At 55.4% G+C, this 449,348-nt stretch overlaps 1 protein-coding gene and 1 long non-coding RNA gene across 12 annotated transcripts; one reads left to right on the top strand and one right to left on the bottom strand.

Moving 5' to 3' along the window:
* Window positions 1-46,676: 46,676 nt before the first annotated feature.
* LOC123378304 lies at window positions 46,677-102,799 on the top strand. The gene is made up of 3 exons (XR_006582556.1): window positions 46,677-47,061; window positions 100,574-100,705; window positions 102,567-102,799. It is a non-coding gene; the product is annotated as an uncharacterized LOC123378304 (long non-coding RNA).
* Window positions 102,800-169,320: 66,521 nt separating this feature from the next.
* Window positions 169,321-436,749, bottom strand: TNS1 (tensin 1). 11 transcript variants are annotated; one of them, XM_045031936.1, is made up of 33 exons: window positions 436,548-436,749; window positions 424,504-424,618; window positions 411,076-411,113; window positions 324,757-324,795; window positions 308,068-308,109; window positions 300,583-300,632; window positions 298,669-298,840; window positions 295,072-295,122; window positions 292,838-292,960; window positions 290,738-290,802; window positions 288,805-288,888; window positions 284,656-284,768; window positions 283,361-283,421; window positions 279,566-279,641; window positions 278,890-279,019; window positions 275,441-275,506; window positions 270,902-271,063; window positions 235,383-237,164; window positions 227,542-227,628; window positions 215,279-215,475; window positions 214,843-214,981; window positions 209,546-209,638; window positions 198,433-198,616; window positions 194,219-194,940; window positions 192,186-192,272; window positions 186,940-187,071; window positions 185,976-186,068; window positions 183,839-183,916; window positions 183,003-183,074; window positions 181,470-181,638; window positions 180,155-180,223; window positions 178,960-178,992; window positions 169,321-176,072 (listed from the first exon to the last, which is right to left on the bottom strand). In XM_045031936.1, exons 1-33 carry the CDS (start codon window positions 436,626-436,628, stop codon window positions 175,928-175,930), a joined length of 5,550 nt encoding a protein of 1,849 aa, XP_044887871.1. In that variant the 5' UTR covers window positions 436,629-436,749; the 3' UTR covers window positions 169,321-175,927. The 11 variants fall into 11 exon arrangements, with proteins under 11 accessions (XP_044887871.1, XP_044887872.1, XP_044887873.1 ...); XM_045031937.1 differs by having other exon boundaries at window positions 214,906-214,981; XM_045031938.1 differs by lacking the exon at window positions 227,542-227,628 and having other exon boundaries at window positions 436,548-436,748.
* Between the last annotated feature and the right edge of the window lie 12,599 nt (window positions 436,750-449,348).

Genomic DNA, 449,348 nt, shown 5'->3' with positions numbered 1-449,348 from the left:
TAATTACAGCAGATGGTTTATGTTTTCCTAAGCTGGCATTCCTAATAAACAGCTGTGTTAATACAACGCTTTAGCAGACACATGGACAGGACATACGTCCTCCGAATGACATCATATCAGCCTTCCGAGCTCACTGTCAGTCCATGGGCTAAAAGAGTTGACCATATTTCATTGCCCCCACCCCCCGGTTCATAAATAACGTGTAATGCGTTTCACAGAACAGGCCTCTCTTTTTTAGAGTAATGTTAATCTTAGGGGCAGGAGGAGGGAGGGATCTGGCATTTCAAGGCTCATGTTCCTCTTCCATCTAATCTCTTTAACAAACCCCTTTAACAAATGAAAGCTCTGACAGGAGGCAGAGTCATTAAAATGAATTAAAATGCATCCAGGATAGCTTAGTAATGAAGCCACTCGCCAGACAATGCCCCTTTTCTTCCACGCGTCAGCCACTAGAAAATATCCCAGCTCAGATTAGAGAACAACAAAAAAAGGCTTACAATCCTGAACGCTGGCTCATAAAAGATGTACCATGTCCTGTTCTCCCCTGCCTGATCCCTGGCCACACACACACAAATATCAGCCAGAGTTTTCATCTCTTCTGGGCTTTTTAATGTATTTGCAGGTGTGTGACTTTGGAGCTGGGGGGAAGTGTTGGATTGGCAGCAGAAGTCCTTCTCGTGGGTCCAGGACAGACAGACAGCAATGGCCACGCTGCAGCCCATGTGCCTGGAAGCACCATGGGAAAGGGTCAGAGGAGCACATGGTGGGATCCATGGACTAAGGATGGCCAGGAGGTGCCCTGACCAGGGTGGTCAGTTTTACAACACAGAGACCTGCCCTCTGTGAGCGGAGCGGAGCCACTGACATTTCCACCCTAAGCCTGAAGAGTGAGTGGCCCTGGCTGGCTTTCCAGTCCAGTTCGGAATGATGCTTGAAAGGCCAAGCCCTCTAACAGAACAACACTAAAAAGCCATCGATACGGACTGTCATGGGAGCATCCCGTCAGGCATGGCACTCGCCTCTGGGCAGTGTAGATCGTGGAGCCTGGGGTATAGATTTTGATGCAATACTCGCAAGGGCCAGCTTTGGAAAGTGCTACCTTAACTATCACTGGCATTGGGGTACTGCCTAGGAACGCTAGTCACGGGCCAAGACCCCATGGTGCTAGGCACTGGACAAACACAGAACAAAACGGTGGTCCCTGCCCGAAAGAGCTGACAGCCCGAGTCTGAGACAAGACAACGGGTGGGGAACTGGTGGAGGAAACTCTCGCTTTTAAGTTCTTTCCATGCTTTTCCTGTTGGATTTTTTTTAAGCATTCCACCTCTTTACCCACACTTTCTCTCTTCCCAGGCAGACTGTGAAGAGCTACAAAAGGATCTCTCAAAACTGAGTGACTGGGCAACAAAATGGCAGATGAAATTTAATGCTGATAAATGCAAAGTAATTCACATTGGAAAACATTACCCCAACTATACATATAAAATGATGGGGTCTAAATTAGCTGTTACCACCCAAGAAAGAGATCTTGGAGTCATTGTGAATAGTTCTCTGAAAACATCCGCTCAATGTGCAGTGGCAGTCAAAAAAGTGAACAGAACGCTGGGAATAATTAAGAAAGGGATAGATAATAGGACAGAAAATATCATGTTGCCTGTATAGAAATCCATGGTGTGCCCACATCTTGAATACCGAGTGCAGATGTGGTCGCCTCATCTCAAAAAAGATATATTGGAATTGGAAAAAGTTCAGAAAAGGGCAACAAAAATGATTAGGGGTAGGGAACAGATTCCGTATGAGGAGAGATTAATAAGACTGGGACTTTTCAGCTTGGAAAAGAAATGGCTAAGAGGAGATATGATTGACTTCTATAAAATGACTGGTGTAGAGAAAGTAGATAAGGTAGTGTTGTTTACTACTTCTCATAACACATTTGGGGTCGCCAAATGAAATTAATAGGCAGCAGTTTTAAAACAAATAAAAGGAAGTATTTCTTCACCCAATGCACAGTCAACCTGTGGAACTCCTTGCCAAGAGGATGTTGTGAAGGCCAAGATCATAACAGGGTTCAAAAAAGAACTAGATAGATTCATGGAGGACAGGTCCATCAATGGCTATTAGCCAGGATGGGCAGGGATGGTGTCCCTAGCCTCTGTTTGTCAGAAGCTAGGAATGGGCAACGGGATGGATCACTTGATGATTCCCTGGTCTGTTCATTCCCTCTGGGGCACCTGGCACTGGCCACTGTGGGAAGACAGGATACTGGGCTAGATGGACCCCTTTGACCCCTCGTTACAGTGGAAACAAAATGGGAGGAACCCCAAAACCAAAATGCAACCCTCCCCCCAATTTTCAGTCTCCGGAAACCACAGCAAAATGACATATTAAGGCAAAACAAAAATGTTCATTTAATTCTGAAACATTTCGAAAGAAAACAAACACACCAAGTGCCATTTTGTTTCCAATCGGCACATTTCACGGGAGACGTTCTGGTTTCCCCACCAGCTGGCATCTTCAAGTGGCGAGTCCCTGTGTTTTAATGGCAGCTGCCATATTCCAGTCCAACGTACCCATTCCACAGGCCTAGTGTCTGAGTCACAGATTGAGGTGTCACTAGAAGAGGTTTTGGAATTAATTGATAAACTTAACATTAACAAGTCACCAGGACCAGATGGCATTCACCCAAGAGTTCTGAAAGAACTCAAATGTGAAGTTGCAGAACTACTAACTATGGTTTGTAACCTGTCCTTTAAGGCTTCTGTACCCAATGACTGGAAGATAGCTAATGCAACGCCAATATTTAAAAAGGGCTCTAGAGGCGTCCCGGCAATTACAGACCGGTAAGTCTAAAGTCAGTACTGGGCAAATTAGTCGAAACAATTGTAAAGAATAAAATTTTCAGACAGATAGAAGAACATAAATTGTTGGGCAAAGTCAACATGGTTTCTGTAAAGGGAAATCGTGTCTTACTAATCTATTATTGTTCTTTGAAGAGGTCAACAGACATGTGGACAAGGGCGATCCAGTGGACATAGTGTCCTTGGATTTCCAGAAAGCCTTTGACAAGGTCCCTCACCAAAGGCTCTTACGTAAATTAAGTGGTAATGGGATAAGAGGGAAGGTCCTTTCATGGATTGAGAACTGGTTAAAAGACAGGGAACAAAGGGTAGGAATAAATGGTAAATGTTCAGAATGGAGAGGGGTAACTAGTGGTGTTCCCCAAGGGTCAGTCCTAGGACCAATCCTATTCAACTTATTCATAAATGATCTGGAGAAAGGGGTAAAAATTGATGTGGCAAAGTTTGCAGATGATACTAAATTGTTCGAGATAGTTAAGACCAAAACAGACTGTGAAGAACTTCAAAAAGACATCCATGCAGTGTGCAGTGGCAGTCAAAAAAGCAAACAGGATGTTAGGAATCATTCAAAAGGGGATAGAGAATAAGACAGAAAATATCTTATTGTCCTTATATAAATCCATAGTACGCCCACATCTTGAATACTGCATACAGATGTGGTCTCCTCATCTCAAAAAAGATATACTGGCACTAGAAAAGGTTCAGAGAAGGGCAACTCAAATGATTAGGGGTTTGGAAGGGGTCCCATATGAGGAGAGATTAAAGAGTTTTCAGCTTGGAAAAGAGGAGACTAAGGGGGGATATGATAGAGGTATATAAAATCATGAGTGATGTGAAGAAAGTGAATAAGGAAAAGTTATTTACTTGTTCCCATAATATAAGAAGTAGGGGCCACCAAATGAAATTAATGGGCAGCAGGTTTAAAACAAATAAAAGGAAGTTCTTCTTCACACAGCGCACAGTCAACTTGTGGAACTCCTTGCCTGAGGAGGTTGTGAAGGCTAGGACTATAACAGGGTTTAAAAGAGAACTGGATAAATTCATGGTGGTTAAGTCCATTAATGGCTATTACCCAGGATGGGTAAGGAATGGTGTCCCTAGCCTCTGTTTGTCTGAGGGTGGTGATGGACGGCAGGAGAGAGATCACTTGATCATTACCTGTTAGGTTCATTCCCTCTGGGGGACCTGGCATTGGCCACTGTCAGTAGACAGGATACTGGGCTGGATGGACCTTTGGTCTGACCCAGTACGGTCCTTCTTATGTTCTTATGTTCTACTCAATACAGCCTGATTTGATCGTCTGAATGGTTCTCTCGGCCATTCCATTCGATGGTGGGAATCCAGGACTGAGTAAGTGCAAGATCTTGTGAAGTTACCCATTTCTCTCCTTGCAAACGGAACTTACTAACTTTTTAGGGATGTCATGTCTTGCAAATACAGCTCAGTTTAGCAATAAAAGAATGTGCTGATGTGTCTGGCAGATGAAGAACTTCTGGAAATTTGGAAAAGTAGTCCACTAGGAGTAGATACGAGTGCCTGCCAAAGTCACGAATGTCTGCAGCTATCTTGTGCCTGGTAGATAAGGAATTTCATGAGACCATCATCATTCTTTTTGACTGGTTGGCCTATGTTCCTGACACAGTCTGCATGCTTCTATCCATTGATCTATGTGTTGGGTCATACCTGGCCAGTACATTAATTACCTAGGTCTTGCTTTTGTTCTCTGTTCTCTTTGGCGTGATTCTCCCAAGCAGCTAAGCCTTTCCTGCTTTGTATTGTTAGGAATAATTATCTAGTCACCTGCTACTAACAACCCTTGTCGTAATGAAATACGGTCTTGCCCTGCCCAGTATGGTTCCAAGAGGTTTGGAAAATATCACCTCCAGTAGTTTATGATCAGACCATATCTCAACCTATACACCATACATGTACCGATGGCATTTCTTTGTGGCAAATGCAATAGCCAGTTGTTCCTTCTCAGTTTGGGCATAATTTTGTTCTGCCTGTCAGAGCTTGTGATGCATATGAAATAGGACCTCTCTTTTGCAGTAGACAAGCTCCTAAACCATCTTTGGACGCATCTGCTTAAATGGTGACCGGTTTCTTGGATCATAAAATCAAAGTACTGGTGTGTTACGGAGCGCTAGCTTCAGTTATTGAAATGCCATGTCATGATCCCATGACCATTGCCAAAGTTATGTTCTTACGGACCATTGGCTCAGTGGAGCAGTCAAAGATGTTTCACCCGGGATGTCCTGTGCGAGGAATCTAACCATCCCCGGATCCTCTGTAATGCCTTCTTGTCCTATGAAGGTTTCATGTTAGCTGTGGCTTCAACCTTACTGTCATCTGGCTTATTTCCTTGTGATGACAAAATGTGTCCCATGTATTTGACTTCTTTTACCATGAGCTGGATTTTCTTTGGGTTGAACCTGATAGTCTCTGCTCATGCCCTTGTCATCACTTGCTTCCGTCTCTTATCACGTTCTGCCTGAGTTGATGCGGCTATTATCAAGTTGACCGCTACTATACAGATGCCTGCAAATATCGCCAGGGAGGTTCATGCTACTTTTGTCGAAATGCGTCACTGGCAGACTTTATTCTGAAAGGTGGACGGAGAAATGTTTATGTGCCCCAGGGCGTGTTGAAAGTATAGACGACTCCGTATCTAAGGTGACTTGCCTATAGGCATCTTTCTCATCTAGAACAGGACCTTTGGTGTGGGGATGGAGTCAAGCTGTCTCGGTGTAGCCTTATTAAGTTCTCTGGGATCCAAACAAATCCTAATCTGGCCACTTTTCCTCTCAGTTCCGATCACGCTGTTACCCCTTTCCGTGTCTAACTGCCTGAGTGCATCTCTGAGACGGCCTGTCACTGCAAAGGGGATATTTCTGCAACGGTGTGTGACAGGATCACTGATGGGCCTGCATTTATGTGATTGCTTCCCACAGAACACTCCTAGTCCTCTGGCTATTGTGCAGTCAGTTCTTCTTCAGTGCTGGATGCCTTGGTGTGCGGCGTACCTGTTCTGCGCAGGAGGTGTAGCTGTGTGCAAGCTTCTCTTAGTGACGAAGAACTGAAGACTGACTGTAGTGTTGGCCATTACTGCTTTTAGGGTGACCGCTCCTTTAGAGTCTGTTCTGGAGCTGCCGCCATAGGCTACAAGCGTAACATCAGACTGCTTTATCTGGGTGTGACCTGGCATCTTTTTCAAAAGATTAATTGGTAAAACATTAGCTTCAGCCCCAATATCAAGTCACAGAGTCCGTGACCTCTGCAGTTGGTGTGACTGGCCCAGGCGCCACCTGAGCAGCTCGGGCAGCCCCCAGGCCAAGTGCACCAGTTGCTACTGGGGCAATCTCGGTCTCCCCGCCCCCCAGCAGCAGGAGTTTGGGTGTGGGGAGCCTCAGGGATGGGGGTTGGGGTGCGGGGTGGTGCTTACCTGGGGGAGGGGCTCCCTGGAAGCTCCTAGCTCCATGTGTTGCCTCCACCCGCAGGCACCACCCCCGCAGCTCCCATTGGCCCCGGTTCCCAGCCAGTGGGAGCTGAAAAACCAGGGCTGGGGCGGAGCAGAAGCAATATGTGGAGCTAGGAGCTGGGGTCACCGCTTCCCAGGAGCTGGGTAGGGAGCCTGTCCCAGCACCACCAACGCCCCTCCCCCAGCACCTGCGGTGCCCCCCAGGCTGCGACTCCCCCTCCAGATCCCACGGTGTCCCCCCGATCTGTGCCTCCTCCCAGCACCCGCCGCGCTCCCAGGGCCACCCTCCCAAGCCCCTTCTTCTCCCCTCCCCCCCCCCCCCAGGTTTTAGTCAGTGGTACATAGGAAGAGTCATGGACAGGTCACGGGCCGTGAATTTTTGTTTACTGCCCATGACCTGTCCATGACTTTTACTAAAAATACCCGTGACTAAAACGTAGCCTTACTTATACATACCATGTAGGTAGAATACCAAGGATCTGCCAGGTGCGCTGGACAATTTCTATTGCCCTGTGATACGGTACGTACCAGAGATTGCTCACGTTCTCTTTCAGTCAGAGAGCCGCGGCTTTGTCTTGTGGGTGGATCCATTGCTGTGCACACAGAAGAGCAGGGATTTAATCATCCACGTCTGTGACGTGTGACACCCAAAGCTGGGCGGCTGCAGCATGTGCCCCGTCTCTTCGTGTGAGCTGGTGGCGTGTTTGCATTGATCTGACGCTCAGGCGGCTGGGCCCTGCCCATGCTGCTCCGATGCCTCTTTTGGCAAGAGCCTACTGAACTCATCAGGATGTGACCCAGACAGGATCTCTATTTGTGTCTTTATTGCTGGAGAGGCTCTGCAAAGGCCCATTGCTTTTCACAAGCCCAAATCAGGCTCCCCAACACCTGTTCCTTTAGTCCTTTATCGGTGACACTGAACACGGTTTGTCTCGGAGCATGTCAGTTCCAATATGAGCACTCACAATATCCTGCTTTTTCCTCCACGCTGTGACGTGCTTGTCTGTCTGTTCTTTCCCTCGGTGTGGAAGAGACTAGAACTGGTATTATTCAAAACCAACATTTTCCTTAGGGTTACTATAGTTCAATAGCAGTGGTAAGACCTTATCCAAAGCAGTAGCATTTTCAGCTGACTTCTGCACAAATGTGTTAAAATCTTGCATATCCTCCTTTTCCACTATGTGCAATCAAATGACTATTTATAGGTCCTCTTCTTTTTTTATCTGCTTCAGAGGCTTTCACATAGCTGGGGCAGTTTTGTTCCCCGCGTCACACTGTCTGGAGGGGCTCATGACTGTGAATGCCGATCTCAGGGCAGACCATCAAAAACAGGGCAGACACCCCAAACTGGTGGTATGTTCTGTGATTAGATTTCCCCAAGCCAGTAACAAATGTGAATGCCCGGATCACTATAACAGACTTACCATGAAGTCCTCTTAGACTCTTCACTTTATCTTGCCATCAAGACAAGTTGGACTTACTGATAAATGGTCACTTACATCAAAAATCACAAAATGTTCATGTTGTATCCAGTCTCAAGAGATCAGTCACTTACCCCAGATCAATTGGTGCCTTAGATCTCACACCAAAGACAAAACCTGCAGCCAATCCTGTAATAAACTATCTAGAGGTTTAATAACTAGGAAAAAGGAATTAGAGTTACTTAGAGGTGAAAGCAAGCAAACAGACACACAAGTGAGCTACCATCTAAATCCCCAAAGTGACAGAGTTCTAATGGTCTGTCAATTCAAAGTGTCTTTCGGGGCAGATCCAGGAGTAACTCCTGGGGATCTCTGGCTTCAGCTTAGTGTCTCTGGCCCTGTGGAAGTTCAAACAGCAAAGAGATGACAAATATTCCTGTGTCTTTGTTTTATTTCCTTCACTGAGCCTCCAAGTCCACTGGAGGAGCTTCCTTGCACCTAGCATTTCCAAGGTGTGATAGGGCCATTCACCAATCCTTGGTATTGCGATGTTCTTTGATGGCCCAGCTGATTTTGAGAGATCTTCTTGATGGGCAGGACAAAGCACTCTTCCCATCTCAGCTCACAAGTTTAGAGCAAACATTTTCAAAGTTATAAAACAAAACTTACATGTTTCCTTATAGCCTGGAATTGCAGACATTACAAAGAAAACGAAAGCATGCAGCAGCTTCCAAGCGTTTCATAGAGTCTACACAGTAAATACATTCTTAAAAGACTAGTATCAGAGGGGTAGCCATGGTAGTGTGGATCTGTAAAAAGCGACAAAAAGACACCTTATAGTCCTCTGGCACCAATACGTCTGTTAGTCTATAAGGTGCCACAGGACTCTTTGTCGCTTCTTAAAAGACTAATACCTATTTTGAACAGAACTAACATATAGGTGAGCTGGTTTGGTTCCCAGCTATGGGTTTGTCAGTTCTTAGCCAACACCTACAGCCTTGGCCAGAGCTGGTATTTGGTTTACCATCATTACACCCAACTCCTCCAACTCTCAGCAGAATTACCAAGGAAAGATGAACATAAGAACGGCCACACAAGGTCAGACCAAAGGTCCATCTAGCCTAGTCTCCTGTCTTCCGACAGTGGCCAATGCCAGGTGCCCCAGAGAGAATGAACAGAACAGGCAATCACCAAGTGATCCATCCCGTCGCCCACTCCCAGTTTCTGGTAAACAGAGGCTAGGGACACACAGTGCATAGTGTTCCATCCCTACCCATCCTGACTAATAGCCACCGATGGACCTATCCTCCATGACCTTATCTAGTTTGGGGGGATTTTTGCGGGGGGGGGTGGCTTGTAACCACCATGTTTAGGGGTAATTTCTTGTCTGTGTGTAGTAGTTTGCACTATTTACTGATTCACAGTGTTTGGAACCAAAACAGGCACTTCTTGCTTATGATTACTGCCAATACCATGTTGCGCTCGCTAGCACAGTCAGGCAGCCGAGACTGTGTCCATTGTGGGTGTGCCGCAGGCTCTGTACTTCAGGCATTCCAATGAGGCAAGGGACATAAAGCTGAGAACACAACTCTCTTTATGAAGTACATAACAGGATGGATCCTAGACCCCAAACATGCAGACCCTGAGCAAGCCTGCACCATGTGAGAGACCCCTTAGGTGGAAAAGGTCCTTGGTGGTTACATGTGCCAGATTTTAAAGAATTGTAGCCACGTTGGTCCTAGGATATGAGAAAGACAAGGTAGGTGAGGTCATATCTTTTACTGAACCAACTTCTGTGCATGAAAGAGGCAAGCTTTCGAGACTCTACCACAATAGACTATCGTTGGGAGTGAGCCTTTTAAATACATAGATGGACATTTTCAAAAGCACCTATGTTCTCATGCGTAATATGCCATGTTCCGCACTGGTGGGGAAAGAAGCCCTCGTATGAGACCGCCAGGGATGAAATATGTGTTACAGATGTTAAAGCAAGAAAGGGGATAGCAACAAGTTAGCTGGTCCAAAAAAGCAATGTTCTCAACCTGTTTGTCTTTGACATTTTGGTCAGTTGCTCCACAGATCTTCAGGGGAAATAGTTTTCCTTAATTTAGTTTTTTGGACTAATCTTAACTTGCTTTTATCTTTAATTATTTGTTCTTTACTTTCACATCTGCACGTCTTTTGGAAGCAACCTCAAGAGCTTTGTTCTGTCTTTGCTTGGTGAAATGTAACTTTAAATAGATTGGCCAGCTGTTTGCTGCAGTGAAGGGAGAGAAAGCATTGTGTTTTTCTACACCATATGTATATTTGTAATGAAATGAGTTTTGTTAAAAGAGGCACGTGCTTCGCTGCTGAAAGCTTCAACTCTGCAAGTACAAGTATAACCAATACAGGTCAAGACTCATTAACCAATCAAATCCTTCCTTTGATAATGCTCATTTTTGCAACAACAACAAAAAAGGATCCATAGTCCAATAAGAACATAAGAACGGCCATAGTGCGTCAGACCAAAGGTCCATCTACCCGGTATCCTGTCTTCTGACAGTGGCCAATGCCAAGTGCTTAAGAGGGAATGAACAGAACAAGTAATCATCAAGTGATCATGAAGTCAGTAGGAGTCTTTCCATTGAATAAAAGGACTGTGGATCAGGGTCATTGAGACTCACTCTTTATATGGTGAAACATAGGATTTGCCCTGGCACACAAGCACAATAATTCCTCCTCCTGTATCTTAAGGAATCCTCTGTTAGTTGGTTTTCCTGTGATGCCGTAATTCTGCCCCCCATGGCGTGAAAGTTGCCTGTGTTTTGCACATTCGTTGACCTGGGTTGCACCACTTTACCTCTTATACCCATTTTCTGGCCAGTTTACATATGACGCGTAACTTACTCCACTGTTTACATTCTCGAGTGAATTTGGCCAGATTCTAATCTTAGTTGCACCTTGCAAAACCCAACTATGGGCTCGATCGTGGAATGGGACTAATTCCATGATTAAAACATTTCAGGATTGGACCATAGTTGGGTTACTCCGGGCATACTATGGTGAAATTGACATCAGAATCTGGTCCATGTGTTTCAATAGGTAGAAACAAATCAAATATTGCTACTATTTTAGTTTCGTATATTTTATTTCTTTTGCTAACTCGGTGTCGCAACAAATTCTTGATGTAACTGATCCTTTTCTAAATAAAGGACATGAAAATTGGTTGCACACAATCTTCTGAATCTTCCTGTTAAAATATCAGCTCTATGCACTGAAAGAGACAAGAACTTATGGCCTTAACACTATAGTATTCGGGGCTGGGGCATCTAGGTCAGTGTCAGTGCTCCGGACAGGTAGCTGGGAAACTGACATTTATTTTGGCATTGCAAAGGTGACTTTGTTGTCGAGTGCAATTGTTGGCCAGCTCACCAGGGTGTGAGACTACATCCAGGCCTAGGGAATAAGCCCTGTTTCGAAACAAGCCAAAAAGCAAGACAAAAAGACCACACACAGCTTGAAGTCAGTGCCTGGATTTTGCAGGAGAGTGGTGGTTTGGGTTTTTTTAATACTTAAAGACTTGGGAAAAGATTTGAGTCATTACAAAAATGTAATTCTATATCATGATACAGCTGTGCTGGGCTACGGCAGCTGGGGCTGGGGGAATCGGTAGATCGAGCTCTCAGATTAGGATTCAGGGAGCCCTTTGGTCAAATGTAATAAACACAGACTTGTTCTATCTGGAAGGCATTTATTTGAGAACATGTAGCCTCCTTAATAAAGTTTTATATCTGCTTGTCAGGCAACAGCATGTTTCCCATGTGAGAATTGCAATTTCGACAGAGGATTCAGAGGTGTGTTCTTTGCTTTCATTGGGGCGATTCATAGATTTTAAGATGACCAGGGGCCATTGTGTTTGTCTCATCTGACAACTTCTATCATGCAGGCCAGAGAATTTCACCCAGTGACAAAGAGGGAACTTAGCTAAGATTTAAATGATGTGGGTTACATGTATTTAGCTCTCTCCTTCCCAAGACACACAGAAAAAAATCCTTTTATTTATCTGGCCTACCTAACATTTCTTTAAAAAAAAAAAACCCTGTGTATTTACCGGTTAGATTTTGAAAGTCTCCTTCTCCCAACAGTCATAGCACTGCCACTGATTTAATAGACATTAATGAAATTGTGCAAAATCAGTCTGATCCAAAGCCGCTTGAAAGCGACGGGAGTCTTTCCATTGGCTTCGGATCATGCCCCACCAGTGATGGGTAGGAACCAAATGGCAGTGCCATTGTAGTGAGATAAAAGGAGGTGTGGAGGATGTGGGTCAAACATAAGCTACTGCTGATGCTAAGAAAAGAAAAAGCCAACAAGGAACTAGAGATGCAACTGACTGATAGCACTGACACCATTAGAAGCATATGCCGGGTGGAAGGAGTGAGAGAACTGTCCCCATGAGTTGAAGATAAACCCTCCAGGCGAGGTCAGGATAGCGCAAGGGAACGAGAGAAGGTAAGGAAACAAAATGATGATGTAAAAGGAGATATTAGCCTGGATGGAGGCTAACAGGCAAACAGTGGCAAATAGAGGATTAATAGGAAGGCACAAGAAACAATTAACTTGCTGAGAAGAAGCACGTTCCTGAAGCTTTCAAATTACACTGCCCTGCAGGGTGAAGTCCATTGAATAAGACTGAGCTCCTGTCAAAATGTGGGATTTTGACGTTCAGGGACTGTACTGCTTGCCTAAGGTCCGTGCTAGGACTGAGGGTGAATCTCTGCCCCTTGCTTTAACCACTCAACCTCCTCCCACCCATCCCTGTTGACTTGAAGCCATGTTCTGATCTGAGTTACAACAGAGGAAATGCAGAATATCTTTTCAGAAATGCCACAAAACCTTCCTGTTTGATAAAGCTTTTCCGCCATAACCAGAATTATACTCCCAGCCTCACCTGCTGCCTTCTTCCTTCCTCCTGCAAAACCAAATCTAAATGAAACAAAGAAACAAACAGGTCATACCCCAAACAGGGCTTTCTGCACCTTGAAAATGGAGAAGGCCTAGAGTTGCCACCTGACCAGGTTTTCCCAGGATTGTCCTCTTTTTGAGGTAACTGTCCTTGGAAATCTTTAATTGTGCTCACTCACATGGCCAGCTGCCCAGTTTTATGGACCCAGGATCATCCTGGATATCCCAATTTGTTGTACCTCAGAGTTGGCAACCCTAAAAATGGCTCCAGATTCCATAGAGCCTGCTAGCTACTTCTCTATTGCCAATGAATTTGATATGGAACTGTGGAAGGCACTCAGACACTCCGGTAATGAGGAGCGGTATGAAATACAAGTAGACAGTGGATGTTAGATTTACAGCATACAGACAGAGAAATTAGATAAAAGCATCCATACTGTTGCTGGAAGGTTGCAGCATCACCCTACTTTGTTTCTTAGAAATCAGACCATGACACACATGAAGCCAAAGAGAGAGAAAAAACAGGCTGCACCCTAAGGCAGCAAGGCACAGGTCACCCCACTTTGCTCTAAATTGGCTCTTTCCAGAATGATTCTGATCACACACTTTGCTACAGAGCCCTCTACCTGCAAGGAGGACCAGGGACACCACTACGCACATTCTCTAAGTGATAGCTTGCAATTCCAACATAGTACTCAATACACCACAGTAAATACATGGAGCAACTCTTCAATTCTTCTCCACCTGGTCCTGTCTTTTGGAGATGTACTACATTCAGTAACAGAAGCATCCAAATGGGAAAGCGTTTGCCGAGAAGTAACAGCCTAGATTATAAATTGGGATCTATCTGTGGTGTCCTTCAGGTTTCAATGCTCAAGACCTTTCCCCGCCTTTCCCTTTTATAGATTTACTTACCTACTGAGTTGTTTGTACTATATGTAGCCAGAGTAAGATGTTGAAATCTATCTATCTATCTATCTATTTCCATACACCCCCTCTATCTATCTAGCCCTCTATCCATCCATCAATCCCTATACACCCCATCGATCGATCTATCCATCCCCATATACCCCATCTATCTATCTATCTGTCTATCTATCTATCTATCCCAATGAACATGGACAGAAAGGTTATTTATAAAGCTGAATGTATAGGTTTCTATGTCCAAATGTTCCTTATATTTAGATGTACTGCCTGGTTTTGGTTAATTCTCACTCTAGTTTCATTTTCCATAACACACCTAAAGGAGTTTGGCCATAGGAGCTTATATAAATTTCAAATCTGTTATGATGTGTCTGGTGGATACTACAGTGTGTACAGAGAGGAAGCAATGGATTGAACTCGGTACTGGGAGCCAGGAACTTCAGAATGTGGATTGAAAGCTGATCTGGAATCCCAAGGAACTGAGCATTTCCATCTTATGTTGCAAGGTGAACATCACAGTTTTGATCCAGAACACCTACTAGCTTAATCCTGGCTGAAATGAATTCTCTCATATATATGTATAGTTTGAGCCAGGTAATTCAAAGCATTGTAGAGTTGCAAAGCTGTTCTTTGGGTTTAATAAAATAGAACTGGATAGACCATTCCTGTGGATTCATTTTAGAACCTCTGTACCTAAAACTTAGGAAATGAAGAGTTACATAGGAAATCCATGCACAGACATTCCCAGGCAAAGAGTAGTGCACATGTGAAATATATTACTAAGAAAGGCAATTTCATGAAGAAAAATCAGTGATTAAAGACAGAGGCAACTCGCTTCCAACATAAAAAATAGATTAAAGGAGAAAACGCGCTGAGGTTCAGAATGTGAAACACACCAAGGTGGGGTGGTCTTATTGAACCATTAGCTTTTTCTTGAGATGACTTATACATCTATTGCCAACTATTATATCCCTCTAGAAATGAAGCAGATCATCGTTGTGTGGCTGTGATTCCTTCTCCTCATGTGCACAGACGCACGTTTAGACGGCTGTGTGATCTAGCGTTACGAGCGGGGATAAAGTTTGGAACCAGGACGTGAGTTCTAATCCCTGATGTGTGAGTGACTCAGTGTGTGATCTTGTGTAAGTCCTTGGCTGACTGGGAAATGTATGATCTCTTTGGAAACCAGATTCTGTCTCCAAACTGAGGCCTCCATCAGCCACAGGGAGGCCACGCCCTTTGCTAATAATAATAATGACCAATAAAAGATAATGGCCAATGGCTCTGCAATCACATCAATTCCCTCGGCTGCATTAGATCCGGCCCCATGGACTTGTGCATGTCCAGCTTTTCTGAACAGTCCTTAACCTGTTCTTTCACTACTGAGGGCTGCTCACCTCCTCCCCATACTGTGCTGCCCAGTGCGGCAGTCTCAGAGCTGACCTTGTCTACGAAGACCGAGGCAAAAGAAGCATTGAGTACTTCAGCTTTTTCCACATCATCTGTCACTAGGTTGCCTCCCCCATTCAGTAAGGGTCTCACACTTTCCCTGATCTTCTTCTTGTTGCTAACATACCTGTAGAAACCCTTCTTGTTACTCTTAACATCCCTTGCTAGCTGCAACTCCAGTTGTGCTTTGGCCTTCCTGATTACACCCCTGCATGCTCAAGCAATATTTTTATACTCCTCCCTAGTCATCTGTCCAAGTTTCCACTTCTTGTAAGCTTCCTTTTTGTTTTTAAGCTCACTGAGGCTTTCTCTGTTAAGCCATGCTGCTTGCCTGCCACATTTGCTATTATTTCTACACATCGGGGTGGTTTGTTCCTGCACCCTCGATAAGGCTTCTTTAAAATACAGCCAGCTCTCCTGGACTCCTTTTCCTCTTATATTAGCCTCCCAGGGGATCCTGCCCATCAGTTCACTGTGGGAGTCAAAGTTTGCTTTTCTGAAGTCCAGGATGCATATTTTGCAATTCTCTTTTCTTCCTTTTGTCAGGATTCTAAACTCAACCATCTCATGCTCACTGCTGCCCAGGTTGCCACCCACTTCTACTTCCCCTACCAGTTCTTCCCGGTTTGTGAGCAGCAGATCAAGAGAAGGCAGGGCCACCCAGAGGATTCAGGGGGCCTGGGGTCTTTGGCGGCGGGTCCCGTAGCGGAAGGACCCCCGCCGCCGAATTGCCGCCGAAGACCCGGCACTTCATCAGCAGGTCCCAGGGTGGAAGGACCCCCCGCCACGGGTCTTTGGGGCACTTCGGCGGCGGGTCCCAGAGTGAAAGGACCCCCAGCCACTGAATTGCCGCTGAAGACCCGGAGCGAAAGAAGCTCCGGGAGCCCGTGCCCCACGAGAGTTTTCCAGGACCCCTGGAGCGAGTGAAGGACCCTGCTCCAGGGGCCCCGAAAAACTCTCATGAGGGCCCCTGCGGGGTCCGGGGCCTGGGGCAAATTGCCCCACTTGCCCCCCCCCCGGTGGCCCTGAGAGAAGGCCCCTGGTTGGTTGTTCTCCAGCACTTGCACCAGGAAGTTGTCCCCAACACTCTCCAAAACTTTCCTGGATTGTCTGTGCAGATGTCAGGGTGATTGGAGTCCCCCATGAGAACCAGGGCCTGTGATCTGGAAACTTCTGTTAGTTGTCCAAGGAAAGCCTCATCTCCCTCATCCTGGTCTGGTGGTTTATAGCAGACACCCACCATAACATCACCCTTTTTGCTCTCACCTTTAAATGTAACCCAAAGACGCTCAACAGGCTTTTCTCCAGTTTCATGCCGGAGCTCTGAGCACTCATACTGCTCTCTTACATACAGTGCAACTCCTCCAGCTTTCCTCCCCTGCCTGTCCTTCCTGAACAGTTTATACCCATCCATGACAGTGCTCCAGTCATGTGAGCTACCCCACCACCTCTCTGTTATTCCAATCACATCATAGCTCCTTGGCTGTGCCAGGACTTCCAGTTCTTCCTGCTTGTTTCCCAGGCTTCTTGTGTTCATGTACAGGCACCTAAGATAACTAGCCGATTGCCCTGCTTTCTCAGTATGAATCAGGAGGCCTCCCCTGCTGCACCCTCCTCCTTGTGTTCCCTCCCGTTATCCCACTTCCCCACTTACCTCAGGGCTTAGGTCACCATCTCCCATCGAACCTAGTTTAAAGCCCTCCTCACTAGATTAGCAAGCCTGCCTGCGAAGATGCTCCTCCCTCTCTTTGTTAGGTGGATCCCATCTCTTCCTAGCAATCCTTCTTCCTGGAACAACATCCCATGGTCAAAGAATCCAAAGCCCTCTCTCCAACACCACCTGTACATCCACGCATTTACCTCCACAATTCAATGGTCCCTACCTGGGCCTGTTCCTTCGACAGGGAGGATGGACAAGAACATGACTTGCTCCTCAAACTCCTTTATCCTTCTTCTCAGAACCACATAGTCTGCAGTGACCCGCTCAAGGTCATTCTTGGCAGTATCATTGGTGCTCACATGGAGAAGTAGGAAGGGGTAGTGGTATGAGGGCTTAATCAGTCTCGGCAGACACTCCGTCACATCCTGAATTATAGCTCCAGGCAAGCAGCACTCTTCTTGAGTTTCCCCATCTGAGCGGCAGATGGATGACCCCATCCCCCTTAGGAGGGAGTCCCTGACCACCACCATCCATCTCCTCCTCCTGAGTGTGGTGGTCATGGAATCCCCCATCCCTAGGACAATGCATCCCATGTCTTCCAGTCAATGGGGTCTCCTGATCCCTTCCCTCAGATAACCCTTCGAAGGCACTCTCAGCAGTAGTACCTGTGCAGAGAGCCTGAAATCGGTTTCTTACCTCTGTAACAGCTCCATGCTCTTCTTACAGGTACAGTCTCTGCACCATTCAGTTGTGTCCATGACCATTGTTTGGGGAGGAGCCATTGAATGAAGGTCTTTTCCCAGCATGCACAGAGGTCTTCCACATTGTATAGTCACCTCCTCTTTCCCCATCCCCTGGGAAAGGAACCTCAAGATGGTCCATTTATTGTAAACTTTATTGCCTTCCTACAGTCTAGACTCCAATAGTCAGGCTTGCTGCCGGAAGTGGATACCAGAGATACATTCTGCTCTGAGTTACATCAGTGTAGAACTAGAACAACTCAGTTGAATCCAACGGCAAAGCCTATTTAGCCGCTCTGGATGTGTCATGGGATCTAATGGGGGAACCAAAAGACTTCCAGGATTATGATTTAACAATAGGAAGGGAGACGCCCTGGATAAAGAAGGGTATTCTCTAGGAGGCAAGTGCTCTCAAGTGCATCCCTCTTCCTGAGCTGTGGAGGTGGTTATTAGAATGGATCCTCCATGTGCACATCACAGACAGAATTTAGTTCATAGTTCTGCCTCTTTTTAATCTGACAACTGCACAGCCATGCTCACGCTCCTGCACTATCCCCCATCAACCTCCTGCCATCTTCTCCTGATCTATGAGCACTCCCACCTTTGTAATTCATGCCACTGTAGAAGCCAAAGAGGAAGAAGAACCAATGAGGCTTCCTCGTGCTAAAACAGGATTGGTCGCTATTTTATATACTTTCTTCAGTGTTTTGTCCAAGCTACTTTTAAAAGACTTGTGCAACGGAGTATCATCATTTCCTGTGGGAGACTATGTCGCAGACTAATAGACCTGATTGTAAGGGCTAAATTTTCCATTGCTTAGTTTATTCCCATTATTCCGAGTTCCACCCTATATCAGCCCTCTCCTATCTTAACATTTATGCTTTTCAAGCACATGTAGGCAGTTGTCAAGAGCTGTCCCCCATGGTAGGCCATAGATATGTTATGCTTGGTGGAAACAAAGCAGTGCTAGGCTCACATCTTCTCCGGAAAGGTCAGTCATTCCTCACGGCATCTCTTTCCATCACGCAAAATTAAATTTCTTCAAAATCTCCAGCCATGGAAGGAGGAAGGTTTCCCAAATGAAAACACAAAAACTTTCCGTGAAATGCCAGATTGTGCGATATGAACCATTGATGGCCCGCCGGCCACAGCTGCTTCCGTTTAGTCATAGTGTGTGAGTGAGTGAAGAGACACTTGAATAACACATTTTCACTGGAACATCCCTTCCAATAAGTTGTGTTAGTGCAGCTGGAGTCACATCAAAACCCAATGCACCGTGTGGAAAGCAATTACCCACTGGAAAAGGGAGGAATGAAAAGAACTCTTAGCTATCCTCTTTCCTAATGGAGCCGACCCAGATTCAACAAGTCTACAAAATACTTGAGCCACTTTTTTTTCCCCCTTCTTCAAGCTGTATCTAAATGATACAATAGTGGAGACCGGTGACATCCAGCTGAGACTAACATTAGCAAGTTCCTACTGGCGCATCCTGGCTCCTGGCGGCTCTGATGAGATCTGTTCTGCTCCTTACAGACCATGAGGGTCCTGATTAGAGTTGGGGCTACATTAATGTGGTGGATATAGGCACACACCAGCAGCCCAGCCATGTGATATGGGGAGAATTCCGCTAAGCTGATGGCATTCACTTTGGTCTGTCTGGTGGCTAGACATAACCCAGCTGCATATTTTTGAAGTTCCTGAGGTTGCTGTGGGATTGGACCGGAATAGTTCATGAAGTGTAACCTATTGAAAAGATGAAGGAGTTAAACGTTAGAGGCTACATTTTGCAAACGAGGTGTGTACATTGCACCAGCAAACGATATGAAAAAGAAACCAAGCACCTGTGTGGTCAAAATACATATTCATGTTGCAGAACAGGAATCCACCCATATGCTTCCCTGTTTGTAAATGCCCCAGTAGCCCAGCAAATTCTAGTGAAACCAGAGGAGCTACATTTCCTGCCGGAGGAACAAGGCCATTCTAGGCATGAAATGCCTGCCAAATTGAATTTCTTTCAGATTTGCTGGCTGTCTTGATGGAAACTTTTCAACGTCAGTCATTTAAAACCTTTTTCTTTTTAGTGAGTCCCGGTACTAAGTTACTGGCTGGTCACCATATATTCAGGATGGACCATCAGTAAGTTAATCTCCATTGGCCAGTCTGGTGCCCTATTAGCCTCTCTGACAGCCCACAATATTTTTATTATTATTATTTATTATTAATATTATGGGACCTAGGAGCCCTAGTCATGGACCGGGACCCCACAGTGCTAGGTGCTGTACATACACAGAACAATAAGACAGTCCCTGCCTCAAACAGCTGAGACTCTAAGCATAAGGCAAGAGACAGACAGACGGGGGACTACAAGGAAATAATATGCTTAGATTATAAATCAAAGGGCCAGAAAAGACCCCCTGGAGTCTCCCAGTTTTCTCCCCTCCCTTGTATTTTGCAAGACTCCACCCTGTTGTACTACTTCACTCCTACCAGTATTATTTTTTTAATGGCCTTCTGTGTGTTTGGCACAGAGGGAAAGGTGCTCCCTGGCCCCGTGGTGTTTGTGCCCAGCCACGTAGAGGACAACCGATTCCACCTCGACACATGTGGGTGTATGAGGCTGTGGCTGGTGGAGGGTGGAAAAACGCTCCCACCTAGAGGAGAGCGGGCGGGGGGGAGGCACAGCAGTGTCTGGTGAAGAGGTGGGCACCTTGTGGGAGGTGCTGATGACCGTCACACCCCCCCTGAAATGAGGGAGGGTGGAGATCCATTCCTCACCTCCCGGGAAAAACTCAGCAGCTGACAAGATCCAGGGCCGGATTCGTCTTTTGTGGGCCCTGGCACCTGGACTGTGGCCCTGCCACCTGCTCCGCCTGTGCTCCGCCTCGAGACCCCGCCCACGGCTTGCATAGAGGGGAGGGAACAGAGAGGAGCAAGCAGCGGGTGGGGCCTCGGGGGGGGGGGAAGACGCCGAGCAGGGGTGGGGGCTTAGGGAGGAGCACAGGTAGAGCGGGCAGCAGGGCCACGTCCGGGGTAAGGTTGCCAGACATTAAAAGCCCAGTTAGCGGAGGTAACCGACCTCCACCACCCAAGCGCTGGCAGAGCAGCAGCTGCTGGAGGAGCCTGGAGGAGCACTCAGGAGCAGCATGGGCGGAGAGCGGTACGGACGGCTCCGCTGTCCTGCCCCGAGCGTGGCGCTCTCTTCCCCACCTTGCCCCAGTGACTCACCCCCGGAGCCCAGCTCTCTCTCCGATGTCCTGCCCCAGTCACCCCTCCACCGCTACAGCTCTGCTCAGCGGGCAGGGGGAGGGGGGTGGAGAGAGCAGCAACGGTGGGGGAGGGGAAAAGAGGAGCAGCGGCGTGGCCTCGAGGGGAAGAGGTGGAGCAGGGGGTGTGGCTTAGGGGAAAGAGGTGGAGCAAGGGGTGGGACCTCATGGAAGAGGTGGAGCAGGGGGTGTGGCCTCAGGAGAAAGAGGTGGAGCAGGGGGTGTGGCCTCAGGGGAAGAGGTGGAGCAGGGGTGTGGCTTAGGGGAAAGAGGTGGAACAAGGGGTGGGACCTCGTGGAAGAGGTGGAACAGGGGGTGTGGCCTCAGGAGAAAGAGGTGGAGCAAGGGGTGGGACCTCATGGAAGAGGTGGAACAGGGGGTGTGGCTTAGGGGAAAGAGGTGGAGCAAGGGGTGGGACCTCATGGAAGAGGTGGAACAGGGGGTGTGGCTTAGGGGAAAGAGGTGGAGCAAGGGGTGGGACCTTGTGGAAGAGGTGGAACAGGGGGTGTGGCCTCAGGAGGAAGAGGTGCAACAAGGGGTGGGACCTCGTGGAAGAGGTGGAACAGGGGGCCGGGGAGGTTAAGGTGCTCAGTGTCTGGTTTTCACAAAGACGAAAGTTGCCCCCCTAGGTCAGGGCACTGGCGCCTCTTCTGAGTGTGGGCACGGCGCCATTGGTGCCATTGTCAACCCGATACTGACAGGATCAGAACCCAGGACAAAGAGCGGGAAGTTAGTGACTCCAAAGCCTGCAGCAGCCGTGCTTGCACAGCGCTGTTATAATGGACATAAGGAGGGGTGGGGGGATAAAATGTGAGTGCTCAGGAAAAGCACAAGGCGCCTCCAAGAGAATCAAGGAACAAGTGCGTTAATTAAGAGAGCAGCAAGGAAACTGAAACGCAATGTTACCGAGGGGAAGCCAGAGGGGCCCTGTCAGCCGCCTGCTTGGCAGGACACAAAGTATTTCAGCAGCGGAGTCTCACAGCTGTACGGAGCAGGTGCAGGGCAGACAAGCCCTGGTTCTGGGGCTGGAGCGAAAGGGAAGGCAGGAAGGAAGCTGGATTTTCCCAAGTTCCAAACAACAGCACGCACGAGAGAGAGAGAGAGAGAGAGGAGAGAGCAGCCCTGGGGGTGTATCGGGGCAGAGGTGTCACTCTCCACTCCGAGAGCTTGATGGGCGGACGAAAGATGAATGGCCTTCACCCGCGCCTGGTCCGCTGCTTCTGTGCCATGGGACTGATCAGCTGTCAGGCCGGAGAGGAATAAGCTAAACAAAAAGCTTTCACAGGCCTCGTTCCCAGAGCCACGCATCACCGTGTGCCAGGAAAAATGAGTCTTTGCCTCCTTTTGTGTGTGTGCGCACTACGGCTAATGCTTTCGCCTTTCTCTCCCTGGACAGCTGGAGGGGAGCCAGGCTGCTGCTGTTCTTGTGGCTACAGCCTGACCGCGGGGCGGGGGGAAGAGTTTCCTTGTGGTTGAATAGGATAGTGGTGCAGCAGGAGGAATGAAGGCAGTGCAGGTATTTAAAGGAAACCCTAAATGTCCCTGTTTCCAATTCCCTTCTGTTGGTCACCTTAGCTCTCTCTATCCCTCCCCTCATAGGTGCTGACTCTGTGCATGCTCCAGGGCTGGAGCACCCACGGAAAAAATTTAGCGGGTGCTTAGCACCCACCAGAAGCCAAGTTCTCTTTCCTTCCCCCCCACTCCCGCCCTCCTGCCCATCAACTCCTCCCCCTCCCTCCCAGCGCCTCCTGCACGCCGCAGAACAGCTGTTCCGTGGTGTGCAGGAGGCGCTGGAAGGGAGGGGGAGGAGCGGGGAGGGGGCACGCTCGGGGGAGGGGTAGAATGGGGGTGGGAAGAGGCGGAGTAAGGTCAGGGCCTCTGGGGGAGGAGGCAGGGTGAGGGCGGGGCCTCGGGGGAAGGGCTGAAGTGGGGGCGGGGCCTGGGGGCAGAGCGGGGGTGGGGCACCCACCGGAACAAATAAAAGTCAGCGCCTGTGAGCTAGATCCTCCGCTCGCACAAATTGTTGTAGCTCACTTGAAGCCAGTGGAGCACTGACAGTTTACTCCAGCTCAGGATCCGGCCTCCATTATCCTGGCTCCAACAGTGGCCGGCACTGGCTGCTTCATGGGAAGGTGCATTTAGAAACCCTGCAGCAGACAAGTCTCCTCCTGATCAGCAGTTTCCTCCTGATCCCCATTAGACAGAAACTCTTTTATGGCCTGAACCAGGAGGGCTTACAGCCTTTCCACGCTATTGTGACTCTGCATGCTCTTGTCCCGTTTGAACCCTGCTAAACTCTTGGCCTCCGTGCCAGGGCGATATCAACTGGGACAATAGAGAGATTCTGCAAAGCTCTCAGGAGTATTGCATCCCGACTGGAATCAGCCTCACCGCTTTGCATACCCTGTCCTATAACCTCAGTGTAATATGCCCTGTGTTGTCTGGCATTTCCAGGTGCACCATGCTCATCCGATGGGTATCCATCAGGATCTCAGAGGCCGGGGTGGATCTCAAAGCATAAACCTCTCTACGGCTGGAGCTGTCCAGATCCTCCAAAAGATTTAGGCACCTGGGAGTTAGGTGCCTAAGTACTTTGGAAGATGTGGGCTTAGGTCCCTTGCTTTGAAGGGAGCAGCAGACTCATGCATGGTCCAGCCACTGGTCAGCCACGGTTACACACATTCTGTGGGCTCATTGTAGAACGAGTCTCTTGTCAATAGCTAATCTATCACTTGGACTGCGATGCCATTTCCCCAGGCACCGGAAAGAGACAGTATCAACTGTCCAGCTACCCACTTGGTCCTGGCCTATCTTTTATCTTCCTTTGAGAACTGCTCCTTCCCCTTTCAACCATCTCACCTTGGGCTGTGGCGGTATTACATCTCTCCCGCTCTGCAGGGTTGGGCTGGGGCAGATGGCACCAGCGAGTCGAAACTGAGCCAGTCCCCCAGCCTGATGCTTGGGACACTGCACTGCAAGGTGGGGTGTGCGTGACCAAACAGGGGGAGCTCTTCCCTCTGACTCTGAGCTGACTCCAATGCCCCAGAGAGGTGCTAGGGGACTCCATGCTGCAGGGAGTGATTCCCTCTGAGTCGGGACTGATGACAATGCTCTAGCACGAGGCTAGCGGAGCTGTGCTGCCAAAGGCGCTGTCTGTTTGGAGGGGATACAAAACCCGAAAGCCTGACCACTTGTAGTAATTTAAACTCCTGTGGCACTTTTCATATTTGCCTACCTACGTTTCCCCTGTGCTTTCATTTGGCTACAGTAGTCATTAGAATACGGCATCCTGGCCTGAATTGTTTTGTTTCCGTAACCTCGTCAAACAGCTGCTATGTTCCGCTCCAGAGGTGGCTGCATTCCAGTGGCGGGTCACAAGATTCCTTACATACGTGAAATTTGGGAAACCCTTTGGGAGCCAGAGGTGACGTGTCAATGGTTAGATTGTTATCACTGCTGTTAGTATCTCAGCAAGACAGGAGAGAGCACCTGTGTTTTATTATTTTCACATGCTCGCCTTGGCCTCCCATAACTCTTGGCATTCCACCCCACCCGTCTCCGCTTCGCTCCTTCCAAATGTTTCAGCCTTAGCGAACTTTCCCCCAAATCGTACACTGGAATCTGCTCTCAAGCTGCTGATTGCCACAGCACCAGGTATGGAGCTGCCGAACACGACCCTGGGATGGGGCAGCCAAGCAGCTGGGCCGCATCACTTCACTCAGGCTGCGTTAGGGAGCGTCACGCTGCATTTGCCACGCTGGGTTGGGTCCCCGTTTGCAAAATACTTTCTGGGCTTCTCAAAAATCTCCCCTTGGCTCCGATGATGATCACTGGCAGGGGAGAGCTTGTTCCAACTTCCTCGCTCCTGGCCCTTCTCTGTCCATCTCAGCTGGCATGGCTTTCCTCCACAGAGAGGACTGGAGAGACATCTGAGCCTGTACATGGCTTTTGCTCACATTCAGCTTGTGGCAAACTCCTCTGTGTAATAACAATCTTCTGCACTCCCCTAGAGAGAATCACCCTTGAATCTCAAAGTGCCCTGGATGCATTCACTCCCTTGGGGCCTGTCCATAGGTGCTGGAACTAGAGGTGCAGGGGGACTGTCAAACCCTCTGGCTTGAAGTGGTTTCCATCATATTCAGGGTTGACAGTTTGATTCAATGGCTGTCAGCACCTCCACTATACAAATTGTTCCAGCGCCCCTGGTTGTGTCTACACTTGAAAGTTAATTCAGATTGAGGTAGGTCTCTGAATTCAAAGCGCAATGGCTATCCCGTAATATCTCCAAGTGTGGACAAGTCCTGGGCTTCACAACCATCCTCTGTCCAGGACGGACACTGAGACACAGAAAGATTATTGGACTTGCCCCAAAATTCACAGCAAGCTGATGGCACCGCTGGTGGAATTCAGTCTCAGGGCCTGCTGGCGCTCCGTTCTATGTTCAGTCCAGACGGCCATGTGGCCTCTCACAAGATACAGAATATTTCACCCAAATCAGCAGGAAACAGGGCCCACTTTCTGAGCTTAGATAGCCAAGGACTGGTCTGGCACCAGCCTCCCCTTGGCTAATTATTGCATTGCTGCGTCAAGCTTTCCTAGGATAAGAGACGCTTTATGAATCCATCATCATCACCACCATCCAGATAAGGAGGCTGACACCTGCGGTGGCCAAAAACGTCCACCTTTGTTGCCTAAAAATATGCCTCTCTGTAAGCAGCCACAATGTCAGAGGTGCCTGTGTGCCGGCAGCACCCACTGACTGCCGTTTGCCCACGTGGGGCTCGACCGTGGTCTCGCTAAGGTCTCCCGTCACCCTGGTGCCTGAGCACGCCGGACGAGGTTAACACTGAGCAAAGCCCTCAGGACCTGGCCCACAGAGGATGGTTTTATGTATTTTATTGCTAAGCAAATGTGCTGAAGAAACAAGTAAAGAGCTGGAATGCTCCCTCCCTGCCTGGTTACATGGCCCCTTCCAGTCGTTCGTCCAGTCCTTTGGGGTTCTGGTGAGGGGGAAGGTGATAACCTTCTAGTACCTAGAAATCCCCCTCTCCCGTGATTAACACCAGAGTCCAAAGTAAAGTCCTAGACAACACAAATGGTCCCTTCACCCGCACCAGGCTCCTTTACTCTCAGGGCGGGACTCCCCCACGGATCGGCGTGTTCCCCACCCTGCTCAACCCACAGAGGATGGGAGTGGTCCGGCTCTCGGCACCGGAGCCCGGCTTTGTAGCTCAGCCTGTGAAGGCTCACGCTGTTAGCGCGGACGGTCCCGGGTGTGCCGGTTAAAATGGCAGCCATTACACGGGGATTGCGTTTCTTCCTTTCCAGTCACTGCCTCCCCAGCACGGGTTTAGGGGAGTCCACTCCCTCCCTCCACCCTGCATTCTGGGCCCTGTACAGAGGAGCAGCCGTCCACTCCAGCTTCAATATGCTGCACCAGGAGCTACCTCTTACCATGCCGGTCGCTGGCCAGGCTCCTTCCCTACCCCCTCAGCCAGGGCACTACCTCTGGCTTCACTCTGGCTCCCCTGAAGCCTCGAAGCCCAGCTGCTACTCCAGATGGCTCTCCCTAGCCCAATGCAAAGAGATTCTGCTGCAGCTCCTCCACCCGTTGCCTGAGCCACGGGGAGCCTTATCGCCTACGTTCCCAGCAGTCGCTCGCCTGCCCCCACCCACAACGTTCCTCTGGCAAATCCAATCACACCAAATTCCTGGCCTGACGGGGGCCAAAGTCCCAATAACCGGGGGGGGGGGGGAGGGGGTTGGCCATGGCTGCCATGAAGGGGCCAGCACCTTTTGAGAGTGCATTTTTTTACCATGCAAAAAAAAAAAAAAAAAACAGGCAATCCTGGTGCATTGCACCAGGGCTATGAAGAGCTTACATGTGTGAGCATCATCCACACAACCTGAAGGTCCTAAGCTCCAGCCAGCATTCTCGGGGGTCAGTCAGCTACGCCATGGCACATCCCGTGCCTGCGGAGGGGAGACCGTATACGTGCAGCTCGGGAGATGTCGGAAGGTCTGGCGCGTATGATGATCAGTAGAATTGGAGTCAGAGGGGCCATTACCGGTGGGACACCCACCAGTGGGCCAGTCATGGCAGGGCATTAGACAGTGCAGTGCAGCAACATGGACAGAGCAGGGTTTAATAAAGTTCAGCTTGCTCAACGTAGCCTGAATTCAGCTTCGCTCTTGGCTAATGAAACATCATGAGCTGCTTCATCCGCACTGCTGTGAAGCCTATCAATCTAATGCTCCTCCTGCTAGGCTTAGCTCTCCACCCCCATACTGACAGCTTAATTGCTCCAGAGAGGACATTGTGTTCTCAATGCTTCTCTTTTGTTCCTTAGCGGGTCTGGGGGGACCTGCTGTGCGTGCTGGGGGCTGTAAAACAATGGGGCCATTATTGTTATTGTGAGGGGAAAGAAATTCAGATCAAATTTAAATGGAAAGATGGCTGGAGCTGTTCTCAGAGGCAGAGGTCAGGTTCTCAGCAAGCCACGAGGACATCCGAGGGCTAGGCCGAGATGTAAACACGCCGCCTTTGAGGAACAGGGAGGAGGGCATAATCGTGCAGGCTGAGCAATCTGGGAGCGCAGAGTGGGGGGCTCTGCAGGGGCTAGCACAGCGGTTGTCAGGAGCCCCAGAACCACGGCAGCAACCAGCCAACCAAAGAAACATGAAATGTTGCGACCATGTCTAGCAAGAACTATTTCCGGGGCGGATGCTTTTGGCTGATGAACGAGCTCCTCTATTTAATAAATTGTGAAATTCCATCTTGTCTCAATGTCACCCCCCCTCCCCCCAGCGGTATCCCCAGAGGGCCCACTGCCAAATCTTCACACTCTAGCAAAGACAACACCTGGACAAACTCATACCATTAGAAGCAGCTACATTTCAACAGGAAATATTTCTGCCTAGGTCCTTATGACCATCTCTCACAATTGGTTAATGGATTTAGCCTCACAACCCCCCTCCTCCCGCACACACACACACACATACACACACACGTGGGAGGAACAAAGCGTGTAGGGCTGAAATCCTCAGAGGCACCTAGATACCTTTTGAAGCCAAAGTGACTTGCCCAAGCTGGCCCTGGATGTTCATGGCTGATCTGGGAATTGAATGCCTGTCTGTCAAGTCGCTGGATAGGGGCCTAACCTCTGGAGCATTGGTAGACTATTACCCCTGTCGAATGCTGTTGGAGGCCCACGTGAGATGAGCTGGTTGTCTCACTACCCCTTCCCTGATGGAGTCTCCCAGAAGTCCTCCTCAGAGACATTGAACCTCGCACATGAGGTACGTAGCCTGAGGAGAAACACGCCGGGGAACGAACTCATGATCAGTGCGAATGCGGAAGGAAATGAGATCAAAATGGATCAGAAACAATTGGAAGTTCTGTAAGGATGAAAGGCTGGGGGATTTGACATGTTTGGAGAGATTAAAAGAATTTAAACACATATAGCTTGGCTAAGAGACGGGGTGGGGAAACTTGATAACATTTTACAAGTAGCAGGCGTAAGGGGATTATTATTGAAAGTGCAATTTGGGCTGAATATCAGGGAAAACTTCCCGACGGTGCAATCTATCAGAACAGCGTATTCCCTAGAGGGCACTGATGGAAGCCCAACTCCTTGAGTCATTTAAAACTTGACTGGACACAGCACTGCCGAATATACTATCAGGAAACTGCACTCCCTTGCCGGTGGGAGTGGGAAAGATGATGTCATGGTGCTCTCTTTCATCTCACCCTTGCGGTGGAATTAGGCCAAGTTACACCAGCAGAGGCGCTGACCCTGAGCATGAATGGATAACAGGGAGGTGCTTCTCCAAAGCACGAAGAGGAGGAGATGCTGAGATGGGGAACTTTATGGGAATGTCTGCACTGCAGCTGGGAGCATGCCTCGTCCGGTAACTCTGCATGAGTCAGAAATGGGAATGTGGCCATTGCAGAATGGGCTTGCCACCGGAGCTCGGACGCAAGGGGATAGGGCGGGCTGGGACTCGGGAGGCTAGCCCATGCCACAATGTTCACACTGCTATTTTGAGCACGCTAGCATGCGTCTGCCTACCCTATATGGCAAAATGAAGCACAACATCATTCTCTTCCTTAAATAAGGTCAAATGGAGGAGAAATATGGATACTCTTCAAAAGAAATCAATCCTCAGTCTGGATTACGGTTTCCTTGAGCCTAATGGATAGATCATGACTTCTGACATTCAAGCCTACCTCAGCACCAGAAGACACCTGCCATCTTTAGCCCTGGTTTTTGCCGTGTGGTTTTTGACTGAAACGTGATCTTGTCCAGAACTTTGTAACCCCTCATGAAACCAATTTTTGATGCTGTTTCTATAGACCTATTTTCGAATATGTTCGTTATTTCACAGATCCACTGATTTTGTGTATTATGTTGCTCTGTGCTAACCTGATTAGCACAAACCCGAGAATTTCCTAATTTTTTTAAATTAAAAGTACTTATGGATTTAGAGAGGAATTTTCCAACAGCGCCTAGACTTAGGGTGGGATTTGCAATTTCATCTAAGTGACTTAACAACACATGTCCCATTGAAAGTCAGTGCAGCTTGTGCTCCTAAACCTGCTAGGTGCTTTTAAAATCCCACCCTAAAGAGGGCAAGCCATGCAGATCACTTGTGCTGTATCCTTTCCGCTTGGAAAAATACTCAATGTGTTGATTGCATGTGTGCAGTCAAACAAGGTTCCCCCTCTCTTTGGTCAGGATGCACTCCATGGAAATTCAAAGGGGAGGGTGGGAAGTCGGTTTCTGTTGTGCTGATGTTTTTCATATTATGTACAGCACAGCACGACCTTTGCCATCTCAAAGCCAGGTCGTGCTGATTAATGGGCTGTCGTCCCAGCTAAATGAGGTTCAGAGGGGTGTGGGGTTGCTGGGAGGGGTTTCTCCTAACTGCTTCTCCAGGAGAATAACTTCAGGTCGCTCTGCACCATTAAATGCAGAACCCGGGGCTCTTAATTTATCAGGTGGGAACTGAGGATAATTACTTTTCAGGCCGTTGCTACACCCCAATCGCGCTCACAGCGGAAACGAAGGGAAATTTGGGGGGCTCGGATTGTGTTTACATTCCGGTGAAACTGGAGCTTGGAACTGCGTGGAGCTAGAAAGGGAGTGCGGGGCTGGGGTGGAGAGAAGGACTGGCTGTTACAGAGTGACTGACATATTCATCGAGCAGTCTGGACTCTCATGCGCCACAGGTGGTCAGCCCAGCTGTCAGGCAGGCCAAGTTTGCAGAAAGTAAATTCAAAAGCTGCTAGTCTGTTGCATGTGTCTGTAATGAACAATCTTGCTAGGAGCAGTGTCGGATGGATGATGGGATACAGGACCTCTTGCAAGGACCACAAGAGTCAAGTGATGCTAATTTTAAGATTATTTTTAAGGCAGATTTCTCTCCTTTCCTCTCTATCTCTGGTTTCCATGTTGTGATTATCATCAAGGTATTTAAGCATTGCACCAAATTAAAGATTGCCAGAAGAAACTGTCATTTCCTCTGCTCTGTTCTTCCCAGACAGAAGAGTGTGATTAATGCGGCAGGGTTTTTTTTTAGTTATTATTTGTTCATTTTTAAGTGCACTGACCTTGAAGGAGAGTTTTTTTCTAAAAGGGATGTATTACACCATAACCTGCCGGCTGGGCTCATCCCGAGCTCTCCTGGCACGGCGTTCCACAACCAGGAGCAAGAATGCATAAACGCTGCCCTGTAGGTGCTCCAGGTTGAATGCTCTGTCTATCCCCGGGGCCTGATGGTTGGAAGCTGGGTCTATCCAGCTGAATCATTCCTGTGGAGTGCAGTGGTATTGTCTGATCACCCCCAGGGCCCAGAGAAAGCCAGCACCTGTGCATCACGGGCAATTTTTCAACCAGGATTGGATTTTGTTTTCTATGTAACCCACACACCTCCTGGGTGTGGTGTTCTGTCCCATCTAGTGGCACCCAGACCACTAGAGAGAGAGAGAGGTTAACGAGTCTGCTCTACAGCCTGCGCTAGCAGCCAGGTGGCTTTTAGCTCATGCTGTAGAGGCTCATGCACTATGCTCCAAAGGTCCCCGGTTTGATCCCGCCCACCGACAACCGGGGTCTGGCGCCGTTACATCTAAAAGGTCTGCTCTAGGAATGACCTAGGGGCAGGTCTCTGATCTGTGCTATGCAGGGGGGTCAGACTCGATGATCACAGTGGTTCCTGCTGGCCTTGGAATCTATGAATCTAAAAGAAAAGGGACTGAAACCCAGTGGCCACTGGGAGCGCTTTGATGAGCCGGCCCACGGGCTATTTGTCTCTCTTCCTCCCAGCCTCTGCAGCCAGAAAGCTGGGACTGGGAAAGACGAGCCGGTCCGGTGCTGCTCCTCAATCAGCCACTGGGGACATCACTGAGCAAACCCCATGACCCACAAACCCTCTCCCCTCTGCAGCACTTCCAGCCCCCTGTGGCCCCAAAGGCGCAATCTGAATGTCATCCCTTTTACGGGCTTTTCAGGGAAATCCACTTGTAAAAGATCTCTTAAAAATCTCTAACAGATGTACGCACGTCCCCTGGGGTCAATAAACACACCCTGGACTCTTCTCCTCTCAGTCATAAAAACAATAAGTGAAAAGAACCCCAGATGCTGACAATTGCCCTGTGAGATGAAGTGGGGCTCCGCTCACCCAGACTTGGAGAGATTAGAGGGTAACGTAACTATCTATCAGTTGCTAAAAGGCGTCAGCATTGAGTGCCAGCTGTGCCAGCCATGAAGACATTCACAAGGGCCACCAATCCTCATGCTTCAGGATATAAACTGATCGCCAGCTGGGGACAGGCAGGAATTTCTCTCCTGGCTGTGTATAGTATTGCACCAGGGCAAAAGCGAATTATGGTGTTGAGCAGTGAAGGGGGTGGGGCAAAGTGTCCAGCTGTGGCCGCTTTCAGATACAGGAAAGCAGACCTCATGGAGCATCGATCTGATCCAGTGTGACAGTTCCAATTGAACTGGGGGTCCTGGTATGAAACTGCTGAAAGGGGTGGCATAAATTCTATCTGAAGTGCTCATCTGGTCCCCATAATCACAGCTTCTGAGCCCCTCCCAATCTTTAATGTGTTTACCCTCCAAACCCTGTGTGGTAGGGAAGTGCAATGACCCCATTTTGCAGATGTGGAATTGAGGCACAGAGAAATTAATGGCCAAATTTTTTAAAGGTGTTTTGGCACCTCAATACCTTTAAGAATCTGGCCCTAAGTGACTTGCCCAAGGTCACTGAGGAAGTCGGTGGCAGAGTAGAAGGCTGGATGCTGGTTTCCCATGTGCTAGACCACTACCCTAACCATTGGGCCATCCTTGCTCCTTTTCTAGAATGGCTCTATGCAGTGCCAATGCCACTGAAATCGATGGGACGTCACCCAATATTGTGTGTTTTTCACGACACTCCTAACAATCTCCTGTCAGCCCCGAGGGATGCTCTGTTGCCGAGGACCTTCATTGCTGAGGCTGGGTAAAGCACTCAGCAAACCCCAAGAGCTGGCCACTGTACTTATTGTGAATTATTTTAGGTCAGTGCTGGCTAGAGGCCCCAGCGGAGATCAGGGCCCTGCCGTGCTCGGTGCTGCCCGAACACACAGCAAGCGCCGGCTGGTCCCTGCACCATCTGTTACAATAGACAAAGGGGTAGCGGGGAAACAGAGGCAGAGAGAGGAAGTGACTTTAGCACTCGCTTCCTATGGGACATCAGGTGATCCAGAAACAGAGGTTAGATTTTCTCAATCTATTGGGCCTTGCTGGTGAGCCACACTGACTCCTCCAAAGGAAGTAGGCGTTGGGGGACTAAATAGGTCTTTTCCATCTCTGATAGCTGCAATTCCATGCTAGTACTGGGGAGGGGGGGGGGAGACTGAATTCTAAGATCACTGGGGTAAGCTCAGGCTCCAGTCACAAAGTTTGGCAAATGTGCCCTGAACCCAGGCTGCACCAAGAAATGTCACCTTGTTGCCAGTCAAAGCACGTAACATCACAGCATCAGCTCAGAACAGCCCATGCTCCCATAGTTCAGAGCATGGGGCCGGACTGGATACGAGGGAGGATAGCTGTACTGTTTATTTAAAACTGCGGCAGAGGACATTAGGCAGAATATCTCCAGTGAAGAAGAGAGAGCAAAACACTTTAAGAATAATACGGTTTCCCTTGTTCTAACAGAGTCCCTTGTTCAGTGTTAGAAGAAAGTGACTCTCTGTTATTTTTTACCATTATCACATGGCACTGAAGGTTTCCTCCTTTACTTTCAAGCCAGGGCTCCTTGTCCTACCATCAGCTTAAATCACAAACAATTCCTCTTTCCTTTATTTATCTGTGAGAATTTAGACTGTGATCATTCAGACCAATGAGCTGTCTCTCTACTAAGATCCATAAACCAAATTCACTCCTGGCGCACCTCCGCTGGCTTCGGTCAGGTCCCTCGATCTCTCTTATAAATTCTACTTCAGGCTGTAGATCCTTGGGGAAAGACCTGACTTTATTCAGTGTTTGTACAGAGGGGTCATGTAATCGTGTGTGACCGGGGCTCGACCCTCTCCGAGGGGCGGAGGGGAGCCACACCGACTCACTACACGCCGTCAGGTCCCCGGTGTTCCTGGGCGACAAACACAAAATCCCCAGGCGCGGGCCCTCTGGCTCGGAGCTGCGCAACAATGCAGAGTCAATGGGGCTCAGGCCCTCTGCTTCAGGGCTGAGCAACAATACAGAGTCACCGGGCTCAGACCCCTTTTGGCTCAGGGCTGAGCAAAGAATCAATCCTGTACCTAAGCTCGGGCTCTTACGCCTGAGCGTGGGGTGAGGGGGAGTCTGCCACCCGCGTGTGGCAGGGCAGGGGGGACGCAGGCCCACCCACGCCACGGCGTCCCAGCCCGGGGCCCTAGCAGCGGCTATCACCGCTGACGGTCAGTGGGGCTCCTGACCGCAACACACTGACATCGGTTCGGGTGTGTCTGCAGCCTGACTGGGGCCGGCTGCCCCCGGGCTACTTCCGGTCTCCCCCTCAGGGCCTACCTGGTCCGTGGCATCGGTCCCCAGCCAGTCCACCAGCACGGGCTCCTCGCGGCCAGGGCTTGGTGGCAGGTCCGGCAGTTCCTCGGGGAAGTCCGGCCAGGCGTGCTCCAGGGGCTCCTCCGGGTAGCAGCAGGGACGAGGAGGCTCCGGGGGCTCCTCCGGGTAGCGGGCGCGGGGAAGCTCCGGGGGCTCCTCCGGGTAGCGGGCGCGGGGAAGCTCCGGGGGCTCCTCCGGGTAGCGGGCGCGGGGAAGCTCTGGGAGCTCCTCCAGGTAACGGGCACGGGGAAGCTCCGGCCAGTCTGGGCAGCTGCCCTGGGTCCCTGAGGTTTCCCAGTCTCAAGCTCCCTGCGGCACGTCTGCTCCCTACGGCGGCTGGCCCCTGACTGAGCTCTGGCTGCCAGCTTTTATCCTTCCGGGTCGCCACCTGACCCTTGAAGGGGCGGGCTCAACGCTCCTTAGCCCCACCCCCTCAGGCTTCTGGCTAGGTGCTCCCTCTGCTGGGCAGGAGGGGAGCCACAACGACTCACTACAGGTCACAATGGGGTCTTGGTTCATGACTGGAGCTCCTCGGTACTACCACAATACGAATAGTTAATAATAGCAATACAAGGCAGAGCCTCTGATCTCTGCCTCATTTCTGCTGCCCTTATATGTATTATTTATTGTGTTTCTATATCGTCACCAAGCTTCGGAGGACTCAGCGGCCCAGCTGGTTCCTAACGGCTAGAGAACCATTTCAGCTCAGGTTCCCTGGTTCAAATGAAGCTAGACTGGTGCTCAGAAATCCCTGTGATGAGAGAGGCAGACTAGTCAAACAAAAGTCAGGATCAGTGATCCGTCTAGACCAAAATCCCGACCAATCATCGTCCCAAAATTTAAGGGTTAGATCAATTGACATCGCTCCATGGACAGCAATGGGCTTGCATTGATTTGCTCCATCAGAGGATTTGGCCTGAAAATCAGATCCCAGCTTTCTAATTTATGCCCATCTTTGTCATGGCCATCTGATCATAATTCAGTGGATTATGTGTCAAGATTGGGGGGGGGGGGTCTCAGTACATTGCCAGTTGCATAGATGCCCAAATCACACAACCCTCTCCCCCTGCCCATTGCCTAATGGGCAGCAACTTCAACAGAGAGGTGATTACCGTATCTGACGTAGCCACAGTGGAGCAGTAAAAACTGTTTTACTTCTGACACCATGTTAACAGCTGCCAGAGATGCCATCCACAATGTACTGGAACAGCAGTATATTGTACTGGTCCTACAAAACCCCGGGACTGTGTTGCATATTCATGAGCCCCACCTACGGGCATCTTGTCTATGAATTAACAGGACATCTCATTTAAAGAGCCTTCATGTAGCACCCTTAGCTAAACCTCTTGTGCCTCTAAAGCAAACAGAGCAGCTAGCAGGCGAAAAACAGCAGAGAAAGGGGCGGCAGGGTTGGGTCAGATTCCATTCTACTCCCCACGGAGAAAGGGTGGGTGAAAGCTAACTCCTTCCTGAAGTGATGTCACCAGCTATCGGTGCCCAGAGCACCAGAAAACAGCAAACATATATATATATAAAAATACATATTTTTAAAATACACCCATATTACAAATAAAAACAGTCTTGCATAAAGAGGGAGACTGACTGAAATATGTTCCAACTTAGCTAGCGGTTCAAGGAATTCAAAAGTACGCCCATAATAACATCAGTCGGGACTGCTCCAGCGCCAGACCTTCCGCGCGGCTTGATTCCATATTGCCAGCGAAAAATCTGTTCTTCATAAATAGTTTAATCCTAAAGGAAGCCCATTACATTTTTTATGCAATTGAAGCAAATCGCCTGCTGCCAATATCATGATTTAATACCCCTTTTTATTTGCAATAATTGCAGTCAGATTCTTGGGGCAATATATCAACGATTTCAAGGCCAAAAGGGACCACTGTGATCATCTAGTCTGGCCCTGGAGTAACACAGCCCAGAGAACTGCCCCAAAATAATTCCTAGAGCAGATACTTTAGAAAAACTTGATTTAAAAATTGTCAGTGACAGAGAATCCATCCCAAGCCGTGGTTCATTTTTCCAGTGGTCTATTAATCTCAATATGCTTTATTTCCAGTCTGAATTTGTCTGGCTTCAACTTCCAGCTATTGGATCATGTTAGACCTTCCTCTGCTAGATTGAAGAGCCCATTATTAAATATTTGTTCCCCATGAGGGTACTGATAGGTTTTTAAGGCCCGGCTTGACAAAGCCCTGGCTGGGATGATTTAGTTGGGATTGGTCCTGCTTTGAGCAGGGGGTTGGACTAGATACCTCCTGAGGTCCTTTTCAGCCCTGATATTCTATGGTTCTATGATAGACTATGATCAAGTCACCCCTTAACCTTCTCTTTGATAAACTAAATAGATTGAGCTCCTCAAGTCTGTCACTGTAAGCTTCTTTTCTAATCCTTTCATCATTCTCATGGCTCTCTCCTGACCCCTCTTCAATTTATCAACCTCCTTCTTGAATTGTGGGCATCAGAACTGGACACAGGACTCCAGCAGATGCTGCATCAGTGCCAAATACAGAGGTAAAATAACCTCTCTGCCCCTACTCGAGATTCCCCTGTTTGTGCATTGCAGGATCACATTAGCTCTTTTGGCCACTGGGAGCTCATCGTTAGCTGATTATCCACCACAACCCCCAAATCTTTTCCATAGTCACTGCTTCCCAAGATAGAGTCTCCCAGCCTGTGAGTGTGGCCTGCACTCTTTTTGCCTAGATGTATACATTTGCATTTAGCCATATTAAAACACATATTGTTTGCTTGTGCCCAGATTATCATGTGATCCACATCACTCTGTATCAGTGACCAGTCCTCTTCCATATATACCACCCACCCAATTTTGGTGTCACCTGCAAACTTTATCAGATTATTTTGTTTTCTTCCAAGTCGTTGATAAAAATGTTAAATAGGGTAGGGCCAAGATCCAATCCCCACAGACCTCACTAGAAACATACCCATTCAATGATGATTCTCCGTTTACAGTTACATTTTGAGATCTATCAGTTAGCCAGCTTTTAATCCAATTAATGTGTGTCATGTTAATTTTACATCTTTCTAATTTTTAATCAAAATGTCACATGGTACCAAGTTAAATACCTTACAGAAATATAAGTATATTATACCAACATTATGGCCTTCATCAACTAAACTTGTAATCTCAACACAATAGATATTGAGTTAGTTCGACAGGCTCTATTTTCTATAAACCCACATGGACTAGCATTGATTACATTACCTTCCTTTAATTCTTTATTAATCAAATCCCCTGTATCAGCCACTCCATTATCTTGCTTAGGACTGTATTAAGAGGAGGCCTGGGATATAAACCCTGGTATCAGAGGCCCGGTATGAGGCCTAAGGCCTGAACTAAAGTAATGGTCAAGACTTTGCTAACATAAAGCAAAGTGAAGCTGTGAGCCAGAGGCAGGCCCTGCTCACAGAAGCTGACAAGGAAAGGGCTGATGCTGCAAAGAGAGACATACCTAAAAGGTGCTGGACACCAGATATCAGAACATTCGCATACTCGTACACTCCACACAGATAACAAGGAACAGGCTGACCCATCCCAATGACAGGGCCAAAAGGGTAATATGATGGATAGAGTTGTTTTGTTCGAACCAACATGTACAAGGTGAGAGGCGGCACCTTACTATGTAGAGGGGTTGTACCTTGCTATGTAGAGGGGTTGTACCTTGCTGCGTAGAGGGGTTGCACCTCAATACATCAGGAGTGATGTGTAACTTGTTTGTACCTGTGTATAAAAATGCATCCCTGGGGCGGTGTCTTTGTCCAGCCTAGGGGGCAGTGGAAAGTCCCACCACTGACTGAGTTGAGTCCATTGCCAGGGAGCACGTATGTACTAGCTAGCAGCACCTTAGCAGCACCTTGGACTTCGTTTGCCCGGGAGCTGGAGACTGTGTTTCTCTTTGACAATAAACCTGGCCAACGTGCCTTTGTACCTTACTAGAGTCTGTGGTCATTGGGGGTTCTCTCGGGATCTGCCGTGTCAGCTATCTGCGCAGAGCTGGGGCAGCACACAGAGGGAACACACGCACGCAGCCGAGTGATATCAACATTGAACAGAGCAGAGCACCACACCGGTAGCATCTGATGACAAGGACCAATGTCAGACTGCCAGGCCTATAATTACCTGGGTCATTCTGTTTACCCTTTTTAAATATTGACTTATCATCAGATTTCTTCCAACCTTCTAGAACTTCCCCAGAACTTTATGAATGATTGAAAATCAACATTAATGATCCTGTGATCCCCTCACCCAGCTCTTTTAAAATTATTGGAAGGAAATTATCTGAACCTGCTGATTTTAAAATGTCTGACTTTAGTAGCTGCTGTTTAACATCCTCCTGAAATAATAGTGGAATTATAAAGAGTTTATCATATCATATGACTACATCATCTGTTTTCCCAAGTACAGAACAGAAATATGTATTGAACACTTCAGCCTTTTTCTGCATTATTATTGATAATTCTACCCTTTCCATCTAGTAATGGACCAATACTATTGTTAGCATTATTTTTGTTCCTAATATACTTTAAAAACTCCTTCTTATTGTCCTTAACTCTGCTGCCCATAAATTTCTCGTGTCCCTTTGCTTCCCATATCAATTTTCTTCAGTTCCTAGCTTCTGATTTATATTCATTACTATCCACTCCCCCTTTCTTCCATTTGTTTTATTTCTTTGTTCCATTTGTTCCACTTGCTGCCTTGTGCTTCCCTGCTAAATCAGTTTGTTTGTTTTTAACCAATATCGGCTTCTTGCTCGATTGTGGGATGTTGGACTTTGGGACATCTAATAACGTATTTATAAAGAATTCCCAACTATCAGTCACATTTTTCTGATTAAATTTTTCCTCCCAGCTGATCTGGCTCATAATTCTTTTCAGCTTTGTGAAATTGGCCCTTTGAAAGCACCAAGTATTTATGCCACCGATCGGGGCTTTATTCTGCCTGCACCCTATAAATGTGATCAAGTCCTGATCTCCTCAAGTCTATCACATATTTTCTAATCCTTTAATCATTCTCACTGATACATGGCCAGACCGTAGACTCTTTGGGGCAGGGAGCTGTCTCTTACAATCATAGAACCATAGGACTGGAAGGGACCTTGAGAGGTCACCTAGTCCAGTCTCCTGCTGTTACCAGATTTGCCTGTTACTCTCCTTTAGTAGGGTTACTCTTCGGGGGGGGGGGTCTGTAATTCTAGCAATGTACTACCTGTGTCACTTGAGTTCTCATACGAAGCTCTACTTCTCCTTTCTGCAAGTTGCTAATGGCGATGCCTCCCTGTCCCATCTCCAATGCAAATGAGGCTAGGGGAGTTTCCTTAATCCTGTCACCCTTGTGCAGAGGGGTTTAGGTGTGTCTTCCATGGCCTTTTCATTGATTTTTGTAAGTCTTCTTATCGGTTTTGGGTCAAGCAGAGGCTGGGGCCAGGGGTCTTTTGTGAGTCAGACAGGCTGGATACTGCACCCTGGTTCCCCAAGAACACAGAGCTGACAGGTAACATTGCACTCATGGCAGGACTAAGTATTATCTAGACCATCCCTGACAGGCGTTTGTCCAACCTGCTCTTAAAAATCCCCAATGATGCAGATTCTACAACCTTCATAGGCAATTTATTCCAATGCTTAACCACCCTGACAGGTCGTTTTTCCTAATGTCCAACCTAAACCGCCCTTGCTGCAATTTAAACCCATTGCGTCTTGTCCTGTCCTCAGAGATTAACAGGAACAATTTTTCTCCCTCCTCCTTCTAACAACCTTTTATGTACTTGAAAACTGTTATGTCCCCTCTCAGTTTTCTCTTCTCCAGACTAAACAAACCCAATTTTTTTCAATTTTCCTTCATAGGTCATGTTTTCTAGACCGTCAATCATTTTTGTTGCTCTTCTCTGGACTTTCACCAATTTGTCCACATCTTTCCTGAAATGCGGTGCCGGACACAATACTCCAGCTGAGGCCGTATCAGCGCGGAGTAGAGCGGAAGAATTAATTCTCGTGTCTTGCTTATAACACTCCTGATAATACATCCTGGAGTGATGTTCTCTTTTTTTTCCAACTGTTACAATGTTGACTCATATTTAGGTTGTGGTCCACTATGACCCCCAGATCCCTTTCTCCAGAACTCCTTCCTAGGCAGTCAATGTGTATATACAGAGTGCCTAGCAAAATGGAGCCTTGGTTAGATTCGAGGCCTCTAGGTGCTAGTGTACAATGTAGCACATGATGTTAGGAACATTCGATTTTCAGAGAAGAAAGGTGATCTTGAGGCTAAGGCACTGGACTGGGATCCAGGAGATCTAAATTCAATTCCTCAATCTGCCACAGATTCCTGGGCAAATCATTTCCTCCTTCCTTTCACCAGCCCTTTGTCTGTTTAGACTGTAAGCTCTTGGGGCAGGGACTGTCTCGTCCCGTGTGTTTGTACTGCACCTAGCACAGTGAGGGCCGTTTCTCCTTTGGGGTCTCTCTATCTGCTATCCAAGTAATAATAATGGACCTGTCAATCACGTTATGTCGGCCACCCATCAGTTTTTAATCCAGCTCCTTATGAAACTGTATCTTTGCAGTAAGTGGCCCCTATATAGGGCCAGATCCAACATCACAGGAAGCTTGTGTGTGGATTTCCGTGTGGATTTGATCAGACACACAGGGTACCACTCCCAAGGGATCTCAGTACAGGACCCACACAGACAACAACAAGCGAGCTGCAAAATGCACTAATCTTCTTCAGCCAAGGCTCCTATGTGCTACAGTTTGTTTCAGCAATGCTAATTGTAGCGACATGGCGGGGACTGACTGCAGATAAGAGTGCTAGTAATGCAGCAGGGTGGCGAACATCATACTCAGTAGAGACCGAAGCTGACGAGAGAAGTGTACAACAGAGAGAGGAAACTGGGGAATACGGCAGGAAAATAAATTGAGGGGCCAATCCTGTAAGGAACTTTGTACCCTCAACTTCCACTGACTTCCTCAGGAGTTGAGGGCACACAGTGCCATGCAGGACCTGAAACCTGCAATATGACAATGTTGCAAAGAAATCAACCACTGCCATCCTCCTATCTGTGCAAGGTCTAATCCTGCCCTGCTGCCATCAGTGGGAGTTTTGCCATTGACATGAATAGGGCTACAGGATAGAGAATTTAGAGAACTTCTTTCCTCCTTAGATTCTGAAACTGCACCCACCCCCCTCCTATCTGAATGTTCTTGTCCATAGCAAAAGAAGCACACAAAGCAATGCCATTTTATTGTGTCCTGGTAACTTAGACTGCCGGTCCCTGGAAAAAATCATGGAGCAGGTCCTCAAGGAATCCATTTTGAAGCACTTAGAGGAGAGGAAGGTGATCAGGAACAGTCAACATGGATTCACCAAGGGCAAGTCATGCCTGACCAACATGACTGCCTTCCATGATGAGATAACTGGCTCTGTGGATATGGGGAAAGCAGCGGATGTGATATATCTTGACTTTAGCAAAGCTTTTGATACGATCTCCCACAGTATTCTTGCCAGCAAGTTAAAACAATATGGATTGGATGAATGGACTATAAGGTGGATAGAAAGCTGGCTAGATTGTCGGGATCTACATGTAGTGATCAATGGCTCCATGTCTAGTTGGCAGCTGGTATCAAGCAGAGTGCCCCAGGGGTTGGTCCTGGGGCCGGTTTTGTTCAACATCTTCATGAATGATCTGGATGATGGATGGATTGCACCCTCAGCAAGTTCGCAGATGACACTAAGCTGGGGGGAGAGGGAGACACGCTGGAAGGTAGGGGTAGGGTCCAGAGTGACCTAGACAAATTGGAGGATTGGGCCAAAAGAAATCTGATGGGGTTCAATGAGGACAAGTGCAGAGTCCTGCACTCAGGACGGAAGAATCCCATGCACTGCCACAGGCTGGGGACCGACTGGCTAAGTGACAGTTGTGCAGAAAAGGCCCTGGGGATTACAGTGGATGAGAAGCTGGATATGAGTCAACAGTGTGCCCTTGTTGTCAAGAAGGCTAACGGCATATTGGGCTGCATTAGTAGGAGCATTGCCAGCAGATATGGGGAAGTGATTATTCTCCTCTATTCGGCACTGTTGAGGCCACATCTGAAGTATTGTGTCCAGTTATGGGCCCTCCACTACAGAAAGGATGTGGACAAATTGGAGAGAGTCCAGCAGAGGGCAACAAAAATGATTAGGGGGCTGGGGCACATGGCTTATAAGGAGAGGTTGAGGGAACTGGGCTTATTTAGTCTGCAGAAGAGAAGAGTGAGGGGGGATTTGATAGCAGCCTTCAACTACCTGAAGGGGGTTCCAAAGAGGATGGAGCTCAGCTGTTCTCAGTGGTGGCAGATGACAGAACAAGGAGTAATGGTTTTAAGTTGCAGCGGAGGAGGTTTAGGTTGGATATTAGGAAAAACTATTTCACTAGGAGGGTGGTGAAGCACTGGAATGGGTTACCTAGGGAGGTGGTGGAATCTCTTCCTTAGAGGTTTTTAAGGCCCAGCTGGACAAAGCCCTGGCTGGGATGATTTAGTTGGGAATTGGTCCTGCTTTGAGCAGGGGGTTGGAGTAGATGACCTCCTGAGGTCTCTTCCAACCCTAATTTTCTATGATTCTATGATTTCAGCCTGCAATGTAGGAGAGCTGGATCAGGAAGCAAAATGCTCTAGGGAAAGGAACTGGTGATAATGGTGCTGAATATGTATAGCCTGGAAAAGATGGAGAAGTGATGTAAAGGAAATGAGTCATGATAAAACCATATCAATGTCCATTAACACCTAGGAGGAAAGGTGGAGGGCTGAATTCTGCAAATAGGCTGCGGGGGATGAGGAGCAAAGAGAAATGGTCTAAAGATCAATGCGGAAAACTCCAGGTCATTATTGTTATTTACTATGTGTATGGTGGTGGTTAGACATAGGGGAAAAAACACTTTGTAATGGGCTGCTGGAGTGATGGCATTGGGATGACCTGCGCCAATGGGAGAGTGGGCTCACCAGCAGCAGAGGAATTTGATCAGATAAGAAACAAAGCCAATAAAATAGATTTGACAAGAGAGAGACCCTGGGATGGGATGGTTTGCCCAGAAGTTGCTCTCAGACCGATGCACCTGTGTTTTAAATGTATGGCTGATTTTAAAATGAAGAAATTTGGGAGGTTAATCATTCACTTTGGATCCTTTCATCGCTAAGTCACTGGCCTGAATTTAGATGAGATTGGTAGTCACCAACTGATTACCAATGCGTCAAATGAATTGTGAGGGATGGTTCTCAGTTCAAATCATAGGTGTCCCCATCACACAAAATCACACATGGGTGTCCCCATCACACCATCAAAGAAACTGAGGCACATGACCTACCCTCTTGTACCTAGAGGCTGTCCCGCCACATCAGGGAAGAGGTTTGTTCTTCGTGGCTCTTCTTGACTGGTCTGCAAATAAATATTTTCATCTCCAGGGATATCCTTCTGACATCTCATCAGACATCTTCCAGCAGCAGCAAAACACATAGGCCACTGACTAGATGGACCATTGGTCTGATCTGGGATGGGAATTTCTGACTCTGACTATAGACAGCATCAGGAGCTTCTGAGGAATCATAGAATCATAGAGTTAGAAAGGACCACAAGAGTAATCTAGTCTAACCCCCTGTGACGGGTTCGATCACAGAAACCCCCTTGGGAACTGCCAACTGATGTGATGAGACTACCTCTGAGCCTGTTTTCCCCGGCAGCTTGGGACTTCAGTGCCCTGCCCCGGTTTGAGCTGGACATGCTAGCCTGCTGCAAACCCAGACCCAGGCCTGAACCACGTCCTCCGCAAACTGCAGGCTTAACTGAAAACAGCTCCCAATGGGGTCCAAACCCCAAATAAATCTGTTTTACCCTGTATAACGCTTATACGGGGTAAACTCATAAACTGTTTGCCTTCTATAACACTGACAGAGAGGTATGCACAGCTGTTAATACCTGGGGTGGGGGCAAATACATACTCTGGGTTCATTAATAAATAAAAAGGGATTTTATTAAATACAAGAAGTAGGATTTAAGTGGTTTCAAGTAATGACAGACAGAACAAAGTAAATTACTAAACAAAATAAAATAAAACATGCAAGTCTATGCCCAATACAGTAAGAAAGTGATTACAGCTGAAATCTCACCCTCAGAGGTGCTCTAATAAGCTTCTTTTACAGACTAGCCTCCTTCTAGTCTGGGTCCAGCAATCATTGCCACCCCTGTGGTTACTGTCCTTTGTTCCAGTCTCTTTCAGGTATCCTTTGGGGGTGGAGAGGCTAGCTCTTGAGCCAGCTGAAGACAAAATGGAGGGGTCTCCCAGGGACTTAAATAGTCTCTCTCTTGTGGGTGGAGACCTCTCCTTTCCCCTGTGCAGAATCTAGCTCCAAGATGGAGTTTTGGAGTCACATGGGCAAGTCACGTGTCCATACATGACTCAGTCCTTACAAGCCAGACCACATTCCCAGGAAAGTTCAGATGTGGATTGGCATTTTAAAGTTCATTGTTAGCTTAAGTGTTTCTTGATTGGGCACTTAACTTTCAAATTCCTTTCTCAAGAAGCTGCCCAAATGCCTTACTAAGGCTCCTTAAAATCAAACAAGTACATAGACAATATTCATAACTTCAAATACAAAAATGTTACATGCATACGAATAGGATGAATATATTCAGTAGATCATAACCTTTACAAAGCTATGTTACATGGCATATGTAGCATAAAACATATTCCAGTTATGTCATATACATTCATAAGCATATTTCCATAAAGCATTATGAGGTGTAACATCACGCCCCCTTAAAGTGTATGACTCTTGAAAGTTCAAAGAAGAAACCCCTACAGTTGGTAGTCTAGAGGCTAGAGTGTTCCTTCCAAACATCCATTGCTTAAAGGTTGGCTGATGACCTCAAACATGAAGCTTTGACCTCTTGATTTTTTTTATTCCTTTGTATTATAGCTCTGGATATTCTTGTTATCCATACAAATGCCCAATCCAATGTTGTTGTTGTTTTTCCAAATGAAGAAACTTACAATAAAATAAGAGAGAGGATCAGTTTTGCCCAAAGTCATCCATCTGGAAACACCCCTGAAGGCTCTAGAAACAGTGTATTCTTTAAGTGGCATTGATGCACGGTATACTAGAATGACACGCCAAGTGAAAATGCAAGAAACTGCTGTGCTAGGCACAGTGTCTGCAGCCTAGGAAAGGGATCTTCTTTGAGAAGAGAAAGTCAAAGAGAATGGAAAGATGCAGATTTTGTTTTCTATAGATTACAGACTACAAACTCAAGCTAGAAGTCTTGATGTGACATGTATAGTTTCTGCTTTTGCTTCTGTTTCATTGAATGAAAATGAATAAACCCCCTGAATTCCACAGCAGCAAGTCAGGACAAGGAAGAGATTGACACCCTGTCTGTAAGAGAAGGGATTACGAGGCCTGAACTCCAACGGTGCAAGACAGCAATGAAGAAAGGAAACAAAACTGTTGTGAGCGGTAGCTTGAAGGGACGGGAATCCACAGGCTGAAAAAAAAGTCTTGCTATGGAGTAAGTAAATGGGAGAAGACGACATCTAGGAAAACAGAGGAGAATTCCACACACACTCTGAAACTGCATCACTGAGCTTATGTAGCATGGAAGTCAGCTTGGAATTTGACCCCAAGGTTTTGCTATAGAAGATCAGATGGTGCATGTTTAGCATCAGAAACGTGACCAACGTCCAGTACTTTAAAGATAGGTATGTGGGGGGGAAATATCCCGGAGAAGAGAGCAAGAGGAAAAATTTGGTTCTGGTAAGACACCATTGTACAGTCCCAGTTCTGGTGGAGCAACACCACCCTGGGGTAATTCTGATGAGGTCAGTGGAGTTACACCAGGGGTGCACTTGGCCCATCTACTTCTAGAGGAATCCAGGGGAAGCAGACGTATCCAGCTCCAGCTCCCCCCTCCCCTTTCCAAAGGGCAACCGAACCCGAGCACAACCCAACCCAATCACCTGGGTAGTACCTGGGCCACTAGCCTGGGCCGCCACTCGTACTCCCCAGGCTGCACTGCTGTTCTCAGAGCTAGCGTCTGTCTACCCACAGTGGGACACATGCTCCCAGCTGCAGTGTAGACGTGCTCTTCGAACGACGTTCCGCCGGGATTTAAAGACTCAAAGTGATGCAGAATCCACCGCGCATGTTCCAATGGCTAATTACTTTCTCTGCTAAAAATTTGCATCTCATTTCCTGATTGGATTTGGCTGTCTACCACCGCTTCTAGCCATTTGATCTTGACCATCATAATGCCCCCTTCTCGCCTTGAAATGGGTAACTCTGGAATAATGGCAACCAAGCCAGCTAGCCACAAAGGTTCCTATAACATATGCATCACTGGAGTGCCTTGTAAATTGACTTAGTATTGCTATTATATATTATTGTAGCACCCAGAGGCCCCAGTCAAGATCAGGTCTCCAGTGTGCTAGGGGCTGCACAAACACAGGCGAAAGATAGAAGGTCGACATTTCAAAAGAACCTAAGTCCTATTTTTCAGACATGCATTGTCCACCCGGGTGCTCAAGTTTCATTAGAAATCAATAGTGCTTTGACTCCTAAAGGCTGGCTCCTGCCGGGGACGCAGAGAGGAGCGCTGCTATATGGATAAGATCTGCAACAGCCCTGAACAATACATAGTAAGACCACGGTTGCCAAGTCCTAGCTGTGCCTGGCCCAGACACACACACACACACACACACACACACACACACACACACACACACACACACACACACACACACACACACGGCACTGCGGCTGGTATGAGATAACAAGCTAGGCTGTCTCTGAGAGTGGCTGGCTGGCGGCCGGAAGAGGATATTTACTGCCCTCTGTCTTTGGAACAGCTTCACACTTCTTGTGCTTCCAGCGTTGACCTCCCCACTGATAGCGTCTCCGCTTGTTCCTGAGCCTGGCTTGTTTTCCCATGCATTGCAACAGCCTGAAACAGCCAGGGCAGGACCATTATCTCCTATCCGCTCCCAGAGCACTCTGTATGCCCACAGCATCAGCTACAGAACAATAACTAAGAATCCGAAGGGAATTTTCCGTTGATGTACATTCCACCCACTCACTGTTTGGCAAGTGATCAGATGCTGTTCCTGAAGAATGCAATGCTGAGTGGTCAGCAGTGTCCTGCACTAGCCCCAGCCACGTGTCTGCAGCGCAGGTTATAAGGTAAGCTAGCACATGAACAAGGAAAAGACTTTGGCAGGAGATCTCTGAGTGCCAGGGTGTGTTGTTCGTGATTCACTAGGAGGCACTCTAACAATGCCCCAGAGATGTTATAAGAGGAACTTCAGAGGAGATGCAAAATGGAGGTTTTGATCGCTCATGGTTGTTAAAGAGACCCCAGAGCTTTTCAAACGAGTGTAGGCGTTAGCCCTGGGGCCCCATTCAATTTCCAACCCGGGTAACGGCCTTCTGCTGCTCCCAATTCCTCCTGCAGTTTGAAGCGGAAAAGGTACTCCGCACTTCCTGTCCCAATCTCTCGTGTAGGGTTGGTGAGCTCTTACATAGCTGCTGTGCCGCACCCCAGAGATGGCTGCATTTCAGTGGTGAGTCAGAAGGTTCCTCTAAACAGCGATTCATTTGTGAAAGTGGTGTGGGATCCTTCTGCAAAGCGGCTGCTGTGCGTACGTGCAAGTCATCCTCGTCTTTAAAAGGAGAGAGGAAAAGCAGACGAACAGGTATAACATCTCACACCCAACCTGCTGCTTTCAGGGTGGCCTAGCTGCCAGACACCAGCAATCTCTCTGCTCCATACCTGGCATCTGTGCTGTGGGATCCTGGAATGAGCAGCCCCAGAAGACGGCAGCCATTGTAACCGATCCTGAAATGATCTCCCTCATGAACACCCACCTGCTCCAGACTGGTCCAGCTCTGTGTCTGAGGATGAAAAAACAGACACACAGAGAGAAGAATTTGTTGAGGGGCAGCTGAGCTGAAGAACTGAATTTTACATTCATTTTTCTCATCCCCCTCCTCCTAAGAGCCCATGAACCATGAGTCTGCCTCATCCCACTAGCAGACTGAGCCAGATCCACCATAGCAGAGCAGCCATCTCCACCTTGCTCCGGCCCGTACGTGCCCAGGTAGCCTTGCCCTCAGGCTTCGGTGGCAGACAATCTGCAGGAGCTGGGGCTTTTATGAAACCCAACATATGCCCCTTTGTGGTGCAGCTGTAGCCCACTAAACGGATGTTAGAGCCACTAAGAAAAGGACGTGCCATTCCTTCCCACGCATGAGTCACGTGGAACCATCTCTCTGCTTGGAAGGGGAATAGTCGTTTTCGGTTTATCTTCTGCTGCTATCAGCCCCCAAGCATGCAACTCAAACACACAGTCACACTGCCAGCAGAGCTTACTATGGCCAACAGCGAGAAGCGTGTAGGAATCGGAGAGGTGTGTGTGTATTCTGCAGTAAAAGCCGAAGCCAGCTTCCTGTCAGCCTTGATTACTGAGGGGCAGGCTTTTTAGTAGAGAGCGAACGTGTGTGATCGCCTGCAATCACTGCACAAGCGAGAGGCCAAGGCTGGCTTGATGGCTGGTGGCAGCCCATGAGGGATGCAAGGGAAGGATTCAGAACATGAAAGGCAAGAGGGGACGGAGCTTAGCCCGCAAGAAGGCTTGGGCCCAGGGGGCAAACTAGGGGCACGTCTACACCGCAAAACAATAACCCCATGGCAGCAAGTCTCAGATCCCGGCTGAACTGACTCGGGATCAGGGAGGTTCGTGCTGCTTGGCTAAAATAGCAATATAGACGTTCCAGCTCAGACTGAAACCCCTCCCCAGGTTTCAGAGTTCAGGTTCCAGCCCAAGCCGGAACATCTACACTGCTATTTATCCCCGCAGTAGAAACCCTGCAAACCCGAGTCAGTTGACCCAGACTCGAAGACTCACTATGTGAACATACCCAAGAAGAACAGGTTGGTCAGTGTGACGGGCCAGTGGTCTTACGCCTTCTCTGCCATTCTTTTGCTTTCATCTCTTTCTCCTCCTTTTCCACCGCTCCCCCGCTTTGCTGTTTTTAGTGGCAGGATGGGAACAGTAGGTCACAGAACTGAGCTGCAGATACAGGGCCTGGTCCAACGCTCCTCAGAAATCCGCAGGAAGGGACTTGATTCCCTCAGTGACTCTAGCCCTCGGCTTACAGGCTTGCTAGAGCTGGCAGAAAAACAGGACCTGTTCTTTGTGAACGTTTTAACATTCCTTTTCATCTGTTTTTAAAAAAACTGAAATGTCGATGAAAAATGTATTGAAATTTCAAAATTGTGTCGCCAGCTTCACTTTTTGCCCCTGCCCTAGCAGTTCAAAAGCCACTACCCTACCTCTCCTTCTAATCCCTCCTCAGCATCCATAGGTCCTTCCGGCTCCTTCTTTCCCTGCTGACCCCTCGGGTCTGCCTCCATGTGCCCTGACCTCTTTCCAGGGCCCTCCACGGAGATTACCTCCACCCCTGTGGCCTATGGAGAATCGTCATCTGACAAGGACTCGGTAGCGTCCCATTGGGGATGGCCAATACCCATTTGAATAAAACCAGAAACCGCTTGTTAGACTCGGATCTGTCCAGCTGCTTACACAGCTAGATCATGTAACTTCAAGGGCTCTGTGATGGGGTGTCTACCCCACAGAGGGGAACCAAGGTTCAGCAGGAATCTGGGCCCAGTTAGCCCACCTTGCTGCATGGGGTGGGTGTGTCAGGCTTGCTTTGTTCTTAGACCAAGCTGGGGAAGAGTTGCAGGATCAGGTCTCCAAACAAGACAAACAAAATCATTCCAAATGGCTGAGAATATCAGCAATCCTTAAAAACACGACAATTATGTGTAGTACACTGCACAGGGAGTCCCAAGCCAAGGTCAGTGCCCCATTGCACCAGGAGCCATAAAACCACACTGTGAAAGTCCGTCCCTGCCCTGATGAGGGGACAAGATAAATGGTAGAGATTAAATGACTAGGTCATACAGGAGGATAATGGGAAAACTAGGGTTAGAATCAGGATCTCCTGACTGGCAGACCAATGCCGTATCTGCTAGACCACATTGCCTCTGATGTTACCTTAAAAAATTTCATAGATCCATAGAGTGGAACCCTGGCCCCTTTAATGTCAATTGAAGTTTTGTCATTGGCCTCCATGGAGCCAGGATTCCACCCATGGAGTTTACGGCCAGAAGAGACCATTATAATCATCTAGTCCACCCTCCTGCAGAACCTAGCCAACAGAATTTCTGCTTCAAGCCCACATCTTGTGATTGTATAAGCTCATATTGCATGAGCCCAAAGAGGAAGCACATAAGCTGCCTGATGAGTAATTCAGATGAAGGAAGACAAGGTCAAAAATCATAATCTGTTCACTGAATAACCTGGAGTAAATCATGTCAGATGAATGATTTTGCCAGCTTGGAAAAGGCTTTAAACAGGAGCAGGTAGACTCGCAGAGGTCTCAAATATTCCAGAGCACCTGGGCTGCATTTCAGCTAAGTTTCATGACATCTTCTTCCTTCCTTGCCCAACAAGCTCCATGCCCCCACCAGATCGACTGATCTAACATAATATTAACAAGAAACCTTAAAATACACGGTGTGGTTTTTATCTTGACAGCTTTTCCTTCAAGTGTTGAATTCTGTGCTGCCCTCAAGATTTAATTTTTCATTTGAGCTTCTAAAATTCTGGGGTTTTTGCTTTCCAATTGACAATAAAACAGAATAGATTCAATCCTGTGTTCGTGCTACAGTGCAAGGAGAGGAGTAATAATAACACCTAACTCTTACATAGCGTTTTTCATCAGTAGATCTCAAAAACGAGTTTTAAAAGGAGAGGAATATCATTATCCTCCAATGATACACTGTGGTTGAGTTGTTGGCCTATGCTATGAATTAAGGATCTGAATCTATTGTCACGTACAAGTCCAGAGCGGTCACATTGGTGTAAATGTGAGTCAGAACCTGGCATTTGAAATCCAGAATTCACTTGAAATCATTGTTCCAATATGTGATATCAAACTTTTCTCTGTTCTGCTTTTTTGTCTGTCTCTTGTCTACCTGATTGTCTTGTCTGATGCAACACCAATGCTGTGGAGAAAGTAAATAAGGAAGTGTTATTTACTCCTTCTCATAACACACGAACTAGGGGTCACCCAAAGAAATTAATAGGCAACAGGTTTAAAACAAACAAAAGGAAGTATTTTTTCACACCACACACAGTCAACCTGTGGAACTCCTCGCCAGAGGATGTTGTGAAGGCCAAGACTATAACAGGATTCAAAAAAGAACTAGATAAGTTCATGGAGGACAGGTCCATCAATGGCTATTAGCCAGGATGGGCAGGGATGGTGTCCCTAGCCTCTGTTTGCCAGGGAATGAGCAACAGGGGATGGATCACTTGATTCCCTGTTCTGTTCATTCCCTCTGGGTCATCTGGCATTGGTCGCTGTCAGAAGATGGGATACTGGGCTAGATGGACCTTTGGTCTGACCCGGTATGGCTGTTCTATCAAAACTATTCAAACCTCCTCTATGGAGTTTCCTTGATGTCCATAGTTCCTAGTAATGGGGTGGCCCAGGTTGTGATCAGAGTCCCACTATGCCGGTTGCTGCACAGATACATAGTGAGCAATGGGCCCTGTTGTGAAAACCCTTAAGACAAAGGGGGAATCATTACACTCCCTGGTAGTATGGGGAACTGGGGCACTGAGCGACAAAGGGAATTACCCTAGATCACACAGGGAGTCAGTGGCAGCACCATGAATTTGGACGTAGCTTCTCCTGGGTTCTAGTCCAGCACCTGATCCACAAGACCGTCTTTCCTCTTATTTGCTTGATTTTGCTGTTTTTGAAGAGGATCAGATAATTTCACAGTTCAAAATCTTGCTTAGAGCGTGCACAGTGGGAAATCCATTTCTGTGCAGAGGGCCAGCATCTGGTTGTGTGCCACTAAGGCTCCCATAGGTCTTTTGCTGGCCCTCTGTACAGGGGCAAATTTCACCCTAAAGATCTGAAATCTCTATGGGCTTCCATTAAGGTTTACACAGCATCCTTGCTCGGTCTGACTCTTGTTTACCCAAAATCTGCTCGGGAAAGCATTGTTTCTTCATTAGCTCTTTGAAAGGCTGACCTTGAGAGGGGAAAGAGCACACTCCTATGAATAGTAAGCAAGCAACATTTGGTCCTATCTGTGGTAATGTGGAGTTTCTGAAACCATCCTAACCTGCTTGTGAAAGAACACACTGACCCTGAACTTGCTTATTTCAAGCTAATTTGCAGAGCGATGCTAGCCCCTTGGCCCTGCTCCTTCCTTCTTGTTCAAGAAGTTGGCTGAAATCTGTTCCTGAGATTTATCTATCCCCTCCCCGCACTATGAAATGGGAGATAAGGATATTTGGTTTACAGGGCTATTATGAAGAGGCTTGATTCACTGGTGTTTGTAAAGCACTGGGAGATAATGGGCCGGATCCTCAGCTGGTATACATCGGCTTAGATTCACGGAAGTGAAGGGAATGACAGAAGTTTACACCAGCTGAGGAGCTACGGAGAGCAATGCTAAGCTCTGACCATTCAAAGCCAGTTCTCCCCTCCCTACGTTTTAGTCAGCAGAGCTGGCCGGGAAAGGATGAAGAGAGCCGCAAGTGACTTGCCCCAGGTCATGCAATAACTCAGCCCCGGATTTGAACCCGGGATGCTCCTTAGTCTCTTAGCCCTTTGTGTTAATCACCCTGGACCACACACTCTTCTCCAGTGGCTGAAAGAGCCTTAGAAGCAGAATTCCAGTTTATTTTTAGAGACTTTTACGACTGTATTTATCATCCTTAGACAAGTTAATCTCGGGTATCATCAAGTTTACTCGCTTTGATCTGACAAATCCAGCCTTTTTTCGCTATCTCTGTGGTTAATATTTTCCCCGCTGCAACGCTGTTACGCTGCAAGGCGATGGAACTCGGGGGCAGGTCAAAGAACCCAGCTGAGGGCTCTGCAAATACCATGCAACTGTGGGCCAGATCTCTCCTCATCACATGAGCTAACCAAGAGTTGGGCCAGAGTAATACTTGGACAAGACACCTCCAGACAGAAGCCCAGGTGGCTATAGGAAACAGGGGCAGGGGACTGGTTTGTGACTCATTTTCCAGCACCGAACCCCAGCATGGAGCAGTGCTGTTTGAGGCACCCTTCCTTAGTCCCTAATCACTTGTGATCGGTAAGAGAAGGCGTACAAGATTCTTGGTCCAATTCCATTTGAAGTCATGTGGACTCATGTGCCCCAATGAAAATGATTAGGGGGCTGGGGCACTTGATATATGAGGAGAGGCTGAGGGAACTGGGCATATTTAGTCTACAGAAGAGACGAGTGAGGGGGAATTTCATAGCTGCTTTCAACTATCTGCAAGGGAGTTCCAAAGAGGATGGATCTTGACTGTTCTCAGTGGTGGCAGATGACAGAACAAGAAGCAATGGTCTCAAGCTGCAACGGGGGAGATCTCGGTTGGTGTAGCGATGTGACAACTCACCGGCGCGGCGCCTCCTGCTGGTCATCCTGGGAATTAGCTCTCCAGCTCAGGAGCGCCCTCTGCTGGCTGATGTCCCACTTCACTCAGGCCCCCGCGTCCCTCCCAGACCCCGGTGCCCCTTCCCTCGGGGTTCTGTCCTCTGCAATACCCCCGCAGTCTCTGGATCTCCCCTCCCTGGGGAACCCCCAACGCTCTATCCCACCTTGCCTCAGTGGCTAGTGCCAGTCACCATCTAGCCCCCGCTCCCTGGGGCGGACTGCAGTCTGTGAGCCACTCATCATCGGCAACAGGGTTAGGACCTGCTGCCTTTGCCTACCCTGGGCTGCACCTCTGCAACCCCAGTACCCTTCCCGGCCTTTACCAAGGCCTGCAGCCTGAGGGGTTTTCAGGCTGGAGCTCCCCCGCTCCTCTGGCCTTCCCCCAGCCCTGCTCGACCTCAGGCACCCGGCTCAGCTCCTAGGCAGCCAAGTCCTTCTCTCTCCACAGCTACAGAGAGAGACTGCCTGAGCCCCTGCCTCACAGCCTTTTTATAGGGCCAGCTGTGGCTGGAATGGGTTATCTAGGGAGGTGGTGGAATCTCCTTCCTTAGAGGTTTTTAAGGTCAGGCTTGACAAAGCCCTGTCTGGGATGATTTAGTTGGGGTTGGCCCTGCTTTAAGCAGGGGGTTGGACTAGATACCTCCTGAGGTCCCTTCCAACCCCAATCTTCTATGATTCTAAGTAACTGCCAAACCATCTTCCCTTGCATCCGAAGAAGTGGGTATTCACCCACGAAAGCTCATGCTGCAAAACGTCTGTTAGTCTATAAGGTGCCACAGGATTCTTTGCTGCATCTTCCCTCGTACACTCCAATTCAGTAATGCCCTTGAGCATGTGCGTAAGTCCCACTGACTTCTGTGGAATTTCTCACATGTTTTAAGTTGAACATGTAATTAAATTCATCCTCCAGCTTCATTTCATTGCCTTCTTAAACTGCTGCATAATGTTGCTGTAAGCTGTTAAGCAGCAGCTGCATTCCACCCAAGTGGTGGCTGCATCGCACTGGCAGGTCAAATGATTTTCTGTGTCCAAATAACTTACAGTCATTGAGGTCCTTTCGCAAGCAGGGTGATTAACGTTAAGGTAACATTATTATTATTATTGCACTCAGGGATCTAAATGAGAGATTCTGAACCCCAAGGCTGTGGCATGCGGATCGCTCAGGTCTCCCATTGGCATAGTTAATCCACCTCCCCAAGAGGCGGTAGCTATGTCAGCAGGTGATGCTCTTGTGTCAGCATAGCACTGTCTACAAGGGAGGTTAGGTCAGTATAACGACACCTGGTCTGGATTTTTCACACTCCTGAGTGACGTAGTTATATCACTATAGGTCTGTAGCATAGACCTGGCCTCAGTTGCCCTGCTCTGAATGAATGAAATTTATCGCTCTACGATATGCTAATGCTCCATTTTAGCAGCTTAGACGACCATTTCCTGTTGAAAATTCAATTGCATAGATCACTTAAGCTTAATTCAGTGCTGTAATAAGGTTCCATCCCCATGGTCATAGTCTTACCTCAATAGATCAGGAACACCTTTGGACCTGGACCTAGTCAACTGGATACTTAGTTCTTCTATGATGACTCTTTTCTGTTTGATTGGGGGCGGGGCCCGTAGAAGGAGACTGAGTTCTTCTGAAAGTCAGACAGTCGCGCTCTTTGAGTGGTTCTCTTTCATTGGTCCTCCCGTCACACCCAGTTCTCACCTGTGGCTCAAAGAAGTTGCTCGTATGTGGCAGTGGCAGCACCCTCGAATGGTGGGCTAAACCCACTGGAGGGTAGCCATGAGGGGAAATGTCTGCTCTGGCAGATGGGCAGAAAAGACCTCTCCTAATGACGGCTTCTTGGAGCAGCTAGCCCACTGCAGCAATGTGTGAGGGGTGACGTGACGGGTGGAGATGAACACTAGAAGGCGAAGTCACCAAAATGCTGACGTGGGACTCTGGTTGTTCAGTCTTGAATCCTGGGCAGCCAGGCTGTTCAGCAACACCCAGATGACTGAGCAGCCTTTTTCAGGGCAGCACAGTTCATGCTAGTAAGGGAAGGTGCCCTCAGCACTGCCAGGCCCTCTTTAATCTGGCCAGTTCAGCGTGACTAGGGGATCAGCCGCTCAGCAGGCATTCTGTAAGAAATATAAGCGCTCTCACTGGGGTGACATGGAGCATACAGACGCTAATGGACAGGGACAACACAGCAGCAGCTGGAAGACGGACAACGTTATTTGCAAGGGAATTTCCTAGATCCAGCACTGCCACAGCTGCCCTTAGCAAAACCAGCCTTGCAGACAAAGACTCCATGAAGGAACTAGGCGGTGACTGCACATTCTCTTGGAAAGGGAGACCAATAGGGAAAGACAGAATGTGTGGCACTGGTTATGCCATTAAAAACAGCCCCAATTCACTCTATGACTTCCAATTAGCAATTCACGCTTTGCCAAACTTAACAGTGCCTATGAGCCAAGCATGAACCGTACCGAAGAAATAGCAGAGCAGGTCTACTCTGATTTGGGTGACATGATGTAATGGAATTAGATCTGCACCCAGGGAAGAGAAACTGGGAGGCTTTAATGCCATGGCTGGAAAAGACAGTCTGGCTTGGAGTGGAGTAATGAAGAACAATGGAGACATAAAAATGAACAGCAGTGGTCTCCTCCTACTCAGCAAGTGTGCTGAGTATGAGCTCATTATTACCGACACAATTGTCAGGCAAGCCAACCAGTATAACACTTTATGGATGCATCCGAGATCAAAGCAGCGGCACCGGCTTGACTATGTCGTTACACAGCAAAGAGACACCAGGGACATCAAAATCACCAGCAAAATTCCAGGAGAAAACTGTTGGATTGACAACAGGCCAGTCTGAACCATTCTGAATTTTCGCAATGCGGCTTCTCAGTGAAACAATGCTGAGCAGATTAACCTGAGATCGGACATTGCTAAATGGAGACATCCACTCCATCCAGAAAAATAAGGGGAAACTTACAGGAACAAATTGATAGCGTCCCATAATCACCCCATGACACATTCAAAATGTGGAATCTATTCAAATAGGCCATCCTTCAAGCCTCAGAAGAAACTCTAGGGAAAAACTAAAGACAACACAACACTGGCTTGGTGAAAATGATGATGAAATCAAAAAGATCCTCAAGGAAAAGTATAATGTCTTTATATCTTGGCAAAATGACAAAGAATCAACATCAAAGACAAACAAATTCAAGTACCTGCAAGCCAAAGCTCAAAGACATCTGCTTGTTCTACAGGATAACTAGGAGGGAAAGAAAGCATAAGCAATACAGCATTGCACTGCTACTAACAACACAAAGTTGTGTTATGACTCCCTAAAAACTATTTGTGACCCATCAAAATTGGGACCAGCTCCCCTAAAAAGTTAAGATGGATCTACATTAATCAAGCACAAGAGGCATCTCCGAAAGATGGGTGCAGCACTTTACTGAGCTACTCCACCATCCTTCTACTGCCAACCCACCTGACTCAGATGAGGTAATCCAGCACCCCAGACATGAAGAAATTGCGCAGCCACCTATCCAACAAATGAAGTCAGGCAAGGCAAGGCAAGTTTATTTATAGCGATGTAGCCACAGGCCCATATGCCATCAGGTAAATCACCAAGCAAAGACAGCTGAAATCTTTAAACTTGCAGCCCAAAAACTGTCAGCTATCTAGATGACATTATTAAGGCTACCTGGGAACCAGAGAACATTCACAGATGCAATCGTAGTTATGCTATACACAAATAAAGACAACAAATCTCCGTGTAGCAACTAAAAGGGCTCTCCCTGATTTCTGTCAGTGGTACAATCCTCACTTGTATTTTGCTCACTCAGCTTGTCAGAACAGTATCCAATGTAGACTCAGATTGGGTGGGAGCACCACAGACATAACTTTCATTGTGAGACAGTGTGACGTTCGTGCCTCGGGGGAACACCCTGCACCCCCATGTTCATCCTTATAAAATGATTGTGTGGTATCCAATGCAAAGTTCGTGATGTTGGGTGTCTTCAGAAAGCTCATGATGCACTGGGCATTGTTGTTATGTTAATGTTATAGGTAATAATTTCAAGTATATAGTTATGAGTCTGAAAATGTGTCCTCATGGCTTAAAACTAGCCCAGGCAAACTCTCCAAGAGCAGAGAGGCAGTTCACACCTCATCAGGCCATGTATGAGACAAACCCAGCCCAGCCTCACAGGAACAAAGGACACTGGCCTAGGCAGCAACAAAGGATCTGCTGGACTCTGCTGCCCATTCATTTCATCTGGTGGCCCCTAGTTCTTATATTATGGGAACAAGTAAATAACTTTTCCTTATTCACTTTCTCCACACCACTCATGATTTTATATCCCTCTATCAGATCCCCCCTTAGTCTCCTCTTTTCCAAGCTGAAAAGTCCTAGCTTCTTTAATCTCTCCTCATATGGGACCCGTTCCAAACCCCTAATCATTTGAGTTGCCCTTCTCTGAACCTTTTCTAATGTCAGTATATCTTTTTTGAGATGAGGAGACCACATCTGTACACAGTATTCGAGATGTGGACGTACCATGGATTTATATAAGGGCAATAAGATATTCTCCGTCTTATTCTTGTCAGAGAAAAACTCAGTTCTCGCTTTTTCTTTGGGTGCAGCAAAATCAAATACTTTATTATTTCTCCAGTAATTACAATAGAGGGCAGGAGTGCCCTAGGACACAGGGTCGCCCCAGTCCCGGACAGGTCTCTCAACAGGTAAACAATTACAGCAAGCCTTTATACCTTTGTTACAGACAATAACAAGCAATAATACAGACAATAATGAGCAACTACTGCATTTTGTTTATACATAAGCCATCCTGCTATCTTATTTTTCTCACTTCTAGGAAACGCCAGTCTACATATTTGGCTATCAGTTGCAAGGTCGTAATAACTTCTTACACAGTTCTTTCCCTCTCGCCTCACACCATCCTCGCTTCTACAAGTCTCACGTCATTAGGGTTACAGCTGGCCTAACTCTTGCTAACTGACTGACATGCATTAAGATCCCCTTCAAATCCTTGTTAATTCTTTCCCTACTTCCACACTCTCTATCCCTTTTTTAATGATTCCTAACATCCTGTTGGCTTTTTTGACCGCCGCTGCACACTGCGTAATTGTCTTCAGAGAACTGTCCACGATGACTCCAAGGTCTCTTTTCGGATTAGTTGTAGCTAAATTAGCCCCCGTCATATTGTATGTATAGTTGGGGTTATTTTTTCCAAAGTGCATTATTTTATAATGAGCTTCCAGGGGATTCCCCTGCCGCCGCCTGGGGAGCTGCTGGGGATTACCCCGCAGCTCCCGGCCACCACAGGATGCGGGGCTACCCTGTAGCTCCCAGCGGCTGCAGGCTGAAGTCACAGAGATCTGTGGACGTCACAGATTCCATGACTTCCACGACCTCCATGACCAAATCGTAGCCTTAACCATCACTTTAAAATGCTGCTGTCCAGGGCAAAAGCAGGGAGTTAATGATTTTAAGGGGGCTCTCTTTGGTGGCCTCCATCCCATGTTCTCACAGGTGAATTTCAAATTACTGCACATTTGTTGCTTTTGGAAGCTGAGTATCCTGTCGATGAACTGATAAGTTCACTATTTGGAATTATTTGTGAATTTCTTTCGCAAATAATTCTTGTTCTGAAAATTATGAATATTGCAAACTGTAGATTTTATAACTGAGCATAGAAGAAGAGGAAATCAGAGAACGTTTTTGACTAGTTGGCCACTGAGAACCCAAAGACAATACGTTTCAAAAAGCATACAGCTTATAGAACAATACAAAAAGAAAAACAGGATGGAATTTCCTTAATCACTCAAAATTGGCCTAACTCTGTTCCCATTGTAATTAATCGGAGTTTTACCATTCAGCTCAACAAACATTAAATTAAGCCAACACTGAACGCATTTGAAAATCCAGTCCAAAAAGGAATAGCAGACAGAACAGGTCCATAGTAAGACAATTGGCGATGCTTTTTCTGGGAATGTCTTTTTAATGAGTTGGTCAGAAATTTTCTGTGAATGTTTTTTGGGAAATTTTCAATCTTGTCTGAATGTTTCAATTTTCCATTGGGAAAATCTGAATGAAACATTTCATTTCAGGTCAAGTTGTCCTGACTCAAAACATTTTAGGTTTGTCAAATATTTCGCATCAGTTCGACCTTAGTCTGTGTCAGCCAAAGCTGCCTGAAGTGCTGCTGGCAGTTGCAGTTTGGGGGACTCAGGCATTTTCTTCTATGGGCTGAGCTCCCTGGCTGGACAAAAATCTTCCCTGATGCATTGCGGCAGCTCAGGCAGATGCAGTTCAAAGTTGAACCAAAGCGAACCGCAAAATTTCGACATTTCCAATTTTCACTCGATCTTCTTTTCTGTGAAAAATGGTGCTATTTCCACTTTTCATCCCAATTTCCCATGGGATGGACAGTCTGATTTTTGAGCAGCTGTAATAAATATAAATAAGAATCAGTGATCTCCTGGCGTGCACGTGTAACAGCTTCCATGGAAACAAACGGAACAGCAGCTGGTGTTTCTTCACTCTACTCTCTGAATGTGGAAAGCTCCCCCATCGGTTTGATGCATTCTCCTGTTCATCCCCCCTGAAGCACCTGGCATTGGCCACTGTTGGAAGACAGGATACTGGGCTAGATGGACCTTTGGCCGTTCTTATGTTATTTCTGATCTTACACTTAGAGGGCCAGGAACCAATTCTGCATTTGCACATCATTTAACGCAACAGGGTCCTGGTCCAAGACTGAGGCTCCTGGACTCTACTGCAATACAAATAGTAAGTGGTAATAATCAAAGATGCTGTGAGCTTCCAGATGCAGTGATATTAACATGGTCCTTGTATTTACAACTACTTACACCATCAGGGGGAGCTGTTACTCAAACGGATTTGAATATCTCCATGCGAGTTCCTCAGCTGGTGAAAACCATGGAAGTCGATTGGCCTGCGTTGATATACACCAGCCAAGGATCTGGCCCTCGGAGTGTCGGAGGAGCAGTCCTGTCCTCTAGATGTTGAGTGCGTTGCATTTCGAGTTGAACGTGCTTCATGTAGGGAATGCTCAAACTACACACACTGAAGTCAATGGGACTCCACTGAGAACTGGATCAGAAAGTTACAGAGCTATGGGTGGCTGTTAAACAGGGAGTGTGACGAAGTTGGCTCCGCAAGGGTTGCACTAGTGGTTTGAGGGAGTTGAAGTATTTCAGGCCTGAGGCTCATAAAACTCAGCGTTAAGTTGAGATCTATGGGTGTAAAGTCCTAAGTCTCGTTAATTCTTCTGCAGCCGGTGAACTGAGCTCTGCGTTACTGGATTAGGGAGTCTATTGAATAAACCGAGGTCCTGGGAGGATTTAAAAGACCCTCCGGCTCTTTTCACAACAACAGGCATTTGCCCCACTTTTACCCCTTCCTCCATTTGAGCACCATTTAGTTCTCTACCTAAAGAACATAGTTATAGGACTGGAAGGGACTTTGAGAGGTCTCTAGTCCCATCCCCTGCACTCCTGGCAGGACTAAGTATTATCTAGACCGTCCCTGAGAGGCGTTGGTCTAACCTGCTCTTAACAATCTCCAGTGATGGAGATTCCACAGCCTCCCTAGGCAGCTTATTCCAGGGCTTAACCACCCTGACAGTTAGGAAGTTTTTCCTAGGGTGACCAGACACCCCATTTTTAAAGGGACAGGCCCATATTGAAGCCCTCCTGCAGGTGTCCCAACTTTTTCTTTAAAACAGGCAAATTGTCCCGTAGTTTCTGGCTTCCCCTCCCCCCCATCAGTACTGGCAAGTCCTGCTGCTGGTTGGATTTCTGCTCGTCAGCCGCCCGCCCCCAGCCACCGGGGGGCGGGGGGGGGATCCAGTGGCCAGCGATGCGGATGGGTGTGCAAGGCTGGTGGCAGAGCGAAGATGCAGCGTGTGGTGCCCACCACTCCCCCTGCTGGTCCATCAGCGCAGTCGCCGCCGTGTGCCGGCTCTCAGCTAGCAGGACCCTGCTCCCCGGCACTGGCTGCGGTGGCTGGTGTGTGCGGGCAGGCGCCAGCCAATGATGTGTCGCCTCTGCTGCCCACCCAGCATCAGTTGACATGCTCCCCCTCTCGCTGTCCTCTCCCTGTGTTGCCCCTTCTCCCCCTCCCCCAGCCCCGCTGCACCTCCATACCCCCCGGTGGGGCACGTCCTGCCCCCAGCTCTGTGCGGAGAACCAGCCCCTGGTCAGAGCGCTCCGCTCCCCAACAGCCTGACAGGCTCCTTCCTTCCCCCCTGCCTCTGGCTGGGCCGGCGCCCTGGCAAAGCCCAAGACCCTCCGGCCTGGGGCGCTGGCCAGGAGGAGCCAGTCCCTGCATGCACCAAAGCCCCGCACAGCGCTGGCACGGGGAAGCCTCTGCCCCTCAGCTAAGTTCTGGAGTGGGAGGGGGGAAGCGATTTCCAGCCTGTTTGTGCCCCCACCCTGCAGGCTCCCCGGCAGCTCCCCGGGCAGGAGCTTAGCACCCTCTTTCTGCCCCCCCACCCCCACCCCGGGTCCTGCCCCCAGGGAGCGTGGGGCGGCTCTGTCCTCTAGGCACCCTCCCCTCCGGAGCCACCTCTCTGGCCTGGTTCGCTGAAGCCCCTGCAGTCAGGGTCCCTGGTGCACAATGCAGCCTTACGGCTTAACCCCTTTGTACCCGCACTGTAGCCAGGGGACAGGAGGTCTCTGGGTTATGGCAGTGGCCAGCAGCAGCCTGGAGGGGTTAGCTGCCTTTCGACGCTGCGCAGGCAGGAAGGGACAAGCTGCTTCCAGCCACAGAGGAGCGGGGTGGGGAGAAAGGTGAGCTTTGCAAAGACACAGGCCCGGTCATCCCTCCCCACCGCCTCCTCCTCTGCAGCGGGCCACATTCTGGTGTGAACCCTGGCAGAAATCTGGGAAGTGGGGGGGAGCCTGTGACCCTGCGTGCCCCTCCCCCCCACACGTGTTGCCTCCGGAAGATGCGATGCCAAGTACCAGAAGAGGCGAGTCCATCCCGAGGGCCCAGCCAGGCACGGAGGGCAGAGAGCGCCAGGCCAGGAGGGTCGGGTCAGCCCCCTGTGTGAGAGAGGTGTATGGGAGTGTGTGTGTGTCACCGCTCCCCATGCAAACCTTAAAGATAAGAAGGTAAATAAAAAGACTCCATCTGCGCAGGATTTCTTGTTAACAGGGGCTCAGCCGACTTGATGTTTATTTGAATGTTTGTACTGCATCGTTCTGATCGATTGCCGCTGAACTCGCTTGAATATGAATAATTTTACCAGGTCTCCCGTATTCAGCATAGGGAAATAGAGTCACCCTACTAATGTCCAACCTAAACTGCCCTTGCTGCAATTTAAGCCCATTGCTTCTTGTCCTGTCCTCAGAGGTTAAGAACCATTTACCTCCCTTCTCCTTGTTACAACCTTTTATGTAATTGAAAACTGTTATCATGTCCCCTCCCGGTCTTCTCTTCTCCAGACTAAATAAACCCCATTTTCTCTGGACTTTCTCCAATTTGTCCACATCTTTCCTGAAATGTGGTGCCCAGAACTGGACACAATACTCCAGTTGAAGCCTAATCAGCGTGGAGTAGAGCAGAAGAATTACGTCTCGTGTCCTGCTTACAACACTCCTGCTAATACAGCCCAGAAGGATGTTTGCTTTTTCTGCAACGGTGTTACACTGTTGACTCATATTTAGCTTGTGATCCACTTTAACCCCCACAGGATGCATTCTGCGAAGTGAAAGGGAGAACCAGGCATCAAACGGTTAAATGAAATTCAGTGCTGCATCCCATAATGCAAAATATTGCTACATATATTGCTCTGCCTGTTGCTCGAAGTCAAGAGGAGAGTATAAAAGAACAGGAATGGCAGACTAACGATCTATCAAGTCAGGATCTCTCTCTGCTGTTACAGAACAAGGTGTAATGCCCCCAGCATGTACTTAAGATACTATGATCCTGCTAGATCTTGGAAGCGAGAAGAGCACTGGGATGAATTATTACTCAGTCTAAGGTGTTCTTTCCTGTGGTTCAGTTCTGAACCACTCCTGCAGCACAGTGCTAGGGGGCTCTGTGTGGCTCCAAGTATCATAGAATATCAGGGTTGGAAGGGACCTCAGGAGGTATCTAGTCCAACCCCCTGCTCAAAGCAGGACCAATCCCCAACTAAATCATCCCAGCCAGGGCTTTGTCAAGCCTGACCTTAAAAACCTCTAAGGAAGGAGATTCCACCACCTCCCTAGGGAACCCATTCCAGTGCTTCACCACCCTCCTAGGGAAATAGTGTTTCCTAATATCCAACCTAGACCTCCCCCACTGCAACTTGAGACCATTGCTCCTTGTTCTGTCATCTTCTACCTCTGAGAACAGCCGAGCTCCATCCTCTTTGGAACCCCCCTTTCAGGTAGTTGAAAGCAGCTATCAAATCCCCCCTCATTCTTCTCTTCTGCAGACTAAACAATCCCAGTTCCCTCAGCCTTGCCTCATACGTCATGTGCTCCAGCCCCCTAATCATTTTTGTTGCCCCCTGTTGGACTCTTTCCAATTTTTCCACATCCTTCTTGTAGTGTGGGGCCCAAAACTGGACACAGTACTCCAGATGAGGCCTCACCAATGTCGAATAGAGGGGAATGATCACGTCCCTCAATCTGCTGGCAATGCCCCTACTTATACAGCCCAAAATGCCATTAGCCTTCTTGGCAACAAGGGCACACTGTTGACTCATATCCAGCTTCTCGTCCATTGTAACCCCTAGGTCCTTTTCTGCTTCCTAGCCATTCAGTCCCTCGTCTATAGCAGTGGATGGGATTCTTCCATCCTAAGTGCAGGATTCTGCACTTGTCCTTGTTGAACCTCATCAGGTTTCTTTTGGCTCAGTCCTCGAATTTGTCTAGGTCCCTCTGTATCCTATCCCTACCCTCCAGTGTATCTACCACTCCTCCCAGTTTAGTGTCATCTGCAAACTTGCTGAGAGTGCAGTCCACGCCATCAGGATGGGTGGTCCTGCTGATTTATGGCCATTCCTAATCCTTTCCACCAAGGCAGGGTTGTTATCTTCAGTCTTCCTGGACGAAACATACCTCCAGTGGTTCGGTTCTGTCTCCCTGCATTCTCACTGCTGATGGTGCTCTTTCTAGCCCCTTGAGCTTAACTGGGCTGGCATTGGAAGACAGCGATGGGTACTTTCACCTTGCAGGATTCCTCTTTATTTCAATCCCAAACAGGGAGAAGTGGGGGCATGGATAACCCGCAAGGCCTCATCTCAGTCCATCCTTGCTCCAAAACTGTTGTGAAGTGGTGCCAAGCCCATCCCGAGGAATGCCGGGAATCCACAACTGCTGTGTTTCTCCCAAGAGGTAGCTGCCGTACAGTGGTGGATGAAGTGAACCCTACTGTGTGTAATATCCTTATGTGGCTTAATTAGCTGGTGTTTGTAAATCACCGTACAACCTTCTGATCAAAATCATGTAGGGGGTGAAAAGTATGATGCCGATGCTGAACTCATTGATCATTGTTATTGTGCCTTCCCATACAATTGAGTGGGAAAGCCTCTTCAGCCCCAGCCACCAACCAGCATAAGCCCTGAAAAATGAGCTGTGATGGCACGTTTGTCCCCATTATTGCAACTGCAACTTCAATTCCTATAGGTGTAACATTTCCTGTGTGAATTTCACCAAGATATTTGCTTTCCTAATATCCTGCACCAGGGAGTTACACAGGTTAATAATAGTATTGTATATAAACTATTTCTTTCCATCCCTTTTTTTAAACATATTGTCTTTTAATTTCACTGAATTTTCTCTGGTGCTTGTAACGTAGATAGTGTTAGAGAGGGAACATCAGAAAGTGCTGCAGGGCTCTATTGCTATGCATGCAAGTTTACATGTAATATTTTGAGTTTTATAGCTTCTCAGGCCAGAAGGAACCACTGTTCTCATCTAGTCTGACCGCCTGTGTAACACAGGCCAGAAAACTTCCCTGAATTAATTCCTATTTGAACTAGAGAGCTTTAAGAAAAGCATCCAAACTTGATTTTAAAATTCCCAGTGGTGGAGAACCGCCACCACCTTTGATAACTTGTTCCCTCCCTGTTAAAAATGGACACCTCTTTGCTATGGCATGTCCTCTCAGAGGATCTCCAAGCGATTTAATGAGCATGAATCCCTGAGAGGTAGATAATATTATGGTCTCTGCTGTACCAACGAGGGAACTGTGGCACAGAACTGTCATGCCCACACTCACAACAAGACTCTGAAGCAGAACTAGGAATAGAAACCACATTCTGCATTGCTCCGTGCCTGCATTCAGCACAGGAACAGATTGGGGGAGCCGGGGCAAAGGTCGCTTTAAACCGCCTTCGCTCTCTCCAGATTGTCCAAGCAGCTAGGCCATGCCTGTTCCACTGGCCCAAGACAGAGCAGCCTCAAGGCTGCTGTGACTTACATTCTGGCTGAACTGCCCCATGGGCCATCTGCCCAGAATAGCCAGAGCGCAGCACACTCAGGCAAGCCACACCTCCTCTCCACCCAAACATTCCCTATGTGCTGGTCTGCGATGGGGGGCAGGCAACATGGAGCTAATGCTGCAGCTTTGCTGTGCTTGGGGGGCCCCTTCCGTAAGGCCTGCTCCCCGGGGCACTGGATTGGCAGAAAGATGTCAAGGGCCTATGACAAATCAACCTCCTCCCCAGGTTTCTGGACGTTAGCCACACGACCATCTCTGCTCCGCGTGGATCGGCCCCCTGCCCGGAGACACAGCAGATGTGCAGCGACTGTCTCCCTTTTAGCTGTTGCCGACCACAGTTTTGCAGATAATAATAATTACAATAATCAGCCTCCTTACCACCCCCACCCCCTGCCCCCCCGAGAGATTCTGGGCAGAGCTCTGGGGAAACACCAGCCGGCGCAGCTCAGTCGTAAATCCAAACCCACTCCAGCACGGCGTGGGGGTGTCTCCCAAAGTCTCTTTCCCGTTTATGTCTCAGTTCCAACCCCAAGTTCACATAGAAACAGAGTCACTTGTTTGCTTTTATTTAAAGCTGGCTTGGGGGGAAGGTTACAGGGAAGAGATGAGACAGCAGATATTCAAACCCTTTTATTTTCAGGCAGAGCAACAGTGCCCCCCACTGTTTATTCCTCAAAGTGCAGCTAGGGAGAATGGGAAAGGAATGGGGGGGATTCTATTTGCCACCTCTTTTGTGTTGATTCTCAGGGCTGCAGCCACCTGCTGTGAAGAGAACAGGAAAGAAGAGGGGATCCTGTAGGTACCTGACTGTTTAGATGACCAGGAAGGAAAGTTCTTCCTGACTTCTCCCCAATCAGGCCTCCCCTCCTACCGGAGACGCATTATGCCACTGGGTATTACACGAGACTACTTCAGAGCTGGTCTCAAGCTGTGACGTTAAGAGCCAGATCTGGGTTTTCAGCATGTCCAAAGCTGGCAGATGTTTGGATCTAGAGGTTTTAGTTTGGTCTTATTGTGGTGATAGAGGCGGCTGCAAAATTCCGGGCTGAAAAGGGGCTTGGATTCTGAACACGCAACCCAGGGAATGTCAGACCAAAGTTTTGGACCTGGGGTTTTGGTTTGGATCCCCATCTAAAGTGGCATTGCCAAACCCAAGTGTTCGCAAGTCATGAGTCAACCGCTTCCAGGGTTTTTTTTGTTTGTTGGGGGGTTTTTTTTGTTTTTTGTTAAAAACATACACCTGAGTTTCTGTTTGCCTTATGGTGCATTTAGGTTGCATTCAGCTCATGTTTTCAAACTTTTCTCTGTAGCCACAAGGATTGGAAATGTATTTCGTGTTTTAAAAACGAAAGCTGAGATTCTCGTGAATTCACGTGACTCCAGGAGCTGGAGCTTTGTGAAAACAGCCAGATACTGCTCATTAACTCTCGAGAGCTGGTGACCCTGTTATAAAGGAGGGGGTGTTCATTTACAAAGCCCCTTTCCTGTCCACATTTAAGACCCTCCTTTAAGGTCTTCTGTGTGCTGCTTACATTGAATCAAGCTGATTTTATAAATGAATCAACTGCCCTTCTCCTAATCTCTGTGACTTTGTCTGATTGTCCTTAGATTGCAAGCAAGGATCACCCCCTCTAGCTCATTTTGAGTGCTCCCATCAAATAATAAATAATACTGTGTAGCTCACATCCCATATGAGGCTGGCCTTTTAAAATATGTAATGCTCCGAGGTACGTCAAACAGTAGAAACCATGGAGGGAGGGAAGGGTAACAGCTCACAGATGTCTATGGTTTAAGCATTTCAGATCAGCCACAGTTGCAGAGTGGCTGGGTTACATCAGTTTAGTGAGGGACAATAATGAAAAATCTCCACTCACTATCGCGGAATATTCACCCGTAGCCAATGAAAAGGGTTACGTTGGTTGGTGCTCTAACTTGTGGATTTCCATAACATGTTTTGAGTTCTTTTAATTTTAACCTTAACTCTGAAATTCCTGGTTTTCTTCTGTTTGTTTCATGGATGACTCATCTGGGATGGTACATTTCTTGATGCTTGTTTGTAGGATGAGGGCAATGTTTCTGTGTCGTTTTTTACCCTTAAATTACTGATTCAGGCTCTCAACCTTAACAGAGCCTGGAAAGAGCTAATCCCCAGAGCCACCAGCAGGAGGCACCCTAGTGGTGAGTGGACGCCGTGACAGCGCCACACAAACGTTCCATTTTCTTTCAACTCAGCGTGACACCATAAATGCTCCCCTCTGGCCGTCTCACTGCAGATCATTTCCAGCCTATTTCTCTAGCAGTTTGCTATGAGAGGGTCACGTTCCTTTTATTGCTGGCTTAAGCAAAGTTCACTCCATTATCCTTGTGCCGGACGAGGGCAGTACCTTGCTGTAGAGTTACACATCATAAAACAGACACCTCATTGTTAGTCTTCACGGGGATACAACACACAGAGCAAATGCACATCACCTGTGCCCTCTTGGGGATCAAACATCGGTGGGCTTGCTGCTATCCAGCCAGCGGAGCTGGGACAGAACCGTCCGTCAGACACAGGTATGCAACTTCCATAGAAGTCAATGGGCTGCTTCTTCCTAAATTCTGCATCTAATTCACACTTCATTACTAGTGACGCACAGTTAAATACAATGAAAGCCTTCAAATCCATCCTCTGGCTTGCAGAGCCAGGCTTGATCTAATTCTGCTCTGAGGACTGCAACTGCATAGACAGCGTTCCGCTGATGTTTCCAGACCTTTCTTAAGCTGGATTTTGGGCATCTGACCCCATTTGGTACCTCTGAAAATCACAGCTATATGTATGAACTAGGCATGACCCAGACCCCTAATCCCACATCCCCAAACTCCCAAATGCTGGAGCCAAAGCTGAATTTTATGCTTGGCCCTATGTCTACAATGGGACAGTCCAGACCCTCAGATCTGTACACACACACCAACCTTTGGTGTAGTTTGGCTCCAAACTTGGCATCCTGTCTGAAAGGTGATTTCATTTTGCATATCAGCAAACCCAAGCTGCTGCTGTGAGACCTGCACCATGACTCACCTGCTGAGATCCACAGCTTCTGTGCAGGGCCATGAGATCCATTTTCCACCTATCTTTCAGATGTACTCTTGAGCACTGGTTACAGAGTGTGCAACGCTCGGCTGCCTATATCATGACCACAGCAAGGAAGAGACAAAATCTGACAGAGGCTTGGTTCAGATGCGCACCCAAAAATGTGTCTGGTTCTCCAAATTCACTGACCCTCTTGAGTTTGCAAAATAGGCCCGGAAGTCTCACAAGTGCAGCCTCATACATGCGGTTTGTCTGCACCCTTGCTTCCACGCAAAACACAGGGATGCGGAACACAGCCGTGATCATGATTAGAAAAAATGAGGGACTCTGGGTCCAGCTTTTTGGAGGGACTTGGGACCAGATGTTCAAGTAATCAGCGCCCACAATCAGGGCCAAATTTTCAAAAGTGCTCCGCCACCAAGCAGCTCCCCTTGTGACACTGATTGCCAGAGCTCAGCACGCAATGTGCTAAGCCCTACGGAAAATCTGACCCTCTCCTTTTGGTGCTCAAATGGGAGCTGAGTATTTTTGGAAAATCTGCCTAACGTTTCACTGAATATTTCAAAACGCCAAGATTTGGAGTTAGCTCTCCCAGGAGTAGAACCCAGATCCATAGGTACCAGGTGGCTCCCGCAGCCCTGCCCGTCCCATCATCAATTTCCTATGCAACTTTGCTCTTTTGTTAACAGCAGTATAAAGATTTTGTAAGGGGGGACCTTTCACCCAAGAGGAACCATGACAACACAGGAAAAGTAATGCAGAGCATTTATTTTCCCTTCTGAAACACACTATGTGGGGGTTGCTTTCTGATGTCCCCAGGCTAGGACATCCTGTGGTCTCATTATCTGGTTGCATTAGTCATGTTGCATTACATTCTACATTATGCAGCAGGAGTGACCTGACCACGTGACACAGCCGCCCAGATAATCTGAGCAGAGAACAGAGCCCCTGGGAACCACAGAGATCTTGTATGCAATGTGTGTGTGTATATATACAGAGAGAGAGAGGGGGGCTGATGTGTTTTGCATTTCAGAAACTTCCTGCCATCCACAAGTTCAAGGGCAAAGTCCCTCTTCTTGCACGTATTTAGCTGGTGAAATGGCTTGAAAATTCAGGCACAGCCACGCTCTCTTTGGAGATAGGGTCGGTATAAGGTATTCCAGACCCAGCTCTTCTCAGCATCAAGCTCACCGCGGGAGCCTCCCGGACAACTTGCCACCAACACGCTTCTTCAGCCCTCTTGCTGGGCTGTACATTGCACGCGTGGGCTGTGGCAAGATATCTGGTGGAAGGACATATCGCCCCCTAGTGTTATATAGGAGGGTTTGCCTATAACAGGGACCCAGAAGTCTTACAGGTCCCATTCCAACGCTGTTCAACATAAACGAGCTATCGTGAATCCTCATCCCGTGAAATCATAGAATCATAGAAGATTAGGGCTGGGAGAGATCTCAGGAGGTCAGCTAGTCCAATCCCCTGCTCAAAGCAGGACCAGTCCCCAACTAAATCAGCCCAGCCAGGGCTTTGTCAAGCTGGGCCTTAAAAACCTCTAAGGAAGGAGATTCCACCACCACCCTAGGGAACCCATTCCAGTGCTTCACCACCCTCCTAGTGAAATAGTGTTTCCTAATATCCAACCTAGACCTCCCCCACTGTAACTTGAGACCATCGCTTCTTGTTCTGTCAAATGGAGACAAGACCATTGAGCAGCCCCCTGTACAGTCCTTTGTGACATCATAACCACGTCTGCCACAACCATGCGTGGAGTCATCGGTGGAGGATTATCACTTGAAACATGATCCAAGCCTCATGAGTGAGCTAAGTGTGGGGTGTGACATCATAAGCAGCTGCAGCTGAGGACTTGTGTTTCGCAGCCATGCTTCTGGTCTCTGTTTTCACACGATTTGAATAAAGGCACATACAACAAATCAGATCAAAGAAATCCCATCCTAGCAGAAAATACAGGCTACCTCAGCATATCTACGTCTCATTTTAGGCATCTAATATCATGTACAACTGAACATTTCACCTGCTTGTGCAGCTCCCACAAACGCATTTGTAAATTCACAAATGATCCATAAAGCCACTCGTCCGCGACCTTCCCTGTTTTACAGGATGACAACTGTGGGGACCTTAGTCGAGCAATTACACACACATTGTGTATGCGCAATTGCACACCAGTAATGTCTGATAATCTGGTGCCCAGTGACTGTCAGTAAAACTGACTCCTCATTGTTTGAGTGGGATGTGACATTTGCTGTGTGCTAATAATATGTCTCACTTGTACATGGACAGTTTTATTTAAGTGCACCCATGAGTTTGTTCATGCTTATTACATCTACCCTAAAATGTAGTTTGCACTCTGACGGGCTCCCAGCATAGACTCGCCACAGGCTTCAACCAGGGAGGAACCAGCTGACATGGTAAAGCACGTGGCATGTGTCAGAGCTGCTCCCTGGTTTCATGAATTAACTGGTTTCTGCCTGGCAAGGCTCTAGCTAGGTTAAGGACAGTGTGGTCAGGGCCACATGTTCAGAGCTTCACATCTTATTTTGCATGTACAAATAAAACAACCCTTTGTACGTGCAAAACCTCCACCGCTTTGCATGCCAGTCAAGTAGTTACTTGTATGCAGTGTTGTAGCTGTGTCAGTCCCTGGATATTAGAGGGACAAGATGGGTGAGGTCATATCTTTTATCGGACCGGCTTCTGTTGGTGGGAAAGAGACAAGTTTTTGAGCTCGACAGACAGGGACTCAGACCTTGTCTACACTGCAGGATAACTTCAGTATAACTGATGTCGCTCCAGGATGTGAATAATCCACACCCCATAGCGAGGTAAATTATACCAGCCTAAGCACTGGTGTAGACAGTGCTCTGCTGGCAGGAGAACGTCTCCCACCGACATGACTACCCCCTCTTGTGGAGGAAGGAGTTGACAGCAAATGTAAAAAACCGGGACTGGGGTGGGGGATAATAGGAGGCTATAGAATAAAAAGACCCCAAAATCGGGACTGTCCCTATAACATCGGGACATCTGGTCACCGTACCCGGGGCGCAGCTGCACTGCGGTGAGTGCTGTAGGGTAGTTCACGTGTAGCCTCAGTCTCACAGCTAAACACAAAGGGAAACAGATTGTTTAGCAGAAGTAGGTAACACATATTGCAGATGAAGTGGCCTGTAAAACACCTCTGCAGTCATGGGGGGGGGAGGAAAAAAATAAAAGGCTGGGGGGGGAGGTTAAGTGGGTTACAAATTGTTGTAATAAATCAGAAATCCAGTGTAATGGCTTCTTACAACAACCTGTAACCCACTTCGCCCCCTCCCCCCCGACTGGGGAGGTGTTAACAGGCCACTTCACGGGGACTGGCCCCTGAAATATGTGTTAACTCCTTATGCTAGACAATCTGTTCCGCTGTGTGTTTAGCGGGAGGCTCTGAGACCCTTTCCCAGCCCCGGAGAAGAGCTCTGTGCAGCTTGAAAGCTTGTCTCTCTCACCAACTGATTCCCTCACCCTGTTGTCTGCCTGGCTAAAGCACTGGAGGTACCAGCACTTGATGTGTTCGATGCACCAGCAGCAGCAGAGGTGCTGATTCCGTGGGTGCCCCGGGACTCAAGCACCCACAGAAAAAAAAATAGAGGGTGCTCAGCCTCCTCCCCCCCCCAGCCCTAGCTTTTTCAGCGGGGCCCCGGGGCTGGCCACTGATCAGAGAGCTGGTGGGAGGTGCTCGGGAGAAACAAGGAGGCAGAGAGGAGAAAGCAACTGGCAGGTGGGCGGGGGGAAGGATCTCAGGGGAGGGGGGAAGAGGTGGAGCAAGGGTGGAGCCTCGGAGGCGAGCAAGGGTGGAGCACCTGCCAGGAAAAGCAAAAGCCAGCGCCTGTGAGCAGCAGTGCAGTGTGTGCGTGCGAAGGAGCACGCGTCCACCTCTCTAGGGTGACCAGCGCAGGGCCGCCCGGGGGGGGCAAAGGGGGCAATTTGCCCCGGGCTCCGCAGGGGCCCCCAAGAGAAGAGCGGAGGCTCCCGCCTCCGCCCCTCTCCTGGAGCCTCAGCGCATCAAGCGCCGAGTCTCCGGCCGAGCCCCTGAGCCCCGCCCCGATCCACGTGGTGAGGGGGCGGGGCTGGGAGCTCCGACAGGGCCTGAGCCCCGCCCCGCTCAGAGCGGTGTGGGGAGGGGGCGGGGCAGCTGCCTCCGCTCGGCGTGGAGCTCCCAGCCCTGCCCCCTCACCACGCGGCTCTGAGCGGGACGGAGCTCAGGCCCCGCCGGAGACGCGCTCGGGTAAGAGGCTGAGGCTGAGGCTGGGGCCGGGGCCGGGGGGGGGGAAGCGGGACCCGCCGCCGCCGCCGCCGAAGCGCAGCCCGGTCTTCGGCGGCGGGGGGCCCCTTCTGTTCCGGGACCCGCCGCCGAAGTGCCCCGAAGGCCCGCGGCGGGGACCCCCCCCGCCACCGAATTACCGCCGAAGACCAGGCTGCGCTTCGGCGGCGGGTCCCACTTCGGCGGTAATTCGGCGGCGGGGGGTTCCGGCGGCGGGTCCCGGAACGGAAGGGCCCCCCGCCGCCGAAGACCCCGGGCCCCCGGAATCCTCTGGGCGGCCCTGGACCAGCGAGCAAGTGTGAAAAATCAGGACACTTTTTTTTTTCAGGGGAAGCCAGGATAGTTGCCTATACAAGCTAAAGCCCCTAATATTGGGACCCCTCCAACACAATGGCTGACATCCTGGTCCCTTTGAAGTCAATGGGAGTTTTGCCATTGATTTCAGGAGGGGCAGGATTTCACTCAGTATTGTCAGAGTCTCCCCCGTCCCTCCCCTCTCCCCCCCCCCACACCTCACATGTTTCACTGGTGCATGTGCTTGGCCACTCATTGAGGAGGCAGCAGCAGCAGGTCACACGACACGCGCAATTAACGCACCAAATGGTCCAGCCCACCTGCTCTCCTTTCACATTTGATTTGATCTCAGGAGACCAGTCATGGTCCATTCTGGGTGATCAACCCTCGCGCAAAGGAACTGCACTGTCCCCAGCTCAGCGGGGATGGTGGCTGCAAGGAATTTAAAAAACACCGACTTCGGCGTACGCTGCTTTTCCGTGAAACGATAGACACGTTCGCCTTTTCCCGCCCCTGTTCCGGAACTCGTCGTTCAAATTAAAATCTCCAAGAGCCGGGGAGCTGATGCAGTCCAATGGAGGGTGGGAGGAAGCCCTCTCTAAGTCCTCCCCAGTCCAGGAGCAAACTTCACCGGGTTGTCACCTACTGGCAGAGCTGGTGAAAGCCACGTTTTCCTTCCGGGTTTTAAAGTTTTCAGCCTGATCTGCACTGTTAAGGCCTTTGCCCATTGCATTTTCTTGGCTTCCCATCCAGGTACTACTTAGATATCTTGGCCTTTCTGCCCAGGCGGCAAGAAAAGGGGCCATTCCATTGTATTCAGACTCACAGATTAAGAACAGACTAGCTGTCATCTAACAGGATGGCAGGGCTCTTTTCCTGACCAAGTGTTCAAAGCCTGTCAGGAGAGAATGACTTATTCCTGCTGACTCATGGAGGCAGGTCTGGCTTGTTAATGCCAGGCTACATATGAGGGAAGTGAGTATGATCCTCCCTAACCACAGCTGTTCCTCCACTGGAGACACCAGTGCAAGGAGAGGAGGTAGCACTGGGAATTGAACCCCCATCCTGGAAGTGCATAGGCAGGATGCTAACCACTAGACTACCCTCAGAGGCTGTTAGACCTGCCCCCTAGCTAATATCTAAGGGAAACCCTGCAATGCTGAAGGCACCTAGACACCAATAAGAGAGAATGGGTGTTTGGTGACATAAGTAGGCAGCCTTAGTCCACATAACAAAAACCACCATCGCAATTGCCACAGTGACATCTTTGTCCCTTTCGCTGACGTGGCCAGCCAGCGTCTGATCCTGTCCTCGCTTGAGTTTGGTTAAGTCACCTACTTCCGGCGCCTCTAAGGTAGGCACCCAACCCCCATTGAATTCAGCTGGTATCACTCTCTGGGTAAAGTTTTCAAATGCACCCAAATCCCATTTTCAAAAGTAACTCAGGCACTTAGGAGCCAAAATCCCTGTGACTCTTTGGCTCCCGAGTGCCTCGGTCTCTTTTGAAAATGGGACTTGGGCACCTCAGCCACAAACATTTTTGCAAACGTGACCTTCTGAGCCTCAGTCTCCCTGCCTGTAGACTGGGAATAATAGCACTGCCCTGCCCCACAGGGGTGCTGAGAGGTTGAATATGTTAAAGAGGGTGAGGAGCTTAGCTGCTGTGGTGATGGGGGGCAGATAAGCACTTAGATAATGCAGAGTAGACTGTTGGCTGGATTTCTGTTGGTCTTCTAGATGCAAAAGTTTCAAATCCCATCTGTAGTTCCCAGTTCCCTGTCTATTGGGGCCCTGAGACTGGGGAAATCTTCTAACTGAATGCTGACCTAGGGTCTGTGCATGCCAAAGACAGGCCATTCAGACTCATGAATTAAGAATTGACTAGCTGTCATCTAACAGGACGGCAGGGCTCTTCTCCTGACCAGGTGTTCAGAGCCTGTCAGGAGATAATGCCTTATTCCTGCTGACTCAGGGAGGCAGGTGTGGCTTGTTAATGCCACCCTACATATAAGGGAAGTGAGCGTGCTCCTTTGAGCAGAGGGAATTGGTGTTTAAGACAGGTTGTCCCTGTGGAGCGACACCAGGAACAGCTGGGGTTAGGGAGGAAACTTAGGGCGAGCTTTATGTTTTGGTTCTTGTTAAGGGAGTTACAAATAAAGGAAGACCCCAGGGAGCGGGTAGCTTTGGAGGCAGTACAGTGTGTGTGTGTGTGTGCAGAGCCAGGCCGGAGCTCTGTCTACTTCAAGGTTGCAGTTTCCATCCAAGATTGGATAATTTGCAGGAATGGGGGTTCCTGAAATCAAATGGAGAAAGTCAGGGGGGCTTGCAGGTTACTCGGTTCATCCAAACTCTGCTGCTGTAGGCCAGGATTTTAAAGAGCCCTAAAAGGGAAATTCAGCATCTCCGTGCTTGCCTCACATCTCTGTGACTGCAGCCAAAGCCAACCCCTGGATGTGCTAGACTCCTTCCTAGCTGGGTCCTGCTACCCACCTACCCCTTAGCTAGGGGGATTTTCTGTCTAATGCCTCTGCCTTGTTCAGGTGCCCGAAAGCTTTGCGAAACCATTATCCTGCTACATGAGGGAACCTCCCTCCCCAGAGAGTGGCTCTAGATTGTATCTGCTGGGGGTCTTTTGGCTTGTCACTTGATCTAAAGGAATAGTTGATGATTGCAGTTGATGATGCATGTCTGAGCCCTGTTGTACAGTCTTGGACACGTACGTAGCCTCTGCCTCTCCCTTTGCGATAATGGCAGCTTGGGGCAATAGCGCATCTGGTTCCCACAGAACAAGCCCCCTGAGACATGTTCTCTTATGGGCAGTGTCTGATCTGCAAACTTACAGCAGGGTGAGGAGCGAGGAACCCGTGTAGGGGGGAAATAATCAGCCTGAAATTCTTCCGGATGATAAACTGTGCTTCAGATCAATGAAAACGCTGCACAAAGGGCTAATTCTTCATTTATGAGGGACTATGTAAAAGGGGTGGGATAGCTCAGTGGTTTGAGCATCGGCCTGCTAAACCCAGGGTTGTGAGTTCAATCCTTGAGGGGGCCATTTTAGGGTCTGGGGCAAAAATCTGTCTGGGGATTGGTCCTGCTTCAGGGGGTTGGACCAGATGACTGCCTGAGGTCCCTTCTAACTCTGATACTCTATTATGAGGACATAACAGTGCATTTTAGTTACATTGGCTATTAGTGCCCTATGGGTCATGCTTTAAATTAAAAATAGCGGGGTGAGAGAGCCTCTGCTGTGAGTATGTTATCTGAAGACTTGTTTTCGGTAGCACCATTGGCCTTGCTAGTTCTAGTCCCAAAGGAATCAAATGGCACTTCAACATGTTGGGGCCAAATCAAATAGGCAGTGCCTAGTTACACCACTGGGGAGCTGGCCCATGTTTGAAATTTGTTCCTCTGTATTTTGTCAGCACCATCTGGTTGCATGTCACTCCCTCCCCCACAATTTTGTGGACAGAAGAGAGGTGGGTTGGAATTGTGAATTCAGCCAGAGATTGGGCTGGGGAATGAGATGTCCTCCTGGGACCAAACATCCTAGGATAGACCGTCTCCTGGTGAGACTGTGACGTGACAAGACCAGCAGTGAAAGGCAGGCCACAAGATGCGGTGGACCCACTTGATTCCTTGTGAACAAGGACATGCATCCAGGCCAAGAACTGGTTGTGCCTTCTTATTTTATTTAGTAAATTTCATGCTATTGGAAGGTGACAGACGTATAGCACTGGAGATCACAAGATGTTCTATTGATCTACTCAACGGGTGCAGAATGGGCAAAAGCAGCAAATGTTTTCTCCCCGTTATCTTGACCACAGGCCTCCACCTTGCGCATAGACTTTAAGGCCTCTGGGGGAAAGCTACCCAGAACTGAAACCGTGGTTAATTTCTGGTGACTTCGGCCTCCAAGGCCCATGATTTGAGCTTGGTCAAGAAAACCAACATGAGTATATCAAGAAAGGGATAGAGAAGGAATATGGAGAGCACCGGATCGTGCCAGGCTTCCCATTAACGTTCACCCTCTCTGGGAACACTATCCTCAGTCCTGCTGCCCCCATCTCAACAGGGAGAATACGGAGCAGCTCAGCACTTCCACCTCATCACCCATACAGACAGGCAGCCCATGAAGAATACAGATCTCCAGCATGTCATCTTGATCCATCCATGCTGACTGCGTAGTGCTTTGCACGCTGGATCAGTCATGTGGTCCGACCACACTGAAGCTGCGGGAAGCGATGGGCTGCATTGCAGAACTCGATGGGCTGCATTTGGCCACTCTCGAAGTAGCAAACGGCGCTAGCCATTTCACAGCTGTTCTCCTTTGGCAGTGGAATGCAGCCGCCTATTGATACTTCGTTGATTTAGCGTAACAGCCAAAACTGGCGGCCCTGGAAGTGCATGTAGTTCTGTCCCATAGGCTCAGTTCTCAAGCAGTTAAATGCTTGGCTGTCCTTTTGCCTAGACACAGCAAAACGCAAACGCCTGCCTTGAAAAGCCTGTCGCCGGCAGGTATATTTCATGTCTCTTTAAGTCTCTCTGAAAAGTACTGACAAGGCAGATTTTTGCCTGCCTGCCTAATTACAGTAAGACAGGGGGAAAAAAAAGGGCCATGGAATCCCCTTTCATTACGTTTTCCATGAGAGGGAACAAAACAAGATCACGCTCAGCAGAGCATTATTTTTAATCAAGCTTATTATGCACAGCTTTTACGCCCCCCTAGGCTGGGCTTCCTCACCAGCCCATTTGCAAAACCTCAGTCACTGACCTCACATTTTAGAAGGGACGGTGGATTTTATACACAGACCTTAATTTTGCCCTAACCTCAGTTGGGATCCTTATAAATGCACACGTCATATAGGGCAATTTGGGGCCCACCATTTACTGTATATGTTAGAAAAGAGGTTGAGCTAAACTTCCAACCCAGGAGGTCACTTATTCCCACCTCTGTGGTTTAGAAATGGGACTGAACGTTCTCTTCATTGCACCAGCACTCCTGGGTTCTATTACCCACCTAGCAATTGACAGGTCTGTCAATCAATCGTTCCTATAAAAACCATCTCCAAAGCATCAGGTAAATCAGGGCTATATAGCAAGCTTCCTCATGGAGGTCACTGTTTGAGTCTTCTCTCTTCCCCAGTCAGAGAAAGCTCTGCTCCTGCTGTCTTTGTCATCATTCAGGTGATGGTGAGGAAGGTTTATCAAAGGGAAGGACTTCCCGGTGTACCCTAGGGTTAGTCATACCCTGGATTCATCTAATTTTCTGTGCCACTGCCAGGTCCCCCCTTTAACCAGCTTGACTTTCTGTGGCCTTGGACAAGTCACTTAGCCGCTCTGTGCCTCGGTTTCCCCAGGTGTGGAATGGGGTTGGTGATACTTCCCTTGCTGGGCCTCACAGAAGGTTACTGGTCAAGTGCTTTGAGCTCCTGAGATGAAAAAGACCTCCAGGTGATGCACAGGTTCGGGATGTTCCTTCTAGCCTGTTTTATCCACAGTGGGGCAAACCCTCTACCCAGCAACCCGCTGCCCAGGCCAGGCGTTGGGGGTGTGCGTTCAGGACTGGGGAAGGAATCCCCTCCCAGCAGGCCAGTAGCTCACCACCTGCATGGGAGATGGAGGAATCCCTGGAGAAGTAGTTCTCGCCCCACACACACTCACGTCCTGCACAGGTAGTTTGCACAGAGCAAGGCAACACCCTCCCCGAAACCATGACTCTTGTGTTAGAACTGGCGGGACCGAGGTGCACCGGTGCTCAAAGTCCCCGCAGTGGACATACTGGAGCAAATCCAGCCCTTTCCCACGACTGCCAAGGGGCCTTGTGCCGCAGATCCAGTGTGGTTTTGACAAATGAGACCCGTTCCATACCCCTAATCATTTTAGTTGCCCTTCTCTGAACCTTTTCTAAGGCCAGTATATCTTTTTTGAGATGAGACCACCACATCTGTATGCAGTATTCAAGATGTGGGCGTACCATCGATTTATATAAGGGCAATAATATATTCTCCACCTTATTCTCTATCCCCTTTTTATTGATTCCTAACATCCTGTTTGCTTTTTTGACCGCCTCTGCACACTGCGTGGACGTCTTCAGAGAACTATCCACGATGACTCCAAGATCTTTTTCCTGGTTTGTTGTAGCTAAATTAGCCCCCATCATATTGTATGTATAGTTGGGGTTATTTTTTCCAATGTGCGTTACTTTACATTTATCCACATTAAATTTCATTTGCCATTTTGTTGCCCAATCACTTAGTTTTGTGAGATCTTTTTGAAGTTCTTCACACTCGGCTTTGGTCTTAACTATCTTGAGCAGTTTAGTATCATCTGCAAACTTTGCCACCTCACCTTTTTACCCCTTTCTCCAGATCATTTATGAATAAGTTGAATAGGATTGGTCCTAGGTCTGACCCTTGTGGAACACCACTAGTTACCCCTCTCCATTCTGAACATTTACCATTTATTCCTACCCTATGTTCCCTGTCTTTTAACCAGTTCTGAATCCATGAAAGGACCTTCCCTTTTATCCCATGACAACTTAATTTACATAAGAGCCTTTGGTGAGGGACCTTGTCAAAGGCTTTCTGGAAATCTAAGTATACTATGTCCACCGGATCCCCCTTGTCCACATGTTTGTTGACCCCTTCAAAGAACTCTAATAGATTAGTAAGATATGATTTCCCCTTTACAGAAACCATGTTGACTTTTGCCCAACAATTTATGTTCTTCTATGTGTCTGACAATTTTATTCTTTATTATTGTTTCAGCTAATTTGCCTGGTACTGACGTTAGACTTACTGGTCTGTAATTGCTGGGATCACCTCTAGAGCCCTTTTTAAATATTGGCATAACATTAGCTATCTTCCAGTCATTGGGTACAGAAGCCGATTTAAAGGACAAGTTACAAACCATAGTTAATAGTTCCGCAATTTCACATTTGAGTTCTTTCAGAACTCTTGAGTGAATGCCATCTGGTCCCGGTGACTTGTTAATGTTTATCAAATTAAATTGTTAAAGTTTATCAATTAATTAAAAAACCTCCTCTAGTGACACTTCAATCTGTGACAGTCTCTCAGATTTGTCACCTACAAAAGCTGGCTCAGGTTTGAAATTAAATGCCACAGTGTTGGGCTGTTGAGATGTTCTTCCCACCACAGGGATGTTATCATATTATGGTCACTATTTCCAAGCTGTCCTGTTATAGTTACCTCTTGGACCAGCTCCTGCGCTCCACTCAGGACTAAATCGAGAGTTGCCTCTCCTCTTGTGAGTTCCTGTACCAGCTACTCCAAGAAGCAGTCATTTAAAGTATCGAGAAATTTTGTCTCTGCATTTCGTCCTGAGGTGACATGTTCTCAGTCAATATGGGGATAATTGAAATCCCCCACTATTATTGAGTTCTGTGGTTTGATATCCTCTCTAATTTCCCTTAGCATTTCATCATCACTATCACTGTCCTGGTCAGGTGGTCGATAATAGATCCCTAATGTTATATTCTCATTAGAGCATGAAATTACTATCCATAGAGATTCTATGGAACATCTGGATTCACTTAAGATTTTTACTTCATTTGATTCTACATTTTCTTTCACATATAGTGCCACTCCCCCATCCGCCCCATGCAAGACCTGTTCTGTCCTTCCGATATATTTTGTATCCCGGAATGATTGTGTCCCATTGATTGTCCTCAGTCCACCAGGTTTGTGTGATGCCTACTATATCAATATCCTCCTTTATCACAAGACACTCTAGTTCACCCATCTTATTATTTAGACTTCTAGCATTTGTGTACAAGCACTTTAAAAACTTGTCACTGTTTATTTGTCTGCCCTTTTCTGATGTGTCCGATTCTTTATGTGAATGTTTCTCATCTGATCTGGCCCTTATATTATCCTCTTCCATCCTCTGCCCCTGACTATAACCTAGAGAATCTCTATCAATAGACTCTCCTCTAAGAGAAATCTCTGTCCGATCCACGTGCTCCTCTGCAGCAGTCGGCTTTTCCCCATCTCCTAGTTTAAAAACTGCTCTGCAATCTTTTTAATGTTAAGTGCCAGCAGTCTGGTTCCACTTTGGTTTAGGTGGAGCCCATCTCTCCTGGATAGGCTTCCCCCATCCCAAAAGTTTCCCCAGTTCCTAATGAATGTAAACCCCTCTTCTCTACATCATCGTCTCACACACGCATTGAAACTCCGAAACTCTGCCTGTCTACCTGGCCCTGCGTGTGGAACTGGGAGCATTTCTGAGAATGCCACCATAGAGGTCCTGGATTTCAGTCTCTTCCCTAGCAGCCTAAATTTGGCCTCCAGAATGTCTCTCCTACCCTTCCCTATGTCATTGGTACCTACATGTACCATGACCACCGGCTCCTCCCCAGCACTATGCATAAGTCTATCCAGATGCCTTGAGAGATCCGCAACCTTCGCACCAGGCAGGCAAGTCACCATACGGTTCTCCCAGTCATCACAAACCCAACTATCTATCAAATCTCCCATTACTAACACCTGCCTTTTCCTAGTGACTGGAGTTCCCTCCCCCGGAGAGGTAACCTCAGTGCGAGAGGCAACCCCAGCACCATCTGGAAGGAGGGTCCCAACTATGGGAAGGTTTCCCTCTGCTCCCATTGACTGCTCTGCTTCCCTGGGCCTTTCTTCCTCCTCAACAGCACAGGAGCTGTCTGAGCGGAGGTGGGACAATTCCACAGTGTCCCGGAAAGCCTCATCAACATACCTCTCTGCCTCCCTTAGCTCCTCCAGTTCCGCCACCCTGGCCTCCAAAGTCCGTACATGGTCTCTGAGGGCCAGGAGCTCCTTGCACTGACTGCACACATACGCCACCCGCCCACAGGGCAGGTAATCAGACATGCTGCACTCAGCGCAATAAACTGGATAGCCCCCACTGTGCTGCTGGGCTTCTGCCTGCATTGTCTCCTGCAGCTACCTAGTTAATGGAAAGGTTTTGTTTAAATCAAGACGTTTCGAATGTAGTTTAGTTTACCGGTTTTAAAGAACAGCAAGTGAACCTTGCCCCCTTCCCACTCCCCTTCCGAACTCCCTTGCAAACCTCCCTGTTAGCAGCCCTGGTCGCAAAGCTCCCTGGTCACTTGTGCACTGCTTTATAAAGCCCTGGCCTTCTTGATAGCCCTGCCCACTGACTAAGACTCAGTCAATTAACAGAGGCTTCTAGCTTTCAAACCTTACTTTGAAGCTCACAGCTGTGTCCCGTCAAATCGAGATTATCATGGGGATCACCTCTTGAGGAAGGCAGGCCCTGGACAGGCAGGGGATTTAAGCAATTGATGACCTTGGCTAGCTCAGAGCATAAATCACAAGGGATCCAGAATATTTTTTCCGAGAAATACTAAAGCGAAACCAATGATAGATGGTAGGCAGATGGCCCTGGAAGGGAGACAATTTCTGCCATTTGTTCAGGGAGCTTTCTGCAAAGATTTTATTTTTGTGTGTGTGTCGCCACGGTATTTGCTGGGTTTGCAGCCCCTGCTGTTTGCGCATCGTCGTTCCTGCATCTGGGATGCATTCGAAGAACTGGTTTGGTTGTAAACAGGAGTGGATTTTCAGGCCTAGCCCAGGCCTGGCTCTTACAATGTGCTTAGGCCCAAATCCTCAGCCCGTGTAAACCAGCTGAGCTCCGTTAACTGTCGCATGTTGACTTCAGTGGCGCTAGACAGATTTATGCAGGCTGAAGATCTGACCTTCCGTGTTAAAAGCCATGTGGAACCATTGCCAAGAAACTGTTTGCACCCACCGATGGTCTGGTCATCAAGCACATCTGAGTGATGAGAACTAGAGGTCCCTGCCAGGATTAGGATCTCATTGTTCTGGGTTCTGTACAAACATACAGGAAAAGGTAGTCCCTGCACCCCAAAGGGTTTAGGATCTAAAGTAACTGAATGTGAAGGCCAAGACTATAACAGGGTTCAATAAAGAACTAGATAAGTTCATGGAGGATAGGTCCATCAGTGGCTATTAGCCAGGAGGGGCAGGGATGGTGTCCCTAGCGTCTGTTTGCCAGAAGCTGGGAATGGGCGACTGGGGATGGATCACTTGAGGATTCCCTGTTCTGTTCATTCCCTCTAGGGCACCTGGCATTGGCCACTGTCGGAAGACAGGATACTGGGCTGGATGTACCTTTGGTCTGACCCAGTACGGCCGTTCTGATGCTCTAATGAGAAGACAAGGGCAAGAAACATAGGAGGATAAGTGGTATATTTTCTTAGATACATTACTGCTGGGACTCTTTGTGAGGAGGGTGTTGATAGAACCAAGAGGTGCTAAGGTATCACTAACAGTGCCCCATGCCAAGCTATAGCTGTTACCCAGTTTACCATGGGGCTCACGGTAGCGCTGGCTGTTCAGAAAGGCTTGAAAATTAAAGGGGAGGGGCTGGGACAATACCACTGGGACATTCCTTGCATAAGGGGCAGCAAAAACCAGTGCGAGAAGACAGCAAAGTGAAAGGAGCAGCTCACAACCCCCATGCTTTCTTCTGTGTCCTTTCTACACAGTTCCATAGACAAGCTAGTCAATAGGAAGGTCTTGGGTGTGATTTAAGCTAACCTGAGGCAGCGTTACCCATTGGCTGGAGCCCAGGAGCAGGGCTCGAGGTTCTATTCCTGGCTCAGCACTGACCTGCCATGTGACCCCAGTTCACCTCTATTTCCCCTCCCAATCTTTCTTTGTCTCATCTAGGGTGACCAGATGTCCCGATTTTATAGGGACAGTCCCAATATTTGAGGCTTTTTCTTATATAGAAGCTTATTACCCCTCCCCCGTCACTATCCCAATTTTTTCACACTTGCTGTCCGGTCACCCTAGTCTCATCCATTCAGCCTGTCAACCCTTTGGGACAGAAACTGTCTCTTTCTATGTGTACGTAAGTGCCTTGCATGATAGGGCCCTGATCTTGGTGAAGGTTTTTACGTGTCAGACCAATAATAATAATTTTCACAAGTGCTGAGTGCCTACACCTCCGGCGGGTGTCACCTGCTTAGCACCTTTAAAAATGAATTCAGTGGCGCTACAGCAACCCAGAAATCAGGCTAAGGGTGCCTGAAGTTGGGCCCTGCATGCGTGAAGCACTGAAAATCGGTGAGCACTTCTGAAAAGTTTGGCCATACAGCGTGCACTGGGGTTGGGGTTTTTTTGTTATGATTATTGATAGATTCATTGTACGTTCCCTTCAGTCTTTCAATGCCCCTGTTTTGTACACTCCCCTCCAGCTCAAACGTTATTCTGGTGTGGAGCCAATCCAGAGTCTAGACCAATAATGATAGCCCACAACTCAGTGGAGCGTTTTCTTAATTGCCCGCGATGCTTGTGGTGTAATGTCAACATTCCGACAAATGGAGAAATTAGTAGCGGGCCATTTGGTGCTCCAGCCTGTCCGCCTGCCAGTGCAGAGAGCTCCTGCTTGTAGATTTCCTCGAGTTCCATTCCCCCCAGTGTTAAAACAATCCCAGCCCTGAAGCTTCCACCGCTTCCAGTGCCCAGCATAACTGAACGAGCGGGTAGGGAGCTGTGCTGAGACTCGGCAGCCGCTGCTCCGCTGGGTGACCTGAGCGTGTTGCTTCATCTTTTTTCCATCCATTTCCCCTCCCTGCCCTTGTCCACTTTGACCGTCACCCTTTGTCCACACAGCAGCTGGGGGGGGGGGCGCTTCCCAGCATGAGTAGACAGATACACGCTAGCTCTGCTCATGCTAGTGAGCTAAAAATAGCCGTGTGGCCACGGTCGGCGGCTTTGGCTAGCCACCGGCGTACAAACTTGCGTGGGTCTGTCGATCGGTGCTGGGAAGAGCCCTCTCAGCTGCTGTGTTGACATTCCCTTATGGGTGGACATTGTGTGTGTACAGTGCCTAGTGCAATGCGGCCATGATCAGGCACTGCCATGATATATAAATAACAATCCCAATCAGATAGTTGCTGGTAACAGGAAGAAGTTTGGTACTCCGCCTAAATATTCCTTTCTCAGTTTAATCTCATTACTCTGTGTTACGAAAGCCCTCCAGCCAACCCTAATTCTCCTCCTTCCTTTGTTTGCACCGTTCTGTCAGCATCTCTCGCTAACCATCTCTTACCCAAGCTGCTGCGTACATATTGGGTCTTTTCACCTTTCCTCCTAAGCCCCTCCAGCCCCATTGCATTGGTCTGCTCTGAAAACTTTCCAGTTTGTCAGTATCCTTCCGGTAATACAAGACTCGGAGCTGAGCTTAGTATTCCAGGTGCGGCTGCATCTGAGCGACGTAGAAAGGGGCTTTTACCTCCCTGCTCCTTGTCTGCCTCCAGATCCCTCCTTAAACGAGTGCAGCAAAAAACGCAGTTAAGGGCTTCTCTTATTATTATATTTTTGTGGTAGCGCCTAGGACCCCAGTCCTGGCCCAGGACCCCACTGTACAAAGGTGGAACAAAAAGATGGTGCATGCCCCAGAGGGTTGACCATCTAAATACAAGACAAGAGAAAACAGCTGGAGACAGACAAACAGATGGGAGAGAACCAGGAGACAATCAGACGATATTGGTCAGCAAGGACTTGATTAGGTGAGATATGTCCAGGTGCCCAGGTGCACTGTGGGAGGACTGTTTGCATCAGTGGTGCTATCGCACCAGTCCTCTCTATCCGCCCTGGCGCCCCAGTGGTGGAGCCCGTCGTGGCAGTAATCCCAACAGCGGTTGCAACAGCTGTGCACTGTTGGGAGTGTGTGTATGTGTGGGCGTACGCGCCAGGAGCGCCACAGGGGCATGCGAGACAGACCCTGCAGTGCTAACAGGGACGAAAGGACCAGGCTGATTCAACCTGCTCGCTGCCTTTTGACCAAGGGACAGGGCCCAAAGGGTTATGCTGAGTGCGTGTTGGATCAAGCATGCCCTGGGATGGCACAGCATGGCGGGAGGGGGAAAGAGGATGGAGGCAGAATGACAGCTGTTCTTGGAGCAAGAGAGACCCCATACCTACGGGGTCCAGACAGACTAGTTTCCCAAGAGACAATTAAACTACCACCTGTCTCTCTGGTTCGTGCTACCCCTTCTAGCCACAGCTTCAAGCTGGGAGCTCAGGTGCCGCTGGTCGCCCACCATAACCCTTTCGCTGAGTCGCTGGTTTGCAGGATACAGTCTTCCACCCTGTCAGTCCGGCTTACCTTCGTCCTTCGGTCTGACCTTGCGCGTGGCTGCGTCGAGACCCGCTTCCAGGGGCAAGCAGCCACCGCTGCTCTGGCGCTTGCTAGCGGCCTCGACTGTGCAAAATGGACATTTCATTGCATGTGTGTGACAATCGCGGCATGTACAGGGCCCCACAAATGTTAGTAAGTCTAGGGTGTGGCATCTGCAGTGCCTCATCGTGGCCTGCAGGCTCAGGTCTCCCATTCTGGGAGCCTATGCCCTGGGGCCTATAGCAAAGGGTTCTATAGAAACACAGTAGACCCAGGGCTAGCTACACAACGAGGCAATAAAAACAGCTGAGAAATGCCTTACTTTAAGCCAGTGACTCTCAACCTTTCCAGATGACTGTACCTCTTTCAGGAGGCTGATTTGTCTTGCATACCCCCAACTTACACCGCACTTAAAAACTACTCGATTACAAAATCAGACACTAAAAAGACAAGCGGGTCACAGCCCCACTGTTACTGACAAATTGCTGACTTGCTCATTTTTACCATATAATTATACAATAAATCAATTGGTATATAAACATTGTTCTTACGTTTCAGTGTATGGTATACAGAGCAGTATAAACAAGTCATTGTCTGTATGAAGTTTTAGTCTGTACTGATTTCACTAGTGTTTTTTATGCAGCCTGTTGTAAAACTAGTCAAATATCTAGATGAGTTGATGTACCTCCTGGAAGACCTCTGTGTACCCCCAGAGGTACATGTACCCCTAGTTGAGAACCACTGCTTTAAACAATCTAAACAGGGAGAGTTTTCTTGCCGGCAAGTTAAAGAAGTATGGGCTGGATGAATGGACTATAAGGTGAATAGAAAGCTGGCTAGATTGTCAGGCTCAACGGGTAGTGATCAATGGCTCCATGTCTAGCTGGCAGCCGGTTTCAAGCGGAGTGCCCCAAGGGTCGGTCCTGGGGCTGGTTTTGTTCAATATCTTCATTAATGATCTGGAGGATGGCGTGGACTGCACTCTCAGCAAGTTTGCAGATGACACTAAACTGGGAGGAGTGGTAGATACGCTGGAGGGTAGGGATAGGATACAGAGGGACCTAGACAAATTCGAGGACTGGGCCAAAAGAAACCTGATGAGGTTCAATAAGATCAAGTGCAGAGTCCTGCACTTAGGACGGAAGAATCCCATGCACTGTTACAGACTAGGGACCGAATGGCTAGGAAGCAATTCTGCAGAAAAGGACCTAGGGGTTACAGCGGATGAGAAGCTGGATATGAGTCAACAGTGTGCCCTTGTTGCCAAGAAGGCTAATGGCATTTTAGACTGTATAAGTAGGGGCATTGCCAGCAGATCAAGGGACGTGATCATTCCCCTCTATTCGACATTGGTGAGGCCTCATCTGGAGTACTGTGTCCAGTTTTGGGCCCCACACTAAAAGAAGGATGTGGAAAAATTGGAAAGAGTCCAGCGGAGGGCAACAAAAATGATTAGGGGGCTGGAGCACATGACGTACGAGGAGAGGCTGAGGGAACTGAGATTGTTTAGTCTGCAGAAGAGAAGAGTGAGGGGGGATTTGATAGCTGCTTTCAACTACCTGAAAGGGGGTTCCAAAGCAGATGGATCTAGACGGTTCTCAGTGGTGGCAGATGACAGAACAAGGAGTAATGGTCTCAAGTAGCAGTGGGGGAGGTCTAGGCTGGATATTAGGAAAAACTGTTTCACTAGGAGGGTGGTGAAGCACTGGAATGGGTTCCCTAGGGAGGTGGTGGAATCTCCTTCCTTAGAGGTTTTTAAGGTCAGGCTTGACAAAGCCCTGGCTGGGATGATTTAGTTGGGGATTGGTCCTGCTTTGAGCAGGGGGTTGGACTAGATACCTCCTGAGGTCCCTTCCAACCCTGAGATTCTATGATTCTAAGATAAAGGTTTTCACGGCCTGGTAAAGATTGTCTCCTGGGCACTTGCCCTCTCTCTTGAGTTGTATTAAGGAGACAAATGAAAGAGCTGCCCAGCTCCATAAAGCCTTCCCATTTATAAGGGCACAAGGAAGGTAACACGTTAACCAGACAGTGAACTTGTCCAGGCTTTGATTCCACGAAAAGTTCTCATGTTTGGAGCACAGAATCAATTTAGCCAGCTGATCACTTGAGTTCCCGGATTCCATGGGGAAAGAGTCTCTTGTCTCTCTCCACCCCTCTTGGGCTGTTGCCTGGGCGGGCGCCAAAACTGTTGTCATTCCACGGGGATTGAAAAGAAAACCAGAGCAAGGACGCGGATGGCTGCGTTTTCATCCCCATCGATGGATGTGGCTATAAATCTGTGGTGCTGAATAGGGATGCGTACCGTTGCCCTCTCATTTCACAGCCGTACGTTGAGGGAGCAAGAAGAAAAACTCTCCACGTCACACATTATTGTCAGCCAGCTGGTGGCCAGACTGACCTGATTAGCAGAACCCCTTGCTGTGTGAATGCCTCCTGCATGTTACCCCTGCTTACTCTCCAGCCAGAACCTGGATGGTCCTGGACTGAGACTCCGGAGAAAGCCGGCTTCTATTCCAAGCTGTGCCATAGAGTGCATGTGTGATCTTGGGCAAATCGCTTCAGTTCCCACCTGTACAATGGAGCTGAGAATATGTCCCTTTTCCTCACTCCGAGTTTGTTTTATTTGTCTAGGTTTTAATCTCTTTAACACTCAGACTTTTTGTTACTATGTGAATGTACAGCATCGAGCACAAACAACATCTGATTTCAGCTGAGCACCACTGTAGGACAAAGGAACTTCTCCCAGTAGGACCAAACAACAGGGGGAGCAGAATACATTAAAGGAGAACCATTAAAGTTTCCATTTGGTCTTGGGCTTGGCCATTATTTCGGGGCGGGGGGACTAAAAACAGAGGTGATGTCAATGTGCAGTAGAGGAGCCGTCTTCTTTTGATGCCTTATCAACCCTGTGATGGGGCACTCAGCTCCTGAGAGCCTCCTAGCAGCTGGGTGTGGTACTGCAGGCCTTTCCTGCCCCTGGCGCCCCCTGTAGGTGTCAATCTTGCTTGGTAGGTCTTCAGTGGCTCAGCCTTCCAACCAAGTCACACAGTCAAAAAATAATCCCCCTTCTTAGGGTTTGGGCCATTTTCCCAGTGGCCAGGAGGGGAACCTGCACCTGCCCATTACTCTGGGTCCCATGTACTGCTGCCTCGAGTTTGCTGCTGCTCTCTCCTGGGCCTTTTCCCGAGTAGCCCCTTTCTCCTCACCCTGGCCTCAGGGATGAAGGTCTCGGATCCTCTTCCTCCTTGCTGAATGCCAACACCACCTCCTCTGGCCCCAGCTGGGAACTGTCCTGCTCAGGCCCTGCAGCTCCTTTTATCTGAGCCTGCTGGGCTCTGATTGGCTGCTTCTATGCAGCCTCTCTAGGCAGGCCTGGAGGGCCCACCTTTGCTGCTCCTCCATGGGGCCTCCAGCAAGGGGCCTCAAAGGGCCAGGTATACCCCATCACAGACCCCTATGAAATAAAAAATGAGGATGGGGAGAAGAGATGTAGACATTGGTCAGAAGACATCAAGTGCTGACCTCCCAAGGTTGGGCCATGAGGATCTATACTGAAATATGGTAACAAAAAAGTTTCTTCCAGTGTGAGAAAGTCTTGACCCCTCTCTCAGGGCTAGGGTAACAAGCCCAGGTTGCTTTTTCTAGGCTGTGTCCACACTCGTCTTACAGCAGTGCATCTCCATCAAAGGCAGCAAAGATGGAGGCTGCAGCGTATTTAGGGTTTGATCAGGGTTAGGTCACAGAATGGCCAAAACATCCATCACTACTGCCATTTGGTGGAGCTACAACAGTGGTGGCTTCTTCAAGTCTAGAGAAAGCCCAATAGAGGATATTTGTTCTATGAGGGTAGATGCTAAATCCAATTTCCACTCTGAGGTTGCATGTGGGTCTTTTAAATGTCTCTGTAAGAGTCTTGTGTATAATTAGAGCTGGCGGGACATGTGTTTTTAGGTAGGAGTCATCCTCCCCCTAAGACAAGGAGGCAAAGTTTAAAAGAAGGGGTAAATTATAGTCTACATTTAGGAATTGAAGAATCAAAAATTTCCTCTTCAGCTGAGCCACAATGAAGTAAATTTAACACTTAGTGATTACAATGGTGGAAGCAGCAAAGAGTCCTGTGGCACCTTATAGACTAACAGACATTTTGGAGCATGAGCTTTCGTGGGTGAGTACCCACTTCGTCGGATGCATGCTCCAAAACGTCTGTTAGTCTATAAGGTGCCACAAGACTCTTTGCTGCTTTTACAGATCCAAACTAACACGGCTACCCCTCTGATACTTGATACAATGGTGGAGAAACACCATCGACAGAGGCATAACAAAGGGATCCCAAGACTTAACAGTGGGAAACTGATGTCAACCAAGTTCAAAATGGATGTAAGATGCACATTTTAACAGCGAGGGTAAGTAACCACTGAACTACCTTCCCGAGGGCTGTGGTGGATTCTCCTCCACTTGGAGCTTTCAAATCCAGGTAGTCTGCTTTTCTTAAAGATATGCTCTGATTTCACCACAAGCTTCTGGTCTCCATGTGGGAATCACTGGGTGAAACTCTATGGCCTGTGGGTTTCAGGAGGTCATCACAGACCCTTCTGGCCTGAATATCCAGGAATCAGCACACAATGGGGCAACAGGGCAAGCTGAGGAATGCCGGGAAGATTTTAAACTTGAAAAGCGATCATGAGATAGAGCTTTTTTGTGCCCTTGTCTCAGTTTCTACTTTGCTGTTGGTTGAATTAAGAGACCATCGCTTAGTTGAAGGAATGGTCAGCTCAACCAAATCACCTTCCCCTCCTCTCCTATCATCTACATTAAGAAGCTGTCGCCTGTACCTTCCTCACCCCACCCCCCACCCCAAAAACCAGGCCCTACAAGAGGGGTAGTGAACTATTTTTTGTCAAGGTCCAAATTTCTTGGTCAAGGTATAGTCAAGGTCCAGACTCCAGAGAGAATAATAAAAAAAAATTAACAACAATAAAAAGTCAATAAAAAGGTGTTGGGTTCATTCAAAAGCATCTGGAAGTGCAGATTTGGCCCATGGTCCGCCTACCCGTGCCCTAAAGTCTCCTGTGAGCTGGGGTGCCCACTCATGGCATGGCTGCTTTCGCCATGGTCTCTCTCCAAGGGGGAGTCAGACACGGTTGTCTGGCAGGCCCACTCCCACACATCATTCCTGTATGGAGTCGGGAGCAAGAGGCCTACTTCACACAGCCAGTAGAGGCCCTGGAGCCAGGGTTGCCAATTTTGGTTGGACGGTTCCCTGGAGGTTTCATCACATGACATAATCTTTAATTAAAGTTTAATCTTTAATTCCTGAAGACTCCAGGGCAATTCTGGAGGGCTGGCAACCCTAAATGGAGCCCGGAAGGGTAAGAGAGCTGCTGTGGGCACTGAGCGGTCGCCATGGCACCGCTGGGCTGCTGAGTCCATCCCCGAAACACATGCCATTGTTCCCTGGCTGGAAGGGGTTAAGCGGGGCTGAGCATGTCTTGTAAACAGACTGGATGTGTAATCTCTGCTTCTAAACCATGTGTTTGACTCCAGAACACGCCTTTAATCCCGTAATTACATTCAGAGCTTGCTGCTTGCAGTTAAGGAAATATGAGCTGCCTTCCAAATGGCACCGCCGCTGACCCGAAATGATACCTTTGCTTGCCGAAATGGACTCTACCGCGGAGCCCTCCGACTTCCAGAATCCACTCCCAGGGCCTCGGGGCGAGTGCACATTAGGTTGTGTCACTGGTGGTTTTGCTGAAATGAGAGAGCAGGGGTAGCGCCTGCAGCCAGCGTGTCCCACCGAGTGATTTACGGCCGTTCTGTTGACTCTTCGGTCTGCGCTTGCCAAGACCGAGGGGGAATTCAGATCCCGAGAGGATGGTGAATTGGGCCAGCTTGGAAACGTGCATGGCCCCAAACTCCAACCCCAGTTTTCCCCATCAGAAACTCAGACCCACTAAGGGGAGAGACCTTTTGATCTGAGAGCTGGTCAAACATTGGATCCTGTTTGACCCAGCAAAACTCTCCCTGGAGTTTGGAAGCCTTTACAATTCTTTCCCCCTCGGTGCTCTTCTGCTCTGGTGGGAAGGAGCAGATCATCCCCAGGATCCTTGGCTAACAGGAGGGAGGAATGGCTAGCGGTTAGAACAGGGGACCAGAAATCTGGACTGTAGGTTTACATTCCCAGCACTGCTGCTGATTCAGCCTGTAACCCTGGGCAAGCAGTTTATCATCTCTGCTTCTCGGGGTCTCGTGGATGCCAGGAGGCCCAATTAATGTCTATAAAGTGCCCAGGGATGCTTGGGTGAAAGGACTGAGTTTAGACCTTCAATTCTAGCTCAGCACGGCTGAACCTGGGCATCAGCAATGACAGGCCCCCACCTGCATCCCAACTGGCGAGATCAGAAACACATGCAAGAACTTGTCCCAAGTCCTTATGCTTAGCAACCTGCTCCACCTTGTGTCCGGCTGTGATGCTCGGAGGCCCTTTCCCAGCCCCGCAGAAGCGCTCTGCATGGCTCAATTGCTCATCTCTCTCACCAACAGACGTTGGTCCAATCAAAGATACGACCTCCCTCGCCTTGTCTCTCTAATATCCTGGGACCGACAAGGCTCCAAGAACACTGCAGATATCTACGGTAGCTATGCAGCTCCCATCACTGTACTAGGTGAGCACGGTGCGGTAGGAAGTACTATTATCTTCACGTCTCAGGTGGGGAACGGAGGCAAAAAGAAACTAGCCCCAGAGCGCACATGGAGTCTGTGGCAGAGCAGGGCATTGAACCTGGGTCTTCCATGAGCCAGGCTAGCGCACTAACCATTGGAGGATCCTTCCTCTCCTAGTCGAGGGGTTAGACACGCAGCCCAGGGCACTGATGTCTCACCAATATCCTGGGACAGCGTCTTCTCCACCAGGCAGCGTCTTACAAATGAGCGACTGATCCTCCCCATTCATTCTTGGTGTAACTCGGTTGTCTTCCTTTGATTTACACCAGGATGAATTTGACCCCTCCCAATGGTTATTTGACTCCTTTCCAAACCATTCTTCCCTGGAAACGGCGTAAAAGCAGTTTCTCGCACTGGATCAGCAGCGCTTCTCAGTTTCAGTCGGAAGCAACCCAAGACCAAGCCTTCTCGGGCAATTTCAGAGCTTCTGAAGATGGAGCTGAGCGAAATCAGGAAGTGCAAGGGAGCATGAAAAATCAAAACCCTGGAGAATAAAATGATCCAACATTTGTCAGAATTTCAGTGAGGATTTGAGTGTCTAATGAGAATTGAGAGAAGTTTTTTCCCCTCTCCAAACCACTTTTCCCTTCTGGATATGACAGGAGAATGTACCAGGAGACGTGGCTGAAAGTTTCTGCCACACTCCGTGCACAGCGTACGTAGGCGAGCCTTCTTAGAAGGAGAAAGGCTAGCAGGGTCCTTGAACAAGCCGGGGGGCGATGGGCACTCCAGGCATTTTGGGGTGCTTTCTAAGTAATAGAGTTATTCTATCACAATGGATTCACAAGCTCTCCCAGGATCCATCTGCTTGTTCCCTTCATGGCTGTGATCCAGGAGGACGGGATGTCATTAGCAATGGCTAAAATGACTATGTAACGGCAGGGTTCATCATGCATTTCGGTGAGCTCAGTTCTATTGTCATCAGTGCACAAATACTTGTTGGCTAAACTCACTGCTGAATGCTGCTGGCCTGACTGAATCCCCGCTCAGGGAAAACTCCCATTCCATTGATTTCGTCTTCGCCAGGTGCGTCAACGTAGCACTGCCAAGAGCCGCGTACATACAATGAGACCTGGGACGCCATGTCAGAGACAAAAACCAAAAAGACTTGAATCAGCGACACTTTGCAAATGTTTATTTCTCGTTTCCCCCGTAAACAGAGACAGTTGTGTATCATTCAAGCTGTTCTATAGAACTTAGTCATCCCCAAAGATATGTCCAAGTATGCAGATATCCACTCCCCCTTCCCAAACACCAACCAGCTGTCTTTGGAGCCGGCTTTCCCAGAAATCTCTTTCTCAGCCTCACTTCCACTGTAGCATTTTCAGACCTAAATCAAGGAAGGAATCGGTATCTCCTCTAGTGCCAGGCGGCTTTTGGAGAGTTTTCAGCTTATCATTCACACGCGCTGGGATCCAGCAATGATCTGCCTGTTCGCTGAGCTGTGAAATCCAGGTCCTAACTGTTCGGTCATTAAACATGCCACCGTATTTTTCTCAAGTCCCAAAGGTGTTAACTTTGGCTTCCCGGCCAAGGGCCAGTCTGGATCATTCCAATCTGACCACTTTCAGCTGGGCAAGGGTGAAGACATGCTCTCTCCCTGCCCAGTGGCTGGGTCTTGCTGTGTGTTGTCAGCACTTGCTTCCTCGTGCCTTGGGATTTATCTTCACCACATCTATCGTAGATACATACTGCAGTATTGGAGCACCTCACGGTCTCTAATGTACGTCCTCACAACACCCTGGGGAGGTAAGGTGAGGCTATTATCCCCTCTTTACAAATAGCCTTTCTGTGCCTCAGTTTCCCTAAGGGACAGGTTTTATTTAGGTGCCTAACAATGCAAGTAGCCACCGAGTGGGATTTCCAAAGGCGGCTTGGCAGGTTAGGCACCCAGCTCCTGTTGAAATCAATGGGAGTTAGGTAGAGCAGGCAAGAGCCTGAACACCTGGGTCTTCCTTCCACCCATCCCCTCCACCCCAGTTCTGTAATCAGTGTGGAAAGCTGGTGAAATGTTTCATAGCTCCTAAGGCCAGAAGGGACCATTGTGATCATCTACTCTGGCCTCCTGCGTAACCCAGGGACTTAGAACCCTGGTGCAAAAGGGGCATTAAAAATAAACGCCAGTTACAGTGATATAGAGAGGCATTTCCTGACGGGTAGGGGAGCTCTCTTGGAGTGAGGAAATGACAGACTCCCCTCTCAATTGTTCTCTTCACAGTAAAAAAAAAATCATCTCTAGCTGGTTTGCAAAGGTTGCAAAGAAAACCTTGAAAAATGTGACCCGAATGTAGCTGATGCATGTGACGCCTGAGTTTGCAGAGAGCTTGGATCAAGAGCTCTGAGGTGTGAACTGCCTTGTCCATTTCAACAGCTGCCCACTCAGCTGCCAGGGACAATACGTTAAATGTCAGCATTTTAAACTATTTCATTGCTCATCAACGCATGGAAGACGGGAGAGGAAAGATCGTATAATGCAGGTCTTCAGGCCTCATCCAAAGCCCATTGAAGACAAAGGAAAAGACTCCCTCAGATCAGGCCCTTGGGTTTTACTTTAGACAACCTTGCAATAGAGAGAGTTTGCCGCAACTTCACCCCACAGGACGCTTTCCAGCTCCTGTTCATCAACAACCAAGCATGTCTCGGGACACTACACTCAACACTTTTGACAATCTGCAGCTTGTCTGAACTTCTGGGCCATGCAAAAAGCTAATTTTCAATGCCCCTCTTACCCTATTTCTGAGCTGCTCAGACACTAAGTGAAGAGGCCCTTATAGGAACCAAGATAGAGGAGCTAATAGATCCCCCTTTCCATCTATGGTTCCGACTCCTGAGCAACAAAAAGGGCCTAATGTCAAGTCAATTCCCATAGTGAGGTCACAGCAGTGCAGGATGTTTCAGCAGGCTGGTTAAAGACTAGACCATTCCATGGCATTTTCCCATGAGATGTTAGCTGCTCCGCAACTCTGGTTTACGAGGACGGAAGGTGAACAAGCAAGAAGTACCCCTGGCAAATCCAACGCACCGACTGTGGGGAAGAGAACAAGGAACAAACCAGTCTTTGTTGTGAAGTCTCCTTCCATTGCTCACATGCAAGAGCTGAGAGGGAATAATTCACCACCAGTACTTTATAAATTAAGTTAGGGCTTGATTCAAAGCCCGGTACATTCAGTTGACTTTGACGTCCAAAGGGCTTTGGATCAGGACTTTAACCTCTTTTCTATGCTCCCTGAATCCCTACACTGGCAAAGTGCGCATCTCATCCCTGAGGATAATAGACTACTACTGCTGTCAGCTAATGGAATTTGTCCTTCAGCTCAGAAGGAAGTAGGGTGACCAGATAGCAAGTGTAAAAAATCAGGACAAGGGGTGGGGGGTAATAGGTGCCTATAAAAGAAAAAGTCCCCAAAATCAGGATTGTGCCTCTAAAATTGGGACATCTGGTCACTCTAGAAGGAAGAGGTCTATGCAGAAGGTCCTGGGTTCAAAGCTTGTGGATGACTCATGCCTGAGTTGGTTGTGTACTCGTCCAAAGGACAGTAGGAACAACATGGTGTGATTTTTTCAAGACTATTTAACACTCTTTTCTGCACATATTTTGTCCCAATGCTTTGATCCAGAGGAGTTTGTTGTGAGTATTTTATGTTTACCATTGGGCTGGTTGGCGCTGTGTTGCTCAGATAAATCACATGGTTTGTTTCAGACTCCTGATTGGCTGAGAGAGCAGCAGCCCTTTTGGTGAAGGACTAGCATGTGCAAACCTAAATTTCCACGGTCTGTCGCGTGAGTGGCATTGCAATTCACTTTCACCCAACATTCATGCCAGAGAAAATCAATCAAGGCAAACTCCTGTCTGCCGAGAGCAAAGTCAGAGACAGAAAAAAGTCTGTGCAAGTATTAGCAGGCTTTTTCATTGCAGAATTCAACTTTCTCTAGCTTCACCGCGTCCATAATGAATAGCCAACTCTACTTCCATCTAAAATCAGTGAGATCTAGAGGCATACAGGAGAAAAGTCAGAGACTCAGAACTGGTAGAGCAATTGGGCTGAAACGACTCAGCAGGTCTCAGAAAGCACAGTGCTATTAAAGATACCTTCAAGGAAAGGGAGTCGCGACCTTCTCCAAGTCTGCTGGGAGATAGCAGAGATCACGCTGTGGCTGAAAGAAAGAGGAACAACAAGGACATCACGTTCTGGGGGTTTTGCAGCACATTTCGGGGAGTTCCACGGAAAGGGGTCAACTCGACCTCCATGCACAAACTCACAGAAGCGAGCGGAAAGTTGGCCGCAGAGCAAGAAACATAGGATAATTCTAAACGGGATCCTTTTTAAGCTGGAAGGAAGTTGCTTGTGGAGTACCACAAGGCTTAGTGTTGGGTCTGCACAGCTTTTAATTATTTATATTGTATAAATCAGAGGTTGGAAAAATCTCCTTAGCAAGCCAACACCCCGCCCCTCCGCCCCCACCCCTCTCTCTCCATTATGCTTACTGTCTCCTTCGCTCCTTTTTGTGCTCTGCCTTCTCTTCCCTTCCTCCCATCTCTCTCTGCTTTGTTCTCTTTTGGTTTAATATACGAAATGTTACGAGTCTGGCATTTAAAGACCAAGCTGATTATTAAAGGTGGAACTGGTAGTTTGATTTTGCAGCCATAAGGTTCTTTTCATGTAGGCTTTGTTGGGTTTTTGTTGCTAATTATTATTTATGTGGAAGAAGCAGCTAGAGATCCAGGGCCCCATTATGCCAGGCATTGCTTATACATGTAGTGAGAGACAGTCCCTGGCCCAGAGAGCTGACAATCTAAATAGACGTCCACCTAGGTGAGGTACATGTCTAGCCCCTGTTATCACAGGAGCCGAACGTGTCACAATTTGTAATGTGTTTATCCTGTGAGGTCAGTAAGCGCTTGCAGTTGGGGAACTGAGGCACAAAGAGACTAAGTGACTTTCCCATGGTCACCAAGGGAGTTAGTGGCAGAGTCAGGAATTGAACTTGATGCCCTGATCAGTGGACCATCCTTGCTCTCTGCGCTGTGACTTGTTCACTAGGAACCGGACCGTGGCCTCCATAACTCACTTCGCAGACCGTATTGGAGCTACCATCTGGGAAATGCTTTAGGTGCTACTGATCTGTGCTGGATTCTGACCAGCGAAGAGGATGGGTGGTTTCATAGAGTTCACAGAAGACTGTGTATGGGATGATCACCATATCTCACACATAATTAATGGTAACAATTCGGCAAGGGATATAAATCCTTATGCTTCAGGGCTCAAGTCAGTCCCTAGCTATCAGAGATCAGGATGAGCCTCAAAGTGGGGTCACATACGCTACCGGGGAGTTCTTAGACCTTCCCCTGAAATATCTGGTGCCAGCCGCTGTCTGAGACAGATAACTGAGCTAGACGGGCTTTGAGCCTGATCAGTGAGGCGATTCCCATATTCCTGTGCTAGTGATGGGCAAGCTTCTGGGCTCTGCAGTTTGTGCTGGATCTCACAAAAGGGCAGGGTCTATTCTGAAAGAACCCACGTTTTCCTGCTTTCATCTGTTTCAGAAACACCACAAGGAAAGTTCTTGTTACAGCGTTTCCAGGGCTAGGACCAACCCCGAGCCCCATTGACTCCATCGGGGCCAGGATATGGGCTGTGCTTTCTGACAAAACCAAGAAGTGCGCAGATATGCCAGGAAAGGTTTGGGTTTTGTTGGAGTACAAAGGCTTGGACGAGGTCTGGGCTTGGTTGAAACCATCCATCCATCCATCCTGTCCAACCATCTCTAGCACCGAGTCATTTTGAATCTGCCATGTACAGACATTCAGATAATACCGGACTTCAGAGATTCAAGCGGCAATGAAAGATTGGCGTCAGCTTCTCCGGCTTGTCCTCAGATCAGGATCTGAGGTGCTCTGAAGAGACACTTGTTTCTAGTTTCTAAACATTCTGAATGATGATTATCCAATCAGCAAATTTACTTTACATTTTCAAGCCTGCAACAAAAGTGAATTGAGTTGGAAAAAATTAGCCCAAAAATGAGTAGATTTGAAGGCCAGAAGAGATCATTTATGATCTAGTCTGACCTACCTAACACAGGCTGCAGAGTTTCACCCCGTAAGTCCTGCAACAAGCCTGATAACTTGTGGCTTTAGGAAAGAGACATCCAGTTTGGTTTAGAATGCATGTAAACGGTCTCATTTACACAATAATGAACTTAGCTGGCCAAATCCACGTCTGGTGTAACTCCAGCGACTTCTGCAGAATTTGATCCAGTGAAATCGAGGGGACTATCAAAAGGCAAGAAAGGGTAAACAGCAGGGGAAACTGAGAACAGCCAAATGGAAAAGCCAACTAGCTAAGGCCATAAGAATGGCCATATTGGTTCAGACCAATGGTCCATCTAGCCCAGTATCCTGTCTTCTGACAGTGGCCAGTGCCAGATGCTTCAGAAGGAATGAACAGAACAGGCAATTATCAAATGATCCATCCCCTGTCGCCCATTCCCAGCTTCTGGCACTCGGAAGCTAAGGACACCCATAGCATCGGTGACCATCTTGGCTAATAGCCATTGATGGACCTATCCGCCAGGAACTTATCTCATTTTTTATGAACCCAGTTATGCTTTTGGCCTTCACAACATCCCCTGGCAACGAGTTCCACAGGTGCATTGTGTGAAGTACTTCCTTCCGTTTGTTTTAAATTTGCTGCCTATTAATCTCATTGAGTGGCCCCTGGTTCTTGTGTTATGTGAAGGAGCAAATAACACGTCCTTATTCCCTTTCTCCACACCAGTCATGATTTTACAGTCCTCTATCATATCCCCACTTAGTCATCGCTTTTTTCCAAGCCGAAAAGTCCCAGTCTGGAAGTTGTTCCACACCCTTAATCATTTTTGTTGCCCTTCTCTGCCCCTTTTCCAATTGTAATGTATCTTTTTTGAGATGGGGTGACCAGAACTGCACGCAGCGCACAGATGTTTTTCTTATGCCCTGAACTTTTTATGTTCTTAACTGAAACCCAGAAAAATGACCTGGGAATATAAACACAGACATTCTTTGTTACAACAGAGGCATCTCAAACCATCAGGATCTGTGTCGTTTTAGCGTAATCTTTCATATACAGATCCCGCTGGGAGGCAGAAGCAGTGCCAACTTGTGGTTCAGGAGAACAGGACTCGGAAGAAGGCAAATCTGGGTATTTGTGTTCACTCATCCTGCCGTGTGCCTTAAGACCAGTCTTAAGTCGACAAGCCAGGTAAAAGCAAGGGCTAAAAACACAGGTGCTTCCGTTAAACTGACCTTTCCTCAGTACAGTTCATGTTTAATGAAATGTTGGAGTCTTTAGCATATGGACTGTGAGATGTTCCATATCAGATCAGTCCATATCAGATCAAGCCCGATACCTTCCAGATATTGGGGCCCAATATCGAATGCCTCAGAGGACGTCAATAAACCTCTGTAATGCACCTGGCCAACTCTGAATTGCTGAAAGGAGTAGGGGAGAAAACTAATTACTTCCTGGCTCCTGTGGTGATTTTACTCCCTAAAGCCAGAGAACAGGTTACTTCTCTCTTTGGCTGATGTTGCGACAAATGTCAGCAGGCACTGGTCCAGCCACGATATTTAACTTGCCCTCCCAAAGCAGTGAGTTCAACTATGCAAATTGTCATTTTCTTTCATTTGTTCTAAATAGGGCCAGATTCTGACCTCAGCTGCCAGGGCCAGCTCTGGCTTTTTTGCCGCCCCAAGCAAAGAAAAAACAAAAAAAACCCAACCAGGCGAACCAAAAAAAAAAAAACGGGTGCAAACTTTCAGTGCCGCTTCCTTGGCGGCTCGCAGCTGTGCTGGCGAGCCTCTGGGCGGGCGGCGGCTACACTCTGGCTAGCGGGACTCCCTGCGCTGCAGACATGCCCCGGGCAGCGGAGTGCGCACCCCGGCTACCGGAGGGGAGAGAGCGGGGGGGAGAAAGAGAAGGGGGGTGGCCAGGGCTTCCTTCAGCTGGGGCACTCTCCACTTGGCCCCTCCCACCGCGCCGCCTGCCGGGAAGGATCCGCGCCGCTCCTGCCTGCAGGTGAGTTGAAAATCGTCGGGAAGGACGCGGGCTGCCGGGCTTGCTGCAGATCTGGCACCGGCTGGGGCAGGCGGAGCGCGCAGCCAGCTCCCAGCAGGGCGCTCCCCTCCTCCGCGCCACCGCCCCCTACAGCGGCACACTGAAAGTCATCGGCGAAACAAAAGAAAAACAAACATACAAAAACACCAGGGCGCAGGGCGGCCGGAGCAGCAAACCAAAAAAAAAAAGGCGGCCGTGCCATCCTAGGATTGGAGGGAACACCGCCCCTTAGAATCTGCTGCCCCAAGCACGAGCTTGCTCGGCTGGTGCCTGGAGCTGGCCCTGTCAGCTGCACCAGTATGGCTCCAGAGTCATTTCTGTGGAGTGACTCCAGAGTTACGCCAGTGTATGCCAAATCAGAATTAGGTCCAGTCTCTCCAGGGAATCTACAGGGACTCCACTGAGTTGAGCTACTAAAGTTAGCAGTTCCTTAAGCAGCACGTCACAAGTCTCCATGTTTACGTAGGGCCTAATTCTGTAGTCCCTTCCTCGCATGTGTAGTCCCACTGAAGTCAAAGCAAGTAAGTGTTCTCAGGATCAGGCCTCTATGTAGCATGAAAGCATATCAGCTGGAGAAAGAGCTGGGCTGTGTTACCAATGGTCTATAAGTATTTTCTCAACAGCTGTCGGCAGTATTCTGGAAGATGCTTGAAACTTTACTATCAAGTATCAGAGGGGTAGCCGTGTTAGTCTGGATCTGTAAAAGCAACAAAGAATCCTGTGGCACCTTATAGACTAACAGACGTTTTGCAGCATGAGCTTTCGTGGGTGAATACCCACTTCTTCAGATGCAACTTTACTAGGTTACCTGTGATTCCAAGTACCCACACTATAACCATCTAACTTGGGTACTTATGTGGCTTTCGTCACTGTAGAGTCTGATCACCTCAGTGTAATGTATGTTTCATCTCAGCACCCCAGGCAAATGGGGAAACTGAGGCACCGACCTTTTTAAAAAAAAATTGTTTGTTTGTTTCTTTTAAATTATTTGTCTCCGATGACACAGAGCACCTGGAATGCAACCCAGCGATCCTCAGTAATCCCGGGCCAGTTTCGTAACCAACAGACCTTGCTTCTTCCTGTTTACACAAGTGTTGTACAAAAACCGGCCCAAGAACCTGCCAGCGCTGTCAGTACAAACTGTAACCATCTCTAAGCATTAACTACGTGCGGCTTGAAGTTTGTGAGCACGCTCTGCCCTAGCTGTTCCATAGTGCGAGCTTTCGTAAAGCAATTGTAACAGGCCAGCTTCAGGGAGAGGTTCTAAGCAAAAATGTGCTGAGTAAGTCTGTTCAGTAACTGCGCCCGGAATCCTCACGTTGGTTACATACAGAACATGTGTATACCCAGGCTGCAGATTTTTCCTAATTCTTTTCTTCCCTTCTGTTAAGTGCCATGCACAGCGATAGCAAATTATAATTATATCCTCAAGGGATTGACCCTTGTGATTACAAACTCTTGGAATACAATCCCAGTTAGAATCATAGACTATCAGGTTTGGCAGAGACCTCAGGAGGTATCTAGTCCAACCCGCTGCTCAAAGCAGGACCAACACCAACTAACTGACCCTGACTTCCTTCCTTCCCGGCCTTGGGAAGGTCACAGGTTTCCAACTTGGGTACCTGTATTTCAGCACCTAAACACGTGCTCTGATTTTCTGCGGTGACCAGGTACTATGGGGATAGGGAGCTTTGTTGTGGCAGGTGATGCAATTACACATGATTTTCCGAGTTCTTTTCCGTAGGATGCGAGCGAGTGTTGACTCGTGAGAAGACATACCGGCTGTTGCTGTTAGTTTGGGGTTTTGTGTAGCGGCAGCTGTGCAAACACCAGAAGTGTGCTGCCTGCTTTGGGCTCCGATTCTGAGCAGAACTGAGCGGTGACGCCGGGCTGAGATTCCTGGGTTAAGGGATCGCACCGGAGGCTGTTTGTCCATCTCGTTCTCGGCCTGGTGTACGTGTGGAAATAAAGCGAGTGACACATAGTACATACCCAGGTTCCCAGTTGCTGATTTCGCCTCCTGTGAGAAGCTGACCTGCAAGGCCCCAGACATCGAGGAGCACTCTGCAGAGGGCTGCCGTCAGGGTCAGAATGGGATGCTAACGTCAGAAGAAGGAGCAACACCTGCAACTCCAACCAAAGGCAATGGGAGCTGCAGCTGCTTAGAAAACCCACAGAGCGCTGGCCTGAAGCTCTCTAGCTGAGTTTCTGCATTTGCGCTAAGTAGCAGCATCGCCATGAGTCCAGGAGACGTCTCCATGGTTCCTTTTACAATGAAATGTCAAGGCAGCTGCGAGTAACATAACGGAGGCAGAATTATCCCCAGACACAAATGCAGGTCTGGGGTCTAGTGCTAACGTCAAATCTGTCACGAACCGGGATGTGGGTGGCCAAGCCCAGTGGTCGGAGCAGGAGTCAGGAGTCAGAGCCAGGAAACCAGTAACCAGAGTCAAAGAGTCACAGCTGGAGTCAGGAACTGAAGTGTGGGGTGACAACTGGAATCAGGAAGCCGGCAGGAAGCAAGGCTGGAGCAGGAGCAGACTGCAGCTCCGGGCGTGTGTACCAAGCAGGCAGAGATCAGTTGCTGCTGTTGGGTTTAAGAGCAGGCTGGCTGACTCCCTTGGCTACCCAGGCGGAGTGGTCCATCAGGCGGCCCGGCTGTGGCTCAGCAGTGCTCAGGGGCTGCGCAGAGACTGGATATGAGTCAGCAGTGTGCCCTTGTTGCCAAGAAGGCCAATGGCATATGGGCTGCATTAGTAGGAGCGCTACCAGCAGGTCGAGGGAAGTGATTATTCCCCTTTGTTCAGCACTGGTGAGGCCACATCTGGAGTACTGCGTCCAGTTTTGGGTCCCTCACTACAGAAGGGGTGTGAACAAATTGGACAGAGTCCAGCAGAGGGCAATGAAAATGATTAGGGGGCTGGAGCACATGACTTATGAGGAGAGGCTGAGGGAACTGGGATTCTTTAGTCTGCAGAAGAGAAGAGTGAGGGGGGATTTGATAGCTGCTTTCAACTACCTGAAGGGGGGTTCCAAAGAGGATGGAGCTCGGCTGTTCTCAGTGGTGGCAGATGACAGAACAAGAAGTAATGGTCTCAAGTTGCAGAGGGGGAGGTCTAGGTTGGATATTAGGAAACACTATTTCCCTAGGAGGGTGGTGAAGCACTGGAATGGGTTACCTAGGGAGGTGGTGGAATCTCCATCCTGAGAGGTTTTTAAGGCCCGGCTTGACAAAGCCCTGGCTGGGATGATTTAGTTGGGTTTGGTCCTGCTTTGAGCAGGGGGTTGGACTAGATACCTCCTGAGGTCCCTTCCAACCCTGATATTCTAGGATTCTATGATTGAGCAGGTGCAGCAGTAAGTCTCATTCCTGATGCTATTTGGGCAGGGACAAAACCTTAGTACAGAGACTGTTCCCGGGGGGGTTCTATGGGGCTCACACATCCACCCCCAGCAATATCACAGTGTGATGCTAAGACCCCAAGGCATAAATATACAGAGAGATACGACCTTACTCAAATAAGCGTCCCACCTGCTCCCGGCCCCGGGCTCTCCTCCTGCCCCTTGCGGTGGTTCCTGGGGGCATGGGCACAGTGTAAACTCATCCTTGCAGTTTCCAGTCCCTGCCACATGGCCTGATTCATTCCCCATGGTCACCGCGCTGGTCGGGGCTCCGGTACTGGGTCTGGGCTGCTCTTCCAGCCTGGCTGCAGATGTGCCTGCTTCCTCCAGCGGCAGCAGCAACTGGTGTTCTGGCCTCCACCCTGTGGCGCCTCTCTCAGCCCCACCCCTGTGCCAGCCACCTGACCCACAGCCAACCTGGTGGCCTGAAACCCAACCCCTGTCCCTACTTGGGCCAGGCTGAGCTCCTGTTCTGTAGTGGCGTTCCTCTCCTCCAATGAGGAAGCCGTGTGGATGCCAAGCGTCAGCCAGGGGTGGGATATAGGGTTGACCTTGACTAGCTATATCGAGCTAACTGTTCCAATTTTAAGAAGCGTCTGCTGTTGCAGTGACAACACAGCCTGATCCAAAGCCCATCAAAGTCTCTAAATAGATCGAACAGAAGGTGAGAGGGAGAGGAAAGTTCTCTCCATTTTACTGGTGGCAACTGAAGCACTGAGGGATGAAATGACTTGCTCAAGGTCATACAGAAAAGTCGGTAGCAGAGCAAGGAAATGAACCCCAATGTCCTATGTCCCAAGCCAGTGCCTGAGTCACAGACTTGTCCTTCCAGCCTAAATGTCTCTTCTCTTAGTTCATCTCATTACTCCTAATTCTGTGCACCCTTTGTCCCGCACAAGAGAGCTCTCTTTGCCAGTACTGGGCCCAGTCTATAAGACTAACATTCCCCAGCCATGGCTGCAGGTAGAGATGTGCAAATACCCTTTTGCGGGGGGAGGGGGGGGGGTCGGCAGCTGAACCAAAAAAAAATGTTTTTATTTGTTTGGGGTCAACCCCAAATGAACAATTTTTTGGCAAACTGAAAAAAATCAAACAAATTTCATTTTGGAATGAACCAGTTTAATTTCCAAGGGTTTTTGTTGTTGTTTTGTTTTGTCTTTTTAAAATTTTATAACAAAACCAAATACAAAATACAAAGTCACACAGAAAACTCCAAATGTTTCATTTTTGAAAATGGTGAAACAACATTTAGACTTTTTTGGATTTTTTTTTTTAGTTTGTTTTTCAACTGGAACAATTTAGCAAATTCAGCGCAAATTTGAAAAAGCTTTTCAGTTGCCCCAAATGTATACATTTTGGCCCCAAAAAAAGAGTTTCATTTGAAAACTGTTGCCCTGCTTTAGTTGTAACAAAGTTTTAAATTGCTGGGGATGGGACCATTGCCAGATAATACTGTCTTTTTGTTTATAAGCAAGAGGTCCATTAAGGGGTAGAAAAAAATCTTTGGACAGGCAGAGAAGGCCCCCAGGCCTTCAGAAAAATTCCTCAAAAAGCAACACAATTCTTCACATGATGGAGTTGAACCTGTCCCCAGCTTTGTGGCATTCAGTCCAAGCGATGAGTGAGATAGAGGGGCAGATTTGGAATAGGCTTTCCGGACGAGTCAAAATACACTGCAATAGGCTAGGGTTGCAAAACATCTTTCAGCTGGAAGCTAATTGCTCTCATGAAACAATCCCGCTGCTGGATGCAAGGGGGAGAATCTTTTCCAATGAAACAATAACAGAAAGAGAACGTTTTTGCTATCTCGATATCAGTTGCTGGTCAAAAGGGGCTGTGGTTCCTTTGTTTGCTCAGAGCTTTGTTTTGCAATTTTGAAACTGAACCATACAGAATTTGGAAGGTCGCTGTTGCTGCCTGAAAGCCTCATCCTCCCAGCCCTGCCCGCTCTCCCGGGCCACTCGGTTTATGACAGGCATGCTTTTTCTTGTCCTCGTCAATCCCTCACTCATGCGCTGTCTTTAACAGCTGTTGGAGCAGCTGGCAATATTAAACCTCTGAAAGATGGCGCAACAAAGGTAAACTGAGTCGTGGCAGACTGCTGGCATGGAGAGCGGGGCTTCTGAGCCCTGTTATTACAAAGCCAGGATATGGAGCAGCTCCAGAATTTAAAGGAGGGTTACTCAGATACTACAGTAGTGGAAACCACCTAAGTAAGTAGATAGGTAGGTGCAGACACCAATTCTCATCATTGGTATTATGGCAGAACCAAGAGATCCCCGCGCAGGATCACAGCCCAGGTTCTGTAAAGACATCGTGATTTTACAGTCACAGGAGACATGCCACGTATTAGACAACTCTGTGGTGCCCTAATGCTCCATGGCAGCCTGCTGGCTGAGCCCCAGAGACAACCCAGGTGTCTTGAGCCTTAATCACTGAACCAAACTGCTTCTCCAATCCAGCCCGCATAGCACCATCCCAAAGTGACCCAGCCACCTCTCACACCCCTGTTCAGGATCACTCCAGGAGCAGGTGCTCCAAGGCTGTGGCAGTGGGTCAAAGCCCTAGCCAGCAGGGGGGCCAGGTCATGGGGAGGGAATCTCCGGTGCTGGTTGGTATCCCAAGCTTTTGCCTTTTCACCAGCCAACTCACTCGTGCTCTAGTTTCTACTTTATGCCCCGGTTCCTTCTATTTCCCAGCTGCGCTGAAGCTGCTGCGTCCACTCTCGGGCCATGGAGTTCACCACAAATTACTGACTTCATGTGTGCAGGAAACATGCACCACAACTAGCAGGGGGCGAGTGTGAGAGCTGTGCCAAACACACACACACACACACACACACAAGCAGCTCCCTCTCTCTACCAGTGTTCTCGCTGCAGTGTTTGTGTGTCTCTGAGGAAGGATTTGCTAGATACCCACAGAATAGTGATCAGTTTAGACCAGTTCAGCCTGGCTCCACCTCACGGGACAGTCCCGGGTCCAGTCATGGCTGCCGTGTGTGCAGAACACACACACACACACACACACACACACACACACACCAGTGAGATCAGACCCACTCAGCAGAAACAGGGAGTCTGCTAGTTGACCAAGTTCACGTCAATGACTGTGGGCACACGCAGGCCGGAAGACGTGGGAGTTTCTGCACCAGAAAAGAGGGCCTCGTGTATTTACCAGCCGTTCTGTAGCAGCGAGCGAGCCTTCTCCCTTCCCCGCATTGCAATGACAAACCCATTTCTCTGCAATCGGCTGCACAGAACAGTGGCACTGGCTGGCATTTGGCACCTGTCGCCACGTCGTAGCGCAACATGATTCACGAGTTAACATACGTCCGCGTTTGCTGACTCCGGTATCAGCTGTCTTTCCTCACCATCTCAGCTGCACAGCTTTCCCTTTCTTTTATTCCATCCTCACACTCCCTTCTCCCCTCCTGTTAAAGTTCTTCCCCCAACCGATGGCTCACCAGCCATTTCCTTTGACCACAGAGACATCTGCTGGGCTGCGGAGGACAGGCCAGCGCTTGTTGATCTAAGGGCTGGGGATTGTTCTCCTGGAACGGATGTCTTTGGAGTTTGTCAGGACAGTCAGGCGGCTGGCCATGGCTTTCGCAGAAAGGTAGCAACATTGAGCAGACTGCAGCGGCTGCTTTCATTAGGCGCCTATAGACCTGCCTTAGGGTGACCCGGAGAGACCCTGGCTTTTGGACTGGCTGGACACTTCGGACTCACGAATATCTCAAATGAGTCATCAGGTTGTGGGATGACTCATCCGACTCGGGGCACTCACCCTGGAGTTGAGGCTGGGTGGTTTTACACTCAGCACTAGTGTGAAGAGCACTGGCCTTGATTTGGACCGGGGGGAGCCAAACCCATGACCCACCAGAGAAATACTCAGGTCTGGTCATCTAAGGCTGTGATGGCTATTAAAAAAAGATTCATGGCTCTTGTGTTGCTTAAATGATGGGAAAAGGAATATAATGGCACCTCCAGTAACCCTAGCTAGGATCCATGCTCCAGGGCATACCCTGATCCCAGCCCGAGGAGTCAGGAAGAAATATCTCACCCAGCGACAGAGCATTGCCCAATGAGTGGATATGCAGGAACGTCACCGTGCTTTGAAGCATCCGGCATTAACGTTTTATGAGTGGATTTATGATGCAACCTCAGGTGTGGTGACCACATGACCACACGTCTGGCATAAATGGAGGCCATAGGTGTGCATGGCACCTTATGGACATGAAAACAGCGAGGTCCCTGCCTCAGAGAGTTACAATCTAGACTAGACACCAATTACATTAGAGAGACAAGGTGGGGGAGGTGATATCTTCTATTGGGCCAATGTCTGTTGGTGAGAGAGACAAGCGTCTGCACTTACACAGAGCTCTTCTTCAGGTCTGGGAAACTACCCGGCTCCGTGTGGAGCTCGAAAGCTTGTCTCTCTCACCAACAGAAGTTGGTCCAATAAAAGACATCACCTCCCCCACCTGGTCTCTCTAATGTCCTGGGACCGAGATGGCTACACGAACACTGCAAACACCAATTACATTGCCAGCCAAGCACAGGGCCTCAGAGGCTAGTGCCTGGCGTCCCAGAAGGAATTAGACCTCTCAAAGGTATTTATATGGCTCCTTTTACTCCAGCGTCGGAGCATCTCGCCATCTCTTACACCCTCCCAACACCCCTGTGGGATACAGAATTATCCCCCTTTCAGCCATGAGGTGAAATGATTTCTCCAAGCTCACACAGAAACGCCGGCAAAGCAGGGAACTGAACCTAGGCTTCCCAAAATTGCAGGGCAGCCCCCAGTCCCTGGGCCATCCTTCCTCTCAGAGGGAGGCTTAGAGGAAAGCGTCACGCATTGCTGGGAGCTTAAAGGCCCAGGGATGCCGAGAATGTCGCGTTGCAGAACCGGGCTGGTCAGCAATCCTCAGCGGCGGCATGAGCAACCCTTAGCGACCCTACCACAGGATCAGGTGACAGGAAGGGAGGCCGCCCCCCAGCACCATCGGCGGTCCTGCACATGGGTGCCAAGGTGTCCCGGTCCAGAGTTTGGGCTTGGCCTCTTACCAGGCTGCAGCTCCGCCTCACTGCAGTGTCCCTGGCCACAGAGAAACGGCAGTGCCCCGGGAAGCAGACCCCTGGCCACGCAGACAGCAGCACTCCCCAGCGCACTGACTGGGGACCATCCCTTGGTCTGCAGAGGGTCACTACCCAGATTCTGCTGAACTCCTGGCCTGGACCAATCACTCATGGAATGGGGTGAGGACTACACCAGCCACCCATACGTCCGCACCCCATAGGTGCCACTTCCCACCCTCTGGCCAGCAACTGCCATGTGCCCTGGAAACTTTGCCACACAAAACAGGTGGCAGCAGAAGGCCCAGACATATGGAGAAGTGGCTGGCCAGGGAGAGCTCCATGCTCTGAAAGGACAAGAGGCAGAGGAAGGAGCTAACAGGCCTGGAGAATTCTCTGGGGAACTCATCCCTGGGGCCTGGGGTTGGTGTTTCCCCACACAGTTGACATGGGGCTCCTACAACAGAACCCTATTCTATAACTATTGATGCTCCCTGCTCGCGACCTTCTTACCCTACCCGTTCGGCTTGTACAGCCAGCACCCGGCGCAGCTGCCTCTGCAGCGCCTGCTTCTTTCCAGGGAAGGTGGCCGGGTGGTTCAAACCCTGCACTGGCTTCCAGCAGATCCAGTTCAGTTCCCAGCTCTTCTGCGGACTCTCTAGGTGACCTCGAGCAAGTCACTTAGGGTATTTAGTGGCTGCACTGTGAAGCCAGGTCTGTAGGATCTGGGTTTGTGGACTTGCTGTTTCCAGTGCTGCGCTTGCGCGTCCACACTGCACTGTAAACCTGGGTTGCTGGGCCCGGGGCTCACAGCCGAGCTAATGCATCCGCACTGCGCTGGGCGGCCCTTCTGACTCAGGTCTGGGGCTTGAGCTGCATCCACGCTGCCAAACGGCAAGGCTTGGACCCCAGTCACAGCAGGAATCGGGCTCCAACCCACCCCCACAACAGGGTCCCAGGACCTGGTTCCCATGTGCTGGCTGATCCAGATCAGATTGATTGGTGTGTGGACAGATGTGGGTCTTGAGCACAAACCGCAGGGGAAGGGGGGGTTTCCCCTCCGTAAAATGGAGCGGATACCCCTTCCTTTCTCCCACCCTTTGTCTATTTAGACTGTGTCTTGCTGTGTGTCTATACAGACCTAGCACAGTGGGCTCTTACTGCTACCGTAACACAAATAAATAATAACTGCTAAGGAAACCAGGCTGTTGCTGGTGGAATGGAAACTTTGCTGGAGCGTCGTGGTTCTGCCCAGAGCCCTGTGATATTTCGGATACAGGAAAGCCGGATAAATCTCCCAAACCCCAGTGTCATTCATAAGCTCTCTGTCCATGCATCTTCCCAGCCCAGTGACAAATGGAAAGTATTTTCACTCGCAGCTGTTAGAAAGTGAATGGGTAAAAAAAAAAAAGCTGATGACATTTAACCACCGCAGTCATGTCCTTTGTATAACATTCTCCAAAGTGCATCTGAAAATCTGGGATGAGAATCAAGACCAGATCTCGTCTGTAATTTACCAGAAACTCTGGCAGCTGAGGGAAAGGAAAAAAGCCTGCAGTGTACAGTAGGTGAAAGGCAGAGATCCGTCATTTAAACGTCTGCTGGAGTTTCAGAAATACTGTATGGCGTGAATTTAGCAAGGGTACTCAACAGATACTGTCAAGGGAGTTTCCATCATTCTCCCCTTCCCCCCGCCATTCCCTGTTCTTCAAAATATTCATCCATTGGAGCCAGGCTCCAGTTGGAAGCTGTGTCCTAGCTGCGACTTATTTTCCTCTGTTACATCTGGGTGCATCGGCTTGTTATTGTAGGGTTGCTCATGTGACTAGTAGATCTAGCATCCAGCTGTGCCACACGGCTGGCCATGACCTGCGTCTGGGTCGTTAACGGAAACACTTGGCTAGCTGCAGCGGGTGCTGACGTTTGATCGAAGGGCTGGTCTTGCGGGAAGCTTTAGGTCCTAGCAGGAGGGTGCTGAGGCAGGTGTTAAAATAGGTGGGTGCTAGACCCATCTCAGCCTTGGACCTGCTGTTTGACCTTGGCTAAGTTGCTTTCTCTCCCTTCCTTTGTGCGTAGACTGTGAGCTTTCTGTGGGTGTCTGTAGCATGCCTAGTACGATGGTGCTCAGATCTCAGTCGAACCCTCTGGGAGTATTTCTACACTGCAAAGAAAAAAACCCAAGGCATCAAGCCCTGGTTAATTCACTCAGGCTCAAGGGCTAAAAATATCAGCACCTCGCCAGGTTTCAGAGCCCGAGTGGGAATGTGTGCACTCCTGGTTTTACCCCATTGACCCGGGCTCTGAGACGGGGCTTTGCCGGTTTTTCTTTGCAGTGTAGACATGCTCTTTGTGTCAGAAGAAGCAGAAGCTGCGAAGAAATGCATTGCACGTCTCGCATGCAGCACCATTGAGGAGACCTGCAGGCTGAGACACCCAGCTTGGTAGCTCTGGTGCTGCTTTTAATCTCTGTGTGCTCAAGAGACAGCAGAGTCCAGTTGGGAGGACAATGGACAGAGAGGCAGGAGGCCTGAGTTCTGGTCTCACCACCGTCACTGACCTTTGATAGTCCCTGCCCTGATTTGTGCCTCAGTTTTCCCAGCAGAGAAATGGGGATAATAGACTGAGTTAGGCTCTATGGATGCAAAGTGCTAGGTAATTATATAACAATCCCCTTGAGAGGATCATCAATGAGGTGCTTCTGATTGATAAACAGGGTCCCAAATATCCAATCCCAAAAGGGTTGTGGATCAAGGAAAATGGACATGCGCCCACATTCTTTCTCATACGTGGCTGAAATTCTCAATGTCGCCAAGGGGAATTAGATGCACAATTCCTATTGACATGGATGGGGGAGGAGAGAAAATAAAGTTGTGTCTATTCAGGGTGGCAGTGCCCCTTTAACAACATATCTGCATCATTGAGCTTTTCATTTTACAATGCAAGACAGTCTGCAGGGAAGGCCTAGGGGTGCTGTGATGGCAGCGCACTGACTTCCTGGGTGTGCGTATCAGAGAGAGAGGTTTAAAAACCAAATAATAATAATAATAATAACAAAGTACTTCTCATACAATGCACCGTCAGCCTGTGGAACTCATTGCCAGGGGATGCTGTGAAGGCCAAACTACAGTGGGGTTCAAAAAAGAATGAGATAAGTTCATGGAGGACAGGTCCATCAATGGCTATTAGTTAAGATGGTCAGGGATGCAGCCCCCTACTCTGGGTGTCCCTAGCTGCTATTTGTCAGAAGTTGGGAGTGGACAACAGGGGATGGATCACTGATGATTCCCTGTTCTGTTCATTCCCTCTGGGGCACCTGGCACTGGCCACTGTTGGAAGACAGGACACTGGGCTAGATGGATCATTGGCCTGACCCAGAAATGGCCATTCTTGTGTTCGTAAAGCACCTTCTACCTGATGGAAGAATGCATCTCTTTAGCTTTTGCCTGAATGGATGTGCTCAGGGGATAGCTGAATCCAGCCCTTCTCCTCTGAAGGGAAACGTCCCTTTGACACAGCTCCCTTGAGGTCTGAGGTGAGTGGAGCTGGTGGGGAAGAACTAAGCAGCAGAGAAAATGTAAAGTGGTCTCGGAAAATCTAATGCCCTCACACAGACTGAAATCTGCACAGCGAGGGGGAAGCAAAGCCCAGTATCCTACCATTTCAAAACTGCAGCAGTGATCAAAACCTGCTGTAGCGTAAGCTTGCACGGGCATCTCATTAAAAAACTATTACTTAAAAAACACAGCTTACATCGGAATGTTGTTAAGGCAATTTAAAATAAAACTCCCCATCTGTTCCCCATTAGGCAATTGTCTGTAACTGCTGCGTTATTATAAAATCCTTTGTGTGTTCCACATGTGCTTATCTTCAGGCATGACCCAAAAGGGGCTGACCCCTGCTGGGAGTTAGAAAGTAGATGGGCTTGTCTTTTCCACTGGCTTTGTCTATGGGGTGTGACAAAACTGAGGAAACATCTATTCCGCTCTGCTGAGCTCTCTGTTACTTACAAGATCACTTTCACCTGAGACATCTAGATATGGCCATACATACCCATCTGTCTGCCCACTCATATAGTTAGGTTTGGTATAACAATTTTAACAAAAATCTAATATCCCACAGGTTGAAAATGTTTTACATTTTTTTATTTAAAAAATAGTTTTATTAGTGTTGGGTGCAAAAAAAACCCCAACCCCTCTCTTCCGCCCCTCCCACACACACACACACATATCCTCCCCCCCAGAGCTGCAGAAGTTCGGATCCAGATTTGAGTTTTGCAACTCATCGGTTTTGGAAAGCCAAACTCAAAGGGAATGAACTAGTCCATGGTGAGCGAAATTGACCAGTCATGCTCAGAAATACTTAGGTCTTTTCATCTTAAAACACATTGCAAAGGACAATAGATATCAGCGGTAGCTCCAGGACTAAAAGCTAGCACTCCTGTTCTCTAGGCAGCTGCCTACCCACCAGACCACACTATCCCCCAAAACCAAGCAGCCTCAGCGGGGAGCAGTAGATGAGTATTTTTAAAAATCCACTCTATTTTACTCATGTAAGTTAGCGTTGTCAAACAACACAGGGAAGGAACATAAAAAAACCCAACAAGACCTATTCATCTGACCCAGTCTGGCCATTCTTATGTTTCTCTCCTGAAAAAGACCCCTACATTCTGGCGAATCAAAGAGAGGGGCCTGTGAGTTAGTGGACATTATGTGTATGCAGATTCCTGTCACATACCCAGGAGAAATCCATTCCCAGCCACGGTACCTCATCTGAAACCCTACCTGGGCACTGAAGTTCATATCTGTGCACACCTGAATCATGATGTCTCTTTGAAGATTCCAGTGTAAATGGGCTTCGGCACTGAATTAGATTCAAGTTGAAGCGATCTGAAACTTACTATATTTAACCCAAAGGCAGCTAATTAACTCCACAGCATGAATGTCCCCGGTGCATTGCAGCTGCATCTAGCATCAGTGGAGAGAGAAGGTGCACTGCCTTCCAAACCTCCTTAGTTTTTTGCAAGGGAAATATCAAATGGGATGTGACCAGGTCTCCAATTCAACCAGTTCGCAGTGATACAGCAGATCAGCCTCTCCGTCAAGCTGCTGTCTTGATGTCCAGAGTCTCAGCATTCATTCTGAGTGTGACAAGACCCTCAGACATGTGATCAGTGTGGAGATGTGTGTGGAAGGACACCTTGGAGAGGTGTGAACATTCATCTCCGGGAGGGGTTCACTCAGGGAGGGCAGTTTAAAGGGTGGTCGTTAACGATTTCATCCCTCGTGTGAGAAAAGAATGAGGGAGAGACAGATTTGCCCATTGGCTCATTTTGGTGCCACGAATGGGTGGCCCTTGGAAGATGCCCCCTCTTAACTTTTTTCCCCGGGCCAAGAAAGAGCTGAGCCAAAGAAGCCCGGCCGAGCCCATGGGCATCTTCCAGCCCCACCAAAGGAACCCTAGAGAGCACAATCTACCATGAACTGGCCATGTGCATGGGCGGGGCTTATTTTGTGGGTGGAGCTTGGGGAAAGACCGCCTCCTTGTCAGGTGCTCCAGTTAGAAGGCAGGGTGTAAGGTGATTCCATTCCAACCCCCTAACGATGCTGGGTTATCTTCTTTGGTAGGTGAGCCAAACCCATGTGCACTTCCGCTCCTCCCGCACAGAGCGCTGGGATGGTCTGGGCTGGGTCCCCCAGAGCAGGAGGTCATGGAGCTAACACCCCTTGGAGATGCACGGCGCGATCTCTTCCCCCAGCATAGCTTTTATTCAGGCTCTTTGCACACTCAGGCAGACGTTGCTGCATTGATTACCCTTGGTGCACATGCTCAAGTTGTCTTCGTCACTACGTGGGCTGGAAATGTCCTTTTTGATGTTAATGGCAGCTGAGAGTCTGAGGTCATCCCATGACTTCTGCAGCTGGAGGCAGAGGCACCAGCTTTTAGGAACTTTGCCTGGATCCGACCCTGCCTGTGAACAAATACAGGACGGCTAGGAAGTCTGGGCCAAACTCACCCCTACAATAATGGAACTGGCTCAAGTGGCTTTGCCCCTGCTTAAAAAGGGCTAAACTTGCGCCCCTTGGATAAACGTTAAGTGTCGGAGGGCAGATTGCTCGTTGCATGCGACCAGGCTCTTCCGGCAGGAGCTGAACAATGGAACGGTTTTATGGACTCACCCAGCACGTGTCCTCTTGCATTTGCAGCACAGAGGTTGCCACACCCGGCGGGAGAATGATTTTCCCAACTGGGTGTTCAAAAAATGCCCCACGTGTCAGTTGTCCACACAGCACCACCAGGATTGTACCTACAGCTGCGGTAACTGTGTGCAGAGATGACCCCCTTGGCCATCTCATTTGCACAGCCCCAGCGTCACTCGTGAGAGACAGACCTTCAGTGAAACACCAGGCCCAGCAGCCATGCTCCACGTACAATATGAAATAGTGGTTTGGGGGAAAAAAAATCAACACCTTCCGCAATGCTCTGTTCAGTTCAGTTTTGTGGGATCTGGAGCTGTGCAGAAGGCTTCACTCGTGTTTTCCTCTCCCCCCTCCCCCGGGGAATAAGCAGTGATTTGTAGCTAGCTCTGAGTTTATAACCTGACGTAAGTGCCCTGTGCTTATTACAAAGGCCTCCTGCCTGTGGGTGCTTGAGAACAGGATCATTTTCCAGTTTAGGAGACTTGCAAATGGTAGTGGGAGGTTGTTTGTTTGTTTATTTGTCTTTTGGGGGTGGAGGGGGTGTCTTTTTTTCATAATATTTCCTTCCCTACGTCACTCATGGAGGAAAGAATCCTCAGAGTGTGCTTGGACCGGGACCCGATGTGGCTTGAAACGAATGTGATCTATAGCCAAAGAAAGAAAAGGTGACTAAAAAAGAAGCAATGCCAGCGAGGCCAGGGGTTTGGCTTTGATATTTTATGACAAAGTTAGGAAGGGACAACAGCAGCCCACGGATTCCCCTCTGGTGTATCTGCCCCAGGGTTTTTATATGACAAGGGCCTGATCCAACTCCTGTTCAAGTCGATGGAAAGGTTCCCATCTTAGATGGAGCAAAAATGGAGTCAAATTCCCTACAGTTTGGGCAGAGGTGGAGAGGGTTGTACTGAGCTGGAGAGATGGGATCAGCACAGGGGGAAGTGTTAGGGTGTTGCAGAAAGGCACCTATGTGATGTTGCGGTTCTCAGGACACATTTTTTGGTGGCCTCAGAGTACGGCCACCAACTCTTGCTGGTGGCCGCTTTCACACTTTTTCCTTGAATATTTGATTAGCTTTAGGAAAAACAAATAAATATGCACGGGTACGCGTCCAAATCACTGTCATTTCTTTATTGCCGGCTAGTAAAGAGAGCTCCGTGGATCAGCTGCCCAGTCTAGGAGGAGATCTGCTCCGGTGCTCTTAAGAAGTTGTGAAAAGTGATATTAACAAACATACAAGTATCACTTTTCACAGCAAACTTACTCAGTCCTGGCAAGCCTGGGAACAAATTAAGCCCTGGATGGCAGGGAGGTCAGGGGCGATGGGGTGGGGTGGGGCAGTGGACGGGAAGGCAGCAGGGGGCTGGAGCCTGAAGCCCCATGGACAGGGGACGGGGCCTGGGGATGGAGCCCAAAGCCATGAGGCTGGAGCCTGGGGCTTTCTGCCCCGCCTCCCCAGGGCTGGAGCCCAAAGCCTGAGCCCCACCACGCCTGGGAAAGTGGGGAACTCACGGACTGCCTGCTCCTCCAGCATTGTGCCCCACGTGTCTCCGGGGGGGGGGGGGGCAGGGTCCAACCCCTGCTGGCAGCCACAGCTAGGGTGACCAGATGTCCCGATTTTATAGGGACAGTCCCGATTTTTGGGTCTTTTTCTTATATAGCCTCCTATTACCCCCCACCCCTATCCCGATTGTTCACATTTGCTGTCTGGTCACCGTAGCCGCAGCAACCAACACCAAAGTGGGGCATCCCAGAGCAACAGGGAGGGACCACTACTTTGCCACTCCCCTCCCCCCCAAGCACAGCCCAGGAGGCTGTGGCCACAAGAAAATCCCATGGTGGCCGTATGCCGCCACAGTGGCCGCATTTGAGAAACGCTGAATTGTAGACACTGTTGGTTGGAATAATGCCATGCTTCCTAAGCTGTTCGGATTCACTGTAGTAAGCACCTACCAACCCTACCCAACTCCTCTGCCTTCTCATCAGTATTTCTGGGACTCCCCACCACCCTCAAGATGTCCACTGCCCTCTAGAAAGTGTCCGGTGGGGAAAACAGAAGACAACTCCGTGGATCAGCTGCCCAATCTAGGAGGAGACCTGCTCTGGTGCTCTTATGAAGTTGTCACAAAGGCAGAGGTGCTGAGCAGCTCACAGATTCCTCACAAGGTAGAGATGACAGGCAGCAGACAGCTGAGTTGTCTAATCACTGGGTTTGAAATAGCTGGGCACCTGGGAGGAATGGCTGACTCGGCCTTTCATCATCCCCGAGCGGATCAAGACAGCGCTGCTGCGTTTACTATGAGGAAATCTTTTGAATGAGACCTGACACACCCATATCTTCCAATCCCCTCTAGGCGGGTCTTGTCTGAGGCACGTGAAAAAAGATGTGGCTAGACAGACTAATGATCCCATGGCTTTTCCTCGGGGTCAGGGTTTGAATGAAGGCCAGATCTTGGCGAGATTGTGACATCTTGTGCAGCGTCAAGCCCCTTTTTGCTCAGGATTTGGTACTGACAGGCCATATGGAATACCTCTCGCCCCTCCACAGCTGCCTGTAAGAGGGCCTGAGTTTCTGTCCCACATCTCAATACAGGTAGTGCATAGATTTGATAGATCCTGAACTTTATGCAGACTTTTTTGTGTCCATAAGCAAGATGGGGGCTTCAGGCAGGAGGGGGCGAGACCTATTAGTCAGAGGACGTCTGCTTTGCTGCCACCTTTGAACCCTGCTTGCTGCCTAGGTAGATTAACTCATTAACACTCTCCCCAGTCCTCCACCCCCACCTGCACCAGGGGTTCTGGTGGTCCAGCTCTGAGGTTCTGAACCTTGGTCTTCTGCCACGAGTTGTTCCGTCCCAGAGTGGGGGGCAGCATCTTGGAGAGCAGGGTTGAAATTCCCTGACTTCTCCACAAGCCAGGCAGAGTTGGTGGCGTAGCCACGGTCAGTGACCTCTTCTTGACCAACCTTGACTCTGACACATGCAGTGGCGAGGTCTAACGGTCAGTTGCTAGCTCAGCAGAATAATGCCGAGGCGAGAATGCATCCAATCTCACGGAGATCTGGCCGTCCTTCAGTCGCTCATTATATCCCAACCCAGCATGGCGTGCTCTTCAACCACGTGGCCAGGAAGGACAAAAACACCCCAGAACTCTATGCACTCAAACTCTCTATTGGCGCACGAAGGGAAGGCGTGCGGGCCCTGACTCTATCTGGCTCCGCTGGCAGGGCCGCTCCCACTGATCGGATTAAGCCAGATATGGAAACTTCATTCCGCCACTCCTGGTGCAACGCCGTGGTCACTCTGACTGGCTCAACAGACTATGCATGTTTGATGATGATGAGCATTAGAACAGGTCCGTTTCCCTTTCCCCCACTGCCATGCAGCATGGCTGTCTACAGTGGTGCTGTATACACACAGCGGATGGCGGGTAGCAATTGATTGCTCGGGGATCGATATATCGCGTCTCATCTAGACGCGATATATCGATCCCCGAACGCGCTCCTGTCGACTCCGTAACTCCACCAACCCGAACGGCGGTAGTGGAGTCGACATGGAGAGCCGCGGACATCGATCCCGCGCCGTGAGGACGGTAGGTAATTCGATATAAGATACTTCGACTTCAGCTACGTTATTCACGTAGCTGAAGTTGCGTATCTTATATCGATTTTCCCCCGTAGTGTAGACCTGCCCAAAAAGTGCTGCAAAAATGTACCAAGATTACCCAGAGGATGTGAAACGAGGGACTTTTAAGGTCATGGGAAGGTAGAGCTCATGCTTGGAAAGAGGCGGAGGAAAAAATCCATATGATTCCCAAACCCCAAAAGCATGATGCCGATTTGGGCACATTGGTCTCATTTTTGAGTTTTGTATTTTGTTTGCTTTTCATCCCACAAACTGCAATGTAAAGGAATCCGTTTGCTTAGCAAAACATGTACTTATACATGCAGGGCAATTTCCCTTGGAACCAAAAACAGTGATTAAAAAAGAAATCTAAACAATGTCAAAAATGGATCTCCAAACGCAGGCGGCCGGCGGCGTTAACGATGGCGAGCTGTGTCCTCGGGGCGAACAGACAAGCTCACGCAGAGGATTATTGGGCGAAGACACGGATACCTTGCTTTCCGGTTGGGCCAAACCAAGACACGGAGCGAAGTAGCTCGACAAACCAGTGGGAGAACTGGGGCATTTGGGATTTCCTGGATCCCAGGGCTGGGCTCAGGCCACTAGATTCCTTTTCCTCTAAGCAGTCCCAGGAAATGTGGAGATGAAATGAACGGGGACAAAGGAGGACTTTGACCCCATATTCAAGACCAGTGAGGGTGTAACATTCTGATGGCTCATGGTTCCTAAAATGAAAACGCCTTGGGTCAGACACAGTTTTGTTACTATGCTGTTTGTGCGTCATTCAGCACAATGGGGGATCCTGATTGGGGTTCTTCTGGCTACTACCCCAATAAAATAATATCGTAATAATGATTAACAACCCAGAAGAAGACCCAGAGAGGCTGCTCCATTCCACCTCCCAGTATCTGGCAGGCATCTTTGGGGCTTTTAGAAAGCTCTGAGCTAATCCGTGGGATTAGAGCAGGACTGTTAACGTCCTAAGGGCCTAACGTCTGGTCAAAGTAGTCTTACTGTAATTGTCTATACGGCATCCAGATTAAAGAATCTGCCTCAACACTGTACAGAAAACCCCTGCAATCTAACACCTGCTGAGGGGAAACCAGCCTGAGAACTCATCAGTATTACCAGGCTGGATCAAACCAGTGGTCCATTTAGCCCCAGCATCCTGCCTCCAGCTATGGTGAGTACCAGCTGCAACGGAAGAATGGCCTTTGAGTTGTTCATGTATCTAGCTTGGTTAGGGACATGTGTTTCCTGCCTGGCGTTGCGGTTACCAGCTGGAATTTTATAGGGGGAATCCTGGCAGTGCAGCGGCTGGCAAGTGGAGGAATAAGTGGTGTGTGTTTGTGTGTGCGTGTGTAATGAAATCCTCTGCAATAGCTCATCCCTTTCACAGCCCACTGCCTCTATTGTCGCTTCTTGAATGCTCCTCATTCAGCCTCCAAATTCCTTGGCACTCTCCTGGCTTTGGTCCCTTTCCTGTCTCTCCCTTTCTGCACAGAGGTTTTGTGTGTGTGTGTGTGTGTGTGTGTCCCTGCACCAAAATAAGCAGAGTATCTTTGTCAGCCAGGCAGGTGGGGATAGCAGGGGAAAGCTCTGCTTATCCCTGTGCTGAATGAAAGCAATCAGCCGAACAAGGGCTAGATGGAACTTTTCCTAACAGGTGGCGATGGCCAAAGAGCCATATTTATTTCATGCTTTCTAAAGGGAGAAGGATAATCTAAAGGGACCACAGCTGATCCTCTGGCCAACCCCCAGGGCTCCCCCTTGCTGGATCACAGAAGCGGCTGAGCCTCTGGCTATGAATTAAATTAGATAATTTATTACTAAGGACCTGCAGTAGGTGCTGGGCTCAGAAGACAAGGTTCACAGAAAAACAGTACAGACTCAATGGGCCATAGTCATCCCCAGTGTATCTCAACTGAGATCAAGGGAGTTACTCCAGAGGTGAGATTGGCCCCATCTGCCCTGAGAACATAAGAATGGCCAGACGGGGTCAGACCAAAGGTCCATCTAGCCCAGTGTCCTGTCTTCCGACAGCGGCCAATGCCAGGTGCCCCAGAGGGAGTGAACAGAACAGGGAATCATCAAGTGATCCATTCCCTGTCGCCCATTCCCAGCTTCTGACAAACAGAGGCTGGGGACACCATCCCTGCCCATCCTGGCTAATAGCCATTGATGGACCTGTCCTCCAGGAACTTAACTAGTTATTTTTTGAACCCTGTTATAATCTTGGCCTTCACAACATCCTCTGGCAAAGAGTTCCACAGGTTGATATTGTGGTAAGAAATACTTCCTTATGTTTGTTTTAAACCTGGTGCCTGTTCATTTCATTTGGTGACCCCTAGTTCTTGTATTAGGAGAATTCCTTATTCACGTTCTCCACACCAATCATGATTTTACAGACCTCTATCGGATCCCCCCTTAGTCGTCTCTTTCCCAGTCTGAAAAGTCCCAGTCTTATTAATCTCCCCTCATACGGAAGCTGTTCCATACCCCTAATCATTTGTGTTGCCCTTTTCTGTAACTTTTCCAATTCCAATATATCTTTTTTGAGTTGGGGCGACCACATCTGCACACAGGATTCAAGATGTGGGTGTACCATGGATTTATATAGAGGCAATATGATGCTTTCTGTCTTATTATCTATCCCTTTCCTAATGACTTTTTTGACTGCTGCTGCACATTGAATGCATTTGGCAGAGAACTATCCACAATGACTCCAAGATCTCTTTCTTGAGTGGTAACAGCTAATTTAGACCCCTTCATTGTATGAGTATTGTTGTGATTGTGTTTTCCAACTTGCATTACTTTGCATTTATCCACACTGAATTTCATCTGCTGTTTTATTGCCCAATCACCCAGTTTTATGAGATCTCTTTGTAACTCTTTGCAGTCTGCTTTGGACTTCACTATCTTGAGTAGCTTTGTATTATCTGCAAATTTTGCAGGTTGGTCATTGTTTGCATTGTGATATTTTTTCCTAAATAGGGACAGAACAGTCACTCTGAGTTAGCAGGAGGAGGCTTAGTGGGAAAAGATGGTCTTGAATAAACAGGGGGTGGATGGCTGCCGAAGACATGAGGGGTGACAAGGAAGCCATCAAGAAGAAGACAAGAGTGTGAGAAAAGGATGGAGAAGTGGGAGGGTTGAGACTCTGGACAGCAAATGAAGGGGGAAATGGGGCAAGGTGTGATCTATTAGCTGGACTGGAAAAGCAATGTAATGGACACGCCTTTTTTCAGGGCAGTTGGATTGTAGACCAGCAAGCCAAGCATTGTGGGCTTTTCCTCGTTGACCTAAAAGGCCTTGCAGTTGATTTTTCCACACCCTGGGGACTGTGCCTGACAAACCCACAGGCTATCCTGATACAGATGCTTCATGGTGTGTATGTCGGAGTAGGTAGCAAAGGACAATGGACCCTTTTTAAAAAAAAAGAATATGTTTCTTTTCCATATGTTTCATTCCAGGGACGGGTGAAGGCTCCAGAATGGCTGGTTGGGAAGCTGCCACCCAAACTTGGGAGGTGACATGACAGAGGAGAATTTGGGTGGATCTTGGGTCCAATCCGTTTATCTCGAGGATGCAGCAGTTACTGTGTTTGGTTACTGGAGGGAGTTGTGGGGGCTGGGGTGGGTATACCACGCTCTCAAGGGTGGCAGAAAGGGTATACCACCCTTTCTGCCAGGTTGAGTGGTCTCTGGTAGAGTCAAAGATATTTCAGACAGCTTTTACTGGGCTGTTTGGGCATGCTGGAGGCAAGATGGACAATGCTCCTTTGTCCTAGCATGGGTCTGCAGCCTATCCTCAGCCAAGCTCAGAGGCAGCAGCCTACTCAGCCTCTCCTAATGGCACACTTACTCCTAGATGTGCCTGTGATTTCTCGGGGACATGGGACGTCCTCTCCACAACAATAAAAGATGCTGATACTATAGACAGCACCTGACGCCCCCATGCATGCTGGAGCAAGACTTTGGGGTGGGGGTTAGGGGGTCACCCAGTCCCCTGTGAATGGCTGTGCAGAAATGATCAGTAAAGCTCATGCTGTCGTTTAGGTACTTTTACAAATCGAGACACTAGAGCTTGAGAACAAAGTCCCATTGTCTTCTCAGCCCATTGTCTCCAATGACCTCTGCTTCCCGGAACATGGAAATAACACCAGAGACACTCCTGCCACTGAATTTCTTACCTAACTGGGAGCAGGATGTACCTCTCATCTGTGCAGGAAAGCTTGTCCTGGGACTGGCAGGGACTTCCTGGGTCCCTGAGTCCCCTGCCCTGCAGTTCTGATTAGATGCGCATGCGAATCTAGCAGATTTTTTAGGTTAGGCTGAAGTAGGCTCTTGAGCGGGTGCAGCAGAGCCTTCCGACGTCCATCCCGTCCCTAGCTAGGACTGAAGTTAGGAACATTCTCTTCTGGGCCATGCTCAGGCGTGACCGGGCTGATTCCCAAATGGCAGATTCCAGAGATCAAAGCGCTAAAACGGTGTTAATGACTTTATCATGTGCTAACATGGGACACTACAGGAAGAGAGTCCTGGTAGCATTTGGCAGCGAATGCCTGAGGAGGCGCCAAAACCTTGGTGCCAAACAAAACTCTCTGGGCTTTTTATTCTGGCCTCTTCTCATTCAAAGGCCGTTCCTCTGCAAACTGGCTCGGAGGTGCTGAAGGAGGGCTCTGCTTCCCCCATTCTGCCGCCGATGCTGGTGCAAAAGGAGACACGCTAACGTTAGCTTAATTTTGCAGATGACTTGAGCAACCTAACTTCCCTGTCCCACCCGCTGCTGCTTATCCCAGCCCCGTGTGTTAACCTCTGGAAGCCTGCCCCTGTCCCTTTAACCCTGGCTTCTTTTCTCAGCTGGGTCAATTCTGGAAAACCTTTTCCTTGCTAGAGATCATTCCAGGCCTTGGTACAATTATGCCGAGGATTTTTGGTTTTGGGGTTATTGGGTTTGTTTTGTTTTTGCATTGGTTAAAGGCTTCCGTGGTTAAAGAAATCACAGATCTCCATCAATTTGTGCTGCCCTCAGTAAAGTGTGACGTGATCATGGTGATGCTACCGACCAGCTAGCACGTGTGCACCACTTATGATATTTATTACCCACCCTCCTAACCCAACCCAGCCCACTTTTTGTCCAGTCCACCAGCCACGGCATTGTTATTTAGATAATAAAATCCTTAACTCAGAGACTATCATTTATTATACTGTCATTGGGAACACCTAGTGGACAGAACATTGGCCTGGGGCTCAGAGAAACCTGGGATCTCTTCCCAGTTTTGGATGACCGTGAGTCACGTCAGCCTCATTCCATGCCTCAGTTTCCCAAGCTGTAAAATGGAGGTAATGCTACTGACCTCCTTTGCAAAGTGCTTTGAGATCTATCAATGAAAAGTGCTACATAAGAACTAGAGATTATGATTATATGTTGGTACATCTAGCATGAGGTACAACCTTGCAATGACCTCTAGGACGCTACCACAAAATAAATGTACGTTTATAATTCATAATAATAATTTACTATTTTTTTCATCCAGTAAGACTGCCAAACTTGGCCCAAAAATACTATTATAGAAAATTTAAGTCCAGTGAAAATGTTTTCATTGCCTTTTTTTTAAAGTCCAATGAAAACAGTTTTGGAAAAGACCAAACAAATACTCCCCTGCATTGTTTGCAACAAAAAACACGCGGCTGCTCCAGAGGTGCTCAAAGGTGCATTTCAGGGACGTCTCTTGGCCTGAGTTCTGCAGAAGGTCAGGCTAGATGATCACAATGGTCCCCTTCTGGCCAGGGAGCCTATGAATGTATGAAAATGCTAAGGTAGTGGGAGCCACATAGACGGCACTGCCAACTTTAATGTGAGTCTTTTTCTTACAGCCTCAGCGTCTGGAGCCAAGTGACTGGGCTGAGAATTCAATTTTCAGCCACAGCGAATAAGTTTCTTGCCCTCAACATTGCAGAGAAAAACCTGGAAACAGGAGCCAAGTGCAACCTCAAAAAAAAATAACCAGAAAGCAAGAGAAAACCTGAAATGTTTATTATTGTTGAAAATCTCATGCTATTTAAGGCAATTTCATGATTTTGGAGGGCCTGACTCATGATTTTTGAATGCTTGCAGTTGGCAATGTTGTGTGTATTGCGTGCCTGCCTAGATAGATTGACAGAATCATTGCACGTCTGGCTAAAACATACGCTCTAGTATGACCACAGGTTGCTAAACTAGATGCAGGAATCACTGAAATTCTCTGGCCCTGTGGTCTACATAAGATCACATTATCTGATCATCCTAGGAGGACTCCCCAATATGCCAACCCCTTCATGGGCCAGCTTGAAGAAGAATTTCTAGACAAACGCAGCACAAAACCACTGATCTATGTGAGATACATCAATATTTGCGCCCTCTGATTTCCACCACATAGATTTCCACCACAACTTCAACAACCACCTCTCCATTAAACTCTCTCTGGAGCACTCCCACACCAGCATCTGCTTCCCGGGCTCCACAATCAGCTTCAACAATGGAACCCTACAGACAACCATACTCAAGGAACCCCTGGGCCTCCACTCTTACCTACACAGATCCAGTAACCATCCCAAACACACCAAGAAATCTGGAATCTACAGCCAGACACTCAGATATCACAGCATATGCTCTGAGGAGAAAGTCTGAGATATACACCTTAACACACTTTAAATTGCCTTCACCAAACAAGGACACTCCAGAAAAATAGATCGCATCATGGAAGAGGCCACCCAAATACCCCAAGAAAATCTACCACAGTACAGAAATAAGCCCCCTCTGACCACACACCCCTAGTTGTCATCTACCACCCCACACTGGGTGTCATCAAACAACTACAAGCTGCACTCCATGGGGACCCCATCCTGAAAGAAATCTTTCCTCAACCCGCACTTCTGGCCTTCAAACAATCCCCCAGCCTCTCTAACTAATCATCAGAAGCAAGCTTCCCACAGACTAAGACATATCAACTCAAAGCGGCACCAGACCCTTCCAGAACAACAAATACAAAACCATCAGGCATATCTCCAGCGCTACAATGATCAACAAACCTTTCAAGATCCATGGGTCCTACACATGCCTATCACAACATATGGTGTACCCTATCCAGTGCACTAAATACTCCAATAACAACAATGGGGGTGAAACCAGACAATCACCGCGCTCTCGAATGAACTCACACAGGAAAATGATAAAAGACCAACACACCCTAGCACCTGCTGGTGAACACTTTTCACAAAGCGATCGCTCTAGATCTGACTTCTCAGTCCTCATCCTCAAAGGAAGCCAGTACAACACTTTTAAAAGACAAGCCTGGGAGCGTAAATTCATTAATTTTGTTAGACACGTAAAATCGTGGTCTGAACAGAGACACTGGATTTATGGCTCATTACAACAATCTGTTACCCACATGTGAAAGAATCCCCGGGGTACAACCTGGAACTGGGGTCCTGCTGTGCCCACTTACCTCTCCAGCCTGGGTTGTCTCTCACAGTGCTTTGCTAGTGACAAGCAGAAAACCCCTCCAGGTGCTGTGATCACTCAGCACAACGGTACACCCAGCTAGAATCCATGAATGCTCCAAGAGTCACTCGCAAATCACCCAGCCAATTCCCTCTAGCTCCCCAGCCTTGCATTCCAGAGCTGTATTTTCTAGCCCTAAAGCCCATCTGCCCCTCCCTCAATGTGGAGAAGACAATACACCAGTCTTTGTAAACTGAGCTGAGATTTCCCAAACACACTGTTTTAGGTAAAATATAAAACAGATGTATTAACTACAGAAAGATAAACGTTAAGTGATTATAAGTGGCAGGCATAAAAGGTCAGAGATAGTCCCCAAAGAAAATAAAAGATAAGCGCACAATCTAAATCTTAAACCTTATTACACTAGGCAGTATTTAGATCAAGCAATTTTCTCACCCCACTGGATAGTACAGTTCTTAATAAACAGGCTTCTCTGTCAAGCCTGGGACCAGTCTCCTCAGTTGAAGTCATCTTCATCTTCTCAGGCTATGGCTACACTTGCACTTCAAAGCGCTGCCGCGGCAGCGCTGCTGCAGCAGCTCTTTGAAGCGCTAAGTGTAGTCAAAGCGCCAGCGCTGGGAGAGAGCTCTCCCAGCGCTGTCCGTACTCCACCTCCCTGTGGGGAATAACGTACAGTGCTGGGAGCCGCGCTTCCAGCGCTGGGGCTTTGACCACACTGGCGCTTTGCAGCGCTGCAATTTGCAGCGCTGGAGAGGGTGTGTTTTCACACTCTGCTGCAGCACTGCAAATTTGCAAGTGTAGCCATGGCCTCAGTGTTCTTGTTGCTTCCCGTGCAAGTTGGGGAGGAGAAGGCCAGGCATGATGCCACTGTCCCTTATTTTATACCCTCAGTCCAGATGCCTGGAAGACACTAGCCCAGGCATACCTGGTGGGCTCTGCTGAGTCACAGAGTTGAGCAATCCCCCTGGTGTGGTCTTGTGCAACTGAGTTATAGAGCTGAGCACTCCCCTTTGTGTTCATGAATGGTCGTTTAACACCCTCCTGGGAGTGATTTCATCACCTAGCAGTAGAGACTCTCAAACTTATTACATACAGCAAAATCCCATAACTTCATACACACTAATGATATACATATTTGGACAGAACAATGGGTTTCAGCAGATCCTCACCTTTCATATGATATCTTACATGGCATGCTTTGCATGAAATATATCCGAATCATATGACCAGGGTGGATACTGGGGATTCCAGGGTGCTGCTTTGAGGTACAGAGTGCCACACAACTAACACTCTCCTCCCTATTTTTGTCCTATGACTGCAGAGGTGTTAACAGGCCACTCCATCCTGATTAGTCCTTTATGTGCTAACTCCTTGTGCTAAACCATCTGTTCCACCTTGCATTTCGCTGTGACACTGGGTGTACCTTTCCCAGACTAAATAAGAGCACTATGTGACTGGAACGCTGGTCTCTCTCACCAACAGAAGTTGGTCCAATAAAATATATCACTTCATCCACCTCATCTCTCTAATATCTGGGGACCAACAAGGCTACAACAACACCACATACATATTTAGGATTGGCAGATTTTTTGTATTTGTATTGATAACGCCAATGGATAATATTGATTTTTATTTTTAAGCATTTTTACAACTTGGACCAATTTAAATTTTCAGTTGCATGAAATTACGGCGTGTAGGCATTTTTTCCCAATTTTTATCTATTTAAATGTTCATCGTTGCAGGAAATTTGGCTTGGTTCCCACCAGTATGTGACCTGAATCAGCCCGTTTTCACTGTTGCTAATCAGTCTCCTCCTTAGAATTCAATGGTAAACCGCCTGAGCATGGTGTATTTTCTAGGCATATTTGCAGATGCTCTGCTCTGACACTAGACACTCTTTGCTCACATTCCAAGCATCTCAAGTTCTAGACCCAGACCTGGGTGCAACGCTGTTCTAGGACTGCTTAGGTCTGGAACTCATAGACTTTAAGGTCATTATGATCATCTAGTCTGACCTCCTGCACAATGCAGGCCACAGAATCTCACCCACCCACTCCTGTAACAAACCCCTAACCTGTGTCTGAGCTACTGAAGTCCTCAAATTGTGGTTTAAAGACCTCAAGCTGCAGAGAATCCTTCAGCAAGTGACCCGTGCCCCATGCTGCAGAGGAAGGTGAAAAACCTCAAGGGCCTCTGCCAATCTGCCCTGGAGGAAAATTCCTTCTCTTTCTCTACTTGTATAGGTTCTTATACCATGCCCCTCACCGTAGCATCTGACCTGGACTCTGGTACTGTGGGTTTGGCAGTCACACCCTGGTTGAAGTTTACATTTTCAAAACAGTTGTATTTCTGTGTCTTCCAATTTTTTGGGGTGGAACTCAGAGCTTGAGGAGAATAAGAAAAGACTCTGAGAGCTGTATCAGCCTATATCTGTTTTAGAAAGCCACTTCAGGGTGCATCCTTCTACTGCCACAACATAACACAGCAAAAACACCCAGGAGTCTTTTCCATGAAGGAAATTCCTGGAGCCACCTAATAAGAGACAAGTCCAACCTCTTACTAGAGAGAGCTATAAAAGTGACATAGCTGTATACATTGTTCCTCCTTTGGCATGAGTCGTTCAACAAAATGCAGGGCCTTGCAGGTCTGCTTCTGTTAGGAGGAGAAACTGATCATACGAGACAGGTGTATTCTTTGGTGCAATCGTGTTCACTAACGAAAAAATAAAAGTCCACAAAGTCCTGTTTCCTTAAACGCAATAGAAATACATAGCAGCAGGCAGTTCCCTTGCTCAGAAATCCCCCCGTCTGCCACTCAAGGGGGCTCTGTGCCCAAGAAGGTCTATCTCCTTCCCCTCAGGATCAGGCTCACAACTCCTTCTCCTGTTTTTTTGCTTCCAATGCACACAGTATGCGCCTGATATCCTAGCCCTGTGTTTGCAGCCAGGGAAACCCCCACCTAGGTTAGTTCTGGCCTGGCCACATGGCCTAATGCCTTGGGCAGTAGCCCCCATTGTCCACGGCATTTTTTACCACATAAAGAGGCTCAATTGCTCTTTCAGTTGAGCCTGCAGGATGGTGCTTGGCACCTTTTGGCTTTAATGAGGGCTGAGATTGTTTAAGTGTCCTAGACTCACCTGATGGCAGCCATGAGCCCCTTCCAGCATAACTATGAAGATACTTAATATAAAGAGCACCATCTGCTGGCACAAAAGATTATGCAACATTGCTCGTCAGTCTGTACCCCTGAGAAAGTTGCTATTGCTCTGCACTTCCAGTGGCCTCTGGATTACACAGCTCTTAAAACCAGCCACTACACTTGCAGGTGGCAACACCTCAGCCTCACAGAAGAAGCTAAAAGTATCCGTCTTCTCAGCTTCTTGGAATGGGATGGCCAATCTCTCTGCCAGCGAGGACCCCTCATGGACAACTGGCTATGAGTCTCTGGGCTGCCGCTGACATGCTTATAAATGCACTGTATCCCCCGTGTTAATAATCCTTAACCTTTTCAAGGGCTTGGCTCCACGGGAAGGTTAGTTCGAGGGATAACGTGAGCGTTGCCTGTAACCCAGCTCCTGTCCACACACAAAAATCCCTAGCACAAGTTAAGGGGTGCTTCACACTTCATCTAACTGGCCCATCAGCACAGGGGTGGTTCTGCACAGAGGCTGCGGCTACGGGCAACATCTCAAATTAGCGGAACTCACCAGCTGCTAATGCAGTCACTCGGCGCTGCTAACGCGCTCTGGGGGCATGTCCCCGCTACAAAATGAAGTCGGCCTATCTTACCTCGGCACACAGCCACCACAGTAATTTCATTGCTCGCGCGTGTCCACACTTTGCTCCTTGTGTCGGCGGTGCGCGTCCTCACCAGGTGCACTTGTATCGATTGTCCTGTTGGCGTGGGGCATTGTGGGACAGCTCCCGAAAGCCAGTAACGCTCGATTTAAGCAACTTGGCGTCTGCCCTGACACTGCGTTGACCCAGCTACATCAACCTTGACTCTATGCCTCTCATGGAAGTGGAGTTATTAAGTCGGCGTAGCGGGGCAGTTACGTCGGCGGGAGCGAAATTTGAGAGTAGACACGTCCATAGTTAGGTTGACGTAAGCTGCCTTGCAGTGACCTAACTCTGTCATGTAGACAGGCCTGTGTAGCTAGGGTGTTGCTTCACAGGCCTGGGCTACACACAAAAATTAGCGCAACCCAACTACACCGCTCAGGGATGTGAAAAATCCACAGCCCTGAGGGGCACAGTTAAACCAACCTAATCCCTGGTGTAGACAGCGCTAGGTTCATGGAAGAATTCTTCCGTCCACCTACCTACCACCTCTTGGGGCGGTGAATTACCTGTGCCGATGGGAGAACCCCTCCTGTTGGCAGGAGTAGTATCTACTCTGCCTCTGTAGAGTTTCAAGTGTAGACAAGGCCGCGGCGTGGCCACCCGCACTGGAGCAAGACTAGCTGAAGTGGAGTAACTCGAGCTACGGCTGCAGTGAAAGCAAAGTGCTCTGTGTCTTCAAAGCCCTTTATAGACAGGAACAAATTCATCCGCACCACAGTGAGTCAATATTCCAGGGTAGGAATAAATGGTCACTTTCACAGTGGAGACATAGTGGGGTTCCCCCAGGGAACTATACTGGGACCAGTACTGTTCAATATAGTCGTAAATGATCTGGAAAAAGGAGTAAGCAGAGAGGTGGCAAAGTTTGCAGACGTTACAAAATTACTCAAGATAGTTAAGTCCAAAGTTGTCTGCGATGAGTTACAAAGGGATCTCACAAACCTGGGTGACTGGGGAACAAAACGGCAGATGAAATTCAATGTTGATAAATACAAAGTAATGCACATTGGAAAACATAATCCCAGCTATACATACAAAATGATGGGGTCTAAATTAGCTGCTATCGCTCAAGAAAGAGATTTTGGAGTCATTGTGGAGAGTTCTCTGAAAACATCCACTCCGTGTGCAGCAGCAGTCAAAAAAGCGAACAGAATGTTAGGAACCATTAGGAGTAGGATAGATAAGAAGACAGAAGATATCATAATGCTGCTATATACATCATGGTACGCCCACATCGTGAATACTGTGTGCAGTGCTGGGCACCCCATCTCCGAAAAGAGAGCTGAGAATTGGGAAAGGTGCAGAGAAGGCACACAAAAAATGATTAGGGGGGTGGAACAGCTTCAATCTGAGAAGGGAGTAAAAAGACTGGGACTGTTCAGCTTGGAAAAGAGACGACTAAGGGGGGATATGATTCAGGTCTATAAAATCATGACTGTTGTGGAGAAAGTGAATAAGGACGTGTTACTTACCCTCAGGGGTGGCTCCAGGCCCCAGCACGCTAAGCGCGTGCTTGGGGCGGCATGCAGCGGGGGGCACTCTGCCGGTCGCCGGGAGGGCGGCAGGCAGCTCCAGTGGACCTCCCGCAGGCGTGCCTGCAGAGGGTCCGCTGGTCCCGCGGCTCCGGTGGAAAGAATGCAGACCCACCAAAGCCGCGGGACCAGCGGACCCTCCGCAGGCACGCCTGCGGGAGGTCCATCGGAGCCGCCTGCCACCCTCCCGGCGACCGGCAGAGCGCCCCCCACGGCATGCCGCCGCCCTTGGGGCGGCGAAATGTCTAGAGCCTGCTTACCCTTTCACATAACACAAGAGTCAGGAGTCCCCTGATCCAAACTAACAGCAGGTTTAAAACAAACAAAGGGAAATATTTCTCCACCCAACGCACAGTCACCCTGTGGAACTCATTGCCAGGGGATGTTGTGAAGGCCAACAGTATAACTGGGTTCAGAAAAGAATGAGCTAAGTTCCTGGAGGACAGGTCCCTCAATGGCTATTAGGCAAGATGATCAGGGATGCAACTCTATGCTGTGGGTGTCCCTTAGCCTCTGACTGCCAGAAGCCGGGACTGGACAACAGGGGATGGATCACTCGATAGGTGCCCCGTTCTGTTTGTTCCCCCTGAAGCACCTGGCATTGGCCACTGTCAGCAGACAGGACACTGGGCTAGATGGACCATTGGTCTGACCCAGTCTGGCCGCTCTTATGTTCTTATCTCCACCCAGGCATAGAGCCTGAGTTCCCCAGGTCACACAATGAGTCAGTGCAGAGCTGGCACGGGAATTCAGCCGCCCCTGCTGCTGCCCACTGCTGTTCTTTATGCAACAGGCCAAACCCCCCTGTCTCAAATGAAATACGTGCAAACAGCCCTGCTCCTGGCTGGGATTTGTCTCTCCTTGGAAAGGCGTTGCTAGATCAGCACTAGATGAACTGTGGAACTGACCCAGCAGAGGGTAGCTACAGGAGGGGGTTGCAGGCCATGTTTTAAGGAATGGTTTCCTCTCCTGCACGTGGCCCCGGTCTGGCACGGCAGCGTTTGAAGCTTCACACAAGGCGACAGTCCCGTTCTGGAAGATGGACCTTCTAATTCATAGAATCATAGAATATCAGGGTTGGAAGGGACCTCAGGAGGTATCTAGTCCAACCCCCTGCTCAAAGCAGGGCCAATTCCCAACTAAATCATCCCAGCCAGGGCTTTGTCAAGCCTGACCTTAAAAACCTCTAAGGAAGGAGATTCCACCACCTCCCTAGTTAACCCATTCCAGTGCTTCACCACCCTCCTGGTGAAATAGTGTTTTCTAATGTCCAACCTAGACCTCCCCCACTGCAACTTGAGACCATTACTCCTTGTTCTGTCATCTGGTACGACTGAGAACAGCCAAGCTCCATCCTCTTTGGAAACCCCTTTCAGGTAGTTGAAAGCAGCTATCAAATCCCCCCTCACTCTTCTCTTCTGCAGACTAAACAATCCCAGGTCTCTCAGCCTCTCCTCATAAGTCATGTGCTCCAGCCCCCTAATCATTTTTGTTGCCCTCTGCTGGACTCTTTCCAATTTTTCCACCTCCTTCTTGTAGTGTGGAGCCCAAAACTGGACACAGTATTCCAGATGAGGCCTCACCAGTGCCGAATAGAGGGGAATGATCACGTCCCTCGATCTGCTGGCAATGCCCCTACTTATACAGCCCACAATGCCGTTAGCCTTCTTGGCAACAAGGGCACACTGTTGTCTCATACCCAGCTTCTCGTCCACTGTAACCCCCAGGTCCTTTTCAGCAGAACTGCTGCCTGGCCACTCGGTCCCTAGCCTGTAGCAATTCCTTATCCCCACACCCCTTCCCCCGAAGGCTGCTCCTGGTGGCCACAATGAGAGCTTAGCTGACCTCGTTCAATTAGTGGAGAACCACACGGTGGGACTCCAGGGGCCTCCATACGTTCTGCAGGAGCTGGAACCGCACTTTCCTTGACGCAGCTTCTCAGTCTGGCGCAAGGCCACCGCGCCACAGCCCGCCAGTCCGTGACACACAGGCAGCTGCAAACGCAATGAAACCGTAAATAAAAAAAGCCGTGGCATGGCCTCTCTCCCCTGCGTCGGCTGCCCCATCAATTTTAAAGGCACCTGCTGCTGTAACGTACATTCTCTGCCGAGGCATCTCTGCCTTCTCGTTCCTTTCTTTGGCCAGCAGCTCCTCAAGTCCCCGTTGTCTGCAGCAGGGACAGAAACGCCCCTTGGCCCATTTCTCTCTGGCGCATCCATGGGGGCGAGGGCTCCCAGGTAAAACACCTGAGAGCAGAACCTTCCGAGGCGTGGTTCGTGGACAGTGAGCTTTCCATTGCTCGCTCTCTTGTTGTCTTCTTCACGCCCGGGGATTCTGGGTGTCAGTCTGGGAATTCCCAGGCTCTGGAGATAAGGGTTCCTCAGGGTTTGGCTACAGTCTTTTCCTCTTGACACTACATATTGGCCGGACAGTAACTCACCGAAGATCAGGTTTGGTTCAGCAGCCTAGCGGGTGGCTGGTACGACCCACTTGTCCATGTCTACTTCTCGTGAGCCCGGGGTCAAGGCCTTTCGGTGCTGCTTTGAGGTAGTAGCTTATTTCAGCCTGCTTCATTTCTGCTCCTACCTCTCGCTCATCACTGGGGTATCTGAGCACCCAACCCCAGTTACCAGTGGGCAGCATCCCATTTTCTAACCCAGGCCGTATCCCTCCACATTGCTGAGCCTCGGGGTAAAGTGCAAACACGCTATCCTGCTTTGCTTCCACGTTCGTTGCTGCACCATGCAAATGAACCCTTATGTGCCGCTGGCTGGAGCTGGTCTGGGCAGAGCCCTCCCAATGGTCCGTCTTACCCCTGGAATGTGCTGGGGGTGCGGACACAACGTGTCTCGTGTGTGCACTAGGGGCCCTCGGGATGCTTCCGAGCATCCTCGTGCCCAGTGGCTTTGCTGGGAGTCGAGGGGCCACAGCGTCAGGCAGGAGCTGCTCACAAGCCCAAGACAGTTTTTTTCAGGGCGGCTCCTGGATGCAGAAGATCTGCCTTAAGGAGGCGAGTGAGGCTGCGAGTCCAGAAGGGGCTTGGGAAGACCTTCCAACCCCATCCGACAACCATGGCGTGACCCAATTCCGCCCTGGGGAATTCCGACCCCTGCTGGCTCCAGCAGGACTTGCACTGGCGGAGGCCAGGGAGGACTGTGCTCAGCAAGCCAGGGGAGCGCCAGACCTTTGACAATTCTCAGGGCAGAGCCACCAGCAGGGGGAGACCCCCCGTTTGTTAGCAATGCAGCGCGGGCAAGGGGCAGGGACCGCGGGCGGGATCACGTCTCAGCCTGGAATGGCCCTGAGCCCTGGTGCGCAAGCAGTAGCAGAGCCTATGCAAAGGGGGCAGGGGAGTCTTGGGGCAGGAGAAGAGGACAGGAGGGGAGTTAAGTGAAATCCTAGCCCCACTGAACTCAGTGGCAAAATTCCCACTGATTCCACCAGGCCGGGATTTTAGTGAGTGGGTGACGTCAGAGAGCTTCGCTCCGGTGCAGTGCGGATCTGAGTCCAAATCAGGCTGCGGAGTTGGGTCAGCTTTTATTTTCTTCCTCCTACGGTGCCCTGTGGTTTAAACTTTCCATCAGCCTGAACGGAGACCCCCAGAGCCGAGCTCTCCCCTTCTCCTCCCCCCCCCCCCCACAATTCGGGGGTGGCGTGGTGTGCTTGAAATCGGCCTCCAAGTTTTGCAAATAGCCCCAGAGTGACTGGGAATCCCCTAGCCGAGCCCTCCCCCGAGCCAGATGTTTGCAATCCAGCAGTGGGGCTGAAGGCTGCAGCTTGCACTCCTCTCTTGTTCGGAGGCACAGAAACATCTGCACAGACAGCGAGACAGATGGCACGGGGGGAAGAGCCTGGGGGGCAGGGGTGAGACCCATCTGAACGTTCGCAGGCAAAACCAGGCGACCGCGGGCATCGGTTGAGACCGAGTAGCCCCCGCGCCCCACCTGCAGCCTGGGGATGGAAAGCGATGGCTACCGTGGGCTAATTTAGCATTTAATGCCGTGATGGCTGGGCGTGGGAACGGCCTGTAATCCATCCTGCTCCCAGCATTCCTCCTGTGGAATCTGAGGGCTAATTGGATAAAGCCCTGGCTTTCCCCCCAGCCCCAGCCGCCCGGGTTTTGTTTCCATTTGGGCCGTCGGCCAAAGACCCCAAATTTATGACTGTGGGGGGCACGTTAGCACTTCTCTCTCCCTGGGCTGGCGTGACAGGCAACAGCTCACGGGTGGAGAGGGTCTGCTTAGGCCAGCTCCCAACCCCCAATCAACCGGCGCTGTGTCTCCGTGAGACGTGCTGTGCGGGCTCCCTGGGAGAGCGATCGGCACGTTCTGTTCACCCGGGCACCCTCCCACCCCGTGATTATCCCTCCAGTTCCTGCAGCGAGGCCGAGGGCGCTCACAAGCACGTGCCACCTTGTTGTGATGCGTGGCCATGCTGGGGAGGGTTTGAAAGCCACGGGTGCAGCCAGGAAAATGAGTCCTTTCCTCTCCCTGCTCTCTCCCCCCCTTTTCCTCCTCGCACCGGTCTCTTATTCAGAGAGGGAGAACGCCGGAGGGGCCGGGGCATGGGGGGGCTGAGGGGACTTGGATTCTCTGCCCAGCTCGGCAACAGAGCCGGTGCAAGTCCTGTCCCCCACATGCCTCAGTTTCCCCATCTATAAACTGGCACCGGCTGTCCAGGGGAGCCATGAGGCTTAACCGACTGCTCTTTTCAAATGCCATCAGCTCCTCAGCCAAAAGCGCCACGTCGGTGTGAAATAATGGCCCCCGCTTTTGCCCACCTCCTTGGCACTCGCTAGGTTAATAGCCAGTGTTCGGATTCCCCGTCCCCGGGTCGGGTGCCGTGTGGCCGGTATCAGGGCTAGCTCGCCGTGCACAGCTCCTCCTCGGCCCCAGCTCCAGCGACTCCTCCTCTCCCGCTAGGGACCCAGGCCTGGCGCAAGAGGGGAGTGTGGTGCTCGTGTCGTCCCTGCCAACAGAACAGATCCTCCTGCTTCTGGCTCCCCAGGCTGGTGTTCCCAACGAGCTGTTTTTTCCGAAGCGCCTGCCAGCCGAAAGAAGAATCGCAGTCAAGTGCCGAGGTCTGATCTCTCTTGTACGCCCCAGCTAGTGCGTCCCCACCCCCCGACAGCTGCCCCCACCCTGCCCAGCCCCCAACTCTGCCGCCACTTTGACCCGTGCCAAGCTGGAGCGACTGCCGCAGAGGCTGGTGATGGGAACAAAGCTGAACTCGCGCCCAGTGTGACTGTTCCCCGCGTTGGCCACCCCCACGGCCAGGGGGTGTGAACGCGCAAATGAAGCCAAGCGTGCAAATGACTCAGCCGCAAAGAACCACTTACACCTGTTCCCTGTCCCGTTTGCACCAGAGGTTGTTACTCATGGCGCCATGTGTTCCGAGAGCGCTTTCAGGGGCCGGGCCTGCAACAGAGACACCCAGTGAGCAGGGCCGGCTCCAGGCCCCAGCACGCCAAGCGCGTGCTTGGGGCGGCATGCCGCGGGGGGCGCTCTGCCGGTCACCGGGAGGGCGGCAGGCGGCTCCGGTGGACCTCCCGCAGGCGTGCCTGCGGATGCTCCACCGGAGCCGCGGGACCAGCGGACCTTCCGCAGGCACGTCTGCAGGAGGTCCCCCGGAGCCGCGGGACCGGCGACCGCCAGAGCGCCCCCCACGGCGTGCCGCCCTGCTTGGGGCGGCGAAATCGCTAGAGCCGCCCCTGCCAGTGAGAGTCAGTCCCTGCCCACGAGCTCCCCGTGTAAATACACAACAAAGGATTATTAACCACTTACCACGGGGGTCAGCACCTGGCCCAAGGTAGCAGAGCAGGGATCGGACCATGCGGCTCCCAGACCAGCCTTCCTCTCGGCCATGTAACGACCAGCACCGTGGGGGGCCCCTGCTGAATTTGACCCTGTATATTTTGCCCTCCAAGCAGGCCTCATTCTCTCGCCGCTGCTCCTCAGTGCTCTGATTGTGCTGGTCCCTGACTGCATGTGCATGGTAGATGGGGGGGGCGGGGGAATTACCAGACCCCGCTGGCATGGGGAGAAGGGTGGCAAACAACTGGGCTTGGCTCCTGACGGCGCTAGGGCCCTGCCTATGGTCTGTGTTGCCTTCTCTGCCAGCCCTGGGGCAGAAACAAGACCCTGGGCTGGTGCTGGGACAAAATCCGAGCCCGTCGCTTTATCTGTCGTGCTCCTCAGCGGCCCCTGCTGCTCCGGGGACCAGGTAGGGAAGCCGTTGCTCCTCATGCAGGCCCGCGTCGGAGTGGGGCGTACGTGCCACCGCGCATCGCGCCCGGCTCGCGTACCGGGGGGTGGGCGAGCGCCGAGCCAGCCCCCGCCTCCGGAGAGCTCACCCTCCTCCCACCAACCCATTCAGTAACCAGACACCCCAACGATCTCGTCTCGGGCAACGGGACGGCGGCCAGAGCTCATTCCTGGCATAGCAGCCGACGGAAAGAACGCGGTGATGAAAGTTCTGCAAAACCGCATCAGCTGGGCTGCAGCCTGCAGGAGCCGAGCGCCGGAAGGGACACGGCTGCTGGGCCTGCAATTCCAACCCCCAGGTTTGGTTTGGTTTGCAGGCGCAGGTATATGTAGGCTACGCCCTCCCACCCTTCAGCGCCAGCTTGTCTGCCGGTGCATTGTGCCTTGGCCAAGCAGCCGAAGGAGCCAGTCCGCCGACTCATTGAGCTCCCTCCAGGGCCATCAGAAAGGAGCCGTCAGAAAACCTCGGGGCTTTTTTCAAGGTTTCAACATTAGTTTTAGGTCTTGTCTACACAGGGACACTCAGAAAAATGAATCCGAATTAACTAAAGATGTGAATTTAAAGGGGATTAGTGAAACTGCATTAAACCTCTGGGTGCGGGCTCTTTTTCAGAGTTAAAGTGGCCTTAATTCGGTTTAGTTTAACTCACTTTGGAAGTGGATTTGGCGTATTCCAGAGCAGGGCTATAGATCCCCTCGTTCAAGCTCCCCGATGAAAATGTTGTCAAAACTGATACGTCTCCGGGACACGTTTCAGCTTCAGGGAACAGCATTTTTCTAAGCATGTTCATTTCATTGAAAATGTTCCAAGCAGCTGGAGGCAGAGCCGAGCATGTGCAGTGCGGTCTCAGCAGTGGTGCAATCCAGTACCAAGGAGCCTAATTCCTCGGTGAAAACCTCTCCCCCAAATGCTCGTTGTGGTGCTAATTAGCGATGGGCTCAAGAGGTACGTCGTGATCCAGCTTTTGGACCCTCCGACGTTCAGGCGGGCTTGGGTCCAGGGCTGAGGGGCAATTTGCAGGCTCCAGGTTTGGATCTGAAACAGCTACAAAGTCCAGCGTGGTTCTGCTTTGGGCTTTTCAGTTAGGGTCTGTCCCTTCTGTGCACACCTGGCTTTATTGGCTGGGAAATGCAGCCACAACACGAATATCAGATGAGCCTGCAAAGGAGAGCGCAGCCTTGCTGAGATGAGACTTTTCTCTTTCGCTGGGAACTTTTTCCCGTAGCTCTAGGCTGGCTCTTTGCAGATGTGGGAGAATCACTTCCTTTTATTTGTATAGCACATTTCACCCACATTTCATTAATGAATTAAGCCTCACAGTGCCCCAGGAGGTAAATGAGTGCTATGACCCCCCCCCTCCCTTTTACAATGGGGAAACTGAGGCATTAAGCAGTTAAATGGCTTAAGGTGATCTGAGGGACCCAAAATTAGAAGACACATCTGAAAATTGGGACCCGAGGGTCACACCCTGGCAAGAAAATTCCCCAAGAGTCCTCTGACCACTAGACCACACTGCTTCTCAGCTTCAGTGCGTCACATATCTCTTTAAGATAAATGGGAGTTCCTTAAGGAGAATCAATACTGAATGCAATTTACTGGCCCGTTGCCTGGGCTCAAGACGCACTTGTATGGGGTTTCCCTGTGCCCATATGATGGTACTTCTCATAGGCATTAGTTCAGTGGGTATTTTTCCCCTCGTCGGCACTAGGAGTTGTTCGCAGTGGGTGACAGGACACGGCCTGGAGGGTTACTCAGAGCCCGAGGTGTACGCCCACAAGCTTTGCAAAGCAGAACTGGCATCGGAGAAGGAAATCAAAGATTTCAAGCGCACGCCAAGATGAGTGAAGTCAAAACAGCCGCTGAAATGGGCCGTGTCCCCGGGCCCCTCCAAGCCCCTGCCATTCGCTTTGCTGCACCACTGCAAATTTGACTAGAGGATAACATGCTGATAAGCCGGTCAGCTTTGCTATGCCGGTGTTATCACTGGGCCCAGCTGTGCACCAGCTGTTGGGACACAGAGCTGTCCATCTACTCCCAGCGGATCATAGAATCATAGAACATCAGGGTTGGAAGGACCCTCAGGAGGTCAGCTAGTCAATCTGGCTGGTCTGAAGTTATTCTGCTGACAGTGCCGATGCTCCGATCTCAAATCAGGACTTTACAGGCTTCTGCTGAAGGGTAAGCGATGTGCTAACTGCACTGGGCACCAATCCCCATCTGTAAAGAAGACATCCAGGTTAAATGCCAAGGAAAACATTGTAACTACAAGGCCAGTTAGACAATGGAGCGATCGTTCCCCTCTGTCATCTTCTGGAGGCCTCATCTCCAGCTCAGAGCAGCCAAAAAAGGAGGCCAACCCGAGAGATTGGATTTCCAACTCAGTAAAGTACGTGTCAGAAGAGGACTTGGGGAGCTTAGTTATGTGGTGGCTCATGCAGTGCCGACATGCTCAATGAAGCTCCGAGTTCAGTGCCTGGATCTAACATTTTCCTATGCCCTTGGTCACGTCCCTGAAACGCCTGACCCAGGCAAATCGCGGGCATAGGCATGAGTCCTGCTGCATTGCAAGGGACAGAGCAGATATTCCATTTAGGGAAGTGGGATTGTCGGGGCTAATCTCAGTTTTCTTTCTTTGAAGCAAACTTCGGGTCCTTTTCCAGTCACCTCACCGACCCTCCGCCCAAGCCCTCCGGCCAGCCCTGTGCATCTCGCTGTGATCACAGCGGGCAGGACTCGGTTACACTGGCAGGAGGAGGGGTGGGGGCTGAGGAATGCTCATTTTGCCAGTTGTCAGGCAGCAATCAGAGCCCTGATAGATGAGGGAATAAGCTGAGCGCTCCCGCACGCTCACGCTGCCAGCCAACTTCCACTGGCACCTCGACAGCCCCGGCTTGCATCACACATCACAGCATCTGCTGGTGTCCATAGGGGCTCTAGCCCGCCATCACGCTGAGGGTTATTTTTACAGCTGGGGTGGGAGGCGGTGAGCTAAGGGAGAAGGCTTGAGGGCTTTCCAAGAAAACTCATGAAAGCTCCGAAACTGGAGCTGGGGTCCGGGCTGCCAAGACTCCAGGATCAGCATCTTCAAAATGTGTCTTTGGCATCGAATCGAGTGTGTTTGCACAAGCGGGCCAGACAGTCAGTATCAGGAAAGTTCTTCCTGGGGTGCAGGCTCTCTCCAAGTCCCCAGGCTCCCCGGCCGTCTCTCTGAATGGGGCAGAATCCTGAAGAGAACATGCAAGACCCATGCACCGAGGTACAGGACACATCTCTGACATGCTGGCAGGCGGAGCTGCAGAAAACCCGAAAAGCAAGACTCTGCATGGAGGGGAGACAAGCAAGAGACAAAGCATGCCTTGCAGCACGGACACACATGACCTGTTGAGCATCAGACACCAACAGCCCAATCCTCAGCTGGCATTAAGTGAAGACTTAGGGTGGTGAAGCACTGGAATGGGCTCCCTAGGGAGGTGGTGGAATCTCCTTCCTTAGAGGTTTTTAAGGCCTGGCTTGACAAAGCCCTGGCTGGGATGATTTAGTTGGGTTTGATCCTGCTTTGAGCAGGGGGTTGGACTAGATACCTCCTGAGGTCCCTTCCAACCCTGAGATTCTATGATTCTAAGACGGCAGCACTTTGCTGCTAGAAAGCCACTGAGGATCTGTCCCCGAGTGAGGCACCAGGGTTGGGAATCAAACCCAGCTTGAGTGCACAGAGCTTCTCCACCAGTGCTGGCCAGGTTCTGTGATGCAGGGACACATGCTGAGAACAGTTGACAACACATGCTATAGGAGGGTTTAATGCAAGTGAAGCAGCTCCACTCACGCCTTGGACAGGAATTGTGCCGGTGGATGGGCAGAGGTTCAGGAACCAAATTGGCCTGATCATTGTCACTGGCAGAGCTGGTGGAAAAAGGCCAATTTTTTGCCTTCCAAATTTCCTGCAACATTGGTTTGATTCTTGAAGGAGCCCTCCCCCAAAGCACGGCTTTTCAACACAACAAAACACACCGGTTTGGTAAAAAACAAAGCCATTTTTTGTCTATAAACATATTTCGGTTTCAAATACCGAAAACTGGAATTTTTCTTACTGCGTGTTTCCCTAAACCCAAACAAATGCTGGTTTCCCGCCACCCTTTTCTTTGATGGCAAACCAGAACTTTTGGACTAAACTGCAAACGTTTGTTGCGTTTGCAAAGCCACGTGCCACCCGCTAAAATCTTTTGTCCGACACATTTTGACCAGCTCTCGTTCACATGAGGCCTTGGGCCAGGCTCCCTAACTGGTCAGCGTCAGAGGAAGGCAGGGTGTTAAAATCTCTCGCGTCCGATCTTTGGTGAGTTATCATCGTCTTGGGCAGAGGAGCATAACTACAAAACACGTCCATGATTCTGCACATCCGGCACTAGACCCAGGATTCTGTAAACTAACCCATCAGTGCTGCGTTAGAGGGAGGAGCCGCTGCAAATGTTTGTATTTATTTATTTTGACTGGGTTGCAAATGTTGCCAATATCGTTTTCCAAAAACCCTCTGACTTACTGCCCAGAAACCCAATGCTGCGGGCCTCCTCCCAAACTCTATTTACAAAATTATAAGCTTTCCTTAGCCCTGCCATTCTCCCGTTACAATAATATTCTTCATCTTCGATCTAACTTTTTTTTTTCGGTGCATGGAAAATATGATTTCACTGCAAAAGGATTTCTTATGAATCAATATAGCTAAGGAGCCCGTGCAAGAGAACATCGGGACATTTGCAGTAAATCACCCTTGAAGCAAAGACATCCAGAAAATGAGTTACAAGAACAAGCAGATAATCCCAAGTCATTTCCAGATGGAAAGAGGATATATTTTCCATACACTGGATCTGGTTTATGTGTCACAAAACGCACCAGTATTTATTTAAAGCCATTTTCCCCCTTGTACCATAGGATTGTGATTACATGAACCGAGTTTCAAATACTGCAAAAACTGGCTTGGCTTTAGGTAACAAATGGAAGATTTCAGATTCGGACCCTGGGCTCCTACCAGCTACCCCTGAGCTGAGTTGAAATAAAGGTGAGCGCAGCATTAGCAGCCAGCTTTCCAACACTGGCTCCATAGCCCTGAACCACCGAGGTGTAGTTCATGGCTCTGATTCTGCAGTGCCCTGCACCCAGTTCAGTGCGGTTGTAAAACACGCCCAGTTCAGAAGGGCGTAGCCTCTTTGCCCAATCAACGCAGCGCAAAGTGCTGACGACGGAAAGGAAGGCCCCAGCGGCTTGGTTTTCTGCACTGGTCAAATGCAGCCAATAATGGGAATCAGGGTGGCGTCATGGCCAAAGCACTGAAACCTGGGCTCTGGTGGGTGGGCTTGGGTAAGTTGCTTGCTGACTCTCTGCCTCAGTTTCCCCATCTGTGAAAATTCTCTTTCTCTCCTTTGTAAAGCACTTTAAGAGCTATGGGTGAGAAGTGCTGTATGAGAACTAGGTGTTAGTATTGGTCATGCCCCCGGTGTCTGCCTCGCAGAGCGCTGGAAGGGGCCGGGGCCGATTGTTTTCAGTGGGAGCTGCAGTGTGATCTGGTCACTTGATTTAGGTGGCTAGACGGGAGGTGCCTGAAATGACCTGGAAAAAGAGGTCGCTGACGGAGCATCATCAGACAGCTTGGAGGGTTACCACACTGGCGAGGAAGCGACGCTCTCACCGATATCTGTTCTGTCTCGGCTGCTGGACCATCACCAAGTGAGCAAGATGGGGGACCCAGAAGAAACCCTCAGGCCACCCGAGCTAGCGAGACCCCGGGATGGGCTGCCCAGAGAGGTAGGTCAAGAGGCAACCACTGGATGAGCTGCCCCGGAAGGTACAAATGTAACCGGCTCGCTAGCGATGAGGAGGCGCGCCTGATCTGTTGCACAAGGGAAGCTGGCAGGTGGGGGTTCACTAGCCCCTGTTCCCCATCATTCACCCTACCAGGTAACAGGATGTTCTCCCCAACAACGGCCACCTGTAGCGGAGGGAGCCAGCTGCGTGATGCCGGCCACTCCAACCACTGAATGCAATCTTCTTGCAAACCCCATCTCTCGCTGACTCTAATGCCCTCTCCGGGACACACCGAAGCCACCCCATAATGCATTTGACCAAGGGGACATGCATAAGCTCTTCAGGACGGGCACGATCTGCACCCTGAATGCAGTTGGGGCCTCTCAGGTTATGTTTACACTGCAAAGTAAGTCCATGCTTGAGTCCAGGATCAAGCCTAACCCCCTTGTGTCTACACTGCAATTGCACCCAAGGTCCCAGGACCCTGCAGGGATGGAGGGTCTGAGCTCGAGTTAAGCCAGGACCCAGGGTCTGAGCCCTGTTGCTTTGCAGTGCAGATGCAGCCCCGGGAGTCAGCCGAAGGTATCCCACAATTCCATGGGAGAACTTCCTTAGTCCTCTCCATCCCAGCAATCTGCAGTCCACGCTATTGAAAACAGAAGCCACCTCCCGCCCGCCCTGCTTTGGGAGCGGCAGCAGCTCGGGTCAGCGTTAACCTGTTGTCTTCTGATCCCTGATCTGCCAGCGCATTGCCAGCGCGCTCCTGGATTTGCAACGGAGAGCGAACCCATCAAGCCTTTTGCAAAGTGAGCTGCTTCCGGGTCACGTGCAGAGACAGCAGCAAAGTTTTCCCACAGTGCACCACGGTCCTAGGGCTACGGCGGGCACGTTTCGGGGGTGGGGGCAGGGCGCTAGGGACTCGGGGCTATGGTGACTTTGACTCAGTCTGCACACTGCAGCGTGGACGCCAGGGCCCTAGGTTCTAGCACGGGTTAGAAGAGCCCTAACATGGGGTTAGAATACAATGTAGACGCTCAAGCCCAGAGTTCCGTAACACGCGTCAGCTGATTTGAGTCCCACTAGCCCTGGGCTCACGCTGCAGGGTGGACATGCCCTGGGTCAAACAAGTCGTGCTAATGGTGAGCGTGAGTGGTTACAACATGTCCCACCGGCTGGTGCTCCTCTGAACCGGGAGCGCTGGGGCAGCGAGCTCTCCTGGCAACGCTTTAACCTTACAGCGTCCGAGCTGCTGCGAGACGGAGGATTTCAACCTTCCTTGCTTCCATCTAAGCTTGATCATCCGGGTCTCCACCTGCTCTGCTGGGGCCGGGCCAGACGTCCCGGCAGACAAGCCATCACCAGGGAACGGGATCGTTCAGCCGGTGCTGAGAGCTGTCTCTGGGGCCGCTGGCCGTGCTCTCCCGCTCGCCCCATGGGGCTGCCCCCGATCAGCTGTGCGGCACGGGGCCCAGAAAGGAGCGCTCGCCCTGCGTCGGTGGCCACCGCCCGTTTTCTTCCCGGAGAAGCTGGCGCGCCGGCTATTTCAGTCCTCTCCTGCCCTTCCAAGCCCCGACATTCTTCTGCCATGTCAGGCAGGCTGATCTATAACGGGGAACAGCACCCGGGCTGCAAAGCTGGCCTGGGGCCTGTGGAAATGGCAATCCGAGAGGAAGTATCTCTCGCGCACACACGGGTCCCTTGGCCAAGCTATTTGCAGGCAGGCCTGGCCCCGGGTGCCCTTCCCTCCTTGCGAGGGCCGGTCTGTAGGGAGCGACTGACCCCTAGTGGCTAAACACCACAACCACCCAAGTTCTGCCTGGGCTGCCAGGCCTGATGAGCTCCGTGGGGTGTCTACACTGCGTGCCAGCTGCCTTGGGCTAAGGGGCTGTTTAACTGGAGTGGAGACATTTGGGCTCGGCTGGTGCCCGGGCTCCAGGACCCTGCGAGGTGGGAGGGTCCCCGAACTCAGGCTGACGCAAGCATGGGCCAGCTGTAGGTGTCTAATTGCAGAGCAGACATACCCGGGGATACTCCAGAGAACCCAGGACAAGCAGCATCCCCCAGAGCAGGGAGGGGACCCTTTGCCGAGACCACAGTCGGCACACTGCCGCCCCTGCCAGGCACGCCAGTACCCGAGAGACGGCAGTGAAGTGGAGAGAGGGGGCAGGAGAGATGCAGAAATGATGGAGGGTCTGGGTGGAGGACATCGGCAGGACAGGTAAGAGAGGCAGTGCGGGCTAGTGCCCAGGGCAGTGGACCGAGAGACAGCTGGGTGCTTTCCCCAGCTTTGCCACTGAGCTGCTGCGTGACCTCGGGGCAGTTTCGGCCACACTCTGTGCCTCGGTTTCCCCTCGCTGCCTTTGTCTTGTCTGTTTAGAGTGGAAGGTCTTTGGGGCAGGGACTGTCCCATGGACAGCAGCTAACACAATGGGGCTCGGAGCTCGGCTCTGGCCACACGCCACTGCTGTAACACTTCCGCTGGACAGTCTGGTGGTGAAATTAAAAGAACTTGTGCTGTTGGCTAAGAGGGATCTATAACCCCTGACCAGCATTTGAAGAAGGGAGGGAAGGAAGGAGATTCGTCCCAGGGGCTTACCTAAGGGGATGGGAGGGAACTGGGGAAAGGAGGCTATTGTACCAGTAGCCTTCAGCATCTTCACACTGAGTTAGTGACGGTTGTGGACTGAAGCCAGGTTGGGAGAGAGGCCAGGAGCTGGACTGCAAAGGGCGGAGAGAGGAAACCGCTTGGAGTGTGACCTTGGGCATGTCACTTTCAGCTGCCTTGGGCCTCAATTTCCCATTTGTAAGAGGGAGGGGGAGGTTCTGGCCCTGCCTCCCAAGGAGGGTTGCGTGGATAAAGTCCAGGAACCAGGGTGAGGTGCTCAGATACCTCAGTGATGAGGGCTCGCTAGCGTCTTCCTCCAGGCAGAGGCTGAGATGCTAGGAGCAGGATTTTGTAATTGTACTATGAGAATTAACGTATGATTTGATTTCATCCTGCCAGCCACCCTTTTTAAATAGCAGAAAGGAATGACCCTCTGGGACTCTGGGATTCTGTTTCCCGTATGCATAACAAATTGGGGCCTTTTGGTTCTTTGGTTTAAGGTTTAGTTAGTAAGAGACAGGATCCTGTATTGTGTCTATGTTAAGTAGATTAGAGTCACGTTGAAGGCCTGGGCCTCAGTGTGAATTGTTTTGGTTATAAGACTTCGCAAGGTTTAATTTACAATGTCTTTTTGCTCGATATAAAATCCTGCTGTTTGTTTTCTCAAAGGTCTCTGCAAAAGCCTGTTTGTGTGAATGAGGAATGTGTGCGTCAGGCAAAGATAAGGTGTGAAGGCCATTGCTAACCACATGGTCAAGAAAGGAGGAGCAAAGACACTTACCAAGACTTATTGACTTATCAACACGCATCCATGATTGAGGAAGGGCAGATTGACGACCCTGAGGTGGAGGCTGGCAGCCCTAAAGACAATGGATTAAATCAAATCCGGGACAGGATGGCCCTCTGGGAGGTGTTTTGGAATGTTTACCTCAAAAGATAACACCAATTAAGGAGTAACCGGTCATAAAGACACAGCAAAATCCATAGACTTCAAGAGGGAAAAAAGACTATACGAACAGGGTGCTTGGCCATGGGACTTTGGGTTCGTCTTGCCACTACTCCAGGAGCATTGGCTCATGCCCGACAGAGACCGGCTCCCCTCTGCAACCAATCTGGCTGGCCACTAGATTGAGCCAGACTCTGGACTGGTATCTATAAACATCGACTGGCGGGACTGTGTGCATGTTGCGCATGTGTGACTAAAAAGCACATGCTAACTGCTGTATTCTCAATAAATGCGGCGTGTTGCCTTCTCACCTGTAAAAGATCTCATGTGCTTTGTTTAAGCATAACAAGATCGGGTGGCAACATCTCTTCCTCCATCACTCTTGCTGGTGGAGATCAGGCCGAAGCGATGGGTCACTGGGGCCAGGGGGGGCCGGTGTTTGCTTCCAGTGCTTGCGTCTCAGCTAACCAAGAGGCAGAGAGAGCCCGCGGCTGCCCTGAGACAGACTGGCGTTTCTGCCAAATGGCGGATAGGCGAAAATGCGTTATAGAGCTGTGTGCGATCCAGTCCCCGGCGTGTCCCCAGTGCTGCCCATGGCAAAGGGTTAGAATGGGCTCCTTGCAAGGAGAACCCCAGCAGATGGCCTTGTTTTCCCTGAAGGTGCAGGAAGTGGCACCAGTCCAACGTGTCGGCCTTGGCTACTGTGCCTGCCACTGGCTCGGAGACGCAGACCTTTCTGGGCTTTCCTCAGCCTCCCCAAAGAGTCTTTCCCGTGGCTCTCTATGCACAGGCCTTGAGGTTCCCCGACCGGTGGCGCCTTCTTCCCAGAAGGGCCTTGCCACTCAATGCGGCATCTGAAATGAGCCAGCAGCCGGTGCTGACGAGCAGCATGCAGGACTCTAAGACAGTGGCCTGAGGACCGCGCGAGGCCAACGCTGGGACTGGTACAGAAAGCCACCCCAGGCCCTGGGGACAGGGTGCCAGGCTTTGCTAGCCACATCCCTCCCCCCCAACACACACACACTCAAGGTTATTCTACGAAGTGCAGCTGTAATCCTCTCCGCAGAGCACCCCGGGGTCACAGGAACTAGAGAGCGCCGAGGATTTAATGCCTGGTCTGTTTCCCCGACGCGCGGCCGTTCCAGCTGGATGCCTCAGAGATGAGCCGTCTGGACCAGTTTTATTTCATGTCTTAAACCTGAGCCTCCTTCCTTCCTCTCCACCAACCTGAGCAGCCCTGTTATTTTTAGCCTCCCCTAGCGGAGTTCACAGAAGCCGGCTCACTTGTTCTGTTCCCCGGCTAGTGCGTGTTCCCGGTTGGTTGGCTCCTGGTTAAGCGCCAGTGACGTGCCTGGATGTGTGTGAGACACAGAGACTGGGAGCCCCGGCTCAGGGCAAAGACAGACGCTGAGATGGGAAACTCAAACCCTGCTGGGGTTCCATGACCATCCCCCTCAGCTACCCCCAGAAACACGTAGGAGAAGGTGGGCGGTTATATATAGATATGAAACCAGCCCCACCCAGAAAATGTCAGCCAGTTTCATGCCCCCGTGTCATGGATCCCCCGGCCCGATGCTCTGGAACAGTCCCTAGGAGAACCCCTCCAACGTGCCAGACCCGCCCGTTAGGGTCTCACTCTTTCACTAGGATAAGCCACTCAGCTTCACCCCTCCTTAGACCGAACACCACTTCACGCGTGAGCTCCCCTCAGCGAGTCCAGCTGTGGACACCTCAGAGAGACCTGTACCCCCAAAGGGAGCAATGCACCCCACCTTTAGCACCTGCGGGGACTCTCAGCCAGTGGTGTGAAAGCAGGAGGGTTTATTGGGTGTCTTTTTGGTCATTGTTGGCATCCTTTCGTCTGCGAGAGATGGTGGGAATTGCAGCCTATGATGTAGATGGTTTGCAATGTCTCATGTGACCGAATGGTCCAATCCGAGATGTGCATGATCTTTGGCAGTTATTGCAAATATCTGTGTCTTGGTTGGGAGCTGCTGGCTTCCTACGGGCTCTTGTCTCGTCATGCTGTAGGAGCCAGTTCCTATCACGGACTTTGATACCGATGGAGTCAATGGCACCACTTGTTATGATCATTTGCTAAGATTTCCCATCGGTCAGGCTCAATTCCAAATTCCTTCATCTCTCGCTTGCATGTTCTTTATAGCGAAGCTTGGGACATCCTGTTGTTCTTGTTCCCTCTGATAGCTCCCCGTATAGCATGTCCTTGGGTATGCATCGTCTTCCAGCCCAGCCAGCGCAGTCATCTTTGCTTGAGCAGGGCTGTCACACTTGGTAAATCTGCCCTTTGAAGAACCTCTGGGTTGGTGACTTTATCATAGAATCATAGAAGAACAGGGTTGGAAGAGACCTCAGGAGGTATCTAGTCCAACCCCCTGCTCCAGGCAGGACCAACCCCAACTAAATCATCCCAGCCAGGGCTTTGTCTTGCCATTTGGTGTTGAGTATTCGGCATAAACAACGTAGGTGGAAACTCTTCAGCCTTTTCTCCTGATGAGCAGAAGTTGTCCAGGTTTCCTCACCATATATGGGAGTGCTGAGGACACAGGCTTGGTACACTAGCACTTTGGTCTTGAGGCTCAGCTCTGAGTTGTTCCAGGCTCATTTAGTTAGTCTGCTAAAGGTGGTGGCAGCCTTTCCAATGCAAACATTTAGTTCTTCAGCCAGTGAGAGGTTGGTGGCCACTAGAACCTAAACAACTGAACTTTTGGACAACTTCTAGCTGGTTTGCGTTTAAGGTGATTGAAGGATCTTGTGGAACCCCCTGTCCTAATACAACCATTTTCTTGATGCTGATGATGAGAGGAAATTCCTCATAAGCCCTTGACAGGTGGTCCGTGAGTTCTTGTACCATGTCTGGAACCCAGCACAGCAGGTCCTTGGCTAGCACAGAGAATGGAAACTTACAACCTGGTCCATCTTGGTCAGCCCAGAGTCCTCTGACACCTTTTTGTCTCCAGTTCAGGAGAGACTCAAGCTTTCAGCAGCCCCCACTTAGCAATCCCCACCTGGCCCATCCTCAGGCCTTTGCTCTTGTTCCCAGGCAAACCAGGCTGGCTTCCTGCAGGGAGGTGGGCCATCCATGGTCATTCGTTGCTAGGTACCAAATGTCCAGGCAATTGGAGTGGCCATTGTCTGCTCGGACTCTACATGGACATGGGGTCCAGACCCCAGACAGCTAGGCCAGTCACATCTGTATCGCTGGGTCTCTGCAAAGAGTCAACAAGCTTTTCCCCACCACCTAGTTAATGCAGCATACAGGGGAAACTGAGGCACGCCCACTCTTCATACACTATCTGACAGCAAATTCCCACTCCATCACCTCCTGTGCCTGTGACAAGTGCTGTGGTATCTTCCAGTGGCCATCAGTTGGTGACGACCTTGGTTTCACATCTCGCCCATAGCGAGAATGTAGAGGGCACCCCGCACGGTGCTGGGGCAGTCATTCAGTGCTAGCTCGGAGGGGAGAACACCACTGGGTCTCCTTTTCTCACGGAAACCCGGGTTCTCCTTGGAGCTCACCCGACCAAACTGGCCTGTCCCAGCTCTGCTTGGGAAACAGGGAAAGGCTCTTGCTCATCCCCACGGCTGAGGCTAATTGGAGCACAAAGGATCCTCCCCACCCCCCACGGTTTCCCAGCAGAAAGTGGGGGGGGGCAGGTGGAGGGGAATCACCAGTACTTGCTACTGGTGAGATTCACCCAGAAACCCTTCAGTCTATGTGCCGTGGAAATGCTAGGACAGAAGGATACAGGTGGAGAAGGGCATAATCCACTGACTTTATGAGAGTCTCAGCATAGAGTTCACCCTTGTAGCTGCACAGTCTATGGGTCTGCACATCCAAACTGGGCAGTGAATTCCCAAGGTTTGCTGCACTAGTTCAAAGCACCGAAGAAATCGGTGCTGGACTCATTGCAGGTATTAAAATGAAATCTCTTCCCAGGTGTTTTCATTACAGCACCCGGCTGCGGCACTGCCACGAGAGAGGGGTTTGGCTTGTGGGTTTTAATCCCGCTGTTAGGGACTAAAACAAGGAATCGTGCAAAGCTTTGTTTCGATTACAAAAATAAAAAGCAGATAAGGCTGGAATGTGGGAGCAATGGGGGAGGGAAAATGGGATCAGTGGGTCTTTTATATACTATAGGCTAGTTTGCATGTGGGTGTGTTTGTGGGTGTGACCGCTGCCCTCTAGAGGATGGACTCAGAACTTCTCAACTGTGTGTCATAGGCCTTATACTGCTAGCAGGTAATGGCAGTCCCCCATGGCTAAGGTGGCTGAGGCCTGTTCTTTTGGAGCAGGAGGTGTGAGTTGTATCCCCATTGTCAATGGCAAGCGCCATCTGCTTGTAATGTGCACGGACAAGCATGAAGCCAGTGTGGCTTTGTCACTATGTTTCTTCTCCCGCTCTCTCTCTGTCTCTCTCTCTCTCTTTCTCTTTCCACCGCCCTGGTGCAAACTGAAAGTGCCACGGATGCCCCATGGAGAGCAGGGTCAGCTCTGCCTGGAGGTTCTGTGTTAGCTGCATTGCTCCTTCTTCCTTTAGTGCCCAGGATAGTTGCAGAGAAAAAAAAAGATTTTCTTTTTGCTTTGCCGCTAGACAGTCTGACTCCTCCATCCGGGGCTGGAAACCGCCCACGTGTCTCCGTTCCCTTGTGGGCGCTGAGCCCTCCTGGTTAGGTCTAAAGAATTTCATAATGGATTTCAGCCTGCACTGTGCACAGTCCGGAGTGTTTGCAGGGGTGACCCTGGGGGATTAAAAACCAACCCTCTTGTTTGGGAAGGAGTCTTAGCCCATCACTTGCTGAAGTCGGACGGAAGGGCCAGGCTGCCATCTAGGGGACAGCTTGCAGTGTTCCCGCAGCTGTGCTGGTCCCTACGATGCTAGCGAGCGGCAAGGAGGGTGAGGTATATCTTGTAGTGGTCCTCCTAGTGCATAGAACCAAGGCACATTGCAACATTGATCGTCGTGGAACAGATACAGATCACACTTTACCACCATGCACTGGGTCTGCCATGCTGTGGCCCAGCCAGGATCATAGATTGGACGGAGCCTGAATTTAAAGAGGAGCTGATGGATGCACTGTGATCATCTGAGACCATCCAGGGCAGTCTCTTTAAACCAGGATCAATTGGCTCCACTGATAATTGCCTGTTCTGTTCATTCCCTCTGAGGCACCTGGCATTGGCCACTGTCTGACCCAGTGTGGCCGTTCTTATGTTCTTATGCTACCTAACTTTTGTTGGAGTCGGTAGGAATCAGCCCAGCACCCAGTCTCTGGTTGTTTCCTGGCTTGTCTGAGATACATGTGCTCACACACACAGCCACATAATGTCATGGCACAGCCACGGGGGTCAGTTTCACAAGGCCTGGTTCTCCCTTTGCGTTCCACGTGTGAGCATCACCATCGGCTCGCGGAAAAGTGGATCAGCTGTAACCACAGATTTGTCCCCTGTGCCTTGCATCATGTGGAGTGCAAGGGGGGGTGGGGGATGTCGATTAGCTCCCCTGACCTTGGTTGGGCCTGCCAGGTGCTACCATAATACAGATAATAATGAGACCCTGAATCCCAGCGTCTCCAGGGTCTGCGCATTCCTGGGGCTGTTGGAGGGGCTGGCGATTTGGGGAAATCTGTCTATGTGCAACTTGCGAATGCTGGTGGAGATTGCTGTATTGCGGCCTGCCTCCGTGCACAGCGACTAGAGCAGGGACGCTGGTCAGCCAGTCAACTGTAATGATGGCCCAGGCAGGTGGAAAAACCTAGGGGCAGTGGGTTGTCTGAAGCTAGCAGACTTAGTCGGAGGCTGGTTTAGTGGCAAAGGCGTTAATTAGCCTAAGATGCACGAGACAGAGGTTCAACTCCCTGGTCTGCTACAGACTTAGCCAAGTCACTAAGAGTGTGTCTGTACCGCCACCACAAAAACCCCCATGTTAGCAAGCCTTAGCTCCTGGGTCGAGATGCTAAAAGTAAATGTAGCTGCTTAGACGCTGAAGCCTGGCGAGGGGAGTGGGCTTCAAAGCTCCGGCCTGAGTGTCTACATGGCTCTGAGTTTGTAGACCCAGGTTCTGAGACCTGCTGCTGCTGTGTGTGTTTGTTTGCAGTGTAGACATGGCCTCGGCCTTTCTGTGTTTTACTTCCCCGTCTGTGAAGGACGGGTAACAGCAGCGCCCCACCTCCCAGGGCACGGTGAGGCTAAACACGTTAACGATTGTGCAGCGCTTTGGGATCTGCTAAGCAAAGAGCTGGGCTTTATTATTATTAATTCCTCCAGCTTCTCAGCAAGGGGCTGGGGTCAGCACAGCAAAGAAACCCAGGGGCCGATGCTCAGTTACAAGCCCTGAGGTTGCGTGGGTCAGGGACACACACGCAGGAATTCGGGGCAGGAGCGAAGACGACACGGGCAGCTTGCGTAGCACAGTGGCCTGTCAGGTTGCCACTCGTCCAGGTTTTCCCAGACGCATCCCTTTGTTGAGACAACTGTCCCGCGAGATCTGGAAGGGTGCTCGGTACCAGCTGCCCAGTTCTATGGGCTCAGGATCGTCCCGGGGGTCCTGGCGTTTTGTACCTCAGATGCGGCAACTCTAGGGGCTGGGTAGAACGGTGGGACCAGCCAAAGTTGAAGGAAGCGATCTGACTTGGGAAGAGAGAGAGCGAATGATTTGGAAGAGAAGCCAGGTGCAGGAGGGGGCATTCTGGGGACCCTGGAGGGCTCTGCCAGAGCAGTGAGGAAACCGAGGCAGAGGACTGCATCCTAGAGGGGTTGTTATTTTGTCTGGATCTGTGCCTCTCTTGTGCTAACTTGAGTAAACAATCTGTGGTTTTAGAACCCTGTGCCAAGTCTGTGCGTCCGTCTGCTTTCACTATCGCCCGCCCCCAAGCGTTCGCCCGTAAACCCAGCGCACCCACACGGCTGCCGCTCTGGGAAAGCGTGTGCTTACGCTGCGGTGTTTCGGGCTGTACCGTTAAGGGCTGAGCTTCCCGGTCAGGTGAAAGCAGAGCTCTTGTAAGCACCTGAGTGATCCTGAACCCCCACAAAGCTACTGGGGGTCAGCACTGGTCCCCCTTATGTGAAGGGGTATGAGACTGATAGCTTGTGCCCAGGCAATGAGCCTACTCAGATCCAAGGCAGCTTAAAGCGCGCGGGTCCAGTGGATTGGGACCCAAACCCAGCAGCCTGGGAAGCGTCCAGCGTCTCCCTGCCTGGGCTGATGCTTTGTGTTTAGCTGGGCTCAGCTGTATTTGTTCTTCAAGGGCCGGTGAAAAGAACCAGGCCAATCACTCCAGCGCCTGAGGCCCGGCGCAAGGAGAAGCCAAGCACATGCAAGACCCTCCCCCGGACATCAGTGGATCTGGAGGGGCCCCTACCAAGACAAACAGGCCAGCTAGGCTATACAAACCGATAGCCATGGCCAGATGGCCAGAGGACACGTCAGGCTCCAAGGCCCATTCATTCCTTGCGGCTAGTGGCAGGAACTAATAACAACAGGCTTTACTTTAATACCCTGTAATGGCCGATCACCAGACACACATACCCCAGGGGAGTAATTTTTCTCTAGGGGCCTGGGCCAAGCTTCATTATTTAATGAAGGTCACCCAAGAGCCCAGAGCTTGTTGGGCCTTTCTGTCACTACCAACCTGCCCTGCCACCCTGGAGAGGACAAGATCTGTACCCTGGCCCCTCCCCGCAAGTCCACAGTCACGCGCCCGGGTGAGGGCTGCAGTTTCCAGCCGCAGGGACCCAGTTGGTTTTAGGGAGCCGGGCTCATCGGAGAAGTCCTTGGTGCACGGCATGGGCTGGTGCCCCTCGAACGTGTAAAACACACTGCCGGAGGCTAGGCAGCTGCATGGCTCTGTCCCAGGCAACCCTGGCCCCTCTCTTGACACTCAAGCGGGATTGAGTTCAGTGCAGTTATCCTCCAGGGGCATCTAAACGCTGAGGCTCACTGGGAATCTGTGAGCAGTACAGCAAGGCAGCGCGGAGGCTGGGATGGAAACGGAGAGCAGGTTATCGCAGAGCACACACGGGGGTGCTGCAGTGTCACTAAAGCCAGCGCTTGGCTACGGGCAGCCTGTGGGATCTGTCCATTTCCTGCACGGCTCCCCGGCCCTGTAGGTATTTAAAGGCCGTGAGCCCTTTGGCAGGTTTCTGCCTTGGCTGCGTTTTGATCTCGTGCTGTTTCTCTGTCGCTTTCTTTCTCTCATCCGGCAGCTCCTCTTCTGCCGCAAGCTGGAGACTCTGTGTGGCTGTGTGTGAGCAAAGTCCTGGCTGGCTCACACCCCTCATTTCAGCGAGAGCAGGGGTACCGGTCTCAAAAGCCCCTAGGTCACATAAGCGCAAGTCACTTTTGAATGTGGGATTTAGGAACCTAAAACTCACTGACTTGAATCCAAGCCGCAGCAGGACGTAGACTCTGACCAACTCCTCCCTTAGCAGAATCCTAGCCCTGAGGCCTGACTGACCCAGGTCAGACTGATTTGTGTGTGGACAGTTCAACCCCGCGTCAGAGCCGAAGCTCCATGTGTGGTGTAGATATAGAATCACAGAATATCAGGTTGGAAGGGACCTCAGGAGGTATCTAGTCCAACCCCCTGCTCAAAGCAGGACCAATCCCCAAACAGATTTTTTACCCCAGTTCTCTAAATGGCCCCCTCAAGGACTGAAGCTATTGTTGGTATATCGGTAACCCACACACCTCCTGGGTGAGACCCTGCTTACATATCAATTAGCAGGAATAACGCAGAGACAGCAGGGGGCCCGTTTCCTTTGTCTTTGTGGCAGGAAATTTCTCAGGGCATCTTTAAAGTTAAGAGTTTTAACACTTTCTTCCATTCAGTCCATTTTCTGAGCTACCCCTTTAGGTCCATCAGGGGTTAATAGGAGCTGAAATTCTGTTTCATGTGACTCTGAGCCCTGTTATTTCCTATATAAAGGGCTTTCAGGTCTCAAAATAGGTTTTACACTTAAATGATTCTTCAAGAAAGTCTCTAAATCTACACGATCATTAAAGGATCCCGGGGGGGGGTGGCGGTTAGGGGCGGGAGGTCCCAGTTAGAGGACAAGGAGGGGGGGGGTTGGATGGGTCGGGGGCTCTGAGGGGGGCAGTCAGGGGACAGGAAGTGGGAGGGGGTCGATGAGGGCGGGGACCAGGCTGTTTGGGAGGCACATCCTTCCCTACCCGGCCCTCCATACCATTTCGCAACTCCGATGTGGCCCTCGGGCCAGAACGTTTGCCCACCCCTGGGCTACCCCCACAAAGGGACTTAGGTGTTTCACTGCCACCCTGTAGGCACCTAAATTCCCGAGGCCCTCGCAGTCCTAAGCCCCAGCCTATCTTGCCTGTGGGGCCCAGGTGTAGGCAATTTCAGAGGCTGACTCCTGGATCCGGCCTCACAGGGTGTTTCTACACTGCACACTAAGTCTGGGCTCCGGTCTGAGCCAGGGCCCCATTCCGTCCACACACAAATCAGTCTGACTCGGGTCAGCAAGCACTGAGGACCTGGGGCCTATGACCCTGCTAGGGGGGTGGTTCTGAGCCCAAATCCCACTGTGACTCGGGGTGAAGCCCTGTCATTTTGCAGTGTGGCCGCAGCTCAAGCCGCAGACGGTCGGCAGAGCGCAACACGGACGCGTTAGCCCAGTTATGAGACCCGGGTGCAGCGATTGTAAACCTGGGTCTGCAATGCAGTGTGGACGCTCCAGCACAGGCTGGGGTGCGCCGAGTCCACAAGCCCGGATCCCACAGAGCCAGGCTTAGCGTGACGTATGTACAGACCCATCCATAACGGCAGCAGAGGAGGAGGTGTGGGGCCCACCTTTACCCAGCTGGTTAGAGCACTCACCCAGGACATGGGACGCCCAGTTCAACTCACCCCGTTTCCTCATCAGGCTTCGATTGGGCACTGCCTCCCTCTGAGGGGCAGGGCCTGGGCCACACCCCTCTGCTTGGCACGTCCCAGTGGAGCGCTAAGGCCGATGTAGGTGCCTAACTCTCCCCTGCATTGTCTAGAGAGCTTGGACACATAACTCGGGGTTGTGAATGCCACTAGGAGGCAGGGCACGTATCCGTTAAGCACGGCATCGCTGAGTGGCTGTCCCCTCGGAGGAGCTAAGCCTAGACCCTCCCAGTATTCAGGCCTTTGAAATGGAAGGTTGGCGCCTAAATACTTCTGAGGATGTGGGCCCTCATTTTTAGGTTACCGCTTAAGGAAGAGAACGTTAAGGGGTGATTTGATCACCGTCTATAACGAGCTACATGGGGAGCAAACATTTAATAACGGGCTCTTTGCTCTAGCAGAGAAATGTCAAATACGATCCAATGGCTGGAAGTTGACACTACGCAAATCCAGGCTGGAAAAAAGGTGTATTTTTTTTAAGTGAGAGTAATTAACCGTTGGTGCAATTTCCCCAGGGTCGTGGTGGATTCTCTGTCCCTGACCATCCTGAAATCAAGACTGGCTGTTTTCCAAACAGCTCTGCTGTAGGGGCAGTTCCCCGGCCTGCCTTGTGCAGGAGGTCGAATGAGAGGATCACCGTGATTCCTTCTGGCCAATTCTGAAAATTTCCACTACTTGCAACCGAAGAAGTGGGTATTCACCCACGAAAGCTCATGCTGCAAAACGTCTGTTAGTCTATAAGGTGCCACAGGATTCTTTGCTGCTTTTACAGAACCAGACTAACACGGCTACCCCTCTGATACTTCTGGCCTTGGAATCTATGAAAGCTCTGGTGGCTCTCTGCATCATTCTCTTTAAGTCAGGCCTCTGTCCATGACAGAGGGTTTTGGGGTAGCGCTGACCTACCCAACTGTGTCTTGGAAAAATAAGGAGCTGTCCCGGAGACTGGTAAGAATCTTGTGGTTGTTTGTAAATGTAGGACCCAGTTGATCAAAAAGCCAATCTGCCACTGATAGCCTGTACAACCTGCAATTAGAGCCTCCGAGCCACCATTCTGTACAAGGGCAGAATCACAATCACTGGCCCTGAAGAAAAGAAAACAGTGTCGAACGTTAAACAGAAGTTACAAAGCTGCATTTCAGAGTCTGCATAAAGGCGCCCAGAGTGTCAGTGGAAAGGAATTACCCCATTACATTGACAGAAAACAGGGATCTGCTAGGAATGTCCTTCGTTCGCTTGACGGTTCCTATAATTAAATAAGCGGCTAATATAATAAGCATTTGAGCTGCCCCAGTCTTCAGTCAGCACGTGTCTGAAAATAATTGTAAGTATGTCGTAGCCATTCGGTAAAGGCGGAGGGATGTTTGTAATAACCTACCATAAGACTAAACGATAATGATGCTAGTGCAGGTTTTTGCCTTGATAGTGCGGTTTACCCCCTATGTCCCAAAAGAGGCAGCAGCCTGGCCTCTAGACGAGCGAGGAGAGCCAGGCAAGCCCAGGGCGTTCAAAGAGAGAACAAGAAAAGCCCAGTGCACGGAGAGCGAGGGACTGATAAGGGACGTGTTGAGGAAAAACATGAACCAGAAGCTCCCGGGGAATCTTGGAAAGGAAATGGGGAATTAGCTGCTGAAAAAAATGCAGCGGTTTATGGCGTAAGACAAATGGGTTTCTGCCTCCCTTTGCAATCCGCTCCCTCTCCGAGGTGAGACATAACGATGTCATTCGAGAACAGCTGGAGTGCAGCCTGCTCTGCTTCCCAGGCAGTGGGAGAGGCCTGGGAAAGGTCAGCCACAGGGTAGGCGGGTGGGTGGTTTGGGACAGTGGCGGGATTACTGCAGGGCTCCCCGGTGAGCGGGAAGGAATTTCAGGAAAAGCTCGGAAATCTCACCCTCCATTTGGACACCTGAGCCAGGAAGAGGGGGGCCATTTGTCTTCTTCTCGCTGCCGTTCTCCTCTCACATATGATTCTGGAGGGGGGTGTTGTGTGTGAAAGAAAAGAACCGTTCAGCCAGACGCTGGCTGGTATGGTTCCTCCTGGCAGAGAAAAGCCAGAACCCAGCAGTAATGAATATAAATGGGGGTTCGTTATCAAGCCAGACCCTGTCCTTTTCTGTTTCACTAGCTCGCCAGCCTGTTGCACCTTTTGTCACCATCATGGAAGGGCCTGCTAGCTACCTAGCACAATAACAAGACCAAAGTCCCTATGGGAGAGTACAGCGTGTGCATCTCCCTCCGGAACAAGATGGTCGCCGTCGCCGCAGGCAGGGAATGGGCTTAGACGTTTACAGGAGTGGCTGGGTGGTGCAGATGATGAGCAGTCACTAATGATCGGGGAGTTTGGCTCCGGTACTATCAAGTGCTAGGGGGGCGCTGTGCTGCTGGAGGGGCCGTTTTAAGGGTGAGATGTAAAACTTAGGCCTTGACATCAGTGTAAGAGTGGAGCGTTAGCCCAGGTTCCCTGCCGCATTTCAGCTCATTTGGTTAAATTCTGCCTACCAATTTCTCCTTTGGCTACGGGATTCCTCCTCATTTCGTGTCCGAAGCTCTGGGAGGGTGGTGCCGGGCCCTGTTGAGCAGCTGCAGTGTTCCACACCAGAGCCGGTGCACTCTATGGGCCGTTGAAGGGGTAGCTGACTAAGGGAAAACATGACTACCACAAATTCTCTGCAGTGTCAGGGGCGGAGAAAGCATCTTCTCTCCTCTTGTGGGTGGGATTAGCAATGGCATGGAACCATGAACGTGGCTTTAGAATTTAAGGATTTATGGAAAAATCCTAACCTCCTTGTAGCCGGGTGGTCACCCGCTCTGGCCCTGAAGAGGTTAAAATGGCCCTGGGAAATGAGCGGGGGGAACAGGGCCGGCGCTTCCATTTAGGCGACTGCCTAGGGCGCCAGGATTTGGGAGGGCGGCAATTCGGCGGCGGGGGGTCCTTCCGCCTCCGGGTCTTCGGCGGCAATTCTGCGGCGGGTCCTTCACTCGCTCCGGGACCTGCCGCCGAAGTGCCTCGAAGACCGGGAGCGTGGAAGGACCCCCCCCCCGCCGCAGAACTGCCGCCAACGACCGGGAGCGCGGACGGACCCCCCCCCCCGCCGCAGAACTGCCGCCACTGCCCGGGCGCGCGGAAGGACCCCCGCCGCAGAACTGCTGCCAACGACCGGGAGCGCGGAAGGACCCCCCCCCGCCGCAGAACTGCTGCCAACGACCGGGAGCGCGGAAGGACCCCCGCCGCAGAACTGCCGCCAACGACCGGGAGCGCGGAAGGACCCCCGCCGCAGAACTGCCGCCAATGACCGGGAGCGCGGAAGGACCCCCGCCGCAGAACTGCCGCCAACGACCGGGAGTGCGGAAGGACCCCCGCCTAGGGCGCCAAAAACCCTGGCGCCGCTCCTGGGGGGGGAGAAGCAGCCACGCCCCAATCAGGCCATAGCTGACCATATAAAAGGCTGTGGGCCAGGAGCTCAGGCAGTCTCTCTAGCTGTGGAGAGAGACGGGCCTGGCTGTCTGAGAGCTGAGCCGGGTACCTAGAGTGGAGCAGGGCTGGGGGAAGGCCAGAGGAGCTGGGGAGCTCCAGGCTGGAAAACCCCCAGGCTGCAGGTCTTGGTAAAGGCCGGAAAAGGTACTGGGGTTGCAGAGGTGCAGCCCAGGGTAGGCAGAGGCAGCAGGTCCAACCCCCGCATTGTCAGTGATGAGTGGCTCACAGACTGCAGTCCGCCCCAGGGAGTGGGGGCTGGAGGATGATTAGAGGGTTGGGAGTTCCCCTGGGAGGGGAGACCCAGATTGTGGGTTACTGCGGGGGTATTGCAGAGGACAGAACCCTGACGAAAGGGGCACCGGGATCCGGGAGGGACGCGGGGGCCTAAGGCAGGCAGGACATCAGCCAACAGAGGGCGCTCTGGAGCTGGAGAGCTAATTCCCGAGACAACCAGCAGGTGGCGCCATGCCAGTGAGCCGCCGCCTCGCTACACCCCTGCAGCCCCCGCCTAGCTACACGGGGGCTAGGCCCTTCCCCCCTCATGTGCTAAGGGGGCACTGCCCCCCGTGGCTCTGCATGCCACACCCTGTCCGAGGGCAGAGTACACCCCCGAGAAGGACGTTAGCAGCGTTTCAGACCAGTTTGCCAGCAACGTAAATTACTGCGTGTCCCTATGGAGCATACCACCGAGAGTGGCACCTCCTGAGCTCCGCCCCTTCTGCCTGGCCACTCCCACCCAAAAATGGAACTTTTTTTGTTTTAAATAAGCCTGGCAACATTTGCAAACAAAATCCAGTCGATTCTGTGACAAGTGCATTACTTGTATCTGTTGCTGGCTGGGTTGGCAGGTGTCTGGTTTTCGACCGGAACACCTGGGCCAAAAGGGACCCTGGCGGCTCCAGGCAGCACCACCAACCGGGCTGTTAAAAGTCCGCTCAGCCGTGCTGAGGGGCTAAAGCAGGGTAGGCCCTACCTGTCCTGGCACCGCGCTGTGCCCTGGAAGCAGCCAGCAGATCCAGCTACTAAGTAGGGGGGCCATGGGGCTCCACACCCCAAGCACTGGCTCCGCACTCCCATTGGCCTGGAACCATGGCCAATGGAAGCTGTGGGGGTGGCGCCTGCAGGCGAGAGTAGTGCGTGAAGCCTCCTCCCGGCCCATCCCTCCCAGGAGCCGGACCTGCTGGCCGCTTCCAGGGGGTAGTGCAGAGCCTGCCTCTGCCCTGCTGACCGGGAGCTGCCCGAGGTAAGCCTGCACCCCCCAACCCCGAGCCCCAACCTCCTGCCCCAGCCCTGAGCCCTCCCAAACTCAGAGCCCCCTCCTGCACCCCAAACCCTTCATGCCTGGCCCCAGCCCAGAGCCTGCACCCTCTCCCACACCCCAACTCCCTGCCCCAGCCCAGAGTCCCCTCCTGCACACTGAACCCCTCATTTCTGGCCCCACCCTGGAGATCGCACCCCCAGTTAGAACCCTCACCCCCTTCACACCCCTGCCCCAGCCCAGTGAAAGTGAGTGAGGGCGGAGGCGAGCGAGCCACCGAGGGAGGAGGACTGTAGTGAGCAGGAGGCAGGGCCTTGAGGAAGGGGCAGGGAAGGAGGGTTCGGGGAAGGGGCGGGGGCTAGGGTGTTCGGTTTTGTGCAATTAGAAAGTTGGCAATCCTAGCTGCTGAGCATGGCACAGGATTGCCCAGAGATGCTTGAGAGCTCCATCTGAACAGCGGTGCCATAGAGGAGAGGGCCCTCTGCTGCCATCTGGTGATGGGCATGGGGAATTGGCTGAATGGGGCAGGCCTCATTTGCATTTCAGTTGTGTGTTAGTTTGGGGGTGTTTTAGTTAAAATACAGATAAGTGTTGAGCTTGGAGGCAAGCAAATGCTATTATCCCTGTTTAGAAATGAAAGGGCAAGAGAGCTGCACCAACTCCACCTGGGGTGAGATGTCACCCTGACCATGATATGGTAGGGTTGGGCATGAGTGCCTGGAGAAAACAGCTATTCCCAGAGAAGAAAAAAGGAATCTTGTTTTCTCTGTGTTTTGTGATAAGAAGCTGATTAAAGGTCTTAGGTATCACTGATTTGTCTCTCAAAATTTAGCGGAGAGGTGATCTCAAGAAGGTGGGTGGCTTTGGGGCAGCGGGATGGGGTGAGGTAGTGGAGAGAGATAGATTAAGGTGGCTTGAGCTACAGGAGCAGAACAACTGAAAGTCTCTGATATGTCCCTTCTGGCCCAGCAATCCAAGGTGAAGTCACTTCAGGTGGTAGAGCCCAGGTAGCAATGAGATGGACATGGCAGAATACTTGAATTTGGCTAGCCCTGGACATGAGCGGGGAGTTGGGAGGGAGGGCAGCGACTGGAACGCATTAGTCACTCACAGCTGAGGTGGGGGACTATGGCGAAGATACTGGCAGGGCAGGGTTGAGAGTCTTACCTCACAGAGATCGTGTCGGCTCCACAGGATGGGGGAAGCCCCCGTGCCCGACCCCGCTCTCCGGCAGACGTGCCAGGCAGGAGGAGTGGGAGAAGCCCCAGGGGAGGGGCCCTGGGAAGGGGCGGGGCCACAGGCATAAGGGTTGGGAAAAGGTCACCCACTTGCTCTGGCCCAATGAGGTTTATGTTGGGGGGAGAGGGGAGAGATCTCACACACACACACACACACACACCCCGAGGTGGCCTCCAGCCCCTCCCATGTGCCTCAGTTGCCCCCACATGTATTTATACCCCTGCACCCTCTAATGCGCCTCTGACCCCTCGCTTTCCACAGCTGCAACCCCCACAAGTGTCTGTCTCCCCACCCCAGTGCCCTGCCCCAAAACCCTAATGTGTGTCTGCCCCATCCCATTCCCACCCCCCACCCCAGGCTCTGGCTCCCCTCTCTGCTCTCAGAGGCTGATCCTGAGGGCCTGGTCTCCCCTCCAGTCTATGGGGGAGCACTGACTCCCCCACAAGCACAACAAGTGAGAGAGACCGAACCCTGCTCCCACCCCGCACTCTGCCGGCTCCCGCTCAGCCTGGGTGGCTCCTCCCCCTGGGCGGGGCTTGCGTACCCATGGGATGTGGAAACGCCCTCTTGTGGCCACGGTGTGTGGTGCAGTGTCATGAGGCGTCTAGTGGGCCGGTCCTCAAGGCGGCTGGTTTATCAAGCTTTGCCTTGTTTCCACGCTCTGTTCTTGGGGGCTCGCCTGGAGCTGCTCCTCGTTTCTCACCTCTTTCGTTTGGCCCCCACAGGGCTCAGTCCGCTCTGAACCCCCCACCCCCCTCCAAGTGAAGGCTCCTTCAGTGCCACGTGGAGGGGGTTAAATCTTGGTTTGCATGAGCGGGTGATGGTCTACGCTGAGATTAGAAACCTGCGGCAGGCCGGCGCCAGCTGCTTCAGGCCCACGGGGCTCCGGCTAAGGGGCTGTTGAAGTGCGGTGCAGATCTCAAGGACCCTTGCAAGGTCCAGAGCCTGGGCTGCAGCCCGAGCCCAACGTCGACATTGCAATTAAACAGCCCGTCACCCAAGTAAGCTGGTGCGGGCCAGCCCGGGGGTTTTAGTGGCCATGTAGCCACGTGCAAAGGCGTCCGAGCCACCAGCAGCAACAGCCTTTCAGAGACAGGCTGGACTCCCAAAGGCCACACCAAGACACAGCTGCGTAGCCAAGGCTGGGTAAGGCCTCACCTCTGGACAATGGGGCTCCCACCCCTTCCCTCAGGAGACTGCCGTGCCCTGGCAGGCCCTGGATGAGAACAAAGAACTCAGCTGCCCAGCTGGATGGTTCCTGTTTGCTCCTCAATCTACCTGAGTCATTGGGATCCCTCCTTCTGTGTTTCCAGCCCTTCCGCTATTTCTGGGGTGCTGGGGGTCCCCAAAAGCACCGTGCACTTAACCTCTGTTGTTCCCCGGCCCTGCGTCACGCAGCCTTCCTGCCAGCAGTGCAGGAGTCCCTGGCGCCACGCCAGCTTCTTGTAGGGTTAGCATGGCGTGGCCCCCCCCAGGGCCAACCAGCCCTGCCCCAGCCTCTCGGCTTGCAGTCACTAGGGAACGGCGTGTATTGACCAATAAACAGCCCCCTAAATACACTGTTTACGCCGAAGAGAGTTTAGAGGGAGGCGAGGTATTTTTAGCGCGCCTGGGGGACGCTAAGTGCCTCGGCGCAGCAGGGCTGACGCCAGGGAAGCAGCCGGCGCTTTGGCTGACATTTATCTTATAATTAACCGTAATCCATTCTGGGAGCCCAGTTCTTGCCCATTGCTCTCAGGCATGCAGCCTGCCGGAGGAAGCAGGACCAGCCAGCCAGGGGAGGCAGCTAGGAAGTCTGCCCGTTACGGCAGCTCTGACTCGGTTGGTAATGGAGCTAGGGTGACCAGACAGCACATGTGAAAAAATCGGGACGGGAGTGGGGGTGAGGGTAATAGGAGCCTATATAAGAAAAAGACCCCAAAATCGGGACTGTCCCTATAAAATCGGGACATCTGGTCACCCTAAATGGAGCAGCGGCCACTTGCAGAGCAGCGCATAGTGGCATTCACCAAGCAGGGAAGGGACCTGGTCAGGCAGGCACTAGACGTGGCTAACGAATAGGCCGGCTGTGCTTTCCCCAGCATCGCGGTCAGCAAATCGGCTGGGAGAGCCACTCGCCCAGCGGGCCCGTGCTGGCCAGTGGCCTGTGAATAACACCATAACTAGGGGGGCTGTGCAGAGACGGGACACGCCGCTTCAGGGAGGCTGGTGCGATTTCACAATTTGTTTTCATTCCCTTTAGGAACAAAACCTGAGCATTTTGAAACGATCCACAAAAGCAAATTCCAGAAAAAAAAATTGTTTTGGGGGAGGGAGGAACTGGATCAACCTGGTTGGTTTCAGTGTTGACTGTTTCTTTTATAACTGATACAATTTAAAAAAAAATCAAAGTGAAATGTTGTTTTGCAAGGGTACCATTGAATGGTGGTGTTCTGAAACTGTCACTCTGGGCCTTTGCAGTGGCAGGGTAGCTTTTCTCCTTTTGCGTCTTCGAAACAAAATTGTGGCAAAATCGACACGATTTCCCAGAGCGTTTCGATGTTGACGGCACCGCCTTCTCCCATAGAACGCTGACGTTTTTCTGACCAGCGCCAATCGTTAGGGTTAAAGAGACGGCGGTTGCAGATGACGGCCCTTGGAAACTCCTCTCCGTGTTCGCAACCAGAACTTTGGAGCAACCACAATAGACTCTCCCGCCTCCTATCAGACACTCAGCCACACCCGCTGCCCCCATCCCCTGAAGCATACATTATCCCCAACCGCAGAGGAGATGGAGCGGAAGAGGCCTCCAGTTGAATGATTAGCAGCATGCAGCATGGGTGGGACTGTATAGTGGGAGGGTAGCTGACCCCTCACTGTCCTTTCTCCGGTGCCATCCACCAACCTCTTCCACCAGAGCAGGCTCCTCCTCCCAGGAACGGGATGGCGCATGTGCACTGCTGGTGGGAATCGGTGATAGAACCTGTGACCTTGCACGGCTCGGTCCCAGGTTCAACTGAGGTCCACGCTGCCCTTAGTGACGGTTTGGTGGCCTCTTGTGTAACGTGAGCAGGACACTGGGAATGAGCTGAGAAACACCAGCTCAGCTCTTACGTTTAGCACTCAGGGGTGCAGGCTGGTCGGAGAACGCCAGAGGGGAACGGACACCGGGGGGTGAGGGGAGCCTAAGGAAAGGTGCGAGGGCTTTTCCAGGGGGTGGCGAGAGGCCCTGCCTGCTGCTGCTGCTGGTCGCCTGCAGAGAAGCAGGAGACGCTGCTCTCCCAGGCTGGCGACCCAGTTTCTCCCCCCAGCACTGAAGCCACTTCACGTAAAGGCAGGTGTGATGCATCTGCACGTGCCAGCAGAGGGAGCCTAGGAGGTGCGATTTGAAATCCACCGGCAGAACACCACGCAGGCCGGCGTGCAGACAGGTGGTAGGTCGGCTGCCCTTCGGCCAGGGGTGGCAAGTGAAGGGGTTCTTTTGTGTATCAGTACCAACGGCAGCTCCCTTGCCTGTGTGCCATGATCCTACCCGAGCGCCGAGGCTGCTGGGGGGTGGGGGAGACTAACAGGAAATGAATCAATGGCACAGATACGGCATCCGCAGAGTCCTGGAGGATGCAGCAGGGAAACTAGTAAATGGGGGAGTACCCCTGGCTGGGCTCTGGCTAGCCTGCTGAGGTGTATTTTCCCCAGGCCAAAGCCTAGCAGGAAAGAGTGCACCAAATTGCTAACATGCCAGCCTAGGCTGACGGGCACAGAGAGAGACAGATGCTGCAGCAGGGACGTCCGCTGCCCCCAGCCCAGCGATGGAGGTGAGGGGAGCTCTCAAAAACGTGCAAGGAAAGACCCCATGTGTACAGGCCCTTTGCTCTGCACGCTGTGTGCCTCTGTGAGTCACTGCAATCAGCCGCTGGCTAAGGCTCCCGGAGGAGAAGGCTCCCAGGTACCAGACCCAGCTGGGCCTATAGGGAAACAGGGCTGGAGGGGGAGGTGCGAGAGCCATTTCAGAAGTCATAGGACCTCACCGTGGGTGGGGGGCAGGAGGCCAGGCCTGGCACCTCAGGAGTGCACTTGAGAGGGGCTGAAAGGGGCATGTCTGGTAACTATGACCCCAGGTTATTACTCTGCCAATCTCAGGCATACACCCTGCCCCATAGCACCCATGGCGCTCGCGAGGGCAGAGCCCAAGCTCCTCAGAGGCATTTAGGCGTCTAACTCCCATGGATTTTGGTGAAGCGCTGGAATGGGTGACCTAGGGAGGTGGTGGAATCTCCATCCTTTGAGGTTTTTAAGGGTCAGGCTTGACAAAGCCCTGGCTGGGATGATTTAGTTGGGGTTGGTCCTGCTTGGTTGGACTAGATGACCTCCGGAGGTCCCTTCCAACCCTGATATTCTATGGTTCTATGATTTCAATGGAAGTTAGAAGCCTGAATCCCTTTGAGGATCTGGGCCTTAATGGCCGCAGGGCCCAGCAGGGAACCTTCACGGCAGGTACAGAGCCTGGGCAGCTCCATCCAGTTCTCCTCCACCTTTTCCTTCTGGTTGGCCCTGGCTGTGGAGCGGGGAAATGAGGGAACATCCAGCAGGGGCAGTGGGTCAGGAAGGGAGAAAGCGGAGTGGGAGGGTGTAGCTAGCAGGGGCATGGGGAAAGGGAAGGTAGAGAGGGTGGCCACGCTGCCTTGTGGGGAGAAGGACGGCTGCTATTAAAGGTAGGAGGCACGGTTATGTGGAAACTTCAGGGGAGTGTAGGCGAAGTGTGTGTTTGGGGGTGGGGGGCAGGAGCCATGGGAGCCACTTTGAGGGCCCGGTCAAACATCATGGCATTACGTTTACTCGCAGTATGTTATTTAGCCACCAGATGCCACTGAGAGCTGAAGCATTCCAGGCAGGGTGATGTCCCTGGTAAACACAGTGAGACCATGCTGGAAGTCAAGCCGCACAAGCGACTGTTTGTTTCTGTCTGTAGTTGTAGCCGTTTTCTTTACAAGACGTCGGGACTATGGATCACGAATCATTACATCCCCATGCACCCGCCCTCAGTCATCAAGCCCATGGCACCACGTTTCCACCTAGGAAGGGGAGAAGCAACTGAGGCAGGAGCAAACACAGTCACCATATAGATTTCCCTGTGCAAAAAGAACAGAGCATTTATTCCTGCACTCCCTTAAATTCTGAGATACAATTCCAGCGATCCAGACCCCGAGCTGGCATTCCAAGCAACAGTATATTATATATAATTGATTCTTTTATCACTTATAAAGCCATACAATGAACTGCCAAGAATCAGCCCTCTGTACAAAGGAGAGGAAAAACGGCTAGGGGAGGGGTGTAGTGCACATTCACACATGGACAATGAGTAACACAGGTCGCCTTTATACAAGTGACAAAGTTATGGGCACAAAGATGAAAAATATAAAGTATATTTCCATCGCTATAAATACACCGAAATGGGAAATTCGCTTTTTCCTCTTTTGTGTTTCATACATTTAAAAAAAAAAACCTGACATGATGCAAATTGAAGGCAAGTTATTTTAAACTGGTCGTTAACACTGATTAGCAAATACATTTGTAACATTCCCAAATCGACAATGGTAACAACACAACAGCAAATGAAATATTGAAAAAAAAGAGTGATTTTTAAAAAAACAAACAAAAAAAACAACCGAGTTAGCAAAACAAAAAATACCAGCCCACTTTGCTGCACGATTTTCCTGTCAGTTTGATTAGCAGGTTTTTACCAGCTGGATTATTTATGAGGCTGAGGGTTTGTTTAAATAATACTTTGCACCCCTGCAGTGCCTTTTAAAGGAGGCACCCCGTGTGCTTTCCAAACATTCACCTCAAGGATTGAGGATCTGCACCAGTAGAGCCAATGGGAGTTTTGCCCTTGATTTCAGTGAGCGCAAGATCAGCCCCAAATCCCAGAATGGGGGAAGGTGTTGGGTGTTGTGTCCATATTGTAGATGCAGATTCAGGTGACTCAGGATCCAAATTGACTGCTCTGCCCTCTAGTTTGGGGCAGCTCATTGTATGGGGGGGGAGGGGAGGAGTCAGTGCCAATTGTGGCCCCATTATGTTGATGAATGGGGGGAGGGCGTGAGGCTTGTGTTATGTTGACTTCTCTGGTAATGCAAACAGGAACTACACACATACAACAAGAGTTGGGGGCGGGGAAGGAACAGAGTGAAAAGACACCAACCAGTGCAGGGCAAATCTCTAAACTCGTTTGGTTCCGATAAGCTCCCAACAGTTCAATTCCTTCGCCCAAGTCTCGTTAAGCCGAGAAACTGGACATGGGAACCTCACAAGAATGTGCTGGGTTCTGCAGGGAGAAGAGCTCCAATCCCAGCCCCAGCCAGGAACGGGAGAAGAGGGCATGGATGCAGTGGGGAAGGTTCTGCGTTTACTGAAACTCAGAAACAGTTCAGTTCCAGGAACGGACGCTGTCTTAAACTGATTCTGTTTTTATACCAACCTTCACCAGAGCTCCAGGAGAGATCCCAAAGCCTCGCTCAAGTGTTTTGATTCTGGGTTATTCACTGATCAATGCCATGATGGCCAATGACGCGCCCTGGATGTAGTGCCAAAGTTGTCTGAAATTTGGGGTGGTGGTGGTTAGCCAGGTGGTAAATAGGGAGCTAGGCACAATTTGGATCCAATCCCATGAAAGGACGTTTGGAGTGAGGGATGACAATGCACTTAGTGGATGTTTGTATATTTAAGATTCTGAGTCTTAGGGTACGTCCAGAATACCCACCGTATCAGCGGGTAGCGAACGATTTATTGGGGATCGATATATCGCGTCTCATCTAGACGCAATATATCGATCCCCGAACGCGCTCCCTGTCGACTCCGGAACCCCACCGGAGCAAGCGGCGGTAGCGGAGTCGACGGGGGAGCCGCGGCTGTCGATCCTGCTCCCGCGTCGACGGGAGGTAAGTCGAAATAAGATACGTCGACTTCAGCTATGGGTATTCCCGCAGCTGAAGCTGCGTATCTTACATCGACCCCCCTCCCAGTGTAGACCAGGCCAAAGCTCATAAATCAATGGTAAACCCGTTGACTTTAACAGCTTTTCGATCAGAAGCCCAAAGACATTCCAATTTCCCTTTCTGGGAGAGGTGGGGAGGGAGTTCCTTGAGCAGTAAGATATGGAGGAGACATATATAGCAGTTTGCTTGAAATGCCACCAGACACAAGCAACTACAGCATGTTGCTTGGTCTCCGGGGTTCTTTAATGAAGAAGGGGTTTGAGAAGGGAAGGCCAGGAGAGGGGTGACGAGAATTGACTGACCTGCTGCTGTCATCACTCAGTCTGCGGCTAAAGAAATCAGAATATCTTGTGTCAACTATTTTAAGAATCTCCGACTCTACTGGAATACAGAGTTACATAAAATTAACATCAGCTGGGCGCTCCGGGAATCAGAGCTTACTAATGCACACAACAAAATCGCCAGCAAAGGGGTTCTTGGTGCGGCGGGGAAAAGAGCACATACAATCAATTTACAAAACAAAACAAAACCGGCTGGGAAAAGTGCATTTTAAAGGATATCTTTGGCAAGAATATATGCAGTTCCTTGTGCATGGAGTAGGTGTGAGTGTCTGCGTGTGTGTGAGAGATACAACATCCGCTGCTGGAAAAAACGGCAGTGTGATTATTAGGATACATCCGCTGGGATAAATTGCATCAGCATCAATCTCAAATACTGTGACTGCATTTTTAAAACACAAAGAATCTTCTCGGACCCTTTAGGAAAGAAAACTATAAACCTTGGCCAGTGAAGCCAGGTTTTTGCCTGGCTTAGTAGCTTCACAGAGATCAGTGGAACTACTCCGATTTACACAAGCTGATGGTCTGGCTTGGGAAATCAGGGATGACAGAAAGAAGTTACCCATAAAATGCAACTGTTGTTTTTTTTAAAGTCTTAAATGGAAGCTGGAAAACGGCTGCTTATGTCATTTGCAAGATGATTAGCTTTGTGTTAAAAATATAATCAATAGTGATTGTAGCATTAGAGATTTTGACAGTCTAAACCTTCTGTCTTCAGCTGGTGAGTTAGCAACGAGCCGTTGCCAGCCACAGCTGGAAGCAAGTGTTCTGTCATTATCGAGTATCTGCTGTGATCGTTCTATAGACGAGATTGCTCGATGCCTTAATATGGGTTCATTTTATGGGGAAAAATATGCATTTAATGCTCAAGCCCCAATTTCCGGGGCAGGACAGCAGATTAAAACAAAAATAATAAAATTAGCTTTAGCTGTGAGAAAAATGAAGTCTGAAAAATAGAGACTTTCAAAAAATATACCTTTATATATTTAAATATCTATAAACACAGTGTTTGTCTAATCGGTTAATGGCAGGGTGAGAAGGTTACAAGTGAGGGGTTCCTCTTGCTTGAATTTTGCAGAAGGAGGGCATTTCTTTTTAACAACTTAAAATAAAAATATCTCAACGTCCTATACAGCGGGGTGGGCTGGAACACAGGGCCCTGCCGGACGTCATAAAGTGACCACTCCCACCCCATCCCAGTACCAGTCGCCCAACACCTCCCTGACGCAAATCTAACCCTCATCCGGTCTCCAGAAACGAAAGAGCCCTCCGCACGCTCACGCAGCTGTGGCCCTCACACACACACACGCTCACACACATCCGCGCACGCCGCCAACCCTCATGTCACTTGGCAACGGTTTCAAACTCACACGCCTCACATGCTAATTTGCTCCAGGTGCTAGCAAATTTCCATGTTCAACAGGGAAAAGGGGTGGGGGCTAGAGGTGGGGGACCAATCATACGCGTTGCTCCTTGGGGGGGCGGGGTCTAAAGGGGCACTGCGCTCTCTTGCCCATGTCACTGGTATAACCGAAATAAACCACGTTCGCCTGTTACACTCTACGGTGAGTTATACGTACAGGAGTCTATATGTGGACAGGGTGGGGGGCCATATATAATGGAGGAGATAAGATACACATAAAGCAATATGGCAAAAAATAAATATTTTTGTGTAAATTTAACCCTTTTTAAAAATTTGATTAGCTTACAGTATTTTTCAGTATATTTCATATATATATTATATATATCAGGACACTGCCTCTGTATGAGAGAGCAGAATGCTCTGGGGGAATCCAGGTGGCTGCAATATTTTAGCTGGTTTATAGATCTTGGGTGGTTTTTGGTTTTATGAACAGCCTGTATCACATAACCTTGCACTGAAATGTGGCACCAACAAGGAAAGGCCTCTCTCTCCTGCTTCCCCCATCCCCTAACACCTCTGACCATATCTGAGCAATTCAAGCTGGTTACTGCATTTCCCAAAAGCTCCAGAAAGATGCTTGGGAGATTGGTTGTCAATGCAAATTTTTAGGGTTCCCCAGAGCTGGGTGCAAGCTGTAGATCCATGGAGATCTGGGTTTGGAATGCCCCCAGAACTGGGGAGTGTTTGGGCTTGGGGGCAGGGGGGGGGCTGTTCATAGCTTGGGTCTCAGCTCTAGCTTGAACTAAGCATTAAAAAAAGAAAAATACACCCCTGAGATTTACCACACGGGAAGAACGCGTTGGCCCATCCAATCTGCCATCCTGCCTCCCGGGATTGGCCAATACCAGCTCTGTCAGAGGAAGGTGTAAAACTAGGGTGACCAGATGTCCCGATTTTATAGGGCCAGTCCCGATTTTGGGGTCTTTTTCTTATATAGGCTCCTATTACCGCCGACCCCCTGTCCTGATTTTTCACATTTGCTGTCTGGTCACCCTGTGTAAAACCTGCATAATTTTACCTGGCCAACTACACAACCACTCCCCAGGGAGACGGAAAACCATCTGTTAACTGCCTGGACTGTCCTCTGGGGGCTCCTATCTCACCCGAGCTACACGGAGCCAGATGTTAACGCCAGCTCGCCCCATGGGGCCCCGTGTGGAGTCAGGGAGACGACCAGAGCCCGGTATCTGTGGGTAATGCATCCATCCCCATTTGCAAGGCTAGTCGCTCTCTCTTGTGAGTCAGCATTTCAGTGCAAGGTCTAGGGCCTCTGGCCTCCTGCAGCCAAGGCAAAGCTTACACCTCCTGGGTCGTTACTAAATTACCATACGTTCAGAGCTCCAAGCCGCCGCAGGGCAGAGCATCTGAGGCCCAAATCCGGCCATGAGATCTCTTGGCTTTTGGATCAGCGGAGAGAATCCGGCAGAGCCAAAGCCGCCCACAGACTGCAGGGTCTTTTCTTTTAGTGGCCTCCAAAAATGCATGAGTTTTCTTTATACTTATTTGCCTTTCGCGCAACCAAATGTCCATGCAATGAACAAATCGCTTGTACGTCTACAGAAGGAGAAGAGACCAGGCTCGACCAGACCTGCGTCCGCTTCCGGTATGTTCGTCTTTAAGAGAACACGTGACAGTCTGCAGGCGAAAATACAGGGTAAAGGACAGGTACTGCAGGCCCCATTGTATATAGGCCAGAAGATCTTTCTGGTGAAGATGATCTTTGGAAAGCATGCTCCCGAATGCAGTTAGTGAAGGGCAAACTGCTATGCAACTCCGTGCGTGTATAAGAACTGCCTAGTGTGTATGCGTCACCACTGCCCTGTACTGGATGGAATCAGAACTGCGCACCTATGTGTCATAGATCCCGTACCGCTAACCAACGCGTCCCCTTTCGCTCAAGTGGCCTAGTCCTGTGCTTTTTGGAGCAGGAGGATCTGAATTCTCTCCCTTCTGCTGCCAGGCAATCCTGACGGGCTGTGGCGTGCAGCACAGAGAGCAAAGGGAGTTGCTAGGGGGCTACAGGCTTTATATAAACCCCGCTGCTGGGAATGTACATGTATGACACATCCCCACACACACTTCATATACACAGGAGTTGCAGACCTCAGAGAAGGGAAGGTTAAAAGGGATATTGACCATCCTTTTTCTCCTGCCTGATCACTTGAGCACAGTGGTTTTCAACCTGTTTTCATTTGTGGACCCCTAAAAAATTTCAAATGGGGGTGCGGACCCCTTTGGAAAACTTAGACATAGTCTGCAGGCCCCCACCCACCCCCCGGGGTCTGCGAGCACTGGTAGAAAACCACTGCTCTAGCACATAGGTCATAAGGCCAGAATGGACCACTGAGATCCAGTCTGACCTCCTGTGTAACACAGGGCAGAGATCTGCCCAGAATTCATTCTTGTTTGAACCAGAGCAGATCTCTTAGCAAAACATCTCATCTTGATTTAAAAATGGCCAGTGATGGAGAAAGCCCACCACTGCCCTTGGTAAGCTGTTCCAATGGGTATGGCCCCAGGGAGGGGAGGCGGAGGGGGGTCCTGCAGACCTGCCTTTTGTTCGATCGGTTAGCCACGGTTATTTAAAACAAACGACTGACATTTGCAAACAGAGTTGCTGGTTTTCAAATGGCAGGGCCGCGAACGTTCCCACTATGACCCGGGATGAATTCGCCACTTGAAACCCCCCGCGGGGATCCTGATCCAAAAGCCAACCCGGTTCCACTCCTCCGACTCCTGGCCGTTGCGCTGGTCACATTCCCTGCGATGGGAAATGCGCTGACATCGCTTCCTTTAGTTTTGTTTTGTTACGATTGGGTGAGGGTTTTTTTTCTTCCACAATTCAGACCGTTTCCCCCCGATTCACTTCCCTCTCCCACAATGCACTTCCTCGCGCTCCTTCTCGGATCAACTCCAAGTCCTTCTCCAAAATTCAAGGGCAAGAACTACCCGTGTCCAGCGGCTCATCTCTTCTGGCCGGAGCCAAGCATGACCCTTGACACGAAATTGACGATGGCGGCGGCCGGCTGGTCAGGATCCTGCTCGGCGAAGAGGTGACAAATGTTGTCCGTTGTGCTTCCCTGCTTCCTGGCCACAAAGCCAAAGAGCCTGTTGGGTCAGAAAGAGAGAATGCGCATGAGAGAGCTGCCAGGAAGCAGAGATTGTGAGACAACGGCATAGCCGGCAACGGGATCTGGCTCACGGGGGCAAGAGAGGGGACGGGGCGGCCCACATCAGAACATCTGGCCCATCTGGATGACAAGCCACTAAACCACACCCCAGCGTCGCCGCCTACACGTGGTCACCCGCTGGAGAGACCTGATGGCCGCTGCTCAGGATACGCGGTGCATGCTTTGCAGGGCAGTGGGGAACGCACCCTAGCTGGCTCGGCACATGCATCCTCAGGGCCCATTCTGCTTCCACTGGCGCTGATGGAGCTTTTCCTGCTGACTCACGGAGATCGGGCCTCAGCGGGAACATTTCCTTCCCTTCAGGCTGAGATGTTCAAAGCCATCTGAAGGCCTGGGCGCACTACTCCCATTGGAATGAATGGGGAAGGGGGGTCTGCATCGCAGCCCATGTGTCTGTCAATTCTTATGCAGGGCAGCAGGAGTCAGGAGTAATCGGTGTGCGGAAGGTCAGCGACACCGCTGGCACAATTCAAATCCAATTCGGGGACATCGTCTGGGAAGCGGCTATTGGGAAGGGGTAACAGCCCTGTGCTGAACTAGGCCGCAGAGCAACCTGCAGGTCCCCGCACCAATAGCTTCTGAAGCCGCATGCTCCTGGGACACCGCGAAAGTGGGTCTGGGGTTGTGTGGCCCAGCCTGGCCCCAGAGCTGAACTTCCCCCAAGCCCTGGGTCTGGGGTTTTGCTTCGTGCACTTCAGCTGTCCCCAAAGGGACCAGAGTGGCCACCAGCCTGCCAGTGCAACCGTGTGGATCACTGACCATGGCTTCTCCTTTCCTTCTCCGTCCTCCAGCTTTGCCGTCTCCACACCGCACCCCTCAGCGCTGCTCACGCTCCTCTTCCCCTCCACCAGCCACTCTCTGCCGGGGCCTTGTGAGCAGAGGACAAAGCCCCAAAGCCCCAAGGGGAGCTGCAGCTGGCTCCTTCCCTCTGAGGACACCATTCCTAGGCGTCGGCGCCCACTGGGCCCATCGGCCCTTTCCTGCCTGGGCGCAGCCTGTGCCAACCCCCTGTCTGAGGGAGGCTGCGTTTAAAGGGGAAAAGGCGGGTGGCACGCCCCGATCCTAGCAGCTAGGCGGTGATGGGCAGGCTCTGCTTGGCGAGACCCTTGGGCTTTTTTAAACGTGACTATTCCCTGAAGCAGCCTGCAAAATAATCACGTCCAGATGCTTCAAAGGACAAGAATATTTATTCCCCAGGGGACGGCTTGTTCCCCTGCGGCCACGCCAGACAAGCATGGCCCTGGGTGCACGCTGCACATTCAGAACCCCTCCTGGGGGCCGGCCGGCCGGGCGTTTCTACGTGGCAATTCATCTCCCCAGACACGGAAGGGGAACGGCAGGTTTATTGGTCTCGGAGGAGACAAGGGGCGGAAGGAGCCGGGGGATTGTCCGGCTCCGTTAAAATCTCCCTCCCCCTGTGCAAACAAAATATCCTTTTTAATTCGAACGTTAAAAACCAGGTTATAAATACAGGATTGGAGGGGAACAGAATGTTAGCCAGCTCCCTGCCAGGTCATTTCTAATTAGAGAGCGAAAAATCCCGACAGCTGGGGATACTAATTAAAAGCCCTTGGCTAACACAATCACTAAAATTAGTGGGGCCTGGGCTCACTCGAATGGGGTTCAGCTGGGAGCTCCGTCCCCCCGTGGGCGACGTAGGGCAAAGGGGCCGCACGGCTGCCCCTTCCCACTGCCCCTGTTCGCTTGGGGACCTGTGGCGCTGGCCAGGCCTGGAGGAGGAGAGGAGTCTACGTACTCCTGACCTCGGGGCTACCTCAGACCTGCCATTAACACTGATGGGAGCGGTCAGGGACCGCACTGTCTAGCCGGGGGGGGGGGACACACGCCAAGAGGACCCCACACCTCGGGGCGTGTCCCGCTGGCCCCGACACAGGGAAATGGTCTCTCCCTGCAGCCTTTGTTCTTGTTGTGGGTTATTACAGTGTCAGGCAGCAGCGGGAAACGTTTCCCAGCCGCGACGGGCAGCATCCGGCTCTCACAGCAGAACATGCAAACGCTGTAAGAACCAGATATGGGCGCACCTGCCCGCTGGGGGACGATGACACTGCCTGCAGTCCCGACCCGCTCCAGAGGGGGGCACTGACGAGCACCATAGAGAACAAATTGAGCATGGGAGTCAAAAACGTCCGGTCATCATAGGCGCCAACTTTCTCTATGGTGCTCGCACCCCCCACCCCGCCCCTGGCCCCGCCCCCAACTCCACTCATTCCCTGCTCCTGGCCCCGCCCCCATTCCAACCCCTTCCCCAAATCCCAGCCCCGCCTCTTCCCACAGCTGTTTCGCGGGGCAAGTGCTGGGAGGGAGGGGGGAGAAGCAGGACGCAGCGGCGCGCTCGCAGCGGAGGCGAGCTGGAGCAGGGGGGCGGGGCAGGGCCACGGGGAGCTGCCAGTGGGTGCTCAGCACCCACTCATTTTTCTCCATGGGTGCTCCAGCCCCGGAGCACCCACGGAGTCGGCGCCTATGTCTGTCACGCCTTCCGGCAGCTGCTTCTGCCCTGCTCACCCAGGCCAGAGACAGGAGCCGCTAGCATGCACCGGTCATGTGACCTGAAGGACAGAGCAAACGGTGATGTGTGCCCATTGACACACCCCGTCGGGACGGCTGGGTTTTTTTGACGGAAGAGGCTTGGAGAAGCATCTACGCTTGGCAGGGGTTGATCTGGTCCGGTTTGCCTGTCTGGAGCAGTCACTCAGCGGGTGGCTCGCAGGGCCAGCTCAAAACACGAACACAAGCCAACGGTCAGAATGGGAACGGCAGCAAAGAATTCGGTAAGTGGCACTTACTTTGCGGGACCTCCGCCGTCTGATTTAGTCCATCTGCCGGGAGAAAAACAACCCCAGGGAATTACTGCTCTTCTCACCAAGCACAATGGTACCAAACTCATCTGCTAGCATCACCGTTTCAGGCCAAGCACTAGCTGGAAAGCCGCTGCCCGGGCCTGACTTTCAGGAGCTCTGAATGAGGCCATGGGGGATTGGGGAAACCTCTGAAAATAAGGCAGTACGGCCCAGATCCTCTGAGGTATTTAGGCACCTAATTCCCCTGAACATAAAGTCCTCTAGTCCATTGACGTCTTGGAACTAGATACGAGCCTGTTTCTAAGATCTCTTCTATGGACCGAACCGCCTACAAGCGCCCCCACGCCCACGGGCAAACGCCCGCACCCAAACGATCTCCTTTGCAGCATTGTTTTGATCAGAACCTGACCCTTTTAAGCAGAGACACCAAGCAGGCTCCACCTGACTCCCCAGTTCCCCACTGAGAATGGATCCCTTGCCCAGGAGTGAAGACCAGCTGCTACAAAGATCATGCTCTGCAGATTGTGCTGCCTGAGTTAGGCGCATCGTGCCTGGCTGCAGTATCTGGCCGTGACCATATCCTGCAGGGCCCCCAAGAGCATCCTAGGGTGGAAACGGGCTTGGATACTTAACTCTAGCGTTTCCCGCTCGCGAGCACCAATTGACGGTTGGGAAGGAATGTTCATAGCTTTTAAAGCCGGAAGGGCCCATTACTTTCATCTGGCCTGGCTTCCGGCATAGCAAGGCCAGAAAACCTCCCTCAAGGATCCTGCATCCAGCCCAGAACTGGGCGAGAGCAAGAGAGACACCCAGTCTTGACTTAAAAACTCCAAGTGGTGGAGAATCCACCGCGTCGCTAGGGATTTCCCCGCAGGAGATCTCGCCAGAGACCCGAGAGTAGGGGGATGTCGCCTTTCTTGGCAGCACGGAGCAGGAACGACCCATTACAGCCAGCTGGCGTAGACGGATTGCCCAGCCGCTGCTCATTCTCCCAGGGGTTGGTGGCCCCTCCCTTGCAGGCTGCCGGCTGCCTTTGGATTTCAAAGGATCAAGCCTTTTTCCTCCTCAAAAGCAAGCTGGGTGTGGTTAGCGAAGGCGTTGACCCGCACACAGACCCTAGGGAGAGGGATTCTTTCTCTAACCCCATTCCCACGCAGGGACCTCCGGCGACGGCACTTACTTTCGTTCCTGGGGGTCCAGGTCGCAGTAGGTGACGGTGCTGAGGGGATAATGGCGTCTGAAGAACAATCTGAAACACAAGCAGAGGCCACGGTGAGCGCGTAAGATCAGCCCCTAGGCTCTGCATCCCGCATGGAGCCCCGCCCCGACGGCTCTTCTCCTGCCCCGACGGCTCTTCTCCTTGTGGCGTTAACAAGAGGTTGCATCCTCACACGGCCAGGCAATCCCAGCCGGTGCGGAGGCAGCGGCGCCGGGTGAACGCGTGACGCGGTGACTTTGCCTTGCCGTACCTGAAATAGGGATGGGGGCAAGGAGCCTTTCGTTGTCCTGGTAGCTGACAGCAAGAGGTGGGTCAGACCTGAGCAAACTGGGCCCGTCCTGGGAGCATCCAGGTACGTGATGATCCTTCCAAGAGCCTGTTCCCCAGGCAGCATTCTCTGCATGCCAAGCACTCGCTTCCCCGGTGCATGCACCCTTCCCAGCAGCATGGCTGAGAGCAGCCAGGACTGGGAATCAAATCCTCCATTTCCCACGGCAATGCCCCACCTGCCACCGTGACAGGGCCAGTACAGCCCGGGCCTTTTTAAAAGACGAATCGCTCCAAACGCTCCCTTCAATAGACCATCCAAAAAGAGACAGCTGGACCCAAAGCAAAGCCCAGCGACTCTCCTGGGGTGGGCACTGAAATCAAGTCTGGATCGGACCCCGTTTCTCATGTAAATGAGACTCCAGTCAGCTCTGTCTCTGTCTGTTCAGACACAGAAACCCCGTTTGCCTCAAAAATGCTCCTGAGAGTTGTGGTTAAATGGCCACAGACACTGTATCCCAACCGCAGTCCAGCTGACCCCCTCACTGCAGGAATCTATGGTACTTCCTTGACCCCCTGCTACCAGGGTATCTGAATGTCTCATGAGTTCCAGTGCATTTATCCACCTACACCCGTGGGAGGTGGGACAGCGCACCCACCCCCATTGTATCCAGCGGGAGCTGAGACGCCGAGAGGAGCTGACTTGCCCCAGGTCACATACAGAGCCGGGAATTGAACCTGGGTTTCCCAACTCCCTGACTCGCACACTAACCATTGGGCAATGCTCCCCCCCCCCAGGCCTCAGCTCCTTCCAAGATCCTGGCTATTCTTCACAGGCCTCCGGTCCGGCCCTCTCCTGACAGCCAGTTCTGGGGGTGGCCAGCCGCCGCCCTACCTGTTCACCCAGCCCCACCGCAGCTCGTTCCGCGGTGACCTGTCTGTGCTCGGCGCCTGGGCGTCCCGGCGCGACATGGCCCCTGCGGGAGCCGGGCCCAGGCGGGGCTCTTACTTTCTCTGGTTGTCCGTCAAGGTGATTCCCTGCACGGAGACTTTGAAGTGCACGATGGTGGCGGAGGGCGTGGGCGCCAGGGCCAGCGTCTCGCTGATGGCTTTGGCGATGGCCTGCGGGCCCGTCAGCGACTCCATCTCCACCGAGTTGATGAAGAGCACGTTACAGGCTGGAAGGGAAACACAGTGGGCATGAGGGGACGGGGTGCAAATGGCACTGGGTTACCTGCCCCGCTGGGCCGCCAGGCCCCACACGGGGGCCAGCTCACGCTTGGCTCTTGTCCTCCACCTCGGGAGGTGAGCTCCGGTGGGGGGCAGAGTGTCGGCTCTCTTGTCTCAAGACCCCCACCCGCTTCCAGTCCCCAGCTCAGATCATGAGGGAATGGGAGGTTTGTGGCTTGGTGCCTGGTTGAGCATGTCCCAAACCCTAAAACACTGGCTCTCAGCAGCGCCCCGGGCTGGACGAGAAAGTGGGGGGGCTGGGGGTCAAGACGGAGGGGCCCGGCAGAGCTCTCTGCGTGAGGAATCTGCGGCTAAGGTGGCAGCAGGCAGTGGGTCAAAGCGAGGGGCACGGCCGAGCTGGGGGTGGCAGCTCAGGATGGCTGAGGGTCAGGACGGAGGCAGAGCTATGGGGGCGGGACCCAGGCCGGGGCATCAGCAGAGTCCTGTCTCGGGGGAACCCAGGACCGGAACAGCAGGGAGGGCTACGAGCTGGGATCAAGAGCCGAGTGTGTGTCCGCGGGGAGCCCGGAACAGGCTCTGGATCCCTGTGGCGGGGCCTGGGCCCATCTCTAATGATGAGGAGCAGCTTTTTGGAACCGCTCCTCACAGTCATTCCTGGAGCCTCACCGCCCCACCTGGAAGGGAAACAGCCTCATCCCCCAGACGCTGAGGCACAGAGAGGGGAAGCTACATGGCCAGGCTGCGGCACCACTGGGAGCAGAACCCAAGAGTCCTGGCTCCCCGTGCCCTGCTTTAACTATTAGATCACGTTCCTTCACCGAGCCAGGAGGAGAACCCAGGAGCCCTGGCTCCCCGTGCCCTGCTTTAACTATTAGATCACGTTCCTTCACCAAGCCAGGAAAAGAACCCAGGAGTCCTAGCTCCCAGACCACCCTCCCACCCAGTATATCTGAACATCGCCTACGTTCAGCGTAACGTTGAGGAAGCCAAACCCCGGCTATGCAATTCCAGCATGGCGCCTGCTGCCCTTCCAATGGCTCCCTATTTCTGAATCTTTCTTAACCTAAACTAACGCCTGTGAGCTGCCTCATCGGTGCAGGCGCAGGGGCCAGCATGGCCTGGGGGCTGTCCGGTTGGAATCCAGGGCTCCCCCGGGGGCTCTAAGCGCCCCCGCTCTGCTTCTGAAGCCTACATCTCCGAGAGCGAGCCAAGTGCGCCGGGGTCACACAGCGGGTAAAATGAAGGAGGCAGCAGAGGCGGACGCCTGCCGAAAGGTGTCCTGATGCAGGCGGAGCTCCCTCCCGCATGCACGCCCACCTGCAACCTTCCCCGTCACGTCGCAGCCACTCACCAGCTCCCTGCTTCAGCAGGTCTGTCGCCGAGTTGGCGGCTGAGGCCGCCTCTTTCGTTTTGTCCGTGGGATCTAAAAAAAAAGGGAAACGGAAGGACGGTGACTCCTCCCCGAGTGGCGATCTGGGAATAGGCGCAGCAGGGGACCGGCTGGGGCTCCAGCGACTCACTCCTGCGGTGGGGATCTGCAGAGGCGACGGTGTGACGGAGGAACAATGCCACCGAGGAGCCGTACGCACTGGGCGTGTCTCCATGGGAATCTGAATCGGATGCCCTCTCAGTCTAAGTCATTCCATCGTGTTCAGAGCTTTCCCAGGGGCTGGGGGAGTTTGGACCCGGGGGCTGAGGGACCTGATCCCAAAGCGGGGTTGTAAGCGCTTTCTGTTCTGGGTTTGTACAGAGCCAAGAACAATGGGGTCCTGGTCACAGACTCACAGAGCCAGAGACCCATAGGGTTGGGGGGGCCTAACCCCCTGCCAAGATGCAGGATTTGTTCTGTCTTAACCATCCATCCATTACCCTAGGAGCTGCAGTCCTGCTCCAGGACTCCTCCTAGGCCCCATGGTAACACGGATAATACTAATGAGATGGACGGGTCCTGAACATATTACTTGACACACCTGGCTTCTGCCAGGGGACTGCTGAGCTTGGGTCCTGGCAGAGAAGTAAAGAAGGAACCGAATCCGGAACATCTCCGGGGCAAGACACAGTGGGATCTTGTGGGGACACAAGGTGGGATCTTATAAAGCTTTCCAGTCCCGCCCTTCGGTGCTGAGCAGGGTCAAAAATCCAGCCAGCCCCAGCCCCGGCGCATCCCCCATGCCCCGTGCCTCCTACCTCGGTCGGGAATGACCAGCTGGCAGGGCAAGGCCAGCGGGATGATGGAGTGCTGGTACACCAGAGCCGACAGGCATCCTGGGGAGAGAGCCCCACAGGAACACGGTCAGTGCATTAGAGTGGGGGCGTTCCTTCCCCATCAGCTAACGAGCCATCCACTAGCTTCTCCACCTGCTCACTTTGGCCCAGGATCCCCTTAGGCCTGCGTAGCCCCGGTGACTTCACTGGCGCTGCTTGAGTAAGGGGGATGCTCAGGGAACCAGACCGGCTCTGTGTTTTCCAGTGTCTCCCACCTCCCCATGGCCTGGAGTTCACTGTTGTTCCTTGTTCTCCTGCCTTTCGGTAGGAGCCCCGCCCAGGGCGAGGCCGGGGGAGGGTAAATCCAGCCCCGTCTCAGCCTCGTCTCCTCAAACCCAGCTGTGACATTTCCATGGGCGGATGAGGGTCACCGGCTTTCTGGGTTAGGGTCATTGGACCCTGAATGTCACCCCTCTCGGCGCTAGTTTACAGGGGGATCAGTCTCTCTCCAGCCCTGTCCTGAGTCCAAGCAGCAGCTGGAGCCTATCAGTGACTGTGGCTCTCCTCGGGTCCGGAGAAGGGTCATACAAACATCCTGCACTGGCAGCGCACAGCAATCCCATCTCCAGAGCCCAGGGAGCCAGCACCTTTCCCTACCCGTCAGCAAACTCTCCTCTCTCCTGTGCAAAGGGGACAAGGGAAACCCGCTAGCAAGACCAATACACAGGCCTTGTAAACAGCCGGGAGATGTTGGCATTCAAAGCCAGCTCTGAGCCGGGGGCAGAGTTCCATGGAGTGCGGGGGGTAGGGGGATGGCCTGGCCTTTTCCCTGCCCTCTTTCCACCCCAGAGAGATGGAGAATTTCCTGTGTTCCCCAGGGCACAGGGATTGGGACTGTCTCTGGCTTTGCACAGGCTCCAGGTACCCTCCCCTCGCACACCAGGTCTAGCGTGTCTCACATTCCTAGCACAGAGAATGGCTAATGCATCCTTCCCACACACCTGTGAGGTGAGGCCTTGTTATCAGCCCCTTCTTCCAGATGGGGAAACTGAGGCACAGAAATATTAAGTGATGCAGGCAAGGTGAAACAAGGAGTCAGTGGCGGAGCGCAAGTCGATGGAGCTCTGCCAGCTCCCACCCATTGAAGATCTGGCCCGTTAACACAACAGCCTGGAGCTAGGGAACCAGACCCCCCTAGTGAAACTGATCATAAGCAGAGAGTGACACTGACCTGACTACTTTTGGTGCCTGGACCGAGTGCAAAAAATGTAAAGAGCATCAGAACTGGCAGAGGAGCTGGATTTATGACCGTGCTTTTAGATTTAATCATCAGCAGTGTTTGTATCGCGACACGGAAGGCAACCGTTATTAACACAGTGGAACCTCAGACTTAAGGACGCCTCGGGAACGGAGATTGTTTGTAATGCTGAAATGTTCGTAACTCTACAAAACATTGTGGTGGTTCTTTCAAACGTTTACTACTGAACATTGACAATACAGCTTTGAAACTTTACTGGGCAGAAGAAAAATGCTGCTTTCCCTTGATTTTTTTAGTAGTTTACATTTAACACAGCACTGTACTGTATTTTTTTTCCTCTCTGCTGCTGCCTGATTGCGCACTTCCAGTTCCAAATGAGGCGTGTGGTTGGGTTTGTAACTCTGGTGTTCGTAGCTCTGAGGTTCTACTGTATATTGGATTTTCCTCCAGCTCCTTTTGATCTAAAAGGGAATGATGTTTGCACACCCCAAGCACAGAGGATAGGGCTGCCAACCCTCTAGGATTTAAGGCTTAACCTTGAATTAAAGATTACGTCATGTGATGAAACCTCCAGGAATATGTCCACCCTAAGAGAGGACCCAGCTTTATTGTCATTCCTGGATGTCTGGTTGCCAAACTCCTGGCTAGCTTGTGTCTGTGTTTGGAGGGTGTGTGCGTGTGTGAGTGCACACGTGTGTCAGTGTCCGGGAGATGCTTTTTGGCCTCTGTTCCAAATGCCCACAGGAGACCCCAAATCCAGTCATGCCTATGGCGATGCCTATCAATACCGCTTACTCCCCACAAGGGGGCGTCGCTGCCACAGGGCACTGAACGGGCCAGGAGAGGTTCGTTGCCACTTACCAAAGTTGGGCTCGTTGGGGCATCCTTTTAGCTTCACCCCCCGCGGGCTGGTCTCAATCAGGAAATGCCTCACCAGCTCGTTGGTTATATCTCCTGGGGGGAGAGAGGGCGACGTCACTCCAGGCTCCCAGCCCCTCCTGAAACCAACCCCCTTGCGCCCCCCAGGACAGCGGGCTCTGGAGAACAGCCCTCTTGCCCGCCCCACCCCTCAGTGCCCGCTGGGTGACCCAGGCTCCAGGCTCTGGGGAGCGAGAGCAGAGCCCACGTGCCCCGTGGGCGAGCAGGCTGGTTCCAGAGCGAGCCGAGCGGCGAGCGGAGGAATCCCAGCTGGTGCAGCTCGGCCCGGGAGAGAGTCAGCAGCCAGCTGGGGGCCTCCTTTCAAATCCCCCCCACAGGCTGCATGAACGAGGCAGGTTCTGAGCTCCAGGCCCCAGGGCGCACGTCTGGGCTGACTCCACTGGGGTCACTCCAGTTTGCACTGGGGTAGGTGGGAGGGGAGCCCGGCCCACAGAACACTATTCTAGACAGGCAGGCTACAGCCCAGGGGGCACTTGGGACCAGACACTTAATCCCCAGTGTAGGGTGACCAGATGTCCCCATTTTATAGGGTCAGTCCCGATATTTGGGGCTTAGGTGCCTATTACCCTCCACCCCCGTCCCAATTTTTCAGACTTTCTATCTAGTCACCCCACCCCAGTGCAGAGAGGGCAGCAGCAGAGAGAAAGGGGCCCATGCCAACGGGGGCACAGAGACACGCTCTGCCGGCAACCCTCGGCCTGCATCTAGGCTCACTGAAAAGGCTCCCACGGGCTTCGGCTCAGGCTGGCTGAGAGTTAAACGCCCTGCAAAGCAGGCGGGTTCCTGCTGCCTCAGCACATACCCAGCTGCGTTCCGCTGCCCCGAACAATGGCGGGGAAGTGCCGGGTGCTCCCTGGGGCTGGCACGCGGGGGCGGGCGACAATACCTTTCTTGTTCTGCTGCAGGATGGTGGGAGGCGGAGAGGCCACTTTCATGGCCAGCCCGTAGGCTCCCCGGAAGGAGTGGCTGTCTCGGATAATGAAGGCTCCAGGCTCCCTGTCCTTCAGCAGTGTGATGGCTGGGGAGGGAGAGTAGCGCAGGAGTCAGGACGTGCAGTGAGACCCCGATCGCGCCTCCGAGCAGGGAGCAGCTGCCCCGGGAAAGGCAGAAGGCTACACTGGGCGAGTTATGCAGTGTAGCTGGAGCCATGTTGGTCTCAGGACATGAGAGACACAAGATGGGGGAGGTGATAATTTCCAGGGGACCAACCACAACCCAGACTCAAGGGGGGACCCCATCCTGAAAGAAATCTTTCCCAACCCCCCACTTCTGAGCTGATAACAACCCTCCAACCTCTCCACACTCATCAGCAGAAGCAAGCGCCCCACAGACCAGGGCACACCAACTCAAACGGCACCAGACCCCGCCAGACCAGCAGATACAAAACCCGCAGCCATAAAACCGACTGACGCCCCGCACAATACGCCTTTCAAGATCCATGGGTCCCACATGTGCTGCACCCCACCCAATAACCATGTGGGTGAAACCAGAGAATCACCGCGCTCTCGAATGAACTCGCACAGGAAACTGATAAAAGACCAGCCCACCCTATCACCTGCGGGCGAAGACTTTTCACAAAGCAATTGCTCTAGAACTGACCTCTCCGCCCTCGAAGGAAACCCGCACAACGCTTTTAAAGACAAGCCTGCGATCTTCAGTTCATAACTCTGCAAGCCACTAAAAACCACGGACTGAACAGAGATGCTGGATTTGGGGTTTATTACAACCATCCGAAATCCACTGTCCCCACCTTTTATGTCCTATGACTGCAGGGGTGTTAACGGGCCACTCTGCCTTGAATGGTTCCTTACAATATGTGCTGACTACTTATGCTAAACTACCCGTTCCGCCTTGCCTTTAGCTGGGACACTGGGAGTCCCTTTCCCTGCCTGGCTTGAAAGCTTGTCTCTCTCCAACAGAAGACAACCCAATAAAAGAGGTCACCTCCCCCACCTTGTCTCTACAATGGGCGAGGCACAGACTTGGGAGCCAGACGCTGCTGGGCTCAGATCTGTCCTCTCCTTTGGACACGTCACTTGATTTCTCATTAAGCATCCCCCTCCCCCCATCCCGCTCTGTAGTAAGTGGCGACCATCACCATAGTGTCTTGGCACCTGCAGAGGTGTTGTTCTTATTTATTATTGATATTGACTGTAGCACCTAGGTGCCTGCGTCCTGGCCAGGATCCCAGTGCGTGGTGCGGTACATACAGAACAAAAATTCGGCTCCTGCTTCCAAGCCAGCCATAAGACAAGAGACAACGGCTGGATCCAAGCAAAGGGTGAAGGGGACAATACCACGGACAGGATGGGCAGCGGGGGCAGCACTCCAGCGTTCTTGCCAGCTCTCACTGTGTGCAGGCAGTCTGAATGGCGGCCCTGCACGGGCCTGTTACAGAGATGGGCTCCTAGCGTTACCATCCCCCAAGATGTGACAATGTGCCCTCAGTTTCTCCTTGTGCCTCAGTTTCTCCTTGTAGCAGGGAGATCATCAGAATCACCCACCAACCTCCTGGGGCCAGTGGGCTGTGAGATCTGGTACCGTTTGAGCGTGTTAAGTACTGCCACCAGTGCCAGTGCTTTACAAATGTTAATTAGCTGCAAATTAAATTCACCTCCCAGTGAGGTCAGTAGTATTATCATTTTCCAGTCTGCAGAGAAGGGGAACTGGGAAACAACGTCACCAATCTCGGGTCGCACGTAGCGAGTCAGGGAGAGAACCCAGGTGCCCTGACTCCCAGCCCCCTGTCCGAGATCACCTCCTGTTTTTCTCAGTGGGGATATTGTCCTTTGCGTCATCAGCCAAGGGGGGCGGGGAAGGAACGACAGACAGAATGAGGCAATAAAGGTGGTTCTGGGCCAGGTTGTGGGGCTGAGGGGTTTGGGCTCCCACATGTCAATGCAACCGGCCTTAGGGCAAATGAACCTGGCGGTGGCCAGGCAGCTGGTGTGTTGTGGCTGCTACTTCTTATAATTGTCAGATCAGACAAGAGGATTGGTGAGGCCTCATCTGGAGTCCTGTGTCCAGTTTGGGGCCCCACACTACAAGAGGGATGTGGAAAAATTGGAGAGAGTCCAGCGGAGGGCAACAAAAATGATGAGGGGGCTGGAGCACATGACTGATGAGGAGAGGCTGAGGGAACTGGGATTGTTTAGTCTGCAGAAGAGAAGAGTGAGGGGGGATTTGATAGCTGCTTTCAACTACCTGAAGGGGGTTCCAAAGAGGATGGATCTAGACTGTTCTCAGTGGTACCAGATGACAGAACAAGGAGCAATGGTCTCAAGTTGCAGTGGGGGAGGTTTAGGTTGGATATTAGGAAAAACTGTTTCACTAGGAGGGTGGTGAAGCACTGGAATGGGTTCCCTAGGGAGGTGGTGGAATCTCCATCCTTAGAGGTTTTTAAGGCCCGGCTTGACAAAGCCCTGGCTGGGATGATTTAGTTGGGGATTGGTCCTGCTTTGAGCAGGGGGTTGGACTAGATACCTCCTGAGGTCCCTTCCAACCCTGATATTCTAGGATTCTAGGATCCCAGTGGCCTGCTTTGGCCTTAAAATGCACCAATCTGCACCTTGTGCCACCCCCGTCCCAGGACCTCTCATCGCATACTCGGATTGTCTCTGGGCCAGGGACTGCCGTTCGTCATACACCTGGACAGAGCCTAGCACCATGGGGGCCTGGATCCTGGACAGTGGTGTCTGCGCACTGCCACAATACAGCTCAGCAGGAGTAATTAACACTCCAAGATCTCTGCCATGTCAGAGGGGTCCTGCCCCGGCATAAGGAGGCGCTGAACTCTCCCAAGGGGGATCGGAAGGGATCGAGCAAATGCACTGACACACAGACAGTGGCTTTTTATCCCAGCTGGCAGCCTAAGCCAGTGGTTCTCAACCAGGGGTACACGTACGCCTGAGGGTACGCGGAGGTCTTCCGGGGGTACATCAACCCCTCTCGATATTTGCCTCGTTGTATGACAGGTTACAGAAAAGGCACTAGCGAAGTCAGGACAAATTAAAATTTCATACAGACAATGACTTGTTTATACTGCTCTATCCACCGTACACTGAAATGTCAGTACAGGGTTTATATCCCAGTTGAGTTCTTTTATAATAAGGTAAAAATGAGAAAGGAAGCGATTTGTCCGCACTGGTGCGTGGTGACACTTCGGTAGTTTTAGGTCAGATTTTGTCAGCATGTTGTTTGGAAGGGAGGTGTAACTTGGGGTGCATCAGACAAATCAGCCTCCTGAAAGGGGGTCAGTCATCTGGAAAGGTTGAGGGCCCCGGCCTCACCCTTCCTCCAGGCAGACTGTGAGCCTGGGGAACACTGCAGCTTCCAACACACCAGCAGACGGCAAGATGGGCCCGGCCTGAAGGGCTGAAATTTGCATCCAGAGACAAACCTTGTAGCTTCACCCTATCCAAGGCCCTTCCTGCCGGCTTCCTCATCATCCTGTCCTGTGTATCTCAGGTGCTTAGCTGGCCCCTCGCCAGCGTATCAGAGCACCTGACAGTCTTTACCGTATTTATCCTGAGAGGTGGGGCAGTGCCCATGTACACACGGGCAACTGAGGCACACACACGAGGCGGCCCAGGTTTGTAAAGGTATGCAGGCAGCACTGTGCTCAGTCTGGCAATGCCTAACTGACTTAGGAACCCACACCTCATTTTCAAAAGGGATTTAGGCACTTACGAGCCTAAAACAGATTGATGGGCGACAGGATTTAGGCGCCTATGTGCCTAAATTCCTTTTGAAAATGAGAGAAGCGGTAATGGGCTTAATCTGTTAGTTAGGTTAGTTACTAGGAAAAACTCTCTCATGGTGAGGGTGGCTCCGAATCAGCTTCCCAGGGAGGTTGTGGGATCCCTGTCACAGGAGGCTTTTAAGGCCAAGTTGGACAAACCCCTGTCAGGGATGGTCTAGGTCTCTGTGGTCCTACCAGGCTGGACTTGAGGACCCTCCCACCCTACAGTCCTGGGATTTGATGACTTGCCCAAGGTCCCACAGAGTGTCTGTGGCACAGCAAGGAACTGAACCCGGGTTTCCTGGGGCCTAGAGTACGGGCCAAACCAGCCTTCCTCTCTCCCATTACCTGCCACCGACCCACAACCTTTTCCCAAGCAGCCGCTTCCTCAGGCAGCCCCATTGTCTCCTCTTTCCTGAGCCTGCAGCAGAGGTTCCCTTGGGAGCAGGGCTGGTCACAGACCGGGAGGTCATTTCTCTGCTGCAGGGAAGCCGAGATCCCTAGCCGAATGCAAACACTGGCAACATTGCCAGCGGGAAGAGACAAGCCCTGGCCACTCGCTATCCCTCTGCAGGGACAAGCTCTCGGGAGCAGGGCAGTTGGGGGGTGTTGCAGGCTGGCTCGCAGCAATGTGGGGAGAATGCGAGTTAACAATGCCCACTTGGCTCTCAGGACGGAGCAGAGGGCTGAGACGGGTCGGGAACACTGCACTGGATCAGTGACAGCTCCAGCACCGCCAAGAGGGTCGGTGATTGGCTGCTGGCGGGGAGGAGGGGAAGAGCTAAGCCCAGACACAGGAGTGAGATCGGGAAGTAATTTTCCCTCAGGTCAGATTGCCAGGGACTTGTGGGGGAGTGGGGGGGCCATTTCACCTTCTCTGCAGCATGGGGTGTGGATCCATCCCCTGCCATTGCCCCTGGTGCACTCGGGCCTGCCTGCGGCACACAACGGTGGGGTCTCTTGCGGCTACGTGGGTCTAACCCTGGTGGCCGGGCGGTGCTGGTGCCCTGTGAGACGGGAGGCCAGGCTAGATGGCCTGGCAGACGCTTCTGGCCTTACCCTCCTGGACTCTGTGGCTGCAGTGGTGGAAAGGTTACACGGCCACGAGTGGGTTATGCAGATCACCCCAAATGTCCAGAGTCACCCAAGCAGCCACAATGTGCAGATACAACCGCCCTGGGCAGACGGGCTCCCTGGAGAGAACCACGGCACGATACAGACGCCCATCTACCAGGGACAGCGCAGGCAGGATCCTGCCATAATACCGGGATGTGGGCACAATGAGCCAGGACCGAGATAACCCCCGCGGTTCTCAGAGCCAGCACGTGCCTGCACACAGATTCCCAATTCCCGTCCGTGTCCCCCGCCCCCGCTGCTGCTTGGCTACTCACCCTGCTCCCTGGAAATCTCCGGCTTGTACCAATACTTGGAGGTGTCCTGGACAAACTTCACGCTGGCCCGGGTCTCGGGGCTGCTGTCTGAGAGCGGGGAAAGAGAGGAACAATCAAGGGACGCATTCGAGACATGTTTATAGCCGCTCCAGATTCACAATCCAGAGGGATCTCAAGGTGCAGCCCTCCCAGAGAACAGGACAGGAAAGTATAAATGTCTTAATCTTCCTTTAACCCTTGTAAATATCCTGACCCCACCTCTAATTCCATCTAGAGCTCACAAGGGCGCCCCTCTTCCCTGAGCCGGCGAACACTTACGCACAGGCTTCCGCCTTGATGGGGATACTCATATGCTGAGAATTAAGCATGTGCTCAAGAGTTTGAAGGATCAGGGACATACATGGTAACACACTAACCCAGGGGTGGCCAACCTGAGCCTGAGAAGGAGCCAGAATTTACCAATGTTCATTGCCAAAGAGCCACAGTAATACATCAGCGGCTCCCCACCCCACACACTCCCCACCAGCTCCCCCCCTCCCTCCGCCAGTGCCTCCCGCCGGCAGCCCCGCCGATCAGCGCCTCCCCCTCCCTCTCCGTGCCTCCTGCCCACCACAATCAGCTGTTTCGTGGCGTGCAGGAGGCTCTGGGGGGGAGGGGGAGGAGTGAGGGCACGGCAGGCTCAGGGGAGGGGTGGGAAGGGGTGGAGGGGGGCAGAGCCTGTGGCAGAGCCAGGGGCTGAGCAGTGAGCACCCCCCGGCACATTGGAAAGTTGGCGCCTGTGGCTCCAGCCCCGGAGTCGGGGCCTGTACACGGAGCCGCATATTAACTTCTGACGAGCCGCATGCGGCGCCGGAGCCCCAGGTTGGCCACCCCTGGACTAACCTGTCAGACGTGCTGAGACCAGATGGCTTATGGCCCAGGACACTACGTGCTGGTCATCTAGAAACACAGGACCAGCTCTTAGCTGCACCGATTTCAGGGGATCTATGCTGGGCCCCACCAGGTGAGGGGTCACCTGTAACTACGCAGGTCAATACATTTCCCACAGAACAGGAGGCAGCAGACTGTGCCCCTCTACACAATACTTATCCAGAGAGCGCTGGGTTCAGCTCTGCACCGCAGGCGGCCAGCCAAAGGGATGTATCAGAGCGAGGTGCTCTGACCTCACTCTGTGCAAGCTGTTGTGTTTTTGACATAAACCGTACGGTGGTTTCTCCTTTGATGCTAGCTCTGTATTTCCCTGTTTTGATTCTGACAGCTAATTTTAGAAGGAGGAAAAGAGGGGGGTGGATCCGGGCACCAGTGGTGACTCCTATATATATATATATATATCCTGATGTCGGAAGTAAATCAAAGCAGATACGCAACCCCTACCATTCCCAGCAGCTCTGGGACCTGCAGGGCACATGCATGCAGGAGGTTGTACCGAAGACAGGCTCACAGAGCAGTGGTAGGCAGGACAGTAGCACTGAGACCACAGTAATAGCTGTCCAAGCGTTCCTGGTGAAGGAGTGCAGCGAGCAGGAGATAACCTAGCCCCTGCAGGCAGAGGGTGCTGGACAAGTGCCCGGGGATCATAGCGGCGTGGGCCCATTCTGCGCAATCTTAAGAGAGCGAGGAGGGAGCAGTGTGCTGAGGGGCTGACAGGATCCTAAGTACATCAGACACTCTCCAGGGTCTCAACCCTAATGTACTTCCTCAGCTAACTAACGGGAGCTCTGCCCGAGTGAGAACTGAGCCAGGACCTCGGGATTTATACTCAGGCTCAGACCCACTGGTGATGGCAGGTGCCATCAAATGCCTGGCTGAGGGAAAACCCAAGATCCATTTGATCATTCAGGGGAGGCCGTTTGATGGAGGAGATGCCCTCAGGGGAGTCCGCTCTGAAGCAGGCTGTGAGGACAGCGCGGTCTGGCTGGAGAGCACTTCGCCTCTGGAGAGAGGGTGTCCTCCAGCACCGCAGGGCTCCGCCCCGCCTGCCCCCAGGTGCCCCATGCTCCAGGGTTCCCACTCGGCGATGGGCGAGCCCCTACCTGGCAGCGAGAGTTTGGAGAAGTCAGGCAGGGTGTGTGGGTAGGCCACGCTGCTCCCGCTGCAGGGGCTGGACATGCCGCTGGAGACGGGCGAGGACACCTTGCCATTCACCGTGGCGTAGTTAGGCAGGCTGTTGGACCGCTCCCCGGCCGACATCCTCCTTTTCTCGGGCAGCACCGGCTGCGGCGTGGGGCTGCCCTGCCGGTAGGTGGCGGAGTCCGGGGAGGAGGACTGCGGGCTGCTCAGGCCGGGATAGTAGGCCGGGGAGACGGGGAACGACGGGGTGGAGGGGGGCTGGTACCCCGAGGCGCTGCTCTGCCGGGACAGCGTGGGACGCTGCTCCTCCGGGGTGGAATAGCCGTACACGATGTGCCTGCCCAGGCTGGGGCTCCCGGGAGCGGCCGCTGTGCCGGGATCGAGTGCTCTTCGCCCGAAACCGGGGCTTGGCGGCGTGTTGGTGGCCACTGTCCTGTGAAGGGTATGGGGGCTCCCCGGCAGGACGTGAACACCCACCACGCTGACCTGGGGCTGCGGCCTCGCGCCGGCTCGGCCGTCGGGGTACTCGGGGCTTGCGTAGCCGCCGTGGCTGAAGGACGCCGGTGAGGCGTTTTGGTAGCTGCTGTGTGCCGACGGCGCCTGGGAGCTGGACTCGGGCGAGGGCCGCGGGGGCGAGGCCGTGCTGTGGCCGCTGCTCTCGGACGGGTAGCTGCGGATCGACACCCTGGGAAAGGCAAGAAGAGAAGAGCTCAGCTCGCAGCGCTCCACGCCAGGCCCACTGCTGCCTGAGTCAGTAACTGGCCTCCCTCTGGTGCCCATCACCGTAGCCTCAGGGCACCTTGTGTAGGTGATTAGCCCACCTGAGGCACTGGGCGAGCAAGACCCAGATCCTTAAAGGCCCATTGATTTCAGGGGGAGTTAGGTGCCTCAATATCGTTGAGGATCTAGGTGTGAGTGACTTGCCCAAGGCCACCCAGGAAATCTGTGGCAGAGCCGGGAATCACACCCAGACCTCCCAAGCCCCCACTTCACTGTCCGAGCCACAAGATCACCCTCCCTTTGTTGTGGAATTGGCTCTGTTGGGCTCCAGATGCTTGTGCCAAGGCCCCATTTTCCAGCATCCCAGCTTAGCAACTGGCTGCAAACTGCTGTCGGTGCGTGCCCACACCAGACCTGCCTTCTGGAATACCCACCGGCTGGCTGGCAACACAGGTAAGAGCAAAGCAGCCATTTACCGGCTCGGCAGCTTAGGTGGGAAGCTTTGAAACTTTGTTTCCTTCTAGAGATAGCACAGATAGGGAAACTGAGGCACAGAGTGGCCAAGTGACCTGGCCAGGTGAAGCAGCGACCCAGTTCCCCGACTTCCATTCCCAGCGCCTTGTCTACTGGATCGCACTGAAACAAATGATCCACTGAAATGCAGCCATCCTGCACCTCTGGGGAAGGACCCGGCAGCAGCAGCACATAACCATCTACGGAACCTTCTCCTACAAGGGCAGGGTGCTTCCAGCAGGAAGGCCGATGCCTACGTACCCCTAGTCGCTGACTCTATCTACGGTAGGCAAACCGCTCAGCCTGTGGAGGGAGGGAAGAGAGAGCACAGCAGGCTGCTCGTCCCTCTGAGCCCTACGTGGTGGGACTGATGCCCAGGTGATGGTGACACCTTCCGAAGAAATTCATAATACCATGCAGCTCAGGAGGGATGACTGAACTGCAGAAGGAATTAGATCGGGGGTCGGCAAATGTTTTGGCCCAAGGGCCACATCAGGGTATGGAAATTATATGGAGGGCCATGAATGCTCACGAAATTGGGGTTGGTGTGTGGGAGGGGGTGAGGACTCCGGCTGGAGGTGCGGGCTCTGGGGTGGGGCTGGGGATGAAGGGTACGGAGGGCGGGAGGGGTCTCTGGGCTGGGGTTGGGGCACAGTGGGGGCACTCAGGGGTGCAGGCTCTGGGCTGAGTTTACCCCAAGAAGCTCCTGGAAGCAGCAGCATGTCCCCCTTCCAGCCGGCTCCTATGCGGAGGTGCGGCCAGGTGGCTCTGCGTGCTGCCCCATCTGCAGGTGCCGCCCCTGCAGCTCCCATTGGCCATGGTTCCCAGCCAATAGGAGCTGCGGGGGTGGTGCTTGGGGCGGGGGGCAGCGCATGGAGCCCTCTGGCTGCCCCTACGCATAGGAGCCGGAGGGGAGACATGCTGCTGCTTTTGGGAGCCATGCGGAGCAGGGCAAGCCCCAGACCCCATTCCCCAGCAGAAGCTCAAGGGCCGGATTAAAACAGCTGATGGGCTGGATGCGGCTCGCGGGCCGTAGTTTTCTCACCCCTGAATTAGAGGCAGAATCTGCAGAACCTTGGAGCATTCAGAGGAAAATGCCATGGCAGGTTCAGTGCCCCCTGGTGGTCAGGGCCTTGGGCTTTTGTCTCCTGGGTTCCCCTGATGCCCGGGACACCCAACGCCGACTGATTGGTCACCCGGGCCTGAGCAGTGACCGACCCACCATTGCGGCCGCGCGCCTGAGCGTGTCCTTGGTCAAAACCACACGGAGCAGCCCTGGGGGCGGCCGGCCCCCCGTGGTTCGTAATGAGCCCAGCAGGCGCTAAGGGGAAACACCGGGTGTGCAGGAGTCGGTCAGTCGCTTGGGACCTGATCCTGCACAATGGCCTGGCGCTGGGCACCCCCAGATCTCACTGGCTTCGGAGGGAGGCTGTGGGGTAAGTCGGAAAGGGGCCTTGTGCATAGCGGGAGACCTCACTCACACACAACCCCACCTGTGTGCATATACACACATGCACACACAATCCTACATGTGTGCACACACCCTCACACACACACACAATCCTACATGTGCACATACACACACAACCCTACATGCATGCACACACATGCACATATAACCCTACATGTGTGCATAAGCGCACCCCTCATGCACACAGCCCACACCTCCCAAGTGCACACGCAACCACATAAACCCATGTTCACCCTACACACAACCAGCTACATGCACACCCACTCCACACTGTCTCGCACACACCCACCCTCTCATCGACCACCCACACCCTCATTCACACACACAACCTCCGTCACACCAACACAACCACAGGACCTCTCTAATACACACGGAAAAGCTGTACACACACACACAAACCACCCCACACACACATATCCATGTCCCCCTAGACATAACACCTACACACATGCACCCATGTCCCCCCACACACAACCTCTCCCCCACATAAACACCCATGTCTCCCCAGACACAGCTACCTACACACACACCCATGTCCCCCCCACACCCCCACCCATGTCCCACCCAGATACAACCTCTCCCCCACACACACCACCTCCCCCCACACACACACCCATGCCCCCCCTGACACAACCTCCCCCCGACACAATCCCCCCCACACACACATCCATGTCCCCCCAGGCACAACCCCCCCACACCCACCCATGTCCCCCCAGGCACAACCACCTACACACACACACTCATGTCCCCCCTTGACACAACCCCCCCACACACACACCCATGTCCCCCCAGGCACAACCACCTGCACACACTCCCCCCGACTGTCCTACAAGCCAACCCTTGCTCTCTTGCACACACATAGGCTGGGATTTCCAAAGGACCCGATGGAATTCAACGCGATCACAGCACCTAATTCCTTTAAATCCCTTTGAAAAACCCAGGTTTAATGGACACTTGAAGGGTTTGAAAATTGCCTCGTTCGGCCCCAGGTTCCTTCCCCTTGTGTTTTCTGCCCTGCTGCTCTAGCATGAGCTCAGGGCGACACAATCGGCCCCTCGGCAGCCAAGTGCAGCGATGCCACCAGAGGGTCCGAGACTCCCAAGTTGGAGATAAGCATGTGGCTTATCCCCGTCGCTGGCACATGGCAGCTGCTGCACCAGACCTGGCTGTTGGGCCATCTAGTCCCGCACTGATGCTTCACAGGAAGGAGGAAAAGCCCACAATGCACCTGTCTCACAGCTGTTATGCTGTAGCTGAGGGTGGGGCGGGGCAGAAACCCTTCCTGACCCCTGCGGTGACCGTTGACACCCTGAAGCATGAGAATGCACAGCTGCAAAGTGACTGCGGCACGGCCCTGCTTCGTGGGACCCGAGTCATCGATGGGTGTGTTCAGGTGAGGGAGGGCTGCAGGGAGTTAAACCCGGCGCTACAGGGTCTGGTCACAGCTGGTCCCCGGTGCCCGGCTCTCCTTACCCGTCCATGCTGTGAATGGGGCTGCTGGTAGAGATGGGGCTGGGGGAGGTGAAGGAGTTCATGAAGGCCCCGTTCCTCATCGGCGTCTCAGTGCCGTAGGCCTGCGGAGTTGGGGGGCTCTGGGGCGTCCCCCCGCCCCCCGCCGCCGCCTTGCGAGCCACCGACTCCACATAGCTCCTGGGCCCTGGCGGTGAAAAGAAAGGAAGGGTGAAGCTGGCGACTGAGCCGGGGAGATCGGCATGCACGTGCCCTCTGGCTGCAGCCCAGGATCGGGGCCGATCACAGCCAGGGTCTGAACGTCAGCTGGCCCCAACAGCTGATCTGAGAAATCCACTGCATCCCCATCATCCCCCTCCCCAAGCCATGAATTAAATCCCTCCAACCCCCCCCCAGCTACGGTGTTGCCACAACAGATGCATCAGGGGGGCAGCTTATGCATTGCAAAGCTCTTCCGGGCTGCCGCTGAGCGAGGGCAATCCTGACGAAGCCAACGGGCATTGCGGGAGCTCAGAATGGGGCCCCGCCAGAGGCCGTGGATGTCCCGTAGGCCGGGTCACAGCACTGCAATGTCAGATTAGCCTCAGGATTGTGAAGCAGCCCCCAGCTCCCTCTGAATCATCTTCCCCTGTCATTCCTCCCTACATGAGTCTTGTGCAACACACAGCTTCGTGCCTGTTACACATTGTAGGCACCACCATGCCCACGAGAAGTCAGTCCTCGTCATCCTTTAAAAATAGATCCTTTTGAATCACACCCGCCAGCCGTGCAGCTGGCTAAGCAGAGTCACTGCATGCCTGGCCGGAAGTAACCCCCGTCCCACCTCCCTCTAAAATAAGACTGCGACTCAGCAGGGCAGGGACCGCGTCGGTTTCCGCGCCACGCCCAGCACAGGCTGGAGAAAGCAGTCATACGAAGTGCCCATGGCAGACAAATGGACAGTCCCTTGGGGTGCACTGGTGCACGCTTGGGGCGAAGTGAGGTGGCTTCTCTGAACCCCAAGAAGCAGCAACGATCGTCTCGAGAACTGAAACTTGCCATTGTGTCGAGCCATGAGCCCAGGTCCGGGCTGTTCGGCCGGGCACTGCGCAACACGCATTTCCCTGCAATCCGCGGGACGGCTGCAGGGCAACCATCTCCAGCGGCCCACCTCCATCCTCTCAAACAAAGGTCACTCCCAATGATGAGGGGAGAAACCTTGCTGCGGCCTCCCATCCTTCCCACCCCATCGCTGCGTGGCAGGAAGGACGGCAGAGCCGGAGGGGATGGAACCCGACAGAACTAGCCGGCTTTCCGACCGGCCAGTGCAGGGTGACAACCCTCGCCCGGCCCCTCTCTTCGGAGCCTGTGAGCCACAAACTCGCTGAGCAGCCACTGGCCCAGGTCACCCCCGCTGCAAGCCGGGTGAGCTGCCGTCAAGGGCACCGCGCCCGCCCAGGCTATCGGCGGTGTCCGTAAAGCAGCGTGACGCTGACCTCAGTGGAGCAACGCTCGTTTACCCCAGCTGCCGGGCGCATTCGGAGCGAGCCGACGAACCGCCCCGCGCCTGGTGGGAAGCGAGGCCTGGCGCTCGTTCCCCGGACAGCAGCAGAGCCGCCGCTGCCGCGACCCCCCTGCGCCGTGGGGGCTCCGGACACGGTCACTCTGCTCAGACGGCAGCGCAGTTAGAGACCTGTCTCCCTTTGTCCCCTTCGCAGCGACTGTTCCCAGAGCTCTGGTCCCTCCCCCTTCAGCCCCACAAGGCTTCTGTCTCCTACCCCCTTCCACACTTATCCTATTCCTCCTCCCCGCCCGCCCGGCTCCCCCTTTGGGGACAGTCCCCCCAGGTATAGACACCCAGTTCTTGCCTGCCTCCCTTCCCCACACCTCCGCAGCCAGGCAAACGAGCCCTGGGATTGTTCCTGCCTTTCCTAACAGGGGCGCCCCATTCTCATGCTCCGCTGGGCCCTGCCTCCATGGCTGTCCTACCTCCCGCCTGCACGGGGGACCTCGCCCTGACCCTGCCTTCGCCCGGGCGGCAGAGCTGTACAGTGGCCTGGTCTGAATGCATGAGCGACTCCAGGAGGCTCAGGATAATACACCCCCCCCCCGCCTCCCGCCCATCCTCGTCAGTGCTAGCCCCGTCTCCACACGGCCCACGGGCGGCTCCTGCTAATGCCGTCCGCACCACATCGGGGCCTGGCGTCACCGTGGGCCGGTGCCAAGCCAGGCATGGCACAGCTGTGCTGTTACCGACCTGCCCTCCCGCTACTCCCGGCCAGCGCCCAGCGTGAATTTGGGACTCTTCCTGAAGGAAACGAGGTGGGGGGAGGGTGTTATACCAGGGACCCATATGACGTGAGTGGCACTGCCCACAAAGACCTGAGATTCACCCACCAGCCGGCCTTGCCTCCTTGTCTCGCAAAGCCTCATGTCTAGGAGCAGGGCTTCTCTGGCCTTTTCATTCTGTGGGCCACCACAGCAGAGATCCCCTCCTCCCCGGACCCTTCTCCCCTCCTACAATTCACTGGAAGAGCCAGTCCCGCGTAGGTGAGGTCGGGGCTAAGATAACCCAAGAGATCTCTGGCATCTCTAGTGCAGTAGGCGGCGTACGCAACACACGGCTGGAAATAAAACAGAGCTCTACGGTGATTAGTTAGTGTCAGCACGGCTCCTGAGTGGCTAAGAATCATAGACTCATAGACTTTAATGTCAGAAGGGACCATTATGATCGTCTAGTCTGACCTCCTGCACAATGCAGGCCCCAGAATCTCACCCACCCACTCCTGTATCAAACCCCTAACCTATGTCTGAGCCATTGAAGTCCTCAAATCGTGGTTTAAAGATCTCAAGGTGCAGAGAATCCTCCAGCAAGTGACCCGTGCCCCATGCTGCAGAGGAAGGCGAAAAACCTCCAGGGGCTCTGCCAATCTGCCCTGCAGGCAAATTCCTTCCCGACCCCAAATATGGCGATCAGCTAAACCCTGAGCATGTGGGCAAGACTCACCCACCAGCACCCAGGAAAGAATTCTCTGTAGTAACTCAGATCCCACCTCATCTAACATCCCATCACAGGCCAGTGGGCACATTTACCTGCTGATAATCAAAGATCAATTAATTGCCAAAATCAGGCTATTCCATCATACCATCCCCTCCATAAACTTATCAAGGTCTGTCTTGAAGCCAGGTATGTCTTTTGCCCCCACTGCTCCCCTTGGAAGGCTGTTCCAGAACTTCACTCCTCTGATGGTTCATAGAGTATCAGGGTTAAAATGGAGCTCAGGAGGTCATCTAGTCCAACCCCCTACTACTCAAAGCAGGACTAATCCCCAGACAGATTTTTGCCCCATGTCCCCCTCAAGGGTTGAACTCACAACTCGGGGTTTAGAAAGGCTTTGCTCAAGCCACTGAGCTATTCCCCCTTCCAGAGAGGTCTGTTTTATTTCCAGCCATGTGTTGCGTACGCCGCCCACTGCACTAGCAATGCCAAAGATCTCTGGGGTTATCTGAGCCCCGACCTCGCCTACGTGGGACTGGCTCTTCCAGTGAATTGTAGGCGGGAAGAAGGGTCTCTGATGCAGTGGCCCACAGAATGAAAAGGCCGGAGAAGCCCTGCTTCTAGGTTAGAAACCTTTGCCTAATTTCAAGTCTAAACTTCCTGATGGCCAGTTTATACCCATTTGTTCTTGTGTCCACACTGGTACTGAGCTTAAATAATTCCTCTCCGTCCCCTGTATTTATCCCTCTGATATATTTATAGAGAGCGATCATCTCTCCCCTCAGCCCTCGCTTGGTTCGGCTAAACAAGCCAAGCTCTTTGAGTCTCCTCTCCTAAGACAGGTGAGCAGCCCCTATTGTTCTGTTACCCAGTCTCCTCCCACCCCGGCCCTGGTCTATTTGTCTGATCGCCTGTAGCCTGTGAGCTCTTAGGGGTAGAGGCTGCCAGGTACCCGCTGCCTGTACCGCACCTAGCGTTCGTTACCCTGTAGGGCACAGGAACACCGGCGGTAAGACAGAGCCTCTCTCTTTTCCTTTCAGGGCCTGTGCTTCCCTGCGCTAAAAACCCAAGCAAGTGCCCAGTTTTTTTCAGAGATGGGAGTAGGGAATGTGTGAGTCAAGCCCTCTGGGTATAACCTCTCGGTTCAGCCCTGCCCCGCCCTGCATAATCGGATGGGGCGGGAGCTGACCTCTGAAGGGAGCGGGGCTAATCTTTTCATACAGAACATTCCAGGTGGGTTTCAGCATTTTGGCCGAACCCAGCACTTGGGTTGGCTCGGCCTAGGGCCAAAGTGCTGCTTCGGGTGACCTGCAGAATGGGGGTAATACAATGAAGCGGGGGAAGGTAATTAAATCCCGCTCCCTGCCCCAACCAAAATTAGCCAGTCCAAGTGCATGAGTCAGCCTTCAGGAGAAAGAGCTGCAGAATGCCAGCATCTTCTCTTCATGCAGAGTGTCTAGTGACACAAGGAAAATCTGGGTCATGGCAAAGAAGAGAGGAGGTGGGTGTGCCAAGTTTGGGGGCAGAAAAGAGAGTTCGGCATATTTTTTAGATTAAAAATGTAGATCTTGTCTATTCTGATTTTTCTGGAAGGCTCTATGGATGACATCATAAGAACAAAGGCAGAGACACATGAACAATTGAGGGTGGGTGGGAATCTACCCCAAGCAGAGCTTGTTATAACCCTAAAAATGCCAGCAATACACCCTGATACATACAGGGTATTATTTTTAAAGGGCCCTCACTCCATTCTTTGACATTGCAGGGAGAGATTCAGATATTCAGCATTCAGCTAGTCAGACCTGGAGGAACTTCCAGTAAATTAGAAACTGAAAATCTGCACCTGTGCTCATAATTAACTGTACCTTGCAAAACTGGAAGCCGACTTCAAAAGATGGCTGTGTGTGTGTGTGTGTGTGTGTGTGTGTGTGTGTGTGTGTGTGTGTGTGTGTGTGTGTGTGTGTGTAAAAAGGTGCTGTTTAAACATAAATCAACAGTGCAGAAACTCAGTTTAGACAGTCTGACTAGAGTAGTGCAGAAAAAACTGCAGCTGCTTTCTATTCTATTCTCTATCCCATTATCTAGCAGGATCATGTCATGAAAAACCCCATTGCCATGTACACGCGGAAAGGAACCCAGGTATAGCTTCCATAGTGTCGCGCTAAACCCTGCTTAGCTTTACACATCCGATGAAAACAATCACATTCCGATGGGCTCAGTCCCACCCTTCCAGCTGTGCAGCTACTGACCCTCCTGGTGCACCTTTCTGCGAGTGCCAGGATGCATCCATCCCAGGATGCACATCTGTTAGACCATCCCTGGGCTTTGCACAAAGCACAGAACAAGCTGGACAGTTAAGAAGAGTTGCAAGTGCCAGAAGAGGATAGAGAACAGATGCTCACGCTGATTAAACGTACAAAGCCTACTGCGTGCTACTGACCAAGATCTCCGCTTACGAAGAGCTTTCCTGTCCAGATCCCCCACCCCTCTACATTGGCCAGGACTGCTGGGAGCGGCAAGAACATTTATACCCTCCAATATCTGGGAATCGCATCCTCGTTCCACCCTCAAGGGACACAATGCATAAGACGTGGCGGTTGTTTTTCAAAGCATAGTGGTTAACAAATTGTTGAAACACCCTGATAAACTTCCTCCCCATTTTAAAGCTGGGAAATGATGGTTACGTTGTTTCTCAAGGCTGCACAGTGAACCAGGATCTGACCCAGGAGTAAAACTCAGTGATTTCTAGCTGATAACCGGGTGCTCAATCACTGCACCATGCAGCCTTCCGTAGGCTAAGTGATATGCAATTCTCCTGGAGCTAAATGCAGTTGGGGAAAGAATTGTGAAAAATTCCAAAACTTTGTTATTTTTGCATTTTTGCACTGAGTTAAAAAAACAGACATTTTTCCTTTTCCCAGATTTGTGGGCGCATTTTCCCTCTCCCTTTTATCAAAAGCGTTATTGAAAATGTCACCACATTTTTCATCTGCTGAAAACTGGTTTTGGGGCAACAGAAACTTTTTACAAAAGTGTTAGGAAAAAAGTATGGGGAAAAAAAGGCACAAAACCCACAACATATTGACAAGATCAAAAACATTGTGTTAGGCGGGGAAGGGCATTTTTCTATCAAAATGACTTTCTTTCTAAAAAAGTCAACTCGCTCAGCTAATTTCTTCCTCGTGGCAAAAGCATTGGTCCTCTTTCAGGAGCCAGAACATGCTAGGTTTTAAAACACAACACTTTTCAAATTATCTGAGTCATGCAGAAACTGGGTGAAAGAATGTTGTAATGGCCAGACAGTATTGCCAACCCAAAGTGTTCAAAACGCATGAGTCAGACTCTAAAACACATGAAATTGGCTTAAAAAGAACTCAAAATGTATTATTTTAAAAAAATCTCATGTCTTTTTTTATTTCCCTTCTGGTTTTGAACTGTAGAGGTCACATTTAAACCTGGTCTGCAAAACAATTTTGATAAAAACAAAAAAAAGTTTTCATTTTCATCCAAATTTTTCTTCAAAGGGATTTTGGGGTTATGTCAAACTACCGAAAACCTGAAAAATCAAACTTTTGTGTTTCTGTCTGAAAAAAATTCAGCCAAACTCTCAAAATATTCTCTTTTGGGCTGAACATATTTCCTTTTTTTTAAATGAAAAATGGAGGGGGGGGGGGGAAATGGTTGAAAAATGGTATTAACCACAGAATATGCCACACAGACCAAAATGTCATGTTCTTGTTGAAAAACATTTTGAACAATAAAAAAAATTGCAACCAGCTCTTGCCACATTTTTAGGCTTTTCTCTGCAGCCACAAGGACGAGAAACTTTGTTTTTTAATTAAAGCTGAAATTGTCCTGCAATCTCCTGACTCCAAGAGCTGGGTCTTTAAGGCAAACACCACAATAAAGATTTGTGGTAAAATCATGAGAGGTTGCCAAGACTGCTTTGGGTGCAGCAAAAATGGACAGATTCTTACGAAACTCCCCAGAGAGGTTCGGACGGGACTGAAATACATGCAAAAAACTCAGCCCAAGGAGTAACTCGGAAGTGACTGAAAAATAGAGATTCTGAAGGACAGTGCCATCTCAGACACAGCCTCACCATCTGGCTGCAGCAGGGAGACAGATTGTGTAGGCGTGTGGATTCCAAGCTCTTAACTTCTGTATCCACAAGGCACTTGCTTATGTTTCGTTTGAAGCTAATGTCCCCTACCTATAAACACTGTTACATTCTTGTTTAACAGTGTTTGCCATTCCGCTCGGAGAGGCAGCAGCCACCGAAAGCACAAACTGCTCCACAAGTGAACCTGTTCTAAAGCACGTCACGGCATCAGAAACGCGTGAACTTTAGCTCTGTGTCTCTGCTTATATTTTCACGCCCCTCGGGCCAGCAAAAGCACAGAGCTTGGGAGTCTTATGGCCTTAGGGTATCAGTCACAAAAACATCTCTATGACTTAGGAGTCTCTGAGACCTGACCTCTGTGAAATCTATCGCTATGGTCACAATCGGAGCTCCTGGGGGCTTAGCAGTTAAGAAAATGTGGCCCTTTATTTTGGACCTAACTGGGAGGCTTTTAACTAGCTCCAGCCGGCCCTTGATTGGCTTCAGGTGTCCCAATCAATCTAGCTGTCTCCACTGCCTTCTACAAGGATCTTAATTGGCCCCAGGTGTCTTGATTAACCTGGAGCAACTGCCATTTGGTTACCATGGTACCAGGGATTTGTTTAGCCTGGGGCTAACATACCTGTTCCTCGCTACTTTACTGTAGCCATCTGGCCTTGCCCCAACTACCTGAAAGGGGGTTCCAAAGAGGATGGATCTAGACTGTTCTCAGTGGTGGCAGATGACAGAACAAGGAGCAATGGTCTCAAGTTGCAGTGGGGGGGTTTAGGTTGGATATTAGGAAAAACTTTTTCACCAGGAGGGTGGTGAAGCACTGGAATGGGTTCCCTAGGGAGGTGGTGGAATCTCCTTCCTTAGAGGTTTTTAAGGTCAGGCTTGACAAAGCCCTGGCTGGGATGATTTAGTTGGAGATTGGTCCTGCTTTGAGCAGGGGGTTGGACTAGATGACCTCCTGAGGTCCCTTCCAACCCTGATATTCTATGATTCTATGATCACAGCCCATGCACAGCTCTAAGCCCTACTGAAAGTCAATGGTTCTCCAACAGTTCCACAACCAGGATGTGGCAGTCCGGCCTGGTGGGTAGGACCAGGAGTCATGCCTAGTGGTCAGAGCAGGCGTAGGACCTGGTGGACGGAGCAGGAGTCAAGCGAGGGGTCACAGCTGGAGTCAGAAACCAGGAGTTGGGCCTAAGGTCAGAGCTGGAGTCAGAGCACAAGAGCAGCGTCTGTTGTCGCAGCAGGCCCAGTGCGTGTCGTGCCCCCAGCATTTATAGTGTATGGATCACGCCTCTGCTACAGCTACCTGGCGGTGGCCTGAAATGTCAGTCACCCGGAGCCCTGCAAACCCGGGTTCTAGCCCTCTGGAGCCTTACGCTCTGCCACTTTTGAAAATGGGATTTAGGCGCTTATGAAAATTTCCCCTTTCACCTAGGCATATCCCTTGGCTGAACACACATTGAGGGAAGCATGGATCAAGGTGAAAAGAACAGTGGTCGGCATCACGACTTCCCCCTTGCGGAGGATGCAGGAAGGACAGAGAGCAGTGTACCCCGGTGCTGCGGCTCTATCACATGGCACTATCCTGACTGGGTTTCAGAACGAACCTCTGCAGAAGCCAGTGCAGTGATCTCATGGCACATTGATTCACTGGGGTGGGAATGGCATTCCAGGAAGTACCGCCTGCCAGAAGGCAGTGCAACAGGAAGTGATGCGAGAGCACAAGGAACAGTGATTAGCAGAGATTGAAATGCCACTCCTGGATATTTGATCATTTTCCTGCACACTTCAGTTTCAGGCAGCTCTACCTGGATTTATTTGCTTCGAGATTAGCTCCTACGTATAACTCCCTGGCGGGCCGCACTGCGGTACAATCCTGTATGCACTTTTGACCCTTCTGCATACCACACAAATCAGGCCAACCAGATGTCTCAGCATTAATGAGCTTAGCAGTTCAGCTTCTCTTTTTGGCCAAAAGAGTTCGCATGAATAAAGAGAAAATATCCCTTCTTACCTTCATCAGATTCAACTACTGCCTCCCCATCTAGCTCTGAGGGGGAAAGACGGGAGATGGAGGAGCAAGGCAGGGAAGGACAGACAGAGGAAGAGAAAGGAAACACGGTGATGCAAAGGGAAGAAAGAGAGAGAGAGAGAGAGAGAGAGAGAGAGATCTATGTTAATGTTCATCTTGGTAAATAACTACATGTGTGCAAGCCACCTGAGCTGCCACAAAAACAGGAAAGAGGCCCAGGTTTTTTAAAGTATTTAGGTGCCTAAAACCCATTGGTTTAACACTCACCTGGCCCTTCGCACTCACCTGGCAGTATCATTCCTACGGCTTCACCGCTAACCTTTCCCTACTGACAAGCCCTAGGCAGGAAGCGGGGTTATGTCCAAATGGGATGTTGTTATTAATTATTATTCTGATTCCCTCCACCCTTTGAGAAGCCATTGGCCTTCCCTGTTCAGGCGGCAGGTCTGGGGCAAGGCCGCACGCGCCTACACTGATTGGCTCTCCGTATGCTGAGAAAACCCCACTGGGAACATTCCTAGTGCTGCTGTTTTTCCATCCAATTCTTACGGGCGTGCACCAGCCTCTCTGCTAGTAAACTCTCCACATTTATAGCCTGGCTGTAAAAATGCCGGCGGCTGCAATGCTGGTGTCTATAGCCCCAGAATTGGTCCCCAAGGGGGCTTTCCCCACTGCAAACTCTAGTCTCTGCCTCTCTCTGCCTGCGATTAGCAAGATAGACACAAGGCTCCTAAGGGCTTCTGGCAGGCCGTAAAGGAAGCTCTTGAAAGCCTGTGAAGGGGAGGCGTGGTGCTGGTGAGCTGGGATCTGTCCCCGAGACAGCTGTCCCAGGCCAGGAGAGGAGTTAGCGGCAGGACCGGGGGCTGCACTCTGGGGATTCACACAGAGACAGGAGGATGGTCTGGATATTGTTTTAACTGGCAGGTTGCACTTCCTCTAGCGCCAGCCCTCTTGACCTGCGCCGAGGTGAGAACGCTAATAAAGGCGGAGAGAGCGAGGGAGAAAGGAGGAGTCGGGGTGGAGAGGCGGCGGGGGGAGCCATAGACAGCCAAATCCCAACAACCTGCTGCACTCCTTCAGTACAGCTCCCAGCGGGGGCCGCTGACCCTGAGGACGGACCGCGGGTTCTGACCCAGACAGAGACGGTGACATAGAAACCAAAGCGCTGGTGGTGATGGGCGACCACTTTACCGGACAGCGTGTCCCTTGCCTTCTTGAAGCTTGTTGTGGATCAGACTCCCTGTGTCCAGCCAGGCCAGTGACCTAACAGTGGCCAGCACCAACTGCTTCAGAGGCAAACGCAAGGAACCCCTACGGTACGCAGCTAAGGGACAACCTGCCCACCGGGTGAGTGTAACCTGGGTCTAGGCTTGCAGGGGCCCTCAAGAGGCCGTCTAGCTGGCCCACCCTTGGATCTTGGCTGGGGATCGGACTAGATGACCCTTGCGGACCCTTCGAACCCTTTGGTTCTATGACCCCCCCTGCGCTGAGGCAGAATTTAGTAGACCAATACATACGGATCACTCGATAATTACCCGGTTCTGTTCACTCCCTCTGGGGCACCTGGCATTGGCCACTGTCGGCAGACAGGACACTGGGCTGGATGGACCTTTGGTCTGACCCCGTATGGCCGTTCCTATGATCGACAGGCATATTTCTCAGCCCCATTGCTGCTACAAGAGCCTTCCTCTACTGGACGCAGTCCCTGAGGCACAGTATTGTTGTCCAGCAGCAGACATCTCAAAGTCTTGGGTGCACATGCAGTGACCAAACCCAGTCAGCCTCAGTGACCCTGACGGGCCGACGTTGCAAATCCAGCCTCAGCAGAAGCCCCTGGAGAAACAATGCATTCTCGACCTCTCCGGGCAGCGGCATGATTCTCTGATTGAATATAGCAGAGAGGGGCGGAAGATGCCCGGATGAACTGGCCCTAACTTTCAGCATCTTCAGTCTGGAACCAGCCCTCTGTCCCCACCCATTCACTTACCTCCCGTCGGCTGCAGCAGGATCTCGGCTGGGTTATGGGGCTTCAGGCCCAATGCAGACAGCGGGGTCTTGGCCAGGCCGGGTGGGGAGCGCACTGCAGTCAGGCAAAAAATTAAATAAATCATTAAACCCAGCGGAATCAAAAGAGGAATTAAATTTAAAGCGCAATAAATCCTAGCGTCATCTCGGTTGTTACTAAATGTGAGTTTATAGCCTCAGCGCTACGTGTGCTACTTAATGACTGTCATTATGTCCTGGCAAGGTGCATGTGCAACTGGAAACGCTTAAGCCCGCTGGCCTGCAGAAACCACAGGAATGCAGGAGCCGAGAGCCGGCCCCCTTATTAGAAATGACACCTTTGGCTTCTCTTTTATGGAGACGGTGATTCGGCCAGGCCCGATGCCGGCCGCGTGCGGAGGGAACCTAGACACGGGGGGTGGGACAAAGAAACCCCCTGCTGATGATTGATGGGCAGCTGCAGGAAGACGGATTGAGGGGCCCAGAGGGCGGGGCAGGATTACAAATTCCTTTGATGCCCGTCAACCCTGCTTGAGTGTGCTGGGAGCCTGAAGGCCTTGCCTCCTAGAGGCGAGAGCACCTTGGCATCGCCACCATTAGGGACAGTCCACCAGCAGGAATGACTTCCCGGGGCTTGCAGGAATCCTAACACTGGGCAAGTCGGCAAAGCGGCAGCCCCCTGGCTGGATAACAGCACCTCTCATCCAGGGATCTCAAAGCTCCTTCCCCAACGCTCACTGATTCAGACTCCCTGCCACAGTTAATTGATGACACCTCTCCACCCTATGAGGGCATTTAGCTGCACTTCCCTCACTGGACAGGTTGGTAAACTGAGGCACACAAAGGTAACACGTCCTGCCCGCAGTGACTCGGGAAGTTGGTGGCACAGCTAGGGCTAGAACCCAGGAGTCCTGACTTCCACACTCCAAAACACAAGGCCACCCAGTATGCATCTGCTGCGGGGGGAGGCTCATTTCTCGAGGCACCGTTTGCCAGAGATGCCTCCAAGAATATCAGCATTTCATCTGGACTCGGACTGATATTAACAAAAACACCATGGGCCAGATTCCGATCTTCATCCCCTAGATCTAAATCCAGAGGGGCTCCATTGACTTCAACCGAGATACTCCAGATTCAGCCCGGTGTAAACGAGAACAGAATAGGGCCCTCATGAATTCAAACCACCATGCTCACCAAACAGGCCCATTATCTAATCTTCCCCTTGAAAAACTAACTTAGGGCCCACATTTTACGTCGTAGCATTCACTCTACCTACTGGATTAGTTCTGGTAGAGAGATCGAAACGGTGCCCACAACATGAACTTTCACACCTATGGTGTAGATACACATCTGGAAAACCAGCCAGATGTGCAGCGACACATGTCACATACCCACCAGCCTGTTTACGAATGCACACAGCATGTGTTCCATAGCTCTATTGCACGTATACATTATAGAGAGAGAGGCTGGTATGTCGTATGTACATATAAAGGGGTGTGTGTGTGTGTATATATATATATATATATATAGCACACATACTATATATATAGGGTACACATATGAAGCAGGGAGTGATGGAGCAAATAGATGTAGATGTATATGTGAGATGCGCATACTACAAGTCTCACAAATAAGGCTTTAGAGTGTGTGTGTGGGGGGGGTGGTTCTTGCGATTGATTTCTATCTCCCTGACACTGCATTTTACCAGCTCGAAACAATCCAGGCTTTTCTAACTGGGAAGAAGAGACCTCGGGACACAGAAGAGGTGTGGGAATGCTGCCAAAAGCAAAAACAAGACAAACGAGGCTCCAACTTCCCTAAAGGAAACTTGACACATTCCTTTAGCTTTAGCCGCTGCTTGCATTTCAACCTTCTGACTTACAGATTCAGACGGGCACCCACGCTGGCAGCGGGAGGAGGCGGGAGGCAGGCGTGGACACAAAAGCCAGTCCTCGTGAGCTCACGTTTTCACGGCTGCTACGTTGGTTAGAACTGTTTGCTCAATGCAGATGAGTTACTGGGAAACCAAGCAATTCCGGACGGGCCAAGAAGTTCCAGCCAAGTGTTACCGCTAACGTGCTGGGCCTGGTTCTGATTGGCTGGGGGTTGTTGCAGAGAGGGGGGGACTCCGGCAGAGCCAGATGCAAGGACATGGGTTTAACCCCCAAACCATCGTGAAATCTAGCCTGCAGTGAGCAGCAACGTCACGCTCACCAGCTCTCCTAGCGGCAATGAAATTAACTCAGGTCTCCGCAGTCCGACAAACCACAGAAGCCCCAGCTGTGAGGTTCTGATCGGGATGAGGATTCAAATTTCCCTCTCATGGGAAAGTGGACAGTTGGATCTGGGGTTCTGGTTCATAAGTGCACTTCCCCCAAACCTGGGGGGTTGTTTGGATCAGGGGGCTCCCTATGGGCCTGTCTGTGGCAGCAATAGGCAAATCTCAAAAGATTCAGCTCTGATGTTGCTCGGGAGTTCACCTGCGCCTGCTCGGTGGAGAAGCTGGCCAGGGATGAGATGCAAGAGTCCCCGTTTTGCACTGGGTAAGAAATGTTGCCCCGAGGGCACATCTCAAGCCTATATGATTAACCTGTCACTCTGAAATTCAGCCACAGAAGGAACTGCTGGCAGGAAGCCCCTGCAGCGTGCTGAACGTTCACAGTGCAGCCGAACGCCCCAGCCACAGCCTCACCCTTCATCACCAACGGGCGATGACCTTCCCCAGACGTGTGTTTCTGAGGGGAAAGGGTGGCACCACAGGGGTTAAAAACAACTCTCCTGCTAAACCTGGTGTGTAGCAATGAGGGCTGAGCGAATAACAGATGTTTCAGTTCGCTGGAAATGCAAAAAAAAATGTATTGGGGATTGAACAGAAAACTAATTTTTTCTAAATTTTCAGCAAGTGGAAAAGTTGACCAAAAAAACTTGTTCCAGGTCAAATGAAACCCGAAATGAAACGTTTCAATGTCAACTGTTTGAAAAAGTTTTTCGATTTTTTATAAAATAAAATTAAAGGAAATGTGGAAAGGAAAAGAAAGTCATTTCAAACCAAAAAATTGAAACGTTTCAGTCAAAAAAAAAACCCTAAAAAATAAAATGCTGAAAAAAATCAAAACAATTTGACTATATTGACGTGATTTTGGGAAAGGTTTTGGTGTCGCCAAATCTGCATTTTTCATCCCCCAAAAAACTTTTGAGTGAAAAATTTTGCCCAGCACTAGTCTAAGGCCATAGGACATCCATAAGGTTCGGAGACAGGAGACGTAGAGAACATAGTTTGGGAGGTGACTGGCATGTTGGAAAATCTCTCCTGAGCGGGACCAGAGTATCTCAATCCATTTTCAGCTCTGCCATTGCACTTATAAATACTTAGGAATAGCAAACGTGGCCATTGCTTTTTCCCCAGTTGCTCACCAATGCATTGTGCTGGTGCAGCCCGATTCAGCCGTGCCACTGTGCCACCGTGGGACAGCAGCAGAACCGGTCAAAGCGGAATTCACTTCTTCCAAACCTACCACCAAGTTATCAAGGGTTAGCCAGGAGGACGCATGCTCAGCTGGAGGAGTCAGGAGGTCAGAACATGCAACAGGAAGTTCAAGGGTCAGACTTTCCCAGTAACTTGCAAGGCTCAGACATTTCCAGCAGCAAAGAAATTACTGAAACCTTCTTTGCCTCCCTTAGGCTCAGCAGAGCACCTGCATGTTAAGTAGCATCTAACTCCCCTTGTCATTCACCCTTCCCATCTGCAAATCTGTTCAGGTACAGGGGATTCACCTTGCACTTGTCTACATGCCATGGGCTCCTATCTGGCCATCCAGATATCAATGGTGAATGGATTTGAATGGACAGTGTCAACCCAAAATGTGCCTTCTTTAAAGGGAGTTGAATTCCATGCAATACACACGTGCGCACACAGCATGCCTTTAGCTAGGTACACGGGGGAAACACGATAGTCCTTAGTTTAAGCTCCTAGAGGCACGGACAATATTTGCATGATAGGACTGTACAGTACCGACAGCACTGGGCCTCTGATCACAGCTTGTCAGTGGCGTAGTACGAAGGGCTTTTTGGCTTGATCAAAGCAGAGCAGCCCAAATAAGTGCCGATACCAACTTTATCCTACTCCTGGCCAGCACGTATCCCATCTCGGGGTTACAGAAACCCTCTTCGGGGAATATTTCAGGGAGTTTTAAAACAACTGCATCGGGACTATTTTTCATAACCTTCCACCTTCCAAACTAGCTGCCTTAGCGACCATGAGTCCAACTGTCCAGGACTCGGAGGAAGCCATGCAAATTGACCTAAAATAGCCTTTCGGGGCCCCTCCCCCCCCCACCAAGTCACTGGTTTAAAATCAACTCTCCCTTCCAGAGCTAGAAGCAGGCGCTGGGTCTGAATGGGAGAAAGTTCCTCCTTCCGGCTTTGTCAGACTGTGAGGCGTCACTTCACAGAGGTGCCGTCTCGAAAAGATGTCGCTGACGCGGGACTGAGCAGAGATCCCTAAACAGCTCTGTCATGGAGCCAACTGTTTGGATTCTTCCCACCCCCAAAATATTTGCTTTTTTAAAACTCTCGAGCTGGGAGGACGTTCAGTTTGGGGTTCTGGAGAGATGTGGCAGGGTCCCCCTAAAAAGAAGGGGGTCGGCTGCGGAAGGTATTGCTCTGAGTTGAACTTTGGAACGACATGCAGCTGTGGAGGAGAGCAACGCAATCAGAGATTGAGGCCCGGCTGCTCCGGAGGGTCAGGACGCCGGAGAGCATCCCAAAGCTACTTGGCATCATGCAGCAGCCATCACTCAGAAGACGAAGCGGTGGGAGCCAGGGCTGTATATCACATATACCATGTACAGGGGAAACTAAATGAAATGGGCGCCTCCTCAGTATACAGAGAGAGTTCTATTTTCAGGGTGCTTTTGTGCCAGATGGGGGCGCGCCCCCCCAAAATAGGTTCGATTATTTCCATCACATGCCCTCAGGGGCCCCCAGGACCGTGATATCATTTTATACCCCACTATCTGTAAAACAGGGCTGTGAAAATGAAATCAGAACGAAACCAAGGAAATCTGCAGCGCGTGGAGTGGCAGAGGGTGGTGTCAAGCAGAGAAGAGAAGTGATGGAAGGAATTGCCGTGGGAAGGGGGTGGAAGGATGAGAGAACGAGAGAAAGAGATTAAATGGCGGCAGGTGTCTGGAATTTGGAGCTGCTTGACCTGCTGCTTTTATCTGGCTTTGCTAGAGCCGCCCGCTGGTTCCCACCGCCTCCCGGAGCCGCGGCACTTACGCAGGTGACCGTAAGGGGTTTGCGGCGAGACAGGAAAGGCAGGGGTTGGGGGAGAGATCTCACCACCGCTGGAGGGTGGGCTGGTTGGAGAGGTCCCCTCCAGCTCTTCAAAGGCTTCCTTGTAGCTGTGGAGATGAGGCTGCGGAAGAAAGCAAGCAAGGCCGAGTCAGTCGCGGCAAACGCCGACCCCAGGCAAACGGGGCCCCATTCCAGAAGCATGATCCTCAGCCACCCACCAACCCAGGCTCACGGACGCTGGGGCTTCATTGCCAGAACGAACTAGGGGCTTTCTTCAGCTCCTTTGTGGGTCTCCGGCAAGCCTCAGCCCCCTCCTCCCAACTGGGGTTGAACGGCGAGGTCCCCCTCCAACAGCACTGTCCACATTACCACACGCCCCGCTACAAAGCAGCAGGGGGAAAGACCAAGGAAAAGGCACCTCTCTGGGCCTCCCTCCCGGGTTGGCGGCGATGCTGCTGACCACCTCTGGCGAGAAGCTGTGGACCGGCGACCGGGCAGTGGGGCTCCGAGGCGAGCCGGGCTCCTGGGGACTGTTCTCGTACTGGCCGTCGCTGGTCGTGCGTCTTCGGTTCGGCGCTCCGGGCTCCTCCAGGGACTTGTCCCGTGACTCCACCCCTGGAATTCAAGCACATGGCGGGAAGCACTCGTTAAAAAGGACGATGCCCAGCAACAGGCTCATCCAGGTTCAAATTCACCCTTAGGGAGCCACGTGGCAGCTGGCACGTTGGTGATTGATCTCAGGCACCAGCCACTCCTCACCTGATGACTCCAGCTCCTTGGCATTTGGGGCTCTCCCTGAGGACTCTTTACCCCCAAACATTTTTAATGGGCCATCTGCACTGCCTTACGGGGCCCGCACAGAGGCTAAGGTAGCTGGAGCCTTCTGATTCCTACAGGAGAGGCCCAGCATGTGCGGGAAATCACCCTGCCGCACTGATGCCAACCTGGAGAGAACCAAGGAACGGACGGGCCCACTGCCAATACAGCCTTTGCTCTGCGTAGATACCCAGCAGGGTGCTACAGGGATTGATGCTGCAGGAGGGGCTTGTGGTCAGAGGAGACATCGAGCAAAAGTCCTTATCACGTGTGGTCATCAAAGAAGCTGGGACTCATTGAGTAATAGATTTCAAGGTCAGAAGGGACCATTATGATCATCTAGTCTGACCTCCTGCACAACGTAGGCCACAGAATCTCACCCACCCACTCCTGTAACAAACCCCTAACCTATGTCTGAGTTACTGAAGTCCTCAAATCATGGTGCAGAGAATCCTCCAGCAAGTGACCCGTGCCCCACACTGCAGAGGAAGGCGGAAAACCCCCCAGGGCCTCTGCCAATCTGCCCTGGAGGAAAATTCCTTCCCGACCCCAAATATGGCGATCAGCTAAACCCTGAGCATGTGGGCAAGACTCACCAGCCAGCACCCAGGAAAGAATTCTCTGTAGTAACTCAGATCCCACCCCACCTAACATCCCATCACAGGCCATTGGGCATATTTACCGATCATAGTCAAAGGTCAATGAATTGCCAAAAAGAGGCTATTCCATCAGACCATCCCTTCCATAAACTTATCAAGCTCAGTCTTGAAGCCAGATATGGCTCCTTCCTAAAGACCGAGGCTAGGCTCTGGCATCCTGGCCAAGTGGTTATTCTCCCAATACCCTGGGAATTCCTCTGCAGACAATAACTCCTCCCTTTCTGTCCTGCACGGCTGCTGTGCTGCCTGGATGATCAGAGACCTGGAGGGCTGGGAGGAGGGACCTCGAGGGGTCATCAAACTCAGCCCGCCTGCGCTGAACCAGGACCGAGCTGGATGTTAGCGGCATGGAGTTTAAGGCCAGAAGGGACCTGTAGATTATCCAGTCTGACCTCCTGTCTGGCACAGGCCACTCACAGCACCCAGCCACCCGCACACCAAGCCCCAAGCCCAGAATCAGCGCAAAGCCGCCTTTACCCAGAGGCGGATGCCTGTCAATGATGGGGAAAGTGGCCTTTGTAACGCACAAGGCCTGATCTGCAGGGCACCTGCCGTTTCCACAGACTCCAATGGGATGGAAAATGCACCATAAATAACCATTAAGATTTTGCATCTCCCATTCCCATCACACCTGAGTGCCTGTGTCTCCATTACACCCCAGCAGGAAGGGTGCTTTCCCCATTTTACAGATGGGAACTGAGGCACGTGGAGATTAAATGACTTGTCCAAGGCCACACAAGTCAGGGGGGCCAGAGCAGAGGATTGAACGTGGGTCTCTGGCTAGCGCCCGACCACCGGCCCACCTCTTCCCTTCTAATCAATCCTCCACCTTGCTTTGGAGGCTGCCAGCGGAGGTACCAATTCAGGGCCTGGGTGCAAGGCCACTGCGGTGCGTGGGAGTTCGACTTAGCCGGGCATTGGCTCAGGCAGCAGAGCCAGCTGTGGGGGTGGCTTCCGGACAGGGGAACCGGACCCAGCCCACAGCAATCGACGAGAGTGACGTGCACGCTACAGCCATAGGCAAGGCCCGGGAGCAGCAGGCGGGAGACACAGCTCAAGAGAGACCCGGGCGGGTGGCGATGGGGCGGGCACCCTGAAGGGACCCTTCTGAGCAGAAGGGCCAAGCAAGTCCAACCAACTGAGCCAGGGATGGTCCCCACAGCCTGAGCGCCCTGCCCCTGCCCCCGTCCAAGGGAACACGCCCTAGAGAAGTGCATCATCTCAGAGCCCGGCCAGGGAACATAGGCCTCCGTGCCAGGAATCTGGAGCACATTCCAGTCCACTTCTTTGTCTGCATCCCCGCTAGCCCCCCTTTTCCAGCCTCCCCCCAGCAGCCTGGCTGCAAAGAGGCGACACCCCTGGGGAGAGGCCTGCAGGCTTTGTAAAGCTGGGGGCGGGAACCAGAGCCGCGTTCCAGCCCTTTGGTGGGCCGGGTTCTCCCGCCGCCCCCCAGCTCCTCGCTGCGAGTGGCAATCCGCCGGGGAGAGCACTTGAGGCGGAGGCGGGAGCAGGGTTTGGCCTGGATTCCAGCCCCTAAGTGCAGATGTCCACTTTAGCAGAGAGGGAGGGCGGCTGTCTCCATGGCAATGACACCAACTAACATGCAGCACCTGGCCCGGAGGGAAGGAAGAAGTGGGGAATTGCTAATCATGCCGAGCAATCATCACTGTACGAAAGCAGCAGCACGCTCCATTCCCCCAGACCGTGCACCTCTCCTAACGACACAACGGCGATTAGCTAATTAACGCGCCGCTCAGCGCCCTGCTGGGAGGGGGAGAAAGACTTTTACGCCCATTCTGCAGATGGGGAAACTGAGGCACAGAACGGGCTCCCGGCACCAGCTTGAATCTGCTTGATCTGATTTCTAAAAGGGCCCGCAGGATTGACGCGAGCCCAAGGAATCCCGACTCCAAAGGCCAGGAAATCAGCCACAACAGTAACAAAGGCTCATACTTATGCCAGTGTCTTTTAGCCCAGGGGACCGCTATGGACTTCACGTGCTGGATTTACAGATGGCCACTGAGGGACCAACGTAGGAGCTGATGCTAATTTACTCCCACAGCATCCCCAGGCATAGAACTGATTTCCATGGAACTGCACCGGTCACAAAGCACCCATCAACATGAGCCAGCCCTCAGTGCGGCTGGGCCCGGGGGTTGGATGGTTCCTGCAAACTGCCCTCCAGGGGAAAATGAGAAAATGGTTTGCCAAGCCAGTGGGGGGCAGCGGAGCTGGCGGAGGGGAGTGGGCTGCACGGGGTGGTGGGGAGAAGACTGTACCGGGGCAGGGCGGGAGGCTGCATCAATGAGCCAGGGAGGGGGCTGCAGCGGGGTGTTAGGAGGGGATGGGGAGCCGGCTCGAGGCGCATTTACACCCATTTCTCCCTCCTGCCTAGGAACCTCACATTTAGATCCTGTCCAGGCAGACGCCGCTTCGGAGTTCCCATGACACTGACGAACGTGCCCCTGTAAAAGGCCCTGTCTGCGCGGTGGGGATATTAAAGAGCCCAGGGCACGTTGTGTCACTGCTGGGGTTTGGCCCTGGCCCAAAACGTCCCCATCTCCTGTCTCTGTTCTGCTGCGCAGCTGTGCCCCCCCGAGGCGGCTGCATTTCAAGGCCGGGAGACGTGACCTCTGCAGAGGTCGTTTGCGAACGCTGTGGGATCCTTTGGGACGAACGGTGCTGTAGAAGCACGAGAGACTGTTACACAATAAACTGAAAATGAAACCAGTTAAGCAGAGACGCACCCGCATTACCCAAAGACATACACGCTGCCGGCACTCCCCTGGAACTCATCTTTGCCAGTCCCTCCCCCTGGTCACCCTCAGCAGCTTAGGGACACTCAGAACCATCTCCTGTCCTCTCGGCTATACACTCTGTCCTTTCATCAGCCTGGGTCCAGTTTGTCACGCACAGGCACTCCCTCTCTCTCCCTTCCAGGGAGCCACCCTATAGATCCTGCCTAGAGGAATTTAGCATAACACTGGGCACTAGAAAATGGACTGAGAACCCCAACTTCTTTCACAGAGGCCTCTGAAAAGCCATCGGGTTGGCCCCTGGCTCTTCCTGACTTCCAGAGAACTATTCCTGAATCTCTGACCCCCCCTCCTCCTCTTCAGATCTTGAAAGATCTGCTAACAAAGTGGGGAGGAAGTTGGCTGCAAGCTCCTGGCACAGGCTGCTTAGACACACTGCTGAAAGCCTAAGCCTTTCCAAGTGAGTTTCTAAATAATAATCACAGTAACGATGATCATCACAAAATCACCACGCCGGGGAGATGCAAGAGAGCTGGAAGCCGGCACGCAGCCCAAACGGAGTTTGCCCACATAATTGATGCCGGCTGGGAAATTCCATTAGCAGCAACTTTGGAACCAAATTCGCCCATCCAGTCTGCTGGAGCCTGCCGCATGTCGGTCATTTGCTGAGCGTACCGGCAATTCCAGGGCCAGTGAATGCAGCAGAAGCCACCGAAGCGGAAATGAGCCACCCTGTGGGTAAGAGCCTCATTGTGCAGGCTGGGTGGGAGAAGGCTCGGCGTGAGCGGGCGGTGGCACGCCAGGCTTCCCACAGGACGGTGCCCGGGGCGTGAGAAGCTGTGTGGCGGAGCCCATGCTGCCCTCGTGGAAAGGGGCACAACCAGTGTTCACAATATCACACTTCCAGGGGGCATTTCCTACCCACTTTTGTTAAGTGACCCCCCAAGATGACTCAAATGGAAAGGAAAAAAACCTTTGCTTGGTGCAGCTAGTAGCGTTTTGTGTCCAGTTAGTAAGTTGGGCCTAAGGCCTAAGGCGCTCAGGTCCCACTGAAATCAATACATTGAAACCAATGGGAGTTAGGCACCTAAATACCTGCCCACTGCTGGAGCTTGGGTCTTTAGCTCCAGCTGGAACAAAACCTGCTTTTAGTTCAGGAGGCCCCCTACCTCTGCTCCAGCTGTAACCACGCCGGTGACCATCGTGCACACGCCTGCTTATCTTTAAGCAGCAGGTCGTCCCCATTAATACCCTTCTGCACAACTAGTGGTGCGCTGCATGTTACGTGTGTCTGCAAGGCTTGGTCTGCTTGGGTGAGGCTGTGACGAAGTGGGACTGTTCTTAATGTTTCCTCTGAATACTGTGCGGGTGCCTCGGTTTCCCCTGTGCATTTCTTAAGTCTCCAGTGACATAAACGGACGACACTCTGTCTCCTGGCAACAAATGGTCGGGGCCCTTCCCCCCTGCAAGGGGATGGCTAAAGGTGTGGGAGAACAAAGAGGTCATGTGACCTCCTGGCCTGGGAAAGAGACAAAGGCCAGAGAGGAGGGGCTGGAGGGGGTTTCAGTTGGGAGCTGGCTGGTAACAGGGAGTGAGGGCAGACGGGGTTGTGTGGCTCGCTGGGCCCCAGAATGGACCCGGCTGAGGGGTCCTGTTCTCTGTACCTACAAGCTCTGTTTTAGACCATGTTTCTGTAATCTAACAAACCTCTGTGTTACTGGCTGGCTGAGAGTCACGTCTGACTGCGCAGTGGGGGGCAGGACCCTCTGGCTTCCCCACGTCCCCACCGGGGCGGACTCGCTGTGGGAAGCGCACGGAGGGGCAGAGGATGCTGAATGCTCCAAGGTCAGACCCAGGAGGTGAAGCCGTGTGAGCTTCTTGCCCTGAAGACAGTCTGCTCCGAGGGAGAGGAGGCTCCCCAAAGTCCTGACTGGCTTTGTAGGGAGCAGTTCCAGGGCATCGCCCAGGGACTCTGTGACAGAGGCTTCTGTCCAGCGAAACCCCATTATCATAGGAAAATGTGACCGTGAACCCAGCACAAACATGGTCCCAATAGGACTCGGGGCAGAACTTGGGAAGGCAGTTAATGCCACTGCCCAGAATTCAAGGGGACGCTGTCCCTTTCATTCAACAGGCGTCACCTCCTTTCACTGGAAGTCACCTCGCGCAGACAGCACGGGTCCATGGAGACGCCGCGACGGGCCGTGCATGTTGCCATGGGATGAGTCAGCGTCAGCCCTCCCTGACGCAAGGAGATGCCAGGAGGGCACCGTGACATGTCATTCCATATTCTTTATGGAAATATGCTGATGATCTGAATACGGCATAACCAAGATGCCAGATGGCTCATGTGAGATAGCACTGGAATGGTTCTGATTTCCTGAATGTCATTACTCAATCTGTGTGCCTGGATCATTTCTGTATCTGACGTTAGGACTATTGACCACGAATCTGTATTTCCACTATGCTGCTTTGGGTGACGCCCACTGCTGACACTTCGGGTCCAACAACGGGGAAGCCAGTCAGGGACCATGGCCCATCAGCGAGGACAATGGACTAGGAAACGTTTGGCCTTCCTGCGACGCTCCATACTGCCCCTGCCTCATGGCCGCTGTGATCCTACAGTCAGGTGCTCTTGTCACCTGATCCTAAACAGTACCTGGGACCTCTTGTAACTTTCCACTGGAAGGGAAGGAAGGGGGGGTTGGGAAACAAGGGATCCCTGCCTGATGTAAATCCTGTTTATGGGCGGGGAGGATGGCAAACGGGACTTCTCTCCATGGCCTGTCTGCCCAAGGAGAAAGGCTGCAAAAGGGAAGGCAGGGGGGAGTCCAGGCCGAGACAGGGGCCAGTCTGAACAGGAATATAACTGAGACGCTGAACCACAGAAACTCTGCAACCTGCCTGCAACAATATCTGGGGGGGGAAATGCAATTTGTAACCAATTTCTTTAGTGAAACTAGCTTAGTTTGTGTGTGTCATTTCATACGCTTACTAAGCTGCTTTGTCCCTTTTACCACTTAAAATCTGCCTTTTCTTGTTAATAACATTTGTTGTGTTTATTGTTATACCCAGTTTCTGTAATTCCACATGGGGTGGGGGGAAGAAGTGTGCACACCTCTCTCCACACTGAGGGAGGGGGCCAATTTCATAAAACCTTTGGGTTTGTACCCCATAAAAGGAGTGAGCACCAGAGTGCTGGAGCAAGTCCCTTAAGCTGAGTCTTCCCAGAGCTGATCTGCAGCCGGGGGTGTCCCTGCCGGTGTGTGTGGTAGGGGAGGCTTTAATAGCCTGGCTCAGCAAGACAGGTACAAAAGGGGCCCAACATGGCATAACAGGGGGCTCTGTGGTGTCCCACGGAGTCCAACCCATCACAGGCACTTTGCTGCATATGGCCAGCCCAGGGCAGACTATAATTGTGCAATCCTTGTGTGATGCCCCCAGCACTTGTACACGCACACACACACACACACACACACTAGGGTGACCAAATAGCAAATGTGAAAAATCAGGACAGAAGATGGGAGTAATAGGCGCCTATGTAAGGAAAAGCCCCAAATATCAGGATTGTCCCTATAAAATCAGGACATCTGGTCACCCTAACACACACACACACACACACACACACGGGTTCCCTAACTCTCAGGGCCACACACCCAATTAAAAGCCTGGGAAGGGGCTAATGCACCTGAATATGGAGAGGGCCTAACAGCGGCTTTAAGGGATTCAGCAGCCCCGGATGCTAACTGCTTGCACCCCGGAGCGGCCTTGTGAGCTCTGCAGCCTTCAGAGCCACTCTGAGCGGCCTGAGCACAACGGAAAGTCAAGGCAGGCGCTTGCCGAGCAAGAGGCTCAGCGAGGAAAAGGTGCAGGAACGTCCCATTCTTCCACGGTGAGAAGGAGCGAGAGGAAAGCCACGGGGGGCCGGCTGTGACTTGCCGAAGACCCCAACGGGGGAAACATCGGGATGCAGAGCAGGAGGCGGCGGCGAGGGGCGGAAAGGCAACGTGAGGATTGGCACCGAGCGGAGGAAAGTGGCTCTGCTAATGGATGCCGGAGAAGCCTGAACGGCAGCTCCTGCCCCCGCTGCACACATTCCATTCCCACCCCGAACGCAGCAGCAGCCAACGCTGGGCCATGCCGGGCCGGGCCCATTTCAAACTCCTCTTTCACAACCTCTCCCTGGGCAGGACGGGCCCGCTTGGGGCACCCATCAATGCCCCGGCCTGTCTGTCCTCTTCCCGACAAGTGGGAAACAAAGAGAAGAGAAAGGGGCTCATTGTTTGGAAGCCAGGAAGGGAACGCTCGCAGGCTGGGAGAGTCAGACGGAGGGGAACGCGGGCGCTCAGCGAAGCGCCACTCAGCGATTCCAGGCCTCGCAAATGGCTCTTTTCCAATGAAATGGTACGTCCCCCGCTCCCGGGGAAACGTCCGAGCACATTCTGAGCAGACATACAGCACGGCCCTCTTCACTCACAGCAAGTGCCGGGCTCGCTCAGCGGCGCTTCTGCTCAGCAACGGCTTTGTCAGTGGCCAGCAGCACAGGAGATGGCTCTGCCACCTACGTAAAGACGACGTGACTTTGCCCACTCAGGGCCGTGTCTGGCCACGTGCTGGGCTGCGTCTGGAACACCTGTTATATGGTGGCACAGCCAAGGGAGACGACAGATCCCAGTATGCCCAGACCCGGCCGCAGTGATGTATCCTGGCTCCTTACATAAGAACAGTCACACTGGGCCAGCTCAATGGTCTGTGTAGCCCAGTATCCTGTCTTCCGACAGTGGCCAATGCCAGGTGCCCCAGAGGGAATGAACAGAACAGGGAATCATCGAGTGATCCATCCCTGTCGTCCACGCCCAGCTCCTGGCAGTCACAGGGTAGGGACACCCACAGCATGGGGCTGCATCCCTGACATGGGCGGTGCATGAACCGCCAGCTGGGGGAGGCTAGCCCCTTCCGCTCTCCTCCGCCCGAGCCCAGAGGCCCAACCGCAGCCGCCAGCCCCCATCACAGGCTCTCCCACCTCAGCCCCGGAGCACCCCCAGCCTCCTCCTCCCAGCCCCAAGGTGGGTGTCGCGGCCGCAGCCCCCCAGCCCCAAAGCACCGGGACGGAAGGCAGCACGGCCGGAGCTCCCCCAGTCCAGTTTGCAAAAAACTGCAGATTGGAATTAATTTGCAAACTGGACACCATTAAGTTAGGCTTGAATAAAGACTGGGAGTGGATGGGTCATCACAGAAAGTAAAAACTATTTTCCCAGGGTAATTTTCCCCCTACTGTTACTCACAGCTTCTTGTCAACTGTTGGAAATGGACCATCCTGATTATCACTACAAAAGTTTTTTTTCTCCTGCTGTTAATAGCCCACTTTAACTGATTACTCTCGTTAGAGTTGGTATGGCAACCCCCACTTTTTCATGTTCTCGGTGTATATATATCTTCCTACTGTACTTTCACCTGCATGCATCCGATGAAGTGGGTTTTAGCCCACAAAAGCTTGTGCCCAAATAAATGTGTGAGTCTCTAAGGTGCCACAAGTGCTCCTGTTCTTTTTGCTGATACAGACAAACACGGCTACCCCTCTGAAACCTGTTACCATGCAAGGTCCTTCTCGAGTGTGCCAAGAATTGCTCCACCGTGGCTAATCGGCTTCCCCCGATGCTCGTTAACATGAGCCAGATCCACTGACTCCTGGCCTCCACCTCAACACCTAATTACGCTCCAGCACTCCTGACCCCCTCAGCCGTGCAGCGCTGAGATCCATCCAGCTCAGCAAGGAGACGTTCCTGTGTGCTCTGCCATCCAAACTAGGGACCTGTCCTCAGTCGAAACCTGATGCAAAAACCTACAGTCCCCACCCTGCAGAGGGGCCATGGTCACCCACTGAACAAAGCTCTGCAGGATAGGGTTAAATCCCAGGAAGCCAGAGCCTGGGTCCCCGGGCGATGCTCTGGAACTGCTCCCCACAAAGCCAGGCAGGACTCTGGTGAAGTCTCTCTGTGAGCAGACTGTCTCCAGGGCAAGCAGCTCACACGGCTTCACCTTCCTGGGTCTCTCCTTGGAGCATTCAGCATCCTCTGCCCCTCCGTGCGCTTCCCACAGCGAGTCCGCCCCGGCGGGGTCCTGGGGGGGGCCACAGGGTCCTGCCCCCCCACTGTGCAGTCAGACGTGACTCTCAGCCAGTCAGTAACACAGAGGTTTAGTAGATGACAGGAACATGGTCTAAAACAGAGCTTGTAGGTACAGAGAACTGGACCCGTCAGCCGGGTCCATTCTGGGGCCCAGCGAGCCAGACCCCCCCCGTCTGCCCTCACTCCCCGTCCCCAGCCAGCTCCAAACTGAAACCCCCTCCAGCCCCTCTTCTCTGGCCTTTGTCTCTTTCCCGGGCCAGGAGGTCACCTGATCTCTTTGTTCACCTTTAGCCATCCCCTTGCAGGGGGGAAAGGCCCCGGCCATTTGTTGCCAGGAGACAGAGTGTCGGCCATTTATGCACACTGGAGACTTAAGAAATGTATAGGGGAAACTGAGGCACCCACAGAGTATTCAAAGAAGGCATTAAGAACAGTCCCACTTCGTCACACTCAGCTTATGTAAATCAGTCGCTTATCACTGGAACCCTTCCTCCCCCCAGCTCCAGCCCAGCCCTCCCTGCTCTCCCGCACAGGGCTGACATCTCTGCTCACCCCCTAACCCCCCGCAAAGTCCTCTGCACCCCACCCCCACTTTTTTTGATAAAAATGGGCATTTGTTCCATTTGCTCTTGCCAACCACGACAAACAGGACAAATGCTCTCTTTTGCCAAAAAAAGTCAGGACGGCTGGGTCAGGGCTTAAAAAAGGGACTGTCCTGGCCAAAACGGGATGAATGGCCACCCTACAGCAATACCATCCCTGTTTCATTTGCCTCTCTCCTCGCCACTTCACCCTCTGAGTTACTGCTCTGTCCGTGGACGGCCGACCTTACACACGTCCTAGCTGTTTAGCAAGCCGCTGGCTTCCTCGTCTGGTTCCACGCCTGGGTTGCTAATCTCTCTGCGCTGGTGCCCTACCCAGTTCGAGCAATTCCAGAGCAAGGTTCCATTTCAGGCCCGAAGCAGCTGACGGCATCGTTCCATTTATCACAGTGAAACAGACACGGCGGTAGCTGTACATGTAATCAAATCACTTTGTGTTGCGAGCTTGGAAGATTCACGAGTCTTCAGCCCAACACAGCAGAAGACCAGACGCCATTGCAACATGCGCATCCTTCATAGCGACCCCCATCCCAAACTCCATCCAGTCTCCCTCCCCTCCACCTACCCACCTGCCCCCTACTGCCATTCTCCTCTCCGAGCTGCTCTGCTCACACGAGGGGCCAGACGCAACCCCCACTGGATCTTTCCACTGGTTCCAGAGGGAGCTGGATGGATCCCAGGGTAGATGGGTGAGAAAAAGTTTGCTCTGAATCCAACATCAAGCAGGCTACTGCCCCAGCCAGAGCCTGAAGTCAATCAAGCAGCCAGAGGTGGCTTCTTTAACCTCTCCAATGCGGCAGTGAGGACTCGGAAGTTCTGCTTTAAAAGCAGGCCCCGTGGCATAGCCCCCCTGCGAGACATGCAGCCCGGAGCGTGTGCGCTCCAGACAGCGGATCACCACCCTTGTGGAGGCTTTGCCCCGACAACGACCTGCTGAGAGAGGAACCATCGTGTGCTCTCTCACACACACACACCTCTGCATGGGACCATGTGGACGTTGCGGGGGTCAGGGTTAGCCTGGAGAGATTTCAGTGCCTGTTTCCAGATCCAGCAGAAAAGCTCAAAGCTGGACTCTCTGCAGCACTTCTATATACATTGCCACCTCAGAATAAACCCACGCTGGTGACAGCCCCTCACCAGCCTCCCCCCTAGGTTTGGACGGTTAACCCTCTGTGCGCCGCCCCTCCCCATGCACACACAGCAACTGGGCAAGCAAGTCTCCCTTTGCCAGTGATCTCCTGCGTGCCCGTAGCCGCTCCAGGGCTGCCCTCTGAGAACGGACCGAATCTAGCACCCCTGGCATCCCTCTCAAGCCAGTCAAACACCCAGGCAGGGAAAGAGAGCCTGAAAGCCAAGGAAGAAACAAGGAGCACTGTAGCTGGGAGGAGAGTTCTACCCAGAATCCAGTCCCGCGAGGCACCACGGCACAGACAGGGATTTCCCGGTGCCTGTCCCCAAGGGCCTGTGTCAGCTAAAGGCATCTGCACCGCTCTCAGGCTGGGATTTCCCAGTGACTGGGCTTCGGGCGGGGAGGCTCTGCCATGGTGGGGGATCAGCCCGTCCTGCCCCACTGCACTGGACTCTGAGCAGCTCCCCCACCCCCTACCAGGGCGTGCTGACAAACCCTGCCACACCGTATCCATGCGAGCGCGGGGAGCCATCCCGCATGCAGAAGAGCAGGGGGGAGCAGAGCGAAAGAGGAAGGAGGAACGGAACAAACCAGCGAAGGAGAAGGATCTTTGTCGGTGCAGAGGAGGATGGGGGGCTTTCGTGCTCTGCCGGATGCCCCGCAGTTTGGCGTTGTACTCTGACATGGGGAGGTGGAGGGGGGAAGGGGCGCAGGAGTGGGAGGAGGTCAGCCAGGGAGGAGACACAGTCCGCCATGGAGAGAGACAGACGGGACAAACACCACAATGGAGACAGGGAAAAAAACAAAAACACGAGAAAAGATTAGTTGGGACCCTGAGTTGAATGGCAGCCGAGCCCAGAGACGCTGGGAGCAGAGGGGGCAGCAGGGGACTGCACGCACTGGAGGTCCCTGCCGCCCCAGAACGGGGACCCGTCTCTCTCACCCCAGAAGGGAAGGAAAGGGGTCGGGACGGCTTGGTGAATGGAGCAGCCGCCGTGTCTGGGCACCAGCTGAATTTTGTTCTCCGGGAAACCAGTGAAGAATTAAATGGGCCGATGCCTCCCTTCAATACACGCCGAACAGCAGACACTCGGGGGGCCCAGCCCAGAGGGGGCTGCATGCATGAGGCTGGGAACAGACCCCGCAGGTGTGACTGGAGGGATCCTGGAGGGCGTGTTATGTTATCTGACCAAGGGCTGCCATGGCCCAGCTCTGCCACCTGGGTGAGTGGTGCTGGCGATCCAAGCGACCCCCGCCCGCAACCCCAGGGAGGGAACCCAGCTTCCCGAGGGAGCTCCCCCTCCATTGTCACATGCAAACCTCACACGCTTTGGCCGAGCTCAGCGAGGGTCACAAGGCCCATGGGCGTTACTGAAGGATGGAGAGGTGGGTTCTCCAGTGTCTGCATGGACCCAATGGGGCGAGGGCTGAGATTGCTCCTTAAGGGAGAACCGGGGAATGGACGGAAGGGCTGGAGAACCCGCGGGAGGGCCCAGCTCTGACCCAGAGTCCAGCCCGCCAGGACAGAGCTCAGAAAGCCAATCGGCCTGAGCATACGGCAGGTATAAAATGCTACCTGCCCCCCAGGTGCCGGCAAGTGGAGAATTGGAGCATCTTACACCCCCTCATGTAAACCACCACACAGGGCAGTGGAGAATCCGGCACAGCGCATCAGCCGCTCTGGGTGTGAGGGATGCGCAGGGATGGTGTCTCTAGCCTCTGTTTGCCAGAATCTGGGAATGGGCGACAGGGGATGGGTCACTTGATGATTCCCTGTTCTGTTCACTCCCTCTGGAGCACCTGGCACTGGCCACTGTCGGCAGACAGGACACTGGGCTGGAGGGACCTTTGATCTGACCCACTCTGGCCGTTCTGACGTTAGAGGATCAGCCCATCGGTAACGAACAAACTCTCATTGAGGGGTCTATGGTGCAGCCCTGCCGGCTCATGCAGCCGCTGCAGGTGCTTTCTAGGTCCATTGCAGGTCCCTAGGCTCTGGGGCTGGCAGGCAGCAGGGTCTCTCTGGGCGGGGGCTGCTGAAATCCAGCCCCAGTCCTGTGTAATCTCACTGTGGCACCCCCCAGCCAGCCGCAGGAAATTGGAGTTGTCATGATTGCAAATCCCAGGGAGGAGGATGTTGTGTGAAATTCCCCACATACTTGCCTTGGGACTAACAGGCAACTTATAGCAGCGAGGGCCATAAATAACCCCCTCCCCGTGCCAGCAGCCGTCACCTCCTCTCTACTCTCCGGCAGCCTCCACAGCTCCCGCTCTGACTCACGCCACGTGCTGCTAGCTCTGCTTTCAGGACACCTTGTTCTCCCCTGATGTAAACACGCCCTGTGTGCTGAGCTATTCTTCCCTCCCATTGCGACATATGGCCCTGCTCCAGGGACAGCTCCCAGTGTGAGCCCATCCCCAGCCTCGCCCCGGGCCCTCGCCTCCTCGGACAGGCAGAGAACCGCATCCCACCACCAAGCAGCACCTGGCCCAGGTGGCACTCGGATCAAAGGAGAATCCAGCCCGACGCAGGGTGACTCAACATGGGGGCTCTTCCCTGGGACTCAGTCCTAAACCCAGTGCCCCAGGCTGGTGCTGGTGGCAGTGGCACGTAACAACCAAGTCCTAACCACAAGCGGCTATTAAACACCTCAAAATGTTGTTTTCGTGAAGTCGGGGTCTGAGCGCTGATGGCCTGGCCAAAGCGGCCCCTAAATTATCCTCCCGATTCAACTCCCAGAAATGGTTTGCGGGCTCCTTTCCTGTCCTAACCTATGACACCCTGTGGCTGGGCGCTGTTAAGCAGCTACCACGCTCCACGTCAGAGGTGGCTGCATTTCAGGGCCGGGCGAAGAGGTTTGAATGCGCTATCCGTTTAGTAGCCGGGGAAAGGCTCTGGGATGTAAGGGGGGGGAGAAATTATCACAGACGCCAGGGTTGGTTTTGGTTTTTTAAAAATCTCTTCATAACCTGTTTTTGCTCAATGATTTCCCTGAAGCCTGGGGTGGGATATATAATAATATGGAGATATCCTATCTCATAGAGCTGGAAGGGACCTTGAAAGGCCATTGAGTCCAGTCCCCTGCCTTCACTAGCAGGACCAAGTACCATCCCTGACACATTTTGCCCCAGATCCCTAAATGGCCCCCTCAAGGATTGAACGCACAAGCCTGGATTTAGGAGGCCAATGCTCACACCACAGAGCTAGCCCTCAGGGAGTGGTGGGGGAAGGGGTATTCTCAGGACATTAAAGGGTTAGTCACTGAGTCCTTGAGCAGGGATAACCCAAGTCCATTGCTCAGGGCGTGATCCCTCCAATCCAGCAGCCAGCTTCCCCCACAATCGGCACCGGCACCAACCTGCCAGGACCTGGCTCCCTCCTTGCGCAGAGAGCAGCGACTCAGCCTGGGTGTGCGTGGGGGGGGCGGGGGGAGGTGTTTTACAACTGAGCGATGTTCCCTCCCTCTAACACCTTTCGTGTTTCTAGGCCGAGACGCTGGCTGGAATAAACCCCACCCCGCCAAGCCCTGGATCGCGGCCCTGACATTCCCACGGAAAGGCAATGAAAAACCTGCGATGTGATTACGGAGAGGAAGGCAGGGCGGCCGCTTCATTCCTCAGCGTGCGCTGACGGAGCCAGGCACTGTGCATGCCCAGAAGCCAACGCTTTATTCCCCAGGCCCGTCGGGCCAAGAGGGACTTGGCTTCCTGCTTCCCAGGCTGGGGCCTGAGCTCGGAATAGGGTGACCAGACGTCCCGATTTTATCGGGACTGTCCCAATATTTGCTTGTTTGTCCTGCGTCCCGACCAATGTTAGGTCGGGACACTGGACAAACAAGCAAAGGCTCCGGAGCCCGAAGGGCTCGCGCCCTCCCCTGCCCCGACTCCGCCCCCTCCTTCCCCCATTGGATCCTTCCCCAAATCCTCGCCCCCATCCCCGCCCCCTCACTGCCCCCATTGTCTCCCTCCCCAAATCCCCGCCTCTTTCCAAGCATGCCATGCCCAGGAGACGCAGGGGAGTGCGGGGCCGGGGTGAGTGTGAGTCTGGCCTGGCCCCCAGCAGGCAGGACTCGGGCGCGGTACCTGGAGGGAGAGTAGGGGGGCGGCCCGTGGGGCTAGGTGGCGGCTGTTCTCCCCACCTGGGCAGGGGACTCGGGAGCAGCCGCTGCTGCAGCTCCCACTGCTGCGGGGGGAGGAAGTGGCCAAGCACGTGGCGCTCGGCAGCTGCGGCTTTGGTGCCCGGGCCCGAACCCCCCGAGCCCGGGCCTGCTGCGGGGCAGCGCGCACACTGCGCTCAGCCCCTGGCCAGTCGCGTCTGGGCTGGCTGCCCAGCTGGTGCAATCCCGCGGCGGAGGCATCGGCAGCTGTGACGTTATTGATATAAATGGGGACCATATAGAACATGGGTTGCAACCAAGGTCCTGTAGTGGCACCAAATCTTAAGTGAAGGGGGTCATATAAGGTGTCTAAGACCAGGTTCTGGGTTGCTGGTTATGATTATGCTGTCTGTGTGTCTGTGTATCATTTTGTAGTTGAAGTTATAAGTATTGGCTCTGTACTGTCTGTATTTTGTATTATGCTCTGCCTCTGGGAAGTGTCCCAGACAAAGCTGATGTTAGCCCGGCATAGCTGGCTTGATGGCCCATTAAGGACCATCAGCTACACAATTGACCCATGGAGAGAAGGCAGACACGCCTTGTGACTCAGCAAAGTATGCAGGGACTGGCCCATGTGACTCCAGGCTCCATTTTGCTGTAATTTTCCACAGTGAAGACAAAGGGATTCTTACACCTGGAAAAGTCTATATAAGGCTAATGCCTCATCTCCATCTTGTCTTCAATCCTGCTTCTGACCTCTGGAGGGACTTTGCTACAAACTGAAGCTTTACACAAGGGACTGAACGACCCATCCCAGTGGGGGATGCATTCCAGGGACTCAATTTGAACCCGCAGTTTACTCCAGCACTGCTGCAAGCCTGAACTAAGAACTTTGCCATTACTGTATGTAATTGATTCCATTTAACCAATTCTACTTCTCATCTCTACCTTTTTCCCTTTGTAAATAAACCTTTAGATTTTAGATTCTAAAGGATTGGCAACAGCGTGATTTGTGGGTAAGTTCTGATGTGTATATTGACCTGGGTCTGGGGCTTGGTCCTTTGGGATCGAGGGAACCTTTTTCTTTTATTGGGGTGTTGGTTTTCATAACCATTCATCCCCAGGACGAGTGCACTGGTGGTGATGCTGGGAGACTGGAGTGTCTAAGGAAATTGCTTGTGTGACTTGTGGTTAGCCAGGGGGGTGAGACCAAAGTCCTTTTTGTCTGGCTGGTTTGGTTTGCCTTAGAGGTGGAAAACCCCCAGCCTAGGGCTGTAACTGCCCTGTTTAAGCAATTGGTCCTGATTTGGCACTCTCAGTTGGGTCCCGCCATTATCGCTCCGTCACAGCAGCCCAGTCCCGTTCGTTCCCCTGCAGGACCCGAGCGGGATGCGGGGGGCTGGGGCCTGCTGCCCCCACTCCGAGGCCGCCCGCAGGATTGCACCAGCTGGGCAGCCAGCCCAGACGCGAGTGGCCAGGGGCTGGGTATGCGCAGCGTGCGCGCTGGGTCCCCGCAGCAGGCCCGGGCTCGGGGGGTTCGTGGGCGCCAGAGCCGCAGCTGCCGAGCTTGGCCAGCGGCCGCTTCCTCCCCCCGCGGCAGTGGGAGCTGCAGCAGCGGCTGCTCCCGAGTCCTGCTGCCCAGGTGGGGAGAACAGCCGCTGCCTGGCCCCGCAGGCCACCCCGTACTCTCCCTCCAGATACCGCGCCTGAGTCCTGCCTGCTCGGGGCCAGGCTGGACTCACACTCACCCCGGCCCCGTGCTCCCCTGAGTCTCCCGGGCCTCCCTCCAGCGCTTGCGGAGGGAGGAGGAATCGGGGGTGGGGGATTTTTTTTTTTTTTTGCTCTGCCTCCATTTTTTCCCCCTCTGCCCCCGCCCCGCCCCCCCGCGTCCCGATATTTGACCTGGGTGATCTGGTCACCCTAGCTCTGAAGTTAGGCCAGGGGCGACCAGAGTCCCAAAGGGATGAGGCCAGTTTGCTATTCCATCCACACACCCTCTGCATGGTAAAAATGCCTCGCTGGAATGGTCCCACTGGTCAATGACCTACGTCACACCTAACTGTGCCGCACTGACCCATGGGGAAGTTACCTCCTGACCCCAACTGGGGGCCATATGCCGTGGAGCATCAGGATCAATGACAGACCCGGTTCTAAATATGCCCCCTGTCATCTCGTTTGTTTCCCTAGCACAGATCCAAGCTCCAAGGCTGAATGGACAGTTTGACAACAGATCCAAGGGGGCATGTCGATGAGCAGTGCTTCAGAGGGGTGTGACACTTTCCATTCTCCTGCCTGTTCAGAACAGAACCAGCGTGCTCAGAACATCACAGCTCCTCCCGTGCCTGTGGCTGTAGGGCTAAGAAAGGAAAGGCAGGGCTCTGAGGCATGGGGCAGGGACTGAATGGACCCTAGCCCAGCAGTCCTAGTGCACGGGCTTTGGACAATGGCTAGGTGCTGGCCTAGGGCCTGGGAGACCAGGGTTCAATTGCCTGCTCCGCTATAGACTCTCTCTGTGGCCTTGGGCAAGTCACTTGTTCCCCATCTGTACCTTGGGGGGTTGGGAGGATAAATACCCTGAAGATTGTGGGGTACTCAGAGTCTGTGACAATGGAGGCCACGTAAGTACAGCACCTAGCACAAGTGGGAAGGTCCCACAATGAGGGGGAAGGGATAGCTCAGTGCAGGGGTCAGCAAGCTTTCAGAAGTGCTGTGCCAAGTCTTTCATTCAGTCACTCTGATTTAAGGTTTCGCGTGCCAGTCATACATGTTAACGTTTTTAGAAGGTCTCTTTCTATAAGACATAATTAAACTATTGTTGTATGTAAAGTAAATAAGGTTTTTAAAATGTTTAAGAAGCTTATTTAAAATTTAATTAAAATGCAGAGCCCCCCGGGCCGGTGGCCAGGATCCGGGCAGTGTGAGTGCCACTGACAATCAGCTCACGTGCTGCCTTTGGCACAGAGGCTAGAGGGTGCCTACCCCTGGCTGAGGGGTTTGAGCATTGTCCTGCTAAACCCAGGGCTGTGAGCTCAATACTTGAGGGGGCTATTTAGGGATCGGGGGGGGGAACCAACCTTGGTTCTGCTGTGAAGGCAGGGGACTGGCCCCAATGACCTTTCAAGGTCCCTTCCAGCTCTATGAGATAGGCACATATCCATGTAATAAAAAAATGACCCCTTTAGGGGCTATTGCTGGGTATCTAAAGTAGAGTCTGTTCCACCCAAGGGGGGTAGTTGTGGCTAGGCCTCCCACATCAGCATCCAAAACCTGGCCCTTGAACCCCTTTGAAAATCCATCACCGTGGGGGCTAACGTGCTGTTCTCTGCTTTTACAAGGTGCTGGCCCCTCCGCTCTTCTCCTGCCTCCTTCCTGCTCCCAGCAGCTCCCCGCGCAGGAAGCAGGGGCAATTTCCCTTTGGCTGCAGAGAGGGGCGCAGGAGGACAGCTGGAAGAGATCATTGTTTGCAGCCAGGAGACACCTCTGCATGCCGCTCCGGTCCTGGAGCCAGCCCCAGCCCCCGCCGCTCGCCAGCCAACGGGGCACTTTGGAGAAGCACCCAGAAACGCCAGCGCTGATGCAGGCAGAGCTGTCGGGCAGGCGAAGCCAGACTGGACATCTCCCCAGAGCGGCTCTCCCACCAAAGGCTGCCGGGGCCTCTTTCCCGTGCAGCCGGGCACACGGAGTGACTCAGGCAGCCACGGAGAAGTCCGCTCCCTAGCCCCGAGCTCAGCCGTGCTGCTCACACTGTCCCCAGTGACCGCGCCTGGCCAGCGGGGCCGTGTGGGAGACGGCTCCCCTCCAGTCGTGACCCCGTTTGCACGGAGAGGGGCCTCTGGGAACGGGCTGTGGGATGGGTAACTCTTCCCTGAGCTCTCTCCTGTCCTGTGCATCTGCGTTTCGTCTCGCCCTTCCCACAACTTCCACATCTTTCTCCCTCTGGCCCCCGTGCGTGCTTCCTGGGTCCGACCCCATCCCCAGGGACAGGCCCCGATTCTCCTCTCCTGGGCACCACTCGCTGAGGAGCTGCCTCTTCCCAAGAGCGAGGATGGAGAGGAGTCCCCTGGTATGTTAGGGGCCCAGAGGGCCTGGTTTCCAGGGAGGCCTGGAGTCAGGCTGGGCCATGGGACACGGGCGTCTCCATCCCAGTGGGACTCCCACGCGGCCGGAGCCTCGCTGGTGCGTTCGTGGCTCCATTCTGCTTGCGGACCCAGCCGCAAGAGCTCCCTGCAGAAGGGGCTCCCATAAGCCGCCCTCACCCAACAGTCTAGGGCAAACGCAGCCTGGCCCTGGGGTGACGCCCAGCCAGAGGGGGCACCGCAAATCAAAGCCTCTTACCTGCTACTCTGTGGGCCACCAGCCCTTCCAGGTTCAAGGGCTCTTCTTCCGAGGGTCTGGCAGGCTCTGGGTGATGCTCCGCTCCCTTCGGCGGCACCTGGGCTTGGGCTGTCGCTGCGGGGGAGGGGGGCGACGTGCTCAGGGGCGGCTGAGGCCCCACAGGGCTGTAAGCTGTTGCCGGAGGGATGGGAGAGGATGGGGGGCTTCCCGGGGGGCGGCTGTAGCTCCTTGTCTGCGGCACAGGCGGCTGCTGGTTCTGGTAGCCGTAGGGCGAGTAGGACACCCCCAAATCCTGCCCCACGTACTCTGGCTCGCCAGCGCCCCGGCCCCCCTGGGCCGGCGGTCCTGGCAGATGGACTTTGGCCAGCAGTTCAGAAGCTGGTGGGGGCTGGGTGACGGCAGTGCCCATGGCGTTGAGGGACGCACTCGCCGGCACGGCTCCGAAGGCGTTGCTGGGTCTCGGCTGGGTCACCTGAGGGGCCGCCTGGCTAGGAAGGCCCCACACTGGCTGGGCAGACAGAGAGGAGACCACCGGGCCGGGCTGGTCCTCCGTGGTGGCCATGGGGACGCTCTGGGACTTGTGCAGCGTCGAGGCGGACGGGTCCAGGTCCAGCATGAGCATGTTCAGTGCTGCTATCGACTGCTCGATCTCCTTCGGGGAGGCCACCCGAGGGAACTCAGGGATGCTGTGGCCCGGAGGGGGGGCCGCCTGCAAGGGGCTGGGCTGGGGGCTCGAACTGGAGACGCTAGGGCTTTGGCTTTCCAGGCCACCGTCTTGCTGGCGGGAGGGTGGCCGGCTCCCGCCGCTGCTGCCGCCCTGCTGCTGCCAGGCGTTGAGGCCCCTCTGCACGGCCTCCCGGCTGCTGGTGCTCCGTGCCGGCGCCTGGGGGAGCTGGAGGCCCGGCTCGGCGGCTGGGTAGGACTGAGAGCGGTACATGTCGTTGGAGTCAAAGCCGTACATGTAGGGCTGCGTGGTGGCCGGCGGCCGGGGCTGCAGCCAGCCGGGCTCAGGGAAGCCGGGTTGCTGCTGCCGGTAGTCGGACAGGTTCTCCTGAGCAGACACCGAGGGCCGGATCTGGCTCAGGAGCTGAGGGTGTCGCCCCATCATGCTCCGCAGCGTGTTCTGGTTGTTGTACGGGTACCCCCCATTGATCAGCGGCTCCGAGTCATACAGCCCGTCCTTGTGCAGCTTGTCCGCGCCGTCGAAGCTGGACGGGCCGTTCGGCAGGGAGGAGAGGCTCTCCATCCGGGGCACCTCTTGGTAGCCAACCTCACTGGCGTTGGTGGTGCCGTCGCAGGAGGAGAGGGTGCCCAGGCTGCCGACGCTGTGCCCGTCCTGGTTGGGCAGGTCGTCGTCCAGGATGTCCGTCTCCCGCTCGGCCACCAGGGTGCCGGCGCTCCCGTTGACGTGCACCTGGGCCGGCACCACGTGGCGCCCCGTGAGGGCGGAGCCGCTGGCCGGCGCCGCCCCTGGGTGGCGGTTGTGCATGGGGGCTTCGCTCTCCAAGCCGAAGCCGCTCAAGAGGCGCTCGAGCTCTCGCTTCTCCTCGGGAGTCAGCGCTGGGGGGCCGCCGCCGGGCGCCGCCTGCTCGTCGGTCTTGTCGGTAGCGGTGGAGTTGCCCGAGTCGCTGCTGACGGAAAGCGTGTGCTCGAGGTGGTTGGGCGCCGCGGAGAGGGGGGCGCGGCTGGCGTTGACAGCGCCGGTGCTACCGTGGAGGGAATCTTTCTTCTTCACCTTGGCGTAGAGGCTCCCGTCCAGTGGCCCCTGGGTGTGCCCGAGCTCTGCATGGGGAGAAGAGAACAAAGGAGATCAACGGTTTGCTCGGGGCGGGACAGCGAGCTAATGGCTCCCATTAAGCACAAATGGCTTCAACGCTCAAATGCTGAGCTAAGGGCCCTGTCAGCCGTCTCCCAAGCACTCAGCCTGCCCGTGAAATACACACCACGTTCCCACCGCTCTCCTGCAGAGACGCCGGCGCTGTGTCCTCTGTGGCTAACGTGGCCAGAGGAGACGGCGTCTGCTGAGACGTTACTGGAAACCTGCTTTCACTGCGCTGAACGCACAGGATGCTTTGCAGTCCGGATCGATACAGCGTTAATGTGAGCTCTCCCGCAAGGTTCAAACTGGATCCTGGGCTGTGTGAGGCGTACGGCCCTGCGTGACTCTAGAAAGGAGCCCCAGACCCCCTGACCTCCTGCACATCGCAGGCCACAGAACCTCACCCACCCACTCCTGCAACAGATCCCTGAGTTCTGGCTGAGTTACTGAAAGGACTTTTTGTGATCATCTCGTCTGACCGCCTGGATAACACAGGCCAGAGAACTCCCCTGAGTTCTAGCTCAAAAGGACGTGGTTGTTCTTTAAAATTCAACCTTGATTTCAAAATAGCCAGTGATGGCAAATCCACCAGACCCCGTGGTAAACTGCCCAGTGGTTAATTACTCTCACTGGTAACATTTATGCCTTATTCCCAGTCTGGATTTGTCTAGCTTCAATTTCCAGCCACGGGATATTTGTCTGCTAGGTCAGGGGTTCCCGGGGTTTTTCTTTCTAAGCGCCCCCCAATATGCTATAAAAATTCCAGGGCTGAGCAGGGGGACCGCGAGTTCAGGCTTCAGCCTTGCGGAGATGGGGGCTTCTTTCCCACAGGCCTGAGGGCTTGGGGCTTTTGCCCCATGGGGTGGGGGCTCGAGGGCCCAGGCTTCAACCAGTGCGGGGCGGGCTTGGTGCTTCAGCCCTATGGGGCACCAGGCTGCCGCTGGGCACCGGGGCTCCAGGATCCTGGCTTTAGCCGTCCAGGGCAGAGGGACGCGGGGATTTAGCCCTGCAAGGTGGGGGGGGGGGCACACAGCAGCATTTTAGACCGGGACATTTGTGACCCCGGACACCGCCCTGGTGACAACGTTTCCACCGCGCCGCAGCGTCACAAGCCCAGTGTGGTCCCACGGCGGGACAAGACCCGGCTCCCTGCCTGCAGGAATCCGCCTGCTCCATTCTGAACCTTGCGCTCAATGACCGAGCCCCGGCAGGGCTGGACTGAAGCGGCGAGGGGTCGACGCCGTAAGTCAGACGTCATCACCTCGCCATGGGGCTACGAGGTCAGTTTGGGTGACTCCATCATGCTCCGTTTGCCCCGGCTGACCTCACGCCCAAGCGAAGCAACCAGCCACTTTGGACCCCACCCTCTTGCGGGCCCTACAACCCATCCCAGCTCTGCAGATGCCATCCGGGCCGGATCACAGCCTGGTCCCTCATGCTGGCACATGGGGGCTCTGCAAAGTGCAGGGCCGGCTGCCGTCCTCCAGGTGACTCAGGTTTTTCCAGCCTTAATTTCAAACTGCGCTCTGCTCCAGGGCTGCCCGGGGCTCTGCTGCCCTGGGTGAGTGCAGGGCGTTGGGGAATGTGATCTGCTTCGGCCGGGCCGGGTGCCAGGAGAATGTCGTCTCCTATCAAAGGCGCTGCCTTGGCACTACGAGTGTGGCATGGAACAGCAGAGCAAACCATCCATTTCCCCACTCCGCCCTCTCTCCCCGTTGGAGTCTCTCCCTTTGTTTTCCCAGATCCCCAGTGAGGTTTCCTGGAAGGCCATGGAGGCAACATTAAACTCTTTCTTTTTAGAGGAAAAAGTGACTCTTCTCTGGCCGCAAGCCAGAGGCCTGACTCACAGCCGGAAGACAGCTTCATGCGACAGCGTGAAATCAGAACGCTCTGATCGGCAGGCAAACACTTCTGCAACAGAGCCAGGCGGACCAGAGGAGGGAGGCTAACCAACCCCTGTGCTCCTGTCCAAACACTGTCACCTCCACACAACATGGACACACACACAGAGCACAACCACCAGGCGGTGCGTGCTCGCACACACACGCAGCCTGACACCCCAGAGCAACACCCGCGCAATGCACATACCAGTCCACAACCCCCAAACAACATGCACACACAAACACAGCAACAGCGCACAGCGAGCCACGCAAACACACAGCAACATGCATACGACAGGTGTCTGCCTGTGCACACAAGTGTGATGACACAGACACACACACAGCAACTCCCATACGTTGTGTCTGCACCCATGTGCCCACACAGCAACACTATTTCTGGATTAAGGATGGCAAAAAGTCCTCTCTGTACAGCGCACACGCCACCAACAGAGTGGGACATACAAACCTAGGAAGACACAGTTTGAGATGGGGGGGGGGGTTGATGGATGGGGATGGGGGAGGTGTTGATGGATGGGAGGCGTTGATCCTACTTGTATAAGTAGGGGCATTGCCAGTAAATCGAGAGACATGATCATTCCCCTCTATTCGGCATGGGTGAGGCCTCATCTGGAGTACTGTGTCCAGTTTTGGGCCCCACACTACAAGAAGGATGTGGAAAAATTGGAAAGAGTCCAGCGGAGGGCAACAAAAATGATTAGGGGGCTGGAGCACATGACTTATGAGGAGAGGCTGAGGGAACTGGGTTTATTTAGTCTGCAGAAGAGAAGAGTGAGGGGGGATTTGATAGCTGCTTCAACTACCTGAAGGGGGTTCCAAAGAGGATGGATCTAGACTGTTCTCAGTGGTACCAGATGACAGAACAAGGAGTAATGGTCTCAAGTTGCAGTGGGGGAGGTTTAGGTTGGATATTAGGAAAATCTTTTTCACTAGGAGGGTGGTGAAGCACTGGAATGGGTTACCTAGACAGGTGGTGGAATCTCCTTCTTCAGAGGTTTTTAAGGTCAGGCTTGACAAAGCCCTGGCTGGGATGATTTAGTTGGAGTTGGTCCTGCTTTGAGCAGAAGGTTGGACTAGATACCTCCTGAGGTCCCTTCCAACCCTGATATTCTATGATTCTATGAAAGCAAGTGCGGTGAAGTCTTTTTTCGATTTCAGTGGGGTTTGGATCAGGCTACAAATTCTTACTATAACAACACACATTCTACACAGTATTATTCATTTTTCGCCTTCGGACCCTTGTTAGGTTTTTGTGCAGACGTAGCCGGGTTAAGTTCAGTCGAAAGCAAGCTCAGCCCACTGAACAGGTCTGGGGACATCAAGGGTTAAATGTCCTTCTGTCCCAGGAGTCTAAGATCTTGGGCCGGGAAGAATGAGTAAGATTTTCCCAGGGAGAGATGCCCGGCCCCGCCGTGGCTTTCGATGGCTCCGTACACCCCCGCCAAACCGGCCGGTCCCCAGCCTTACTCTACAGCTGCTCCTAAGCGAACTGTCAAGCAAAGGCAATTGAGTGCCCAGAGCTCTGGAAAGCATCCAGCCTTCTCCTGCCTGCGGACATGCTTTGGGGAGAGGATGCTGATCCAACATCCCTCCCACAGGCAGGGCAGCCGCGGCTCATGGGGAACCCAGGGTTGGACTCAGCGGAGGGGAGACCCACAGCAATGCCTTCTTCCAGACCAAAAAATCAGCTCTCCCGGGCTCACCCCCGCAGCCAGGTCCACATTCTCTAGGCTATTTGCTGCCATTCAAGATAAGTGGCGCTCCTTGGGCCGAAGCACAAGCAGGACAATCAGCGACACTAGGGCTGTTCTAGCCGAAGCGCGCCCTGGGAGGCTGGGCACGAGCCACGGGGAGGCAGGAACAACGCGCCGGCAGGCTATGTCCATATCAAATAAATAAAGCACGTGGCCCAGGAAAAAATAGAGGGAAGAGGCTTGAATTAGCGCCCTGGGTCAGAACCCGCCCTGCTGCCGGGAGAAGCATCTCCGAAGCGTCCGCAGAACGGGCTTCAGGCAGGGGCCGGGGCCGGCGGGGGGGTTTAAAGCTCAAAGCGAGGCCAGCAAAGTCCCATGGTGGCCTTTGGACCAGACTCTCTTTGAGAGGGATGGAGGCGACGAGCCAGCGGGGGGCCGAGCCGTGGGGACAAACAGCGGGAGCTTGATACGTTGACAAACAGGACGATAGGACCCACGGGTAGGGTTGCCAATTTTGGTTGGATGTATTCCTGGAGATTTCCTCACATGACATCATCTTTAATTAAAGAGTCGTCTTTAATTCCTGGAGACTCCAAGCCAATCCTGGAGGGTTGGCAACCCTACCCACGAGGCCCTTGCCAAGCTGATGGCTAAGTCCACGCGTTGCTGTCCGACGGGAGGCCCTCGGGAACCCTTTTTTAAGGTTTTTAAGGTCAGGCTTGACAGAGTCCTGGCTGGGATGATTTAGTTGGGGTTGGTCCTGCTTTGAGCAGGGGGTTGGACTAGATACCTCCTGAGGTCCCTTCCAACCCTGAGATTCTATGATTCTCTGATTCTCGGGGACGCCTACGCTGTAATACAGGAGCCGAGGCCCCGCTGCGACTGGCCCGGTCAGCTCACTCGGGCAGTGGGCTCCAAATTGCAGGGAAGATGTTCGAGCACCACCCAGCCCAAAGTGACTGGGGCCATTCAGGAGACAGAGGCCTCCCAGCCCAAGGAGCTCACCCGCAGCTTCCAGTCTCCATGGAGCTGCCCCAAGTTCTGCTACTGGTTAAGCCGGGCTGGCTCAGAGTGGTTGGAGCCAAATTATTTCCTGCTCCGATTTAGCCCTTTCCACCGTGGTTTGGAAACACCCACCGCTCGGTCCCAGCAGACGCCCGCGAGGCAGGTAAGAACAACCAGGTGCAGGCGGGTTAAGTGACTCACCCATGCCACACGAGGAGTCGGTGTCGGAACTGGGACGATAACTCACGGCTCTTGATGCCTGCTCCTGTGCTTTAACCACTAGGCAATGTTGCATGAGAGCAACGTGCTCACAGGCGGATGGAGATGAGAGACAGAAAAACTCTCCTGAATCCACTTATGCACCCCTGCGTGGCAGATACAGCCCGAGCTCATGGCTTACAGATCGCGCTGGAGGGCACAGAACTAGCAACCTATCTGGGACTGAACCCGGACCATCCTTTTGGGTCCGACAGGGCAGGCAGCAGGGTTAAAAATGACCAAACGCTTCTATTGCCATGAAAAAAAAAGCAGGATTCTGTCTGCAGTGATGGCGTGGGCGGGGTGTGTTGCAGATTCGCCACATTCACAGCAAAACTGGCAGAATCCCAATTCCTGCTTGAAGCAAGTGGGCACCTGCTCCCCTGGTCAGTTGACAGACACAAGTGCAAAGCCAAACCAGGGACGGTCCGTCCAAATCTCTGCCCAATGAGAATGCCCCACCTCATCTGTCTCTTGTTTCCCGAGACCATCTGGGATGGCAGCAGCGTCCTCACCATGGCATGCAAAGCACCCACCATCAGCTTATTGGCTTAGCGGCTTTTATTTTTCAAAGGTATCTGACACAACGAGAATGTTTTTGTTCGATCCACCTGTATTGATTCAGGCAGAGAGGATGGAGAAGGATCCAAACAAAACCTCGGGGCTTTGCTAGAGGAAGTCCCTATTCTGCTCTACCCCACGCCCATCACCGTGCTATCTGATCCCACGGACCCAGGCACTGATCTAAACCGAACACTACAATAGCACGACTCTCCAATTCTCCGACAGCTTTACTCTGCTTTCTGGCCTTCATCCCCCTGCGTGTCCCTTCCCCTTTGCGCAGAGACAAATCAAACAACAGATTGTAGGAAAGGAGAGAGTGGCCGATATAAAAAGTGGCAACTTTCTCCAGACTCTAGTGGCCACATTCAAATACGCTTCCCAAATCGCCGGCCAGGCACTTGGTGCTGGTGCAAAGCAGGTGTGGCACAGCAGAGCATAAACCGCTGCCCAAGGTGAAGGGAAACCAGTGATTGGCCTCTACGCCAGCAGATCGCTGGAGCAGGGGAAAGACAGCACAGGAGCGAAGCAGTTAGAATCGCCTGGGGATGTGGCTACTTGGTTTGGTCGACGCTCGGGTGAGCTCTGCACCCCATCCTGAGAGTCCTACCTGCAGTGTGACCCACTCTGCCCCTCTGCCCGCTGGGCTCTGAGCTCAGGACAGCTCCACTGACTCCAGGGCTGAATTACACCCACTGGGAATCCAGCCCCGGTCATCTCCAAACGCATTGCCCCGAAGTGACAGCTAGGCCAGCTGGCAGGCGGGGACCGCGCGGGCCTGCGACGGGACGGGGAAGCACGGGAATCAGGCTGGGTTCCCAACAGGAGCTCCAGGCATTCGCTCAGCCCCTGCCCTTCAGTCCCGGCAGGGTTTCCGTTTCATCGCCTGCCCAGCTATGAGGCTCAGCAGTGCCAAGGAGCCGTCCCTGCCCTCGGCAGGGAAGTGCTGAGATCTGCCTGGCTCTAGGGTGTCGTTAACCAGCAGATTAAAGTCTCCCCATCTTGCAAACCAAATTGGGTCAGATTCAGAGGAAGCAAAGCCCAGCCCAGGAGTCAGAACTTACCAGCTGGATGGAAGGAAAACACCCAGCAGAAGAGGAGGAACTGGGTTAATTTCCTTCCCTCGCTGTTCACTCCCTTTTCCTTCAGTGCCGGAGCTTTCTAAGAGTTCCTGAGAGATGGCAGCCCCAGCTCTGGCTGTCTCTACCCTGCCTCTCCGCCTGTCAGGGACTGGAGCGGGGTGTTTCCTGGCTCGTGGGATAAAACGCCGTCTGTAATTTCAGCCAGTTGGATCCCAAGGATTTCTCATCCTGCAGCTATGTGATTTTAGCATGACATCACGGAGGCTGCGAGTCCAGCAGCACAGCACTGGGCGGCTGCACCACACAGCCGCTAGACAGAGCACTCGCCCAGAGCCGGGCGGAGAGAGGGAAGGAGGTGGAGAAAGGGAGGAGAGGTGAATGGGCAGAGAGTGTGGTGAGGCAGGGGATGAAGAGAGGGAGACGGAAAGTCAGAGACCAGAGCCAGGCAGCCTGAAAGGGGAGGTGGTTTTCCCATTCCCCCCGGGCCTCAGCTCTCTGCGAACGGGACCACACAAGGGACATCCATGCTCCTCCGGCTGCGGAACAATCACATGAGAAGGACGAGGGTTAAACAGAGCCTGTGGCTAACTGAGTGACACAAACAAATTCACCCCGATTGAACCCCACTGAAGCCAATGGAGGGATGAGAACTTAGCCTGTCGAGAAGGAAGCAGAGCTAGCTAGCTAGCTAGACAGACAGACAGAGGGGGTGTATGGGCATAGATAGATAGATAGACAGATAGATAGATAGATAGATAGATAGATGGGGTGCATGGGGATGGATAGATAGATAGAGGGGGTGTATGGGGATTGATGGATGGATAGAGGGATGGATAGCTAGATGGATAGAGGGGGCTTTTTTATTCAAATCAGGACATGCATCGCAGCTTAACTAGCATCAGGACATGGCAGTTTCAGGGCCTTGAAAATCTTTCCCCAACCTTCTGGAGGTTTGAAATACAAAGGCATTCTCACAAGCTGTGCAGGCGCACGCAGTTCAGCCTCCTGTTATTTTAGCAGCCAGGTTTCGCACTGGAAGACACTTTCCAAGCACAGTTCCAGCCAGATGGGCTCTTATGCACACTCGCTCTCTTATTCAGACAGGTTTAAGTTTCAAGGAAACTTTGACAGTGAAAATAAGGTATAACTTTCGCTGGGTATTAACCATTTTTTCCTACTTTTCCTCGACGAAAGAGGCTGCACAAGACATCCTACCCACTGAGAAAGCCCTGCCGGCACTGTGCCCTGTTGCAGTGATGGCAGAACACAGATGGGGCGTACTCCAGAATGGTGTCCAGCACCCAGGACACTACATTTTGGGTGACCCGTGCCACTCCAAATCAGGGTGAAGATTCAGTGTTTGAATTATGAAAAATACCCCAAAGCGGGGATGATGCAAACACTTGCTCTTCAGCACGGTATCGCAAAGCGCTTGGCAAACATTGCTGCAGCGAGGCTCACAGCAACCCCTGGGAACAGGTGAGAATGACAGTCCCCATTTAACAGATGGGGAAACTGAGGCGCTGGGAAGTCAAGCGTCTTGCGTCAAGTCACACCAAGAGTTGGCTCTTCTGCCTCCCAGTCCAATGCTGCAGCCACTAGACAATGCTGCCCCCTCAATGCTCTGATCTATCTGAACCTTATGGGAAGCTCAGGAAAACAGGCTCTGTCCCCGTTCTTTAGCATTTCCCTTTCTGGAGCCAGGGCGTGGATGTGAAACAGACAAACTGGGTTAGTTTGGAAGGCAGGGAACATTTGGGGGGTTGAGTTTCTGCCACAGGTTCAGGCCAGCTCTTATTGTCGGTGAGCCCGTTCAGGAGCCAGTGGGGTGGGAGTGATCCAGGAGGGCGTCTGGCCACCTGCTCCATCATCAGAAGGGGTATGTCTACCCGGCAATCAGAGCTGTGCCTGCAGCACACATGGACAGACCCGAGCTAGCTTCCATTGCGCTAGAGCGGGGAAGACACAGCAGCACGGGCTGGCTGCTCAGGTACACAGAATAGGGTCCCAGGCAGGTTTGTATGGCCCATGCTACAGACGCTTCCCGGCTACCATTAGTGGAGTCAGCAGACATCTCCATGCGCTGCAGGCCCACCGCCAACGGCAGTGGAGACAGACTCGATACGTCCAACGTCCCTTGCGCTTGCGCCGATCATGCTACCGAGAACCCCCCCTCCCGGAGTACCAGCCAACCCTGCACTCCTCTGCCTTCAAATCACGGAGCAGACTCGGAGCCCAAGCCAGCAGAGGGGACAACGAGAGTTCTTCAACCTTAGGCCGTGTCTACACTCGCGAGCATACAGCGGCAGAGCTGTACCACTCGGGTAGCCGCTCGGTGCCGACGGCAGAGCTCTTCCATGCTTCGGCTGCACCATGGCCTCTTGGGCCCCACGCCGCAGCCGAGAAGGAAGGCAGGACCTGCACTCCCCCAGCCCACCACCACGCTGGTTAATGCAGGCTGCTGGCGGCCCCTGGGCGGGCTGCGATCAGCTCCAGCTGGTGCACCGCTCCCTGACAGACTGTCCCGCTCCCACGCTGCTTCCTGGACCCAGCCCACCTCTACCTCCCACGGGGAGGCTGGCACTTAGGAAGACGCTGCTGCCACTAGCCAGTGTGCCTGTGCCAGGTCTCATAACCGGGCACCTGCCCCAGGACCTTCGCACGGCAGCCACCATCCCCGTCTTCTCCTCCCCGGCCACCTGCTGCTCCCACCAGCTAACTTCCAAGCCTGGTCCCTGTGAGCACAGGCCAGACGAGAGGCTGTGGCTGACTCCACTGTGCAGTCAAGCAGAAGGGATGGGTCTTGGAATGGGGTGGGGAGATCACCCAAATCGTCAGGACGCAGAGCTCCGGGGCGTGGGTCCAGCCCGCCCTGCCCCACCTAGTTAAGGAACAGGATGAGCTCCAGCAGTGCCAGAAGCCGCTGGGATGCGGGAGCAGACCTGAGCCCGGTCAGCGCTGTGGGTGTGCCAGGAACGGGTGCACGAGATCAAACAGCCGGCCGGGGAGAGAAGGGAGGAGTGGTCGGCTCCGGCATCTGCAGAATGTTGTAAAGGCCCAGGCAGACCAAGCCCACCGCCACGCCAGGCTGCTGTACACAGAACCCCAGGAAGGCAATGGGGGAGCGATTCCAGCAGCAGCAAGAGGCACGTGCCAAAACGATTACTCAGGTGGGGAATTAGCCAGTCTCCTGCAGATGTCGGAGCTGGACGCGGGTCAAAGGCATCCAGTCCCCCATCGCCAGCCCGTAAAGTCCTTTCACAGACGCCATTCAAAATCGCTTAGCTAACAGCAGGCGGGGGGCGGGGAAAGGGGGGGAACTGGGGAAGGTGGAGAGATTCAGGGGAGGAATGGACAGAACGGCCCCCCCTTACCCACGGCAGGGCTGTGTGAGTGCTGCCTAGGGGGCCATGCTGCCCCACAACGAACCGTGGGGCTGATTTCATGACACACGTCCTGAGGTAAAGATGTGCATGGCCCGGGGTCCCCCTGCCATGCGGTACATCAGCGCACGCACCGCCCAGGGCCCCAGACTCCCGCTGGCTTCCCCAGGACACCGGTGTGCTGCAGGATTGGGACTAGCAGATCAGGGAAAGGGATTTCTGGAGGCCGCCTGGCAGACGGTTAAAGCCAAGGACTGACAGTCAGGACACTCCAGGATTCTCAGCTTGGCTCTGGGAGTGGAGCAGTTTAAGCGAGAGAGTAGAGCTGGTGGGGAGTCAGGACTCCTGGGTTTCCGCCCTAGCCCTACCATTGGTGCATGGGGCGGAAAATCACTGAGCTGAAAAATGTTTATATTTGGGTGCTTAACACTGAGGCACCGAAATAAATGGCCCAACTACCACAGAAGAGGAAACCTTACGGCCCTGGCTGGAGTCAACAGGAGCCGCGCATTATTCAGCACCCTGGCTTACTTAGCTGCCTAAATACAGACACAGGTGTCTAACTGCAGGCACCTACATTGGAAAACGTTGGCCTTACTGGGGGTAAAGGCAGCGACAGGCCGACACCCAGCAGCAGTAAGAACAGACGTGGCTTGTGTTGTCCGAGGAAATGCTACATTCCGTGACTGTCATGGTTTTTTCCGAGGCCAGGATATAGCATTTATTTCTTGGGATCCAGGTCCCCATTACAAGCCCCTGCAGAGGATGGATCTAGATTGTTCTCAGTGGTGGCAGATGACAGAACAAGGAGTAATGGTCTCAAGTTGGAGAGGGGAGGTCTAGGTTGGATATTAGGAAACACTATTTCACTAGGAGGGTGGTGAAGCACTGGAATGGGTTCCCTAGGGAGGTGGTGGAATCTCCTTCCTTAGAGGTTTTTAAGGTCAGGCTTGACAAAGCCCTGGCTGGGATGATTTAGTTGGGGATTGGTCCTGCTTTGAGCAGGGGGCTGGACTAGATACCTCCTGAGGTCCCTTCCACCCCTGGTATTCTAGGATTCTCTGAATTTCCAGTGACAGAAGGATGGACCGGCCTGGCAGCCCTAGGGTGGGAGGTACTGGGCTGCTAAACGTACAGAGGGATCGAATGCCCGCTCCCTTCCCACCCTGTTCCCAGGGGGAGCCAGGCATGTGGCCGAAGTAGCAAGGTCCTTGCTGATGGAGACATTGCATTAATGGGCTCGTAGCTGCTAGCCCACACTGGCCAGCAGAAAGGCCATTGGAGTGGGGAGAAAGATGGTGGTGAAGGCTGGTGGGCCCTGGGATCTTTCTACCACATCACTCAAAAAACTAAACCAATTATAACTTATAACTCCAGGGCTCTGGGGGCTATTTAAAGGGCCCAGGACTCCCCTGCTTCTACCGCCCCGGCCCTTTAAATAGCCGACGGAGCCCTGGGGTAGCGGTGGCGGGGCTCCGGCAGCTATTTAAAGGGCCCGGGGCAGTAGAGGCAGCGGGAGCCCCGGCCCTTTAAATAACCCCCGGAGCCCCACCGCTACTCCAGAGCTCTGGCAACATGGCTCTGGCAGCAATTTAAAGGGCCTGGGGCTCCAGCCGCTGCCGGGAGCCCCAGGCCCTTTAATTGCCGCCTGGGGAAGCCGGGCCGCCCCGGTACGGCACACCGGCTCTTGGCGGTACACCGTACTGGGGCGTACCGGCTTACTTTCACCTCTGACCATCTCCTTCCAGAGGAACCTGCTACCCAACCTTCCACGTGCACCGGAGATGAAGCACTAAAATGCCCAAGGCCTCGGATCACCATGGATTAAGCCTCCGGGACAGACCAGTCTGGCAGGAGCAAGGTCCCACCTACGTCCTCCCACAGGCAGCGAGCTGTTATGAATCTGTGCTACGGATCCAACCAGGCCCAACCAAGACCACAGCACTACAGAGCTAGATGCTGCACTGACTTGTCGCAAGAGACAGCTCCCGCCCCAAAGAGCTTACAATCTGAATAGATAAGGCAGAAAAAGGGTGGGAGAAAGGAAGGATCATTTCTCCTCATTTTACAGCAGGGGAAACTGAGGCACTGAACGATGAAGTGACTGGCCCAGGGTCACACAGGGAGTCTGTGGCAAGGTCAGGAAGTGACCGTAGATCCCCCAAGTTCCAATCCAGCGCCTTAACCACAGCGGTATAAGAGATCTCCCCACACTACACTCCCCAGAGCTCCATCCAGTCTCATTTTACGTGTCTCAAGTGAATGGCGCCCGTCGCTTTCTTTGGGAGGCCATTACGGCATGAGGGAGTCTCTTTCAGAAACACAGGCAGAGAGATCTCATCCACAGGGCCATTTTGCTGATATTTAGTTGATCTTTTCTGCTGCTGGACTTCCCTCTGCTCAGTCACTCTGGCCCGGATCGCGCGGGACGGTTCCGATCTCGCCATTAACCCAGCTCGATAGCATGGCTGAGAACACTGCAGAGAGAGAGTGACTCTGCCAGCCACTCTCAGACTGTCCCTTGCAGGCAAATGCTATTTATGCGGATACCACAACGCCCTGGAGTAACAGGGTAAATGTGCTGCCTCATGGAGAGCCTTGAAATACATCCTGGGCAACAGCCATTTTCACCATGCCAGTGTGATTAACCCCAGACTTATTTCTGTCATGCAGACACACAGCGCAGCAGGGAGTTGAAAGAGGCACATCAGACATGACCTGGACTTGAGAGTGCTCAGATACGCTGGTGAAAGGGCTCTATGAGAAAGACATACAGACGGGGTGTATGGGGACAGACAGACAGACAGGGTGTCTGGGGATAGATAGACAGACAGGTTGTATGGGGATAGATAGACAGACAGACAGACGGGGTGTATGGGGACAGACAGACAGGGTGTATGGGAATAGACAGACAGACGGGGTGCATGAGAACAGATATACAGACAGACAGGATGTATGGAGATAGATAGACAGACAGACAGACGGGGTGTATGGGGATAGACAGACAGATGCGGTGTATGGGGACAGACAGACAGACAGACGGGGTGTATGGGAATAGACGGGGGATAGATAGACAGACAGATGGGGTATTTGGGAATAGACAGACAGACGGGGTGTATGGGAATAGACAGACAGACGGGGTGCATGAGAACAGATATACAGACAGACAGGATGTATGGAGATAGATAGACAGACAGACAGACGGGGTGTATGGGGATAGACAGACAGATGCGGTGTATGGGGACAGACAGACAGACAGACGGGGTGTATGGGAATAGACGGGGGATAGATAGACAGACAGATGGGGTATTTGGGAATAGACAGACAGACGGGGTGTATGGGGATAGACAGACGGGGTATATGGGGATAGACAGACAGACAGACAGACAGACAGATGGGGTGTATGGGAAAAGACAGACAGACAGGGTGTTTGGGGATAGACAGACAGAAAGACAGATGGGGTGTATGGAGATAGACAGACAGACGGGTGTATGGGAATAGATAGATAGATAGATAGATAATATCCATATACCCCCCCATCTGTCTGTCTATCCATCCTCGAACATATCTATCTCTCTATGTCCGGGGATGGATAGACAGACAGACAGATACATAGCTCTTCCTCTATAGTTCTCATGTAACTAAACTATTCATATTTAGATCTATTATTAATGAATGTCTTTGTTTAAAACTTTCTTTCAATGAAAAATGGCCTTTTTCTTAAATAAATATTTTTGTTTCTTTCAAAATGTTCCTGATTTTCAACAAAAAAACCCTTAAAACCCCAATTTTTTTTCCTAAACTGAAAAAAATATTTGTTGACAAATGAAACAAATTTCCATGAAATACTGTTGAGGGGGGAAAGAAATCTTTTTTCCCTAGCAAATACTGCCCATTTCCTGGACTGCTCTACCTGGGTGATTATTCATTCTGATTTCTCCTATGGTACAGCCTATCTACTCAGGCAGGAGTTGAAGTCACAGGTCCATCTACATGGCCTACGGACACACGGCATTTGGAAATAAATATTCTGTGCCCCTTAGGCTGAATGATTTCAAACACAAAGGTCCTTCGTAGAATAACAGCTGGCAATAATTAATCCCTAAAGAAACGTCTTGTACACACTATAGAACTCGGGGGCTGGGACTCAGACCACTGCAGATGGTCTGTCTGGCCAAATTAATGGGGTTTAGATCCTGGTTCCTACTGTGGCTACATTGCACGGGTCTGCCAGGGGTGCGGGAGCCCACGCGGCATAGGGCCAGAAGGGCTCATGTGCTCCAACAATCTCCACTAGCTGGAATGGCCCCTGAGGGGTTGTGAGAGCTGGAATGTCCTACCTGCCTCCAGGAGCTGCACGGGCACACAGCCATCTTTGCTCCCTACAGCTCCTGCCCCATGGGTGCATAGTGAGGATTCCCAGGAGATTTGAATTCCTGTCTAAAGCAAAGATTCAGAGCTGTGAACATGAACGAGCCAGGCCAGCGAGAGGAGATGCTCACGCGGGAAGCAGCTGATGGGAGGTGGTGGAATCTCCTTCCTTGGAGGTTTTTAAGGGATGGGATGATTTAATTGGGGATTGGTCCTCTCTGCAAAGCAGGACCAATCCCCAATTAAATCATCCCATCCCTTAAAAACCTCCAAGGAAGGAGATTCCACTACCTCCCATCAGCTGCTAGGGGGACTAGATCAGGGGACTAGATCCCTCCTGAGGTCCCTCCCAACCCTGATATTCTATGATTCTATGTGCACAGTTCCCCGCTCCCACCTGCCGTGACCTCCCCCGCAAACTGGCTGCGGCCTCCCCGGCGGGAGGCAGGAGGCAGTGATATATGGTCGCTTTGGCGCTTAACCCAGCAAGACAAATGCTACCAAAGATGGGGAGGGATTTGGGGCAGGCTCCGTGCTCTGGGCTGTAAATAACCACACTGGCTCGGGTGGAAAAACACGAGAAACCGACCCAGATAAACAGCCTTGTTGTAACCGGTCCATGGGCTGAGCGCCACAGACACAACTACTGGGAATAGCTATTTAAGGTCAGTTATCGTGTATTGGTTCTAATATTTCTCATCTCTCCAAGGCCTGTTCATTGAAGCCATGGGGTCAGGTATCCAATGGCGTAAAGCAGCATTCCTCCACCGGAGTCCATAGAGCCAGATCCCCAACTGGTGCATGCGGCCACAGTCCTGCTCACTTTTGAGGGAGCGACGCCGATTTACCCCAGCTGAGGATCTGGCCCAATGTAAAACAGCTCCAGTCCAAACCCGTTGCAGAGGCTCTGCCACGTCCTTTAAAAGAAGGTTTCTCTATAATAAGCGGCCGGCGCAGAGGCCTGGTGGCAGGCCGCGAGAGAGAGGCATCGCCTCACTCGCTCACGGCCCCATCACCAGGGAAGAACACGGGCGTCCAAACGGCTCCCGGAGCACTCGTGTCAGAACGTGAGTGGCACCTCTGGAGTGGAGTGGGGGGCTCAATCTCTCCTTCCTCCACTGGGCTTGCTTGGCCGTTTCTAGACATGGCATTTCTAGGGCACCTGTGTTTGAGCTGCTTTTCCGTGCGCCCGGTGGCCCCTCGGCGCAGCTCTCCTGGCACAGCTCCCGGCGGCGTTAGTGACGTGACGATGGATGTCACCAGGCCGAACTCCCTGGGCCAGCTCTGCCTCCGCAGGTCAAGGGGGCCCAGGCGAGCGCTCTCTCTTCCCGGGGGACGTGCTCAGGCTGGGCTCTCTCTACCCGAGGGCTCCCTTCTTTGTGAGGCAGGAATGTGAAGCGGAGGGGTCAGGACACCAGCCAACAATGCAGCATCTGTGGAGAAAACTCCTGCCGCAAATCCCATTGTCATCCCCCAGCCGCATGGCTCGGCTCAGCCCTGCCGAATGCCCATGGGGGACAAGGAGCTGTTTGCAGCAGGAGAGAGGGGAGATCTGCCTCGGGAAGGAAAACGGAAAGCCTGGCACATGGTGCCATGTGCATCCCTCCACCTCCCCAGCACTCGCTAGCGCGGCGAGATGCTCTCCCGGAACTGTTGTGAGGGTAGAGATTGTGAGGCGACCAGATAGACAGGGGCTGGCTAAGGACCTAGCTACAGAGATCGCCTGTTGCTGTGATCGCTCTGCCCCGCCACCCAGGGGCGGTGTTGTGACAATGAAGTACGTTAAAGATTGTGAGCTGATATTATGGCAACAGGGGCGTCTACGAACTCAAAACGACCTCGGCGAGTTGGAAACGGGTCTGAAACCAACAAGGTGGAAATCCGTGAAGACAAGTGCAAAGTACCACACCTGGGAAGGAAAAATTATATGGGGAATGACTGGCCAGGCAGTCGCACTGCTGAAAAGATCCGGGGCTACTGGATTGAATATGAGTCAACAGTGTGATGCTGATGCGAGAACAGCTCGTCTCATTCTGGGGTGTATTGACAGGAGAGTTGGACGTAAGACACGGGAGGGAACTGTCCCGCTCTCCTCGGCCCTGGGGAGGCCTCAGCTGGAGTGCTGTACCCAGGACTGCGCACCGCACTTTAGGACAGATGTGGACAAACTGGAGACCATCCAGAGGAGAGCAACAAACATGAGAAAAGGTTTCCAAAACCTGCCCCAGGAGGAAAGAGTTAAAAACCTGGGCATGTTTAGTCGTGAGAAAAGGAGACGGGGGGGAGCTGATAACAGTCTTCTAAGATGTGAAGAGCTGTTATAGAGAGGACAGTGGCCAGTTGCTCTCCATGTCCACTGAAGGCAGGACAAGCAGTAACGGGTTTAATCTAACACGGGGCATTTAGGTTAGAAAATAGGAAAAGAAAATAACTCTCAGGGTCGTGCAGCTCTGGAATCGGCTTCCAGGGAGGTTGTGGAATCTCCATCACTGGACATTTTTAAGACCAGGTTGGACAAACACCTGTCAGCGATGCTCTAGGTTTACTTGGTTCTGCCTCAGCACAGGGGGCTGGACTTGGCGACTTCTTGACGTCCCTTGCAGGCCTACAGTTCTCTGATCGGCTGTCAGACAGATACCTGGCCTGTCCAGAGGCGGCAGTTCCTGTCTAGCTAATGTTCCCTGCTACCCAGCACAGCACAGCTGGGTGAAGTCTGCGTCCACTCTTCCATGGCAATTTGTTGGAATTTTAAAACACGCTCAGTTTTGCTGGGCAGGAGACCATTTTGCGTTCACTCTCCAGTAACATTTTGCTGGGGCCGGTGTTCTCGGAAGGCAAATTTCAAAGTCACCCACGCAAGGCGTCAAAGCATTGGCCCCAAATTAAATTTTAAATTCCGATGCACGAGGGCTTCAGGGCTAAGGCAACCAGCAGACAGAACCAAGCACACGACTTATTTGATCAAGCGCAGCTAAGCAACACAGTTTGAAAACCCAAGACTCCCAAAGAACACAGCAAACATTTGCAAAAAGAAAACTGGCAAAGAATTTCAAACAGCAAACCCATTGCAGGACATCGCGATCTGCTTCTGGATCTTCTTCAGGCACAAAAAGAGGCTAAATTCATCCAGTAAATTAATTACTGGCTGCAGATGATCTGCCCAGGTCTGACCAAAAGGATCCAGAAGGACTTGGAATTTTCCAGCTCTTTCCGCACTTGTAATAAGTGCACCATGCGCAGTGCAGTGTCCCAGTCACAGGGTTTAAGGCTAGAAGGGACCCCCAGATCCGCGATCCCTCGTACATACAGCTCTGCTGACTCCCCGGGAGTTGGGTCTGAACTAGGGGGTGGCCCCAACCCACCTGCCCGATGCAGCCTTCCCCGCCCACAAGAGACGCAATGTTGCCTTGCCTCTAACATGGCACATTCCCCAGAGAAACACCAGCCAAGCCCCTGGCCAGACACCCCTTCTGTGGTGAAAGCCTTCTCCTGCACAGAGAACGGACAATAGCTGGATTGTTTCCAGCCGTGACACCGACTCTCTGGGGGCCCTTGAGCATCACTTAGGGGCATTTTTTGGAAGGTATTTAGGCACCTAACAATGGGCTAAATGCCTGTAAGATTCTGGCCCTTAGTCTCCTTGGGTTCAGTACAATGTCGTCCCGGGGCTGGGGGGCGCACAGGGATCAATACTAGGGATGTAAAATGTTAACTGATTAACCAATAAGCATCGGTTCTGTCGGTGAGGTATTCCGGTTAACATTTAAACTCCGTTGTGGGACTCCGCTGCCACCCTGCCCCTGGGATCCCAGCCTGCCGCGTCCCCCTCTCCCGGGTCCAGGCCCACCCCCCAATTACAGATTGCGGGTGCTCAGTGTCACGGAGTGTGGGGGGGTCAGGGCCCTGCACCCCCCACTCCCTGCGATTCCCCGTCACTCAGCCGGCCAGTGACACAGCAGGGTTATTAGCCGACAGGAACACGGTCCCAAGCAGGGCTTGTAGGTACAGCCAGGACCCCTCAGCCAGGTCCCTCAGGGGGGCTTAGACCCCAGACTAGGGGTTCCTGCCTCCTCCCAGCCAGCCCAGAACTGAAACCAAAACCCCTCCAGCCGGCTCTGCCCCCTCCTTCTCCCCCTCCCCCTTTGTCCAGCTTCCCGGGCAAAGGTGTCGACTCGCCCCACCCCCTCCTGGCTCAGGGTACAGGCTCAGGTCCCGTCCCTCCCCTAAAGTCACCCCCTGCTCTCCCATCCCCCATGCAGAGAGTCCCAGTAAAACTAAAGGACATTCCCAGGTCAGTCCGCCCCCCCTCCCTGCTGCGTCACACTCAGACACCGGGGTGACAGGGGTCAGTCCCCAGAGAGCGTAGCGCAAATGTGGAACTGCTGGGGCAGGGCTGGAGGACACGGATGATTCTCCCACCCTGCTGCTGTTAATCCTGCCTTGGAGACCACGCTGCCGGCATGGGAGCCCTGGGCCCCCTCCCCCGGGGATCCCCCTAGTGCAGCGTTCAGGGTGAGACCCCGAGGACTAAAACCCCCCCGCCAAGGGGAACGGCAGACCAACGGGCCTTGGAAGCGAGTCCCAGCCCCCCTCCTCCTCGGCCGGCCGCTGCCCAACGTATCCACCAGCTCCCATGAGCGCTGAGCTCCTGCAGCGTCCCCCGGAGCCGCACCTGCCCTGCACCTCTCAGGATTGCACCCTAAGGGCCGGCTTTCGGGCAATTCCCCCGTTTCCCGGGAATCGGGCCCCGCGCCTAAGAGGGCCCCGCACCCTCCGCCGAAGTGCCGCCGGAAACAGCGGCAACCGATTGAGCTGGCGCCGAATTGCCGCCGCTATCTCCGGTGGCGGCTCAATCGCTGCCACCGTCTTCGGCAGCATTTCGGCGGCAGCTCTTTCGAATCGGGCCCCGCACGTCCTAAAGCCGGCCCTGCTAAAGAGAGACGATTATCTGCGCGCTCCCCGCCAGCCTCCTCGGCTCGCCGACACGGAAAGTGGCTGAGTAGCTCTTGTTCCCTATGGCCGCTGCACCCCTGAGGGGACGTCATGGACGGGTCGCGAAGCCGACCCTCCAAGTCACATGGCCACCTCACCCCCCCACTCCCCCGCATCGTCCTGCTGCACGCGGCATCGAGGAGTGCTCTCACCCAGGGGAAAGCCAGCAGCGCTGGAAGGAAGATACCAGCTGCCTGGTCCCTCCCTCCCTCTCTGGTGCCTGTGCCAGCTCCCCTGAACAACACACACTCATTCTTGCTATGCCAAAAATGCTGCATGCAGTTCTCGGACCAAATAAGGCGAGAACAACGGTAAACAAGGTCCCATGCACACGCTCCCCCTAGGACACCCGCTCGCCCCCTCCAGATCACATTGGCTTGTCCTCTCTGGACTGGGCTCTGGCTAAGCAGCGCATCAAAGGCTTGGCTCTCCTCTTTTTCCACTCGAAGTGCCATGTGATTAGAGGCTCCTGCAGTCTGCCAGGGCACCTCTCCTCTCCCTGCCTGCCCGCCTGGATCCCTGGGAGCCACAGACATGCTGAAAGAGGAGCCACCCGTCCGCAGCCTCTCCTGGGGTTATCAGAGAGCAATGTTACAAACTCAGGGTCTGGGAGCGCTTAAGAGACAGGCAGGTAACTCAACACAGGCATGCTCAAGGGAGGGAGGAAGAACGGGTGCAATCTCTGAACACAGTGCTATGTGACGTCACTGGAACGAAAGTCCTGCACACAGCAATTCTGAGGCACAACCACAATCATCAGTGAGGGGGAGGGATAGCTCAGTGGTTTGAGCACTGGCCTGCTAAAGCCAGAGTTGTGAGTTCAAACCTTGAGGGGGCCACTTAGGGATCTGGGGCAAAATCAGCACTTGGTCCTGCTAGTGAAGACAGGGGGCTGGACTCAATGACCTTTCAGGGTCCCTTCCGGCTCTATGAGATAGGTATATCCCCATATATTATCTGCCAGTAGAGAATGGGTTAAGAGGAAGCAGGCTGACTCTTCCGCCTTGCACCTTTGGCCCATTGGGAATCTTCTCAGAATCTCGATCAAGCGTTGGCAGGACGGGACATTTCAGGCCATGACGCTTGCAATGCCCCAGTGCAAACATCTCTCTGACCACCTCAGGTCGCACCTCGCTGTTTGGGTGGGGGCTGGAGATGCTGGGTTCCCACCCAGCCCATGGAGAGCACGTTCCCTTATGAGTGGAGTGGAAAAGACTCACCCTCAGCAAGTTCGCAGATGACACTAAGCTGAGGGGAGAGGTAGATACGCAGGAAGGTAGGGGTAGGGTCCAGAGTGACCTAGACAAATCGGAGGATTGGGCCAAAAGAAATCTGATGAAGTTCAACAAGGACAAGTGCAGAGTCCTGCACTTAGGAAGGAAGAATCCCAGGCACTGCTACAGGCTGGGGACCAGCAGTTCTGCAGAAAAGGACCTGGGGATTACAGTGGAGGAGAAGCTGGATATGAGTCAGCAGTGTGCCCTTGTTGCCAAGAAGGCTAACGGCACATTGGGCTGTATTAGTAGGAGCTTTAACAGCAGGTCAAGGGAAATGATTATTCCCCTCTATTCGGCACTGGTGAGGCCACACCTGGAGTACTGTGTCCAGTTTTGGGCCCCACGCTACAAGAAGGATGTGGAAAAATTGGGAAGAGTCCAGTGGAGGGCAACGAAAACGAGGAGAGGCTGAGGGAACTGGGGTTATTTAGTCTGCAGAAGAGAAGAGTGAGGGGGGATTTGATAGCAGCCTTCAACTACTTGAAGGGGGTTCCAAAGAGGATGGAGCTCGGCTGTTCTCCGTGGTGGCAGATGACAGAACAAGAAGCAATGGTCTCAAGTTGCAGTGGGGGAGATCTAGGTTGGATATTAGGAAACACTATTTCACTAGGAGGGAGGTGAAGCACTGGAATGGGTTCCCTAGGGAGGTGGTGGAATCTCCTTCCTTAGAGGTTTTTAAGGTCAGGCTTGACAAAGCCCTGGCTGGGATGATTTAGTTGGGGATTGGTCCTGCTTTGAGCAGGGGGTTGGACTAGATACCTCCTGAGGTCTCTTCCAACCCTGCTAGTCTATGATTCTATGCAAAACCCTGGCCCGGCTCACCGGCACACAGGGGCAAGGTCCCATGGAGAGGTGGGGTCCCCTGTGGGGAGTGGGCCAGGTTGGCCCACCCTATAGAAGCCAGCACCAGGGGATTCTGCACTGCTAGGGACCATTGAGTTGCCCAGCCATGATTCACAGACCCTAACCTCTCCTGGGAGCGGCTGTTTCAAGCCCACCCAAGATGGGGACGGCGGCTCTCAGCCTTGCATTGACAGAGCTGGGGATGGGGGGGGATCAGTGGAGCTCCCACTCCAGGCCCGTGCACACACCCTGACCTCCAGAGAGCTGGCTGCATAGACTCCTGTTGGCACTGCCGCATGTGGGAGGGAAATGGGCCCATCTGCGGTGACCCACCAGAGCCAGAAGTGTTAGATGGGGCGGGATCTGAGTTACTACAGAGAATTCTTTCCTGGCTGTCTGGCTGGTGAGTCTTGCCCACATGCTCAGGGTTTAACTGATCGCCATATTTGGGGTCGGGAAGGAATTTTCCTCCAGGGCAGATTGGCAGAGGCCCTGGGGGTTTTTCGCCGTCCTCTGCAGCGTGGGGCACAGGTCACTTGCTGGAAGATTCTCTGCACCTTGAAGTCTTTAAATCATGATTTGAGGACTTCAATGGCTCAGACACAGGTTTGTTACAGGAGTGGGTGGGTGAGATTCTGTGGCCTGTATTGTGCAGGAGGTCAGACTAAATGATCATAATGGTCCCTTCTGACCTTAAAGTCTATGATTCTAGACACAGCTCTCCGAGATCCCAGGCCTGCGGGGGCCACCCTGGGGGATGCCACATGCCTCTGAGAGGGGCAGGAGAAGGGTTTTTTTCCTACCTGCCAGGGCCTGAGCTCAGGCTTCCAACAACTGCTTATGCGACAAAGTTGCAGAGCTGAGCCGGGCACCACGTTCCTGAATCCCTCGTACGCCCTGGGAGAGATTCTGGGCTCTGACCATCTCTGCATATCCCAGATGCTGGGACAGTTATTATCATTATTGTTATTTTTTTAAATTATTTTCTCTATACTATACTTTGGCCAAGAAATTTGGATCTTGATAAAAAAAATAATTGACTACCCCTGCTTTATAGGAATCACTGAAATGCAGCCACCTCTGGGGAGGAACTCAGCAACCCTTCAAGGGCCCAGGCTTAGACCCTCAAATGTTTGTTTCCAATGGGAGTCAAGTGCCTAAATACCTTTGAGGATCTCAGCCCCAATCCAATGTCTAACAAACGCAACGGGAGTCTTTGCATTGATTTATGGGTAGTCTGGCTCAGGTCCAAATGGAACAGCAATGCTATGCAGCAGCTGAGATCAGGAAGTGAACGATAGAAATGTACCCAATTAAACTAGCAGGGGAAAGTTAAGGAGGCAAAATGCAGTGACCTGTTCAGTGTTATGATGTGGCCAGGGTATTGAGCATAACATTCAGTTATTGCCAAGAAAATGCTCTGGGAGCTTTGATGAAACCAAGTAGCTGGGATCTTTGTCTTCCATCTCTTTGAAGTTTGAAAACGTGAGGTCCGCACCGGTATTCTGCCGAGGCCTTGGGATTTTAAACACTTTCAGTCTAGTCCCCTCTAAATAGTTGCAATCCATATTTGTGATTCAGGCCAAGAAGACAAGATGTTTCTTCCACATCCGCTGCCCATCCGAGGTAGCCATCAAGCAGGCGCTTCCTGCCCCATAAACGCTGTTTAAACTAACTAAAAAACTAAACCCAACTGAAATCCGTTGCTGCAATATCAACAGCAATCAATCAAAACAGGAAGCAGCTGGTCCCAAACTCTTTCTGAGCCGCTGTTTTTGTTTTTTTAATTCCTGAGGGGAGGATATTGGTCTAGTGGCGAGAGAAGATTTGGGACTCCCGGGGTCTATTCCCAGCAATGGCACATTGCATAGTCATTGCGCTGCCCCGTGCCTCAGTTTCTCCACTTCTGCACACTGGGTGTGAGAGCCCCTACCTCCCAGGCATAGAGAGGGTAGGCATTAGTTAGTGCTGGGTGCTACGTAAAGGCCAAGGAGGTGGAATTCCACAACTAAAGCCAAAATTCTCCCTCCTCGTTGCTGATTGGTCAAGTCCTTCCTTCTCCGCCTCTCAACCCGGCAGGGTCCATGTTCCACATTCTCCATCACCACCATTATTTTATCCCTGTGGCTGCACTGACCGTCCAGCTCCCTCCACTTCACGTCCTGCCCAGAGCTTTCTGCTAAAAGATCTTCCATTGCCGGCCACCCAGCCGGCCACCGATCCGAGACCTTAGCTCCGCGAGGCAGCTGGAGCTGCAGCGGTGAGAGTGGAAGTGTTACCCGCCCCTGCAGCACGGAAAGCACCTGGTGGAGAGGACGGTGCTGGCAGCAGACTGCATGATGGGCTCAATTCAGACAGGGAGGCGCCCCCCACTACACTCAGTGAGCTGCTCCCCCAGAATAGAGGGGAGCAGGCGGAGGCCTGCACCGATCCAGACCCAAAGTCGTGGCAGCTCAGATCCCGTGGTGTGGTTCACTGAGATCCTTCCCTGAGGCTCCACCTGACGTGTCAGACCCCCACAGCTCGGACACCTGGGCTGCTGCACGACCAGGTACATCTCAGCTCATCTATCCCCTGCCCTGGTGGAGGCCTCCGGCACCGGTGGCACCTCGGGGTCCCTCCTGCTCTCTGCCTGTGGCCCACAACAGCGTCGTGTCCTGCAGGCCACGGTTCTCTCTCTCATCCAGGCTTGGGGGCTTGAGGCAGAGGGGCTGGAAGGGGTTAGTGCCCCGTGATGTGCTGCACATCAGACTAGCTGAGCTGGGGGTCCTTGCTGCTTGGAATCGATGGCTCTTTGATGGTCTCCTCTGTGCCTACTTCCGCACCACACGGACAGGAGGGGGCTGGATCCCGCCCGATCTAACTCAGCATGGGGGGTCGCCATTGGATACAGAATCAGGCCCGTTACCTGCAACTGCTATTTTTCCCAGCAAGCCTTCCGGTGCTTAGGCGGCCCATCTTGCTATTCTGATGTGGCAGGAGCACGCCGTGATGAAAGGAGTCTGGAGCCGCGAGCTGTCGCTTTTCCCTAGCCTGTCCCGAGATGGTGATCCTGACTAGAACACCCCAGAGACTCCCCGAACACAGACGATCAGAGACGACGGAGCCCGGATCATTTGATTTGAAGAGAAGAGGAGCCAGAGAGACAAGACAGGGCAGACCTCCCGGTGCCCATAATGCCAAACGCTGCAACGCCTGGCTCTCAGCGGCTGTGGCTGGCAGAGAGCAGTGAATAAAGGAGATGCCAGACACACGTGAAGAGATAAAACTAAGCAGGCCTGCCTGGGGCGATCCCTGGCTTGAGTCATGCCTGGATCTTCCACGAGGCTCTGAGCCAGGACCGGAACACTCGGGAATGGTAAATACGCTTCCTCCTGACAGCCTGGGCAGGCAGGCGTGGCTCTACCAGAGAGAAGCCATAAATTGTGAGGCTTAGCCGGGTCCCTCCAAGCATTTCACGAGCCAGTCGTTATTGTTAACACTTCCTGCGAGGGGGAAAAAGGGTTCTGAGCGCTGGTCTCCAGGAACGGGAACCGCCGTTGCCCTTACAAGGGAATGAAATGAGTTCCCCGCGCAAGGCAGAAAGCGAAGCCTCCGGGGCTGTGACGGAGTGATTCTGGCGGGACCCAACTGAGAGTGCCAAATCAGGACCAATTGCTCAAACAGGGCAGTCACAGCCCTAGGCTGGGGTTTTTCCACCTCTAAGGCAAACCAAACCAGCCAGACAAAAAGGACTTTGGTCTCACCCCACTGGCTAACCACAAGTCACACAAGCAATTTCCTCAGACACTCCAGTCTCCCAGCATCACCACCAGTGCACTCGTCCTGGGGATGAATGGTTATGAAAACCAACACCCCAATAAAAGAAAAAGGTTCTCTCAATCCCAAAGGACCAAGCCCCAGACCCAGGTCAATATACACATCAGATCTTACCCACAAATCACGCTGTTGCCAATCCTTTAGAATCTAAAATCTAAAGGTTTATTTACAAAGGGAAAAAGGTAGAGAAGAGAGGTAGAATTGGTTAAATGGAATCAATTACATACAGTAATGGCAAAGTTCTTAGTTCAGGCTTGCAGCAGTGCTGGAGTAAACTGCAGGTTCAGATTAAGTCTCTGGAACATCCCCCGCTGGGATGGGTCAACAGTCCTTCGTGCAGAGCTTCAGTTTGTAGCTAAGTCCTTCCAGAGGTCAGAAGCAGGATTGAAGACAAGATGGAGATGAAGCATCAGCCTTATATAGGCCTTTCCAGGTGTAAGAATCTCTTTGTCTTCACTGTGGAAATTTACAGCAAGATGGAGCCTGGAGTCACATGGGCCAGTCCCTGCATACTTTGCTGAGTCACAAGGCGTGTCTGCCTTCTCTCCATGGGTCCATTGTGTCCTTAATGGTCCTTAATGGGCCATCAAACAGGCTAGGCAGAGCTAACACCAGCTTGTCTGGGAGGCTTCCCCCAGAAGCACAGCACAAACTTGCAATACAGACAGCATAGAGCCAACATTCATAACTTCAACTAAAAATGATACAGACATCTAGACAGCATAATTATAATCAGCAACCCAGAACCTGGTCTTAGACACCTTATATGACCCCCTTTACTTAGGATTTGGTGCCACTACAGGACCTTGGTTGCAACCCATGTTCTATATGGTCCCCATTTATATCAATAACGTCACACCCCCAACGCAAAATTGATGCAGGAAGGGATGACAAAACATCGCTGACTGCATCCCAAGAGCCCCCTTTCCTTGGGTCTGTCTCACTACAGCTAGTGTTGGGCTAGAGGCCGTACCAGTGTATAACCGAAATGGTTTATCAAAGTCATGTTCAATAACATGAATGAATCTTTTTACAAACTTAAGGTATAACTTGGTTAGCTTTTGCAGCATGGTTCCTGTACGTTTCAGGTGATCTTGCCAAGAGCTAAAGAAAACAGCTACTTTATCCATACCAGCTTTGGCCAATGTTTTGAACCCAATTAACATTAAACCAATGTAGATATTGATGTTGTTCATAGTACAGGACTTTCGGCATTTAGCCATGAACGCAATATGGTAGTGTGCCTCAGTTTCCCCTTTCATACAGCACATCAGGTCTGGAATGTATTTTCCCCTGTGAAAAGTTCCAACACTGTTTACAGGCATTAACTGTGAAACATCTGTATAGCAAGGCCCTTTAACATAAAGTGGGTTTTCATGTATTCCTTTCAACATGTTCAAGGGATTTTCCAAAAGATTAGGCACATTATACATTGTTACAGTTAGCATTAGCAATAACAACAAATTGATTGCAAGTGTCCATCTACAAACATGTTTGTCATGCCACATCCTTGGCTCAATACCATTGGAGTTTGGGCCTTTTAGGGTTAACCTGTGAGTTCCCTTTGCAAAATTCAGTCTTCTCTTTCCTTCTTGTCCTTTAGGATTAAACCCTGATTTCTCTTGCTTAACAGAATTCACTGGCTGATGGGGCGGGCCCTCTGTGCTAACAGCTATTAGCAATTCTGTCTTCTCCCTGCCAGCCAAGTAATTCGCATCAACACAGACACTAGCTTTTAACTTCTTAGCTGCTATGGATTCCACGGCTGGACTTTGTCTAACAGAGATACCACACAAATCCAAAGAGTCTGAGGGTGAGAGCTGGCTTGCTCTCCCCTGCCTCCTCAAGCATTCAGCCATAAAACTGTTCTGCTTTGAAAAACCAGTAACTGAATCTGTCCTCAGATCCTGAAGCACAGACTGCTGACTTACCGATTCAGCATGGAGACATTCCTGTCCCAACAGCATTGTCTCCCCAACAAGCTGGCTACACACAGCCAGGTGGTTATAGGGCTGCTCAACTTCCTTAACAGCTTCTACTCCACCTGAGACCTTTTCAAAGCTGCCCACACTGGATCTTTCAAAAGGAAAGTCAGTGGATCCATTCACAACAGAAAATTTCTGGCTGTTAGGAACTGAAACTTCCCTGATTAAATCACTTTTACACCCTTCAGTTGCAGTAAACTGCTTGCACAGGCTACCATGAGGATTCCTTTCCCTAGGAGCTTCTCTAAGCAGCAATTCACCCCTCACAGAAATTCTGCCCTTCCCCTCTCCACCTAGGGCTTGCTTTACAGGAACACTTCCCTGAGCAACCACAGCCGCTTTCTGGGTCTCACCTACACTTAGACTCACTTCAGGCCCCACAGGCGGATTTCTACACAATCCCCTTTTAGGCACACCTACAGACTTTCTAGATAACAGGTCAGAAGCAGTCTCCTTCCCTTGGCCATGAACAAGTTCAGGAATCTTTTCCTTCTTGCTACAAGTTGTCAAACTGTCAGTAAGTAACACCATTAAATCACCTTCATGCTCTCCTTGTGCCCTGGCTAGGGTATCACCCTGATCAGACAGAGTTGCTACACCCTTTTCCAACCACACATTAGCAACTGGCAAACTACAAGCACCAGAATTGTCTGTTCTCTGGGATTTTGCTAAGACACTAACTGGATGCAACCTAGTCACAGTGCCATTTTCCCCAGCAGACACAAACTCAGGACCATTCCCTTCCTGGGCTTTAGCTGTATTTACAACCAACTTCGAGACAACTGAATCACCCTCAACCATCACAGGCTGAAAGGCCCCTTCTGTTTGCTCCACAGACACAGAAGAGCCGGAGACACATTCTCCTTCACCAGACACACAGCTTGGGATTTCATTTCCCTCGTCCCAGCACACAGGGCTGTTCACAGACAACTGCTTGGAGACTGGGGTAGCTTCCTTCATAGGCAAGTCAATACTCCTGACAGAGACAGGCACATTCCCTCCACTGTCACATTTCTCCACACAGGAAACAGGTAAGGGATATGGACACTCATCTTCCACTATCCCTCCCTTCCCAAACTGCTGATTAGACAAAGCCATCAGCTCACAAGGCTGCCTAGGCTCCTCCAAACTTTCCCTACCAGGCACATTGCCTCTCCCAACAGATAAGCTGCTGCTCTTTTCACTACACTGAGCTACTTTTAGCAAATCACAGTTACCCATTTCAGGTTTACTTCTACAAGCTGCACTAGCCACCAATCCATTACCCATTACAAATTTACCCTCTCCTTCCTTAGTTAGGGCTTTAACCTGACCATCTACTTTAATCTGCTCCTGAGAAACATTTTCCTCCCCAATGAGATCTTTCTGCTCTTGATCTAACTCCAGATTAACTTCTGAGACATTAGACAGACATTCAGAAACTTCATTTCCAGACACACTGCTTTTTTGCACAGACAAACCTTTGGAGCAACCCACCTCAGGCAAATTATTGCTCACAATAGACACAGGTTTAAGATTATTCCTCTCCTGTGACTGGCTACCTGGATTGAACAAAGCTTTAACATTTTCCCCAATTAAAAGATCTTTAGGCAATAACTTCCTGACGCCAGCTATCACCTCATGCTGAGCCCCATTCCACTCAAGGTGGATTCTGGCTAAAGGCACACGGACAGTAAACTCACAGAGGATCACAACATTCACACTCTGATTTGGTAAATAATCTTCCTCTTTGACCAGATCTGCTCTAACAAGAGTGATGTTAGAAGCCATAATTTGCCCTAAACAGCTTTTACCATTGACTTCTACACACTCTATGAATTTTCCATTACCATTCCCATCCATAGCACTGGCACAATTTATGGGGCCACCCCCTACTGAACACACAGTAACAGCATTGACATAAAAGGTGGCATTGTTGGGGTACATTTGGTTACCCCCAGACAACTGCTCAGAGTTATACAACATACCAACATTGTTACAAACTGGACTTTCAAGAGGATACAGTCTCTGCTGTTCTTCCATTGCTTTTTTGACTTGGATTTGGAGTCTAGCTGTCTCCTGTTGCATCTGTCGAGTTTTCTCCTCAGCAGCCAGCAGCTCCAGACGCCTCTTACGAGCTTTTTCTTCTCTCTTAGCAACTTCTTTCTTTCTCTCATCAGCCTCTTTCTCCATTCGAATTTCTGCCAGTTCTTGCTCATAATCAAACTGCAGGCTGTCTCTCAAGGCTTGCAGTTTCCTTGCTTTTCCTGATGCTCTCTGTCTCATGGTCACTGATCTTTAACCAACCAAACTCTCAATCCCAAAGTTAAAATTTGGATAGCGTGGGGTTCTGACCCAAAACTTAATTGACCTGGTTCTGTGGATCCTGCCGACTACGCCACTGTGACGGAGTGATTCTGGCGGGACCCAACTGAGAGTGCCAAATCAGGACCAATTGCTCAAACAGGGCAGTCACAGCCCTAGGCTGGGGTTTTTCCACCTCTAAGGCAAACCAAACCAGCCAGACAAAAAGGACTTTGGTCTCACCCCACTGGCTAACCACAAGTCACACAAGCAATTTCCTCAGACACTCCAGTCTCCCAGCATCACCACCAGTGCACTCGTCCTGGGGATGAATGGTTATGAAAACCAACACCCCAATAAAAGAAAAAGGTTCTCTCAATCCCAAAGGACCAAGCCCCAGACCCAGGTCAATATACACATCAGATCTTACCCACAAATCACGCTGTTGCCAATCCTTTAGAATCTAAAATCTAAAGGTTTATTTACAAAGGGAAAAAGGTAGAGAAGAGAGGTAGAATTGGTTAAATGGAATCAATTACATACAGTAATGGCAAAGTTCTTAGTTCAGGCTTGCAGCAGTGCTGGAGTAAACTGCAGGTTCAGATTAAGTCTCTGGAACATCCCCCGCTGGGATGGGTCAACAGTCCTTCGTGCAGAGCTTCAGTTTGTAGCTAAGTCCTTCCAGAGGTCAGAAGCAGGATTGAAGACAAGATGGAGATGAAGCATCAGCCTTATATAGGCCTTTCCAGGTGTAAGAATCTCTTTGTCTTCACTGTGGAAATTTACAGCAAGATGGAGCCTGGAGTCACATGGGCCAGTCCCTGCATACTTTGCTGAGTCACAAGGCGTGTCTGCCTTCTCTCCATGGGTCCATTGTGTCCTTAATGGTCCTTAATGGGCCATCAAACAGGCTAGGCAGAGCTAACACCAGCTTGTCTGGGAGGCTTCCCCCAGAAGCACAGCACAAACTTGCAATACAGACAGCATAGAGCCAACATTCATAACTTCAACTAAAAATGATACAGACATCTAGACAGCATAATTATAATCAGCAACCCAGAACCTGGTCTTAGACACCTTATATGACCCCCTTTACTTAGGATTTGGTGCCACTACAGGACCTTGGTTGCAACCCATGTTCTATATGGTCCCCATTTATATCAATAACGTCACAGGGGCATAAAACATTTCTTCGCCGCCGCGGGCATCTTCCCCTGGAGCGCTGCATTTTCCTCCCTTTCTGGGGTTGGATTCTGGCAAACGCACATGCACAAGCAGCCGCCCGGTTGTCAGGCCTTGTTCTCACGCCAGCCTGCTCCTCATGTAGCCATCACTTCCCCACGAAGAGTTAGGAAAACATCATCTCCTTGGCGTTCACCCGCCCTCAGCAGCTCTCCATGCCCAGGATGACCTGTTGATCTTCGATTCTGCAAACAGGCCAGATCTTGAGGTTTTCCTCAGTTGCTCAGGCAAGACCTGCCATTGGCTTGGACGGGAATCTTGCCGGGGAAAGGGTCCGGCCCTTTAAGATGTCAGCATCGCTGTTTTCCTTAGGGAAGGGCGGTCGGGACCCTTCTCTGCAGAGCTAATGAAGTCACGCTGGGTACCCGATACGCCAGGCACATGCCTGAGCCCATGTGTCACGAGTCCTTGTTTCCTCCTCACTGCCAGGAATTCGGAGGCTGCCCCTTGCCAGCTTTCCATGCCCACGCTGTGAACCAAACCACGGGGGAGGGGGACTCTCGAGTGCAGCGCTCGCAGTCTGCAGGACGCAGAAGAAGCCAAGATGTCCAGAACTGGACAGACCCCTGGGATGCCGGCAGGAGCAATGCCCCAGGTTCTGCTCGCTCAGCCTGCCCTATACATCAAGCTGGGCAGTTCGTAAACACTTGCGTCACCCCGGAGGCGGCAGCAAAAACTGGGCATCTGACAGTCAGGCAAACATCCGGGGAGCCAGGGACACGTGCCCCACATGCCTTCAAAATCAAAACACCGGCTGTTCCCTGCAAGCCAACACTGATGGCCACGGATGACCAAGAGCCGAAGGTGCAGGAGCGGAGAGCGAAGAGGGAATATTCTGCCTATCTACAATGCTGCTGATCTGCCAAGCCCAAAGCCTTAGCCCATTCCCTGCAGGGCAGGTAGGTAGATAGAATTATCCCTGTTCCACAGATGGGGAAACTGAGGCACAGATTAATCATGCAACTTGGCAAAATCTGCGATAGCGCGAACAATAGAAAATGAGACTCAAGGCTAACCTCAGGCCAGCCGTCCTGTAAGATCCGGGTCTGACTCCTGGATCGCTGGTGGGATGGAGGGGGGAGTCCTTGGACAAGCCGTGCTCCCCTCTTTGTGCCTCTGTTTCCCCATCTGTAAAATGGATTAACAAGACCGACCTCCCTTTGTCTAGAGTGTGTGTGTGTGTGTGTGTGTGTGTGTGGTGATACAAGCACTAGATACCGCTGGCGTTACAAAGTGGCTGTGAGGTATAAAGCACATTGAGACCCCTGGATAGGAGGCGTCGGGGAAAGACAGAAGGTTAATAATAAATAACAGTTTTCCCAGGCCCACGCTCCTGGCTTTTCTCGCCCGGGTTTTCTGCGCTCTGCCTTCTCCATGGCTGGCTGGATCGCCGCGGGCTAGTGACTGGGCTCAGACGCTGTAGCCCTTTCTACGCTCTCACCTTCCACTGCCAACAACGACCCTCCGTGCAGCCAGCTGGGCCCCGCCCCGTACACACTGCTTGTGACATCACGCCCCATTGCCTTGGCAGGGACTGTCATTCCCACGGCCAGAGACGACCCCCGCCCTGCCCCCGCTGCACCTAGTCCCTGGGCCGGGCTGAGGTCCCCCCGGCTCCAAGCAGTGCAGCTGAGTGGCTCTTCACACCCAACAGTCCCCACTCCCTTTACGACTTGGACATTCATCCTAAGCCCCTTCTTGCTGCTCAGCTGAGTGGCTCCCTCCTGCCAATCCCAAAACCCAGTCGCCCCCACCAGCGGCCAGCGGCTGCGCTGTGCTCGGGTGGGAGATCAAACGCTTTCACGGCTGGGTCATAACCCTCGGGCTGCACAGCCTCGGCCGAGTGCCGGCTCTGCCTCCCCGTGACGGGGCGAGGGCAGGCTAGCGTTCTCTGGAGCACCAGGACGGCGCCGTCTGGGACGAGATACCAAAGTCCATCGCCTGCCTTGCTGGGATCTAGAACGAGCACGTTCTGCGTGCATGTCGGGAGGACAAAGCATTGAAGCAGTAGCAGCCCCGCCACCCTCTCCCCAGATATATTAACCACACGTTCGTTTGGAACACAAGATCCTGGGGCAGGGACCGAGTCTTCTTCTGCGTCTTGGAGACGACCTCCTGAGGTCTCTTCCAACCTAATCGTCTATGATTCTATGACACCCCAGCACCCGCCACCAGTGCTCCCGTTTATGATAATCACCCTCCGCTGGAGTGATTCCGTCTGGCCCTGTGTCTCGTTTCTCTGGGCCTTGGTGCGTCCGGGCTCTGGCCAGGCGCCGGCGAAGATATTCCAGTGAGCTCCCCAGCCCAGTTCTGCATGAACCCCGGCACCCTGGGCAGCTTGTCTGAGCCTCCTGACTGAGACCCACAAGGATCCCAGCTCTCTGGTGCCAGGGCCCCCCGTCAGCATCGCTGCCTGCAGGCCACAGAAGCAGCTGCCGAGACGTTGAGGGGATGGCGGGCATGGGCATGGGAGGGGGGTGAGATGATGCTTCTCTGCCTGTCTCCCTGCCCGTCCATGCCCTGTAAGCCTCACACACTCCAAACTCCAGCCTGGCAGCGAGAGGCTGGATCCACAGCCCTAGAGACAGGAGGCCTCTCCCAGCCCACCGAGCAGCTCCAGCTTCCCCACAGCGCTACCCTGCCAAGGTGCCCACCCCCTGAGCTGGATGGACCAAGCCCTGAGGGCAACAAGCAGGGCAGTTAGAGCTTAAACAACACCGTGTCGAGGGCGCCATAAATAACGTAGTCAGACTCCTATAACCCCCTTTGCTCGTTAGCCTCAGGTTTGAACTGCCCTGCCAGACCCGCGCTCCCCGCCGGTCACATCAGCAGAGACCTGCGGGGGATGCTGATGTTAGACCTTCTCTGTATAAAGGAGCTAGGGGGTTCTAGGAGGGACCCTTTGCCTTTGGAATGTCCCGTCACCCCCAAACAATCCTGCAAGAGCACCCCCCGCCCCCACATGCTGCTAGCATGTGGCAATATAATAATATGTTATAACAATGACCTGTGTCCGGAGCTTTGTGGGCCGGGTGGGGACCAGCCCAGGTACCCTCCATGCTGTCCTCCCGGCGGACGTTGAAGTTGTCGTAGGAGTCCCAGCGGATGAGGGGGTCCGAGGTGTTGTAATCCACGGAGACGCTGGGGCCGTTCTCCAGATGTTCCATCCCTGGGGGCAGGAGGAGGTGAGTCAGTAAAGGAGGCCGAAGCTACACACGGGTCCGGTGTTGGATGTCAAGGGGAGAGACGGGAGCGGGCCAGGCGGGGTCGGGGGCGCGGGGAGAGACGGGAGCGGGCCGGGCGGGGTCGGGGGCGCGGGGAGAGACGGGAGCGGGCCGGGCGGGGTCGGGGGCGCGGGGAGAGACGGGAGCGGGCCGGGCGGGGACGGGGGCGCGGGGAGAGACCCGAGCGGGCCGGGCGGGGTCGGGGGCGCGGGGAGGGACGCGAGCGGGCCGGGCGAGCGGGGGCGCGGGGAGAGACGGGAGCGGGCCGGGCGGGAGCGGGCGCGGGGAGAGAGACGGGAGCGGGCGGGCGGGAGCGGGGGCGTGGGGAGAGACGGGAGCGGGCCGGGCGGGAGCGGGGGCGCGGGGAGAGACGGGAGCGGGCCCGGCGGGGTCGGGGGCGGGGGGAGAGACGGGAGCGGGCCGGGCGTCTCCGAGGGCGCGGTAAGAGACGCGAGCGGGGAGGGCGGGTGCGGGGGCGCGGGGAGAGACGGGCGGGCCGGGCGGGAGCGGGGGCGCGGGGAGAGACGGGAGCGGGCCGGGCGGGAGCGGGGGCGCGGGGAGAGACGGGAGCGGGCCGGGCGGGATCGGGGGGAGAGACGGGAGCGGGCCCGGCGGGATCGGGGGCGCGGGGAGAGACGGGAGCGGGCCGGGCCGGGTCGGGGGCGCGGGGCGCGAGGGGAGCGGGCCGGGCGGGGTCGGGGGCGTGGGGAGAGACGGGAGCGGGCCGGGCGGGAGCGGGGCGCGGGGAGAGACGGGAGCGGGCCGGGCGGGATCGGGGGCGCGGGGAGAGACGGGAGCGGGCCGGGCGGGAGCGGGGGCGCGGGGAGAGACGGGAGCGGGCCGGGCGGGATCGGGGGCGCGGGGAGAGACGGGAGCGGGCCGGGCGGGATCGGGGGCGCGGGGAGAGACGGGAGCGGGCCGGGCGGGATCGGGGGCGCGGGGAGAGATGGGAGCGGGCCGGGCGGGGTCGGGGGCGCGGGGAGAGATGGGAGAAGCTGGGTTATTAGAAAGAGACAGGAAGTGAAAGGAGAGAGGGTGAAAGGCAGAAAAAGGCAGGACAAAAGGAAGAGGAAAGGAATCAGCCTCTGGAGATGGGAAAGACTCATCACAGGACCTGGTGCATCTCTCTGCCAACCCCAGGCTGTTCCAGTCGGTCATTCCCCAGGGGTTAGTTATCCTGCCTGATGCTGGACTCCCAGCACGTCCCAGCACAGAGCACCCTGTGAACCAGCAGATCTAACTGTCGGGAAGCAATTCCTGATCAAACAGGCAGACGGACAGAGGGGCGCGTAGGGGGCAGACAGAGGGGCGCGTAGGGGGCAGACAGAGGGGCGCGTAGGGGGGCAGACACACATAGGGGCGTGTATGGGGATGGACAGAAAGGAGCAGCTGGGGCAGACTCAGGGCCGTGTTTGGGGACGCACAGTGACAGAAGGGCATGTGTAGAGATGCACAGACTGAGGGGTGCTGTAATAGGGGGGCTTTTTCTTGGGCCAGAGCCTGGGGCCAAACGAACCCGGCTTACAGGATGAACCGCACTGTCATATGGTGATGATAACACTCTTTCCATTCCCATTAGTAACGCTGGAGGACACGAAACAGGAACTACTAAAGTTGGACGTTTCAAATCAGAGGTCCAGATAATTTGCATCCAAGAGTTTTAAAAGAGCTGGCTGAGGAGGTCGCTGGACCATTCATGTTGATTTTCAGTATGTCTTGGAGCACTAGGGAAGCTCCAGAAGACCGGAAGAAAGCTAATGTTGTGCCAATTTTTAAAAAGGGTAAATGGGATGACCCAGTAATTACAAGCCAGTCAGCCTGACATCAATCCCCGGCAAGATAATGGAGCGGCTGCTATGGGACTCAATTAACAATGAGCTATAGGAGGGTAATGTAATCAATGCAAATCAACATGGGTTTATGGAAAATAGATCCTGTCAAACTAACTGGATAACTTTATTTGATGAGATTACAAATTTGGTTGATAAAGGCATATATCATAATATAGAGACTTCTGTAAGGCATTTGATTTGGTACCGAGCAAGAGTTTGATTAAAAAACTGGAACAATATAAAATTCACTCGGGACACATTAAATGGATTAAAAACTGGCTAACTGATAGGTCTCTAAATGTAACTGTAAATGGGGAATGATCATTCCAACAGGTATGTTTCTAGTGAGGTCTGCAGGGATTGGTTCTTGGCCCTACGCTATTTACCATCGTTATCAATGACCTGAAATCATCACTGAAATCATCACTGATAAAGTTTGCACATGACGCAGAAGTTGTGGGGGAGTGAATAGGGAAGAAGACAGATCACTGATCCAGAGTGATCCAGGCTCAAGCAAACACTGTGTGTTTTAATACAGTTAATTGTAAACGTATCCATCTAGAACCAAAGAGTGCAGCGCGTACTCACGGGATGGGGGACTCTATCATGGGAAGCAGTGACTCTGAACGGGATTTGGGGGGTCATGGTGGGTCATCAACTCAACGTGAGCTCCCAGTGTGACGCTGGGGCCAAAAGAGCTGATGCGATCGTGGGATTCATCAACAGGGGAATCTCGAGTTGTTTTATCTCTGGACTTGGCACTGGTGCGACCGCTGCTGGAATCCTGTGTCCAGTTCTGGTGCCCACAGTTCAAGGAGGATGTTGATAAACTGGAGGAGGGGGTCGGAGAAGAGCCACACGAGTACCACTAAAGGATTAGAAAACCCGCCGTAGAGTGACAGACTCAGAGCCCTCAGTCTATTTAGTTTAACAAAGAGACGGTTAAGGGGTGACTGGATCACAGTCTTTAGGCACCTACCCAGGGAACAAAGATTTGATAAGGGGCCCCTCAGTCCAGCAGCGGAAGGTCAAACCCGACCCAGTGGCTGGAAGTCAAAGCCAGACAAATTCAGACTGGAAACAAGGCACAACTGTTGGAGTGATTCGCCCCTGGGACAATTGACCAGGGCTCGGGCTCAGTTCTCCATCACTGACAATTTTTCAATCCCGATTGGATGTTTTTTTCCCAGAAGACCTTCTCCGGGAATCGTTTTGGGGCAGCTCTATGGCCGGGGGGGGAGGAGGTGTGGGGGCGGTCCAATTAGATGGTTCCAATGGTCCAGATGATTCCTGTATAAACGGAGCCAGGTTTAAGCGCCGAGAAGGTCCAGCCGGAGAGCTGGAGGGAAGAGACTGCAGGGCCCTGACTCAGCAGAGAGCCAGAGCAGGAGAGGAGGCTGCGAGCAGGGAGAGAGGGAGGAAAGCTCTCAGGCAGGGCCCTGCGAGAGACCCTGACTAGCCAGGGAAGAGGCCGGGAAACCCAGCGGGGCCATGAAGAGGCAGGGTAGGACGTTTCCCAGGGAAAACTGCAATAGGGAGAAAGGTTCCAGCCCAGCTGTGCAGTACAGGGCCCTGGGCTGGAACCCAGGGGCGAGGCTGGGACCCGGCTCCCCTACCGGCTCCAAGGAGGGGGCCCTACCAGCCCATCCCAAGGGTAGCGGAGCCCCGCGAGGGGGCAGCCGACTGAACCGAGCACTGGCTGAAGAACAGCCCCGGAGAGGCCGGAAGGGTTTTGCTTCTGTTCGGAAAGCGGGGGGGTGGGGTGAGTCACCTGACAGAGAAACCCCCATAGCGCGGCAGCGACCACCCCCGGGGGCCCTAGCCCAGCGAGGAGCTGCCGCGCTGCCCCTGGCCACGAGGGGGCGCTACGTGGTGAGTGGACTGGCCGGATAGCTGGGATTCTGAGAGTCCCAGTTCCTGAGTGACACCCCCACACACACACCCCCGCGTGCCTGACGGGAGTTTTGGTCTCAGTGGTGAGCTGGGCCTGGCCCGGCATCCCTGGCAAGGTCAGCCCGGCTCCCCACTGGCCCTTTCAGAGCAGGGGCCCGGGCTGCGCTGGCCCGGCCGTACACTCCACGCCTCGGGACCAGCAGCTCCCTGGGTGTCCTGCCCAGAGAGGGCTCCGGCCTCCGTGAAGGTGGAGGAGGGGATGGGGGCTGCTCCCCTCCCCAGACAGGTCACCACGAGGACGCCTGATTCCAAGCGAGACCGTATTACTGAGCAGTACGAGACTGGCACCGCACACGGGGCATGCTCCGCGCCTGGCAGCAGGGCCCCTCCGCCCATGCTCACCCACAGCAAGGAGCTGCCCAGTGCCGGGGGGGGTGGCACAGGGGCAGGGGGGATGGTGGAAGGGGAAGGGCGGGGGCTGAAGCGGACGGGAGCGGAGGTGGCAGGCACAGGAAGGAGTGGGTAGCGGGAGCAAGGGGCTCAGGGATTAGTAGCTTTGGGCTGCAATGCCCCATGCAGAGGGGCCGGCAGCCGTACCTTGGATCTTCTCAGGGCCGTAAGAGAACACAAACTCCACCTTCCCGTACTCCGGAAACCGGTCGTCTAGGATAGGAACAGAACACAGGAAACTCAGCGTGTGTCCAATCTCCTGCACCGCACTAAAGCAGGGGGAGTCCAGACGTTGCTCACCAATGGGCAGGGCCATGGGCAACCCTTTGCTGTTTCCACCCTGAGAGCTTAGCCTGGGTAAAATGTCAGACTCCCAACTATGGAGACGGAGCCCCCCGTTCAGCAAACATAAAAACGTGAGAACATGAGAACGGCCAGACTGGGTCAGACCAAAGGTCCATCCAGCCCAGTATCCTGTCTACCGACAGTGGCCAATGGCAGGTGCCCCAGAGGGAATGAACAGAACAGGTCATCAAGTGATCCAGCCCCTGCCACCCAGGGCCTTGAGCCTATAAACCAGGGATGACAAAGTCCCGTCAGGAGCACGGTCCCCTACCAGTGTGCATTCAACTGCCGCTGAACCACAATCGCCAGTGTGCGTCCTACCTCCATGGCCATTCAGCTCAGCCTCCCTTTCACAGGGGACTCATTGACTCCATAGAGATGGGACCCCATAAGCCACCAACAAACCCCCAAGAAAGGTGTCCACTGCCACTCAACACGGCGGTGCCCCATCTGCCTTTCACACCGTGCTCAACACCAGAACATCTGAGCAACTTCTCCACCCAACTGTCAGTCGCTGCTGTAACGGGGAGTCCTTCCCGCTGGGGGAGGCCCGAGACACGCCTCCGATGGAAACAACGAGTGATTCTTGGCCACCAGCTGCAGTATGTGGCTTCCTCCCTTCGCTCTCCAATTCAATCAACTCTTGAGACTTAAAACAGGTGAAGGTGGGGGCTCTACAGAGGGGAGCCTGAGCTGGGGAGCCTGCTCCAGGGCCAAAGGGTAATTACAGTAAGAAATGCATCCTCAGCATGTCACTCCATCAAAAGTACTTTCTCTTGGTCTAGAGTCTGACACTCTTGCAGGCTGTAAAAATGTCATGATGTCCGTGCGGGAGTGACTAATATTGTTCCAGGGCTTAGGTCAACGGTTGCTGGCATAGCCCCCGCATGCAGTGCATCACCTCGGGTATTTCCGTAGTGTCCCGTTTCACATCCCCGCCTCTCTGGGGCACGGTTGTAAATTACTCGCTGAATCAAGAGCTGTGTGCAAGTGGAGGCTGCTGAAGCTAGGGGACACCTTTGTACCGGACGGAGTGCAGGAGACAGAGTAACAGCGCGTGTTACTGGACCAGCTGGCAGGTGAACACTGGCTCGAGTGGCACGGGCATGACCCATGAGAGATGCCGAGGGGCAACCACCCCCAGCGAGTTCAAACCCATGGTGCAGCTTGGGGAAGACGACTTGGCGAGCAGGGTCACATCCCTGGCCACACGTGCAGATTGCAGGCAAACCCACCCAGCCCGAGGAGGAGACCTTCAGCCTGCACTGGGGATGAAAGCAGCTGACAGGGAGGGGGAAATCCTAGGTCTTTCCCCTGCAGTGATGTGGGCAGAGAGAGAGCAACACCAGCAGGTCAGTGAGCTGCAGAGGAGGAGAGAAGACGGTAGGGCTGGCTGGACAGAAGCAACGCAGAAGAGACCTTCACCCTGAGGTAGGGCAGGGACCTGGAGATGAGGACGGAGGGAAGCAGCAGCGTTTCAGGCCGAGAGCCGGTCAGGAAATCTTTCTTTTTCTTCCGTAAAATTTCAACAAAGGAGGGGGGGGGGAATCGATTTTGTTGCAATTTCTCGTTGAATTTTTTTTTTTTTGCATTTTCATCAAAAATGGAATTTTTTTCCCTAAAATTTCCCTTTCACTAAAAAGCTATTTTTAATCAAAAAATGTGTTTGGATAAAAGATTTCCAGCCAGATTTGCGCACGAGGCCTCCAAATGGGGCTAAAAGGGGCTGAACGTGGTGGGCGGGTGGCTCAGAATGGATGGGTGGCTGTAGAAAACTGCAAGTTTTGTTGTCGGGAAATTTTCATTTTTCTTGGCTGTAGACGAACCAGCTGTAGCTGGATGGGTGGCAGGAACCCCGAGCAGGACTGAGAGGAGATGATACAGAGGAGTGACCAGGGGCAGAGCTGATGGGACCTTCATCCAACAGCAGCCTATGGATGGATGAACAGACCGACTGACCCAATGAATTATCAGCGGGGACCACTTAGGATATACAGTGCTGCTGGCGGCAAGAAAATCACCATCTACTTTCCAGGTATTGTGTGTTTATTGACAATGGGGGAGGGACAACTCAATGGTTTGAACACTGGCCTGCTAAACCCAGGGCTGTGAGTTCAATCCTTGAGGGGGCCATTTGGGGATTTAGTTGGGGATTGGTCCTGCTTTGAGCAGGGGGTTGGACTAGATACCTCCTGAGGTCCATTCCAACCCTGATATTCTATGAATGTTCAGCTCAGTGTGGCCACACGGATGTGGAGGGTAGGATGCAGGTATGAAAAGGCCTAGTGGGCAGGTTTGCATCAAGCACAAAGCCCCCGTCTCAGGCTGGTACCCACTGGTAGCTGGACGAGATGGCGAGAGCAACTTCCCAATGAGCTGAGCTTGGCAGAGATTCCTTACAACTGCCCTAGACAGGAGCAAGTGTGAACCTCCATGCACATTGCGCCAGGATACGCCGAGCAGTGGGACATTCCTAACTTCCGGTGCTCAGACGCCAGGTAAGAGCCTAGCGAAGGAGGCAGACCATGAATGAGCTAATCAGATCTCACAAGCAAAGCGGGGTGAGACTGGAGAGGCCAAAGACAACCCAGATTCGGAGGATGCAGCGCTGGTGATGCCCTTTGCACTGGGCTGGCACTGGATCAATCTGCTACCATGGTGTTGGGAAGAGCTGTGCGACCAGCTTATAATAATAATAATAATAATAATTGGAGATTACCAATCTCCTAGAACTGGAAGGGACCTTGAAAGGTCATTGAGTCCAGCCCCCTGCCTTCACTAGCAGGACCAATTTTTGCCCCAGATCCCTAAGAGGCCCCCTCAAGGATTGAACTCACAACCCTGGGTTTAGCAGGCCAATGCTCAAACCAAAACCAAAGAGGTCGTTACTGATCCCATTGCACTTTTAATGTGGAGAAAGGGGTCACCCCAGAATGGATTGAACCCGGGTAGCAGCTAGATAAGCTAGAGAGAGAAACAGAGACAGTTTGGGAAGCAAATTGGGATCCTGATATTCCAAGTCCTCTGAAAATTACCAAAGTTCCGCAGTCTGGGGCTGATATATCTATGTTACCAGACACCCTGGTGATGGGAGCTGCATCAGAACCGCAATGGAGCAGAACTGTGAAAACCAAGCTGGCAAAGTAACTCATCAATGACCCTCCCTCCCTAAACCGCAAGTAGCACAAGGTTCCCCCGTCCAGGCTGGGTCCCACATCCCTCTCCCCGCCCGGCAAGAACGACACAATCACCTTTAAAGGCTTCGTCCAGGTCCTCCTTCCCAAAGACAATGCCGAGGTCATGGATGGCGCACGTGTGGAACTGCACCCGGAAAATGACGTCTCGGGTTGGGCTGCGGAACTTCTTGTGGTAGCATTTCAGCTGCCCGGGAGAAGGGAAGAGGTGTCAGCCTCTCCACAACCCAACCAGGAAACGCTCCAGCGAGCCCTGGGCAATGCCGGGTCTCAGTCTCGCCGCCTCTCCTTATCCAGCTGCCCTACCAGGAGTGTTTCTCTAGCGGTCGCGCACCCTGATATTCGGGTAGCTGGCTGGTCTGCAACAGGGCAGACCGGACGGCTCCTGCAGTGACTTCCAGGGCCAGGCAGCGTGGAGATGGCTTTGATGCCATGTGAGCATGTGGCCATTGCAAGGCACCAGTTCACCCCGTTGCACCAAGATGCAAAGCTGGGAACCCTTCCCCATCACCTGCAGAACAGCGGGGTGGGCTCTGGCCGCTCCCCCTAGGGCTCAGCCTCGCACAGGGATCGAGCTGGGGTCTCCCTACCCATGCGGACTATCCTCCACCTTCCCCCCGGCAGCCCCCTCCTGCCTCTCCCAGGCTATCCCCAGTGGGCCCACCTTCCCCATTAGACGGGAGGTGCAGGGCAGGCTGCTATTAAAACTCGAACGGCCACATCGGCCTCTTACCAGGATATCTCCCTTCAGGAGCAGTCCGGGCTCGATGGTGATGCAGATGCTGGTCTGGCTGTCTCCTTGCACGTTGCTGTGAAGAGAAGGAAATAACTCAGTCTGGGCGCAGGATCCCAAGGGCTCCGTCAGCCACGGGGCAGGCAATCTCCAGTGGGCTTGGAGAGAAACCCTAGCGAGGCGGGTGCTTTCCCCAGCTCGCCCGAGGCCTGGCTGGAAATGCCATGAGAAAAGGCCCCATCACGTACTTTCTGCTGTTTCCAGCTGCCCCCCAGGCCAGGAAAATGATCACTGTCTTTGTATCCATTTCAGCGGCGCCTGGAGGCGCCACCCGGGATGGGGGGCTGCAGAGATACACAGCCAGGGCCAGTCCCTCCCCGAAGAGCTCACGGGCGAAATAGGCAGGTGGGGAAATGAGAGAGGAACAGACCCCAGGCCCCTGCGGCACCACCCAGTGTGCTCCCTGCTACACCCCCGTCAGGTGCAGCCCAGCTGCTGGGCTCTTCACCCAGGGACGGACCCAGGAGGGGCAGAGAAATTCCCCAAACCAACAGGGACGGTGGGGAAAAAGCCACGGAAACCCCAATGCTGGTTGGGGGCCTGGGGTGAGGACTCGGGGCTTGAATGGGGGGGGCAGAGAGGCCTGGTTCACCCCGCTCCTCACAACGGTGGCTGAGAGCAGCAGCTCCTGGCACGGCCGGCTCGGACCAGCAGGAATTTCTGTGGGCTAGTCACTCAGCCCCCACATTCCCAGGGGAATTCCTGCATCCCTGAGCTGGGAATGGGCCTCAAAATCAGCCCAGCTGGGGTTGTGCCCGTGCCCCATCGGCGCGCCAGAATTGCTGACCGTGTCAGCCCAGCTCACAAGTATCAGGCCAGGGACAGCGGTCGTTTTTGTATAGGTCCTACGAGAAACAACTCCTTAGTCTAATGGTTTGAGCAGGATACGACCCAGGGTACATAGCACCCCACAGCTCTGCCCCTAACTATCTATGGGGCTCTGGGCCAGTCACTTCCACCTCCTTCGTTCAGCAATCTCCTCCCTCGCCCCCCACCAGCCCGCCCAGTGGATGTGATGGCCCATGGGAGTTAATCCAAGTGGTTTCGTCACTCGTTGGCCTGGGGGGGCTCAGCTTTCATGGGTGAGAGAAACTTGGGGTTTATCAGCAGCTTCCCATAGACAGGCTAGTAAAAGCTGAAAGGTACGACTGGGGCGGTGGTAAATTTCACTGAAGAGGTGGCATGAGGCCAGGTTAGAAACACGCGTGTCCTGTATGGGTAGGTCACATATTAGGGTGAGGGGGGTGCAGCCAGGCAGGCCTAGGGGACAAGGGACAAAAAGAGACAAGCGTTTGTCTGTGACGGTGTTCGCAGAGGCTGCGTCTACACTGCTTTGCAAACCGGCGTCGGGGGGACCCGGAATTGTGGACTCGGTGGTTCCAACGCCTGCACTGGAGTGTCCACACTGCCTTGTAGAGCTGGATTTACAACTGCTGGCCCCAGGTCTCACTGCCGTGCTAACTCCACCGGCCTTCGGACGGGTCTGCAGCTGGAGCTGGGGCCACACTGCAAAATGGCAGCGACTGGACCCAAGTCGCAGCCGGACTCACACTCTGACCCACCCCGCTAGCAAGGTCCTAAGACCCAGGTCCTCAGTGCCTGCTGACCTGAGCCAGCCTGACACGGGTGTGGACGGAAGAGGGGCTTGGGTTCAAACCTGAGTGAGAGCCCAGGCTTGGAGCGCAGTGTAGACATACCCAGGGTGTCCACCAGGGCACACACACCCCACCCCACCCCACCGCCTAGCTTCAAATTAGCGCATGGAAACCAGACTGTCCACTCCCCGCTGCACACATCAGCGCTGGGGCCAGGCGGGCGCCGAGCGAGACAGCTCAATGGGGAGAGGGTCGGAAGGTGGGGCTGGGGGAGCCGGGCTGGGAGCTGACCCCACCTTTGCCCCAGCCTCGATGTGGCGTTGAGTGGCTGGAGGTAGCAGGTGGGTGCCGGTCTATGCTTGTGCTCCGCACCCCCCCACTCCTGCCCAGATCTGCTGTCCTGGGAGGCGGGGAGGGAGATGCCAGGAGGGAGCCCGTTCGCGACACGCCCAGCCCCATTCCTCAGCCCAAGGGGTTGGGAGACGCACAAAGTGCTCTGAGATCCCCAACAAGCACGAATGATGTTACATCCCTGCTTCCCAGCCCCTGCCCGTGTCCCCGCACGGCAGCTGCCCTGGCGACCAGAGCTCTGGGCTTCCCCTCCCCCCCTTACGGGAGGATCCACCAGCGTGCGCCACCGAAGTCCCCCACCGAGCCCTCAGGGCCTTGTGCTGCCTGGCCGCACAGGCGGGAACTTCCCCGTCTCCCATTCGACTGGGCCTCGCTCGCACGCCCTGGGGCAGGGGCGGCCCGTCACCCGGGCCCTGGAGCCAGCCAGGAAACTTCCCACGAGGTGCTATGGCAAAGGACAAACAAGTGCAGATCTCCCGGCCGGAGGAGAAAGCACGTGCCCCTGCTCTCTGGGCACCAGGGTAAGAGCGCCAGGCCTGCTAAGGAAGGAAGGGCTCCCCGCCCTCCCAGACAGACGGCTGCCGAGCTGCTCAAAGCTCCTGCTGCACTGCCTGATCACTGCCCCCCTGCATCAGGGAGGGCGGGCGACGAAAAGCCACTACAAAACGATCCTCCGGCGGAGCCCAGCCAGTGGCGTCCCCGCTGCTTCGTGGGGAGAGGGCCCGTGGAGAACGGAACGACGTCTCCAAGCACACCGCAAGGGGAGGGCAGTTTTTAGGTCAGATGCGCTGATCCGCCAGCGCCGCCGGGATCCTTCGGAGCAGGTCAGCCGCGTGTCGGGGGCATGTGTCCGGAGCAGGTCTGGAGCTTGCCAGGGAAGATTTCTCCTGGCCCGGCCTCATGGGTGGCGCATAGTGGAGGCAGGGGGAGGCTAAGCCTCCCCTAACCTCACGCCGCTGTGGGGTGGGAAGGACAATGGCGGATTTGGGACCCCTGGAAAAATCTCCCCCCACCACGGCCCCGGGGCCGCCGCGGTGACACAGAGCTTTTCCGGTCCCGGGGCCATGGGGGGAGGGGTACGGGGTGGGGCGAGGTCTCAGGGGGGAAGGGGTGGAGTGAAGGCAGAACAGGGGCAGGGCCACGGGGTAGGGGCGGAATGGGGTAGGGGCTCCGGCCTCAGAGCTCTCAGCCCATCTGCCCCTGCCCCAGAGCTCCGACCGAGGTCTCAGCCCCCTGCCAAGGGGAAGCTTCACCGGCTGCCCATGCCTGGCCCGACCCGGAGCAGTGCAAACTCCACAGCAACTTCGAGTGAGGACAGACGGGAGGGAAGGGACAGTCACCTCCTGCAATGCCCGAGAGCTCAGCCTAGGGTGACCAGACGTCCCGATTTTACAGGGACAGTCCCAATTGTGGGGTCTGTTTCTTATACAGGCTCCTATTACCCCCCCCACCCCCCCACCCCTGTCCGATTTTTCACACTTGCCCTCTGGTCACCCTGCCTCAGCCTAGTGCTCGGAACAGGCTGGGAACAACGTGCCAGAGGGAACCAGACTCTGTGTGGCCAACATGAACCATAAGCGCAAAGTGCAGCTTGTTTCTACTCCGAACTCTCCCCTTCCCTGACAGGACCCCGCCGCGTTTCACACCAGCACCCGAGCTCGTCGCAGTCCGAGGTGCAGAAGGCCCATTGGGTCACCCGGGACCATCTCTGGGACAGGAGACAGTCACGGGCACCGGACGTAAGGGCCTGGGGGGAGAGAGAGGAACCCAAGAGAGGGGTGATATTTACTAGATCCCGGACGTGTACACCGGCTGCATGGCCTGGTAGATCTTCAGGAAGGGCCGGCAACCTAGAAGAGGCCGATCAGAAATGGAGAGAAGGAGCATTCGTTAGCCAAGGGGATTAGTCAGTGGGAAGGAAAACAAAGAGGGGGCCAGGGGGCTGGGGACCTTTCAGTAGCCTGCCTGCTTCTCCCAGCGCCCTCCCCAGGCCTGGACAACAGACGTGGCAGCAGAGAGGCCCCTCTACATTGTCCGCCCTTCCTCCTGGCAGACCTACATGAGACGCGGCAGGCGGCCCCGGCCCAGCGGCCAGCCCTTGGGGTCCAGGGTCCCTGGCAACTAGCAGTGAAGAGAACTCAGTGCACCAGCCAGGGGTGCTCCAGCCCCTGCTGATGACAGCAGAGGGGAGGCCCAGGCAGCTTCCGGGCTGGTGACCCGGAGGATGGTAACCCCCCTGCTTGGCGGCGGTGTGGCGGGGGGCCAGCAAGCCCCCACCCCCAGAGTCAGGGCCACCGCTGAGTTCCCACAATAAGCCCGACTGTGGCTCCATTCTGGAATCTGCCAGACACGGCCATGCAGCAGATCTACGAGCTGTTGGCGCAGAAGCTCTGTCTACACTAGGGCTCTCACCACTGCCATCCCCAGCGGAGCTGCACGGTGGGTAGTGACTAGGTGATCGCCCTTCCCTCCACCTGCTCTGGGTGGCGCACCCCAGGGGGCCAGGGCACGGGGCGGGGCTGCTCTCAGGCGCCCCAGACCCCCACCAGGGCAGGCGGAGAGTCCGGGGCTCCCTGGGCACCTCATACCATGGCCCGGCTCCAGCTTCTGGCCTTGGGGGGAAGGAAGAGCAGGGGGTGGAGCTTTGGGGCTCCTGCATGTGTCCCGCTTTAGCCTTTGGAAAAGCCGCCACCCTACCTAGCGAGGGGAGAGACACGGCCGAGGCCCAGGCACGCCCTGCTGACAGGGCGTCGATAGCAGCCACTAATGCCAGGGACAGGGCACTAACGAGACGGGCACATGGTCCTTGGAGGGAACGGACACCCCACCAAAGCAGCCCCTCCAGCCCCCATTGTTAAAGGCACAGCGGCTGCAAACCCGGCCAGCAGGAAGCTGCCCACGGCAGCCCCTGGCTCCCACACAGCAGCTGGTCCCACTTGCATGTACCCAACCTTTCGGAAATGCTGGGGGGTTTACCCACCCCCAGGTCCCCTACCCCTCAGGCAGCTTCTGTGCTCCTGGAAAGTCGAGTCGCGTTGCGGGGCAGCGAACAGCCCTCCCGTGCCGGAGCCGGGGGACACTTACCCCCTTTGGACTCGAAGTTGGGGATCCCGTGCATGATGACGTGGTGCAGGAACAAGGGCTTGTTGTTCATTTTGATGGTGCCGGACAGCAGGCCGCTGAAGTAATGGACATACCTGGGGCAGAAAGCAGCGTGGGCTCAGGAGGTTAGCGGTGTCTGTGCGCGGCCCGTTCATGCTGCTTTGGCCTCCTCACTGCACCTGCCCCCTATTCCCTCTGCTCCTTTCCTTCCACCCGGGCACCCCGCTCAGTAGCCCTACCCGTCCGTAACCCAACCCTTCGGCTCAGCTGCCTGCGATCCAAATGTGCCCCAGAATCCTTTGCTCCAAAGGAGACACCCTGGCAGCTGACGCCATGGGACCCAGGCTGAGCCTCAAAGGCGCCGGCTGAGCAGAAATAGGAAGGAGGGTTTCAGGCCTGGCTAGAAGGCCCAAGGGGGTCTCAAACCTGGGCCTTCAAAGCTGCCAAGCAGCAGACGTCTCCATAACCAGCTCATGTTACACTACCCACAACCCGCTGAGGGGACACACCCCAGGAAGTCCCACCTCAAGGGCTCTGACAGGCAGCAGCCTCGTGGCTGCTGATTGGCTCCCTGCCCTATATAAATAAACCCAAGGAGCATTCCTGGAAGCGTCCAGACAACAGCGCACCTCTCCTGTAGCTGCCACCGCCATTCCTGCTCGGTTCTTGAACGCCTGGCTTTGGCCTCACCTTGATTTGGATGTCACCTCTTAACCCCGACCCTGTAACCTGACTCAGACTCTGATCCGTGGTATCGGCCCTGACCTGGAACTTGCCTGCATCTGTCTTATTCTCAATCCCATTCCTAATGGTTCCTGACATTCTCTTCACTTTTTGGACTGTCGCGGCAGATTGGGTGGATGTTTTCAGAGAATCATCCACAATGGCGCCAAGATCTTTCTTGAGCAGTTACAACCAATTTAGACCCCATCATTTTGTATGTATCACTGGGATTATGTTTTCCAGTGTTCGTTACTTTACATTTCTCATCACTGACTTTCATCTGCCATTTTCTTGCCCACTCCCGCAGTTTGGTGAGATCCCTTTGTAACGCTTCACAGTCAGCTTTGGCTTTCACTATCTTAAGTAGTTTTGTATCGTCTGCAAACTTTGCCACTTCACTGTTTCCCCCTTCTTCCAGATCATTTATGAATATGCACTGTGATTTTCGCTCCATACATCTGAAGAAGTGGCGTTTTTACCCACGAAAGCTTCTGCCCAAATAAATCTGTTAGTCTTTAAGGTGCCACAAGGACTCCTCGTTGTTTTTGTGGATACAGACTAACACAGCTACCCCTCTGATAATAAGATAGACGATATCGTAATGCCACTGTCCAAATCCATGATACACCCGCACCTTGAATGCTGTGTGCAGTTCTGGTCACCCCCAGTCCAGCTGGCCCTCGCGACCTACCCAACACTGACAAAACATGAGGCTGTTGGGACCAGGTGTCCCTACTGAATTCTCCAAAGTGGAACAGCCTGGCCTGAAATGTCTGAGTGGCCAAAGGAGAACTCCTTCTAGGCTGTTAGCAGTTCAAAGCTGGGCCTTAGTCCACTGAATGGGTCATCTCCTCCAAGCCTCCAATAGGATCCAATCTTGACTTGCCGCGTCAGCGTCACCTGCTGCTGCTGACCTGCGTACGCACAGACCAGCTAGCCGGGGAGACGGTGCAGGCTTGCTGGGGTACGTTCTTGTGCCCAGGGAAGCTCGCTGAGCAGAACTCCTTCCCTCACACACAGCTCACACTAGATATGGCTCAGAGTCCCAAGCGATGTGATAAACCTAACGAGGACCCGTTCTCACAGGCGTTCCAGGAGCGGGGCCACTCATGACATGACGCAGTAACCCAAACTGGGGAAGAACTGCTCGGCTAAGAGTGCCAGGATGGACAGGCGGAAATCGAGAGAGCGAGAACACCATGAAACCCACAAGCTTTCAAACTGCAACGTAAGCTTCCTCCGCGGACCATCTCAGCCCAGATCCTCAAAGATATGTAGGCACCAAACTCCTGTTGCTTTCACCTTATCCCTCGGAGGAAGTGGCCCTCCACCCAAACCCTCAGTCCCAGTGAGCAGCTGGGTGTTCTGGGCGCCCAGGCACCGGCGCCTGCCCTGTGCGGATCCCAAGGTGTGGAGCTGGGGTTGGATTTCTCCCACCAGCCAGACCAATCTGGATTCCGATCCATGTTCACACCTGCCCAGGGGCTGCTCTGGTTTCTAGGCCAGGGTGCGAGGGCATGAGAGCGAGGGAAAGCCCAGGGGTGCAAAGCTGGAGGCAGAGGAGACGGGCTCGAAATCTCCCTCTGGTTCTACGGATCTCCCTGCGGCACCAGGGAAAACCTCCCTCTGGCTGCAATTCAGCAGCTCCAGCGCCTTGAAGGAATGAACTGGGCCAGCGGCCTGGGCAGCGGGAGGCCTCTGGTGCCACCTAGTGGAGCAGAGGGGAATGCACGTTTGATATCGGGGAGTCCTGCAGGCTCCTTCCCCCCAACAGGGAGGCCGGGGTGCAGCACTGCCCCATTCATCTGACCTGCACCAGCTGGGCCAAGCAGGGGCATCCTTCCCGGAGGGCGGTTGTCACTTCGATACCAGCCAGTTGCCCCAGGCCCAGCATCCTGGCTCCCTGCATGGGAGCAGGCCCTGCCCCTGCCTGCTCTCACCTCCTGCCATCGACCAGCCCTCGGAGGCAGGGCTGAATTCCAGCCCTGGCAGGAACTCGCACCCAGGGCCGGGTCCCTTTCAGGACAGGAGGGGGCAGTGCCACTTGGCCTGGGCTTCTGAGCCCGCATGGCCCAGGGTAGTTCGGAGGGCAGTTCCCTCAGGGGTTGTTCCATAATTGTCCACCGGGGGGCGCCTTGCACCATCCTCTGCAGCAGCCGGCTCCAGGCCCCGTCCGAGACGACCGGGCAGCGCCTGGTCCCTGCTTGGTTCAAGGCAGAAGCCACTGGGTACTGGGGCGGGTGGCAGCGCTGGCCCGGTGGCTTTAACCGGCCCGTGTAATCTGATGGGCAGCCGGCTCCTCTATTGAAGCACTCGTGGCACGCCCGGGAAGCGGAAGTCGCAGGGCCCTTACCGCGTCCCCGATCGCGCCGGCCGGATGTTGGCAGGAACAATGCCAGGGGCCGACCTGACAGGGCGCGGCCCAGGAAACCCCAGACCAGCCGCAGCCACTGACAGAGCTCAACTCCCGCTTGGTAGACGGGGCCCGATCCCGAGCCGGTGCAAACGGGGCCTGTGCAAGGGGGTGGGGGTCACTCGAACTGCTGCCTCAGCCCCTGTGTCCCTTGATATGGATAATGCCCTGCAGACAACTTGATATGCGAACATGCCCCATACCCAGAGCGGAGGGCGCGTGGCAGGCCAGGCTGGTCGTCCCCAAGCCCGTGTCAGGAGAGGTTCCCCTGGGCACCGCGGCTGCGGGAACGCAAAGCCCCACCCTGAGATCCTGGCTGAGTGCAGGAGCCAGGGTACAAACAAAGGGCCAGCCCCTCCTCCCAGCCCCCCACACCCCCTGCCTCAGCGCCTCGCTCTCGTTTGGGGTCTGGATATTCCCTTTAAAGCAAGGACAGAGCCGACCCAGAACCTCCAACCCAGCCCGCCAGGCAGGGGGGATCCAGCCCCTGAGGCCAAGGCCCCTGCCTGTGGTCGGGGTCCGGAGCAGATTCAGAGCCAGAAGGGGCCCAGTTTCTGGATCTAGGCCAGGCAGCCTGCCCCTGCTTCCCAGCCCTCTAACCTGCAGCCGGGGGCCAGGGAGGGCCTCTCCCCCTCCCAACTTGATGCACCCCACACCAGGCACACCGAGTCCTGCCACCAGGGGGCACCTTCTCCCACCCGAATCCATGGCCCCCACACACCATGTCCGGGCACCACACGCCCGACCAGACACCGGCTCAGTCGCCACCTTTATTTCCATCAGCAAAGGCCCAAGCAAAGCGCCCAGGGGCCAGGCTAGTGCTCCCAGCTCTGGCTGCTAGGGTGCCCAGACAGCAAATGTGAACAATCGGGACTGGGGTGAGGGGTAATAGGAGCCTATATAAGAAAAAGACCCAAAACCAGGACTGTCCCTATCAAACGGGGACGTCTGGTCGCCCTACTGGCCGCGGGGGAGGGAGGAGCCGCAGGACTCACCTCTTCTGCGAGGGCTGCCCGACCGGCAGCACCTTGTCCTCGTAGAACCTCTTCATGGCAAACCTGTCGAGGGCCTGGTCCGCGCTGCGGGGGGAAGGGGCACGCGGTCAGAGGGGCGGGGCGGGGTGGGCTCCGGGCGGCAGCCAGGCCGAGGGCGCGGCCCCGACACCTTTATAAACAGCAGGTGCCGGAGGGCCCACTGGGGCCATTTCGAGGCCCTTCGGGTTTGATCTGAGCCAGTAGAGGTCCCTCAGGGCTTGTTTGGGGGTCAGCGGTGACGTGCATTGGCAGGGCCACACGGAGCTGCTCTGGGTCCCAGCTGGGGGGCCTGGGCAGAGCTGTGCTGGCACCAAGGATGGGACTGGACTAGCAGGGGCTGCAGGTAGGGATTGAGTTAGCATCAGCAGAGCTGTGTGGGGGGAGCCCAGGGCTGGGACAGCAGGGGGCTGCGGGTCGGGAGTGAGGGGCACCAGCAGAGCTGGTTGGGGGGGGACACCCCAGGGTGGGGATAGCAGGGGCTGTGGGTTGGGAGTGAGGGGCACCAGCAGAGCTGGGGGGCAGGGCTGGGCTAGCAAGGGCTGTGGGTCGGGAGTGAGGGGCACCGGCAGAGCTGGGGGGGGGAGCCCAGGGCAGGGATAGCAGGGGGCTGCGGGTCTGGAGTGAGGGGCACCGGCAGAGCTGGTGGGGGGGACGGACCCCAGGGTGGGGATAGCAGGGGCTGCGGGTTGGGAGTGAGGGGCACCGGCAGAGCTGGGCTAGCAGGGGCTGCGGGTCGGGAGTGAGAGGCACCGACAGAGCTGGGGGGAAGCCCAGGGCTGGGCTAGCAGGGGCTGCGGGTCGGGAGTGAGGGGCACCGGCAGAGCTGTGGAGGAGCCCAGGGTGGGGATAGCAGGGGCTGTGGGTCGGGAGTGAGGGGCACCGGCAGAGCTGGGGGGGGAGCCCAGGGCTGGGCTAGCAGGGGCTGCGGGTCGGGAGTGAGAGGCCCCAGCAGAGCTGGGGGAGACCCCAGGGCAGGTCGGGACTGAGGGTACCCCAAGCCCGGACGAGGAGGGGGTGCGGTGGGTCAGGGCTGAGGTGCCCTGGCAGCGTCATGGAGGGAAGGGGGGTGTTTGCCCAGAGCGCCTCTCCCCGTCCCAGCCAGCCCCACCCTTCGCCTGCCCTGGCTCCAGAGCTCACCCCCCACACGCGCTGCCCGGGTCCCGGTTGCTGTCTCACAGGGACGCACCAGCTCCAACTGCCCCCGGATTTACAGACACAAACCGGAGCCGGTTGGATCGACAGACCTGGAATGGCCACTGCAGCCCCCTCTGGGCCCAGCCCACGATGCCCAGCCCCAGGAGCCCTGCAGGCTGCAGTCCTGCAGCATCCCCCGACCCCCCCCCCATCGTGCCCCCAACCCAGGGGCCGTCAGCCCCTGGCACCTTTCCCTGCTGCCAAGCAGGGCGCTGGGACGGCTGGGGGAGTGGGACCCTCCTCTCCTCTCACCGGGCTGGGTTGGGTTTGCTAGTCTGGAGGCCAAGGGTCCTGTATCCCATTTGCAGCCCCCTACCTATCCTGCCCCCCAGGAGGTGGTCTCCTCTTCTCCCTCCTCGTCTGTCCCGTCCGCTGCCCTCGCAGGCGGCTGGTTCGAGCGGACGGTCCCCCCGGGCCGGGCCAGGGAGATGCCAGGAGCCGAGAAGCTGCCAATGGTCCCCCCCCAGGAGGAAGAGGGGGTGGGCACCAGTGCCCAGACCCCAGCCCAGAACGGGGGGCTGGGCCGGGCCAAAGGCACCATCACCGCTGCTGGGAAGGGGAAGCGGCATCCTCCTGAACCAGGCTCCGAAAGGCGGGTCCCGGGCTGGTTATCTCCACGGAGGCACTACGGCTTTGGGGAGAGGGTCCGGAGGAGACGCCTGGGGTGCCCCCCCCCCCACGCACGCCAGGCTCCTCTCACCTGGCTGAAATGTTGCTGTAGTGCATGTAGGCGGCCACCACGACTCCCATCCGGCCTCGGTTTCCCTGCGAGAGACCAGAACAAAGAGGGGGGTTGGGCATCCCAGGGGGCATCCAGAGACATCCCAGAGTCCGCCAGCCAGCGGCAGGTCCTTCGCGCAGGGCCTGGTTCGACGCTCACTGAATGCAAAGACTCCCCTTGATTTCAACAGGCTTTAGAGCGGCCCGGAGTGCTGCATTGCTGGCGCGGTCACCAGCCGCCACGATCCACCCCAGAGGTGGCTGCATTTCAGCAGCCAGCAAAACGTTCACAATATTTCCAGCCTGGAGCGCCCAGAGCGATGCGCCAGGGAAGGGAGGCGCTGGAGGCATCGGTGCTGGGATCTCGGATTTGGCCAGCCAGATGAAGAACACCCTGCAGAAGCTTTGTACAGCGGTGGGATGGTTGTGCCTGGATTTGCGTTCCTGATTCTGTATCACGCACACGGAGCGTGTTGTCATGCCTGACTGCCTGCGTGTTCAAACACTCCCGTATCACCTAGGCCAGAGGTGACGAGTGGGGGGCCGGGCACGTAGGGTTGAACGTCCCCCTCCCCGGATTGCTCGGTCACACGGGCTGCGCCCGAGGCAGGAGGAACAGCTGGGAGGGGTGGCTGCTTTCCGGGAGGGGGGCGCTGCCGGGCAGGGGGGCGTGACTCAAACGGCTCCAGGGTTGTGCCGTCGCCCCGCCCCCCACTACCAGGAGGCACGGGCTGTCTCTGGGACCCACTAACGTGTGTGGGCTCAAGTTAACCTCACGAGTGGCTAAACTGTGCCAGGGCCACTCTCGGCCGCCGGTGACCATGTCGCCCTCCAGAGGCTGCAGCCTGTGGTGCACGTCTGCTCTTAGAGAGGAGGTTCCCGGGAGCCCTCTCCAGCACGAGTCGCGTATGTTCTGCCTGTGACTGCGGTGGCTTTATTGAGGCCCTCAGCTGGCCCGGACAAGCGAGACTGCAGGGTCAGGCCCACGGGATCGGGCCTTGAGCACTAGAGGAGCTGCTGTTCCTGCCGGCCAAGCCGAGGCTTCGGGGTCGCTACATCTGTCCCGGCTGCAAGGCAGGTCAGAGCGAGGGTCTTTGCCGGGGGGGTGGGGGCTGGACACAAGGACAAACGTGACCCTTTGGAGGCTCCAGAGATGGAGAGCACAGATCCTGGGCTAGAAGGGGCTGGGCTGGGTGAACTCCCTTGGGGTGGCTGGAATGTGAAACGAGCCCACGTCTGTGCGTTTACATCACCCGCTAGGGATGGATTCGCCTTTGACTGGTGGCAAAAGGACCCGTTTGTCCTCCTGATTTGCGGGACCTGGGAAATCTGCTCTGGGTGCTGTTAAACAGCTGCCACGTCCCACCCCAGAGGTGGCTGCATTTCAGCGGCGGGTGAAAAGTTGTGGGTTAAATTTCTCTTTCTGTGACATCTCATCTGTACCTTTTTCCTCCCAAAGCACCTTGCCAGCTCTAGACGTACAGCACCACTGAACTGCAGCCACCTCTGGGGTGGGTCAAAGGCAACTAGCGCACACACAAGGGGGTGGGGTAGGATCTGACACCGGAGGTGACCGTGGCAGGGTCTGACCCCAAGGACCCAGGGAACCCAGGAGTTTCAGGCTCGTTGCGCTGGGCAGTGACTCAGACATACGCTGAGCACAAATCTGATCCCGCCGGGAGGGCCGGGCTCCGTTCAGCTGGAGCTGGGAATGCCGACGGGGATGACACGTGGGATCCCGACTCAGTCTCTGCTGGCGCTGAAGGCCGGGTGGGGCTTCCCAGGGGGGCACGGGGCTGGCCGTGGCACTCGTTCCTTTGAGTCCGTGATGTTAACGGGCCACGGACCTGCCCCTGCCCCTGTGCCCCATCTCTCCCCAGTTCAGCCCTCCCAGGAAGTGTTCCAGGCGCTCCTCATCTCCCCCGGGCCATGCTCCCCCTCCCAGCTGCTCCCCCATGTGTCCCTGTGCCCTGCCCCCCGAGACACCATCCCCCTGCGTCTCTCCCCCGCCGGGAGCGGGGCCGCCCAGCCCAGGCCATTGGCGAACAGGCCCTGCCCCCCGGGGGGCGCTCTCGCTCACCTTGTTGTGGAGCACGACCACGTTGTGGGGCTCGGCGGTCAGCCACGTGTCCATGGCCTTGCAGATGCTGCAGATCTTCTCCAGGGCAGGCGTGTGCAGGTCGGGCCACCCGAAATCCAGCACCTGGGACGGGCAGAGACAGGGGGGAGGAGGAGGCTGGAGGAGATGAAGGCTCCCCCCCTCTGGGGCTTTTGGTTACCGGTTGCCGTAGATGCCCAGGGCTCCTCATGCCAGCCTGGCCTCACGGGCGCTGCCGCCTGCCGGGTAACCTGCCCGGGCGGGACCCAGCGTGTGCAGACCCACTCAGGCGGCCGCTGGTTGGGAGGTGCAGGAGACTCCCTTCCAGGGGCAGAGCAGGTCTTTGCCTTGAGGTATCTCCACCGGGGGGGCCTTGCCCACAGCTGGTACCCAGCAGGAAGGGGAGGGCGCCAGGCCAGCTGCCCAGGGCCCTGGGCTAAACTGGTGTGCTGCCATCAAGCCCATGGCAACGCCCCACCCGGCTGCACTGGCTGGCCTCACCTGCCCCCCAGCCTGAGGGGAGGGGCACACGTGGGACGGCGACGGAGGGAGGGCATGAAGCCAGCCATGGGAAGTGCTGAACCCCGACCTGGGGGGAGGAGGGGTGGGCTGTGTGGTACCTGGGTGGGAAGGGGTTAATTGTGCCCAGTGCCAGCCTGGCCTGCATCCCTGCTTTGCACAGGCATGGCACCATGGGAGGGGCCGTGTGGCACCATGGGAGGGGCCGTGTGCCCCCTGACTGATTGGTAGCGCCGGGGGCAGGGGCTGGAGCCACCCACAAACCCGGGGCCCCACCCTGCCAGCTCCCGTAAGGCGGGGGGCAGGGTCTCCCCCGAGGGCAGGGCTGGGGGGCCCTGCCTCCCGTTCGGCCCAGCGGGTAGGCCCGTTGGTAAGGGAGCACGGCCCAGGCCTTGGCTGCCTGCTCAGACTGACCACAGAGGGAGCCAATCTGAGGCAGCAATACGGCAATCCGCTGCCGACAGCCGCCTCCGGATCTGGCCCACTGAGGCAGGAGGTGAAAGGGGCCGGAGCCCACCCCCGAGCCCCGGCCCACCCGACTTTCCCCTCCTCCTTGGTGCTACCCAGCTGCAGAGACCCAGGCGACTCCTGGCTGGGCTGGTTTCTCTGCTCCCCGGAGACGACCCCCAGGCCCATCCGTTCCCGCTGCCCCGGCGCTATCGACTGCTCCCGCCGGCGCCTGGCACACCGACGGGGCTTGCGGCGGGCTAGCTGGGTCTGCAGGACCGGCGCTGGGGGGCAGGCGGGAAGATCCCGGCGCGTGCCTGGCTCCCAGTCCTTGCACAGCCCGTGCGGCTGCCAGAGACAGCGGGAGCAGCATGGGATTCGCGGACAAAGGAAACACATCCACGGGGCTCAGGAACACTCAGCCAGCGGGGGCTCCAAGGGGCTGGCCGCAGCCCCTTTCCCCACTAGCAGCCCCCGACGCACCCTGGGGTGCTGGAGTCCAGGCCTCACGCTGATCCCAGCCAGAGTCGCTCCACCAGCTTCCAAAGACTCGCTGGGATCAGGGCCGGGCCCATCGCAGCCGGCAGCCCCCGGGCTCGGCTGGGGAGTCACAAGATGCCTCCCCAGAGCCGAGACACCCCGGAGAACTGTGCCCGCGACGCTGCAGGCCGAGAGGAGCCCGGCTCGCACGGGGCTGCCAGGAGGGGCCGTTCCTCGCCAGCGGGTCTGGCCGGCGTCGGGATTCCCTGGCACTTCTGTAGCCCCCGTCACGCCCGCGGGGGCGCCAGTGACCTGGGGTTCGTCACTGCAGAGATGTTCATTTAGCCAGGGCCCCCGTTCGGTTCTGGGGCTGGGGGAGGGGGAAGGGAGCTCTCTGGGCACCAGAGAGGGGCAGGCCTCACCGCCCCACCCCTGCCAGGGCCTCCCCTGCCTTGGGGGACCCCCTGTGGGGCTCAGAGGGCTGCTCCATTTCCACGTCCCTTGGCCTCCCCTCCGGGGCTGTCCGGGACGGGGCTCTGGTGACGTGGGGCGCTGGGCAGGGACCTGCCAAACTCATTGCTTCTGGGTGGGAACACTCCTGCCTCGTGACCTGTGCCCCCGGGGGGCACAACAGCGTGCCAGGCGGCACACCCAGCCCCCGCAGGGCTCGGCCCCCCCCCGCCCGACTCCCGCTCCCCTCCTGGGGCAGAGACCTCCCTTCCCCCAGCCCCCAATGGCGCCCAGAGCACCCCCACGCCGGGCGCCCTTACCCTGCAGTGCAGCTTGCTGACGTCCTGTCTGCGCTCGGACAGGTTGAAAAGCTTCGGAGAGAAGGAGAGAAAAGGGTCAGAAGACGAGCAACGGTGGAGCAGGGACGGCCCCGGCCCCAGCGACAGCCCCAGGGACGGCCCCAGGGACGGCACCCCCCAGCCACACCGCACAGCCCCAGACCCAGCGCCCCCCAGCCACACCACACAGCCCCAGACCCAGCGCCCCCCGGCCACACCGCACAGCCCCAGACCCAGCCCCGGTCCCAGCGCCCCCCAGCCACACTGCACAGACCCAGCCCCTGCGCCCCCCAGCCACACCGCACAGCCCCAGACCCAGCCCCGGTCCCAGCGCCCCCCAGCCACACCGCACAGACCCAGACCCAGCGCCCCCCAGCCACACAGCCCCAGCCCCAGCCCCGGTCCCAGCGCCCCCCAGCCACACCGCAAAGCCCCAGCCCCAGACCCAGCCCCTGTCCCAGCGCCCCCCAGCCACACCGCACAGCCCCAGCCCCAGACCCAGCCCCGGTCCCAGCGCCCCCCAGCCACACCGCACAGACCCAGACCCTGCGCCCCCCAGCCACACCGCACAGACCCAGACCCAGCCCGGTCCCAGCGCACCCCAGCCACACCGCACAGACCCAGACCCAGCCCCGGTCCCAGCGCCCCCCAGCCACACCGCACAGCCCCAGACCCAGCCCCGGTCCCAGCGCCCCCCAGCCACACCGCACAGACCCAGACCCAGCCCCGGTCCCAGCGCCCCCCAGCCACACCGCACAGACCCAGACCCTGCGCCCCCCAGCCACACCGCACAGCCCCAGCCCCAGCCCCTGTCCCAGCGCCCCCCAGCCACACCGCACAGCCCCAGACCCAGACCCAGCCCCGGTCCCAGCGCCCCCCAGCCACACCGCACAGCCCCAGACCCAGCCCCAGCCCTGGTCCCAGCGCCCCCCAGCCACACCGCACAGCCCCAGACCCAGCCCCAGCCCCGGTCCCAGCGCCCCCCAGCCACACCGCACAGCCCCAGCCCCAGCCCCGGTCCCAGCGCCCCCCAGCCACACCGCACAGCCCCAGCCCCAGACCCAGCCCCGGTCCCAGCGCCCCCCAGCCACACCGCACAGACCCAGACCCTGCGCCCCAGTCCCAGCCCCTGCCCCAGCGCCCCCCCGCCACACCGCACAGCCCCAGCCCCAGCCCCAGCCCCGGTCCCAGCGCCCCCCAGCCACACCGCACAGCCCCAGCCCCAGACCCAGCCCCGGTCCCAGCGCCCCCCAGCCACACCGCACAGACCCAGACCCAGCGCCCCCCAGCCACACAGCCCCAGACCCAGCCCCGGTCCCAGCGCCCCCCAGCCACACCGCACAGCCCCAGACCCAGCCCCAGCCCTGGTCCCAGCGCCCCCCAGCCACACCGCACAGCCCCAGACCCAGCCCCGGTCCCAGCGCCCCCCAGCCACACCGCACCGCCCCAGCCCCAGACCCAGCCCCGGGCCCAGCGCCCCCCAGCCACACCGCACAGCCCCAGCCCCAGACCCAGCCCCGGTCCCAGCGCCCCCCAGCCACACCGCACAGCCCCAGACCCAGCCCCGGTCCCAGCGCCCCCCAGCCACACCGCACAGCCCCAGACCCAGACCCGGTCCCAGCGCCCCCCAGCCACACCGCACAGACCCCGGGGCTGGGTCTGACCCGCAGCGGGGAGCAGCGCCTGCAGAGCCATCGCCACCGCCCCCTGGAGCTCAGCCAAGCGGCTGCCAGCGTTCTGGCTGCCTGGCCCGGGGCATCACGCAGCCGACGATGTGACCGGGTGCACAGAGCTACAGGGGAACCTCTGCTCCTGCGTCAGAGAGGAGGTGGGGACCGTTGCCCAGCTCCAGGGTCTCTCTGGTGGGCAGGCAGAGGTGAACAGGGCTGTCGCAGTCAATGCACGACCCTGAGTGACTGCCGCAAGAACGACCGCGCAGCTGGATGGCTGGGTGCACGCCACAGCCGGCATGACCCAGGGGATCGGATTAGATCTGGGGCATCAACCAGAGCTCAGACTAGAGCCTGGGCTCACAAACAGGTGATGTGACAACCCCGCCCTTCCCTCTGCCAAAATGGGAGGCACGTCCCAGCTGGACGGGAGCAGGATCCCTCTATGAGAGCAGGCAGAGACCCCCTGGACTGCATGATCAGAACGCTCCGTTTTCACAATGGAAAGAGGCAAACAGCGGGGTGCCCCGAGGGTCTGTACTGGGACCTGTGCTGCTCCACATACTCATAAATGATCTGGAAAAGGGGGCCAAGAGTGAGGTGGCAAAGTTGGCAGATGATACGAAATTACTCAGGACAGTTAAGTCCAAAGCAGATTGTGAAGAGTTACAAACGGATTTCATGAAACTGGGTGACTGGGCAAGAAAATGGCAGATGAAATTCAGCGTTGATAAATGCAAAGTGATGCACACTGGAAAACATAATCCCAACTACACATATAAAATGATGGGGTCTAAATTAGCTGTTACCACTCAAGAGAGAGATCTGAGAGTCATTGTGGAGAGTTCTCTGAAAACATCCACTCAATGTGCAGCGGCAGTCAAAAAAGCGAACAATGTTAGGAACCATTAGAAAAGGGATAGATAATAAGATAGAAAATATCAGAATGTCACTATCTAAATCCGTGGTACACCCACACCTTGAATGCTGCATGCAGTTCTGGTTGCCCCATCTCAAAAAAGATACATTCAAATTGGAAAAGGTAGGATTTGGAAGGGCAACAAAAATGATTAGGGGGATGGAACAGCTTCCGTATGAGGAGAGATTAAAAAGACTAGGCCTGTCCATCTTAGAAAAGAGACAACTTAGGGGGGATATGGTAGCGGTCTATAAAATCATGACTGGTGTGGAGAAAGTGACTAGGGAAGTGTCATTTACCCCTTCACGTAACACAAGAACCAGGGATCACCTGATGAAATTAATAGGCAGCAGGTTTAAAACAATCATAAGGAAGTATTTCTTCACACAACACACAGACAACCTGTGGAACTCCTTGCCAGGGGATGTTGTGAAGGCCAAAAACATAACTGGGTTCAAAAAAGAATGAGATAAGTTCACGGAGGATGGGTCCATCAGTGGTTACTAGCCAAGATGATCGGGGACACAACCCCATGGTCTGGGTGTCCCTAAACCTCTGACTGTCAGACACTGGGACTGGATGACAGGGGTGGGTCACTCGCTAATTGCCCTGTTCTGTTCCCTCCCTCTGAAGCACCTGGCAGTGGCTACTGTCAGAGACAGGATCCTGGCTAGATGGGCCGTTGGTCTGATGCAGAATGGCCGTTCTTATATTCTTAATGGACCCTCGTGACCATGAATGTATCGATCTCAGAATCTGGGCATCCATTTCACACCCTCCTGAGATTCCCGAGTCCCCGTCTGATGCTGGAACATGGTGCCAGGACCTCCCCCACGCTGCAGGGAGGTGGACGGCTTGGCAACCCCAGGAATCCAGGATCCCAGCCCCTACAGCGTCCTCTCCCACAGTCAGTTCCACACCCTGCCCGACACTCCTCCCCAGCCCTCCAGCCGGCCACCCGCCGATGGGGAGCGGGGCGGTGTCTCTTACCAGGTAGTTATCTCCATGCTTGGACTTGAGCATCTGGGCCACCTCCTTGAGGTTGCTGCGGAAGTTCTGCTCCTCGGCCGAGCTGGGGTAGGAGACGGCGATGATCCGCTCGGTGATGTACACCAGGTCCAGCTCGCAGGTGTCCTCCATGGTCTGGGCCACGCTCATGCTCCTGGGCCAACAAGAAGCAGCCAGCTCAGGGCCCAGCAGGGCGAAGGTCTAGAGATCTGGAACCCGAACAAGGTGGCGTTCCCGCAGCACCCTCCTTCGCCCGCCGACTGCAAAGCGGGTAGGGCATTAAGACCCGTGCGCTAATTATCATCATCCCTGATCCACGGATGGGCTGGGCAAGGTACGGACACGGGGAGGTCGAGTGGCTGGAGCGAGGGAGGACACGTCGGGACTCCCATGGCAGCTCTAGCCATGGAGTTTAGGTGTGGGGGTGCCCACCCCCTACTCTGGACACCAGCTACACTGGCGCAGAGACGGGACCAACTGCCATGCCAGCCTCTGCACCCAGCCGCGTGCTCTCGGTGCAGCTGGTGGCTCTGAGTGCAGCGGTCCAAATGGCCACTGACCATAGCAGGAAGCAGCAGAGCCAGCCCGGCTCCTGGAAACTGCGTCCAGAGCCAACCCTCCCAACCACCCAGCCCGACACTCGCCGGTAGGTAGCGGTGAGCGGCCTACAAGGCCCCACGGGTGAGGAGATCCTTCCTGTGCTGACCCAGGCCCCGCCTTGTCCAGACCATCCCCATCTCCATCTCCAAGCGCCATTCGTTACATTCTCCCATTGTTGCCTCTTGGCAACCAGATCCGTATCTCCGGGAGCCAAGAGAAGCCTGGCGGGAACGCACTCAACGGGCCTCTCTCTCTCCTGGCATCCGGCCACGGACCAAGCAAACAGGCTGTGGGGTCCTAGATAAGCCTGAGGGAGACAGTTGCCAAGGCAGCCCACACCCACCTGGGGAGCGATGCTCTGCCCTGCAAGGATGCAGAGGTGCCCCCCCAAAGGGTGCACAGCGTTTCTAAGCAGGGGGTGAGGGTTGGAGACCACAGGCGTCCCGTGGAGACAGAGGAGATGAAGAAAGGGGCACCTGAGGTATGGGTGAGCCCAAAAGGACCCCAGAAACGGGCCCCACCCTGCCAGGCGCTGAGCATCCCTCCTTCCCACTGCCTTCACGGGAAGCTGAAGGAGCTCCGCGCACTACAGGACAGGGGCTGAAGTACACAGCGGAGAGACGCCAGGATGGTGATCGGCCTGGAGCATTCGAAGGAAGGGGGCGAGGGCTGGGCTTAGTCTTGCTGGGAAAAGGGGGAAATTCTGGTCCTCCTCCCGCAGCTCAGTCCCGCGGGAACCATTTGGAGGGGAGAGCGCCCCCTGTTGGGATATCCCCCCAGGCAGCACAGCGCCCCCTAGCACCGTGTGAGAGCTCTGGTTAATCGGAGGAGCAATCCGCGAATGAACCACCAGCACAAGGGGAAGAAATTCTTCACTTGTTTACACAGCGTTACCCTGCGCTGGCACCGGGTTATAACCTCAGACTTCGGGCTTCCATTTTCCTTCCTTAGAGGTGTTTAAGGTCAGGCTTGACAAAGCCCTGGCTGGGGTGATTTAGTTGGGGATTGGCCCTGCTTTGAGCAGGGGGTGGGACTAGATCCCTCCTGAGGTCCCTTCCGACCCTGAGATTCTATGATACTGCCACGGTCACAAACCACGGCACCAGACATGGGCAGGAGGAGGCCGAGTGCCAGATTCTGTTTTTAAACACGAGACTGAGTTGATCGAACAGTAACAAGCCCTGTCCACACGGCTCTCGCGCTGCAGGGGAGGGAATGAGGCCAGGGCGACTCTCCTCGCCGGGGAAGAAGTCTCTGCCCAGGGCATGGTGGTGGGGGCGATCCCAGGGGTTGTACCTGGAAGGTCTGCGTCGCGGCTGGGCACTTTTGGAGGATTTTGTGGATTCCTAAAGAAAAGGGAGAGAAGAGCAAAGTTACCATCGTGGGGGTTCATCGGAGAGTGAAACAAACAGCAGCACAGGGAACCGTGTCTCTGACCACACAGATCTCAGAGCTAACACCTGCTCCCCTCCCGCCCAGCAAATCACTAGCAGACGGGCTAGTCGGGGCTTGGACATTTCGGAGGTTTTGCCTTTTAGGCCAATTTAGGGCGGGAAACCATTTCAAAGTCTCCAAAATGTATCCAGGTCAGGAAAACCTGTCCTCTGTCAGCCCTTCCCTGGACTCTGTACACTTCACCTCTGCTCCTCCATCTTCCCTCCCATCCTATAAAGCACCCCACCCCTCCCCAAACTCCTGACCCCTCTCCTACCCTTCCTCAGCACAGCTGCAACCCCCTCCCACCCCCTAGCCACACAGCACCCACAGCCAGCCTGGGAGCGCGTCCCTTGCTCCTGCTGCGAATCACAGAATATCAGGGTTGGAAGGGACCTCAGGAGGTATCTAGTCCAACCCCCTGCTCAAAACAGGGCCAATCCCCAACTAATCATCCCAGCCAGGGCTTTGTCAAGCCTGACCTTAAAAACCTCTAAGGAAGGAGATTCCACCACCTCCCTAGGGAACCCATTCCAGTGCTTCATCACCCTACTAGTGATAAAGTTTTTCCTAATATCCAACCTAGACCTCCCTCACCGCAACTTGAGACCATTACTCCTTGTTCTGTCATCTGGTACCACTAAGAACAGTCTAGATCCATCCTCTTTGGAACCCCCTTTCAGGTAGTTGTAGGCAGCTATCAAATCCCCCCTCATTCTTCTCTTCTGCAGACTAAATAACCCCAGTCCCCTCAGCCTCTCCTCGTAAGTCAACTGCCCCAGCCCCCTAATCATTTTCATTGCCCTCCGCTGGACTCTCCAATTTGTCCACATCCCTTCTGTAGTGGGGGGCCCAAGACTGGACACAATACTCCAGATGTGGCCTCACTGGTGCCGAATAGAGGGGAATGATCACGTCCCTCGATCTGCCGGCAACACTCCTACTAATGCAGCCCAATATGCCGTTAGCCTTCTTGGCAACAAATCTACTCCAGCCAAGCTGCGTCCTGTCTGCTGGTCAGCACTGAGGTGGGCCACGTGGAGAGCAGAGATCACTGAGCCTTTCCGGCCATGGGACCTTGCTCTCGCACATCCTTTCCCCAGGTCACCGCTATGGGAAACCCACTCATGCTAGCGCCTCCTGCAGGCCAACAACCCACCTCCGCAGCCATTTGCATGTGCCTTGTATCTAAGATCCAGCCGGCTTCCGAAGGGTTACGTCCATCTCTCAGTGCCCTGTAGCTATTGTAGGCCAGATGAGAGGAAGGGGCGTTGAAAACCTCCCCTCTTTTTTTCCTGATATATTTCCAGGTGAAACTCACATGGATCAATGAATGTCATGAGTTTCTCTGGTCTCAGCCACGCCAGTTGCACAGAACGGTGTGTGCTCCAAGCCCCTGTGCTGGCCCTCTGGAGTCCAGCCCAGCACCTCTGTACCGGACGGGGGCTAGTGTCCACCGAGCAGAGGCCAGGTCTGTACCACCAGCAGGACACGTTTGCTACCTAACAAGCAAGGCTGCGTGAGCAGCCAGCGTTTGCCTTGGCTTGGCCGTCAGAGGAAATGTTTGAGTTCTCAAGGCAGGAAGCGTCTATTTACACACGATCCCCAGTCTCATGAATCCCATCCGCAGCCTGTTTGTTGGGTGACTTCATGACCTCAGCTGAAAAACAGAGTGGGGTTTCCAAACCCCCCCTCCGCGCGTTCACACCTCATTTGTTTTAGGATCTCCAGCCGTCAGCAACGAGTCGTTTAAATGCTCATCTCTCTCGAGGAGTAAAATCTGACCTCACGGAGGGCCCCACAACCCTGCGCAAACCACAGACCAGTTCCTTGGCTGGCTCCTTCTCGGAGCGATGCCGGTGGACACAGCTGAGGCTCCGGCCCTAGAGAGCCAAGAGTCGCTACACCCCCTGCGGAAATGCAGCTGCGGCTGGGGTGGAGCGTGGCAGCGGTTTAAAACAATGCCCGGCACACAACGGCTTAGGACATGAAACGACGAAGGATCCTGTACCAGGGTGAACCTGCAGGAGGAGTTTGGGATCCTGCCACCACATTGGTTCAGTACTGACTCCGAGAGAAGAGCGCCACCTACTGGGAGTCCCTAAGAGGACACACAGTGGGAAGCCCTTGGTAGGTCTGGCCAAGGAGCCAACCTGTACCGCACACTGGAGAGGCCTGGCTTTAGGACCTACCTAGGACAATTTTTAGGGTGGGGGTTCCTGCTTGGCTGCACACACGCACACCCTGCTGGGACATTTTCGGGAGGATCAGCCCCTTTAAAGGCATCCCTTAGCCACCCCACATCCCCAGAGCCACCGCACTGGAAAATATCATCCTGAACGAGAGCAAAGGAGACCCGGCCTGCACGCTGCACATCACCTTTGCAATGGTTTGATCAGCTGTCACTGAGGGAGGCCTCATTCCCCCCCAGGGGCTGTACGCGGAGGGGGGCCTGGGGGAGTTTCCAGAGGACTGTGTTTGGCCGAAGACGTCAAGGGCAGTTTTACCGTGGGCTTCAGGGGCAGCAGGTAGGGCAATGCTGAACATCACGGCCGCGACCGCCTTCCTTGGTCCCCGTTTGTGGGAAAGTTCCCTTGCAAGGGGAGCCGGATCGGTCAAGCCCTCAGTGGTCTCCCTGGGAGACCTTTCTGCTCCCGATCCTTCTGTCCAAGCACCCGCCGCGAGTGACAGCCGAGAGCGCCACCTTTCTCCGTGAGAAATGCCTTTTCAATGCAGAGCGACCGCCGGGGCGACACTCGCTAGTCCTGAGCCCGCAGCTCCACGCGCCCAAGGAGTTTGCGCCCATTCTTATTAATAGTCTGTGGCTCCCGACAGCTCAGCCTCTGGGAGCTCCCTGCGGAGAAAACGCCGCTCGCCGGGCTTCCTCCCAGTCCAAACTCACTCCCTCCGGCTGTGTCTACACTGCAGCCGACTCCCCGCGTCCGGGCTCGGGTGGCTAGCCCGAGGCTCTGCCAGAGCCGTTACCTCCACACCGCTAGCTCAAATCCCGCTAGCACGGGTCGGCCGGCTGCTGGCTGCAGCGCGGACGGGATCCAAGCAGCGCATGGCCATCAGGCGGACACTGCCGGGATGCTGGGATTCCACCAGGCGACGGCCTGCCTGAATCCCGCAGTGAATCCAGAAGGGGGCTCTGCACGGACCTGCAGAGCATCAGGGGGCCGGGCAGCCGCCGGGCTGTCCTACCTCCCACACACCCGACTCGCTCCCCCTCGCCGACCGCCACACGGCAAAGAAAAACCTGCAGCACCGAGCCGGAGGTTCCGTCGGCATCGCGGCTTTGTCTGCGCAGTGTGGGCGTCCCCTTCGAGGCTTCAGAGGGCGACCCCCGGCGGGATCCAGCCCAAAGACAGACAGACAACGCGAGCAACACCACGCTTCCTGAAGCAGAGAGGCACCGGACTGCAGGCTTCCTGGGTGCCCGGAGCCGCGACTGGCCTTTGCCCTCCTGCCCCGGGGTGTCCTCAGGGCAGCAGGGGTCAGTATATCGGGCGCGATCAGACACACAAAGCCCCCTGCACCGGGGAATCGCCCTCACGCCGGGATCCTCCCCCACGCCGCCCAGCGGCCTCCAGCACGGGGCGTGCACCATGCCAGTGCCCCTGCAGCGTGTGCACGTCGCTCCCCTGGCGCATCTCAGCCCCGGCTGCTCCCAGCTGGCATGAGGGCATCCCGGGAGCCCGAGCAGGAATCAGCGAGGGGCACAAACAGTCCCAGGAGCCGGGGGCGCCAGTCTGCTGTGCTAACCGCTGGAAACCAGCACCCGCTGGGGCTAGAACCGACGTGCCTCTGAGATCGGGCCAGGCTGGGCGCCTTCGCAGGGCCCACTCTGTACCCCTCCCTGAAGGAAATGAGACCGGACACCCCCGGGAAATCTCTCGCGCTGATTCACTTACCTGGCCCCTGCCAGGGCCTGTCAGAGCGTCGCCCGCTGCATCGCCCTCCTACGCCGCCTTTCCCCACTGGGGAGGCGACAAGCCCATTTCTAACCCCACCCCGGGGTGCGTAAACCCCAGGGCAAAGCCAAGCAGCACGGCCACGCGGCGCCTCTCTCCCCTCCCACCTCCGCCTCGGCGCCTTCACCCCTCGGCCCACGGATTTACCTTGGACCAGGTGAAGCTCCTGCTAATCCACCTCCAAGGCATGGCTGCTCCTGTGCCCCGAGCCCTTGGCAAGCAACCCGCCCCCGGGGCAGTTACGCCGAGCTGCAGCCACGGCACAGCTGGGTCACGGCGGGAGGGTTACTGGAGGGGCACGAGGCTGGCACAGGCTCCACGCTCGGTCATTCTGCCTTTAGATCTGAGCTCCACCATCCTCTCCACTCTGCGGCGCGGCAGGCTCACCACAAGCGCGCGCCTGGTCCGGGAGCCGCCCCCGCCCCACTCCTCCCGCCCGCGGGGAGAATCAGGCAGCTATCAGCTGATAGCAATAAGAACAGGCCAGGCTAATGTTATTAAGGGCTCCTGATGCGCAGCAGCCAGGATCCGAGCTGTGAGAAGGGAGAAACTACAAAAGATCCTTTCACATGCAACAGGCTGGGGCGATCCCTGCCTCATGGGGCTGGCTCCACATCAGTTAGACCGGACCCCCACCCATTTCCCTAGCGCAGCGCTGAGCAAATGGCACAGGCATGGCCAGACCCCCAGCTCCATCTAGCTCAGGGTCCCGTCTCTGACCGGAGCAGCCCCGGAGGAAGAAGGACATGGCAGTAGCAGACAGGGCAGGATCTGCCCCACAGTAGGTCCTGCTTTGCACCCTGTAGCATGAGGTTTAATAGCCTTTCCCCATCCGATAGCCAGCGAAACGTCCAGGCCTCGTGTGTTACACAGAACACCCAGCTGGGCCTCTCCATTTTCCAGACACTTTCTCCTCCAACACCTTCCTGAGGGTGTAGATCCGCAGACCCCAGTCCTGGGTCCAACTCGTACCGATCGGGAGCACTCCCAGCAAGCGAACCGGCGTCCAGCCTCCTGCAGGCTTCCTGGCAGGGCAGAGTTTTCAGGGGGCCGGAGGAAATCTGGGGTGGCAAGTGTCTTCGTGTAACTAACCAGCCTCTGGCCCGAAGCTACTGCTCTGGTCTCCCATAATGCCTTGCCTGGTCCTGGGCGTCGCTTTGTGCAGCCAGCCAGACAGAACTCCTCAGCGTGCCAGGCGCTGCCGGGTGACCCAGCCTCGCCAGCGCCTGGCTCTCCATGGAGACCGCGAAATGCCAGCTCCTCCTCCGGAGGCTGCCGCAGATGCTCTGGGTGGGGACCCCGGGGGGAAGAGGAGTCACACCGGTTTCACTTCACTTCTAAGTGAAGAGGAGGCAAGTGAAGCTGCAAATGAGCCGTCAAAGCAGGAGTGGAGCTTTTCCGCCACCTGCCTGACATCAGTCTGCACCGGCTCCTCTCACGCCCTGCAGAATAGACTCTTCCTGTGAATTGCAACAGACACAGTGGCTCCGGCCGACCTCTGGCCAAGTCACACTGCACCCACCAGGGTCGGGGCATGGCTGGATTGCCCTGCAGAGGGGCTCTGCCTAGCTGCAGGGCCAGAAGGGAAGGCTTTAAGGTGCATCGACAGGGCAGGGCAGGGGAAGCCTGCACTGAACCTGCCTGCTAAAGTCGGCTGAAAATGATGTAACGACAGCCCCTTGCTCTAACACCGCGCTTTTCATCAGTCGCTCTCAAAGCACCTTTACAAAGGTCTCATCATCTTCATCTGACACAGGGGGAAACTGAGGCACAGAGCGGGGAAGCGACTTGCCCAGCAGGCCAATGGCAGAGCGAGGTCTCATGAGTCCCAGTGCAGTGAAGTGCAGAGGCCAGCAGCTGGGATCAAACCTGGGACCCTCAGCACCAAAAACACAGGCCCCTACTGCCTGAGCTAAAGGAAAGTTCTCCTAGCCGTAAGCAGCCAGCTGTTGTAGTGCAGGAGCCAGCTGCCAGGGGGCGACAGGGTCACACACGCTGACTGCATTGCAATGACCTTTTCTCATGTTGATTAACTGAGAAATGAGCCGGCTGGCCACGATTCATGGGATTCAACATTGCCGCCAGCTGCAATTCACAGACGGCTCCCCCTGCTCTCCTTCCGCAGACGGGATCGCAAGCAACCCCTGAAGGGAGAGGGGAGCCGTTCCCAAATCTGACTGGGAAGCAAAGGTCCAAAAGACAGATCGGGCAGCAGGTCTCCCCAGGCTGTGGGCATTACGCTAGCCACGCCCCAGCGTATTTACCGTAGCAGGGGTGGCAAGGGGGCGTGGGGATGTGTTGAGTCCTGGCAGGGAAGAGGGGATGGATAATTCTTTTGAAACCGATAACGAACCCAAGTTCTAATAGCCCCATAAACACACTGCTGCTGCCTCGTGGCCATAAACAGCCCTTCATCCTACTGTCAGATGCCCGCAAGGATGTTTACAGCTGTGCGCGTAATGGAAAAAAACCCGGTGCCAACAAAGGGCTGTTTTGCTGCTACAGACAGAAGCCTTGTTCAGTTTAATTCCACATGATGTTGCTCGCTAGTGAATTTGTTTGGGCTGGATCGTTAGGCCCACAGCAGCGGAGCCAGGTTCCGATGGTCTCTCGTCTGGGGAGATGGGGGTACGGGCTCGAGGTGCTGGGAGAACCACAAAAGATTGGATGGGTCTATTTAGAAAGAACTTCAGTAGCTGTATATGCAAGGTAATCATCACACAGGAGATTCCTAGTGCTGGCCGGACTCCATGAAACCTCCTGCGTGGGTCTTCAGACAGTCCACTGCCCCTCCCACCTGGCCCCCAGGATGCAGCGGGAATTAAAATTATCAGCCCTTTCTCGGCTCTGCAGAAATGCTCCCAGACGCGTTCCAGCTCCGTGAGAAAGCTGAAATCAGCTCTCTGGTTTCCAAAGCCAGTTGGCCCAGCCACGGTGCTTATGGCACGGCCATTCAGCTCAATTCACAGCAGGGGCGCAACCCGCGGCTTATTCGAGGGGACACTTTCTGATTTCGGCTCAGGAAGAAGACCTCAAATCTAGCATGTCACGTACCAGTTGCAGGTCGTGAATTGTCGCCCTCTAGTGGCACTTCTCAGTATAGTACTTCTCAGTACAGGAAATTGCTCGATGGACAATACTCCCCATGCTCCTTACCAGGAAGCGGGCCGAATCTCCAGGCCTCCATCTTCCCTTGCTAACAAAATAAATCCCGCATGGGGGCAACACACCACAACGGGTGACGTTAAACCAACGCAAGGAAAAGAGCAGGAGTCCCTTCAGCCATCAGAGCCTCGGTCGCCTCGGACTCCGGATCCCACCCTTCAGCCCAATCCCTAGCATCGATACGAACGCGCGAAGGCATGTCACTTACTGTGGCGTCTACATGCTTGGCGATGCTCTCCCCGTTGGCCGGCTGTGGAAAGAGAGAAAGAGAGAGGAGAGAGTTAAGCTTCCGCCCATGGCAGAAGTGCCTCTGAGGATTTCTCCGCACTTCCCGGGAAAGGCTAAACTGTCCCACTTCCTTCCCCGCTCAGGGCTCGAAGGAAAGCATCAAAGGCCAGCAATCCCTGGGATCCTGGCCACGGCTCTGTACGGGCGGGGTGGGATTTCACAGAGCAGCGTCTACGCTCGGAGCTACGGGCGTAAATTCCAGCTCAAGGAGACATGCACGCACCAGCTCCGATCGTGCTAGCGGTGCTAAAAATAGCGGAGGAGCTGCAGTGGGAGGGGGTCGGCACGAGACCATCCTCGGGGCAGCTTGCCCTGGACACCACCGTGGCTATCCTCTGTTCAAAGCACGCTAGCTAGCACGGGTATGTCTCCTACCGCGGGAATCACTCCCCCAGCTTGGGGGGTCACCAGGCCCAAAAGGTAAGGCTCACGGTCCCCGCTCCACAAAGAACACCGACGCCAACTTCACACCTTCGCAAAGCACTATTCGGGCCCCGGCGTCGTGAGATCGCCTTCAAAATCACGGGATCGCTTTTTTCCCCGCGGTCTGGTGGCGGAGCCTTCAGCTCACGCTCAGGTCACGTTTACAAGCTTCTCTCAACCACCAGGTCCAGAAAACTGACTTTGAAACAAAAAAGGAGCGCAGCGATTCTCTCCGACGCCAGCGTCCGGGCTCTTAAACACACCCAGTATCGGGAGGCCGTGCGAACAGGCACAAAAGCTGCCGTGCTGATTTCAGCGCCTGCTTCGCGTTCCACGAGCGATGGGGCGTCAGCATGTTCTTAACGCTAAACGCCTGCGCCCGTCACGGGCGCTGCCTTTTATTCTTCCCTAGTGGGTGCTCCAGCCCCGCTCTGCCCCGAGGCCCCACCCCCACTCTGCCCCTTCCTGTCCCACCCCTCCCCTGTCACCACCTCTTCCTGCCCCTGCGCCGCCCCTCCCCAAAGGCCCCCCAATCACCCGCCGCTCGCTCCTCTCCCCCCTCCCAGCAGCAGTCACCCAACAGCTGAGCACCCCTTCTTTTTTGCTCCACAGGTGCCTGAGCCGCAGAGCACCCACGGAGTCAGCACCCAGGCTTTGCTGCACAGTGATTGATCAGGACTAGCCGGGGAGACAAAGAATTAACATTATTTACAGCAGGGAGCTTGTATTCACTGCCAGGAAGGTCATTTGGCGTGTAAAACCTCATGGAAATGACCAAAAGCAGTGTTAACTGAGAGCATGTGCATATATGTAAATTGGGGTGGGGCAAGCCATATACGGTCAGTAAAGCTCATTTCACAGTGACCACGGCTCCTTTTCTTGCAGAGCCATTTTACCTGCCCTGACAGCTGCCAGTGTGAAGAGATAAAGGAGTGAAAATTGACAGGTAGGTCAGAGGCTAATTAACAAACCCAGCCTGGCCTTGGAGACGGGTTTGTATATGTCCTGGCCAGGGTCAGAGAGGGAAAGAGGACCCTGTATATGCCACAGGACAGGGACCGGTTACTTTACAGAGTGGCCCTATATCAATAAATACTAACAAATGAGGAGGCACTTTTCTGCCGCGATGCCTTCCACAGAGCCTGCCCCACTGGACTGGAGCTGGGGTGATTTATGCCTCCTGCATGCCGGGAGCTTTCCCCTGCCCGCATATGGGGCAGGCTCTGTGGAAGCAGCTGTGTTTCCAAACCGCCCCCGCTGGAGAAAGCCAATTCCTTGCGGGCTCCTTGCACGGAACAGCGTTCGGCCTGCCAGGCCTAATGCCATTCGCGAATCCAAGCTCTGAACCCGAGAAACGAGGGAGCCGAGCGGAGCGCTCCCGTCGCTTAGAAAACCTCCCAGATCCGCTCCCGCTCTCCCAGCTGCTCGCCGGCCCTGTGAAGAACCGACGTAAATAAGGACAGCCAGCGGGGGAGAACTCCCCCTCTCTTTCACCCGTGCTCCCGCCGCCAACTGGCTCCCTGCTGCTGGGATGGTGCCAAACTGGTGTGGCCGTGATGAATGAAGGGTGTGAGCATATCTTGACATGACTTAAACATGGCTGAATGGCTGCAGAGGATCCTGGGAGCAGGGTCCCTTTAAGCAGAAGCAGATTGGATGAAGAACTGGCAAAGCCTGCGTGTGTGATCGATATTGAACCTATGGGTGGGCAAATATGGGCCCGTGCAAAAGTAAATATCCCATGTATAAAGTTCCAACAAGGAGCACAGGTCGACCTGGTTATAGTGACCTTACGGCAGGAACGTCACGCAGAGAGAGAGAGAGAGTGAACAATTGATGAGTGAGTAAATGTGGGGTGATCTTCCCACAGTACCACCACCCCCAGCCCCTTCTAAAACACTAATTAGGTAAAATCAATGGCCACACGCCCACTGGACATGCTTTTAAGACATGTGACTCCTTTGAGGAAAAAGAGTATAAAAATCAAGCAAAGTAAATTACTGTGGTTGGGATTCCTTAACTGATGCTTGAAGAAGCAACACTGCTAGACAGAGTAGCCAAACCTCTGCTCCGTGGGCTCGCCTGGGACTGCGACCAGAGGGGTCTCCAGGCAACCAAGGCCTGGACTCAGGGAATCCGAGACAGACCAGAGGGCTGAGAAGAACAGCCCAGGAGGGGAGAAATTGGTAACCACCTTCTCTGTTTGCCAAGCAGGAACTGCGTGAGGCGAGCGCAGGGCCTGGCTGTGAAAGAGAGACTCGTTAAGAGGAATGTACAGCTCTTAATGTAGAGCTCTTAATGTCTAACATAGGAGTTATGTGCTTAATATAACCCTTTACCGCTGGTGTAATTCCTTCTCACTAAACGCTGTGTATTGCAGAGAATTACTGGGGACCTTTTTCACTGGTATGCCAGTAATCGGCTGCACCGGGAGCCAGGAAACATCCATTTCAGGGGTAGTAGCGGCCCCCTGTTGTCAACACCTGCACCGGCCCCGGCCTGCCACCGTTTAGCTCTGGTGCTGCTCGGAACACGCAGACAAGCGCCACCACGGGGTGCGGATCGGTCCCTGCGGCTTGGAGCATCGTTAGGTCGCTCGGAGCCTCCCAGACTCGCAGTCCTTCCCATTCCGCCCCGTGAACGGCCTGAGGAATGGACGGTTATTTACCAGCACGGAGCTGGCCAAGGGCTGTGCGGCCGAGCCACCCTCAGCTGAGGGTCTGGCGGGAGGATCTGAGACCCAGCTGGGACTGGCCCTAAATCAGCTCACGCTGAGGACCAGGCAGGGCCACCGTCCGCGGATCTGAATGTTCCACGCAAGACACTACGGGCTGGTGGTTCCAACCCTGCTTGGCTCTTCTGCCTAATGAGTCGAGGCTCCAAAGCAGCAGGGAGGGAGGCCAGTCAGGGTGGATCTGGGAGCTTCAGCAATGCTCCCCCTTCCAGCCGGCTCCAGAGGAGCAGGCAGCAAAACGATTCCCCGTCCACCCCCGTCGCTCCCCAAGAGGTGGCTCGCAAGGCTCAGAGGGAGGCAACCCAGCAGGAGCGGCCTCCAGAACCCGGCGTCCAGGAGAGTGGCACTGAGCACCGGTGCGAACCGACAGCCACGTAGCAGCCTGACAAGTCTCTGAGATCAGGACGCAGGCGAGACGCGGAGGCAGCCAGGGCTGGGGAAGGACGGATGGACTCCTCACTCAGCCAGGAACAAGCCCCTGGAGATGTAACGGTGCCCCATCTCCTGCAAACTTGACAATGGAGGAGGGGCTGCAGGGTCCTGCCTCCTGGTTGCTGAATTCCAGCTAGGACGGCAAGTGGTAGGGGAAGACGTTAGTGAGGTCGCTCTGCTCTTGGGTTAAGCGGGGTCTCTCGTTCTGGTGCTTTCCAGGGTCAGTTCCCAGGAGGCAGGAAGGACAAATGCAACAGCCACTTAAGGAACCGTCTCAGAACAGGGTACGCGAAAAGAGAGAGACTTCCGGCAGCAAAGCAGCCATGGCCTCCTGGCGCACCTCCGCCAGGGAGAAGCCCAGCCTCCTTCGGAGAGCAGGAATCCTGTGACGAGAGGAACTGGGCAAACCTGAGCCGCCGCATTCCTGCTAGGAGCCGGAGCAGCAAAACCGTTCCCTCCCGCACAGAATATCCCCCAACGGGTGGCTCACGAGACCTGCCTCATCTCGTCGGAGCAGCCCAGCTCCTGCCTGAGGAGAGGCTCCAGACACAAGCTGCTGGGGAAAGGCTGCAGAGGCGGGGGCTGGCTGGCTGGGGGATACCGTACCCAGCCCCCCACGCTGGCCAATGGGGCTCTGGCAGTTTCCACCAGCATCTTCGCCAGCCCAGTGCAGGGCTTCTCCAGACGAGCCCCCGAGGCCTCTCTCCTGCTGCTACCTATTGCAGAGTTTGACTCGTGCCCATCCCCGTGGCATCTAGGCTCTTGGCAGCAGTAACATGGAGGTCTCAGGGCAGGAGAGGGAAGCGATGGCGACTTAACCAAGGATCGATGAGCTTGTCTGAGTGAAGCTGCGATTTCCCTGGCAGATCCCCCAGAGCTGTGATCCCTGGCCCTGAGCTTTCAACTGTTACTGCTGGTTGCAAATCTCCTAGGCCACGTTACCCGCTGACTACGGGCCTAATTCTGAGCAGGGCTCAGCACCCCGGCTGCCATGGAAATGGGAGCCTGGGAAGCTTGAGGCAGCGCGATGGGAGCTCAGCACTTCTCCGGATCAGCTCCGTTCGGCCCGAGGCCATGGTGGCTGTCTCCAGCTCAGGCTTCTCTCAGCTAAGCCGACGCGGGTGAGCTGAGCAGGGCAGGCCGGGGCCAATCGGCGGGGGCGGCACCTCCACGGACGGCGAGCGTGACTGGTGGCCCCGGCATATCCGGGCAGAGGTGCACGCCGGGGATGCCCATTTTGGCAGGGAATCCCAGGTGGAGACCCTGGGCTATTTCAGCTCTGTCGGTGATGGGAGATCCCTTTGGAGCCACCTCGTTCAGCTGCCTGGGATGTGGCAGGTATTGACAAGGCCGGCAGTGTCACAAATCCCCCCTCCCCGCCATTCCCCACACAGCCCCCTGCTCCAGCCCCGGTTCTCCACCAAACACAGGACTCCCCCCTCTCGTTTCTGGCATGTGCTGGCCTGCAAGCCAGCCTGGGACGCACTCTCCAGAGTGGGCTGGCCAGGGGCTGCTCACACCCCCATCAGCTTCCTCCTGACACCGCAGTAACGGTCCCAAACAGACAAGACCGTGTGTTTTTCTCCAGATAAGCATCCTGGAGCGGGCTGGCGAGCTTCCCCTGGGACGGGCGCGCTCCTCGCGGCGTTCACAGCGTGGATGTGCCGCGGGGAGATTAAACGCCAGCCTGTGATAACAGCAGCTGGATCGATGCGAGACGCACCACTGTGCGCTGGTGGGGGAAGCGCAGAAGATAATTGCTTGGAAAGATTTGGCGTGAAATGAGCATGGTGCCTCTTAGCTCGCTTCCGATCGGGCAGGGGAACTTACAAACGCCCCCCAGGGCCGCCCCGGGAGGGGGGGCAAGTGGGGCAATTTGCCCCAGGCCCCACAGGGGCCCCCTGTGACGTTATTGATATAAATGGGAACCATATAGAACATGGGTTGCAACCAAGGTCCTGTGGTGGCACCAAATCCTAAGTAAAGGGGGTCATATAAGGTGTCTAAGACCAGGTTCTGGGTTGCTGGTTATGATTATGCTGTCTGTATGTCTGTGTATAATTTGGTAGTTGAAGTTATAAGTATTGGCTCTATACTGTCTGTATTTTGTATTATGCTCTGCCTCTGGGAAGTGTCCCAGACAAGCTGATGTCAGCCCTGCCTAGCTGGCTTGATGGCCCATTAAGGACCATCAGCTACACAATTGACCCATGGAGAGAAGGCAGACACGCCTTGTGACTCAGCAAGGTATGCAGAAACTTGTCCATGTGACTGCAAACTCCATTTTTTGCTGTAAGTTTCCACCGTGAGGACAAGGGATTCTTACACCTGGAAAAGTCTATATAAGGCTGATGCATCATCTCCATCTTGTCTTCAATCCTGCTTCTGACCTCTGGAAGGACTTTGCTACAAACTGAAGCTCTGAACGAAGGACTGTTGACCCATCCCAGCGGGGGATGTTCCAGAGACTTAATCTGAACCTGCAGTTTACCCCAGCACTGCTGCAAGCCTGAACTAAGAACTTTGCCATTACTGTATGTAATTGATTCCATTTAACCAATTCTACCTCTCTTCTCTACCTTTTTCCCTTTGTAAATAAACCTTTAGATTTTAGATTCTAAAGGATTGGCAACAGCGTGATTTGTGGGTAAGATCTGATGTGTATATTGACCTGGGTCTGGGGCTTGGTCCTTTGGGATTGAGAGAACCTTTTTCTTTTATTGGGGTGTTGGTTTTCATAACCATTTATCCCCAGGACGAGTGCACTGGTGGTGATACTGGGAGACTGGAGTGTCTAAGGAAATTGCTTGTGTGACTTGTGGTTAGCCAGTGGGGTGAGACCAAAGTCCTTTTGTCTGGCTGGTTTGGTTTGCCTTAGAGGTGGAAAAACCCCAGCCTAGGGCTGTAACTGCCCTGTTTGAGCAATTGGTCCTGATTTGGCACTCTCAGTTGGGTCCCGCCAGAATCGCTCCGTCACACCCCCACGAGAGTTTTTTGGGGGCCCTGGAGCGGGGTCCTTCACTCGCTCTGGGGGCCCCGGAAAACTCTCGCGGGGCCCGGGCACTTCTTCCGCTCCAGGTCTTTGGCAGCAATTCGGCGGCGGGGGGTCCTTCCGCCCCGGGACCCGCTGCCGAAATGCCCCGAAGACCCACAGCGGGGGGGTCCTTCCGCCCCGGTACCCACTGCCGAAATGCCCCGAAGACCCACGGCGGGGGGTCCTTCCGCCCCGGGACCCACTGCCGAAATGCCCCGAAGACCCACGGCGGGGGGTCCTTTCACCCCGGGACCCGCTGCCGAAATGCCCCAAAGACCCACGGCGGGGGGTCCTTCCGGCCCGGGACCCGCCACCGAAGACCCCAGGCCCCCTGAATCCTCTGGGCGGCCCTGACGCCCCCAGTGCCATCGATTCCAGCTGGCCGGGTCGCTGCAGCCTCAGCAGAGCGATCAAGGGTTGATTAAGCGGTGCGGGCAGAGCTGAGAGGATGGATGGTCCAATGGTGAGCTCAGCACTTGGGAGACCCCAGTTCAAATCCCTGCTCCGCCACAAACTCTCTCTGGGACCCTGGATAAGTCACTTCAGTCCAGAGCCACAAAGGTCTTAGGCTCCTGACTGCCACTGAAGTCGCTCCTCCGGCCCTTCAGCCTGAACAGCTTTGTGGATCCGGGCCTTAGTCACCCCGTGACTCAGTTTCCCAGCTATCCAATGGGGAGAATAGCCCTGCCCTGCTTCACAAGGGCCGCGGGGGGCGGTGTGAGCAGACGTCCACCCCAGATGGTGAGGTGCTCAGAGAAGACAGTCGTGGGGGCCAGGTAAGTACCTTCGAGAGATCACCCCAAGGCAGAACGTAGGCACGTCAGGGCTGGCCTGAGAAGATGCAGGGGTGCGTGCTGCCCCGGCTGTGCCTGCGCCGTGCACGCACAGGAGATGTCAAGCCAAGATTTGCAAAAGAGGCGAGCGATTCCGAGTGCCCCCCGTGTGGCAGGAGGCGGGTGCTCATCCCTTTCCAAGCGTCAGGCCAAAAATCACTCAGCGCTTGTTAGTATTGGCCTGCAGGACTGTCACCCCCACGCCTCCCGGCTGACAGCAAGACGCCAGCACTGGCCTGCATAGAAACCCCGACCCTGGGACAAAGGGGCCGGAAGAGAGAGGGCAGAGCGACCCCAGCCCAGGGCCCTGCCAAAACGCTGCACACGCTTCTCCGTATGGGGACGGAGGAGAGAACAAGCAACATGGGACAGATGTTATCACGTTGCTTAACGCATGACCGGAAGGTGCTTCAGTGCTCCGGTGCACACGCAAAACTGACTGATACCCTCTCACGTGCTACCAGGCACCCTCGCACCAGTCACCTGCTCACCCGTTCCTGGGCACCCTTACACCCACAGCCGGGCCCCCTCGCATCCACGCCCAGGCCCCCTTGCTCCTGCCCCCGGGCACCCTCTCACCCTGCCCCCCCGGGCACCCTCTCACCCACTCCTGCTCCAATGGATGCCCTCACCCACGCATACTCACCCACTCCCACACTCACGCATCTCGCACTTCGCCACTCCCACACACGCTCCCTTGTGCACACTCCCCCTCCCCACGCACGCTCAGCCGGACTCTCTTCCTCTCCCTCCTTTGCATGGTCAGATGCAAGTCAGAAATCGGCCTGTCTGCTGCCCCAGGGGCCGGAGCCAGCCCCATTGTTCCCGCATCGGGCCCCTCCGCAGCGCCCCTTCTGCACTCCCCTCCAGCTGGGCCTTTGCAAGAAGCTCTCTCTGCGGCCCGCACTGGCCACCTTCCCCCCGGAGTGAAAGCCAAGCCCTGGCTTTTCGCACGATGGGGTTTCCAATTCATTCCGGATTTATTTATTTGGCCTGTTTTCCCGTGGTAACTTCCTCCCATTGCCTGTGACCCGGGGCAGAGGCCCGGCTCTGAGAATCAGGGGAAAGATACTCCAGGCTCCCCGGGGGGCTGGCTTCCAGCTGGTGCGTCTTGGGCTTAAATCTCAACAAAGCAGCAGCAGCCGCGCTGGGACGCCGCCCTCAGCCAGTCCCGCTGCCAACACTAGGGGGCAGCGCATCAGTCAGGAGATGGGGTGGGCACCTGGCCTCTCGGGGGTCAATAATACCCCTTGGGGAGGAGATCAGGGACGTGGTGAAACATCCCCTCGCTCGGGTCCTCGATCGAGGTCTCTGAAGGAGGCTCAGTCCTGTCCTGCCCAGGTTGTGCCCATCACCGGGGTATCTGGGGCGAGGCGGGAGCTCCCCCCAGCTGCTACAGCGGGGGGGGGCCCTCTTCGCACCTGTGGCTTGGACCACCTGGACGCCCGCTACGCAGAGGGAGGAGCCGAGCCTGGGCCGGCAGGGGAAGGACCAAGGCCACGGCTCCCATCTGTCACTGTTTCCGCGCTGGGGAAAGCCCTGGAGAACCGAGTCGGGGTGTCCCCCGGGAGGTCCCAGCACAGGCGGCGCCAGTTCTCGCCTCCCTTGGGCTCCTCCTAAACCCCAGACCCGGTCGGCGACACCACCCAAGTGACTAGGGCTGGGGGAAGGGGCTTCACGGGTTTATGGCGGCCTGGGGGGTCTGTTCCGAGCACAGTGGGTAACCCCGCCCCACCCGGCACAGCCAGCAAAGAGCAACCACGTACCACGATAACAGCACGCAAAGGCCAACTCTCAGGAGCAACCCTACAATAACAAACTTATGTTCAAAGTCCCATCCCTACAACAACCAATCGCTGTTGGCAGGTCAGCATGCCTAAGCCAGCCGACAATAACAAGACCAGCGAGCACTGCCTGGTGCCCACAAGGAACCCTACAATAATAACCCTCGCCCAGCCCTCCACTGACAAAGCACCGCCCCCCACGCGCGAGTAACGCCACAATAACAAAGCAGTGGCACACTGCAATAGACGCATGCCGCAGCTTTCGGAGCGGAGCCCAGAGGGGATCTTGTTGACAAGAGAAGCCAGCGCCTGGTCCCCTAGGACGCACCCGGCTCACAGTTCAGATGGGACAGCATGGGCTGTTTCACGGGACAGCCGTTTCAGCAATTCCCTGTTCCTCTTCTAGCTGCAGAGACCTACTGGGAATCGTTCCTGTTTGTTGCTCTGGGGAAGAAATCCCTGCGGCCTGTCAGCTTAATTGTTTCTGACTTACATTAAGATTTCCAGGGAAAACAAGGGGTGAAAATAATCATCTCCCTCAATCTAAACAGCATCAGCGAAAAGAAAACGAGCCCCAGGCACATCTGCTAGAGTGATCTCCCCGGGTGGGAAGAAAACGCCCCAGGCTCTGAAGGAAAACAGAGCCCTGCCTTTGCACAGGGCCCTGCTCAGTTCTGGCCCGTTGACTGCGTATCCCGCTCCGGCCGGCCTGTCAGCGGCACATGGTGGTGGCTACCCGTCCAGAGGAGGGCAGGTGGGGAACAGACCGGCCTCTACACCCGCCTCTAATTGCCCTCCTGAGGATCCCAGCGCTGCCCTTGGTGGGCGGAGTGGACCCAGCCACACGCACCCTCCCTGCTGCAGGCTGCGCCAGTCAGTTTTGCGAGGCTTTCACTGGTGTGGTCAAGGGGTCCTCCCAACTCTGCTGATTTTCTTGAGATATTCGACGTCCTTAAAGCCCCAGCTCCCGGAGTCACGGGATTGGAGGCGACTCGCAGCTTGCATTTCCAAACAAACAAGTTCCTGCCCCCCTCCCCCACGCGGGTGGCAGAGAAAAACTTGAAAACAAGACACGGGGGCCCCTGAAAGGCTCAGCAACAGAAGGCAAAATCCCACCCAGGCCTACATTTTTTAAAAATGGAGATTTTTAAGCCACTCTTGTGATTTGGCAGGGAACCGCGGGGAGGCTGATCCAGGGCTTCTGGCCGCTTGGGACTGGCGCCGCCAGCTCTCTGGGCACTTTGCCGGCTGCTGGCAAGGCAGGACCTGCCCAGAAACTCAGTGGCAGCAGCTCATGCTCGCGTTCTGCTGTTTGCCAGGAGGTGCCCAGCACTGGCCTCACACAGACAACAGCAGCCTCCCACCTCCACGCCAGCTGTGCCCCCACCTCACCCTATGGTCTAGAGCAGGGGTCCCCAAACTGGGGGGCACACCACCCCGGGGGGCACGGAGGACCATTCGGGGGGGACATGGCTGGGGCCCGGGCCAGCCCCCATGGGGGCAGGGAGGAAGCGCCACCCAGCTCTGCTCCTGGCCCCGGCCCCAGCTGCCAACCCCACACCCGGGACCCTGGCTGCCAGCTCAGCCCCAAGCTGTGGCCTCAGCCCCACCCCTTTACCCCGTCCACGTCCCCCCGCCCCCAGAGCCACAGCCCTGCGCCCTGGCTACCAGCCCCGCCCCCAGGTGTGGCCCCCTTACCCCGTCCACGTCCCCCCGCCCCCAGAGCCACAGCCCTGCGCCCTGGCTACCAGCCCCGCCCCCAGGTGTGGCCCCCTTACCCCGTCCACGTCCCCCCGCCCCCAGAGCCACAGCCCTGCGCCCTGGCTACCAGCCCCACCCCCAGGTGTGGCCCCCTTACCCCATCCACCTCCTGCCGCCCCCAGAGCCACAGCCCTGCGCCCTGGCTACCAGCCCCGCCCCCAGAGCCACAGCCCTGCGCCCTGGCTACCAGCCCCGCCCCCAGGTGTGGCCCTTACCCCGTCCACGTCCCCCCGCCCCCAGAGCCACAGCCCTGCGCCCTGGCTACCAGCCCCGCCCCCAGGTGTGGCCCCCTTACCCCGTCCACGTCCCGCCGCCCCCAGAGCCACAGCCCTGCGCCCTGGCTACCAGCCCCGCCCCCAGGTGTGGCCCCCTTACCCCATCCACCTCCCGCCGCCCCCAGAGCCACAGCCCTGCGCCCTGGCTACCAGCCCCGCCCCCAGGTGTGGCCCTTACCCCGTCCACGTCCCCCCGCCCCCAGAGCCACAGCCCTGCGCCCTGGCTACCAGCCCCGCCCCCAGGTGTGGCCCTTACCCCGTCCACGTCCCCCCGCCCCCAGAGCCACAGCCCTGCGCCCTGGCTACCAGCCCCACCCCCAGGTGTGGCCCTTACCCCGTCCACGTCCCCCCGCCCCCAGAGCCACAGCCCTGCGCCCTGGCTACCAGCCCCGCCCCCAGGTGTGGCCCTTACCCCGTCCACGTCCCCCCACCCCCAGAGCCACAGCCCTGCGCCCTGGCTACCAGCCCCGCCCCCAGGTGTGGCCCCCTTGCCCCGTCCACGTCCCCCCGCCCCCAGAGCCACAGCCCTGCGCCCTGGCTACCAGCCCCGCCCCCAGGTGTGGCCCCCTTCCCCGTCCACGTCCCCCCGCCCCCAGAGCCACAGCCCCGCTCACGGCCCCGGGGAGGGGGGGGACCCTGAAAAGCGTGGGAACCCCTGGTCTGGAGAGAGGGGTATAAATCCCTGAGCAGTGCTGCTGGCGGGCGGAGCTACCACTAGGTAACATCCTCGCTACGGCACAGGCGAGCCACTGTCCTCTGCTGAATGGAATCCGAGCCACCCTCGGCCCCCGGCGCCCACCGGCAGCTGGAGGCCTGCCGAAGAAACTGGGCCCAGACTAACTCCGTCAGTGCAGGATCCGGGCTCCCCCCCCAGCTCAGCACCCCACACCCACACCAGGCAGGACCCAGCTCCTAGTAAAGCCCGGCTAACAGCAGCATCATAGGACTGGAAGGGACCTCGGACCTCGAGAGGTGTCGTGTCTGGTCCCCGGCAGTCATGGCAGGACAAAGTATCTTCTAGCCCATCCCTGACAGGCGTTTGTCCAACCTGCTCTTAAAAATCCCCAATGATGGAGATTCCACAACCTCCCTGGGCAATTTATTCCAGTGCTTAACCACCCCGACGGGACGTTTTCCTAATGTCCAACCTAAACCGCCCTTGCTGCAGTTTAAGCCCATTGCTTCTTGTCCTGTCCTCAGAGGTTAACAGGAACAATTTACCTCCCTCCTCCTTGTTACAACCTTTTATGTACTTGAAAACTGTTGTCATGTCCCCTCTCGGTCTTCTCTTCTCCAGACTAAACAAACCCCATTTTTTCAATCTTCCCTCACAGGCCCATGTTTTCTAGACCTTCAGTCGTTTTTGTTGCTCTTCTCTGGACTTTCTCCAGTTTGTCCACATCTTTCCTGAAATGTGGTGCCCAGAACTGGACACAATAGTCCATCTTAGGCCTAATCAGCGTGGAGTAGAGTGGAAGAATGACTCCTTGTATCTGTCCTACAACACTCCTGCTAATACAGCCCAGAATGATGTTCACTTTTTTTGCAACAGCGTTACACCATTGACTCATATTTAGCTTGTGATTCATTCTGACCCCCAGATCCCTTTCCGCAGTTCTCCTTCCTAGGCCGTCATTGCGCATTGGTGTGTGTGCAACTGACTGTTCCTTCCTACGTGGAGCACTTTGCATTTGTCCTGACTGAATTTCATCCTATTTACTTCAAACCATTTCTCCAGTTTGTCCAGATCATTTTGAATTTTAATCCTATCCTCCAAAGCACTTGCAGCCCCTCCCAGCTTGGTATCATCTGCACACTTTATAAGTGTTCGCTCTGTGCCATTATCTAAATCATTGATGAAAATATTGAACAGAACCAGACCCAGAACCGATCCCTGCGGGACCCCCCTCGTTGTGTCCTTCCAGCCTGACTGTGAACCACTGATAACTACTCTCCGGGTTTTCCATCTTATAGTAGCTCCATCTAGGTTGTATTTCCCTAGTTTGTTTATGAGAAGATCATGCAAGACAGTACCCAAAGCCATACTTAAGTCAAGATCTACCACATCTACGCTACCCCTCTAGTCACAAAACTTGTTACCCTGTCAAAGGAAGCTGTCAAGTTGGTTTGACATGATTTGTTTCTAACAAATCCATGCTGTTACTTATCACCTTATTCTCTTCTAGGTGTTTGCAAATCCATTGCTTGATTGTTTGCTCCATTATCTTTCCAGGTCCTGAAGTTACGCTGACCTGTCTAATTCCCTAGGTTTTCTTTATCCCCCTATAAAGATTGGTACTATTTGCCTTCTTCCAGGCCTCTGGAAGCTCTCCTATCTTCCATGAGTTTGCAAAGAAAATCGCTAGTGGCTCAGATATCTCCTCAGTCAGCTCCTTGAGTATTCTAGGATGGGTTTCATCAGGCCTTGTCTAAGTAATTTTTAACTTGTCCTGATTCTCTAGGCAGGGAAAAGCCCGCCCTGGAGACAGCGGGTGGAGTCGCTGGCTCCTTACATTAACCGCAGAGATGTCAAAATAACCCTCAGTGGCACGGCGCCCAATCAACCCCCTTATCTCCAAGCGGCAAGGCTCCGACGCAGCACGTGGCCGGCTTGCGGCCGGGCGGGCAGGGGGCAAGCTCAGAGGGACGGCCCGCAGGTTCGAAGGGCCCGGATAAGGCCCTGCTCCCGCCCAGCTCTTTGTGTGCGTCAAAGTCCCTTTGAACGCGGCCCGTGCGCGAGTGCCCTGCTGGATCAGGCCGCAATGGCTCAGTGCTCTGAGCCCCTCCCTAGGGATTCGATTGTCAGTCGGGCACAGGGAAGACGCAGCACCGGCCCCACGTCACTTCTCAAATGCCCTGCTCCGTGGCTAACCACCAACCCGCACTAGGAGTTCATCAACTGGGATCATCTGGGTGTATTTCACCTAGTCAGTTCCCTGCCACTGCATTGGTGGGTCCCCGCTGTTCTCCGCCCGGGGCACATACGCGTTTAGGCTGCTGAGGACAGCAGAGCTTCATGCACAAAGAAGGGAATTGCAAGCTGTGTGAGCCCACAGCAGGAAGAGCTTCTCCTGGCTCGGCCTTCAAAATGGCAGACCCCCCGCGCCCCGAGCTGTATTGCTCCTGGCACAGCCCACCAATTTCAAATGAGACCATCAGGGTGAGGCGAGGACAAGAATTACTCGGCTGTGCTGGACTCCGAGCGTGCCCCTGGTGTGATGGGAACTGACTGTCACTGGGATGGGGTAAGACTCCTGTGTTATAAATGGATCCTGGCCCAAGCCCTCCTCAGACTTCCTGGGGGCTCGGGGTCGCACTGCGGGTCTAGCCCTGAATTGTACAGCTGGCCCGTATCTCTATCCCAGAGCCCACGGGGTTGAGCCGGGCCAGATCCTAACCTGGCTCTGGATCTGAGCATTGCACCTCGGCCCTGTTTCTATCCCGGACCGAACCAAACATCCTGACTAACTGCCCCCTAGAATTCGGCAAGGAGAATTGGGTCCTGACCTGAATGCAGGGTTCCCAGGCCGATTTCCTGCAGGGCTTTCCAAGTGCACAGGGCCATAAAATGAGCGCTCCGGGATAGACACCTGCTCCCGGCAATTCCCGACCCACCTGTGACTGCCAATGCTCAGGGGAGGTGGCAGAGGAGAGGCCAGGCCCCGAGAACAGGAAAGCCTGCAGCATCTGCCTCCTATCCCCCACATCCCCTTTGCTATCGTCCCCGCTGGCACACGGATTAGGCCCACAGAGCGGCTGAACCAGAACTGAGCTGCCTCTGAGCTCTGAATATCTTTCCCAGGCCGACCCAACCGCAAGAGGCGCGGGGAGCTGAACTGCTGATCTGTGGCAAACAGCAATTCCGCAAGAGTCGGCTGTGCTGAGCCGAGGCCTCCGAAAGTGAACACAGGCCACCAGCTGAGGATCCTGAGGCCAAAATGCATCGCGCACCAGCCGTTTGCTACTGCGACGCCACCCCTCCATAGAAACGGCTAGTGCGTATGTGCACCACTGCCCTCTACTGGAGGGAATTGGAACTGCTCCTCTGCGTGCCATAGGCCCTATACTGCTAATGGCGATTCTCCTGCAGCTCTGAGCAGGGGGAGCCACGTTCTCTCACCGGGGTCTGAGCACAGCAACAGCCCAGATTCGTCACATCAGGAGGGAATTCACCTGCTGCTGAAAGGGGGACGGTGGTAGTAGCCAGAGAAGTGAAACCGAAGGGGCTTTCCTTACTGCGGCAGGCAGTACATAACTACCCCAGGATGCCCGGCATCAACACTCGCTCCAAGGGCGCCACAAGAAACTTCCCGATCAGCATTAGCCACGAGCTGGGACTGACTCCTCCTCGCGAAGCCGGTTCCCCTCGCTAGACAGCACCTGCTAAACCCTGCTGGGCAGCAGAAGTTCAGTACTGACCGGGAGGCAACAGTGCCCCCTACTGGCCCGCGGATGGGTCCCATTTCCGAGCTGTCTGCTCAGACAGCTCTTTGCCTCGGTGCGGCACGGGGCTCTGGGGACAGGATGGAGAGGGGTGGGTGAAGCGTCCCGTGGCAGCTCTCAGAGCCAGCCGGGCTCACTCCAGAGCACACGCAGCTGGCTGCCAAGCCCGGCGAGGGGAGGGAATTCAATGTCCTTTGCCTGGTCCTTTCGGAAACACCCCAGCACCAGCCTGGCTGAGAACAGCCCTCGCTCACCCACCACGCAAACTCTGCCCGGGAGAGTCAGGGCCCACCCCACACCCCCAACCAGGAGACGACGCTCTCATGCCAACCTCCCTATCTACCTAAACCCCCCTGCCCCTTACCACACTATCAGAGCACCTCGCCGCCTTCAGCCCACTGACCTCACAACCCCCTGTGAGGCAGGGCCACTAGCCCCATTTTACAGAGGGGAAACTGAGGCACCGAGAGACTAAGTGACTTGGCCAAGGCAGAGCCTGTGCAGAGCAGGGACTCGAGCCCAGGTCTCGCACGTCCCAGGCTAACACCCTGGACCGTTCTTCCTCTCCCTATACCAGACCCAGCTAGCTGGTCACTGACACCCTAACGGGCGCTACAGATGGTTCCGAATAATTCTGCTCCTTCCCTCACAGCATCCCACTGCCCCTGCCACAGGGAAGGACCACAGCAGGCCCATGTTGGACAGAGAGGGAAACTGAGGCACCGCTGGCTCTGTGGCAGAGCCAAGAATGCGGCTCCCCTGGTTCCCAGCCCCATGCTCTGCTCCCTCCCCAGGTGCCAATGCTGGCACGCTGTTCTTTTTTGCAGCGGCAGGAGCCGCCGTGAAGCCGCGGCCAGAGTGCCCAGGAGAGGAGGGGCCGGCTCACTTACCAGCTCAGAGGTAACGGGAGGCGCACACGGGGTAGCCGCCTGCGAAGCAAACACAAAAAGACCCAGCGTTAGAATGTCCCAAGTCCCTCGGCGCGGCAAAGCAGAGACCGGGCTCTCGGCCATCTTACATACGGCGCGACCTGGGCTGGGGGGCCTGCCCATGGAGACCCCCCCCCCATGTCTGAGCCCCGCGGCTGTGGTCAGCTCTGGCGAACGGTTGCACTCCTGCACGCGGACCGGGGAAGGGCTGAACTGTGCAGAGACGCTGCAGAGGGAAGGGGGCGATGGACCAGTCTACAACCCACTGGCGATGGCTACCGGCCTTTCCATTCTGCGCAACACTCGACCACTTCACAAGAGGGAGACCTGCCCATGGACCCGACTGCCTCAAACACGCCAGGGCCCGGGCTCCATCCTCCCCGATCCTTGGCCCACTCACAGGCTATGTGAGGGAGATCTGAGCCGCTATATTAACTGCCGGCGGTAATCTGAGCGTACTTGGCTGGCTACTGCTTTTCACACAGGCTCCTACACACCCAGAAATCAGAGCGTGTGGCTGGTGGTATGTGGCAATCAGCCCCCTCCAGAGGTCACTTCTCTAATCATGGCAGAGCTTTGAGACGTCAGCATGGGACTTGCACACACATCTGCAAAAACCCCATGATCATTTCCTGGATTAGCTTAACCCACGCACCCAGCCCATCGCTGATCGGTTGCAGTAATCCATCGGGGCCTCTGATGCCAAGAACGGGAGTGTTCCATGTGGTTCCATCCGCTCTGGTGGTGACCTACCCCAACACCAGAGGCGGCAGGGAACACACCAATGAGCCTGATCAATGGAGCTGTGTTATACCAAGGGAAGGAGAAATTCCTCCTGACCCCGGCTGGTGATCGGCCCTGCAGCATGAGAGTGGCTCCCCTTGAAACACTATTTCAGCTCACACAGCAAAGTTACAGAATCTGGAGTCCAGCCTCAGCTTTTGCCTCAATGACCACCCCCCACAACCCCCAATTCCCACCGGTAGTGAACTACCCCGACTGAAGTGTAAAGGATTTCCTTTTCTCTGCCTGAACCCTGCATCCCTTTGTTTTCAACGCAAGTCCCCTTCTCACATCATGGGCCGAGGTGGGGGATCTGACGGTTTCCTGGCACGTTCCAGGCTGAAGGGCAGACAGTAGGTGACTTGTCTGACAGGGAGAGGAATCGATCTGCCTCTTAAGGAGGAGAGCGATTAGATTTTCACAACTACTTTGGAAATTAGGTGGGTTTCCTTGTTTCTAGGTGGTAGGATCCTGAAGGAGTCCCGGGCTAGGACTGGGAACGCCGGCACTTGCCTCTAGCATGGAGAAGGCGACCGCATGGCAGGTTAGTCCCATTACAGTGGGAGTCACCAGGTGGCAGCATTACACCATTGGCAAAATGCTTGTGCAGCTGTTCGGTTTGTGATGCGGTTTCTGGTTGTGGGAGCTGTTGCAAATGGCAGGGGAGCCTGAATCGCCCTAGCCGGAGTCAGTTCTTGGGGCAGCATTGCTCCCTGGGCAGTCGAGTTGGGCTGGGCGAAGCGTGAACTCTGAGTGCGTGCCACGGATTTCTCCTCCAGCGAGAAACCATCTTGCTAGGCCCTGGCATCTGCTACTGCTGGGCACGGGGGGGAGGGGGGAGTATGTTATAGAACATTCCTGCTCTGCAGCCCCTCCCCCGCGCCCCGCACCAGCTGTGCGACGGTTGTTAGCTAACGTGGCATGAGCCTCCACGGATAGGCGGGATCCCCAGGCACACTCAGCAGGCGCGTTTCACCTGCTTGCCCCCGTCACATGCAGGACGCACAGACCCCTCTGCTGAGCCCAGCAGCCCCTCCCTTGCGAAGACCAACCGTCCCTTGCAACGTCTTTTGTCCACGCTGCCCCCACTCTGCACAGCCCCCAGTGCAAGCAGCCGGCCTCTGGCTTTCCTCATAGCCGGAGCCTCGCGCGCACAAAGCACCTTGCCAGGCCTCCCGTGACACGGCTAGTCACTCACGTTGGTGCGAGTGAATAGCTGTCGCGCTCATCGAAAGATGCTCATGCTGGCTCTGGTCCCTGTTGGAGGGGAAATGAAGGAAAAATCCAGGCTGGCTATCCCGGGTGGCAGCTGTGGCAGAGAAAAAAGGTCTTGCACCAAAGGTCTTGCACTCATGAGCTTTGCACTATCCCCTGCCCCCGTGTTAGAAAGCGGGAGCAGCCTCTGCAGAGGGACGACTCGGGCACCACAGCTCCCCTTTGCGCAGCATGGATTCCCACGCTCGCCTGTTACGTCCAGGCTGTCGCCTACCTGGCCTGGCTTCGGGCTAGCCGCTGCCTCAGTTTCCCCTCACTCAGGCTGGCTGAGTCTCTTCCCGGGCACAGTTTTATTCTTCAAAGATTGAACTTGGGCAAAAACACCAAACACAGAAAGCAGCTGCTCTGCTCACAGCTCCTAGAGGCTGTCCCCACATGCGTCCCTCAGTGCCGGAAGGTGCTTGTAAGACCCTTGCAGCTGCTCCCCCCCAAAAAACATGATGTGCCCCCCTCCCACTGCTCCTCTCCCTCCCACCTGCTGCTCCCAGAAACCCAACAGCTGCAGCGACCTCACGCAGAAGAAAGGAAATGCTCCGTGATTGGAGCCGCGCCGGAAAGCTGATCTCCTACATTGGTAGCTCGTCACAGTAGCCACTGGCTGCTGCCACGTGTCGGGGGCATTAACCTTTGGTCACGGTCAGCACTGCCAGGTCCCTCCCTGTGCCTCACAGCCGTCTTCCCTCCAAGCACCCTCCGCTCCCCGAGCATCAGAGTCCGCCCCGGCAGCCCACACGCTCGTGCAAGAGCATCCGACTGCGCAGCACCTGCAACGCCCTACGTGTCACTTCTCCGCCTCCTTAAATCAGCCCTTTGCCAGCGCCGTGAGAAGCAGCTTCAGTGAAAGATGCTGAAAAAATGATTCGTGGTGCACGGTTACTGTCTTAGCCGGCGAGCTGCTGGGGTAGTGCCCAGCCAGCGACAGCCGGGGGGAGCCCGCCGGGGCTGGCTCAGTGCTCAGATACCCCGGGGACAGGCACTGATGGATGGACGGGCCGCCCGCTGCAGGGTTTATCTAGTGGCTGAAGCCATGACAAGACAAACCCCAACAGAAGCAAGAGAGAGGCTGAGGATCACGGTCTGAGCCTGGGAATGGGACGCCTCATTTTGGTTGCTGGTTCCGATGCTTAGGCTCTCTCTAAGCTCAGGCGTGTCCCTTACCCGCCCCGTGACTCAGTTTCCTCATCTGCTGAATGGGTATAAAGCTGCTGGGCCAAGGATTACTGTTTGGATAGGCTGAAGCAGTGCTCTATATTAAGACCGGGGGAGTATTTAGGGGTAATCCTCCTGAGAGCTCATTTACTGAATTAACTAATGAGTTAATTACTAGAGCTCTTTGAAACTGTGCCTCCTTGATGGAGACTGCCCTTCAGCCTGAGGGGCTGGGGCCGTGTGCTCAGAGAGCAGGTCATCAGTTCTATCCCTCGTGCCGCAGGCAAGCGGCTGCAGTAGCTGATGACAGCGCCGTCTGCTCTTATGGATGCTGCGGTCCTGTGTGAATAGAGGCCTCGGCTGCTATCAAAAGGCCGTCCTACCACAGTGGCCCCCTCTAATGGCTGGGCTGCAGAGGGTAACAACCTACCACTGCTACTTGCCAACCGTGTAGCTCCTTTAGCTCAGATGACAGGGCCTGTGCTCGGAGTCCTGAAGGGCCCGGGGTCATTATGTAAAGTTGGGCTAAGCAGCATGTACGGAACATTTGAAGTGGAGCAAAAGACCACAGACGCCAGACGACCCAGCCAAGCTATTGTTCCACTAATTACCAGAGGCAAATTACTGCTAATTAACCTCGGTCTTTGTTTGCTCCGTATTCAAGGACCACATTCTGGTCCCCGGCTCAGGTCCGGATTTGCCAAAGGACTCAGGATCTGGATATCGAATGGCTCTGGAAGGGGTTGAAACCTGGGCTCCTGCCGAGCAGGGCAGAGTGGCCCAGTCGTCATCCTGATTGCGACAACAGCTGGGCCTCACGCCGCTCCCGTACCAGCCCTTTTCTCCGCTAGAGGCAGGATGAGCTTTACCCACGGCAGTCAAGCAGGGTCAAGGGCAGCGAAAGGCCAGTTCTGCCGGCTCACTTTCGCACCGCCCCAGCCCCCCACCACACGCCAAGCTCCTCTCCGCTCCGCCCAGCATGTCCTGCCACTCGCACAGTCACTCCAGCCCCGAATTTCCTGGAAGGAGCTTGTGGCTCAAAACTATTTGTTGAGACTGATACGGCCCTGAGACACCCGTGCCAGGGAAGCCACAGCTACTTCCCAGCAAGAGCAGCTAAGGCCCGAGCCCCTGCATGTTCCCCCAGGCCACGACGGACGGACACAGGGAAGCGACTGGAGTTTCTAGGCACCCATCATTCCAGAGTTTCTCAGGCCCTGTGCTGAGATTCTTGGGATGGACAAACATTTCTGAGGGGTCTTCCCAGCACCCCAAAACAAATCCCGCGTCGCAAAGCCTTGGACTCGGAGCCAGCTCTGAATTCCACGACTGGCCCACATCTCTATAACCAGCCAAACCAAGCCTGGTAACGCCGGAGAGCGGTCAGAAAAAAGCTACGGGAAAGATTCCAGGTCTGGAAAAGCCGGCTTGCAGCGAGAGACTGAAGGAACGGGGTCCTTTTAACTCATCCAAGCCCCCCACAAGGCGAACAGACTTCTGGGAGCAGAGGCTGGACACCGTGCAATGCCTGGAAGCTGCAGCTAGAGAAATTCAGGCTACAAATAAGGCCCCAGGTTTTAACGGTGAGGGTAATTAACCACTGGAACAATGGATCTAAAGACGGGGTCCGTCCTCCATTACTTGAGCTCTTTAGGACATCTTAACATTGGGTCTATCTCAACTACAAGTGTCGGGCTTGCTGCAGGAATCACTGGGGGGTTCTCTGACCTGGATGATGCAGGAGATCAGACTGGGTGATCTCATCGGTCCCGTCCAGACTCAAAATCTGTGAAGACCCCCAACACGAACACCCCCGGGCATTGGGGGTGAGGCTGAGACATAGTTCTGGGTCCTAATCTTAAAGCCAGTTTCACACAATGATGCTTTGCCCTCTACTATCACCTGCCATCCAAGGATCTCAAAGCACTGCACAACCAACCGGAAAGTCAGACTGACATGCGCCTGTGCAGTCAGGATCATTAGAAAGTTTGCGGACGATACCAAGCTGGGAGGGGTTGCAAGTGCTTTGGAGGATAGGATTAAAATTCAAAACGATCTGGACAAACTGGAGAAATGGGCTGAAGGAAATAGGATGAAATTCAATCAGGACAAATGCAAAGTGCTCCACTTAGGAAGGAACAATCAGTTGCACACATACAAAATGGGCACTGACTGCCTAGGAAGGAGAACTGCAGATCACAAGCTAAATATGAGTCAACAGTGTCACACTGTTGCAAAAAAAGTGAACATCCTGTATCAACAGGAATGTTGTAAACAAGACACAAGCGGTGATTCTTCTGCTCTACGCCACGCTGATTAGGCCTCAACTGGACTATTGTGTCCAGTTCTGGGCACCACATTTCAGGAAAGATGTGGAGAAATTGGTGAAAGTCCAGAGAAGAGCAAGAAAAACGATTGACGGTCTAGAAAACATGACCCGTGAGGGAAGATTGCAAGAACTGGGGTTTGTTTAGTCTGGAGAAGAGAAGACCGAGAGGGGACATGGTAACAGTTATCAAGTACATAAAAGGTTGTTACAAGCAGGGGCGACAGGTTTGTGTAATTTTTGGTGGTGCCCAGAACAGGTCCAAGTCCCGCCCTCCCCCACACACACCTGCCTAAGGGTCTGGGAGGGAGGTTGGCTGCTGGGGGTGGGGTCTGGGCTGGGGAGAGCCAAGAACACCAGCCATAGTAGAGTTAGGGCGAGACGTCAGGAGCGGGGCAGGGAACCGGGAACTGGAACCAGGAGCACAGGCCAGGGATCAGCCTTGTGGCACAAACAGCCTCCAGGTGTTTTGTCTAGTGCAGCTGGGCCAATCAGGGAACGTGGTCGGCTCCGTCAGGTGGGACCTCTATGGACAGGACATCCAGTGCTGCTTGCACCCGGAGAGCTCACAGGCTGCTGTTCCCTGCTTTGCAGAGGTGGCGGCATGGATACGGGCAGCCACCCTGGGATCCCATCCCCCAGGAGTCACCCAGGTCGCAGCCGTGGGGCTTCTCATGCCCAGCGAGTCCGTAGCAGAGCTGGGAATGAACAGACTTCTCTCAGCTCCCAGGCCTGGGCTTGGACCCTTAGCTCACGGCTCCTGTCACTTGCTAAAAGCTGGGCATTCCCACTGACAGGGGCATCACAACATCTGGAGAAGACCCCAACATTCGGCTGCCTGCACTGGAGGTTCTCTGAGTTCTCCAGACAGGATCTGTTCTGCCCTGGCACTTCTGCTCCCAGTCTCAACTTGGAAAGACAAAAATGACTGAGAAGAATCCAACCATTTCACACCTCCCAAAGCAAACCAGTGTGGGCTGACTTTCAGTGGAGGTTCAGGCCAAATCTCTTTCCACCTGGACAATGACGCTCCCTATTCCCGAGGAGGCTTCCTTCAGGTCTGCTCCCACCACAGGCCTCTGTCTTTCCTGGCAACTCGGGGACATTGTCCAGAAACTGCTGCTCTGCGGGGAGCCACCCGTGGTGATTCCCACCGGTCTGCCCGGGGCCGGTGAGCCAGGCTGTCCTCGGACCACCCATGGACCCACCCACCCAAAGAGTCACTTGGCTGGAGACCAGGAAGGAACAGCAACAAATTGAGGGCTAGTTCTTGGTTACACTGGTGGGAATCTGGAGTCCCTCCCCTCCTTTCCACGGAGCACTGGATTTATAGACTTCAAAGCCAGAAGGGACCGTTATGAGCATCGAGTCCGATCTCCAGCACGTGGCAGGCCAAGGAACCTCATCCAGCGCCTCTGTTATCAAGCCCTGTCATTTCCGGTTCAGCTGGGGCAGACGAGAGCCAGTTTGATTTAAAAAGATTTCAGGTGGAGGAGGCTCTACCACATCCCTAGGCAAGTTCTTCAGTGGTTAATGACTCTCATCGTTAAATGCTTTATTTCTTGTTCCAGCTCCAGCTTCCAGCCACAGATGTCACCGCTCCTTCTTCTCCTAGATGGAAGAGCCACCTACTCTCAGAAACCTTCTCCTACAAAGGAGCATGAGCACGTCACCTCTTAACCTTCTCCTTCTCACGCTAAACCCAGCTCCTCAAGTCTCTCCCTACCAGGCCTGTTCTTCAGCGCTCCAATGCTGCCAACAAAAGTAAACTGTTCCCCTGCTTATACCGCCAAGGAGCACATTTCCCCCACCCAGGATCTGTCTCCACTTGGAGCGACTCCCAAACAATCACTCAGGTGCTCTCATTCTGGAAGAGGAGAGTCCACATGGGGCTTATACCTAGATAATTACATCAGAAGAGCTACTGCGGTAAATGTCCAGGTGCAGACAAGCCCGTGAACATGGGCTGCCCAGAACGCCTGCCTGGTCTGATCTGTTCCAGGAGTTGCTACATCCTCAGGTTCTCACTCGCTTCTCCACAGAACCCTGCGCCACCTGCCCACGTCCCAGGGACCGGTGTGTGACTAGCAGGTAGCCTCCGCCACGTTTCCAGAGCCCTCCCCGCGCCAGGCAGGGCCTGGCCCCTTTGGTGGAAAGCTCATCAGAGGGCGACAAGCCCTGACTAGGGCGTTTCGTCCCCTTAGAGATGCTCCCTGCAGTTTGCTGACAGGGCTGTGGGGGGCAGAGGGCGGGAATCTTGCCCTTCATCTGTGCTCACCGCATGGCTCTGCAGAGGCCTTCGAGCTGGTCAGTTCCAGAGCTGGATGCGCTCGTTACCAGTAATCAGCTAATGGCACTGAAAAGGAACCGCTGTTTCTCCTCCCCAGCCGCCCGCCACAAGCAGGGTTATTTGCTTGTCCAACCCCCGTCCATCTCGTTGTTCACGCTGTGCCAGGCAGGCTGCTAATCACTGGCTCTTCCTTCTCCTGCGAACCCCCAGGCCCCCTCTCCTGGGCTGCGCCCCAGCAGCCGTGTTTGTGTTCCCGGCTCTGTTTTGGTCTGGGTCGGGGTTTCGATTTGAATGGAGAAATGCTACCATAAAAGGCCCCGTTCTCCTGCCCTCCGGGGCTGGCGCCGATCCACAGAGCGCTTGGAATGTTCGGCTTGGACCTGCTCACGAGCCGAGTTTTGGCGGTGGGAGGAGGGCTGTTTACACAGTGTCTCTAGGCATTTGCATGAGAAAAAAAAAATGAAGTGCCAGCATTTCGGGAGCTCCCGCTTGGGCCCTGATTGAGACCCTACTGGAGAGCGTAGATCCTGCGGGTGAGGCCTGTCACCGAGCGTGAGGCCAGCGGATCAGTCTCCCCTCCTGTATATCACAGGCCTCTCAGCTTCACGCTGGTCCTGAGCTCTGTATTGTGTTCCTGCAAGCTCGGCTGGACCAAAGCATTTCAGTCCTCAGGGGACAGGCAGCGAACAGGGGAGCTCACGTGCGACCAGTGCCCGAGGCCCCGCTGACGGCAGGGAGGGGAAGCCAGGCTGATCCTGGCAGGCGACCCACACCCCATGCTGCAGAGAAAGGCGGAAGCACCCAGCAGTGACCCTGCCAATGTGACCTGGGGGGAAATTCCTTCCCCCACCCAAAACTGGCTATCTGGCACGGGAGCCTAGGAACAGGGGATCTCCGTCCCACCTCAGCGCACAGGTTCACCCCGCCCAGCTGTGGCCAGAGGAAGGCGGAAAACCCCCCACCCTGGGATACAAGCAAGACAAGTTACACCGCCGGGTGCAACCCACGCGCCAGCTGACGGGGAAATGGGATGCACGGGGAGCTGAGGTCCAGTGTCCTGGGGCTGGGAGAAGTCGCTTCACTTTAGGCCGTAATCACTCCGTGAATTGCATGGGGAGGCATGTGTGGTGAGGGGCAGAGCTCAGGGCTGGACTGAGGGACATCTGCAGAGCTGGCGGGGAGGGGAAGGGGGACAGGGGAATCCAGGGGTGGGCTAGCAGGGGGCTGCAGGGTGGGATGGAGGAGTATCAGCGGAGCTGGGGGTGGGGCTGGGCTAGCAGGGGGCTGCGGGGTGGGACGGAGGAGTATCAGCGGAGCTGGGGGTGGGGCTGGGCTAGCAGGGGGCTGCGGGGATGGACGGAGGAGTATCAGCAGAGCTGGGGGTGGGGCTGGGCTAGCAGGGGGCTGCGGGGTGGGACGGAGGAGTATCAGCAGAGCTGGAGGCGGGGCTGGGCTAGCAGGGGGCTGCGGGGCGGGACGGAGGAGTATCAGCAGAGCTGGAGGCGGGGCTGGGCTAGCAGGGGGCTGCGGGGTGGGACGGAGGAGTATCAGCAGAGCTGGAGGCGGGGCTGGGCTAGCAGGGGGCTGCGGGGCGGGACGGAGGAGTATCAGCGGAGCTGGGGGGTGGGGCTGGGCTAGCAGGGGGCTGCGGGGCGGGATGGAGGAGTATCAGCAGAGCTGGGGGGGGGGGCTGGGCTAGCAGGGGGCTGCGGGGTGGGACGGAGGAGTATCAGCGGAGCTGGGGGCGGGGCTGGGCTAGCAGGGGGCTGCGGGGTGGGACGGAGGAGTATCAGCGGAGCTGGGGGCGGGGCTGGGCTAGCAGGGGGCTGCGGGGTGGGACGGAGGAGTATCAGCAGAGCTGGGGGCGGGGCTGGGCTAGCAGGGGCTGTGGGGCGGGATGGAGGGGTATCAGCGGAGCTGGGGAGCAGGGCTGGGCTAGCAGGGGGCTGCGGGGTGGGACGGAGGAGTATCAGCAGAGCTGGGGGGCGGGGCTGGGCTAGCAGGGGGCTGCGGGGTGGGACGGAGGAGTATCAGCAGAGCTGGGGGTGGGGCTGGGCTAGCAGGGGGCTGCTGGTAGGCACGGAGGAGTATCAGCAGAGCGGGGGGTGGGGCTGGGCTAGCAGGGGCTGCGGGGGGGGGTGGAGGAGTATCAGCGGAGCCGGGGGTGGGGCTGGGCTAGCAGGGGCTGCGGGGTGGGATGGAGGAGTATCAGCAGAGCCGGGGGTGGGGCTGGGCTAGCAGGGGGCTGCGGGGCGGGATGGAGGAGTATCAGCAGAGCTGGGGGTGGGGCTGGGCTAGCAGGGGGCTGCGGGGTGGGACGGAGGAGTATCAGCAGAGCTGGGGGTGGGGCGGGGCTAGCAGGGGGCTGCGGGGTGGGATGGAGGAGTATCAGCAGAGCTGGGGGTGGGGCTGGGCTAGCAGGGGGCTGCGGGGTGGGATGGAGGAGTATCAGCAGAGCTGGGGGTGGGGCGGGGCTAGCAGGGGGCTGCGGGGTGGGACGGAGGAGTATCAGCAGAGCTGGGGGTGGGGCTGGGCTAGCAGGGGGCTGTGGGGCGGGACGGAGGAGTATCAGCAGAGCTGGGGGTGGGGCTGGGCTAGCAGGGGGCTGCGGGGTGGGACGGAGGAGTATCAGCAGAGCTGGGGGCGGGGCTGGGCTAGCAGGGGGCTGCGGGGTGGGACGGAGGAGTATCAGCAGAGCTGGGGGTGGGGCTGCCATTCAGGATTGAGGGTCAGGATTGAGGTTCCCCTTCTGTGCAATGCTATTGCCCTGTGTAGGGCACCCCAGGGTTCAGGCCTCACACGACAGCACCGGCCCAGGATGGGGCCTCGGGATTTCATTCACCCCCCTCCAGCTACACGGTGGCCCCGTTCCCCACACACGCTCAAGCCAGCCTGGCTGGGGATTCCGCTTAACCCTGGGCTTGAACCCATTCTCCCAAAGCATCTGCCAGGGCAGCCCCCATCCCCTGGCTGCTCAGGCCAGGCCTCTGCGGGAGACCCCTTGTGGTGATGCTGGACAGCGCGGGCTGGGAACCGGCACATCAGACAAAATCCCCTTTATAGTCCACACAGCCCCGGCCTGTCTCTTTTCTCCCGCGAAACACGCTAAAGGCACCACTGGCCAGTGACTGGGAGAAACATCCCCACTGTGAGCTCTCAATGCTTGTATTCGCTCTTTGCACACACAGGTGAAAGGCGCACGGAAGCAAGAGGGAACAGAGGCCCAATGGGGGAGGTGGAAAGGAGCCAGCCCCTGCCTGCCCCTGCAGGGTATTCCTGGGTGCCCCGCCAGGCCAGTGCGTGAAGATCTTCTCCAGCAACACAGCTCGCACGGGGACGCGAAAGCTGGTGTCTAGAAGAGGAGAGGGTGGGGTGACATCCTGGCCCCAGGATAGTCAATGGCAAAAGTCCCATTAACTTCGATGGGGCCAGCATTTCACCCCGGATCTTCTGCCTGGAGCTCCATCCACCCGTTCTGTGAGGGACGTAGAAGTCCCCTTAGATGACTTTAAAAGCTCACTCACCCACCACAACGCACCTTTCAAGCTCCATGGGTCTGACATGTGCCCATCACATGTGCTGCACCCCATCCAGTGCACCACATGCCCCAGTAACAGCGACGGGGGTGAAACCAGACAATCACCGCACTCTCGAACAAACTCACACAGATCATAGAACCATAGACTATCAGGGTTGGAAGGGACCTCAGGAGGGGTCTAGTCCAACCCTCTGCTCAAAATAGGACCAATCCCCAACTAAATCATCCCAGCCAGGGCTTCATCAAGCCGGGCCTTAAAAACCTCTAAGGAAGGAGATTCCATCACCTCCCTAGGGAACCCATTCCAGTGCTTCACCACCCTCCTCGTGAAACAGTTTTTCACCTAGACCTCCCCCACTGCAACTTGAGACCATTGCTCCTTGTTCTGTCATCTGCCACCACTGAGAACAGCCGAGCTCCATCCTCTTTGGAACCCCCTTTCAGGTAGTTGAAAGCAGCTATCAAATCCCCCCTCATTCTTCTCTTCTCTTCTGCAGACTAAATAACCCCAGTTCCCTCAGCCTCTCCTCATAAGATAAATGACCCAAACATCCTCCAGCCTGCGGGCAAAGACTTTTCACAAAGCGATGATCTAGAACTGACCTCTCCATCCTCAAAGGAAACCTGCCTGGGAGCTTCAGTTCATAACTCTAGACACTAAAATCCCTGGACTGAGCAGAGACACTGGATTTGTGGCTCATTACAACACTCGGTTACCCACTAGCCCCCCTTTTCTGTCTCACGACTGCAGGGGTGTTAATGGGCCGCTGTATCTGAAATGGTCCCTTACACTATCACTAGCTACTTCTGCCAAGCAATCTGTTCCACCTGGCGTTGTGCCGGGAGAACCTGTCCCTATCTCATCGCAGAAGCTGGTCCAATAACAGAGATCACCTCCCACACCTTCACCGCCCCCCACACACAACACCCTCAGAAATCCGGTGCTGCATGACCACCAGGGATGGCAATAAGGTCCCTGCAAACCGTTCAAGGGTCATGCACCGGCAAGTCCAGCACTGCCTGGGGAGGTGGATACACCTCCAACCTGACCCCCCCCCGACCCGGAGCTTGGCAGGCAATGCCCATGATAGCTCTAGGGAAGCCGGACTGCTCCAGCTCACGCCCTGCATTTGCCCCCTCGAGCTGTCTGCGGGGCGGGTTCGTTCTCCGCCTGCCTGCATGGCCCTCCCAGCAGAGGCAGCGCTCTCAAAACAACAGCCCCAGCAGGCTCCGTTTAAGAAGCCCCCCTTGGGGGTGAGCAGCGCCCGGTGCCAGCCCGCGATGCATCCCCTGGTGCCATGGCACAGCTACGTAGGGGGCTGCCTGCCCCTTCTACCCAAGGCCCCGCCCCTTCTGGGGGCCAGAGCCGGCCCCAACCCAGCCCCATACCGGAAAGTCCCCATTTCTACTTTCACCCCTGTGCGGGGGGGATGCAGAAATTGGGGGCAGCAGTGCGGGAATGAGGGAGAAGCGAGCACTGTAATCTCCTGCCCTGTCCGGCTCAGTGGAGATGCTCCGGCCTGCGCCTCGCACGCCAAGCGTCACGGAGTCCCCGGGCGATGCTCTGGAGTCTGGAACTGCTCCCTACAAAGCCAGGCAGGACTCTGGTGAAGTCTCTCTGTGAGCAGCCTGTCTCCAGGGCAAGCAGCTCACACGGCTTCACTTCCTGGGTCTCTCCTTGGAGCATTCAGCATCCTCTGCCCCTCCGTGCGCTTCCCACAGCGAGTCCACCCAGGCGGGGTCCTGGGGGGGCCACAGGGTCCTGCCCCCCCACTGCGCAGTCAGACGTGACTCTCAGCCAGCCAGTAACACAGAGGTTTAGTAGATGACAGGAACATGGTCTAAAACAGAGCTTGTGGGTACAGAGAACGGGACCCCTCAGCCGGGTCCATTCTGGGGGGGGCAGTGAGCCAGACACCCCGTCTGCCCTCACTCCCCGTCCCCAGCCAGCTCCAAACTGAAACCCCCTCCAGCCCCTCCTCTTCTGGGCTTTGTTCCTTTCCCGGGCCAGGAGGTCACCTGATTTCTTTGTTCTCCCCCACCTTTAGCTATCCTCTTGCAGGGGGGAAGGGCCCCGGCCATTAGTTGCCAGGAGACAGAGTGTCGGCCCTTTATGTGCATTGGCCCTTTGCTCTGCAACAATCACACCCCCTTATCCCATCAGCTAGAGACTTAAGAAATGCACAGGGGAAACTGAGGCACCCACAGTATTCAGAGGAAACATTAAGAAGATTCCCACTTCATCATACCAAGACACTGGCTATGGCACATGCCGTTGCTGCCCCGGGTGACCCCTGTCACAGACCCTCCAGCAGGGGGCACCCCGGTGCCAGGGCCAGATCCTCAGCTGGTGTCAAGCCACCTGATTTGAGAGCTACACCCATTTACACCAGCTGAGGATCTGGCCCCAGGTTCCTGTGGTCCAGTGTCCCTGTCTCCTGCCCACAGCGGAGGAGACTATTGGTCCATCTAGTTGCTATATCCCGCCTCCAGCCGTGGCCAACACCAACTGCATCAGGGTAGGGGCAAGATCCCCCCCAAGTGGACAATTACAGAATGACCCATCTCCCGTCCTAGCCGATCACGCCTCCAACGCCGCGGGTTTCAGAGGAAGGCTGGGAAATGCCCACAAGGCACGGCGCCACCGTCCCGACGGGTAAGACATTCCTCCCCGGAAGGCGCTCCCTGTCTGCCTGGACCGACGCGGGTCCCGGCAACCTCCTCAAAGCCCTGCCGCTGCATCTGACTCTCAACCCCCCCCCATACCTCCCAGCACGGCTCCCCCACAACAGGGACAGGACGGCACCTCTCTTTGGTCTGGTTTTGCACAGCACCAAGCGCTCCAGGATGGAAGCCATGCACACTACTCCAGCCCAGTACACTGACTAACAGTAATTCAGCCGGGCCTGGGGAGCCAAAGTTAGCTGCCAAATAAGCAAGTGCGGCGGGGCTGTCCTGTGGTCCTCCAGGTGAAATGGCCACAGACCAGCCGTCAGCAAACCCAGCGGGGCAGATGCATTCTGTGCAGAGGGTCATGCCTCCTCTTGATCTGCCAGGAGCAAGCATGCGATGGGCAAAGGGAGCGTAGAGGAGTCTTTAGCCAGACAGCGAGGGTGAAAATACAGCTGAACGGACAGGAGCACCACAGAAGAGGCCTTCACCCTACAGTGGGGCAGGGGGAAACGGATGGAGCCGGGGACCATTCTGCACAGCGCTAACGGGTGCGTTTATCGCATCTCACAATATTTGTTGTTCCCCTTAAAGCCTCAGCTCCCGGAGACACGTGACCGGAGGAGAATCGTGGATCTCACTTTCAAAGAAAGAGCAAGTTTCTAGGCCTCCTGGTTATAGAGAAAAGCTGGAAAACATGACGTAAAAGCTCATAAACCAGAACGGAAAGGAAAAGCCCCCAAAATGTCGGTTTTATATATAAAAATCTCATGATGTTTAGGTCTATCTCCTGATTTCGGGGCCCTTGGGGCAGAAAGGCAGAGTTGGCGAGATCAGAGACCCGGAGCCCGGGCATTAGGGTGACCAGATGCCCCGATTTTATAGGGACAGTCCTGATTTTGGGGTCTTTTTCTTATATAGGCTCCTATTAACCCCCCCCCCCACCCCCTGTCCCGATTTCTCATATTTGCTGTCTGGTCGCCCTACTGGGCATGTACATGAGAGACAGAGCCACTAGCTAAACCTGAGGGTTTCATCCCCCCGCTCCAGTCCTTGTGGCCAAGCCGATCCACACTTGCTACATAAATACCCAGCAGACTCATCCGCCCATCTCTGGCCGCTCCTGCCTCCGCTGCCTCCAGGGGTTAAGACACTATGCGGGAGCGAGACGTAACATTGATTCCCTCTCTTGTTATTCAGACGCGGGCGCGCCGCCCCTCATCGCCCCGAATCACGGCCTGCCTTTGATCAAGGCGGCCGGGTGGCTGAATCGGTAGAGATGCACCGGCCAGCTCCAAAGAGCCGCGGCTGTCTCGGCGATCACGTTGGGCAGCACACTCCTTTAATGCCAGCACGGGTTGCAGGCCCCCACCTCACGCCTCGCTCCCGGGATCAGGCTGTCAAGGGTCTGTTCATTTCGAGTACCGCGCACGGGCCGTCGCAGACCCGAGCTCCTGCGTTCGGTCGGCACCCGGCCCGGTGCAACGCGGGATAGCCGGACACCAACAAAGTGCTGCTCCCGCCCCCCAATTCATCACCATTCCTCTAGTTCCCCCGCAAAGAGCATGTTTTCCTTCCTTAGAGGTGTTTAAGGCCCAGCTTGACAGAGCCCTGGCTGGGATGATTTAGTTGGGGATTGGTCCTGCTTTGAGCAGGGGGTTGGACTAGAACCTCCTGAGGTCCCTTCCAACCCTGATCTATGATTCTCTATTAGCCAGCAGGCCTGAAACACAAGCAGGGAACACCGACCGGGGCCGTTTGCTGTCTTTCTGGGGCCCCCGTCCCGCGAGCGGCTTGGAAAGTCTCTGCAATGCACAGCTCGGGGGGGGGGGGGGGGGCTCCCCGTCAGCTGGAGCCGAGGCAGTTCTGGGGCTGTCAGGTGACCAGTCCCCTCGCCACTCCTGGTGCTGGGCCTGCAGGAGGACGTTAGAGCCCCTGCTTCTTGCAGGAGGGGGTAGTTCTAGGCCTGGGTCCTTGTCCCCTCACTGCCAGGGGGCTGAGCCCTCAGGCTGGGGGCTGCAACGAGAAGACGTCAGACTGATAACAGCTCACCCGAGGCGAGCAGGGCAAGTCTGTGGAGGGGAGACTCCCAAGAGCAGGGCACTGCAGGGAGCGGGGCTGGTCATAGAGTGTGGCAGGCTTTAACCTGTGGTCCCAGTTTTCCATCTCGGCACTAGGGGGCGCTGTGCTGCAGGCAGTTGGGGGCTCAGTAGGGAGCGCTCTTCCCTCACAGCCAGGGCTGACCCCAGTGCCCCCGTCTGGCACTAGGGGGCGCTGTGCTGGAGGGGACAGGGTGGGGGCTCAGTAGGGGGCGCTCTCCCCTCACAGCCACGGCTGACCCCAGTGCCCTGGTCTGGTACCAGGGGGCGCTGCGCTGTGCTGCAGGGAGTCGGGGGCTCAGTAGGGGGCACTCGCCCCTCACAGCCAGGGCTGACCCCAGTGCCCCAGCATGGCACTAGGGGGCGCTGTGCTGCAGGGAGTCGGGGGCTCAGTAGGGGGCGCTCTCCCCTCACAGCCAGAGCTGACTCCAATGCCCCAGCATGGCACTAGGGGGCGCTGTGCTGCAGGGAGTCGGGGGCTCAGTAGGGGGCACTCTCCCCTCACAGCCAGGGCTGACCCCAGTGCCCCGGTCTGGTACCAGGGGGTGCTGTGCCACACACAGTGGCATGGGGGAGGCGCTCAGTCAAGACAGGCAGTGACTGTGAGATGATGCCACTGCCAGGCAGTAACTCAATGGGACCCAGTTCTCCCCACCCCAAGCCAGTCAGCAACCGTCACCCCGGGCCGGCCCAAGACCCCACGCATCCCTGGCAAAAGCCACGGCCCGGCCTTGGTGTGGCGCAATGTCAGTCGCTCCAGCTCTGACCAGCAGCACCCGGCCTTTCTGCAGCACCTTATAAAGCACGAGACAGACGCTCCCCCTGGAGACAGAGCCGAGCTGACAGAAAGCAGGCCCCAAAGGGCTCCCACCGAGCCACGCCGCAACGCCCGCTGCCGGGCGAGGTGCCACGCGGGCCGCGTTCGGCACGGCTCACTCCTCTGGGAAGCGCTGCTATTTCTCCTCCCCCGGCCCGTCAGCCCTGACCCCCGGCCCCTCCTCATGCCATTCCTGGAAAGCCACCCCTGCTCCCAGCCCGGCTCCGCTCTTGTTTTCCACACTCTGCCGTTCCCTTATATAGAATTTTTTTTCCTGGTCCTGAGGCAAAGGGACAAGGTGGAGGGGAAAAAAACAATGCAAGGAAAACCCATTGTTCCTGGGGACTGGCGCTTCCCGAGCAGTGTCCATCACCTGGCTGGCTGAATCCGCCTGACGAGATGGCTGGGAATGCTGGGGAGGAAACGCGCACGCGGCTGGGACTGCAGCTTCCTCGCCTGGAGGCTGGGAAGGGGATCCGCCGATGGAGAGGCTGCTGCTGGGTGAGACGCAGTGTCCTGCTCTTCAAAGGACCTTCTCCTGGGGGCAACGCTCCCGTTCTCCTCAACAGAGCCACTCACCCTGGAGCGAACAGCTTTTATCTGTGGGTCCTGCCTGCCTCTTTGTCTGTCCGTGACTTAGCGACTGGCCATGGGCAGCGGGTATCAGAGCCGTCAGAAGGAAATTTTGCGCCCGAGGCAAGGGGCGGCTCCAGGCTCTTCGGCGGCGGGTCCTTCCTTCCGACAGGGACTCAGGAACCCGCCGCTGAATTAGCGGCAGCAGCAGAGCTGCGCCTCTCCGCTTTCCGCGCCCGAGGCAAGTGCCTCCCTCGCCTCGCCCTTGTTACAGCACTGGCGGGTATCACAGGCCAAGGGAGGCTAAGTCTCCCCAAACAGCCAGGCAGGGCCCCGCTCACGCTCTGCCCCGAGGCTCCGCCCTCGCTCAGCCTCTCCCCCAAAGCTGGGGCTAAGGCGGGCTGGGACTCGGGGCGGCTGGGACGGACAGGCCGGTGGCCGAGGACTGGGGTGGACTGGCCGGGGTGGACAGGCCGGTGGCCCAGGACTCAGGGTGGCTAGGGTGGACAGGCCGGGGCGGCTAGGACAGCGGCCCAGGACTCGGGGCGGCTGGGACGGACAGGCCGGTGGCCCTGGACTGGGGTGGACAGGCTGGTGGCCCAGGACTTGGGGCGGCAGGGACGGACTGGCTGCGGTGGGCAGGCTAGTGGCCGAGGACTCGGGGCGGCTGGGGCTGGTGGGCAGGCCAGTGGTACCAGTTTCAAAACCTCTTTTCCAAAATGGGACACTTGGCAAAACCGACCTCTCCCCACAAAAAGGTTCAGTTTCGACAAATTGGCATTTTCCAATGAAAAACATTCGCTCACTAAATTCCCAACTGGCCCTACCCAGTCTAACCTGGACAGCCGACAGCCAGTGGCTGGCCACGAGCGAGCCGGCTCTCCGAGGGGTGTGGACAAGGGGACGCGTTCCTTCCACTGAAGCAGAAGTCCTGTGAGACTTCACAGAGGAGTTTGGAGGAGAGGCTGGAATGAGCAAAGGGAAATTATTTGATAAACCAGGCGGAAGAGGCTGTTGCAGGAACCTTCGTTAAGGCGACAGCGCTAATTGGGATCCTAGTCCCTTTCCAGAAGAAAGCGAGTACAGGCGGCCTATGTAACAACATGAGCTCGTGTTTCCAGAATGTCTTTCACCCCATGCTGGACAAACTGCGGGCAATATATAGGCCTGGCTTCAGCCACACATGAAATGCAGCTGCCTCTGGGGTGGAGCGCACTACTGCAGTGGTGGAGAGGCTGTTTCTTTTTACCCCTCTGCACTGGGTGCCAGAGAACTGGGTCCCATGCACCTGGCTTGCACTGGGGCGGGGAGGTTGCCCTGACATCCACAGACCTTCCCTTGCCCTGCAGGATTTGGAAAGGTGTTGCCAGAGAGACTGGAATGTGAGATCTGCCCCCCTCTCCTCCTCCCGGGAGCCGCTCCCTTTGCTGCCAATCAGCTACCTTTGATCAGCCTCCCTCCAATTTCAAGGCAGGCTAATTGAAAACACAGAAGCTTTTCTCCCTCACTGCTCCTGTGTTTACATTCCTCAAAATCTCCTCCAAATATCAGCACAGCCCCTCACGTTCTGCCCTGCGCAGGAATGCGGAGAGCTCCCCAGAAGGGCCAGGGAGGCATTGTACATTGCAGGAGCCAGACATCAGCCAACCCAGCCCAGCAGTCTCTGGGTCCGGCCTGGTCCGGAGTGGTACTCCATTAGCCACGGCATGAAGCAAAGGGGGCAGGCCTCCAAAGGGGCCCTTCTACACTAGCGAAAACCACGGCATCAAGGGGTCGCATTAAACCAGGAAGTCTCCCAAATTCATACTCCAGCCAAACCATGTCTCAAGCCAGGAAGCAGCGTGTTTTCCCAAGCTCTGACACAACCTGGTCATAGGACTCTCCTGTGATACTGTGATTCCCCTGGCATGCTGCTTTCTAGGGTAGACAGCACATGAGGGCTTGCATACAAAGACAATTCTCTTCACATTTAGTTGGGTAGATATAACCCTTAACTAAAATCCCATCCAGCTTCCTTGCATTCCGGTTAGCCAGATAGACGAGTAAACGGGAATCTTCCCATCCCTTCTGCATGATTGGCTCAGCCAGGAAGGCCGGTAAAATGGTCAGAGCATGAGCCTAGTGCTTGGAAGACCCCGATTCAATCCCCTGCCCCTGTGTGATGTTTCTCTGTGCCTCAGTATCCCAGCCCTGCACTGCCTCACAAGGATAAACACATTAAACACTGTGAGACGCTATATTAACGGGGGAGGCATAAATACCTGGAAAGAGGCCATGATCCAGTTTGTGTCTCTTAGAGTTTGGGCTCATGTGTCCGATATAAACAGCACATTGGCGATAAATAAGAGCTCAGCAAACAGGGGAATGTGATGCCTGTAGTGGCTGGGGTTCTCGCGTGGGATGTTAGAGGCCCTGGTTCAATCCCTGCTTATCTTAGCATTGGAAAAGGTTCAGAAAAGAGCAATAAAAATGATGAGGGGTCTGGAACAGCTTCTGTATGAGGAGAGATTAATAAGACTGGGACTTTTCCGCTTGGAAAAGAGGCAACTAAGGGGGGATATGCTAGAGGTCTATAAAATCATGAGTGGTGTGGAGAAAGTAGATAAGGAAGTGTTATTTACTCCTTCTCATAATACAAGAACAAGGGGCCGCCAAATGAAATTAATAGGTAGCAGGTTTAAAACAGTCAGAAGAAAGTATTTTTTCACAACGCACTGTCAACCTGTGGAACTCCTTGCCAGAGGATGTTGTGAAGGTCAATACTATAACGGAGTTCAAAAGGGAGCTAGACAGATTCATGGAGGATAGGTCCATCAATGGCTATTAGCCAGGGTGGGCAGGGATGGTGTCCCCAGCCTCTGTTTGCCAGAAGCTGGGATTGGCTGACAGGGGATGGATCACTAGATGATAACCTGGTCTGTTCATTCCCTCTGGGGCACCTGCCATTGGCCACTGTCGGTAGACAGGATACTGGGCTTGATGGACCCTTGGTCTGACCCAGTCTGGCCGTTTTTATGTCCATATTCACCACCCTTTTGCAGTTGCTTTCCATAAACACTCCAGGGCCCAGATGCTGCTAGTGTGAACTCCTGTGAAAAGACCCTTTTTTAGCTCAAATGCTCACCAGTTCCTGGGGGGGGGGGAAGGTGGCACAGGGAGAAAACCAGAGCTCTAGGGTCTACGGAAAGTACTCTACAATTCTAAACAAATATTAAAAGATCCTTTCTTTAGGTTCTGTGATTGCTTGGGTTTTGAAACAATCCTACCACCGAGTATCAATTCTATAGGACCTTTGTCTACGGGACAGCACATCTGAGGCGCTCAGGTACCTCAGCAACGGACACCTTGAGAACATGCTTGACCACATTGGCAGGTAGCACTGTACTGGTCAGTTACATAATTCAGCCAATCAGGGCACAGAAACAATAGCATGTGATTTACGGCACTGGCCAACCCCGAGTGAATTGCAGACCTTGGCCAGGATGATCTGCCGAGCAAGAATTACTCACAGGGGAAGCTTGCGCATAATTGCAAATGAACCTGAGACACTCGCGATGCAGATGTGGACAAGTCGCAAAGAGCAAGAAGAGCGAAATTCACTGAAATTGTTACAAACTCTTTATTGCCCTGTTCTGCTGATGTCCAGGGGGAGGATCAACCTCCCGGCGTAGGAGGGTTTGCAAACCTACCAACTAGTTTAGGACTCTGCCCAATACGCCAGCCTTACTACCCCTGTCATTTACACCCAGGTTTCTGCAATACATTGAAAACAGTGTTAAAATTACAGGCTTTCACTCCAGGTTATACAGGATTTCCTGGTCCTGTTTGCACACTACAAGGCTTTGAAGAGAAGTTTGTGCTCTGCGCTGTCAGCAGCCAGTCTGCAGAGAGCCAGCCTAGAGCAAGGCTGGGGGAGTTGTGCTGTCTGCCTTATGGAGCAGCCTGCTTTGTCTCTCTCTGTTTTCGGTTCTGGGGTGTTAAGGTTCTGGATCTAAGAAATGAAGTTGGGTTACATTGCAACCTTCCAGCAAGAAGCTTTATGCTTTTATATCCCTTCTTTGTGTGCACTGTGAACGTAAGAGCTTCATTCAAGAGTGCTGTAGATTAAGGATCTGAGCAGCACCAGAGGCAAGGCTGCTAGCAAGCGCATGCACTGGATACATGTTTCTGTGTACCTGGTATACAGCATTTTCCCAGTGTGACATGCCCCCCCCCAGTGGGGGTACAAAGGTGTGGGTATTGAGACATTCAGGGCTTTAACAAGATGGTAGGGGTGCAAGGGAGAGGGGGCAGATGTGGTTTCACTTTCCCGAAGTGGGGCTCAGCTTTCCAAAATGTAGGAACCACATAATTATTGTTATGCTCACATGGAGGAGCCCTGACATGCTGGACACTGCCCAGACACACAGCGAGAGACGGGCCCTGCCCCAGCTGAGATCAGGGCCCCGTCACGCCGGGCGCTGCCCAGACACACAGCGAGGGACAGTCCCAGCCCCAGCTGAGATCAGGGCCCCGTTGTGCCGGGCACTGCCCAGACACACAGCGAGAGACAGGCCCTGCCCCAAAGATCTTACAATCCAAATAAACCAGACAATGGGTGAGAGGGGAAACTGAGGCACACAGAGGGGAGGGGAACTCCCACAGCAAGTCAACAGCAGAGCCAGAAATCGAACCCAGCTCTTGAGTATCAGTTCAGTGCTTCATCCACTTGACCATACAGCCTCCGGGGCCGTCCTAGATACCGGCTCTATCTTTTCATTTGAATTTTTGTCACTCTCCGCCTCTCTGCTTTCTCCCCTCCCTCCCTCATTTTTTCCATTGGGTTTTTCCACCCAACCCCCTCCGATTTTCACAGACCCAACGCGATGACGTCAGAGTCAAATCTTCTTAGCGAGGCGTAAAAGAATGTGCCGGCTCGATCCCCTTTCACGGCTGAACGCGCCTGCTCGCCCGAGTGTCTCTTGAAAGGGAGAGTCTCATTCAGGCCGAAGCGCAAGTCGCCCGAGACTTTCAGACCAGGACTGTCATAACTAGAGGTTTGTACCGCACCTGGCGCAATGGGGCTCTGCGCAGCCTTTAAGGGCTGCCACCTTCTGAGCATTAAGTAGGAGCCACCCAGAAATCTCACCAATTGGACTCTGTCCTGTTTCTAGACCAATGGAATTAAACTGGGGTAACCCCGAACTCAGAAGCCGGGCTCTCTCCCCGACAGAAGTCGGTCTGATAAACGATATCACCTCCCCCACCTCGGCTCTCTGGCGTAACCCCTGGCACCGGACCCTCTGAAATCGGTTTAAATCAGTTTAGCTCAATTGAGGATTAAGGGTTTAAAGCATTTCCCTGCAGGAATGCAGAGCGGCACACACCAGCAGGAGAGCACCTTACACTAAGTAGGGAGAGACCCAGAGGGACCAGGAACCACGGTCCAGGCTGGGGTACGTCGACACCGGCGCAGCGGGAGGTGACTCACCCATGCTAGCTTGGCTGGCGCTAGCACGCTAGAAAGAACAGCGGAGGCGAGGCGGGCCGGGCGGCGGGACGCGCTCGTGGTCCCTGGGCTAGCTGAAGACACGCCCAGGGGCCCGGGCGGGATCGCGCTCAGGTGGCTAGCTTGTGCCAACGCTGCTATTTGTAGCGCGCTGGCTGGATCGAAGCCAGCTCCAGTGTGGCTACGCGAGCACCAGCACATGGGGGCTCTGGACCCCAATAAACAATCAGACGGAAAGTGAAACTAGCCGGCTCAGGGTTGCCATCCCAGCCCCAGGCAATGCCAAGGAGCAGCAAACAGCCTCAGCTGGTGCCCTCCAACTCCTCCAGCCTTAATCATCCCAGGCGCTACCGGGGCTGCAGCAGATATTTATCTCCACATCCTCCCCCCCCCCCTGAGCTGCACCTCAGGAAGGGAGCGCGGCCTCTTCCAGTTCGAGCCAGGGGCTGAAAGCTGGCCCGCAGCCCAGCGCTCCCCGAGGCGGCCTGCATGGCGGAGGATCTCTGACGCATATCCCTTCCTCTTCCACCGGCTCCCAGAAACATTCCTGGCCGTCTGATCCCAGGCCCGGGGCAGGGCCAGGGCTGTGCTCGGGGGCTTGACGCTAACCCAGCGTGTTTCTCGTGGGGCTCGACCGTACCCCGGAGCGAAGGCCAGGGTAGGTGCACCGTCCTCAGCAGACCTGGCAGGCAGTGCCGCTCGGAGAAGCACAGCTCTGCTATCCTGCAGGGACTGGGGGTGGGGGGCAGCGTAGATTGTGATGCTCTGGACGGGGTGCAGCAAACCCCACGACCAGCCAGCTGGTGCAAAGAGGGGCGGAGCCATGGTTCTCCCTAGTCTCCGCCTGTTTGCTCCTAGGGTGGGGCAGGTCACCTGGCTGCCACCCATCCCTCCCCAGAGCATCCAGAGCAGCATCCCTGATGGCCCTCAAGCTGCGAGCGGGCGATTGCTTCATCGTCCTATTCCCCTCCACGGCCACATCAGCATAGGCCTGGTGCAGCCCATGCACGGGAGATTCCTCTTCTGCTCCCTCCAGCACCCTCCGGCATCTGTGGGGCACGGGGAACGGGCTCCCCCCAGGAAATACCCCAGCCTCCAGCCACGGCGCAGCGTTGCCGGCTCTGGTGACTGGACCGCAAGCCAAGCAGCTGGAAGCCTGACGCTGCAGAGAAATCTCAGCGTCTGTGCTGCACGGGGGAGAGGAGAGTTTAAAAGGGCGAGGGGAGCGCAGAGCCCCGCGTCTATTGCGGGTTAGAAAACCCCATGGCTTTTAAGCCGGTCTCATGATTTGGAGGGCTGGGGCGAAAGGGGTTCTGATGCATGGGGCTCGCCACCGCACACCCTGCCTCCAGAGCTCCACACGGCGCACTCCCCTGCGGAGCTCCACAGAGGAGGAACAGAAAGCTGGTTATTGTCGGCTCCCAGCTCTCAGCGATGGAAAACGCCCCTGCGACCGGCCGCCCCCTCCCAGCCCTCCAGAGCCTTCCCTGCTCTAGGTTTAATACATAAGTCAAGCCACAGCCCTTCACTAAGGGGGACCGTGCCACAGCTACCCAGGCATCAGCCGACACCTTCCTTTGCTCAGCATTAGTCCATGGCAATTCATTTCACTCCCTCGACACCACCCCACCCCGCCAAAAATAGTTCCTCTGCCAGGCCGGGGGCTGCCCCCCAGGAGTGCCCATAGACAGTTATCAGGTCCCGCTCCCCCTCCGCTGGATTGCTTAGCCCACACAGACGTAAGAACAGCAATTAGTCGCCTGACTTTCTGGAAGATCCACTTTAGCAACACCAGTTTCGGGGCTCAGAACAGGGGTAACTGGATGCAATTCTCTGGCCTGGGCAGACTAGACGATCTAATGGTCCCTTATGACCTTAAACTCTAGGAGCAGGATGCCCTGACATAACTGCAGTCCCACCCACTCCCGTTTATCTGAACCCCTGCAGTCCTGGCCTGGGGATCGCTGCGCTATCATCCGACCCGCCGAATCAGCTGCATCCCTTCCTCGTCCCCCAGCATGAGATGCATGCGACGCATGGCCCCCACAGCACGTCTCACAGGGAAGGGGTGCGGATAACACAGCAGAGACCCCTAGGCCAGGACTGCGAGGAGGAGGAGGAGCCCTCTCCATCATCCGAACACGATCGCGCCCCCCCTGCTATTTGGAGAATGAGGAGCATCCGGTGTTCCCAGGCCGGCCGCCCCAGCGCTGCACAGAAAGCCCATCACGCATTGCGCATGCGGCCTAACGTTACATTGCTGCATTTGAGGGCTAATGTTCTGCAGCTCACGTCGCAAGCTCCTGTCCAACCCTGCGTGTTTGGGTCTCTTTCCGCAGGCCTGCTGTGTCGGCACCGCCTTTCTATTAAACACACCTACCATTGGGGTGCCGCCTGCCTTGACTCTGAGCTGCCATCGCTCCCAGCCTAGGGTGATTATTACGGAGAACGGGTTCCAGAAAGGATTTGACGTTTCTAGGAAGCACCAGAATCTCCCCTGTTCCATTCGCGGGGATTCCAGCGCCGAGGGAGACAGAAACTTTCCCACCAATCACTCACTGCCGGGGCCCGATTTGCAGCACAGCTGAGTGGGCCCGGCTCCTGCATCCTGAAAAGTCTCCTGCATCCTGCTTCCTCCAGGCCGAGCGCGACGATGGTGCATAAAGCCGGGTCTAAGCCTGGCCCCAGGGGAGAGCACGCCCACCTAGGTAGCACCAGGGCCAGCTCCAGTGTTTTTGCCGCCCCAAGCAGAAGAGAAAAAAAAAAGCCGTGATCAGCGGCAGCTCTAACCACCGTCGCTTCATTCTTTGGTGGCAATTCGGCGGCTGGTCCTTCCCTCCGAAAGGGACTGAGGGACCCGCCGCTGAATTGCCGCCGAAGAGCCGGACGTGCCACCCCTCTCCGTTGGCCTCTCCAAGCACCTGCTTGCTGTGCTGGTGCCTGGAGCTGGCCCTGGGTTGCACTAGCCGGCGAGACATCGCGCCCAGTCAGCTGGGGGTCTCCCGACATGGAGAGGACTCAACATGGACTGTAGGGCCACCTGGGATCTTCTCGAGGCTGACCCCCTGTGTTACACTGGGCAGAGAGCTTGGAGATGCAGCCTCCACCTTGGGCACAACATGGTGCTTAGGGGGATGCCCAGAGCCACCGCACCAGGGCGCAGGCAGCAGAGCGGCGGGACGCGGCGGCCCTGGGCCGGAAGGGAGCTGGGGATGCAAAGAGGATCCGAGACAGATCCGGAGACATCAGGGGGTGGCCGCGCCGGTGGGAGGTCTCCCGAAGAAGGAGCTCGCCCGCCCGCCCAAACCAAACCCAGCGCTGCAAGCGGGCTTTGTTCTATTTTTAAACTCAAATCTCCGGGGCTTGCCCCAGGGAGCAGTAAGTAGGAACAGACTCTGCCCCCGCCCCCCCGCTGAAGGTCTCTCCGGAGCCAGACACAGCCAAGAAAGTTAATCACCGAACCGGCAGCCAGGCGCTTCATGCCTGTTCTCAACGAGGCCTCAGAGATCAATGACAATGAAATAATCCGAGGGGCTGGGAGCAGCGGGGTTCAGGCCCGGGGGCCCTGGGGGGGGGGCTTGCTTTGCTGCTGAACATACAAAGCACGCCCAGGTTGAAACGCACGCTGGCGTGGTTCATGCCCAGCTCACTGACCTCGCGGCTAAGTGCCCCGGGCACGGTGCCCAGAGGAGGAGAGAGCCCAGCACGAAAAGGGTTAAACTGAAATGCGCAGCAAGGCCTGCTGATGTTACAGGTGGGAGGGAGCAGCTGCAGATCCCTGAGCATCAGCCGCATGGGCAGCCTGCGACGGGAGAGGCTGCATCTGGGCACCCGCGCCAGGCTGGGCTTTGCAAGGGAAGGGGATTAGGGTCTGGCTTCCTTTGGCAGCGCGAAATAAACAAAAACCCAACCACTGTCAAAGTGGCTGAAAACATCCCCAGATGTTTTCCGCGCTGGCCTCCTCCCCCAGCCCGGCCTGCTTCCCACGAGGGGAAGGTCAAGCGGGGAGGGAGACGCAGACCCACACAGGGGAAGTGGCTCCTCCCTGCTGCTAACCCTGGGACCCGGAAGGACGGAGGGCTGAGAAATCCCAGGAGGAGCAGAAAGAGAACGTACGGTTGGAGCGGGGAAGCACAGTCACCCTGCCGGCCTCCCGTTTGCACCCGGCCTGCAGCTCACGGGTTGGCTTGTCCCCGCCCGGATAAGGCCCCCGCCGTCGGTATGTTTCTCTTTGCACCAAGGAACACGCTGACCCCAAGGTGCAGCTGCAGGGGTTATTCCCAGGGCGGGTGGACATACCTGCACGAGCTGTGACCACGCTAGCAGGCTAGTAACAGCTGCCCCATGGCAGCCCGGGCCCTGGCAGCGGCTGGTCACCCGAGGATTTACCTAGGCTCTCAGACGGGATCGGCCGGGGGCAGCCGGGCCAGCCTGCTGCCGTGGCTACACTGCTACAAAGCTAGTGCCCGTAGCTGGAAACGGCGCTGCCCCGCGTAAGCGACGGCTGAGGCTGGCACGAAGTCTCCCGGGCCAGTCCCCAGCTGGTGGCAGGTCAATGGAGTGACGCTAGGTCCTTCTCTGGCACCCGTCCCCATCGCAGCAGGCCTGGTTACGCAAACACCCGGCCCTGCCCCACAGCTGCCCGGAGGCGGGTCGACTCGCAGCACCGGAGAGCGTACTTCCAAGCACCAGCAACGGCAGGCGTGAGAACCAACTCTGCGTCGCCTGCGCCTGGCCTCTCCCCAGACGGACGCAGCCCCTCGGCTGCACCGGGATACAGCCGCTCCCTAAGACACCGCTATGGTCCACAGAGACCTGTCGACAAACCACAAAGAGATCCCTTTGCACTGCTGGCTGGAGCAAGCCAAAGTGCTAAGTATTATCATTAGTAAGGAGAGGAGCTACTTACAGCGAGAGGCAGCGTGGCCCAGTGGATAGGCCACTTGACTATAACTCAGGAGACCCAGGTTCTGTTCCCCCTGCTGGGTGACTTCACCTTTCCATGCCTCAGTTTCCCTCCCCCCCTTTCTCCATCTGTCTTGTAAGCTCTTTGGGGCAGGGACTCAGGAGCCTAAACCCCACCAACTGTCAATGGGTGTTTGGCTCCTAAGTGCCTCAATCCCTTTGGAAAAGGACCGTCAGGCGTTGCAGCGCTGGCCATGGCAACCCCTAAATACCTTTACAAATCTGGGCCTTTCGATGCAGTCAGCACCCGGCCCTGCAGGGCCCCATTCTCAGCGGGAGCCTCTGGGACGATACCGTACTCCAAAGAACCAATGCTCCAGCTCTCATTGACCCCTGAATCCCATGAGTTCAGCTGACAGTGGGGGAGGTCGGCAATGCCTCAGCTGCACACAGCCCTCAACAACATGCAGAATAAGCCGGGGGGGGGGCAGATTTTGCCAAAGGGATTCAGGCGCCTACGGTCCAGCGTGACCTCTAGTGATTTCAATGGGACATCGGTGCCGGTCCGTCTCTTTCAGCACCTACATGCCTCGGAAACACCTGGCCCAGGGTCTGACGCCTGGGGAGCGACTGGCGGCCACAAGGAGGACTGAGTGCCGGGGAAGCGGCGAGGAGGCCGGCAGAGGATGGATCCAGGGAAGGGCTGGGCCCTCCAAAGGGATCGGAACAGGGCACTCAGCAGGGCTGCCTCGGTAGTGAGAGATGAGGGGGGGCACCAGCCTTGGGGGGAGAGCGGAAGACGGCCGACGGGCCGGAGGAGTAGGGACGGGGGAACCATCTCCGAGTAGGGACAGGCTTGCAAACAAAGTTCGCTTCCAACTCACGCCAATCCCTGCCGCGCTGGTGGCCCCACGAGGCTGGAGGGGGCTCTGCTTCTGAGGGCAGATCCTCAGAGCTGGTCAGAGCCAGCCCACCGGCTTCTCCAGTCAGATCCCCCCTGCCGCACGGGCGTGATCCCACTTTATAGCCCCCTGCGGAGTCCTTGCAGGACCAGCTCGTCCCCATCCCTCTCCACTCCTCGGCATTGGCCTGGAACCAGGGCTCCCTGCTCCACCAGAGCCCAGCTGCCGTTCCAACCCGCGCCCCAGGAAGCCGCCGAGTCACCCGGTTGCCGTGGGGACGGTCAGTGTTGTCACAAAAACACCCACTGATGGCTTCAGGCGGGGAAATAAACAAGGGAAGCAGAGGCACTCTGGGGAGACAGAGCCCCCCGGTTCTACACAGCGGCGCTTGAGAGGTGGGGAGGGGCGCGAGACCACGAGAAAAGGGGGCGTGAATTCTGGTCTGGTGCCCCGTGCCACCTCCTTCTCCTCCCCTGCTCAGGACTGTGTCCAGCACAGACCTCCCCATCGCATCCCAGTACCGTCCACTCCCCCCACCTCCTTACGCTGGCCCCTCAGGCTTCCTCTGGCAAGAAGCAAGCCGATCCCTCAGGTGGACCCAAGAACCAATGAATGCCGACGGACAAGGGGTGCAGAGGGGTTACAGGAGTCCAGTTCCACCAGGGAACATCAGCGAGGTCTCAAAGGACAGCCAGTGGCACACGGATCCTCAGTATTGCTGTGAAATGGACGTACCAGCACGGCGTAAGGAGTTCGGTACAGACTCTGAAAATACAGCCGTAAGGGCTGTATCAAGGTGCTCGGCCGGGTCTACACTAGAAAATTAGGTCAGTATAACTACATCGCTCAAGGGTGAATTCTTCCGTCAACCAGGCTGCTGCTTCTTGGGGAGCTGGATTGCCTGTGCCAATGGGAGAATCTCTCTCATCGGTGTAGGGGGCGTCTACACTGAGGCGCTACAGCGGCTAGCGGATTAAATGAGACAAGTCACCAGCAAAGGTGAAACATCGGCTGTCTGACCGACGAGAGCTGCTTAGCCCTCTGTCTCTTGATGTGCAAACTAAGTCTTGGCTCTGCCACAATGGGCCCCCCAGTCTGAACTGACTGCAAAGGCCAGGTGGTGTGGAATTCAGAAAGCGGCTCACAGGAAGGGACAAGGAGCAGGGCGGCAAGGAGGACCCTCTGCGAAGGAACACGTCAAAAGGTTTCCTCCTCGCCCGTTTTGCATCATGTCGAAAAACAATCAAGAGACCTTAGGGGCAGCTGAACTTCCCCAGGCAGGAGGCTAGCCAGTGAGTTAACTTTAAGCTCGACAAAGCGTGCTATGATATTGTTTTATACGTAACCACTGGCTTCCTGTATCCTTGCTCGCGGAATCTCTGTGCTTTGTTTTCCCGCGGCTGGAGTCATTTCACGCTACGCAAGTCTTGTTTTCACTGTGAACAGATCTCAGTGCCGCGGGGCTAAGCAAAGTGCTGGCCCTCCGTTGACTCTTACAGGCCAGGGCGGACTGGTCCTTTGGGGACAGCAGGCCTGGTACTTCTGGGAGCGTTCGGTGATCAGGGGCTGGATGCTGCAAGGAATGCCCCGCGCATGCAGGACTGGTGCATGCCTGTCGCACTTCCTGCACAGACAGCGTGAGCCCTGCGGAGCTTGGCAGGCAGCGCTTGTGTTGCGAGAGGTGGCTGCAGTAGGAAGAAGGGGATGTTGCCATGTCGTAGGAGACCCAAGGTCCCCCTAGTCGGGCAGCCAGTCTCCCAAAGGGGCCAGGGCTTTTGCAGAAGGTACAACCCACCACACTGCACAGCACCACCCTGGGGGTGGAGGGAACGGGTGTCCAGACCCAGCTGGAGTTATTAAGGGGGGTGCATAGCCCTGGTCCAGGGTTGGATGTGGTGAAGCATGGACCATAGGATAAGGAGAGACATCATGGGTCGTCCAGAGTGATCCCCTTGCAATTTACAGCATCCTTCCCACGAAGTCTCATCTTAACCCATTCCCGCATCTCACACAGCGATGGCTCCACAGACACCCCCCCAGCACGTCTAGTCCACTGTCCCGTTGCCCTATCTGTCAAAGGGGCTTTTTCCACCTAACGTCTATGTGACGCTACACAGAAATATTGTTATGATATGAATATGGCATATCTACGATGGGTCATGCGATGATGTCACCTGAACAGGGTACCACCTTGGCCACAGCTGGTGGCACTGGACACAAAGGATTCCCGCCTTCTGTAAATCCTACTTAAAGCTGGGAAGTGAGTCAGTCAAGGCTCTTCTCCTCTGCCTGCCCACCCAAGAAGGAAGACAGCTGAAAACACCCGAAGAAACAAAGGAACTAAGCAGAGGCAAGGCCAGGGCTGAGAGAGGGGTCTAGCCTGCGAAGAGAAACCACTGGAACTCTGGGCTTCAGAAACTCTGCAACCTGCCTAAACTACATGTAGGGTGAGGAAATACTACACCTCTACCCCGAGATAACACTGCCCTTGGCAGCCAAAAAATCTTATCGCATTATAGGTGAAACCGCGTTATATCAAACTTGCTTTGATCCGCGGGAGTGCGCAGCCCGCCCCCCCGGAGCGCTGCTTTCCCGCGTTATAGCCGAATTCGTGTTATGTCGGGGTAGAGGTGTATTTGTAACCTGCTTCTTTAGCGTATGAAGCTTAGTTGACGTGTTTTGTTTTCTTTGCTCAGTAATCTGCCTGGTTCGCTTTGCTGTCCCTTCTAATCACTTAGAACTTGCCTTGTGTAGTTAATACATTTATTTCTGGTTTATACCAAAACCCGGTTTGTTCAATTCATAACTGGGGCAAGGGGCAGAACCCTGCGCATGTCTTCCTCCACGCTGGGGGAGGAGGGGGAATTTCATGAGCTTACACGAGACGATTTCTATACAGCACAAGACAATATCGTTTGGGGGCCACACTGCAGAGGGGGTGCACAGGAGTGCTGGGCATTCCCCTAGCTGAGGCCTCCCCCAGAGAGCTGATTGCAGACTCTGTGATTCTACAGCTGGGTGTGTCCCTATGCGTGTGGGCTGGAAGGGGGCTTGAGAGCCTGTCACAGCAGCACAGAGGGAGGGAAACTGAGGCTGGTGCACTCCAGTGGCACCCCGACAGGGGGGTCCAACCCATCACAGTCTAGTCTAGACTTCTCCTTCACTGGCTTCTGGCGGTTGCTTCTTGTCCTACCATCTACCAAGGAGGCTGGAACAATTCCCTTCTAATCACACCCTGTCGCTGCAGAGGCAGCTATCGACGAGGATGCTCTATTCCCAGCCAACCCAAGCAAGCCTCAAAGGAGGCACTCGGGTTTCGATCTCTTGGTCTTGCAAGTGCTTGTGTCGTTGTGGCCCAGGAACTGACGCAGCCCATCCCAGGGTAGTAGCTAGTCCCAGGGGTATTTGACCACTGAGGTTGGCCCTTTGTCTCTACCTCAGTCCCGCTCTTGCCTCCAGCCAGCTGCGAATCTTTGCCATCACCAGCCACAGCACAGCAGCTGGCAAAACTGGATTCCTTTGGAGAAGCCCCGTAATCTGCCTCGAGCTCGTCTTGGCTTTTTTCTTTTAGCGGCAGATTTCTGACAGCCCCAGCTAATCTTCTGTTTATTGCACAAGTAACGCGCACACAGAGGACGGCATGTTTCCATCCGGGGGGTTTCCATGCCCAGAGAATTTCTCAGCTGTTTCCCCATCTCCTCCCTCCAAACCACTGCCTGCCAGCACGGTCCTGGACAATCCCTGGGCCCTCAGAGCAGACGGGCCCCCACCAGGCAAGGAGCCCATCAGTGTGATAGAGGGTTGTGCCTGCAGGCAAGGCGGGCAGGAATGCTCCGGGGGGAACCACACGTCTGATTGGGGAGTGGGAAGGAAGGCGTGAGCACTATCCCGTTCCAAACACTCGGGGATGGAGTTTTATTTTTCCAGGGCTGCTGGTGCTCCAACGTGGCATCTGGCTTTTGGTGGGGGCCCTGCTTGCTTGCTCCCCGCTCAGGGTTTGTTTGAGACCTAGGGCAGCCATGTGGTTTGGCCAAAGCCACAGGTGAGTCAGTGGCTCAGCTGGCGTCAGAGGCTGATGATTTCAGCTAGGACGCCACCCCCTGCAGCCTGGAGATTTAAACGCGGTGCTAGGGGTGGGCTGCTTTCCGGGAGTCGCCCCGGAGGCTGGCTCATGACCAGGGATACAGATGGTCCTGTTGGGGACTCTCCGGGGGAACGCTGTCCCTGGGACCCCACCACTCCCAGCAATTCAGGCTAGTCTACCTAGAAACCACCTAAGAGAACCGTGCTGGAGGTGCCCGCAATGGCAGGGATATCATTAAATGAGAGACACCCCGAGAGCGCAGGCCAGGGCCCCACACGCTACAGAGGAAGGCGAAAAAACCCCAAAGATCCCTGCCAAGCTGACCTGACCCCACATGTGGCGATGAGTTAGACCCTGAGCATGGGCGCAAAACCAGCCAGCCAAGCAGCGTGCGGGAAGAATTCTCGGGGCCACGCGGAGCCCTGGCCCGCCGCACCCGGTGTCCCATCTGCAGCCACTCAGAGGAAGGAGTTCTGGGCCTCGCCCCCTCTGTATTTCAGATGCCCCAGGTCAGGATGCTCCGTTATTTTGACCATTCCCCCTTCCCCTTGCACACCCAGCTCCTCCTGGGATCAGCAGTGTCTTTAGACCGTAAGCACATCCAGGGAGCCTGATTCTCCACTGCCACTGCTCTGGCTGCTAGTGCTTTGCACGGGGTGGCGGGGGAATGGTGAACACAGTGCAAGGCAATGGAGCTTCCAGCCCTCTCTTCCCTTTCATGACACACTTGGGGACTCATCCAGCTACCGCCGGCCAGGGGAGACTTTCCATTGACATTAAAGGGAGGCAGATTGGGGCCCTGGGGCCCTCACCCTTTCTGAAAGAGCCTTTGCGGGATATTTGTGACCTTCTCCCAAACAGCCGCCCAGCCAGTAAATTGCACCCAGTTCTAGCGCTCTGCACAGCGCTTGTTAACTGCTGTCTTGGTCTCTGTCCTGTATCAACCGCTTTGGACGCTTCTCCCTCAGGAGCAGAGCGCGAGCCCTAGAACGTGGAAAAGGAAAATGATGCAGCAGAGCAAAGAAAGAAAGAAAAAGTCAGGTTGCACCTGGCGTAACCAACAACGATCCAGGGCCTGGGGGAAAATCTCTGACAGGCAGGTAGGTTATAAGAGGGGAGATCAGGAGGTTCCGTTCTCCCTATCCCACAGCACAAGAATCAGGGAGATGCAGTGAATTTAGAAATTCAAACCCGGTCGAAGAAAACGTTTTCACACCACGCATGATTCGCCTGTGGAACTCACTGCCACAGGAAGTCACCGAGGCCAAGATTCAAAGAGAGATTGCACATCGACACAGGGCACAAGAATATCCAGCCTTGTCCTAACAATCGTGGAGGGACTATTAAACCTTCTGCTTCAGGGCTCGAGCCGATCTCTACCTCTCAGAGACCAGGATCAGACCTGACGCTGGGGCAGATTAGTTCCTATCTGCTCCTGGGGGTTCTCACACCTCCCTCTGACCCAGCTAGTGCTGGTCACTGCCAGAGGCAGGACACTGGGCTGGATGGCCCTCGGCTCTGAGCCAGTCTGGCAATGCCTGCGTCCCTGCCGTGTGCTCATCCCTGCATGCGCTGTGCTCCGGGGTTCCCCCTGCCCTGCCCCCCATGCTCAGGTCCAGGCTTCGGCATTGCAAGGGTTACTGCCTCCCCGGACAGCAATCACAGGCCTGCTCAGCAGGGACGGCCTGGATTATGTTTTCATTCAATTGCATATCAATGAGGGGTCCCTGTTCCACCCTCCAAGCCTTCACCTGTCGCTTACCTGTGTTATTGACACAGCGGCAGGCTCAGACAGCAAAGTCCCTGCCGCGTACAGGCTCAAACGGCACTGGCAGACAGAGCAAATAATCCCGACAGGCGGGGGGTGAAGGGGAGAGGAGACAGCAGAGAAGAGGGGGTGAGGGGAGCTCGACCTGCAAAGCGTCTCTCACTGACAGTGCTGCATTCACCGGTGTCTCTCTGTCTGTTTCCAGATTTGGGCGGGGGTGGGGGAGGTTCCCCCTTTGAAGACTGTCAGGCTGAAGAAAGGACAAAGGCAGGCCCAGATCCAAAGCCCACGGAGGTCAATGGAAAGGTTTGCGGGATCAGGCTCAGACTGCGGCGGCTGGCAGCTGAGCCCCAAGACACAGGGTTTCTCCACCTGGGGCACCGGGTTTTACTTAAGAATCCCCCAGGTGTTCGGCCGCGACTCCAGCTGACTCCACCCCCCACGGTCCAGGGAGGGATATGGGGGCTGGGGGGCCTCAGGGAAAGAGAAGGCAGGATTCAGTGGCTCTGGGCTGATGGATTAGCCAACACTCTTCTGGCATCCTAGTCTCCCGGCCTGCCCGGAGCCGCAGTCAGGCTGGGGCCGGGCACCCCAGGGGTGGAAGGAATCCCTGCTGCCTTGCGGGTGGATGGAGGCTGGTAAACCCCGGGATTCCACCCGGGGCGGTTAGCCATGTATTGCTTGAGCTCTGTTTGGGAAAGGCAGCCCCCTGGCTCAGCACACGCGTCACTCTGCCAACAGCCCGGTGCCCCCACCCGCCGGGGCGGGACTGTTGTGCTAGGAGCTGGCCGTCCTGAGCCCGCAGGCTGCACCGGGAGCTACGCCCCGCTACGCTACAGCTCATCTGTGCACGCTCTGAGAACGGGTACCCCGGGGCCTGCTCATGCTGGGGAGGAGATAAGGCGGCAGAGCAAGACGGAAGGAGATGAAAGAGAGGCCGCGTGGGCCAATGGATAGAGCACCGCACGGGGACTCAGGAGATCGCGAGTTCTATTCATGCCTCTGCTGGGTCACTTCCTGTCTCTGTCTCCCCTCCCCCCCTTTGTCTGTTTGAACTGTGAGCCCAGGGACTGTCCTTCATTGGGCGTCTGGACAGCACCTTGCACAAGGGAGCCTGATCTCGGTTGGGTTCGCCAGGGCTGACGTAATACAGACAAGGGAGAATTAACCAGAAGGAAACTGAGGAATGGGAAGTTTAGGCGAACAACCAGGAAGGACACATCCTTAACGCTGCGATTTCATCAGCCGGAGGCACACTCCCCTAAGGGCAGTGGTGGGGTGCTGGGGAGCATTAGACCTAAGCTGGCAAAGCCCCGGGGGAACCCCCGGTACCGGAGAGCGATGGACGAGGTGTGACCCAATGGGTCTTTGAGCTTTCTGAGTCTCGGGAGAAGGGATCGCAGCCCATCCCCGGCTCCCGCATCAGGCTGCGCATCCAGCTGCATTGGAAAGGTCAGGGGAAATCTGCTGGCTTCTGTGCTGACGTGCCGGGCGCTGTGTTTATGTACGAAGCGACTGGTTAAGATCACAGCATGTTGTGCTGTGCACTTTGTCCCTTCCCTCTCTCAGTATCTGCAGATGTTTTCTGCAAAGGGTGAACAAACAGGAAAGGAGCAAGAATTCACTGCTCAGCTTGGTGTGGGCAAAAAGGATGGATCTAAGGCTAGAAGAGACCCCCACGGTCACCACCTCGTCTGAGCTCCCGCATAACCCAGGCCAAGGTACGGCCCCAAAATCATTCCTGGTGCAAATCGTTCAGAAAACCAGCCAGTCTTGATTAAAAAGTGGCCAGTGATGCAGAATCCATCATGCCCCTTGGCAAACTGCTCCAATGATTTGTTAGCCTCACTCTTAAAATTCTGCGCCTTATTTCTAGTTTGAATCTGTCTAGACAGACTGAGGACGCGTCTCGTCTCAGATTTCTGTTCCCAGATAGGTACTTAGAGACTGTGATCGGTCACCCCTTAACCTGCTCTCTGTTAAGAACAGATCAAACGGAGCCCTATTGTGCCGTTTGGGGAAGCCCTTCCTGATTCCAGCTGACGGTTCGGTCACTCCCCGGAGCAGAGAGACTGATAGCCACTAGCTAGTCTCATAGGAGCCACAGCCATGGGCCAGGACCCATTGCGCTAGGGGCTGTACGAACAGACAGTCCCTGTCCCAACAAGTAGACTTGCACTGAATGCCATCCTGTTCTCACGTTACAGGACCGGGCACACAGGAGCTCCTGGATGGCCTGCTCTGTACCACACCGTGTCCGGTATCCTTTTATCCGATCTCCCCAGCTCCTTTCCATACTAGAAAGTCCCCGTCGTTCTTAACGGCTCCTCCCCGGATCCCCACCACCCTGCCTCCCATCAGTCGCACTCCATCTGCGGGGTCCTGATCAGATGCTGCGGTATCTAACAACAACACTGAGTAGCCTGGGGAGGCCGCGTGTTCATCGCTCACCACTCGCTGCAGGTAACAGTTGCTCGGACTGCAAGTTTCAAAACTGCTTTGATTACCTGCCAGCCCCGCCAGCTGCCCCACGATCTGTGTCGGCTCGGCAGGACCGACGGAGGAAGAAGCGCGGCTGCTTGTCTGCTAGGACTTGTCCAGGCTAATGCTAAGGCACGAAGGGACCAGTGTGACCATCTAAGACTCTGCAGGACAGAGGATTTCCACTAGCTTAGCTAAACTCAAACCGGAGCAAGCCACGGCATGGATATTCATTTCACCTTGGGGGGAGGGGGAGCTGATTGCATCTTAGCTTAAACCAATTCCTGACTGACTTCAACTACCCTGAAATCACCCGGGTTTAAACAAAAACGCGTCCCCACGGTTAGCGGAATCAGTTTGACGTCACGCACTGGCGCAGCGCTACAAGTAGACCGTCCCCCCGGGGAGCCGGCGGAGGGATAAGAAGGTCTCTCCAAGGACCCTTAGCAAGCAGGAGGCAGCAATCTGACCAGGCAGGCAGCGTCTGGAAGGCAGCTGTCCGTTTCGGACCGGAGCAGGGCTCATGCTAGGCCCTTTCGGGTGAGCCTCCAGCCAGCAGCTCCCTCCCCGGTGTCGTTGGCAGAAGGGAGGGTTTTGCCTCAGCTCCAAGGCCTAAAAAGGCAACGTTTCCAAGGCTCCAGTGCAGGCCTGGGCGCACGGCACCGAAGGTTGGCTCTGGCCCACAGGCTCCAGTCTGCAGAAGCTCTCCTGACGTAACCCTGCCACCTGCCTCGGCTGTTTACCCAGCCCAGTTGGCAGCAGAATGCCGTGCCTAGGAATGCCCGACGCTGACTGGACTCAATCAGCATTCCTGCGCCCCCGGGGCCTGTCATGGCTGTGTCCCCCAGGCGGAAGACGCCGGATTGTCCCTACATGGGCTCCGCTCCTCCACACCAAGGCAGGGCAAATCCATGCTATGGCTTCCTCTGTGGGCTTGCCCCACAAAGTCCAATGGCCCATCCTGCCGGCCAAGGAGGAGAGGTGAAGCTCTGCTAGGAAGTCTGTCTACACCTCCCCTCCTCCTCCTCTAGCATTCCAGGAAGTACTGCCTCCAGAAGGCGGGACTTCCTGAAACAACTCCACTAGAGAAGTCTCACCTACATTTTAAGGAGAAAGAAGAGATGGAATTGATATGCCAGGCTCATCAGCCCAGAGCTTTTCATTCATGTCACGAGAGCAAAACACTCATGTCCCAGGCTATAGATCCTTTGCACGCTGGAAAGCACACTTGTATTCAGAAAACTCCTGACCAGACATGGGACGCCAAGCATTACAATACAGGGCAGCCCATCGTTCTTACATGACAGCACTGTGCTGCCAATAGCATCCAACTCTACTGATCCTCGTACCTGCAACCACCAGCACCTAGATGCAGTGTTTACGGGCTGAACACTAGCCAACCTGGCAGTATTTTGAGGTAGACAAAAGCCCACACCTACCCAGGAGGATCTCACGGCACTCGGGGACCGATGCCCGATCTCTCCACTTTGCCCCTTCCCCGTTTATCGCTGCCCACGCTCGCCCCATCCCTGACTCTCACTGTCCCAACAAGATCAGACAGAGGCCAGAAAAGGCGTCTCAGCCGCACGGGTTAGAAGTACTGAGGCAGAACAACGCCGGCTGCAGGAGCAGGAGAGACGGGGTGGCCACTACCCAGACTCCCGGGCCGCGCCAAACCTCCCAAGCAGGTGGTCTGGGCTAAAGCCAATATTGCATCATCAGACCAAGCTGCCTGGGGACCACATGGCAGGGTGTCCAGCTAGGAGGCTGAAAGCCGGGAGGGGGGATGCGGTGGCTGACTGCCAGCGTACCGACCAGCCTGGCAGCATTGCCTGCCAGCCGGGCTCCGACCCGCCCAGGTGTGGTCCCCGCATCCTGTCCCCATGACGATGGCACCGGCAAGATGAGCATGCATGGGAGGGGAAAGGCATCAGGGGAACTTGGCCCAACTGGCCTGACCTGGCACCGAGATGCCAATGGACTAGCGCTGATTGACTCTCAGAGCAGCTCCCACCCTGACGTCCCCATAGCGCCCCCTCCCCAAGCCTGGTAAACCACCCCACAGCCACTCAGCACTGTGCCCGCCCCCGCCCCCCGGCCACGCCCCTGCCCCCTGTAACGGGCTCCTCCAGAAGGGAGGACGAGATCCAGATCAGCTTCCTCTCCGGATTCCAGGCCAATGCACAGCCCCAGGGAACCTTCTTCCCCACCCCCACGTCTGCCATGGAGACGGGCTTTACCTGGCGCGTGGGACAGGTGGAGCAAAGCCCTAGCTGGACGGAGCACTGGGAGCTGCCTCTGGGCGGGTGGAGAGGTCAGAGCCATCGGCACCCCTGTTTCCGGCAGGATCTGGGTCAGCTCCTTCACATCCCGTCCCCGGAGAACGTGGCCAAGAGCCGCTGAAAAGCCTGACCCCAGCATCAGGCGTGGCGATCGCCCGCCCTCCACGCCGCCCCCGGAAAGAGGGCGCATGCAGAACCCCCCTCGGGGATTTCTGAGCTGCTTGCCCAGGGGAAGAGCTGAAGGAGAATGGAACCAAGGAGTCCCGCCCCGCCTGGCGCTGCAGAGACACCCCGGCTCCCTGGGGGATCGCCCCCACATCTGACTAGCAGAGACACTTGGCCGGCGCGGCTCCCCTGGGAAACCCAGCAGCGTTCTGCTCCTGCCACCACCTGCCCCCTGGAGCTGCCAGCCCCCATCCATGGCTAGCCCCGCACCCCCACGCTAGCCTCTAGCACCACGCTAGCCAGGTCTTGTCCCTGGGGCTTTCTGCATGACCCGGCCAGCCAGGCCTCCCCATGGCACGCCCGTTCCGGCTGCCTCACGGTGTGCCAGGAGCAGCGCCTCTCCTGGCACACAGCTCTCGCCTGGGCCAGGAGGGGAGGAGAAGGGCCCTGGGGTGCAGGGAGGGGAGGAAGGCTGCCCAGGGGGGCAGTGGAAGATGCAGGGGGTGGGGGGGGCATCAGGCAGCAAGGGACAAGAATGAGTTTCATTATCTCTAACGAAGGCCAAAGCTGGGCTCCCGCGTCACAGTGGGAAGCGCCATGAGCATCGGTACGTTGCCAAGGGAGCGGGCAAGAGCGTTGCCGTGGGGATGGGGAAAGGGGAGGTGCCCACGAGACGATGTCGCCTGCCCAGGGAGGGATTGGCAACGCCTGGTGACGCTGGCCCCAGGCCTGTGAAGAGAGGCGGGGGGGGCCCAGGGGACTCCCTGGGCGGGAATACGCACAACAGCCCCGGCCTGCAAAACTAGCATCTCCGGCCAAAGCTTTGATGGCAGAGCCATGGAACAGCTCAGCAGCTGGGACCGCTGCGTCTTCACCCGCCCGGCCGGGAGGGGTTCTTTGGCAGTAGGGCCTGGGAACCCATCCGGCTCACTCCGGGACTCGCTCCACCCCAGCGGAGACCGCACTGCGGCGGGAGCTGCCGCGGCCTCGCCACGCAGTCACTGGGACCCCAGGGGGCTCCGCTCCGCCCCGCCCATCAACGCCCAGCGTGGTCATCCTGCCCCGCCCCGGCCGTGCCACGAAACAACGGCCCAGTCACCCAGAGCACGCCTCCTCGGGCACGACCCCCGCCCACACCGGCCCTGCCCCGCCCCGGCCGTGCCACGAAACAACGGCCCAGTCACCCAGAGCACGCCTCCTCGGGCACGACCCCCGCCCACACCGGCCCTGCCCCGCCCCGGCCGTGCCACGAAACAACGGCCCAGTCACCCAGCGCACGCCTCCTCGGGCACGACCCCCGCCCACACCGGCCCTGCCCCGCCCCAGCCGTGCCACGAAACAACGGCCCAGTCACCCAGAGCACGCCTCCTCGGGCACGACCCCCGCCCACACCGGCCCTGCCCCGCCCCGGCCGTGCCACGAAACAACGGCCCAGTCACCCAGAGCACGCCTCCTCGGGCACGACCCCCGCCCACACCGGCCCTGCCCCGCCCCAGCCGTGCCACGAAACAACGGCCCAGTCACCCAGCACACGCCTCCTCGGGCACGACCCCCGCCCACACCGGCCCTGCCCCACCCCGCCGTGCCACGAAACAACGGCGCAGTCACCCAGAGCACGCCTCCTCGGGCACGACCCCCGCCCACACCGGCCCTGCCCCGCCCCGGCCGTGCCACGAAACAACAGCCCAGTCACCCAGAGCACGCCTCCTCGGGCACGACCCCCGCCCACACCGGCCCTGCCCCGCCCCGGCCGTGCCACGAAACAACGGCCCAGTCACCCAGAGCACGCCTCCTCGGGCACGACCCCCGCCCACACCGGCCCTGCCCCGCCCCGGCCGTGCCACGAAACAACGGCCCAGTCACCCAGCGCACGCCTCCTCGGGCACGACCCCCGCCCACACCGGCCCTGCCCCGCCCCGGCCCCCGCGTGCCACTCGGCTGATCCGCCGAGCCCCCCTGGAAAGCTGCAGAGCCCGGCCCTTCCCCTGTCGCGGGAGCGGGGTGAGCAGGGTCAGGCACGACAGGCTGCCTGTGACATTTCACCCGCACTGGGAAGGGTGCATCACTCTCCCTGCCACAGCAAGACCAACCCCTGCTGTCTCGGCCCAGGCCGGACCCGGCGCACCGGAGCGCTGGCCGAGGAAGGGCTGAACTGCAGGGCCAGTCCTGCCCCCGCTGCAGCCACTGGCATCAACTTTATTAGGGGGAGTCACTTGCTTTTTGCTGCCAGGAGTCGCCCTGCAGCAGGGGCCCAGGCAGCCGAGGGAATCGGGGCGTCGGAGGAGCATCCGGGGCTGGGGTGCAGGTGGGTCAGTTTCCAGAGTGTGTTTGGTCCCCGGCCTCACGGCTGACAGCACTACAGGCATCAACGGTGCTCATGTGTCGGGGGATACAGAGGACCCCCGTTTATTCTACAGGCCACCGGCAGCTGTCACGTGCAAACAACCCCTGCCGCTTCCTTAAGGCCCATGGTCAGCTAACCACCTGCAGCAAATAACGCCAGGGCGACGTGGGGGAGAGGGAGTAGAGCCTGCAAGCCCGTTTCATCCCAGGGCAGTGCTCTGTCCAGCCCCGATCACCGAGCAGGAGTGCCCGATCCTGCCAGGGGCCGGGCGCCTCCCAAGAGGTGGCTTGGCTAGGAGCAGAGGGTGCTCAGCACCCTGCAGCACGGGACCCGGCGACCTACGCCCCAAACTCCCGCTCTCACACGGACACAAAGTTCTCTGGCAAGAGGCCTGGGAAACGCGGCGCTGATCCCGCCACGCGACCCCCGGCGCTGACAGCTGGGTCATCCCGCCAGAGCGCAGATAAGGGAGGGGCTGAGGCGGGAGCAGCCCCCAGCCCAGGCCAGCGGGGGGAAAGAGACGTCCACAGTGCGGAGGGAAAGAACCTCTGATCCTTCTCAAGTCTGCAGCCAGCCAGCCCACGCGATGCAATTCCCGAAAACAATGGGCCGCCCGCCCCGCTTGACTGGCTACAGCAGATATTTTAAGTACTAGATCGTTCTTGGATTAGGTCTGTGGCACCTTGTCCTAGTCGCCGCGGTGGCGTGTCCCTTTAAGGCCACCAGATGAGTCGGTTCCCGGGTTGCCAGTGCACATGAGTCCTTAAAGGGGCCCGGCAGGAGTGGCTCTCTGCCCAGGTGCCCCGGCTTGCAGAGAGAGCGCCCAAGGGGTTCTCAGCAGCGATCGCACTTGGGCTTTGGGGGTACACGCAGGGTCCACTCACTAGCTGCTGGGGTGAGGCCCTGGGGACTGAAGTCCTCTGCGCATCGACAGCAAAACAGGGCGTGCGTCCCCCAGGCAGGGCCCACCTCGCCCACCGCTCAGGGGGTGTCGCAGCCCCCGCTGGGCCTGACACGCCCTGGCCCGTTAGCTATCAATTCCTATCCGGCAGCATCTGCGCTGAGACCCCCCGCAACCCATTTCACCTAGGGACACAGCCAGCTAGCGAGGTGCCTCGGACGGGAGCCAGCAGATCTCTGTGGGGCGACATTGAGGGATCCCCCAGCCTGCCATGGCCCCTTCTCCCCCCCCCCTCCACGCCAGCCCCCTGCCCTGACCCCGCTCCGCACTCCCTGTCTCCACACACACACTCTGCCCCTTCTGCACAAGCTCCCCTTGGTTCCTGCCAAGGGTCATTAGGAGTTTCCGATCCAGGCCTTTGTTTTGCCCTTCTCCGCGCTGATGCCTGGTTCATTTCCAGGCCTGTGAGGGCCGTTTCCTCTTCTAGGAACACAGCACAGACCAAGCCTAAAACCAGCTGCGCGGGGAGCAGGCAGGCAGCAGCTTTCATTAACTCTCTCCTGGACCGGAGCGTCCGTGTGCTCCCCGCCCCTCGGCTCAGAGGGCACCCGGGAGGCCCCCGGCACGTCCTCGCCAGCCTCGCAGCCGGGGACCATGAGGGGCGCAGGGCTAGATCCCAACTCTGTCTTTTCCATGCCACTGAGCCGCCTGGGCACTCATTAACCCGCCGGATTAACCATTGCTCATTCCACAGCCCCAGCCTCCCGGAGAGCTGAGCCCAGCCGCCCCGGGGGGCAGAGGAGAGGGGAGGAATTAACCCTGTGTGCCCCCACGGGCGAGAGGAGGGGCTGGCTGTCCCACACAGCCGTAAAAACGCCGGGTGGCTGGCACCTCTCACGCAGGACGGGGGAGAGGGGTCGGAGCCGTCGGTGGGGCTGGCTGGGGTCCCGCCCGTTGCAGTTGGTCAAGGAAACATTTATGCTCCTTTCGGTTGACGCTTCGGCACATTCTTCCCAGCCCTGCCCATGGCATCCTCCTCCTCCTCTCCCCCTTCATCCCCTGCGTGCGCACACACACACGCGCACACGCACACACGTGCACATGCACACACGCACACGCACGTGCACATGCACACACACCAGTGACCAGTCCCCACCCCACACTCGGGCATCAGCAGGTGCACAGCTGTCACCACCCCGTTAAGATAACACCCGGGAACCGCAGACGCCCTTCCCAGCCCCACCCCTGCCCTGCCTTCTCCCTGCTGCTCCAGCCAGACCCAAACTCGCCCCGTCTTCCTTGCCCTCCCCTCCCACCTGCGAGGTCAGATACCAGGGTGGTGGGCAACGTGGAGAGAGGCACGGAGCTAGCGGAGTCCCTGTGCCAGACCCACAAGCGGAGCGGGGGGAACACACAGGCAAAAGGCAGCAATACCAGCTTAACACACAAGTGTCAGACGTGATCCAAAAAGCTGTTGCCTGGAGCAAGGGGCGCCGAACGCACCGAGACTTCCTCCTCATCCCTGGCAGGACGGCGCTGATTGCCGGGGGGTTACACCCACCACGGGATTTGATCCCCGTGTCACAGCCGAGAACAAGATTCCTAGGGAGCTGCTGAGCACAGCCGGGCGTCCCACCCCATCTACCTTCTCCGACACGCTCTGCCCCGCATCACAGCCCTCCCAAACTCTAGCTGCTCCTGGCCTCCAAAGCGGGAACAGTCCCCCCATCCCCCGGCGGCGCTTTCCCCTTCGGCAGAAGCCTTGGGCGGCTCTTACCTGTTTCATGACGCTCCCAAAATCCATCCGGTTTCACTCGGCCTCCGAGCCGGTTACATCCAAGGACCGGGCGTTCCCCTGGCCGGCGGGGCGAGTGCGGTGGGAGAAGCGTGGGGCTGCGGCACGGGAGGGTCCCGGCGTCGCTGAAGCGCAGGCTGGCGGGCGTGAAGAAATTAAAGAGCCGTCCCCCGGGGAAGAGAGAAAGAGCCAGGCACGGGGGGCGGGGGAGAGGGGGCTTGGATTCCCGCAGGCGGAGGGAGAAATCGAGGCAGCCCCAAGCGTCTGGGGAGGGTGAGGCCAGAGAGCGGAGCGTGGAGCGACCGAGTGCAGAGCAGGAGCTTGCAGGACTGCGCGAAAGGGTTTTTCCTTCCCACCCGCCCAAGCTCCAACTCATTAGCAGCCTGGGGTTTTTTTGTTTTTTTTTTTTGTCCTCCTTCCCTCCTCGTGAGCGCTGCTGTCCAAGTATAACACACACCCCCCCGGCCCCGCCACTGCTGGCTGGCTGGGGCCTCCCCCCCCGGCCGCCTTAAGGGGCATGGCAGGCCCATCTGTGTAACCGGAGGGCGGGCAAGGCAGAGGGGGCTGGAAAAGCACAGGATGGGGGAGTCAGATACGACAACAAACTAGGTCATCCGTCCTGTTTCCAAAGGCTCCTGTGCAAACAGACGGAGGGGCGGCCTGTCTGGCCCTTATCACCCGCCGCCCGGCTGCAGTGCTTGGCATCTCTGCCCCGCCGGCGCTGGGAGGAAAGTTATCCTGGAACTGGTCTGTGGCACCTTCCCCGCCGGGCTCCGGGTCAGCCTGGGGCCGTGGTGGGCCAGGACCGTGGGGTGCGAGGGGCGGACTCGCCCTGCCCTCCTGGGGATTGCCAGCCCGGATGAGAGCCAAGGGCAGCTGGTACACAGCAAGGGGCAAATAAAACCCGCCCAGAGGGCACCTCTCTCCTGGCAGCCGTCAGGCAGCACGTGGCCTGGCTCTTGTCCACCCCTGACTCGGGGCGGGGGCCAGACACGGCTGCAAACGCAGCCCAGCTGAGCCCCAACCCACCAGAGGGTGTTGTCCATGCCCACGCCTCTGGGGGCTCCAGACGCCTCATTACAGGGCCTGATTTCCCGTCCCATCGCCACCCATCTCCTGGCATCCCACGGCAATGCCCCAGCTAACAGCCCCGGCACCACGACAAGACAGAGGGGTTTGTACCGCCACGCACGTGTATTTCCCTGTTCTGCCTTCGCCTCATTGTTATATAAACTGTGTATTCCCGCAGAGCCGAGGAACGGGCCCCAGTGTGCCAGGCGCTGTACAAACGCAGACCCAATGGACAGTCCCTACCCCAAAGACAACACTAAACCCCAGGTCTCCTGCCTTCCTTACGCTGTGCACAAAGGTGACAACACAAGCCACCCCCCAGCACCCCAAACACAACACGGAGAGAAGTCAGCCCCTGACACACGCCCAGCAGCGCCCTGGAGCTGGAGCAAGCGGGGACTCGCCAATATCAGGGGAAGCAGTGTAGTGGGGAAGGTTTGGGGGGATCCCTGCATGTGACTGGCTGGATGCCGAGAGTTTGAACGACGTGTGAGACAGGAAAACATGCAAGGGGATCGGGTCCAAGCTGACGCACTCAGCGGCCGGCAGTGACGGTGAGACACACAGAGGCTGGTCGCATTTACCCTTTTTCCTCTCCATTGTTTGTGTTGCCCCCGGCGAAGCCCAGGCCTGCAGCCGTACCCCCTTGGGCTGCAAGCTCAGCTGCTCCCCCAAGCTGAGCCGGGCTGCGCCGTGCGGCCGTCTGGTCTCAAGCTCATGCCCCGACGACCTGTCCTTGCTGCAGATAAACTGGCTTCACGGTATTTTGGACAGCAGCTGAACACAGCGACTGCATTGCAAAATCTGAACGAAAGGCACCGGGACAAGGGTTCCCTAGGGAGGTGGTGGAATCTCCTTCCTTAGAGGTGTTTAAGGCCCGGCTTGACAAAGCCCTGGCCGGGCTGATTTAGTTGGGGTTGGTCCTGCTTTGGGCAGGGGGTTGGACTAGATCCCTCCTGAGGTCCCTTCCACCCCTGCTATTCTATGGTTCTAAGGGGAAGAGTGCGAGGTTTTACCGTCCCAACGTGCACGTCTCTGCTGAGACACGGGACGCCAGCTGAACAGCGCAGGAAGTGCAGTGCACACCCGCAAACACTAGAGGGCGGTGGGAGGAAGGCAGGAGACGGGTTGGGCGTGAGAAAGGAGCCGTCGCGGGTAGGGGAGCTGGCTCGGGTAGGGAACCGGGCTGAGCCCCGTCCAGCCCTCGGGGAGATGCCGGGGAGCAGCTCGGAGCCGGCTGGGGGTTAGTCTGCCCTGCCTCAGCCGAACCCCGGCTGCCTTTCCCAGCCAGCGCAATGCCTCGTATCGCCGTCTGTCCACGCCGGGGGCTCGGCTCGCCCCCATCCCTGCAGCATCTGGCACGTCACTCCTCAATGTATCTACTCTCACCGCAGCGCCGGGCAGCGCCATCGCCCCCATCAGCCAGAGGGGAACTGAGGCACAGAGAGAATAAGTGACCTACCCAAGGTCACAGGGCGCCTCTGCCAGAGCAAGGATTTGAACCCGGGTCTCTGAAGTCCCACTGGTGCTCTGACCACTGGGCCATCCTCCTTCTTGGAGAGCTCAGCCCCTCGGCCACATGGTGGTTCGTAGCGACCCACCCCCTGAGTGTCCTTGCCCCCACCCCTGCAGCCCGGGAGATCATGACCCGACCTCAGCCTCTAGGACCCTGCTGTCCAATGGCTGCAGCTCCTGCCCAGCATGAGCGAGCTGAGCCCGGTCTGAACCCAACCAGGGTGGCCCTGCCCTGGGACTTAATGGGTTCGGATTCCCTGCTCTGCCAGACTCTGTGTGGGACCTGCGGTAGGTCATTCAGCAGCTCTGTGCCTCGGTTTCCCCAAATGACGGAATTACCTCCCGGGGCATCCTGAGGATAAAGACGCTGAATGCTGGGAGGTGCTCGGAGGTAAGGTAACGAGGGCCAGAGCAGTACCTTAAAGAGACCATTTTTCCTACTCAAGGCGAAGTCTAAAAGACCAGGTCTCCTGTCCTCTCCCCACCACGCATCCAAAGCCGCTTTGCAAATAGTGCCCCCTCCCCACACTGCAAGGATCTCACAGCGCCAGCGCTGAGCTCTTGCATTCCCCTTCGCAGGCGGCGCACGACCCCACTGCTCACCTGCCACCGCAGGAGACGCTGACACGGCCTCGTTACCAGCCACCGTGCTCCCCTGCTGTTAGGGTTCATCTGATCCGGGCAGCTGCAGGGTCCGGCTTGGGCACCAGTCAATCAGCCACAAACGAGGAATCCACAGCGCTACCTTCACAACTCCCACGCGCCTTGCCACGGTTGCTACAAGCAGCCCCGGGCTTTTCCTTGCAGGAACCCGTCGCTCCTGGCCAGGTTAATTCATTTTTTGCTGCTGGTTCCCTTTCTGTTCCGTGAGCGGAGAGGAGCCACCCTGCTGTCCCCAAACCCAGCCCCTCTCCCCACCCCAGCCAGCCTCCCCAGAAACAACCAGCCAGTGATGACTCAAGCTTTCCCGGCTTTCCCTCCCTCTCCGCATTGTGCTTTACTGCACATCTGGTTCCAGTTGTGGTTAGTAAGCGAGGGGCAGATCTGATGGCTTCCTCTGAAAGCAGGACTAGGCAACGGTTTTCAAAAGAAGGAGGAGGAGGAGGAGGGAGGGGGAAGGTAGGAGGAGAGGGAGGAACGGGAAGTTAAAGGAGTGTGCAAGGGTTTGCTTCTGTTCCTCTGCCTCTCCCTGCAGGCTCGGCCGCAGAGGCCACGAGGAGGCATTTCCCAAGCAAGCTGGGATCCCAGATCAATAACGCAGAGGGAACCTACCCCCTGCAAGCTCTTCCGGACGAGAAAGCCCTCAAGTTAGATCCTGCAAGGCCCGCGATTGCCTGGCTGGAGTCTGCTCCCCGCTCCGCAGGGCTCTGAATCAGGACCACTTCCCTCCTGGCCACTTCACCTCTGTGCTCCAGTCTCCCACTCCGGGCAGATCTGGGTCCTCGGGCTACAGAGGGTGGAGACTGTACCTGGGCCAAGTCTGTTCTTCACGTATTGATTTTTTTTTTTTAAATGCACAGAGTCCAAGTGCCTTTTGGTGATGGGTCCTTCATAAATGATTGAAGGAAACGTCAGGGCCGATTTGGCAGAGAGACCGCCATCGATTTCAGCCGGGGAGCGTCAGGGCTCAGCACGTCCGAAAATTAGCCCTTTAATAATGACGTACATTCTGGCTAGGGCACAGAGGCTGGGTAGCTCCCCCGACCCATACTCCACTAGCCAGAGACAGACTCCTACAAGCCCAGCTCCATTTGGAGAAGCCCAGGCTGCCTCCCCAAACCCTGTTGCTTCCTTGCAGAATTAGCTGGGTCTCTCCCAAGAGCAGGATGTCCCCAGGGACTTCCCATCCTCACAGGCAGGCAGAACACAAGGAGAGGACTTATTTTATCCAACAGACCCCAACCCTGCTGCATAGCCAGACAGCAACATCTGCTGAGCCCATCCAAGGTGTCTCCTCCCACCTTCCCCCCCTGCACCGCAGCAGCCAGGGCGAACTCGACAGATCCCCCATCCTGATATCGAGCGAGCCCATCCTCACCGGGCTGGCAAGAGGCTGTCTCAGCCCCAGCCGCTCTGGTTGCTACTCTAGTCTAGTCTCCATTTCCATTCGGAATCTGCCGAGATGAGGTGCATTAAAGGATTAGGGAAGTGTTTTCGAAAATACATACACCACCATCCAGCTCCGAAGGCGGACCAGCAGCCGCTGCTCTAGCACCCAGCTCCGAAGGCAGAGCGGAGAGCAGCAGCAGCGGCTGGTCCGGCGCCCAGCTCCGAAGGCAGAGCGGAGAGCAGCAGCGGCTGCTGGTCCAGCACCCAGCTCCGAAGGCAGAGCGGAGAGCAGCAGCGGCTGCTGGTCCAGCACCCAGCTCCGAAGGCAGAGCGGAGAGCAGCAGCAGCGGCTGGTCCGGCACCCAGCTCCGAAGGCAGAGCAGAGAGCAGCAGCAGCCTCTGGCCGGGTGCCCAGCTCCAAAGGCAGAGCAGAGAGCAGCAGCAGCGGCTGGTCCGGCGCCCAGCTCTGAAGGCAGAGCAGAGAGCAGCAGCGGCTGCTGGTCCGGCACCCAGCTCCGAAGGCAGAGCAGAGAGCAGCAGCGGCTGGTCCAGCGCCCAGCTCCGAAGGCAGAGCGGAGAGCAGCAGCAGCAGCCTCTGTCCGGGTGCCCAGCTCCAAAGGCAAAGCGGAGAGCAGCCTCTGTCCGGGTGCCCAGCTCCGAAGGCAGAGTGGAGAACAGCAGCAGCGGCTGATCCAGTGCCCAGGTCCAAAGGCAGAGCGGAGAGCAGCAGTGGCTGGTCTGGCGCCCAGCTCCAAAGGCAGAGCGGAGAACACCAGCAGCGGCTGATCCAGCACCCAGCTCCGAAGACAGAGCGGAGAGCAGCAGCTGCTGGCCGGGTGCCCAGCTCCAAAGGCAGAGCGGAGAGCAGCTGCTGGCCGGGTGCCCAGTTCCAAAGGCAGAGCGGAGAGCAGCCTCTGTCCGGGTGCCCAGCTCCGAAGGCAGAGTGGAGAACAGCGGCTGCTGGTCTGGCACCCAGCTCCAAAGGCAGAGTGGAGAACACCAGCAGCGGCTGATCCAGCACCCAGCTCCAAAGCAGAGCGGAGAGCAGCTGCTGGCCGGGTGCCCAGCTCCAAAGGCAGAGCGGAGAGCAGCAGCGGCTGCTGGTCCAGCACCCAGCTCCGAAGGCAGAGCGGAGAGCAGCAGCGGCTGGTCCGGCGCCCAGCTCCAAAGCAGAGCGGAGAGCAGCTGCTGGCCGGGTGCCCAGTTCCAAAGGCAGAGCCGTTGCCAGCAGCAGCAACACAGAAGGGTTGAAACATGAAAAGTGATATTCAACAATATCACTTTTTGCAGCAGACTTAGTGCCCCATTTCCACCCTTACTTCTGTCCTGCTGCTGCCACCCCAGAGCTGACAGCCAGAGTCCTCCTGCCTCCAGGTGAGGGGCTGGGGTGGGGGGAAGGAGGGCCCAAGCCTGGGTGGTGGGGGTCCAGCTGTCCCCTCTATCTCTGCCTCCCAGGAGTGCACGGCCATTTTGCATGAGCCCCAGCCCCCTGGGAATGACACCAGAGCCCTTCAGGAAACACCCACACAGCTCGCTCCTCGCCTGACACATTCCCACGCCTCCCCTGCGAGGCCCGCCCCATAGTGTGAGACCTGCTGGCAGGCGGTTAGGACCCGAGACCTGACCGAAATCTGGTGCTGGAAGCTCTCTGGGCTCTGAGCTAGCCGGAGGGCCTCTCTGGTTCCAGCCACAACCCCACCACAGGCGTAAGCAGCAAAACAACGGTGGGGGGGGGGGCTCAAGCTTTGGCCCCTCACTTCCCAGACGGGCAGGGGCTGGGGGGGGCGCCAGAAGCGGCCCCCTCGGGGGAGCGGGAACAGATCTCCCTGCTGCTCAGCAAGCCCCCTCGGCAGACGTAGAAGCTGGCCAAGAGACTGCAAACGCCGCCGCGTTCGGCTCCCATTTGGCTGGAGCACACAGACACAGACGGCTGCTGGCAGTTCTGGGTTTGACACAAAGCCCACTGAGGTCAACAGGAATCTCCCCCCTGGATCAGGCCTGAGGCTGGGAGCCCAGCCCAGCCAGGTCTGGAAGGGCGTTATACAGGAGTAGGACCCTGCCTTCTAGCTAGCCAGAGAGCACGGGCCGTCTCCAGGGTCCCCAGGCCAGATGGCTCATCGTCTGGACACCTGCCACCGTTCACTCCCTCCTGGAGACAAGGGCCTCCCCTTTCCGGCCCCACAGTGTCTGGCCTTGGGGTTAAGGGCATGGGAAATCCTGCTGAGCCGCATGCCCTCCTGCCGGCGATTGCCTAGAGACAGAGCGGCATGCGCAAGCGCAGAGACGTCCCCCCGGGCACCAGCCTGGCACATGGACACAGACACGGACACAGGTGGGCTCCCACGTGCCTCTGGACGGCCAGAGTGAGAAACCCCCTTGTCACTAGGGATGGGGCAAATCATTTCCCTTCTGCCCCGAGCTTAAGGGTCTGCGTTGCTGCTCACGGGGGCAAAGGGTCGGACTGAAGACAAAGCAGAGGAAAAACCTCCATTGCGACTCCCAACGACCCTCACGTTGCCCTGGGTTGTTCCTGGGCACAGTGACGCAACGCACGGACACCGGGCCAAATCCTTGCTTAACATCTCCCGCCTGCTACCTACCCTACTTCCAATCCCCAGCTGCATCCTACGGAAAGCCTCAGCCAGAGCCATACGGCCTTCACGGCTTCGCTCACCAACGAGCAGCCCCGTGAGAAGATGTTTCTCTTCCTCCCGCACCCTCCTGCTCCCCCAGGAGGAGCCAGGTCCCTGGCCAGACCCCCGAGCCGGTGTGTAGTATTTATGTTACAGTAGCACCTGGGAGCCCAAGGAGAAAGACGCCCATTGTGTTACCTGCGCTGGGCAGACCGCAGCACGCGGCCCCAGACAGCTGATAACCGACCCCGCGGAGCAGGTGAACCGGAGGGAAGGAACAGACAAACCGGGGAGGTCGGGGGTCAGAGGAAGGAACTAAAAGGAGTGTTCCTCACCAGAGACACCGCCCTCAGCGGGGCTAGCTTGGTTCACACAGATTCCAGGTGGGATTGTCTCGTCTGACCTGCTGTGTAACCCAGACCAAATCATCCCTAGCGCAGATCCTTTAGGAAAACAGCCAGACCTGATTTAAACAGCCACTGACGGAGAATCCACCCTGGCCCTCGGTAAATCACTCCCTTACAACGGACGCCTTATTTCCAGGCTGAATTTCTCTAGCTTCGACTTCCAGCCATTGGCTCTTGTTAGATCAGCAGGTTTCAACCTTTTACCATTTGAACCCCCCTAAAAAAACTGAATGGGGGTACGGACCCCTTTGGAAATCTTAGACAGTCTGCAGCCCCCCAGGGGCCCATAGGCTGACAGACCACTGTGTTAGCCCCTTCTCTGCTAGATCAAAGAGCCCATTATGAAATATTTGTTCCTCATGTAGATACTTAAAAATTGTAATCAAGCCACCCGTTCACCCTCTGTTTGTTGAGATCAGTGTCTGTCCATCAGCCACCCCTGGACAACTCAGCCCCCCTGCCACATGCTCCCCTGCACTGCACCCCCAAACTCACATGGCCTGGCCCACAGGTGGTCCATCCAGACAATTTCATGGATTTCTTATTTCAGTGAATTTGTCCTCTGCCGGCACCCATCCTGTGCGAAGACCCAGGCCTTGCCTCCAAGAGCTCGGACGCCCAGCCCATACAGGAAGGCAGATGATGGTGGCGCTTTCTTCTCCCCCAGCCTTGTGGAGCCTGCTGCAACCCCCCCCCCCTCCTCGCTCATCGGCCCTGCCCCAGCATAACCTCCCCCGGCCCTTCCCATCCCCGCCAGCGCTCCCCATCCCTACACCGATCACAGCCCGGCTGTTCGCATCCCTGCCCCATCTGGCTCCCCCCCTCCCCTGGCACGCCCCGCCCCCCACACTGCACGGGGATCAGGGCTGGATCCCCCACTGGGCTCACAACACGGCTCCACTGACTCTAACGCGGCATCTGCCCATCAGACCTGTGAGCCAGGGGACGGTCAGTGCGCCTTGTACAGCACCAAGCACTGGGGCGGTTCTTAGGCTGCAATGGGGGCGGAGCCTGCACCTGGCCCCTGGTGAATCAATCCAACTCCACTTCCCCCACCCCATGCACAGGGACTATGGGGGCGGGGATAGAAGGGCCTGATGCTGCATGCTCCGGAGTTTTGCCATTGACTCGAATGGGAGACCTGCAGGTCGGGGGCCGCAGGGTGGAACCCCAAAGCTGGGGGAGTTTTCTGGTGGCTGTACGAGCCCTGGGGCGGTTGCGATGCAGCCTGTGGCGTGTACGCAGGCCAGTGAGGGGGAGATCTCGGGGAGCACGCCCCAGCCCACGAGAGGTTTGGAACATGTTCCAAGCGAACTCCGCGGCGGAAGCAAAGGCCAGACGGGCGGGACCAGCGCCTGGGCCGTTCCTGAGCTGCTCTGAGCAGGAGAGCTCAAATCCCTGTGAATTCACATGGTCATGAAACACAGAAACCCACACGCCAAGTCCCGCCCGGCCAGCCACGCCTGCATTCGCAGGGACGGCCTGGGGCACAGCTCACACACTGGGCCTCGGGGCAGCACTCGAGTGAGCCCCCCCCATGGGGAAAAAAATCCCGAGCGCTGCAGGAGACCAACCCAAGAGGGGGCGCTCTTCCCTGCGGAGACAGGACTCAGCGGAGGTGCCTTTCAGATGAGGCACACAGCCAAGGCCCCTGCCGTCTTGTAATCGTTGCAGACGCCGGGCTTTCCCCCAGGAGCACCACCTGGAGTCCTGCCAAATTCCAATGCTGCCTCCTTTACGTTCCCCCCTGCATTCACAGTGAGCTGCAGCAGCCTGCTTCTTCCCAGCGGCGCTCCACCCCAGAGGTGGCTGCATGTCAGCACTGGAGCGAAGCTCGTTGAGGGCTCCGGGCTCCGTGGTGCGATAAGCGAGTCACACGTTCTCTCTGGCGGCTCGAGGGGCACAAGCGAGCTGACCACCGGGAGCTGTGCGTGACGTCACGCTGCACGCCTCCCCGGGCCTGACGAGATTCCAGCCGCTGCTTGCTCGGCCTTGCGAGCCGCGTTTTCTTGGGAAATCGCATCCAACTTTATAGCTTCCAAAGGGCCAGAAAATCCTGGGAAATGCCAGAGAATAAACAACCGGGCCAGCCAGTGACAGGTCCAGCCAACGGGAGTAAATACACACAAGGCGACAGGTTCCAGATTAATGAATGAAAAGGGAATTGCTGGGTTATGACCCGGGTCTGTTCCCAAATACTGTCCTCCCTGTACAGAGGCGAGATCTCCACCTGCAGGGTTTGGTGGCGCAGGTTAACGGGGGGTCGCTCTGTCCCTCTGGATCTCCTGGTACATCTCATCCCCAGGTGGCCCAGCTGTGATTTTCACTATCCATCATTTTTCTCCTCGAATGGAACGGGGCCTGCCCCCTACCCAAACTGCCCGCCTGACTCCTCTAGGCACTGCAGAAGCAGAGGAAGGGCCTGTTTTCTGGGAGGAGTCTCTCGTCACTGCTCTGGGCCACCAAGCCCGCTGAAGGCCGATGTTCTGAAAGGCCGTGCCGGGCAAGGACCACCGCGGAGAGCTTGCCGTGAGACAGCTGCCCCCAGCACACACACAGGGTAAATGCTGTGGCCACCCTTCCCCCCTCCGTTACGCCAGCTGCTTCCGTTTGCCATGGAATCGGTGTAACCGAGCGGAGAACCGAGGCCGAGAACTACCCCCACCCCGGAACAAGACACTCAGAGGTGACCAACGCGGGTGGACATTTGGGGTCACCCAGAAACACGTGGAGCAGGGCCAGGTTTAGGTCCCTAAGACTCTGCTTCCAAGTCCTTCCAATTTGCATGGATGCTCCTGTGACGGAGCGATTCTGGCGGGACCCAACTGAGAGTGCCAAATCAGGACCAATTGCTCAAACAGGGCAGTCACAGCCCTAGGCTGGGGCTTTTCCACCTCTAAGGCCAACCAAACCAGCCAGACAAAAAGGACTTTGGTCTCACCCCACTGGCTAACCACAAGTCACACAAGCAATTTCCTTAGACACTCCAGTCTCCCAGCATCACCACCAGTGCACTCGTCCTGGGGATGAATGGTTATGAAAACCAACACCCCAATAAAAGAAAACGGTTCCCTCGATCCCAAAGGACCAAGCCCCAGACCCAGGTCAATATACACATCAGATCTTACCCACAAATCACGCTGTTGCCAATCCTTTAGAATCTAAAATCTAAAGGTTTATTTACAAAGGGAAAAAGGTGGAAATGAGAGGTAGAATTGGTTAAATGGAATCAATTACATACAGTAATGGCAAAGTTCTTAGTTCAGGCTTGCAGCAGTGATGGCATAAACTGCAGGTTCAAATTGAGTCTCTGGAATACATCCCCCACTGGGATGGGTCGTTCAGTCCCTTGTGTAAAGCTTCAGTTTGTAGCAAAGTCCTTCCAGAGGTCAGAAGCAGGATTGAAGACAAGATGGAGATGAAGCATCAGCCTTATATAGACTTTTCCAGGTGTAAGAATCTCTTTGTCTTCACTGTGGAAATTTACAGCAAAATGGAGCCTGGAGTCACATGGGCCAGTCCCTGCATACTTTGCTGAGTCACAAGGCGTGTCTGCCTTCTCTCCATGGGTCCATTGTGTAGCTGACGGTCCTTAATGGGCCATCAAACAGGCTAGGCAGAGCTAACACCAGCTTGTCTGGGAGGCTTCCCCCAGAAGCACAGCACAAACTTGAAATACAGACAGCATAGAGCCAACATTCATAACTTCAACTAAAAATGATACAGACATATAGACAGCATAATTATAATCAGCAACCCAGAACCTGGTCTTAGACACCTTATATGACCCCCTTTACTTAGGATTTGGAGCCACTACAGGACCTTGGTTGCAACCCATGTTCTATATGGTCCCCATTTATATCAATAACGTCACACCCCCAACGCAAAATTGATGCAGGAAGGGATGACAAAACATCGCTGACTGCATCCCAAGAGCCCCCTTTCCTTGGGTCTGTCTCACTACAGCTAGTGTTGGGCTAGAGGCCGTACCAGTGTATAACCGAAATGGTTTATCAAAGTCATGTTCAATAACATGAATGGATCTCTTTACAAACTCAAGGTATAACTTGGTTAGCTTTTGCAGCATGGTTCCTGTATGTTTCATGTGATCTTGCCAAGAGCTAAAGAAAATTGCTACTTTATCCATACCAGTTCTGGCCAATGTTTTGAACCCAAATAACATTAAACCAATGTAGATATTGAGGTTGTTCATAGTACAGGAATCTTGGCATTTAGCCATGAAAGCAATATGGTAGTGTGCCTCAGTTTCCCCTTTCATACAGCACATCAGGTCTGGAATGTATTTTCCCCTGTGAAAAGTTCCAACACTGTTTACATGCATTAACTGTGAAACATCAGTATAGCAAGGCCCTTTAACATAAAGTGTGTTTTCATGTATTCCTTTCAACATGTTTAAGGGATTTTCCAAAAGATTAGGCACATTGTACATTGTTACAGTTCTTGGCCATAGGAACACATTAGTTACAAAAATTAGCATTAGCAATAACAACAAATTCATTGCAAGTGTCCATTTACAATCATGTTTGTCATGCCACACCCTTGGCTCAATACCATTGGAGTTTGGGCATTTTAGGGTTAACCTGTGGCTTCCCTTTGCAAAATTCAGTCTTCTCTTTCCTTCTGGATTAAACCCTGATTTCTCTTGCTTAACAGAATTCACTGGCTGATGGGGCGGGCCCTCTGTGCTAACAGCTATTAGCAATTCTGTCTTCTCCCTGCCAGCCAAGTAATTCGCATCAACCCAGACACTAGCTTTTAACTCTTCAGCTGCTATGGATTCCAAGGCTGGACTTTGTCTCACAGAGGTACCACACCAATCCAAAGAGTCTGAGGGTGAGAGCTGGCTTGCTCTCCCCTGCCTCCTCAAGCATTTAGCCATACAACTGTTCTGCTCTGAAACACCAGTAACTGAATCTGTCCTCAGATCCTGAAGCACAGACTGCTCACTTACAGATTCAGCATGGAGACATTCCTGTCCCAACAGCATTGTCTCCCCACCAACAAGCTGGCCACACACAGCCAGGTGGTTATAGGGCTGCTCAACTTCCTTAACAGCTTCTACTCCACCTGAGACCTTTTCAAAGCTGCCCACACTGGATCTCTCAAAAGGAAAGTCAGTGGATCCATTCACAACAGAAAATTTCTGGCTGTTAGGAACTGAAACTTTCTTGATTAAATCACTTTTACACCCTTCAGTTGCAGTAAACTGCTTGCACAGGCTACCATGAGGATTCCTTTCCCTAGGAGCTTCTCTAAGCAGCAATTCACCCCTCACAGAAATTCTGCCCTTCCCCTCTTCACCTAGGGCTTGCTCTACAGGAACACTTCCCTGAGCAACCACAGATGCTACAGACTTTCTAGATAACAGGTTAGAAACAATCTCCTTCCCTTGGCCATGAACAAGTTCAGGAATCTTTTCCTTCTTGCTACAAGTTGTCAAACTGTCAGTCGGTAACACAATTAAATCACCTTTATGCTCTCCTTGTGCCCTGGCTGGGGTATCACCCTGATCAGACAGAGTTGCTGCACCCTTTTCCAACCACACATGAGCAACTGGCAAACCACAAGCACCAGAATTATCTGTTCTCTGGGATTTTGCTAAGACACTAACTGGATGCAACCTAGTCACAGTGCCATTCTCCCCAGCAGACCCAAACTCAGGACCATTCCCTTCCTGGGCTTTAGCTGTATTTACAACCAACTTCGAGACAACTGAATCACCCTCAACCATCACAGGCTGACAGGCACCTTCTGTCTGCTCCACAGACACAGAAGAGCCGGAGACACATTCTCCTTTACCAGACACACAGCTTGGGATTTTACTTCCCTTGTCCCAGCACACAGGGCTGTTCACAGACAACTGCTTGGAGACTGGGGTAGCTTCCTTTATAGGCAAGTCAATACTCCTGACAGACACAGGCACATTCCCTCCACTGTCACATTTCTCCACACAGGAAACAGGTAAGGGATATGGACACTCATCTTCCACTATCCCTCCCTTCCCAAACTGCTGATTAGACAAAGCCATCAGCTCACAAGGCTGCCTAGGCTCCTCCAAACTTTCCCTACCAGGCACATTGCCACTCCCAACAGATAAGCTGCTGCTTTTTTCACTACACTGAGCTACTTTTAGCAAATCACAGTTACCCATTTCAGGTTTACTTCTACAAGCTGCACTAGCCACCAATCCATTACCCATTACAAATTTACCCTCTCCTTCCTCAGTTAGGGCTTTAACCTGACCATCTACTTTAATCTGCTCCTGAGAAACATTTTCCTCCCCAATGAGATCTTTCTGCTCTTGATCTAACTCCAGATTTCCTTCTGAGACATTAGACAGACATTCAGAAACTTCATTCCCAGACACACAGCTTATTTGCACAGACAAACAGCTATTTCCCACCAGGTTAGAATCCCCCTCTCCATAGCCATAGCAAAACGGGTTAAACACAGAGAACTGCCCAGAGTAATACCACATATCAACACAGTTATAAACGGGATTTTCCAGAGGATACAGTCTCTGCCGTTCTTCCACTGCTTTTTTGACTTGGAGCTGGAGTCTAGCAGTTTCTTGTTGCATCTTGTGAGTCTCCTCCTCAGCAGCCAGGAGCTCCAGACGTCCCTTACGAGCTTTTTCTTCTCTCTTAGCAGCCTCTTTCGCTCTCTCAGCTGCCTCTCTCGCTCTCTCAGCTGCCTCTCTCGCTCTCTCGGCCGCCTCTTTCTCCAGCTGGGCCAAGACTTGCTTCTCTTCCATTCGAATTTCTGCCAGTTTTTGCTTATATTCAAACTGCAGGCTGTCTCTCAAGGCTTGCAGTTTCCTTGCTTTTCCTGATGCTTTCTGTCTCATGGTCACTGATCTTTAACCAACCAAACTCTCAATCCCAAAGTTAAAATTTGGATAGCGTGGGGTTCTGACCCAAAGCTTAATTGACCTGGTTCTGTGGATCCAAGCACGACTACGCCACTGTGACGGAGCGATTCTGGCGGGACCCAACTGAGAGTGCCAAATCAGGACCAATTGCTCAAACAGGGCAGTCACAGCCCTAGGCTGGGGCTTTTCCACCTCTAAGGCCAACCAAACCAGCCAGACAAAAAGGACTTTGGTCTCACCCCACTGGCTAACCACAAGTCACACAAGCAATTTCCTTAGACACTCCAGTCTCCCAGCATCACCACCAGTGCACTCGTCCTGGGGATGAATGGTTATGAAAACCAACACCCCAATAAAAGAAAACGGTTCCCTCGATCCCAAAGGACCAAGCCCCAGACCCAGGTCAATATACACATCAGATCTTACCCACAAATCACGCTGTTGCCAATCCTTTAGAATCTAAAATCTAAAGGTTTATTTACAAAGGGAAAAAGGTGGAAATGAGAGGTAGAATTGGTTAAATGGAATCAATTACATACAGTAATGGCAAAGTTCTTAGTTCAGGCTTGCAGCAGTGATGGCATAAACTGCAGGTTCAAATTGAGTCTCTGGAATACATCCCCCACTGGGATGGGTCGTTCAGTCCCTTGTGTAAAGCTTCAGTTTGTAGCAAAGTCCTTCCAGAGGTCAGAAGCAGGATTGAAGACAAGATGGAGATGAAGCATCAGCCTTATATAGACTTTTCCAGGTGTAAGAATCTCTTTGTCTTCACTGTGGAAATTTACAGCAAAATGGAGCCTGGAGTCACATGGGCCAGTCCCTGCATACTTTGCTGAGTCACAAGGCGTGTCTGCCTTCTCTCCATGGGTCCATTGTGTAGCTGACGGTCCTTAATGGGCCATCAAACAGGCTAGGCAGAGCTAACACCAGCTTGTCTGGGAGGCTTCCCCCAGAAGCACAGCACAAACTTGAAATACAGACAGCATAGAGCCAACATTCATAACTTCAACTAAAAATGATACAGACATATAGACAGCATAATTATAATCAGCAACCCAGAACCTGGTCTTAGACACCTTATATGACCCCCTTTACTTAGGATTTGGAGCCACTACAGGACCTTGGTTGCAACCCATGTTCTATATGGTCCCCATTTATATCAATAACGTCACAGCTCCACACCCAGCCCTAGAACAGGTGCTGGTGGAGGCAGCGAAGAAGCCAGCGGGGCTCTTGCAAGCCCAGCCAAACAGGGAGCGCCACCGACTTTAATATGGCTGTTTCCGCGGCTGTTTCTAGCTAGACCATGGCATTCCTGATGGGGCGGAGGGGCCTGCCGCGGATAAGCCAAGGCTGCAAGCGCCAGCGCGATCGGCTCCCACTAGAAACCCAGGCCCAGGTTAGGAGGGTGGGATGGTACCTGAACTGAGATCCAGCTGCCAGGGGAAGGAAAATCCTCCCTAGCATTGATTCCTCACCCCCAGATATGTTCACTGTGGCTCTAGATCAGGGATCTCAAACTCACTTTACCTTAGGGCCAGTGCCAGTCCTCAAATCCTCCCAGCGCGCCAATCACGTCACTCAGAACCCGCCCCCCAAAACTCCGCCCCCACCTGCCTAAGGCTCTGGGAGAGTTTGGGTGGGGGAGGTGGTCTGTGGTAGGGGATTGGGGTGCAGGCTCTGGGAGAGGGTCTGGGGGTGCGGCGCTTACCTGGGGCTCCAAGGCGGGTGGGCTGGGGGGGCCTCCGCGCGCTGCTGCCCCCAGGCACCGTCCCTGCAGCTTCCCATTGGCCGCAGGGGCGCTCGGGGTGGGGGCAGCGCGTGGAGGCACAGCCCAACCCCACCCCGGGGCCGCGGGTAGACACATGGCGCGAGCAGGCAGACGCCGCTCAGCTCCGCAGCGCTGCCAGGGCCCCTGAGGGGGGAGCGCCCGGGGGGGCCAAGGGAGAGACCCGGCCCCAGAACTGCTGGAGCCCTGCAGGCCACGTTGGGGACGTTCGCGTGGCCGCGAGTTTGAGACCTGCTCTAGCTCTAACTCTGGCCGCGTACAAAACACGGGCGCATTCCTGCACTTAACAACAGCTGCTGCGCTAGTCGGGACCGACGCCCCACGAACCCCAATTCACGTGCCCAAGCCAGCAGCTGCCCGCTGTTTGGGTCGAGAGCGCCCCCCCCACGCCCCCCGCCACACCCAGAGCACAACCCGGCATGGGCAGGTGCCTTCGGGATGCAGGGTCCCGCTCCCTTTCCAGCCCCCGGCATCAGCGGCTCCTAGGCTGGATTAGTCCATCCTGATTAGCTGGGCGATTCCCAGGGGACGGGGGGGGGGGGAGGCTGGGGCCTGGCCGGGCGTTTCTACAAAGGTTTATGATACATCACTGATTTCCGGGGGGTGGGGGGCAGGCTGGCCAAGTTAACACCAGGCCTCCCGCAGGTAAAGGGCTGCTCTGGCCCTGCGCACTCGGACAGCTCCACCGTGTGGCAAGGAAAGATCCCCTTGACGGTCACAAAGCAGCTAAGGAGCGGGGCACCCGTCCCTGCCCCAGCGAGAAGAGGGAGAAGAAAGGATTATCCTTGCAATGGGACGGAGCCCCCCAGACTGGGTGCAGCCAGGGGCAGCTGGGATTGTGTTTGGCCTCGAGGCGAGAGAACGAGCCACACGTGAACCGATGTTACTCACGTGGCTTGAACACCCAACCCCGGCAGGGAGGGGAGACGCAGCAGCACCCACTCAGACCGGACTCGACTAGAACGTTTGCTGAGGTCCCGACAGGACTGGGAGCAAATATCGCAGGCAGAAAAGTCCCCTCCAAGCCGGCACCCTGTGGCTTGAGACCAGCCAGCTCCCCGAGGTGCTGGCAAGCGGGCGTGGCGTCGCTGAGCGGTGTATTTCCAAGAGCAGCATGCGGGGGAAACAGCAGAGCTGAGGTAACGGCGCGTTTGTGATTAAACTCTTGGCTGCACCCAGGGGTCCCCTCGGCGTCACAATTTTTCACCCATCGGTCTCCGTGCTTGCCATGGGAGAGCTAGCAGCAGCAGCAGCATCCTCACGCCTCTGACAGGGAAACTGAGGCACCGGGCGCTCAGTGACTCTCTCTGGGCATCAGAAATAAAATCCACATCTCCTGGCTCCCAGCCCCACAAGCCCAGGATTGCTTGTCGCCCTGCATGGCTTGGGCGATGGGGCAGCTCTGCCCGCAGAGTTGTGTTTGAGGTCGCAAACCTCTGCCGAGGGCGGTGCTCAGGAGCTGCCTGAGGGCTCCCAGAAGCAGGTGATTGCTGGGGGCTCCACGGTCCCAGCTGGGGTGCGTAAGAGGGGGCTGGGGAGCCGTTCCCGCCCCCCATCACAGGGCAGGTGACTCATCCCCAAACAATCCCTGCAGAAAAGCCCAGACTGTGTAGGAGGAACCATCACGTCACCCCAGACGGTGAGGCATCAGCCTGCATCCTGGTCCCCGCCCGCGCAGCGCCCCGAGCAGGGACAGTTCGGGTTGACTGAGGGGGTGAAACACCTCAGGGGCTTTGCAGGTGCTGGGGGGCAGCACAGGCTGGAGGTAGCAGTGAGCACAGGTGTCTCTAAGAGGGGCTTCAGCCAGCACCGCTCCCACCCCCCCGGGGCGGCTTGCGGAGCTGCCAAGGGACCGTGACACGACGCCTGCAGCGACTCTGGGCATGAGTCCCCGCAGACACGGCCCAGCTATCCTCCGGGGCCGAGTGACCCCCCGGAGCTCACAGATGCCAAATATCTTTGCAGTGAGCAAAAAAAACCAACAGCCCCACACCGTACTGAGTAAACACGACCTGCCCGTGCAGGGAGGGTGTGACTGCCCCCTGCTACCCAGAGCCGCGGCACCAGCTGGGCCCACTCAGCGGCACAAGGACACACATTCCTGCATTCCTCAGCGCACAAAGCCCCGGCCGGCCGTGTTGTGGAGACCAACGGGGTTGCTGCTTGTTCGTCTAGAGAGCAGGGGAACGAGCACGAGGGAGGAACCTGCTGCAACATCAGCCGGCTTGGGCCTGGGCGGGGGGGTCTCTTACGGACCCTGCGGTTGACGGACGTGTCACAGGTCACCGTCTGGGAGTTCCACCCCCGCCCCCGGGGGACTGCGGCCTCACGGGGCAGCGGGGTCTAGTGGTTAGAGCACAGGACTGGGACACAGGAGGGCTGGTCTCTGCCACTGGCGTTCTGTGGATTTGGACCCGCCCCGGAGCCTGTGTCAGCTTCCCCCTCAGCGGGGACGGGGACCGGCACCCTGTCTCCCTACCAGGGGAGGGGCAAAGATGATTGGCACCTGAGCACGGCTAACGAGGCCAGAGGCCGGCGTGGAGCGGAGACAGGGGCTTGTCCCCGTTCTCCTCTCCTCCCTGCAGGATCTTGGGGCCCTGCCTGGCCCGCGGACTGCCACCTCTGCAAGCCACGCTCTGCCTGCCCCACGAGAGGCCAGGCTGAAGGCAGGAGCCCGGGGCCAGAGGGGGCGCCCTGGGGGAGCAGCGGCAGGGTTCCAGCGAGCGACCCTGCGAGGCACGGCTTGCTGCTGGGGCGAAGGCCTCCCTGTCACCACCCCCAGCTTGGCCCGAGCCAGGCTGCCAGACGGAGAAACGCTGGCGATGCCACGTGCTGCCGGCGGCCTGGTGCCCTTGTGCTAGTTCCTGGCACTGGCACCCCTCCTCCGACCCCTGCCCACTCCCCCACGGAGCCTGGCATCGCTCCTCTAAGCCCGTTTCCTCCCTCCCCCCAGCACTGACCCATTGCAGGGGCAGAGCTTGCCCAGACCACACGGCATGTGCCATCCAGCCCCGCACGGCGATTTCCCATCGCCCCTGCTCTGGCCCTGCCCCACCCCCGCAGTGACCCATGGGTAGCCCTGCCCCACGGCGCCCACGGGCGAGTGATCCCTTGCACAGAAACAGGCTCGGAAGGAGGAGGGTGACGCCACTGGTGATGCTGGCGGCACACGGGCCTGTCCTGCTCCCAAGACCTCCCCGAGCTACCCGCTGCCCTGGGAGCTGAGGAGCGACCAGTCCCCAATCCCCATCCCTTGCTGTTTGGAGCTGGACGCTGGCCCGGGGTCTGTGCAGCGGGGCAGGGAGTCCTGGGAGCAGCCCCCCCCCCGCCCCTCTCCCGAGCCTGGCGCAGGGCGCTCGGGGGCAGGTCCCCTGCACACCTGGCTGTACAAAGAGTGCCCTGTTTGGGGCTTTGCACCCGAGAGAGCGAGAACCAGCTCTGCGCCTTTCCCGCCCCCTCGCTGGTGTGCAGTAGGGCCATGCCCGGGGTGGGGGCAAAGGTCCAGGCCGAGGCCCCCCATACCTGCTCCAAGCTTCTCCCGCTGCCCCGAGTGCCTGGAGCAATTGTTTGTCTCAGAACTCGGTGTTCAGGCGCTGCCTCTTGGCTCCCGGGCGCCGCTGGCCGCTCGCCAGCAGCCTGTTTAATAATGTACAAATGGCCATTAACTTAGATTTCGGGGGCGGGGGGGGGGAGGATATTTTGCAACAACAAGCAGCTTCTGGCTGCGGGCCAGTGAGGAGCAGCGTCCTCTGCACGGCTCCGAGGAGGCAGTGCAAGGCAGGGGTGTGGCGAACGAACACCCCCCACCCCTGCTCAGGGGTGCCCCCTCCTGGTCCCACCTGGGGCTCGCTGGTTCTCTCTGCCCCTGGCCTGGCTACAAAGGGAAGGCCGAGCTGGTACCAGCAAGGAGAGACCAGCGATCGTTTCACGGGGAGGTGCCCCCTCAACCGCCTGGGGGGGCAGGGCCGCCCCCTGAATCTGAGGAATTTCAGTCCGGTAGGAAATCGACAGGGCCGCTGGACACGTGTCCAGTCAGAGCAGGCGGGCGCCGGCTCCCCCGTGGCACAGAGCCGGTGCCAGCGAGGACAATGGGAGGCAGTACCCTCATTGGCCGAGACACAGCAGCCATTTCCAAGGGGGCCGAGAGCCAGGGCGCCTGGGCCCGATAGCCAGCAGGGTTTGCGTTCTTTGCTGCCCAGCGGTCGCACCGGGGCTGGGCACGTTGCATCACCCTCCCTGTCACGTCTGGTCACTTCAGGACTCTCGAGGTCCAGCAGGAGGCTGCAACGTTTGGGTGGCAGACACACCACACTGGCACAAGCAGCGTCACGTCCCCCTCTTGGGGTGCCGGAGGATAACAGCCCCCTACTGCTGCCGTCTAATGGAGCTACCCCGTTAGCTCCAGCCAAGCTCAGTGGAACAGCTTGGCAGGCACGGAAGGGATCCGCGGGCTGCCTTCGCACGCACCTGGGGCTCCATCCTCAGCGCTGCTGCAGCCACCTAAACTCCCATGAGCCTCTCTGCCGGCGCCAGGGCCAGGACGCCAGAGAGGCTGTGAAGGGGGGATGCCGCGCCCCACCCTAGCAGCCGCAGCAAGGACCATTGGGAACCAAAGATCCCACATTGACGCAAATGCTCCCAGCCCGACGAGCTGAGACCCACGCAGGCCACCCCGGCACTGTCTGCCCGGCGCAGGCCACCCCGCCGCTCCTTAGAGGGAGCCCGCTGGGGAGCTACCACTGACACGAGGATGGCTCCTGAGGGTCTCACCAGGCAGGTAGGCAACGGGCATGTGTGGGGGTCTCCCTGGCTCAGCTGGGGATGGCGGGCGCAAACCCAGGCTCCTGGCTGAGAGAGCAGATGGGCTTTGCAAAACCCACCCCCCAGAGCACCCTCCTCTCGTCCTTCCTCAGCCATCCCCTGCAGCCCCGACCGAGCCACATTCCCCCTCCCCGGCCCTGGCCTTGGCCGCTCGAGTGGAAAAAGCGGAGGCAGGAAGCGGCCACGACCTTTGCACCAGCCCCTCGGCCGGCTCGGAGTCTGGCAGCGCCTTGGTAAATACAGCGCCAATGCCGCGGAGCAGAGCGGGCTGCTCAGGTGAGCAGAACCAGCAGGAAAGAAAGCACAATCGAAGGGGAATCCCAGGGATGAAACTTCCCGACTCAAGACCCATGAGGCTAGAACCCTCTCCCGAGGGCAGGGGCGGAGAATGCTGCGGGAGGAACACTCTGCTCCCTGGGGCGGGCAAGGAGGCTGGCAGATCTGGACATTTAGGGTGTGCATGTGCCCCCTTACGTATGCACCTCCTCCCCCCCCGTGTGTTTAGCCTCACGGCCCCCTGTGAGGCAGGGCTCTTTATCCCCATTGCACAGGTGGGAAACTGAGGCACCACATGGCTGAGTGACTTGCCCAGGGTCACACAGGAAGTCTGTGGCAGAGCAGGGACCTGAACCCAGGTCTCGCCGGTCTCAGGCTGGTGCCCGGCCCAGCCTCTCTTCTCCTCAGCGCTCCAGTGAGCAGGGAGAGCAGGCAGGAGGGGCAGGTGGGAGCAGCGTGGGTCGTCATGGGGACAGCTGGATTGCTCAGCGCCTCTGGACGCCCCATGGGGCGGGGACAAGAAGGGGACTGGGATTCCTGGCCCACCCCCCAGGAACACACCCTGATGTGCCTCACGTGTCCTGCGCCTCCCTTCACAGACCTGTGCCCATTTGCCCCCATCTCCAAAGGTAGGATGGGCACCAAAGCTGCCCTTTTAAAGAGACGGCCCCGCAGTCCACCAGCGCCCCCCCAAGGCACTGGCCAGCGTCTACCCCCTGGGGACAGAGGGCGCTGGAGGGCTGCCGCTGGGGCGGGGAGCGGCAGGGGGAATTAAGGAATTAAGGACAGAGGGCACATCAGACAGCGCTGTGCCAGTTCACGAATCCAGTCACCATGGGCACGAGCCAGGGCCCGACCTGCGGACCCCTCAGCCAGCCCACGAGCCCGAGAGCTCAGGACGTAGGATCAGGGGCGCGATATCACGACAATATCAATCCCTGGGGACTAGACCGGGCAGATTCCCAACCTCCTCAGAAGACTGAGCCCAGCCTGCTCCCAGGAGACAGGTGGCGGATTCTCCCGCTAATGCACGGCCACGCGCCCGCCGCGGAGAAGATCTGGGATCACCAGTGACTGCAGAGTCTGACCCAGCCGGTCGCGCTAGCCCAATCGCAGGGGGCCTGGCTGGGCGAGCCGTCGGGCTCTCGGGTGACCCGCCGGGTACCTCCCGGTTCCAAGCGCTCTGCGGACGCCGTGAGGACGGCCTCGCCGCGAAGGGGGTTGGGACTTTCGGGTGCACACGCGGCCAGGACACTACCCATGGCAGCCGGCAGCCCATCCCCTGCCTGCTGACTCCAGGCTAGCGTTGAGACAGGCCCCGCCTGGCCACACAGTCTGGACCTGGTGTCTGTCTGCATCCAGCCGCCTCCACAAAATCTTCTCCCTTCGTACTCACTGCAGCCACACAGTCTCCCACTGGGCGGGACCTGCGCCCCTGCAGCCAGGAGCGGCTGGGGAAAGAACGGGATAAAACGTCCACCCAGCCTGCAGTGGTGGCTGGGAGTTCACCCCTCATGCTGCTCCAGGGGAAAGCAGCCACTCCAAGCTCCCCCGGAACAGGCAGACTGAGCCCTGCCTCAGCACTCCTCTGCCCGGAGAGCCACGCCCCCGGGGAGACGGGTGCCTGTGAGCCCGGTATTTCAGACGGGGAAACTGAGGCTGAAAGAGAACTAACTTGCCCATGACAGGCAGGCAGTGGCAGAGTCAGGCACCCTGTGCTAGCCACAGTAACTGACAGACATGCTGGACTCTCCGCTGGTCCACCCCCACCCCCAAAACATGAGTGGAGAACTGGCTGCTAAGAAACCAAGTCGGCCACAACCTGCAACCCCTTGGATTTTGCCGGCGGAGATCTCGTCCTGCGTGCAGCTGCTGTTGACCGTGAGCTGGGCTAGGCACGCCAAGGCGCAAAACTGACATTTCCAGTAAAAACCGCCTGAAGAAATAACCCCTGGGTCACTGGAGATCCCCTGGCACAATTCCAACCTGCGCCATCCCCAATTTCCCCTCCCATCAACGGGAGGCAAGTTGCGAGTAGCCTTGTTTGCCCTTTTATAAATGGCTGTCGTGTTCCTCCCCAGAACCAGCTGCACCAAACCAGGTGACACGCTCCTCTATACATATGGACTGGGGGAGAGGAATCCTGTCCTCACGCCATTTGTGTGGCAGGCCCGACAGCCAGGAGAATCGGCAGGGTTCTGCCAGGCGAAGGCAGGACGCAGCGAACCTGCAGTGTGTGCCACAGAGCGATACTCTGTGCCAGCGGGCAGGAGAGGCGGGAGGGCGGGGCCAGGCCATGATCTGTGGCTATAAAGATCTAACTATGCCCCGCGATGCTGGGGAGAGACAGCAGCTACCAAGGACCTGCTTGGCAGAGCCCTTCCCCTGACCCAACCTGAACAAGAAACCCCTGGGCCCAGCTTGTCTGCTGGGACTACGCCCAGAGACCATGACCTGCCCCACTCCCATTCCGACTGGGACCCCCCCACATACACACACAACGATCCAGGCCCATGGAAAGCACTATATAAAAAATCAACCCAGAAGGATCGTCCATTCCACGGATTCGGTGCCAGCTGGCAGCATCCAGAAGGACGCAGAGGCCTTCCCTTCCCGGAGGCCCTGGGGATGGAGGGGTGGGGGCACCTCTCCAAAATCTTCCACTACACATGTGAGCATTCTCAGCATCCCAGGAGGGGCTGGGTCACAGATCGCCCCTTCCCATGCTCCCTCCACCCCAGAATTTGGGAAGCAACCAGGCTTCGGTGAAATGGATCCGGTCCCAGCGCAGCACCCTGCGTTACTCATTCAGGCACCTCTCTCTCCGTTGGAAGAACTGCTGTCAGACAAACACCAAGGCCGGGGAGGGGGGTGGGGACAAACTTCTGGATCCTCTTCCAGCTGCTGAGCCCAGCGTCCAGGCAGAGAGATGAAAACAGCCCAGGGTCAGAGGGCCCAGGGGACGGCAATGTGAAAGGAGCCACCGGACGCGCTGCGATCACTCCAGCCAGCCCCGAAACGGCGCCTCGGCCAGCAACACGACACGCCAGCGCAGGCTAGGAAGTGAACGATGCCCCTGCCCAGGGGCTGGCGACCCCCCCGGGGGGGGATCACATACACGTGTCAAGGGTTCCAGTCCCCCAGCCCTTCCGTACTGGTGCCCGCTAGACAGGCCAGTGCTCCCAGTTTGCAGATGGTAGAGAACTGGCCTTGCCAACTGAATTTCCAAGAGGAATTCAGCCAGGACGCCAAGGGACACCAGAGCCTCTGATCCCCAGGAGCCAGCAGGGCCTCGGGCGTACCCAAGCACAGCACCCCACCAGGCACTGATGCCATACGGGCAGAGGGGAGCCCCCTCGGGTAACCCACACTAATGGCTATGTACCCGAGCCCCCAGAACCAAAGGGCCGACCCTGCCCGAGTCTGGGATCTCTCTTGCTCTGTATTATTAAATGCATATTACATGTGTACGCTCAGAGAGAGAGAGAGAGAGAGAGTGTGCGCGTGTGTGTGTGTGCGCGCACGCCCGCCCTTCGCTGCTAACCCCTGCCTGGCATCCAGTTAAACCTCCACAGTCCTGTGCCCTCGCGATTGTTACTATCCATTGGGGCAGGGACCTGAGAGAGAGAGGTGACCCTGCGGCAGGGAACGGAACCAGATCTCTCCAGCGCTCGGCCGGTGCCCCAAGGGCTGGGTCACTGCTCCTCCCAGAGTGCGGATGGCTGTCCCTGCAGCTAGCCAGCAGATCTCTCCCGGGAGCCTGGGGGAACAGTGTCTGTTTGCTTTTCTTTTTTCCCTGGAGACCTTTGGGGCGCTTCAGGCAAAGCTGCAGGAACCCCTCCCCATCGCTGCACGGTGGCAGGAGGGGAGCCGCTCTCTAGCCAGGCCACGCAGCCCAGACCACCGCTGCGAGGAGCAGATTGCAGAAGACGCAAATACGTCTCGGGTTATGGGCAGCCGGGGCGGCTAACGGGCCAGCGAGGCTCCGGGCTGTGCGGAGGGGAGGGGATCACAGACAGGGCCAGTCTCGTGCTTTCTAGGTACCTATCAAAATCCGGCTCTCGCCCAAAACTCCCTCCACCCACCCTGGCAAACGGCGGTTCTTATTTCTATCTACTCCGCCACCCGCCCCGGGAGCCGAGCAGCGACGAACGCAGTCACGACACGGCAGCACGACCCACGGACCCCTTGATTTTCATTCCTTCGGCTCTTTAAACCAAATGTGAAAGTCCCGCTTGGGCCAGCCAGCGTGACTGAGGCAAGCCAGCGAAGAGGAAACATGCCGGCCACGTGCCCGGATCCCGCAGGCCCTTTGACTTCACCACAATTCCACGCACAAAGTCCTACTCTGCTACAAGCCATTGTCCTCCTGCTGCCGAGTGCGAGAGCAAAACCCCCACTGGATCCAGCCTGCAGCCCATGCCGCCCTCTGGCCCAGGCCCGCTTTTGCCTGCCACTTTCTTTTCAGGGAGAACATATCCCAGCTGCGTCCCAACTGCTTGCAGTCTCCTTTTCACCCAGTGAGCACATTCCTCCCTGCAAGCCGGCTGCTAAGAAACAGATCGGCCCCTGGGGTCCCCCGACCATGGCTACTGCCCCCGTGAAAGCAAACCGGGACGCAGGAGAATACACTGTGTCCTGGATTCCCGGCCAGCGCAGGGGACGGATCCAAACGCCCGTCTCCTCTCTCACCCAGTCCAATCAACAGTCGTGGCTCCGTGCCCCCCACTCCAGCAGAGCTTTGCACCTAAGAAGGGGTGAGGGATAGCTCAGTGGTTTGAGCATTGGCCTGCTAAACCCAGGGTTGTGAGTTCAATCCTTGAGGGGGCCACTTAGGGATCTGGGGCAAAAATCAGTACTTGGTCCTGCTAGTGAAGGCAGGGGGCTGGACTCAATGACCTCTCAGGGTCCCTTCCGGCTCTATGAGAATGGTATATCTCCAGTTATTAGAAGAAGCTAGGAAAGGCCATGGAAGGATGGCTCCAGAGACGCCTTTCATCCCCTCTCTGAGTTCAGGGGTTGCCAGACCCGTTCCTGGCTCTACCTGGGGCGCTCCCAGGCATGGCGTGGGAATGCTAGACGTTTGGGAGGCTCCGACAGGCACCCAAAAGCCTGCACGCGCCAAAGGCCAAGTCAGATGTTTTCAAAGAACTGGCTCTTGGCAAAGAGAAAGACTTCCTCTGTTTACAGCTTCTGCCCACGCCACAAACCACAATCCCCTCCTTCGCCCCAAAGAGCCTTGTCCGGGATATTAGGTATGTTGCAGTCGTTTCTAGGAGCCCCACGGTGCTGGGTGCTGCACAAACACAGAGCAGATGGTCCCCACCCCAAAGGGCTTATCATCAATGATATCTGGGCATTTCCAGCCAGGGGCGAGGCTGGGAAATCCTCCTGTGAACCGAGTTTGGAGCCAAGGTTTTGGATTTTACCAGTTTCCCAGGTACAGTTTCCAAGGGACACGGACGCCTGGCAAAAAGATCTGCTCTAGGAATGATTTGGGGGCAGTTCTCCGGCCCGTTCTTGAGAAGGTCAAACTAGATGTTCCCAGCAGTCCCTTCTGGCCTGGGAATCTATCAATCAATCACACGGCGGCATCTCCATCATTCAGAGATCTGCTCTAGCTCAACCACCAGCTATGGGCTGGCCCAGGGCCGGCTTTAGCAAGGGCGGGGCCCGATTTGTGGGGCTTGTACTCAGCGGGCGGCGCTCCGAGTCTTCGGTGGCACTTCAGATTGCGGCGCTCTGGCCGGGGCAGCAGGGCCGCGTGCGGAGAGCTGGCTGCCTGCTCTCTGGCTGGGGGAAGGGGGCCGCGGGGTTGCTGGCCTCCGGCCGGGGTAGCCAGGCCGCGGGGCCGCTGGCCTCCGGCCGGGGTAGCCGGGCCGCGGGGCCGCTGGCCTCCGGCAGGAGGAGTGGGGCTGTGGGACTTGCAGTGCTCCGCCCAGCGCTACGGCCTGGGGAGCGGGGCCGCGGGCTTGCCACGCTCGGGGCCCTCTTAGGCGCGGGGCCCAATTTGGGGGAATCGGCCTAAAGGCGGCCCTGGGCTGGGCCGGCCAGGCAAGGACAAGGCTCTGCGGTGTCTACCCCTGGCTCTGCCACTCACTCCCTGGGTGATTACATGCCTCAGTTTCCCTAGCTGTAAAACGGATGCCTACCTCCCTGGAGGATTCAATACAGCACACAAAGACAGCTAAGGACAGGGGGCTCCTTGTGCATCTCCCCTTGAGGTGCTGATGTGGAGAGGGGGCAGCAAAACCCCTCCTTGTGGCTTCCAGCCCACTGGGATCTGCCGGCAGGACTAGGCTCTCGTGCCTGACAGGAGGGTTTTGCCCCCACTTTGTTCTGCCGGGAGTGGCAGGGAGCCAGGCTCTGCCCCAAGGTTTGGGATCGAGGGGCGTCAGCCGTTCCAGAGGACGGCGGAGACAGAGAGAGGTCGAGGTCTCAGCTGGGAATGACAGAGGCTCTGTAGCTGCACAGGGGAGGCTTCGCTTGCCACTCTCGGGGGGTGGGGGAAGAACAGCCTTGAATAAGGGGGAGCTCCCCCCCACACCACGCGCACACACAACCCCAGCCAGAAGGGAGCCGTGATTTGTAGGCACGTAAAAATTCCCAGAACCGTGCTGACCCCTGGCCTCGCTGCCGGGGGCTGGCCGCTCGCCGGCCGCAGGGACAGCCTTACATGGGCATCTGCCGCGGCTTAATGCTTCCCAGATGAGGCACTGTGTGCTGGGCCCGAATTAGCATCCCTGCCTGCTCCCCTTCACCGCGGGCCAGGAGCCCTGAGCCCCACAGAGTGAGGGGGGAAAGCGCTGGCTGGCAGCCTCCTGTGTGCGCCCCCCCTCGCCGTAATGATCCCACAGCCGCCCCCCACACACACACACACACAGACAGCAAGCAGGGATGACAAGCCAGGTCCTCCCAGGGCATGGGAACGGGCCCGATCCCCGAGCTGAGGAAGCACTGCCTCTGGGGGGGGCTGACGGGGGGTAGGTGCCAGGTGCTCTCTGCGGGACAGACACGGGGGGCGACAACCACAGCTGGCCCAGAACAGCCCCTTCCCGGCACCTCCCTGCCCCACCCCACACATACACAATCGCCCCTCCACTCCCCTCCCCCATCCTCGCCCCGCACAGTCACAAACACACCCCACTCCCCTCCATCACACTCGTCTTGCACAGTCACACGCGACCCCCACTCCCCTCCCCTTCACACTCACCCCACATAGTCACACACACACCCCACTCCCCTCCCCGTCACAGTCACCCTGCCAGTCACACTCACCCCACTCCCCTTACACCCTCCAGCCCTTTCCCCTCACTCTCTCCTCCGTTCTCCTCTAACTGCCCCGGCGCCGCTGCTCCAAACCGCCCCCGGACCGCGGGCTGGAGGTTCCACACTGGAGCCGGGGGTGCGATTTCCGGCCAGCGCAGACGTCCCCACACTAGCTCTGATGGCCCTGACCCACTACGAACAGCAGCGTAGGCCCCGCGGCCGACCGGCAGGACAGGCCACCCCGAGCCCCATCCCTAGGCCGGACTTGGGGCAGCCAGCCCCTCCCGACACTCGCGCCGGGGACGTCTCCTCCAGCCGGCCGGCCGGCCCCTCGGGGAGCGAGGAGTCGCAGGGTGCTCCCACAGGAGAATTCATGCAGGGTGCAAGCGGGCGGGCTGCAGCCCCCGCTAGCAGAGGGGAAGTGCCTTCTGTCCTGCGTGGCTCGCCATGGTGCTCTGCGGGCACGGCCCTGGGCTGGGACAGCAGCTACCAAGCCCCTGGGGCTGGGCTTCCAGCCAGACTGGGGCTGAATGGGGGCAGGGGAGCGGCCGGGTAAAACACACCGGGGGGGGGGGGTGTCTTTAGTCCATGCCCCAGCTTCCCGCTTCCCCAGCAGGGCCCAGGGGCTTCTACAGAACGCGCCGTCTCCCAGAAAAGGCCAACCAGCTGCAGGCATCTCCAGCCCGCGATGCCAGGCCTGGCCGCCGGAGCTCAGCTTGGGCACAGAGCTACGGGAAGGATTTCACCTCACCAAGGGGACTAGCTGGAGACTTTCCATTACAGTCTCCAGTTCCTTCCGGGGCCTACACAGAGAGGGAGAGTTTGTACCGGTCCGATTGGTTCTGTTCACGCCCCGGCCATCAGCAGCGCTGCAGGGACAGGTCAGACCCCAGCCTCCTGCTAGCTTTAAGCTCCCCAGGATTCAGGGCAATGGCTCAAGACCCTTCCCACAAGCTTTGGGCACCATGTGTCAGACCTGGACAAATGGGAGAGTGTCGAGAGGAAGGCAATGGGACGAATGGCCTCGCAAGGAAGGTCCTCAACTAGGACTCGGGGGATCCAGCTTCAGTTCCAGTCTCTGCCACCGCTTCTCTGTGTGACCTTGGTCACATCACTTGATCTCACTGTGCCTCCATTTCGGACATTGCCTAGCGCAACGGGGCTTGGATCTAAACGGCAGCCTCTATGAACCAGCGCGATACGTGTAACAGCCTCCCACCCCTCCGAATGCTAAGATGTTTTTCAAGGAGAGGGCAAGTGACCTGGACGTGCCGAGCCGAGGGGTGGAATTCTGCCGGGACAGCTGCCTACAAACATGCAGCAGGGACCCGACACAGAAGACAGGGATCATCTCTGCTTATGAGCAGCCCAGGGCAGAACAAGAGGTCACGGGATTTGGGCTGCAGCAGGGGAGGAGGGGAGTTTAGAGGAAATATTTAGGGAAGAACATGAAGATGCTAAGAATAGCCCGGGTGAAGGGACCGGCTGCCAGGGAGGGCGTGGAATGGCCGCCAGGGCAGAACAAACGCCAGTCAATCCGGGAGGGGTGAGGAATCATCAAAATGACCCTGCAGGTGGCTCTCCGCAGGTCTGATCAGCAACTCCCCTCACCTCCCTGCTTCCCGAGCCCTTGGCAAGGGATCAGGGCCCAGGGGCTGTGTCTGCCGCCGCCGGCCCGTTCCCAGTGGTGCTGCCTCCAGATGGGTGCCCACATCGGCCACACACAGCACTTGGGCAGACAGGACAAGGGGTGAACAGGGCCAAAGACGGGGATCCCTTCTGAACCCCCCCGTATCCCGGGTCTGGCAGGATGCCTGCCCTGCTGACACCCCTGGCGGGGAGAAAGGCTGCAGGGCTGTCGGTCCAGCATTCAACAAGACACAGCCAAAGCGGGACGAGAGCCCCTTGGCTGAGGTTTGCGCTGGGGAGGGGGCTGGCAAGGGCCTTCCCGAGCTGCAATGCCCAAGCTGCCCATGGCACAGGAGCCCACGTGAGCCCAGGCCAAGGCCGTGTGCCGCACTCCTCCTGCCCCTCTGCGTATGCAGCTAAGGAGCTGCTCAGTTGTCTCAAACCTCCGTCCCCCTCGGATCCTGCTAATGCTTTTCTCCACCCCCACCCCCATTTTTAACAAAGTCTTCTGCCTGCCCACCCATCCTGCACACGCACACAGCCGCTTGCCATCCTAGTGTTTCAGTGGCGTCCATCACCTTGGCACCAGGGAAGTGTTGTGCACCATTCAGCAGCTGCTCTGCTCCACCCTAGAGGGGCTGCATTTCCCCAGCAAAGAAGGGGCACAGAATATGTCTCTACTGCAGCCTTTACTGTTATGCCACAACGTTATATGTCCTGAGAGGGGCCTAAAAGACCCTCGGCCGTAACAGCGCTGTCCCCACTCACAGTTCAGACTGGGCAAACCAGTGCAGCTGAAAACAAGAACCGATTCAAGACTCCGAGCTCTCACTGAACCGGCGCCGTGCAGACGCACTGACCCAAACCCCTGCAGGCAGAATAGGAACCGACCAGAAACCCCAAACCCTGCTTGGGTTCCGAATCACGCTCAGATGCAAAATACTCAGGCTGGAGAGGAACGGTCCGTTTTCCAGTCCCTGGCCGGGAGCAGACGCGAACATGCCGACATCTCCAAGTCAGCAGAGCTCAAAGGAACTGGGAGAGGTCAGAGAGCAGCCACATTTCAGCCTGTTCATCTGAATTCAGAAGTTTCCGAAGTTCCCTGGTCACTCCTGACAACATAAGGACTGCGCACGGCCCTCCACCCACCTCTGCCCCACTGCCCGTGATGCCCTGGACAGCTCGTTCAGCCCTGGGGAGGCCCACACGGACGAACGCTAACACGCAGCAGAGCGCTTGGGAAATGGAATTCGTCCAGCCTCCTGGCAGAGCGACTCCAGAGCCACACTTTTGCCAACTTTCTATGGGACAAACCCATCCAGGATGTTGCTGTTCAGGCTCTGGATCTCTGTCAGGGAGAGAGGCTCCAGGCTGACAGCGTCATCGACTGCGGAAGCTCTGGAAACCGCTCCAAGTTGAGGCCGCTGCTGGATTGTTCCCTGGGCACTCGATGTAACAGACCTCGCCTGTCAGAATCCATGTATCCTGTTCGCTAGAGCTCCTCCACCGTGCTCAGCACCGCAGTATTCACAGAGCCAGTTACGACAAACGGTGTTCAACCATACAAAGAAGCTTCCACACAGCTCGAACCCCAGCTTGGTCTGTGGTCTCCCTAATGTTTACCAGGGGCCACACCCTGCCTGCAGTTCTGTACAGCACAGAGACATCTAGTGGTCGAATAATGCATTGCAAGTAAATATAATATCACTGCTTTTTCGCAGCAAGTGACAACTTCCAGTATGCGAGGGGGAGCGTTCCCAGCCCGGGTCGAGAGCAGGCAGACCGCAGCTGTGGGGACGATAAAGGGGATTTGGTGGCAAGGCCACTGGCCGCAGACAGACCCTGGGGTTCTCTCTGGCTCTCCAGCTCCCAGCCTGCACTGCCCAGCATCGCCACTAGGGGCGTCCCTAACTCCTGCTCATGCAAGGACAGCTGAGCACGCCACACCGTGCTCTCTCCGGGTGCATGGTTCAAGGCAGCATTTCAGGACACGCCCTGGGGAGGGAAAGGGGTGGGGTGAAGGGAAGGATTTTATGGGGCAGCATAGAGCACCCAGAGGCACCAGTGGCTCCAAGGTAGAGCCCCGGCTCATCTGCTCGTGGTGGAGCAGGGATCTCTCCTGGGAGCAGCCACTGCAAAGCAGTTTAGCATTTCCTGTGTCTGGCCAGGTCAGAAATGCTACCGGAGTGAATGTGGCTCACTCTTGAGGGACTCCGCTATCCCCAAGCAGGGTGAGGCACCCAGGGCATGTGAACAGCCCGGCTGTGAGCCCCGGAGTGCAGCCCAGCCCTCAGAGGAGACCCTACAATAACAAAACAGGCATGTGTGGCCCTCGGGGGCCACCCTGCAATCACAAGCCAGACAAGCCCCATCCTCGCCACCAGCCCTACCAGGACAAACCCGGGGCAGCTGGATCTCCTCCGACGGCCATTCTCGTGAGGGTGGGCAAGGATATTAGGGAGCTGGAGAGCTCAGGGGAACGAGGGGGAGACTTTTGTCCCCCAGGGCCTGATTCTGATCTCACTCGCGCAGACGCAAGACAGGAGAGAGCCACATCCCAGCCCACCCCACCACTGGCACCGAGGCTTAAGCAAGCTCCAGAGGCTGCCGGCCCCTCCCATCCCTAGGAGGGGTCCCTCCAGGTCAGGGCAGCGTGGGAAGAGCTGATCTATAATGAACTTCATCAGGCCTCTGGAAAAGGATCCGGATTCCTTCCGCACCGAGGCGCCTTCCTTCCCCGGGACGCTCCCGGGAGCATAAAGGTCCAGCATCTCTGCAAGCGGCAGCCCTGGTGCCCCAAGACCCAGGCCTGGTGTTTTACAACCAGCCTCAGGAAGTTTCACCGTAACATTGACCAGATGGCAGCAATTTGAGCAATCAAGGGCTGAATGCATGTGGAGCGGGCTTGAAGGAAACAGCTCTCTGGTGGGGGCCGGGGGGCTCAGCAGCTCCATCACCAGGAATGCAGGGAGGGAAGGATGCCTGAAGCCTGAGGTAAGCCTTATTAATAGCGCAAGCCAATCTGACAGTGACAGTAAGCAGCGAAGGAGTCCCTCCCCCAACCCTCTGCGGTTCAGTGTCTATCACACACAGCAGCGCGTCATGCAGAGGACAAGTCCAACTCCATCCTGGGCAGTACTCCCCTCTGATCTCCAGGGGGCGCCACTCCCCCAGTTCACACGGCGGGCCTCATTCCCCCACCCCGCCTGGCCTCAGCTGGGCTACAGCCCTGCCAGCTCGCACGATTTTATCACGAGCCTCGTGATACGTGCTGCTTTTTCTAAAGCCCCAGTTCCTGGACCCAGGGATTACCGAAAAATCACAGCTTTTGTTTAAAAAAAGAAAAAAAAAAGTTTTTTAGCCCTTGTGGTTTGGGGGGGAAAAGGTCATGGCCGCGACCTGCAAGGACGACACCGCCAGAAAACAAATCAGAACCTAAAAGCCATGTATTTAAAAATAAATAAATAAAATCTCATGGTTATTCAGCCAATCCCGGGATTTTGGAGGTCTCGGGGTCGGCAGTGCTGCAGATTAGGATTTCAAGATGCAGCGACAGATTAAGTTGACTCGACTTGATCTAATCAACTCCTTCTACTCCTCTACACAGCAACTGTCCTACGCTCTAGCAGCGCTGCCCGAAGTCCTCAGCTCCCTGCCTTTGCACCGACTGCAGTGCTCAACCATCGCTCGAACGGTCCGGCCTAGGGAGCCCTCTGCACGCAAAAAGGAGAGAGGAAAAAACTTTGCCCAAGTCCTCTGGTTTCAGCCACCTCCCAAGGGACACGAATGCTGAAGTTGCCTGGGCTGGAAGGCATCTCCCCTCGGCGCATCGAACACACCTGTGCTGAAAAGGCTGCAGCCAGCCTTGACTTTAACCCACCGCTGTAGCTCATGGGGACTACAAGTCCCAGCATGCAGTGCTCCATCCTGAGCTGAGCAGCGCACTGCACGCTGGGAACTGTAGTCTCTGCTGGTCGCATCACTGGCCCTGCTCCTCTGTGGATTTCAATGCACCCCACCACAAGCATTCATTGTGTGGACACAGCCCTCTCTGCACGCGATCCTCCGGGGCGACGAGACGCTGAGCCCGGCAAAGTGCAGGCGCGGCTTCTGAAACGCAGAGCTACCTGTCTCACGACGGCCCCCATCCCCGGAGCACCTGAGCTCCTCATAGTGCGACGTATCTATCCTCACAACCCCCTGCCCCGTGAGGCAGGGCAGGCTGCTACCCCCACTGCAGCACCAGGGACGTGAGACGTGGCGAGACGACCCCACACAGGTCCGCTCTATTCTCACGGGCCGGAGAACCAAGTTCTCCTGCAACGGGCTATGCGGCAACCCCCCCACAGCGATACGAGCGCACACGGTTCGGACCGGGTCTGCAGACTGCAGCGTGGACGCAGCAGGGCGGTTGCAAAGCCGGTTTCCCAGTGCAGCGTGGACGCTCGAACCCAGGCTTGGGAACACGAGTCCCACGGATCCGGGCTTTGCGTGCAATGCGGGCGTACCTGAGCGGCTGACCGACGGTCACAGCACCGAGGGTGTGGCAGAGCAGGGCTTGAACCTACATCTCCCAGATTCCCCAGCCCAGTGACTGGGCCTGTTCTTTCAAGCCGTGGTTGGCTTTGTGGCTGGCTTTGCCCGCGGTCCCCCCGCTGCAAAGGTCTCTAACTAATGCCCCCACGGGAAACTGGGGCTGGGAGCTGAATTCCCTGCCCCGCTCCCGGAGCAGACGGTAACTTTGCACCCATCCTTCTGGCCTGCGGAGTGGCGAAGAGAAAGGCTCGGACCTGCCCCGTTTGCTGGCTGGGAACACACACAGCAGGCCGGCCTTCCCCCAAGGACTAGAATAGTCTCGAGACCATTGCCCCATTCCCCCGCCTTTGCCGCTGATGTATAGACACAGCCCTTTCCGCGCCGGCCAAACCTCTTCTGCTTCACACCAAACAGAACCCAACAGGTTTTTACAGACCCGGTCAGGTGATTGGCCTGGGCTGGTGCTTTTTAAAGGGGCACTGCCGTGGCTGGCCAGGAAGGACGACCTTGCCAGGAGAAAGACGCTACGTCAGGACACAGCTGGTCCAGGGTCAAGTCCTGATGTCACCACCGCCCCCCTGCGGGACCGCCGGAGCGTACCCGGCCGCCTCCGGGCCTTGGGCCTCCTCTCTATGCAGCATCTGTGTAGATTGTAAAGTCTTCAGGGCTGGGATTGGCTCTTGCTCTGCGGTGGTACAGCCCCTTGCACCTCAGAGCTACTGACTAGACTAATAATTACGAAGCTAGTCGGGCTAGTAGATCTGCTGGCAATTTTAACTTTTAGGATGGGTCCCCCCTCCCTGCACCAAAAGCAAATGTTCCCTTTGCCCCCGAACTCCAACCCTAAAAACCCAGCCTGGTAATAGACTAGAGCAGTAGTTCTCAAGTAGGGGTCCGGGGACCCTGGGGGGCCGCAAGCAGGGTCCAGAGGGGCCACCAAGCAGGGTGGGCGTTAGACTCTCTAAGGGCTCTCCAGGGCTGAAGCCGGAGCCCTGCCGCATGGGACTGCAGCCCGGGGCCCCGAGCTCCGCCAGCCAGGGCTGAAGCCGGAGCCCTGCCGCATGGGACTGCAGCCCGGGGCCAAGCCGGAGCCCTGCCGCATGGGACTGCAGCCCGGGGCCCCGAGCTCCGCCAGCCAGGGCTGAAGCCGGAGCCCTGCCGCATGGGACTGCAGCCCGGGGCCCCGAGCTCCGCCAGCCAGGGCTGAAGCCGGAGCCTGAGCAATGTAGCTTGGTGGTGCCCCCTGCGGCGTGGGGCCCCCGGCAACTGCCCCGCTTGCTGCCCCCTAACGCCGGCCCTGGCTCTTATCTACAGAAACCCAGGTGGGCCGTGGAGCTTCTGTAGGATGGGGGAGCAAAGACAAAGGGTGGGAGCCCCCGCCCTAGAGTACATTGCCCACGCACCTGAGACTGGCACAAACCGCCCAGGTGCCAGTCCAGCATTTGAGGAGTTAACTGCCCCACACGGCAATGGGAGGAGCTTAGTCCTGCTGCCTTTTTTTTTTTTTTTTTAAATGAGCCGGATTTGGTTTTTTCGGTGGTTGTCGTCTAATTGTTTCTTGGCAGCCCCAGTGATGGATTTACAAAAAAAATCAAGCGCCTGCAGCCCTTTCCAGGGCTGCAGCACCCGCCATCCCCGCGCGCTCTGCAAACGCCCATTGTTGTTACTCCCCAGAGCCCTGTGTTATTGTAGGGTCTCCACAGCACCGGACGCCACCTACTGAGATTTCCCCCTCTCCTCTTCCTATGGGGCGTAAAATCTCAAAGACACTTGTGGGGGGAGAGGGGCAATAACCTCAGACCCAAGGGCAGGGTTATTTATTTATTTTTGCTCTGATCAGGCTAACGAGCGAGACGGAGCCCATCTGGGTAAGCGGGAGCAGCAGCGGCCGCCGCGGTGGATGGAGCGCGCTGGCGGCTCGCGGGGGTTTGGAAACGTGACAGCCCGAGGGCTCGGCTGGGGTTTGAAGCCGTAGCCACAGAGACCCAAAATGACGGGCTGGCCGGGCCAGAAACATTGGGAGTTTGATTTATTCCGCTGGAGCTGCGCCAGGCCAAACCAAAGGGCTGGTATCTCTCCCCCACCCTCTTCGTCTGATGCTCAACTCTGTGCACGGGAGACAGGGCGCTGCCCCCTGCTTCGGAGAGCCTGAACTCAGCAGAGTGCAATAAAGGGGGCCCTGGCCCCTGCCCGTTGGCTCCTGGCAGGAGCTGGGTGGCATAAGCACGGAGGCCCCTTCCCTGCTGGCATGAGGGCGGGGCGGCTGGGCCACTTTTGCAGTCTGTCCGGCGCCCACGGCTAGAGCATTGCAGCTCTTCCTCGCTGAGCAACCCCGGGAACCTGGGGCCAAGAGCCCTCAGCTAAAAGAACAGCTGCCAGCGCCCCGGCCAAGTCATTCCCCACCCGCCTTCCTCTGTCTCGTCTATTTCGACTGCCCCTTATTAGGGATACGTACAGGGCCTAGCGCAGCGGGGCCCTGATTTCCACTGGGGTCCCAGGTGCTGCTTTAAGTCCCAGGAATAATGAGCAGACCCAGCTCAAGCCCTGAAGCCAAGATCAGGACACACACAGGCTGCGGATGCACAGTCACTTGGGGAGCTCTCCGGCTGCTGCTCAACCCTAGTGTAGACAGGGCCCTGGCGTCCATGCCACATGCTAGCTACCTCGGAGATGAGATCACCAGTCCTCCACCTACGCGAACAATCCCAACACTGCACCTCTTGCCAGAGTGCAACGAGGGGAGATGCCAGCGGAGACAAGGGCACAAGCAGTCCAATGCACCCAGCCAAAGCAGGACTGCAGGCTCCCCGTGGAGCTCTCAGTCTAACAGGGCAGACAAAGGGAGGATAGTCTCAACTGTGCAGAGGGGAAACTGAGGCAGAGAAAAATTAAACTGCTTTGTCCTAGGTCCCAGAGCTGGGAAGCGAACCCGGGTCTCTTGAACCTTAATACCAGCACTGTGTCGTCCTACGTACAGCATCTAAGCACTGCTGCAGCCATTAACCTGGGAAACACGCCCAACCCCACCGCCCTCTGGAGTCCCAGCACAGACACGGATCAGGAGGGAGGCTGGGGCAGTACCCCCAGCACAGAAGGGACGTCCCCCTCGCTGCATGGGCGCCTCCTGCACCTCCCAGAATTGGGCCCGCCGTTCCCATGTCAGTATTGGCATCCCAGGCCACAGGACACTGCGCGGGACTGCACGTCTCTAACCAGGCAGCCTGGACACTCCAGCCAGGTGGTTTCATTTAACAAAACAATTATTTTTGTTTCTGGCCTTCACGGTCGTGAAGAAAACCTCCCGAATATGAACCACTCCGGCGCTGCCCTCTTGAGTCGGCACACAGACACGACAGCACGGAGCGTTGATTCTGAAACCTAATGAGGGCCGTGTTCCCTAGCTCACCGACACTCATTGAAGCCCTTCCACTGAAGCTGTGGGTGGAGTTTAAGGTTGTGGGCGGAGCTTAACACCTGATGCTCTGTACACCCAGCAGTGACAGCGAGGAGAAACATGGCAACGGGAAGGGTCTTTCCACAGCAGGGCAAAGCTCAGGAAGAAAAGAGAAAACACATCTCATTGCCTCTTGCCACCAGCGCCATGTTTGCCTTGCGTCTTCCACCAAGGAGCCTCTCAGACGCCCAACAGCCAAGCACAGTCTGCCTAGGAAATAGGGAACTCTCGGGCAGGCAGGGCGGCCGGAGACGCAGGCAGACAAGGGTTGGGGCGGCCGGCCGAGGAAGTGGAGCAGCAGGGATAGTTCAGTGAGGGAGTGGTGGGAATCAGAGACGGTGGCGTCTCAGATGGGGACTGCAGAACCATGAGTCACTGCCTATGAGCGGAGAGGCCGTTCCAGACCAGGGGGTCCGGCTCTTAGAATCATAGACTAGCAGGGTTGGAAGAGACCTCAGGAGGGATCTAGTCCAACCCCCTGCTCAAAGCAGGACCAATCCCCAACTAAATCATCCCAGCCAGGGCTCTGTCAAGCCTGACCTTAAAAACCTCTAAGGAAGGAGATTCCACCACCTCCATAGATAACCCATTCCAGTGCTTCACCACCCTCCTAGGGAAAAAGTTTTTCCTAATATCCAACCTAGACCTCCCCCACTGCAACTTGAGACCATTACTCCTTGTTCTGTCATCTGCCACCACTGAGAACAGTCTAGATCCATCCTCTTTGGAACCCCCCTTCAGTTGAAAGCAGCTATCAAATCCCCCCTCATTCTTCTCTTCTGCAGACTAAACAAGCCCAGTTCCCTCAGCCTCTCCTCATAAGTCATGTGCTCCAGCCCCCTAATCATTTTTGTTGCCCTCCGCTGGACTCTCTCCAATTTTTCCACATCCTTCTTGTAGTGTGGGGCCCAAAACTGGACACAGTACTCCAGATGAGGCCTCACCAATGTCGAATAGAGGGGAATGATCACATCCCTCGATCTGCTGGCAGTGCCCCTACTTATACACCCCAATATGTCATTGGCCTTCTTGGCAACAAGGGCACACTGTTGACTCATATCCAGCTTCTCGTCCACTGTAACCCCTAGGTCCTTTTCTGCAGAACTGCTTCCACTCGGGAGAAAGACAGTGGAACTCACTGCCCCAGGAAGTTGCTGTGGCCCGAAACGTTGCAGGTCTCAGAAAGGGATTGGACATTTCTCTGGCTAATGAGGATATCCAGAGTTATTCCAGTTAATGGTAGGACAACTTTGGGACAGGATATTAAATTCCCTGCTTCCGGGGTGAGCCAATCGCTATTAGAGACCTAACAAAGGAGATCATCTCCCATCTGCTGCTGCAGGGTTCTGACACCTTCCACGATCAGAGATGGGATACGGGGCTAGATGGACCTGGGGTCCGATCCATTTTGCCGGTGCCTGTCTTCCTAAGGACGTAGGGGTGAGGAGAAGGATCTATGGTGGGTTGTGAGCACTGCAGAGAAAGGCAGTGGAGTGTCCCCAGGGTGGGCTGGATGTGTCGTCGTTTCCAGGGCCAGCTGAGGGAAGGGGTGGCTGCATTTTGGGGAGACCAGCACCGAGGAGGGACCGGCAGCAGCCAAAGTGGAAGAGTCTCGGAGGAGCACAGATAGTGAGGACAGACAGCCCCACACTGGGCACTGACCCAGGGCCCACAGAGCTAACAGCTTGGGGGTTCAGGGGCCTGGCACTGGAGCAGTGCCAGAGACAGACCCTGTGTGGAGCAGCACAGAGGGGGACGCAGAACACACCGTCCCGTGGGTGACACCAGCTCCGTTCTCTACATGCTCCAGAGCTATCATCCGGCGCACACCCCACGCAGAGGGGGGACCCCAGCAGAGAGACCCGGCTCGGGGCTTTGCCGTACCAGGGTGGCTCCTGGCAGCTGGAGAAGAGACATGGGGAGAAAGCTGCATCAGACACCACCAGTGCAGTGACTCCCAGGCGCTCCGGCCCCCTCTCCATGGCCAGGTCCTAGGCTGGGTTTGGGGACAGCGTCACCTGTCCTCCTGTCAGCCAACCTGAGGAGATTCCTCCCCTTCTCCCTCCTCACGCAGCATCCAACAGCGCAAGCAGATGGTGGCCGAGACCCTGTTTCATACCCAGATCTTCTGTGCAACCCCCCTCTCCCCCATGCAAGGATGGACGACCTTCTCCATCAACACCCTTCCATGGAGCAGGGCAACTAGGGCTTACGCGGGCCTGTGCACCGCGAGTCGGAACAGACACGGGCCCCGGCGCTTCCGAGATGCAGGGGAAACAACGGGAGGAGGAGAAGCCAGCAGCAGACGAGGAAACCCGCGGCCTCTCCCAGAGGAGCCAGGAGGAGCAGCAAGCGTCCGAGAGGCAGAGGCAGGTGAAGGAGCAGGACGGGGGGCTTTGGGAGGCCAGTGGACTAGACTCTTCAAGCACATCACCCCAAATTGACCTGCTGCATCCACTGCATATTTGCAGCACGATGGGTTACGGGCCCACGGACTGGCGGGCGCCCGGGATACAAGAAGCTGCCCCACGCACCCAGCCTGCGGCTGCACCCTGCCCAGATGCCCCCGTGCGGTGCAATGCACATGCCCCCGAAGGAAAGCCGGCACGAGAGCACCAGCCGCGCTCTCCCCCAGTGCCCCAGGGACACCACAAACCCAGATCAGCCAGGCAAGCTCCCAGCAGCCCCCGGCTCGAGACCAAGCCATCCCCAACCAGCAGCCGATGCCGAGATCAGGGGCCGAGTATCGGCATCTCCACCAGCTGCAACCAACGACCATCCGAGCAGGCCGGGCAGCACTGAGACAAGAACTCCTCCGCCCTCGCTGCCGTGAAGGGGGCACACCGGGGAGCTAAGCGAACCAGTTGGAAATGTGTGCGCTTTAAACGCCCAGAGTGAAATCAACAGCAAAAGTCCCCCTGACCTCCCCGGGGCCCGGATCTCACCCGGCTTTTAGGGGCCGGGAGTAGGAAAGATCGTTCACCTGCAAAGCAGCAGCTACCCCTGCCCAAGGCTCGCTGGGTGCCCAGCGGCAGCTCGGAAAGGCACCAACGTTTCCTGGGCGCACAAAGGAAAGGAACAGGAGGGATGAGCTTTACTTCCCCGCGGGCGGCAGGGAGCAGCCCAGGTCCCCAGCGGCGCTTTGTAACCAGAGTGTGTCACCTTGAGCGACAATCAGGACCCAAGCACAGAAACGAAGCTGAGGAGAGCAGAGCCCCCCGCCCCTTCCCGAGTCAGAGCGACTCCCACCCGCCCGGGACCCAGGACACACGGAAAGTTCGCTGCGAAGGGGGCAGCTCCTTACCTTGGCTTCGCATTTCCTGTGACAGGACAGCTTGCACCCTGCGAGAGAGAGAGAGAGAGCAGGACTCAGTAGCGAGCTCACCTCCCCGGCTCCGAGCGCAGGGAACCGGGGGGGACAAAGAGGGGCCGCCCGGGACAGAAACACCAACCAAAACAAACTCTCCAGGCTGCTGCGGGAAAGCCAGGCGCAGGCCGGGGCGGAGGAGGGGGAGGAAAGCGCAGCCGCTGGCACCTAGCCAAGGATCGCCTCGGCGGCACAGGTACGCCGGAGCGCGCCGGCCCACGGCAGCAGCTCGGCTCCTCGGGAACATACTGAGCACATTGTGCCGAGCTGCCTGCCGCGCTGTCAGAGCCTGCCCCGGGGCTCAGGGTTCGCCTGCCTACCCCCCTTTGCCTCGTTCTTTCGTGACTGCACAGTGCACACGGAGCAGGCCCGGCCCGCCCTCTCGCTCCAGGAGTCATGTTCCTGAGCAGTTCACTCCAGCAGGAATGTTCGAAATGCGGCCCGGTCCCCTCCTGCTTTTCCTCGCCGGCTGCTCACACACTGGGGCTGGGGAACGGCCTCCCCGCCCCAGGTTACGGAACAAAAGAGGAGTTTTCGCCACCTCCTGTCTCGGAGCCAGGATCTCGGCCTCGCTGAGCCCCTCGCTGCAGACCCAGCTGGGCAGGGCAGAGCCAGGGGTCGAGCAGAAGGGGGACCCCTCGGAGGACCCCGAGCGTCGGGAGATTTGGGCTGTGGGGCAGAGCGAAAGCAGCGGGGCGCACGGGGTGCCCATTCTCCATTTGCCGGGCACCCATGAGGCCAGACCCGCCTGGCACGTCAGCACCGCCGGCGCTCTGAGACGGGCCCGGCCTGGAGGAGCAGGCGGGCTGGGGTCAGGCCCTGCCTTCGCTCGCGGGATTCCCCTCGGTCCCGGGCTGGTTCCAGTGCCAGGAAGGCCGGGGCTGGGCTAGCTGGGGGGATATCGAGGGGAAGCGGCAGAGCTGGGGTACGGGGCCAGAGGGAGCGCTGGGCTGGAAAAGCCAGGGGCTGTGGATTGGGACTGAGAGGGCGCAGCAGAGCAGAGTGAGGGGGGCTGTGGATCAGGATGGAGGGAAAGCGATCGAGGTGGGGGAAGAGAAGCCAGGACCCCAGGACAGGACCTCCCCCCCTCCTGCTGCCCCAGACCTCCCGAGGCCTGCACCAGACAAGTGACAGCCCGGGCTCTGGCTGCTGCTGGCCACCTCCAGCAACGCGACAAGGCCAGACGGGCCAATTTCTCTGAGGGGAGCCCTCCCGGGAGCTCAGCTCTCCAGCTGCTCACTCAGGAGAACCCAGAGATCGAGAGGCAACATGCGTCTTCCTCGGGGCCCTGCTGGGCGGCTTCCTCCGGGGACACCACCATCCAGTCCTGCTCTGGGAGCGCTGGAGACAGGCCAGGCGGTGCAGCCTGCAGTCCCCAGCCCTGACGGCATCCTGAGTCACCCCGCATGGCCACCGCTGTCCGAGCCGCAGGGCATGTCTCAGGCCAGCCGGGCCATGGCTCCGACGGGGGCTGGCGTCTCCCACGGCCCCGGGCAGAGCCTGGCACTCACCTAGCATTGCCAGGTATCCAGCTTACATCCAGCCCCTACTTCACCTGCCCTGCCCCACGCCCGCTCCTGCCAGCTGCCAGCCTGCAGCTCACCCCTCATTCTGTGCTTGCGCCGGCTGCACACGACGGGCCCCAGCTGTCCCCGGGGGCCGACATGGTGCAATCCTGTGCAATGGGATCCTAGGACCAGGCATGGCAGTGCCACAGGGAACCAACCCCCCCCCCCACTGCTCCACGGCAGCCTGGAAGCTGGGCCCGGCCGGTGAGCTGTTCAGAGCAGGGCGGATACAGCCACACTTCTGCGGTGCTAATCCATCGCTCGGGCCCTCCAGCTGCCCTGGAGTCCTGCAGGCCAGCCCCCGGCTCTCCACACCCGCTCGCGCCCTCCTTCCCGTCTCCCTCTGAAGGGTCAGAGATGGGGATGCTCCACTCCCCGATTAAGTGATCACAGGCAGGGAAGGGAACATCTGTTCCTCAGCCCGCCCACCCAGGGTGGCGAGTTCTGTGGGTCCATGGTGCCCATGCTCCAGGAATATTCAGGGCCCAAGGGCCCGGCTCCACCAATGTTCAGGGCCAAGTCTCTCCCCCGACCCTGCCTGCGGCCCCTGCACGCCTCCCCCAGAGCATCTCCCAGCCCTGCCTGCCACCCCCGGGTGATTTAAAAGGGCCCGGGGGCATCGGCCACTGCCACCGGCAGTGCAGCGAGGCTAAGGTGGCTTCCTGCCAGGCCTCGCTCCGCACCACTTCCGGAAGCAGCTGGCACATCCCCGTGGCCCCGGGTGTGTGTGTTTCTGCGCGCTGCCCGCGCCCTGAGCGCCAACTCCGCAGCTCCCATTGGCCAGGAACTGCGGGGGCAGTGCCTGTGGGCAACGGTGCATGGACACCCCAGCCCGGCTCCCCCACCTAGGAGCCGCTGCCAGATGGGTGTGCGGGTCGCTTTCGGGAGCCGTTCAAGGTAAGCGCCACACCCCTCCCCCCCCCCGCACCCCTGCCCCAGCCCAGACCCAGCACCCAAACTCCCTCCCAGAGCCTGCACCCCTCACCCCTCCTGCACCCCAACCCCCTGCCCCAGCCGAGCCCGCCCCCTGCACACAAACTGCCTGCCAGAGCCTGCCCCCGAACCCCCTGACCCAGCCCAGAGCCCCGCACCCCAACTCCCTCCCAGAGCCTGCCTCCTGTGCCCCCTCCTGCACCCCAACCCCCTTCTGCATCCTCCCTATACCCCACCTCCTGCCCCTCCCAGAGCCAAAGGCAGGTGGGGGGAGGGGGGCAGGACCTGGAATCATTCTGGGCACCACCAAAAATTATACAAACCTGCCGCCCCTGCACCCATCGCTGCCAAGGCCCAGCACAAGCGCTGCCCAACACTAAATCAGAAAAGCCCTGGGTACTTATATGGTCTCCAACTGCCCATCACCATAGTATCTGGGCGGGGCTCCTCCCTATAGCTGTGCAGGCAGCATGGCTAGAGCATTGAACTGGAACTCAGGAGACCTAGGTTTGAGTCCCAGCTGGGTGTGACCTTAGTGTCCCGCTCTGTGCCTCAGTTTCCCCATTTTACACCTGGAAATGACACTGCTCCTTTGAGCGCGACGGATGAAAAGCGCTAAATACGTTATATAGGATTGTATCAGCTAAAACACACCCGGTCTCTGCGTAGCTGCACGGTTGGTTTAACATGCCACAAACAATGCAACCTGCAAACAGAAGCCCCCCCTGCAATGCTACGAGTTCGGTATTTGACACAATTTCAAGACTCGGCATCAAGAGTGAGAATCGCCTTCCCAGGCTCCCATTCTCCAGACTGATCTGAAACGGAGAGAATGTTTGAAAATCCCAGATCTCTTTTTTCCAGCCCGGAGGCTGTGTAATTTACCTTCCTCTACTTTTTTTTTTTTTTTTTTGCAGCTCACTCAGCTAGGGAGCGTGAAACCAGCCAGGTCAGTTTCCTGCCATTCCTCTCTCTAAGACAGGGCTGCAGGGCTGCATTACAGAACCACAGAGGGACTCTCGCAGGCCGCTCTGACCTGCAAGGAGGGTGTCTGCGAACTCCAGAGACCTGCTCCTAGGCAGATCTGCGTGGGAGCAGTCCCTGGAAACACCCACGTGCCTGGTTTTAGTAGCTCAGGGCCTACAATACTTTGGTTTATTCTCAGGCGGTGACATCTTGGCCCGACTGATGTCAACAGCAAGACGCCAGGCCAGCCATTGTCCCTGCAGAGCCGACGCAGTTCCAGGGGAGCTGGGTTGCGTCCAGCGCCCGGCATCACCACACCAGGAAAACGCTGCCGGTCAGCAGGCAGGAAAACCCCTCAGGTCACGTGAGCAGGAGTCACTGAGCACGTGTGGCCCCGGTCCTGCCCCGCTGTGCTGCTTCCAGGCTGATCGGCACTTTCAGTCCAAAACGCACCCGATTCGGTGCAGTCCATCCAGCAAAGGGATCCCTGGGAACCCTTCTATCCCCATTAGCGATCGACCATCCCGCTCACGCCCAGGCGCCAGGCACCGCGGTGGGCCCTCGGCACAGAGCAGAGGCGCTGCCAAGGAACCGGGGCAGGTCCTAGCCGGATTGAAGCAAACGGTAGGGCCAGGGTGGGGATATTTTAAAGGGCTTCCCTCCCTCCGCTGGCCCCATCCAGCTCCTCCCTGGGGAATAAAGCAGAGTGGGATTGCATGGGGCATTCTTCCCTCGCTACACAGTCGTGTCTCCCTGCTAGGCACAGGCCCTGGGTCTCTGCAGCTGGCCTCAGCACATCTAGAGGGAGGAAGGGTGAGGCACAGGACAGGGATCCAGAACTCCTAGGTTCTCTTCTCATCTCTGACTCGGATTTCCTCTGAGGTCTTGGGCAAGTCACTTAACTGTTCTGTGCCTCAGTTTCCCCCGACGTAAAATAGGGGCAGGGCTGTGTCGGAGGCACCTAGAGCTCCTCCCACAAGCCCAGTCTCACATGCTTGTGGCCCAACCCAACCACTTATCGCCGGGCCATCGCCCTCAGCACCCCACGCTCAGCCCGGCCGATGGCTGATCTGCACAGCCAGCGGGCACAAAGCAGCCAGCTCAGCTCCCAGGCGTGCGGAGTTCACCACACGTGTGGCCTACCCTGGCACCCAAACATGCCCCCGTTGCATGTGCGTGGGACACACACCTCTCCCGAGCACGGCGGGCCCATGTTCTCGCACCCAGAGCACGTACACACAGACGCCACGTGCAAACACCCTAAGTCCTCCCCACTCCAGCCCACCTGCTCGCGAGCACGCTCCCCCCCGGGCAATAAGAGATTCCCAAACTCAGGAGACTTTAACACGTCCCGTCTTCTCTCCCGCACCGACGCCCTCCCGGCTCCTCCTGCCTGACTTTCAACGGGACTCAGAGGAGGAAGCGACATCAGGCCCGGGGGGAGCTGGTTCTCTGGGGCAGGCGGAGCAGCGAGGAGGCTGGAGTGACAGCCCGGACACTGGCCCAGGGCTGGCACAGTGCAGCGCTGCGAGGTTCAGGGACTGATCCTGCACAGAGCTCAGAAGGGGCAGGATCAGGCCCCTGGAGAGATCCCAGAGTCCGGCAGCTCCAGTGCATTTCCCCAGGGGGCTGTGTCAGTCCCCAGCCCCCTACCCCACAGGGGCACGGGCTGGCATACGGCGGCGATCCCGCCAGGCGGCATTCGAGAATCGCCACGTGCCTGAGCTGAGACTGTCTGTGCCCAGCCGTGGGCAGCCTAAGCCGATCACCAGCTGCTTCCCAGTGCACTCCCGGGAGACCCACCAGCTGGGTAAAATACCCACGCACCGGGCCAGGAGAGCGCCAGCAAACCCAGCCCCGGCATTCCCGCCGCAAGGGGACCTCCACGCCCCCGGGTTCCAGCCCTGTCCTCAGCTGGCTGGCGCTCGCATTTCTGAACCCTGCTGCAGATGCCAGCACCGCGTAGGCGCTGCCCGCCAGCCCCTGGCAAGTCCCAGCAAAGCCCCCGGCCAGGTAAAGCTCCCCGCCCCCAGGGGTTTACACTGCACTTTGCCTCCCTGCCAGAAACAGCATCTGTTCCTTTGATACAACACAGCCATTGTTCCTGGGGGAGGGAGGGACCTGGCCTGTGGACAGGATTCGTTACTGTGGCTTTTCTAACCCAGGGAGATCGGTTGAACTAGGCGCTAGTGCAGGACTCCTGGGTTCTCAGCCCCACTCTGCCACTGACCCGCCGGGCACAGTAACACAGCCCACCGCTGCCTCAGTTTCCCCCGCTGGGGATGAGAACGTTCCCTAAAGGCTGCAAAACACGTCAACGGGCGAGAAGAGCAACAGGCTGCAAGCGACTCCGGCAAGGGAAGGGTCCCCACTGGATGCAACTGCAGAGCGTTTGGGGGCGGGGGCTGGGGGGCTCCTTATGCAAAGTACACCCTGCCCCCAACCAAATTCCATGCAGCACCGGGCTGCGGGGAGCCCCTCCCCAACACCCCCCCCCCGCAACACCTGCCCGGCCCCACCCCCTCCGAACAAGACTCACCTGCCCCCCCTTCCATGCTGCCCAGCAGGGCGACCTGGCTAATGGGGGTGGCCTTTTAACCCCCTCCCTGCCACAGCCCGTGGCAAGTCACACTAAGAAAGGCCAGGAGGGGCTGAGTTTGCTCAGTGCCCTTGGCGTCTCTGCCAGGCCCGTGTACAAACGGCCCCTGGTGTGTGTCGTAGGATCAGCCAGCCCCAGGTCCAGCCCCGCGTCCGGCCTCCGACAGTGGGTTCAGAGAGACGGGTACAAACCCGGCAGTCGCAGGTGGGGGAGAATCTGCCTCTTGTCGCTACTAGAGACCTGCCCAAGCCCTGAAGCACCACGTTGAAATACCCCTTCCGGAATTTCCACCATCACTAATTATGCTAATGCTGCATATTCGTTAGGGCCGTGTAAATGTCCAGTCCCTCCTCGAACTGGGCTAGGTACACACTGTTCCCTTCGGCTGGTTTTGAACTGACCACTGGAAGTGCTGAGTCAGATCTGCCCCCGCGTGGCTCCTGCTAGCCCTCACAGCTGGATTCCCCTCCGGCTCCCGCATCATCCCCGTCAGCACTGTGACCGGAGCTCTGGAGGGACCCAGTTTGACTCTCACATCCCAGGGGAATTTTACTGCAGTTTTTCATTCTGGGAAACCTGGTTCCATGTTTCCCAAGGGTCAGCACAGCTAATAATAACCGGCTCGCTCTGAGACGGGGCTTCTCACCTGCACAGCTGCAAGCACTTTACAAAAGAGAGTCGCCGTATTATACCCATTTTACAGATGGGGAAAACTGAGGCACAGAGCAAGGCTGTGACTTGCCCAAGGTCAGCCAGTGGGTCCGTGCCAGAACAGGGGATAGAACCCAGCTCCTCTGAGTCTCAGGCCAGTATCCACTGGATCCCACTGTATAATCAGAGCCAAAGAGACTCCTCCAGCCTCAACTGTATTTCAGCCTGTATCTTCCGCCCTGGTTGTCTGTCCAACAAGTATTAACGACGGCTGAGCATGGAACGGTCCAGAGTGCCTAAGAACCCAAACGGACCGATGCTTCTCGGAGCCCCCTCCAGATGCACGGGACTGCTGAGCCCGCCGGGGCGGAAATCTTGCCGAGAGACGCTTTCTTCTGAGATTTCTAGAAATTCCTTCGGACCATTGGACCAGCAAGTGCAGAGGGGGAAAAGGAGGAAATACTCTGGGTGCAGGGATACCGGCATGTGCACGCGCGGGTCAATCGTTTTATTTAAGCCAGTTCATCGCTCCTTAATCCAGGCCAACTCTCCCCAGGGCACTTTCTTCCCTACACTTTGCTGCACACAAACCAACAGCCCAGTCACGAGCCACCCTACAACAACAAACCAGAGTCTGCAAGCGTCACCTGCGCGCTCCGGAGCACCGCTACCACAGCGACACACGGCACCTCTAGCAGCTCCCTGGCGCATCCCACCAGCAACCCCACAACAACAAACCGGGAAGTGCAACCACCCAACCCGGACCCACAACAGAGGCAAACAAACTTCCAGTGCGGCAGGAAGCAGATTTGCCTTTGAACTTCCAAAGCGGCTGCTGCTAGAAGCAAGAGCGAGGATTTTCAATCCCGCTATTGAGACCGTTCTCTCGCCGCCCCCTTTCCAGCTGGCAAAGGGGCACAAACCCAAGGGGAAGAGATCGGGAAGGGACCCCCACCTCCCCCCGACCCCAAAGCTCAGTCCTGCTAGCTGCCCAGTGCCTCGAGGTTCAGGTCCTCTCTAGGGTTATTTCCTGGTGCAGCAGGGAACACAGGAAGCCGGCATTGTTGCAGCCTGAATAAGCTTTTCCTTCTCGGCAGAGCCATCGGAAAATGAGCACAGAGCAGGGGTGCACCTGACCGCCCTGATAACAAGGACTTGGCCAGGCCAAGAAGCTTGCGGCTCGCTGCCCAGTGACTTCACCTCTCCACAGATCCATATCAGAGGGGCTTGAATTGCACCGGGGTCTGCCACGGCCAGCTCATATCCTCCCCTCCGTCCGTGCACATGTTCCTCGGCCATTATACACATGCCTCGGGCAGCACGTGGGAGAGAGAGAGAACGGCCTTCCATAGCTGCGGCCCCATCCAGCCTACAGCAAAACCTTTCCCACTCCCTGATGAAATGCAGCCACCTCTGAGGTGGAGCGGAGCAGCTGTTAAACAGCTACACCCAACACCCCCATTTAAGTCAAGAAGCAGAGAACGGCTGCGCCAGCTAGAAGAACAGAAGGAATTTAAGTCACAAACATCCCCACCCCGGCACAGAAAGCATCTTTAATGAGCACAAGGTCTCAGGCCTGGGTCTCATCCAAGAGGAAGCACCGCGCCCGTTGGCATTATACGCAGCCCTGCACGGACTGCGAAAGGCAAACCGGGAAGTGCCCCGTGCCGAATGGGTAACGTTACTGGCTGCGGTACCAGGATACCTCCACCTACTCACTGTATTCCAGCAGCATGTTTAGAGGGCTCGAGTGAGATCCACGTGCCACCGCGCTAGGGGCAGTACCAGGGGTGGCTCTAGGCATTTTGCCGCCCCAAGCAGGGCAGGCAGGCTGCCTTCTGCGGCTTGCCTGCGGGAGGTCCCCGGTCCCGCGGATTCGGCGGCAGCCTGCGGGAGGTCCCCGGTCCCGCGGATTCGGCGGCAGCCTGCGGGAGGTCCCCGGTCCCGCGGATTCGGCGGCAGCCTGCGGGAGGTCCCCGGTAGAGTGTCCCCTGTAGCTTGCTGCCCCAGGCACGCGCTTGGCGTGCTGGTGCCTGGAGCCGCCCCTATGCGGTACATACACAGAGTAAGAGAACGTCTCCGCCCTGCTGACAATCTATCTACACAGCCACGACAGGCAGGATGTGATCCCCAGAGGGACTAAGTAACCGGCCCAAGCGCCTGTGGTGGACCAGGAATTTAGCCTTGATCTCCTGAGTCCCACTCCAGTGCCTTACCCACCAGGCCAGGCCAGCCTGGCTAGTGCTGTGGGACATGACAACGTCCAGGGTGGGCAGCGCGACGTCCCAGGCCCCACGGGCAGCACGTCCTGGCCCACGGCGAGTGCCACGGACCCTCTTTTAAACCCTGGCCCCGGGTTTCTCACTAACCAGGCCCTGCACCTGCTGAAGGCAGATTCCTCTTTCCTCCCGCTGGCCAAGGGAGCGAGCAAAGCTCCAGCCAATCAGCGTGTGCCACTGGCATCTGGGGGGGCGGCTGGGGGAGCCGGATCATGCCCTGGGCAGTGCCAGCTTTGGAACTGCGACCAGCTGCTTGGCACAGCTGCCGGGCAGGAGCGCTGGGAATTATGCCTATTTCAGGGTCAGCTAAGCTCCGGCCCTCGAGCACAACACATGCAGAAGTTAATCGCGCCATCTACTGGCGGAAGGGTAGAATCGGGGTCTTCTTTATTTGCATCTTCTTCCCCCAGGGCATTATGGGAGAAGAGGACAAATCATTCTTATTGCTTATGCCAACTATGTCAAGCTGAGAGGCAGGTGAACAGGTGACTGATCCTGGAGTCTTTGTAGGTGGCCTGTGTTTGGGATGGGTGGATAGCAGTTAAATCGTAGTCACCACAACATGCAAAGTCCTGGGAAGGGGTTTCCAGAGGTGCGGGAACAGTGTATGACTGTGCAGAAGGTTGAGAGGCGGGAAGGGACGTCTTGTCTTGTTACTTTAGCAAGCTGCTCGTTCAATTTATCATGTCCCTGCGTGTCTAAAGCCCCCTTGCTGTGGGACCCCTTTGGACGCGGGCAGCAGGAGGCTGTTGGTGAAACGTTTTTCTAAGGATGGGGAAAAACATGACTTGCACAAGGGAAGGAACACGCTGCTGGCGCCTGCCTAGTTATCACCCAGCACTCAACACTCCCCTCTCTGCCACAGGTCAGAGTTACTGTCCCTCTTTCACAGCTGGGGAAACTGAGGTACGCGTGGAAGTGACCTGCCCATGCCCGTAGGACAAGCCCCGCCCTGGGTCTTCTCTTCCTGCGTTCCAGTCCCGACCTGCTTGGCCGTGTGCTGGGGGACACCCGCTGGTACCCCGCCCCACGCCCACCGCTCGGACACGACAGGAAAACAAATAGTTAAACTGGCTACCGGGGGGGCTCCCATCAAACCCATGTGTGAGCTCCCCCTGCTGGCTTCGAGGCAGCACTGAACATGCCAAGGCCCCAGTCCTGCCGTCGGGGCTCTGTGGGGTCCAACCAGGAGGGTCGCACCGGGGTAGGATTGATCAGGGTCTGACCTGGGCCATGGGGACGGCGCCCACCCAAGGGAGTAAGCCACAGAGCCATGCTGGCTTCCCCCGCCTCGGGGTGGGGGCAGTGACGGGGCTCCTCTCCCTTCCTTACCCCTTCTCTGATCTCCCCCAGCTGGTGCCAGCTGGCAGTCGTGCTGCCCGCTCCCACCTCCCAGGGCTCCTGCCCGTCGCCCCAGTGGGCAGCGGTGCTCTGCTCCGGGCAGGACCAGGTCCCTAAATGCAGCGACGGATCCCAGCTGGCCGCTCAGCGAGGGGGCTGCGGACACCCCTTGCCATCCCATAGCGCCTTCCCGCTGGCGAACTCCCAACACTTCACCAGCAGCGGCCGGAGCAAAGAGCGCTAGGCCCAGGCATCGCCTCGGCCCTGTTCTGAGAGCTCAGGGGAGCCGCTCTGCACCCCACGCACAGGGGGGCTGGAGCACACGCTGGTTTCTGGGCCTTGGAGCGAACAGACCCAGCTCGCTGTGGCTGGAACCCCTGAAATGTCACGGTCAATCCCCACCTGGGGCATCGTGTTCCCCAGAAGCCTCATGGTGGGGTGAGGCTGCGCCGGGCACCGTCCTGGCCCAGGGAGCCCGAGGGACCAGCTGTGGGGCTCTGACGGGCTCCGAGATCAAGGAGGGGGGGGGGGTGAGTTGGGGTGGGACCGGGCTAATGGGCGGGTGGGGGTGAGCAAAGGAAAGCCTGGGCTGATTCCCCAGCAAGGGGCACTGGGCGGGGAGCAGCCCCCTACGGGAGAGGGACTGTCTGGCTGAGGATGGGCCCCCCCGGAACAGGTCTGAGCTCCGTGACCCCCTGGCGCGAGCCCAGACCCACCCCGCAGCCCATCGGTCACTTGAGCCCGAGGCGTCTGGCCTGCGTTACTGTGCCATGGGCCCCACCCCCGCGGAGACCCCCACTGGGCACCGATGCCCCTGGGGGGACCCTGGAGGCTGGCGTTCCCGCCCCTTTGTCCCCGTGACCCGAGGTCTCTTACCCAGCGTGACGCTGGTGCAGGACGTGGGCGCCCATGGGACGCTGTGCGGCTGTTCGCTCTCCCCCAGGCCTGTGGCCTGCATCCTTCCTGCTGCCCCAGCACCTCGGAGAGGGGTCGTCACAGACAGGGGCAAAGCAGGAGTCGGGGTAGCACCGGGCTCGCTCACAGCTTTGGGGGCTCAACAGGGTTTTCAAAACGCTCCCCTCCACCCTGTCTTCCGGGGGGATTTTCCCCTGCACCCCCACTGGTACCCAATGCTACACGGGGCAGTGGCACCCTGGGGTTCCCAGGACATGGTGTGTGTGGGGGGGTAAACCCTGGCTCCTTTTCCCCTCTGAGTGCTGCAAGGAGCGGCTGGGACTCTCTGCCTGGGGCAGGGCAGGGCTGGGCTGGCAGGTGGGGGGCAGAATCGGAGAACGCGTCAGCCTAGAGGATCTTGTCTGATTTACATAGGGAAAGTAGCATTCCCGCCGCGGCCTGTCGCCCCAGCAGCTCAGGGCCCTCTGCCAGCCCCCTGCCCGCCCCCCCCAGCCGCCCCCCTCCAGCCTCTCCACCCTCGGCTCCAGGGAAGCGTTTCACACCCCCAGCCGGGTCTGTCCTGTAGACAGCAGCCCTGCGCCCCAGGAATGGCCCAGGCGAAGGGCGCCCCGAGCAGAGACCAGACACCCGCCCCCACTTCTAACAAGAGCTGCGTCTCAGCACCCCCGTCTCCAAGATCTAACTGCCTCCGCAGTCAGTCACCTGCCGGGTCTCCGCACGAGGGTCTCCAGTGCAGCCCCCTTTATCCAGCCCTGGCCACGGCCCTCCCTGATGCAGGGACTCGGAGTGCCACCCTGTGGCCAGCCAGGAGAACTGCAATGGCACCACACTGAAATCAGCCTCTGCATCAGAGGACAGGCGAGTAGCTAACGTGACACCAACTTTTACAAAAGGCTCCAGAGGCGATTCTGGCACTTACAGGCCGGCGAGCCTCACCTCAATGCCAGGCTAAGCCATTGAAAGGATGGTAAAGAGCAGAATTACCAGTAATGTAACTAAACACAATCTGCTGGGGAAGAGTCAACACGGTCTGTGTCAAGGGAAATCACGCCTCACCGATCTATTAGAATTCTTTCAGGGGGTCAGACGTGGCCAAGGGGATCCAGAGGATCTAGTGTACCTGGATGTCCAGAAAGCTTTTGACCAGGTCCCTCACCAAAGGCTCTTAAGCAAAGTAAGCATGCGTGGGATAAGAGGGAAGATCCTCTCATGGATCAGTAACTGGTTACAAGACAGGAAACAAAGGGTGGGAACAAATGGTCACTTTTTACAGTGGAGAGAGGTAAATGGGGGTGTCCCCCAGGGTCTGGACTGAGACCAGCGCTGTTCAACGTATTCATAAATGACCTGGGGAAAGGGGTGAACAGCGTAGTGGCAAAGTTTGCAGATGATACAAAATTATTCAAGATAGTGACATCCAAAGCAGACTGCGAAAAGCTACAAAAGGATCTCACAGAACTGGGCGACTGGGCAACAAAATGGCAGATGCAATTCAATGTTGATACGTGCAAAGTAACACACATTGGAAAACATAATCCCAACGCGACACGGACAAGACCGGGGTCTGAATGAGCTGTGACCACCCAAGAAAGACCTCGGCGACACCGTGGGTAGTTCTCCGGAAACTTCCGCTCAATCTGCGGCAGCCGTCAAAGAGGCGAGCGTGCTCAGGAGGAGGAGGAAAGGGACAGGAAATCAGACAGACCGGGGCGGGGGGGAGGAGTGAAGGCTCTGTGGGTTGAGCATTGGCCTGCTAGACCCAGGGTGGTGAGTTCAATCCTTGAGGGGGCATTTAGATGCTCCCAGGCATGCAGCAGGGCCCCGTGGGAGTCTGGCGCCAGTGGAAGGAGACTGGCAGCTCCGGACACTGATGCCCCCGGGTCATCCCGCAGCAGAGGCAGCGACGGGGGAAGCTTCCCGCGTGCCCCACCCCAACGGAGTCGCTCCCTTAGTCCCTCTGATCACACCACCAGCCTGGCTGTGAACCCAGCTCTGGGCTCTCCTCCACTGGGAACTGGGCTGAGACCTCCCCAGCTCATCTCACGGGCGGCCGCCACGCAGCACCAGCTTGGCTCAGTCCACTCCCCGGTCGCGCTGGAGCCTGTGAACTCACCTCGGCAGGTGCTGCCCTCCCGCGTGATCGCCTGCCCGCAGATCCCACATGGCTTCACCCTCTTGAAGCTCTTCACCGTGAACGTGTGGGAGGAGGGGGCCTCCAGGTCCTCGGGCTGTGGGGGCACAGAGAGGAGAGCGGTCAGTCACCCACGGCCGGGCTCCAACCCACGGAGCCCCCCTCCCGGCCCCCGCTACCAGCAACGGACTGAGCACCATAGACACCAGAGTCCCAGCGCTCTACCTGGCCTTTGCCCCTGCCTCTGGCAGCTGCCTCGGGCAAGTCATTTCACCACCCTGTGCCTCAGTTTCCCCTCTAGTAGCGGAACGGATTGGCTCCCATTCCAGCAGAATCATCACAGTTCCTCAGCAGGTGCAAACTGGAGCAGCTCCCCTGGGGTGAGTGGAAGATGCTGATTTGCACCAGCTGCGCATCCGCCCCCCGCCCACCCCGTGCTCAGGTGAGAGTAGAGTCTGACCCCCGGCGGGTTAGATCGATCCCAAGAATAAGAAAAAGGCAACACCACTGAACAGCAGGGTCCCAGGGACTCGCTTGTTTCTGCGGCACAATTAACCTGTGGAACTCGCTGCTACAGGAGGAAAAGATTACGGGCCAAACCCTCAGCAGGTGTAAATGGGCATCGCGCTAGCTCTGGGGAATCGCTCCAACTCCCAGTCACACCCCTCCCCCCTGCTCCGCCAAACGTGCCAGGACTGGCAGCAAACTGGGGGCAAGGAGGCTGCCTTACGCACGCGCGTAGCGCCAAGAAATCAGGACGGATCCCTTTAAACAGCCTGTGGGCCCCGGGCGGCGCTCAGTGTCCCACGTTCCTGCAGCTCCTGGACGCCAGGCAGAGCAACTGCGTGTAGTTCTGCCGGTGCCCCTCACTCCCGAACCGCAGCCCCTGCTAGCCCAGCCCTGGGCTCCCCCACAGCTCTGCCGGTGCCCCTCACTCCCGACCCGCAGCCCCTGCTAGCCCAGCCCTGGGCTCCCCCCAGCTCTGCCAGTGCCCCTCACTCCCAACCCTCAGCCCCTGCTAGCCCAGCCCTGGGCTCCCCCCTCCCCCAGCTCTGCCGATGCCCCTCACTCCCAACCCGCAGCCCCTGCTAGCCCTGCCCTGGGCTCCCCCCTCCCCCAGCTCTGCCGATGCCCCTCACTCCCAACCCTCAGCCCCTGCTAGCCCAGCCCTGGGCTCCCCCCTCCCCCAGCTCTGCCGATGCCCCTCACTCCCAACCCGCAGCCCCTGCTAGCCTGGCCCTGGGCTCCCCCTCCCTCAGCTCTGCCGGTGCCCCTCACTCCCGACCCGCAGCCCCTGATAGCCCGGCCCTGGGCTCCCACTCCCCCAGCTCTGCCAGTGCCCCTCAATCACGACCCGCAGCCCCTGCTAGCCCAGCCCTGGGCTCCCCCACAGCTCTGCCGGTGCCCCTCACTCCCGACCCGCAGCCCCTGATAGCCCAGCCCTGCCCCCCCCAGCTCTGCTGGTGCCCCTCACTCCCGACCCGCAGCCCCTGATAGCCCGGCCCTGGGCTCCCCCCCACCAGCTCTGCCAGTGCCCCTCATTCTCGACCCGCAGCCCCTGGGCTCCCCCCACACCCAGCTCTGCCGGTGCCCCTCACTCCCGACCCGCAGCCCCTCTACCCAGCTCTGGGTGTCCCTGGAGCTGAACCGACCAGTTAAGACGCGTCCGTGCCAAGCCTCACTGCGATTTCGTGCTGTGACTAACGGAGTGAGATGGGACCCCCCCCCAGCCACAGCAGAATCAGACCCCAGCTCCCCCTGGGTGGGAAGCAGGAGCCCTGTCCAGGCTGCTGGGCTGCTCCCGCTGCCTCCGGGGGCTGCTGGAGACACTGTGCTCATTAGCATGCCGGCCCCTTTGCACGGGAGGCTCCGTCTGCGCCAGGGCCGATGCAGAATAGGGGCTGGCACCGTGTGCCCGGCTTGGCAGGGCCGGGGCCAGGACACAGGAGCCGCGGCTCATCTGCATTCAGATCCCACCTCACCCCAGGCCCGGGAGGGGGGCTCCGGGGGCATCTCGCTCTCAGGGCCCCGATGCCTCGATTCGGAGCCTTTCTAGGGGACCAAGGCGCAGGGAGCCTAGCCAGGGCCCCGGGGGACTCCCCGCAGCAGGGACGGGGACCTGCCCCAGAGACAGCCCTGGCCCCACCCCCGGGCAGGCCAGTGCCTCGGCTCAGCACCGCGCTCTGCGCCAGAAGGCGCCAGGGCCCTGCCGAGCTCCCTGGGCCGCTGCCCGCCCCGTTTCTATTGACAGAGGAGCCGCCCAGCAAGCCCCTCCCACAGGCCTGGCAGCTCTGGGGGGCGGCTGCCCTAGGGGGTCAGACCCCCAGCCCCTGCCCCAGCTCCAGCCTAGGGCCCAGCGAGGGCGGTTCTGCTCTGTGCCGCAATGAGGCCCCTGTCCCCCTCGCCTGCCGTGCGTCCTGGGGCAGAGCCTCGGTCGCCCCCTCGCTGGCGCCCCCCGGATCTGAGGGCTCTCGGGGCAGCTCCCCTCAGCGGCTCGTCACCGGACGGGTATCGCGGCGGAAATCGCCAGGTCGACGCAAGCAAAACGTTTAACGGGAACGTGCCTGTTTTACCGACGCTTCACCCCCGGTGGCTGGGTGCTGCCAATGGCCCGGGGGGCAGGGCAGGGCTCCCCGCGGGCAGGGCGCCGGAGACACCCAGCTTCCAGCCCTGCCCTGGAGCAGGCAGCGCTGGGACGGGAACCTGGGTGCCCGCGGAGAGCCCGGCTGGAGGGGGCGAGGGTTCCTGCCTCCTGCCCCAGCACAGTAACCTCAGCAATGGGCCAACGCGGAAACCTTAGAATCGTAGAATATCTGCGTTGGAAGGGACCTCAAGAGGGGTTTCGGCCCAGCCGATCCCGGCTAACCCCCGGCCTCAGCTGGGCCCGGCCGATCCCGGCTAACCCCCGGCCTCAGCTGGGCCCGGCCGATCCCGGCTATCGCCCCAGGGACTGACTTGGCTGCAGGGTGAAGCGGGTGGATCAGCAAACAGCCCCCGCTTGCAGAGAGAAGCTGCAGCCTGGGCTGTTTATTTAAGCCGGCCTGAAGAATGAGGCATTGTCAGGGCGATAAACCCTGCGTCTGGATCCCAGGCTCCTCCCCGTTCCTCCAGCCGCCCCACGGCCGCCCTGCAGCCAGCCTGCGAGCCGCCCCCCCACCCGGCACCCACCCTCCCCGCGCCCAGGCCGCTGAGCCGCCCCCCCCAAACTGGGCCCTCCCCAGCACCCGCCCTGCGAGCCGCCCCCCCCAAGCAGAACCCTGGAACTGCCACCCCCTAGGGGCTGGCACCCGGCCTCGCCCAGGGAACCAGCTCCTGCCAGCAGGCCTGGCTCGGGCCTCGCCCAGGGAACCAGCTCCTGCCAGCAGGCCTGGCTCGGGCCTCGCCCAGGGAACCAGCTCCTGCCAGCAGGCCTGGCTCGGGCCTCGCCCAGGGAACCAGCTCCTGCCAGCAGGCCTGGCTCGGGCCTCGCCCAGGGGGACAGGCCAGGTGCCGGGGGGGGACAGTAAACCAGACTCTCGGGGAGACGGGTCAGATCACGCAGCCCTTCCTCGGGCACAGAACCGGGCACCAGGGACCCATCCGCCCCCACGTGCCATGGGGTGCTGAGCCCTACCCCGGGAGGCAGCTCAGACTCTCTACGGGGTCAGAGGGTGCTGGAGGTAGCCTGGCTCCCTGAGAAGGGGGGTGGTTATGATCCACCACCACCCCCGGAGCTCGGGCCGGCTCGAGGCGCTGACCCAGGGACGTCAGCCCTGCGCACGGGGCCAGGTTAGGAACCAGCCACTCAGCTCCTGTTCCTGCTCATCGCATTCCCGTCCCCCACCCCCCGGGCTCTTACAAGGGCCAGCTGCTTGCAGCTGCCTCCAAGGAACATCCCAAACCTCGACCCCCTTTGCTCCTTCCTCGGGGCCCCAAAGGGGCTCGTTCAGAGGCCGGGCGGGGGTGAGCTCGGCGCCCTCCCCAGCTGGGTCACGTGAATGTCCCGGGGCAGCTGAAGCAGCCAGTGGCCGCCGGAGCCGGCACTGGGGGATCTACTCTGCCGAGCAAGCAGGAGTCCCCCAGCCCCTCCTCCCCGCTGGGGAAAGTCATTAAACCAAACGAAATCCACCCGTTCCTGACACCCAGAGCCCGAATGCCCACCAGCGCCAGGCCAGGCCCCCACACGGGCAGGCATCAGAGCTGGGGGATGCGCTCTCTCTTCTCCAGTGGCAGTGAGTTCCACAGTCTGAGACAGGCCTGGCTCCTGCACTCAGCAGCTCCCCCTACTGGGTGAGAGTGTCCCTGCCCCGGGGGGAGGCTGAGGAAGGAGGCCGCTCTCAGGACTGATCCCCCAGGTCAGAGACTTTGCCTGGGGCTCTGCCTCATCGGGAGCCGGGGCAGGGGTGGGACGCCGGGAGGATGGGCTTCCGGCACCTCGTGTTGCTGGACGGATGGGCTGCTGCATGGGGAGTTGCTGGAGCTCTCTCTGGGCACCGTGGCCTGGGTGGGCCAGGGCCAGGTGCGGAGAGGACGGGGTGTTCTGTGGGCACTGGTAGCACAGAGGCCCCTGGGGGCCCTTTGCCGGGTGAGGGCTGGCTGGGAGGCGTCGGGAGACCACTGGGCTGGAAGGAGAGCACCGGCACAGGGCACACGGAGACCAGCGGGAAGAGATAAGAAAGGGGCTACCACCCACCAGCGAAGGAGAGCACCATGCCCACCGCCCCTCCCTACTAGCCCAGATCATGACAAGGCTGCACCTCTGGCCCCCTGCAGTGCTGGGCATTACCCCCCCACACACACACACCGTGCCGAGCTGCGCGGGCGGCCAGGCCTCGTAGCCCCCAGGAACACGCTCTTTCCATCCCAGCTAGGGGTGGAGACGCCGAGAGCCAGCAGGTGACCCCCAGCCCACACCCTGGCTCCCCACAGCTGGCAGGGACCGGACCGGCTGTGCACACAACCCAGCTGCGGAGCTCAGGCCCCCTTGGGCAGGGGAGAAGGGCAGGAGCACCTGGGCAGTAAAGCTGCTGCGAGGGAGGCCGGTTCAATCCCCCCGGCTGTGCCCTGTGTGACTATGGGCACGTCCATGCCTCACTCTGTGCCTCAGTTTCCCCAACTGTGCAATGGGGCCGACAGCCCTGCCCTGCCTCACGCGGTGGGGAGCTGGGAAGATAAATACAGCAGAGAACGCGAGGCTGATGATGGAGCCAAGCGCAGGCCAAAGGCTTCTCGCCACGGTGCCCCCTGTGCAGCCCTTGGGGGCCACCCGCGTGGGCTCCCTCGAGCCGCCGCTTCCGGGCCCCCGGGGGATGGGGACACTCTCCTAGTCAGAGCTGGGGCAAGCCCAGCGCATACGGAAACACCCTGCGCCCGCCCCAGCCGCGTGTGAGCTGCTTCCTAATCAATGGGGGGGACCCCCCTCCCCGCAGCAGGAGCGTGGGGCGTTCGAGACCTTCCCATGCAGCTTAACTCCCACCCTCCGCCTGGGACCCAGACACAAAACGAGCCCCCAGCGGGGACGGGGCGGGAGAGGGGATTAGCTTGTTTGTTTCCAGCCCAGCTCCTCTCCCTCCGGCGCCGGGCCCAGCCCCGGCTGGGGGGCCTGGAAGGACCGGGGGGGCTCTCGTGCAGAAGGGGGCAGCCCCCCGCAGTCACTGCCCGGCAGGGATCGCAGCCCAGTGCGGCCAGCATGGGACGGGCCCCACCTGCCGCCCACCCTGGCCCAGGGGCCCTGCTCATCTCCCCGGGGGAAAAGCTTCACGCCAGCCACGGAGCCGGGGGGGGGCAGTGCCCGCTCCCGTCCCCAGCTGGATGCACAAGCCACACCTGCGTCTCACAGCTGCCAGGTTCTGGGCAGCTCCAGGTGGGGTCTTTTATGCAAATGGACCTGTGGGCTAATTTACATGTACAAACTCATTTGCATGCACCCCACTCTTCCAGCTGGCTGGGCATGCATTGGCCTCCCTGGCAGCCCTGGGCGTGGGGCTCGCCTGCAGCACCAAGGCTGCATTCGGCTCTGGAAACAGCCTGCTGGAAACCGGCGCCAACGCTCGCGGCGCGGGCACCGCCGGATCCGGATCGGTCACATGGCATCAGTGGGGCTCCCCCATTCCGGGGCAGCTAGATGGGGAGCGCTCTGGGGCCGGGGCCGTCTCTTGTTACTGCCATGCACAAGGGACCCCCCAACTTCAGACGACAGCGCCCCCCACCCATCTCAGATGGGTCCCTGCAGTGCCAGGCATAACAAGATCCCCCTGACCTTAGATGGAGTCTGTGCAGCCCTGGGGCCCCCCGATCTGAGCCAGGACCTCTAGGTGCTGCCACCATACACCTAAAAGCCATTACCTGGCTAGGCAGCCGGGGCTATTTCATCCCAGCAGCCTCCCTGGGTGCCCTGGGCCCTGCAAACAGTGAAAGCCCCAGGCCAGGGCTCCAGGCTCGGCGAGGAGGGACCCCGCTCCCCCCCGCCGCTGGCTGAGCAAGGGTCTCCGAGCCCCCTGTGCCTGGTGAGTCCCGGCGTCTCCGCTCAGCGACAGGAGCCTGGCGTCTCTTTAACCCTGGCGTCCACGCCGAGCGGCCGGGGGCGGGTTTGCCTCTTGACCTCGTCAATTACCCCTTGGCCCCGTGCCCTCGCCCCTTGGGAGCACGCGGACAGCTGAGCCGGGGGGTCTAGGAGACGCTCCCTCACTGGGGGGAGGCAGGAGCCCAGCACAGGCTCCCCCGGCCTCGCTGGACCCAAACCTGGCTGGGGCACGGCTCTGCGCTCAGGGGTGGGAGGCTGGGCAGGAAAGAGACCTCTGGGCCTGGAAGCTCAGGAGCCAGCCCAGCGCCCCGCAGCTGCCCAATCAGCAGCATCAGGGCAGTTTAATTGCTGTCTAATTAGCAGTGATTATCCTCATCCTGCTCCCGGTGGCATCAAATGGCAAAGTGCTCTGCAACCCACAGAACAAGTCCCGGCACCAGGAGATGGAAGCCAGGGATTCCCCTCCCCAAGTCTGACATGACGACCCACCCACCCCCATGCTGCACCTGGTGCCCGCCCCTCCAGGCATCGCCAGCAGCCCCCTGCGTGGAGGCAGGGAGCCAGGGACCACCCAAGACCACCTCAACTCAAGGGCCCAGGCAGTTTTGCACATTCAAGACCCCATGGTGGTTTTTTTGTAGGACAAGGTGTTCTATATACCCTAGTAATCAGCCCAGCAGTTCCGGTCTGCCTCCCTGAATCCCCCATGCAGTTTTGACTGTTCTTCCTCAGTTCCCACCCTACTGTCGCACAGTGTTGTCGTGTGCTGTTCAAAAGCTGCCGTGCTCCACCCCAGAGGCGGCTGTCTTTCAGAGACAGGTGAAGCAATGGCCACAAGGCGGAACCGAAATTGAGGAGAGTGGCAAAAGCTTCTCCTGTGGTAGGGCCTGAGCAGCAAAGGCTGCCAATGAATTGGGATCGGAACAAGGGCTGGGCTTCCCTGCGATTTCTGCCTAGGCAGAGCCAGGGAGAGGGGCTGGGGGTGGCTTTAAAGCAGCAGGATGGCTGCAAAGGACTGGGCAGCAGTAACGGCACAGCTCGGAACCGGCCGTGGGGCTGCGGGAGGTCGTGCAAGCATTAGGCCGTGTTTGGGTGAGGAAGGAATTAGGGGGCTGGCAGGATGCAGAAGGCTGCAAATGATGCGCCTGGGGCAGAGGCCATTCGCCAGCCCGCGCCGGGGAGAAGCCCCACTGGGCGCACACTCAAATGAGCTGCTTAGGATTTGGCTGAGCATTCGGAGAAGCCGGAATACAGGGCCATTCGGGGGGATCTCGCAGGGCCGCTCTCCCCTCGCTTGGGGACACGACGGGCAGCCTGCAACCGCACACCTCTGCGAGCAGTTCCAGGGCCGCGAGCGTCCCAAGCCAACCCCGGCCTCTCTCCGCTCCCTCCCGCTGCGTCGATCGCAGGCAGAGCTAGGGCAGGAAAACTCCGCCAAAGGGAACCGTCCCTCCGCACTAGGGAGGACAGGCCTGGGGTGCGCGTCTGGGGGTGCCAGCCAGCTGGAGGGGATGAGCTCCAATCCGTGTGTGCACAGCATGGGCGGGGGAGGTCTCTGCTGCCCCCTGTTGGAGGGAACAGCCCTGATCTGTGTGTGTGTCCATGTGTCCCTGCCGCAGGGGATGTCCCGGCTTGGGGGCGCACAGGCTCCAACAGCCAGACTCAGCCGGTTCACATTTAAACAGGGTCTTTTGCTTCCTCTCGTCCCACCTGCCTCCTCCACCCACATTATCCCGCAGACGCACTGACAGTCATCAGACAAGGGGCACACTCTGCCCTCCAGCGCCATGGAGAATCATCCGCCCCCGCCCCACGCACCCCAGGCCTGACCTCCCTAGTGCAGAGGGACGGTCACCTCTCGTCTCCCGCTGCAGGGACTTCGATGTTGTCCCGTTCCCAGCTTATCTAGTAGTGAGTCACCTGCAGCCAACAGCCTGGCATCATACGGGGCTGGTGGAGAAAGCGGTTGCCCCAAAACACGGCGATCGTGCACTTCTGCCCTGGGGCGTCGTCCCACCTCTTCACTGGGACACCGACTGCGCGCTAGACAACAAGTGTCAACCACCGATCACTGACCCAGGGTGCAGAGGGCCCCCGAGACCCCACTGTCCCTTCCCGGCTCTAGGGGGCACCAGCCCTCCTCACTTCCCCTCTTCTTGAGCTAAGCCACAACACAGCCAAAGCAAACCAAAAATCAACCCACTGGCCATAGCAGAGCGCATTGCTCCTTTCCCACGATGCACTGGGAAGTGAACCCCAGTTCTGCAGGGAACTTGGCTGGAGGAGCACAGGGTGTAGGAGGGACGAGTTTGGAGGAGGCACCAGGCAGTCAGTCTGAGTGCACATGGCTGGAATACCGACGGCAATCGCAGCACCTCTGTCAATGCTTCTGTTAGGTTTCACAGGCCTGGAGTCCTCTCCCATTATTACCCAGCACACGGAACAGGAGGAAAGGTGCTAATCTAGCTAATCCCAGTACTGGGGTCTCCTCCAGGCATCTAGCTCTCAGCTGCCCCATTACTGCCCTCATCCACATGGGTGCTCTCTGCTTCTTGCCAGGCGAGCACAGCCGCCCGCCCGCGTGCCCCCAACGCCGCGAGCTGTCACGCTAGGTTTTATTTCTAATTGCTTAAGATAAGGTGGCGCAAAGCAAAGCCAGGCCTTGGCTGCAGGTGACTCACTACTAGATAAGCTGGGAACGGGACAACATCGAAGTCCCTGCAGCGGGAGACGAGAGGTGACCTCGCTAAACTCCCTCCTTCCCACCCATGCCCCAAAACATCGACACAACGGGCCTCCCAGACGGGCAAAAGCAAGGGAGAACTGTGAAAAGATAAAGCAAGTAGCAGAGCCAAAAATAGAACCCAGGGCCCCAACTCCCCATCTTTTATTCTGACCATTAAAGAGCACTCCACCCCAGATCCAGCCATACGTGGAAAAGAGGGGGCATTGATAGCAACATCTCTGAATGAGCCATTATGACATGCAGACAACTGATAAGGGAAGCTAAAGGTATTGGCTAGTTGAGTTAAAGATAATAAGGCGAACGTGTGATTTCAATCTATCAGGAACAAAAGAACCTAGCTGTGGTCTAGGTTGGAGACTAGAGCAGGATGGTAGAATTGTCCCTAATAATACAGACAAGGCAGAAGTGATCAGTAACTATTTTTGTGATGTATTTTGGAAGGAAGCAGTTTTCCCTCTACTTTTCACCACACTCCCGCTGCTTTAAATCCTGCTTGGCATTTTCAAAGGTCCAGAAAACGGGCCGTCCCAGCCAAAGAGAGCCCCTGAGATCAGGGATCTATGCACGGCCGAGCTTAGCTGCTGTGAGGCTGGCTGGGATAGTGGCTAAGGCAGTCAGGACGCCTGGGTTCTATTCTTCGCTCTGCAACTAGCTCTGCTGGGTGATCTCGGGCAAGTGCCCCTTTCCCCTCCACCCTCTGTCTTTCTGTTCAAGCTCTGTGGGGCAGGGACTGTCTCTCCTTTGGCCCGCGCCTGGCACAAGGGAGGTTCTACCGTTGGGTGCGTCAGAAACGTAGATCACACAGGCCACCTCTTCCCAGGCTTCAGCTCACTCAGCTGTCGAACAGCTCGAAGAAGATTTTGTCCTTCCCCACGGGAGCGGCAAGGTCAGACCCCAAAGCGCTCAGCGAGGCCACGGTCGTGCTGCGAACCCACGGCCACTCGGATCCTGCCCCAGCCCGCGTGCATCTCCTCGCTAGCAATGGAGGTCCTCGAGAACCCGCCGAAACCCCAGCGCGCCCAGAGGTGGACCCGCCCCACCAGCTCCAATGAGCCCTACAAGGGGGTGACAGTGGAAGGGACGGGGGTCCCAGCACAGGCAACGCCCCAGAGAGAGAGATCAAGGAGACAGAACCCACTCTAAGAGCCGCCAGCCCAGCCCGCCCCGGCACGGGTCCCCAGCGTCCCCTCTCAGAGACGGCCCGGCGCCCTCTGCGCCCCAGCTCGACCCCCAAGAAGCAGGACTAGACCGGTGCAAAGAGCTTTCCCTCCCTCGCCAGCCCTGACGTCAGCAGCGGGTTATTCATTAGCTCGTTAAAGAGGTGGCTGGGGGAAGAAAGCTCCAGCCCCCATTCTAGCTGCAGATCTCTGCTGTCGTGTCCCCGGTTCTCCTACACTTCCCCCCCAGTTATCCCTGGACTGTGACCACTTCCAAATCCACCTGCCCCGGCGGCTGGTTCCTCCCCCTGAGGTTAGAACAGGCCCCAGCCTGGCTGGAGACTGGCCCGGGGGGAGCTTCCCCGGCCCCTCCTGGCTCTGCCAGCCCAGGACCCCCCCAAAAGCATTTCCACGGCAACAGGGCCATGGTGCTACCAGGGGGGTTACTGGAGGGCCCGGGCCGAGGGGCTCTGGGAAGGATGGGGCGCTTGTCATGCAGCCGTCGTCCCACGGGACAAGAGCCTGGTGCCCCCCCTCCGTCTCACCAGTGGTGCGAGTGGGACTCTCGCTGGAGGAGGGGGCTGCTCTGGGGTGTCTGGGGGGGACAGAGAGGAAGGGAGGGGCTGCCGGGGGCAATGGAAGAGACAGAGCAGAGCTGTGGGGCAGCGACTCTCCGGTGGGTCTGGGGCCACGGCCGGGCTCCCGGGCCCGTCGGCAAGAATAAAACAGCGAAAAACCTGCCCCCTGCCCCTTCATAACCCCAGGTCCCCCCCCCGATCTGCACACACCAGCTCAGCCCCACAGCGGGATCTGATCCCATCCCCCCCAGCAACCAGTCACCCAGCCATCCCCCGCCGCCTGTGGCACTGGGACGGGGGGGGACGGACTATCCCTCCCCCAGCCCCCTACAGCCCACCGAGACACTGCTGAGCTCCCTCCAAGGTTGTGGGGAGGGAAGGAAAGAGCAGGGGCCCCCAGGGGGAACACCACCCCCTCCCCCCTGAAACGCAAAATCAGGTGCCCAAAAAAGTGATGCTGGAGCAGTTAGCAAAGGAACGGAGAAAAGACACGAGGGGCCGGGCCCAGCCCAAGACTTTCCCTCCCGCCCCCAGCAGGGCTAGCTGGCTAGCAGCCCCGGTAGCCACATGCTCCCCGAGAGCTTCAAGAATTTCCACGCAAAGCAGCCTGCAGAGGAACCCCCTTCTCAGGTCACAGCGCCGCTATCCCCCGACCCCCACCCCCCTCGCCAGTCGGGGCTGCAGACACTTGTAACCAACTCTTGGCAATCAAGCCATGCACTGGCCTGAGCAAGGGGGGTGAGAGAAACAGCCCCCCCCCACACTCCCCTCCAGCTGCCCTGCTGGGAACTTCAGTCCAAGAGACCCTAAATCAACCCAGCCTAGGCCGTGGGCTCAGCCCCCGCGATGGGGAGCATGTCCCGTCCCCCGTTCCCCAGCTGGTGACTGTACAGCGTAGGCGGGGGGGGCAGGGATTTCCTTACCCCCCCCCAAGTGCTCGCAGCATTGCCAGTTTAGGCGTTTGCCAGCCCCCCTGTCAATTCAACACCCCCCTCCCCGGGGAAGGGCCTGTCCCCAGGCAAGGTCGCGCGGCTTCCACCTACCCAGAGCATGCAGGACAAGCAAACCCAGGTCATCCTGTCGCCGGTTCGGGCCCCCGGCAGGCTCAGCGAGACCGACGGCATGGCAGCCCCGGGCACGGGGCGGCGGTGGGGCGGCTGGGCCAGACCCGCCGGAGGAGATGCCAGCCCATCCCTCCGGCAGGCAGCATCCGAGTGTGTGTCTCGGCCGCTCCACTAGTCCCTGCCTCCTTCCCCCGTCACTCCAGCTTTTTTCTTCTTCTTGGGTCAGTTCCTTCGCCTCCGAGGAGGAGGCGGTGCCTGGAGGAAAACCCTGCCAGGCGCCTACAAAATCCTCCCCCGGCCTGGCCCTTTTTTAAAGAACCCAAGCGCCCGGATTTCCCCAGGCATCTGCCAGCCCCATCTCCCCGCTGGCACCCCGGGGAGGGGGAAACCTGCCCCCAGCAGGGCAATTTCCTCTCCACCTGCCCCACCTTGGACCTGCCAAAGCCTCTTTCGCTCTGCAGGGCCGGGATCCGGTTCCCAGCTCAGCCCCCCGGCGCGTTGGCTCTGGCCCAGCTTGGCGCTGGGAGAGATTCGTCTCCAGGCTGTCAGCAAAGCGCGGACTTTGCTGGGTTTCAACGGGCCATTTCCCGGCTCCCTCCCCCCTTGGAAAAAGTTAGGAGGGGGGTAAAAAGGTGCCAGCCTGAGACCAAGGTCCCCCATGTGCCCCCGGAACAAGGGCAGACTTTGAGCTGCCCACAGCACGCAGCCCCCACGCAGAGCCTTGGGGGTCGAGTCTCTGCAGCCGTCCAGCCCTTGGTCTCTCAGCGGGACTGGCAAGAGAGGTGCCACCAGCTGGGGTGGAGGTCGGGGGACGTGGGCACCACTCCAGTGGGCCCATGCAGCCATCAGATGAGAACCCGCTTTGGAACGGGCCACCTGGCGCTGAGAGATGGCTGGGTCCCCTCACTGCCAGCCCCCCTCACTGCATAGCTGGGACACCGGCCCCCCCGCCGTGACAGGCGGAGCCCTGGAAAAGCCAAGGGCAGCGCCAGGCAGGCTGGGACACCGGCCCCCCATTCCAGCAAAGCCGGGCACCGTTCTCCGGCTGCACAACGACCGGCTCCTGCGCGGCTCCCCCAAGCCAGGCCCTCTCAGGAACGGCTTCGCCCTGGAAGCGCGTTTTCCCCCAAGGTCCGAGCCAACATTTGGTTCCCATTTCCTTCCACCAACACACCCGCGTTCGCTCCCATCCAATTTCCACATGTGCCTGGGCCCGGAGAAGCAGGGGGGCCGGGGGCCCTCAATGAGAGGGGAGGGGAGGGGAAGGAGGAAGCCGTTTGGGGTTAAATGCTGCTAAGGTCGGCCCTTTCCTGCAGCCCAGGGGTGGGGGGAGCTGGGGGACGCTGAGGGGGGCTCAGCCTCACACCCAGAGCGTGGGCTGGTCCCTCTCCACTGTCCTGCAGCTGGGGGCGGGGGGCCCCCGCTGGGCTCTCAAAAGCCTTTAATCCCCCCTCAGCCCCCCCCACACCTTACAATGAACTTTTGCCAACCTGCCGGTGCCAGCAGAGCCTTTATCGAGGCCCGACGCCAACCCCAGCCCCACGGGACGCCGGCTCCCCGCCCCCCAGCACCACACCTGCCCTCACAGCTTCAGGTGCACCCGGGCTCCAGCGGGAGCAGATGTGCCAGGATGCCCCGGGCAAGGGAAAGCCACTGGCCCATGCCAGGGAGACTCCCCGGAGCTCCTGTCCTCAGCAGCTTGCAAACACCAGGTGGGTGGAGAAACGCCGACTATCTGAGTCCGCATGTGCCCGCCTCGCCCCAAGCACCCTGGCTGCCCGGTCCCTCAACGCTCTTCTCCAGAGGCGGGCGCCGCCCAGGCTGCGGGGAGAGCGGGCAGCTCAGAGGAGCCAGGAATGGGGCAGAGACACCCCCCCTTTGGGGCACTGGTTCAAAGCCAGCCTAGGTCATCTCCAGCTGCTTCCTAGGGGGCACATCCCAGCCCCAGGACTGCGGCTGCAGCCACAGCCAAGAGCAGCTCCCCCGCCCCAAAGATGCCCTGGCTGGGCAGCGGCGTGGCCTCTTCATGGACCGTGCCCGCTCCCCCTGGCGCCCCATGGCCTGCCCGCTGCTTCCTCCCATGCAGAGCGCCCCGGGGTCAGGGGGCCGTACCCTCAGGTGCCTGGCAGATACCTGGACATCACCTGCGCCCAGCCCAGGAGGCAGGAAGGATCCTGGACGCGCCCTTGGGGTCCTCTCTTGTAGGGGCGCTTCCCAGCCCCCACCCCAAGGCCCCCCCCGGGAGCCGCCTTGTTGCCAGGGGTGGGGGGAGAGAGGCTGCGTCACCAGGCCTGGGAGAGCCGGAAACCAGCCCACACCGTGCCCGTGGGGCCAGCGAACTGGCATCGCTACCTTGGCGCACACCCCCCCCTCGCCCCCTTCTCCGCTCACACATCCCCTGCCCCCCAACCACCTCACACATCCCCCCTCAGCATCCCCCCCCGTCCACCCTGCACCCCCAGGCCCTGCTAAAACACCCAGAGATCCGCCCCTGCCCGCCTCCCCTCTCGCTGTGCCCCAGCCCCCGTCACCCCCCCCCCGCGCTCAATAGGATCCCGCGACAAAGCCTGCGAGCGGGGCAGGGCCGGCCGAGCCCCTGCTTGTGTTCCCCAGACAATGCTGCCTTTTATACGGGGCCGCGGCAGCCGAGAGCGGGACGGGACCACCCCGGCTCCCGGCGGCCTCCCCCGCTGCCTGGGAACACGCAGCCCCCTCCCCGCCCCGCGCCGGGCCCTGCACAGAGTCCCCCGCCCCGCGCCGGGCCCTGCACAGAGTCCCCCGCCCCGCGCCGGGCCCTGCACAGAGTCCCCCGCCCCGCGCCGGGCCCCTTTCCCCGAGGGCAACCCTGGCTCTGAGCCGGACGGGATCCATCCGCCCCTGCCCCTCCGGGGAGGTGCTGCAGGAGCAGGCAGGGGACACCCCACAGGCCCCGGAGCAGCGCCAGGAGGCTGCAGAGGGGGCAGGGGACTTTGGGGACCCGTCCGAGAAGGGCTTGGCTGAGAAGCCATGGAAGAAACGAAGCAGTAGCGTAGGGGCTGCAGGACCAGGACCAAAGAGGGAGCCAGGACATATTGGGGCGGGAAAGCACCAGGGTGCCCACGGGGAGGAGGGGGGCGGATGGGGTAGGGGAGGCTAGGACGCGTGGGAAGAAACGACCTGCCCTCGGCTCTGGGGAGATGAGGCGCTGGAGAGACCGTCGCCCCTGAGGCTCTGCCCAGATACCAGCCGAGGACCCCGGCCAGCAAGAGAAGGGGCATCGCTCAGGGCAGGCAGAACCACAGGCTCCAGGGTCTGAGAAGCACCCGGAAACGAGGGGGCTTCCCCCAACTTTCCAGGCCTGAGCCAAAGCCAATGGAGAGGCTGCTGCAGGCTCACGGAGGAGCTGGCCCCCCAGGACCAGGCTCAGGCGGGAGGTCCCTGGAGCTGGCTGGGGGATGATGCTGGGTGGGCTCTGGGCACGTGACTCATGGCGAGTATGGAGTGACCAGGCGTCCGGTTTTCAACGAGAACACGCGCTCAAAAAGGGATCCCGGTGGTTCTTGTCAGCACCTCCATGCCACGTGGCTCCCGGGAAGCAGCATCATGTCCCCACTCCAGCTCCTATGTGTAGGGGCAGCCAGGGGGCTCTGCACACTGCCCCCGCCCCAAGCGCCGCCCCTGCAGCTCCCATTGGCCGGGAACTGCGGGGGCGGCGCCTGTGAACAAGGTAGCACGCAGAGTGGCCTGACCGCACCTCCGTGTAGGAGCCAGAGAGGGGACATGCCGCTGCTTCCAGGAACTGCTTGAGGTAAGAACCACCCAGAGTCTGCACCCTGACCCCCTCCTGGGCTCCGACCCCCTGCCCCAGCCCTGACCCCCCTCGTGCATCCCAAACCCCTAATCCCCAGCCCCACCCAAGACCCCGCACCCCCAGCTAGAGCCCTCACGCCCTCCCACGCCCCAACCCCTTGGTCCTAGCCCTGATCCTCATTTCCGGCCCCACCCCAGAACCCACACCCCCAGCACAGAACCCCTCGGCTCCACCCCCCACCTGGAGCCCCCTCCTGCGTCCCAAACCCCCAGAGCCTGCACCCCCAGCCGGAGCCCTCACCCCCTCTTGCATCCCAACCCGTCACCTCGGCCTGGAGCCCCCTCCCACACTCTGAACTCCTCATTTCTGGCCCCACGCTGGAGTCCGCACCCCCTCCGCCAGCCCATGAAAATGAGCAAGTGAGGGAGGGTGGGGAGAGCAAACAACAGAGGGAGGGGGGATGGAGTGAGCGGGGGTGGGGCATGGGGGGGCCCCAGGGGAGGGGAGGCAGGGGCAGGGCAAGGGTGTTCGCCACATACCCCACCTCGATCTGGGCACCGCTTGGGGAGAGAGGCCCAAACCAACACCCTAGAGTAGAGGTGGGTAAACTACGGCCCGTGGGCCACATCCGGCCCACAGCACCCTCCTGCCCGGCCCCTGAGCTCCGGCCCCAGGAGGCTACCTGTCAGGGGACAGGGGGGTTGGATGGGGCAGGGGTCCCGGGGAGCAGTCAGGAAGGAGAGGAGGGGTTGGGTGGAGTGACGGGGCAGTCGGGGCAGGGGTTCCGGGGGCTGTCAGGGGACAGGGGGGTTGGATGGGGCAGGGCTCCCGGGGGGGCTGTCGGGGAAAGAAGCAGGGGGGGTTGGATGGAGGTCGGGGGCCAGGCCATGCCTGGCTGTTTGGGGAGGCACAGCCTCCCCTAACCGGCCCTCCATACAATTTTGGAAACCCGATGTGGCCCACAGGCCAAAAAGTTTGCCCACCCCTGCTCTAGAGCCAGTCTCCCCTCCAGCCTATGGGGAGCTGAGACCCGGAGCTGAACTCCGCAGCCCAGCCACATCCCTCCCGACGGGCCATCCGCAAGTCTGATAGACTCAGACTGTAAGGTCAGAAGGGACCATTATGATTGTCTAGTCTAACCTCCTGCCCAACGCAGGCCACAGAACCTCACCCACCCACTCCTGTAACAAACCCCTAACCTATGTCTGAGTTACTGAAGTCCTCAAATCGTGGTTTAAAGACTTCAAGGTGCAGAGAATCCTCCAGCAAGTGACCCGTGCCCCATGCTGCAGAGAAGGTGAAAAACCTCCAGGGCCTCTGCCAATCTGCCCTGGAGGAAAATTCCTTCCCGACCCCAAATATGGCGATCAGTTAAACCCTGAGCATGTGGGCAAGACTCACCAGCCAGCACCCAGGAAAGAATTCTCTGTAGTAACTCAGATCCCACCACATCTAACATCCCATCACAGACCACTGGGCATATTTACCTGCTGATAATCAAAGGTCAATTAATTGCCAAAATGAGGCTATTCCATCATACCATCCCCTCCATAAACTTATCAAGCTTAGTCTTGAAGCCAGATATGTCTTTTGCCCCCACTGCTCCCCTTGAAAGGCTGTTCCAGAACTTCACTCCTCTGATGGTTAGAAACCTTCACCTAATTTCAAGTCTAAACTTCCTGATGGCCAGTTTATATCCATTTGTTCGTGTGTCCATACTGGTACTGAGCTTAAATAATTCCTCTGCCTCCCTGGTATTTATCCCTCTGATATATTTAGAGAGAGTCATCATATCTCCCCTCAGCCTTCTTTTGGTTAGGCTAAACAAGCCAAGCTCTTTCAGTCTCCTTTCATAAGACAGGTTTTCCATTCCTCGGATCATCCTAGTAACCCTTCTCTGAACCTGTTCCGGTTTGAATTCATCCTTCTTAACCATGGGAGACCAGAACTGCACAGAGTATTCCAGATGAGGTCTCACCAGTGCCTTGTATAATGGTACTAACACCTCCTTATCTCTACTGGAAATACCTCGCCTGATGCATCCCAAGACCCCATTAGCTTTTTTCACAGCGATATCACATTGGCGGCTCATAGTCATCCTGTGATCAATCAATATTCCGAGGTCCTTCTCCTCCTCTGTTACTTCCAACTGATGCGTCCCCAGCTTATAACAAAAATTCTTGTTATTAATCCCTAAATGCACGACCTTGCACTTTTCAATATTAAATTTCATCCTGTTACTATTACTCCAGTTTACAAGGTCATCCAGATCTTCCTGTAGGATATCCCAGTCCTTCTCCGTGTTAGTAATACCTCCCAGCTTTGTGTCATCCGCAAACTTTATTAGCGCATTCCCACTTTTTGTGCCAAGGTCAGTAATAAAAAGATTAAATAAGATTGGTCCCAAAACCGATCCCTGAGGAACTCCACTAATAACTTCCTTCCAGCCTGACAGTTCACCTTTCAGTACGACCCGTTGTTTTCTCCCCTTTAACCAGTTCCTTATCCACCTTTCAATTTTCATATTGATCCCCATCTTTTCCAATCTAGCTAATAATTCCCCATGTGGAACCGTATCAAATGCCTTACTGAAATCAAGGTAAATTAGATCCACTGTGTTTCCTTTGTATAAAATCTCTGGCCCGGTGCAGAGCACAGACCCAGCCCAGGGATTCCTGCATTGCGCCCAGGGACCTTGAGTTTCTTCCCTAGGGAGGAAACAAATGGAAAACTTGGGACATCACCAAAAACCTTACAGAGACGCAGGCTCCCACCCCGGCACCTCCAGGCTTCCCCCGTCCCTGGCACTGCTCCACCACCTGAGAGGCTGGTTTCCCCGTTGTCCCCATAACTCGGGGGGCCTGGTGCGGTGAGGATCCGATAGGCTACAGCTCCGGGCAGGGATAGCAGAGTGTTTTGGGAAAGGCCTGATGTGGTGCCACAGCGGCTCACATGGGGGGAGAACGGTGCTGTGACTCCGGTGCTGTGGGTCCTAGTGTATTTGAGACACCCTGCGGTACCCGCTGCCGTCCCGACGCCCTGACCACCCAAACGGTTTTGCTCAGCAGAAAACCAACAAAATCCCTTTAGTTCCAACTGCAGTTCCCAGCCCGAGCAGCTCAGGTGCTTTCGGCGTGGATCCAAACCTCCCTTCCCGCCTCTGGCTGGCACCCCGGCTTCCTCCCCTTCGCTGTCAGCTTACAGCTCCCAGGGCCTGCGGCTCATTAAAGCTCTTTATCGCCCCGTAAGAGCTTTTACTGCTGGCGTCTCCCGCGCTCCCCTCCCATTTCCACCCCAAGAGTGCACTACCCAGCAGAGCCGGGCTGCCAACCCTCCAGGATGGCCCTGGAGTCTCCAGGAATTAGAGCTTAATCGTTCATTAACGATGATGGAACCTCCAGGAACACAGCCAACCAAAACTGGCCATGCTAGCTCCCATCTTCTCCACCCAGCCGCCCTCGTTCGGATCCGCCGCTCCCCGTCCCTCCGGCCACGTCCACACTACAAAATGACGCCCGCCTGACTCACGGCAGTCGGGTAGCAAATCGCTCGGGGGCAGGCGCTGGCTCCTCACATTGGCGGCGTGCGCCTTCCCGGGGGCGCTTGGGTCGACTGTGGGCGCGGGACAGGTCCCGGCGACCAGTAACCGTCACCGTGAGCAGCGCGGCGTCTACACAGAACTAATCACATCGCCCAGAGCCCTACGCCGCCCGGGGAGGCGGCGTGATTACATCAGCGAAGGGAGGCACTTGACTTCCCCAGCCAGGTCGCCACAGGGCAACTCACGCCGACCTAACCCTGTCGCGCAGGCCAGGCCTACAGTGGTTTTCAGAGATTCCCAGACCAATGGGCCCCTCGGTCAGCAAGGAAAGGTGCTGATCTGGCGCAGAGGCAGGCAGCGAGGGAACAAAGCCAAGGGGCCACTTCTTGGGTCTTGGCTCTGCAAAACCGGGCTGGCAATGCTGCAGGAGCGAGCCCGGCTAGGGGCCCCCTCGGGCTGGGCTCGAAATAGCGACGGTGGGTGACTCTTCCCTGCCGCCAATTGCTGCTCCGTCACCTAGCTAGGAAGGGGTCGGCAGGGAGAATCATAGAATCTCAGGGTTGGAAGGGACCTCAGGAGGTCATCTAGTCCAACCCCCAGGAAAGCGGCCAGGAAAGCCCCCAGCAAAGGTCCCAGACCTTTCCGAGCCTCCGCTGGGCTCCAGGCCGGTCTAGACGCAGGCAAAGCTCCAAGGAGGGGCTTCACTTTCAACTGCTTCACGGCCCTGCCAGCGGGTGCGAGGCGCACGCCGGTAACCACGCGGCAAGGGACTGACAGGAGATGCCCCGGATGTGAACACCCCCGCAGCCGGGGGAAGTCTGGGTCAGCATCTGAGCACTGCTCCCCACCAAGACACCCAAGGGCCTGTGACCCCGCGCCCACTTTAACCTGAGCTGGGAAACTGGCCACTAACGAGCAGTGCTGGAGCATGGCTGAATCAATCAGGTACCTGCCTGGGGGGGGGCACGGGGGGGGGGCGCCCAGGAGCACGCAGAGGCTCCAGCCTGGTCTCAGCAGGGGGGGGGCTGTGCCGGGGGAGAACTCCCCCAATGAGGCTCAGCCGCACGGATGCAAACCCCTCATGCCGCACGTGTGCAAACCTCGCTTTGCACCAGTGCAGGGAGCTTGCTGGGCCCAGTGCAGCGGCAGGGCTCCCCTCGGACCTGGGGGCCCAGCGGCGAGCCAGGCCGGAAACGCCATGAGGCCTTGGAGAAGAGCCAGGGGGGTCTCTGCCTACAGCCTTTGGGTACTTGGACTCTCCGGTGGGCTTTACAGAGCCAGTGAAGAAGTCGCTGGCTCCAAAGCCTGGGGCTTAGACCTGCCCCCAAGCAATCCCGAGCCCCGACACTGCCACGCTTATGGCTCGTGAGCTCTCAGCCTGGGGGGCCGCAGCCACCCTGCCCTCCCCGTCTGGCTAAGCGGGGGTGGGGAGGCCCAGCCAGATGGGCATGGGGTCGGGGGGAGGGAGATGGAAGAGGTTGAGGGGCCCTGGCCCCTGGGGGAGAGAAGAGAGGAATTGCCACCCTCTTTGGGTCAAGTTTTGGCAAATGGCCTCCAGGCGACCCTCCCCCTCCAGGGCTCGCCACCTCCCCAGCTCCAAGGGGCTCACAGGGCCCCACTGGGCCCCCTGGCCCCTCACCACCTCCAGCCCTTGCCTGCATGACCAATTCTGGGCAGGGCCAAGGAGAGACCGGGGCTCTTTCACCACCCTCCCCCGCTCCCGCCCTCCCCTCCAGCCCGGTGGCCTGCCAGCGAACCCACCGCCTGGGTGCCATGGCAGCGCCGGCTCAACACCCAGCACGCGCCCGGCCTCGGGCCAAGCCAGGCCTGGGCACCGCTTCAGCTTCCCCGCCCCCTCAGCACTTCTCCTCCCTGACCCCCCCGGGGGCTGCCAGGCACGAGGTGCCCTGGCCGGATGCAGTGTCCCAGGCCTGGGGGCCCCCCAAAGCTGGGGCAGCCCTGCCAGCCCAACGCAAAGGCAGATCAGACCCTTCCCGGAGCATCGGGTTAAGTGTCCCTAAATCAGGGACTTCATTAGTCCCTGGGCGGGGAGGGGACGTGTCCTTCCCCGGGGCCCCCTGCCAGGCTGGGGGCAATCGCAGGCCTCATCCGTCAGTGCTGGCTCGCTAATTACAGCTGGCCCTGGCCCAGGTGGCCCGTTGTAAGGCAGAGGGCGTGGCAGGCGCCGTCACAAAGTCCCATCGGCTCCATAAATCTCCCCCGCGGCCCATTCAGCAGCACAGCGAGGCCGGGCCCCTCCAGAGGGGCAGGGGAAGGGTCACGGGACGGTGGGCCTGGGCCATTAGCGTGATTTAGGGCTCATTAGCGGGGGGAGTCGCCAGGCGCCCCGTTGCCAGCCATTCTTGGTTTCCAGCAGGCCAGGATCCCCTGCCGGCCAGCAGGCGCCAGCTGGGACAGGTCAGCGAGCGAACGGGCCACTTAGCAACCGAGCGGAGCCGCACCGGGCACGGGGGTGGGGAGCCAGCCCCACCCTTCTCAGGGGGCCAGAGAAGCCAGGCACTGTCAGCCACCCCCTCCCCAGAGATCCCCCGGCCAAAAGCCAGCCCGGTTCAGACGCCCAGCTCCCTGAACTACCGTCCCCCACATCCATGCCCCTGCCCCGAGCCACCTTCCTCTGGGACAAGCCAGTTCCCAGAAGCCTCCACTGCAGGGCCAGAGGCAGCGTTGGTGCGAGTGACAGCCAGAGACCACATCCCGGTGAGTCTCGCTCGGTGTCCCTCATCCCCGCCCCGGCAGTCGCTGCTACCCCCCAACCTACGTCACACCCCTTGGAGTTCGGCCCGCCAGTGTCGCTCGCAGCCGGGATTCTCCTGCCTTAGAATCAAGCCCCCTCCTTACAAAATCCAGCGTCCCTGCACCATCCCCACGCGCTGCACTCCCCTCCGACCCACCGGGCACGCTGCGGTGGAGGCGGCTCTCGTGCCACCTTGGCAGAGGACAGGAGGGGAGTGAGACGGGAGAGGTTAGGTGCACGGGCTGGAGCATGGGGAGTGGAGGAAGGGGCTGCAGGAGACATGACTTGGGTCCGTAGCTCGGACACCCAGTACCAAAGCACGTAATACGCAGCAAATCAGAGCACGAGCGCCGGGAGAGACACCACAAGGCGTCACGCTTTCGTTCTAGCCAAGGGAGCAAATCAGCCACTGATGCCTCGTTACCCATCCCCGGGGCAGCATCGTTAGCTATTGCAGGGGGGGCCCGGGGGCTCAGAAAGGGCTGAGCCGGAACCCGAGTGCACCATCTGGCCCCCACCCCTCACAATCTTTACTGGATTTATCCTCAGCACCTCCCTAGCTCGCAGGGAGGTTGTAATGGCCTCGTTGGACAGATGGGGAAACTGAGGTACAGGTCACACGGAGTCCATGGCAGAGCAGGGAGCTGAGTCCCAGCTTAGCCCCCAAACTGCTGACCACCCCTCTAGGGGCTCCTGGGCTCTCAAGGACATTTGCAAATGAGGGAGGCCGGCCTGTGGGTAAGGCACTGGGCTGAGACTCAGGAGAGCCGGGTGCAACTCCCAGCTCTGCTCCAGCCTCCGAGTGACCTTGGGCCGGTCCCATCAATTCTGTGCCTCAGTTTCCCCCATCTGTTCCAGGGGGATAACAGCCCTGGCCTGCCTCCCAGGGGGTTGGGAAGATGAATCCATTAGTGGGAGAAGATGCTAAGTTACTACTAAGTTACAGGAACTTGGGGGGATTCGAGCCAGATTTCCCCTGGAGAGTCAGGCAGACCAGAGATGGCTCGTGGCCCTGCCGGCCCCAGGCAGACAGCGCCGCCATCCGAAACAAGCGAGATCACCTCCCTTCTGGCACAGCGCCGTTCAGCTGCGATTTCAGGGCTGGGCGCCTTCCCTCGGACTCTTATTTTGGAAAGGGGGGCGGGGGAGGGGCTGTAGAAGACCAAACGGAGCAGCCCCACGCCAGGCCCCATGGAGCCGAGGGCAGCCCCACATCTTACTTAAGGCAAGAAAAGCGAGACGGGGACCGGCCGATAGCATCTCGACAAGCCATTAAGCTGCCAACAGCCGCAAGATTAATTCCCAGCGAAAAGCACTCAGGAAGATCTCATTTAGCAGACAATAACTCTGCCAGGCAAAGAGCCGCGCAGGGCCCCGCTTTAATTAAAGAGCCGGGAGGTGCTGATGCAGCAGCTTTAGTAGGACAACGCCGAGGTCCCAGCAAGCCAGCCACAGGATGGGCCATTCCAGCACGCAACGGGCCTCTGCCGTCCCCGATACGATAGTTTGCACTCGCTGCACCGCTGGAGGGGAGAGACCAGCTCCTTCAGAAAGCTGCTAGCCCCAGGCCCCTTCCAGCTCTGTGAAAGCACCGCCTAGAATCACGTTCCTGACCTCCGCAGGCTGCCCCCGGCCCAGAGCCACTGCAACAGACAGCAAGGGCCAAATTCCGCTCCAGGCAGGCCACTGGCGCTAGCTGCCAGGGCATCATTCAGATCCTCCTGCTCCAAAAGGGAGGCCTCTGACAGTTGAGCGACAGGATAATCCCCATTTACGGTTAGTAGTACAGGGCTCAGGACACACAGGCAAACAGTTCTGATTCCAGCCAACAGAGGGCAGCGCTCACCCATTCTCTCACACACACACATCCTGTCACGGAGTCCCCGGGCGATGCTCTGGAACTGCTCCCCACAAAGCCAGGCAGGACTCTGGGGAGCCTCCTCTCCCTCGGAGCAGCCTGTCTGCAGAGCAAGAAGCTCACACGGCTTCACCTTCCTGGGTCTCTCCTTGGAGCATTCAGCATCCTCTGCCCCTCCGTGCGCTTCCCCCAGCGAGTCCGCCCAGGCGGGGTTCTGGGGAAGCCAGAGGGCCCTGCCCCCGCACTTCACAGTCAGACGTGACTCTCAGCCAGCCAGTAACACAGAGGTTTAGTAGATGACAGGAACATGGTCTAAAACAGAGCTTGTAGGTACAGAGAACGGGACCCCTCAGCCGGGTCCATTTGGGGGGGGGGGAGGCAGCGAGCCAGACAACCCCGTCTGCCCTCACTCCCCGTCCCCAGCCAGCTCCAAACCGAAACCCCCTCCAGCCCCTCCTCTCTGGCCTTTGTCTCTTTCCCGGGCCAGGAGGTCACCTGATCTCTTCGTTCACCTTTAGCCATCCCCTTGCAGGGGTGGGGGGGAAGGGCCCCGGCCATTAGTTGCCAGGAGACAGAGTGCCGGCCATCTATGGGCACTGGAGACTTAAGAAATGCACAGGGGAAACTGAGGCACCCACACAGTATTCAGAGGAACCATTAAGAACAGTCCCACTTCGTCACACACCCCCATTCTCAAGGTCTTTCATGTTCCAGGGATGTATTCCCACATCACTTCCGCAACCATTCATTCCAAATGTAAATAAAGCATCTCCGTGAAAACCGCCCTCAGCTGCAAACCTCCAGGGTCAGGCCAGTTGGTGCCAATCTCCGGGCCC

This window comes from Mauremys mutica, chromosome 10 (assembly GCF_020497125.1).
Source record: "Mauremys mutica isolate MM-2020 ecotype Southern chromosome 10, ASM2049712v1, whole genome shotgun sequence".
NCBI lineage: Eukaryota > Metazoa > Chordata > Testudines > Geoemydidae > Mauremys > Mauremys mutica.
Note: the sequence above shows the minus strand (reverse complement) of the source record. Positions and strands in the feature narration are given on the sequence as shown.

What these genes read in the sequence shown, in the direction of transcription:
- TNS1 (XM_045031936.1), bottom strand. Translation starts at nt 436,628, where the DNA reads ATGCCGTCGGTCTCGCTGAGCCTGCCGGGGGCCCGAACCGGCGACAGG. An exon ending in CTCCAAACTCTCGCTGCCAG is followed by an intron (nt 192,273 to 194,218) that starts GTAGGGGCTCGC and finishes CCCCGCTCTCAG; the next exon opens with ACAGCAGCCCCGAGACCCGG. An exon ending in GCTGGTCATTCCCGACCGAG is followed by an intron (nt 183,075 to 183,838) that starts GTAGGAGGCACG and finishes CTTTTTTTTTAG; the next exon opens with ATCCCACGGACAAAACGAAA.